This window comes from Cotesia typhae, unplaced genomic scaffold (genome assembly GCF_013202065.1).
Source record: "Cotesia typhae breed Kobodo isofemale line unplaced genomic scaffold, CoteBio_Ctyphae scaffold_152, whole genome shotgun sequence".
In the NCBI taxonomy this organism is placed as follows: Eukaryota; Metazoa; Arthropoda; class Insecta; order Hymenoptera; family Braconidae; genus Cotesia; species Cotesia typhae.
In genome coordinates, this window is record NW_027423776.1 from 7,509,288 (window position 1) to 8,078,091 (window position 568,804).

Genomic DNA, 568,804 nt, shown 5'->3' on the forward strand with positions numbered 1-568,804 from the left:
GTACAAGTTCTGAGTCCTCACACCTACTATTCTGGCTTTAACTATAACACTGAATTCTATTTTGTTATTCTTTTTTATTACACCGAATAATAATCAACGTAACTCATTTCACGGTTGACATACCGCGCTTGTGTTTACCTTCCACATAAATCTCGCGATTCTACATGAGAATATCGAGCTCAGGGTCAATTACTTGATATCCAATGTGTTAGAATATACGTGAAAATATATTTATGTCTATGTATAGGAGATGTATATGATAACGAGCAATGGTATCGTTAAACGGGGGGGGGGGAGATTGTAGGCTATGGGCTATGGCTATGAGAGTTGAGGGTGCAATGTGCCCCAGTAGAGACGTTGCGCAGCTAGACACCCTCTCCATAGACCAATTTATCTATATTATACCCTCAGTTGCTTTTACAGTGATGCGTATTTTGACAGGGACAGGATTATTAAATGCCCTGGATATCTGATCCCTGACACCCTTAATCTACATATTATTGGGTTACCTACGCGTGACCAGCTTCCCCGCTCAAAGTAGACTTTGCCGTACCACTCAAACTCTTATACTCTTCCCTCTTTTGATGCTTTGGTGTCTCACGCGCCTACATTAATCATTTATTATCATCATCATCGTGTGTCGTCATCATTTTGATCGTATAATGCTTGTTATTACTGCTTGTGCTTGGCAATGACAATATTTTAAGGCTGTTAACAAAATGACAATCATAAGCTTATGCTAAAGAAATAAAGGAGAAAAATTCAGGGGATTGCCTTCCGGTATCTTGTCCGTTTTGTTATAGCCAACTAAACGTAATACACCCTTAATGATCTATTGGCAAAAAGCAGTCGGGGGTGTAACGTAATTCTCGGCACACTTCTCGTCACGTGTAGGTACATACTACTACTTACTCATCTACCATACGAGCATTTTATATGTCGTCGAATTAGATTACACGGATTACACGGTTAATTTTTCTCACGGATTTACTCTCTTGTACAACCAGTGTTAAATCTTAGGTTGGCCATTACTCGGAAGTACTCTAAATCCTTCGTGACAGTTTTTGTGGTAGATGATATCGCCTATGAATTTATTAATGATTTTAGGTATAGCACTAGATAAATTCTTGGTGGAGATAAATTTGATTTTTTTAAATATGGTCGATATACAGTATGTAGTCCACTGTTGTAAATTTGACTACATTTACAATTGTTATATAACTAACCATTTACGAGAACCTAAATGCCTGTTCATTGTACTCGTTATTTTACTGCTTGTTGTAACTTCTACACTCCTAAAGTAAAACATCGGTTTATCGAAAACCGCACTTTAGTTTTACTAACCGCACTATCTGTGACGAAAACTACTTCGTTTTCTTACTCCAAAATTTTCAGTATTTTGGAATTATTTTATTTTTTGATAAATTGGTTCGCTAAAAAATATTTTACATCGTCAAAATTATTTGGTAATTGTGGTAATTTAAAACTTATCTACGTTAGTCCTGATATTTTTTTAAACATGTTTGTTTGATCAAAGTACACTCATGAAAAAAAAAATTTTTTTTAAATATTTTATTCCTGCAATTAATCTCATATGTTCACTAATAAGTTAACTATACAATTTTTATGATAAAAAAAAATAAAGTAAAAGTAAATTACAAGTTGAGCATAAAATCGCATGATAATGATACAAGTTAAATATTTAAATTTTATAAAACGAGCTTATATGTAAACGTATAATAAATTTGATGGTGAAGTAGATTATAGTGTGTAACAACTTAAAGTTGGATTATCGTTTTGAGGTGATGGCTGGGTAATAATTGCGGTACAAGTACGAGCTCGCGCCGTGGTAGTTTAATTCACAAGTGATATTATATAATTAAGTGCTTTCCATGAAGAGGTAATGGTCGGCGTCACGTCAAGTAAATCGGCCCATCCCCGCAATACTCACTTCACTTGTATTCTATGTTAGAACAATCAGCGACCCGATGTTACTCGTCACGCGAGCCTATTCTCTTGGTACCTCTTCAAGTACCTGGGATTCATGTTAGGGACATATACCCATTCTCTCAATTTTTATTAAATCCCGAATCACACATTTGCTATCGAATCAACCAATCTACGAACATTTCCACTTGTTTCTCGAACGATTGATTAATTATTATTAATTTATTGACCCCAATTGAGTTTTCAGACTTTTATGTTTTCTTCAGAATTAAAATACTGTGTCCAAATTTCCGACATAAATTGTGTTGACTTCATCTGAAAATTAAACCCATCGAATTGTGTTAAAAGTGACAGCATGTCAAAAACCCAAGACTCAGTGATTAAATATTGCATGCAGAGCGCTTAATTAATTATAACGTCCATCAAGTCGCAGTCATTAAAATTAGTGTAGATCGAAGCCTTTATTGCCTTAATATGAGGATGAGTCGAGTGGAACGACTAAATGCGACCGAGCGACGAACCGCAACCGGAAATTGGCTGGTTGATTATCAAAGTTTGCGGGTTGCGTGCCTGTCGATGCCGCGCTCTCTCGTGTGGGCAGGGATGATAGTGGTGTTGGTTGTGTTGCCGATGATGAAGGTGAAGGTGGTAAAGGTAGAAGAGGATGGTGGTAGTGATGTTCTGGATGGTGGAGGATATCCATTAATACGCGAGAGAGCAGGCGGACGCGATCAGCACAGAGGGTTGGTGAACTGGGTAAATATTAATTTGCTCGGGCTGTCGGCACCAACTACCTTATTCACGAGTTGAGTCGAGGGCTCGTTCAAATCCAACGATACCAACACACCCTCACCCTTACTCATACCCACGAATATCTATATCTATGGATAAAAGTACACAGGACTCTCTTACAGGTGTGCACTACTTTAAATTTATCATTCATTCCTGGAATAAATTAAACAACCGCTCACCTGCATTATTACAGTCGCTTGGCAGCTTAAACATATTTTTTATTTAATATTTATTGGTAATTTGACTAAAATTGATATATTTATCGTTGATTTTATAGAAAATTTGATTCAATACCGAGCAGCTAATATATTTGCACCTGATTATTTATGCGAACGTATCATAAAAAAGACGGAAAGCAGTTATTATGATACCAAAAATAGTTTCTTAATTAATGTATAAGGTACTAGAACAAAAAGTGCTGAAAAAACAATTACATATTTAGGCATTAATGTGTTTAACAATTTACCAGAAGAAATTAAAGACCAAACAAGTACTTCTGGTTTCAAGAAACTTTTAGCCGAACATGTTAAGAGGAAAATTAATTTTTAATTTATTGATAAGCGCAAAATGAAATTATGATTCTGTAAATTTATTTAATAAATTTTAAATTATAATTTGTAGGTTCACGTTTCGTAGTTTATAAAAATGTAAAATTTATTCACAACAATTCCTTCACGACTCTTCAAAAATTGAACTTTTTAAAGCGACAAACGACAAAAATCTTTCTTGAAGATTAAATTAGATGAATAAAACCATACAGTAAAAATGACAGTATATCATATCGTTGAAAAGAATTCCAAAACTTTCTCATCGAAATTAATTGTCTCGTGAAAACAGTTTGATTTATAAGATTAAAATTTCTAGTTAATGATTTTGAGATTTTATACACATTTTCTGAACTAAATAATTTTCGACCATCATATAGACATACTAACGAATTATTCTTGTTTGTAAACATTTTATAATACTTGCTCATAAAATTAAAGTCTTCGTCAGACAACCCAAGTGTTAAAATTTTTTGGAACAACACTTAAAACAAGGAAATCTTATAAAATAAAGTCAACAGAATATTTTTAAAAAACCTTACTTGAAACGATCATCACTAATTATTTTCAAACTACAGATTTGTCATAAAGATTTATAAAATTTTATATCAAATTGACTTGTAAAGTTTTCGAAGATATATCACATGAATTATCAAATTGAACTGTTGAATGATACTTAATTATTTTTCGTACCGCTCTGCACAGGAAAACTTTAAACTACCTTTCGCCATCTGTGCGATCTTTGTGGAACTATTTACTGTAAGTAAACTTATTTTCACCTAAAATTCATGAGTCGTGCAAAAGTTAGCAGGTGAAATATTTTCGGTTCCGCTTAGTTAACCGAATTAGATAAAATGTCCGGTATATAGTGCGTATCATATCTTAATGTAGACAATGAATAAAATACAATGAAATAAGCGAATAATTTATTCACCAATGTCTTATTTATTTTAAGGGATATATAGAAGAGATAGTTTGAGAATGGTCGGATGTTAAACTCTGCGAGGGTTGAATAATAAATTACCCCGTTAGTTGAAACAATTAATTAATAATTCATGATAGGCAAGTAGAATTTGCCAGGTGGGTGGAGCGAGAGCGGATTGAAACGGAGACGATGAGAAGGATGAAGAGCGAATCCTGTTGCGAATCCTAGGCTATATTCCTATAGCGATCCTAGCACCACCGGCACCACCACCAGAAGGCTGTAATTTGCGTTGCGACCGATGTCAGAGCCACCATCCTGAATATAATTTACTTGAACAAACTAAAATCCCCTTTTGTACACTTTTCTCTCTCTTTCTCTCTTTCTATCTCTCTTTCTCGCTCGCTCAAGCAGCTTTCGCGTCTCACTTTCCAACTTGAAAGTATCTAACTCTTGTTCACTCGTTTCCCGTCGTCCGTTATCGCCCGCCAGTGAAACGTTATCCCCAATGTTGCACTCGTATATACACAGCACAAAAGTGTCGAGTCTAACCCACCGGCAAAAACCATTACTACGTTTTCCCGCTATTCAAGCGCCTTGAATTTAACCCTATCGTTAAGATACTAAGTCATTCCTTATTTCGCTTACTGTCTTTACGAATACTTTATAACACAATCAATGACTTTACCCTCCGGCTCTTTTTAGTTATTTATAATAATTTACCTTTCATTTTCTTTGCTTATTTATAAGTCACACTTTGTTTTATTATTTAATTACTTGAGATTTTCTATCTGTGATTCTTAATAATTAACAAAATTTTTTTTCTTGATCGTTATTTTTTTATAAATTAAAAATTTTCACTGAGACAAAATGATACTTTACATCTTAATGATCAATATAATTCACGATTGTACAAAATAATTTTTTGTTGCTTAAATCCATTTGCAATACAGAAAAAAGAAAAAATTTACGGAGTAAATTACACTCATTATAAAATTTTGACAGCAAAATATGTTTAAATAAAATAAACAAAATATTTTTTTTATTCTACAAATTTATTTTAGATATATTTGTGTATTGATCAAAACTTATAACAAATAACAAAAAATTTTCTCTAAATCTAATTTAAAAATATAATCATTTGATGACAAATTAAACTTATAAATCCAACAATAAATTCAAAATGATTTACTTCCCCAAATAAACTAAACAATTATTTCTCAATAAATTTAAGCTGTCAAATAAAATAAAAAAAAATAAAATTATAACTATCTCCTCCGTTCCATTACTAAAGACAATTCTTAAATATTTATCCAGTTAAAATGACGTTTAAGTAATTAACAATTCAAATATTAATTATGATAATAATGCGAACAATAAACATCTTATTGTAGAGATTAGTCTTGACGAGCGCTTTGTCTCTCAAAACAGAAAGGAAATATACATCGAGAGGTAGTAGAGAACTCGTATAAATACATATACATTTATGTGTGTATTCAGACAAAGGGAATATAGAGAAGACAGTACAATCAAGGATTGCGTAGCACGAGATACTCTGACAGAGAACGAGAGAAGAGATCGAGTCAGCTAAGGGATGAAGCGACGTTCATAAATCTCGGCAGATTACTAAATCCCGGGGTTTGATGGAGTTTGCTGGGTCGCAGTGCATCCTTATATACATATATATATATATATATATATATATATATATATATATATATATATATATATATATAACTACCACTTTCCATAGCGATCTTTACGACTAAATGTTACCGTTTGCGCACACATATATTTATCTATCTATCTTGGTACACACCGTACACCAGCTCATCTGAATCTCCATTGCTGATAACATTATCATAAAAGAGCAATAACGCGAGTATCGTGGCAATGGCTTTCATATGGAAATAAAAATTCTTCTTATCACTAAAGATGAGAGCGGGGAGAGAGAGAGAATAAGTTAAGTCAAAGATCGATATCTGTTAAACCGTCATGAGACATTTCCATTGGCATAGTGTAACGCGGCACGGGCACCGAATAAGATTCTGGTGGAGGTGAGTTGAGCAGTCGAGCAGTCCTGGTGCTAGTGGTAGTGGAAATAAGTCGAGAGGGTTAAAGAGAGACCACTGGCAAGGGGGAAAAGGAAAGGGAAAGGTAAAGGGGCAAATAAGGATGAATATCCTCAGCCTTGCTCGGGCTACGACGAAAGGGGTAACCTGGAAATGGACTCACCCTGTCTTTCTCCATCAAGCTATGTCTATGTCTTATGGGTGTGGGGTAGGTATAATATGCCACCAAGGCTACGGGAGGTTCGGATGATGAGAAGATCCTGGCCCGCCTCCGCGAGCTTCAGCTCAAGTATTAGATTATGAATATTCATGGCGGTGTGTCTGCGCAGTGCTTCATTACACTACCCTCCAGACCCACCTTCTCGTCTCTTTGCCTCTTCTGCTCTAGTCCTCTCCTGTTCTGCCACCTACGGGCTGTACCGACTTCGTCTTATGTATCTATGAATTCTATCTTCCTCTCTATGGGTATGTATATGTCATGCTAACTCATCGAGCTTTAGTTGTTCTCTTCATCTCCTCATTCGCACAAGACAACGGCCCGTCAATCAATATGCAACGCCACGCTGTGCTTATCTTACCGATTCAACGCCAAGTCTTGGTAAACTTTGTTCTTTTAGTTTTAGGAACAAAAATTACATTTAAATAAACAGAAATAGCAGGAAAATTTTGTTTCGCTCGACTTTTTTTAGTAATGGAAGGAGAAAAAAAAGGTCAAATTGTAAAAATTGAAAAATTTTTTAGTTATTCTTAAGTAAGAATCATTAAAGTTCATTATTCTCAGCCGAAATTAAAAATTTTTCACTTGTACTTTTTTTTTAATTATTTAAAAAAATTTTAAATATACTATGCTTTTTTTTTTTTTCAATTTAAGCCCAACAGAAGGCCGAAACTTTTTCGTTAAATTTGAAAATTAAATCTTATTTTTTATTTTATAAATATATAAATATAGCCTTTTTTTTTGTGATTCAAATTTTGAGGCGGATAATTGCAAAGTGTAAATAATAAAAATTCACATTTTTCTCTAAAAATCTAAAGTTCTAAAATTCAGTTTAAATATTTCTAATTATAAAAATTAAAAAATTACTCTTAATTTTTGCTAAAAATTAAAAAAAAAAAATATTTTTTTATAATTAAATATTTTGAAATTAATTTTGCCTAAAATATGAGCGTATTTAACTTTAAAAAAAAATAAAATTTTTCTTACGTCTCCCTCCGCTTAATTATCTCTGACGATGATCCATCAAAAAGTAAATCTCAAACGTCAAAATGTTTAATAGTTTGTAACTTATTAATCCCAAAAAGTGCGACTTCATTGTGTAGAAATAAATAAAATGAAATATTTATGAAATACCCGAAGATAATTTATATTGACGTATAAAAAATAATTACCAATATTATCCAATTACGTGGACGAATGATGATGAGCGAGATTTATGAGATTCTGTTGTGTATATAAGAACGTAATATAAGAGGGTAAGTGTTATGTCATATAGCACCCCCTCGGTGATGGAATTAATAAAGCTTGCAAACATATATATAGCTGCGTGTTACGGAAGTGGCGGTGACTGGATTGGAGTACGGGGAACCCCGCGGAGTCAGTAGATCCCGTATGATTTGATTAGCCTCAGATTGACCCCATACACCCAGAAACAGTTGCCCATCATACGATAATATTGTAGAATATAGCAGTCTAGTATATAACGCTGTGTTGTTTATTATATATGTGTACATATGTGTAAGCACAGTCCCGTCTAATCATTCACGTGGCTTCTTTTTATGCACCCCCACCCCATCTACAACTTTTTCTCACCCTTATTTTTTGCCCCCGACTCTTCCCCCGTACTTCCGACCCTACAAACTCTACTCTACTGCACCATTAGTCTTCTGCCAGGCACTTTATGTCATGAAATTTGCAATCTTTCCATTTAATAAATTGACGCTCTGGGGGGTAGAGGTTTATCATTTGAATACATTGAATCATACTACTTACGAGCTACTAGTGTTATTTTACATTTTTATCATTTATTTGATTTTTTTTTTCCTTTTTTACGCCAACAAACAAATAGATAATAGAATCAAGTTTGTTAAGAGCTTTAATTAAATTTTATTTTACATTCAAATTTATTGGAAAATTATTTCTATTACCCCTATTTTTTTCAGCGATAGTGTCGGTCGTAAATTGAATTTTTTTTTTTCAATTAAGAATAAAAGGAATTTTTTTTTTCTCGTAAAAAATGAATAAAAAAAAAATTTTTTTTTAATTTGCGTGAAAAATTTCTTTTAATAATTAAAAAAAATGATTTCTAATTATAATCAGTAAATTTTTGGTTAAAATTTCATTTTTAAAAACAGAAAAAATCATTTTTAAAAGTACAAATAATTGAGCAAAATAAAATTGATAAATTAAGACAAACAATAAATTTTTAGCACATTTACGGAGTACAAATTAAAAAAAAAAAAAAAAAATATGAGTTCCTTAGAAATAAAAATGACGATGATTTATACAGAATTTATACAGAAAAAAAAATATGACAAATAATAAAATTGGAAAATGAGCCATTGACTAATATTCCCTGGTATTTGAGTGAGTATTATGATGGTAATATCGTAGGAGTTGATATTATTGAGTGAGAGTGAAGAGGGTGAAAAAGTAGAAACGATGTACATACGGTGAACACAATAGCCGAGAGTCAGGGGTTAATTTGAGACAACGCGAATAAATGTAGTTAATATTGGATATGTAAGGTGGAGGGATTCTATTTGGGGCTTCTTTTAACTCTCCCCTCACTATACTTATATGTATATACTTTTCTGTGCGTGTCACCAGCCACCCCCTTATACTGCAATCGAAACTCATTGCTTAGTACACTCACATCTGTCTCTTTACGCTTATTAAACCGACTAAAGTTAGCAATACGACGCACGTCTGTCAATTATACAAACATTACAGGTATCATCCAGGAAATTAAAAATTTTGGAAGGAGTATTTTGTCAATGATATTGCAATTTATTAAAAAATAAAAGAAAAAAAATAACTGGACGGAGAAAAAAATTTTTTTAAAAATAACAAAATATTTTGCTTTATTTATTTATTTATTTCTGGGTTCAAAAGTTTAAATTTATCGATCCAAACTAAGAAATTTTTTGACGAATTGAATAATTATAACTTTTTTCAACCCAAAATAAAATTAAAAAAAAATATTTAATTTCGAATGAAATAATTTTTTTTTTTTGAGGAAAAAGAAAATAAAGCTAAAATTACTGTTATTTACAAAGAAGAATAAACAGAATGAAGGAGTAAAAGAAAAAACATTGATTATGTACAGTATAAGACACTAATATGAGAGGTTATTTTACGGTCGCTGATATAATTAAGGGGTAAAATAGGATCTGGTACATATAATTCGCTTAGATGTTGGCTAGATAGCCGGAAAGTGCAAGAAAAAGAAAGAAAAAGACTAGTCAGATGTTATAGGGATCTCAGAATAAAATCCCTAAGGAGAAAAGTCAGAGTAGCATGAACCTTCATTATCTTGCCGTAGCCAGTGGGTCGTTTAGCATTAGCGTTGGCGGTAACTGACCCAACCGTTTTCTCTGGTAAATTGAACGAGTTTAATAGACGTAAGATGACTAGAGGGTCATGTCAGACGTGCTACGAATTGTCTAAACCACCAATCTATAATTGAAATTCTGCTCTGAGTTTAATTAATCGCGTCGCAGATTGAAAGCTTCAAATTCCAATACTATTTCTGTTTTTTTTTTTTTTTGATTCGTTTTTCAATTTTATTTGTGATTGTTTTTTTCCGCGGATGAAAAACATCAAAATCTATTGGAAAAAGTGTTTGTTTCAGAGTGATGAAAAAAGTTATTTGATATTGAGTTTTTTTACTTTTCATTTTCACCAAAGTAAACTAGATTGTTTATTAGAGTACCTTGGAAAAACAGAAAATTATTTTTTATTCTTGGAATGTAATTTTTTTTTTAAATAAGAAACTTTTCGAGCAGAAAATTTTTTGTTCAATATCTTCAGTTATTCTCATAACTCTCGACTCTTAAAAAAAAAGGTTTTTTTAAAATATCTAATTTCTAATTATTTATTCGTTTCAATTAATAAAATTTTTTTAATAAAAGTAATAAATTTTTATTAGAAAAATAAGCAAGTAAGCCAATAAAAAAAATAATATCAGATGAATCGAATCCATATATATCTTGGAGGCAAGATGGCCGTCGCGGAGACATCGAAGAAAGAGGACGGTGCGAGATTTCTAGCCATAAAGAAGATTGCCTTGCACTAATGAAGAAACATTACTGGTACGATATTGCTCCCCCGTTCATTCTATAACCCTCAATCCACCCTCTCCACACTTTCTATACACAACTACTCATCGATCGGCTCATGCCTCAAGTCTAATCGCTTCTCACCTCATTCAACCCACCCCATACTCAACTATTTTATACGACACTACCTTATATCCTCGAGCTGTTTTTCTCCTCTTAAATTTTTGTCTTTCAGTCTAATTACAATTAATTTTTTTATAAATAATTTAATTTTTCTGACTTATCAATTTTTAAATCATTACGATGTTTTCAGTAAAAATTTTGTTACGAAACAATAATTTATAATTTATTTATAAAAAAAATTAACTGATATTCTTTTCGCATTCTTTGTATTAATTTTAAATAATGTTTTATTATTATTTAATGGAATTTTGTTATTAATTAAATTTATGGGGTTATAAAAAATTTTAAAGTATAATTTTTTTATTATTTTGTTTTGAGGATCGAAACAAATAATTATTATTATAATTAATAGATATTTCTTACCTTCGAAAAAGATTTTGTTTTATTATTAATAAAAAAAACCTTCTAAAATTTATTTAGAGTTGTAAAAAAAATTTTTTTTTTAGATTTAATAAACAAATTTTAATATTTAAAAAAAATTGCATTAATATTTTTGGTTAATTTCTACTAGAATTATTGAAAAACTCTCCATAATATTTTATTTATTAAAAAAGTTTATTTGAGTAATATTAAAGTAATTAATTTTATTTAATTGAAGCTAGTGATGTTAAAAATTTTTCATTTTTTTTTTACATCATAAAAATTTGTCTCAAAAAAGTCAAATTTTTTCAAAAAATAATTATTATTCACAAACAAACTTTAAATAAGTTGTTTGAAATTTTTGCTATAATAAATTTTATTCAATAAACAATTTTTCAACTCTTAATTATAGTAAAAAATATTAATTAACTTTTACTAAATATTTATCAATAAATCTTCTGTCAAAAAAAAATTTTATAAAAAATTAATCAATTTTATTAAATATTAAATGCTTTTATCAGAAAATTTTAACCCGCTGTTAATATAAAGATGAAGCCGCTACTAAATAAAGTTAAGTGTAATTGTATAACAATATAAAGAAAAAGAGACAAGTAAATATGAGAATAGCCATAACGCGCCTGCGCAACCCCTTTATCCACCCACCCCCTAGGTATTGACGTGGTGGTCACTGGAACCTCCTCACTGACCAGCGGAAGCAGCGACGGCAGTAGCTAGCAACTCCTGCACACATTACAGACAAGGCTGTATGTCTTATGGAATGTCTATGATGCCGTCGTTGGAACCCCTACATCTACAATCCACAATAAATATAGATGCATCCTCGATCCTCCTTATCTAGCTCTCTTGCTTATCGTCTTCTCTTCTTCTACCATAAAAGCCACCTACCCTTTGTAGATGTACATATATATACATTATTACACACACATATATATTTATAGTTGTAGAGTAGAGAGTACAGAGTACAGTAGTGGTAATAAAAGAAAAGGAGAGGTTGAAAGTTTCCACAGCGGCCACACGCTCGTGACAAGTGCGAGTCGACCATCCAATAAGCCACACCGGGCACTGGCCTTTCTTCCACCCTCAGTGTCCTCAGACTTTCTTATCCTCAGCTCTCGTACTTCGTATAACTATACTTCACTCGTACTACTTTCTTTCTCCTTTCGTATATAATACTCGCTCGTGTACTTACTCTTCTTTTTATTTTATTTTTCCGAGTTCGACGCTGTACCACAACTTCGAGAGCCAAGTTATCGAAGGGACGTACAAGAATTAAGAGTTTCTAAGAACTACGATCCGTGGACTATTCTTTTATGTACTTTTAAACACAATATTATACTTTTTTATTGTATTTACAATAAAATATTTTTTGTTATCTTTAAATTAGTTTTTTTGATTGAAAAGTTTCAATTTTTATAATTATTTTTATGTAATTTATTTTATTCAACACGTAATAAAATTATTTGTAACATTAACAAATTTATAATTATTTATTTTCAAAGTAAAGGAGTGAATTAATTATTTAAATTAATGATTAAGAGTAACCTATTTATTTTTAAGACTAGTTTTTAGATGCAGCCGCTAGGTGGCTCATGATTGCTTGATTTTCTCGCTTTACAAGAGTTGAGCCAGGCGTTATAGCTCTAGATAATGAATGAAAGGTATGTGTATTCGGGCGGTTCTGTCTACAGAAATTTATTTAGTGTCAAACTATAGAATTCTCTTACTGAATAAAATTTATTGACGATGAAGAATAAATTTTTGTCTGCGTTTTTTTGTATTTTAGCATCTTTATATTCAAACAAGTTAAACACTATTTATACGCAAAAGGTAATTGAGACTCGTGTAATTCAACGATTCAACAAAATATTTTAATTTAACGAGCTTTTCAATAACCAAAAGAAAGTTTTAACAAGATCATACTACACTAATTCCGTAATTCTTCTAGATTGGTTATTATTTTGAACAAAGTATTCCCAAAGCAAGAATGCAAAGAAGTTTCTTTTAAAGTTTCGTATTTTAAAACTTCAATCTGATCAATATAATTTTCTATATAAATAGCATAGTTTTTTACTTTAGAAATTTACCTCTTTCCTCTTAAATAGCCCGAACAAAACTCACCACTACTTAAAAAAAATTCTTTGCCATTAGAAAAAAAAAATAACTTAATTCAGCCAAAAAATACAAACTACTTTTCACGCCATAAATAAAATGAAGTTGAAAGTTAATACGAAAAAAAAATGCCTGATGAAGAAACAGCAATAGATCTATAACTATATACACACATAAATTAAACAATGCAGAGTATACAATACCCTGTAAACAGTATACCCTATATAAGAAAGAAAAATAATAGCATCTGCAACTTAACTTTATCGTTTCCATCTTTCTTGTACGTTTTCCCTTAACTCTATATTTATTTCCATTTATTTATTTATTTTATCTTTTTTCAGTATCCTTTTAACTCGAAATTCTTTCTCTTAAAAAATAGCTCGCTTAGCAACAAAACAAAGAAAGGAAAAAACCGAAAATTAATGTCTACAATTTAATAGCGAAATGTGTGCAGACAATGACAACTTTACAATCTGAATACATATTCATCCTCCGAAAGATAGATAGAGATAGGAATAACGTACTATACCTTTGTATGGACGAATAACGCTCGTTACAATCAAGAATACGCTGTATAGAACATATACAGTAGCTGTATATAAATAATAGTGCTAGAGATGAATCGTATTTATATGGGAACGCACACGCGCAACCAAGACTGGTGGTCGGTCCAGTGGTCGTAGCTGTGGCCAGCTGCGGGGGTGTTCGATCAAGCCTCTCCCTTTCGAACAGCCGCTCTTGTCTCCTCACCCCGTTGATCCTCTTCCAACCCTCAATCCTCAACCCTCAACTCTCTGTCCCCCGTTCACCTCCTTGCACAGTTACCCCGTGTACGTGGTCATATATATAGATATAAATATAACCCCCTTTACCGAAAAGCCCACGTCGAGAGGAGAGTGGCGAGGCGTTGATCAATACGTGAAGATAGAATCCGATGCTAGCCGCCCCTTGGTAGTACAGAGAGAGTATGCCCCCCGCTTAGTCCCTCTTTGACCGGGCAACCCCTCTGGACAAGCCCTCCTTTTCCTTCTCCTTTTCTCTCTCTCTATCTTATTCAACTATATTTATCTTTCCTGCCTGCTCGGACACACTAAATCCCAATATGTCCATGTCTGCGTGTGTGTGTATGTCTCTTCTATCAATGCTCTACTGTCTACTCTGTACTCTCAACCATGGTCTGCTCAAAACTACACATAACAACAGCCTGGCTCCTCTCCTCTATTCTGGTTCTAACACACGCAGCTTTAGTCCACCAACAGAGTCCACCAATTCTACGGGAAAGCTATCGCTTCCACACAGCTCAATCGACTGATTTGTCACCCACGCGTCATTTTCTAAGCAAGGGTCACTGCTCAGTCCGCCTTGACATGCGGGTCAGATTCTTTTATTTCTTTCTTTTTTTTTTTTTTACCATTCTTTTATAGTCTTTTATGAGAATTCGACTCGAGCAAATATTTTATGAATTTATTTCGCTTTCGGTGGAATTTTTAATCTTGTCGATGTTTTACTTCACACGGAATACCTTCGAATGATATGTAAATTGTTTTCTTGGACGTATGTCTTGTGAAATAATATTAAAATTGAGAGCTAAAATTTATTTCAGTGATGAAATTAAAAAAAATAATTATTGAACTAAGTTGGTTATTTTTGGAGGATGTAGTTTGTTGGAAATCATTGATAGAGCGCGCTAGATCGCTCGGTATTCTCGGGGCAGGAGAGTTGAGCTAGATGTCATAAGTTCTAACGAACAAAACAGAAGTCTGTGTCATAAATCATCAATCAACTTTTTTTAATATTTCAAATAATTGCTAACATTTTTCAAAATTCAAAATAAAACTAAATTTATGTATTTTTAATTCTAAGTAAATTTAATTTCAAAAAGACCTCAAAACTTGTAATTAAAATCTTTAAATAGTATTTTTTGTTGCCTTTTAAAATTTACTTAAAACCGATGCATTATATTATTGTAACATTATCACTGTTCATTAACTTCGTACTTTATTTCCTTGACATCTCTAAGGTATATCAAAAGCTCCCCATTAATCTCTTAATAGAAAAACTTAACGTGTGAATGAAAACTTAATTCCACGACACCAACAAACTTTATTTATTTTTATTTTAAGAGATACAATAAATTATACACGTAGTATCATAGTGGATAATTTAAAGTAGAGTCCGAGGACCGTAAGTTGAACGATAAACCTTTCCTTGATGATGTGGAGGAAGGACATTTATAGCGTGAGTACCCCGCACACGTACCGTCTAAATAATTAAAAGATACGAGGCTGCTTTTGACGGTTGGGTTAATCCAGGGGGTTTAAGTGTACACAAGTATTTTAGCGGAGAATATATGTGGAATGGCCGTGGACATGACCATACGTGTGGATGCATTAAATGTATGTGTAGATCTAGATATAGCGTATACCTAAATATGTAATCTAGAGAGATATGTGTTTACAGCGGGTGTTTGGCCCCTTTGCAGTCGAAATCCGTGACATAGGTATAAAATGATTAGGTATAGCAGTGATATCACGGTTGATGGTATCGCGTAGGATATGGAGAATGGAGTGGCTGCCTGGCTGCTGTGCCACGAATGGGGTTGCCAGCGACAGGGGTGGCAATCAATATGGGCCTCAACGCAAACACGGCGCCGCTGTTGTACCAACATCAAATAGGCGGATAGCGAACGGCGAGTTTAGCTATACTATACGGTTCGTATGTGTATTGTCTGCTTGGCTGCTCTCTATAAACTCCCGGCTCCCACTTTCGACGTTTTCCACCCGGTATATCTCGCGGCAACCGACCACGACAAACGAGACCGGAACTGCCTGGTGGCTGGTGACGTTACATGCTATGTTCTAGTCCAGAAAATCAAGTGTATCGCCAAACTCATCGCAAACCTAACCGAACCCAGTTGATCTTTCCGATCAAATCCGATCACTATCTAAATATTCCTCTACCTCTGCCTACCGCTCATCCTGGAATAACATTTTTTTCCAACGATAAAATTGTCTTTCTGGATTTCTTGATAATTTATCGCTTCAGTCGGAGAACGATAAAAAATTGCTCACCTCAAAAATCCTAGACTTTTTTTTATGCAAAATCTGCAGGATTTTTAGCTTAGGGAATTGTTGGATAAAAATTAGTTAGATTGATACTTTGGTAAAAATATTAATTTGTTTAGAAAAAAATATCATGAAAAATAAATTTTGAGAATTTTATTGTCTTCTATCAAACAGAAAAATTATTAAATCAATGCAATTTTAATTTTATATAAATTTTATCGGATACTTAAAAATATATGTAAATAGTTGCTAATTTATATCAATCAAAAAATTAAAATTGATTGATTTTAATTAGACTTATAAGTAATAAATTTTACAAAAAATATTATTGTCGAATGTAATTAATCCCTTTTAAAGGGGAAGAAAAACAATATTATCAAACAATCTCAATATAATTCCATCGGAAATGAAATGAATTAATCGTATAATCAATGAGCCGATGAGACAATCGTCGAGAGGATTTTTTATACTACTCGTGAATTGAACATCGTTGTCGAGGTTTTCAGGGTCCAACAATTGAACGAGGAGGAAGAAAAGATGTAAAATGACGCTAAAGTAATAAGAAATAAAAAGAAAAAAAGATATCTTTAAAAGAAGAGAAAACGAATTTTCTTTGACGAATTAAGGTCCGCTGTCCCTTCTTCCAGAATAATGCATAATTCCAAGGAGGGTGAACAATAGCGAGAAATAAATTATGCAAGATTACAGAGGTGAGGGCGCGCTTGAACGGTCTAACAGCAATAAAAAAAACTAAAACGGATGATAAAAAAAATGAAATAACTAACACGGAAAAAAGAGAGTGGTGATTGCTATATAGCCTTACTATTTATATTATCCTGTAGGACCGTGGTGGCATAATTACCTAGACCCCAACAGGATTTTTCCTCATCTCCTCTTACATCTTGTTGGAGCGGAGACTTAATAAAAAAAAAAAAAAAAAAAAAAACTAAGAAGCATGCAGCTTTTTAACGTTTTTTCGAATCACTATCGTTATGAGATGCGAGCGAGCTTTTTCTTCAGCTGTCCTCTTCACTTTCCAAGATTTCCCCAACGTAAACATCCCCCGGCATTTCGAACAAGTGCCAGCGCACTAACCACATACAGTTGCGGCAGAATTCCACCCCCAGATTATTTCTTCTTTTATTTTTATCTATCCGAACTGTAAGAAAAAGCAGATAAGAAGAAAAAGAATAAGTCTTCACCACTTTACTTACCTTCTCAGGTCAACCTTCTCTGATCCCCAGTGACATGCACCAAAAAAAAAAAAAAATTGCGCTATTATAAAATCCGTTTTACGAATTTTTTTTTTTTTTTTTTTCTATAGCGAAAAAATAAAAATTATAAGCCCCGGAGCAGACTTTATAAATAAAGAAAAAAAAATTATGTAGATTATTCATGAATGAATTTAGATTAAAAGATATAATACGATGACATTGAGTTACATCTTGGAGGAATAAAAACCGGTATTATAAAGAAAAAACTATAAGAAGAGGGTGGAAAAAAAAGATAATGAGCTTTGAGTGAGGGTCCGTTTTCCTCGGCCCTTTTACTATACTAATCTGCGGCTTCTTTTGGTACTTTTAAAAAGGAAGGAAATGAAGCCTTGTATAAAGAACAAGATGGAGTTGCCTCGGCAGTGAGCTTTCTTGGTCGAGTTAGAGGAAGGGCAGAAAAGGGTAAGGGGTGAGCAGAAACGCAAGATGTTAATGAGACCGGAGGGTTCGCATTCCTAAGCGGTCCGTAAGACGTCCAAAGATTCCTCTTCGCGCGGTGACGTAATCTCGAGTCCTCATCCCTTGGCTGGTCTCCGGATAGGAAGGGCTTTATAGAATCTCGGCTACACCCGGCTAAGCTTCCTCTTACATGTATATGTTGGCTTTAATAATTATAATGATTCTGGAATGAGAATGCGGGAATGAGTCGAATCTGGAATGTTTCGAATATGATACCGGTGTTGGTGATTTATGATTATGGACAGACTGTCTTGATTTTTGGAGGGTAAAAAATGGCGAGCGACCCTCGCTCTCGTAGTTTGCTCTCATATTCTCTCTCTCTGAATTATTGTTGTCCGGGGTGGAGCATAGCCGCGAGTCGAGGGCGGACCATTGAGAAAGATATGATATCCATGGGGTGCGCCCAATGGATCGCGAGAGCCAATGGGATGAACGCTTACCCTCGGTATAACCATCCATAACGTAACATGATAATCGCGGATAGTCCAAGTAGTTGTCTGGTGATAGAACCAGACAAAAGAAATCAATAGTTTACACACTTGATCCGAATTTCAAGCTGGTCTGATTAAGCCTCCGTCTAGATGATGCTGCAAGGTGGTATCATGGGTTTCGGTTTTCTCTGGGTGACCTTGCAAGGTTTCACGGAACTGAGGGTCAAGTTGTGCTACAGGTCTGGTCAAAGTTTTCTTTTCAAAGAAAGTAGGGATATATGCTGGCATCCGATTTCTTTTGAAGACAATTCACTGGTTGATGTAGGGATATTCTTAAGAATATACAGAGTATAGAATTAGTTCAAGAGTCCTATCTGATTTTAACAACCTGTGATACTGTGATACTTCAGAATTGATTCGAAAATTAAATGCTTAATAAACTTGTAAAAAAAAGAATTATTAAATGGATTGTAAATTTTCTTGGCTCAAGAAAATATTAAGAAAGATTGAGAATTTTTTGAATGAAGTCAAAGTTTCTTCAGCCAAGAAAATTTCTTCTTCCTCCAAAATAAGTTTTGTTTTCCTTAAGATTTTCTTGGAACAAGAAATTTATTTTTTGTGTGTAAAAAGTATGGTAGAATAAATTTTTTTTTTTTTTAGATAACACCTCAAATTTAACTCTCTTATAAGGAGACAATTTAGCGATCATGCGCCCTCCGTCGGAGACTTTTAACACTACCTTAAATTAAAAAATTATCTATGGGCATAGCAAGCCTTGAATAGTGTTTTGTAAAATACAGTAGAATGCCAATTTGTAATTATATCATTTACCTCTTATTTCTTTTTTCTGTTTTTCTCTGAAATGGGCAATAAATGTTCTATTCTAACCCCACTTTTTCGTAAAATTTGTAAGGTAGCCGTAGCTTAGAGTAACTGGCACAGATCTAAGGAACTTGATTTCTACACGCAGTAATTTTTATTTTCAGGATTAATTACTATTAATCATCCATTAAAGTTGCATAATTCAGTAAAATTAATACGATTCTGCGAAATGAAGGGATTTTTGGGCAAAATTGCTCACCTAAAACCGAGGAAGCTCGAGAAAAAAATATAACTCGGTAAAATGAAGTATAAAATATCAAATGGCGGCGTCTTATTGGATTGTGAGTAAAAGGGAGTTCCTGAGTAAGACTCACAGTGACTTGAGATAAATTACCAAATAAAATAATAATTTTCCGTGAACCGCTTGACAAATTGGGAGACGTCAGACGCAGCCTTCTGTCGCTTAAGACAATCGCAGCTCTACTCTGTTGTGTTCAGCTCAGCTCAACTCTGGTTGACTCTGTTCACCTCACTTTTGAACAGGCGAGGGTGGAAAAAGAGAATGAAAGGAAGAAGGTAAAAGCAGCTCGTCGCTCCAGCCGGATTGCGGTGAAAACGTTGCGCGTATATACTACACTGCTCTCAGTGGCATGTGCAAAAAGGGAGAAACAAGTGCGAAGGAGACAGACTAATATACCAAAAAATACCGAAAACATACAGACAAATATATGAGCGAGAGAGAAAAATAAAGATGGGTAGCTGTCACAAGCACGCGAGCCCGTTACTTCTGCTCCGCCAACTTCTCTACTCCCTCTTGTTGGATGATCTTCCTTGTCTAGTCATCTACCTGACTACGTACCAAGTATTTTTATGTCAAATCTCAGGGAAAATTTTTTTTTAACTTAAATCTCTCAGACAATCTCTTTCTTTTTTTAAGATTTATTTACTTTTAATTTTTTTTATATGTGTATATTTTTTTTAAGACTCTTGAAGGATTTTCTATAAATTTTTTGTAGACTTATGAATTATTCACGATGTCGTTTCACAGAGGATATCTGTTTATATGGTCCAACATTGAAAATCAAATAACAGACCTGACTACAAAACTTTTTCGTCTCCCCTTTCGTTATTTTCGTTCATCGTTTTCTGTTTATGCGGGAGATTTTGTTTTATATATTTACGTATATCTTACGTACACTAAAATAAGAATAAAGTCTTAAACTTTATACTGAATAACGGGGTGAGACGGTCATTTCAGATAAAACTTTTTGAAAAATCTATCATTTTATTTCTTTTAATGCGAAATACTCTTAAGTACTGATTTTTATTGCACCACAAATTTTCAAAGGATTTAACTTTGGTCAAATCGAAAATAAGAAAGAAAAACTAACTCAAAATATGGAAAAAAAAATGATTTACAATAAATTTTATTTTTTATGATAGAAAATAACAGAAATCCAATAAAATTTTCAAAGAATACTTTTTTTAGATCAGGTAGTATTTTTTTAGTGTATATCACTGAAAAAAATTAATTTTTATCATTAATCGTTAATACAATGGGTAATTCAACAACTTCTATTATCTGTATCTAAAATCTCAATAATTTAGTAGTATTACAAAAATCCACTGAAATAAAGTCATTAAATCAATGAATCATCAATAACAATTGCTTGATCCAAGTAATCTTCAATACAATAGAATTTACGCCTTATATATCGAGTTTTAAATCATAAACAACTCTAATTACTAATTACATTAACCCAAAAAATAAAACTAAAGTGGTAATCAGAAGACTAACCAAAAAATACGATTACATATTATTTAATCCTCACAGTCAATCGCATCTTCTTTCAAGCAGCCGGATTTTAATCCTCAATAAAGTATAAAACCAACCCCTGAAAATAACGAGCTAACCCCAAAAAGTTTTCATTTGACTGTAAAAACACCCTCAATCGGTAGAGGCTCCTCTGACGCCTCATTCCATCAACAAATCCAAATATATAACCGTGAACCCACGGAATTTTATTCCATAAGATTTGAGATAATTCATCTGAGCGTTCGCCCTCTTGAGCCTGAGCCTGAAGCCCAAAGAGAAGACTCATCATCATAGACTGACGGAAAACATGAAGACTAATATAAAGATAAACGACCGCTGTATATACATCACGGTATACACAACGCACCTTAATGTCTTATAAATCTCCCACTGGAAAATTACACGAACGCGAAATATAGTCCGATAGCTGAAAGCCGGGGTAGAGAGGGAGGGAGCGACACCAGAGAGTACCAGAACCACTACACTGTTAGAGGAATTGAAAAGAGAAAGAATTAACAGAAGTAGAAGAAGCAGTTGAGGTTGTGCTGAGAACCTCGAGGGTGAGCGTGCTACTGTGGCTGGTGAAGGGCAAGGGGTCGCTCTCAGGACGGATCGACGATGAGGCAAACTCGGGGATGGAGGTGCTGCTGCGAGTTTTACCGCTACTGGAAACTGGGAGTAAGCATCACCAGGAAAGAGAAGAAGAGAAGGAAATCGTTCCCGTTCCCGTTCGGAGGATAGCATACTACCCGCGTATATATTTCCCCCCTCCATCCAGTCTTTGGTTGTTGCCACCCCTTCACCCTTCTCGCTTCCACCATTTCCCCCCAGCGCATTCGGTGGCAGCGTCAAGAGCGGTGGAAAGCACCACCGTCAGTTCCAAGCAGCAACAGCATACCGTGCTACCCGTTGATACACAGATAGAAGCACACCACTAGCAGCTTTCCCCACTTCACAAGAAAAGCACTTTCATAAATCTGCCAGCAGATATATGTGCGCACAATTTCCGAGATCCGGCCATTAAAGAGCCTGGCTATACTCCACCCCCTTCCCCTAAAACTCTCCATTCCCATTTCTTATTCTTCTTCTTCATCATCCTTTCTTGGTCTCCGGTTCGTGCACTATCTTCGCTTATTCTCTTCAGCGTTACATCCCTCCCCCTCCGTTTATATTATTGCTGTGTCCTTCTTTCCGCTACTCTTCTCTGTATCAGATACTCCTTTTTCTGCCCCTTTAACCCCCGCGCAGGGTGGACGCCAGCAAAGACCTTCCTGGCTAAGAGTAATTTTATTCGCGGTTATATCTTAATCTTACCCCTTGCTTCGGCTCCCCGTTTATGTATACTCCCCGGCAATCGCTATGAAGAATAAACGGGTGAGGCTAAGCTACGGAAAACTTCCTGTACAACCCTCCAATCCTCATAATCACGGGGTGAAACTTTATCCGTTTAAATTACAACGGTGTTTTATATATTCGGTGTTTTTTACGCTAGGGGAGGCTTTACTCCAATGATATATTGACCAATATTGTTGGGATTTTTTATAAAATTTTCCACGGCTTAAATTAGAAGACTAATGATTTTTTTATAATGAAAAATTGACCGAGTCTTCAAAATAAAATCATTTTTACAGGCCTGTTGAATTAAAAAAAAAATTCAAAAAAGTGTTAAATATTAAACATAAAATTTTACTGTATTTTTTACTGTGACTTAATAAAAATCGAAAAATGATCTGTAATTTATGGCAGGAATGAAAGACCCCTTTGGGCACAACCAAGGTAAAATAGACAGGCAAAAGCGGTGGCATCAAGAGCGAGTCACCGGAGCGTGGAAATAGAAAGATAGACAAACGATGCCGAGTCAACCGAGTATGAGGGTTGTGTATGCGAGAAAGAGAGAAGGATAAGGACCAAAAACACCATCAACCGACCGATTTGAGAAGTAACCGACGATGCGGCAGTGCGCCAGGGAGAGAAATCGCTTCGGATAAATAATATGTCCGTCTCAGCTACTCGGGGTGCTCAGCTAATTAATTTGGATAATATGCCGCAGTTAAGCCGGCCATCAGTAAAGTCCGTTCTCTCTCCTCAGCAGAACTTTCATACTAACATATTTCCCTAACGGCCTTATAAATTACTACCCCAGAGTAATAAGTCTGCGTCGTACATGTGGAAATAAATCAAATTAAAGGATGTTTTTAAGAAACAAATGTTCTATATCAAATTTTGAGTTAAAAATTTTTTTTTTATTATAAATATAGGCAATATACTTTTGATCGTAGATTCCAAATTTCCAAATTAAAAAAAAAAGATTTTCAAGACGAAATTCTCAAATCAAGATATAAAGTTCTTTCTAAAATAATTTTCTCCAATTGTAAAAATAAAAATTTTTTATTTATAATATAAACTTTATATTTAATAGAATAAATTTTTAATTACAAATTAAAATCAAAATTTATGGATTAATAGTCTGATCATTCCAAATATCTGTTAACTAGACCTCATTAACCGATAGGCTTTTATCAATAACGAGCACTGTATATGATAAAATTATTCATTATTGAATTTTCCAAATTTTAAATTAGTTCAATTAAAAAACATTAGAAAAATCCTCAAAATCATAAGGTTTTTTTCCATTATTAAATCAAAGATAAAATTTCCAAATTTAAAGACCATTATTTTTATCAAATTTAATAACTCAATTGTATTGTAATTGCTCACACTTTTATCCGCTATAAAATAGTAATTATTGACGCAAGAAAAAAAACTTTTTCTCGGTCTTTAAAATTAGCGGCAAACATAATTCACAATCTAATTTTAATTATCAGTTAAAATATTACTTATAAGTACTTTAACTTAGCGTAATATTATTAGCAGTTACTGAATTGACTTTTCACACGATAAATTTTATTTTTAACTTATATAAAGCACATACGTGTCTTCCTTCAGTAATGCGTGTTATCAAAATACCAATGATCAATGTTAATAGTTTTTTTATGATATAAAAGTGTAGATAACACCAGTGCGGCTAATTGAATTGATCACTATTTTATTACGAGTAAAGAAATATTTCTATACTGTGAGCGTTATAAAAAATTATTTTTAATAATTTTATATTTAAGAAAATACTTTGTAGTAAAATAACGAAAAATGATTGAATTTAAAAAATATTTTCTTTTTATTTCGCTATTACTGCAATTATTCACTTTCAACACAGCATCGATAATAAGAGATCGAGGTAAGATTTTTATAGAAATTACTTTTTTTTTTTTAATAGTTTACAGATTAAAAAAAATTATTTTTTGCATAAAACCCTTCTTACAGGTGATTTCACAAAGCTGCACAAAGAATCGATAAGAGCCGTTATTCAAACATTAGTGCCCATTTTTAAACTTTATGGACCTGACAATGGACTTCATCTATGTGATGGAGTATTAATTCATCCTCGAGCTGTTCTCACATCTAGAGCTTGTGTCCGAGAGTGAGTAAAATATATTTTTTTCAAAAATAAATTATTTTTGTTTTATTAATTAAAAAAATTATTATTTTATTCTAGTTTTACAGCACTCTCTTATGCAATCAGTCTCTATAAATGGGAAAACAACCTAGCTTCGATAAATCGAACTCAGCTACACAGCGTTCAGTACTTCTTGAATAGTTACGCTTTTTACGGATTCTTGAAACAGGGTAAGAATTTTATACATCAATATAGAAAGATTAACTTGATTTGAGATAAAAGATTTTTAACTAAGATCATTTTTTAAAAAAGGTTGATTAAAAACAATTAAATTTTTGAAAATGGTTTTGTTAATTTAAGATTTTTCCTTTTGAACAAAATTCCTGATAATTTTCATTATTATTTATAAATTATGGATGCTAACAGAAGTCATAACTTATGTACTAAATTGAGACATATTAAAAAAATATTTTTTTATCATTAAAACATTTTTTATCAAGAAAATATTTTATGATTTAAATTTAAAAAAAATTTTTTACTTTTTCGAAGAATGAAATTTTGAACCCGGAGTGAGATAAATTTTTTTTAATGTTTTAATTTTCAAATCAATTTTTTTTTTATATTTACATTTCAATTTTTTTTTATTTTTACATTTTTATATTTTTTACTTTCATAAAATTTTTTTTACTATGTCATAAAATTATACATAAAAAATTTTTAACATAACTTTTTAATTTTTTTCAGATAAATCTCTTTCGAACGCCCAATTAGAAAACAACGAATATGTAAATATGAAGACGCCAATACTCTTAGTGTTAAAAGAGCCAATAAATTCGATGACTCCAGCGAATTTCACACATTCAATGACATCGCAAGACATGAACGATAAACAAACGTCCAAAGAATGCTATCGTCTTGAAATTGCTCCCGGTTTTTCTCAAACAAATTCGAGTATTGATTCTGCAATCCCTTACAATATAATATCTGACGGTAAAATTTTGACTCCGTTGGAGATAAAGGATATCTATAATGCTTCTGTTCAAAAAAAATATATCGATGACCTAAAAAATAACAGCAATATTTCACTCTTGTATGTTAGCAATGACTCTATCTTCGTAACCGGCTCCAAAAGAATCGTTAACGATGTAAGAATTATCTTCATTAGTCTCTAATTTTTTCCATACCTAACAATATAAATAATCATACTTTTGAATATTTCAGAACATTTCTAGATCCGCAGGGTCTCCGCTAGTTTGTCAACGTCGTCCCCAAGATCCTTTTGAACTAACGGGAATTTTAATTGATACACTCGACGATTTCCCGGCGTATTTCACCATCAATGAAAACTGGACAAAGCAAAAGCTAGATTTTCTCAACAGTCTTAAGCAATATATTTATAACATAATTAAATATCAGAAAAAATAAAATTAATGTCATTGAATCTTAATCATTAATAATAAAAAATGTTATTTTTATTCTTAAAAATTAAAACTTCCGAGGATTTTTGGTCACTACAGTCAGTTTAAAAGTTCTTTCATCAAAATTTCACTAAAATTTTATAATATTAACATTATAAGCTCAAGTTTAGAGTCTGAATAAGCTATACTTAAAAAAAATTTCGATGAAATATTTCTATACAGAAAAAAAAATTCACTCTAACCAAAAAAATTTTCTCAAAACTATTTTATACTTTTTAGTTCGATTCACCGGTAAAGTGTGTATTTTATTTTTTTAAATCTACAATTTTTTTTAATTGTCAATCGTACGTAACTTCTTAGTTGATCCTTCCTTTTGTTATATGGCTTATCTCACAGACGGAGTTATGCATGTCACAGCACACGCCTTAGTACTTGGCGCAAGACACTTCTGTGTCTTTGAATCTAAAAAATCGCTAATCCTGAAGATCCTGGTGAGCAAAATGGGACAAACTTATTAAATTATTGTATTGTCACTTAAAAAGCATGTTAATAATCTTAAAAGCTCAAAAATTTAGTAATTGAGTCAAAATTAAAAATAAAATTGTTTTTTAATAATAAAATTCTAATTTTAATCTTAATTTAAGCTTAAAAAGTTCCGGTAAATTTAATTAAGATAATTTACTCTCTAAATTTTTCTCAATTATCGGCTTAAAAAATTTGTGAATAAGAAATCAATCTCACTACATTTATTATAATATAAATTGCAAAAAAAAAAAAATAATTGATTAAGTAAAATCATGAATTGCAAGCAAAATAAAACAAAAATTCTAAAATTTAACTCTCTTTTCTTTGGATCAAAATTATTGTAAATAAGAAAATTAAATAGGCAATAAAAATATCAGTACGCGTGCTTTATATGTATAAAATTTTCGAAAGAAAATATTTGTTTTTTAATTAAGAGAGAAAGTGTACGTAAAGAACAAAAAGTCAGTAAAAGAATCTTGAGTATAGTTATCAGCTCGCGGCAACAATCAAATTAAAAAAAAAAAGGATAAAAAAAAAGTTTGTCTCGCCTCAGACCATCAATTCCCCTACTTCTTTCAGGACTTGGACTTTTTCTTCTCCTTTCTTTATTCTTACGCCTCTAGCTTGGTCACAGAAACAAGACAGACGAGGGATAAAAATAAAATCAAGTAGACTGCAAAAAAAAAACTGTTCTTTATCGATACAGGAGAAGAAAAGTTCTATGATACAATTCTCTCTATTTTTTATAACTCAATCAGTCTGAAATAATTCAACAATAAAAAAATACAATTTTTTATTAAAAAAAAAATTAATAATAATAATAATAATAATAATAATAATAATAAGGTTAATAAATGAATGATAATGATTAGAACGGATAGCTAAAAAAGAATACAGAAGAACTGCATCCCTACTTCAGAGGACTAAAACGTGCAACATTTCTCCTCGTTCCTAGAAGGGAGACGACCCGAGGATGATGACGTCGAAATCGTTGACAACCACGGTGGCGTAGTTGGCGGTAGCGAAGGGTGGCCGTCGCTCACCCCCTACAAACGGCCCCGCCCGTCATATTCCGCGAGGACCAATCCCGCGCCGAGACATTATTAGATCCATAAATCCATCATATCCATCTCGAGCAACCCCTGAGAGACTCACTCATTGGTCCGGATTTGCACCCTCTTATATTACAATCCAAGTGTATAGTATAGTAGGTGAAGAAGAAGCTACCTCTCCGCTTTCATAAAAAATAGCGACTTGTCAGTTCAAAGTAACGGACAAAAGGGGTTGCTTCACATTAGACCCGATAGGACCACTTGTCATCTCACTCCTCACTCTATCACTTGGTTCTTGTTATTTTGGTCCTGTTCTGTATTCTGCATTGCGGAGCTCCACCTTCTGCATAAATATTTAATCAACCTGCTTATAACAATGCCCTTGATCAACCTACTGAACTCTGCCGAGAGAAAAAAGGAAAATTTTACGTTTTATCTGATCTATGATGTATCCATACGTTACTTTAAGAAGTAAAGACCAAAGTATCACTACTAGCGAAGCTAAGATACTAGCATAGCAGAAGCGATAGCGTCACGTTGGCAAGGGTGCGCGCGCAACCAATACTTGTCCGCTTGTACTTACAACTCAAAGTCTAACTTAAAACTGGCTGACTTAGTATATAGCAGAGCGCACTGGTCATCTTAATCACTTAAGCCGCGTCATAGATTTGTTGGTAAGTTATATCAATTAACCAAAATTCCGTCTTAAAAGCGTAAAGCAGTTTTGTTTTGGGTATAAGAAGAAAAAAAAAAAAAAAAACGGTCCATAGATTAAGGATGGAAATAAAAGTATCGAAAGAAAAAGAGACGATAAAAGAATCAGATGAAGAGAAGGGACCATCGGGTACTTGACGGACGCGAGGATCAATATCCTCCGATAGCATACTCCCTCACCGAAAATGCTATATACATTTCTCCCACCGGATCCCCCTCGTCACCCATTCCCACCGCCAATAAAATGCCATACCTATGTGTATTGTACTATATACGGCGATTCTTTTTCCCCCCTCTTGATTTCCTATTGGCCATAAAACACTGCCCGGTTGAAAGGTTGAATTTTATCGCGAGCGAGAAATATCGATGTAAAAGGCAACGGAGGAGAATCGGCTAGCAGAAGTGAAAAAGATAAAAAAAACTAAATAAATAAATAAATAAAATTCGTATATAGGAGTTTTCTATCTCCGATTGTAGTTGGTTTTTGGTATTGGTGTATAACAAACGTGCTATGTATCCAAAATATACAATTCAACTTGAAAAAGTACCGTCCGCTAGTCTAGTTATTCCTCCACTTACACTCCCGTATCGACTTACAATCCTGCTAAAATAATTCAACAACCAAGAGCTCTGGATGCAGCACCTTGATCTGCTTCGAAAAATCGAATACTGAATCCTTCTATTCGATATATTTTGTAAGAGCCTCGAGAATCCAAGTGACAATTGCTGACAGTTACGAAGTTTCAGTGTCTCTACGACCGAAAAGTCTCAGAAGCTATCCTACACCAAGCGAAGAGACTCTTCAAACTTGTCCAATGACACTTCTTCAAAGAATACAACATCAAAGGATCCATAAATTCCACGTTAATCTTGATAATAAACGATGATTGATGATTGACAATTGATGTCTCCTTGGGCTTAATCCAAAAAAAAAAATTTATGACTTATGATTATAGCGTAGGCGTGCCCGGATCTCATATCTATCGTTATACCCGCGGCCGGTTGCTGTCAACCTCAGAACATCACTTAGTAGATATTATATATGAATTTTACCACATCCGCGTAGTACCCTATTGGAGGATATGATCCGCCAATCATAAGGCCTCAAGATATAACCTTTCTATATTATATAATATTATCATATCTTGCTGGCGTTATTATTGGTCGGTTTTCACCCTACCCAACTTCTCCTGGTCTGCCTCCTCTCCTTATCGTAACTCTCTCTACTCGTTCCTCAGCGGCCCTCAGCGGCCGTTCTCTCAGTGCCTCTTCGACGCATACGCTTCTGCTTCTCTATATACATTCAGGTCCCGAGCGAGACAGAGGTGGGGCCGTGAGAGTATTTTCCCTCTCCTCGAAATTATGAGGATCAATACACGGGGAAAACGAGTAGAGAGCAAGAAAACCAGCGCCGACGCTAGTACCCGAGTATCATTTTTCTGGGAAACCTTCATCATCATCACCATTATCATCATCGTACGCTTCGTTATATCCATCAAGATCTGCTTTTTCTGATCAATAATTTTATTTTACGCTGGCAGCACAGCTCGCTGCAAGATCGACTTATAAACAATAAACCCCAATCGATTGCGGTACGCATGTACTCAGCAACATCATAACAGGAGAATCGATATACCTGATGATAGTGGTGATGTTTTTTGGCACAATTTTCCAGCCGCAATTCACCAGTAAACTAACCCCATTTGGCTTTCTTCTCCTGCTCTATCTTTATCTGATCATTGTTGGCTCTATCTCTATTCAGCGGTTTGTGCCTCTCACGCGTAGCGCTTTCACCACACCGTACAATCACCGCAAACTACCCACCTTGCAGCCCAAAGTCCGCGTTTCACTTTGTCTACAACGATTGGGACAAGGGCTCTTTGCGCTATTGTCACTCTCATCGGATACTCTTTTACATCTTTCGCCATATACGGGTAAATTCATATACATGCATCCATTTATTTACTTGTTGCATCCAGTCAAGCTTTAGATGACTAAGTCAAGTATGTTGTACGTGATTTTGAAATAGGGCTTCTTTGGAACAAACAATTCTTCAGTAAAGAATAAAATTATCTCGGAAACTGTCTCTGACGTTGAAGCAAAACTTTTAGATGCTAAGAAGTGAAGTTTAAGTGACTTTAAAGAACTATTTTATAAAATTTTACTTATTGTAGTAAACTGTACTTCTGTTGAATGAATTTGTTTTGTTTAATTGTAACAAATTCAACTAAACAAAAAAAGGTAATTTTGTATGGAATGACCCATATGCATATTCTTGTCAATAAATAAATAAAAATCACTGATGAAGATGCAACGAAAAAATTCTTAAAAATCGGAAGTGATTGACCTGAGAAAAAATATATCGACTCGTTTTTTCCTAGGAAAAATGACCACCAAGTTCGATTCTAAAAAGTGTCTGACCATTGGACATCTCCGATCTCATCAGTATAAAAAAATAGTGACCCGTAGATGGGAATGTATTGAACAGAGTGTATGAGATGCCAAGAGAGTAGCCTTCAGGTGATTCAGTATGGAAGAGAAATAAAAATGGTAAAACTGAAGCGTGTCCGAATGTTAACGTCAAAGAGCATTGAAGCGAATGGACGGGAATGGACGGATGAACCAGCCCGACGCCCGGGGCTAAACAAGTCGAGACAATAGGATGGAGACACACCAAGCTAGAGAAACTGCTAGCAGATAGCTGAGGGGTGAAGAGGGATAAGTGCTGCGCGGAATGAGCTCTCCAGGGTTGTAGAGATGTACTGGATAAAGAGAACTGGACAGTGCCAGTATATGTATATGTGTATGGGTGTGTAAATTCTGAAGCAGAGTCAGAATAGCCGGGAAATAACCTCAACTGGACAGTGCGAGGAGGACTAGCTCTGGACGCTATACCTACTTTTATATATCGTTAGAGAAATAATGGAATTCCCATCATGAAGTGGATTTCCCTTGGGAGAGAAGGACATCGATGCATGCGTCAAGAGATTCTATATACGTTCAGCTCTGCTCTCTGTATATCCATCGGTCTCACGTCCAACATCACTCTTGCTGATATTCGCTGGTCCCGTCGCCGCTCAAGCTATACACTCTACACTTTGCATATATGTTATACTACACTCTAAGTATATGTGTACGTACTCCCGCGATTATCTCTTGTTTTGCTCAACTCAACTCCACCCTACAAACTATACACATTCACCTGTCCAACTGTTCTTCGCTTACGATACCCTACCAGCCTAACAACCTTCGATTACCGCTTACCACCTGTCCTCCTTCATTATTCCCAATTTACATCAACTACTTTTATTCACTCCAACTATATTCATTGTCAAAATTATATGCAATTCAAATAAATTATATATTGGTTTAAGATTTTAACAGATACATTTCAAACCGTGATTTTAGAATGGTTTTTTGCCCCGCACGAATTATACTTCACCCAATCTTTATCCGGATGTGTTCTTTAGAAACTGTTTTTGGGTAAAGGCTATCTTAATTGCGAATTTTTATTATTATTTTTAGATTACTATGATTTGATTAAGACTATGCATGGATTTATTAGGATGGAGGATGTCAGTTGGTCGATTCGGTAACTTACGAGACATCTAGCGGTAGGGGTTTCAACAAAATGATATGGTCAATGTTTGAATGCAATGGTCGATAACTTACAGTCTGACAAAGAATAAACTGAAACTGCGAGTAGGGAAGGAATGTTAACTTCCCATCAACAGTTGTAAGTAAGTACAACTGTTGCCTTACTGTTAGCATAAACTTTACGTCAAATTCCGGCAGCAGGATTACGTGAACTTCGTTTCATTTGTGCTAACTGGGTGATATTAAAGTAACGTTACCCTGACATGGACATGCTATTATAACTGAAACTGACCGTCGATCTGCGTCCGGAATTGGTAACCAGATAAAAAAATACTTTTACAATTTACAAAAATTTGTTCATGTATTATTACTTTCAAACAATTGAATAATAATTATAAAGTCATCCAGATCCAATAAGGGACATTTTACAGAGTGGAACTTTCTTGCATTTTTTCCTTGATTTCTGATGATCTTTAGAAGATACCGATGCATTTGATTGTAAAAAGTGAACACTTTGAACAGGATCTATTTCCTAGATAATAGTCAATATTTCAATTCTTGCAACGAAGTAAAGATACTTAATTTTGAAGGTATATAATTCATACCGGGCGGTGACTAGTTGAAGAAACCATTAAATTACACGACTCTACAAAAAAAATTTTCGTTCTTTGTCCTAAAGTTTATACTATTATTTTCCAGTTAGTTATGCACAAAAACGAAAAGAAAATATCTTTTTTGCTCGACGGGCAGAAAGCGTCAACTTTCGGCCCGCTGCGCTAAATGAAATTGCCACTTTCTGCCTTCGTCGAGCAAAAAAATAGCATACACTCCTCGGGAAGTAAATAAGAAAGCCTCAGATCACATGTTTGTTGACCTCGGCTTCGCCTCGGCCAACAATTACATGTGATCTGAGACATTTCTTACTTTACTTCCCTCGGTGTGTAATATACTATTTTTCGGTATAAAGTTTGCTTTTGTGATAGTTATAATAATAATACTCATTTTTCAGTTTTTTCATAAATTTTTATTGATTTTAATATTTTTAAAAAGACCGCGCGGTGAGAGTGGGGTATTAACGTTTACACTGTGCCGCTAGATGGTACCCGAGTGATAAACAACCATCAGGTGTTATTTACAAGCCCAGAATAACTTAAAATGTCGTCACGAAAGTGCAAATACGATGCTGATGCATTTTGTTTTATATGTGGTCAATTTATTAAAGTTCGAGACGTGAAATATGAACTAAAGACATCTCACATGGCTAATTATCCATGTTTTCTGTTTTATCAGTAGTTTCGTTTTAAAGAACATCCTAATGATTAGAAAAAAAAAAATTTTCAAGTCTTTCAATTTCTGTCATAGATTTTAAATCCACGATTTTAATATTTCGGACAATTTAGTCAAATTACATAAAACATACATAAGCCTGATTGACCAATCCTTCAAAAAAATTTATGTTATCCGTTATGAACTCGAAATCTCTTTGTATTGACTGCAAATCTGTATTCGATAATTCCAATTTTTGCAGACATTCCTCGTATGTAAAATTTTGGAAACAGTCACGACTGAAAAAATAGTAAATTTAGTAATAAACGTCTCAGGGACCAAACTTTACCAATATGTAAGAATGAATCGCAAATTAAAAATATTCAATTTGAATAATTTTTTCGATAAAATTCCGACTTTGAAATTTCGTAAAAAATGTATTTTTCTCAAAAATCTTTGACTTTTCGAATCATTTAGACACAGAAAGAAATGTTTTTTAAAAATTACCCTTAAATTCACTGTATTCGTGAGTCATGATGCGGTCATTAATTTATTAACATTTTTTAAGTAAAAATTATTCCACTTACCAACAAATAATGAGGCCGTGCTACCTGTCTCATAATTTCTGTGCATTTGAAGGTAATTTTTAAAGAAAATTTCTTTCATTTTATTTTTTTCGTGTATTATGAAAGCTATTAAATCTCTAGATACAAACCTGCAATAATTTCGATATCGAAATGCTCCCCAAGTTCCGTTATAACACATGAGACACAGTGAAGCTAACATCCGTATTTTATCGCGATCAAACTTTCCTTTACAATGATAGTAAGAAAAAAATACTTCCGGGTAAAATTTTTTTGACGATTGTCGGCACTCACCAATGTCGAACAAAACAGGCGATAATATTGTTGTAAAAAGTAATAGATTAATTATAACACCCATATTTTTTTAGAACAACATACGCCCGTCGTTTAAAAACTGAAAAATGAAATACGGCGTTAATTTTATTTCCATTGTCTTATTAATAGATTTATTGCTAAATTTCATATAATTAACATTTGATAGTGTTACTCACTTAGATATTTATAAGTCGGATATGACATATACTATCTCTACGTCGACGTATAAATGATTTTAATAAATAAAGACTAAATATTAATTATAGTAAATGTTTAATTCATAGATAATTTTAAAATCAAACTAATAATGAATAAAAAAAATTGTTTTCTTCTTTTTAATATATTCTCATTGATTTTTTATTATATAATATATAATGTAAATATAATATACATTAAGTTTTCATAAAATTGAAATTCAATAGTACAATAAATATATATTAGATATTGTAATCGGTATAATATATCGCAGAAAGAATTACAATCATTCAGATGGACAGATATATATATCATTATCATTGTATATATTTTATGTGGAGTTCGCAAGAATTAATTTGTTTTTCTTGGAAGAACTTTCATTATAAATTATTATTATAAATTGACTTTTTTTATGCAACATACCTCAAAATTTCACGTTTAAAACTCCTAAACTGTTTTTATGTAACTTTTTTGGTAATGCTGAATAAGATATCTGTATTTCCGATAGCTCGGCGACACCATAAAAAAATTAGATTGTAAAATTCGGACGTTATTTTTAATTACACTGAGAAAAAAATTATTGAACCGAGAAAATAATTTTGAAGATTTTTAAACGGAAAAAAAAAAGAAAAATTACATTACAAACTAGAAAAATTAAAGTTTGAAATAATATTTATGAAATTCAAACTTTGATCTCAATTTTTACAGGTTTAAATGAAATATTTATATTTTACAATATAATTCTTACTAAATTTAAAAAAATTACAATCTGAATCAAGAAAAATTTATTCATTTAAGAATTTTTCCCCTCAAATCAAAATGATTTCTTCAAAATTGTTTTCTTGATGCAATTTAATTTTTTTCAGCGTGTAAAATAAAATTTCGAGTTGTATTTTTCACAAATAATTATGCATAACATGACAAAAAAATGACAAACATGATATTGAGTGCAGAATAAGTCTTTTACAAATAAATACGCACAATTGTCAGCTAAGTAAAAATTTTCACTTGCATGGAAGCGACTCAACGATTTACTCTGCAACTTACGCAATTTACAATTCGTCATTTCTCAAGTTCTTTTATATTTATTTATCTATTACTGTTCATAATGAAGATATTAAAATGTTTCAACAATATCGTAACATACTTCACTTTAAGATAATTATATCATGTGATTTAGTCTAATAATACATGTATACTTCGTATATATTCTGTTACTGTTCAATAATTATTTATATATTTTATAAAAAAATGATTGTTAAACATTTATCGTCATGGAAACTGTTGGAATAAACTCTATTGAAAAAAATGAATGTTTTAACAATAAATTATAAGTTTACTTTTTTTTTAAATTAATTTTTTAATTATAATTGTAATAATATACATATAATAATTAAATTTGTTTTCTCAAAAATATTTCTATAAATTATTTTTAATGGAATTGATAGTTACAGATAATTAATAAAAATAGTTAAGTTTATTTGGATATAATAAAATTGGTTAATACATAATTTTAAAAAAACTGGGCAAGAGTAACCATTAATCGTATTTCAAATATTTAAAGATTAGAAGAGTATTTTAAATTGTAACTGGGCTCTATATCCGCGGAAAAAATATCCCCGACAAAATGTCATTAAGACAAAAAATCCACCGGATAAAATAACCATGGACAAAAAATTTGCGAACAAAATATTTTTGAGTTCAATAATATTTTTTAATATTGAAAATGTGTTAAATTGACCTCCTTAATTATTTTTTAAAAATGTGTTGAGTTGTCCGGTATTAAAATTCTAGTAAATAATGTCCCAGAAATATATCACATTGCAAAATATCCCAAAAATAAATGTAACCGAGAATTCAGTACGTAAAAATTTAATTATATTTGATTTGTTAATTTTTGAATATTTTCTCTCCAGATTTTTTTGCCATAAAAATATTTTGTCCGCGGATTTAGGGTCATAGAACCATTTCAAATATTCTTCCCAAAAATTCCAATTTAAATTTCAAAATTTCACAAAATTTTTAAATTTTCCTATAAATCAAAATTGACTGCCTATAACTTCGTATACGCTAAAATATTAGTAACTTCCGATGCATGCGCAACGCATTGCTTGTCCGTAATATTAAATGAAAATAATTTTTATTTTCAATAATGATGAAATTAAAAAAAAATTTTTTTTAATTTTTCTAGTAGATCTTGCATTATAATTTTGTTTCATAAAGTTGCGTATTGTTTTCTTCCATAACTTCCTTAAAATCTCAAGCATGTATAAATCAAAAAAATTTTTCTTGAAAATGAATTCGATAAAATAATTAAAAAAATATATAATTATTAATTATAATTAAAAAAGTGAATTTTTTAATTTTGCACGCCTCTTAACGCGACGTGCTTGAAGTTGTGCTTTACTCCCAACTTGCCAAGGTCAAGCAATTATTTCTAAGAACATCATTTTGTAAGATTATTCAAAATTTTTTATTAGAGTCATTTTTAAAATGTGAAAAATTTAATTTTCAGAAAAAAGCCGCAGAATATTAAGACAAAGATTAATAATTTTTCATTTTAATTTTTAAAATATTTATCTAATGATTTTTTATCAGTTTTCATTTTATAAACTCAACTTGCCCTGCTTTTTTCAATAGTATCTTCTAATAAATTCACAGTCATATCATATTACACAACATATTAAAAGTTATATAGTCTTCAACGATATATATTTAGAAAAAATAGGATATGGAAAAAAATGTAAAATTATTTTAAATAGATCATTTGAAAAAATAAAAAAATCAGCAATATTCCATGCAAAAAACTTCAGAAATAAAATCATACAATTTTTAGTTAATTATAATAGACATTGTATGTGTATATATGACATCAATTATTATCAAAGTAAGGTAATAAATAATCAATAGTCAATAGTCTGCATAAACTAACTAAATAATAATAATTGATTTAAGCCACTTGCTCGTACTTAGCTTTGTTAATATTACTTGCGAGACAACATGCCAAAAATACTCCAATCAATGGGAAGAAAGCCACGCCAACGGCACTTCCAGCTACCAGACCAATATTACTATTAATAAAATCGATCACCAGGTCGTAGCAGCCCTAAAAAAGTCAAAATACAAATATTGGTAAAGTTATTCATCATTTTATATTTTTGATAAGTATTTTATTTTTTTTTTTAATTTACTTCATCGTAAATGTCACTTATTTTGTCAATGGCACACTTGTCGTGGGACTTGCAGCAAGACTGGGGAATTTTCTTCGGAGGCTTCATTTCAGACCAATCAGTATAAGCTCGATTTCCGCAACAGTGAAGCTTAAATAAATATTTATTTGTTATTGGTTTTATAAAGCTACACAGAAAAAAAAATTAACTTGAATCAAGAGACAAATTCTTGAATCAAGAAAATAATTTCGAAAAGACGAAAAATTTTTAAATCAAGTAAAATTTACTTAAACCAAGAAAAATTTCTTCGTTTAAAAATTTTTTTTACTCAAATCAAAATGATGAAGCACTTCAAAATTATTTACTTGATTCAAATTAATTTTTTTTTCTGTGTATGTAAGATAAAATAATTCATTTTATTTTTTACACAATCAACAATTTTTGCGTTAAATATTAAAATTAAAAATTAAATTCTAAAATTTTTAATCAACACAAAAGAAATTTTAAAGAGTTAATACAAATTTTTTTGACGTAAAATTTTTTACTGTACTAAAAAAAATTGATTAATAAATCATTTAAAAATTTTAAGTCTGCATGTGACGTGCGAAAATTAAGGAGAATGAAAAAGTTTCAATTTGTTGGGGTCATTAATACAAGAGAGGCTTGTAAAATGTTGAAAGCTAAAGTACTGACAAGTTTTATTAAGTGTTTATACCACTTAAAGTAATTTAATAATTTTTTTTAGCCCTAAATCGATAAAAGGGAAACAAAATTAACGGAAGACGAAGAATTTTAGTTTTTACGAGAAACATTTTATTAAAGAAAATAAAAAAAGTTATTTTTTTGTCATGTTAAAGGTGAATGTGTCTTATTAAATTTTTACTTTTTTTATATTTAAATTTAAATAACAATGCTTGGAAGATTGAGGGAATTGCAAGCCACATAATACTCGCAGACAATATGAGATTGTGAGGAGAATTTATAACAGTATAAATAAATTTAAGGAAAGTTCAACAGTCTAAAAATATACTTTGTATGGCTATATATTTGAGCTAAGGGATTTGAGTAATTATTGGGTCAGACGTGAATTTACTTTGTGTGGGTAGATGTTTATATATTAGTATTGAGTGCTTCCGGTATTGGTTTAATGAGTTTATTGATATTTATTAAATTGGAAATGAATGAAATAATTTATTTATAAACATTTAAAAGTAATTAACACTTGCAACCTTGCAGTCATTATGTGATAAATAGATAAAATTAATTCTAAACGACATTAATAAATAATTTTTGCTCGAATAAACATTTTTTGATTTTGTGAAATACTTAGAGGCAGAAAAATTATTTAAGTTTTTGGAAAAAAAATAAAAATATTTAGAGACTTTAATAATTATTTTTTAAAATAAAATTCTCGAGAAATTGATAAAAAATTTTTAATTAAAATATGATAAAGTTTCATGAGATTTTTTTTTATTCAAAAATAATGACTTGGTTTAATTTGTATATTTTTCGCTTCCAATATGTTATAATTTATAACATACATGTAAAGTAAAGTCGTCACCGGAGTAAAATGACGATCTTAACAAGCACTCAAGTATCTCTGTAAATTATTAACATGCAAGGATAAATTTATGGGAGCAAAAAAGTCCTTATTAGAAAATATATATCATCTATATAATATTATTATAAAAAAATATCCTATATTATAAAACATGAGAAATTTTAGACTGAATAAAATTGAAATAAAAAAAAAGATAAATTTTTTTTATTAATAAAATTGTACTCTAAATTAAGTTATTAAAGAAGAAAAAATATTTAATTTAATTAATAACATAAAAATATGTTTGTATGTTTTTAAGAATTAATTCTAGATAAAAAAAAATATATTTAGTTTGTCGTGGAACTGTCTAACTTAGTTACTAATAAATAACAAACTTTTTGCTGTATCATTCCTCTGCCATTTATTTCATTAAATTAAGATCAGTTTAATTCTACACATCATCTCCTTAATAAATCTCTACGTTTCGAAACATCCGAAATGTTTTTGTATTATTTCATAAGTTATGTACATTAAGATCACTGAGATTTTTGGGCTAAAGGCAACAATCAAAGTTTCAGTTTTATCCAAAAAAAAAATTTCTTTACGTCAGTATAATAAAAAATTGTCAATATGAGAAAAATTCGAATTTTGACAAGTATTTAAATAATGAAAAAAAAATTGAACGTGATTAGGTCAATTTTAATTTAAAAAACTTCTAAATTCGCATATTACAGCATTTAAACGAGTAACAACTATTTTTTTATCTTTTTATTATTCAAAAAATTAATAAAGAATTGACTTAAAAATACTGAGTATTTTTTTGTTAATAATATTGTCAATAATTGTAACGTATACCAAAAAAAAAAAAATCATTAGAAAATATTACATTGTTGAAAAAAAAAAAAAATCAAATAAAAAAAAGCCTTTTTTTGAAAAGCATTCAATTTTCTACAAAAACGTGTATGAAGATTTAATTCATAATGAAATGTGGTATTTTTTTTAAGTGACTAAAAAAAAAAGAAAAAAATATAAGAACTAACTTTTAGGTGTAGTAAAAATAAATATTTGATTTTTTTAATCACCCTAGTTTACATAAAATTTTAAAATATAAAATATAAAATATAAAATTCTAAAAATAACAGTATCAAACGTCTAGCCCAAATATTAACATCGTAATTTTAATTCCCTTGTGTCTGGATGCGTGACATGTAAACTAATAAAATAAATAATGATGTGTTCTATTAATTATTCCCTTAGCAATTACACATAGTTAAGCTTAAATTAGTCAAGCTGGGTTTATTTCAAATTTTGATTAAATTACAATAATCAAATAAAGCTTACCGTTGATTGCATGACATCAATATGAGCGCTTTTAGCTTTATCGATTCCATAAAGTGCCATGCTGTCATTTAATCCTTGATCAAAACCCTCAGTCAGTGTGGTTCGATAAGCATAAACAGATGCACCCGCACCTAGTTCCAATAATGCCACGACCGCTAGGAATCCACCATACTGTTTTGATAAGAAATTAAAAACAAACGTCGCGACTAGTATTTAACATCATTTTATTATTAATTGCTGATAAATTAATTATTTAAAAATTATTAATATAAAAAATAAATTTAAAAAAAAAAAAAAGCAAGTATTAAAAATCAAATTTCATGCAATTTTTTTTTTTTTTATAAATCTAAATATTTGTTATCAAATTTTACTTGATAAATTATTAAGCGTATCTAGTCTTCTTTATTCAACATAAATTGTCCGAAGGTTTTTTTTTTTAATTTACTTACGTTCAAAATTTAAAAAATAAAAAGAACATTAATCAATTCTGAATAAATATTGTATTTACCGCAAGTATAACAAGCGATAAACTTACCAGATACAACAAAGCCGGATGTCCGCGTGCGGTACAGCAACAGGCAAGAGTTGCAGCAAGGACTACCAGACCTCCCAAACAAGCCAGTCCAAGTAAGGCTGCACCACTTCCTTCAACACTCATGTCAACATAATCACGAAGTTGTATCCGCATTAATATTCCAACACATAGCATTGCGATTCCCGTGCACTATGTTTAATAAATTTTTATTTTATTATTTATTATTTTATAATAAAAAAAAAAAAAAAAAAAAAAAAATTCATTATTAAAATTAAAAATTATCAATCTTAGTTGAAATAAATTCGACCTCATTGAGGATAATAAAATTAATAAATTAATTTTTGTTAATAATAAAAATTAAGTTAAAAATTTTTATCATTTTTTTTTTTATTGAAAAAATTATTTGAAAAAAATTTTAGTTTGCAAAAAACTTGAAAATTCATGAGTGCAATTTTTAAAAAATATTTTTTTAGTTCTAATGTAAGAAAAAAAAACGTCGGCTAACTTTAGTATTGTGAAGTATAAACTTAATAATAAAACAAAAAATTACTCACCCAAAAAACAAAATTGAAAAGCATTAAAAGAGTTGTCATACAAGCTGTTGCAGCAATTGTTTCAAATCTCTTACCCATCGTTATTTGATTAAATAAACTTATTTAACTGACAAACAATTTAGTCTAAATTGACAAAATGAGGCCTTCAAATTTGATAAACTTGAATTTAGTTTTTTACTCCCGTACTGACTCACTAAAGTGTACCGTGTACTCTGTGCTTTTGTGAACAATCGATTTGCACGAAAGTTCAGCTGCCTGCGTGGCTTCTTCATATCACGCATGCGTTATGTTCATTTTATATATATCTATTTTTTTTTGTCTATTTATTTATAATTAGAAGTTAAATTTTATCAATATTAATGGAAAAATTTTTGCCTTAATTTTCAAAATCAAAAACTTTAATATTAATTTAATATTATGGCGAGAATATTTGTCTCATGAAAAAAATTTTGAACAAAAATTGCAGAAAATTTAATTTTCTAAAAAAATGTCTCATGATTTTTTTTATACAATCAATAATTTCAAAATACAAATTCATAATAAATGATTCAAAATTTTGCTAACTATTAAAATTTTTATTTTGAAATTGCGGCTTTCTTATTGGCTCTAAAAAAAATTTATGAGACATTTTTTTTATAAAATTTAATTTTTATTAACTTTTGTTTCAAAACTTTTTTATAAGACTAAAATTTTCGCTGTAATATTATATAAATTTAATTCCATTAATTATTAATTGTTATTTTTAATTTAAAGCAAAAATCCTGGTCCTGATTATTATGCAATAATTACTCACGATATGAACACTTATTTAATTAAAAATTACTTTATTAACAATACAATTGATAAGTTTTTATTACATAGTTAGATTTTTATTTATAAAATTATTACATAAAAAATTATTCTTCATTATTTATACCTAAAGAATAAAAATAATAGTTTAAATTCAAAAAGAGCTTTTTTGTAAATTTTTTTTTAGTAATTTTGGTGCAAATTTGTGAGTTCAATTTTAAAAAGTTCAAAAATATAATTTAGATAAAAAGTAGACTTTTCTTTTAAATATACAATGGGAATTTTTAATTACTATAAAAAAATTTTAATTTGAATTGCATTTTATTATTTAATTAATTAAATTTAGGATAATTTACTACCTTCATAAATTTTTACACTCAAAAATTTCAAGAAATTCTCTTACATTCTCTTACAGAATCCAATTTTCTGCACCCTTCAATCTACAATAAAAATTAATTATTATAAATCTAAAAAACAACGATCGTTTTTATTAAAAAAAAAAAAAAAAAGTAAAACTTACCTCTTAAAAACATTAAATTACCGAATAATTAAAAAAAATCATTTAACATTCAAAACACAATGATGCGAAGACGCTAAAACCGGATCGACGTTGTAACTAAACAGTACACCAGGCCAAACATTATTATCCCCAAGTCCTTTCGGCTGCTCGACAGCTTTCGTCCCTCGGTTGGGTTTCCTCCAATTGGGAACAACATTAGCTTCGTTATCCAGATTCTTAAGCTCCGCAGAATTAATCTGGCTTTCCATTTCCAAATTTTGGGGAGTTTGAAAGCTCGATCCATTAAAATTATTCCATCGAGCATCATTATTATTATTATTAATGCAATCATACTTTAGATCATCAAAGTTCTCGATTTGCGCAATGGAACAACTTCTAGTAAACTCTCGAGTGATCGAGAGCTCAGCTTCACTGGAGTTTTTGTCAAACCAAGTTATTTCTTCATTAATTTCTTCGTCCATTGGACTTGAACAGTCACAAACATTACCGGGCTTGTCGATTGCGTCGGAAGGATCAGAGTTTTCTTCCTGAACTTGTTCTTTTTCATGATTAATTTGAGTTTCTTTGAGAGTCTTGCTGCTTTTAATGTCGCCGATAGTCTTGAAGTAGATGCTGTGATCATACCGATACGCTTCTAGACAGGAATTGTCAACGCGGCTGTTGGACTGGTAGTTAAAAGTCCCACAACAGTTGATCTTCCTTATCTCGTCGGCAGGCCGCGTGGTTCTTCTTGATGAAGAAGACGATGTCAGAATTTTAAAGCTCGGAGAGTGGCGCCAAGACTCTTCGTCTGGCTCCTTCTGCATCGTCATGCACCCCCGGGATAATCTCTGAGGATACAACCGGTTGTACCCCCGCGCGATAGTTGTCCAACGGTCCAGGCGCTGCATCAAATATTCACTTTCTTCCGTCAGCCAGTCCATCAATCCTTTTTGGAAGGATACTACGTCTTCGGTTATCATCATCATCCTTGCAACACTCACTTACCGATTTTTAGCGACGAAAATGAGAGCGATGGTGTGGATGATAATGACGGAGGGAATGGATTACAATTGATATGATGTTGTCTTTATATTGCTCAAGGAAGCACTAGGCTGCGAGAAGCCTTTCATTGAACAGTTTTACTGTCGAAATAATCTTGGGTGACCCTGACCGGAATTGATCCGCAATGTTTTTTGTCAATGTCAGATGGATTACTCTTCAACGCATGTCAATTGTATCATGTTATTGAGTAATTTATTCCGGTAAGACTTTTTAAGTTCGTGAAAAAACTGCAAGGTTAAAAAAAGAATCGTAAATTATTTTAAATATTTAAAACTTTTGTAAAAAAATTTTTTTTCTGTTGAGCAGTTTGTCGAAATTCAAAATAAATTAATTAGGAAAATTAAAATAAGCAATGAGTCGTTTATAATAATAGTTTTAAAAAAAAAAAAACAAAAAAATAAAAAATAAATTTGATTTAAAAATTGAATAAAAAATTTTAATAAATACAAATTACACTATTATTTAATTTATATTTATTAAAAATTTTTACACCATCCATAATTCAAATTTTTTTTTTTTTAGTTTGTTTTTCTTTAAAAAGCGCATTTTTTAATTTTTTAAATTATTATTTATTTTCTATTCTTTAGTTCGGCTAACTAATGAACCGTGATTTTATTTTTTATTAATCTACTGTTTTTTACAATTTCTCAAATTTTTCCAGAGTAGTATTTTTTTTTTTTTTTTTTAACTAAACTTATTTCTGATAATAATATTATAAAAATTAATATTTTTCTGCATAAAATTGAATTACAGGTTGATGAAAATGAAAAACTAACCGAGCTTTCACTGGAAAATAACTGAATTCACTGCGAGTATTTTGTTTGAGTAAACACGGAGTAGCCAGTGTATCACCGGAACCTCGAACCGCAAACATGAGATACCCTGAGGTAAAATAATGAATGTAGATAAAAAAAAAATCATAATATTTTTTAAAGATAAGCATAATTTGTGGAACATTTTCATAGCTCACAATAAATTAATATTATAAAAAAATAGAAAAAAATTAATATCTTATGCAAAAACTTTATTCTTTATAAAAATTATTAATCACATTAAAATTAGCAGTTACTTGAGTATTTTTTAATTTTTTTTTTAATAAAGAAATTCGTAAAAAAAATTGCATTTAAAATTTTTAAATAATTGCAATTATTATAAAATATAAAAAAATAAAAACAATAATTTTTTTGTACTCATTTTATTGATGAGGATATTATAATATACATGATTCAAGTACTCTTGTATAATTGTCTGGTAGTATAACGTGTAAATTTCATAGAATATATATAGATAGATAATATAATAAAGAATTAATAAAGAATCACAATGTTCTACTGCTCCATAATTCATTATACAAACGACAACATCCGACTAGAATTGATACATTACATTATATATTAATCGATTAATTAATTATTTTATACAACTGATTGTTTTATTAATTTTTGAAAATCTAATTTCATAAATATTAAATTTAATTTTTTTTTAAGACAAAACTATAATCATTCTGTTCTATTGATTGGAAAAATATTTTTAATTTTACTGAAAAATTAATTATAAAATTAACTGACAAATAATCATTATTTTAATTATAAAAATTAATTGCTTATAACTCTATACAATTTAATTTCTTATGAAGATTTTTTACAGAAAAAACTTATATATACATATACATACATTTTAACATATTTTACAGCGTAAGATAATAATAAATCAAGTAAACAGAATAAAATAATTGAGCAAATTGATATTTAACCGTACTAAAGAAAAAAAAAAAAAAAAAAAAATAGTACGCCATAAAAATAAAAAATATACACAATAAAATAAATTTGCATTAACAATTTAAAAAATAATTACATAACAATTTAATTTACTAATTCTATTAAATATTTTTTGTCGTTATTTATAATTAAAAATTTTAATTTAAAAATATTTTCTTTCTTTACTTTTTTTTTTCTTTTTATGAAAATGATTTTACAATGATTTGAGTCCAGTAAAAAATAATTAAGTAAATAATTAAGTTTCAATAATTTTTTACACCTATAATTTTAAAATAAATAATTAATTGTAATAATACGTACTAAAAATTGATTATCAACAGCAAATTTAATTTTTTTTTTTTTTTTTTTTTTAAGTAAAAAAATAAAATTTCCAATAATTGGACTCGAATAATTATTACTCTAATATTAAATTGATAGACAAATATATAAATGGCATTTTATAATTTTTTTTATAGTATTTAATATGCGTTTATAAAACCCTAAAAAGTTAAAAAGTAATTAAACACTTTTCCCACCATTACTAATATCAAACACTTTTTTTTTCCGTGTAATAAATTTTTTTTAGCCAGATAATTATTTTTTTTGACTAAAAACTCTTTGTAGATCTATAAAAGCACGTCAAAAATAATTAATTGAGTATATTTAAGGTACATTATTGCTTACGCTTGTGTTAATTCATAAATAATTTAAGCCAGAAGAGAATAAAGGTTGGACAAAGTATTTGTGTACTATTTTCCAGACAAATAAGTTTTAAATTTAATTTTATCGAATGAATAAGCTGTAAAAGAGGTCAAGATTCATAGATTAATCGTTGATAATGAGGAAAAATTTCCCACGTTGGTAAATGCAGTCCAAATTCAAGTGCGACCAGCACAGCAAATTCCGATGCAATAAGATCCTTGCGATGTAAGCGGAATACACTCTCAGTTCTCTGTAATTATTTTATTATCATTATCGGATAAAAAGATATTGGATTATTTGATAATGGAATATGAAGTTTAGCTAATCCAAGATATTTAATTTATAAAAATACCTCAATAAGTGATTTAAGCACTTCACCCTTTACGTCATTGAGCTTCGCTGCTAATAGTAAACAAGCTCCGGCACATAATTTACGAGTTTGTTTCGTAACAACATTACGTAATATAAGCTTCTCAAAGTACACATATGCCATTGCAACTGTCAATAGGTCTATTCCATACTCTAATTTTGCTATTTTTCGCATTTCACGCTTCAAACTAGAACAAAAAAATATTTTAATTAACATGAAAAATAATAAAAACAATATTGTCGCTTGAAAATAAATTATTTTACAAAAAAAAGCAATATGCAGAACTCTAATTACTTTTTTTTATTTTTACATTAAAAATTTATAATAAAAAAATTTTTTTTCAATAATTGATATTTTATCTGACAAATTTAATTTTTTTTTTATCAACTCTAATTAACAAAAAACTTTCAAAAGAACTTTTTTAGATAAAAAAAAATTTTTTTATTATTTAAATCTCTATTACTAGTAATCTTTAATTTTTAAATAACTTTATATGAGATTTGCTTTTATATTTTAGGATAAAAAAAATTTTTATAAAAAAAAAAGGGGAACGCAATTTTATTACTCTTCAAGTTAATATTTTTTAAAAAATATTTTAAAACAAGAACAAAAAAAAACGTTTAATTTAATTGCTTATTAATTTTTTTAGACTATGATTCAAATTTTTAAACAATTAAATTAATTTTTTCACGTACATTTTATTTATTGATTCTATAGATGATTATATTTAATTGATTATTCAAGTAAGATTAATTTAACGTAAGTGTTCAGCCTAAATTTCTTCCGCAAGTTAATAACTCTGAATTAAATTGACTTAACTTTCTCAAAAGTAAATATCAATAAATGGATATTATGGAATAAATTATAAAACGATAACATTAAATAATTAATTTTAATGACAAACCTGCGTAATTTACTGAGGGTTAATTGAATATGTGGAAATTTCTCCTTAAATTTATCATTAAGTTCCTTTTTCAAATCAGACGGACGTACGTAGTCAATAACCGATGCCTAAAAATAATAATAATTTGATTATAAATAAGAAATAAATATTTTAAAAATAAAAAATATTTCTACAAATATTAAATTACCATATAGGAAGTAAAGGTAAGAAGAGTACGGTGTTTCCCAGCAATTAATTCAGGATCATCTAATAAATTTGGATTGTACTGCATGATTCCATGTTCATCCCAATCGTAATCTAAAAAATTAATGTAATTATAAATAAAACTTAAAATTTAAATAGTATTTTTATATTTAAATTAATAATAACAATATTAAAATTTTTCCATACTTTTACCGTCAGTAGTAAGCGATAACGGTGGAGAATCGGATGTCACGGGTTGCCCTCGGTGTGAAGTAGTATCGTAAGACAGACACCTGAAACAGAAAAAAAAAAATATTTAATAATAATATAATACAATAACAATAATTTACCTTATCTATAATACGTATTGTTGACTTATTTTTTTATTTAATAAAATAAATATTAAAGCATTAAGAAAATTAATTATTAAATAAATTAATAATTATGTAAGCAAATAATAAATATTAAAATTTATTATTTTAACTCGATTTCATGCAAAACAAATTTTTCGTATGATCAATCATTCTCTACCACACAGTTTTGATATAATAATAATTATAATAATAATAATTATTATTATTATTATTATTATTGCTACTGTAAAATTAAATTAAAAAATATACGTGGGTTACCATTTAGTATGGTCCTTATTCCAAGCTATTGTTTTTGTCCTGGAAAGTGTGATTGATATTTATTAGAAAAAATTGTAATGCAATTAATCAAATCCTCATTAATAAAGCTATTTTAATTTATAATTTTTTTTATTTTATAAAATTTTTATTTGAAATTTATTAGTTCAAATTTATGACTAGATATATATATATATATATATATATATATATATATATATATATATATATATATATATATATATATATATATATATATATATATATATATATATATATATATATATATATATATATATGACATGATAAATAAATTTATATATTTACATACCTTGAAACATTATTGTGTTGCTTTGGAGCAATATGATTGAGTTCAATACCCTCACTATCATTTGTGTGAATTTTTCTCTCACGTTGAAATTGTCGTGACGGCACCAATAATTGACCATAAGACATTTCCTATTTTTTCCAGAAACAAAAAAATAATTGTATTAATTTATTACTGTTAATTATAATGTAAATATATTTTATTTAATAAAATAAACGAGACATTTTTAATCTTATCAGTGAGTAATATTTTTATAACAAATAAGCACAGTAAAATCTGTAAGAGTGAAAAAATTGTGATATAGATACTGGCTAATTAAAAATAATTCTATAATTAAAAATAAATTTATTTTTGACTGATTAAAAGCTCATAATTTTATAAACTCAAAAAACTAATTTTTCATAAAATTAAAAATAAAAAAAAAATTTTTTTTTAATGTTTTCAATTTTCTGATTTTTTGGATTGAAAAATTTTTTAATTTTTATTTAATCAATTTATTTTACAAGATATTTTGTTTTTTTTTTTTTAGGCCATGCAATTCTTTATAGTCATTCACTTTTGTTACGTAACAAAATAATAAAAATAAAGAAATTTTCGCAGTTGATTTTATCAGCCTCAATAAAAATATTTATTTAAACCACGGAAATAAAATTACTCCCACGCAAACTTTATATTATTTTTCATAAGAGATTTTATCCTCTACAAAACTGTAAGAATGATAAAATTGTAAAATATTATATTTAAAAAAAAATCAATTGGTTAAATAATTTTTTCTGTAAATAAGTAGTCCCTGTTGCACAATAATTAAATTTTATCTTGTCAACAAAACATAAAAATTTTAATGAAAAACAAACTACTTAGTTTAAAGAGAACTACTCTCCATAATGAATTCTTTTATCTATTATTTAAGAGCCAAGTTGTTTGAATTACTTATTATAAAAAAATGAATGCATTCATTATTTTTCTTTAGATTAAATTTTATTACCATTGATAACTTTTAATGTAAAAAAAAATTTAATTTATTATTAAACAATTAATATTATTTTTCATCCATACTTTGTTAAAAAATAAAATAGTCTGAAACAAAAATAAAAATAATAATACTTTAAATAGTAAATATATAACAGGAAGCCAGCGATAACTTTACAAAATAGTTTTAAGAATGCAAAAAAAAATTATTGTACATTTAACTATCAAATTAATAAGCACTTTAAGCAGAAAAAAAAAACACCAAGTTTATATTTCATGATAAATTAGAAGCGGTATTAAATTACTATTAAAAAAAAAAATTAATGATTATAAAATACAAAATTCTTTAAATATTTTAATACAGCAAGCTTGAAACATAATAAATAAAAATAAAAATTTACCTGTCCATCTTTAGCGCGTTCAATTCCCAATAAACCAAATGGATCTAAATTATCATTAATAGCCGAAAGCGGCCTTGGACCCGATGTATTTCGTCTACGACCAGTATCTCTACGTAGTTCAGACCTAAAATATAAATAACAACAAATACAAATAAATAACTTTATAATCTTATATGTATTTACATTAAGATAACTGCTTAAAACATCTATCGTAATTAAATATATCAATAATCAATAATTGATAATATAAATAAAAAAAAAATAATTAAAAAAATCGTGCTAAAATTGCAATAAAAGCTTATATTAAATATATAAAAATTTAATAAGTGTGGCGGAACGAGTACACGACTCTAATAATATCCATCTAATAATATCCATCGAGATACCTGCGTAGAATTCGATTAGAAACACTGATGTTTATGAACCCAGGTATACTCGTAACACTTGAACAGCTAATTAAAAATAATAATCATCAATTTAACTTATTAAAAATAATCCTAAACTAATTAAATAAATTATCAGGTAAATAATAAATAATCGATGTAAATTCACGTGAAACTTGATGGACCTATCTAGTGAAAAAGTGAATTATTAATGAAAAAAAATAAATTAATTATTGCGATAATATGCTTAGAAAATATATTGTTGATAAATATATGTTGAAAAATGATCGTGTATCTCGTGAACTATTAACATTTTTAAAGATATACGCTGATTCCGATGTTACACTCATCAAGACCTTTTATTTGAGTACCCACATCAATTTTTCATATATTTATATATATTATATATATGTATATATGAAAAATATATCAAAATGCATGTGGGTACTCAAATGAAAGCTCTTGATGAGTGTAACATCGGGATGAGCTTATATCTTTAAAAACGTCAATCGGTAAGAAAGTACAGTGCAATTTAACAAAATTAATTATTTAATAAAACAAAAAATTTTTTTTTTTTTTAATAATTAATTTGTTGTTTTTTAATCAAAACATTTAATTTTAATTGCATCAAATATTTTAACTACTTTCATAAATAATAATTTAAATATTTAAAAAGCAATCATACGATACATTTTAATTTTTTTTGCAAGTTAAAAAAATTTTTTTCCATTGCATTTCTTAAAAATTTTCAGATTTTTGCTAATTTTAATTTTAATTAAAAAAAATTTACAATTATTTTTTTTTCTCCTTAGTTTAATATTTATAAAATAATAATCAGACGTTATATTGTAATTATTATTTTTCCAGTTATTCTATCACAAAGATATTTTATCATAAAATATTTATCCCAAGAATACTAACGCTTATATAATAAACTAAAAATTTCAAATAAATAAATCTAAAAATAATAATAAATAAAAATGTATACTAACCAACTGGTCCGTTGATTTTTATTGTAAGGCAAAGCTGAGAATACAAGAAATGGAACTTTCTTAGTAGACACCAAGACAAGTCGATCGTCTCCAAACTTGTGACCAGTTGTCGGACGTTGCATGATCCGTAATTCCCGTGTTACTTCAGGAATAATAACAGCATTGGATGTGATACAAGCTTGAACATTACCGATAGCTTTTCCTTTATTTTTCGAAGAAATCGACTTAGATCTCTGGGAGCCAATGCTTTCAGTGCTGCTGTTGTAATGGTGTTTTATGTCTTCAGACAGGGTAGATGTTTGATGAACGATACGCTTTTTGTGATACAGCGAACCCACGCGTCTTTCTGGTAATGAGTATTCACTACCTGCCGTTCCAGCTCTGTTGATTGAAACAAAAAAAATTATTTCGATTATGTAATAAAGAAATAAAATAATAATAATAAACCTTTCACGAAAAGAGCCAGGTATTGACGAGAGCAATGGTTGAATCCTCTCTTGATCAAGCAAAGCAGAGATTGTATTTTTAGCAGAAGTGAAAATTCCATCAGAATCAGAACTAATAGAATTATGGTCATTAATTGTTCTGTGTGGCAATTCACCAGAATCATTGTGTTTAATTTCTGAAATATATCCTGGCACGATGTCAACAATATCATCACCAGATGTATCTGTTGCTACCAACGTGTCATTGTATTTTAATATATCATTGACATTAGCATCTGCGTTACCATTGGAATAATTATTACTGGTATTAATAATATTATTTAGATGAATCTCACGGGGGTGTATAGCTCCGTTGTGAGGTAGTAATGAAAAATTAGTATCCCGATGACTTCCATCTAATGATATATTTGATAGAAATGTTATTGCTGCAAGACGTCTACGTGATTGATTTTTTTTTTGGGCCGCTGCCATTCCAATTAATTTACACTTTTTATTATTTTTTTCTAATATTTTTAAACCATCAATTATCAGCGCAGTTTTCAAATTCCTTATTAACATAAAATCCAATAATCAAATTTTTTAATTCCTTTTCTTTAGAAATAAAATTTTGTTTTGTAAAAAAAAAAAAAAAAAAATGAAAAAAAAAAAAAAAAACAAATAAATGCACTTGTTGATATATTATTATAAATATACAAATAAATACCAGGATCACAATTCATTGTCACTATTTATTGGATATTTAGTTCTAATAGTCATCACTGTCATAAAACTACTTGCATCTAAATAATTAGATTTTATTAATTTGGACATTTTGTTTGTGTTTTTAATTGTTGTCACTAGTGTTGAATTATTGTTATTGCAAGTAAAGTTATTATTTATCACTGTAATAAACATTAAATTTTTAAGTATTAATTATAAGTACGTATAAATTTAAATATAAATATAAATATAGACACTACATGTTATACAGCGAAGAGCAACTCTTTATTCCGTCATACTTATTCACAGATTGTTGTCATACTGGAGATGTGTGAGAGTTGTAATGATATATACCCAGAAAAAAGTACTTCTACGAGTTTTGCCATTGGTGACGTAAGTGTCGGCTTGGATTTTGACCCTAGATACGTTTACCTGATGTTGAAAAAAAATTTTATGTTTATCATATGGTTTGTATTGTTTTTGATATTCTCTGATAAATTTTCTCTTGAGAAACAATTGTTTATTAATAGTCGTATCACATGAGTAATGTCAATTAATAACTTTGTTTTATTTTTGTTTTGTATTTATAGATACTTTTCGTTTTGTTACATATGTCACTAGACCTTGGAGCGATTGAGTTTCTTCCAGTCGGTAAGTGGAGATTTCTATGGCTTTTTAAATTAAAAATCGATTTTATATTATATTAAAATTAAAAAGTTATCAATCACTTGACAATTTTTTTATTTTATTTAATAAAAAAATTATTTTAAAAAATTTAATTTTTTATTTTGTTTACTTCAATTTTTATAATTAATAAAATTTTTATAATAATGAAGTTAGCCGTCAGCTGTCAATTCTAAAAATTTTTTTAACAAATCAATTACAATAAAAAATACTTCTAAAAATTTTCACTTGTGATTTTTATTTATTTTATGACAATAAAGTTAGCAGTCACTTAACCATTTTTCAATTAAAAAAAAAAAAAAATAGATTTTTTCCAAAAAATAATTTAAAAAAAATTGCATTTTTTATTTTTTAAAATTTCTACATATCAATTTTTTTTTTCTTATTTTTTTGCCACAATTTATTTGTTCACAAAAGTTCTAAATATTATCAAATATCTATTAAATTAATTTTCATAAAAATTCCATATATGAAAATAAAAAAAATTGATAGTAAAAATTTTTTAAAACATTTTTTTATTTTAATCAATTTGAAAATTAATTTAGTAGATATTTAATAATTAATTTATCAAAAAAACATTAAATTAATTTGCATCCAACTTCAGTGTAGTGTAAATAAAAATTTAAAAAAAATGACAGCTGTTAGCTAACTTCAGTATCATAAAAAATCACTCAATGAATAAGTTGGCAACGCGTCAATAAAATAGCAATTGACAAGTTTCGTTTCTACCAAGCGAATAAAAAAAAAAACCAAAACAATCATTCGATCGTTTATTCAACAATGTATATAAATAAACACGTGACACGATAAAAATTTTGCACGGCAACTTATCAATTTAGAGCATCAATAAATAATTGCACTCCACTATTTATTTACAAGACTGATAATAGCACACCGGCACAATGCTTATGTTCATTAGACATTAACTAATTCAAAAAAGTCTTAACCAACATATTTGCTATATTAAAAAATAATTTTATATCTTGAATATTTTAAATACAGTTATTAACCGTCTTATCATTATTATCTTTTGTCAGCTGTATTTTTTTAATGTCAATAACAGATAAAAAAATAATAACTTCAATAATTCAATGATCTCACTGTTACTCGTGTCATTAATTGTTTACTTTAAAAGTATATTGTAGCACAAAATGCATTTATATTACAAAAATTCGCTCAATTTTTATATTTAATAATAATAGCGAAGTAACTCGAAGTCTTCATTATTATCATATATAATTAGATAATAAATAATTCGATTGAGTAAGAATTTTCCATGTGATTTATCGTGTTGAAAAAAAAAAAAAAAAAAAAAATTCGAATAAAATGAGGTTAGGAAAATACTGGCTAAGATTTTTGATAATCATAGTTGTTTTAATTTTATTCCGGCAGTTAGTTAAAACGTGGACTGGAATTTTAGAAGATGTTCCCGTTAATTCACAGGTAATAATTTTTATTTTACTTTTTTTAAAATTTTATTTATCAAAAAAAATTATTTTAAAAAAATTGCATTTTTTATTTTTAAAAATTTCAAAATGTAAATTTTTTTTACCATAATTTATTTGCTATAAAATTTTTAAAATGATTAAATATCTGCTAAATTAATTTTCATAATTTTTACAACATAGAAATTTTCACTAATAACTTTTTTTTTAATTTCTCCAAATGAAAAAAATTTTTTTTAATAATTTAACTGTTGTAAAATTAAAAAAAAAATTACCTCAGTGTTATAACTTTTAATTAAACTTATTATATTGCAGATAAATGAAAATGATGAGGAGAATGTTGACGTAGTTAAAGCAAAAGATGTACAAAAAGTAGTTGTCGCTGTTTATTATGAAGCATTGTGTCCAGATTCACGTGGGTTTGTGATAAGACAAGTCGAGCCAACGTATCAAAAGCTACCTGATAATGTTATCATTCAAATGATTCCATATGGAAAAGCCACGGTAATTTACAGTTTGCTGTTTTAGTAAAAATCATGTAACACTAAAGCTAAAGATTTATTACCATATCGGCAGATATGAGTTAAATAATACTTTCACATTGCTATAAATTCCATTGGCCTTTCAGTTAATTATGGTTTTTTTTGTTTTATTTATCATTTTCTCTAACTAAATTTATGGCCTGGTTAAACCATAATTCATTTTTTTTTTTTTTTTTTTTTTTTTTTTTAAATAATTACCTTTGACTCTTAATTAGAGTAGATATATATATATATATATATATATATATATATATATATATATATATATATATATATATATATATATATATATATATATGTAAAGTGATTTATTTAAAAAGTTTGAATAAATTTGCAGACTACTGAGCTACCAAATGGCTATAAATTTACATGTCAACACGGACCAAGAGAGTGTGAAGCAAATATGATTCATGCTTGCGCTATCGACATTATTAAAAATCCTGCTGTTCAATTAAATTTCTTAACATGTATGATCGAGCATAATTTATGGCCAGTAAATATAACTCGTACGTGTGCTGAAAAATATCATTTAGATGCAGAGCTTATATTAAATTGTAGTAAAACAAATCGAGGACCTGAATTATTGGCACAATATGGCAAAATGACACATGCATTGAAACCTCCCATTACTTTTATACCAACAATTACTCTCGATGGTGTAAGTTTATTCTTAAAAATTTTTATTTATAAAAATTGGTAATTATTTACATGTGGGGTCTGCCATTTTAATTTTCATTTTTTTAAACGTAATTTTTTTGATATTTCATATATTTTTTTTTTTTATTTTTCACCTAGATATGGCCAAAAATACGTTTGACTTAACTTATAAATAATTACCTAAAAATTTTACTGGATAAAAATTTCACAGCGATACGAGTATTTTTTTTTATTTTTTAACTTAAAAATATATTTTTTCTAGTATAGAAAAAATAATTACCACAATATCCAAAAAATAAAATTATCTATTGAATATAATTCAATTTTGACATCTAAAATTTTTTGAAATTTTTGATAATTTAAAAAAATTTTTTTACAACCAAATTATGATAAAAAAAAATTGACAAGTAGAAATTTAAAAAATTAAAAATGCAGATTTTTAAAAATAATTTTTTTCAATAAATTTGTTAGTTATAAAAATTAAAAAAATTATCAAATGACTGCTAACTTTAATAACATATAGTTTAACACTAACTTGCTTTTCTCTTGAAAAAATGTCACTTGACTTCTGTAAAAATTGTTGTCACTAGATATTGTGGATTAAAGCCAATAAAATCAATCAGTCACTTAATTAATAAGTAAAGTAGTTGCATGTCGATGTATCGCATTGAAATTTTTTCCACTTACATGATATTAATGAAGCTTAATATTAATAACACTTAAAAATTTCAGGATTCCGATGATCAGTCATCAATTCTAATAAATTTATTACAAGAAGTTTGTAAAAAGTTTAAAGTTCTTCCTAATGGATGTAAAACTCTTCGAGTAGACCAATCTTAAATAAATTAGCAAGGAATTTTTTACAAGCTATTAAATTTTTCTACATAATGTATGATATATAAAACTTAAGATATGCTTTATTTAAGTCTGTTATTATTAAAGAATAATATGAACTATTTACAAATTGTTACCGTAAATTGTTAAATACAATCATTCGAGTAAAAGAAACCGTCGATATATATAGTGTACAGATGTATGTAAAAAATTTTTTATTAATTAAAATAAAACTAATAAGTAGCTTACTTAACTAATCCATTAACTGTAAATTATCCAACTTTTCACTAGAATAAAACCCGGCTTTAACTTGCCTTCCACCAAAAAATCTTCCATTTAAATCAACGACCGCTTTTATAGCACTTTCAATTCTTTTGAACTCAACGAAAATTCTTACTGCTTCTTCGGAAGGTACATCCATTACCTCATGAATTAATACACGTGCTACATCTCCGTACTTGGTATTACATTCGTCTTTAACTTCTGGTTCAAGATCTGCGTCAACCTCGCCGGGTCCTACCATATTTCTCAGTAGTACAACCTTAAATTTATAAATAAATAAATAATTAATTAAATAAATAATCAGTTAAATTAATTACAAAAGAATTTAGACCTGATTAGAACAATAATAAATAAAAAAATAAATTATTACTTTGCTAGGACTCTTCATGATCTCAGTAATAGTTGGTTCTTCGACAGGTTGAGTACTGGGAGGCGGTGATAAACTAACAGCCGGCGGAGGCGGCATTAGTTGTTCTTTTTCACTCACAATTCTACCACCACGTTTACTAGTTTTCTCAACTTGCAAAGCGACAGACATACCCTGCTCCTTTTTACCGAGACCTTGTCCCTCTTTGAATCCATATTTAGCCATTATTTTAGCCGCTACCGAGGATGTAGTGTAACCGACTCCAGGTGTTGTTGGTGGTCGGACTGGTGTGCTGATTAGAGGCATTATCACTTCTGAGGACTCTTGTAAAGATGGTGGAGGCGCTATTGCTGCACCACCAGCTATTCCTCGAGATGTTATTGTACGTTCTTCATCTCTTTCAGGGGCAATCATGGTATTTACCATTAAACTCTGAAAAATAAATTGAATTAATTCTTCATTTTTTTTTTTTAATGTGATAATTTCAATGTACTAAAAAAAAAACTTATTTGTTTAATTTTAAGAAATTTTTTGGATTGATCAGAAACTGTTAAACTTAATAGTGATCTTTTTGAGATATTAAAAGATTAAAAATAATTAAGTAACTAAAGCAAAAAATATAAATTACTGATTCTTCAAATCGTGAAGTTTCTCTTCGTCGCTTTCGTTGTTCAGCTTCTTGTTCATACTCCTTATCACGTATGTCCCTGAGTTCTTTGACCACCTTCTCGTACTCATTCGGCCAAAGCGGATCATACTCATTGATAACATTCCAGTCATACTCTCCAGTTGTCGCCGAATTAACTACTTGGTTAGTAAATACATTTGTATTATTAGATGTCACCGTTGATCCATCTTCATCACGCTCAGCAACGGCTGCGGCTGCTGCAGCCGCATCTCGACTAGACGCTTTTGATTTCAAGTCAATCACCGGTGGCAATACTGTCGTAGCTTTGCGAAACTGCTCGCGTTTAGGCTAAAAAAAAAAATTTATACAATTTTTTGATTATCTTTAATTTACTAAATTAGAACTAAAAAATATTTTTAAAAAATTTCACTTATAGTTTTTCAAGTTTTTTACAAATGAAATTTTTTTATATTTTTTATTATCATTTTTTAAGTGAAAAAAAAATTCTAAAAATTTTTAGATGTCGGCTAACTTAATGTACATCACATCAATTGTAACAAAAAAAAATATTTAAAAAAATTCACACTCATAATTTTTGTTTACTTTTTATGAGATTAAACTTAGCTGTCACTTGATAATTTTTTTAAAATAAATTTGCTTCAAAAAATTATTTAAAAAAAATTGCATTTGTAGTTTTTTAAAATTTCTAAATGTCAATTTTGTTTTCCATAATTTATTTGTTACAAAAATTCTTAAAATTATCAACTAGCTGCTAAGTAAATTTTCATTAACTTTTTACATGTGGAATTTTTAAAAAATTTTTTTTAATTTAAAATTATTAGGTGTCTGTTAAATTCAGCATCATAAACAAAGTTACCTGTGTAACAGCAGCTTTTTTCAACTGCAGTTGTGATTGTAATAACTTAATTCCTGATGACCAGCCAGCGACTTTGTCAGAAGCTCGATGTTTATCAAAATCGTCGTACAAAGACATTTTTATTTTTTATTATTTACTAATTTTAAGTTGAAAAATTTTTTTTAAAGTCATTTATAACCTCTTTGTCACAAATTTATCAACACATTTTATTGAAGTTAACTTACTGGCAGCCATGTTTTTTTTCGTTCTGTCAGATAACATAGAAATTAACCTTGCCCTTAAAGTGATATATTTTCTGACCGACAGATGGCGTTTAAATGTAGTGAAAACCCCTGAAATATTTTTAGATGCAAAGCCATAAAACTACCAGTGTTTGTTTTTTAAATACACTTGTTTTGTTTAAAATTACGTACCGTTAATTTTCATCTGTACAGATAAAAATAAATTTATCCTTGTATATATAAACTAAAAAAAAAAAAAAACAATTTTTTTTCTAGTTCGCATAAAAATGATTTAGAGGATCAAAAAATTTTTTGTAAATATAACACGGCAATAAAATTTATTATCATTAACTTTTATATTGACTGCTTTTAGGTATAATTTATCAACTCTAATGAAGATGAAGAACAAAAAATTTATGAAATTTATTATGATAATAAAAATGATTGAATTTAAAAGAATGAACCTAACCAACATAACACTGGATAGGATTGGATTGAAAAAAAAAAAAGTAAGTGATAAAAAGGCGTCTATTTAATAGTCGAAATAAAACATAAATTTTTATTAACTCTTAAAAGTATTATTATAAATTTTAATTGCAGAAAAAAAATGTAAATTAGCCTGGGAGATACAATAAAAGTATAATTAAAAAGACAGTAAAAAAGGTAAATTGTAAAAAGGAATAAATTGATCTTGGGAAGCGGAACTTGACGGTTGAGTTGTAACATGGAGCGCGGTGTTATTTATTAATAGGAAAGTTGATGCAAGCCGCGAGGGAGTGGCAACACGTTAGAAGTGAACGCTCAGATCAGAATAAGAACCAGTAGTTGAATTATTGCAGTAAAGAGTAAATAAGCAACAATAACCCGGCATAAACCGACATGCAAAAAGATACTTTAAAAAAAAACTAATGCTGGATTTTCCCTTTCAGCTAATTTTTATTAACTGAAACAATAGCTTGACGTTGAAATTAATTAATTAATGTGTTTCATTAACCATTGCTTTTACACACCTTAATTTAATCAATTTTATCTTAAAATTTTATTTTAGCAATAAGTTATCATAGAACCAATACACATTAATTCACAAGGTTTTTTTTTTTACAAATTTATACTTTCATTGTGGGAAAAGCTAAAATTTAAATATTTACTTCTTCGAAGAATAAATAACAATTGTTTATCTCTTGAAATATAAATTAAACAAAATGTTTTCTTAAATTATCATCATCAGTACTGCTCATTAAAAAGTTTTAATTTGACTTCTACTCTAGCGAGCTGTATAATTTCGAAGAAATTTATTAAGTACCGGTTGGATTGAAAAGTTCCGTCTAATTAGGAAGGTAAATTATTTTAAAAGTTGTCAAGTGAGTAGCATAAAAAAATTATTTGTACTTAAATTATCCCTTAGTGAATCTCCTGCGTATTTTACCGTATCTCTAAAAGATTAGCGTAATCCAACATCTTCAAACACATACCTCTACTTATTAAATTAAAATAGATGAAACTAACTTTTCTTTGATTAATCTATCAAACAAGGTAAAAAAAATTTTTACCATTGTGCGAATTTGGATTAAAAAAAACCTTTGATTATTTGTTAAAAATTTTATTTTTAAATTTTAGCTCCTTTTTATAAAAAATTTTCTACACCAGCTTTTACTCGATAGAATATTTACAAAAACATTGCTGGACTAGTTTCGTAAAAGCTAAAGCAAATAATGATGATAAGAAGTGTCGAGTATTCTCTCTATTCGGTTGTTCTTCATCTCGACGCAGTATCCAGCATCCAGCATTCAGTACAATAACAACAATACGAATAAAGAGAGTGAAGAAGAGCAAAATGGAAAAGGAGGTATATGATACAAACAGAACCGAGTCCAACTGAGCAGAGAAGTGAAGGAGTTGAGTTTAGTTGAGAGACAAGAGAAACTGAAGCTGAAGCTGAAGAAGAAGAAGAAGAAAAATAAGAAGAAGCAGATGATGATGATGATGATGATGAAGAAGAAGAAGAAGATGAAAAATAAAAAAGCTGGATGGTCCGTCATCCCTGAGGCACTTGGTCTCTTCTCGCCATGGTACGGCAGAACAACAGCAAAGCAGCTGGTCTATTCTCATCTCTGTCAGTTACTCATATTCATGTAGTAACACCATTTGTCTTTCTTGCTCTCACTATCCATATTTATTTTTCTCATTCGCTCATTTTCACGCTGTCCTTGTCAAACTCTCACCATACACACGGCAGCTAAATAACACGAGACGGATTTTGATAACCCATTTGGGTGTGAGAGAGACAAAAAAACGAGAGACGGAACGAATGGAGCGAGGGCAAAGAGGAAGAGAGCTCAACGAAATGCTTTGTCGGCGCCCGTGGCGGAGATCAAACACGCCGACTGGCTTGCGTCCCTTCTGACCCCGCGCTGTCCAACGTTGAACCAACCGAACCGTAGCCTCACTTTGCCCCGAGGTCTCCTGGCCACCGAACCCATCGACGCCCCTTTCCGGCAAAACCGCACATTGCTGATGCTGATGCTCAGTATTATTATATTCAGAGAAAGAGAAAGAGATTGAGAGAGCATCACTGCTTTACAAAATATACTTATATATAAATATACATCTGCATATACATATATAAGCCAACGTAACCAAGCCCGGCAAATCCGACGCGCCAACATTACACATATACATTAATTTATAGTTGTGTTGCGTGGAGAGTGCGGCCTCGCGGTAAAACCGTATTATAGGCTTCCCTATATCCTGTCCTACGGAACGGCCCACAACAACACGCCGCTTCACCATACTACGGCAATAAATACCATCCGCTTGTCTCCCTCATTTTCTTTTTCATTTTATTATCGGTGCCGGCAACTACGTCCAACTCGATAATCATTTTCCAGATAATGATAACAATATATATCTATATAATAACAATATCTAATAATAACAATATTATTTATATATATATATATATATATATATATATATATATATATATATATATATATATATATATATATAAATAATTTACGCAGACGATACTTGATACACTAAATAAATTCTATTAGCATAGCTTCAGTTTGTTGTAAACTCTAAAATTTATGTCTATCGATGGCATCTATTATAAACAAACTATTTTTGCATGTGTTTAACACTTTATATTGATTATTAACTTCCTTCTGCATATCGCTACTAATTTTCGGGTGAAAATCTTGGACGCAGTCAATAGCTAATTTTAATTCTAGTATAAATTTTTGGGTGATTCTAAAATTAATCTCTGCTTCTATTTGCATTCTTGAAGCTATAAAAAATAACTAAACCTCTTTTTTCATAAACGTTAATCTTATCTTATCCTAAATATGAAAATTGATGATTTCTCTTTACCTACCACAAATTTTCTAATCTTAATCTTACCCTAAATTTAGGTTTGGGTGAGCAGAACTCTGCCTAGTTACTTATTATATTATACAAGAAAATGACCTATCTCGATATCTCTAAATGATAGTTTTTAAAAAACAACGTTTTAAGTTTTTCATGATTTATGATGTTATTCATATTTTAAAAAATTTTTTACAACGATTTTTTAGATTACTCACGAGATACAACAGTTTAAGTTAACTATGTATAAGATTTACGAGATTCGTCGTTTTGTCATAACAATTTGAAATTTTTGTGACAAGCTAAAAAATAAGTTGAACCTTTTAACAAAAATTAATGATTATCTCTATTTTACTTCTTCAGCATAAAAAAAAATTTACACCATCATTCAACAATAGTAGCGTAACTAATTGAATTGACCAAAATTTGATGACTACATATTAAAGTTTCAGAACAACATTAAATTTCTAATAAAAAATATTTTTTTTTTAAATCTGTTTTTTTTTTTTTTTTTTTTTTTTTCCCCAGATTAAATGCTCCAAAAAATAATTTTCTAACATTTTAAAATCACAATTATTTACTCCAAGGTATTTATATAATTTTATACTTATATATTTGCACCTAAAGTATTACTTTTATTAGTAAATAACAAATTAAACAATTAGTCAACTCTATTTGCAGACAAACAGCCTATAAAATAATATTTGTTCAGAAACAAATCCTCGGATGAACGGATGGTTGGATTTATTTGGCAATCATTTACAAATTTACCCTAAGGATTATTTTGTTAAGTAAAACAAGAAGAATGACAAACAATATAACATCTCGTATAACGTAACTATAAGCAAGAACAAAAGTACTACTGACTACTGACATAAATTTGGTCAGTACGTAGCAGTTTGTCTGTACTGATGGTGATGTGAGTAAAAGTCTTATTACATTTTATTTGAGTAACTCAAAAAAAGCCCTTCGGCTTAACTTTCGAGTAGATATATACTACTGAGCAATATGTTTTTAAATTTCTTTCTCGCTCTGACGTTAATCCATTACTCTACTCCTTTCTCTTTTCACTTTACATCTTCTCTTTCTCTTTAGCTGTCCTTATCATTACTTTCTTAGTTATAGTCCTCAGTCTTGATTCGCTTCTATCTTTCTTACTCTTACCTCTTGCTGTACTCAAACCCAACTAGTCTTGCTCGTGATCGTGATCGTCATCGTCATCGTCATGGTACACATACATGGTGAACCCACATGGATACATCCACATCTTGTGTCTTTGTCGCTCAAAAACGAGACTCGCCGACTTACCGACAAAGGAATAAAGAAAAGAAACAACTAGCCAGGCTATGCTACGTTCTGTTCGTTGAGGATGCCATGCCACGGTATGGTTTGCTACATGCCATGGTATATATGTATATATACCAAGTCTTCAACCTTCTATCCACTACCATACCTAACTATAACCGTAGAACATAGATATTGTAGGTATGGTTGTAGTTATATTACAGTGTGCAAGTATTAAGTTTAATCTGTCCTGGTATTATTATATATGTACTGGCCATGGTATGGTATAGGATGTAATATCAAATGATGGAGAAATGAAATTCGAATGGAAGGGGCTGCAGGCGCTTACCGTACCAGTGGCGTATCAAACCACATCAGAGTGTCCTCTCATGCTCATATCAACTTCAATGTACAATCCACATTGCAATATGTACAAGCATTAGGTAAGAGTAAGATAGCATGCGAAAGTAAATCCTGTCTAACTTCATTCTTGATGTCGCTCATACATATCAGTTTGTATCTAATACTTCTAATGGACATCCTTATCCTTATCTTTATCTTTTTTCTGGAAAAAAAAAAAATACATTATAGTTATTCATTAAAAAAAATTTCTTTATGCTCATTTTTTTTTTTTTTTTTTTTTTTTTTTAATGATATAGTTTTAGAACAGTATGGTTTAGTTTATGGATTTTACAGGAAAAATTTACAAAAAAAACCTGCACATAATATAGTTAACATTTTGTGCTCATTAGAAAATTTTGTTGGACATGTTGAAAAAATTTAAGCTCTTGATTATAATCAAGGATTTAAGGACATGTCATGAAGAATTTTTATATTGAGAATTATATTTGACGAATTGTGATTTTTTACTAAAAATTGATTTTGGAGTCTACCAGCTCGGAATTGTTCAAATAAATACTTATATTATATTATCCACGGGCACTTTTGATTCACTACAAATAATGAATCTGATCACAATAAAAAGACATTGAATGAAGCTGAACGAATTTAAAAAAAAAAATTCTTCTTCCCATGTTAAATCTATAAAATCCATGAAGAGAACTTTAAACCTACGACCTTTAAAAATAAAAATTGAGAGCTTAAATTTGAAACGAATGTTTTTCGGCATTTAAAAGATTTTCAAATGATTAAAAAAGAAAAAAAAAATTGTTTTCATATGAATCACCGAAAGATATATACACATAATTACTGTAAATTATTATGTATAAATACGTGAAACATACAATTAAATATTTTTATCAATTTTTTATCTTGACACTTTAAACAGTCGTAGGTCACGTCAAACTCATCACTTTCATCTCAGAAACTTCAAAGAGGATTGCCGAACCCGTAACATTTTCTTAACTTACAGCTGGGTAATTGTAGGACGGTTCAGTCTAGTTAAAAAAAGATAAACTCAAAAATAAAACCAGTGGTGAGCAAAATAACATTTTCGAGTGCTTTTAATTTCCAAAGAGTTTTTTAACTAAGCTTTGTAGTTAGTTAGTTATTTTTTAATTTATTTATTTTATTTTTCAGTCAGTATCCAGCAAAAAATAAAACAAAGCAAAGATAAAGATAAAAATAAAAATAACTTTAGACGGCAAGACGAGCTTTAAATAATAATAATGATTAATATAATAGTTTTGTGGTGATAATAATAATGATAAAGAGACTCAAAAGCCCCGACTAAAAGATGTATAGTTGTTTTGGTACGTGTGTGCTTGGTATGTATATGGTAAAATCGGGTATCCGTCGTCGATGTAGCTTCATTCATGCCCGCGGGAATTGCGACGCCCGTGTATCTTAAGAAACACCGCTAGGAGATAATAGCACGCGGGTACAGTCGAATCAAAGATTATTTTCATTCAAACATTTTATTATGTTTTTTAAAAACCCAACTAATTAGTTCTTCTTTATTATCTCAGACATCAAACAAAATGTATCAACTGTGCTCTATTACTCTTGTTTGGAAATATTTATGACACCCATTCATCTTAAATCATTTTTACTGGCATTATATTGCACTCATAAGCCGTAAAAGGTATACTAACACCAAAAGTAATAATAATCCAGCAGTATTTTAATCCTTTAATTAGGACTATCATTAAAAAAATTTGCCACTACTATCCGTTGGTCTACCGGTATAAACATAACCTCGTTATCTTCCAAAAAACTTACTGAATCGAGCCCATTAATTTTTTATTAGGTTCGTACTATTATAATATATATTTCTGTTAAAAATCAAAACTTAAATCCTTTTTTTCTTTTTTTTTTAATACAGATTTTAAAATTAAAACCGACGTTTCAGCAATTCGGCAGCCATTGTGATTTTCCGAGTGACGTAGAAATCTCCCGCGCATTAATGGCGTTTCAAAAAAGGCGGTAAATTCAAAATACCCGTAACTATTAATTATAAATATGATATTTTATTAATATTTTTGAAATTATTGTAATAATATACATATCCTTTTATTCTATTTTTTAGGATTTGTGTGGTTTGATGTTTATATGACCGCATATGAATACGATACGATATATGATAATAAATGATGAAATGAATCGTCAAGAATAAAAATAACCAAATAATTCTCTTTTTCTTTACATATGTATACATATACAACGGCTCTCTACTCTCATCTCATCTTTAACTTGGTTGACGTTGTATATATATGTTGGATCGCGGCTCTCGACGTTTCTTCAAAGTGAAGCTAATCCTCCAACCCGTTCTCTTACTCTGACTTAAACTTGTCTCTGAACTACCATATACCGCACATGTACATACCTATCTATGTACAATATAATACAATACAAGGTATATATGTAATACTCTTCTTTCTCTCGCCTGTCTTTGTCTCTGGTCTCAGTACCCTCCGTACTCTAAAGAGCGTTTGATCCTTCCGTCCATGCGGTTTTCCAAACGTCCCACGAGTCAAGTCATGTGGCACGTTTTAAGTTCATTGAGGGCTAAAACACGTTTTACGTAAACAACTTGCCGAGATATATGCATATCTGTATACAATGCAATACAATGACAATAACGACTAACAACTAAAAAATTTAATATTTCTTCTTATTGCAAATCCTTTAACATTTAATATGATAAACAAAATAAAACTTCTCGATTATTTTTTATTTTTTGCATATTTAAATTTATGATTTTTGCAATGAATTTTATTAGATTGCTTGAATGTATAAATACTTTTTTTTTTATTTAAATTTGATAATTGGCTTTTGTGTTTTATTATTGAATGTAAATTTTAAAAAATGAAATTTAATTGTCAACATAAGAAAAATCAATTTTAATTGGATGATATTAAAAATTTTAATTGATCATTTGCATTTACTCCGCTGAGATATATATTTTAATTATAAGCGGCAAATTTTAAATAAATTAATTACGAGGGTTTTTTTCTTTTTGTTATTCTTATTTCAAATGAAATAAATGTTGGAGATAATAATCAATTTATACGAACGAAACGAAGAAGGGTAAAAATGAATAAATGAATTTAAAGTTGAGAAAAAAAAGAGATTTATTTTTTTTTACCAGTAATTGCTTGACGTGACTGGAATTAATTGAAATATATATATATATATATATATATATATATATATATATATATATATATATATATATATATATATATATATATATATATATATATATATATATATATATATATATATATATATATATATATATATATATATTGTAAGCATATTTATATTGTTCAATTTGAGAACATTAAATTAAAAGTTTTTATGAAAATGTAATAATACTTTGTAATTTCAATTAAATCATTTATTACATTGTTTATGTAATTGTTTTTAATGAGAAGCTATTGTAGTTGGAAAACTTATTGCTTAAATTTTTTTTAAGTCTATTTTCCAAATAAAAAAAAAAAAACTTTATTTCAACAAGACAATTACTGTAAGAAAAATATATTTCTTCAGCAAAGAACTAAAAAATTCTTTAAAATTTTAAACTACTGATTTTTAAAATTTTGAAATTGCTTTTTTGAATGAAATCTTAAAATTTAGCCGACATCTAAAAATTTTTGGAATTTTTTTTACTGAAAATGCAATTTTTTTAAAAATAATTTTTTGGAACAAATTTATTTGTTAAAAAAAATTAAAAAATTGTCAAGTGACAGCTAACTTTAATATCATTTTTTTATTGATAAAATGATTCCATAAAAATATTTAAAAAAAAATTTAATTTGTAGAAAATTTGAAAAACTTTAAATGCAATTTAAAAAAAATATTTTTTTGTTCCAATTTAATAAATAAAAAAAAATTTTTTTTAAATTAAAAACGTCGACTTACTTTAGTATTATAAAAGGGTACTGATGACTATAGTGACAGTACTGGTTAAGTTCAGGGTGGGGCGTTTGGTTGAAGAAGGAGAGGCGGGAATTACGGGGAACGTGCGTTTAGGCGAGGACGATCTCTCGTCTCTCGTGGTTGTTGGAGGCTCTATGGCCGTATGCCGTATGGCTGTGCAAGCTGTAGTCTGTAGTAAAATCCAGTCACCAGTGCACAGCACAACTGAGACTCGGCATCGGCACGGGCACACCACACACCAGCACCAGTCAACCCACGGGCGTAGATGTAGAAACATGTCACTTCTCTTTCCCGTAAGAGTTTTCTCACTAAACTAAAACCTAAAACGACAAATAAATTATCCATTTAATTTTATTTAACTAAAAATTAATTAATAAATAAATAATAAAGACTCACCACCTCAACTGAAGACTGCAATTATAGTGAATTTGATATACTCAATAAAATAAAATAAAATATATTTTTTTTAAATATCGTGTTGACGTTCCAGGATAAACAATCCAGTGATTAATTATTTTTATACCAAGTGTTTGTTACAAGTGAGTGATCTGTAGAATTTATAATAAAAAATAGTGAGTGTTTATTTAAATTAACTAGTTGTGAGCTGTAAAAAAATGTCATTATTTTTTTAATCACATTGGATAAATATTTTGTGATAAATATTTATGGAATAAATTATTTATATTACAATATTATAATTAATATAAATAAGTGTCCAAAATACAGTAACAGTGACGACAGTTTGAGCATCTTATGAGGGTTCCATGGCTACTGGATTGGTCAAGTGGTGGCGAACACGATTTCTCGCTGGCTATAAGCCTTTTTCCGGTAAGTTTTATTATTTTAAAACCATCAATCATAATTAATTAAAATTATTTTTATTTTTAGAGATAAAGGCCGTTTATCTGAAAATACTTAATTGATAGAGAAAAAAATTTTTTTTTTAAAACTTACAGGCTGGCTGATGAAAAACATCTTAAATCTTCAATTTATTTATATTAAACTTGACCTGCAAATCGATCGATTGAGGTCACGATCCACAAATACGACTAATATAATGTAACTAATGCCTTTTGTCTGGCCGTTGAGTATCAGACACTAAATCTACAATCTACATATTTATATTACTACAAAAGAAGAGTAAAAAAAGAAATAATAAAAGTTGACCAGATTTTTTTTTGTATTAAATAATTTATTGCCGGCTTTGCAATATCGATTTTACTTAAATTAGTAATATAATATTGCCGCCCGACAATAAAACAGTAACTGAGAATTTAATCATCCAATTGCCATCTGGCAAAATACTAAACCAAAACACTTACAACATATAACTTTCTATCTTTTCTTCAGTACAATATTTCTTCTCTTTCTTGCTATACTCTATACTCTACTCCGGAAGTCTCAAATATCTAGCTTTATTTTTATTCTTTATTATTCTCTCTTATATTGCACATTCTTATATACATTACATTACTTTTAATTCTCGTCGCTCTCTTTGATCTTTAATACTTTATAAAGATAATAATAATAGTAATAATAATCAGAACAACTAAACGCAAATACACATTACACATGACTTTTTATCTGCATTTAAAAAGCTTAAATATCAAAAGCCATTAAAACTCTTAAAAGTTGGCTCTGTGACTCGTAATATTAAAATAAAAAGTTAAAAGTAGATAGAAAAAAAATATATTCATGCATAAAATAATCTTTTATATCTTTTTAAACAACGTATTGTCATGCAAACACTCTGGGTAACTTACCACACGAAGTAATGCCACCACACTACGCGCTCGTTTCGCGGTAATTGAGGGGAGAAAAAAAAAAGGGGTTGCTAAGTAAGATCTTTTTTACCCTCTTTTGCTCTTTGCCCAACCCTTGGTCTAAGTTCATTAGCTACTGTGTACACTAGTAGGGTTATACATTGTATAGTCAAAGGCTACCAATTTTATTTGTTTACTAAAAACAATTTTTTTTTATTTACAAACTAAAATTTATTTTTAATTACAAAGTTATTAAAGATCTTTTTTTTTTTTATTTCTTCTTTTAATTGTTTTATTTTTTATTATTATTTATTCAAATTAATATTTTTTTATTTCTTCCTTTAATTTTGATTTTTATTTACTCAAATTAATATATTTTTTATTTCTTCCTTCAATTTTGATTTTTATTTACTCAAATTAATTGATTTTTTTATTTCTTCTTTTAAATGTTATTTTATTAAATTAATATCTTTTTATTTCTTCCTTTAATTTTTATTTTTATTTATTCAAAATAATATATTTTTTATTTTTATCTACTTAAATTTATTTAAATTTCAGATTTCTTCCGCCCTAATATGTTAGTATTTATTATCAAGGGTTCCTCTGTAGTAAATATACCGTCGACATTCCGTCTAGTCAATGAACTGTGTCTTACTTCCGCAGTTAGTGTTACTCCGTTATCTCGCGAGTAGTACACCCATATAAATAATATATATATATATATATATATATATATATATATATATATATATATATATATATATATATATATATATATATATATATATATATATATACCTATACACAAAGTTAGATATGTAAATAAACTGTAAATAAGATAAATAATTAATGTAGATGGATTAAAGAGTTTGTAAATAAAATAAGGAGAGACGTGACACGACATAATGATAAAATAAAATAAAATAAAATAAAATAAAAAACAATAATGAAATAAAATGAAAAGGAAAACAAAACCTGACAAGCAGAATTGGTCGTAATTAACTTAAATTCCTGGAATAGTAAGCGGTTGGAAGGTGAGCTCCTGGGGTACGCAATTCGTGCTCGAGAATCCTCTACTCGAAATTCCGGTCTCTTTCAAAATGGTCCGGCAAACAAGCCGACTGTCGCCGCACCTTTTTTCCACATATACTTTTTGTTTTCTTCTTTCTTATTTCTCCTCATCACCTTTACATTTAGCATATATAGATTTCATTTATACTTTATATATTTATATATATATATATATATATATTACTTTAATCATAATAAATCTTTCTATACTTAACTGCTTTTTAAGCTTTTATTTTCAGTAACTTTACAAATGGAGATTTACAGAAGAGTAGAAGATTTAACGGTCTGAAAATGAGTATCAGCTAACGAGAATTGAGGAAAACTCACCCTCGAGATGAAGATGATAATAATAATAATTCTCCCTTCTATTCTATTCGTATTTTTCCCCAGCATAAATCTCCCCTAAGTTTATATATGTATACATTAGTCGTCGTCTCGTCTCGCCGACTCAAACTCCAGATACGATGCTTCTTCGATCACATCAAAACTCTAAATGGAAAGAGAATAGATATAACAAGCAATAGGATGGAAGAGCCAAGAGAATAGAACTGTTGGCATGGTATTGTCCGCCTTAGGGTCTTTCGCTCGATTGAAAATACCGTTCCGACAGCTACACAGTGTAAGCAGGAAAAGAGAAAATATAAAAGAAGAAATGAAAGATGAAAAAGGATCTGCTGCTGATGCTACTACTACTACTATATTATTATTATTATTATTATTATTATTATTATTATTATTATTATTATTATGAATTATAGTAAAGAGCATCGATCTTAAAAATTAAACATACTAATACACATACCGGAGAGAAATCAATAACATACAAAGATTACACATGGTATAATGAGTTGCCTAACGATATTAGAGAGGAAGATACACGGAAAGAACAAGATGACACTGGATATAATCTCAAATTATACTCAGTGATATCTGTGGTGAAAAAAAATTTTCAGATATTAACTAGTACAATCCAGATTATACTGGGTGATATTTGGATTATATTCATTGTAATCTGGATTATACTTGGTGATATTCTGGATTATACTTATTATAATCTGGATTATACTAGCTACTATCTGAAATTTTTTTTCACCACAGATATCACTGAGTATAATCTGGGATGATATCCAGTGTCATCTTGTTCATTCCGTGTAGATTAAAAATATTTAAAAGACGGTTGACAGAATTTATAAAAATTGTAGATAAATATTTAGAATAATCTTAATTAATATTTGTTATATATTTTATATTTAAAAGACTAGAATTTATTTGTAAAAAGTGTATATGAGTAGCGAAAGCTAAATAATGAAACATTACATTATAATAGTAATAATGATAATAAAAATAATCAATTTTCAGTTGTGATTATTATTATTATTATTATTATTATTATTATTATTATTATTATTATTATTATTATTAGTATAAAAGTTATCTGTACTATATATGGAGTAGAGTATTTGGTCCGTTCCGGTTGGTATCAATTATATTTAAAAAAAAAAATGTAAATTGCTGGATAAGGATAACTAGATATTTTAATTTCCTGTTATTTATTTATTTATTTATATTTACCATTTTTTTCAGTTATGGTTCATTGGTGTATTGAATAAAAGTTAATAATAGATGAATGAAAATTATAAATTGAAATTTATTCAAGAATTTTTCAATGAAATAGTGGATGGATTGAAAAGGAAACTTTGAGAAGAGCGACGAAGATGACGCGTGATGGAATGGATGAGTTTTAAGAGTAAAAGAGAAAGAGACAAGTAACTTTGTGAAGAGTAAGATAAAGGAAGAAGCTAAATGAAGGCTTTGAGAGGAAGAAAGATAAAAGATAGTTATTGGCATGGCGATAGTATAAGACTCGGCCATCACACTATACAGTGAACAGTGAACACTGAACACTGAACACTGAACACTGAACACTGAACACCAAGTGGAATAAGAGGGAAAAGAGAGGCGTTTGGATGGGTCTCTCTTCCTGGAAGCCAACAATAATAGCGGCTCCGAGTAGAGAGAGATGAAGAGAGTGTTGCCTTCGGCTGACGACCGTTGCTAGCTGCTCTTACTTCTTACTTGCTCGTTTTTAGATTTTTTATTATCTTGTTCTTAGAAAATACCTAGATCTAGGGTTCAATATTGAATTGGTTGTGGTCCACTGTCAAATTTTTGGTGATCAAATGAGTATTTTACTATTTTAATTTTAGAAATTCAACTATAAAAAGTGTGTATTGGATTTTATTTATGTTTATGCACTTGTGAGTTACTAACAAGTTATTTTATTCCAGCTGAGTGATCCTCTTTACTTGAGGAATTTTTTTTCTCAAAGTTATTTCCGTGAATTGCTGGGATTGTTGTGGCTTATGTAAGACATCTGATGTGAGTCAATCACTGGCAGGATCCTTCTCTGGAAAAAAAAAAATATTAAAAATAGTTTAATAAAAATAGAGTGGAAGAGAATGGAAGGATAAAAAGAATAAGAATAATGGGGAAAAAAAAAAAAAAAAAAAAAAGTTTAGAAGCATAAGAAGAATATAGAAGATTTAAAAGAATGAGAATAATAAAAAAGCATGTTAATATATGCTGAATAGAGTAAAATTTAATAAAGTTGGTTGCTTTTTATATTAGCAACTTGTTCTTCCTGGATATTTTTATTTTTATCCGTTAGATTTTATATATCTCTGGACTTACTCTCTTCTGTAAAGTATTAAAGTTATGAAGCATATATAATATCACAAGATGAAACGTGGTAGTATTTCTTCAGTACTCTTTAGTTAAACTCTTCTTACTTGCTACTCTTACTACTCTACTGTACTGTTCCGTATGATGCTTATGATGTATATATATGTAGAGAAGTAAAGACAAATAAGTAAAGAAGAGTACTTTGGTTGCGCTGAGTTGAGTTGAGTAGAGCTTCTCTTATTGGTATCCCGCTGCGTTACTCGTCTGACTCTTGAATTTCTCGACGTGTACAAGAAAATGTGTGCCGCCGTCGTGATATCACCGGCATTCTGTTCTGAATGCACATTGGGTTAATAAAAATAAATTATAAATAACAAGAAACATTTTAAATAAAATAAGTTTTACTTTTATTTTATTTTAAGTAATATACTAAGTATATTTGCATTTGTATAAATTACCAACACTGAGGATGTTATGTATTTTAGTAGTTGCGATGTACAATATTTATATTTATGTAATAGATTTTTTTTTTTAATGATTTATTTAATGATTTATCGAGGTGTTTCAAAATTCAAGACTTTGTTTTTCTATTTTAATTATTTTTACTGCAATCAATATTATTGTATATTTATACAATGAGTTATTACTGTTCTTTGAGTAGATTTACACAGTTATAAAATATATGTATTTTTTTGTTAATTTATATATGTTTGAAGAAAAACAGTTCAAAGAAGACTATATATAAATATAAAGTTTTAAATTTATAGTCCGGTAAAATAAAATTCTCAAGTTTTGAAAATAAAATTTATTTTTTTAATTAATGATCATTTTTGTTGTAAAAAAAAAAATTTTATTTTAATCAATTTGATCCTGGATTAATAATTATGAAATTTTTCTGATAATTTTTTTTTTTAACAAATAAATTATAGCAAAAAAAAATTTTATTTTTAGAAAACTTTAAAAATTGTAAATCCAATTTTTTAAAATTAATTTTCAAGATTTAGTTTATATTTAAAGAAAAATTTAAAAAAATTTTAATAATTAAGATTATTTGTAAATTATATTAATTAATTTTATTTAAAATAGTGGTAAAAAATTTGGAGTAAATTAATTTAGTCGGCATTTAAAAATTTTTAGAATTATTATTTTAATTAAAATAAAATTAATTTGTAAAAAATTGGAAAAACTGTAAGTGGAATTAAAAAAAAAAATTTTTTTTTTAGTTCTAATTTAATAAATTGAGCAAAGTTAAAAACGTCGGCTAGCTTACCTTTAGATTAAAAATTATAAACGTAAAAAATGATCGGTAGCAATGAAAAATATTTAATGGTATTTAAAAATAATGTCCTTGAACAAGTGATCTGTATGAAATTGGTTACAAAAATACAACAAAACTAGACAGTTTGAAAAGAAGTCGGTGTCTTTAAACAGTACAGAAGAATCTGAAATACCTCAAGCTGGTTGGAAAAATGTTGTATAATCTTTGATTTATCACCGGACGACGGCTGTTGTGTAGTCTGTATGTGTGTCTGAAGTCTTGGTAGACAGTATGTGTGCGTTTATCGTAATAAGTGAAAAAAATAACGTGAGGAAGCGAGAGGTGATGATCGATTGGTGGAGTAGGCGAAGTGAGGTGAAGATGAGGATGAGGGACAGAAGACGAGAACTACAACTACAACAGAACGATGCGGGAGAGATTTTAGAAGCTAAGGCGGCAAGCTTTTACCCTCTTAGAGTAGTGGTAGAGCGGCCACTTGAAAGGCTTCAAGGAAAAATTTCGAAGAATAACCTACCATCCAGAGTCCAAAGAGTCTGAAAGCATCGGCTGTATAATGCATGATTAAGCGAGACACCATAGTAAATAACCAAGACGAGCGATAAATGCCTCTGTCCACCTTGACAAATCTGCATTTTACTTCATCCCACTTTACTTCTCCTCCTTCTTCATTTTTTTTTTTTTATTATCATTTTATTATTTTGCTTCTTTCTGCATTAAATTTCTTATCTATTGTATTTTTATTTGATCCTCAATGCCATCAGCCAGCCTCTAAATTCTACATCGTTAAACTTTCAATTTAAATTAATTCATAAAAATAAATGGAAAAAAAATTATTATTTAAATATTTAATTATACCTGATTAATAAATAAATAAATATTTTTTATTACAGTTGTTGGTGGAATTGCCGAAGGAAGTGACTCTGAAGAATTATTATCTGCAAGTGTACCATCTAACTGCAACAGCACATCATCACCACCATCGGTGGCTTTAAATTCAACTACTCCAATATCAGAATCTTCTCCTTTAGTATCAGCACCATCATCATCATCATCATCATCAGTTCCAGTAGGTAGTTTTATACCGGAAACATTATTGCCAGAGCCTTTAATACCGGAAATTCTGCCACCATCATCTAGAAAAGTATCACCAACAGCTATTATTAATAATCCTGTTTCATCATCATCTTCGGTGTCTTCACCAACGATAACAGCCACTACACCAGCAGTTGTATCCTTCACGACAAATAATTATGAACAACAGGCTGTGTCAAATACAAGGCAATTTAGTTTTGAGGTATACACTTTAATTTATAAAAAATATCATTTTTTTTTAATTATACTAAAGTTAGCTGACTTTTTTAATTTTTGGATTTTTTTTTCATTAATTTAATTAGAGGAAAAAAATATTTTTTTTAAATTGCACTTATATTTTTTCAAGTTTTTTACAAATTAATTTTTTTGAAAATTTTTTTGTAATAATTTTTGCAATAGAAAAAAAATTCTAAAAATTTTTAGATGTCGGCTAACTTAATTTTCATCTTAAAATTCATTAAAATAAAAAAAAAAATAGAAAACTGATGATGGTGAAATTAGCTGACAGCTGTCAATTTTTTTAAATGTTATAACAACTCTAATTTAAATTTTAAAAAATATTTCTTAAAATTTACACTAATAATTTTTTTTTATTTCCACGTAAAAATTTTTTATTCAATTTTTTTTGATAATAATTTCACAGCTATAAAAATATAAATAATTTTATAATGCCCAACAATATCATTGTCTTCATTATTTACTACGTTAAACAAATTAATTGTTATTGAAAATTGTATTTCTTATTTTTAAAAATTTTTCAATTTTTTTTTGTTATAATTTATTTGTTAAAAAAAAAATTATTAAATATCTGTTAAATTAATTTTCATAATAAAATAAATAAATTTGAGTTTTATGAAAACTGCTTTTTTTTTTGACAAAGCTTCGCTTATGAGGCGTGCAGTATTTATAAAAAAATATAATGTTATTGTTACTGAGAAAAATAATAAAATAATTATTATGTTTAGGAATTTGAGTGTGATGTATCTGTTGCGGAGGATAACAGAAGAAGACAAGAATTTTCTTTTACACTTTATGACTTTGATGGACACGGGAAGATAACTAAAGACGATATAGCTGGACTTGTTACTTCCATTTATGATTCACTTGGTACGTCAATTGAAGTACCACCATGCGGTAGTAAAACTATAAAAGTTAAACTCACGGTGTCCCCGGATAAAAATGTAGACGAGGCCATTGGAGGAGTTAGCAGCGCTGGTGGTGGAGCTCTTGCTTCTGCTGCTGGTGCTGTTGGTGATTCTGGAGAAACACAAACTCCTGCTGTTAAAAAAACCCCAACAGTACTACTACCAACAACGAGTGTGGTTAACGCAAGTACGTCATGCTGTCACATCAAACCCGTTAAATCGTGCAGTCACGCGACACACGCCAGCCGTAGGGTTCCACGAAGACGGAGAATTCTTCGTAATCGTGCACAGGTAAGCTTTTGTATTTAATTACTATCTTTTGCTATCTATATTATTATTATTATTATTATTATTATTATTATTTTTATTATTTTTATTTCATAATAATGGAAATAATTATTTTTTTTTATTGATTAATAATTTATTAATTTTTAGACAGAATTAGTAGCCGAGTGGCACAGCGAAGAAGACGTTGATAATGTACCAGGAAATATTTCTAAGCAAGAAGAAATACACAGACGCGTGGGTGGCGGATCTATTCATGTACCAACTCCTTACTCAAACAGCTCCGAAGGTGATGTCAGTGATGACAGCGATTTTTCACCTAAGGTAACACCATTTACACCTTTAGTCACGACAAACCATCGTAAGCGCAGTGGGTCAATGCAACGGCAACAGTTACTTGAAATTATTCAAGCTAATATGGAGAAGAATAACCTCAGTTTTCATGCATCTAGGTAATTATAATAATATATATTTATAATTAAAAGAATAAGGAATTACATTAAAGCTAGCAGTTGACTATTTTTTAATTTTATTTAATAAATTATTTTAATAAATTATGACAAAAAAATAGACATGAAAAAATTAAAAAAATAAATAAAAAATGCCAATTTTTTTGTCAAATAAAATTAAAAAATTGTTAAGTGACTGCTAAATTTTCAACTTAATATATTTTTAAGATAGCCAATTTTTTATGTTAACTTTTTAAAGGAATTTTTAATAATTTTTTAGTTCAATAAATTTATTCCGTGACATTTGTCTATTAAATTATTAGTAACTAGCAACTTTGCAGTCATTATGTGAACTCTAAATTTGCCGTGACTTGTAAACTGTAAATAAATAAAATTTTGATTTATTAAATAACTTTTTCAACTATTGACATTTTTAAAGATCTAAGCTCATTCCGATGTTACACTCATCAAGATCTATCATTTGAGTACCTACATCAATTTTTCATATATTTTATATATTTATATATTTCACAAATACCATACATATAAAATATATAAAAAATGCCATTATTATATCTTTAAAAATGTCAATAGGTCACAAGATATAAGGTCATTTCTTCATTATATGTATCTAGAGATAGATCATTTTCGAATTGCCACTGGCCACAAAATTTTGCTTATTCTTTTAATAATATAGATTTATTCTGTGATAGGACTATTATTTAAAAAATTTTTTAAATTCTCTATAGTGCAATTATAAAATATAAAAATGTTCTTATTCATAATCTGTAAATAGTGACTGCAGGTTGCTATTTTTTATATTAATAAAAGTAATAAAGGACAAATCTAAAATTTAGCATAATGATAAAAAAAAAAAAAAAAAAAAAAAAAAAAAAAAAAAAATCTAGAATGAATAATTTATTACATTATGAATGGTAAAAAAAATTTCTACGAAAGATATTTAATATTTATTATACTCTCAACAGGAAACGACATCAAAGCGAACACCTCCGCGTGCCTCCTCAACGTCCTTATGCTGGTGTCTCACCAATGAGCCCAATGTACGTACAAACCAGCAGTAGACCACCGTCTGCGAGTCGTCAACCTCCTCCGGCCTATCATAAACCGGTTCGAGAGTACTCACATCATCACGCCACGTCTCTTTCTAAACTACCTGCCAAAGCTCGAGATAATCAGCGCAAAATACAAAATCATCATTCGCATACGACACACTTTACCAGTAGTATTGACACTAACATAACAGTACCAACGATAATCACAGCGACGACGCCGACACACCACCACCACTACCAGCAGCAGCAGCCAAATTCTAATTCTAATTCTAATAAACATCATTATCGCAATAATTTACAGTCAACGATAATGACAACCCCCCCGACGGCTGTTGCCAATACTCTCGTTGGGCATAATATATTTAATACTGAGTCGATACAGAAAAATCACATCAATCAGCGTAATAATGAGCATGCACGTCAGAACTATGTTCAGTCATTGAAGCAGCAAAAGACTTCTGTCAATAATAATAGCAAAGGCAGCAAGAAACATCAGTTGAAGCATGCAACGCGTGAACAAGAACAAGCACGAGCTATGCAACAAGTTGTTCGTTGGCTGGAACAAGAATTTTCATCTCAAAATCCTGATAATGATAATACTAGCAATGCAGGGCGTAGACACGTTCATGAACATATTCATCATCATTATCATCACTATCATGCTGATCCGCTCGTCTGAGAAGATTATTATTTTTTTTTTTTTATATTTCTTCTACCAAAATATAATTAATTGATTGATTGATTGATTGATTGATTGATGTCCGGGTGATAGCGATTTTTAAATGTAAATAGACTGATTAAAAAGGCCTATTTGTTGTGACAATGTTTCGAATACGTAAAAAAAAATCATGCAATTTTTTAATTTTTAATGCTTTAATTTTCGAGCTTAAAAGTCTGAACGATTTATTTTTTTACTCTAATTTTTTTGGTAATTTAAAAACGAAGATAATCATTTTTTTTAATTCTACTTGATGATGTAATGACTTATTTTTTTTTTTTTTTTTGAAAATATTTTTATATAATTTTGCGTGCTCGATTAATACATTTATACATATAATATATTATTGTAATTAAACGGGGAATTCATCCTGTTTATTTATGCGTCCGACACTGTGACAATATTTTTCTATTAGTCTCAAAACAGAGTATTAATAAATATATAAATATATATATTAAAAAAAAAAAAAATTGTGAAAAGTAATAATAATAGTTATAAAAGTAATAATTGATAGTTATTAAGAAAATAAATAAATAATTAATGAAGAAAGATATATAATTATAAGAACGTCCTGTTTTATTTTTTTTAATTATTAATATTGAAGGCAAAATGAAACAGGACATGTAATTTTGTATTGGACTTTGTAACCGATGTAGATATTTTGTGTAATGTTCGTTTTTTTTTTCTTTTTTATTAATATTTATTAAAAACATTTTTTATACTATATCGCCTTATTAATTTATTAATTCCTAATAAAACTCATCTCACACTTTGATTAATTATTATAAATTTTCGCGAAATCAAAATGTATTTTTTTTTCTATCTTAATTATTTAAAATAATTTTATCAAGTACAGGGTTTTATTCCAAGCTTACAATCATTTAATTACAAGGAGCACTTCAAGTCACACAATTTATTTTTTTATTTTTATTTTTATTTTTATTAGAGCTAAAAAAAATTGCTTGTTTTAATTTTTTTATGCGGCAAAGCTTTTGTACTTGAATTCGAAAAAAAAAAAAATTATACATGCTTATAAAAATTAATTACAAAATATTTAGATTTATAATTTTATAAATAAATCAAATGTTTATTTATTTTTATTTTAAAACAAATGGTAATTTTATTTTTACTCTTTCTAATTATTTTTTACTAATTTTACGTTTTAAATTCAAAGTTACATTTTTAGTAAACAATAAAAAATTCTAATTCTTGGATATTTATTCTTGATAATTATCACTTTTAAATATTATTTTTTAAAAAAATTATTTTTTACAATTTTAATAATTTTTTTTTAATTTTATCAACACTGTAAATGCAAAGACTAAAATTGCTTTAAATTTATCAATATATTTACAATGTATTTTTATTGAAATTTTACAAAGCTCAAATTATTTATAATTTAATTTTTTTTTTCTCAAAAATTTTCTGATTTTATTTGTTAAATTTTTTTTTGCATTTAAAAAAAAATATAATATTTAAAAGTGATACCTAACATGTAAGATTAGAAATATTAAAAAATATATTTTTTGAAAATTTTTTTATCACTATTAAAAATTTTATTAATTAATTTGATAATTTTTATTTTGAACGGTAAAATAATTTTTTTAATTAATAAAATTAAAAAAAAATTTTTTTCAATATATTTCAAATGAAAAAAAAAATTTTTAATAGTGACAATTTTATAATAATCGATAAACTAAAGGAATAATTATTAATTAATATTTATAATTATTATTTTTTTCTTTAACAGCACTCTTATACTCAGAATGTCCAATAGCTCAAACAATTTTCAATTTTATCTTAATTTTTAATTACTATATAATAATTATTACTTATTACTGTTAATATTTATTTATTAGACATTAGGATAATTGTTAATTATAATTGATAACCACAATTATTATTATTAAAATAATAAAATCCAAAAAATAAGACTCGGTGATACCTTTATAAGACTTTATACATTATTTTAAATTTTATCTATCAATTAATTATTATCTAATTCTTTTTGTTTGTCGTGAAAAAATTATTTGCCGTGCAGTGCCAATTATTATGTATATATAAGTGAGTTTATTTTCAGCTAAAAAAGAGTTATAAAGATATATATTTAATACAAACAAAAAATTAATAAAAATTATATAATAAAAAAAATAATCAAAGCACAAAAATATATATATAATATAATCCCTCTACATAAAATGTTTATCTAAGCAAATTACTACAGATAAATTGCATAAAGCATTTTTAATATGCTTTTTATAAAATAAATTGTAATTAAAAAAGTAAATAATATGCAAGAGCTTAAAATCAATTAATATAAAATATTATATTTTAATTTTTTAGTTGCTTTTTTTTTTTGTCTTAACGTCAACTTAATTTCTACATTAACAATTATTAATTATCTAGATTTGATATAATATCGAATGCAATTTACTGTTTACTGTAAACAAACAATCTTATTTCAAATCCTTGGCAAATCAATAGAATAAAATACATAGTATTGATTAAATTTATAATTATACTTTTCAATAACATAATGAAGAAATATCATAAGTTTAAGCATGATTTTGTTGTTGATGTTACAGTAGGTACAATGTATTATATTTATTCAAATTTTAAACTTTCACACTGCTTCTACTGGTTCAATAAAATTCTACATATTTTTTATAGATATTATGTATTGATTTTTTTTTCTTACATTAAAGAAAAAATTTTTTTTAATTAAAAAAATACTCATGATTTTTCCAATCAATAAAAAATATTTTTTTTTCAGTTTAAAATTTTTTCACTACACTGAAAGAACAAGATAATATTGGATATCATCCCAGATTATATATACTCAGTGATATTTGTTGTAAAAAAAATTTCAGATAGTAGCTAGTATAATCCAGATTATACTGAGTGATATCTAGATTATACTCATTGTAATCTGGATTATACTAGCTACTGTCTGAAATTTTTTTTTACTTAATATAATCTGGGATGGTATCCAGTGTTATCTTGTTTTTTCCGTGTATCAAAAAAAAAAATATATGTTCATAAATATAGTTTTAAAAAATTTTTTCAGATATAAATAACTGATTGTGCATTAAAACAAAAAGCATAGTCATTAAAAATTGATTGGATTTTTTACAATAAAATATAATTAAATAAAATACAAATTAAAAAATCGAGCATTATTATAAAATAATGAAAATTAATATTTAAAATTTATAAATTTTACCAATTCATATTATTCTATTTATTATTATTATTATTATTAATAATAATATCAACATTGCTATTAATATTATTACATTAACTAAAAATTTAATAATTTTTGACTTGCGCTTTCCTTAAAAATCGCCCTCGATAAAATTATTTCTGCCGTACAGAAACCTTTTTTACGTACCAAACCATATAATATTTGTACATACTTATATATCCAATGATCAAGTGAATGGTTATCAACGTATTTCAATAACGTAAAACAACATTCACTTACAACATCAAAAATATACTATTGCAAATGTTTTATTTATTTATTTATCATTTTTAGCGTCATCCGTGATATATAAATGATACCACAAATAAAGTAATTATTATCTATCCTAAAAGGTATTGTATTATCATTATCGTTACAATAATTATTACTAATTATTATTATTATTATACCTATGATTATTAATAATTCACTCTCACACTTTTTTTTTAAATGACTTTCTCAAATTATATCATTAATAAAAAAGATCCGATACGCGAGATTATATTTAAATATAATGTCAATGAAAAAAAGACATCGGGTAATTTACATTTTTAATTGGTCAGAAGCTTTACTTTACTTTATTTTCATTTTTTTTTTTTTTTAATATTATTCAACCCTCAAACCATCTTTGACAATACCATTGATATCAATATTGTTATCAATAATATATCATAAATTCTATAAAAACATTATTCCTCAACATGACATAAGCAAATCACAATGACTTTTTATCATATAAATTTTCACGTATCGGATCTTACATTATTTTTAATTAATATTAATATTATATTATTGTGTATTTAATATTTAATTAATATTATATAATTTATAAAGTTTAAATATTAATTAAAAATGCATTAATTATTAATTATCAATTTTTTATTACACTCTGCTACGTGATTTTTTTTCAGAAGACGAATCCACGGTCGACGTCACCCCGGTAGTAGCCGCAGCCAATCGTTTTCCACGTCTTGTTGAATTATTACTGCTCGCCTCAGCAATTTCTGTTGACCCTTAAAACCCGAATATCAACTATTCGTCCCTTTTTTTTTTTTTTTTTCTTATATTATTTAAATACATACATTTATTCAGTATCGTTTTTTTTTCTCCAATTTGATTATCAATCATTTATTTTTTAAAATATTAATATCAATATTAATGTTACTTGCAATAAATTGTAAAACGATAATCAACAGTTTACAAATCCCGAAATAATTTATTAATTTATTAATTTATCGTTAAAATGAATAATTAATAAAAAATAAAAAAAAAAATGATGTAATTTAAAAACATCACTCACCACGTAATTTCGTTCTTGTGGAACTCGGAACAGACGGAGGAGGCTTTGTAGTTTTTTTCGTTTCAATTTTTTTGACATCGGTGTTACTGGGACGTTTACTAGCACTAGCACCAGCATCAGCTTTAGTACCGCTAGCATTAGTATCTCCAGAATTCCCCGAATTGTCATTAGAGGCATCTGTTTTATTACTGCGATTCATAATTCGTTTAGCACGACTTGATACATTAGCTACAGACTTAGCTATTGCCAGTGCTTTATTGTTTGTCGCAGGGCGTTTCTTAGCACGGCTCGATTTAGGTGTTGTTGCCGTTGTCGTCGTTGCTGCTCCTGTGGTCGATTTTTTATCAGCCTCTTCATCGCTGCTATCATCTTCTGAGGAGGATGACGAAGAAGACGATGAACTTGATGATTCACGTTTTGACCTCTTACGTTGTCGTTGCTTAGGTTTACTTGATCCTTTTCTCCTCTTCAATTGTGATTCGTCTTTGTATAACGATAAATCCACTAAAAAAAATTTTTTTTAATTAAACATGACTACAAATATTGTTACTTTAATATTTATAATAAATGTGTTTAATATATGACTCGATAGACCGGTGTTTTTATTTAATAAAGAGAGATAGTTATTATCAACTGAGGTACCCAATCTAATTCTTGAAGAATGCTTAATTTTTCATTATTATTCCTTCACTATATTATTTTATTAGTATAAGATTAATCAATTAAAATTTAAATTGACCTTTACGTTTAGAATTGTAAATTTAAAAATTGTCAAATATTAAATAATAAATTGCAATAATAATAAATAATAATAATTACTTACATCCATCAGGATGTTCTTCCGTCACACTAGGTTTTTCAGAAACACCAGCTTCAACATCAATAGCACGCTTCAATATATTTTCCGTTCGTAATAATTCAAATTTAGTCAATTGATATTTATTTTTATCAACTTTGTTTAAATTTAAATTCGTCAGTATGCAATCAAAGTCTGTAAATAAAAATAAAAATAAATATATATTAATAATAATATTCATCACCAATTAATTAAATAAATTATCAAAATATTTATATTACCAGTAAAGTCATAAAAGTCAGGTGAATAAATTTCACCATTATTTTTATCCTGCGAAAGCCAACGTATGCGAATACGCCGACTAGATTTGAAAATATTCTGCATTGCTTGGCATACATAAAAGCTACCTTCAGCATTACGTACTGCTAAAAATTCATTCCTAAAAAAAAATTAAAAATTAATAATCATTAATCAACACATATAATTTAAAGCTATGAAATACATACTTGTAAAATACGATGAGTTTATCATCAGGATTTTTATTAGCAGGGGTTTTATTGAGAGTTTGTTTAACAATCAAAGCTATTTCTGGCAGCGGACTCTGATAAGGTTGGGTTTGAACACGATTTCTTTTAGGTTTGCTACCACCTTCAGCAGATGGGCTCTTTAAATCCTTCAATTCCCGAGACTTTCGTTTAGGAGCTCGAACAGGTGAGTTTAATTTTTGCTCAGCTTTAGTCATCGTTGTTGCTGGTGAGGTTGATTCACTAGCTGCTGTCTTTGTAGGTGTAGTGGGTACTTTTTTGGTACCAGCAGCATCAACTTTAGCTGGGGTGTCCTCAGTTTTTTGTGGAGACACTTTATTTTGCACTGTCACTAACGTAGGACAATTATCGGCTTCTTTAGTGCCATTGTTAACAAGAATTTTTTTCTCCTCAGCTTTCGGTACCGTACTTACTGCTGCTGTAATTAAAATAAAATTTTCCATTAATAAAACTGATCAATAATTATATTTGAAAAAAAAAAATTGAAAATTAAATTAAATTAAAAATTATTATTTAAATCATACTAATAAATCCAAGTCTCATAATACCAAATAGAATTCAAAAATTTATAAACATAAACCAAAATTTATATCCAAATATTATAATTAATAATTCAACTGAATATATTTTTGTACCTTTTTTTTTTTTATACTCTGTATCTTTATATAATTTTAAGTAATTATTTTAATAATTTAATATATACTTATATTCATACACATTTCAAATGTAATTTAAATACCTTGCTATTTGGCCTGTGCCTTGGAATCTACTATGAATAAATAAATAAATATAAAAAAAAAATAAATCCACAAAACTCTATCTGCTAATTGTATCAAAGATTTTTTTATGTATCTTATTTAACGCAATAAATTAAATAAAAAAATAAATAAATAAATAAATACACACCAGAATTTTCAATAACCGCAGATGGTTGTGGTTCAGATTTAACATCATCTTGACTTCCAGTAGATGAACTCTCGGGACTAACATTATTATTTCTATTAGCCTCTTGACTTTGTTTAGTCTGTAAATTAGATTCTTGATCAACAGGTAAACCTGTCCCGGGTATTTTATTAACAGCCACCTCCAATCCATTGTGAGTTGACTTATTATCCGTTGAATCACCAGCCTCTTTTTCTCTCTCAGCCGGCACATTAATATTACTAGTCAGTGTGACTGATGACGGCTGTGCTGATGCTGACTGATTATAAGGTGCTGCCATCGGATAAACTTGTGACCTATGATCCTGGACCAAGCTGAGGGGCTGGCTAGCCGGTTGGAGTGTAACGTAACTCAAATTACCGCCACTCAATGGTTTCATTGAACCTGGATCACCTCCAGGCATTACTTTTTGGGCCATAACATTCATTGGTAGCATCGAATGTCCTGACGAAGGTGGTGTTGTTCCTACTCCTGGCATTGTTGATGTGCTCATATCCTCTAAGTGCCTCTCTCAGGCACTAACTCTGTAAAATTAAGTACAAGTTATTACAGCAGTCAATATACCTAATAAGCTAACCAAAAAATTTTAAAGATCAAAAAGAACAATTTAACTCCAGCATGTTTTAAGAATTTACATTTTTAATATTATTTAAATTTATTAAATATTTTTTTGTAAAATAATGAAAGAGGAACGTACGATAATGACGGTTAATTTGGATAATTGTAAGTATTTAATTAATAGATAAAGATAATAATCAGAGTGTTATGAAATGACCACGACATTGGCGGCGGGAAGCGGAGGTGGCAGAACATAGTAAACATAAACATGAATCATATATTTTTCGCCATATATACAACCAATAAATATTCCTGGATGAAAATAAAATCAATATTAATGTTAATACAAATGATAAATAATAGAGATAGATGTATAGGTTAGTAATAATGATGTGTTACCTTTGATAAAATAGTTACAAAAATAAGCGTAGGTGAATGATGTTAATGTTATATGATGATGTTGCTTCGTAGTTGTTGGTTACGATCTAGCGCCACGGTTAACTCATCTTCTGCGTACAGAAAAATTTTCCCGCGTATAATTCCTGCTTACCAGCTACCATATAATGAGGTTACTGCGGTACATTGTAATAAATAACAATTATTATTATTTTAACACTACTATTGTTGTAATAAATATATATTATAATGTTATAATGCGTTTTAACAATATGATTTGTTATAGATTAACAACTACTCTTAACGCACGAAAAACACAGACAAGAATGCCAGGACGTTAGATGGCGTCGGTCATCAGACGCCGTACGTAACACGATTCGCTTTATGCACTGCGACTTAATTGCGAACTAATATTTTCATTGGTTATCGTTTGTCATTATATTTATCTTCCGATTGGAGGATTGTCATTCGTGCGCTGGCCAATCGTGATAGAGATACAAGTGAAAATAATTAAGGGATACCAAACTTGTAAATTTTAATGTCGGTTTCATTTTATTTTAGTTTAGATAATGAAGTTGTATTAGAAAATTTTTTATAATTTTATAGCAATTAAATTATTATAAAAAAAATTTAATTAAAAAGTTTCATATGTAAAAATTAATAAAAATTACAAGTGAAAATTTTTAGAAGCATTTTTTTACTGTAATTGATTTATTAAAAAAATTTTTAAAGTTAACAGCTGACTGCTAATTTCAGTATTATAATCATTTTTAATAAATTTAATTATGTAAAACGTTTGTTATTGCAAAAGTGTTTTTTTTTTAAACTAAAATAAATTTATCAAGCAAATTTATGATAGTGATAATTAAATTGTTGAAAAAAATCTAATAAAAATTATGAAACTAAAATTAGCATGAAAATTCACTTAAAAGATAATTGGTAATTTTAAGAATTTTTGTAACAAATAAATTATGGCAAAAAAAAATTGACATTCAGAAATTTAAAAAAACTACAAATGCAATTTTTTATAAATAATTTTTTTAAAAATTGCACTTATAGTTTTTCAAATTTTTCACGTTGAATTTTTTTTTTTTAATTTTTTTGTTATAATTTAATTAATAAAAAAAAATTTTTTTAAAAGTCTAGATGTTGGCTAACTCAATTTTAATTAAAAACTCTCAAAATAACAACAAAAAGCATAAAAAAAAATTTTACAATTTTTTAGATAACCTACCGACAATATGTCAGAATTATATTTGTTTTGTTGGTTCCCTGCGCAACAATAAATAAATGTTTTTTTTTTTTTTTTAATTTTTTATTTTTATGATCTCAAACAAATTTCTATCTTACTTGAAAATTTTTAATAAATTATTTTATTAAATTAATTAAATTTCTATTAATAAATAAATATATAATCAATAAAAAAAAAACAGATGTTATTTAAAACTGCGTAATTCACAAGTAGCGCCATCTTGATTAAATATATACAACAATACGTCAAATATGATGATAACAAAATTTTTTGAAAGGTGATTTTACAATTGACCTGAAATTTGTTTATTTATAACCTAGTAGTTACAAAAAATATTTTTAATTAATTGAGAAATTGCTAAGGGGGTAATAAAAGTAAGTGTCATTTTTTTTATAAAAAAATTACACGAATTTGACTTTTATAGAAATAAAACAATAATATCTGAGTTAAGTAATTGAAGTCACTTTCAATCATCAACTGGGAAGTAATTAAATCTGAGTAAGTAAAAAAAATCATGACATTAAAGTTAGCTGTCTTTTGACAATTTTTTAATTTTCTTTCACGAAAAAATTTGTTCTAAAAAATTATTTTTAATAAATTAAAATTTCTACAAGTCCATTTTTTTAATAATTTTTTTTTGCTATAATTTATTTATTAAAGAAAATTAAAACAATTGTGAAGTGACAGCTAAATTTAATGTCATAAAAAAATAAAGTTTGATTGATCTACTCTATAATAAAAAATTAAATATAAATTTTTATGTAGATAAATGATGAACATTCCGTCAATGCAACAACAAGGTGGTATGGCGATGGGCCAAATGCCGCAACCAACAAATCCCCAGATGGCCCCGAATCCTCAGCAAGCTCAACAAGTCCAGCAGCAGGTCCAGCAACAAATGCAGCAGCAGCAACAAACCCAAGAGAAACTCGATAATATTTCAAAAGTAAAGTCTCTTATTGGACCACTCCGAGAATCTCTTGTAATAGCATTGAAAACGGCGGCTCAAACGTTAACTCAAAATAGCCTAGTGGACGTTGGTTCATCAAAAAGCCCGGACTCTGATCACCGTTTTAATAAAAACATGGAAGAATTTTATTCTATTTGCGATCAAATAGAGTTACACTTAAAAACATCTATCGAATGTTTATCGCAAAATGCCAGTTCTGTTCGATATTTTCCAATGCCAGTAATACCGACTCGCACTGAGGCTATTCCAGCACAAGAAGGACCAGCTTTATCATACCCACAGTTCTTGATCACTGTAAAGTCTCAGGTTTCATTTTTACGGGAAATTCATGATGCGCTCGTCGCTGCATCGAATTCTTTAAATAGTAATGAATAATTTTAGATAATTTAATTTATAGATAATTAAGTCTTTTATGTAAATTTAATTTATTCATCATATACTTATACTACCAAGGTTCATTTTTGTACGAGAACAGGTTTTCATATAGATTTTTAAAAGTAATATTAATTTTGATAATGTAACAGCAATAATGGGTAATTTAATTTTTTCAATAACATATAAAAAAATTAAGTTAGCCGATATCTATCAAAATTTAAAAAAAAATTTTTTTTTTGAAAAAATTATAAAAAAATCAAAAAAAAATTTATTTGTAAAAAACTTAAAAAACTGAAAGTGCAATTTTTAAAAAATATTTTTTTGTCCTAATTTAATTATTAAAAAAAAATTAAAAACGTCGGCTAACTTAAGTATTATTACTATATTTAGTTTTATTAAAGTTTATTTATTGGAATGCCTACTATCAGTAAAATTTTATTAAAAAATATTGGGTCAAACATTATTGCTTATTGCTTAACGTTATAATGTATGCAGCAAAACTTTTAAACAATTTATTTACTTTTTGATAAGTACGGATATTTTAAATGTAATTAAAAATATAATTACAGTTAACGTTACTTGTAAAAAAAAAAAAAAAAAAAAAAAAATTATTTTATGAAAAAAAAAAGTATCTCTGTAAATAGCGTGAAAATTAAATAAAAATTCTTTTATTTCTCAAATAAAAAAATTTTATTAATGCATACTTGATAATTAAATAAATTTTAAAGCGCACTGAGTTATCGGGTATAATTTTTCCAAACAATGTATAAAAAAACTCGTACAATTTATTAATCCAAATAACGGTATTAAATATACTCACTTCTAATTTAATATGTCTATAAATATCATTGAAATAAAAGCAAATTTTTTAGAATCCCGACTTATGAATAATTAACAATAAACAAATGTAAATAATTTTTAATTGTAAATACAGATATTATCGTATTAATAGCGATAATAATGTGTATGACTAAATACTTCCATTTGTGGTATAAATGATTATTATCATCACTCGGTTGCTCAGTTAAGTAGCTGTAAGCTTTAACATCAAGACTGAATGAGTTAAGTATCAAGCATCAACAGCAATACCAGTAGCAGTACCAGTCTAGCTGTTAATAATATAAATAAAAAGAGAATAAGTAGTTACAGTAGCACCCTAACGCAAGTACACAAGTGCAAATGGGTGGTATCAACATTAACAAGCGCTGTCACCGTTTAAATGCTTACATGAATAAAAAAAAATCTTTATGATCTTTTATACTTATAATAATAATAATAATAATAATAATACATATGAATATATGTATATATACACCTGACATGAGTATTACAACTAGTGTTACAGTGTTGTATAGTTGCTCAAGCAAAAAATAGTGTGGGAGGCTGACCATAACGCGTTCTTCAGTTTATGAGAAAGCTAAATATCATTAGAAATATATAGTGTAGCAATCATTAGAAATATATAGTGTAGCAATATTTTATTTTATTTACTTTTTTATCAAAATTAATGTAGCAGAGATTTGATAATTTTTTTTTTAAATAAATTATGGCAAAAAAAATTTTAAATTCAATTTTTAAAAAATAATTTTTTAGAACAAATTTGTTAAATAAAATTAAAAAATGGTCAAGTAACTACTAATTTTAATGTCATTTTTTTATGAAAATTAACGTAGAAGATATTTGATGATTTTTAGAATTTTTTTTTAAAATAAAGTAGAAAAAAAAATTGACTTTTAGAAATTTTTAAAAATTAAAAATTCAATTAGAAAAAAAATTTGTTTTTTTAAATAAAATCAAAAAATGGTCAAGTGATTTCTAACTTCAATGTCATTTTTTAATGAAAATTAATGTACCAGTATTTATATTATTAATGTAAATACTGGTACATTAATGTATTAATTATTAAAATTAAGAATTAATTAAAATCAAGTATTTATTAAAATTAAGTATTTATTTATTAAAATTAATGTATTAGTATTTATAAATATTTTTTTAAGTGTGCTATTATTAATATATCTTGCACACAGTGCCATACAATATTCGTTGGTTATTATAACATCATTCTCTCAACGCAGCTTTAAGTAATAACGCTATTTTTATCAGTATATGTTGAATAAATATCTATCTATTTTAGTTTATGTCAAATGCGACTTAATTTTCTAATTTTTCAAAAACCATAATCAATTCTTCATTAAATTATTTGATATAAATCTGGATATTCCTATCATTTGTAGTGTATGTGGACTTGAAGGTCTGCAATGAATAAATAAAATGAGTGTAGATACGGAAGCTAAAAAAAATCAGTATAAAGTTTCCTACTTTGTATACAAACAGCTGTCAGAGCTCCATGAAGTAGTAAATAATAAGTGATAAAAAAAAATTATTTGCTAGAGTAAATAATAGCAAAAAAAAAAAAATATTGTTCAAGTGTAATAACAATGTTTATAGTAAAATAGTGTTAAATACTGGGGGGGCAAAGGCGTGCAGAAAGCTAACTGACAGTTGGATTGGTGTTTTGCCGTTGCGCGCCGTTCGACTATTCGAAAAGGAAGGACCACCTCTGTTCACCATATTTGGGAAACTTTTCCTAATATGGTAACGTCTACTTCTAAATATGGCAGCCGGGGACGCCCTCTCGCCGCCAACTGTGGTCCTCCGCGCAATATTTAAAACAGATCTTGTCAATTATCCAGGTTATATTGACACAATTTTTTGACACCACCATTTTTTTGGTCACCAGGTAATTTTATTTTAAAAAAATTTTTCACATGTTTAATAAACACAATTAGCTAAAATAATCAGTGGGAACTACTTTTTACAGCCGCGAGTTATCCAAGTGGGGGACAAGCGTGTGCTTGGACACGCGGAGGCACCACGTTCATACGTAGGTCAAGTTACGATACTCAATTGTCGTTCAGTTGGCGGGGAGCGCTCGTATGGTGCGCGTCGTTGTCTCGGTAATTGCCATAGATGGTACATCACGTGGCAATAACACCGGTGATATTAAAACGCGTAAATACTAAGAGTAATAATTATTATTATTATTGTTTAAAAAAATTTTTTTTTAAAAACTAAATTTTAAAAACTCAAGAAAAAAAAAGTAATTAATTTCTGACACTGTCAGTTGAAAAAAAAAAAAAGTTGATAGTGTGTTGAAATAGCCCACTCTTAAGGGGCTAGGTTTATAGATTAGATGTGCGCGAGTCCGTGATGGACAACTCCAGTGGCGCGAGGGACAGTCGTTACACGACACTTGGATATAACATGGGTATGATGGGTAGCGACACTGGCGCCGAAATGTATGGACGTCCGTCTACTTCTCAGCTGGCCGCAGCTTCACAGTTACGCAGTGGCGCCACCATGATGAATACTGGCGGTGGTGGTGCAGGGGCTGGTGGTGGTGGTGTTAATTCTGGTGGTAATTCTAACGTAAACATGCAACGAGGGATGAAACGATCTTCCTCAGACGTTTGTTATGACGATGGCAATGGACGTCAAAATTTGTCCCAAAATCAGAGTATGGGTATGGGACCTGGTGACTGTGTTCCCGATAACCTTGACGACACTTACACAAATCTGGGTGCTCCTAAAAAATCACCCCCTTCTAATGGCAAAAAGACCAAAGGACGTGTTAAAATAAAAATGGAGTACATTGACAACAAATTGAGGAGGTACACGACATTTTCTAAGCGGAAAACAGGAATCATGAAAAAGGTTGGTATTAATTAATTAATTTATTTATTATTATTTTTTTTTTTTTTATTATTTGCTATTGATTGGTTACTAAAATCATCAGCAGTAAATTGCATGTAAATCCAAAAATCTAATTTTTAATCACACATTAATTGGTTGACATTCTTTTAGGCGTATGAGCTGTCAACTTTGACTGGTACACAAGTAATGCTGCTGGTAGCCAGTGAAACCGGTCACGTGTACACATTTGCGACGCGCAAACTCCAGCCGATGATAACGAGCGAGGCGGGAAAGGCGCTGATTCAAACGTGCCTGAACAGTCCGGACCCACCGCCGTCAGGCTCGTCAGGAGACCAACGGATGTCAGCGACGGGGTTTGAGGAGACTGAACTGACGTACAACATCGCTGATGATGAGCAGAAAGTAAGGCAACTGGTGTACGGCTCACCCCACGGTGGTGCTTTACACGGAGGTTATCCGGGGGCTGGTGGTCCGGGTTCCCAACACGGGCCACCCTCCCACGGTCAGCACTCACAGCATGCACATCTGATAGCGCATGCACACGCTGGCTCGCCAAGCTCCCATCTGGTACCGTGCTCGAGTCCGGGGCCGCTCTTAGCCGGTGGACCTTATCAACAATCGTGTCCGTCGCCGTTGCCGCCCCCGCACGCAACTTATCATCCCCATATGTCGCACTCGCACCCACAGCGGTAGTTTTCATTTTTTTATTTCTCGCACACGGTTTTAAAAAAAGTTTATCTAGTTAGGAGTTAAATATGATAAATTAATTCATTCTTTTATTGATTCTATTTAATTATAGATAATTATTGAATTTATAAATTATTTACGTGAATGTGCTATTATTTAAGTGATTGGTGTTTTGCTGTAAAATTTATTATTCACGGCTGATTTACTTACGAGGCTAAAATAAAAATTGTCATTAGTGATATATGAGTTGTCGTGGAATTTATCCACGGCTTTTATTATTACTTTTTTTTTTCTTGTTAATTCGTGATGATTTTTATTGCAAGCTGAACTTTCAATTGAGATTATTATTTTTTTTTTTTTTTATTATTGTAATATTTTTTTTCATTAGTATTTACGCGTCAAGTCCAAAGACAGTATGACAATACAACGTAATGAGTATCGTTATTTTATTTTTTCGTCTAGACTCTAGAGAAAGTTTTTAAAATATGAGATCTATTTATTGATTGATATATTGGTCTTTAAATGTAAATGAGCTAATGATATTTGGATAAATTGACTAAACGCGTGTGATTTAATTGTATAGTTTAGTACACTGGAAATAATATTTATTTATATGAGGTGAACCATATGGCTAATATTTATTTATATTTAAAAAGTTAGATAATTTTTTTACGTTGAACAATTATCAAAGTGGTTTCACAAACATTTAAAAAAAATTTTTTTTTTCAGTGTACTTTGTTTTCAATTTTTTTTACTTTAATTTTATATTATCACTATTATTTTTTAAAATTATTTAAACAATATTTATTAACGTAATTACATATGTATATACGAAAGATTTTTTTTTTTTGGGAATCCAAAGCTATATCGAGGATTCGATTTTTTAGGATAGCTTTAGGATTATTCAGTAGATATATTTTTTTCTTTATTATTATATTTAAATTATTTTTTATAATTGAAAATATTATACGTACTTTTCCGAAGGCAAAGCCAATTAATGACATAAAAACACCGTTTGTATACTGGGTGCGAGTACGATTAGGGTAAAACGAGTGTGGTGCACGCTTGAACGTTCCTACACAGTATTGTGCATCATCATATTTTTTTTTATATTTATTTTTTTATAAATTTGGCATTGTATATTTTTTTTTGCTACTTTGGCATGTGTAGTTGGTTTGTTTTTTTTATTTTCTATTTTTTTTCTATAGCTTAAGCTATTTTTTAATTATTTTTATTTTAGTTTATGTAATTTAAAATTTTTCTGTTCAATGTCTTGTGCAATTAATTCCGTCCATGCACGCATAATTTTATTATTATTAAATTTAGCAACGAAAAATCGCGGTGACATTAATTAAAAAAATAATAATTCGATTGTTTATAAAATAAAAAAAAAAAAATCTCGTAAACCCTTGTATGTCCTCGTTAAATGAACAAAGTACAAAATAACGGCGGCTACTAATTTAAAATAAAATAAAAAATAAAACTAGTTTAATTTTATTTGTTTTATAAAAGAGAATTTAAATGTTAGGTAAAAATTATAAATTTTTTTTACGCCTGTTATTGTATCACATGTGTACATATGTACTGTAAAATACTGTGATAATATTTATATATATTTACAATTATACAATTTTTCTTTAACAATACAACCGTAAGATTGGTTACAAAGCTTTACAATTTATTTAAAAAAAAAAAAAGAAAACAACAACAATCAATACTTTGTTAATTTTTTTTTACTATTATTATTTTTAAGAAATTGCTTTGCATTTGTGTTTTTATTTATATTTTGGTTTTGAGTGAATGTAGCATAATGCATCCTATCCTTAATATATATATATATATATTCTTCCTGAATATTAATAAAGGTAGGTAAAGGTATTGCTTGTTTATCCTAGCTTTACTATATTTATATATATAATATATATAACATGTTGTAATAAGCAATTATGGTGACATTTTTTTGCATTACTTCAAATATAAAAGAGTGAGTCTATTAGAGTTAGTCTATAAAAATGCTGCAGTCCCGCGAGACATATTATAAATAAATTTTTTCTTCTCAGCAGATAAAAGGGCAAAAATTTAATTTCGTCACACTCTGCGTACAATTCTAAATCCTCTTACGGATAAAAGTGATGTCTGTGATTGCTAAACTCCGGCCTGGAATTACATTATACGCGGTTTTACTGCCATAATGATTTTTCTATGCGGCTAACAACAATTAGCGGCGTAAGAAGAAAAAAAAAAAAACTAAATAAAATAACTATTCGAATAGCAATCGTGCTAAAATGTTAGAGAGTTTTTTAAAAATAAAAAAGAGGCCGTGGCAAACGTGTTACAAACTTGTCTAATAATTAGAGAAGAAATAAAAATAATTAAAAAAAAAATAACTTTAACAATTAATCGTTATTTCTTATTTTATTGCTCAACATTCAGTAAATTAATTAAACTAAATATTTTTAAAATTTATAGGGACATTTTTTAATTTTATCGACTCAGCAATCTAGGATAAAATCTATAAATATATATAAGAATATAAGAAGCTCTCTATATATATTTTTAATTGGAATAGATATTAACGAGTTAACAAGCTCACAAGAGATACTTGGGATGCAACGAAGCAAACGTAATATATAAAGTTTAATGTTAAATGTAAGCGTATGGTAGGTGCAACCAGGTGTGCAGACTAGTTGTGTGCGTAAAGAGACGTGTAAGGAAGGTAGAAACCAACCTCCTTATACGGTCACCTTTGTCAAAGCCGGCTTGGCTCCATATAGAGGCAATGTTTCTCGATGCCAAACACTCTTATATAGGAGTTACTTGTAAGTCGGGAATGCTACTTTTTATCGCAACTACTACTGTTACTACTGCTACCATCATCATCATCATCATAATTATCATAATTATTGAAACTACTGAGGGATTGCTGCTACTGCTCCAGAAGCTGGACCACAGGAAGACGCTTTTCGGGTTTCCAAGAATCAAGTACTGCTGTTGTCGCTTTATGATTGATCAGATTCAAGTACCGTTGCTCTCTTTTAAGAGTCCAAGTGCTTTTTCTCCCTATTATATATGTTGAATTTAATCGAGTGCCCTCGCTCACGTATTCATGAGCTATATATATATCTGATCAGTAAAATATAGCACGCTTTTTTTGCTACTAAGAATCTTGAAGCATTCTGATGCATGTTGTGTGGTTTTTTTTTGTTTTTTACTCTGAAGGGATTCCCCTAAAAATTCAAGCTTGCTTGGAGACTGCTTGGGCTTCTTTGCCGCTTTATTATTATTATTATTTTCAATTATAGAAACTAGGAAGCGGTATCAAATTAAAATTCGCTTTTTCAAATTTTTATTATTTAAATTATTTCTTCAGAAGAAATAAAAAATTTATTTTAGATAAAAAAATTATTAATGATTGGTCAATAAATATTTTAATAGTTTTTCAATAAAATTAATATTTAAAAAAAATTATTATTAATTAATATGTAAAAAATTATTATTATTATTATTATTATTTTCAATTATAGAAACTAGGAAGCGGTATCAAATTAAAATTCGCTTTGTCAAATTTTTATTATTTAAATTATTTCTTCAGAAGAAATAAAAAATTTATTTTAGATAAAAAATAATTAATGATTGATCAATAAATATTTTTATAGTTTATCAATTAAATTAATATTTAAAAAATTATTTATTATTATTATTTCCAATCATAGAAACTAGGAAGCGGTATCAAACTAAAATTCGCTTTTTCAAATTTTGTTATTTAAATTATTTCTTCAGAAGAAATAATAAATTTATTTTAGATAAAAAATAATTAATGATTGGTTAAAAAATATTTTAATAGTTTATCAATGAAATAAATATTTAAAAAAATTTTTGGGAAGAAATAAATACTTGAATAAATAGTAACAAGAAGAAATGTAGTAGGATAATCAATATTAAATAATTGAATTTAAAATTGGAATAAAAATGAATAAATATAAATATTAGTGTAAGGTTTATTAGTTACGGAAGCTATGATACTCTTGCAAGTAGTATTTGATGGAAGAGGGTAAACGTTGGCTGGTATAATCAGCAGAGCGTAAGCTCGTGAGAATTATTTGCTCCAAGTTTATACCGATGCATTGGGTCGAGCACGGATGACCTTATAAGGAGCGAACAAGGATGCATCTTTCTCCCCGCTAGTGTAGGTTACGCGTGCAGCACGTATGTTATACGCACACGTATCCGGGGGGACTCATTTTACCGATTCGTCAATTGCAATTCGCGAAAGTCATCTTTTTTATTATTGTTACATTTTATTATATTGATATAGATATATATGAGCACTAACGTACCACCCAAGACACACAAACACGATAATGATCGGTACATCTGTCATCGCATTATTAATTATACGTTTGTAAAAACAAGTGTATTAAAATTACTAACTTTTTATTGTAAATATACATTATCTTTAGTGTTTATTATTTTTTACGTTTAAATTATTGACAAATTGTTAACTATTAAAATATTTTACGGTCATTTTAAGAAGATTAATTAAAATTACTTTTTTAATTCCAGGAAGAAACAGCATCCCCGAGATCAGATATTTGTGCCAATGACAGTGAGGGTGATTCCAGTGATGGCGAGCCTACTGACACTAAGCCACCGTTAAAAAATCATCCAGGTAATTTACATATATTCATATTTATTTATTGAATGTATGAATACTTTAATAATTATTTTTTTTTATTTCTTATTGTTGTCGTTGGTTAATAATTTATTATGAGACGCCGGTATAATGAAAAACAATTGACAATGTGTATTGAAAATGAATTTTTATTATTATTATTATTTTTATATTTATATTATTAAGAGAATAAGCGAAATTTTGTGGCCAATGGGTTTTTATGATTAAATTTGGTAGCGTTGGAAAGATTTCGACCTGAAGTTGTGCCTTTTCAATGTTTCATATGCTTTTCTAAAATAGTTTATTTATTATGATAAGTTTTCGAAGCAGTTATTAATAAATTCGAATTTGGCGGTAAATAAAATTTTTTATTTATTTATTTATAACATACAGGTCTATAAAGATGCAAGAGCGTGCAAGAAAGAAAAATTTTGAGACGAGCATATTATTATTTTTAATGAAATTTTTATAGTTTAATTTGGTCTCATCAGAAAGGTTTTGATAAAAATTAGTGCCTTTTGGTTTTATATATTTTTTAGTAGTCAATTTTTTATGTAAAATTTTTGAAGAAGGTTTTAATAATTTTTTAAATCTATAAATTTGTTCGGTCACATTTGTCCATTAAATTATTTGTAATTGATCCTGCGAAAGCACTATTATTTTTAAAATTTATTTAAAAATTACCCGAACTATCTACAGTGTGATTATAAAATATAAAAAAATCATTAAGTCATTAAGTTTTCTTATTCATAATTCTTAAATCTCGGCAGTCGCATAGTGATTACAGGTTGCTGGTTATTATTAAATAATAATAATAAAATATTACATTATAACAGTAATAATAACAACAATAATAATTATTTATTTATTTATTTATTTAAACGTCAATCGACTTTGTACATATTGGTAATACAAAAAAATTATTTTAAAAAAAATGAAATTATTATTTCATTAAAAATTATAATTATTTTTAATTTATAATTTAATTATTAAATTATTAAATAATAAAATAATAATATAATATAATTTAATTTAATTTATAATAATTTAATAAAAAATGAAGAAAGACAAAAAATTAATGTAAATAAATGAAATTTTGGAGATACTGATGTGTAATGATGATAAAGAAGAATATATAAAGTACACGTATAAATGTATATTATAAATGACAATAAGTAAAAGTAAATGTGAGTTATCGTGTTAATAGAATTAAAGTCTGGGTAACCGAACTGTTTAAAATTGTTAGAGTATAGTAGTACTATCTTGACTTGGGGGTACTTAGAATGCGAAAAACGTGCGAGCGATGACGGGGTTGCCCGTGTAGGGGAGTAAGTAATGTAAGGAGTCGTACGGTTCACGATGACCAAACTAAGACGACAACGCGATTCCAACTTGGGAAGTAGGATCCGGTCGAAAGCCGCATTTGATGCAGGTGTACACATAAATATCGATGCTAATATACAGAAGAGACGACGTGGATCTCCAGGGTACGACGATACTACTGCAGTTTGCGGGTACTATACTCACTGGATGAGTTGAGTGTTCACCAGGCAATGAACACGTTCGGTTATCTTTAACTGTCTGAAATGCCATGTTCATTTTATTGGATGCCACTTTTTATTAACGCGAAATGCCAAAGACTGCTTATTGCTTATACTCAACCTTATCCCTCTCTTTTTCTCTTACTAAGATTATTATTTCTGTACTAACCTAATCAATACCAAATATTTATTTATATGGATGTCTTTTCATCGCTTTTTAACTTAACAATACATCTTATCTTCGTTATTTATTATTATTTCTCATCTTGATACCATCAGTATATAAATTTATTCTTTATTTTTGAATATTCATTTAAGGGAACTGCCTCTCATCACTTCTTTAAGAGCACTCGATTTTTAACTATTTTTTGCGCGTCGACAAACTTTCTCAAAAAACCTTACTACTTTTTATTAATATTAATTACTAATTAATATTCTTATTTTTCAAGACTTATTCATCATTAAATTTATTATTTTAATTTCGCAACAATTATATATTTACCTGATGCTTAAAATTAATGCTAGAAATTTTTACAATTATTATTAGCAAGAGTTTAATTTTTATTTTTTATAAAATTCCCCTTAAAAATTTTCGTTTCTTTTATTTATAATTTATATCACTTGTACATAGATTAAAAAAATATTGTAATTTTTAAATTATTTTTGCACAAAATTACTTTGCAATTCAGAATAAATTTAGATTGTATTTAATAAAAAAAAAAAAAAAAAAATCAAAGCTTAAGAAATAAAATGAAAGTGTTTTTCGTTTCAATTCTTCATCCGCTGTCTAATTTTAAAACCTAGTAACAGCGAAATTTTTAAGAGCTTATATTTTTTCTTAAACTTTTGCGATTTATATTTTTAGCACGTATCATTTGACAACTAAAATATTTTCGTAAAAATTTTTTTTAATTGAAAAATAAGTATCTTTTTTTTTTTTTGCAAGATTACTTTTAAAAAATTTAACACGATTCAGCTGCTGGATTTAAAATTAGGCTATTTTTTGGTTTTTAATAATTTTTTAAGTTGCAAAAAATTTTTACAAGTCAGGAATTTGATGTGTAATTAAATCAATAAGACTGCAATGATTTTTTTTTTTAATTAAACAATACAAAAGAATAATAGACCTAGATGTGTAAAAAATTAAATACATTTTTCCGAAGTTTTTTGTTTGATTTTGAAATAAGACGTTTCAATTAAAGTATGTAAGGATTACATTGAAACTAATTAGACAAACATTTTGTAATTGTTGCGATTTTATAAACTTTTACCTACGCAAGTATTATTTATGTGTAGAAAAAAATTTCACTCAAGTGTAAATGTACTTACTCAGCCTAAATGTTTTGAATTATTACCACAAATAGGAAAATAGTATTTAAAAAAAAAAAATTACTTGGTAAGAGTATTTTTTTTTCTTCATTTAAATTTATTTCTAAAGCACATTAATTTTTTTCTCTGCATCGGTGAAATTTATTATTAAAGAGATTGAAAAATTTTAAAAAGTTATAAAATGAAGTTAAAGAAGTTCTATTGTATAAAAATAGGTCTATAAATTTCTTGAGATAAATGCCCTACTTTTACAAAATAAATAAATTAAAATAATAACGAAGTTGTTTTTGTGTTTATCGAATTTGCAGGAGGAATGCCGGCCTTTTCAACGGGGATAATGTACCAAATGCCGCAAAATGTGATGTATTCGCCAAGTTCTGGAGTACTATTAAGTATTGGACAAAACGGGCAACCTGTTCAAATTTCTTCAGACGGAAGTGAGTTATCATTATGACCGTTCTACGTGTTATCACGTACGTACAATATACTGTCACCGGAAGTTCCATATTTATATTTTAAATGTTTCATTAATTTTAATTCTTCTCTGGGTGTATACCTATTGTTTTGTATATACACTTTTAATTACAATTACTACACGTAAATATTCACATATTTATATTTATACTAGCGTTAACTGGAGTTTGCTATTTTTTTTACTGTAACTGCAACTGTTTATACTATCTTCTGATTATTTTTACGTGAGAAATCATCCCTTTTATGTTGTAATTTAGACAAAGGCGTGTCTCTATTTACCTTTTTAGTAATTACCTCTTGTGACCTTAAAAAACAATTAACATCGTCATCACCATTTATAATAAATTGTAAAAAATTTTTAGACAATACCTTCATTGTTGAAATAACCATTTTTTAAATTTTTATTATTATTATTATTATTATTATTATTATTATTATTTTTATTATTAAATATTATGCCCAATCATAGAAATAAGGAAGCTATATTAAATTGAAACTCTATTTTTCAAATTTTTATAATTTGAATTATTTCTTCTGAAGAAATAAAAAATTTATTTTACATAAAAAATAATTAATGATTGGTCAATAAATATTTAAATAGTTTATCAATTAAATTAATATTTTAAAAATTTATTATTATTAAAATTATGTCCAATTATAGAAATTAGGAAGCTATATCAAATTAAAACTCTATTTTAAAAATTTTTATAATTTGAATTATTTCTTCTGAAGAAATAAAAAATTTATTTCAGATAAAAATAATCAATGACTGGTCTGTAAATATTTTAATAATTTATCAATCAAATTAATATAAAAAAAAGATTATTGTTAATTAATATTTAAAAAAGTATTTATTATTATTAATAAAAGAATTTTAATTTATTTACAGGTACATCGAATATCAATAGCGGGCAATCTAATCAACCATTTATTACAATTCCCTTACATCCTTTAAACGTGTCGATGAGTAGTCGAGGACTGTCATTGCCAGTTACATCTAAGGCTTTATCACCACCTTGTTCGATAGCATCAACAGATGTCAATTCAGATATGCCTTCAGATCTCAGTAAAGATCGTAAATGATAGTACCTTTTTATTCTGGGTATAATAAATGAATTCATATACATAGTTTAATTAACGTTTAGTTTCTTTTTTTTTTTTTTGCTGCAATAAATTAATTTTTATCAAGATCAAAATTTGAACTAATATTTTTTTTTATCAATATTTGTATAAATTTTTGATAAAGGAAAATATATTTTTATATTTATTGATTTTATTAATTATGGTATTAAGAAATGTATTTGTTAAAAGTTACTCAAAAATATTTAACTAGTCACTGTTCAACAGTAAGCGATAATTTTCTTTAAAATTAATTAATTAGTTATTTTTAATTAAACAATTAATTGGTTCATATTTAATCGATGAATAATGAGCCTCGATAATTTGTTGATAATTTAATTAATTTTTTTTTATGATCTCTTACTAGTTAGTTAACAATTTAGTAACTTTATGTTTTGAAGAAATAAAAAGGAGCATTTTTTATTCATTTTTATTTATTATTACTATTATATTATTATTATTATAAAAATAAACCAATAAATCGACTGTTGTATTTTTTTTTTTTTTTATTTTTTAAGTGTCGTAGAAATTTGTAATTCAACTTACGGTTGTTTTTTATATTTTATAACAAATAAGCGAGTAATGTTATGCCTTAAAAATGCTAGTGAAATTGTGTATTAACCGCTATATATACTATTGTATATATAAATATATATATTTATAATATTTATATAGTTATGCGCCATTATATATACTGAAGCATTATTTTTAAAGCAATAAAAAAATCATATCAATTTATTTATTTTTTGATTTATCGAAATTATGAAGAATGTAGATTTAAAAAACTAATGCTAGAGAATTCGGGAGGTAAAAATTATTTAAAAAGTAAATATGTACATTTTTTCAGACGTATATATTTTATATACATAAAAATAAATAATTGTAATGTTTTTTTATGATTTACCATAAAGTGTTTGTATAACAATTTGATAATTCTTTAAAAATAATATGTTATGTAATTACTGATTTTTTTTATTTAAGTAGTTAGTTGCTTTAGAAGTAGATATATTTGTTTTTTAGATTATCTGGTCTTTTTGCTGATCATAAATTTTGGAAAATTAAAATTGCTTTATAGAATCATATATTTTTAACAGTTGATTTAAATTATGCAGGAGTTTTTTTATTTTAGCTTCTAAACCTAAAACTGGGATATCTATAAATCTTTTTATTACGAGCTCATAATTTAAGATTATTTTTTGGCACACAGAGAAGAAATGATTCGAGTTTTAAGTTAACGTCAAGTAAATATAAATATTTATATCAACTAGTTTACGAATTATCAAAGTATTTATTTTTATAATAGTATTTCAGTGGTCTTCTCTTTGAAAAATTTTTATAAAGTCGTATATTTATTTAAACAAACAATTACTTTGCATATAATCTTTTTAAGATTAAAGAATAAATTTTTTTATGATATTTGAAGTAAATAATTTAATATGTTTATTTATTTTATTTTTTTTATTAATTTAATAAACAATAAAAAAATATTTTTAAAAAATTGCACGCATAGTTTTTCAAATTTTTTACACGTGGAATTTTTTCTTTTAATTTTTTTGTTATAATTTTATTAATAAAAAAAATTCTAAAATAGTTTAGATGTCGGCTAACTTACTTTTTAATATAATTTTATAAAAATAAAATTATTATGTACAAAATTTAATTAAAAAATTTCACATGTGAAAATTAAAAAAAAGAGGCTAGTAAAGATGGCGCTTGCTTCATGGGGACACTTGACTTTCATAGAAACTTCAGCGCCGTCATACATGAAAACAGCCAAAGCTGGTAAATTTGAATTTAGTTGTTAAAAAACCGTTACATATTATAATCAGAAGCGTCTTTAGACTTGCATAGTGATACTGTTTATTCGTTCCCGCGTATTTATATTAAATTAATTTACCAATGTCAATTACTGTTTAAATTACCTTTTTTTATTGTTGTCAGTTACTATTTCAATGTTTGATAAAGTTCCGGCATTAGTTATTGGCAGTCAAGATGTTTTTCCAAGTAAGTTTACAAACTCTAAATAAATAAATATAACCATAGTAACTAACTTATAAAATATTAATTTTATATTAAATCTGCGTAATAATAATAAATAATTATCAACATTTATCCGTTTTTCATGATTATTTATATTGAGTAAACATAAAACATTATTTTATTTATTTAAGGTTAACATAACTCCTAAGTCAAAAGAACCGGCAGAACCAACTAAAGATGTCCAGGAGCCACCGCCAACTCTTACTTTAGCCCCATTCCAACCTCAGGTTCACATTAATTTGAAAACAACTGTCAATACATCTACATCGGCTAAATTGTTTATTAACAATCCTTCCAATAGACCGCTAATCGTAAGACGAATTTTATTTTTTAATGATGACAAAAATAACTAACAGATAAATATTGTAAAAAATTATTTATCACATGTTATGCATTTTTAAAATTTTTATTTAAAAAAAAAAAACTTAATTTAGCAGATATTTGATAATTTTTATCATTTTCATAACAAATAAATTATAGCAAAAAAAATGAGAAAAAAAATTGATGAAAATTATGAAAATTAAGTTAGCCGACATCTACAAATTTTTAGAATTTTTTTATTGAAAAAATTATTAAAAAAAAAAAAAAAAAAAAATTACATTGTTGAAAAACTTGAAAAACTTTGAGCGCAATTTTTTAAAAATATTTTTTAGTTCTAGTTTAATAAATTAAAAAAAATCAGAAAATTAGAAACGTCGGCTAACTTTAGTCATTGCATTTTTATTTATTACTGTGCATTAAATAATTAATTATTAATATTAATAAATTAATTTTAATTTGTACAGTTGAAAATAAGTAAACTACCACCAGCAGAACGTTTAATAGTTTTGGAGGCTGATGAAATCAAGATAAATGGCGGAAGTGAAGAGCAACTCGGCTTGACATGGACACCACGAGAAGCTGGAAGTTGGAGAGACACCTTACAGTTTTGCGACAACAGGCGAATCAAGTATGATGTTACATTGACAACCACTTCATTAGACACCTACAAAAAGGATTTAACAAAAGGCAAATCTAGAATTTTAACTCAAACAAATTTCAACAATGAGTCAAGGTATGGAAATCAGTCCAAGAAGCTTACCGTGAGTTCAGCATCAATAAATTCTATCCCAGTGACTAAGAAACCGGCATTCATAGCAGGAGCACAATTGAAACGCATCGAGAATAAAGAAAATGTCACAAATATCCAAACGATTAATCCTGCTCGAGTTTCAGATAATAATTTGCGTAATAAGCCTCAAAAAAATGTTAGAAATAACTTAAACCTAGACTTTAATGATTTTCAATTAACTCCCCTGAAGCCACAAGCAGCAATGCGAACAAAAATTCCCGAAATAAAAATAGACGACGACACAGTCGTTGCTATAGGCTTACATTCTTCGAACGATTTGCCTGACATCCATGTGTTGGAAGCAACGGACGTTGAATTCTCACCCCGAGACTCCCGGATAAGTTCGCCGATCAACGACGGGCAGCATCTACGTCGAGAAACTTATTTAAATCCCCAGCCAAAATTTACTGAGCGCATGATTGTTATTGATCAGGAGTCTGCAGAATGCCTAGAAGAAACCTTCGATGATTCCTTGTCTCCACCAAGTTGCCAAAAACCTAACAACGGGCCACACAATTTTTCCACAATAATTGACAGTATAAACTTTATAACTCCAGTAAAGATCAAGTCGCCTGATTATTATTCACCAAGCAGCAATGGCACAGAATACTTTTCAATTCAGTCGAACCTCTCTTTTAGCATCGGCGAAAAAGGTTCTCTTAATTCATACAAATTGAACAGCACTTATGAATTATTGCCATCTCCTGGTAATAACAATGAGAGTATTCAATTAACTCAACCTCCGCATCATCAATTAGAATCAAGAAGCGTTCAAGTAAATAATAACTCCACTGATAAAACTTTGAATATCAGAAATTCATCGTCAACAATAACTTCTGGTGAGTTGAAAAAAAATTTATCATCATCACCGGTATCTTTTGATCAATCGAGACTGAGTTTATCTCAGAGTCTTAGAAATGGAGATAATGCTAGCGCCAGGGATGTTCTCGAGGCTGATTTATGGGTCAGAGATAATCAAAATCAAGATTATATTTTTGGTAACACACCTTCGCATCAAATTTCTCGCAGCAGGTGTAATCTTGAGAAGATAAGTGAAGAATCATATTTACGCAAAACACAAACTTATCGGGTAGCGAAACCTAAAATTGTTCATTCACCACCAAGTGAGTCTTCGAGTACAGATCAAGTAGAAGCACGCTGTATTGAAATATCGCCTCCGAGACGACTGCGCCGATCTGAATTAATGAAGAAACCCTCGCCGATCAAACATAATAAAATAATGAAGGAAAAAGTAACTCAAAGTAGCATGTTGAACAAGAAAAAAGTCCAGTATAACGTGAAGAAAGGGAATTTATCTATTCCTGGTGTACGTATGTCTACTTTGTCATTGTCAGGGCTAGTCAAGTCAGTAACTAATACCACCAGCAGTACCAACAAACCCATGAAAGGCAAAGATAAAAATGGTCCTGTAAAAATATACAGTCCTGATAATATAATTGCTCAAGTGCATAATCCGTATGTAACGATGAAAAGCGATCCGTTCCTAAGTATGAGTCTTTATTATGATGAAAATTTCTTAGTCAAACAAGAGCAAGAGTACACTAAATGGCTCAATAGACTAATGACACCTCCGGAGCAGCTTGATACAGACGTCGAGGAAGCACCAATAGACGTAGGTAAAATTTGGCAGTCTTGTCGCTCTAAAGAAAATGTTTTAGCAGAAACTAAAGAAAAAGTATCTGCGAGGTACCACACAAACACTCGTCTTAATTCTCTTCGCAAAGCTGCCGTTGCTATGTTCAGAAATGGAGAAGTAACGAGTGTATTAGCAAATTTAACAGCTTGTATAAACAAGGGTCTGTTTGTTATCAGACAAGATCGGGATTTGCATCGTGATATTGGATTGCAAAAAGAAATTCTTCAATTATTTTTGAGCTACAATCCTTTGTGGTTGAGAATCGGGCTGGAAGTTATTTACAATGAGCAAATTAACTTACATTCAAACAGTGATATTATTGGCTTGACGAAATTTATCATGATGCGATTTTTTACAGACCCGTATCTTGTGAAAACTTACTCATTGCAAAATATAACAACATTACGCATTCCAGAATTTCAAGGGCACATGAACAAATTTATACTAAAGAAATTTTTCTTTTTAGTTTACTTCTTGGACTATATCAAGAGAAATAAATTAATTGGGTATGATCCGTGCTTGTTTTTGAAAAAAGCTAATTACAAGGATAGCCGAGAAATATTATTGACATTTTCACGGCATTTATTGAGCGGTGTTGGAGATATCACCAAGATTTTACGTACTCACGGTTATACTGTTACTCATAAGCAAAATTATATTGATGAATTTGATTATGCGGTTAAAGACATTGCCGTTGATTTACGTGACGGAGTACGACTGTGTCGTGTAATGGAATTAATAAAGGGTGATAAAACGTTGACTGAACGGTGTCGTGTACCAGCGATATCACGTTTGCAAAAGGTATTTAATGTTGAATTAGCACTTACAGCATTATTGCAAGCTGGGTACACTATTGCTGGTGATATTGACGCCAAAAGTATTGCTGATGGTCATCGTGAAAAAACACTATCACTTTTGTGGCAAATAATTTACAAATTTCAAGCTCCACGTTATGAAAAAGCTTCAATTACTCTACAAACTTGGTGGAAAACAAAACTTTGGTACATTCGTGTCAAACGTTATTTGTCTAACAGAAAAAATAACGCCGCAGCGATGATTCAACGTACATGGAGATGTTATTGTGCGAGAAAATTATTAAAAAAATTGCGTGAAGAGCGTGCTATTTTCCTGGTTCAATTAGAAAAATCAACGAGATTTGTACAGCAATACTGGTTGTGTAAAAAACAAATGCTCCAAGATCGTCGTGAATTTTTGGATAAAAAAGCCGCAGCTGTTTGTATTCAAAGATGGTTTAGAAGAATATGTTCTACTCGTCCTTACTTGGAGGACCTTCAGCGTAAACGTGAAGCTGTTATTACTGTACAGATTCAATGGCGTGCTGTGGTTATCATGAGAAGAGAAAGGAATAATTATCTCAGAATTAAACAAGCTGCGATAATTATACAGCAGTGGTGGCGTGCTGTCTCATTAAAATCTTCAACTTATAATTATTATAAAAAATTTAAAGCTGCTACTGTTTTCGTACAATCTAAATGGCGAGCTAAGAGATTAATGATTCAAGAGCGCACGCGTTATTTTAAAATTACCAGAGCTACTGTTAAAATACAAACCTGGTGGAGAAGTTACTTGATTGGTAAGCGTGTTAGAAATGATTATCTTTTAAAAAAAGATGCTGTCAGAGTAATTGAATCCAGGTGGGTAGCTTGTAAATTAAGAGATACTCAACTCGAGCAATTTTTGACTGTCAAAAAAAGTGCGGCTGTTATTAAAAAAGCCTGGAAGAGATATCATGACACTAAAAATTATGTTAAGAGGTTTAAATCGAATTGTAAAGCTGCGAGAATTATTCAATCTTGGTGGAGAATGGTCAGAGTAGCTCGTCAGTATCGCTTGCAACGTAATACTGTTATTATTTGTCAAAGATGGTGGAGAAGTCTTTTGATAACACGCAGTATCAGAGAAAAATTCTTAGCTATTAAAACATCTGCGATATTAGTCCAGAAAACTTGGAAGATGAAAAAGCAAAGGATAAATTATTTGCAGCTTAAATCAGCGGTGGTAAAAATTGAAGGGTGGTACAGTAATGCTAAATACTCGAAAATTGTTAGACAAGAGTATGTGAGACAGAAAGAAGCTGCGAAATTTATTCAAAGCTGGTGGCGTTGTCTGAAGATAACGAAAGAGTGTAAAGCTAAATATTCAACGGAGCGCAGAGCTGCGATCGTGATACAAAGAGGCTGGCGAGCTAAAATTATTGGCAATTCTGCAAGACAAGAGTACTTGAAGATGAGAAGCAGTGCGATTAAAGTCCAAGCTTTTTGGAGAATGGTATTAGCTAGACGTAAATATTTAAATGCTTTAAAGAGAAATAAAGCTGCTGTAGTAATTCAAAGAAGATGGAGAGCCAGAGTTGTTGGATTTAAAATCCTAGAGGCTTTTATTAAACAAAAAAAGGCAGCGATTATTGTCCAAAGAAGATATCGGGCAATTAAAATTGCTCGGGCAGTTAAAATTGAGTATGAAGCTTGTAAAAAAGCTGGAATAATTATTCAAAAAAATTGGAGAAGGGTCAGAGCATCCAGAGAGTTTAAACGACAACGTAATGCAGCGATTGTCTTACAAAGTCACTGGCGAGCACGGGTAATTGGTAAAAAGACTCGTGAGTCCTATTTGAAGCAAAGATCAGCTGCTATTACTCTTCAGCGTAGATACCGTGCTCTGAAACTGGGCCGTGTTGCTAGAACGCAGTTTATAATTTGTCAAAAGTCCTCGGTGATAATTCAAAAAAATTGGAGGATGTTCAAACTCTCGCAAGACTACCAGCAACTTCGAACCGCTGCAATAGTTCTGCAGCGTCAATGGTGTGCACGTAAATTGTCACTCGAAGCCAGTCAGAAGTATCAATTGTTGAAGAAGACGACTGTAATGATCCAACAGCGTTATCGTGCTCGTAAATTGGGGCGTAAAATTAGAAATGAGTATCTGGAGTTACGTCACTCAGTCACTAAAGTCCAGACTCTTTGGCGAGCGAATAAATTGATGAAGCAGGCTCGTCAACAATACTTGTGCTACGGTAATGCAGCTGTATGTCTCCAATCAACGTGGAGAATGATTGTTGTCCGTCGTGAGTATTTAAGAAAGAAACAAGCTGTTACTAAAATAATAATTGCATGGAGACAGTATTTATTGGCGCGTAATGTTAGAAATGAATTTTTGGCTCTACGTTCAGCTGCTCTATTTGTTCAACGACGTTATCGTTCAATACGCAATTGTCAAAAAATTCGTCGCAATTTTATAAAACTAAAATTAGCTGCTGTATTTGTTCAAAAAAGCTGGCGCTTGAAATTGCAATTGCGTAGACATGCGGCAGATATTGAACGAGAACGTAAATTAAATCGAGCAGCTGCTATTATTCAATCAGCTTATCGCGGATATGTTGTCAGAAAATATCAATCTGAGCAGGTACGAAAAATTCGAGAACGTGTTCATCAAGCTTCTAAAACAGCTGACGAGTCAAACACTCTCGCAAATCGTCTTCAAAATGCCATATATACACTGCAGAATGCTACAAATATTGGACAGTTGTCCATGTGCCTTGCTTGTATCGATACGATAACAAGGCTGTCGCCGAAAGGATGCAAAATATTCTGCGAATTGAAATTAATTGATACAATTTATAACTTACTGGATAATTCAAATAGGTCATTACCCTGGATGGATGTTTGTTTACGATGCACTAGTATTCTTATTACAATTATTAAATTGGCTCCATTGTCGGTGTACGTTCGCAATATCAATGAGACCGAGACTATTGCCAGATTGATGAATGCCATGGTTAAGGCTAATTCCGAATTATTTTTACATCTTGCTACTCTTTTCTGGCTGCTTATTTGTGATGATGATTTTGCTCAACAAGTTAAACAATCACCTCGGATTATGTGGCTGATTAGATCCACTATTGAGACTCATCTTAAAAAAAATAATGGCAGTTTAAAAGGTAATGGTAATAATAAAAATAAAACTCTTTCGTTGCAAGATGTTATTTTGCCGAATGAAAAACCCGATTGGGTTAGAAATAATTTGCGACCGAGATATTTTACTAATATATCGCATGCATTACTGAGTTTAAATGACATTTTTAATATTGTTCCTTGAAAAATGAATAATAATTAAATATTTAAAATGAATAATTAATTAATTAAATATAACAATTTATTAAAAATAATAATTAATAACAATTGGGAGAATATATTTTTTTAAAACTTAACAAAGCTGTAAATAAATTTTATATTAAATTACAAATTTATAATATTAAAATAATTAATTGGTTTTAAGAAAAAAAAAAGAAATGTTGTATTAAGATTAAATTTGTTTGTTTGTTTTTTTTTATAATACTTTTATTGCAATAAATACAATAATAAACAATTATTTTGGCGTTACATTATTTACTTTTTTTTTTTTTCATCATTTAACAGTCAATCCTATTCATATACATTGGATTACAATAATTTGTTTGTTATTTATTTATTTAATTTAATTTAATTTTTTTTTTTTAGCATAAATGAAGCTGAGATGCTCGCTAATATAATAATAATAAGTGATACTTTAATTCAGCGTCGTTTTTATTTATTTAAATTAACAATAATAATAATAATAATAATAATAAGTGTAAAAAGAAAGGGAAAATAAGAATCAAAGAAAAAAAAATAAAATATAGAATTAAAGAATAAGAAAAATAATTATACTATTATAGCAAACTACAGCTAAATTTTTTATCACTTAATGCTGTAGTATTTACGTTTATTTATTTATTTATTTTTTTTTTTTTATAGAAGCAGTTAACTGCTAAATATTTTAGATAAAAAATTAATTGCGGTCTGTAGTGATAATATTATTTATATCGACCTTGAAAATGCTTTAAAGTTAGCCACTTTTAATTCATTTTTGTATCACAAAATACAACAGTCCATGATTATAATATATAATTGCTAAAATGTTTGTTGTAATATTAATTAATTAATTAATTATTATTATTATTTTGAGAAAAAAAAATTATTAGAATAGGCACAAGATTTTAATATTATTTTTTGTTTTAAATTTTTAGCTGCCATCGGGCTGTTCAGTTTTTATTATAATTATTTATCATTATTTTAAATTTAATTGGTGAAATTAATCTGGAGTATTGACGTTATTTCAAGTCTATTATACAAATAATTATGAATGTGAATGTTTTTTTTTGTCATTTATTTACACAACTAGATGAAAAAAAATAATGATGATTAATAATAATAATAATAATAATAATAATAATAATAATAATAGTATTAATTAATAATATTTAATAAGAAAAAAAAATATAGGGTATTAATTTTCATGTACAGACTTTAATTCTTTAATCTGCTTAATCAAATATGCCTTTTCATCGTTAAACTGTTCATCCTCTGATCGATCGGTGTGGAAGCGCGTTAAAAATTCAATTAATTTTTCTTGATTACGTAGTAAAATGTCCAATATTGGCTTCGGTTTATTTGGATTAGCAACGAATACCTATAAAGCGTTAAAAAATTTTTAGCCATTAATTATTGACTACTTCCATGTGAATTAATCCAACGACTAATCTCCAAAATATCAGTGCTCATTTTTTAGGAAAAAATAAATTTTAAATTATATTTTATAAAAAATTATTTTCACGAGTAGAATTTATATTTTTAATAATTAAATGAAATATAAAAAAAAAAATAAACAATGATTAATTTTTTTAATGAAATTATTTGTCGGAGGATAAAAAAAAATGGAGTATTTTGAAAATGTAATTAAAAATACCTTGAATACGTGGAAGGCCTCAAATTGTATGTTACGTGATTTTTCTTTCAACATGTTCATCATAAGCTTTAAATTATCTGGATTTGATATATATTGTGTCATGACCTGAGAAATAATAAAAAAATTAAAAATCTGACCTCAATTCAATACATAGGTCAGTAACTTTTTTTTAAAATTATTTATAGGATGATTAATAATTACAGTAAAATTGTGTCTGTCCAATAACAATTCACCAAGAAGTTTTAAACTCTGTCGGCGAGTTACATAATTTTCGGAATTCAATAGCCTTTGATAATGTGAAAAAACTTTGTCGTAATTGGCTTCTAAAAATTCAGCACTCAATATTTTGTGCCTCGTTAATAATTCCTATAACATATAAATAAATAAATAAATAAATAAATAAATATATAAAAAATAAATAAATAAATTTATTGGATAAAAATAAAAAAATATTAAAAATTACCTTAAAAGTAGAAAAGGCATCTGATGCAATGTCGAATGTAGATACTTCGACATATCTAAAAAAATTGTAAAAATCATCGGAATAAATCATTATTTTAGCTAATGCTTCATATCGTGCACACTCTCTCAACATTGTTCCGCAATTTAATGCTATATCTTGATGTTCATATCTAAAAAAAATAATATTAATAAATATTTATACTATTGTTATTATTATTGATTATAGAAGTTGTTGATTTAATCTGTTAAATTTGTAAAACAAAATTCAATAAATAATTTTTATTTACCCAGACATAAGTGTAAACAGTATCTCAGGTTTCGTACAAATATACTCGACTGTTGGTGATCTGGTGCCGATTTGTCTTCGTAAAATGTTATTGAATACTTGAGCAACATCTTTCTTGCCCTATTAAATAAATAAATCATTAAATAATTAATTACAATATTTTTTTAACAATAAAAAAACAATTTATCCACATATATATATTAGGAAAAACAATGGGATATTGTTAGTTGGAGAGTGTAAATGGAATCGTGCCAAAATAAACATTATGAGCACGGGAATTGAATGCTGATTGTTTATATTGATTAAATTTGTACTAATTACTGAGTACGTAGTTTTAAAATTAATTTATAATAATATGGCGCCGGATTTTGCGACAGTCAATAAAAAGGATTTTTAGTTAAGTCGGGAAACCTCAGAATCTACGGTCTAGACGCCGTCCAACTTAATTATCAGTGACGTCCAAATTAATTTATACCGACGGTAGTACAATTTATTTTACATTAGATGTAAAACTATTTAATTTTTGTTAATTTAAAATGACACTGAAGTTAACTGACTTAAAAATTTTTTTATTTTTCAATTTCATAGAAATAAAATTATTGTGAAAAAAATTTAATAAAAAAATTGTACATGTGAAAATTAAAAAAAAAATTTTGCTTGAAAAATAAATTAGGCATAGAAAATTATTCATAAAAAAATCATTTATAATTTTTTAGAGCTTTTAAAGATGAAATTTTTCTATAAAATTTTCTTGCTATCATTTGTTTGTTAAAAAAATTCTAAAAATGATCAGATGTCTCAATTTTAGTATCATATTCATTAATCAGAGTTGATTTGTTTTTTTCAATTAAAATAAAATTGCAAGTAGAAATTTTTAGAAAAATTTTTTACTGTAATTTATTTATTTTATAAATAAAAAAAATTAACAGCTGATAGTTAACTTCAGTATCATAATTTAAATAAGATATTTATTTACATACTGTTAAAAAAATATATATTTACCTCAAAATCAATGCGACTTAAATTTTGTACAAGTAAGAGCAATAAATTACTGTTGTACAATTCTTGTGCAAGTTGTGCTACAACAATATCAGCTTGAGGCTCTGTTTCAGCAGTGCCGTACAGCATATTTTTAATGTGAACCAGATTTTTGCTTACATCTTCTTGCGCCTGTAATAAAAATCGTAATTAATAAATATAAATAAATTTTTCTTACATAATTATAGAATTTATTTTACCTTTTCAACTTTTTTATCGCCACGCTCAAGAGCATTGACGGCTTCCTTTAAAGCCTTGACGACTTCAGCAGGACTTTTTTGGGATTTTCCAAAGAGCGGCATGGTGTTGTTACAGGATACAAACCTTTGAAATGTAAATTATTTATTCATTATTATTTTTCTTAAATAGCTTAGTCACTAAAATCTTAAGATAATTTCTTTTTAAGTATTTAAATGTTCACCAATGTCATTAGCGTCAGAATTAAATATCATTATGCGAGTAGTTATTAATAATGTAATTAGCAGAACTGAAAAGATTAAAACTAAGAGTTGTTAAGAGTTTTAAGATAACGAAAATTAGAAGATTAATTTTTTATTACGAGATTACTCAACAATTAAATTTCACAAATTGAAAAAAATTTTTTTTTTATTTATAAAACTAAAAAAATTTTTGATCAATAATTTAAATTATATTTTATAATTTATAAATTTTTTTTTTTTAATTTAATTATTTAATTTTTTTTAAATTTATTTATTCAATTTATTTTTTAAATTAATTAAAAAGAAAATTTAAATAATTAAATTATAAAATTAAATTAGATAAAATAAAAAAAAAAATATTTATAAACATTAACTAAACTTGTTCTATAAATACTGTGTATTACAAAGTATAAATATAAACATACTGCAGCAATAAATTTAATCAATTTATAAAATTAATGACTAAGATGTATATGATATAAATTACGTACAATCATACGTAAATAGTCAGAACATCTTAATTTTATAAATTACATACTTATATGTATATTTACAATATTGAGCTATTTAAAATTACACAAGTACCGAGCGTTTAAACATAATAAGATAATTACAAATAATCGTTTAATAAAGACAATAAATAAATAAATTTATAAAATATTTAATAAAACTATTGATCACAAATTTATTGAAACAAATATTCAAAAAGTCTAAGCTATGAATCATCCTTTACTTTGTTATATTATAATATATACCTATATATATATATATATATATATATATATATATATTTTATATACCTACACACATATATGTGTTATATATATAGATATATATTATAAAAAAATATCAATAATTTGGTTGTGAAAGTAGCTCGAAGAATGCAGAGAAATTGAAATTTTAGAAATGATGCCAAGTATAAAGATAAATTATAGGAAATATTAATTTTAATAACAAAATAAGTAGTCTAGTTCTTAAATATCTCGACATTAATTTACAGATATAGATAATAATAAACATGCACAATGCTAGATAAATTATAAATTACAATTATAACCTATATTTAATGAAAAAAAAAATTACGCAATAAAAAATTATACTTAAACTAATAATTAATTTTACCATTCAATTAAAATCCAAATGATAAAATTGTACGCAGTGGTTATTTATCACTGGCACTAGATAAAAAAATTTTCTCCACAATTGTTTCAATCTCAATGTTGTTTTTTTTTCACTAATAGATCATTTATTATTGATGTGTAAGGCGTACTAGTTATGTGTGTATAAGTGTAGTGAAGGTATCTCGTGACAAATAAATAATTTTTCGTCGATAAAAAAAACACGTTAAAAATGAGCTCAACAACAAAATGCTTTTATCTATCACACATTTAAATAAAAATAATAAACGACTTGTGAGTTGATTTTTTTTAAATAATTTAAATTTACTATTGTGGAAAATTCAATAAATTATTTATGATTGAATTATTAAATATCGAAATAAATATAGGTGTATATCTATATATATTAATACATCGTATACATATAACTAAATTACTTATTTTTTTTTTTATCAAACTCAAGCTGGTCTTGAGTTCCTCACTCATGAACAGTGCTCATGAAACTGACGTAGGTGATACGGCTGTTATGCAGTGTGGCCAGATCGTGCGATTTTTTTACCCCCACTTTGTACCGCTTTCAATGTAGTCAGATGAGAGTGTCCTACAAAGTGGGGGTAAGAAAAGAGCACGATCTGGCCACACTGCTGTTATGTCCTGCGAGGTTACTAGATTCGCTGATGATGACACCTCGTGGACAAGTGGGTTGTTTATTGTCACGCGGGATTTGATTTTATAATTTAATTTGAAATATACTAAAAAATTTACTCATTGAGATTGTGTGGCAAGGTATGATTTTTAAATGATAAGAGTTCAATTGAACTTTATGTTGATGTTTATTTAGAAATCGGAGAGATGGAGTGAATAGTTACAGCTCTCGGGGAGAAGTGAAGTCACAAAGTCTTAAACTCTGACTCCTCAGCTTCACTTTCCCCCACTATGGTTACACGTATACACTTATACTATTGCTAGAACTACCCTTATACATAGTGCGTAATATACTATCTTACATGTACTTATATAACACTTATTATTTGCGGCTGCGGCCGGCTTACATATTCATGTACTTGTATTTACCTGGCTTTAAATTCAGCACAGCGACCTAGGGAAACCTAGGTCAATAAATTATATCAGATGCGGATTTTACTTAAATATTTGCTAATCATTTCTAAATTCAATTTAATACCATTTACTATTCAATTATTCTAATATGTAATTAAATTTGTCTAAAACCATTGTGACATTAAATCCATACATATATACACATGTTGTAGCGTCTAAATACTCATTATTTATGTTATTTAATTACTTAAAATAAAGTGGATAAATAAGTTATTATTTATTTATTTGTTGTTAAATTCAGTTCAAGTGCCTTGTTTTTTTTTTTTTTTTTTTTTAGAGAACAAGAGACCGTTGACTTTCCACACGTGTCTTTTATGGCTTTTCTTTTAAGGACTTGAAGTTGTCAATGTGACAAGGACATGTTCTGTGTTTACTCGAAGATTTTATGGTTTTTCAGAACCTAATACTATATTCCTTTGTATTATTTTCTTGAGACTAAAGTTTCTCTTTCGAAGACACGTGTGCACTCAACGACCAAACTCAGCAATTAAATCAAATAGAAATTCTAAATCTATATAAAATATAAATATAAATTTAAATTATAAATGTAACTAATTAACATATTCAAATTCTGTTTTATCTGACAAGTAGTGTCACCTGCCAGATGCAACCCAAAGCATTATAGTTATTGCGACATAACACGGCTGCCAATAAATTTTTTTTTTCAAATTTATATTTTTCCCGCCAGAGTGCGCAGCTGTTTCAAAACTCTAGTGGATTTTTTTAGTAACTAAAAATTGGCACTCCGACTTTCTGGTTAATTTTCGGAGCATTTTTACTCGTAGTATGTTGTGATTGTAGACAACTACTATCTATTCTTTTTGGTAGACAGTGTATATATATTTTTATATTATATATTAAACAGTGGACTTGTAAATTACATTAAATTTTTTTTTTTATTTTAGATCGTTTTTTTTGGTTCATTGTTTTAGAAAATTGAAATTCAGTGACAATTGCTGAAATTTAAAAAATTTTTGTCAATAACGGTATATGTAGAGCTACATATATATAAATTAAAAAATATAATAAATACCGAAAAAAGAACCAACAAAAACGTATTTTTGCATACCGCAGTTATGTGCTTCCATTTTCGAAATATAATTGTTTTATGGTGAGATAATATGTCAAAGTCAAATCTAAGAAAAATAACAGTCGACCCAACCAAATGTAATACTGATTCGCGTAGACCAAGTGTGTTTGAAAGGTTAGGAACTAAGCCAACAATAACTACAACTAATCCAACAACCGCGACTAATAATTCTACTCCAAGTATCACCTCTGATTATTGTCGTAATTGGGCATCGAATGGCAATTGTTCCTATGGAAAAACTTGCAAGTATGTATTTTTTTTAATTGTTTTTTTTTTTATCCAAAAAATTTATTTTTTATGAAAATTAAGTTAGCCGACATCTAAAAATTTTAAGAATTTTTTTTTATTAAAAAACATTTTAAAAAATGTCAATTGTCAAAAACTTGAAAAACTAAAATTGCAATTTTTAAAAAATATTTTTTAGTTCTAATTTAATAAATGAAAAATAATCAAAAAATTAAAATCGTCAGCTAACTTTTTAGTATTATTATTTTTTATGACATTAAAGTTAGCAGTCAATTGATCATTTTTTTAATTTTTTTAATAAATTTCTAAATGTCCATTTTTTTTTTTTTTTTTTTTTTTTTTTTTTTTTTGCCGTAATTGTTTGTTACAAAAATTTTAAAAATAATTAAATACTTGCTAAATTAATTTTTATTTTTTTTTGTTTTCAGATATGCTAATACTCATACATTAATTAGTCCTTCTAAAAGAGCTAAAAGGGATACTTCAAATGCTAACGTAGGGGTAACTATTCTGACAATTATTTTCAAGTTACAGTTATTCGGAGAAGCTTTGGACTCAGGGTACCAGAGTCTAGTCAAGAGTTACTGAAAGTTGTTGATGATTGATAACTACTTTGGATTAATTGATTAATTAGTCACATTGTCACGAGAAGTCAATTTATTTAAAAATTTTTTTATTTAGAGAAATTGAAGTATATTGGTTGTGCCCGTCAATTCAAAACTATTCATAATTTTAAAAAGTTTTTTTGCTGTAAATTCTTTGAATATTTTTTAGTTATAAAATTTTGAATTTTAATTTTATAATAAAAAAAGATTTGTATAATTTTGGAAACTAAAAATAATTTACAAAAAATCCAAAGTTACTCCGTTAACTATTAACTATAAAAAATGATCAATGAATAAAAATGAATAAAATATTAAAATTTTTAACAGGGTAAGGAAGATCCTTTTAAAAGAATCACATCAAAAGTAGTGAAGAAAACATCACACAGTCCTGATTTGAACATTGAGGAGTGGAATCAAACAGATCTGGAGTACGAGGACGAAAAGGTGCTGGAGCGTAGGCGTCAATTGCTGCAACGCGAATTGGAGTTACAAATGAAGAAAGATAAGGAGATACATGGCAAGGATAAAGTAAAGCATAAAAAACGCGTTATGAGTTCGTCATCTAGTTCACGTAGCTCCAGTTCATCGAGCAGTAGCAGCAGTTCGTCGAGCGACGACTCGTCATCCAGCTCAACGTCTGATTCTCGCAATAAAAAACTCAAGAAAATAAAAACTAAACGGCATCACAGTGCCTCGTCGGACTACGAAGATGACAAGGATCGTGGTAAAAAAAAACTAAAATTAAAACGTCTCAATAGTAGTAAGAGCGACAAAATTCCCGTCAAAAAGAAGCGCAGAGTTGACAGTCCAGTTAAAAAAGATGTTTCTAAGCCGATAAAGAAAGCAACTGCTGCTGTGAGTGTAGGCAGGAAACACAATTCAGTTTCTAGGACACGGTCACCTCTTTCTGTGGCAGTTCACACGACTAAAGCTAAGGAGAGAAATCGCAGTGAATCACCCAAGGGTAAATCCAGCAAAGACGAACGCGAACGCCACTATCGCAAAAGTCGTGAGTCTGAGGACAGTAGTAGCGCCGCTAAGGAAACTCCGAAAAATCTTAAAAATGTTGAAAAAATGGGAAAAGAGCTGGAGAAAAATAAAAGCCGAGGGGATGAAAAGAAAAACGATGATAAAGTAAGGCCTAAAGTAAGGCCCAAAGAAAAAGATCACATATCACGGACACCGCCGATAGAACGTCCTAAACAATTAAAAGAAACGCCAACTAAACTTCGCCGGAGCCGAACTCCTGACAAGCCTTCGAGGTCTAAACGTGATGTAACTCCGGCTCGTCATGTCGAAAAATCTCCAGCTGTCATGACTTGTTCGTCATCGTCATCCTCGACGAACAAGTCACGTGAATTGGAGAGGAAAGATCGTGACAGTGTTCACAAACGTGACCGAAGCAAGGACCGTGACGATGCGCGTAAAAGTGAACTTAAGTCTCGGTTGTCAAATCAAGAAGACAGTGGCCAGAAAAAAAGTTTGCTCTCTTCGCGAGATATTGATGATAAAAATCTTGGGGACAGTCGAAGTCGGGCCAAGAGCCGTGAGCGTCGAGGTGACAAAGATTTCAGCCGCGGAGATGAATCGCGTCATCGTGTTCAGATGCGCTCAGATCAACGTGACAAGGATCGCGATGATATAATTGATCGGGGCAATGTTTCACGTGAGCGTCAACGTGAACGGGACAAAGATTGCTCGCAGAAACGTGATCATGAATTGACTGTAGCGATTAACAGTAGCGGCGGTGTTGATAAAAATTCACGCTACATCAGGGATAAAGACCGAATTAAAGACAATGTTATGAAGGATGACAAAAATAATTCCCGAGATCGTCGTGATCAACGTGGTGCTTCTGACATTAAATTGTCTGATCGTGATAGCAAGAGTTCTTCGCAACGGTTTGATAGTAATAAGTATGACCGTGCAATGGACAAAGAGGCTGTGCATAAAAATGTTGACCGAGACAGGCTCGATCGTTTTCCACGGGAGCGTTCATTGGAAAAGCCAGTCGATAAAAATGTATCTGTTTCACGGGGTGAACATTTGCCTGAACGTGATCCTATTTATGAACGAGGTGGTGGTGGTAGTAGTAGACATCGCCGGGTTCAGGGCGGGACCAGGTACGAGAGAGGCGGACACTCGGGCTTGGAGCACGATAGAAAAGAAATACCCTCGGTTAAAATAGACCGACGAGACAGTCCTCGCAGAAGCATGGAGGTTGACAGGAACTTTGATCGTGGATATTCAAGAGTCTCTTCTGATCACTGGGAGCAGCAGGATGAGCCAGTACGCCTGGATTATCATCCACACGATGAGGATCGCAGAAAACCGATCGAGACTCGTAAATTCAACAGTCCATTTAATGAACGACGAGGACGTGGTCGTGGTGGTGGAACTGCTGGTGATGATGACAGACCACCGCCCTCCAGGTACCCGGTTCAGAATGAAAGGCCTTTTGATGAGCACCATCATATGTACAGTGGCGATAAGCTACGTCCTGGTCCCACCAGAGACGAAAGCAGCAACGACAACTGGGATATGCATCACGAGGCTGATCACAGCAGCAGAGATCGCGTGTATCCTCCAGCTGACTGGGAGGAGAGAGACTGGCGGCCTAGGAATCATCATTGGGACCGCGAGAGCCTTCCTCACTCGGAGGCTCACGAGGAGGAATGGCCTCAGCGCTACGACAGTCCTATGTCTGATTGGAAAATCAACGAAGCCAGAAAGCCTTGGGAGAACCAACCGATCCATCAATCTTTGAGAGGCCCCTATAGGAATGAACGTCACAAGGATCTGGAAATTGGTGAGAATATTTATGGCAAACGCCGTGGTCCGTATAACACTCCTGAAATTCGTGGTGATGACTGCGGTAGTCATGGATCCAAGCAGAGCTCTCTGCATGGCAGCATGAAGGAAGAGCCTATTAATAAAAAATTGATGGAATTGGCTGAGGGAAGACCTAGGAGGAGTCGCGAAAAATCTACGGATAGCTTACAGAAGAAATCGCTTTCTAAAGAAAAAGTATTAGAGCCGAAAAATGTATTGGAGCAGCCGGTTGTCGTTGAAATGAAACGTCCGTGCTTGGAGGAATCGTTGACTCGGCACACGGAAAGTGACTTAAGTGATATCAGTGATGATCCTGATGATATTCTTAACATGGAGGATGAAGAATCTGAAGATAAAAAGTCTGTTGAAGTTGAAAAAGATATTTCTAATAATAAATCTTCGACAATTAATGATGAGGTTGTTCAGGTGAGTAAAGCCTCGCCTGAACAAATTAATGACGAGTCTGCTAATCCTGGTGTTCCTGCTGCTGCTGCTGCTGCTGCTGCTGTTGCTGGTAATACTGCAACAAGTGTTGCTGCGGCTAATGCTGTCGCTAATGCTAATAATTTTATTGGTAAAGAAAAAGATAAGGACAAAGATGAACAACCAGAGGCTACGGCTATTGATGAGGATAATATGGAGGCCATGGACTTTGAAGAAATTTCAGACGGTGAGTTGGAGGAAGATATCAAGACTAGTGGTAAAGGTTTGGGTGATGCGTTAGGTGTTGATTGGGAGAGCTTGGTTAAAGAGACCCAACCTAGGAGACCTGCTTTTAATCAAGACTCTGCTCAGTGTCGTTGGCAATGTAAAGCTATTTTTCAGCGGATTGGAATTTCTGTCAAGTACGCCGGTGATGAATTTATTAATAAACTTAAGAGTAAATATAATGATGAGAATGATGGTTCATTGCTTCTTGATAATGTTGCGATGATTCACACCGCACTTTTTAGAGAAAAAATTAATAATGATCCAGTGTGCGGTTTGGTTATTGCTGATGATAGTCTTTATAGGATTAATAATCCACGGGATAAATACCAAGATGAAGACCCGGATGTTCTCAAACCTTTTACTAGTTTATTTGAAGAAGCTAAGTTGTTATTGCAGCACGCGTAATTATAATTGTTTTTTTCGTAGACATTTTACGATTTGATTATAAATAAATATATAAGTAAATTAATAATAATTAGATTTATAGGAACTGAATATTTTATAAAAAGTACAAAATGAAAATAATAATATTATTATAAAATTGAATTTTGAATAATTGATCCATATAATCTTCAATTGTTATTATGTAATAAAAATAAACAATTATTGATAAAGCGACTTTTCTATGTAAATCTTTCATTGTATTTGTTGTAAACTTTTAATAGAAATTGTAGTTAGTATACTTATATTCTAATTGTATAATAAATATTATTTACATGAATACAAAATTATTATGTTTTGATTCATTATTTATTATGGCTAGAAAATCGAACGCGCTTCACGCGCTTTTATCAAAATATTTTTTTTTCGACAATTTAATTAATTAGTATTTTTACAAATTTTACTCATTAATATTTAACCGTTGCTATGGTAACTGTTGCCATAGTGGTCACCATAGCAACGAAAGCAACAATAATAAAAACGTCACATCTACTTTTTAATAAAGGATAAGTAGGTAACAATTTCAAATTAAAAAAAAAATTTTTTTCTGTGATTTTTTGTTTCAGTGATTAAAATTTTATTTTTGCTTTGTATAAAATGCATGCAAAAATTAACACAGAAATTTATATGTACAAAGTTATTTACAAATTAGCACTATTTTTTTTTTTTTTTATTAATTAAATATAAGCCCCCTTTTTTTTTTTTTTTTTTTTTTTTTTTTTTTTTTAAGTCAAACTTATTTCTTATTTATTTAAAACTTCTTTCTTCTTATTATCTCCGGTTTCCAGTTAACGGGATGACTCTCTTCAGTCTACAAAAAAATGAACAAAATGATTAGTAAAATTATCAATATTAAATCATTAAATAAATTTTTTTTCAATAATTAAAATGAATATTTTCAAAGAATCTTGAAAAAATTAAATCAATAATTGAAGAAAAATTATACTTACAGCATCCTCACACTCCTTGAACAGCTTTATTGTTTTGTCCGCTCCAGTCATTATCAATCTCGAGCCAGACATGTCGAAAGTGGCACTGAAAAACCCAGCTTCACTATCCATAGATCCTGGTTGCTCTGGTGGATTCAGGCGTTGGAAATTATACCCCGTTTGGAAATCCCACATATGCATAGATCCACAATCGGCACCAGAGACCATTACACCGTCAGCATTGATCGCTAAGCAATTGATTATAGCGTTGTGTCCCGATAAATTTTGTATGAATTTTCCCTCTGGACACTTCCAAGTTTTAATGTTGTCTGGAGCTCCAGATGCAAAGGTGTATCTAAAAAAATAATTTTTAAACTTTTGTCAGACATATTACTTAATAAGACATTGAAAATTATTTTTAAAAAATTGCATTTATAATTTTTTAAAGCTTTTAAAGATGGAATTTTTTTCAAATAAATTTTTCTTATTGTAATTTAATTTAAAAAAAAAAATTTCAAAAATTATCATGTCTCTCAATTTCAGTATAATTATTTAATGAATATTTATTCATCAAGGAATTTTTTAAAATTACTTACGTCTTTGGATGTAAACAAAGAGCGCGAATACTTTTTTTGTGGTGAGTCAGAGTAGCCCTGGATTTACCAGCAGCTAAGTCCCACAATCTAATCGTAGAATCGTGGCTACCAGTGATGATCTGAGGTTCAGCAGATTGACAAACTACGCTGGCTACTGTATTAGTATGTCCAACTAAAGTATGAACATTAGCTTTGGTCCTCATATCCCAAACTCTTGCAGTGGAATCTCGACCTGCTGTTGTCAAAATATCAAGTGTCGGATGAAGTGCCATGCAGTAGACGGCTGATAGATGGCCATGGTAATGCCTAATCACTTTGTTGGTCTCCAAGTCCCAGCATTTAACTTGCTTATCTTCACCGCATGAAAACAAGTACGGGTGTCGGTGAGAAAACGCTAGACCTCGCACTGTGCTGATGTGCCCAGTCAATGAAATTGTCAGACTGCCCTTGGCCAAATCCCAAATTTTTATGATTCTGTCACCTGCACCAGTTGCGAACCAACGGTTTTCTGGTTCTACGACACAACATCTCACCCATCCAAGATGTCCACTGATTACCCGATATAATTTCCAAGGTGCATGCCACTTCGGTTTTAGTGAAACGGATGCTTGTCTCCTGGCAATTGCGACTGTATTTGATGATTTCGTCGCAGATACAACTAATGGTCCTGATGAATTAGCTGGTACCAAAGCTGAAGTATTTTGAGGGTCCACGTATGAGTCGTCTAATAATAAAAAAATTTTATTAGTATTTTAGATTTTTAAAATTTGGATTTATATTTTGAGAATTTAAATTAAATTAGCAACTTTTCAGTTGATGATTATAAATTTTTTAAAATACTCACCACCTGGTGGAAGTGGTTCTCCATTATTATTTGCAGGTTTTTGAGGCACTGTAGGTTGACTTTTCACTTTAGAAACAATATCGCCGTATTGACTTTTAGCTTTAATGCGTTTTATGCTTTCATATCTGTAAAAATAAAAAAAAATTAGTATTTCTTTTGATTTAAATCATGAATAAATATTATTAATATATAAAATGTATGATGAAATAATATCTATTTTTTTCTTATAAAATAATGAGTTTTAAAAAATTGATTTTTTTTTAAAATTCATTAAAAATAAAATTAACATAAATTTCAAATTTTCCATTAAAAAAATTTATATTTTTTAATTGTTTATTTTTCCAAGTAGAATACAAGAAAAAAAATGTAAAAATCGCTTAACTTATTTGGACAAATTTCAATAACGATTTTTAGTTACTATAGAAATTTTTGTAAGCATTCATCAACGCTTTAAAATAATTTTTTTTTTATTTATTATCGTAAATTTACCTTAAAATAGAATTTTTATAGAAAAATTAAAAAAAATTAATATTTTGAATTGAAAAAAATTCAGATGATCAACAAAATATTAAAAAAAAAATACTTACAATTTTGGATCCACTGGAGGTAACAGTCCTTTATTTTTGAGAAACGCATCGTGGGTTCTTTTCAAAGATCGAAACACTAATGTGTGTACCGAATGTTTATCAACGTCATTAACCATTTTTAAAATTTGTAATAAAATAAAATAAACCAATTTTTATAATTTTAAAATATGTTTATAACTTTTAATAATTGACTAACTTAATTTTCACAATATCCAAAAATTATTTCGTGATTATTTTTAAACGTATTACAAACGATTCTTACAGAAAGAAAGAACCGAGTTCGAACTGTTTGGATCGACGTTACTACCCTAAACCCACGCGGGTACAATTCAGTGTGGCCAGATCGTGCGATTTTTTTAACCCCATTTTGTACCGCTTTCAATGTAGTCAGATGAGAGTGTCCTACAAAGTGGGGGTAAAAAAAGAGCACGTTCTGGCCACACTGGTACAATTTCCCTCCTTAGTTTTCACCGTTTTTATGAAAAACTTCAGGCTAATGCACATGAAACTTTTTTTGAATCAACCAATTATAATTATTACAATTACATTATTATAATTTAATACAAAATTTTCCTCCGTCAACTCCGCCACCTGGTAGCCAAAATGAAAAACACTTATTTTTTAAAATTCGTACGTTTATTTTTTTTTACTCCTTAATTTAAAGTAATTAATAAAATAATTATTTTAAATCAAAATATTTTAATTTCAATAACTCTTAATGTTTTAAAAATTTATGATACTGAAATCAGTAAATATTTGACAATTTTTAAAATTTTTATAACAAATCAATTATATTAAAAAAATATCTTTGATAATTCACACTCATAATTTTTCTTAATTTATATATGAGAAAGTTTTTTTAATAATTTTTATTTTATAATAATTTAATTATTATAATAATCTAAAGAATTTTAAGATTTCAAAGTAAAATAATTTTTAAATAATTCCAATAATTTCTTCTTTAGCACTGTATATTACTATAAGAAAAATAACATCTAATAAATGCTACTCATCAACAAGAGTATAGTTATTATAATTACATATTATAATAATAAACTAACAATATCACTTAATCACTTGATACGTTCAAATTTTTAAAATCATCTGCAGCTTCAAAGTCACCCTCCAGAATTTCTTTAACTTTGTCCGCTATTTCTGTAAGCTCCTTATCGATTTTCTAAAAACAAAATAAAATATTACACTAACAATAAAAATAGTTGACATAATAATAATAATAATAATAATAATAATAATAATAATAATAATAATAATAGTGATGATTTTCACCAATTTGATTTCTTCTTTATCATTATTTAATTTTCGCGAAAGTTGTTCTTTTTTTGTGCAATAAAGTTCGTTGAGAATCAAACCTGCAATTAAATTAAACTTTGTATAAATTCATAAATATTTCTTCTTTCATTGTCTATTATTATTATTTCTCTACCTTTTTTTTGACAATCACCACATCCCAATTGGTCTAACATTAATATTAAATCATTGCAATACTGAGCCTTCAACTCGAGCTCCTTATCAGACAAATCTAAAACCACATAATTTTTTTTTTTAACAAAATATATTTTATTGATTCCAGTTAATTTTTTTTTTTTTATGTGTGTAGTATCAAGTGTAATATTTTTCATGAAAGTTAATATAAATTAACATTAAGCTTCTCAAACACTTACTTTTCCATTCGAGTTCTTCAGTCCGTCCAAAAAAAGACACTGCGTGAAACTTCATATCCAACAAAAGATGATTGACCGGAGGTACGAGAATTTTTAACTCACCTTCAATAAACTCCAAAAGATTCTGAGGAGGTTCACTTAGAACATTATTGATCATCGTATTAAGAGCCGAATAAATTGACTCAATCTATAAAAAAAAAAAATTTATAATTTAATATTCATAATTACAATTGATACTAAAGAAAAAAAATTATTTTTAATAATTTTCTTTCTATCTTAAATTATAAAGTAAAAAAAAATTCTTGAACTAAATAAAGTTTTTTTGGTACAAATATTAGAAAAAAAAAACATACCTGTTTACTAGAAACTTTGACATTACAATCACGACAAGTCCAAGAACTTTTAAAATTCAATGGGTCATCAGGAAAAATGTATGAAAAGCATTTCAAATTAGCACATCTTAGAGCGCTGATGTTAGTTCCAAATTCCTTTTAAATAAAATTTTAATAAAAATTATTTTTTATTTAAAAATCTACTAGCTGTAACTAGTAGATAAAACTAGAGAAAAATTTCCTTGGGTTGAGCGATTTTATGGTAATGTGATGAGTGAATATATTTCACTGAGAGATCAGAATATCCTTTAATTATATAGATAAACAAATAAATAACTTGCCGTAGGATCTGCACACCTTTTGCAGCAGCATTCAAAGTGTTTAGAAAAAAGCAAATACTTTCTTCGTAAAATAGTACCCCAAATCAAATCAACGTAAGTTCCAGTAAGTTCTTCGTCTTTTTTAATAGGAACTGTAGCGCGTGTGAACATAAACCCTCTGTCATTGAAATAGTGCCGGGTATTTGGCAAGCAAGAGTGATTTTTCAATGCTCCCAGTGGATAAAGACCTCGAAGACTTATTGAAGTTTTATCGTCAACACGTATAGCTGTTTCAAATGCGTTAGTATCAAATGCACGACATACTTGGAGCATAAGTTCTTCGTCCTCTGGATTGATTGCTTTTGAAATATTTTTCTTCAGCAGTTCTATCTAAAAAAATATCGAAGAAATAATTATATAATTTTTTTTCAGCGCATTAGTTTAAATTTTTAACAACCTCCCGGCCATGATGTGGACCTTCATGTTGTTGAAGCGTACGAACAAGGTCTTTCTGATACGAAGACAATGAAAGTGATCTGATTGGAACCACTGCCTGAAGAAGTTCCATGGACCACATACTTCCGCACGTAGGCTGCCAATTTTGCAGCCGTTCACATTCGAACTCGATGTGACTTCTAGAGTTTTCACAATCATCAGAACATATTGGGAGGCCGCAACCTCGGTCACAGGGAAATAATGTGCATCCAGATTTATAGCAGTTGATACACATGGGAAGATATTTCTGATAGCAACGTGGTCCAATTATCATTGGCGAGTCGATGAATATTAATTCACCCTGCTTAATATCACGCTTAGCAAACAATCCACGACCACTTAATTTTGAATTACGAATTTCCCATACTTGATCTTTTTTACTTTTCAACAGATTATGTTCTTCGAGGTGTCGTCGGATCAGATTTTCCGTAGCTGCTGGTTCTAACATTTTTGATAAGTTAATTTTTGGGTATTTGTTATTATTTTTTTAATAAGTAATTTGTAAAATAACAAAGGCTTGATGATAATAAGTATACGTTTGGTGTATGTTGATATTCAGAGTAACTAAGTGTGACTGAAACACGTATCAGAAAAGGAGTTTAAAATAGAGTGATCTTAAAACAGAACAAGTAATGCTTCTACTGTTCGTGGAGAAAAAACACTTTTATTCATTTGATTTCGGCTTTTATTCATCGAAGAATTTAAATTAAGATCAAAATTACGAGAAAGACTAAATATTTTAATTTTATATTATAAAAAATTTTTAAATTAATATATTAAAAATTTTAATTTAGCACTACACCAAGAGAAAAAATTTCTTTTGAAAAAATGTGCGATTTTTTGTGATAAGAAATTTATTTTCCTAAAAATTTTAACCAAAATGTAAAATTCTAACTAATACAGGGTGACAATGCAGAATTGCTTTAGAACTAAAGAAATACTCAATGAAATAATGATACAATATATGACGTCTTTTGAAACGTCAAGTAAGAATTTAAAATAGCGAAAAATTTATGCTCTTTAGACAGACGTCATTAAAAACTCATTAAACCCTTCGATAAATAAGAAAGTTTTGTCGAGAAGTTTCAGTAAATGTCTGGGCCTGTAAATCTATTATTTCATTCATCGTTAGTTCTGTATCTTTTCAGTGTGCTTGCATTTAACAAATAATGAATTTAAAGACCTAGATAGGGGTATAGGGTATAATTACCACTGTCGAAAAATTTGAAAATCGGACGTCAGAAAGGATTGAGCCATTATTTCCAAATCTTACTTTGGCTGTACCACATCAGTGTGCTCTCTACATTCCGCAAAATCTCATAGTTAAAATTTTAACTTGTTCAACTCAAGAGTGTCAGTGTTGAAAATTTCATTTTTATTTTAATTATAAAAAAGTAATCAAATACTCTGATCAAAATGTCGGCAAACAAGTGTAGTGAATTAGTTTCTGCAGTTAAAGTTGATTACATCAAACGGCCATCAAACAAACTTCTCCACAAAGCTGCGAAATTGGGACAGTTGAAACGTGTGAAGAAACTTCTTTCCAGAGGAGCTGATGTCAACGGTTCTATGATTAATGGTTCAACTCCCCTTCATATGGCCGCAAAATATGGACATCTTAAAATAATGGAATTTCTTCTGAAAAACGGCGCAAATGTTCGTTCAGTTTGTTTGGGAAAAAATGAATATGGATTCACACCGCTACACTTTGCATGTATAAAAAAGCATATAAAGTGTATCCAATTGCTTCTGAAATTCAACGATAATGTTGGAGCTGTCATTCCGGGTACCATTGAGCCGATCCATATTGCGGTGGCATTGCTCCACTCAAAAATGGTTTTGTTACTTTTGAAAAATGGTGCGAATGTTAATGCAAGATTCCGCGATGAATTTTATCCAATGCTGGGCTTCAACTTGCACTACCGATTTGAAGAAGAGAATTTTACGCTTCTTCTCTGCGCAATCAGTCAAAGGTCCATCAAGATTTCTCAACTGCTGCTGGAACATAGAGCTGACATTTGGATGAAATCAGAATTAATGTCAATTACTCCGTTGATAGAAGCTGTTGAAACGAACGATCCAAAAATGGTGACGTTTATTATTTATTTTGGACAACGGTGGAATTTCGCAGATCAGCGAGTATTCCGATAAGGGTTCTTTACCTCTACACCACGTGATTGGTAATGCAGATACCCTGGCATCTCCTTACGGCGACTATCAGATTCATTTCGTCACCGAAAAATTGGAAATATTCAACATCCTCGTAGCAGCAGGGGCTAACTTGAACGCGAAAGTGAAAGATTGTTATGACTGGACCATTCTTGAATTAGCGATTCATTTTAGGTACAGACAAATCGTTGACCACATCTTGAATAACACTGACTTCGATTCAAGTCACTTGGATTATAGCACAGTCGAAATCTCTCAATTCCACGATTTAATGTTGACTGAAGACATTACAAGTCTGGAGTATATCGACGAATGGAGGCATGAATTCAAAGTGATAACTTATGATCTTATTTTTGAGATTCTTCGACGTCAAGCCATCGGTTTATTCAAGAACGAAGAAACTATGAAGAGACTTGACCAACAGCCAGATAACATCAATGTTACTGAAGAAGAACATCATAGAATTATGAAAGAAATGAAAGAGCAAATTGATCAGGTGGTTTGTGAAATGAAGAGTGAGAAAATTGGTGATAGCAAAATTAGTTTTTGGAATTTACTTACTGCTAATTCTTATCAATTAGGAAATTTCGCGTTTAATGAGAGCTTTCAAGAGCTATGTATTCAAAATTACAAGGAAAAATATAGTATTTATTATAATTTGTTAGAAAAAAAAATGGAGTATGCTTTAAAAAAATGTGATTTCTTGAATCGAGCTCTTGATTATCTTGATGCGTTGTTTAAAGACTCTAGTCATTTACCTTATTATTGTAATGGAGGTATTGTTAATAGTTTCAATGATGAAAAATTAAAAGCATTTGTTAGTACTATGCAAAATTTTCTATAGCATACATATAAATTTTAAGTTGGGTGTATGTATTTGTAAATAAATAAAATTTTACAGATGTTTGTAAATAAAAATTTCATAGTCTAAAATAATTTTTTTTTTATTTTATAAGAATTTTATACCTTTAATTTATTTTATATTTAAAATTTGGGTCAGTCCATGTCAAATTGATTAATAGATGGTATGGACTCCTCAATTTGATGAAAAATTTTATTTTAATATGTCAAAAAATTGTTTAAAATTTTATTATCCCAATTCATTTTTATTGAATTTTTTTTTTTTTCAATAAATCGATGTGACCATTAATAGTATTATATCTATAAACATTTATCTGGTTAGTGTAAGAAGTAAATTAAAGTTCAGGAGTTGTATTACTACAGCTTTCTCTATTGTTGACCTTCACCTACATAAACTGTGAAAAGATTTTTTGTGGGTCTATGAGTCGAGGATATATTTTGGAGCAGGTATAGACTTTAAAGATGTAATGGAGGGATTCAAATTCTCTGTATTTTTCTAAAAGTTTTACGGGCCATCTTCTTACCCATTATTATTTCCGGATACAAAATAACCCAAAATCTTTATTTTTGACTTAATTTCAGCAATATTTATAAAGAAAACGACTTAGTAAGAGTTTAGAAGACTTTTTGCTTAATCCTTTGCCATTTTAGTCATCAAAAGTCGATCATCTTAATAGGAGAATATAATATTTGAAGAAGTAAATTTAGAATTTTAGTCAAGTGTAACAGCTAATAGCCTTAACATTAGGAGAACATAAAAATAGGGAATATCTTTTAAAAAATTTCTATTGATAAAATAACGAAATCATTTGTTGTTGAGGGTTGCTTTGTTATTATATTATTTTACTTTTTGTGGAAAATTGGAAAAGTTTCACGATTGCTTAAATTAATTAATTATAAAATTTTTTAATTATTAAAGTACAATTATGTTTTTTGAACGTATAAATTTGTTATAAAAAAATAATTTTTGATATTTTATCCTGTTTATTGATATTAATGGAAAACAAAATCAGATTTTTGCATTAAAACTTTTTCATTTTATAATTTGCTCAACATTAAAATTTAATTAAACTTCTGAAATTAAAAATTAATCTTGTCTTATTGTTTTTTTTTAACCAAAATTAATTTTGAGTCTAAAAAATTATAAATTCAAAATTTGAGTGAATAAAAAAAATAAAAACTGTTTTCATGATGTTTGTATTAAGTTCGTTAAAAGTGTATATCCACATTACAATTTCCTTATTCATATTTTTAATCCTATAAAAAGCAACCCTGGAACATATTAATGCGTGGGAAAAAATTTTTATGTGACTTTTTTAAGGGTTTTTTGTAACAGGAGCAAATGAAGAAAAGAAGGTGAAATGAAGATTTTATTTTTCAGAAAACTACAATTCAATAAATGGTCCCCTATGGATTAGTCAGGGCCTCAAACAAAATGGATAAAATTTGAACAGCTGCAGAGACAGATGGGCATTTTTGGGCGGCTTCAGTAAAAGTGAATTTTCACACTATTGGGGACACATAGAAAATAGAAAGAGTCTTTCATTTTCCGGAAAATTAATAAGAACAGAACGAATATAGATGGCAGCAACAAAAAAATACTTCAAAATTATTTAATTGATGAAAAAATTATTTCCGAAACCTATAAAAGACATATTAGTTCTAAAATTTAATAAATTAAATATTATTTAATCAAAATATCTTTTTATATTACCAATGAAATTTTTTTATAAGAATCTGGTAAAGAAAATTCGAACAAGTTTAAAAATCTATTGCAAGTGGGCTTTGGAATAGGAAAACTGTTGGAAAATCCAGGTGTTATTTTGAGTCAGCATATTTTTCATTTTTTTGGTTTTGATAATTTTTAGGGAAAAATCAATTTTGTTAAATTTTATATTAGGGTAACATAAAAGACAGGAAGGTTTGAACAGTTTCCCAAATTTTCCGCTATAGGGCGACAATATCTGTAAGTTTTGTAAACTTGTAACTATAGAGTGTGGAGGGTAGAGGGATGGGTACCTCTACTCTCCATAGTATGGAGACTGCACATTATACAGTAAAAAATTTTTCGTCAATGCGTCGAAAAATTTTGTGTTAAAAATTATTATGTCAAATATTTAACACTTTTTTGTGTTAATTTATAATTCAACACTAATTTAATTAATAAATGTTAAATTTACAATGACATAAAATTTTTTACTGAGCATGTTCTTATGACTAGTTGAAGATTTTTGATAAGATCAATCATAATTATAATTAATCTAATAGTCTAATTATCATATCGCAGGACATAATCATCAATTTTTACACTCCTGGGGCCAGTTTTCCAATCCAGGATAAAATTTTATCCAATGATAAAATATATCTATTTATAAATAAACTGGTTAAAATAATTTTATCCTAGATAAAATTTTATCTTGGATTGAAAAACTGGCCCTTAGTATCTGAACTATTCTATTTATACTGTGCAGGACAACTGCTAACCATTTCCAAATTTCCATTGATGCACTTCCCAGTTGAACATGTTTCCCTATCTCTTGATTATGTAAAACCACGTGCCAAGTCCATTCGTCATGGTGTTCTAAACATATTTTTGATTTTCAATTAAATATTTTTTTTTAAAATACATCTCAAGTTTTAAAATAAAGTGCGGAAGTTTCCCAAAAAGAAATCAATCGAATTATCCAACAAATATTTTCAATTTTTTTATTTTTTACTTTTTTATTGATTCATAAAAATTTAACGATGGCCCTACAAATACAAACATTAGTGAACTTTTATTTCCAAAAAGTTTTACTACCAATATTTTCGAAACACCTTTCTTTTTTTCATAGTCTGTTGGTACGAAAAATTGAACTTTTGAATGAGTAGGTTTACTAACACAAAATAACATTAATTTATGAAAACACGTGTTTTGAAAATTTTGAGAGTATTAACAGGAAAACATGACAATTGAAGATCCTTTATTTTTGTTTCTAGAATTTAGGTAGTTATAATTTTCATTGAAATTAAATGACAATTAAGTTATAGTAGCGTATGATAATTAATTTATGATGTATTAGGTAAAAATTATTTTTAAATGATTTAAATAAAAAAACCATGGCCCAGAAGTAAATCATATTTTTTTTCTGTAAATTTTATAAAACGGAATAAATAGCCGTTAGTAATATCAAATTACAGTTTTGAACATCAGGTAACAGATATATTAGTAGTTCTCTACAATACTAATACAGTGTAGAAACTAACGTTAACTTTTCAATGCCTTCTTAAAAGTAATACTTGCCACTCTTTAATGACAAATCTTGACACTCTTTAATGGCCACTATCTTGACCATTATTTTTCCCTGATACAAAATGATTCGATTTATTAATTCGTTCCCCAATTTCATCAATATTGTTAACCCGTTGCTTTGCGAATAAATATTAAAATTCTCTTCTAACTATAGTAACAGTGAAAGGGTTTTATTACTCAACCTTTTGGCAAATAGATCTTCAAAAGTCAATATTTTTATCAAGAAAATATAAGAACTGAAGAGGTTCATTTTTTGGATAGATTTCACAATAGATTCGTGTGAATTAATTTTATTTTATAGATTTATCGTTATTATTTGAACTTGAATACAGTTTATAGTGATCTATAAAGTAGAAAATGTAATTTAAGCTCATATTGCTGATAATGCAAGAATAAAATATGACAAAAAAAGTCTTGTTTAATTTGTGTAGTAGATTTTCCTGCAACGCATGGAAAAAGAGATAAAAAAAGGGGAAATTTTATAAACATTTTTTAATTTTTATTAATTATTACTAGCATATGCATTGAATTTGTACTTATAATTACTGAAAATAATTTTTTTAATTTTTACTAACAACTATTTTTTAACTTTACTAACAACAGTAATATCTAAAAATATATATTTCTGGAGAATTTATGTTATAACGAAGACTATTTTTAAATTTTAGGTGAATATTCTCAACTTTTTATATTAAAATGATAATTTTATATATTTATCATTTACTTTTATTTTGCTTAAGATATTTTATTAAAAATATTATGTTCCAAAGACTTTGCTTTAGTATCATTACATTACTTAACAAAAATAGATCAGTAAACCAAATTTTTAGAAACATTCGACTGTTAATCTTCTCATTCATTATTTTACCCTGATACCATTTATAGACACTTTAACAGACAGTAATATGATCATTGAACCATTGATAAGAAGGTTTGGAAGTTGTGAATTATTCACTCATAAAAATCGCGATTGGTTTTCAGCAAATATGTATGTAAAAAATATAAATTGAAAAGTTTTTAATACATGTAATAAAATCAATTTTTTTTTTTTTTATATTTAACGCGATGTATCGCTTGAATTCCAGTTACGTGAAGTATAAGTATATTTTATATATGTAATAATAATAGGGCAAGCATATAAGTAAAAAGTCAAATTACATGTGGACTTACTTCATCGGATCAGGAAAATAAAAAAGCATTAGAAGTAAATTACAAAATTTTATGTTTATTATTTTTGTTGTTGAAGATAAAGTAAGAAAAATTTTTATTCCAAAGCTGTAGTAGTAAATAAAAATAAAGAATTTTAATATTTTATTAAAGTCATATTTTTTAATAATGTATATAATCTTAAATTTTCAATTACAATATTGTATTTACAATTCTAACATTAAATAATATAACTTTTTCTTTCTTTTAAAAAAAACAAATCTGTAAATTTTTTTTTTACAAAATTTTCAATTGCGAAATTTTTGCAAAATAAAAAACTTTTGAATTTTTGATTAGTTTTCTTTTCGTGATATTATTTTATAAAAATTCTCAAATTATTTAATTAATAGTAATTTTACATATAAATATTTACTCTAACATATATTTTTTTGATGACACACGTGTGAGGAGTATAATTTATTCTAATTAAATTCCAATCATAAGAACTGGTTAAAAAAAGTGATAGTTATTTAATAAAGGAAGCATAACAATGTAAGAACTATTTCAAAGACTTATCGATCAAATTTATATACATATATATGTAAGCATGTATGTACACTTTTTAACTCTGACTCAAAATTGAAGTGTAAATGGATTGTTGAGATCTTTTGTTATTTTAGTTGAGTGAGATTACACTTGATTTTAGGATCAAGAATTTAGAATAGAACTAGAAGTATTTCAAAGTCATTTTGTTCGATCTAACAGTTCTGAATTTTATTGTATTTTACGTCTTGTTCATCCAGGTATATTTTGGGCCCTAAGACCCACAAATGGATTTTCAGTAGGGTCTCATGATAATCAGGAAGTAAATACTGGACTCAGAAGTACACAAAGGACTCTCTCTTTATTGTTAAAATACGTTTCTCCGTGAGGTTACAAAAATCTAAAGGTCCAAAAGGGACTTATTGATACTTCCACCATTCGTTTTTGTAAAGATAGTCCTTCGATATAGCTTTAACTGTCTAAAATTTTCTAAGTTTCGGGTGCTACCTTCTTTACGGTTATTTTCTCCTGTTTAGAACTTGACACATTATTTATTGGTGACCCAGATTTCAGCTGGTATTTTTTTTTTACTTTTTAAATAACTATGTCATTCTAATATCGGAGAGATAAGTCGCTTTAACCCTTTGCCACTTATCCTTAAAAATCGGGTATTTTATTAAGAAAATATGATTATTGAAGAGGAGATTTCTTCACATAAACTTTACTACATATTTTTATTTTCTGTAGCTAAGTTTTTTTTTAATTTTTTTTTTTTTTTGACAATCCATACACAGAAAAAAATTTACTTGAATTAAATTAAATAAATAATTTCATCTTCTTGATTTGAGTAAAAAAATTTTTAAACCAAGTAATTTTTATTGGTTTAAATAAATTTTACTTGATTCAAGAATTTTTCGTCTTGGTCCAAGAAAATTGAACTCTTCAAAATTATTTTCTTGGTTTAAGAATTTTTCTCCTAATTCAAATTAATTTTTTTTTCTGGGTAAGAAATATATTTTTAGAAATTTTATTTTTCATATACTTTTTAGAAAAATTTTAAATTAAACTATTGCGAAGTTTTTACAATAATTGATAGGATTTTTTTTTTTTTAATTTTTATTTTATTTAAAAATTTATTTGAAACCTAATAAAATAAATTTTGTTTTACAAAACCTTTAATATTAAGGCCCAGAATGGCACAGCGTTTTACTATTTAATAAATCTATATAATAATTTCTTCAGAGTATAGTATTAGGTTCACGTCAACGTTACTAGAGTTGTACTATATTGTACTTAGAGAAGCTCCGCTAGGTGGCTAGAGTGATACTTTTTTTCCGCTTCTACATTCTTACTTTAAAATTTTATAATCCATTGAGAATGGATTTTTCGACAAGATCATACTTCACAGGATCATTTCTGTAGTATATCTTCACATCCTCTCTACTCAATTTTGGAGTCGATACAGCCACGATGACGAGGTAAAATCCTCTTCTCTGAGCGTGAGGAAGACTGAATGCTTGTCTTTTGCCGAGGATTCAGTCATCGATGATCGTTCACTTCTTGAACTTAGTTCAAGAAGCATGAGAAGTCGATATTCCGAGTGGTTATAAATTAATTCAAAAATAAATTTTACTCAAAGAAATCTGAAGTATTAACAAACTTGTAAATCTTTTGGTTTTTTTATTAGTTATGTTAGTTTAGTCTACTAAAATTGAATTTTTTCTTTTTTTTTTTTTTTATTGTAAAATTCGATATTATATATTAACGTATTTTTGTTTTGTAACTTTAACTTGGCAATTAATCTTTACATAATAAATAAATAAACAAATAACTTAATAAATAAATTTTAAATGTACAAAGCAATATCGTAATATTACCATGTAGAGATTATTAAATTTTTTCGCAGACTCTAAATTAATTTTAAAATATATTTGTATACTAAAAAGTTCTTAAATTAAGGAAAATTCTAACAATTAGGATATGTTGCTTTACATCGGTTTATTTTTGTATGTAATATAACTCAGTAAAAAATTAATTAATTAATCAATTAAAGGCATAAAAATACTAAATTTAATTAAAAATTTTTATGAATTCCAGATAGATAATTTTATAACAAAGAAATAATTTAAAATTATAATTCAACAGAATTGCTAACAGAAATAATATTTTAAATGATATCAAAATAATAATTGCAATTATTAATTATCATGTTGAAAAAAATTATTGAAGCAAGCATTTTTAGATTCAACCAAATTATCTACAGCCACAGTCTCAGCTGGCAGTGTAATCCAAATACGTATGCCGTGAATTAAAAATTAATTGTCATATATGACACAATTAACCTGCGGCATACGGAGATAGTCTTCTAGTCGTAAAAAATCTAATTTTAGGCCGAATAAATGCCAATAATTTAGTCGAATTTATTTATAACATAAAAAAGACAACCAATGAAATAATCAAGACAAAAAAAATTTTTTTTTTAAAGGAATTATCCAGTAAATTTTTCTCTTGAATTCAAATTTAAAAAAATATTGATTGAGAGATAATTTAAAATTAATTTATCTTTTTACAAATTTAAAAATTCACAAAAGATCTATCAGCTGAACTAAAAATTCTAAAATTATTAGAGACGCTATTCTGACGGTAATATCTGAAAATCTGGCCCATACCCACTTCTTCTTCGTTCCTATTCTCCTAATCCGATTCTTAGTTGAGCCTATTTCTCAATAATTCTCAAGAATTATTTATTATTTAGGGCAAATAAATAGTTTTTAACCTTATAAGTCGAGCATCGCATCAAGAAAATATAAGATTGAGAGAAGTTTCCTAACATCGATAGTGTCAAATGATAAAAAAATCGGCAATTGAATCTCTTTGTTAATTTCAAATAAATGTCGCTAAAAGTTGATTTTTGGAATAGGAATTCATAATGAACGAAGAAGTATTTAAAAAAAAAAAAAAAAAACTTAAGTAGTTTATACCTGAAAAGAATTTTTGGTTGCTGTCATAGTGAGCGGTCAGTTACTGAGTTTATATTCAAAGATCGTAAAACATTTGACCCGAACCCCTGGGATGCCGGTGACTTGCAACGCATTCTACTTTCTTATTTTTTCTCCGAATCTCCTGATCCTCAAGAACCACAGGATCACGTAAATTTTTTAACTTCATTTCATTTTTTAGTCTATAAATTCTTTGCTGAAAAATTTTTATTTTATAAAATAATTCAACTATAATTAAAAAATAATAAACCAATTATTTATTTTTAGTTCAATAATCATAAAAAATCAATTAAGTATTAATAATAATTACTTCAATTGATTTATCTAAATTTTTTTACGCAGGCGTGTAATGTACACAAGTTTGATTGTTGTTTACAAGTTGCCATGGAAACGTAATTTACACAGTAGAGCATATATGGTCAAGTAATTTACCAAGTACTTTACTTTATAACTTAACTATTTAAACCAACTTGAAGCATGAAGATAAGGTAAATTGACGTGTTCGATATGTTATTATATGTTTTTTAGTAATTTGCTAGGTAGTTTAAAATTTATTTTTTATTTTTATTTAAAAATAAATAATAAATATTTCTTTTATCTTTGTGTTCTATTTCTTCATTTTTTTCTATTTTAATTTTAATACCTTGAACCTCAGTGAAGTCATCGAACATTAATGCGTTAATTGTATGTATTTGTCCTCAGGTGATGAAAATTAATTTAGCAGATAGTTAACAATTAAAATGATCAATTTATAATTGTATTTAATAATTAAATTAATTATCAAAAAAATTTTTTTTAAATTACATTTTTAATTTTTTAAAATTTCTACATGTCAATTTTTTTTTCACCAATTTATATGTTAACAAAAGTTCTAAAAATTATCAAATGTCTACTAAATTAATTTTCATAATTTTTATAAAAAATAAATTATAGAAAAAAAAAAAATTGAAATGTAGAAATTTTAAAAAATTAAAAATGCAATTATTTAAAAATAATTTATTTGCTAAAAAAAATTGAAAAATATTCAAGTGATTGCTAAAATAATTTTAATAATTTTTATGACAAAGAAATTATAGAAAAAAAAAATTGACAAGTAGAAATTTTAAAAAATTAAAAATGCAATTATTTAAAAGTAATTTCACAGCACTTGATTATTGCAATTGTACTTGTAATTATATAAAAAAAAAAAAATAAATAAATAAATAAAATAAAGGTGTTATTAATTATTCAATTATTTTTCTATTTTAATTACTTTTATTTCTCAGGTGCAATAACTCGTTAAGGATTTTATGGCGTCAATTAATAATTATTGCAATAATTTGTTTGATACCTACTTCATACGGATTAAATTGCACAAGTGATCCATGTATGTATGGGATCTGCTTAGATAATGATAAGTAAGTTACTTGAATTAAAAATATGATATTTGTTTTTTTGTTTTAATTAAAAATAATTTTTTTAATTAAATCATTAGTTCATACTCATGCTACTGTATTGATGGATACACTGGTGTAAATTGCGAAATAAATTGGGATGACTGTTGGTCGAATCCTTGTTACAACGATGGCACCTGCAATGACGGAGTTGCTTCTTATAATTGCACGTGTCCTGATGGTTTTATAGGTAATATTTTTTTTTTAATTATTAAATTAAATAAATTAAAAAATAATAAATTTATTATTCTTTTTTTTTTGTAGGAGTTAATTGTGAAACAAAATACAGTGAGTGTTTAAATCAACCGTGTCTTAATAATGGCACATGTATTGATTACAATGGATTCACGTGCCAATGTCAAGAAGGATATTCAGGTAAATATTTGTTATGCCTATTTAAATTTTTATACAAATTTATATACTTTACTTACATCATATTTGTAATTTGAAGTTTTTAATAATTTTTTTATGTAATACTGAATTTTGTAGATAATACTAAAGTTAGCCGATATTTTTTATTTTTTTATTTATTCAATTAGAACTAAAAAAATAGTTTGTTAAAATTACACTCAGAGTTTTTCAAATTTTTTGAAAAAGAAATTTTATTTTTTTTTTTTTTAATAATTAAAAAAAAATTTTTAAATACTTTTAGATTTCGGCTAACTTAATTTGTATATTTAACAGATATCTAACAATTTTTTATATTTTTATAATAATTAAATAAATAAAAAAAAATTTGAAACGTAGAAATTTAAAACAATTATAAGTGCAAATTTTAAAAATAATAATTGATTTGTTTCAAAAGTTGCAAGATTTTTTGTATGCTAATTTCAGTATTAGCTAAAATCTGATTTCTTTCATTTTTTTTTTTTTAACAAATAAATTATAATAAAAAAATTTTTCTATAAAATTGCACTTGCAGAAGTTTTAAAAAATGACTAATGTAATATTAAAAAAATATTTTTCTCAGTAATAATTAATTTTTGGTAAAAATCCAAAAAAATTTTAACTAGATTTATATAAAAATAATTCAAAAATTCCAGGAGATTATTGTGAGATCGACGTATCAGTTTGCAACAGTACAATTTGCAAAAATGGAGGTGAATGTATCGACGGTCCAGGATACTCATACAACTGTCACTGCCGAGACGGGTGGACTGGTGAACTGTGTGAAGAAGACATCGATGAATGCCTGAGCTCGCCTTGTCAAAACGGTGGACTTTGCTTAAACGTCCCAGCTACTTACACATGCGCGTGTTTATTCGGTATCTATAATAATAATAAAAAAATAAAAAGCAAAAAAAAAAAAAAATTAACAAGCGACTAATAAAAAAAAATTTGAATTGAAGGTTTCACTGGAAAAGATTGCGACAAGATGATAATCTCCTGTGAGGAAAATCCGTGTAAAAATGAGGCGATGTGCTTGCTGGAAGACAATCAGCCAGTCTGCTACTGCGTCCCAGACTACCATGGGCAATTATGCGAACTGCGTTACAATGATTGTGAATCTAAATTTGCCCGATGTGAAAATGGTGGGACGTGTGTCGACGGGATCAACAGTTTCATGTGCTCCTGTCCCTCGCCTTACACCGGAGAAATGTGTTCCATTTACAATCCAGATTTAATAACAGAGTCTCATCCAATGAATACAACTGAAAAAACTTCAGCTCGCACCACTCCGTTATTCACAAGTCCCCAAACGCAAGTAACTGAATACGAACTGGAGCGTCAATCTACAACTGAAAAATTTACTGAATTAACATCACCAATTTCAGACAATTCTACTAAATTTTTTACCCGTAGCACTAGCAGTAGATCAATTATAAATGAAACAAGGACTGAAAGTCCAGTTGTTTATGAAACAACCACTTCCCACAAGTATACTACCTCGCAACTGATGACTTCTTTAGATTATTTATCAAGTACAACTGAAGACAATCGAGATAAAACGACTGCCCCAGAGACTCCAACGACTGTCTTCCAAATAAATGACACAACAAAATTTGATAAAAATTTTTCTACTGAAACTTCCTTAAATTCTTTTACCAAAGTACCGATTGTTCAATTAAATGCGACTGATTTGACATCATCTTCATTACCATCAAGTACTATGTCGACAGTAAAATTGACTAGTTGGTCATCTGAAATAAATTTAACGACTGAATTATCTATTGAAGATGAAATAAGTAAAACTACTTCAATGCCAACTATTTTAACATCTACAAAAATAATTAATGAAAGTTTTATTACTTTTTCGATACCAACCTCGTCGACTATTGATTTACCACTTACCATACCTACTCTCAGTGAATTAACGACTGATAAATCGCACATTACTTCAACAATTATGTATTCTACTGAAGCCGAAGGACGCTCTAAGTCGTATAATTGTACTGATGATTGTATTCATGTTACTCCTTGCACATCGGAAAATTCTAGCCAGGTCAGTTTTAAATTAAATTTTATTATTTTAATTTTATAATTAATTTTGAAAGTTATTTTTTCAGTGTGATTGTGATTCGTCGGACTGTACTCCAGCTGTAACACAATCGTCGGCTATCACAAACGCTGCTTTTAACGGGAAATCTTACGTTCGTCAACAACTCAAAATAGATAACAGTGGACTGTTAAAAGTTTACTTGAGATTAAAAACCAAGTCAAAGAGCGGAATTATTATGCATGCTTTTTTTGATGAAGAAAGGTATGTTTTATTGTATATGGAGCTGGGACAATTGAAATTTCAATTTTCATGTGGACTACAAACTATGTTACTTGGAGAAATAGATAGTCCGATTAATAATGGAGGAGATGTTGATATAGAAATGAGGTAATTTCAATGAAACTAAAATTAACCGACGTCTAAAAATTTTTCGCATTTTTTTTCATGAAAAAATTATCACAAAAAATTAAAAAAAAAAAAAAAAACGTTTTTTGTGATAATTTAATGAAATTTAAATTAAAAAAAATTTTCAAATGTTGCTTTTTTCAATTAAATTTTACTTGATTTAAAAATTTTTCTACTTGATTTCTTTTATTTAATTAATTTTTTTAATATTACAGATTCAAGTATTTAGTAGAAAATGATATAGGTAAATGTTCAGCAAGACTATTTGTTAATAATACAATGGCAATGAGTGGTGAACAAATGTTGACTGCACACACTGATATTCCACAACTAGTCCGTGTACATTTTGGTGGGATTCCACAAGCATTTTCACATTATTTCCCACGGATTGTCCTAGGATTCATTGGTTGTATGAGTATGTTAAAGGTAAAAATTATTTCACCCAATTTAAGTAGCTTAAAAAAAAAAAAAAAAAAAAAAATTAAATTAACCGACATCTAAAAATTTCAAGAATTTTTTATCGAAAAAATTATTACAAAAAAATTTCTAAAAAATTTTTTTTATCCAGGTGAATGATATTCAAAGACACTTTGTTTTGGATTCTGTTGAAACGTTTCAAATAGAAGAGTGTACTTCATTTTTGTGTCTGCTCAATCCATGTAGGAATTTCGGCTCTTGTCACGATATCGATGGCAAAGTTTACTGCAAATGTATACCTGGGTACGAAATAATTAAATTTATTTAATAATCTTAACAAATCACTATAAATATATTTAGATTTATAATTTTATTTTTATTTATTTATTTAATAAATTTATAAATAAATTTTTTTTTTTTAGGTACACTGGAGAACTATGTGAAAGAACAGCTTGCGATGACGATCCATGTTATCTCGGTTCAACATGCATCAGTTCACCAGGAACTGGATTTATTTGTATCTGTCCTTTGAATATGCACGGTCGTCGCTGCGAAGAGGGTAGTACTTATAAAAAAAAAATTTTTTATAATTATTAATTTAATTAAACTAATAAATTTATTTTTCTAGAATCAATTATAGTTGACCCATCATTCTCAGTATTTATCCCCGGATTCTCATCATACGTTGCGTATGGCATTAACGGAATAATCCAAAATTATATGGAAATAAAAATGCGCATAATGCCCCATTCTATTGATCAGATATCACTGATAGCTTACATGGGTCAAGGTGGTGCTTCAAAAGATACTTCTGATCATTTTTCTGTTACATATGTTAAGGGGTATATTATGTTGACCTGGGATTTAGGATCAGGTACTTACAATGGTTAATTATTAATTGATAAATAAGTATTTTATTTCTACTGTAAATAATTATTAAAATTTTTTAAAGGTGTAAGAAGAATTTTTACAAAACGCCCACTATCATCACGAACCCGAGGACCTTACATGCTGCATGTTGGTCGACGCGGTCGAGATGCTTGGTTATTTGTCGATGGTATTGGTAACGTAACTGGACAAGCCGCTGGTACAATGAATAAATTAAATGTGTCACCACTACTTTATATAGGTAAAAATTTTACTAGCAGTTTTTTTTTTACTTGGAGTTACTTAAAAATTTTAAATCACTCCAATAATACTTAATTTAATTTAAAAAACTCATTTTATCATATAAATATTCCAAAGTAAAACTCTATTCCTTATTCTCTTAATTATATAGATAAAAAAAAATTATATTTAATCAATAATTAAAATTTAATGAATTATTAATCAATGTTATACAGGTGGACATAAATCAAAAAATTTTGAAACATTACCACATGATTTACCGCTCCATACTGGTTTCACTGGATGTATTTATGAAATCGAATTACGAACAGAAAACACAGTTATTCCTGTAACTAAGTCTAGTCCAGCATCTGGTCGTGGTGTTGGTGAATGTCATCGTAATGAGTGTTCTTATAATACATGTAAAAATGGTGCTGTTTGTTTGAATCACGGACCAACTTATAGGTAAAATAAATATATAATTAAAATAATGTATTTATATCCTTGGAAATTTTTTCTATAATTAATGGAAAAATATTTTATTATATTTTATAGCTGTATTTGTATGAAAGAATGGCAAGGTCCAGACTGTACCGTACCTGCAGTATCGTGCTTATCTTCAAATCCATCTTGTCAGTCTATGACGAATATGTGAGGGAGTTTTTAAAAGTTTTTACGTAAATAATAACGGATAGTGCAATTATTTTAAACAATAAGATATTTATGGTTGTAAATGAATAAATTGTGAGTTTGTTTTTTACTTACGGAAAAAAAAAAAATTATTTTTTTATTTATTATCCTTAAATATAATTGCAATTAATTTATGTACTATCGATTTTGGGTTTCGAAGTAGCTGACGATGAATTTAAATGAATAAATAATACTGCAGCTGCCAATCGTGCTTGTAAATCTTGTTTACCTAATTCATGAGACCATTCCACATTACCCCAATGTGAAATCTAAAAAAAAATTTTTTTTTCATAATTTACAATCAATAAAAAATTATAATTTTATTGAAAATTATTTTTTGTAGTAAAATTTTATTTTACCTGAAATTCTTCTTCTAATCTTGACAAACCAATAGCTTCTTCAACAGTTAAAGCTCTTTCACATAAAGCAAGCATCAGAATCACTGATTTTAATACATCAACGCCGTACATGAATCCTAAAATTATTTTAGATGATTAAAAACATTCTTATAAAAAAAAAAAAAATTTTTTTTATTTAATAAATAAAATTTCTACAAAATTATTACCATGAAGCGATGCAGCGTTATAAGAGGCAACATGTCTTACAATTTTTTCTTTTGTGTCACTAGGAATAACCGGAGAACTTATACTTGTTGTTTTTTCAACATCTACTTGATACTTGTCGCAAAACCATTGTATGATTGGGTCCCATTTTTCTTTTTGGAGTTTGAATAATTCTTCTGTTTCCTATTTAACAAAAAAAAAAAAATTACTATCTATCACATTAATATAAAACTAATTGTAAAAACTTACACTTGATTGATATAAAATAGTATCAGTTTCTAAATAATTAGCAATGTAAGTAACAATATCAATGCTATTTAAATTTTGTGGATTGTCTAAAAAAGTGCTGCACAGAGCTGTCTGAAACATAAAAAAATTATTAAGAATTAATTTACTAATTACATAAATTATAACACTAGCTGAAAATTTTTTGATTTTATTAAAAAATAGATTAAGTATAAAAAAAATTGCATTTATAATTTTTTAGAGATTTTAAAGATAAAATTTTTTTTGCGACAATTTATTTGTTAAAAAAATTTTTTTAAATTATTAGATGTCTCTCAATTTCAATAACATAGTAAATTTTCATTTTAAATTATTTATCTAATTACCATATGCATATTACTTCGATGAATAATATCCTCTTGACTATCCCATTCATGGGCAACAGCTAATGCCAATGGTTTGCTGGAAACTTCAAATACTCGCCCCTTGGGTGTCTTGAGTTTACGTTGATCCAATGTTATTTCATATTTTTCTCCACTTTGTAATATATTCGTTTTTCTATAAAACCTTTTAACAGTTGCTAAAAAAAAAAAAAAAAAAAAATATGCACAATTTATTAATAATATAATTTTATTTTTATCAAACTGAATTTGTATGAAAATTAAAGTAGCTGTCATCAGAAAATTAAAAAAAAAAAAAATTTGACATGTCGAAAATTTATAAAATTCTAAGTGCAATTTTTTAAAAATATTATTTACTCACAATTTTTATTGATTTAAAAAATAAAAAATTGTGTAATGTCAGCTGATTTTATCATGATAGTATCATGATCTATCTTATAGGTTAAGTTCAAACAAACAATAATTATAATGTTTAAAAAAAAATATCTACCCATTTTACGGATGATAATACCCTTTGGTATTAATTGTCTGTACTTTAAACAAAACATATTTATTTAATAACTTATTTTTTTATTAGTAAATACAATAATTTTTTCTAACTAGTAACGTTTGTTATTGAGTGTGACTTTCGCGCAAAAAATATTTAAAAAGTAAAATGGAGGACTGCCTAAAAGTATGCAGCGCCCTCTTTTCGGGCAGATTCAAAAAGTAAAACAGAATAATACTGAAGTAAAAGAAAAAAATTTGTAAGAAATAATTATGTGAAATTTGTAAGTTCAATTTATTAAGAGGTGTTTCAAAAACAGAAAATTTTTGTTAAACCTTTAATATTCATTTAAAAAAATTATAAAAATTGTACAATAAATAATAGTATAATTTGAACAGATTTCATAAAATAAATTTATTCCATGATAAATAAACAATACGTAAAATAATTAATATAAATTTTTTTTTTTTAGAACTTAAGTTTGTTGATGATCTTTTTCTTTTGAAATACTTTCTATGCAATTTATTTTTCCCATTTTCTGCTGAAAAAATAGATTCATTAAATTAAAAAACAAAAGAAAAAAAATAAATTGTTATTAATTAAGGCTCAAGTAAATACTAACTTCTTTTTTCAGATTAGTTTTGCAGACTGAACACGTTTGTTTACTTAAATTAGGATTTTTATATCCAAACATCAATGATTTGATACCTTTTCGCCTTTTCCAATTATCAAGCCAGCCATCACTAGCGACAAAGTCTTTTTTACCACCCAATTCATCATTCAAACGCAAAGCTTCGCTCTTTAAAATAGGTCCTGATATAGGCAAGCGTTTTCTTCTTGCTTTCAGGTACCATTTGTGCAAAGCATCATCAACATCTGGATTACCAACTATTATTTTTTTTTTCGTATTACATAATTTTCTGTCTTTACAATTTTTTTCAATTAGCTCTCGCTGTTTTTTCCACTTACGCACAGTGAATTCATTTACATGAAAGTTTTTGCAAACTGTCATCATGCTGTTATTTTCTAGTTGCTGTAATATTTTTAATTTTTCTTTAAATGAAAAACGTCTTCTCGTTAAAACTGGCTTTTTCCGTGTGTTCTGATTTATTCCGGTGCCTGGAATTTCTTCAGTAATTTCATCAGCTAATGGATCATTAAGATTTTCGGTCGAAGGTTCAGTCATTTTTAATTCTATAGAATTAAAAAAATTTATATTAATTATATGAGTTAACTTAAATACAAAATTAATAAAAAATATTAAATTAAAGTTTTCGTAATAAAAAATAATGATGAAAATTAAGTTAGCCGACATCTAAAAATTTTTATAATTTTATTTTTCATTAAAAAAACTGTTACAAATCAATAAAAAAATTTTCATTTGAAAAAAACCTTAAAAACTATAAATGCAATTTTTTAATTCTAACTTAATAAATTAAAAAAAAAAAAAAATAGAAAGTCAAAAACGTCGGCTAACTTTAGTATCATAAAATAATTAAATACAAATTTAAAATTACTGTTAAAAATGTTAAATATATATTATATTAATTTAAACTTAAAATAAAAATTTTGTTTTTCAATTAAAGTTTGAAAAAAATTATTAAAAAAAACTTGTCAAATGTCTGACACTTTCACTTTGTCTCTAATTAAATAACAATTATAATAATTTATCTTAATTAAAAGCATAAAAAAAATAACATTTATATATTATGTATACACATCAATCCATGAATATAAACAAAAATAATTGTGACGTTATTTTCTGCCAAGCAGCTGTTGTTATTTTTTTGTATACTTAAAAATCAGCTGATGAAAATCGACTCAAGCGCCACCTAGTTTCTCCACATTTAATTCTCATTCAATAACATATTATTCTCTCTCGCTCAAATGCGTGTTTTTTAGATCTAAATATCTGGGAGAGAAGGAGATAAACACATGTGTTCTATAACAAGATTAATATCTAATAATATCGAAAGTAAATTACAAATTACAACATGAGTGTGAACTTAGCGGACAACATACAATCGAAAACTTTGACAATCGATATCTATTATCAGCTGATAAGTAAAAAATTGATAACTTGGTAGGAAATTAAAAAAATTTAATTATGAATAAATGCAGGTGTAGATTTTGACAAAAGAAAGACCTGCATTTTTTTATTTTTATGCTAAGTCTTTTTTTTTAATTGTTACAATTCGATTTATATAATAATAAAAATTTTGAAATAAAAAATAAATGAAGGTCTAAATTGGTGCAAAAGAGATGCATATACTTCATTTCGAATTCCTCCGCTAGAAAATGCTGATTGGAGCACTCGTTAAAATTTTATTTTTTAAATTTCTATTAAAAAAAAAATTTTTTTCTAAAATACAAATAAATGCAGTTGTAAATATTCAAATTTTAAATAACTGCATTTTTTTATCTTTTGTAAATTCGATTCTTTCGCCGAGATATCGATTGTCAAAGTTTTCGATTGTATGTTGTCCGCTAAGTTCACACTCATATTACAACACCGATCAGAATCCAGTATCAAGTACTTTCTTACTGGGTTCATCCAGTGTGGCCAGAACGTGCTCTTTTCTTACCCCCACTTTGTATAGGATACTCTCATCTGACTACATTGAAAGCGGTACAAAGTGAGGGGTAAAAAAATCGCACGATCTGACCACACTGGGTTCATCGTGAAAAAAGGGGAAGTCCAGATTTAGAATGAATATTCTTACTGTTTTCTGTTATCAATTGTCAACGGATTCGTGGCAGTGACTGGTATTTTTTAAAGTATTTTCAAGTTTTTAATCATCAAAGTATCATCAATAAGTAATTATTATTTATCAATTATTACAAATTTGTGATTTTGAAATCAGTAGACATTTGAAAATTTTTGGATTTCCTTTCAGAAGTCATAAATTATGGTTTTAATTTGTTATAAATCAAAATTTTTGATAGTTATTTTTTCAAATAATTAATTTGTTAAAAAAGTAACCTAAAAAATTTCAAATCTGCTAATTTTAGTGTCACAAATTGCTTAAATACATAACTAAGTGATTACTCACAGTTAGGTCCAGAATTTTCGCAGTTGTTTAACTTAAATAATCATTTACATGTATGAAAATTAACTTAAATGATATTTAATAATTTTTTTAACAAATAAATTATGACAAAAAAAATTAAAAGAAAAAATTGACGTGTAGGAATTTTAAAAAATTAAAGATGCAATTTTTTAAAAATAATTTTTTTGAACAAATTTGTTTATATAAAAAATGATAAAGCGACTGCTATCTTTAACGTCATTTCATATGTTTAACTTTAAATTTTAAAATAATTTTTTTCAATTAAAAAAATTATCAAAATTTTCCTATATCAGCTAATCAAATTTTCATTTTATTTAGCAGATATTTGATAATTTAAGAATTTTTGTGACAAATAAATTATAATTAAAAAAAAAAAAATTGACACTTGGAAATTCAAAAAATTGAAAATGACATTTCTTAAAAATGATTTCTTTTAATTTGTTTGATAAATTGTTAAGTAACTGCTACCTTGAATCGTATAATAATTACACTGATTTTTTATTTTCAGATTAAAATTTAAGACCTCCTATTTAAGCTAATATTAATTTTATAAACAATCGGAGTCAAGATGATGTCCTACAGTGATAACGAATTAATGAATGTAATATGTGATATAAGTGAAATAAAATCAATGAAAATAGCTGTCAAATCATCTTTTCAATCTGGAGCAATCGTTGGTACTGCTGTGACCGTTGGCGGTCTTCTTTTTGGTCCACGTGGAATTGCTATCGGTAAATTATACTCTTCTAATTTATTTATTATCTACTAAAATTGCATATTATTTTACCATAATTTAAATTTATATTTTAGGTGGTATACTTGGTGGTCTCGGCGCTTCATTCGCGATGGAGGGAAAATTCAAATCTGTTCCTGAAATTTTAACAAACGATCTAACTGCAAAACAGAAAAAAGAAATGATGGATGCAATAAGAAAATTATTAACCGTCGAGAATATTATGACAGTAGCAATGTTGATAACTGAAAGAGGTGTCCTAGAGGCTCTTGTAAATTTAATTAGTAACTTTTTAAAAAACCTAAACTATGATTTATAATTTTTTTTTTACATACAAATTTATTTGGTGAATAGTAATTGAGTTCATATGATTATAACTTGAATTAATTTCTTTATTTACATTCAACTTGATTATCCAAGTTAATTTTGACGTAAAAATAATAATCGTATAGTGATACAATATCTTAATTTTGTTTTTTTTTTTTTTTTTTTTTTTTTTTAAACAAAAAGTGGAACAAAAATTTACTAAATTAAAATTATGAATTATAAATTAATCTAAGTTATTTGTAATACTAATTTTTTAAATTCAAATAAAAAAAAAATATATATTTAATACTGAAATAATTGTTTTTATTTCAAAGATATTAATATCCTTTATTTAGGATGCTTTAATTTATAGTTATATAATCTATTTAATTAAAGACCAATTGTAGAAAAACTGATGTGCGGATAAACGATATCAAGGACAAAATTATTAATTTAATAACAACTTTTAATGATTTTTGTTAAATTTTGGTAATTTAATAGCTGCTCGTATATTTATCAAATTAATTAAATACTTTATGTTTAAAGTCCATCAATAAATCGTAATTGAGAGTCGTAAAAAGCAATAAATGCATTCAATATAATTATTGTATTGTATTATATTTAATTACTACCGAATTTTTAAACTATTTATTTGGAACTCAGTTATTACTCAGTAATAAAAATCTAATAAAGCGTAATTCAGTTAATCGCACATGGCTTATTATTATTATTATTATTGGGTAATTAAATTTACTTGGAAATTCTATAAGACCAATCGAGTAATTAGGGGTCGTAAAAAATCAATACTGTTATTGAATTAACGACACTGTAACATTTCTAAGAGAACAATCAAGTGATTAGTCTCTTATATAAAATATATATTACACTTAAATTTATATAAACTTTAATATATATATAAACTTACAAATTTGATTAATTAAAGCTAAAAAGGCGTATGAAAATTAAGTTAGCAATCTAAAAATTTTCAGATTTTTTTCATTGAAAAAATCATTACAAAAAAATAAAAAAAAATTTTCTTTTGTAAAAAACTTGAAAATAATTTTGAAAAAATTTTTTTTTATTCTAATTGAAAAAAATTTGAATTTTAAATTTAAAAATGAAATAATATGAATTGTTGGAATTTTTTAAGTAAGCTAAGACATTATTTCAAGTTATCTTCTCAGTTAAATTAAAATCTAAATTAATAAATAATTGAAACTGAATTAATTAATATTAAAATAAATAATTTAAATTAATAATGTACATTGTTATTTGTACTGTATATTATTAAATAAATATGTAATTTTGCATTTGCTATTTTTTTTTATTTATTTATTTAATTTATAAGCCAAGACAATAGGCCTTAATATCTAAATATCTGAAAAAAAAAAAAAAAAAATTTTTTTTTAAATAAAAAATGTGGCAAAAAAATTTTTTTTGTGCACCTTTTTGGCACAAAACTCTATCTTATTGCAGAAGTATGCCCTTTTGGGATTTTCTATCACTCGACATACAAGAAAACAATATTTTTTTTAATTTAAGGATTATCTAGGAAAATGATAATAATCAAGTCAACATTATATAAGTATTACGTTTATATTTATAAAATTATTCATCATTAGAAAGCACATATGATTTATCTATATGACGTATTTTAAATTCACTTTATACACACTTAGATCACACGCACGTACGTATCCACGGTATACGGGGACACACATGTATGTACTCGTATATTAATTTCTTTTACAGGCATACAACTATTGAAACAAAAAAAATGTACACGTATGTCCGCGTATAATTAGAGTATCTCACTTATGTGTATTTCCAAAGAGTAATTGTTATTTATTTCTTCTTCCTCTTTATTCTTTCTCTCTCATTTTCTTATACATTCTTACTCTCTCTCTCATTTTCATTTTACAATTAACTTTCTACATAATCTTCATTGCTTACATTTTGTTCCAAATTTGATTCTGTAGACAATATTTTATTTTATTTATCTTATTTTATTCCAATCAATATAATATAATCGATTTGAAAATAAAAAATTTATTTAATTAAAATTTGTTTTAATAATTATTTAAAATACATTGCAATAAATTTGAATAATTTTTTAAATTTATAAAATACAGAACAATAGACATTTTATTTTTTAAAAAATTTTACTTTTATTTATTTATTTATTTATTTATTTATTTTTTTTTTTTTTTTCCCAAGACAACCACATAATTATTATCATTTAAAAAACATCATTTTGTTATAATTAAAAAAAGATAACGATAACAAGAATTAATAGGTTGTCTATAATACTAATTATTATTATATATAATATATTTAATATATAATATATAATTAAAAAAAAAAAAAAAATGAATTTTTTTATAAATTGCCACAGTAATTAATGATAAATAAAATATAATATCATTTTAATAATTTATATTAATAATTTTTAATCTCTCCTAGTAATTTTCATTTGTTAAAATAAACATAATTGTATAATTATTATTTTATTTTTAAAATCTCGCAAACTTTTTTTTTAAGCTCTGAAAATTTCGGAAAACTCTATGGAAAAATAGGACACTTGCGTGAGATTTCTTTATTAAATAATTATTATTTTTTTTTTTTTATTTTTTTGTTTAAATATGCATGCATATTTGTACGCGCATACAGACTTTATTTTTTAATTTTTATATAATAATATATATATATATATTTTTATTTAGATACATATATATTTATATTAATTACATAAATATATATATCGCATGTACGATGAAATTTATATTTTTTTCTTTATGTATTTTAATTTACTTAATTTTGTCCTTTTACTTATTTTTTTTTTAATAATTAACAAGTGACATCCCTTAATTAGCAGTAATTGAGTGTGCCTTAAGAGATTTTAAAGAGAAATTTGTTGATACTAGGCAAAATAGATAATCGTTTATTTATTATTTATTATTATATTAATTATGTTATTACGTTTTCACACACACGTACACATGCATATATATAAGTATGTATATATATGTATATTTTACATCGAACACACACATTAATACATATGTTACAACATACGTACGTACATTTTAATGCAATCAATTATTAATTTGTATTTGTTTTTTAATCTTTTATTTAAAGGTACCCTTAAAATTGGATTTTAAATACGCTTAGACACTATATTCAATACTATTAATATCGATATAATGGTAATAATATAATATACTCAATCAAAATAATAAAGATAATAATAATTATTAATATTCAATAATAAATGTAGTTATAATTAATTAATAATAAATTGATAGTAATTATTGAATAATTATATAATAATTGCAACAAGAATATTGATAGTAATGATGTCAATAGTAATAAAATAATAAAATAGTTATATTAATAATAATAATAATAATAATAATAATAATAATAATAATAATAATAATATTAATAATAATCATTATTAACAACAACAAGAATTCTTTGTCACATTTTGGTTGCAGATTCTTATAATCACAAATATATTAATAATAATAATAATTATAATATTAAAAATAAAAATAATAATAATAATAATAATTATTATTATTATTATTATTATAATAATAATGTAATAATAGAATAAGTAGTTGATAAATTAAGAAAAAAACGCGATTTTTATTTTTTGTATACAATTAATTTTTCACGTAAATTTGTTTGTATTTGTATACAATAATAAATGGTCTTACTAATATAATTAATAATTAATAAAACCTATAAATAATTTTATTTAATTATTTTTTGTAACAGCCAGTGGTATAGTAATGTATACCGGTGAGGTACCTACGTAGTTTTCTTTTTTTTTTTTTATAAATAAGCTAAACGCCTTATCAATCGGTATTTATTTATCATTGAGCTTATTTATTAAATCACTATTAACTATTAACAATTTTTTAATAACACATAAGTTAATTTAAAATTCTTAAAGAATTTAAAAATTGTCAAAAAATGTCGTTGCAATTTTTTTTCTCTTACGTCAAACAAATATAAGTCATTTTTCATGTAAAAAGACAAAATTGATTTTTAAAAAGTCTAGCAGAAGACTATTAATCAGTTGTTTGTACCAATCGAGAGTAAGCAAATTTTTTTTTTTTAAATAATAAAAAAAAAATTTATTACTGGTTTGTTATAAAACAACTCGAAACAAAATAACCCGATTGACAGTGCATTTGGTAAAAACGCGTTTTTATACTATTTTTTTTTTTTTTTTTGTTTTCAAGAATTATAGTGTTTTACATATAATACAATATAATAATCATTATAATAAAAATAATAATAACAATATTGTTAATGATAATAATTAAAATAATAATAATAAGAATAATAATAATAGTAATAATATATATATCTTTACATAAAGAATGTGTACAGACGCAGGAGTGATTGGCGTATATTATATTACTCTTACTTTAGTATATATTACATATATTTTATTACATAGCAGTCACTCAGATAATAATTTCTGCAGAAGTGACGACTTTGGATCAACTCGCACCACCTCTTCAATAGTAGTCTGTAATCATATTTAATAAAAATATATATAAATATGATAAAACTTTATTTTTTGTATCAATGATTTTATATTGTATTAATTGAATTAAATTTTGTGATGGAATATTTTAAGTAAAATATTCTGAAAAACATATCATGTATTAATTTAAAGATTTTTTATTGTAATTAATGAAATTATCAATTACATTGCATACATAGAAAAATAAAAATTTTTTCACACGTTAAAAACAATTTTTTTTTTCTTTTTAATAATAAATCAAAAAATCTAATTTGTTTAATTAATGCAGCTCTAAATTATTAATACCGAAAAAAAACCGAAATTTAAAATTTTAATAAAATTTTCTAAAGCCAATAATTAATGCAATTCATACAATTAAAAAAAAAATAAATATAAAATTTTTTTTTCTTCAATTTTCAAAAATATTTGAACAAATTTTTCAATATAAATTTTTTTTTTGTAACTAAAGCACGCTTTATTATAATTTATCATAAATTAAAAAAATATGCTTAAGTAACAAGAAAAAAAAAATATTAATTAAAATTGCACTGTGAAAAAGCATTACTAATAGATAATAATTTTTGACTAACACATCGCCAGAACTTTAATTAATTATAATAGATATATTATGATGTTAAGCTATTACCCACAACCGTGAGACTTAAATAAACTAATTATAACTAATAACAATAATTGTTATTTATTAATGGTGAAATAAAAATAAACGAATCTGGTAAATATTGAAATTAGAAAATATTCCTGTCATAAAGGTACTATTTTTCTATTCTACGATTCATTCAATTGTATATTTTTAAAATTCATGCATAAGCAATAGTCAATGTTTGAATAAATAATTTAATTATTAATATCTAATAAATAAATAAATAAATAAATAAATATAAATGTCAATTTATAGATTATATTTAAAATAAATTATTACTATAATTATTCAATTATAAAAGAAACTAGTTAAAATAATGTGCACGATAAGTTTTGTATTAGCGAAGCGTAGAGGGAAGACAGAGCATACAAAATAAAAAAAAAATTATTTTTAAATTTTTTTAAATGATGTACGTAAAATAATTGTCGGAGGGGTCTTACCCTGGAGGAGAAGGGCGTATTTCCGGTATTTCCAGTGGCCCAGTTCTTAGCAGGGCCATCGTTAACCACAGCCTCACCTATTCAGGACATCGTAACAATACATGTTACCATAATCTTAACATGATTTTTTTTTTTTTTTTTTTTTTAAATAGTCTTTCATCTTTTATAACATTTATATTACTGCTGACATGATTTAATTACATATGCTTACTTGTCCACATTACTTATTAATTTAATATAATTAAATAAATTTAAATGGTTATTTACATTTGTGTGTTTAATGTCTGTGTAAACGGGATTTATTTGATTATATTATATTATGTCGGTTGTAAAATCTTGTTAATAAAAAATAGATGATCTCTTTTTTTAGTAATAATGAATGTGTAATACTTTTTCACAGCATAATATTGAACGATGATGTGTTATTTAAACTAAAAAAATTAAAATTAAAAAAAAAGTGTTTCAACGTGTTGTTAATTTAAAAAAAAAAAAAAAAAAAAAAAAAATACAATAAAACTGCAGTGAGTGTGCATCTGTATAAAAATAATCGATAAATTAAATGTCAATTGTGCAAAATTTATCATCATATAATTTATCATAAAAGTAGCATTGTTGTGCTTACAAAAGCTAACTTATATATTACTTCTATTTTTATTGTCGTATATTTTATTCGCCAGATTAAATGAAATACAAAAAATAATTTATTTATAAAAAAATTTTTTATATTATTTGTAAAAAATTGAAAAAAATTAATAAATAAAAAACTTACCACAGGTTGATGCTTCGTAGGCGGACAATCCAAGTACGTCGAGATCATCCTGTGATACTTGTCCTATTACATTATTATGAGCATGTTCCATTACATTACTATGTTCCATAACATTATTTTGAATGTTGTTTGGTACTCTTTGTTGCGTTCGTGCACCCACTACAGCTCTTAATTCTTGTCTCACGAATTCCGACCTTGTACTACCAAGACCAGTGGTATTACCTAATTGATAAACAAAAATAAATGTTCAATTAATAACTGTAAATAATTATTTTTTCTTATTATTATAATGAAGGATTATTTTTAAATTGGTTCAAGTTAAGACTAAAAATTTACAATTTAAAAGGAAACAAAGTACATCAGGACGTAAGGTAATGGTGTATTTTTTATGATCCAACGATTTTTATTATTATGTATATACAAAAAGATTTATTTAAAAAAAAAAAAAAAAAAAAAAGTTAGTTTGCGTTCGAAGGTAACAAAGCTAAGGCTGATTTTTTTTTCTTTTAATAAATATCTTTTTTATGTATATATTTTTAAAAATGCCATTCCATTGACGTCATTAGATGAGAAAAGCAATTCCCCATGCCACAAATAACAATTTGTAGATTTTTTTTTTTTTTTTATCAGCTGATATTTGTTTGCAAATCACTTGAATGTAAAACCACCACTTGACATTATACTTTATACATACATAAAATGATTTTAATGTTATTATTAATTCTATTAATAATTTTTTATCGCGTTGGTGAAACACAGGTGATGATGACGACAAATAGCACAATTAATAAATGTATATTTTAAATAAATTATTTAAATTACATTTAATGTGATTAAGCCTAAACTAATATTTAATATCAAAATTAATTACAGTTTTTTTTTTTTTTCAATACAAGGGATAAGAGGAGAAAACTTACTTGAAGAAAGTAAATTTTTAAAAAACAAGAATTTACTAGTTTTATTTGTGCATTGTGCAGGACACTAAATGGTATGCAGTTATCTAAGGTGCAAATATTAATTTAATTAATTTATATATTACAATTTAAATTAATGCAAAAAACCAAGTGATAATCTCCTCTTATATTGAACAATTATAATTATCGAAAGACGTGAACATAAGTGATTTATAAAAATTTTAAGTAATAAACTAATTTATTTATTTTTTTTTTAAACAATTAATCCTTGAAATTTATATCAATTAATTGTAATAAATTTATAATTAAATAAAAAAAAAATAAAAACTTATGTCCATTTCTCTACAATAATTAATTAATGTATATAAATTGATTATTGAGCGTTAATAATATTGATATTTTCTTAATATTTGTACAAGTAATGAAATTATCAAATAAAATCTTTACAAATAATTTATAAAATATCACTTGATATTTAAATTAAATAATCGTAGATTAAATGTAGAACTTTAAGTGTGCAGCAGACAGATGATTGTATATCGTTATTCACATAAGGATGAATGTATTCGGTGATAATAGCAGATTAGTAGATGACAAGGATGAGCATTCATTGAGCACAAGGTGTGTGATACGAATAATATATATATGTATAATATGATGTCGAATGAAAACAACCAAAACAAATAAATAAATAAATAAATAAGTTAATAAAAATATACATTGTAAAGCACCATGCATTATTTATCGTGAAACAATAAAAATTAAATGATCTTTTGTGATTTATGAAATATCCAATGATACATTTAAATTATTTACACGATCCATTTATCAATACTCTCTCACTATTTCATTATTTTAAACAGTTCAAAGTGTTTTTTGTTAAATTATTACTTAAGTAATTCGTTCAATTTATTATCAATAATTAATGATTGATTAAAGACGTTCATTCGTAAGACTTAATAATAGATTTAAATTTATATATTATATTTTTGATAAGTTTAATCATCTAGTGGCTTTTTGTCAAAAATTTCAAATTCGTTATCGATTATTTCAAAAAGTTATTGACGATTAAAAATTGAATTTTTATCCTTAATCGAATGATTACATGAATGAAAAAAAATTATCATAAAATAAAAATGTATCCGTAATTAAATTTAAAATTAATAATCATTAAATGGTAATAAAAATACTAGTGATATTGATAGTTGGATAAATTAAGAAATAAAAAGAAAAAAAAATATATAAAATAAAATAAAAAAACAATAATTGGCTGTGTGTGCTTATACTCGATATACTGAATCCCGTGCACTGGAGCCAGTATGAAAACCCATACTCAAAATAATGGGATGTAATTAATAATTATTAATTATAATTAATAATTTTTTTTACAGATGAAATAGTTGTATGTAGTATTGTCACATGACATTAACAGGTCATATGACTTACCACCCATTTGATGACCGGCCGAATTACTAGAAGACATTGACCTGGTGTCCTCAGGTCTCGTTGGATATCCAGGTACGGTACCCTGATCGTAGCAGAATTGATTATTCTGTACATCTGGGTTATTAACGATGCTATTGCCGGTGTTTCGATATAGCATGGAATTATGCTGTTGCTGCTGTTGTTGTTGTTGTTGTTGTTGTTGTTGTTGCTGTTGCTGTTGTTGTTGCTGGTTTGTATAATGCTGCTGCTGATTGTTCGTCATACTATGTTGGTGGTTATGCGTTGGCGTTGGCGGTGGCGGACACCCAGCACGCTGATGACCGGGTGACATTAAACTTTGTTGATCTTTATTTACACTGCCATAGTGTCGGGGTGATACTACTCCACCTGCAACATTTACGTTATCTACCTCGATACTCTTTTTTAAATTATCTAGGGTTGTGGAAACACATACTTTCACAATACATTCGCACATTCAATAAATAAATAAATAAATAAATAAAATTTTCAATAAATTTTTACTCGATCAAAAAAAAATTATTTTTAATTTTCAACTTTAATAAAAATAATAAATAATTAATTCACTTAAAAAAAAAAAATGTAAAATTACACAATTAATTGAATAATTGTTAAATGTACTTACCTATAATCAATATATTTTTTATAACACATTTTTACAATTATTTGAAGGGTAATTTATAAATAATCTATCACTATTTTTTGCATTTAATTTAAAAATAAAAAAATAATATAATAAAACACTTGAAAATTGAATTTATAATTTAATAATTCGCGCACAGATGTTAATGTTAATTTAAAATATTTTTTTCTTTTTTTGACAATTTAATTAAATGAGCGTTGAGTTACTAAATTAGCGGTATTGATTGATTTTAGGAGAGTAGAATGAATAAAATTACCTGGCAATTGTGTTGTAGTGGTGGGTGTCGACGATGCACGCTGTAGTCGGTATTGGGCGGTAGGATTTGTATTACCGGGATTCGGAACTGGTGGGAATTGGCTGGCAGTTGGAGATGCGGGAGGAGGAAATGCTTCGGCAGGAAATGGAGATTGCCGTGCCGGAACTGCGGTGCCAGGCGATGGCATGGATCGTTGCTGCTGAAGCTGTTGTGTTGCAGTTGGCTGCTGCTGTTGCTGCTGTTGTTGTGGTCTTACGGGATTTACGTTGAACATTCTTTGATTATTACCGTAATTGCCCTGTAACACAATAAATCATCATTATTATTAACTAAAAAAAAATCTTATCAATTAATTAATTTACTATTTTATAAAATAATGCTTATGAAACACTTTTAATTAAAATTACAGCACTATACAATACTAATTGAGTAATTCTACTTTTTAATTGATTTGTACATTTTTTTAATTTAATTACTCTCATTAACAAACGTAGTAATATTTATCTTTGTTAGGATATCAAAGTCGTTAGATAATAGAATTAATACAAAAAAAAATCAGTTAATAATATTAATAATTAATAGCTAAATGAAATATTCATTTTTACCTGTGAAACACGCGGCGATAAAGTTTGATGATGAGCAAATGTCATCATTGCAGCTGACGAATGTGGCGATAATCTAGAAGCTGCAGAAATAGGTTGACCGCTATTAAAATTATTATTTCCCACAGCACTAAAAAATAATAAATAAATTAGATTTAATAATTTACTTAAAAAAATATTTATATAAATAAATATTTACTGTTGATTAATTGTTGACGGATGAGAATAAGAATGTGAAATCCGATGTGTAGTAGATAATTGGACGGAACCTCCATAGCCTGGCGACATTTGAGAATCGGATACACCAGTTCGCTTTAAGATAAAAATAAAAAAAAATTAATATGTAAATTTTTTAATTTTATTCAATGTTAGAATTTATTATATAAATTATCAATGAAAATTAATTTAATATATATTTAATAATTTTTTTAAAAAATAAATTATAAAAAAAAAATTGACATGTAGAAATTTAAAAAATGCAATTTTTCAAAAATAATTTTTTGGAACAAATTTGTGAAGAAAAAAATTAAAAAATGGTCAAGTGACTGCTAACTTAAATGTCATAAATTATATAAATACCTGTAACGATACATTTGGAGCAACAGCATTATTCAAGAGATTATCAATATTTTGTATGCTTGGTATTTGATCAGGTGCCGTGGCGTTTGATGGTATAACAACTTGCTGGTGCTGTTGCTGTTGTAATAAACGATTTTTCAATTGCTGTTCATGTCGTTGCTGCTCTTGACGATGCTGCTGCAATAGTTTTTGTCGCTGTTGATTGAACTGCAATTGTTGTTGTTGCTGGAATTGCGAAGCTGGCTGTCGTATTCCAGCTTGCCCAGTAAACCTCGCTCTTGTTTGCTGTTGTTGTTGATACATTGGAGGAGGTTGGTAATTGTGAGCTGTCGTAACCGAAGTTCCACTACCCAACTGTAATAAATATTTGTTAATTAATTTTTTTTTTTTTTTTTTTTTTTTTTTTTAAATAAAATAATAGTTAATTTATTAAAAATTTAACTTACAGCGGAAGAGTAAGCTGGTGGAGTTGAGGGCATCGTTATCGTGGAAGACGTGGAATTAACAGCAGATTCACAAAGCATTAATGATTTTTGTATTGCATTGATAGCCATTTTTTCATTCATTGGATTGTTTTGTGGCTGTTCAATAACATCCAATAAACTGGCTATTGCCGATGAGTCTGTTATTACTTCATCTGGTACAAATTCAATCACTTGATCTAATAATTCAGATAAAGCTGGATCAGATGACTGATTATCCCACGTATTTGATTCAGTAACTGGCGTACGAAAATCTCCACTACTCCCGCCACCGCCACCGCCACCACCACCACCACCACCACCAGCAAATTCTGAATCCATTGGACTTATTTGAGGTCTTTCCTAAAATATTAAATAAATTTTTTTAATTATCTTTTATTTATCGTATAAAAATAAACACAAAACAAATCATTGACGCTCAAATTAATTTTTAAAAATATCAAAAAAGATACTGTATTAATTTAAGATATTTATGTTGGATGGTTAAGTTGAATTATTTTTACTTTTAAAAATAATAATTCATTTATAATTGATAAAAATATTAAGCAATTTTAATTTTTTGTTTTTTAATAAAATTGATTTGAGTACGATAAAATAATTAAAAATCTATCGTTAAAAATATTTTTTTAAAAATGACACTTATAGTTTTTCAAGTTTTTTAAAAATAAAATTTTTTTCCTTTTTTTTTGTGATAATTTTTTCAATAAAAAAAAATTATAAAAATTTTTAGATGTCAGCTAACTTAATTTTCATTCTTTAAGTTTGCAATTTATTAATATTCTCAACAGTATAAGTTAATTATTTAACCTTAAAAAATTGAAAAATGTGAAAGAATAGTAAAAATAATTTTAACGGTGCGCATTACTAAATTATTATAAATCCTGTCTAATATAATAAAGTGAAATAAAAAAAAAAATAAATTTATAAACGAGTATCTGACAATATTAATTACTAACGTGACTTAGCATGTGATTGAGGTAGATATTGGTTGCTTGGCGAGGTAGTTGTCTTGATTGATTTTGGAGGGGTGTACGAGCCGAGGTAGCAACAGTAGTGGTTGCAGTACTTCCAACAGATTGCATTCCACTTCCTGTCCACGGCTGTTGTTGCTGTTGTTGCTTTAATCGGTCGGCAACGCGTGGCAATTTATCCTACAGATAAAAAAATGAATGAGTAGTCATATATATACACAGATGTGAATGAAAAGATTGACGTAACACAAAGAGTTCTCTATTAAAAGCTTATAGATTTTATAACTACCGTATATATCATATATAAATTTATTTGTAACTGAAAATCTAACCTGTGGAGTTGCCGATATCACAGATGCAGGGATTGGTGGGATAGTTGTCGGCTGAGAAGGCTCTTTAGCCAGAAGAGACGCCAACATTTTATTCTTTTCCCATAGTTTACTATTAGAAACTCGATTACTACTACCCGATGAAGATACTTGATGAGAATTATCCATTGATCTCTTAACAGACATATTCAGATCGCCATCTTCACCAGGCCTCTTCTGGCCACTAGTTTGTTGGGTACTGCCGTGACCGTGATCATTTGTTTGAGATGTCGATGGCCCAGACGATTTAAACCCAAGACTCCTCAGTAATGTATCATCATCACGGCTCTAATTATTTTAAAACAAAATTTTTATTAATAATTTATCATTTTTTAAAAATATTATTATATAAATTAATAATAAATATAGTTTAAGTACCTTTTGCTCTTGCTGCATTTTTCTTTCATCACCGGATTCCTTTAGTAGTTGCTGAAGAAGTTCATGTTGTTTCTTCGAACTTGCTCGTGTTTCATCATCTTCATCACTTTTTTCATTTAACAGCTAAAAAAAAATTTTTTTTTTTTATTATAACATTTTAACTAAGTGCTTTTATGGTTAATTTAGTAGCTTTGAATTTTTTATTACAACTGTAAGACGACAATAGATTTTTTATAATGCCGAGAAATATAGTTGCACGTGTACATAAAACTGACTAAAGCGTTTTAGTTATACCGCTTATTGAAAAATAAACGTCAGCAAATAACTTGAGTTATAAAATACGACACTATCAATTTATCTTGTTACTCATAAAAAATCAAGTATAAAAATTTTTATTGTAATATATTAAAAAAAAAAAAAAAAAAAAAATTAAATAATTACCTGCAATAACATATTGTTGCCAGAATGCTCAGTAGTAGGTTTAGGTGCAATGCCAATGTTGGATCTGACTTTAGCACTATGCTCTAAATGATAATCATCCTCATCTTGTTGATTTAATAATATTTTTAATATTTTATGTTCATTTTGGTTTTCCGAGTCATTGTTACTACTATCCTGAGTATCATCATTACTAACATGATTTCTGGTTAATAAATTTCTTAGCCGACCAGAATCAGCGGTTGAACTTAAACTACTTTGTGATTCGGGAGTTGTCATCAAGTTAGTTGACGTATTAACGGCAACGTTTGAACCAGACATTGATACAACAGGCGAAACAACATTAGAACTATTGGCTGTGGTAGTAGGTGGAGTTGATTGGGAGGCACTTATCGCGCCCGTCAGTGACGACATGATAGTCGTCGACGTTGATGAACCGGGTGAGGTACCGGTTGCTGACGTCATTGAGGTAATTGTCGTTGAACCAGTTGGTGACAATGCTGAGGAGGCGGCAGGGCCAATAGACGATGATGCAGCCGCAGTGGATCCAATAGAGTCAATACTGTGACTACTTGGCGTAGAACATCCTCTGGTGTCTTTGCCTATTGATATCCCACTTGCACTAGTACTGGCAATGGTATTTCCGTTGCCACCGCCGTTGGTGATACCTGGGACGCTGAGCAAAGACGTTGGAGAATCCTGAAGTGGACTGAATGAAAAGGAATTACTGAAGGAGTGTGCACCAATCATTGTCGTCGGGCTGTAAGCTCTCAAAGGACTGCAGTGCGACGTCACCGTGGAATTAGTGGTGAACGCTGCCTGAGGACTTGATGATGGGGCTGGCTGGGAAGGTGGTCGTGAATTTGAAGGGCCAGTATTTCTTGACTCGGGCCTAGTATTGTCAGCACAACCGCTGCTACTATCCAATTCCCATGAGGAATTTGGAAAAAACTCAAGTTCTAAATCCACATTTGAATAATTATTAAATGGATTGTTTGTTGCTGCTGGCCCGAGTGAATTACAAGAATCACTTGTTGTTGTCGTTGTTGTTGTTGTTGTTGTTGATGTACCAAAGGGAACACTTTGATTATTTGTCGTACGACTGTTCATACCACTCATTTGACCGTTCACATGAACCACGGACATTAGTGGACCACCCACATTATTGTTATTATTACTGTTATTATTACTACTATTATTCGCACAATGATTACTAGAGTGTCCTGAACACACTTTGCTATTGGAAAGCTGACCACCCTCGTTAGGCGTTAAGTCATTGTCTCTATCATAGACATAACATAAAATATTTATAAATATATAATTTCACATTTTTTTTTTTTTTTTTTTTTTTTTATTATTATTTATTATTATGTTTTAGTTAAAATAACACTAGCTATCACTACTCTGCAATTTCATTATTTATCATACTATTTTTAAATATTTATCAAAAAATTTTAAACACTTAAAGTAAGTAAATCTGGGTTAATTGTGAGGGTCTAATTATTAATCTGTGATTGCCGGTAAAACTCAAAGTTTAAGCATGATTATGAGTGGGATTAATTAAATAAAGGAACGATTAATAAATCCTATTTTTTTTCTATAACTTAAATGTGTTATTGTTGAAATGTAAAATTTTTTTAGAAAAAAAAAAAATATCTAAGTGATTTATTGTTATTTTAATTATATTATTCAAGAGTGGCCAGATCTCCAACACCGAAAAAATAATTGAAAAAAAAAATAAATAAATAAATAAATAAATAAAATAAAATAAACAAAAAAAGTGCATATAATTTCTACAAGAATTAAAAATAAGGAATTTGCGTACAATTTACAAATGAATGTAAGCAGTATTAATAACGTAATTTATAATTGTCCCATTTCGTGAGCATTACGGTATGATATGATGGTTAGTTTGTATGGTTATTTAAATAATAAAATTAGTGGATTGTTTATTAATAAAAAAAAAAAAATAAATAAAAAGGCAAGGATTATTTTGGGAAAGTATTTTAAAATAATAATAATATTAAAAAATTAACTTACCCAATAATTGAATAAGTAGACATAATGAAATCAGTTTCGTGTATATTCGAAGGGTTTGCTCCAAATATTTTCGACTTTGTTTGAACGTTGACGAACGTTTCCGGGCCGACGCGAAGCTGGTACATAGAAGTTTCACCTTCACCGTGCTGAAGTGTATCCTTTAAATGTGCAGTAAATTTACTAAGATCGTTTGGATGACACAAATCTTGTACGTTAATTCCAATAAGCTCCTCCTGTAATTAAATCATTAAAACATTAATAGTATAATCTAATTTGGATAGTAAGATAGAAGATCCAGTTATTGACACTGGCCTAATTGTTTGACACTTTTTAATTTTATTTTAATTAAAAAAATAAAATGTTCGCAAAACACCAATTATCTTAAAAATTATAATTCAAAAATTATATTTATTATTTCATCAGAGTTGATTTTTTTTTTTTTTTTTTAATTAAAATAAAATTAAACTGTATCAATAATTGGGTCTTTTGCCTTATGTAATTGATTTAATGGGGTAGTAAAAATAATAAAATACCTTTTTTATATGCTGAGTATAAGAAGATGACAGCCAACTAGTGTCAACGTTAATAATACATCCAGTAGTATCCAATTTAAGTGTAAACTGCTGTATTGAAGCAGTATTTGACGGTTTTTCGACGTATGAAATTCTACGTGCTACGCACATTACGCATGGACCGATATCAGATGATTCTGATGTAACATCATTATTATCTAAATGATCATTTGTATTTGGAAGTATTGCAGAGCATATTTGCATCGACTCATATTTAGATATGCGTTGCTGTTTTTCTTCAATAGATTCCTCTTGATCATCTGGGGGCTTAACTAAAAAACGACAGTTAAATGTTCGGTTTCTTGACTGTACTTGAGGCTCACTCGTCCATCCTAAAATTAACAATCAATTTTTTAATAAAGTTTAAATTGACAATAAAAAAAAAAAAAAAAAAATTTTTTTTAGATAGAACTAAAGAGAATAATTAAAAAAAAAGTAAGAAGAAATAGTTCTAACCTATTGACATGGGCATTAAGCTGGGCATAAAGGCTTGATGATCACCGTGATGAATAATATTATAAATATCCTTCCCGAGCACATCTTCCTTGGTATAATTTATATACTGTTGTATATTATCTGTAACGAATTCCACGCGACCCTCCGTATTCACGACGAATAGAAAACCGTCCAAAGCCTGTGAAACATTAAAATATGTTGCATTGGCTGCAACGAACGAAAGTATACTAAATGTCTACTGAGTCGTTTCACGTATTTTTGTTTTTTACTTATCTTAGATAGTTAAAACAATTACCAAAAATTTTTTTCTAACGATTAATTTTATTGGTGATAATAATAATAATAATAATAATAATAATAATAATAATAATAATAATATTAGAGTACGTAACGTCAAATAATAAAACATTTGTGCTAGAAGATACCGTTTAATCATTAGTGTCACGAATGTGGGGCTAATAGAAATCCTGATATGAACGATTATGAAATAAAATGAATAAAAAATTAAAAAAATTTTTTTCTATATTATTTATGGTAAATTTAATGATAAATTAAGAAAAACCAATATTTAAAGCGATTGAAAAGTAAGTTAAATATTTTATTAAAATTTTTATTGATCATTAAGTTGAATAGCTATTACCCGGTAAATTTTTTAGGTATTTATGGGGAAACTTATATTGAAAAATAAATTTTTGGAAATTATTGTCGTAATAAATTGAAAAATTATTAGTTAACTTTGCATCGATAGCGTCTTGATTTTAAAAAGTTTAAAACTGTCTTAATAGCTGTCCCATGTCGACTGGCAGTAGATTTTTATGATCCTGAAGTTAACATACATTTGTCAATTTTTTTTATTTTCATAAAAATTAAATGACTATAAAGAAATTTTTTTATTAAAAAATTTCACATCTAAAAAATAAAAAAAATTACAAGTGCAAATTTTTAAAAAATAATTTTTTTTTATAATATTAAAAAAAAAAATTATCAAATGTCTGGTAATTTCAGTATCATAGTTTTTTATTTATAAAAAAAAAAAAATAAAAATTGTTTACCTGGCTGCATTTGATAGCAAACTTACCTCGAGTAAAATGGGTCCAACTTGATCATTAGATAGTATGCTAGGATTCGAGGAGGAGACTTCGCCCTGTTGAACTGCATGACTATTATTTCCTTCTTGTCTTTGTAAATGCTGAATCTGAAATAAAAAAAAGACGTATATTGGGCTTAATCAAATAGTAATGAGTAATAGATAAAAATAAAAGTAAAACCTTGATTGTACATTTGAATTTTTAAGTGAAAGTACTTTTAGTATTTACTCATTTAATTATTTACTTATACAATATAACTAATGAATGACGAAATCATTTTAGTAATTATCTACTTAACGATACTCATGATAAAAAAGTATAATGTAACCAGCGAGCTATCGGGATAACTTTTAATGACAATGTACTCTATATTTACACTTATATTATCTGCATATCTTTGTTTATTGATTATTTAAAACAGTTTAAACGCAAAGTTTAACTTGTTTTACGTTTTAATTATATTTTTTTTAATTAATCAATTGACCAATTTTTTATATAATTTTTTTTGCACTAAATTTATACAAATGTTGATTTCAATCACATTGATATAAATCAGCATTTTATTTATATTTATAACCTATTTAATATCAATGATTTTATTTTTGGAAAAATCTAATTTTAAAAATTTTTTTATTCAAACAAAATATATTTTAAAATAAACTAAAATTAAAATTTTATAATAAATAAATAATTATTTACATATTTAAGTTAATTATTTAGTTAAAAATTACAAAATAAAACATTTGAAATTCAAATTTGTCGACATTTTTGATTCACTACTTATAAGATAAAAAATAAAATTGAACTTTGGAAAAATATAATTTTTTTTAGATATTTATAAAAGAAAAAAATATTAATTTTACTTAAAAGTTTTAATTGTTAGATAAAAAATCACAGTAAACACTAAAAATTATTATTTTTCGTTGACTAAAAATTTTTTCTCTGAACCTAAGGGTCAGTTTTCAATTTTTCATGAATTCAAGTGCCAACGTCACGAAAAAAAAAAAGTGAAAAAAAATTTAGTCAAATTTTAAGTAAGTTAGACTAGACATATTTTAATTAATATTTGATAAAGTAATAAATTAATTATTTAGTAATAAAGATAATTTAATAACTGACTGCTTGAAAATAAATTAATAAAATTTTTCATTTGAAAAACTAAAAGTGCAATTTTTAAAAAATATTTTTTGGTTTTAATTTAATAATTTTTGAAATATTAAAAACGTCGGCTAATTTTAGTATCATTGAAAATAAATGAAAATGAAGTTAGCCGACATTAAAAAAATTTTTAGAATTTTTTATTTTCATTTGTAAAAAATTTTAAAAATTAAAAGTGCAAATCAAAAAAATATTTTTTAGTTTTAATTGAATAATTTAAAAAAAATTAAAAACGTCTGCTTACTTTATTAATATTAAAAATAATTATGCTTTAGCAGCAAAAAAAAAAAGTTTCAACCACATCAATGCGAAATGACATACGAATAATTGCGTTACTTATTGAGTAAGTAAGTAAGTAAGTAAGTGTCTATCTACGAAGTAAAGTGTGCATATGAAATAAAATGTGTATGATATATATTAAAATGAAAGTTTTCTATTATCGGCTGAGTTCACGGTCGCAGAGAAAAACGTCCTTGAGTTTGTATTTCCCGGCGCCGATAGATCGCGTCGTAATCTCAATGTGAATTAACGCGTGGCCTCGAGAAGTCGGTGACTCCCACAGAGTCCGACAAACGGGCCTGGCGACGTTGCCGCTTTTAAAACGTAGTGCAGAGCAATGCACACACACACACACACACACACACACACACACACACACACACATGCGCACACGAGTATATTAACGCACATCATACAACTTTACCGTCAAAAACATCAGTATCAATGTAATCATGAATGACTTGGTGATCGCAGTAAAAGATTCACCAGGGATTCATCTCTTTATTTGATTATCAATTTACTATTCTATTACCTAACTTGATAACTAATAATTCATAATGACGATCATCAATTTCACTTACATTACATCACATCATATCACATTGAATTTTGCATGATACTAAAATTAGCCGGCATCTAAAAATTGAAAAAATTTTTTTTTTATCGAAAAAATTAAAAAAAAAATTCATTTTTAATAAATTTGAAAAACTGTAAGTACAAATTTTTTAAATTTAATCAATAAAGCAAAATTAAAAAATAAAAAATGTCGGCTAACTTTATTAATATAATTAGCCGACGGTCAACAATTTTTGAATTTTTTCAAATTCTTCAAATAATTAAATTGCATGTAAAAAATTGCACGTATAATTTTTCAAATTTTCTATATGTGAAATTTTTTCTTTTAATAATTTTTTCAATAAAAAAAATTACAAAAATTTTTTAGATGTGAGCCAATTTAATTTTCATCAATTTTGCGCACAAACTATTACTAATTTCATGTGTGCAGGTATGTATTTACGTTATGACAAGAAGAATCATAAATTGAAAGTAAATGTAAGGAAGATAAAAAATGGCACAAATGGACTTTGAAGAGTGCTTAATCATTTCTCTTGAACTGAGTATGTTTTTGTAGTTGAATACCTTCCGACATCATCGACCAAATTACGGGCGTATTTTTTTTTTTTTACTTCTCAGTTCTCTTTATAACGGCTTTGCGATTTATTCGTAACATTTATTAATTATTAGACTTCATTTTCACACTATTAATCAATGGTAATTTTGTTTAATTAAAGCGTTAAGTTTCAATTGATTAAAATTTACGATGATAAAAAAAAAAAAAAAAAAAAGTAACAATTTGTTTTTTTATAAATTTAATTTTTAACAATTGAAACTCAAAAGCAGAACTTATTTTTAATAAAATTTTTGTTTAAACTAATTTTAAATTTCAGCAATATAGTTTTTATATATTTGTTTCTAATAATGGCTGCCAAAAAAATTGATTTGATTCGCAGACTATCCTAAAGAGGAGTGAATAAAAAATGTACCACTCTTAGTTGGTTAGTTTATATCTTAATTACTGGTTATTGTTACCAATTAGAAGAATTTTATTTAAGGGGTAAGGTTAATAGATAAATAGACTTGAGTTTTTTTAAGAAAGGGGAACTGATAAGGCTTAAAAAAACACCTGGTCTATATATTAATTATCGGTTAAATAATAATAATTAAACTGATTGACACGTGAAAAAGTGATTGAACAATCGCGTTTTTTAAAAATAGAGATTTATCGTATATTTTAATTTATTTATTTATTTAAAAAATAATATTTAAATAGAAATAAATTTTTATTTTACCGCATTATTTTGAGTTAATTACTATTATTAGATTCTGATTCACTGTAAGCACTTTAATTGATAATGTAATAAATTTATTATTTATTAAATGCATCCTACTATAGATATAGATAACTTTTGAAGTTTTTTTCCGTACAAAGTTATGGATTAATTGATATTTCTTCCTGTCAAAGTTATTAAGATATTATTTTCATTAATCAATAAGTTTAATAATTAAATTAAATTTTATATACGTATATTTACATTCATAATCCATAATTATTCTTTAAAGAATTAAATGCAAAGCTTTTAGTTTCTGAGATTTTTAAATTCTCATTATTTAATATAATTTTTATTTAATAAAATTTATATTTTAATAATAATTCTACCAAAAATTAAATTAAATTTTAACAAACTTTCGGGTATTTTTTTTTTTTATTAATTCTTATCAGTATATTTTTTATGAATTATATTATATTTTTTGAGTTATCATTTTGGATTTTATTGAGTACAAAATTCCACCTGACACGTAGTCACTTTTTAGTAACACATTTGAAAAGTTCTACATCGTGATTTATCAAAGTAACTCTCATTTAAAAGCATTTAAATAACTTTTACAATCATTCAAGGGTATTAATTTTATATAATCTATTGCGACAAAATTAACACACTTTAAAATATATAAAAATTAAAATTATACTTCTGAAAATTTTCTATATATATGCTTTATTAAAAAAATTAATTTGACATCTTAATAAGCTTAATAAAAATCAATTAAATAATTTTGAACAATGGCAAATTGAATTTCCGATTGCAGGCGGATATCCGAGTGCTGAAAATGTTCCATTATGAACACACAAAAAATATAATAATAATGATGATGAATAAATATTAATAATTCTTTCACTGCTCTAGGAATTTTTAATAAAAATTTACGGATATAATTTCTCTCGCCCGTATAATCCAGACATTTTTAATTAAAATTATTAAATTAAATCAAGCATACAATTGAAGATTTACAAGCATTTAATTAAATTTATTATTTAAAGCTCAATTTCTTTCTCTACATTCAAATTAATTCAACTCAATAAAGAATTAGTTTTATCTAATTAATTAAGCGAAAAAGGATAAATAAAAATAAAATATACCTGATCAACTGTTCTTTGTAGAATTTGACACTTATCCGTCTTACCAGAGCTCATGTCCGTAGAGGAAATCAGTACGGCAAGCTCCTCGATGAACTCGTTCTCCTGGAAGCGTCGTCTCTTCTCATTAAGGCACTTATTACTGAAGTAAATAAAAAAGAAATTAATAAATCTATTTATTTAAATTTAAATATTAATAAATTTAATTATAACTTACATTTGTGACTGAGGCTTGGCATCTGATTTCTTTCTTTTTTTCGTGATGCCGCCAGTAGTTGCATTCATTTTAAGCCCCAATGGCTCATGTAATTCTCTAATATTCGGTGTAAACAAAAAATAATTAACACATTATTAATTAATAATAAATAAAAAATTTTTATTTAATACTTTAGATTATCAAAAACAAAATTAATGCTGCCGAAAATAATTATAGACATAATAAACTATGAATATTTATAGATATTTGAATAAATATAAATTCAAAGGACTATTGATTTATAAACATCCCACACACTATCTTACTATAAACTAAAGTGTAACTTTATATACATATCCTTCACCCTCATAGCAACGAAAACCAAATTGTCCTAGATTATTCAGTCGTAACAAACTGATGAATACTGACTTGTCACGCGTTTACTTTACATACATTACATCTCAAATATAAACTACGTAAATTAAAGACATACATTGGTTAATAATAAACAAAAAATAAATTAATATAGACAGAAAAAAAAATTATTTTGAATGAAGAAAAAAAATTCTTGAACTAAGAAAATAATTTTGAAGAGTTTTTTTTGTCTCGAATCAAGACGAAAAATTTTTTAATCAAGTAAAATTAGTTTAAAAAATTTTCTACTTGAATAAAGAAGATTGAATTCTCTAAAATTATTTACTTGATTCGAGTTAATTTTTTTTGTGCTAAAATTTTATTTATTTTTTTTGCAAGTGTTGTATAATGTAAATTATGGCGTTTTAAGAAACCTGAATCGATGTTTAATGCCGAAGCCTGTGTTGTGTTCGTGAAGAAAACTTGTATGTATTTTAATCTAGAGGAAGAGAAGAGAAGAGACCGCACAGGCTAAGAAAAATCAAGTTGAGTAAAAAGTGAAGATAATTGAAGTTAAATGAAAAAGAAGTACTTGGTGTATGGTACGAAAAGATCTGAAATTTAGTAGAGAAGAGTATATTAAAAGTTTGGTAGTGGATATAGACGTGAAGAGAAGAGTTAGGGTAAGAAGTGAAGGGAATAGACGAGCCAGAATAAAAAATAAGAGGAAGAGGAAGGGGATAGATGGAAGCGAAGCTAATACGAGTACGAATGCCATATATAATCAATGTATGTACGTCTGGCTGAGTAGTGTACTACAGAAACAAGAATGTAATAATAAATGGATGAGAAACACTGGAACCAGCTCAACTCGACGCAATGAGATTATACGTCATACGTCATTTGGATCAACCAAAGTAACCGGGCAAGCAGTTTAACCACGCATTCTCTACGCATCATCACTTTTACTGTTGCTTTCTCAACTTTCTTCTTCTATTTAAATTTTTAAATTTAAAACCAATTTTTCTTTTCTCGGTCACTAACTACATTCACTGATATTTAAAATTAAAGGACAACAATACCCAGTGATTAACGATTACATTGTCAACGAAGCTTTTCAAATTTTTTTTTTTTCCTTGTCATTTCTTCTTTCTGAATAAACAATTATTTCTTCAGAGTTTAAAATTATACAATTGAAAATTATTTTTAAGAGTTTCTATAGATAAGCCAGTTGCAACAGCAACGTAACACTAAAAACTGTAAACTAAGAAAGTCGAGCTGCCTAAAAAAAAAAAAAAAATAATAACAATAATCTACGATTGTACTGTATAGCTACAATATAACAACTACGCTAACATTTAAAATCTATTTATATTTATTTTGTTATTTAATATTTTTATTTTCACCGCCTACTTGTGATCTTTAAAAGAAGAAAAGCACCTTGCATCCTGATGTACACAGATGCGAAGAAGAAATAACTGATAAATTAACAACAACAAATCCCGTAAGTAGTACGTTGACAGTACCGAATTATTGTGATAATTAATTTATCTTATTTTATAAAATAAATCACTAACACAATATTTAAAATATAAACAGTTATAATAATTAGTCGGAGTAATAAATTTTTTTTCTTTTAATTTAACAGCATTGCCGGTAATTAAAATAATAAGATATCCATTAAAAAATCTTCGACACATATTATTAGAAAATAATAATATTTTATCGCACTTATTACTGTAAATACACACAAATAATTTTTATCTAAATTGCATAGTAAATACAAAATAAATATTTATAATATAATGTTAGATTTATAAATGAAAATAGTGCCGATAACACTTTACGACAGTGTACATACATATATATATATATATATATATATATATATATATATATATATATACACATAACAATATTACAGTAGTGTAAACGAGGAACTTGGAAACATAATGTGATTAGATGTCTTCGCGCGTAACAACACACAACACATGCTTATAACGTTGTGTATGTGTGTGTGTGTGTGTGCACATAACAACCGTTTAGCATTGCTGCAAGTCTCTATAATCGACATTCACACTCATACACACTCGAATAGCAATGTATAGTAAAGTAACTCTGATAATATGACTTAACTCGCTTATGTTACCCGCGAGTATTGGTCGAGCAGCAGAACGACTCGTATGCGGGACCTGTACCCGCCGTTGCAATATAGGTTAGTGGGCCAGGGCGATCGTGGCAACGCGGACTTGCGCGCGAGCCAACGACGTCCAACGCCCGCGTTCTTGCCTTATAATATATATATATATATATATATATATATATATATATATATATATATATATATATATATATATATATATATATATTTACATATATGTATTTGTACATGTGTGTATTCAATATAAATAAATAAATATTAACATTAAAAAAATGATCAATCTTCTCACTTTTAAATACTCCGATTTAAAAGTTTTGTCTATCTCCCGATTTCCATCTCTAAACCCCTCACTGCATATATGTACATGCACGTACTTGATTCTTGTTACAACATACACGTAATGTAATCGTAATCATTTTTTAAATTTTACTTTTCAAAGACATTATCTTCATCAAAGTATTCTTCATTGAACTCCAACAACTGGTAGCAAGTTGCATTGTTATTTTGTATTAAACAATTATTAGTACTGTAATCACACACGTCTTGGTTAACCTAGACCTCAATCGCAGTGATCTCGTGCCCGTTACCAACCGAACGTTTTGTTGTAAACAACACGTGCGTTAGTTTATAATATCTAACTATAACTATGTCTAGATTTTTTTTAATATTTATTTTTTAGCTCGTATATAATTAGCGAAAAAATGGCTAAAAATCCAGAATAAGGTGTTTTTTTTTTTTTTTTTTTTTTAGAAACTATCTGGCGTAATAGGTCGATCGATGCGGGATCTATTATTATGCAAAGATATACGAGCGTTTGAGGGAGTCACCCCCGTTTGTTGTATACTTGCAAATTAACCGCACGTATCTTCCAGCCAATTAATGTAAATTACGAAATAATCCTTTTTCTCGTAACATTATTTTGTGATCAAGTGGAAAATCATTAAATATTTTTTTTTTTTTTTTTATTTTATTTGCGCCTCGAATTTTTGAATTTTTTTGAAATAATTTATTTTTAGTTTTTCAAGTTGAAAAATTGATAATTTCTGATAAATTTAAGCGGATTGATAATTTTTTGATAAGCAATTAACAATTCACAACATGAATTTTATAAAACCCACTTTGATACTTCAAGTATCAGATTTAAAAGGGAATAATTAAAGTTAATTATACAATTTTAAATCATTTAAAAATTTTAAATATTTAAATTCTAAAATATTTTTTAATTTTTGTAATTTTTCAGACTTTTACAATAATTAAATTTTAACTTTTTAAAAAATTTTATAAAAATAAATTATTGAATAAATTTTATTAAAAAATTGAAATATAAAAAAAAATAATTGGAGTTTCCATTAAAATTGAATATTATTATTTCTTCTTGCATTAAATCGTATTCAATGTAAATCAACGACTATTAATAAGCAAATAATATTTATTTAAAAAATATTATCCAAGTGTTAATTTTCTTAACTTAGAGAGAGAGAGAGTGCAGTGATTAAACATTGAAAACAGCCGTAGTAATTTTTCGTTGTCAAGCAAGATTGTGTGGATATAATACTATTACAAGTTAAGAGAATGATGTTCGACAGCTGACCGGAAGGTGTCTCACGATTGTCGATTAGATCTTTTACTTTTATTTCACTCATTAATATATTCCCTATAATTAATTTATAAATATTATTTTATTAGCTTTAGTGTCACTACACTAAAATAATTATTAAAATTAAAAATACGATAGTATTGCATCAATTAGAATGACGACGAGTAAAGTGAAGTAATAGTAACATAAACGTGTACACAAGACGACGAATGAGATGAGGAGGATGCCAACTACAACGCGGAACGATGACGGCAAACAAGGGCCAGACGTAATACGCGTCGAACGCGAGAGTAGAGTGGAATAAAAAAAAAAAATACAAGAAGAATAAGTGGGAACAAACCAACGTTGCCATGTCGACTCTCAATCTCTTCTGTATACATTCGTTTACCTCTTCATTATATACCAGGTGAATAAATTTTTTTTTACGTAATATTAAATAAAGCTCGTATTACGATCAAACAATATAACCACAATTACAATAGTTAATTATTTTATTTAGAAATTTAAATAAAAATAATTATTGACATTAAATATTTGGGAAGAAATTTTTCTTTTCTATTTTTATTAAAAATTATCGTTGGATTTTATTTTTATTTATTTAATATAATATTATAGTGATAGTAAGTAATACTACATACTATATAGTGAATTTAATTCAGTCAGATTGTATGTAATGTCTAACGCATAACACGTTCTCTTAGTACGGCTGCACGGTGACGTAACAGACGTCTTTTTGCGTCAGCACAAGTGTGACAACGTGCCATTGAGCCAATAGCTATGCCACATGCACACGACAGATCGAATTAAATGGGATTATTTACCCTTTGTACTTAATAATAATAATAATAATAATAATAATAATAATAATAATAATCATCATCATTACTCAATATGTGATTAATAATTAAGACGCATTTATTAAACATATATCATTGTTGTTGCTGCTTGATATTTTTAAGTCAGATATAATTTATGATTCATTTTAAATAAATCTGTTTACATAATTTTATTTATTAAGATTTTATTTATCGTCAAGTTAAATATTTTAAAGTTCGTCAGTGATTTCTTCAGAATTTCATTTAACGTTTGCTATCTTTCTGAAGAGATAATAGTTTCAGAAAAAAGAGAGAGGCCTTAGTGATTGCCTCCATTTCTTTGCTCATCGAGTGTAGTAAGAGGTAAAAGGGACAGTAATGACCTTGAAAATCTAGCCACGCAAACGGTTCTCATCTAATCGTATCGCCGTTTCTTGGGTCTTCATCAATCTTTCTATTGTCTCAAGAGAATGCCAATAAAAATTATTAAATTTTAATCTGAATTAATATTATTTTCATTATCATTATCCTATCTAGTCCACATTCCTGATATACATATTATAATTTAATCTGAATGTATAAAACCATAGAAGAAACGAAAATTCATAGTTTTATAAATTAGAAGGGAAAGCTTATTATTTTTTTGTAGTAGCGAACAAAATTAAAAATTTTTGTTTTTATATTATTAACTAGAATTTAAATTTGCGCGCGCAAGCGCGCGCCTGAGTTTAGACTTTGCATATATTTTCATGCTTATGATATATTTGACCAATCACGTTACGAATAGTTTGCTTACATGATATATTTTTATATTTCTCATCTAAATTATAAGAGTGGATCGTTAGCGCATTTATTTTTTTTATTTTGGTTAAATGGCGCTACTAATGCGTCTATAGTGTGTGAGAGAAGAAATCCAAGTATGGTGGCTGTTTTTCTATCCTATCTGTTTTAATTTTAATTCATTTATTGCAAAGAGATGCGCAAAAGAATAAATGTTTTAAGAGATTATATTATTAGTTTAATTAATCTAGTTAGAAAATATGTCTTCACGTTCAAATAATTCTCCGATCGATCGATTTAATTTAAGAGTTCACATTAATCTTAAATTTGTTAATTAATAAAGATGAATTTTTAAGGCGAATATTAAAAAATTGGATTTGTAATTATATATGAAAGGTATTTAAAAATAAGCGTCTAAGCTGAAAAATAATTTTGATAAAACTGACGGAATTCAAACTTTTTTAAAAATTAATATTCGTGAACTAACCAACTGATTTTATTTATATTTTAACTTGATCAAGGTTTTTACCCAAAAAATAAGTATTTAAATTTAATTTAATTTTATTTTGTGTAAAAATAGCAGATTGCATCGTTAAATTGATTAAATTCTTGAATAAAGAATTTTTTAATCCTCGAGTTTTATTTATTTGATTCGATTGAATATCTCGATACAAGAATAAAATTAAAAAAATAATGTTTCCCTTGAATTAACTAATTTTTTTCAAGTGTTGAAAATTTTAGTTATTGAAGATGTATTTTCATTTGGTGATAATTTATAATGAAACTTACTCAACGCTCGCGTTAAAGTGTGCAATAAAGTTTATTTAATATACAAAAACACCTTTTGGTGGTGTAAGTTAATGATACATTTAAACGCATATAGAATATATTAATGGTAAAAATGTACATATAAAATTATTTAACGGCAATTTTATCAAAATAATTCAATCAAGATAACAAAAAACAAGTCGAGGAAAGTTCTGAGAGTAATTGAAGATCGTACGTAAATATATACTTATATATACTATATATATATATATATATATATATATATATATATATATATATATATATATATATATATATATATATGTTATAAAGTAACCATTCGTACAACTGTTTTACTCCAGTTGTATCAATATATACAAAGTTAATACAGTCAGACCTCGTTGTAAGAGTATTTGTTTCCTTTTCTATGAACCAAGCATTCGTGATAATATAAGCGAGACATTAATAGTTTTATAACAAAGTCTGCAAGTGTTAATATTTTAATAATCATAATACAATCCAGCAAGAGCGCAATGAAAATGAAAATTAATTAAACAGGAATATAGGGGAGGGTGGGGCAAGATGGCCCACCTCAAAAATTGACCAAAAATTTATTTTTTTATCATATTTTCGAAGTGGGCCATCTTGCCCCCCCCCCCCCAAATTTTTTTTTGTAACTTTCGAAAAATTCCGGTGAATTGAGTCAAAGTTGAACGAGAGTAAATCCACTTAATAGTAGAAAGCCACAAAAAATAAAAACTGGCTTAGATGGGCCGTCTTACCCCATCCTCCCTTAATTGTTTAAATTTATTTTTAATGAAGTGAGAATAATTGTGAAAAAGAAAACAGAATTGAATAGTGGGTTTTGTATCAAAATAAAGTTTATCTTATCTCAGCTGTAGGGTATAAATTTCAAGGTCCTGTGGCTAGCTCCTGCTTGCACCTGTACCACACAATACATAACAATGTACGGGTTACACAAGTCGTCCAAAAAGAAGAGCCGCATGCGTACCCATGCGCACCGGATGTATCCGAACAGATGTTTAGCCCGACAGCGCTTTCGAATAGCTGCAATGTGTCGCGAAGAGAAGAGTATCGATTACCCAAATACGAGAATGTTCCAGAGAGAAGAAGCAGTTCTTTGGATAATTTTTTTTATTTTCTTCCACACATTTTGATTTGACCCCTTTCGCTTTCTATAAGAAATATGTTTTCATAAAATAATAAATAAAAGTTATCGACTAAATATTATTGATCATCGATAACAATCTGCGTTTTTACTTTCAAGGACAGAAATATGATATGAGCCCGAAATAATGAGAATTGGATTAGCTAAACAAACCCAATACTACTTTGGTTTATGTTTATATTAAATAAATTACTGTGTTACGTAACATAAATTAAGGAGTAAAATAAAACAAAAAAAATGAATCGTCGGAATTTAATGCAGGCAATGGTTGACCCAAAGATCCGAGAGAGAGGGAGAGAGAAAGACTTTAAGTTGAGAACCGACCTGCCCTAAAATCGTGTATCTCCATATCGGCCTGTGCTCGCATGCCATGAAATCACTTTTGAAAGGGCAAAGTCGAGAGTCGCAGTTGGAGTAGAAAGAATAGAACGTAAACGGGAACTGACTAATGACATATACAACCAAATACACACATGGATTTTTATATATAAGTGTGAATCAAGGCGTCGTTAATATGGTATGGTGAAAGCAACATTGAAAAAAGCTTCCACATAAACATTGCCCGATATGGAATTTAATAATCCTAATCTAATGTAAGGGTCAAAAGAAATTCAATTTATTTTATTTTGTTTATGATTGATTTGAAGTTACTTTGGTCTCGAAATTATTGGAAAAAAAAAAAATACAGATCCTGATTCATTGTGGGTTTAAATTGAGGCGCGCAAGCAATTTAAATTTATCGTAAGGTAAAAGACCCAGTTATTGACACTTGCAATTTTATTTTAATTAAAAAAAAAACAAATCAACTGTGATAAATTCATAAATATAATTTTTAAGATAATTTGTTTTTTGAGGACATCTTAATTTTTTAATTAGAGTAAAATTGCAAGTGTCAAGCAACTAGACCAGTGTCTTCTAACTTACACAGAAAAAAAATTTACTTGAATCAAGTTTACTTGAATTAAATAAATTTCACTTGATTCAAGAATTTTTCGTCTTGATTCGAGACAATAAAACTTTTCAAAATTATTTTCTTGGTTCAAGAATTTTTCTTTTGATCCAAATTAATTTTTTTTTTTCTATTTAACTACGCGGAAAAAAGAATAGTCAATAAATTGCAGTTTGAGAAGATCCTTGTGGTTATTTTGTAGGTAACCATTGAAAAAATAATGAAAATATGAAAGTTTTTAATAATTTTAGCTTAAAAAAAAAAAAAAAAAAAAAGGGAAGTTATTCTTAAGATTAAATAGATAACGTTAATTAATATTTCTCAAAATTAACTCCGGAAACAGGATCTGAAAATTTCACAGAATAATAATTATTGTTTAAAGTTTCATAATTAAACAAAACTTACTAAAACCTAATTTCTGAAAAACGAAGTAATTAACGAACTTGAAATTTTGACGACCGACTTATTATTTATCAATCTTTTACGTCATTGAAAAAAAAAAATTTCTTTTGCATTATCGAACTCTTTGAACATGTATTGGGTGGAAGCCTAAAAAAAGTATGGTGAGTAACGATGATGTTAGTATGGAAGAAAGAATAAAGCATAATACGTCGAATACGACGCGTCCTTCCATTCTCCCCACCAAACGTGTTCGTTTTGTGTTCCCGCTTCGCCGGGTAGGGCATCCGTCGCGTGAAGCTTATTCGTGACGCACCAACATAGCAACGATCCACCACCGCCCATGCCAATAAATTCGTTCGGAACTTGTGCTCTTGGTTCGAGTATATAATGTATGGTAGCATGGAGTAAATGAAAAAATTTAAACAGGCACTACTAACTATACAGTATATTGTTACATTATTATTATTATTATTATTATTATTCACTATATAAAGTAAAAGAATGAAAGCATGGAGCCAATTGGATGCTAAGCTAGAACTAGCAACTGCGGTGCTTAGTTATACATAATACAAGTTATTGTTTTTTATGCCCCTTCAGCCTTTACTTCTAGACACCCTCTGACCCTCCATTACCCCAACAAACCATTAGGAACACCCAAAGTATCGACGTGTAAAAAAAGTTACGTGGGTATAGTCGTCGTTATATTTTCTCAGTCGGGATAAATATCACGCTCTTTGTTGATTCTTTTTTAGTAACACTGTACTTTTTTTTTTTTTTTTTTCCAAGATTTTTATTTTATTTATCGTCCGTATAACACCCTGACCACAGTAAATTTTATTTTTATACATTGAACTTTTAATAATTATCACCTTTTTTGATCTCGTGAATGTACTTGGTAAAAACGAGGTGATATTTGCGATCCATACTGTAAAAAATATTGTGTAAAATCAACTCAATTTTAGTCTACACAAATTAGTGTTGAAATTTAACACACTTTATATTATTTTAACACAGACTGTAACCTGTTTAAAAATACTGATTGAAAATAATTAAAAAAAAAAATGAAATTCGAATTTTTTACAATGATTTCAATTTTTTGGTTGTCTAATTCTCAATTCTTTTTAATCAGTATTCTTAACCAAGGTATTTACGAAAATACACAATATTTTTTACTGTGCATTGTCCGGGTAAATTTTTAATTTATAAATTTTATTTTATCTTTGATAACGTTTTCGGTTGAGGATAAAGAAAATTATAGTATTAAAAAGAATGATTAATTCTATGGATCTTGTTTTTGTAGTTTTGAAATTAGAATGTCTTAGAATTTTCGGTCTGGAGTTAATAATTGTAGAACTTTTGTGAAGTGTATCCAATTTAGGTAAAATTTCAAAATTTTAGAAAGACTATCTGAAATTTTTTAGAATGTACAGTAACCATTTAAATTAATCGTCAATTATTTTATAATTTTCGGTTTTCTATTATTGTAAATAATGAAACTCCGTGAAATTATTTTTTTCAATGATTTTTGAATTTTATTTTTAACAAATTGAAATAATTTTGTAATTTATGTAATTTTTTTTTTAGTAAAAATCTATTTTTTTAAATGCTACAAATTCTATTATAGTTCTAATTTATCTGGTTTACAGGTACCTTGATATTTGATCATCGATATATATTTATTATGTATAAAAAAAATGTATACCTAACAATTTTAAAGTTTCTTAATTTTAATAGTTTTAGATTTTCTAAGTATAGTTGCAATTTTAAATTAAAATTCTAAGTAATTCATCGAGCAACTCAATAATTTTTAAAACTAACCAGAAAAAATTAAATTCTTCTAGTAATTTTAAAACCCATAATAATAAAAACTAATAATTTTTGCTTAGTTTTCAAGCTATATTATAAAAAAATGAAGATAGGTTGTAAAAAAAAACGTTTTTTACATTCAAAAACAAAAAAAGGACTTGGATATTGTGTGCAATGCTAAAAAAATTCGCTATAACGAGGTCCTGAAATTGCGCTTCTAAATTTCTCACGACCTTATATAATTTTGTAGAAATATAGACATAGCTCAGAATTTTTGGAGTCTATAATTTCAAATTTCAAGGAACATCTAGACTATAACTACAATTTTAAGACCGACCGATTGTAATTGTTTAAAATACTCCAAAAAAAATTTTTTTAAACAATAATCACAGTGAATTTTTCGAAAAACTCTACTGGAGCAAAAGTACCATTACAATAGGTCAAATTTTATAAAAAATATTTAACCTTTATTAATAATGTATCTGGCGCTCTATCTATATTTATTTTTTAACAATGTAAGGTATGTTTTGATATTATTTGATAAGACATATAAAATAATAGAAAAGACAGGATGGCGGTAAAAAACATATGATTGTAGATACCACATTGAGTAATACAGAATAAACATAAAAACTACTGTTGTGATAACATTATCATTATTATTATTACATTGTAAAAAAAAATGAATAATAGATATTCTAATTATGTATAGCATGTAAACGTATGTGGAAAAATGAAATTCACCTGTTACAATATCTCGTAATACTTAATTTAGATACCCAAAGAGCAATAAAATGTTATTCAAGTATAAAAAAATATATCGCCATTAAATAAGATATCGATTCCATTCCAATTAGATTCCCCGTCGTCATTAAACTGATATTTTTTGTGTATTTTATTATTCAATATAATATAATACGGTATTCCGTATACCAATGTTAATTAATATTAATTGAAATTATATGTTTAATCAACTGCTGTTAATTCAACTTCAGCTAAAGTAAATTACATCCAAGTACAGGAAATAATAAAATAATTTTATGATTAAATACAATCAATTAGAATTTTCCTAAGTACATTTATTGTTTCGTATCAAAAATGTTTCAACCGTAATAAAAAAATAAAAAAAAATAAAAAATAAAAATAATTCAAAAAAATGAAAACGGTGAAAGATTGGATGGTAGATGGATGACGAGAGCAACTTGCTGCGAAATCGATACAACACACGCGTCCGCTAGCGGATTCTAGGGAAAGGGTAAGGGGGTCGCGACGGCGGCGCACTGATCGACGTTATTCAGGGGGTGGCTTATCAGGGGTACAAGGCATGAAGAGAGTTACCAGCATATTATCGACCAGTCTGCGAAGAACAAGCGTCAGCCGAGGACGGAGGTCAAGGTCGACAAAGGTACCACGCCTGCTTATGCTCTGCCTTTACTTTTCATCTGCCAGTACTCTATCAGTCTTTCCTTCTCCTTTTCTCATTTTTTTTTTTTTTTTTTTTTTTTACCATATATTATGTTTTATTATATTATTTTTTTTTATTCTTATTTTTAAAACTTCCACATAACATAATACAATAATTTGCGTTGTGGTCCTTTGCGCGTGTTTGCATTCTGTATTCCACAATCATGATTCACAATTGACCAAGCGTAACATCTGCTACTACTCTCGATATACTTGGTATATATGGAACTCAAACTCTTTTACTTGTACTTGTGTTGCCGGGTTCTTTCTTTTTTTCTTATGTTCTGAGCAACTACATTTTCATGGGACGTGTACACCAATTCACGTCTGTACTTAACGTTTTTTTCATTCTTGTGTATGCGGTAGTTGCCGTTACTGTTATTTACTTTTTAATTTCAATATACATGATTATCAATTACATCATCGAGGTTACTGTCTTAATATATTTCAATAGATTGTAATGTTATTGGTATACATTGTAGTAACTGATACAGTGGATTCAAGAGTATTTTGTAATCATTACGGTACATTTTTCAGTTTTATTTCTAACGCAACAACAAATCTTTGTTTACTTTTGAATCTAATTTAATTAAATTTAATATCGATTGAACAACTATTTTTTTGTCAGCTCAATAAATTTTGTTTCATAATTTTAAATTGAGGAAACTTTTTTTAAGTTGTTGAAGTTTTTTAAATTTCAAATTATGTAAGTTATTTTATAAAGATACAATAACTTTTATATTAACTTCAAGAAGCGAGTTAAAAAAAAAAAATATTGAAGGATGTAATTTTTTTTTCTTTGGAAAATAATGCAGCAATTTAATTCTATAAAGGGCTAAAATATTGGTAAATGCTGAAACTTCTTGTTGGGTTTTAAAAAATTTCAGAATTAATTTTGTTGATTATTGTTTAAAAAAAAATTAATTAATTCAAAATGAAAAAAAAAATCGGTTTTAAAATCTCAAAAAAATAATTAAAATAAATGAAAAATTTTTTTCTACAAAATAAATTATCATAAAAAAATTTTTTTTAATTCCACGTGAAAAAATTTCAAAAATTTGCGTAAAATTTTTTCTTACTATTTTTTTTTTGCAATAAATTATTTTTTAAAACTAAAAAATGGTCAATTTTAATATAAAAAAATATTATAGATTGAGAATCATTAAAAGTATTTTTTTTTTTGATAAACATGAAGCGTTTATAATTTTAAATGACAAATGATAAGAAATAAAGATACGTTACTTTTTAAACAAATTTATAAAATAAAAGTAATTTTTATTTAACCTAGTTTTTCTTATTTACTTATTCTTTGATGTATAAAGTGATAAATCTACAATAATTTCATAATATACCGTCAGTCGAAAATATTTTCATTCACATACTCAACGAATTTCATTATTAAAGGTTTAATTAAAAATTCTTGTATCCACTTAATTTGTGAAATAACTTTCATTAATTTTTATAGGACAATCAAGACAATTTTAAATTGTACGCTCAATAGTCTAAGTTAATTAATTAAATTAATGGCGTGGTGAAGTTAACTGTCGAATAATTTAGTAGTGTAAATCCGTTGAGAAAAGTGGATGCATAACAAAGTGTAAATAATAAATAATCGGTAAAACTATCTTATCTCATGGATGTAACTAATCGAATGTAACGAGTCGCCTATAACCAATGTAACATTATTACCATCGTCTGCCATCGAGTTACGCAGGTGCGTATAATGAGCACGTGTAATAGAGTTACGTATTGCTATTACACTGTAAAAATTCTTATGTATCATTTTCAGTTGACGTAAGATATTTATTATTGTAATTAACTGTCGATAATTTTATTATTTCGATTTCTTTCTTCATATTGAGATGGTCCGTCTAAATTAAGTAGATTAGATAATAAACAATAAGAAAATTTATTGTTTAGCAACAGCAAATGACTTGCCATTTTTCTACGTTAAAATTTTTATTGATCTTACAATTATAATAATTAAAATTTTATCGTTTTAGAAATATAATTCTTCACAAAAAAAAAAAAAAAAAAAAAATTAACTTTTAAATTATTTATTTGATTCAAGTAAATTTTTTTTCTAAGTTAATTATATTTATGGTGATCTCAAGTGGTTTAAAATTAAATTGTCTGATTTTCCAGGTTTTCCAGTGAAACTATCAACAAACTCCCGGCCTTAAATAAATAGCATTTAATTATAAAAGTTGTTTAAACCGACATCAATTACTTTTTTCTTCTTTTCTATTAAAATACAAATACGCATTTTAAATAAACAGAAAATAAGTCCCAAATTTCAAAAATTATTTTTTCATTTTTGTCACAGGTCAAATCGAGTAATCACAAAAATTGATATGCTAAATTTAATAAAGTTTAAAAAAATGCTTCCGAGCTGTGAACCCCCACCTTTATATTTGTATAATAATAAACTTTTGAGTTTCTTATAGTTGCAGTTTATTGCGGTACTTTTAAACTATTTACATATTCAGCGTACGAACTTCAAATCTTAAAGACATTACGGTGAAAATATCTTTAACTTGTTGCAATGAATGTAACTGTACAAATAATATTTTCCCTTTTTAATGAAAAAATTTAAAAACTCAAAAGCTAAAATAATAATAATTTTATACTGTTTTAAAAAAAAATTTCATTAATTATTTAGCAAAAATATTAATTAAAAAAAAGTTTTGTTTTTCATCAAATAATTAATAATTTAAAAAATAAAAAAATTGTATTTTTGATGAATTTCAATAAAAAAATGTAAAATTATCCCAAAAAAAAAAAATTTAAAAATCATTTTTGAGGGATGAAATATTTTAATTAGTGTAACAGAACGGTTAAAAATTTTTTTATCAAAAAATAGCATTAAAATGAAAAGTTGTTGAACATAATGTTTTACATTGAAAACAGAATAAGCATTATATCTTTATATTGTGTGGATGTATTGGGGATGGAACGCGGTCAAACACTCGCGGTAAAGCGAACAGAACCGAATGGAAAGAAAGCCAAGGCAAAGAGTGAGTTACGCTATATAATATATACTGTGGCTATGCTATTTTTCCGCCGGCAGAGATCGACGAATGGAAGTTAAGAGTTTGTTCTTGTGTTATATTGTGGATTCTCTCTTTCACACTAAACTCTTAACTCACAACCCAGAGTCGCAACTTAACTCGTTCGATCGCAACAACTCAACTTCTCGTCACATCACTCTACCCATGCTGATACGTTATACTACTCACAACACTCGCAAATTACTTGGATCGCAAACGCATAAAACGGCAACGTCGCATTCAGCTGACGAATATCTCTTATATGTACATCTATATATATGTATTTATATCTGTATATAAATATATATATATATATATATATATATATATATATATATATATATATATATATATATATATATATATATATATATATATATATATATGCATCACATATTCACCGGTTTGGTTGTCAGTCGGTCGATCATCCGTCAGTCATTGGCCATTATTTATTCAACTTTCTTCAGCATTAATCGCCACATCTTCATTATATTTTCTTATTACTCTTTTTAATTTAAATTAGTGTGTTGCAGGATATAACCGCCTCACTTTTAGTAGTAAATAAAAAAAAAACACTAAAATAAATATAAAAACAAACAAATCATCAGCCAGAAATATAATGAGCTTAAACAAAAAATGACGACTATCAAAATGATTTTTTAAAATTTATTATAGCAATATTTTCTTGTCATAGTTCAAAAATATTTTCTGACCAATGTTATTGAATGTATATAGCCTATCAAGTTAAGCTAAATTATTTAAATAATCAAACGTATAAATTTTTTAAATTTTCACTAAAAATTTAATTGTTTAAAAATGATATTTTTTACACTAAATAAACTAGTGATTAGCAATGACACTGTAACGAATAAATTGAAAAATCCAGATCCAGGCCAAGGTTCTCTTTACCTCCAGCACACCTTGTGATCTCTAGGGCATTGAGATTTACATGGGTAGAAATCAGCTGGTTTGTATTTTTTTTTTTTTTTCTTTAATAATTATAGCAGTCTTTACTTAATGATTTTAATTGTTATGCACGTCACTTTTTATTTAAAATAAATAAGATTGTCAGAAAATAAACTAATCTAATGATGACAATATTTACATTTTTTCTTTTCTGTTTAATTTATACTTAAATGATAAAAAGCTAACTTGCGTTCTACATTTAAATTTATTTTTTTTTTGCATTGTAGAGAAGTTATTAAAAAGCTATAAAATAAAAAAAAAGTTCATGCAAACTAATGAATTATAAATTCAACAGCTATTAATTTAATTTTTATTATTAAAAATATGAAATAGTATTTAATAAGTAAAACTTGAATACTGTAACAATAAAATTTTTTAACTTCCTTAAATAATGAAAAATTTTATCCATTATAAGTACTTATCAACGATTATAAACGATTTTAATGACTAATTAGGCTAAATCATTAATACGCGTTGATTTTAATTCAATATTATGTTTGTATTGTTAATTATAATGCTAATAAAATTTTTTTATGGTTTATTTTATTTGAAATTAATTAGAATTGACCATAAATATAATTATCGAATTTTGATATGAAAATCAATAAAAAGACAAGATAATTTTAAATCATATTTAACGAAATGATTTATTGTAGTAGACAATTTTTCTACTTTGTTAAAGAACCAACTAAATATTTCAAACAAAATTTATCCCTATTTTTGTACCTCATCCTAAAGCTCAGTTTGATTTAGTACCCTGCATCCTGTCTCGCATTTGCCTGACATGGTGCAATCACAAGGGTCTAAGTACACCAGCTGGTAGCGTCAATCATTTTATAGTTTACTTCATCACTGACGTTTTAAAAAAATTTTTTATCTTTTTTTATCCGCTATCATAATAATAAAATTAATGAATATCATTAGTAAGAATAATAAAATTATATTTACCCCGCATTTTTAGCTGAAAAAACAGTTTGTTGTCTCTTCCTTTCATAAGTAGGAATGAGAGCTACATGAGATCCTTTTCTCGGATGTCCCTCCGTGTTTGATTAATTTTAAAAACAATTGTTCAATAATTTAAAAACTTAATGGCAAATTTCACTTTATATTCAGACAATTTATTTATTTTTAACACTCACGAGTCACTATTTGTTTCAACACTAGCACGAATTTCCACAGTTATCCAATCAATGTTATTACGGTAATAATCCATTTAAATTCCGGGCACCATCACACAAGTAAGGAGAAAGAGATCATTAACCATCACTTGATTCACTGGAAGTTATTTCACACTTCGTGGAAGACTACTGTTTACAGATAAAATTAAAAAAAAAATAAAATAAAATAAAAAACTATTAAAACTGCTGGTGAGGCTTTTACATTTAAACAAACCAGCTCTACTATCTATTTATCTTATAAACAAAAAGAAAATATAAATATCTGTTATTATAGATTAACACTGACAAAAAAAAAAAAAAAAAAAAAACTTACTTTATTGAGTTAATTCGCAAAGTAAATCTATAAATCTTCAAATATGCGGGAACAAAGACAACAGTGGCGGTGGCATTGACGTGACGGACAGGTACAAATAATTAAAAAGACCCGTCACTTTTAACGACTGGCAACTACTGAAATTTGTATTTTCTTTTTTTACGTCACTTATTTTCCTATCCTTTTCAATTTATGTCCTTTAAAAATTTTTTTTTTAAATTTGCTTATTGTAATTACTTTTAATCCACTTAATTATAATTGTGATTTATTTAGTAGGACCAGTATCAGGATGCCAATGCCTTGGTTTATATTTCCATCCGTTTGGAATAGTATCTCGTTGATCCATTGGTATAAAATATCTTGACACTTTTTTTTTTCAATTCCAGTCAATAAATTTTATTAATTATAATCCTTCATCAGTAATCCGACACCCAAGATTATCTGAAATAAATAATTTTATTAATATTATGAGTTAATAAAAAATAACTTAAAAATTATGCAAAAATATGAATTAATTAATAAATATCATTTAATATCTAATCAAATGTAATGATTAAATTAATGAAATAAAGACGTAAGTTTATCTAATCTTTGATAATCCAAATGTGCAAAAATGGAGTAACTGTAACATGTTCATTTCACAGAGATGTATGTAAATAAATTTAACTTGTTTACAATAATAAATAAAAAAAAAAAAAAAAAAAAAAACAACAAAAAATACAATTTACAAAAATTATTACTAAAGTGCCCTTCAATTATTGTTTTATTAGTCTTAAACTATATGATAATTTACATGGCCATATAACTTTTAATAACTGTATCAAATATTTACTGCAAAAATAATCAATAGTTGAAGTATATAACACTGAAGAAAAAAACTTATACATTTGGCTATCTGGTAACATTCATACTCACATTACGGACATTTGATAGATTTAATCACTCATTAGCGAATAATTCGTAACTAATGACGAGTAAAGAATCCATAAAAATTTATTTTTTTTAATCTCAATCTGATTTGAGCGTAAAGGATTTTTTTATCAGCCAAAAAATGAGTAATTTAAAACAATTAAAAAATAATTTTTAAAAACTCTAAAGAAAATATGACAAATGAAAATTTTGAATTTTTTCTCATTAAGTTGTTCATAATTAAAATAAAGATACAAATACGAAGAAAGAAAAAATGAAAACATGAATAGCGTTCTGATTGAGCATAAAAAACATTTTTAATGCGTCCATTTACATCTCCATTAATCCTTCATATATAGATTGAACAAACATTCAAGTACTTGTATATAAACGTGTTCGTGTGGATAAAATAAATAGACACAACAAAATTATAAAATGAAAATATATACCTTGATGTTCGTACGGTAAACAACAAAAGTTAAAAGTGTAGTAGTAATTATTGTGAGCACTAAAATAATTAGTCACTCGATGGTTAAAATTCGCGATAGCATTGCACGACGGCTAACGAAACAGACGTCTCTCTTTTTTGCCGGTTCGCGTAGGTTATGGACAGTTTCTCGTCGAAAAACACCGCGGGGCGCCACGAGATGTTCACTCACTCTTTCATATCAGCATCAACTACCAGCAGCAACAGAAACGGTAGCAATCAAAGACGTAGTAAGAGTAGTTACCCTTAGCACAAGTATCAAGTTTACACTTATTATTTATTTGTTTTTATTTTTCTTCTGACTACACAATGTCTGCTAAAAAATTTAACTAAATATGGCCATGAAATTTTTACTTTTTTCGTATGAAATAAAAATTACGTCTAATCAAGTTGATAATAATCTTTTAAAAAAAAAAAAAAAAAAAAAAAAAAAAAAAAATAGCATCAGAGGATTGGGGTAAATTTAAATGGAGCAAATAATAAATTTTTATAATTTGCAATAATAATCTAAAATCAGAAAAATAAAAAAAATGTCAATTAATTTAAAATCTTCAGTGTTAAATAAAATAAAATAATGCGCAAAAATACAATATTTAAAAAATAATAATGATAATTACACATAAAAAACAGCCTCTTTCACAGCCGATAAAATATATTAAATATTTTATTTAATAAATTTTGCTTCTTTTCTTCTAATTTTGTATATAATATATGTGTATTAAATATACATGCGTATGCGCGCGCGCATTGTCTCTCACTTGGTTTAAAAATGTATTGGTGTACGTGTGTGCACTTGATTAGCTGTGTGACGTCACGACACGGTTACATTTCTTGCGATTGTCACTTGTATGTGGAAGAGATGACCATGGAATAACGATTGACTGTATTTAAAATAATCCTGCTGTCAAATATTATTGTTAAAAACACTTAATTTTATTATTATTTAATAAATATAATGTTTTTTAAGTTTCAGGTGGGGATAATGGATAATTATGATGAACTTTGTAGTGGCGATAGGCCCGGCGACATTAAACAAGTGCCAACAACTCTCGTGAGCATACACGAAACAAACTGACTATTGCAACCAACCAGTGTGGCCAGATCGTGCGATTTTTTTACCCCCACTTTGTACCGCTTTCAATGTAGTCAGATGAGAGTGTCCTATAAAGTGGGGATAAGAAAAGAGCACGTTCTGGCCACACTGCAACCAACCGCGAGAGTTTAACCATTACATGTACGGCAAATGTAATAACCCGAGAGGTGGCGCAAACGGTTTATCATGGACAAAACAGAGATGGATTCACGGGCTATTCCCATTTACGTGCTGGTCCTTGTATCCTTTTAGAATAAAACCCGATTCTTCTCGAGACAAACCGTAAGCTTACGATTTTATACGGAACTGTACAATGATTTACGATTTATATTCATGGTAGTAAAATTTACCGGGTAATTCAAATAAATTATTTCGTTTTATTTTATTTTTTTTTTTATACATAAATATAGCAAACATCTATTTTGATACAATAATGGCAGCAAGTGATGTTCAAAATGGAAAACATTTTTGTGCTTTTGTAAACAAATTATGCATTATTTAGTTTAAATATTTAAAAACATACTTAAATAGACTATAAAAATTAAGTTAGCCGACATCTGAAACTTTCTAGCTTTTTTTTTTTTTTTTCTTCTTCATTGAAGGATTATTACAAGATTTCATTTGTAAAAAATTTGAAAAATGGTAAGTGCAATTAAAAAAAAAATTTTTTTTAGTTTTAATTTAATAATTAAAGCAAAATTAAAAAATTAAAAACGTCGGCTAACTTTAGTATTATACACAGACTTCTTTAAATATTTTAAATAATTTTATACTTAAAAATAAATTGTCTAATAAAAATATTTTATAAAATAGATATTTTAAAAATTTGTGCATGCTTTAAAAACACATTACACCTGAGTGATAAGGTACTTATTTTTTATGATATTGAAATTTAGAGACATCTGATAATTTAAAAAATTTTTTTAATAAATTATAGCAAAAAAAAATTATTTTTAAAAAATTCTATCTTCAGAAGTTTTAAAAATTTATAAATGAGATTTTTTAAAAATAATTTTCTATATCTAGTTCAATTTTTAAGAAAAATCAAAAAATTTTCAAATGTCTGTTAATTTCAGTGTCATTATTTTTTGTTGTAATTATTCTCTTGTCAATGTCCAAATTACTTGGTCAGATCGCTCGCCTGGGCTGGACTGACTCACAATACGGAAATTCAAAGAACTCAAATAATTAACCCGTCAGAATTCACGTGAATTTTAATGTCTCACTTGCACTACAGCGCCGCTCTATAAGTCGGGTGCTGTTGCGTAAGCAAAATGCTCATAACGTGAGTGCTGACGGGTTAAGAACTATTACTGGGTGCTCTGAAATGATAATAAAATAATTATAATTTATATGTAATTTTGTTTAAATGTAAAAATTTTACTAATTACGAAATTACCTTTTAGGCCCAAACAATGTTTGCTCCGAAAAATTCCAGACGATTTACTGAAAGTTTGTTTCAAAAGCGAACCAACATGCTCATCATGTCCGTAAACATAACTATCATTGAACATGAGTCCTCCGTGTAAAATCAAGTATCTAGGCATTTTGATCCAGAAATTCCTTTCTTACTATTTTGTTGTAAGTTGTTTTTAAAACTCTAGCGATACTAAAATAAATAAATTTATTTTTTTTTTTAATTCTTAAAAGTTAAAAAAAAAATGTAAATATAAACTAGTTAAAAAATTCTACGATATTTCTTCGCAGTTGATAAATAAATGGAACATAAAATTATCTCATTAGTCATAGAAGAACTTAGTTTGCCAATAAAAAATTTGACGTACTGTTTCCGTTATTTTCATAGAAATGAAACATCATATATAGTCTCGTCCGTTGGCGCAACAACTAGATATAGGTATTATTTAACAATTACCAACGTGAGAATGGACTGACTATTATTCTATTGGATATTTAAAATTTTCGATGTGACGTCTACAGGTGTGTAACGAATTTTGCTACTTGCGGTCATAGAACAATTCAATAATACACATTTAATTGTTTATAAAAAAAAATTTTAGAATTGAAATTTCAAGATTTATTCCAATTTTGTTTTATCTTTTTTTTTTTTTTTCTTGTTAATTATTATGAAATGATAAAATAAATTAATTATTTAATTACTTCGTAGTTTTTTGGCTTGAAAAATTTAAACAAAATGAATTCGTTTAATTTATTTTATTTATAATATTGTGTAAAAATAAATGTATTTTAGAAATTTTTTTTTAATACATAAATCTTAAATCTTAAGCACAAAATCTAATATTAAATCATTTATTTTCGCCTTGTTTGGTTAGAGTCCACATGAAAAATTTGTTGGGATCAGGAGAGCCCGATATAAAAGCGATGCGATAACGAAATTTCGCTAAAAAGTTTATAACAGCCATTGGTGAATCTAAAAAAAATTATTTTAAAATAGTAATTAATTGTTTTAAAAAATAATTTTTTTGTTCAGAAGATTTCTTACCTTCAATTAATATATGTTCTCCCTCAAGTCCATGAGGCTGGACTTGTACTGGATCGTATATTATACGTAAATAGCTTTGAACTTGGTCATCAAATCCAAATATACTAGAAGATTTACCACTGACTCTTCCCAAAATAACGATACTATGATCTGGTTTAGTAGTGATAATTGAATCTGACATTTTGATTAATCAAAATTATTCGAAATAGTATTACAGTAGAAGAGAATTCACTGAGCCGTGCAATTTTGATATAGATAATTTATTAGTAAAACAAAAAATGGCGTTTGAAAGATAAGCCAGTCAATTATTGTGATTGGTTCTCAAAATTTTACAGTATACTTAGATTTACACTTAAGTCTCATACTTAGCTTAAAGTTACCATTTGCAAAAACCTACAAAAATTTTGATCATTTTATAAGCTTCCATCCGAACTAAACAGAAAAAATAAAATATAAAAAAAATAGAGATACCATTTCATGCATTTTGCATGATTTTACAAGGATGTATATTTTTTTATAAAAAAATTAAACATAAATTTTAATAAAGCTTCTATATTTATTATTTATTAAACTAGAAATTCAAATTGTGCGCATACGCGCGCGCGCTAATCTTAAACCAATAATATATAACGAATCAGGGTCCATGTTTTCGATACTAAGCTAATTTCATTGTACCATCAATTTTAGTATATAGGATTGTAATTCTCAAACGTGTAATCGTCATTAAATTACTTAATTAATTAATTTAATTTATAAATTTTCAAACTTCATCTATACAAATAAGAGTTTTAAAAACAATAAAATATTTTATAAATTTAAAACATAATCATTTGAGTGATTAATATTTTGTAAAATCACTAAAAATATTTTCCATAGTTACAAGTTAAAAAAATACTTTTTCTTCTCAAAAAGTTACAAAACTACTTTGATAAGTTATAGTTAATATACTCAATTTTTATAATTCTTTTTGTAACCAAATTGTTTGGGTATTATCCTTATTAGAATTTTGAGAAACTATTTTGTATCCAAGGCTTCCTAAGTGGTTCATTACTTCAATCATGCTATCTGGAAAAAAATCAAGTTTCAATTGAGAATTTAATTATTCAAAAAAATATATAAAGATTTATAAAATTATGAAATATGCAATATATTAAAAAAAATAAAAATTACGATGATAATGGTCGTTGAAGGAAGAAAAGTCTAAATGTGAAAGATCCTGGTAACGTTCCTGATCAGTAAGTCCTTTGACAGAACAGTTATTTTGATCTATTAATCCTGTAACTGTAACAAACCGGTATTTTTGATTCATTTTAATTACTTTTAATCCTTGGTCTTCTTATTGTACTTGATTTACTGTTTTTCAATTGATATTACTTTCTGAAATAGATAAACATTTATTTTATTATTATTGCTTGAAACTTTTCAATAACAATTCATACATTGTTATATTTAAAATAATAAACTTTAAAAACACACAGTCAATATTTGCATAAGAAATAAGACGCAATATAGGCTTTACTTACTAAATGTTATAAATATATAACAGATGTTAAACTTTAAAATTAGTTTAAAATTAAATTTTTATTTATAAAATTACTTGTACTGAATGTTATAATATTGATAAAAAATTAAAATTTTTACTTTATCTGCTAGTAAAATCTCAATTCAAATAAATAACATAAATAAAACAACCACTCGGCTGTGTTGACACGTTCTGAATTCTGGAAAATATTTTTCCACGTCAGCTGTTATAGGTTATGTCGGGAGAATATACAACGAACGTTACATTTGAATTAATCAGCTGAATGTATATAAGAAATTATATCGAGATAAAATGATATAATTTTATAGAGAAAAATTTTCCCGACAAAGTTATAGTGAACAGAATTGGATTGAAAAAAAAAATTATAAATTATTATTTATAACACTGAAGGTAAGAAACATTAAAATTTTTTTTATAATTTTGTTATGAAAATTAATTTAGCAGATATTTAATCATTTTTTTAACAAATAAATTATAGCAAAAAAAATTGACATGTAGAAATTTTAAAAAATTAAAAATGCAATTTTTTTTTAAATAATTTTTCAAAACAAATTTGTTTGTTAAAAAAAAATTTTTAAATTATCAAGACTGCTAACTTTAATGTCATAATTTTATAGCAATTAAATTATCATAAAAAAATATTTAATTAAAAAAATTCCACATGTGAAAATTAAAAAAAAAAAATATTCATTAATATCTTTAATGTTTTTAAAAATTCTTTAGATTTTTTTTTTATATTTTTGGCTTCCTTAAATAAAGTAAAAAAGTTATTTAATGTAACGAATTCTATTATTTAAAAAAATTTGTTCTAGTATCATTAAAAAAAAATTTTATTTTAAAAATTTCTTAAGTCTTAATTATAAATAATTTTTTTGATCTTATCGTAAATATCAGCTATTAAAAATAATAACTTGAGGTTGTAGTGACCTAAATATTTATTATAAACTCTTCGATAAAAATACGCTCGAACTCGCTTATATCAATTCAAATAACTAAAATCTGTAAATAGTTATTGGAGATAAATGAAAAAATATTTAAATAAAATGATTGCAATATTTTTATTTAAACATGAATTTTATAATAAAAAAAAATTAAACTAATTAAGTAATTCATTTGTCATTTTAATCAGTCTTACTATTTTTCAGTTGCATTGAAAACAAGAACACTAAAAAAAAAAAAAAAAAAAAACAATAAAATTTAATATAATAAAATTTAAAATTAATCGATGGCTCCAATTATGATACTAAACAATTTAAACAGTCAATTATTTAATTATACTACTAATTTACTAATGAGTTTCAATAAAATCAGTCTTCAAGGTTCAGTCATAATATTCATTGATAAAAAATTATCATCATATTAATCTTATAACTATCTATTAGACTGTAGTTAAACCGTTATGAATGAGTTACAATTTTACTAAATAAATTTCAGTTTTCAAAATTTATATAATATGATATATAATTACGCTAAGTATCAATTGAAATTCTAACTATATATAATTATAGATTTGATTCTAGAGTTCAATTGATTATTTAAGCTTCTAATGATGATGTGCTGTGTATCTAATTATTGCAAACTCACAACACATATGTCAATCTTAAAATTACAAAGCAGACAGTAGTTTCATCGGTATGAATGAGTTAAAATTTTACTAAATAAATTTGAGTTTAGAAAATTCATCAAAAGTTTTATGACACTCAAATTAACAGACATTAAAAATTTTTTAGTAAATTATAGAAAAAATTCCACGTGTTAAAAAAAAAAAAAAAAAAAAAAAAATCATTAGTAATAATTATCAGAAATATTTTTTTTAGTATAATTAATTCGCTGTAAAAATTTATAAAATTTACGTTATCAATTCCAGAGTCCATAAAATATTCAAAAAGCTTCCAATAATTGTGTGTTTAGTAATTGCAAACTCGCATGGCAAATAAATTTTTTAATTATTTATCAAATACCCAGCCAGCAATATGATGTCTTATGAACGACTTAAATTTTTTTCTAAATAAATTTAAGTTTAAAAAATTCTAATATTTTACACAATTACGCTAAGTGTAAAATTTAAACACTAATTAAGTATAATTATGTATTTGGTTCTAGAGTCCATAAAATATTTAAGGCCTCTAATGATAATGTGTTGAATATATGATAATTGCACGCTCTCAGTGAATTGATAACAGCAGTTCCAGGCGCTGAAATAAAAATAAAATACATTTTTTTAAGTATACATTTATTTTATTAATAATTTATAATATTAAAATTAGTCGATTTTTTTAATTAAATAAATTAGACCTAAAAAATTTTTTTTTTAAATTGCACTTATAATTTTTGAAATTTTTTATAAATATTTTTTTGCAATAATTTTTTTAATAAAAAAAAATTATAAAAAATTTTTAGACGTCAGCTGATTTAATTTTCATTAATAATTTTAAAAAATATTCAAACTTACCTTCTACGTGCATTCCATCAGCTGTATCATTTTTCGCTCGAAAATGCAGTCTTAAATAATCTCGAGCGGCCCCGTTTGCTCCGTACACAAAACACGCACCCCCTCGAATGCTTCCTTGGACCCATATGTAAACACCATTTTCAATACCGTTAGAGGCTGCCATTCTAATAAAATTTTTTTTAACTCCGTTTTGGATAAAAATTTTTAAATTTCTGAAAAATAAATAAAGAAGTAATAAAATATCAACCGGAATTATTTTAATAATATTTTTTTGAGTTATTTACTAAAAGTATACCCCGAAAAATACTAATTTACCAACGACAAACTTATTGCGTCTCTGAGTATTTTCTTTTTGAATGTGTTTTTAATTATATTTCTCTTAAATAAATTTTTCTATTTTCAAAAATTCTTAATAGTAAGTAAAAGTTTTACCGCGTTTATTTTAGCAGCAAAATTTTTTTATAACAATTATTGTATTGCCTTAGAAAAATAAAATTATGAAAATTCTGAAAAACTCACCTTCACTTTCTGACGTTTGAGGTATGCGACTTCTAAGCGTCGGTGGATACGGAAAAACCAAAATGCTTTCGTGGCGAAAAAGACCGGAAACTATATTAGTGGAAATGTATACTTAGATAATGAGGGAAAATTTGAAAATGGAAAGTTTAAATATAGCTAAGTTATGACATTAAAGTTACCAGTCACTTGACCATTTTTTTATTTTTTTTTTTTTTAACAAACAAATTTGTTCCATAAAATTATTTTTCAAAAATTGCATTTTTAATTTTTCATATTTTTTATGTCAATTTTTTTTTTTTTGATAATTTATTTGTTAAAAAAATTACTAAATATTTGCTAAATTAATTTAAATTTTCTCATCAAACTTAATGTTACATAATTTTTCTTAATAATTTTTTTTAAAAGGTATTAAATTTATTTTTTTTTAATTAAATTTTCAATTATAAAATATTAACCAATTTTTTTAAAAAATTACATAATAATTTTTCAATAATTTAAAATTGATTAGAATTTGATATGCAAAATTTTTTCTCAGTAGAAACATATTTTATTTATTATAAATTTTACACATATATATTTTTATTAATTACCAATATAATTTAGATCTATTTAAAAATGCACTTTGTACAATAAAAGTTTTCTTTTGTAAGAAAATAGAATAAAATTCTTCATTATTTGGTTTCGGATAAATATTTATCATTCTATATCCTTGCTGGCCAAGTATATTTGCAACTTCCATTATATTCTCTTTAAAAAAAAAAAAAAAAAAAAAAATAATTGATTAATACTGATGTAGTACCAGTCTTAGACTAGCAGTTTTGAGGCTGAAGAGTCCAAAGCAAATTGAAATAATCGATTGTAGTGGTCTCTTTAATTCTATACCCACATGTTACTAAAAAATTAATAACAACTGTAGGAGCCGCTAAAAAATTTAAATTCTGAATTAAAAAATTAATTAACAATTAAAAATATTTTTAATTTATAAATTTACCAGCAATATGGTCACCATTGGTCGCATCTTCTATTCTAAAGTTATTTTGTAAAGCCCCTTTTATTGTAGAAGTTGCTCCGTATATTAAACATCCAACTCCACGAATGTTTCCTTGAATCCATATGTAAGTGTCACTACTTTGATCATTTCCAATGTTAGACATTTTTCTGTAAATAATATAAAATAATAATTATCTAAATATAAAACAAAATTGAATTATGTTCTTTGATTTATTTTACAATTTTTTACATTTAAATTAAAATTATTTTTTATAAATGACCCCACTAAATTTTGGCCATTGCTGGTAAAGCTGAACTTTTATTATAATTTTTATCTTTTAAAAAATTTTCAATTTTGAAATAAAATATTTTTGTAGATTGACAATTATAAAACAAGAATTAGGATTATAATAATTTTATTTTAGTGCTGGTTTTTAGTCGATGACGCGCTGAATAGATCGTAGTTCCCCCATACTTTGTTATGATTCATTAAAAAATTTGAGGCCGTACGCATGTTTGTTGTTGACAAATACCTGTTGCATTCTATATTTAAATCATTATATTATTAATTTTCATTATTTTTAAAAAATATTAATTAGAAATATCAGCGTAAATTTTTAATAATTTTTTATAGCAATTTTTAAAACAAAAATATAGAAAAAGTAAACGTACCTTCTTTTAATTTTCAGATGAAAAATCTCAAGAAAATTGACCTACACTGTACGAGAAACTTTAAACGATTGAGTGCATTTGAGGATGGAAAACTGAAATACCACTGCTACCACGAGGGCTAAAATTGCCGGAAACTGTCATTTTTAAAACCTGTATTTTCTTGTGGGAAAATTTGAACGTGGAAATTTTTTTTAAATCAAGGTGAAATTCTTTTGTTTGTTTTTTATTGGAATTGAATCAATAACAAAGTTATTTTTAGAATTACATCTTCATAATATTATTTTGTTTGATAAATTATTACCCATGTAGTAATGGTAAGTAACATGAAAATTTAAGTGTGTAAAATAAAGAATTGAGACATTCACATTTATGGTAACTTGTTATGATTCAAATAGTGATACTATCAAATTCTTTTTCCTAATGTCCATATTACACCGGGTCTTGACTCCTTTTCAGAAAGATGGGAAAAATTCAATACTTTAATTACTGGAACTGAAAATAATATTAATAATTTTACTTTTTGTTAATATTAAAATATATATATATATATATGTAAGTGTCATTAATATATTTAGTATTATTTATGACGTTTAAGTTGTAAGAAATATTAAGAAAATTATGTGAGACTTACTTCGATGAAATATCAAATGATCATCGAGTATTTCATTATTTTGTAAAGGTATTTGAAATTTTTCATGAAAAGATTCTCGAAGCTCTAAATCAAGTTCATCTATATACTATATACTAACAGATATACTTTGTCTTTAGCCCTGTATAAACACCTTTAACAATCATATAAAATGCCATCCTTGAAACTGAAATTCCGTAAGTTTTTTAACTGGAAAAAAAATTGAAGTATTTAGAAAAATTATCATAAAATTAAATGATTTATTTTTTTCTTCAATACAGTGAAATAGTAATACAGTAATTATGAAAATTAAGTTAGCCGACATCTAAAAATTTTGAGAATTTCTTTTTATAAAAAAAATTATTACAAAAGCTTTTTTTTTAACTTAATTTGTAAAAAATTTGAAAAATTCTAAGTGCAATTAAAAAAATATATTTTTTAGTTTTAATTTATTAATTTAAACAAAATCAAAAAATAAAAAATGTCGGGTAACTTCAGTATCAATAATTCTATTAATTTTTCATTGTTGAGAAAACAATGAACGTTCAATTTTTTGCAAGTTTAAATTATAATCGAGTTTTTTAAAAATTATTTTATAGACAATATTAAATAATTACATTAAAATAATTACATATTTCAATAGTAATAAGTCAACTAACACACATTCAACCCACCATGAACAGCGATCGAATGACGAATGTCGAGTGGCGTGAAACAAAATCTTTCTGTTGATTAATTTCGTCGGAAGAAACAAATGAATCGCGATCGCGTAATTGTCGTATACATACATTCCTCTTCTTGCCTTTTTTTCCATTCCATTTCTTGATGGTATATATATATATATATAAAACATTGAAGTAAAAATATAAAAAAAAATTCTTGCAGGGAAATTAAAGTTAAAAAAAATGAATTATTTAATTTTATAGAAACTTTCTAATAAATAATTGCTAATACAGTGTTAAATGATAAATATAATTTTTATTAATGAATTACTGCAATCAAATATTAAAATAGATTTTTTTTAAATATTGAAGAATAATTAAAATTTACTTTTTAATATTTTAATTTTTTTTAACAAAAAAATTTGTTCTAAAAAATTGCATTTTTAATTTATTAAAATTTCTACAAGTCCACTTTTTTAATAATTTTTTTTGCTATGATTTTTATTTGTTTAAAATAAAATTAAAAAAATTGTGAAATGACAGCTAAATTTAACGTCATCTGTTTATCATAAAATGTTATTTAAGATACGCATTGTGGTGAGTAAATAAATATGATAGTTTCTTATTTCACGACTGTTTCTAAGAACGAAAATAATCTATGAAAATCAAGTTAGCCGACATCTAAAAATTTTAAGAATTTTTTTTTTATTAAAAGAATTATTATGAAAATTAATTCAGCAGATATTCAATAATTTAAACAATTTTTCTAATAAATAAATTACTGAATTAAAAAAATAGACATTTAGAAATTTTAATAAATTAAAAATCATAATTATTACAAAAAAATAAAAAAAAATGTTTATTTGTACAAAACTTGAAAAAACTATAAGTGCAATTTTTCAAAAATTTTTTTTAGTTCTAATTTAATAGATTAAAAATAATCAAAAAATTAAAAACGACGGCTAACTTTATTATTGTAAATAATCTGTATATTTAGGATACACTTAAATATACTTTAGAAAAAAAAAAAAACATTCATTATCATCATCAACCATTTCAACGATTATATTATCACTTACTATTAAAATAAAAATAATAATAATTTATTTCATTGTTAAAAATACAATAATGAAATAACATTAAAAAAAATTTTTTTTAATTATTGTAAAATTAAATCTAACACACATACTAAAATTAAAAAATAAACATTTTTCTAAGATTAATAAAATTCATTTATTAAGTTAAAGCGACAAAAAGTGCTAATAGTGTTTGATGAATAAATATGAGAATAATAAAAGTGGAAAAAATTAAATATTTCTTAGCTAATAATTAAGACAAAATATCATTAAAAAAAAAAAAAAAAAAAAACTACAATATTCATTAAATAATAAATTTATTTTGAATTTTAGCTAACTGTGCCGCAGTATGGCCATTATTATCAACGACATCCGCCGAAGTTTTATCAACCAAAAGCTTCCAAACACTCAGCGAACCCGCAAGAGCTGCTCGATGAAGTGCAGTATATCCATCAGCATCCTGAATATTTAAATCAGCTCCAAATTTACACAGCAAGCGTACTACATCTTCATTTCCTCTGCTAGCAGCTCTGTGAAGTGGTGTTGCTCGACCGCATCGCGTGATTGCATTCACCCGAGCACCGTGTTCTAACAGGAGCTTACATACATCATAATGTCCCGCGCGAGCTGCATAATGAAGAGCCGTATATCCAGCAGAATCTTCCTCAGAAACAGATGCGCCTTTATCCAAAAGCTGCTTCACCCGAGCAATATCATCTGATTGAGCTTCAAAAATTTTTTATTTTAAAAATTAGTCAACAGAAGATTAATTAGCAATAATAAATAATTTTTTTACAAACCTGCGTACCAGATTCCACGTTCAAAATCCATTTCGGAAATTGTCTGACGGACATTAGTTCCACTATCTAATTTACATACATAATTATGATCATGACCGTGGTCGTGATTAATTTTTTCCTCCATAATTATTAATTGGACTTTTTAAAATTAAATCTTCCTCGGCGTTCTTTAATCTTAATCTTATCTAGAGTATTAAAAATTATATTGAATCTTTTAGAAAAAAAATTAACAATTATTTAAATGCAATTTTATTTATTGCACGAAATTACATGGTTTTAATTTTTGTAGATATCATTAGGCTGCCATTTAATACAATAAAGTATATAATTATAAATTTATTTTATCATCGATTAGGTAACTCGTTAAAATCAATTGGTATGTTTTATAAAATAATTTGCTAATATTTATTAAAGTCAAAAAACTATAATCTCACTATCAATCATATATACTTGGTCTTTTTTTTTCATTATATTTAAATTGACACTATTTTGTTCCATTGTTATTATTTTAAGTACAGAAATAAATTTCAAAATTAATTTATAAATAATAAAGATAATTATTGAATTTTTTTTAAATAATACTATTTTGATAAAAATTTTTTTTCTTAATTATATCTATTAAACTGCCATATTTATCATTTTTATAAGTTGTACCTGTTAATAAAATTTAAATGTATAAAAATTGTTAAAATTTTTTTCTATAAATTCAATAAAAATAAATTTAATCATTTTTTATTTTGATTCATACGCTTCAAAGTTCATTATTTGGAATAAAATTTAATGGATTGATTATAGAAAAATAAATACTTTTTTTTTTTTTTTTTTTATTTATTTATATCCGTAAATTATTTTAAATGCTATTGTGATCGATAAAAAATAATTGAAAAAGAGAAAAAAGCTAATTATACTAATGGAATTCTTGGAGTAAGTGATGCATATTAAAAATAAATTTTCTATCGCTCAATAAAATGGATTATTCTCCAGATAGACAATATCAAGTGCAATAATATTAATTATTAATATGTAGTGCGTAATAACTTTGTTAGATTATTTATAAATAATTTATTTAAATTTCTCTTTGCAATGTCCAAAGTATCTCCGCTTCTCCAGTACTAGACACGATCCGATATCCCAGTTCAGCCAGTGCATTTATAACCGGAATTGGTGATCCTGAAATTAAATTTTCAATCTATAAAATTATTACCCGGTAATTTTTTTTAATCATTAAGCAATTGCAAAATAATTTAATAGTTAAAATTAAAAAAAAAATATGAACCTTTGATCAGTACGCCGTTCATAACATCAGTTCCTGAATTAGGAAAACGTTTACAAAGTGCCTGCATTTCATCAGCTATCAATCCAAATACAGAACAGTCCGTAGCAAATGGTGAACCTTTTACGGCAACGTAATAATAACATTCATTTGCAATCAAGGAACCGATATTTTCAGCTAATTTTTGGTCACTCATTTTATATTTATATTTTTTTTTATCAAATAAATATAAATAACTCTCAAACTTCGTTGTCTTTTAGTTCTAAAAAAAAAATACATTTAGATCGGTATAGAATAATTATTTTTAACTGAAATTCTGAAATTAGGGAACATTAGTTTTTAAAATTATAATTTAAAATTTTAGTCGAAAAATTAAAAGATTTATTACAATATTTTATTTTAACAATTTTTTGTATTACTTCTACAAAATATATACATTACAAATTTAAATAATGTATAGTTGTACTTAATATTACTTTCATAATTAATTAAAAAAAAGTCACAACTTTTATTGATAAACTTGTTAATGTGTAGGAATAATATTAAAAAGTAAATTATATGAAAGAAACGCTTTTTTCGTACTCACGAACATTTTTTTTTCTAATAACTCGCTGAATACTTAACTAAAACAAATGATAAGTAAAAATGAGAAATGAAAAATAAAAAATAATTAATAATAAAAATAATTAAATGAATTGTTAAAAAATTATTGTTGACTTAGTTTACGTTCGCGTTCTTCTTTATATTGCATTAAACGCTTTTCATGTGCCCATCGTACTTCACCACATATTTTTTCCTGTTCAAATTCATATTGACTGCGTTCTAATTCTAATGTTTTACGTTTCAACTCTATCTCAGCGATTTTTCTCAAAGTTCTTCGCTCTAATAATTGTTCATGAAGAATTTTATTTTTCAAAGGTGAACTTCCTCCTGCAGGTGACTTAGTACTCATTTGATCGTTAATCGGTGCTTTTTCAAAATCATTTTCGTCGTAACAAACAACTTGTGCTTCTTCTTCTTCAGTTAATTCTAAAAACATTATAAAAAAAAAAAAATAAATTATATAAAATAACTCTGAATTTTTTAAAAAATTTCAGTAATTATTTACGAGTGGGGTCAACCTCATTTTAGGCCATAGAAAATTTATTTTTTGATAATTTTTTTTTTTTTTTTTTTTTTCAAAAAAATATAAATTAAAAAAGATAAAATATAAATTTTATCCAAAAACATGAAAGCCAATATTTTTTCTTTTTTTTTTGATTTATATATTTTTTTTTTTTTGGAGAAAAAAACAATCTATCAAAAAAAAAATTTTTCTATGACCCAAAATGGGGTTGACCCATTTGTAAATAATTACCAAAATTTCTCTGTAATTATAAATAATAATAAAAAAAAAAAATCATACCATAATCATGATCAGGAATTGACTCGTACTCATTGTTTTCTTTCACAGTAACAATTGATTTTTTATCCTCAACTTCGGAAGGACGATTATTAGTCTTTGGATGTTCTTGTTCTGGTGACCAAGTAGGATCATCTTCCTCCTCAAGGCATTCGACATTCTGAGCTGGTACTACAATTTCACTGTGATTACGGAATTCCTTCAACTCTTCTTTCTGGCGATTCCACTCACTGATATCTTCCAAATCGGCTTCGGTGAGATTACTGATATCAAGTGTGACATCACCATTTTTCTTGATCCAAGTACCGCCAATCTTAGCGCCCAATAAACGTGCTCTGTTTACGCGCTTACTTGTAGACACACGTAAAAATAATGCTTTCACTTCAGGTGTTGCTTTTTCACAACGCGCTAAATGTTTTTCCATTCGCGTTGCATTTTGAATATAAGATCGATTACAAAATTTGCAAAATGCAACAACAGATGTTCCATCAACTTTTTTGTGATAATAAGTCCAAACAAGTCCACGTTTTTTCACCATGGTTGTTGAAAGTTATAACAATTACTGGCCGTCTAATTTTCTGTTATGATCGTGATGACTGATGTGATGATTCTTGGTGATTATTTCAAAGTAATGGGTTTTTTTTATTCTTGACTTAATTTGCCCCAATTACTACAATAAAATATCACGACCCGTACTTTTTAAAGTATAACTAATTATAAAAAAAAAATATATTTATGTATTTATGTTTTTTAATTATCTAATTTAATTATTATATTTATTTTATGTACGAACGTAATAAAGCGTATCTTTCAATAGTTTAATTAATTTTTAATAATAAACGCGCAATATAATTTTTAATTATTAAGTACAAGTACAACCATCAAATTAATAAAATATGGCAGAAATTAATTTTTTAAGTATAATAATATAATAATAATGATTGTATTTTAATATATCATACCTGATTTAACAATTGTATCAGGCTCAGGTTCTGCAAAATCTTTTCTCATAGTCCACATATACTCATTGTAGTCTTGTTTTACACTCGTACTAGATGAAGCAACTACTTTGTAACCCAGAACTTCTAGTGCCGTTAATATTACACAAGGATGTTGTAAATAAACAATTGTTGAATCGTCGCAGTAGCCACCAGACGCAAAACGGGTTAGTTGTTCAATGTCAGTCGCTATAACAAATTAATTTTTTTTTTTTTAATAAATAATTATTCAAATTTTTTTTATAAATAATAAATTTCTTAATTTTAATTACTAATTTGTAGATTAAAGTGTTTATAAAAATGAGTAACTATAAATTATAATAATAATTATCAAACTAAACAGCATCAGACAATTTTTTTGGATTTTATAAACTATGTATTAAAAATTATATTTTATTAAATTATTGTGTAATGTCTTGTAGTTAATTCGCTTTAGATATTTAACATCTTAATCTTAATTGAATAATGTAATTACTATTATTTTCGCTTAAAAAAAAATATTGATATTTTTTTTTTATTTTATAAGAATATTTAAAGATTATAAAAAAAAAAATTCAACATTAAATTTTTGTAAATATATGATTTTTTTTTAAATAATTTGTGGCTAAAATAAAAAATAACATTTTTTTTAATATATTTAATTTTTTCAATTTCAAAATTTAAAAATTATCTTTTCAAATTTTCAATCCTGATCATCACTTTTTTTTTTTAATTACGTCTTGGTCAGTGTCCAATTCGGAATTTTATATCGACCAAAAAAAATCCAACAAATTATTTAATATTTAAAATTTAATCCTATAAATAATCTCAAGAAATAAATTTTGCAATAATATTAATAACACTGTTAATTTTTTTTTGTTTTTAATTATTTAATATTTTCGAGGCACCGCCAAACTTTTATTAGTGCAATTTTCGAGTAAAAATTTCAGGATTTAAAAATTTATAATTTAAAGAATTTAATAATTGTTGTGTAATACCGATTAGCGTTCAAATAATATAATAAATAAATAAATAAATAATTGATAAAATTATAACTATAAAAATTATAAAAATTGTCGATGCTTTCTTCTCTGATTATTGTTCACAAAAAACTTTCCTAGGGAAAAAAATTCTATAAATGCAATTATTAATTATCAACAAGATGCACATTCATTTAAATAGAGTAGGATGCAAACGTTATAACAAAAGGATAAATTGTTAAAATAAAATAAATAAAAATAACAATAACAGATATGTGATACCTTTCAAACCAGAAACGAGCACTCTCCAAGGATATCTGTGACTGTAGGACGCAAGATTACCACGTACCAGAATGTATGGCATCTGTAGTTTTGTCTTATAGCTGTAATACACGTATTACAACATAAATTTAATAAACTTTTGTTTCAAATTACCACCACATAAAAATAATCAGTACTATAATGAGTATAGAGAATAGCAAAAGTCCACCACCCAAAAATATATAATTTAAATTAAAACAAATATATTTTAAAATTAAATAACAAATTGCACTACGCGAATAAGAATATAAATTACACTATTTCACAATAAAAATATTTAGCTCAAATAATTAATAAATTCTCAAATAAATAAATACTATTAATCTTTCGTATAAGTACATACGTCAATTCATCAAAGAGATGTATTGCAATTGTAACTGTAGCAACACGATATGTAATAATGGTAATACTTTCATGTAGGTATATTTTATGTACTATTTGCAACTACTCGTACGTATGCCTATAGTAGACATTATATATATATATATATTGATAAATATGTTTCCGAACATTAATTTGCTTTAATGAACTGCTCCGTTAACAATTTCTAAAAATATAAATGTAATCTATTTGCAGTTGAATTTTTTGATGCGTGGGTGAATTTTTTTTTTCAACTAAAAATAAAAAATAAATTAATTGCTAATCAAAAATAAGATAACATACTATTAATGTACTAAATTATTAAATATATTATACTGTAGACATATATATGGCGATTTTATAAAGTTGTATCACACTACAAGATAATAATACGTATTTAACGTTTTATTATTCTATTGATACTTTGCATTAAAAAAGTCATGCTAAAATATTACTACGCAATAAAAAACGGAAGGTTGGTAAATAATTTATTAGTGATTATAAAAATAATTATTATAATAATAATAATTAGTAAAGTATCAGGAATTAAAAAAATTAATGGAGGGAAAAAGCTAAATAATTTTAATAGTTCCACCACATGTAAAATTTACAAGTAATATAAAAAATTATGTCTTACCTAGAAGCTTGTAACTGTGTTTACAATTGTTGAATTTTTCAATAATAATTGCCGCTTCATGTCACCAATTGGTCTAATTTTTAATAATCAGCTGTTGTTTAAATAAATATTATCAGCGGTTATTTATAATGTGAATTCAATTGAACGGTAATATTTCGTTTAACAGGAATTTATTACGCGTTAGTAACAAGAAATGTCTATGAAATGAGCGTCCGTTGAGTAACCTGTAATAAGACGAGTATATCGATTGTTAAGTGCTGTTTCTATGTTAGCTTTTTCGTAATGAAAAAAAAAACAAAATTCTTATGATACTGAAGTTAGCTTGTAATAGAGAATAATTAATATTTTAACATATCAATATGGCAATTAAATAATATTATTGTTGATTCTATTTTTAAAAAAATGATAATTGTCTAATAAACTATTAAATGGATAAATAATGAATTTTTAAAATAGAAATTAATTGTCTTCAAGTATCACAATTAAATATTTTGATTGTATTAAAAAATCATTGAGTTTAGTCGATAACTTACCATGAAAATTTGCAATGACCAGTGACAAAATTTTAATGTTACTAGAAATTTGAATAGCGCGCTACGCGCGCGCCTTAATTTTGACCAATAGGAATCAGGTTCCATTTTTTTGCGAGTTTCGACTATTGACTAACTTCACACTCTCATGTGTTTTTATTGTAGGGAAACATTAAGCTTATATAAGGTAAAAGGCCCAATTATTGACACTTGAAATTTTTTTTTATTTTAATTAAAAAAAAAAACAAGTCAACTCTAATTAATTCATAATTATAATTTTTTAGTTATAAATTTTAAGAAAATTTGTTTTTTGATAACATTTAATTTTTTTAATAATTCAATTGCTATAAAAAATAAATTATGGCAAAAAAAAATTGACATCTAGAAATTAAAAAAAAATTAAAAATGCAATTTTTTAAAAACAATTTTTTGGAAAAAATTTTTTTGTTAAATAAAATAAAAAAATTGTCAAGTGATAGCTAACTTCAATGTCATCAATTTCATGAATTGTCTTATTTTAAAAATGTATTGGCGGGTCGAATCAGTTTACCGTAATTGTCTTTGAAGATAGGGACTTTTCTAGTTTAATGATCATTCGGAAGATGTCACTTATATCGGATGAAAGGCACCCTGATACTAAACTGTTAAATATATAAGTATAGAGCTTGTCTAGAGAAAATTTTATCAGGCGTCTGACAGGTATGATTGAAATTTTTTTGTTTGTTACAAATCAATTAACTTATATTAAATAAACAAAAGAATAAGTATTTTTCTACAACCAATTGATCGATTAAAAAAAACTTCATCACTTAATTAATTTATAAACTTATTTTAATTGATTCGATTAATTTTAGCATTGGCAATAAAACATCTTGTGGTCTGGGAGTTATCACGTTGAGTATTTGAGAGTCGGTTGTTAAGGGCCAATTGGCCAATCCGTAAAAACCGTTAACGCTAGAAGACTTTTTTCCTTATCTCACATACTCTAGTCTGCAATATTGCACACATATACTTAAACTCCTATATATAAGTATATAAGTATACTTAACTCCGTACACTTAGTGTCTGTGACTCTACGGATTACAAACCAAGCGATTCTGTTCCGTACCGGGTACATTTGTCATTTATGTGCGCGGTGAACCACTCCCGATATAAATAATTTTTTTCTTTGTGGCATTGGTAAGTAATAAACGAGACTAATCGTATAATTTATCCATTTCCATTTAATTAATAATCATAAATATATTTATACATTATCCAGCAATGGTTATGACCTTCGGTGGTCCTTGATCATGCGGTTTTATTTTATTTCGTTTTCTTTTTAATTTTTTATTAACAAATTCCCTGGTCCCTCTACACGGCGTTCAATCTCCCATATAACTCGGTGGCATTGTGGTGTTAAAAAATACCCTAAGTCTCCTATTTTTGCCGGACACGCGGTTCCTCTTTTTATTCACATATTTATTCATATCTTCATGTATATATTATTATCTTGAGTTGCTAAATATGGACAGGAAGTTGTGACTATTCGTAAACTAACCTAGCAACACACTCACCATTCAAAAATTTTCACAACGTCTAGACTTGCCAGTTTATACCTTAATATTTTTTTTTTTATTTTCTTTTCTAAAACAGGTTTATTTTATTTCACTTATTTATGTTACACATAAGACTTGTGAATAAAAAAATCGGATTGGTTGTATAAAAATTACAGTTAGTTAATAAGTTCTATATATCGCTGATTTTTTTAATTGCTCAAACTTGTAAATTACAAACTGTAAATTTTTTTAATTCTGTACGTTCAAGTTATAACTGCGTTTTTTTTTTCATAAAATTTCAGAATACTGGTAATTTAAAAACTCATGTTTTAAATTTTATTTTACAGATAATATAAAAGTTGAAAAACAAAAATATTAACGATGGCGGTAAATGTTTATGCGACTAATGTGACAACAGACAACCTCAGTAGACATGACATGCTTGCATGGGTTAACGATTGTCTGCAATCATCTTTCACGAAAATTGAAGAATTATGTACGGGTGCTGTTTATTGCCAATTCATGGACATGCTCTTCCCTGGTTGTGTACCTTTAAAGAGAGTCAAATTCCGTACTAACTTGGAGCATGAGTACATACAGAATTTCAAAATTCTACAGGGAGCATTTAAAAAAATGAACGTCGATAAGGTAAGCTAAATTATTATTAATAAAATAATACATAATTACTTATATCTATAAAATTGTTACAAATTAATTTTAAGTATTCAAAGTTAGAAAAAAAAAAAAATTAGAATTAACTTATAAAACAAAAAGAAAAAAAAATATTTTGTACGACGTGGTCAATCAGGTAATTCCAGTGGACAGGCTGATAAAAGGGCGATTCCAAGACAACTTTGAATTTTTGCAATGGTTCAAAAAATTCTTTGACGCAAATTACGATGGACTTGAGTACGATGCATTTGAAGCTCGTGGCAGAGTTCCACTGGGTAATGGTGTTGATGGTTGTCATAATTCATCAAATCCTCAACTGGTACCGCTGCCAGCACAGCCGCGACCATCTCAAATGCATCAAAAACCAATTCCACAACAGCGTAACATCGCACAAAGACAACCGGGTACATTATTCTGCAATGACATTATGTACTCAATAATACTATATGTCTGTTTAATCTGCATGGTATCTTGTATATAGATTATTTATTATATCACTCGATTAAATTTATTTCACCGGCTTCGAGGATGTCACTGTTGGTTGTTTTTTTGCTGCACCAATGGTCATTTTTATTTTGTCAATTAATATTATTTAGAAATGTATATATTGTATTAATTATTAGATTTTATTAATTTATATAATTATGTATATTTTAATTATAATTTAAATTAACTTTGGTAATATTTAGTTTTGCACATTAGATTTTCTTTTTTTTTTGTTTTACATTAATTTACAGATTGTACCTATCGATAGGCTGATCAAAGGTCGTTTCCAAGACAACTTTGAGTTCTTGCAGTGGTTCAAGAAATTCTTTGACGCAAACTACTCCGGAAACGAAGCTTACGATGCACTTGCAATGCGGGGAGGTGAACCCATGGGTAGTGGCGGAAGTAACGTACCACGCGGTTCAGGCATGATCAAACGGCCTTCACCACGCGATCCACCTGCTTCTAAACCCATTGCGCGTACCGGTATAATGCTCACCAAACTTTATTTTATTAATTACGATTTGAATTTTAAATTAAATTTAATGAATTAATTAATATAAAATTTTTTTTGCAAAAATTAATTTTTAAAACGTTGTGAAAAAAGTAGATTTATTAACAATTTTACTAATAGTTAAATTTGCTGCAAAAAAATAATAGACAACTAATATAGATTTTTCTAAAAATAATTAAAAATAGCGAGAAATAGTTAACTGATAATTGCAAATAACAATCGCACATTTTTAAATCGTAAGATTCAATTGTCTATAGGTGATATTCCTGTATCAACAATTTCTTCAGCTGCAGTGAAGAACGCAACAAAGCCTAGTAATTATTTACATATGATTTGTTTTCGTTATTATTTTTTTTGCTCGCGTAATGCTATGCTATTGTGAATGCGTTTGCATGAGTATTTAATAAAAATATATTACACTGTATATAATTTTACATGGTCTAATAACTATCTAATTCTTGTTAATTATTATTTCATTAATAATTATTTTCTTTTTTAATTTAGTAAACAAAATTCAACCTACCCGTCAACCAATAAAACAAACCATCGGCAGTCGTGGAGATAATGGTAAAGTGGATGAGCTCACTTCCCAGGTACAAATTGAAATTAATTAATTTTTTTTTTTTTTTACATTAATAATTATTGAGTAGTGATACATTTTTTTTTGTGTTATTAATTAAAGGTTTCTGAACTCAAAGTAACAATTGATGGTTTGGAGAAGGAACGAGATTTTTACTTTGGTAAATTGCGAGATATTGAATTGATGTGTCAAGAGAGTGAGGAAGATCAACCACCAATCGTACAAAAAATATTGGATGTTCTTTATGCTACCGAGGTAATTTTAGTTTGTAATTATGATAGTTATTACCGTTATTTGTAATTCTTTTAAAAGTCAAAAATAGATATTTTTATTTTGAAACCACTGATAAATTCCACATACAACTTGGTGATATCAAGACAGAAATATTTTTTCATCCAACAAAAAAAAAAATAATAATTAAAATGAACGAGCGAGAAATGTTTACCCTAAAATGATTTCAGGAGAATGGAAATAGTCACGATGACATCGCAGAAAATTATTAATCATCCTTGTCGGTTATCTTTCATTTCGCAAATTAAAGGTAACATAATGAGAATGGTAGATCTTCTGATCTGGTAGTCTTCTTCGTTCTTAGGTCGTCATTCTGATATTTACAGACGACCCTCTAAAAATTAAAAAAATAAATAAATATCTCAGGGATTTTATTGAGTAATTTGGGCTTAGAGTAATTTTTTTCAGTATAAGGGTTGTGTGGTAAAGGTTGTGTTTGTCTCCGCAGATAAGTTATCAAGTCATACTAATTATTTAATTGAAAATCTAATCATTCATTAGAGTTAACTTAGTAGTATAGTCATAATCATATGTATTTGTTGAATCAACTCTTATCTTCCTCTTTGTCATAGCATTAAAAAAAAAAAAAAAAAAAAAAAAATTAAATATTGACACTATTTCTATCTACTCATTCATTTTGTGTTTGTATCATTATGTAAAGTCACATTATTGCACGTTTGTTTTTTTTTTCTTAATTGAAAGCACTAAAGTTTTGAACGAAATTTATTTGGAATTCTACTGATTTAAATAAATTCTCTTTTCCGAAAAATTTTATAACATTTTTAAATTTAGGCATTGAGATTTAATTAATTTATTGGTTGTAATAAATCAGTGGTAAAGTTTTTTTTTTTTTTTTTAATTTTATTTTGAAATATTTGTAACATCATACAGCATTTTATCCTTTTAATAATTTGACTTTTATGAATTAATTTAATATAAATAACAAATATTTGACAATGTTTGGATTCTCTATACTAAGGGTTTTTTTTTTTTTTTTTTTTTCATTTATATTATTTGATATTTATAATTATTTAATCATCACAAGTGCTTCATTACTATGCAAAATAATATTAACATAAATTAAATAGTGGAATATATGGTCAAATAGGGATTGTGTTAATTAATGGCTGAAGATAGCTTGTAAAAGCGCTTCAATAAATCACGCAAATTGAAATCGTCATTTTATTTAAAAACACTGACCGTAAATGAAAAATAAAAAAAGTGACATAATAAAGTTTACACGTATATAAATGAATTTTGGAACGACAAAAAAAAAAAACGAATGGATATTTCTTCTCACATGAATTGGCTCGAATGTTTTTCTTCTCAGAGATTGCAGCTTGAGAAGCTCACGTGGCTTTAAAAAAAATTTTAAAATAATCAACTTGACCAAGTTTAACTTAATCTTAAAGCAGTTATAATTAACATGGGTTTTGTTTTTATTTGCAGGATGGTTTTGCACCACCAGAAGAATTGGAAGGTGATGGTCTTGCTCCAGATGACGAAGAATATTAACCAAACTTAGATAATCATCATCACCATCATCAATTTACTCAATCATCAAAACAGCAGTGAATTTTAATAGCGTTACTGTACGCTATCATTCGTGAGCCAGTAAAAAAAATCTACTACCTTTCGCGCATTATTAATAATATCTATTAATTTATCATTTAGCTGTTTTAGCATTATCCAGACATTTTTTTCATACAATATTTGAGTTAAAGCTAAATTGCATTTTGTGTAACTATTCGAACTATTCAGAAGATGAATTAAAAAAATAATAAATACACCAATAATAGATTACAATTGTATCAAAACCAAATTATGTGTTAGAGAGTCAACAGACTTAATTAGTATGTGAAACGTGATAGTGTAACTTTTTTTTTTTTATTTTTTTTTATTTTTTTTTAAGCATTTACATCTACGTGTGATCCTGCGTTCTATGATCTTTGTAAAAAAAAGATGATGGCGTTCACAAATATTAGAGTCGGAACAAATTAAATATAATGTTAATGCTGCAGAACAAACCTTGTTCTTCGTGCCTAAGATTTATAATATTCTTTGGTAATTTATGTTAATTTTATTATTCAATTTCTGTTTTTTTTTTTTTTTTTTTTTTTTTTTTAATTTTATTTTAATCATTAATTACATTGTAAAGTTTTCACAAAAATAGATTGGTTTCAATTTCTTTTGTAAATTGTTTCTTTCCGTTACATTTTGTTCGACTATCACTAATAAGTAATTGTTAATTTTTTATATCAACAATAATAACTATAAGAGCACGCTACGCCACACGAAATAATTTCGTATAAATGTGACGAGTGATTGTGATTCGTTTGCATTTTTTAAAAAATTATTTACATATATTATTATAAGTACTTTCACTGTTTTCAATTGTCTAAATTAATTGTAGCTTGTACAGAAAATTTAGATAACTTAGATCTGAAAATATTCAAATAATATACATATAGTACTCAGTCATTTTAAAAACTATATGGCTCTTCTGTAAAAGTATCGATAAAAGAATTATTAAATGTAAAATTGAATTATGAATAAGAATTTAATATCGATGGAATCAACGTCGAATAGAAAGCAATTCATTTTTGGTTTTAAAAAAAAAAAAGAAGAAGAATAAATAATATTTATAATGTTATTGGTGTTTAATAAGTGAAACTTGAAGGATAAGAGTAATAATATTAATTGAAAGTTTAATATTTGAGTAAATAGATATATTTACTTGATTAATAATCTTTCATGTAAATGCACATACGCACGAGTAATTAAAGTTTAAAATAAATAAATAAATAAGAGTTGATATTTAAGCGAAAGTAAATGAAATCACATATTTTTCTTGCAATTTTCTATTTATCAGTTTGGTTGTGCTGTTGTCCGTCATTTTTCGTTTTTCTATTAAAAAAAATAAATAATTGAAATTTTTTTAAATAATATGTGTATTTTTTACTTATTGTTTTTAAAATAGTACTAAGTATAATTCTTTTTTCTACTGATTATTTTAATTAAAATTAGGTTTATCATGTTCATAATTGAATTAGACAATATATGCTACTGAATGCTTTGAAAAAAAAAAAAAATTTTTTTAATGATGTACTACGTAATAAGCGTTAAATAAATTTTATTCATTAAGGCTAAGAATTAATTATCTTCTTTAACTATTTACCAGTTCGAGTAGTCAATAATGACCCTTTTAAGGAATATACAATAGATAAGAAAAAAAAAATTCTTGAGACATGAAGAGTAAACAACTTCCAGTGATAAATATGCGTGTTTTAGATTTATCAATATTTTTCCTGAGTTATAATAATTTGTTTCATCATTTACTATCTGTTTAAGAAAATTATAATGTAGAATTTTTTTTTTTTTTTTTTTTTTTTTTTTTATTACAAATCAATTGTAAGAAGAAATATTAAAAAAATAATTACACTTTTAATTTTTTTAAATTTCTAGCGTGGAATTTTTTTATAATAATTTAGAAGCTAAAAATTATATGAAACCTTGAAAAGGCACAAATTACAGTTAAGACCTTTGCAATGACACTGAAGTTAGCAGACGTCTGAAAAATTTTGATTTTTTTTATCAATTAAATTACAACAAAAAATAATTTAAAAAAAATTACACTTATAGTTTTTCAAGTTTTTTACATGTGCAATTTTTTTTTTTATTTTTTAATTGAAATTTTTTTGAAAAAAAATTTCTAAAAATTTTGAAATATCAGCTAACTTAATTTTCATTAAATTTCACTTACAAAAAACCGATTTTTTAATTTGCACGGTATTTTTATTTAAATTAATAAATTCTATAATTTTTTACAATACCAAAAGTTTTTTATAATCACAAACGCTCGGTTTAATTTGTTTAAGTCACGGGCGCTGTAGAGGACACTAGTGCAAATTCCAAATAACCATCAACGTAAACAACTTTAATTCTGCATTTCGTAGCTGAATTAACCTGATGTTTTATTGAAATAAATTAATTTAATACATTTGTTATCAATTGAACATGGTGAAAAGTGCTTGAATTAATTAAAAATAACAAAAATTATCATTAACTTTGTGTAAAGTCGGCTGTGAAAAAGTTTATAACCTAAAAAATGTCAGACCATGATCACGACATCAGTGGAGATCGCGGTGATGGAGATAGTGCTAAATCAGATAAACTATTCACTCTGAAAAAATGGAATGCTGTCGCAATGTGGAGTTGGGATGTTGAATGTGACACATGTGCTATTTGCAGAGTTCAAGTCATGGGTACGTTTGATAAAACATTGTATGCTACGATTACTCGCTTAAAGATCTTTCAAGTTTAAAATTAAGGTTTTAAATTATTTAATTGAACTTGAATAATTTTTATATCAAAAAATTTATTTAAATTTGTAATTATATCAAATCATCTTTTTAAAATTTAAACAAAATAAAATTAAAATTGATAAGTTTAATTCACCAAAGATTATATTAAAAAGGTCATAGAGCATCTGACTGATTAATTACAGTCATCCAGAATAATTTTAGGCTGTTGAAATAATATTGTGAAAATTAATACAGAGATAAAATTTTTTTTTTACGAATGTTTTAAATTATACTGAAAATTTTATTAATTGTATTAGTTTTTCATAATGTGAAATAAATCAACATGTCGAATGTTTTAAAGAACAATTACATTTTTTTATTATTTAAATTTATTTAAATAATTTCCAATAAATTATTTAATTTATCTCAAAATTACTATAATTGATCATTGAATAATATTTATGAAATGTTTTTTATTTTGAAAATCTAATCTTGATTCTGTAGGCCATTTTAAAATTTTCCCGCTTTTTTTTTCAAACTGAAAAATTTGAAAATTGTTTCAGGTCTACATTTTCTTGAGATTTTCGATAATTATTTACAATTGCGGTCCACCATTTCAATTTTCATTTTTTTAAATGAAAATTCTATTTGATTTTATTGACGTTTTATTTTTGAAAAATACATAAAAAAATGAACAATTAAAAAAAAAAGTTGATTACTACAATTTGAACAAATATTCAAAATATTATTTACTTAGATACTTACACACGACTCGATGTCCAGCCGGAAAGAGTCGGAACGGCTTGCTAGGACTTGAAAATTTTTTGAACTTGATTTCCAAAAATGATTAATTTTTAAAGCAGGAAATTAAAAAGTAAAAGAACATGTAATAAATTATATCAATGAATTTTTATTAAAATAATTTACAATAAAATTGATTACAAGTGATCTGACTTTTTTCTACTTGTTTTATCTAAGTAGTAAAATAATTATTGTTCATCTTAACTGATATAAAATAATTAACTTTTGATTCAGAAATGTAGCCTCTGTCGTAATTAATTTAATTGATAAAATAACTATTGTCAATTAATAAGTTCTAATTAAAAAAAAAAATTGAAAGAAAGAGATTCTAATAGATAAATTAATTTGGACGCTTTTATAGAACGCTGAAAGACATAAATTAAGTACATTTTTAAAAAATTATATAAATCTAATAATTGTATTTAAAAAAATATAATTTGAACATTTGACCAATAATTTCAGAGACACATTAATAATCAGTTATTAAAAACCCACTTATCGTCTTTCTACACATATTTACACACTTAAAAGAATTTGTTTTAAATTATTATTTATAGCCTCTATTTATGTTTACAATATATTTTTTTTCTACATGCGATTCAACTAATAATTCACTATACTACTAATCAAAAAGCATTTGCATAAATTATTTAAACTTTTAGTTGCGATTACTAATTATTTATAATTATTCAATAATAATTATACGCTATTAATTTGTGGACCCTGTTTATTAAATTATATTTTTTTGTTTTAGTTAAATAATCACGTCACCTATTTTTCATGAGGTAGACTTTTGAGGACTCTCAACTAACGAGATTTAAAATATTAAACACAAATAAATAATAGTTTTACACTTATAAATAATATCCTAAATAAAAATATTTTTAATTTTAATATTTATTTATTTATTTTTTTTTTTTTTTTTTTTTTTTTTTTTTTTTTTTTTTACGTAACTGTAATCGTAATAAAAAATATATCTCACAATTAAAAGTGAGTTCTTTAACTGTCTTATCTCACTTAACAATATTTATAATTGCTATTTGAGCAAGTTATTAACTCATTGATTGAATAAATTTACACGGAACATTGTTCCAATACTGCCATTCGTCCTATTCTATTACTATAATATTAATAACAATAATAATCACTATTATTATTATTATTATTATTATTATTATTATTAATACAATACAATAGTTTTTGCTGTCAATATATAGAACTGCTGCTACAATTGATAAGTCATCTCAGCAGGATAATTTACGATGGAAAATTAAGTTTTAACCGAGAGAGCGAATTTGATAATTAATAATCCTCCATCTCGTTTATATTTTTTGATGTTAATTAAAAAAAAAAAAAAAAAAAAAAAAAAAAAAAAAAAAAAACAAATTGAAATAAATGCATTATTAAAATTATTCAGTTTAAAAAAATATTAATATAATTTATAAAATTCCTAACACGCTGTTGGCATAGGCCTCATATTTGCAACGGCGCTCATTCTTCTAACTGGTCCTCTTAATTTTTTTTCGATTTCTTCCAACGAGCGCCCACTTGTTTCTGGTACAAATAATATTACAAATAATAACCCAACGACACAAATACCACCGTACATCCAAAATGCTCCGGTTATTTTAATTAATTCTATTATGTTCTGGAAAGTTTTTGTAACCAGAAACGCGCAGAACCAATTAAAACCAGTGGTGACACTAGCAGCACCACCACGGATTTTAGCGGGTAATATTTCACCCATCATCAACCAGGGTATTGGTCCAAAGCCCATTGAAAATGCGATGATGTAAATAACAATACAAGCTAATGGTAACCAACCAAAATTAGAAACATCAAAGTTGCTGTCTTTTAAGTACAAGAAAGTACCGAGTGTCATCAATGTTATAATCATTACAACGCTACTGATGTAAAGGAGGATTTTTCTGCCCAACCGATCAATAACAGCAGTTGCCATAAATGTTGCAACAAAGTTAACAACGCCAATGATAATTGAACTGATGTTTTTGTCAATAGAGCTGCCGGATTCTTCAAATATTTTGGTGCTGTAGAAGATAACGGTGTTGATACCAGAAAATTGTTGGAAAAACATGAGCCCAATGGAAATCATGAGAGGCTTGATGTGGTTTGGCTTGAACAATTCACCGACCGAGCTGGTAGAAGATTCTTTTTCACTGTCAAGATGAGTTTTTTCAACGGCAGACAATTCTTCAGTAACGTCCACTGATTTTCCACGCAACCATTCAAGGGCTTTGCGTGCTCGCTTTGTTTTACCTTTCGACACGTACCATCTTGGTGTCTCGGGGATCAGTAATCCCAATAAAAAGTATATTATTGGTATACAGGCACCGAAGAATGCAAGCATGGACCAATTTAAGTACATTCCACTTGCGAAGCAGATTAATATTCCGATATTACCGCATGCTGTTGGCAGTAATCCTAAAACACCACGTACTTCTGGCTGCAGGGTTTCTCCAAGGTAAACCGGCAAAACAAGTGATATTATGCCTACGCTGAAACCACTCAACGCACGACCCACTAGCACTAACCAGACATTCGTTGCTGTTGCTATGAATAACCACGCTGTAATCAGACAAAAAGGTAATGGTCAAAATAAATGCCGTGAATTGCATGAGATTTTATGATTGATGTACTTGAGAACAGGTTTACGTAATATATTTCAGTAGTTTATTAATAATTACATCCGTAGTGAGGATAATAGAGTGATATTTTTTTTTATTATTATTATGAGTTATTTAACGCAATTATTTATGACAAAAATGTTAAATAATTACCTGCCATAAATGGAATTGCTGTCGATAGAATAGTGTTTCTTCTGCCGATGTATTCAATCAATGGACCACCCATTATTCCACCGATTAAAGCGCTTAAAGGCATTATTGAACCAATCCATGATTCCTAAAACATAAATATTAGTTTTTATTGTTTTATTGCTTTATAAAACCAATTCCAAATATTGTAAAACTAAATATAAATTTTATCTATGGAAAGTTTTTTTATTTGTCTTAATAAAAATATTATGAGAAATAAAACTTAATTCTCTAATCACAAAAAAAAAAAAAAAACATTTTTTTTCTATGAATTACACAAAGTTTCAACCGTCAACATTTTTGTTTTCGAAGAAATAATTTTGACTATCTGTTTTTATCACACTAACGTAAATCCGTTATCAATCAAGAATATTTTAGGAAATTATGAAATTTCCTAATCTTATTTGACTTTTAATTTATTTGAATTTTATTATATATACGTAATTTAAAAAAATAACCATGTTATATAAAAAATTTTTTTTTAAGTTAAATTAGATAGATATAAATTAAAAAGAGAAAAAATTTTTTTGTTTAAATCGTTTAATTTTTTATATTCACGCGTTTTATGTTTTATATTTATTTAAAACAAAAATTGTTACTAAATGATAAAATCCTTGTGCAAATTACGCGACGTATAATAAAAATAAAAAATCATAATTTTATACAAAATTTTTCACAATTGAGTAGAAAAAAAAAATTAATAAAACTATTAAAATGTTCAAGACCTGATTTTTTAGATGTTTACATGTCAATAAATAATTCATTGCACGGCTGAAATTTAAGGAAGTAAGTGAGGAAGTAAAATAAATACCTCGCATCATGAATTTAAGATGAGTATGAGTAAAGTGTCTGATCAGGAGATTTTAAAAATTTTCAACAACCTTGATACATAAACAGTCTCGATGATTAGTTGGAAGGACATTGACATATTTCAATAATAAAATAAAAAAAAAATCTTCTGATAAATTGTTGATTAAGTACTCAGTAGCCGACATGCATTGTGTTTTATTCCACTAAACAGTATCTCGATATTGACATATTTATAATAGTACGTGACGTATGAGCTTATATACAACTCTATTGAATATTTAAGTGGAATCTTCACCCGGTGTGTGTCTGCGCTACAACCAATCACGCTAAGCTATTGTCACTAATAGAAAATAATGCGAGAGAATAAAGACGCGCCCCTGACCACGAGGATCAATTGACAACTTTTAAGGAGGTTATAAATCAAACTCTTTAATTAACCCCCACCTTGATAAATTAACATCAATATCTATCATTTTTCAATAAAATTATAATAAATAAATAAGTCAATGCTTTTATGATAAAATATTTTAATTTAAAAAAAATTATGAAAATTAACTTAGCAGATAGTTGATAATTTTAAGAATTTTTGTAACAAATAAATTATGGTAGAAAAAAATTGACATTTAGAAATTTTAAAAAACTAAAAATGCAATTTTTTAAAAATATTTTTTTGGAGCAAATTTATTTGTTAAAAAATTGTCAAGTGACAGCTAACTTTAATGTCATAAAAACTTACCATATTACTATCAAGTTCGAATGGTTTCAGTTCTTTCATAGACGGCAATGCCGGCGATGTGTAAGAACTCGAAAATCCGATCAGCAATGAAGCGATTGATACTGCAAACGCTGCAAAGACCTGTAATAAAAATTAAATTATTGTTTTTATTTAATTTTAAATTTATTTGTTTTATTTTTTAGTATTTTTTCAATATTACTCGTAAAAATTAAATACCTGAGTAATTGTACATTTTGCAACAGGTACATTGCCAGGAACTTCAATGTTAACATGGGTATCAGCACGTAATAAAATTTTCATTTTTAAAAATGATTTTAAATATTTTTACAAACAAACTTTTAAAAATGAAAGACTCACAGTAATTAATTTGGACTATTAAATTAAAGACTAAAGTTATCAGTTAATAAGTGACGAGCCCACTATTATCACGAGTGGAAGTTTTTCGGTGTCAGAGCGTCAATATGACAATACAAGACAATCAACAGTTGTCGCGTTCCCTTATATATGATACCACCAACTCAAAAGTTATTAAGTTTCAGGGGGGCAGCCCTGCCACTCGTCGCGTCAAATGGCCCCCTTCTATATCTCATTCATTATTGTCATTCTTCCTCTTATGTATCATACGTATGCTTTTAATATCTTACTATCTATTATTCTTACTCTGTCTCACAAACTTTTAGCCTCTATTTAATATCATACGGTTTAATTCCACGGATTCTTAATAGGATGCCCAATGTCATATATTTTGTACACTGATCACGTATTTTCATGTAAATGCCAATATAAATATAACAATACCACATCTGCCAGAATTTAACTACCTCACTGCAACAATTAGTTCATTTAATTACCTTTTTATTTTATTTTTTTTAATTATAGTCTTCATTCGAGTTCAATCATCATACTGATTTTTTTAAGATTCACTTTTGTGCTTTTAATAATCGAGCGCATGCTCATTCATCAAATCCATCAGATCTAAGTAGTTTTCCGTTTTTAATTCCATTACAATAATTAATTGATTAACTTTCAAGTTTTCATTGAAAAAAAATTTTAATTTTAATTTTATTATTGATTTTTTAAAAAAGCTTTTCTTTAAAATTGGTATAAATTTGGAAGTTAGTTAAAAAGTAAATTAAAAAAAAAATTATTTAAAAATTTATCCAATTTTTATCATTTTAACTTAGTATTATATTGTATAATATTGTATTTTTTTTTAAATGTTTAATTATTTTAAAATAAAATACTAAAGAATTTTCAGAGTTCGAGAGCATTGAAAATTTTTCAGGACTAGCTTGTAAACTCAACAATTTTTGTAATTTTAATTTGATTCAATTAAATCCCATCTAGAATTATAATTACATTTAAAAAATAATAATTTTGATTTAATTTTTCTGCGAAATTTAAAAATAAATATGAATCATAAATTAATATAATAATATATCGGAAAATTTTTGAGGACTAGCTTGTAAATTTAATCATTTTTATAATTTTGACTTGATTCAACTGCATTATAAAAATAATAATTCTGAGTTAATTTTCCAGCAAAATTAATAAAATAATATGAATGATAATATATCGGAAATGAGTTTAATAAACGTAATGAGAATAAGTTTATGTCAAAAGAAGTTCAAGGAAGTTAATCCAGAAGGTTTTAGAAAATCGAGGCCAGTAAGACAAGTTAAATAAAAAATGTATCTTGAGGGATTTAAAAAAATGAGAACACAATATTTAAGACATTGGAATAGTTAGTACCTCATCTTGCAGAGTTACATATGTTCTGAGTTTGAAATAATAATGATAATAGTTGCAATTAAATATTAGCCTTGATATTAACGGCACAAAGTTGCTTTTGATACCAGATAATTATCTTTTTTTAGAAAAATAATAGATACCATTTATTAAAAGATTTACTTCCTTGCATTCAATTCTCTATTTATAGTAGGGCAAGTGTTTTATTTATAATTGGTATTTTTTAGCAAATTCTATCATTTAAATAAAACTCGAACAATTATTGTTTTTTAGAGCATCATTTTTCATATTACTTAAATTATTATTAGATTATGTCATAAAATTATTATCAGATGATGCTCTTTTCAGATAATCTATTTTTGAATTAATTTTAAGTTTAAAAAATTATTTGAAATTATTTTTAAAAAAATATTTAATTGGCTTTGTTTTAATTGAAATAAAAAAAATTAATTGTTCAAAGCAATTTAATTGACCTGAAATAATTCAAGAAATTGTAATACATATCTTTAATTTTAACGGGAAAGGATTTAATATTAAAAGATTAAAAATTATTACGGAATACTTGTGTTATGAGTTATAATTTCGTAAATATTAACAATATTAACATTTAATCAAACAAAGAATTATCTGACGACCGCACGGATTTGGAGTTTTATAAAAAAAAAAAATAAATAAAATAGATAAGAAAATTCATAATTAACACGATTAAAAAAAAAAAATATATATATATATATATATATATATATATATATATATATATATATATATATATATATATATGAGATTATTATTCAAGAAATAAAGGAGTTTTAAAATATAAATAATTAAGTTATTTGATTATAAACAAAAACAACATATTATATTATTGTGAAATTATAATAATAAACTTGATTGTTCCACCCTCTTAATTAAAATAATATTATCCAGTTCGCATGTCAATAGTCTTAGACTTTGATAATTAAGAATGAGTAACAACACAATAAATAATAAATAGTTCAAAGATCATTTGATATTTATTTATTATAAATAAAAATCTTTCACGTACTGATACCACGATCGTATTGGCTGATCATATATATTTTAGACTACTTACTGTTCCATAAAACTCGGTAAAAAGTAAAAATTAAAAAAACTTATTTTTTACCTGAGAGCTGTACCGAAACATGTCCTCAGATCCTTGTTTTTTGGGACTGCGGGACAATGAATCCGTTCTTTTAAGACCAATGTCATCTTGGTCTTTCTGGTTGCTCATCAGAATATCTTGCTCTTCTATTGCAACGCTGTTCTCCATTATTAAGGGCTCCAAAAATTTATAGTCTACCAAAATAATGTCCTTGTTCTCAGGATTGTATACTTTTTGCTGCAACTCGCTTTCGCGTTTCAAATTTTTGGTGTAATAATGCAATTCTGATTGTGCAATATCGTAATTTTTGTTCTTTGTTATTGTGATTGATGGTTTTTTCTTTTGGCTTAAAAGAGCCTGCTGGCTGTTGAAGGGACTTGTATTTGTTAATAATGTTGTGTTGGATGAACAATCCTCGTTCATAGATGACTCCGATGATTGTACCAGGGATGGAACCCACGGATAGTATTTTGTATGTGCTGCTTTTCCCTGTTGAATTGACATTTTTTTAATTAGTTATTATGATTTTTAAAAAAATTATTTGAATTAAAAATTTTTATGATAAAATTATTGCGAACCACATTGGATATAAAACTACTGAAGAAATTAAATTTCAATTGATATTAGTATTATTTATTAAAGTTTTGATAAAAATCAAAATAATTTCATTTTTTTTTTTTTTTTTTTATAAAAACTTTTGAATAAATAACAAAATTGAGTTTGAAACACTTGAACCAATGAATATTATGAAAAATGCGACGATTTATAAATAAATAAAAAATATAACACTAGAACTGTTTAAAAAAATAAAATTCCACAATAGTAAATAATAAACTTACGAAAATTGATGAGAAATATCGAGATTGACCAGCATAACAGAAATAAAACTTATTATACTTAAAGAAGAAGAAATCAAAGAGAAATGACACAGTTAGGCTATATATACCTACTATCAATATCAGTATAATTATAAAAAAGTCCAATGAAGAATAATAGATTACAATAACTGACCAATAAGAATATATAAAAATTGAGAAATAAGTTATTGGCTTTGTGATTGATCGAATGAAATTCCCCAGACATAATCATTTGATAACCCCAGAGGCGATCCTAATGAACTAAACTTTGAATATGTATCTTTTGGTAATTATAACAGATCAAAGCCAGGGACATCTTTTATTTAAATTAATAATTATCGAAAGGAATGACAATTATAAAAAGAAAACAACAAATAAGTAAACAGTTATTTTACCGAATTGAACTCGTCGTGGAAGTTTTCTTGATTTTTTGAAATTACTTTGGCCATGATGTTACTATTGTAACTGACATTGCACTAATAACTATTGTTTTATATAAAACGGGCTTCAATAGTCATTTCTCTTATCATTTATATCCGCGAACTAAAAATTCCTTGTTGTAAGATGCATCTAAATTATCTATCACGTGAGATAATGCGAGCAGTCTAGTCTCTAGAGGTGAAATTTAATTATACATACATGTTTGAGTCACGACTTCGATAAAGTTCATTTCGCATAATAGTTTACTAAATTTTATTTTTCCTACTACTAATACTAATTAAATAAGTGACCCGGATGTAGAATACATGCTGAATATTTAAATCGAGAGTTTTCTTCATTCTATTTTCTTTTTATTTTTTAATGTCAAGAAAAAGTTTATTAAAAGATGTCCGATTTAAAAAAGATGATATTGTATCATTGAAAATTTGACCTAGTTAATAATCCGTTATAGTTTGTGCGATTGAAAGAGACCCTTTGATCTTTTCGCAGCGATGGGAAACGTCAGCGAGACCCGATGGGATTTTGTATTAAATGTCGTTATTTTTTCATTCTACACACGCAATATCTTCGTGATAGAGTGATTCATGTATTTCATATCGTTCTTCAATTTCTTATTAATTAATTCTTTAATCTTATTGTTTACTACAACGTGATACGAAATAATTAAGATTAACCTTGAATTATATTTAATTCGCGTCAAAAATTCATTTTTATATTTATTTATCATTATTTGTCAAATTACAATTTATTGTAATTTATTATCGATTCATAAATTATAAAATATTTTACTGAGCATTAATTATTATTGTTATAAATTATGAACTCTGATTTTTTTACTTGAGGAAAAAAAATTACTTTGAATTTTTATTATCATTATTTAACTATTAAGTATTAAAAAATTGACTTTTTCGGCTTAATTGAAAATCGCCAAAAAATTACTTAGAAAAAAAAAGTCTCAATTAGAGATTTTTATTGATTTTATTTTTAAATTAGTCATGATTGAAAATATATATAATGTGTTTTGAAATTTTTATCTTTTAAATCGAATAATTTTTATGGTTTATGTTTTGATTCGCGATTGGTTTACCGCAAGTATATATATATATATATATATATATATATATATATATATATATATATATATAGATATAAAGAATTACGTATAAAATTAAAGTTTATATTTTATACCAAATAAATGAGTTACTCAAATAAACTGTCGATAAAACGTTTAGTTCATAATTTATAAAATGCAAGATTAATGATAGATGTTGCATTAAGTAAAAACCAATGAGGTTTAAATTTAACTTTAATTTATTTAAAGTACAAACAAAAAAAAATGCGACTGTGCGCTACAAGTATTTGAGAATAACTAACTTAGAGAAAATACAAAAATTGTTAAGAGTAGAGTAAGAACTAGGCGTTACAATTACAAGCAGGAAAAATTAAGAGTAGAAATATTTGGTGACAAATAGTCGACCAGGAAATAATTTGGAGGCGGGATAATTGCAAGCTATGCAGTTTGGAAAAATAAGCAGGAAAGGGAATGTGGATACTAAGATTTTACCTGGATGGGCGATAGGTTTACAAAATATTTCTAAACTTAGTGAGCAATAAAAAGATTAAAAAATACAAAATTTCCCAAAAGTAAAATAAATCCAGAGTAATATAACCCAAGTATTATGTTTATGACTATAAGTAGCTTAAAAAACTATTTAAGAAATATCCCAAAAAATTACCATTAAAAATTCATTTTCTACTCTAGAGCTAGGAAAAAACTGAAATATAAAAAAAGGAAAAAATTGCCTAGATTGCTATTGCAGTACATAGGCTGGGAAATTTTACTCATAAATAAAATTGAACAAATAAATGAACCATTTTCTAGGTAACATAAGTAAAAGTATTTAAGAAAAACTACGGATTTAAATTCCAGATTTTAAAAACTAAAATATATTATTTTTCAAAAAGCGTAGCAATTTTCGGCTATGACAAAATATAAATTATTTAAATTAATTTAAAATGTTATATTAAAATATAAGTGTACGACGGAATAGTTTATAACAATGACTAATTTACCAAAAACAACAAAAAACTAAATAAATTTAACACAAAAGATTCAATTATTTATACATTATAACTGTCTGGGATTATTTGGATAAAAATTATTATACACCTGGTAATATACATATATAAAGAAAAATTGGCATCAATGGTAATTATTCACTTCCTTAGCAATTTTTAATAATTAATGTCTTTATATTTTTTTTTTTAATCAATGCATTGAATTAAATAAATACATAAAAATAGCTTGTTCATAATCAACAAAGCTTAATTTTATTTTAAGTTTTAACTCTTCATACTTTTTGAGACATTTAGATTTTTTGAAATTTTTTTTAACAATTTAATTTTTAGAATATCAAAATAAAAAAAAGAAAATAAATAATTAAACTGCCCAGTCGAAATATGATTTTTTTTTTTTTAATACTCCAGACGACGTTTACATTTTATAATTCAATTAATAAAAATACTAAATAAAATTTACATAAATAATATTTAAAATTTTTATAGCAGAATCATAGAAGAAAAAAATATACAAGTGTGTTAAAAAGCTAAAACTATTTTCCGAGTTTCATAAATTATCAATGCTTACAATTCATTCAATCTCTGACTTTAAATCGATCTCATAAACGTAAAAACAATACCTAAGATTAAATAGAACATTGTAATCATAATTAATCATTGTTAATTATGATTACGCATCTAGTATTAAATTACAGTAAAAAAGGTATAAATAGGAAACATGAGTACATATAAATTGTCTAGGTCAGTGTCGCAAAAGTCAATAGTCAGAATTTTTGATCCTGTCCTTTTACTTTTATTTGAACTGACTCAAGTTACATAAATATAATATGTAACCAAAAATAAAAGTATGACGAGTAGATGGTCGTAGAGTGAGATGAACGTGAGCTAATGTCGTAGAAAGTACCAGAAGAAAATAGAAAAAATCTACATATATAAAGAAGGTGCTGGCACAGTTTATTCATGGCATAAACGTCTCAATCTAAAATAGACACTATTCAAAATTTTATGAATATTTTCTGATAAAAAAGATTGATTTATAATCTTTCAGTCATTAATAAATTATTTAAATTTGAATTAATAATATTTTTCAACGTCGGTAATATCAGTGTCTGTATACCGTTAAGATAATAGTTTTAGCACATATGTATCGGTTCAGATCTGGGGTCTACGGTCTGTTGCGCCTTTCAAAAATCTTTTGCAGTACTTTTCCACTTCTGCAACAGGCATGCAGCAAAGAGTGTGTAAGTTTATACATGTATTATCGACACACCTTTCATTCTATTTCTCACATCTCACATCAGTCAGGCAAATAAAACAGTACAACATATCAACACGTATAATAAGTGAGTTGAAATTATTAGGGAAACGAATTGCCAAGACGTCCTGTTATTGATACAAGGTCATTTCTATAGAAAATAATTAAATAAAAATGACGTAAATAATTAGGGTGAAACATATCGTGTACAATGACTTCTGTGCGTATAGACATGCTGACACCGGGTGTAATCATTCAATAATAAATATTATTATTCTTGTAGTACATAGATGTGCAGTAGTATAAAAAATAAATAATAAAATTTACCGTCTTTTCGATAAATTTGGTAATTGAGTTATTTACTTTTAGTTTTCTCAATAATAACGATAATGATGTATGCTATTATTAATTAGTCATTAGTTAAATCAACCAATCATTTTTTTTTTGATAAATGCGAAGGCATTTTTTTAAAAAGAAAAATCTAGTTTTTTATTGACCTTGCTACAGAACCGTGACATTGTCTTTTATTAAATAATTGAAAGAAACAATAGGGGTTAAAATACACAGTGGTTATTTTTTGTCTCGTAATTCAATAAATAGATTTGAAGAATAAAAAAAAGTGCGATAAACATTTTTAAAAATAAAAGATTTTGTATAGGTGAGTAATATCGGCCTGTGGCGTAGACCCACGGAATTGCATGGAACTTTCCAGAAGCCCGTCAGGGACCAGATAGAATCGGAAGTATTGAGAAAGTCTTTAGAGAGAAAAGGATAATATTGTGCAGAGAACGACTTAACATCATCTGTATACATTTATAGTAAGATTCGTGTCAACACTGCCCTACCGACCAAACATTTCATTATAATTTGAATTTGAATCTACGAAGAATGTTCTACATTTAAGATTTTTAAATTTAATCATATCAATTATGTTTTATGCGCGAGTAATAATAATTATATTGATGATCGATATGTGAAAAGGATTTTGTCGATAAAAATTAATTGAACTTACCCCATTTTTCGATGATACCAGACACAAAGGCCATGGCTGCATTATTTGCATCTTGGAAACCTTCTTATTATTTTCCATCGTTGGGTAAAAAAATATACACTATTTTTGACGTAAAAAAAAATAATTTTTCACACATAAATTATTTATATTGTCTTTTTAAATTTAAGTACATAAAATTAATAAATCCGCACTGCTGTTTTGCTTGGTTGCCGATTGGTTAGTACAGTAAGAATGATGTTCTACGTTCGACCAAGTGTGCGTTGTAAATCTATCTTTGTCTTATTTCTGAAAGTCTTTCTTCTTTTGCTCTTTCTACGTACGTTGTATTTACTTATACCAAGCACTTGTATCTATATATTTATGATACTACTGTGTATGACAGTGTATCAATACAATTGTAGACTATTAAACTTAACAGTGGATAGTGACAAACGATAATATTATGATGGTTTTGTAATCGCGCATGTGCTTCTGCTTTGACATTTGAAAAATATTTTCAAAATTTGGTCTTCCTGTTAAACTAAAAATTAACACAATTGCTTTTACTACTGTCCTGCAATCGAGCAGAAATATCAATGAATCAGTTAAATATACTGTTTATAAAACGTAACAATTAGTTAAGGCTTTGAAAAAGTTAAAACACCTGATTTATACAGTGTCAACTCTTCAAGGGTTTTTGGTAACTGTTGAACATTTTGTAGAGGGATTTGAGTTTTATATACTTCTCCTACGAAGAACTCGAGACAGGCGCCAGAAACCATCGGCAAAGTTCGGACAATCTCGACCAACCGTTAAAAGGTGATATGTATTTGGTATTAGAGTGGGAGAACAGAAAAATATACAATATTATGCACTTACATATTGTATAAATTGAAAATTATTTATTGGTGGGATATTGGAACAATTTTATTATTATTGATAGCAAATACATTGTTTGGTACCATGCCCGCGAAATCTCAATTAATTTATTAGGTGTCATTGTCAATTTTATTTTTTTTTTTACTTATTATATTATTGTTGCCAAATTTATTGCGTCATTCTTTAATTTATTGTCGGTTTTTTCCAAATATATCATTAAAATATCTTAAAAATTCATTAATTTTTTATTTTATCGTTTCAATTACAAGCTTGAAGGTAATTTTTAATTTCATTGCATCATTTTTAGTTTTTCGTGATTTTTTCAAATTTTTTTTCATCAAAATTTCCACGAAAAATTATTTTAGGCAGAATTTTCTATTTTTATACCGTATTAGCCCGCAAAAATTTTCAAAAATGCGCTAAACTCGAAATTTATTGCATATCATGCAATTTAGTGATCCTAAAACGCGTGAAAATCAATAAGATGCTCTACTACAAATCATATAAAAATAATGAGTATAAATTTTTATAAAATTCACAAAAATTGATTCATATTTTGAGTAAATTTTATTATTACTCTATTCAAATCTAAATTCTTCTATAATTAAATAAAAATCAGGATTTTGTAGACCAAATTGATGTCATTTAAATTTTATACGAAAGCTAAAAGTATAAATACATTATTTTTATTTAGAATGGACATTCTTTTATTAAAACATTATTTTTTAATTATTAAAAAACATATTTAGATTTTTTTAATTAAACAAATTAATTTATCTGAATGAAGAAATAATTTTGTGGATTTAAAAATGTTACAAAAAATTAATCTTTTCCGTCTACTGGCCCAGATATATGATAAACAAACCTTGTAAATTTACGACAAGTAAACTCAACAAATGGTTCGCGAACTTATTTCTTAAACTCATCAAAGTTTAAAAACAAACTGAGATTTGCAGCGTGCCAATTACCATAAAAATATTTATTTTAATTTATCTTATAAAAACTTATGCACTGTAAATTATTCAAGGTTTGTTTTATAAATTTAAATTGTAACAACGTTAGTTATTTGTTGGGTACTTATGTATAATGCAAATTTTTCTTATGAAGGTTTATTTATCGATCATCTGAGCTTATAGGTAGTTTACTGGAATTATTTAATACTTTTTAATGTACATATTTACAACTCTATGTTAATATTTACATCAGTAATATTATCAGTTTTTTTTTTTTTTCTTTACTAAAGTTTTGATACGATATTCTTTGTGTGACAGCTTGAAAATATTTTGATAAGTCGTTTAAATACCATAAATTATTCTGATGTTTTATTTTTACTTGCAATTTTTCATTGAAATTTAAAAGTTTCTGGCACAATTATTAATTAATACTTTTACCGCTCTACTCTTTTTATCAAAAATGTACTAAACTTTTTATTTTATTAATACCACAAATATATATCTAGATTATTTCGATTTGCACCAACAAATAGCTCCCAAATTAAATTAAAAAGAAAAAAAGCTTATTATTTTATATTTATTTACCTTTTATATTGTTTCTGTAATGGTAACGACCTTTTATTTATTGTATGTACGAAAAATTTATAGCTTACTTAGAAAATAATTATTAATTCAATTATTTTAAACTGATAAAGGTGATTTACATTCAGTTAATATTTTTATAATTACTATTCAATTGTCATCATACATACAGAGTAAACACGCGAGTAAATAAACGGATCCTGATATTATTTTACAGTATTTCATACCTGAAGATTCTTCAAAGATTTTTATGCAGATAATTTTTCCAGTTAAATAGTAATGGGATTGTTTTTAATTTGAATTAAGAATCTTCAAAATTTATCGCAATAGTTGTAAGAAAAATGTTCTGTACTATTAAAAAATTAATTCGATTCACGTGGAAAAATTCTTGATTTAAGAAATAATTTTTGATTCAGGTAAATTTTACTCAATTTCAAAATTTATATTAAAATTTATACTTTTCTTGTATTTATTAGTAGATTTCATAGAAATCTAACTATTGCATTGGTTCTCATGACGGAACTTTTGAAAAATTTTGCTATATTCCGACTTAACTCGACGCGCTGAGTCAGAAAATACATATGGTTCAAAAGTTTATATATATATATATATATATATATATATATATATATATATATATATATATATATATATATATATATATACAATATAACGCAGCTTGTCACGACGATAGCGTCACCAATTTACAACGGATCTTTACCAAACTCAACATACTTATTCTACAGATAGATACCGAAGTTAAGTTCGAAGATAAGCTTAATCGGTCAAGTAATTTAGAATTACCAAGATTTCAAAATTTTCAAAATCATAAAAATTCATATTTCTTCACTTTCTAATTCGAATAATTTCTGAATGGAATAACTTATTGAATCTCTGTAAACTGCATTTGAAAGTGCTTTAAATAAGCTTTAATTTAAGTACCAAATCATATGTGTAGTCTTAAAATTAAGTCCTATTCCGCTATGCCAAATATGAAATTTGCTGTTGCACTCGTTTTAGTAGATTTCATAGAAAATTAACGATTTCCAAATATCGAAAAGTTATTGTTTTTACCTAGTTTTGTAAAAATCTAGTTTCGATGAGATTGAATTTTATATAATAACTGTGTAAACTTTGATTACAATGATTACAATATACATCATACTTTAATCTAATTGTATTTTTGATTAATAAGTGATAAAATGAAATCTACTTCCATTTCGGCTGCCGAATGGCTCTTTTTTATAATTACATTCCAAATTTAAGAAAAACGATTATTTCTTAATATCTAAAATTTTGAAACCTTATATCTTCATTATTCATACGTGTACTTTATTATAATTTTTTTTGTACACTTTTGCCATTTGGCTATACTGCCTTGGCATTGAAATTAAATAATAAATAAATTTTCTTGGCTCAAAAAAATGTTAAGGAAGATTGAAAATTTCTTGAAACAAAGTTTCTTGCTCCAAAATAACTTTAGTTTTCCTTAAAATTTTCTTGATAGAAGAAATTTTTTTTTCTGTGTATATATTTATATAATTTTAAATCTTATCGAAAAAAAATTTAAATATCTATGAAACAAAATGAAAATATCATTTGGATATCGATGTATTACCATATTTCTCATATTAGTTATTTTAGTTACAACCATACTATAGTTAATAAATGTCGCGTACGTGAGTATTTAACTAATTCTTTTAAATATCTCAGTGGAATTTATATTGTAGTAAATTTGTTTAAGTGACAATTATAGTTGTCCTTTAAATTTATTATACAGCTCTATTCTCAGAATTAATTTTACACCAATATATATACGATTTATGTTTATTTTTATTATTTAAACACCTTAGTAATAATCATGCAAAAAAAAAATTGTAGAAATTTTTATTTTAATGTTCAACTTGCGACCCGGACAGCGTTGAATAAATCTCGAATGTTCCGGTTGTAAGACAATTAAGTAATATAAATTACACATTGCGTTATATCATACTGAACACATAATACCCAATAATTGGTAAGGGTTAATATGATGGTCAAAAAGGACAAAAAAATGCATTAAAATCCTTTAATTTCTTCTTTTAATTTTTTTATTAACTCAAAATAAGCATTCACTGACAAAAACAAATTATTCATGTGGAAATATTCAAAAGGATTAAAATAATTTATACATTTTTAATTAATGGCAAACATGTTTTAGACACAGGAATATTCCTAAACTCATTTAATTTGTCCCATCGTTCGGGTCATTCGATAATTGTTTGATACAATACTCGTCTACCAATCGAAAAATTTCCATTGGACACTTTATTTATTAAACTTTATTTGTTTTTATATACACATTAAATTTAACCAATTTAATTTGTCTTTTTTTTATAGTCAAAAATAAAATGCGAAAAAATTTTTCAGATAGTAGCTCAAAAAATTTCAGATTATACTGAGTGATATCTGTATTATATTCATTATAATCTAGATTATACTAATTGTAATCTGGATTATACTAGCTACTATCCGACAATTTTTTAAATTTTATTTTTTACATGAGCAAAACACGTTTAAAAATTCAACCGCTTTAAAAATGTATACCGCTATTCAAAATTTGAATTTATAATCGGGTTGGCGGTTAATAATACATGAAGAAGAAAATTATTTTTTCAATTATCAATATCAATTTGTTCTTTTGCCACAAACTTATTTTATATATGACTGTAAACAAGATTTTACTGCTATCAACAAGTTCACTGATTTTATTCTACCGATCAATAATTAAATACTCAGCCCTCTTCGCATTAAAATGGATTAAAAATATTGTAATTTTTTTTTTTTTTTTATTATTCTAGACAATAATATTTACAGAATACTATCGTAATTATACAATATTTTTGAATAATTTAGAAATTATCTTAATTTTAACGCACAGAAATTTTGATACTAATTCAAAATATACAATTTATCTTAAGAGCAATTTAATAATACCTTATTTAAAAAATACCGAGCAATTTGTAACTTGCAGCTTACATTTTTAACCCTCAATATTTTATTAAAATAAAAAAAAAAATAGTAATGATGGAAACTGCAAAAAGATACAAATCCAAATCAAAGCGCTTCAATGCTTTCAATGATACCGAATGATCATACTTATACATCATTTATTAGAGCTTATATAACAATAAAAACGAACTAAACAGATGTTTACATATCATGCTTATAAAACTAATTTATAAGGAGGCACGTCGCAAATTATATTGATACATAGATAGCAAGGTCCCCCGTGAAAAGGTTAATCGACTGTCTTCTTTGCCTTGATTATTTTATGACGTATTTTACAATCAATTACAGAAAAGTTTATTGATTATTATCATTATTAACTCCATACTGGATGTTGTTATTATTATGGACAAAAAGTAAAAAATGAGTAAACACAATTGATTCGATACATGCTCTTTAGAAATGGTATTGCTACAAACATACTTAAGTTTTATGTCTTAGTCTCTTATAAATGTGTTTAATTCGAATCTTCTAGATCATTAACAATACTCGTACTTAACACATGAAGCTTCGTATCTGATTGATTGAAAGCAAGTGGAATTTTACCACGCACATAAACACCAGTATCCATTACTGTATTCAATACCACGGCATAAGTCATAGTATCAAGTTAATTATTACTAAAAATCAATTAAACTCTCATTTATTTATTTTATCCAATTTTTTGTGTTTTTAGGTTGAATAAATACATAACATGTAATCGCTATAATTCGGAAAAAACTATTTTTTCGATGACATGGATAATAAAATTTAAAATTAACAGTCGACTACTATATCTTAACTAAATAAGGACACGAACAAAATATTGTAATACTTACCACTAATTTCATTTCTGTGTATTAAAAACAAACGATCCATGTCATGTCATTTTAGGTCAATGTGTTTTATTTATTGTCACATATTACATACTATTATGTTTGCTCTTCATCTCAAGCTCAGCTCCATCGGTCATTGTTTCTTAGACAGTATCATATTAATTCAAAATCAAGCACTTGAAATGAGATTTAACTTGTCTAAGCTAAAGCCAGTTAGCAATGACAACGCCTGAAAATTTTTCAATCATCACATACATTATTTACAATTGAGTCGCCTGTTGAGTAGTTATTAATTTTCACAATTTGTTTATTTACAGACGCATGTTTACGCTGTCAAGCTGAAAGCAAAAAGGACTTTGACGGTCGTCAGGATTGTGTTGTTGTTTGGGGAGAGTGTAATCACTCATTTCATTACTGCTGTATGTCACTTTGGGTGAAACAAAACAACCGGTGTCCACTCTGCCAACAGGAATGGTCCATTCAGAGAATGGGAAAATAATTTTGCACTTACATCCTTTTTTTAGTTGGGAAAAATTCATTCAGTTTTCTAAAATGTCTATCTGAATTTATTGAACAAATAAAAAATTAATATTAATAAATAAATGTTTTATTAATTTATTTATTTATTAATATTTAGATTATAATCATTACTTTGTAGATTTAAAAAAATTTTTTTTTTAATTTAACATCTTATTGCTATTGTAATAATTATAATTATTATTATTATTATTGAAGATGAAAAAAATTATTTAAAATATCTGGATTTTCTAAAACTTTTTGGAATCCCTCAAAATTTATAAAATTTTTTAATATTTCAAAAGGTTCTAAAAGTTTTTAAGATGTTATGAAACATTATAAAACAATTTAAGGAATAGATTAAAAATAAATACAAAATTGTGAAATTATTTTTTAAAGGTTGCTAGAATATTTTTAAGTCTTTTGACATATTTCAGAAGTTTTACATTAGTTTTGGAATTTTCAAAGTACTTTATAAGGTTCTAACAGCATAAAAAATTTTTTAAATTAATTCAGAAAATTTTTTTTAATTTAACAAGAGAGTAGTAGCAGTCTTGAGCATATTTTTTTTATTTACCTAATGTAAAAAAATAATATAATAAAAATTGATTAAACAAAAATAAGTATTGTAAAATATATTTTTCTGTTATTATCAATTCTATTTATTTAAAACATAGTTTCATAATTTTTTTGTTTAAATAAATTTTCTACTAATTTACACAATTAATAATATTAATTAAAATAAATATTATTAATAGCTAGAATTTTGAAAAAATTTTCACTTAATCCTATCGTTCAAAAAGTAAAATAATTATTTTTTTTTTGCTGGTTATAGTTGCTTTTAAAACGATTATCTTATCATATAGAATTTCAGTAAAGTTACTAAAAAACAAGTAAATTACCTCGTGGCTTGTTAAAACTTATAAAGCATCCAGAATTGTGAAATCTTTAACATATTATCATTATCATAAAGATAATTCTCGGAAATGACTTACAAAAGATGATATTGTAAAATTAAACGGTTTAATTAAAATTTAAAACCGTAAAAATGATATAACACAACAGAAATAATAACAATAATTATTATAAACTTTTACATTCTATAAAAAAAATTTTTAACAATTTTTATCAACAGTTAGAAAAAAATATTAATGTGTCAATGACCGACGGGTCTGTTTTTTTAAAGAGAATGTGAAATTAATGTAGTAACAAGAATTCCAAGTTGATACTGTACCGAGTTCTTGAACACCGAAATCAATTAAAATCTACTGAATTCCCCGACTGTCGAATTAATTACAATTGTAAGATGAAAAAAGAAAAAAAAAATTTATATCAAGTCTAAAGTTGAAATTTAACATACAAGAAAAAAGTGATTGATAAAGTATGATGACGTAGATATATTTAAAGGTAATTATTGAATTATTTAACAGTGAAGTACATACGTGTCAAGTTGCATGCGTATTGGAGTATACGTATCTAAGTACAAGTATGGTAGTATTATACTTAATACTTAGTAAGATCACATTCTTTAAATTCTGTCTTGTTTATTATCCCCACTTTTTAAATCTGTAAAGAGAAACGTGCTCTGGAGGCACGGCTCAGCTCGACCAATCATATCTTCGAAAGTAGACTATGCCTTATAAACCAGCTGTTATTTTTTTTTTTTTTTTTTTTTTTTTTATCATTTTTTTATAACTTGTTTATTTTTTTTTTTATTAATTATTTTTCAGAGCGATAAATAAAGCAAATAAAAGTGGTGATGATGCAATCCAGTAAAGTAATTTTGCTGACGAGCCTTTAGATCTTTTGTTTTTTTTTATTTTATTATTTTTTTTTTTTTTTTATTTTGGATAATACACTCGTAAACCATCGCAAAAAGTTTAATTTAAAAAAGTTATCATATCACCTCAATTCTTTGACAGCATAAACAAGTAAATCCGCAGTTAATTTTTATATCTTTACAAATAATTTTAAGATAACGGTAGTAACAGTTATTATCATTTTTTTTTTTTTTTTAACGAATGACATTGAAGCTCTAGTTTTACGTCTATAATATAATATCTCTTATTTATATTTATTTATTTATAGATTCTATGCGGCTGTTTCAATTGTACGGGCAAAAATCGATAGTTTTGATGTTAGCCGTAAGCTGTCAATTTAAAAAATTTTAGTAACAAGTTAATTATAGTAAAAAAATGCTTCTAAAAATTTTCACTTGTAATTTTTATTCATTTTCATGAAAATAAAGTTAGCCGACATTTTAAAATTTTTAGAAATTTTTTTTTGAAAAAATTTCATTTGAAAAAGTGTAATTTTTATAAATATCTTTTTAATTGTAATTTAATTAATAAAAAAAAAATAAAAAATTTTACTTCTACTCACATAAAATTTCGAAAGTTGCTAACTTATAAGATTTTTTAAAAAAAAAATTAATACCGCTGTCAATTTTAACAATTTTTTTAACAAATCAATTACACTAAAAAAATGCTTCTAAAAATTTTTATTAATTTTCACATGTGGAATTTTTTAATTAAATTTTTTTTCTAATAATTGCATTATTATAAAATTTTAAAATAAGTTTTAATATCTGCCAACTTCACTGTATGAAAATCGCGTTCATCATACCGTCGCCAGTGATAAATTACAATGTGACGTCAATAGCTCAAAACCAACTGAGAATATTTATTAATTCACGTTTTTAAAGGTAATTATCAGAGATTGACTAGTTAAATGAAATCTTTGTACCTCCACGATATTATGAAATAAAAGTTCTTTGTTAATTTTATAACTTATAGACTAACCATTAAGACATATTATGTACATTATCTTTTGGAGGCTCGTCTCTACTGTTAACGATAACGTTTTAAGTGATAGTTTAATGGATAATTAATGAACAATACTTTTAAAATAATCTTAAGTGCTTCGTTATTTTTTTTTTAAATAGTTATATTGGATTTTTAAAAGACGTTAAAAAGTTTTCAGTCTTCCAAAGTATATATGATAAATTTAAATTCTTTGTGCATTTCTGAATAAAATAGTCTTGCTCCGACACTAATTGCTGTGTTTTACAACTTAGGTGGAAAATTTTTAAGTCTTTTAGGAGGAAATTATTTATGTTTCAGATATGGAAATTTTGTGGAATGTTTCGTCAGACAATTTATAACTTCTCTTCGAAAGAAATAATAAAAAGTATGGATAGAATTAGCGAAAAAAAACTAAAATTAGAATTACGGAATTTTTATTTATTCAATATGATTCAATTCATTCGTCATTCATGTATTTGTTTTTAAATAAAAATTTTCCTAACTTGATGGAATAATATTTTTAAATAAATATGGAATTTTTATAACACTCAAGTTGACAGACATTAAAAATTTTTTTAGAAAATTTTAGCAATTATTAAAAAAAAAAATTTATTAAAAAGTTTCACATGTGAAAATTAATAAAAATTACAAGTGAAATTTTTAAAAGCATTTTTTTATTGTAATTAATTTGTTAAAATAATTTTTTAAATTGACAGCGGTATTAATTTTTTTATAAAATAAAAAATGTTAGAAGTTAACAACTTTCGATATTTTATGTGAATGGAAGTAATTGAGCGATAGTCTGTAAAGAAAGGCAGCATTGGTGCTTGAGAAAAAAAACCAAAAGCCAAAACCTATTGGTGTATTTATTTGCCGCAATTTTCTGTTTAATTTTACTCCAAAATTTTTAAATGTCATAAAAAGAAATCTTTAAAATTTTTTCCTGATAATTTTAAGTATCGTTCATAGTTTTATAAAATATTTAAAGATAATAATTTATTTTTCTTTTTTTAATTTAGGCTGACAAAAAAATCTGATGCAACTTCGTACGATGATCGCTTAACATGTGATATCTGTCAAAAATCAATTAGGAACAATATATATATATATATATATATATATATATATATATATATATATATATATATATATATATATATTATGAGGAATGTGAAGGACGTTCCGGTCAAGCTAGAGGCTCGTCTTAACCAGCCAATAAGAACGAACCGCGCCTTCAATTCTTACTTTCGTGTAAGTGCTATCTATGTAAATAAAATTAAACGTGCATTACAGCACGTTTAATGTAAATATATATCTACATTTTTTCCTTTTGGATGATGAAATTCTCGAGGTAATTAACGTTATCAAAAAAATTTTTTTTATCATTGAAGTCAATGATTAAAACTGTCAGATTAACTTTTGTTATACACGTAATTTTATTTTCCTTATCGTTAATAACAATAAAAAATGATTAGGTATAAGATACAGTTAGAACAATTGAAATATTATTTTTTATTCAATTCGGCATAATGACTAATGAATTATTTAATAATTCAGTGGGTTATTTATTAATCTGCCGTGATATGACCAATTGTCCCATTTCCTGTTATGGTTTATAAAGATATTTTTAGCACTCGGTTATTGTATTTATGGCTATTGTTATTTTGGTCGAGATTGACAAACCGTTTGGACGTCATTAATCATTTTTACATCAATAACATGTAGTGATAAAAATAAGTACATACATATTATTTCAATTGTAATTGTTTTAATCGCGGAGATTGTTGACTCTATTTTTTTTAACAAATGTATTTCTATATAATTTATCATTAACATATTTAAATTTAGATTTAGGTTTGTAGTTATGATAAAGTAAAAAATATACTGAGTAATATTCAATTTTGTACAATTAATAAATAGTTAAATATATTTATGAGCTAGCCTTGCAATAAATAATATAATTTGGATTTTTTCTGTGATTAAGTAGAAGAAATACCTGAATAATATTTTATGAACTATTAAACATTTAATTGTCATTTTTATAACTTGTTCAACACTCAATATAAAATTTTTTTAAATCACAGTATCCACTCACTGATTTAGATATTTTAATCACAATTTTACAACTATTTTATTTTTTTCTGTTAAAAGTTTTTTTTTCATTTAATGTATTGTAAATTTTTTTTAGATTAAAAAATAATTTAAATAAATTAAAAAACTGGCCTTTAATGACAAATAATTTTTCTTAGCATCAAATAAAAAATTTAGCAAATTTCTATTTTTAAAAAAATAATAATTTTGTATTATTAAAATTTTTTTCAAACTACATAAACAATATTTTTAGAGTTTACATTATCTACGGTAAATTCACTGTAAACAGTTGTACCAGTAATCGTCGTTATTCGAAGTTGGTACGATAATTCCCACCTACAATTAAAAATTTTATTTACCTCATTTGATAATAATTTTTAATGAAAAAAAAATTAGAGTAATTTCAATAATAATTAAATTAATCAGCTTGATTATAAATTGATAATATTTATTGTAATTAAATATATTAAATACTGAATCGAATTTTTTTCACATAATAAAATATTTTCTTTCTAAAGAAGAGTCAAGGATAAGAGCATCGAAGTTTAGTGAAATATATACGGAACTAATGGAAGAAAGCGAAGAAGAAATATATTGGAAAAACAAGAAAACTAGAAGTGCAGATAAAGAATTATGGGCAAGAGTAAGGTGCGGAAACCTAGTAAAAGCTGGAAAAAAAGGGGAAAAGGATTGGAAGTGTAGAGAATGCAGAGAAAAGGAAGAGACATTGATGCATGTTTTAACATGTGAAAAAATAAGGAATAAACTCACTAAAGAAAGTAAGGAGGAAATAAAGAAATGGTGGGAGGAATCAGAGGATGAAGACAAAATAAAAAAAGAAATAGTGGGGATAATGAAAGGGAGGATAAGAACGGGAACATGCAAGGTGATAAGGGAAATAGAAAATAATCTAAAGAAAAATGAAAGAGAAAGAGAGATAGGGAAAAAGGAAAAATAGACTTTAAAGAAAGAAAGAAATGGATAGAGTGAATGAGTATATAAAGGAAAAAAAAAAAAAAAAAAACTATAGACTAAAGGTATAGGTAAAAATAGAGAATTAACAATAAAATTCCACGTAAAATATAAAAATTATATACGAAAATAACAGATACCTTTATATGTATAGTAGAGTCAGGAGAAAAATATATATGTAAAACACCTTGTAAAACGCAATATTTATGTGATACAAGTAAAAATAAATCTATCTATCTATCTATTTTCTTTCTACTGTTATTATTATGATGATAAAAATAGATTTATAATTTATCCATTATTAAATATAATAAACATGCTATCAATTTAACAAAAACGTAATTCAAAATTTTACAAAAATTTATTCATTAATTTAGGTGCAATAAATTTATTAATACATAATAAATTGTAATTTGTCATTATTTATTTACAAAATAATTATAATTACTAATCGCTAAGCACGGAAGAAATGACACATATATTGTTAAAAGTTATACATAATAAGTAGGCAAGCCTCATTTACGAAACTATCAACGTGGAACATACTTCAACAATAATTCTTCGGTAAAGCTATCAAAGTATTTATAAATTAATATCAATAAAATGTCTTCCATTTATAGTTTTGATTAAATACAGCATTTTTAACTGCAACGAGTTTAAAATTTATATAATCTAAATTTATAAATAATCAAAATTCAATTATTCAATTATTGATAAAAATTGTCATTATTTTACTTTTGATATTTTATTAAAAAAAAATTTTTTTCTTCTCCATTTTAAAAAATCCATTTGAAACATAAACATTAATGTAGCCATTGTATAAAAAAACTATATATTATATTTATAAATTACTAAAAAATTTATTATTTAATTTTGATCGATGCAAAAAATTGTTCAGTCTTAATATTACAGAAGGCCAAAAATATTTTTCTTAATTAATTCATAACTAACATAATTATCCTAAATGTAATATACTCCAGTGGCATAATGAGCGCAAAACTTTTTTTTTATTTAAAAATTCTTCTTTCATCTATATTTATATAAAAGAAATTCTAGAAATTTAGCTGCACTCGTAATAAAAATTATATGGTACATTACTCTATATTGTTTAAAGGCACTCATGTGTAAATACTACGTTACTTTTTATCTCTTTATAATAAAAAAAAAATATATATATATATATATATATATATATATATATATATATATATATATATATATATATATATATATATATAACAAAGCATAGCTACCATATTCTTTACAAAATTAAATAGCCTTTTTTCATGATTTTTAAAAATTTTAGTCAAAAAAACGATATGAAAAATTGGAATGTAAAATTTCCAGTCTCTTTACCTAAATAATTGTTTAATTACTCCTAATAATTATAAAAATCTCAATTTAACAATTTTTTATATGAAAAAATTGTATAATCAAATAATTATTTTTAGTTGAATAAAAATTTTTCAGGTCAACAATTGGTATGTCTTGCGCTACGCATCAGTGGTATCAAGACACTAGGACTTCCTGCTTGTCTTAGGAACGGATGTTGCAATAATTCTTCAGCAGTGGCTCTCTGCGCTGGATCACGAACCAACATTCTTTCCATGAAGCCCTGTAGCCGCGGGCTCACCTAATAAAAAATATAAATATTATAAGTTATGTAAAATAAATAATTCAATTATCTGTTATTACTGACGACGTAATAAGATTAAAGAAACATAAAATAAATATGAAAATTAAGTTAGCCGACATTTAAAAATTTTTAGAATGTTTTTTTTATTGAAAAAATTATAAAAAAAAAAAATTTCATTTGCAAAAAACTTGAAAAATTGTAAGTGTAATTTTTTAAAAATAATTTTTTGTTCTCATTTAATTATTGAAAAAAAATTAAAAACGTCAGCTAACTTTAGTATAATAAATAAATATGTAAAAGTGTTTAAATATTAAGTTTTGTACAATTAAATTAAATTAAAAAAAAAAAAAAAAAAAAAAAAAATTCAAAATAAGAGAATGAAATTAAAGATATAAATAATATCAACCTTATGTGAGTTTTTCAGCTTAGGCGGTAACATATCCCGGATTCTTCTCATCGCCTGAAGTGGCGGTTCATTAAAGAACGGAGGTTCACCGTCAACCATTTCAATAATCATAATTCCCAATGACCAAATATCAACTTCAGGTCCATACGGTAACCTTGAAATAACTTCAGGACTCATCCAGTAAGGTGTGCCCACAAGTGACTTTCTCTTTGGCAATTCTTGTGATACCTGAGCGCAGAATCCAAAGTCAGAAAGTTTAACTCTGCCATCAGCAGTAAGAAGAATTGAATCTGATTTAATATCTCTATGAATTACACCTTGAGAGTGAAGATAGTATAGCGGTCTCAAGCATTGAATACAAACAGTTGCGATTTGTTCTTCATTCATACGTGAATGCGTAACAATATCTGTCAACGCTCCGCCTTCAAGATACTCCATTACGACCCACAGTTCATCGTCAACCAAAAAACTGTCATACATCTCAACAATATTTACATGATGATAATCTCGCATTATGACAACTTCATTGAAGAGCAATTCACGTCGCTGTTGTTTTCTTAGGTCCATTTTTTTAACAGCGACTTGACGTTTTCTCTCTTTATCCGTAGCTATGCAAACAGTACCAGTACTGCCTTCACCAATCTTTACAAAATTGTCTAAATTATCACGTGGATCTGCACTACTGACTACCATTTGCAGTGCTTTTCTAAATTGTTCATGCGTTAATCTCTGATCAGCATTTTGTTTATTATTGTTATTGGTGTTATTGTTGTTGTTATTATTATTGTTATTATTACTAACGGATAAATTTCCAGATCCTGGATTAAGACTAGCCGATGACATTGCTCCCTTGATACTTTGACTTTGATCTGGTACTGAGCTAGTGGCACTTGAACTGGGCATAGCTGGTACTGCCGGATGTCCCGCCAGTTTTGACAAATTGTGCATCGACTGTGAGCTTTCTGGTGGCTTGTTAAAATGTCCATGCAATGAAGACGAGTTCTCAGGCATAAGATAATTATGTGGATGTTTTATGACATTATGAGTACTCAATTGACTGAGAGGTCGTTGGGATGCTATTGAACCAACTGGTGATATCTTCGGCTGTAATTTATGTATCATCATATTTGCCGGTATTGCGTGATCTCTAGCAGTTTCTGTCATTGTCTGAAAATAAATTTAATCATTAATTAAATATATTGATCAAATACTTTACTGATAATATAGTAAATTTTCATAAATTATAATATATTATAAGATATATAAATGTAATACTTTTGTATAAAAATTAAATGATTTCTCCAGTTACAATAAAATATACGGTGAAATCAGATAGAAAAGACATGCTATGCTTGAATATAATAATAAAATTATTATAAATAAAATTATCAAGTATAAATTATTTACCCGGATATTTTCAGGATACTGTCCTGACATTGTTGATGGTGCATTCATTCTTTGATAATCATGTTCATTTATTGGACTACTAATTGAATTATTAACATTAGATCCGTCTTGATGACTTGGTATGGGGCTTAAATTTTGGAAATTAATCGACAAATTCGGAGCATTGTTTATTGAATTCGTTAAATTCGGCGATGACTGCAAGTTCGGATTCATATTTTGTATATTTTGTAAACTTGAATTAACAGGTCCAGGAGGTCCAGAACCAGGACCAGAAATAGGTCCACTACCAACTATATTACCAACACTCGATGAATTTTGCTGACGCATTTTATCAGGATAACCATAAGGTTTTCCATACATCGTATACGTAGGCACCATTTGACTTGGACTTGATGATACTTCTTGTCCTTCCGGCACAGACGGCGGTAAATTAGCATTATTACGAAAATCTCGTCTCAATCTTGGTGGACTTGAAGATCTCAATGAATTAGATCTTGCAACAGTACTCATTTTTGGTAATCCACCATTCTCAAATTTACTATTATTTTCATTGTTATTACCATTACTTTGACCATTATTTTTGCTAATACGCGGATCATTGTGTCCACGAACAATTGTCTTCAAATCTAATATTTCTGTGGGTGTTATTTCACTAGGATCAACAAGCGGCAGTGGTCGATTTGTCGATTTTAATATCTGATTATTACCAACAATTGACGCCCACTGTAATGGTAAACCAACAAACTTTCCTTCACGTTTATCGAAACCAGTATGTACTCGATGCTCAAAATTTGTTGGTGTTGATATTTGTGGCTTCTTTTTCTTTCTCGTAAACATTTTTACAGCTCCTGTAATAAATAGTTACAAAATTATAGAATCAGTACTCCAATCGGTAAAATAAAAAATAAATTAATTTAATAAATTTAATTTTATACTGTACCTTAATAAATTCAGTAAAAAAAAATTTTTAAATGTTTTAATTTAATTAAAAAATTCATAAATTTATGCTTCACCAATAAAAGCCAATAAACAGCGTGTTAGTTGTTGGATAAAATAAAAAAATAAAATATCACAACTATTATACGAATATCCACGTTATAACGGCAGATTTTGTGTGACCAATCGACTTGGTATCAATGGTAGATGACATCGTGGCCGCGAATCGGTGAAAAATCTAGGTAAGACAACAGTCTTCACAGCAGAGTAGATCGTAATTGTATGATAGAGTAGAGCGGGGAGAGGAAGTCAAGTTAAGTGACAGACCTACACATACCAACGCCTATTAATATCTGCACAGTACAATAACACTCATACACTCGTAGCGAGACTTGCGACCTCGTTATCTTCTCTATCGTTTTAATAACGTAAATAAAACCGTAGAGTAAAAGTTTAAAAAGTATACTACATATTGCAGCTACATATTATATTATTATTTCTCTGAATATTTGTGCATAGACATTGACACTTTGACGATAGTCCGGGGCGTTGGCTTTTTAAATATTTCACAAGCACTTTTGTATATAACCTCAAATATAAAATTTCTTAAACAATTCAACAGCAATTAATTTTATATAAAAGTTATAAAAAAATTATTTAAAAATATAATAAATACACGGTACGAATCGGCTCATTGCTGTGGACGTGAATGTTCGTCATGTTCGACAGGTTGTTAGAACAAGAACTCCATCGGCGGACACTATCATTATTAACTCTGGAATTCGCTTTAGCACCAGCTTATTCATACAGCATACGCGCGCGCATCTGTGTATGTGCTGTTTTGTAAATATGTATGTAGTGTACAGACAGGTAAGTACCTAATACATTTAAAAGACACACCTGCAAATTTATAGGGACCTTCAGGACACATTTTTATGCGCTGAGAATCAAGTCATGCAGGTTGAGCGCATTTGTATGTATACTTATTATTTTTGTTACTAAATTTTATCTTGTAGGGACTCTAGCTTACTCTTCTTGGATTTCATTATTACCTACGAAAATAATTTCAAGAATTATTTTTGGAAGTAATACATTTTTACTCCAAATTGTTTTAATTTTTTTTTAACAAATAAATTATAGCAAAAAAAAATTATTAAAAAAATGGACTTGGAGAAATTTTAATAAATTAAAAATGCAATTTTTTAAAAATAATTTTTTTATTAAATAAAATTAAAAAATTGTCAAGTGACAGCTAACTTTAATGTCATTACAGATTATTAAAAAATACAATTTCATGACATTAAAGTTAGCAGCTACTTGATAATTTTTTAATTTTATTTAACAAATAAATTTTTTCCAAAAACTATTTTTAAAAAATTGCATTTATAATTTTTTTTTAAATTTCTAAATGTCAATTTTTTTTTCTCATTTATTTTTGCCATGATTTAATGTATAAAGCCAATTGGCATTTGAATGAATAAATATATTTATAAATAATTAAATTTTTCAAGATGCGCATACCAGATGTTGATCCTGAAGTTTTCGAGAAAGTTCTTGATAATATCCGTGGAGCATGTCAACAGCAGCACTGAATGTTTTATTGTTATAACATAGAGAGCTCTCCACACTCCAACGTCCAAAAATTGATCTTAACGCCAGTGTGGCCAGATCGTGCGATTTTTTTACCCCCACTTTGTATCGCTTTCAATATAGTCAGATGAGAGTGTCCTACAAAGTGGGGGTAAGATAAGAGCACGATCTGGCCACACTGCTTGATGCTGAAAAAAATGTGCTTCGGCGATGATGGCTGATGAAATTAGTTTCGTTCTATAATTTTCATTTAATTAATGAGTTTTATGAATTAACAGTTAAATACAATAAAAAATAATTATTATTTAAAATAATGACATTCATTTAATTTCCAATACATTTAGGACATCTAATTATCATCAAAGATATTTACATTGTAAGTTTATACAATATTATAACCTTTATTTCTTGTTTCTCGTAATAATAAATTTTTTTAAAAAACAGTTGATTGATAATTTACGATTGTTGATCACTACTTTACATTTTTAGGTATCAAGTAATTATTTTTTATTCAGTGCAAGAGAAATAAATCAAAAATGTTGAGTTGCAGTAAAGTCTTGACAAAACACGGAACTTTTTGTAATAGGTTCGTAGTTTTATTTATTTAAAATAAAATTTAATTTATTGCTTAATTAATTCAAAATAAAATTACTTTTTTCAGAGCTAAAAGTCTGGCAAAAGATGGACATTTACAGAAACATGTGTCATTTATTATTAACAAAAGATTATTTGACACTAATGCTCTGAGCGTGACACATAAAAATGTTGAGAATATTGAAAAATATAGTCTGACAAGGACAAATCAGTTTGATAATAAGTTCATTAAGATGCAAAGTATTTGTTATTTACGTAATAGAAAATTTCACACAAATTTATTTTTAAGCCGATCAATTATCGATGATAAAGTGAGATTAGAGTCTTCGAATGCAAAAAAATCTCATTCAAATATTAATATTAATGATTTATTAAAAAATCATGAAACTAAAAATTATTTTGGAGAAAAGATTGAAAGTGAAAATAATAATAATGTCCATGATATTCATCATTCCAAAAGAGACAGAATCAACATTAAAGGTAAATTTTTTTGTTTATAACAATAGTTTAAAATTTTTTATTTCAATATTGATAAATGATAATTTACGTTTATATTTATAATAAATAATAAATCCATTTGTTTTACGTTTCACAGAGGTTGAAAAAATGTATCCTCAAGCAAAAGGAAAGCTTCATGAAATATATCAGATAGTAAACAATGACATGAAGAAAAACACATTAAGTTTTGAGTTTAAAAAACCTACTGGTAAAAAACAACATAACTGGTCGTGTACTTTAAAAGTTTTGTGGCCCGAAGAAACAACATTTACAACAATTGCAAGTAATAAAAGTAAAGCAAGTGAATTAGCATCTTTGAGATGTTTACACTGGCTTGAGAATCAAAAAAGACTTAATAAAGGTATGCCAATACTGTATGACTCACAAGGAATAAAAGATTTAATAAATCAGCCGGTTTCATTGTCTGTAAAAAGTGAAACTTTAAATGACGCTCAAATTATCATCGATAAATATAATGATTACATTAAAACACTAGTCGATGAAAATACAAATAAGGATAATATTAAGCATCGCAATTTTGGTACAAGTGAAATAATAGATCCAGTTGGTAGACTTGATCCTATAAATTGTATGCCAGAAAAATTGCAAGAAAGAAATAAATTATTGCAAGCAAGATTTGAACATCGTATAAGCGAAAATAATTACTGTAATTTGCCGATTCTTGATTTTCGAAAACAAATCATTGAAGAAGTTAAAAATAATCAGGTATTATTGATAAAAGGTGACACAGGATGCGGTAAAACGACCCAAGTGCCGCAGTATATAATGGACAGTTTTGCTGAATGTGGAGAAGCTACAAATTGTAATATGATTGTTGCCCAACCTCGACGTATATCAGCTATTTCATTGGCTGAGCGTGTTACCGATGAGCGAAAAGAACAACTTGGTGATGTGGTCGGTTTTCAAGTCAGACTTTCTCAACAATTGCCAATAAGACCAGCGAGAATTGTATTTTGCACCACGGGAATTCTTTTACGTAAATTACAATTTAATCCGACACTTGAAGGTTGCTCGCATGTGATTGTCGATGAAGCTCACGAGAGGACAATCAACACTGATATGCTTCTGGTGCTTCTGAAACGAGCCATGAAGGAAAATCCAAAATTAAAAGTTATCGTTATGTCTGCAACAATAAATTCTGAATTATTCCAATCTTATTTCAATTGTAAAGTAATCGAAGTGCCTGGACGAACCTTTCCAGTAAAGATGAATTTTATGGAAGAAATTGATAAACTAGGACTCCGTGCTCCGAGCAGATGGGATTTGACGTTCGAAGATCCGGAAAAAATGAAAGAAGGGCCGTATGTTGATATTGTAAAAATGGGTGAGCTTGTAGCTTGGATAACTAGAAACAAACCACCTGGTGCTATATTATGTTTTTTACCCGGGTGGTCTGAAATAGTAGCACTGAAGAAATATCTCGAGGAATATTCATTGCTACAAAAGAATAAAATTGCGATATTACCAGCGCACTCAAAAGTTGCGCAATGGGATCAGAAAAAAATTTTTGATCACTATCCAAATAACATAAGAAAAATAGTATTAGCTACGGACATTGCTGAAACAGGAATTACTGTTACAGACGTTGTGTACGTGGTCGATTCTTGCACACACCGACAAATCAGGTGGCAGGAAAAACGTGGTATCTCATCAATTGATAGCCACTGGATATCAAAAGCTAATATTCAGCAAAGGAAGGGTCGCGCTGGTCGTGTTCAGACTGGAATCAGTTATCACATGATTACACGTGAGCAGTTTCAAAATTTAGATGAGTATCCAATACCTGAAGTAATGCGTACGTCGCTAGAAAAAACTGTATTGGATATTAAAACTTACACCAATGAAAAAGCAAAGATGTTTTTACGATCAATGCCACAGCCACCAGCTACGAGTATCATTGACGCGGCCGTAAGAGATCTTGTTAAACTCGGGGCGCTTGATCACGAGGAAAATTTAACGGCTTTGGGTAAAAGAATAGCTCTGTTTACTGTTCACCCTACATTAAGTAAATCTATGGTCTATTCGTCTGTTTTCCAGTGTATTACTCCAACTTTAACTGTCGCGTCAGTTATGTCATCAGACAGCGACATATTTACTGGTGTGCTTCATAATAAAGGATTTATTAGAGATATTAAAGCGAAATACCATCCAACGAGTGACCATATAAGTGTTGCTTGGCTTTTTGAACAATGGAATTCGTTCAATAAGCAGGGTCGATTCGCATCACGGGATTTCTGTGTTAAAAATAGGCTTTATCCTGATCGTATGTACACGCTAAGTCGAGTGAGAGACTTAAATGCTGAACATTTAGCTCAGGCACAAATGATACCCGATTCTATTGAATATGATAATATGAAAAAATCTGAAAATGAATACGCTGAACTGGATGAACTTGTAAGAGGTATTTTATTAGCTGGCTTAGATCAGGTACTTTATCATCGTGACTTTGATATTCGTAAGGGCCAAGTTAAAAAAGGCGCTTGTACTTTTATAATGGAAGATAATAATCATGCGACAATATTGCCAGACAGTGTTAATTTCAAGAGGAGGTACTTTCCAAGTCCATTTTTCACTTATGTCAGACGCACGCACAGTGAGCAAAGAAGAACATCTTTGATTCGTGAAACTAGTATGATTTCTCCGTTAACTGTGTTTCTGTTTTGTCAAGGAAAAATTATTGGAAATCTTGAAACTGATAATGATATTGAAAATGTAGTGTTTACTGTTGAAGATAAAAGAAATGTTCGATTAGTTTGCAGGAAGAAAACAGCTAAAGTTTTACTTGGTTTCCGTGATGCAATGTGGAGTGTAGTACGTTATATGGTCAGTAATTATGGTATTGTTCAACCGAGTAACTCTGAAAAATTTGAAAAAGTGCAAGCTTTTAAAGTTGAAATGCTCCAGGTACTTGCTAAAATGTTGAGCGAAGCTTCGATGCACATAGATAAACCCGAGCCGTTAAAAAAACAAATCATTTATTCAGAAAATGAAAACGAAGATGAAGACCTAGATGAATACGAAGATGATTTTAATCATAATGTAATGTAATGTAATGTAATGTAATGTAATGTAATGTAATGCTTTATTTAATTGATTGTAGGACTATGTTCCCTGACGACCATAAGGATACAAAATAATAAAAGTACAAATGCACTCAAAGGTGTTTTTTATAGCAGTAATAGTGGTAATACAATAGTAGTAGATAAAAAAAAGAATAAAGGAAAAATAATATGTGGTATAAAAGTAGTCTTAGGTCTCTTAGCTGTCATTGCACAACTTATTTAATAGTTTTTAAATTATAGTTTTACTTTATACAATTTAAACTGAAGAATAGTGTTTTATTTAAAATTGTCATATACACTTAATTTAATGAAAGAATTATAGCTTCCAAATTTGGTCATTAAGAATTAGAGGTTTTATGATAAATTTTTAAACATTGAGGATTTTAATTGCACTTTGATTTTACACTAAAAGGAAGATTTACTAATTCAGAATTCACTCATTGGGCCTGAACCCAAGTTCTTCTCTCTCCAGGTCTTGAAGGTATTTGAAGCACTGTGTCTTGAATTCAGCTAACGTTGATGATGTAGTGATCTGCGGTGGCAATGAATTCCAGAAGGCAGTCCCGTAGATAAGGAAAGAGTTCTGATACATAGCAGTTCTGGGTATTGGCGCTATTAGCGAATCAGTTCTGTCACCTCGACGGGGTCTGGCTATGTTGTGGTTAGGCCTTATGTTGTTGCTTAGGAGTTGGTTCGTATTGAGCATCAGGACTCCATAATAGATACAGCCCATAAGGTATAGTCTTCGATTTTTCGAAGAGAGCCAGCCCAGTTCTAGTCGTGGTTCATTAATGTGCGCACCCAGCCGAAGTCGCAGGACGAATCTGGCACAATTGTTGAGGGCAACAGTTAGCTTTTTTTCAAGGTTCTGGTTTAAGTTGGTCAATGCGATTGCACCATAGTCAAAAACTGGCAACACGAGACTGACAACTAGTTGACGCTTGATCGCCGCGTTCATGGCGCCAGCAGATTGACGCAATCTATAAAGTATCCTTGATGAAGTACTACAGGTCTTTGCAACTTGATTTGTCCACGAGAGCGTTGGGTTTAATAAGACACCTAGATATTTGAATTCTTCGACATATTCCAACATTTTATTATTAAACATGAGATTTGGAATAATATTGCTGCCCAGGACATTTAAATTGTAGGCACTTCCAAAGATCATGGCTTTAGTCTTCGTTGTGTTAATATATAGCTTGTTATTCCGACATCATGAAGCTATTGCAGCGAGATCATCATTAACCTTGTTGACGTCATTGATAATATCGTTCGGTTTACACCTCAAATAAATTGTTCCATCATCAGCAAAGAAAAGGTGGTGGCTGTGCAGCAAACATTTCGGGAGATCGTTAATGAACAATGAGAATAGTAGTGGCCCCAGCACACTCCCTTGCGGAACACCAGACAGGGATTCCCTCCACGTGGAAATTTTATCGCCATCGCGCACAGCGTGCTTTCGTTCAGCCAGGTATGAATGAACCCAACAGATGGCGTCGTGCATTAGGCCAAGGTCAAAGAGCTTATGCAGTATTAGCCTATGATCAACTGAATCAAATGCTTGGGTAAAGTCTAGAAATACTGCGATTGTGATCATCTGCTCATCAATTCCAGATCTAACGTCGTCGACAAATCTTATTGAAGCAGTCTGAGTGCCCATACCTGCCCGGAAGCCTGTCTGATGTACGTCCAAGATGCTGTAGTCATTAATAAAGCTGATAAGCTGATCTAGCATGATTCTCTCCTGGATTTTAGACATAGTACACAGTATTGAGATGGGCCGCATGTCCGATGGGGATTGAGGGTTGCGTACCTTCGGTATTGGAGTGATGAGCGAGGATTTCCAGAGAGTGGGGAAGCTACTATGGTTTATCGAGTTGTTAATAAGTTCCGTAAGAGCCGGTGCTAGCAAGTGTTTGAATGTCTTCAGGGCTGGAGTTGGTAAGCCATCAATACCCGCGGCGTTTTATGAGAGATTACTCAGGTGTTTCACCACTTGTGGGACAGTTGCCTGAGTAAATCTAAACGCTGGCCCATTCTGCGCCTGATTTAGTGTCCTAAGTATCACCTCAAGAGCCGGGAGCTTTGTACCATGCGCCACTGTGGCGTAGTAATCATTGAGTACGGAGAGGTCGAATTTGACTGGATCCTTCGACTTTGTTGATGATACTGTGAGTCCAAGTCTATCCATTTGGCTCCAGAATTGCTTAGGTGTAGATGTATTGTTGAAAACTCTTCCCAGATAATCCGCTTGTTCTTTTTTCCACAGTAGCTGGGCTTGTCTACGTAAGCTTATGTAACTTTGCCATGCTAGGTAGTGCCCACCTCTTTTAAATCTTCTGTAGGCTTTGTTTCTCTCTCTCCTGATGTCTCTTAATTACTGCGTAATCCACGGCGCGGGGCTGTGCTTTGCGCAGTGATGGATTTACGCCTAGGCCCGGGCCTAGGGCGGCATGATTTGAGGGGCGGCGAAATTTTTGAAATTCCAAAATTTCAGAGACGAAAAAAAATAAAGACAGTCTCCTTTGAAAATGAGTTCAGATTAATTTTTGTAAAAAATTTTCTCTGGAATATATTATAATTCAATTTTTTTATTTACTTTTCAGTCTATGAATAAGATTTTAATTTTTTAAAAGATCAATTATAGTCTTTATCGAATGATGTTCTTTACTTTTTGTTTTATTACTGAAATTAATCATATGCTTACAAAGCTTTTGAAAATTACTAAATCTTAATAATTTCGCAATTTGTTATTAACTTTAAATAAAAAGGAGATATGCACGTATTAAATATCATTGCGGTATTTATTTAAATGTCAGAAAATTTACTTTTAACATAAATAATTTTTCATGAAAAGTCATTAAGTTTATTTATGTAAGCTGATATATATTAAACCAGTTTACATATATAGTTACATTTATGTGTTTATTATAAGTATAAATAAAAATTTAAAGAATTTTGTTTTATGAGTGTTTTATTTATGTGATCGTAAACTTAAAACAAGAGCGCTACGCTTAACAGAGGTCTTGACGCGTTTGACTTTGTTTTGTTTAATGCAAAAAACAAAGCATCGCGCTGTAGAAAAAATACAGAAATTGTTCCAGTCTTACAAATGCTCTTCATGTCTACAAGTCTCGAATCATTTTATTCTGTTTCTTAATATTAAAAAAATAATTGATTGATAACTTTAAATGAGGTGTTAGTGGTATTTTTTTATAATTCGGTCATAGTTCTGATTTTATTTTTTAATTGAATATGAGTGGCTACCGAAAAAAACTTAGTGGTGCAGAATATCGTAAAAGAAAAGCAGAAGAATCTACAAAAATAGACAGTTTACTAAAAAAAATTCCAAAAATATCTAATTTTATTACAAGCTCAACTAATTCTTCTAATAATGACCAACAACTGTCATGTTCATCTGTCGTTAGTATTTTGTTATAATTGTGAATAACTTTTTTTTCGGTATAAAGTTTCAATTTCAATAAAGAGTGAATAAATATCAAGCACCTAAAATTATTTTTTTTTTCATAGCCGGAATTGGAAGAAACTTCAGCACAAGATAACGAAGAAGTACTGTCTAACACTTCTCTATCACAAGATACGAACAGGACGCCATCAAAGAGAAATTTCTCTTCATCACATACAGAAGAACTCCAGTCAACAACTGATATTTTACGATTTAATAGTGATCCCGTTTTATGGAATTTGAATGAAGAAATACGGGATTTTATAACTGAACGGTATACCACGAAATAATAATACGGATTTTAAAAATTCTAAAAATGTATATAATGATAAAACAAGGTATTGTTCCAAAAGTTTATTTCAACGTACATTGAAAAATGGAGAGATTCAACGCCGTGAGTGGTTAATTTATTCAGAAACTAAGGGTTCTGTATTTTGTGTTCCATGCTTATTATTTGGTAGAAGTGTTGAAACGAATGCTTTTACTGGCGAAGGATTTCGTGATTGGAAAAACTCAAAAGCACGCCTCGAAGGTCATGAAAATTCTGATTTTCACAAGACTAATATTAGTTATTTCAAAGCTCTAGCAGTAATTCACGGGCGTGTTGATCAACGTCTAATAAAACACCTGGATGAGGAAATTACATACTGGAAAAAAATCTTATACCGAGTCATTGCAATTATTACATCACTAGCAATAAGAGGATTGCTATTTCGAAGAAATTCAGAACGAATCGGAGATCCCCATAATGGAAATTTTTTAGGAACAGTAGAGCTTCTTGCTGAATTTGATCCATTTTTGTCTGAACATCTAAAATTGTACGCGCACCCTGGTAGCGGAAATACATCGTACTTATCTAAAATAATCTATGAAGAAATCATATTATTGATGCAGAATAAAGTACTGCAACAAATTTCTAGTGAGGTGTAATCTGCTAAGTATTTTGGTATAATTGTAGATTCTACGTCTGATATTGCACATTTCGATCAGCTTACTATAATTATTAGATATGTACATGATAACGGCGAAATTGTTGAAAGGTTTCTAGAATTTATATCAAATATCGGCCATAAAACTAAAGATATTGAGAATGATTTGTTACAATCTCTAGAAAATAATGGTTTGGACATAATGAACTGTCGTGGTCAATCTTATGATAATGCAAGCAATATGTCAGGTATTTATTCAAGCCTTCAGACACGAATCAAAACAATTAATCCTGTAGCAGATTACGTTCCTTGTGCTGCTCATTCTTTAAATTTAGTAGGATCATGTGCGGTTGAATCCGTCACAGAAGCAGTCGATTTTTTTTCTACTTTGCAAGAATTATATAATTTTTTCACTATATCCATCCATCGTTGGGAACTCTTGGTGCAGCGTACAAATTTAAGAGTTAAGAGTTTTCCCAAACTCGTTGGTCTGCTTGACATGATGCCTGCTACGCGTTAGAAAAAGAATGGTCTGCAATAATTGATGCACTGGAATTTATTGCTGAAAGCGAAGATGAGAAACCCACTACACGGTCTGAAGCTACGAGATTGCAGCGAAAGCTGCAGCATTTAGAAACAACAATTCTAGTCATCGTTTGGAATGTAATTTTAGATCGATTTAATGCTGCTAGTAAGAAGCTTCAAGAATCTCAAGCTGGTTTATCATCCGTTGTGCAGATCTATAGTTCTCTGGCTCTATTTCTTCAGGACATGAGAGAAAGACAATTTTCTGAATATGAAGAAAAAGCCAAACCATTATCTGTCGTCCAAGATTATTATCGTTATGATACACGTCGCAAAAAAACTAGAAAAATTCAGCCAGATGAGTCACGGATAAATGAGAGAATACCTTCTTCTGGACAAGAAAATTTTCGCACAAATGTTTATTACCCTATTTTAGATACTCTGAGTGTGCAATTGGCCGGACGTAAAAGTGCATATGAAAAGCTTTACGAAAAATGTAATTTCTTCGATAATTTATCTGAAATAGATACAACCGAATTAAAAAATCTTGCCAATAAATTAATCGACAAGTATCCTGACGATTTAGAAGAGACATTAGGCAACGAATGTATTCATTTACATTACCAACTTAAAGATTCTTCAGCAAATACGGAAGATGTACGCTCTGCACAAAATATATGCAATGTATTACACTCACGTAGTCTTCGAGATGTTTACCCGAATGTTAATATTGCTTTACGTATTTTTTTGAGAATTCCAGTGACAAATTGTTCCGGAGAAAGATCTTTTTCTACTTTAAAAAGAGTAAAAACCTATTTACGTGCCAGTATGGATCAAGATAGACTTAATGCTCTTGCATTATTGTCTATTGAAGCTCAACTAGTTCAAGAAATTGAGTATGATGATATAATTGATATTTTTGCGCGTACCAAAGCCAGGAAAAAGAATGTTTAAAATTGATTAATATTAAAACAAAAAAAAAACATATTTATTTATTTGTCTAACGTTTATTACTTATATATCTGAAATATTTATTAGTTATAACTAAAAATTATATTCTAACGGAATAAAGTTATTTTAAATTTAGAATAAAAACAATGTATAAAAATTTATTGAATTTATTCTAACATTAAGGGCGGCGCGATAAACAGGGCCTAGGGCGGCATCAAGCCTAAATCCGTCACTGGCTTTGCGTAGAATTCCCGAGTGGGAACACACCGTTCAACAAGATTTTCGATGAGTCTATTTAGCTTGTGTAAGTGCACATCAGGTGTATCAACCTCGTCAGGGCCACCACTGAGTTCTTCCATCCACGAATTCACAATCTCTGCTGCTAAATCATTGTCAGCCTCATTCCATGCCATGTAACGAACATATCGCCTGATCGGTTTAGGGGGTTTATACTTTAGGCTGATGTATATAAGGTCATGAGATGACAGGAACGGCTGCTGTGATTGGCCCCACGCACCAAGCTGCAGCATTTGGCTGACCGCCCATAAATCGATCCACGTATTGGCCTCTGCTGTGTGGTCGGTGGGCTGCATCGGAACAACATAAAGCCCGGTTCGTGTGAAGAAGTCTTTCAATCTGGTGACTTTGTCATTGTTAGCCTGTAAGTCAATATTAAAGTCCCCTAGAACACAGGCAAATTTGTAATTAACTAGTCTAGCTGAAAAATCATCTTCAAAAATATTCATAAAACCTGATTTAGGTGGACGATAGACTACAGCAACTAGGACTTTATATTGTGAAGGGCCCCAGACCTCAGCGATAAGGTATTCAGGAAGTATGATGTCTCCAGCACCCACAGATGAGCTGATTAATTGTGCGCAAAGTTCTTTTTTGAAGTAGAGCGCAACACCTCCACCACGTTTGTTGTGACGATCAACCCTGAGGAGAGAGTATCCAGGTAGTTCAATTTGTTGATCTTCAATTGGATTGGTTAGCCAGGTTTCGACCACGCCAATGACGTGATATGGGTTCAGTCTAAAGTATTCTCTGAATTCACATAAGTGAGCCATTAGTGATTGAGCGTTAAGAGAGCATATATTTAATGTATCTAAATGTGTTCTTGTGTTGGCAATTGGAGTAAGAGACCTAGGTAATTATAATGGGAGTTGCTGCAAATCAGTTGAGAGTAGTATCCGAATCGGTCGATCTGCTTGCGATTTCCGGATGTATACTGCTGAGTTTGCGATCCACACATGCCTACGGCCAACAGCACAATAAAATACAATTTTCCTGAACTAAATGATTTCGCCCGATTGAAATTAATTATTCAGAATGTGCAGTAGCTCTTAACACGTAATTGAGCTAACTATTGTACACTAAACGTCTATATTTCACCACTAAAACCGTACGAGAGTAAGCGATCAAAAAACGCGTGCACTTTGTACTAGAGGCATAATAATAATCATTTGATTTTTATCGTTTGATTTTTATTAATTGAACTCTGTTGCTAGAAAAATTTTAAATTTAATTTATTCAAAATTTTTTTCCAAAAGAAAACTTTTTAGTTAAAAATAAAATAGGCACAAATCATCACCACAAACAATCACCGAGAATTCTTTACCGATTCAATATCCTAATAATAATTTTCGGCCTAAAACCTTTAAAATTACATTTAAAATCAAACATCAAAGGATATTTAGAGTAGGAATTTACGAACGATCGCAAAAAATAAATATAATAATAATTATTATTATAAACGTAATAAGTAAACCTGTTGAAGGAAATTGTAAGATATTAAATACCAAATTTAGTTAATGAATTTTTATTGCCTTTCATCTGTAAAATACAAAGAAAATTTTTAAATAAAATGGAGATACGTTGATTTGAGTATTTTATTTTTATTTTTATTTTTATATTTTTTAGCATATAAATTATCCCTGGTTAAAAATATTGATTGAAAAGGATTAAAAATGATGAAATTAGAATACTTTTGAATAATTTCAATTCTTTTTCATGTATATATAGATATACAGTTCACATAGGGTGACTGATTCCCAATACTTTTCAATCAATATTTTTAATCAGGGATATCTTAGATAAATATATATTAGTAAAATATTACAGATGTTAATGGGAGTGACTAATCTGAAATACGATTGATTAAACTAACAGATAAGTTGTCAAAATATAGTATTTAAAAATATGAAACAAGTAAGTATAAAAATTAACCAAATGTTTAAAATTAATTTTTTTTTATAAACCTTTTGAAATTTTTTGTGACTAATGTCTGGTATAAATATACATTATTGTTATAAAATAAACAATTGGTGAGATAATAGCTGAACTCGCCGAGCAAACGCAAACAAGATTTTCGTAGGAAATTGTATACTTCGTCATATCCGGATACCTACATCGTTCTGGTTCTGTAAAAAAAAAAAAAATATTAAAGGGGGAAAGCCACTGTGAAATTTAAAAAAACGAAAAAATTTTTTTGAAAAAACGAAAAAAGGGAAATTTTTTTGGTGCTTCACAAAAATCCTTATAACTTTGTAACACCAAGAATAATACTGAAGTTGACAGGTATTAAAAATTTTTTTATAATTTTATAGCAATTAAATTATTTAAAAAAAAATTAATTAAAAAATTTCACATGTGAAAATTGATAAAAATTACAAGTGAAAATTTTTAGAAGCATTTTTTCATTGTAATTAATTTGTTAAAAAAATTTTTTAAATTGACAGCGGAATTAAAAAATTAAAAGAATTAAAAAATTCTGGACATAAAAAATTATTTCTCTTAGAAACTTACCAGCATTGCATGGGCTATATGAATGATCGTTAGCAGCAATTGACAAGTAAAAAGGTTTGCACTGATGAATATATGTAGGATCTGGACAATAAATTGTTTCTGAATGTGTGTCAGTAGTGACACAATTAGAAGCTGTTACATTGATATTAATCGGATCCCGAGATGTACAGATAGTCAAGCGTGTACCACTGTAACTCTGAATTTTTATAGTTGGTAAGTTTTCTTCTTCAGTTTTATAAAAATAATTTGGATGTAATCTGTAAAAAGTTATTCCAGATGGCTCTAAGTAGTTGGTATAGGATTCTGAGCTTCCACTAGAAGTATAAGATGCTCCACATTGCGTATTAATTAGTCGCCGAGGAACTAAAAATATATTTTCAATTATTCATTGATAAACTGATAATTAATCAACAGTTGAAAGTACCTTGCTTCATTCGATTGACCAAATTAATTATTTGTGCAGAGTTTTCTTTAGTATTTCCGTTGCTAAATGAAACAATGTCATTTACCGAGTCGACTGTCATCTCAGCCCACTTGTCTTTAGATCCAGGAGTCAAGAAAAGAAGCGTAGCGTCAGGAACTGTTTCTCTTAACGTCTTAAGCCTGTCTAAACAAAAATTTTTATCGCTGTCAGAAATAGAAGCTGTCGCAGAAGGTAAAATCAACACGATTTCTGATCGCTGTCCACCAATTTTACTCTCCCATTCTCTGTTTAATTTTTGTTCCTCTCTTGCTTTTAAAACTTCCAAACTCTTTGGTAAATCAAATCCATTTTTAAACATTGTAACTGTAATGAAATTATTTTAATATTAATTTCATCAAATAAGCAATTAATATTTCATCAGAATATATTTTTAAACTTACGTGAAGAATACTGAGTTTCATTGAAATTATAAAAGTCCAAGATACTGTTTGAACTATTAATAAGAACGTTACCATCAAATGCATTTATCAGGGTAAAATTACTGGCGTATTTATTTATTTCACAATTTTCCAATAGAAGCCTAAAAATAATTTAAATTTTTAATATAATTTAAAAATATTTGATAATAAAAAAAAAAATAAAATAAAATATTTACGTAAGAATTGGCTGAATTGCTGGAAACTTCCAATTGGTATCAATAAAAATAGTTAAATCAATAGCGAGACGATTAAATAACCGTAAATTTGCATCACATCCAAGATCGTTATTCAAAGATGAAGCTAAAAATTTTTATTTCATTAAATATTATTTATTACTTTTAATGTAATGTAATATAATGCGTTTACTTGAATGGTCGCAGGACTGCAAGTCCTTTAGCAGCCAAGACTCAATATTTGTTTTTACAAAGTGTGCAAAAAACTTTTAACTATTGACTTTTTTAAAGATATAAACTCATCCCGATGTTACACTCATCAAGAGCTTTTATTTGAGTACCCACATGCATTTTTTATATATTTTTCATATATTTATATATATAATATATATAAATATATAAAATATATAAAAAATTGATGTAGGTACTCAAATGAAAGGTCTTGATGAGTGTAATGTCAAGATAAGCTTATATCTTTAAAAATATAGATAATAATAACCATAAATAAAATACAACTTACGAATAAAATTAAAAAGTTCATTGGTAGCCTTTACAGAAAGACTATTAATGTGATCTGTAGGCATTGAAGCAAGAAGTATATCTTTTTCTAACGCTAAAGAAGCTGCGTAAACCTGAGCAGAAGTGGTATCATTTGGTGCAACACTAGTGAGCAAAGCTCTTCGATCGCAAGCCCTTGTGGACACATTGAACAACCCACGGTCGCTGTAGTACATGTCGAAAATCTGCGAGAGCCTAAGTGAAGGTATGCTCTGGTACCATGTCATGACAGTGTTTGCTAAAATAAGTCCGTCAAGATCACCACGCACTTCAGCGGCAGTGAATTCAACATCATTTAGAAAATTTTCATCTTCATTTAGAAAATAATATTTTTGAGACACTGTTGAATTCCAGTGACCCTCAATTCCTATTTGAAAACGTTCGTCTAGATTTTTAAAAGGACCCTGACGGATGACTACTTCAGCTAGATCACCAGCAAGAGTAGCAAGCCATTTATTGTCCACTCTAACATCTGATAAATTTTCATTTAATCGCCAGTTTCTGAAGTCACTGATTCTTATCTTTTCTGGCTGTAAAGCTGCTGCTATTCCTGCTAATAAAGTTCCACCGGCTACTGTACCCCATCTAAATTACAAATAGTCATATTGGCAACAATAATCAATTACAATTGATTGAAACTACTGTTAGCTTACTTGGTATGAATTATTCCACTCTCTAATGGACATTTGCTAGTCATTGACTGTTTATATTGCGCATTTTCTGGATGATTTGGTGGTAAGACAGGATAAAATGAGTTAGGACCAAAATCTCCTTCTTTAGATTCATTATTTTTCTTTTTAATAATCTCTCTAAATTTTATTTTTTCAGAAAAAATTAAGAAAAAAAAATTAATCTTTAAGAAAAATAAATAGATGGTGAAAAATAAAATTCTTACAGTTCTTCCGGAGATAATGTTTCAACGTCGCCAGTTCCTTTATCAATATTTCTTTTCCACCGATATTGACTATTTTGTGTTTGGCAAGTTATTGATTCGTCCCCTCGCTCTTTAAAGTCAATTGTACTTGATAAAATAAAATGTAATGTACACTAAAAAAAAAAAAAAAGTAATACTTAGTTTACAATATAATTTTTCTTCAATGTAAATAAATAAGTCAGAAAATTTTTACTCTTTCTAATAAAGAAATAGATGAGTTGGGGAAATGTAAAGCGTTTCCTTGAATTAATTTTAGAATAGCAGCATTTTTGTAGAACTGAAATGAATTTGATGCATACGGAATGACACCTAGAGCTGGTTTTGATTCGGTATTTTCGATTATGCCATCTTGTCGGAACCTGTATTTGGTGTGGTTAAAAATAATAGTGTTATAATTATCGCGCAAATAAAATCAAATTAAATTAATTTTAAATATCATTATATTTTTATTACAACTTTTACTTATTATTATAAATTTAGTAATTTCTCCCATTATTATTACCATCATAATTAATTTACGACTTCTCTCTTGTATTTATATTTACTTTAATTACTGTACAAAGCCGATTGGCATTAATTTACTAAATAAATAAATTATTTAACTGAAAAAAAAATTATCTTAAATCAAAACGAAAAATTATGATATCAAAGTTAGCAATCTTGAACATTTTAAAATTTTTTTTTAACAAACAAATTTGGTTTGTAAAATTATTCTTAAAAAATTGCGTTTTTAATTTTTTTTAATTTTTATACGTCAATTTTTTTTGCTATAATTTATTTGTTAAAAAAATTATTAAATATTTGCTAAATTAATTTTCATCGAAAAATTCTTGAATCAAGAAAAATTAACTTAAAAAAAGAACAATTTCTTAGTTTAAGAATTTTTCTTCTCAAATTAAGAAGATGAAGTTCTTAAAAATTACTTGACTCAAGTTAATTTTTCTTTTTTTTATATTTGTAATTATCAAATAAAATATTATTCTAAAAGTAAAACGAGAAGAAACTGACCGATGAAGTAAAGAAACAGTAAACTGACGTAAATCCATATTAAAACTTGGCGAATCTTCAATTTTTCTTAAGATCGCAATAAAAGTGTCCATTGTATACGGCAAGTGATTATCTTTCAAAACGACAAATGAACTATTATAACACTCTAATAATCCACTCGACAGTTTACGTAGAGCATTTTCTTGTGTTTGAACACAAGAAAAAATTCCAATCGCTATTAAAAACGCAATCACTCTCATCTTGATTGATAATACTTCACACAATTTTTTATACTTAGTCTTCTTATTTAGAATGATGTGAAAATAAGATGATATGTAACTATTTCACACCGACTAAAGAAGTAGTACCACACCTCACAACGTTGTACCAAATTCTCTAATCATTTTATCGTTGATAAGATACCTTATCCCATGAGTAAGTTTCCCCTTCTATTCTTCTCGTTGAGAGTATCAATAGGTTTTATTATTCGTCATTCTATGAATAATTTTCTGATAAGCTTTATTATAAGGTTTTATGAGTTTAAATGTTTATATTTATTGCTCTATCAAAGGGGTCATGTGAAATTACTTTAAATAGTAATGAGAGCAATAAATTATTGTTGATCAATACTCAAACTCATTAGCTGCACCTTATTTTCTTGTTATCTTATCGGGCGTATCAAAGGGAGAACTTGTATAAATACGGTCATAACTTGTGAAATATTTAATAAATCCGTGAATCACTAAAATATTATTACAAAATGTTTCTGAAAATCGAAATATCACCAAGTAAAGATAACTTTTAATGCTTATAAGCTATAGCTACATAAATTCGATGTTTCATACTACTGTTGTTGAATTTGATGCTATGATTCATAATTACGAATCACATCATTGATATTATTATTGTTAGCTAAGATAAGAAATATTTATCAATTTTTTATATAAATATTATCACATTGAAGATTTCTGATAGATAGTTCAAAGGAAATTAGCAACCTTGCAGTCACTATGTGACTGCCGTGACTTGTGAACTATAAATAAATAAAATTTTGATTTATTAAATAATTACTTTTGTTAAATTGCACTGTACTTTCTTAAATATTGATGTTTTTAAAGATATAAGCTCATTTTTATGTTACACTCATCAAAAGCTTTAATTTGAGTACCTACATGTATTTTGATATATTTTTCATATATTTTTCATTGGGATAAAATAAAAATGAACTTTAAAAAAAAAAAAAAAAAAAAAACTTTGAATTATTGAAAAAAAATTTTTATTCAAAAGAAGTCAGATAGTTAAAAGTAAGTTACAATAAAAAATAATTAATTATTGAAATTTTGTTATTCATTTAAAGAAAATTGAGAAAAAATAATTAATTTTAGATTCTGATTAGATGATAATCATTCAAAGTTGACTCTTGATACTTGTAGGAGCTATTGCCAGAAGAATGATCAAGATGAAGAGTAGTCTCCTCGTGAACAATTCACATTTACCAATTACCAGCTGTTGTAGTACCCATGGCCCAAGCCGTGGTAACCAAGACGAAGAGGGGAAGTGTACAAAGGTGAATGGTAACCACCGTAAGCATGTGCGGGAGCTACATGAGCAGAGTAAGCTGAGTGACTCAATATCGGTGATACTACTCCGTGATTTAAAGCTGAGTAGTAAGGTGCGCTCGCGTAACCATGTCCAAGTCCTGAAAAAAATTATTTTTATACCGTTGGATTAATGTACATGTCTTCTCACACGATCTTAGATAATATATCTTATTACTTAAACGTGTTATAAATAAATCTCAATGTTACGTAAATGTAAATACTTATTAATTAATTTGTTTAAAATTTATGATTTATCTTATCAAAATATCTGATTTTTTAACAGACTTTATGATAGTAGATCAGGATTTTTGATTTATGTAAGGTTGAATCGAAGCTTTTAAACTTGTAGCTTCTAAATTAAAATTTTTGGAAGTATTATATGAAAATCGATTAAATTATAAAATTATAAGACGAATATTAAATGTATAATTTTTTTTCGTTGATTCTATATCATAATTTTAATAAATTAATTATGAATAATAATAAAAAATATTATTAAATATTTTTAAAAAAATTGAATTTTTTTTAAAGATTATGTTCTAAATGACGAACAAAAATTATCAATTTAATAGAAATCTAATTTGAAGTGATTAAAAACAATTTGAAATGATTTGAATTTTTTTGAATGAAATTTCTATTTGATTTTACTGATATATTTTTTTTCCAAAAAATACATAAAAAAAACGAACATTTAAAAAAAAAAATTGATTGTCACAATTTTAACAAATTTTCAAAAAAATTTATAAATTTTTTAGAAAATTGTGATATTTAACTTTTTTTTTTAATTGTTAAAAAAAATAAATCAAAAACATAAAAAAAAATATTTTTCAACTTTTGAAGGCAAAAAAGCTATTGAAATTTTTATTTTTTTCTTTCACGACATTTTTAATCATAAATGCGCCTTAAAAACAAGCAGAATCAAAAAAAAATAATTACCGGATTTTTCTCCAAGTTGTTTAACTAATTTACTGAAAATTGTAATTTTAAATATAAATAATTACCATGGTAACCATAAGCATGGCCTCCACCATAATGACCAGCGTATCCTGGGTATCCAAGACCAATAACTCCACGTTTTTCCTGTTTCTTCGGCTCAACAGCGTCTTCACCAAAGATAGGTGCAGCCAGAGCAAAGAGCATGATGATTACCTAAATAATTTAAAAATGAATTATTAAATTAATTTTATTACAGATTCTACAGAAATTTATAGATGCAAATCTGCTTACCAGAGTGTTCATGATGGGATTGAAATAACGATTGATTTCAAACGATGCTTACACAGATGATAGTTACTTGTAACTGATGCAGATAGTGTCTAGACACACCCCTTTTATACTAAAGTTGTCTAGTCTTTTCATGCGGGGGATAGATTATGTGACGAAATCGAGTTTGTAGTAAATACAACGATCTGAATCGTGAGAGTAACAAAATGCACATACAGACGCGGGAATTGTCAATAACACCGCTAAGATTATTGCAATGTTACAAATATACAGCACAACAATGTAATATTGATATATAAACAGTTCTAGATCATGAGCCTTTCTAAAAGAGTATTATTTTAAAAACTCATTTGCTAAAAAAAAAAAAAAAAAAAAAAAAACCTTCATTTGGAATCAATCAATTGATGATCGATTGTGTCTATCAATAGATAATGGGAAAGCAATTATATTGGGTAAGGTAAACTTATTTCTTATGATCTATAATTTAAATTTTCGATATTGTTTAAAGTGCTTTAATTATAAATTTGCTGAAACAAAAAAAAAACAAATAAATCATTATGATAAATGGTATTAAATATTTAATACGCCTTATGCAAAAATGTAATCCATACTAGACCTAGACCGGTGCAATAATTTCCTTGTACGCATCTTGAATTTCACATGTTCCCAAAAGTATATATGAACTTTCACTGTTACAAATATCATTGAACATTTACGTAATTTTATAATAATAAAATAAATATAAATGTGGACGTATGCTTGATAAAATTTGTGTTTTTTTTTTTTTATTTTTCTATTGAGTGTAACGTGTATCCAGTAAATCCTTTTAGTTTTTTATAATCTTGCGCCAGAATTATTTCCTTTTAAACACGACATATCTTTCATTCTTTGTGATTAAATTCACGACCTGTTTCAGGTAAGGGGTGAGGGACCTACACGGCGAGCCAAAGTATTTGTGACCAAACAAAACTATTATTGCAGTGTCTTGTCAATTACGACGACAGAAGTGTCATTCGATGCAAGATCCCTGGAGGCATAATTTTGCATCAAGGTAAATTTAATAATAAAAATTGAGTATGAAAAAAAAATTTACAAATTAAATTTAGCCGACGTTTTTAATTTTTTGATTTTTTTTTTTTTTTTTTTTCAATTATTCAATTATAAAAAAAAACATTTTTAAAAATTGCATGAATAATTTTTAAAATTTTCTACATGTGTAATTTTTAAAAAAAATTTTTTTGTTTTAATTTTATTGATAAATTTTTTTGTTTTAATTTTATTGACAAAAAAAATTGTAAAAAAGTTTAGATGTCGGCTAAATTAATTTTAAGAATTTTTGTAACAAATAAATTATTGCAAAAAAAATTTATAAAAAAAATTTACATTTAGAATTTTTAAAAAATTACAGATGCAATTTTTTAAAAATAATTTTTTGGAAGAAATTTATTTGTTAAAAAAAATTAAAAAATTGTCAAGTGACAGCTAACTTTAATGTCATAAAAATTCGCATAAAGATTTTAAAAAAATAAAAACTTTTTCTTTATTTGAATGAGATCAAAAAACGTCATAGTTACGTTACGCTGGAGATTTCCGAGGCCTAAGGCTACGTGATAAACGTAACAATCGCTACTCAAGACTGCTATCCATCTCAAACTGAATTATGATCTTGTTTATGTCCGAGTCACCAACTAAGATCTATGATTGTATTTATATATGTAGTAACCCATAAATGCCCCGAGCAAATCGTGAATAAATTGTTGCCGGCACTCTGATGGATACTGCTAAAAAAATAAAAAATATAATAAGTATTTATATTTCTATTATTTCTTGGGAAATATAAATATATAAATAAGATAAATAGTTCACAATAGATACTTTGATTAATGGATTTAATAAATGATTGTAATTGATTGCGATAAAGTTTCTTCTGGATATAATTTAATTGACGTTATTAAGAAAGACATATCACTTACTTAATGTTTTGCGGATTAATTATTGAAAGTCATTAGTTAGCGTTTACACAGATTCTTTCAGTTTAATCAAATAATTTCATTTACTTCAAGAACCAGTTTTAAATTCATCGAGTAACTTACATTTAAATTGGACATCGTGCGAGAAAATGAGAATTTGAAAAATTTAAGAGTTTTAAAGTAGTAGCTTAAATTAAAAATAAATTTTTGAACCAAGAAAATTATTTAGAAGAGTTTTGTTGTTTTCAATCAAAATGAAAAATTTTTGAATCAAGTAAAATTTACTTAAAAGAAGAAAAATTTTTTAGTTTAAGAATTTTTCTTCTCAAATCAAGAAGATAAAATTCTTCAAAATTATTTACTTGATTTAAGAAAACTTTTTTTTATCTGAGAAAAAATTATTGTAGGAAAAATTAAAATTAAAAATTTCCAAATGTTAGCTCAGAACAATTTTTCTTCACCCGCATCTATTTCTTCATCCTAAACAGTATAAATTACTAAAAGCTAAAAATCTTTAATGAAAAAATGTATTCTTCATTAATATTAATTGCATTATATTTTTTGTTTTCTTGTCAATTAAATACAATGGTTTTTAAAAAATTCATTTTTCATTACTTACTATTTTAATTCAAACGATATTTATCTGCAAGTTAGATATTTTTGGTGTTTATACAACTATACCTCTGGTTAAAATAAAACTCCTAGAATTTAGTGTTGCTTTATACATTTAATTTCTATTAAAATTTTATTAATATAATTTTGTACAAATTTAAATAATGGTTATTTTAAAATTTAACCACAATTTTTTGTCTTATTTTTTCAATTCAATTGAATAATAATAATAACAAAAAGTCATAGGTAGTATATTAACGAAAATAATTCAAGCATGTCAACATTACATTTTTCCAATAGCCTTCATTTTTTAACAATCTTTGTTACAATATAATATTTATATTTCTTAAACAAATTACAATTTTGTTTTTATTTATTTTTATTTTTATTTTCATTAGTATATACAATTAGATTATTTAAAATTTTTTTCTAGTATAGAGTACTCATGAAATTTGGAACCCTATTTAGAAAAAAATTCAAGTCGTGACGTAATTATCAGAAGTATAAAAGTTAATTCTTTATCTTAGAAAATTACTTACGGCTAAGTATATTGGATTAATAAAAAAAAAAAAAATATAAAGTAAAATTGAAAAAAAAATATCACTGTGGCCGTAAAAAATTTATTGCGAACATTTATGCCTAAATATTTTCAAAAATCTGTTATTTATTTATTTTTTTTGGTGATGAAATAAATTAATTAAAATTCTATACTGTGACGGTTTTTTATCATTGATATTACGTAATTTTTAATAGTAAAATTACAAAGATTATCAAAATAAGACAAGCGTTAATTTCTTTTTTTAAATGTCAAGAAATAAAAAAAACGATAGTGTTTAATTAAAGACAAATATTTTTTTTTGTATGCCGTCTAAATTTTATAAAACTTAAAACATTTTCAACTACAATTTTTTCGTAAAAACCATTTATTTTTTTTTTTTCTATCCATGTGTTTATACCTAACTCTTAATTTTTCGTTTAAAAATCTCAATTTACCAACTTTATGATAAACTATTTATCATTTAAAAAAGCTTTTTTTCTACTAAACACTATCGCTTTATTTTTATTATTAATAAAAATATTGTTAATAAACCAATTCATAAAAAAAAAATAAAATATTAAAAATCTCGATCATTAGTGATTGGTCATTAAACTGAAATACTGGATTTAAAATGAATATTTATCAAATAAAAAATACAATAAAATTACATGTACCTACAATTGACTTGTATATACAAAAAATCCACTAGATAAATTCAATTATAAAACTATATAACCATCCTCTTCAACAATCTACTTGTTTTACATTTTTTACAAATCCCGCAATCATAATTAATAGTAAAACAAAATTACTTTATCAAAATAAATCAATTAAAAAAAAATTTATTAATTTGCACTTCAATAGTGCCTTTATTGACGTTGTCACACGTCAATTTGAATATCACTATCATCAGCTTCACTTTCTGTACTAACTATCGCATCTTCACCAACAAGTAAAGCTGCAGGAAGGTTTTGTGGTACATTATCAATGTCTAATCGTGGTGTTGAATAAACATTTAGTACTTGAATGGTTGTTGGTGATGTTGATAAACATTGTTGTACTGAACTAAGTGTATCAGAACTTAAACTATCACAATCAAGTGGACTCGAGAGCTGTAACTGTAAATTGTGTAGCTCTGGTATATGTGGCCTGATCTAAAATATCAAATAATATTAATTATTTAACAATTAATTCTATTAAATAAATAAAAATTAAAAAAAAATAATAAAATTACTTTCAAACCATCAGCAGTATGAGGGTTTCTACATCCTCGACATCTACATTCAATACACGGCTTACTTTCAACATAACAAGGACATCTTTGACCACAACACGTTAATTTTCCTGGTATTGCCGTAGCATTTCCACACCTACATCCTTTTCTTTTGCTTCTTGTTGAGTTAGATCTTGGTTTTTTGAAGCTTGTTGATGACTGCAATAAATTATTCCATAATTTATTAAATGAGCAATTATTATTTATTAATTTATGAAAATCTATACATATATAAGAGATTTTTAGGTATGTAGTGACTCATCACGATATCTCTGGAACTATAAGGAGTAGAGACTTCAAATTTGGTAGGAATATTACTTTTGCTACGGGGTTGGATGTTAAGAATGAAAATTTCAAATTTCCAAGCTCTAGCTCCCATAGGATCCAAATAATATAGTGATTGCAAATTGAAAGTTACAATGAATATTAGCTAGAATTATCACATGGATAAAAAGGTACAAGCCAATCCGATGGAATTTAAAATCTGAGCAAGTTAAGACAATACTCCAATTAAATTTAAGTCTAGATTTAAAAATACAATTCGGGTAACAGCTAGTTATTAATATAGAAGATGAAGATGATGATTTTAGAGAAGCAAGAGTATGATTAGATGTTATTATTAATGTTCGGGCAGTTTTTTTTGTAATCGAAATGACAATCATTAATTGAAGAAAAAAAAAAAGATATTGCATGACATGATATGACAAGTTTGTAAGAAAAATTACTTTGCTGCCCTTTGACGATTTTTTTGGAGAACAAGTTCCGTATGAAAGTTGTGAAGATGGAATGCATTTTACCCCTCCTACAGTTCCTCTCGACGGATTATCAGTATCCTGTTGGCTGAGATCAGTGTCTTCAACAGAAGTGGCAGCTTTGCGTTTTATTGTTATTTTATTACCCGAGCCTGCATACATCACAGAGTATATTGATGATCCATTTGAGACAGTTCTTATTGTTGGAGATTCTATAAAAAATAAATAATAAATAATTGGAAATGAATTGACAAATAAATAAATAAATTAATTAATTAATTAAAAAAAAAACACCAAAGCCAATAAAATTAAATAAATTACCAGGTACAGATGTTGCCAATGGGTCAACGGTTGGCTGTAATGTGTTAGCTTGTGTTTGTGTTGACGTTGTACTAGTGTAAACACAAGGCAATATACTGTAAGCAGATTTAGATAAACCAGCATTGCTTTTAAATTCATCTTTAAAACCTGTGCCTTCTTGAATGAGTTCAATAAGACTGGTGGCACCAACCACAGCAGCACTATTGCTCGAAGCATTTGAAGACACAGTAATGATAAGACTACGGTAAATATTAGTACTTGTGAGATATTCACACAACTTTTTGTAACACTGTAATAATATTCGTAGTTGTACATTTTCAATATATTTGTCGTAATCCTTGCACCAGCCACAGGATGGTTTTAATTTTTTACGGCCACCACGACAACCTCTACACACATGATGTTGACAATTTGTTTCCGTTGGTGTATGAGGTTCTATCAAAAGATTCGAGCATACAGTACAGCTCAGACTTTGCCTTAAATATGGTACTAATCTGTATAAATCTGTCCATGAATTTGAATCTTCAGCGTCGGCTTGCAATACAAGCCGACATGTTGATACATATAAACTCGTTGCATTCATTATTTTGTTTTATTTTATCCTATACATTCACTTACACACAATTTAATAATTAACTATTATCGATCAACAATCCATCTATTATAAATAAATATTATTTTTTGGACTACCTTAAATAATTAGGTATATTCATTTTATTAATTATTCTATGCATTACCGAATGGTATAACCATTTTTTTGCACAAACAAAACAGTCGCCATTGTTAAAATTATTTTAACACTAGGCACTAGATCAACATTTTTTTTTATACCGCTAGTACTTTTTGTTTGTTATAAAGTTTTTTGGAGAGCAGATAGACAATCAAAGTTATTTAAAAATTCCTATTAACTTTTTTTAAAATAAATATTACGGTGTAATTATTGTTGCATAAAAATTTAACTTTGTAAATAATTACGGGTTTTCATTGTTTTCTATTTTTAATCTAATTTATTGAGAAAAAATTATTGAATAGAAGCAGTGTTGACAACTGCATTGAAGTTGGCACTGTTATTTTATAACACTGAATTTGACAGACATTAAAAAATTTTTTTAATAATTTTATAGCAATTAAATTATTAAAAAAAAATTTAATTAAAAAGTTTTACATGTGAAAATTAATAAAAATTACAAGTGAAAATTTTTAAAAGCACTTTTTTATTGTAATTAATTTGTTAAAAAAATTTTTTAAATTGACAGCTGACCGCTAACTTCAGTACGTTATTTTTTGTTTGGTTACCTAAATTGAATCAAGATCTGAAATTTAAAAATAAATTTTTAGTTTTTATAGAAAGGGGTGTAAAATTAAAAAAAAATTAAATTAATTTGTTTTCTCAATATTTAATTGCTTAATTTATAATTAACAAAAATCAAATGCTAAATTCTAATAAAAATTTTTTATTTTTGAAAAAGTGCGCCAACTTCCGAGTGATGTTTGAATTTTTTAAGTTTGTGTGTTTTGACAGCACTGACTACCCAAAAGTGGTTAACTTCACGGATAATTGAAATACAATAAAGAGCAGTAGAAAAAAAAATCTTGAAAGTGTGTCTTCAAGTGGCTCAGTGAAAATATAAAGATTTTTTGGTAAAATTAAATTTTTTAATCATCAGATGTGTTCACCAACGGTTGCTTAAACTTAACGACGCAAAAGTTTTTTAAGTACTGATTTTTTTAGCCCTAATGTATACATATATCCGTCTTAATTTTTATAATAATTAGTTTTACAATTATTATTTTATTATGATACTCGTATTGTAGGTTAGCTTTTTAGATATATCAAGAATGGCGGAAAAAGCAATAATGAAGGTAAATATTTTACTCCATTTAATTACAAAAATTAAGAACTTATTGCCCTAGAGATTAAATTTCTTATCAAATTAAATTAACTATAAAAATTTTTGAGTTTTTTTTTTATTTTAAAATTTATATTACTACAACAATAAATTAAAAAAATTTGCATGCTTTTTTTCATTTTTTTTACATACAATTTGTTTAGTATTTTTATAATAATTTCTGTTAATTTGTAAACAGCAAATTAACGAGCAAAAGCTGAAGGCTTTCTCCATTGGCACGATGGGAAAACGACCGCAGAGTAAAAAAGAATTAGAGGAGCAGAAAAAAAAAAAAAGAACAAGAGCAAGCAGCAGCTCAAGTAAATATTTTTTTTTTTTTTTTTTTAAATATATTAATAAGCAAAAAAACTACACTGTTTTTTTATTACATCTATTGTCAACAGCTGATAGTTATTAATGTATTTATAATTCTAATTAAAATGATTTACTGTATTTAATTAATTTCCAATTTAAAGGCTTTCGAAGAGTTCGTAGCAACATTTCAAGAAACTCCAAATAAAACAACTAGTAAAGTATGGATAAAAGCCGGCACTTATGATGCTGGAAAAAGGCAAGAAGATACTAAAGACAAAGGAAAATTGTATAAACCACAATCGAAAATATCTGAATTAGTTGATAGTCGCTCGTCAGCTGAGCAAGCGCAGGAGTATGCTAAATTACTTGGTTCCAACGAGCGTAAATTAGATAGGCTTGGGAAAAAAAAGAAAGAAGGTGAAAAGAAGAAAAGTAATCTAGAGACATTTAAAGAAGAATTAAAAATGATTCAAGAAGAAAGAGAAGAGAGGCATAAGTATAAAGGCGTTGTTAAAAATGTTGTTATGTCTCAAGCTTCTGACGATCCAATGCTGGCTGCTTTAAAGTCAGTTGAGGGTATGATATTGCTTACATAAATATTAATATTATTATTTTTATTTTATTTTTCACTATCAAAAAAAGCATTTTAATTTTTTTTAAATTAGGCACTAGTCCTAATTTTTGTGATTCACGAAAAGCTCTACGCAATTATTTCGATGATCCTCACTTTTTATCTATGATTTACGAGGGTAATCCATTTAATCCTTTATCCTTTTTCATTACCCTTTTCTGAAAGCTCTAAATTAAGTAATATTCATTTTTAATTATCTTAAAATACTATTTTTAGATGGTTCTTTTGACAACGGTGATCCTAATACGACTAATTTATATTTGGGTAATTTAAACCCTAAAGTAAGTATCATTAATTAAATTTTTTGAGTATGAAATTAAATTTTTTCATTTAATCTTTATCGATGTTAATTATTTTACTAGATCACAGAACAACAATTGATGGAAATATTTGGTAAATTTGGTCCTTTAGCAAGTATAAAAATAATGTGGCCAAGAAGTGATGAGGAAAAGGCTAGACAACGGAACTGTGGATTTGTTGCATTTATGAGTCGTAAGGATGGTGAAAGAGCGTTAAAAAACTTGAATGGTAAATTATCACATATTTATTTTATTTTATTTATCTGGTAAGGAATTCTATCTAGATGGATTAATTTATTTAAAAAATAATAAATTGAATAGGTCGTGATATAATGCAGTACGAAATGAAGTTAGGTTGGGGAAAAAGTGTACCAATACCACCACATCCAATTTACATTCCGCCAGCATTGATGGAGATAACGCAGCCACCACCACCCTCTGGCTTACCGTTCAACGCACAACCTCATCGTCGTGACAGACACAAGGTATCCCAGTCAAAGCACTCCCAGCGCGTAATTAATAAAACGCTCAATCACTTCTTCAATCGAATTTCGTTTTATTACTACTTGATATTTTACCCCTTATATATTACTTAGATTTATAAAACATTTTTTTTTTTTTTTTAATTTAACATCAAATACCTTAAGTGTCTATGAAAGTTGATTATCATTATTTAATCAACATCAAGACGTTAAAATGTCTTTATTTGTTTAGCCATTGATGAATTGTTAGGATTTTGGAAAAAAAAAACGCGACAATTGTTTGTAAATTTATTAATTTAGCATAGTTACCAGCGATCTTTTTATGGAATTTTTTTTTTTAATTTGTGTTTTTTTAGTGCATCATATTGCACTAAAAATAATTTTTTACATTTAAATTACTTTATAATAAGCCATCATTAACGAATTTTTTTTTTTTTTTTTTTTTTTTATTTCGTTTTTATTTTTTTTTATTATTTTTTTTTTTTTTTTTTTTTTCATTTTTCATGTAAAATTTTTGAACCGTATAACCATGTTTTTGAAACGTAATCTCAGATACCACGTATCCGCAACCTCCAGAGCGCGGACCCCCAGGAGAAGGAAAACTTCGAAAAGGTAAAATTAATTTACTTCTGTTAGAAAAAAATATAAGCAAAAAAAAATTGATTAGTCAATCAAATAAACCAAAGAAACAGAGCAAAAGCGCATAAAAAAAGTCTTAACTTTTTTTTCATTATTAACTACACCGTGAGCTCATCAAAGGTCAATAAATAGAATTAAATTGCTTATTTTAATTATTTGGATGAAGTGAAGAGATGTTAATTAAAAAGTCAATAAAAGTAGTAATTGATACAAATTACGTATACAATTTCCATCAATTTAAGACTATTAGAGTCTGAATAATAAATCGGTAAGTGTGAGACTGATGTGCTGAAAAAAAAAAATGAATAAATAAATGAATATAAAAAAGTAACTAGTAGTAAAAGATACATTAAAGTGGCAAGGAAGATGTTAAAACCTTGACTATTGTTTAAATGTCAAATGACAAATCTAATCTACGTTTACAAATTGTGTTATTGTAATGACTTCTTGTTGGCGTACGTTCTTCGGGGCACGAAATTTGGCATACGAATTGGGCTGGCACATCACCAACCCCATACTGAATACTGTGTCTATCAACTATTCAAAATCTGTCTGTCACACTCTGTTGCATACTGTGATCTTGGACCTTGACAGACTTTGCAGAATGCCGTTGTCAAAGTGGTTATTCCAACGGAAAGGTATTTGTTGATTTTTTTAGTTATGTATTGTCACACTATTGTAAGTATTAAACGCAGTATTATACTTTCCATCAACACGTGTCCACTGGATGGAGATTGACGTGTGAAGGAATTTTATATTTTTAAAAAACGAATAATTAATACTTAGAAAAAAAAAAAAAAAAAAAAAAAAACACCGTTTTTTCTGCAAGTTTTATGAGCCCATCTTTCAATTTTCATTGTGCGTTATAGGAACTTAGTCATGTTGATACATAGAATGGTGGAATTTGTTATTCGCGAAGGTCCTATGTTCGAGGCTATGATTATGAATCGTGAATTGAATAACCCCATGTTTAGGTAAATATATTTATTTTTTTTTTTTACTGATAAAATAATTTTTAGCATTAAATTAATGAATTTTTATTAATAAAATTATCAATTATTTTTTGCAGATTTTTATTTGAAAATTACTCACCAGCACACACATATTATCGATGGAAATTATATTCAATATTACAAGGAGACGGACAAAAAGAATGGCGTACGGATGATTTTCGAATGTTTAAAAGGGGTAGTGTGTGGAGACCACCGCCTATGAATCCTTGGACTCAAGGGATGCCTGAAGAGTTAGTTGAAATTGAAGAAAGACAAGAACCAAGAAGAGGCAGTCTATCTAATAGGTAAAAAAATAACATAATAATAAAATACATGCTCATAATTAATGCACAAAATTAATAAATGAAAATAATTTTTTGAATTAGCCAACGTGATAGATTGGAAGATTTGCTCAGAAATATTTCTCCAGAACGTTTAAAAGTCGCAGAAGTAATGGTATTTTGTATCGAACATGCTGAAGCAGCTGAAGAAATATGTGACTGTATTTATGAGTCATTATCTATATTACAAACACCAGCTAATAAAAAAATTGCCAGATTATACCTCATCTCTGACATTTTGCATAATTGTGGTGTTAAAATAACAAACGCTACAATTTATAGAAAAGCGTAAGTCTTTATTTGTATTATGTTAAAAATATTATTAGTAAAATTATAATTATAATTCATGTCAATAAGTTATTATATACTTATTTTATTCATAGATTCGAAGCACGTCTATTAGACATATTTACCGAAGTTCATCAAGCGTACACACATTTTGAAAGTAGATTAAAAGCAGAAGGTTTTAAAATTCGTGTAATGCGGGTATTTAAAGCTTGGGAAGATTGGGCAGTTTATCCACGAGAATTTTTGCTTAAGCTACAAAATACTTTCCTCGGCCTTGCAATTAATACTGAGCCAGAGCCCATTAATGATGAGGATATCGACGGTGCTCCATTATCAGATGTTGACGGAGATACTGGTGAAGATTTGGATGGCATACCTCTCGACGGTGCAGCACTTTTGAAAGGAGCTATGAAACTTGGGCTTACTCCTCAACCTAGTAGTAATTATGATGACATTGACGGTGTTCCAAGTAATTATAAAGATTTTTTTTTTATTTCAAATTCATGTTATAAAAATTTATTTAATTTATCATTTATCTGTCTCATTGTAGTGGATGACGATATAGATGGTATTCCAATGGAGGATAGTCGTACACAGACTAAGAAAATGAATGATAAAAAACCTATAATGCCCGCGGGTTTTGTACCTTCACGATGGGAAACTGTCGACCCTGATCAAGTTGAAGCACAAGCTATGACTACGAGTAAATGGGAAGAATTAGAACAAAATGAGGACTCTAATTCACAAGATGCCAGTATGGATTCTAGGTAATATATAGTATTAAGAGAATAAGAAGAATTTTTAAAAACGTCAATAATTAAAAAATGACCTTGTATCTTGTTAACTATTGTTAACTATTTTATATATTTATACATGCAAAATATATGAAAAATTGATGTGGGTACTCAAATGAAAGCTCTTGATGAGTGTAACACCGGAATGAGCTTATATTTTTAAAAATGTCAATATTTAAGAAAGTATAGTGCGATTTAACTAAAGTTACTATAAAAAAATCAAATAATTAATTAATTAATATTTTACTTCTAGCAGTCGAGATTACAATGAAGAAAGACGTACTAGACTACGTGAAATAGAAGTTAAAATAATGCAATACCAAGATGAATTGGAAAACGGTAGGAGAACACTAAAGTCAGGAATGACTATTCAATCTCAAGTAGAACATTATCGTAAAAAACTTATCAGAAAGGTAATCAATCAGTTATTTATTTTTTTTTTTTTATTTATTTTAAACGATAACTTCAATGAATCTGTTGCAGAGTGAGAAAGAATCGAAAGAAATAAAAAACGATGAAAGAGACGCTGATAGACGAAGAGAAAGACGACGTAGTACATCAACCGACTCACCAGTTCATTATAGAGACAGACGAAGAACTTCACCTAGTCCTCCTCCAAAAAGTAGTAATCGCTATAGGTAATAAAATATTTTAATCTAATATTGTATTGTATAGTATTATTCAACTTTTCATCATAAAATTAATTTTTAATTTAAAAATAAAATAGATCACGTAGTAGATCACCGAGAAGTAAACGAAGATCACGATCGCCTTATAAAAAGCGTGCTCTTTTAACTCCATCACCCCCGCGAATACGTACAACCCCATCTCCAGTATTTTCAAGTTCACGATCATCACGGAGATCATCACCTGTTAGTGAAAGAAGTGAACGTAAAAAACGTGTACGTTCTCCTTCAATATCACCACCACCTCCGCCAAGAAGTTCTGTTAAGCATAGACTTAGCAGTCCACCTTCGCCATCGCCCAGAAAACACAGACATAAGCATAAATATTAAATGGTATCTTAATCGGATGTTATTGTTTTCTATATCTATCTTATTAATTCTACGACACTTTTAATTATTTTATTTCATATTGTCAAAATTATGGAAACAATTTAATTTGTATTTTTTATTGTTTTTATACAATATGTAAAAAGAAATTTAAGATTTTACTCAAAAAAAAAATTTATGATAATTATCATAATAGTAATAGAAATAATAATTATAATTATTGTATAGAATCATCAGTTAATAGTCACTAAAGTCATTCACGTTTCATTTATATTTAATAATGTATAAGCTTGCATAGAGAAGAAATTGTTGATCAATAAAACGATAGGTCCCGGCGAATTATTCTGTAAATATTGAAAATGAATTGATAACTACGGTAAAATTTTTCATCCTTATCTAAATCAAATAATTTAATTATTATATAAAAATTAATGCTATAAATAATTTTTTTTTATATGAATCATTAATCATTGTATAATAACGTAATTAAAATAAATGACCTCATTAATTACACTTTTATGTTGACAGATATTTATTTATTAAAATATATTTATTTATAATACAAATAATTTTCATCAACAACAAAAGAAAAACTTTCCTCTTATGAAAATAATCATTATACAAGATAAAAACTATTTAAATTTAATTATTTTATTTATATACTGAGCAGTATATGAGCATTTAATTCAAAATATTTTGTTATTATTTTAAAAAAATAAAATCAAGCGATTTTCGTTAGAAATATCTATTAGATATTTACTAAAAGCAATTTATCTAAAAAAAATTGTTTTATTTAAGAAAAATGTATTTTTATAAATCTAAAAGTTCTTTAAATACTTGAAAATTAATTATAAAATATTATGATAACATCAATTATCCAAATCCTGTAAAAGAAAAAAAGTAACAAATAATTATTCAATATTCAATTCAATCAGTTTTGTGGCAAAGAAATGCTCATTTTGTTAAAATACTTACCTTCGTTAACCAATGCTCAATTTCATCTTGAACATTAACATTTTCATAGTCTTCAGAATCAGCAGCTTGTCGACCGCCTCGAAGTGGTGGATTAACTAGACGTCCTCTCGCTGATTCTTTTTCTTTTGAATTTTTATCTTCATTAGCGGAACTTTGTGTCTTTGGAACATTAATACCTGCTAATAGAAATAATAAATAAAATAACTTTTTTATTTCAAATAATAAAAAATAACAAGAAAAATATAAACTATTAAAAATGATCCTCCGTGCTCTTAAATAGATAATGTATAAAAAACTTAAAACTAACATCAATTATATATCACAAAAAATTTCATATAAAAATTAATTATTTACGTTTCCAATCTGCTTCATCTTCATATTCTTCCTCTTCATCTTCAACTTCTTCATCCTCCTCTTCATCTTCTTCATCCTCCTCCTCCTCCTCCTCTTCTTCTTCTTCTTCGCTCGGACTCGGTGTTGGAAGCTTACCATACTTAGCTTCTAATTTAGCAACCAAATCTGTATCATCGACGTCTTCAACTTCTTCCTCATCCTCTAAATCTTCTTCATCCTCCAAGTCTTCTTCAGGCTCTAAGTCATCATCCATGTAATCTGACTCGAGTTCAGTACCCGAAAGTCGTTCACTTTCAGATGTATGCATTTCCTGTTCTTTTGTTGTTCTTAATAAATTCGTTTCTTCATCTATTACAATTAAGATATTTATAAAAATTAATTAAATAAATAATTTAATTCTCTACACAGAAAGGACAAGATGACACTGGATATCATCCCAGATTATACTGAGTAAAAATTTTTTTTAGATAGTATCCAGTATAACCCAGATTATAATGAGTATAATCCAGATTATAATGAGTATAATCCAGATTATAATGAGTATAATCTAGATTTTTCTAGCTACTATCTGAAATTTTTTTTCACCACAGATATCACTGAGTATAATTTGGGAAGATATCCAGTGTCATTTTGTTCTGTCTGTGTATATTAATGTATTACCTTTAGAACTTAATGGTTTGTTAACCCTTTTAATATCTTCTTGCAAATTTCTGTATTTAGATTTTACATCTTGATAAGATTTTGTTTGTCGATGTTGCTGACTGGAATCTTGTGTAAACTTTTTTGAACTAGTAGGTGGTACAGTAATATTTCTTCTCTTTATATCAGTTGTTTCTTCAGAATTGGGAGCGTCAACTATTAAAATATATTAATTAAATTTATCGCTTAATTTTAATTAAATTGTAAGAAATATTTACAAGATTTGATGGATGGAAAAAATTACATTGAATTACGGAATATTTTGTTGAGTACTTACGTTTTTTGTTAGTTGATGATCAATGATCACATAAAACATGCTAACATGTATATATTATTCACTCAAGCATTTTAAATAATTATAATAATGAAAGAACAAAATATGATAGTTCTATAAAAAAAATTACCAACTTAGATCATAAAAAATTGTGAATATATGTATTAATTAATTTGATGGTATTTGTTAATAAATTTCTCAAAAAATAAACAAAAAAAAACATGTAAAATAATTTTAAAACTGATAAAAATTAAATTACCATTTTTCCACCTTCTAATCAGTACAATATGAGCGGCAATGACAAGAGCAACACCAACTCCAAATTTCACTGGCACTGCAATCACGACATTATATTTTCCGCAATTTATTTATCTTATTAATAGCATTCATTTTAAAAATAATTTTATTTATTCAGTTTTTAAATTAATCATCAGTAATGTTTAAAATTTTTTCTACTTTATTTATAACAATGCGTTGATTCGTAACAAAATAGTTTTCAAATTAAATATCGACTGGAGCATGGAGGATTTTTTTTTTAATAATTTTCAAAGATAAATTCTATCCAAGTTAAAAAAATTGAAAATATTTATACAAATCATCATTAATTTTTTTAAATAAATAAATTCGTCAAATAAGAATAAAATAAAATTTTAATTTACTTAATTAAATTCATATCTTGGCTAAAAACTATTCTAGTCTCATTTTAGAATTATATTTTTTTTTTAAATAACAATATCTCAGTATATTATCGAATATTTCTTTGCAAGTATTGAAGTAGGTTTTATATATTCTCATCAGTAATTTTAGAGTAATTAAAAAACTATTTCTTCATATTGAAATTAAAAAATGTGGATAAAAATCAAAAAACAGAACAATTTTTTTTTATAACTTGGATAAAAAATTTTTTTATATAAATTATGTAGTTACCTACCATTCGTTTCATCTACTAGCTCATCTTTATCCGTGGGAACCTCAATACCTTCTACTTTTTCCATCTATTAACAATATGAAAGACAAAATATTAAAAATGATTAAATTTATGGCGATATTAATTAAATTAAAATACAATAAAAACTTGAATTACTTTTTCAAAATCGCCTCTATCATCAGTTCCAGGCATTCCTGTGAATTCATAACTGTCTTCATCTTCCTTAGAAGACTGTCGTGTATCTTCTTTACTATTATTTACTTCAGGTTCTGTATTATCATCATCATCATCACCTTCATTTCCCTCAGCAGATTCATTATCATCAGCTTCATCAAGATTTTCATAAACACCATTATCATCATCTTCAAAACCTTCATTTTCATCATTTTCAGCTTTTGATTCATCTTCTTCATTATTATCATCTTCTTCTTCTTCTTCTTCTTCTTCTTCTTCATCCTCGTCTTCATCATCTTCAATATCTTCAGAATTTTCTTCTTCATCATCATCTTGAATATTTATTGCTTCCAATTCATCAATTTCTTCTTCTTCTTCTTCTTCTTCATCATCATCATCATCTTCTTCTTCTTCTTCTTCTTCTTCATCATCTTCTAAATCTTCCAACCCAATCCCTTCATCTTCATCATCTTCATCAGGATCTTCTTCATGACTTTCTTTATCATGTTCTTCATCATCATCATGCTCTTCTTCATCATCTTCTTCACCATGATCATCTTCATCATGCTCATCGTCTTCTTTACTAATTTCTTCGTGATGTTTTTCATCATCATGATTGGGAAGAATATCATCTACCCAGCCTTCAAAAATCATAGCCCACTTCGAACTAGATAGTGTTGTATCCACTGCAAAAAAAAATTCCATTAATTACAATTAAATTAATAAAAATTAATTAAGATAAATAAAATAAAAGTGATGATTTACCGTCAGTTGTGCCTCGATGCTCTAAAATAATTACACCAACAAGACCAATTAGCGCTGTAAATAAGGTAAAAAATATAATTTTTGCACACCAATGACCTCCTGTTGTTCCTTCTTTATATACATGTATCGTAACGTTATCCATCACATGTTCAGCTGGATTAACTAATTGTGGTGGCGGAGTTCCAGATTCTGAGTCTAAGTTCAAAACAAAAAAAAAATATTTATATTATATTATTGAAAATAAAATTAAAAATAATATCATTTTTAAATATTGAAAAAAAAAAAAAAAAAAATCATACCAACGAGAATTTGTATCCTTTGAATATGGTACTCGTTCTCAACTAAAAAATTCACGAATTTATTGAAATTTTCGTTATCTTTTATTTATTAGTAAATCTCTTCAGTACTTTCTTACAATTTATAAAGATAAATGCTTTTGAAGAGGTTCATACAAATTATTCTATTTTTACAGCTCTAAGGTTTAAGTCTGACAAAGTATATAAATGCACTATTTTTTCTATTCTTAACTCCGCTTTCATTAACAAAAGTAAATCTTATTAACCCTGGTAATAACAAAAATTTCGAATTAAAATATTCTCATTTAAATAATGATATAATTTATATAAATTTTGTACAAGTTTCTCAAAAAAAAGAAGAAATTTAATTTTTAAAATAGCTTAAAAAAATATTATAAATGAAAAATATAGTTGACTTAATGATAACAAGTGTCGAAACATTAATTAATAAGAAAAAAATTAATTTAGTACGAAAAACTATTTTTTCTATTTTCTGTAAAAGATAAAAAAAAAAAAAAAAAACATACAGTTATTGCTAAAAATATCTTACCACAGCGAGAACGTGTTACGAAAGATTATCATTTACTTGCCTCTTTTACGTCTTTTCTCTTTACGTTTTCTTGGTTGAACATCACCAGACATTATTAAATAATTTATTTATAATATAAAAAGTAAATTATTAATTAACTAAACGTAATAATAAAATCTCTACACTTACAATAAAAATAAAAACTTAAATAATTTATTTAATTAATTATAAAAACACACAGAAAATTTAAAGAAGAAATTTGATTTTACGACTGCTCAACATGCTGAAGAACTATGTGTAAAGCAGTGCAACCTATTCCAAATTTGAAATCCCTACTGATTTCTAGTGTCACTAGTAAATTTAAATATTATTAAACTACATACATTGGTATTTATATATGTATACATCTAGACATTTATTTTACAAATTAATACAATGAAGGTAATATAAAAAAACATAAATTATTAAACAATATTTTACAAGAAATAATTAAACAATTTAAGTAGTGAAAACATTTGTTTTTTTTTTTTTATTGCGTTTATAGTATGTACAATAATATTAATTAAAAAAAGTTTAATGATATTCGAGTATTATTATTTTACAATATTTTTTAAAATAAATAATTCGAGATTATCTACGTAGAAAACAAAATCAATTATTTTTGTTTTACATATTTGTTTAATTTTTTTTTTTTTTTTTTTTTTTTTTTCCCCTAATAAATCAGTAATTTGATTGATTCCTCAATGTGGTTTTTAATTTTTTAAGGCACAATTTATGCTAAGAATTTACAAAGAGATATAACAATAGTAATTTTATGAACACAAGAAAAAATATCATGTACAAATATTGTAAATGTATAACTATTTTATTTAAAAATAAAAAAATGTTTAATAAATATTTTTATTAAAGTGAATATTTTCGGGGGTCCGAGTTTTTGAGTTAAATACAGTTGACGCTAATTATGCTGTTCTCGCAGGTACTTGTTAAATGATAAACCGACTAAAATGTATAAAATAAATTTAATCGGTGTCTAAGTTCACTCAACGCGTTAGTCATTAACAACAAATGGTTTTAACCCGTTGGAATTATACATACCAACTGTGTTTTTTATAATATTGCTGTATTGGTTAATAACAAGCCCAGTGAGGGTCTCTTTTGATATTCGCAAGGCATGGAAGAGTACCACCTCTGATACCGGATCATGAGATGAGATTTACAAAGTCATTACTTAATATTATTTTTAAATACCGTTTATAAGTAGAACAATTTTCGCATAAATATAATAGTACTATCGGTGTATTATATTTTTAGTCTTATTTAATGAAAATTAATTAAAGTAATTCTTTTTAGTTCGTTTTACATTTTTAAATACCAAATGGATCAATTAATAATTTTTTTTAAATTAATATATAAGGTAACAGACCCTCTAGCCTATTGACAGTGGCCTAGTTGTTTGACATTTGCAATTTTATTCTAATTAAAAAAATTAAATGTCCTCAAAAAAACCAATTTTTTAAAAATTTATATTTATTAATTTATCAGAGTTAATTTATTTTTTTTTTTTTTAATTAAAATAAAATTACAAAAGTCAACAACTAGGCCAGTATCAATAACTGGGTCTTTTACCTTAATTAAATTTGGTAAATTAAAATTTTAAATACAATAAACATGTAAAAAGTATAGTCAAGTATATAAATAGATACATTTGAAAAATCTATACATTGGACCTTACATTATTAATTAATAAACAATTTATTTATTTAGTATGATTAATTTTTATGCAATAACAGATATGTGCAATAAAAATTTTTGTCACAACTAAATTTTTGCTATTTTTTTTTTTTTTTTTTTTCAAATTTTTGTTATCGATCATTAATTTAATAATTACATAAATCTGTACACTAAATTATGTCTAAACACTAACGGACAATTTTTTCTTTTCAATTTAATTCTACAATAATTTATATAATTGTATAAAGTAATGATAAAGAGAGATAACGAAATAAATCGTTTAGATCTAAGTGACAAATCTATGCATTAATACATTTTATTTACGAAATGTAATTTTTTATAAAACATTATTAAATTGATAAAAAAAATTTTTAATGATTTTTGTGAATTTAAATATAAGTGGAACATGATTTTTATAGTATTTTGACATGTACGTGTTGATTAGAAAGCGGTAATTTTATACAATGAATGAACTATTAAAATATATGGATACCGCACTGGATAAATCACAATATTTATATATATATTTTTTTATTTGGTGTTTTATAATTTATAATTAGTCCTTTTAATAAGTTAATTAATTTTGAATAATGCTTATTACTACGGAGGGATTTTTCAAAATTTTTTTCTACATAAATTTTTTGTTTTAAATTAAAAATTCGAATTATAAAACTCTTTTTAATTGCCTTACGTCGATTACTAGCCCAATGCATTATCAATTTATATTATTATAATAACAGATCAAAATCAATAGGTGACAATAGTCTTATAAATCTTTAATCTTTAAGTTCAATAGAAAAAAAAAAAATAATAATTAGATAAAATGCACGACAAATTGTAAAAAAAAATTATTAAATTCTAATACCTACAATCAGTTCGAGATTAGATCTTTTTAGTTAGTTTTAATGTGATTAAAATTTATGAAAATAAAAAAAAACTAATCAATTCAAGAGATCACGCTTTACCATGCAACGACAAATCAATCCGGTGAATGGTGTTTGAGTTTCTATGAAAACAAAATTTTTATCATTAATTATTATTTAGTAAATTTTATTTTATTACCTAATAATTTTATGAATCTGTACACTAAATCGTGTTTCAACACTAACTGTCAATAAAAATTACTTTTTTTTTTTTTTTTTTTTTTTTTTCAATTTAGTTCTACATTATCGTTAACAGTAATTCAAGGTGATAATGAAAAGAACCAACGAAATGATTTGTTTAGATTTATATGATAAATCTATATAAAAATGAATTCTGTACAAAATTTATTGAATGATGGCTCTATCTAAAAATTGACTTTTTAAATAAAATTAACACTAAACAGGTTGCACTTATGAATTTTAAAGAGTCTGAAAAACACTTGTTATTAATTTACAATTTTAAATAAATATTAATTGATTTGAATGTTGATAGAGCTACCAAATACGCGTATACTTTTTAAGGAATAAAATTGAGTATACAAAGCATATTAAAGACTGGACTTAATGTATAATTTTATACAACGGGTTAGCCATTAAAACAAATGGTTACAACGCGATGAATTTATACATACCAACTATGAAATATATTATTGTTGGTTAATAACTACGACCAGCGCGAGAATTTCTTTAGATAATCGTAGAGCACAAAAGAGAGTAGTAAGTTCTACCATGCCGAATCCATGGAATAATAGTGCTCGATTTATTTTTTAACTGATAACTGATAACCAATCTAAGTCACGTAAACTTTGATAAAAAAAATTAAATACAATAAAATTAAATCGTGACAACTTTTAAAATAAATAAAAATAAATAAATAGCAAAAAATTTTCTTTATAATTAACATTCGTTATGTTTTGTTTTGTTTTTTTTTCTTATCACTTAAGTTAATTAATTAATATCAATTATACAATTAAACGAATTAATAATTATTATATTATATTAATAATAAAATAAGAAACGTTATAATAACAATAATCATAAGGGATGAAAATGAACAGATGAAATAATTAAATGATGCATTAATTATAGATGACTTATCTTATAAATTTAAACAATTTGTAGTGCTCAACTGCTACATAAATTAATAATGATAAATTAACTTTATGATTGAGAATATTGTTTTTACTGGTTTTTTTTTCTTTTTTAAATTGAACAAAAAAATTGAATTAATATTATTAATGTAAAAAAAAAAAAAAAAAAACTATTTTTTCAATTATTTCCACGACCACTCATGGAACTAGATGATATATCAGACGCATCATCTCGAATTCTCCACGATAATGAACTGTCAATATTAATTTTTTTAACATGATCATAATTACTCAATTTTCTAGACAATGAGCCTGATAAACTGACACCCTCGCTGCTTAATAAATTATTCATTTCCATTCGCCTATGATTTTCTAAATTTTCATTACCATTTCTTTCAACAACTCTATCTGATTTTAATGTATTATTCAAACTACGGTCAAATTTATTGAGATCATTCTGTATACTACGAATGCTTTCTGCATTACTCTCATAGAGTTTTAATGTATTATTTTCATTTTCGTACCTACGATTTATTGAATCAGAATCCAAACACTTTCGTAATGACTCATCGTATTTACGATCAGTCTCAATGCGACGTGTAAAACCCTCATAACATAGTCCCGCTTCTATGCATTGTTGATTTCGGCCATCTGAATCTGTATATGCAGTACGTTTCGTAAGCTGATTATCAAATCCGGCTCTTGCAGCTAAGTGGAGGTAGTTATCATCACCAATTGGTGCTTGTCTACATAATAAATAAAATAATTTTAATTATTAGTCAATAATTAAAATATTATAAAATAGTAATTTAATTTTAAAAATAAATCTACTCACTTGCTTCCATATTTGGTGTCACGAGCTAATTTCCTAAAGTAAGCACGGTGTTCTTGTTGCAAACCAAACGCCGCATCACTCAAAGCAGTAAGTGTTTTAAAACACGAAGGTACGTCTTCGATAGGTGAACCACCACCCGGTAAAACACACATTTCACTGGCACCATAAACAGCTTGACACTCACAAGCACTCATCAGTGTCTCTAATCGCGCCATATTGGTGAAGATTAATGAATGAATCCTCTGTAGATCACGATCTGGATCCAAGACCATTCTTAAACCTGCTTCTATTCCCGGAGACACTTCACTGCAACCAGGAGCTACCTCAGAAACTGCTCGACAACTAAGAAAATAATAATTCTTTATTATTAATTATTTAAGCATAGATCATTTTAATAATTTTTGGTAAGAGATAAGGCGCTTCTTACCACAGCCAGTGGCCGTTGATGTAAGCACTCGGATGATACCTCTCTAGTCTGTTACTGTTCGTATGACAAATTTTAGTAAGTATGTCAATCCATTCTTTTTCCTCAACGCAATTACCAGCTTGTACATATAATGCACGTTGTGGTTGTACTATTTGAAACATATTTTTCATTTTAAATGAGTCTTCGTGTAGTCTCTCCACAGCCAATATTTCTTCCAATAATATTCTACACAATGGCTCCTTCCCTGTTTAATTTTTTATACAATTTATATTGATAAATTATTGACATTCATTAATTATTAATAACTGAATGAATAAATAAATAAATAATTAATTAAACAAATTTTATTACCTTTTGTTTTTGAGTAGGTCAAATCTTGCGTAGTCAGTCTAAAATATCTTTGTTTAAAATTTTTACGTCCAAAACGTTTACGACCTTGTGCTCTTTTGATCATTACTCTGAAAATAAAATATATTATTTAAAACATAATTAAATTATATTTTTCTTTAATTAATCAATTTGATAAAATAGTTTATTAAGAGACAGATGACAGTAGAGTACCAACCTCTTGCCACAGTTCGTAGAATGCGTAAAGAGAAAATTTATACTATTAAGAATATAGAATTTAAAGTAAATAATTTTATATTGAATATTTAACGCTATGAATGACGTAAAGATTTAAATAGTATATAATTTAATTATAAAAATTTACCCTTCTTTTAAAACTACTGGTTGTTCTTGAAGAATTGTCGGTCGTTGCCGAGTCATTCCACTACTACTACTACTGCTACTACTACTAGTTGAAATTAATTCTAAAAATTGTTTTACAGCTTGTATATGTTTTTCTGTATAAAACTCTCTGTAACAAAAATTACATACATCTTTAGTGAGTAACATTATAGTTATTACATTAATACTTTTAAAATATAAATGATTACCTGTACACGCCTTCCATATACTCTTCTTTACATACACTACCAGCCCCACCGCGACAGCTGACCAAATTTCCTAAGCTTTGAATTGTTTTTGAAATAAGCGTTAATGTTCTATTTGTTTGAGAATCCTAAATAAAAATATTTCACAATATAATTATTTGTTTTTGATTAAAAAAAAATATTCATAATATTAATAAATAATAAATTTACTATTTGTTCAGTTGTTATATCGAATAATCTTGGGCCGAGTATCGCAGGAGCGAAAAACCTGAGAAATATAAAGCCACTAATAACCGAGTATCGCACTTCTTTATTCTTTGGGAAATAAGTAGCAGCAAGTTCTCTCAAACACCAAAACATTTCACACATTAATGGTGGGCATCGTACACCTGATGTCGTTATTGCCGTAAATACACGTTCTACGTACTCCTAAATAACCAAACACAAATTTTCCAAAATTATTTTTATAAAAAATTTTAATTTGACAAATATTGTAATTATAACAATAATCGTACCTTTAAATTAGCCAAATTTGTTTGAATTGTATTGGCATCTTTAACTCGGGTAGGATCAATCTCACATGGTTTCTTTTCTAGAAAAACCTGCTCCATAGCCGGCCTCAAGGTACTGTGAAGATAATGAAGTCCAGCTAATCGCATACCTTCATCCATCATCTTACTGACCAGTGTATTACCACGGAATATTGTTGTAGGATCCCTAAATATTCAATTTAGAAAAAAAAAAAATAAATAATGAAATACATATGTATTAAAAAATACTGTTAAAAATAATTGTATGTTAATAAAAAATCTTACGTTAATTTTGAAATTTCATGACTAGCTAATGCTCTCATTACAGATACTAGTTGACCATGATGTACGAGGACTCTAACCAAGGGCTGAGCAGCTTCCATTTTACTAGCTACAATTTCACCGAGTATATAAACCGCTGAAGACGTTATTGGTTGAACATTGACACTTTGTAACAGTAAACTACGTAATCTATCGTACATTTCCGATGGGAATACATGATCCGCTGTGTAATGTAATTTTAAGCGTAATGATCCAAGACCTGGTAGTGTACCTGGTGGTGATGAATTGTGTGTTATTTTACTTGGACGGTTTTTGGCTGCTCGTGGTTGTAAGAAATACCTAAAATATTCACCATTAGTTACAAGTAAGACTAAATAATTTATTTAATCATTAAATTATTTTTGTAACTAACCAAGCAGTTGTAGTGCTCGTGGGTTGTTTTTTTAAGCCTCTCAAATTGACACGAACTTCACCAAGAAATGCAGATTGTTCACCCATTCCCGGTGAAGCATGCCAAAGGCCTACAACAACTTCACCAACTTCTCCGCCATCAATAGAGTAGTGCGAAACATCTTTGTCTTTTGGTTCAATCAATTCAGGCTCAAAAATGAATGTTTCATTAAAAAACGGCGACACAGTCTTTTTTCTAACTTTTGTACGCTTACTTATTTGTTTACCATTACTATAAATAACCGTAACAGTGGCAAATGGATCACAACCACCATTTTTTAAAGTCAATTCACTACACTCAATAACTCGTACTGTTAATTTAGGTTGTGCGTGATTAACTTGAGGCTGTAGTGCAAGCTCTAGGTGTGCTTTACCCTGTACTTCCGAGTCAGCATCAACTGGCCTCAATTGAAACCAATGCTCTTTGTTATGGTACGTTGCTAGATCTTCACGTTTAATCGCGACTTTTCCCAGGATCTTATCTTGTTTCAAGTGTCTGTCACGGTCATAAACGTAAATACCGAGGTAGCGGAACTTTCGCGGCACCTCAAACTGAAACTCTTCACCAAAGAATGGACTGCAATTAAAAAAAAAAAAAAAGGTTAAGGTTAAAGTTCATAAATTTACTTTTACAACAATTATTAATTAATTAATTAATTAATTAGGACTCTTACTTGAGAGTTCGTTCAATCGTACTAGTGCGGAAGATTTCTTCTTGATCAAGTGATAATGCACAGTAGACATCTCGTGTTCCTGGGGATCCATGGCCTCGACTTAAAAGATTTTTTACCTCACCTAAAAATAAAATATTGAACATTAAAACTTATGCTTCGATGATTAAATAATTTTTCAAATTTTTTTTTATACTTTAAATTCATAATAGCCAACAATACATGTAATCTTTAATATTAAAAAATAATTTAATAATAAGATTAATTACAAGCGATTAAAATTAAATTATTTCAGACTAATATCAATTTACAAATTGTTTTTCTCTATCTATTATCAAAATATAAGGGGTATTAAAAGTTAGGGGTATAATTAAAAAGATATTTTTAAAAAATTGCACTTATAGTTTTTCAAGTTTTTTTTTTTAAATTGTTTAATTGAAATTTTTTCAATAAAAATTTTGAAATGTCGGCTAACTTCATTTTCAATCATTTTCTTCTGTTTATTTTTATTGCGACACAAACAATCTGTTGCATTCTTAAACGTTCCAATTTAAAATTCGAATAGCATTCATTGATTGAATTATTGACGTCTCGACACTGAATCACAGTTCACAGATGCTCCAACCATGCGTTCATGAATGAAATTATAATTATATATAATGTGCATTAATACCCAGTATCACAAAAGTAATATCAATAATATATACCTGCATTATTTCTTTCGTCTGTCAACATTAAATTCTTTCAACACTCAATCGTCAATCATTCTCATTCATCCTCTTTATTCTGCTGATAAAAAAATAATTGTTTTAATGATAAAAATAAATTAGTTATTGATAATCATAGCAATGATTATCCACAAAGAAATTCTAATTAGCAAAAGTATGACATAAAGTTCTATTAAACATTAATGTCTAATCTTGCAAAAAAACCCAGACCACAAAAATGTTTCCCAAAAGTTTACCCGTATTTCCTCATAACATTATTCATTCATATTGTATGTAGTGTGTGTACATACATATTTCTTCCATAATATATATTTTTTCACACTATCAATCATTGTATTTTAATTTATTTAATGTAATATATATATTATACAAGTTGAGAAGAAAAAAAAAGAGCACATGCTCGATTAAATATCCTGTGGGCATGCACTACTCCGAATAATATATAGATATAATTCTATATTTGAAGGTGGAGTATAGTTTGGTTGTATCGAGACGATGACGAGGGCAAGGAGAAGACGGAAGAGGGAAGTAAGTGCGATCCACGACGACGCGTGGGAGTGTAGAATCAAGAGAATGTACGTTTACGCATTTTATTCTGCATGTCTTGCAGCAAAATTTTTAGATTCATATAAATATATATATATATTTTTAAATACTACTGCCATAATAAAATACGTGAATTACACTAATAATAATTATTATTTTTAATCACAAGCTATAAACTAAAATTTCAAACAAATTAATCCCAAGACTTTTTAACTGTAAATACAAAATGTAATTTTATTATTAGTCATTTATTTATTAGTTAATATAAAATATAATTAAAAGAAAATTATTACTGCTATATGTCTATAAATATAGATAGATACTTATATTAGATGTACATAAGTACATCTATCTATATCTAAACACATATAAATTTATAATATATATATATATATATATATATATATATATATATATATATATATATATATATATATATATATATATATATATATATATATATATATATATAATACAAGTCAAAATATTTTTTAGTCTTCCGCCCAAGCAGCACAATCGAGAGAGGAAGAATGAGAGGATGAGAGCGTGTAAGTGAAAGAGAGAATGATAAAAAGAGTGAGAGAAGCTAAGAGACTCCATTGAACTCGTGTCAACACTTTTTTTTTTAATTTTTAAATATACATAGTTATATTTACACACATACGAAGATATACCTGTGTATATACTTATGTACATGTCTATCTGCAGATATAATATACGCACACGTACATGTATGTATGTAAATATTATATATATATATATATCGTATATGTATATATATTTTAGGAAACATTGAATATGTAGATAGATCATTGATAGATAACACTTAGTAACACATTGGTATAAATGCACAAATACACTGAAAATAATATCCAATATTGGATTGTATTGATAATAAAAACACAATTATTAATAAAATTCGTACCGATTTTAATTTTTAGCCTCTCCTCAACGCGAACTAGGCGCGTCTCCTCGGCCATGTTACCTCCATGACACTACTGAGTGACTACACGAACAGAACGCAAGCAAGCAGCGGTTCGTTCATTCTGTGAATGGGTTTCGTACAGGAACGTAGTATTAAATTGTCGGTACCCAACAATAAATTGAAAATTTAATATGGGGACTGGATAGTTCCCACCAACTCTTTATAAATATAGGTATATGTATATATGAACCAATACCTACACAATAATACAACTTTAATAAATATATATGTATGAAATAAAAGACCGCTTATTCTATAATACTCTTACTCTATTTCCTCTTTACCTCTCACTCTGTTTTCCTTTCAAATTATCAACTTCCGTATCAACTGGAAAAAAATGGAACAATCCCACTCACCTACTGAAAATTACATTTTTTAAATATAATAACCGTATTCAATTATTATTTAAACTAACATCCTATTTATTTTAATTGTTTGTTCTTTTTATTTTACGTAATATCATTGCTTAAATAATATTACTTCTTCGTACTTTTTAAATAATTAGTTATTAATAATTAAATCAAGAGAGAAAGCGGTGATTTTTCATCCATACAATATCACAGCAACAATACTTACTTGAAATTTTTTATTATTTATTTTTAAAAACTAAAATAAAAATATATATTTATTACCTCAAACGTTAGGCTAAAAATCCACGGGTTACACTCCTGACTACCGGGGAGTGTGTCCGGCATAAAATTGTATGATCTCGCGTGGTCTACCGATGCCAATAACTGCTGCTAAATTAACAAATATACCTTATGTATTGTCAATCTATATAAGTATGTGTACTTGTACATACATTAATTTATATACATACCGTTTGGATAGTAGTGTTTGATTTTATTTATTTTGTTGTCTTTCAAGTATAGGTAAATTTATTTGTCAACGGACACAACCTGTAAGCGTGTCGTGTAACCACTATATATATATATATATATATATATATTTGGCATGTAAGTATATAGTTGTATATACATATATACATAGCACAAGCCATTTCCTGATGGCGCAATGGTCCGCTTCCTCTCTTAACTCACTCGCACGTTCGCTATCTCTTCTCTTAAATCCCTCGTGCTCACGCTACTAGCTCATATTGTATATATATATATATATATATATATATATATATATATATATATATATATATATATATATATATATATATATATATATATATATATTTTTAACTATTTAATTTCATAATAAATTTAATTAATATATATACATATACATATACATATGTATACGTATTTATATCATAAAATATGACACAGCTGAATTAATAAAGCAAAGTAAATAACAAATAAGTTTTTTCTCTTAAATTGGAAGATTACAGCTATGTTAAATTAATAATTGTTAAATAAATATTGTTGTAGTGTTAACAATAAAAATATTAATTTGATTTTCAGGTAAAACAACTGCTTTAATATCAATCATACTGAAGTTAGCGGTCAGCTGTCAATTTTAAAAATTTTTTTAACCAATTAATTACAATAAAAATAATAACACTGAAGTTCACAGACATTAAAAATTTTTTTAGAATTTTTAGCAATTAAATTATTAAAAAAAAAAAAGTTTCACATGTGAAAATTAATAAAAATTACAAGTGAAAATTTTTAGAAACATTTTTTTATTGTAATTGATTTGTTAAAAAAATTTTTTAATTTGACAGCTGACGGCTAACTTCAGTGTTATTAAAAAAATGCTTCTAAAAATTTTCACTTGTAAGTTTCATTAATTTAAACATGTGGAATTTTTTAATAAAATTAATTTAGCTATTTAATCATTTTTAGAACTTTTATTAACAAATAAATTGAGGAAAAAAAAAACAAGAAAAAAAAAAATAAAAATGCAATTTTTTTAGAATTAATTTAATTGTTAAATAAAATAAAAAATTTGTCAAGTGACAGCTTACTTTAATGTCATTAAAATTTTTTTTATAATAATTTAATTGCTAAAAAAATTTCTAATGTCCGTCAATTTCAGTGTCATTAATATGAAGATATTATGTATGTGTTTAATAATGTAAGTTGCGTGAATGGAGCAGTCAACAGTCAACAGTATAGATCCTCCTGTAACAGAGTGATGAAAATGACGGCTACGACGGCAAGTACAGTGTAGTGTGGCCAAAAGGGGAAAAAAATATGAATGAAATTGCGGCGTGCTTGTGCGACAGTTGGGCGCCAACGAGAGAGTGTTTACGTTATATATATTGAGTATATAAAAGAGAAAAAGTTATATGTATACATACACATATGTAAAAAAAAAGATGGTACACATAGGAGTGTGTCTTTTAATATGTGCGCATGCGTCACATATATAGGAGCACGTGTGCAACTTGCGTGCCATTCAACGTAAAATATAACAGCCGATGTGTATAGATGATGAACGGAGGACAGTCAATAAAATGTGGCGTGTCTAGACCCCACGGAATAAAATTTATAGCTAACTCATACATATCTTAGTACAAACATTAGTATATATGATATTTACATGCTGACTTACTGTAAGTATAGGATTTATGATTAAAAAAAAAAATAAATATTTTTTTAAACATGTTTATCAATAATGATTTTTTTTTCTTTACATTTCAGCGGAGTATTGTCATTACTGGTAATTAAAGTACCCGAATAAATATTATTGAATTTACAAAAGGGAAACTATGTGGATTATATTTTATCGTTCAAGTAGCGGCATTTACATTTGAAACTTCCTCACATCTCTTTCTCTAATGTGTACTACTTTTCCGGTTTGATTCTAAATATAAGAGCTATAAACATTAGCAGAACATATCCGTAATGCAAACTTGTATGGTTCAAGCTGAGTTTGTTAAAATTAATTTTAGGTGGATTTTTGTAAAAAATTCGATTATTGTAATTCATTTCGTATTGTATAATGTCTAAATTTTTATTTTTTTAATTTTAATCAGTGAAATAACATCAGTTCAGAAATTTATTTTATATAATAACAATTGTAGTCATTTTTAATTTATTTAAAAATTTTTTAACTTTTAATAATTAGAAATAATTAAAAAATTAAAAATAAAAAACTTTGGGTGAGGTCAACAGACACTTTTTACTTTTTTAATTGAAATTAGTTAGTCTTTTAGCTGACCTAAACACATTAATTAAATGAATTTTTATTATAATTATTTCAGAAATTCATTGTACAAATAAGGGGTCTAAACGGAAGCCCAAAGTTGATATGGGTGTTAGTGTTACTGTAAGCTACAGCATAGCCAGTATACCTGCACGGTATGTACACATGTAATATTGACTGGTTACGTTTCATGTTATGACTTATGAATAAGAGGGGAGCAAAGAGAGTATATACTTCACTTGTCTATATACATATATATGTATAGTATTAGGTATAAAATATGCGTGGGCTAACATTACTACCTCAGGGGAGACGTGGGTGTGACTGAAACGCATAACTGTCCGATTGGTTTACGGTTTTACGTTTGCGTTTTGTTGTATTCCAAGGGATACGAGAAGGACGCGTCCTCGTAGGCGGTTCACGGCGACCAACACACCACAAGCAAGAGTTATCTTCAATGCCTAGTTTGACTTCTTTATATTATCATTTTTTATTTTACTTTACATCTTGTTTTTTTTTTTTTTTTTACTTTCTTCATATTATGCTTATGCTTACAGCTTCTGCTTGGTTCAACGCATTGACAAAGTTCTTATTTGGATGTTTAAAACAAGTAAAGGGACCGGACGTTGTGTAGGTGCTGCTTCTTATGGTTGATGATGGGCGTTGAAAAGAAATCTGGAATGTATAATAAATGAAATTAATGAGAAAAAAAATTATGTGCGAAGATGTATATACTAAAACTGAATTTATTAAATTATACATATATATATATATATATATATATATATATATATATATATATATATATATATATATATATATTTCACATTATATTATATTAAATTTGTTAGCAACAATGTAATGTTCAAAACTGAAGATTCTCTTTGAGGCTAATTGGCATGACCAATTTTGATTTAGAAAAAAGGGCATAGCAATGAGAAAAAATATTATTATCTACATCATATACGGAGAATTAATTAGTTGCCTGAATTTGAATTTTCCTACAACATGGAAAACAATGGAAGATGATTGTCCTACTTACGCAATTCTCAGATGACGTCCTTTACTAGCTGTTTTCTTTTTTTACGCTAAAATAATGTCTATGTATTTATGTATACACCATACACACGTAGGTTTTGATTATACTCCCTACGTTGTACAGAGTTATAGTGTAAAAGAGAGTCAAGAAGGAAGAGAATCAACGCACAATTACTGCTTTGTCTTTACTACTGTTTCCTCCGACCTCTCTACATTACTATTATCATTGTTATTATTATTATATGCTCTCTTTTTCGTTCTCCGCCTCAAAAACTCTCACAGTTTCTTCATGTTTTGTAATTTTTGCCTATTATAATAAAATTATTATTTATGTATAAGATCAACTGTAATTGTGGAAAAAGTTTACCTCAAGAAAGATAATTACGTCTATCGTGTATATTTCTTAACTGCGATGAATATATCTCGATTAGATTTTTATTTTTTAGTCACAATTTTTCGAAAGATTTGCTGCATTTAATATTTAAAATTAAAAAAAAATAAATAATACAATATTCATACTTTACAATAACAAATAATAATTATTAAAAATTACGTAACATTTATTAACAGCTTATGATTCACATCTTAATCTTAATTGAGTTTAATGGATTCTGTGGAAAATGTTACGTAGTTATTTTATTGGTATTAATATTTATTTTTTGTTATTTAAAAAAATTATTTTTTCTTCTTTCAAAATTATGGTGAAATTTTTAATTAAATTATTAAAATAGTAGTCTTCAGTTGCAGAAAATCGGACATTTGATAACTAATTAAAATAACAAATAAAAAAATAAAAAAATTATGTTTATATATTAGTAAAGAAAAATAATAAATCATATTTATAATAGATTATTAATTATGAGAGTTAGAATTATAGACTTTAGTGGATTTTATTTTAATAATCGATTTATTATTAAAGAAATTTGTATGTGTAAAATAATTGATTATCGTAATGGATATGTACGACCTTTTATGTATGTAACAAAACCACCTGTACAAAATCTTGAAGGTGAAAATATTGTATATTATCAAAGCTTCAAAGAAATTAATGGAATTGAATGGAACACTGGTTCTTACAGTGTCGATGCGTTGCGCCGAAGAATATTGTATATATTTAATCGCGGGATAAACATTTTTGTGAAAAACGATATTAAAGCTGAACAGTTGATGAATTTCATTGGTAGAGAAGATTATAAACCAGATACTCTAAATGATTTAGGTTTTAATGAAAATTCTGTAATGAGGAGTTCTCGCTGTCGTTATCATAATACTAATCAACGATTTAGTTACTGTGCACGCGATAATGCTATGAAAATGGTTCGATGGTTTTTGAGAATGAATAATATTATGCATATTATTATACACTTTAATGGATATTACACTGATGAAAATAAATTTGCTTTTAAAGAATTTAGTATCTACGGCTTAGACGCTAATGGATTAGTTTTGTATGATAATTTATTTGTTGCGAAACCACCGAACAATTTAAACAATTATTCATTGGATGTTATTGAAAATTACAATAGAAATATTTATGAAAAATTTGGGATTGAGTGGACTAAAGGTTCTTACGAACCATCACACATGAAAACTAAAGTGATAAATATTGTGAAGACTGCTGCAAATTTAAAATATATATTTGTAAAAAATAAAATTTATAAAAATGAACTGATACGAATAATTGGTGATTCTTATAATATTTTATGTTTAGATGAATTTAATTATATTGAATCATTACCTTTAAGCACAAGTTGTTTTTATCACACAAATGAAGATATTAGTAACAATAAATGCGTTGGTGACCAAGCTGATGATATGATGAATTGGATCGTAAGAATGGAATATTATAAAATTGATAATATACAGGAAAGAATAAGATTCAATAAAATTTTACAACGATTAAGACAATTTGATTAGAGAAAATAAAATTATAAACTATCAATTATCAATGACTAAAAATGTTTTCTTTTTGTTTTTCTCTTCTCTCAAATCTCTTAAATCTATCATCTCTTTGCAGATGCTGTAATTTTTTTTTTTTTTTTTTAGAAATCAACTTATCGACAATACGTTCGAAATGTTTACAGCTGTCAAGTACACTTGTTTCCTTACCGATGTTACTTTTTTTTTTTTTACTGAGATAAAATTTACTTGTTTATAACCTAATTTTTTAAATATTGAGACATTCCTCACGTGTTTTTAAACTAATTTTGATTTAAAAAAATTTTATTGAAATGGACTTGAAAATTTTATACTCTCCCCAATTCATTTTATCTAATGGTAAGTTATTCTGAAAATTAATTTAGCAGATATTTGATAATTTTTTAAATTTCTGTAACAAATAAATAATAGCAAAAAATTGCCATGTAGAAATTAAAAAAAATTTTTAATCTAATTTTTTTTAAATAATTATTCCGAACAAATTTTTTTATTAAATAAAATTAAAAAATGGTCAAGCGACAGCTAACTTTAATATCATGAATTTAGCAGATATCAGATAATTTTTTAATAATTTATAAACAATTTATTTGTTACAGAAAAAATAGTATAAAAAAAGTGCATTAAGTTAAAATTAATTTAAAAATTTTTTTGTTAAATAATGTTCAAGTGACTGTTTACTTTAATGTCATTAAATTATTTAACTCGGACCTATTACTTTGAATTTAAATAATTTATTTTTGCAGATGCAACAGATGAAACTACTGACATAGATTATGGAAAAATATTAATAGTTTTGTGTGATCAACTTGATTTAAAAAACAAAATAAAAGATAAAAATCTACGAACTACAATAAATGAAGAATTAAACAATAATGCAAGTAATTATACTGAATGGCTACGTTTAGGTATTGTTGCTTTGCATTTGTTTATTCAGCATAATTGGACTGGACCGCCGTTAAAATTACTAGAAAGTATTGTCTGGTTGATTGAAAATAGAAATGAGGAAGCATTACGAGAACTGACTCTTGGTGATCAGTGTAACGATAATGCCGAGTATTTAGAGCTTTTGTATTTAACAAAAATAATATTTACAAATGGAAATTTGCAAAAAGCGTTTCCAACATCACTTTGGTGGGTGATACGCTCGAATTATATCCATCAAATGATTTTAGATGAAGAGTCAGATGTTTTACTCAATGAAACAGAATTATTTATTGACAGAATGAGTAAGCTTAATGATTGGAATAATGATGAATATAAAAGTTTTGAAACTTTATTTTATATTGAAGCTCTACAATTTACATTATTGTACAAAAGAATTAATGACTCGGAAAAGTATTTGAAGCAAGCGCAAACTATTGCCAAGTTAACTTTAGAACTCGGTGGAGCACAGGGAAAACGTACAAAGTATCAGCAAGAAGAAAAACCACAACTTTTTCTTAACATTAAAGCGGCGCAAGAATTATTTCCTTTTATAGAATGTCCTGATTTGCCTCATTCAGTTCATATAATGGATGATTTGAGGCTGGATTCCATTGAATTTTCGGAAAAAATTGAAATTTGTAAATTGGGATCCATTGAAGAAGCTGTTATTTTGGCTACATAGTAAGAAAAAATTTTATAAATATTTTGACGCACCCTAATTGATAGTAATAAAATAAATTAAATACATCGATGATAGAGCGGAATAATAATAAAAATAATTCAAATTTTCATCAAAGACCATTAGCTAATTGATAAATTTTTTTTTTTAGTACCCATCTTCAAATAAGCCAACCAAAGGATGACTTTTCAATGGAAGAATTGATGCCGTATTTAAATGTAAGACTACTTAAGTAAAATGTTAAGTTTTTATTTTGCTTTTTCAATAACAACAACAATAATGACTTTTGTTAAATTGAACTGTACTTTCTTAATTATTGATGTTTTTAAAGATATAAGCTCATCCCGATGTTACACTCATCAAGAGCTTTCATTTGAGTACCCACATGAATTTTTGATATATTTTTGATATGTACATATATATAATATATATAAATATATGAAAAATTGATGTGGGCCAGTAAATTTTGCTTATTCTCTTAATAACATATATAAGTTTATATTGACGTTAATTTTAATGATAAATTTTAATTAATGAAAAAAATGATTGTAGGTAATAATCGAAGGAACTAAAAATTGGGCATTGATAATGGAAGCATTGCGACAACGCAGTATATTTGAGATGAAAGATAAGCGTGGTATAGAGCGAGCTTTATCTCAGACTGAAAGCCTCGTAGGACAATACAGCCAATCAAAACCAAGTGTCTTTCATAGAACAAATCTTCTTTTTGCAAGTGGTATGAAAACCATCTGGATATTCAAACAAAACTTGGCAGACTCTATGTTGAATTTGGGATTGGTAAAAGGCGCTCTGAATCTTTATCTGCAGCTAAAGTTGTGGGAGGAAGTTATTGTTTGTTATACAATTCTAGACTTACGTAACAAGGTAAAGTAAAAAAGTCTATGTATTTAAATAATTTTAATTTAATTAAAATGGTATTCTTATTTTTTTTTTTTATTTTTATATACAGGCTGCAGAAATCATTCGTCAAGAATTATCAAAAAAACCAACTGTAAAATTATGGTGTCTTCTTGGTGATGCTGAACTGGATGTTAATCACTATGAAACTGCTTGGGAATTGTCTGATAAAAAAAGTAGCCGTGCTCAAAAACATTGGGGCTTTTTTTATTTCGAGAAAAAACAGTACGCGGAAGCAATACCGCATTTAGAATTATCTGTTAAATTGAATAACATTCAAGAGAGAGTATGGATTCGGTTGGGTTTTGCAGCGTTACAAATTGAAAATTGGGAACTTTCTGCTCATGCATACAGGCGTTACTGCGAACTCGAACAAACAAATTTTGAAGCTTGGAATAATTTAGCTAAAGTTTACATTAAACTAAATAATAAACCACGCGCTTGGCATTCGCTTAAAAATGCCGTTAAATGTGATTTTAATGTTTGGCAAGTCTGGGATAATTTAATGGTTGTTAGTATTGATTTGGGACATTTTACAGATGTTATTGAGTGTTATCATAGAATTTTAGATTTAAAAAAATCTCCACATATTGATCATCAAGTGTTGAAAATATTAACCGATGCTATTACCAAGAATATAAATGACAGTGAAGGACAACCGGTAAAAAATATTTTCGACAAAGCTTTAGCTCTTTTTGGGCATATAAATGCATCAGTGCCAAACGATCCTGAAATACTCCAACTTTACGCTGAATTAACTGTTCTTCAAGCCACAGACACATCGATAAAAAAGGCCACTGAATATTTACAGAGAGCTTATCGGTCTTTTGTTGCTGATTCACGGTGGCATCAAAGCATCCCAACCGCCAAAAATGTTTTACAACTCTGTTTAAATCTTGCCGATACTTATTTACGTTGCTCTGAGACCACTGATGACATTAGAAAAAAACCAATACTAGCTAGCGCTAAGCTATCACTGCAGTCGGTTCTAACCACAATAGAACAAAAGCATTTAATAGATCACGAAGATATTGCAGAAACTGTCGGAAAACTTCAAAATAAATTGGATATTATAAAAAATGAATTGATTAAAATTGATAGTAATGCATAAAAAATTTTTTCATAAGCCGGATTTCATTGCCTTGGTTTTTTTTTTTTTTTTTTACATGTGATACTATCTTGATCTTTGACAATATTCACACAAGAACATTTATTCAAATAATTTTATTAAATTATTCTGGAGTACCACCACATTGAGTTGGTTTGCCCTCGTGACAACAAACTGGATCAGGAATTTTAAGCCCAGAGAATTTCCATCCATTTGCGTCGCAAATTCGTGTGAAAAGTCCAACCTGCAATTTCATTTAATATTGATTTTATACGTTACATTTAAATAAAAAAGTCATAAACAATCTATATACAAATAATAAATGTTTTTTTATCCTTTATTAAAAAGTTGATGGGACGTTTTCATTGTTGTCGCTTTTTGTTGCTATGGTAACCACTTTAGTTGCCATAGCAACGGTTACTATGGCAACGGTTAAATGTTAATGAATAAAATTAGTATAAATATTAATTAATTTACACAGTAAAAAATTTTGTGTTAAAAATTTTTATGTTAAATATTATATTATAATTTATAAAAATTAATTCTAAAATGCTCACTTAAATTTATAAAACCTATAAAAGTTTTCTTTAATTTATTTAAAAAAAAATAATTTATAAAATTGCTCACTATTAATGTAAATAAATTAAAAAAAAAAAAAAATATTTAATACAAAAATTTTTAACACTTTAAAATAAGTTTTTTGACGCAAAATTTTTTATTGTGTAAATTGCCGATAATAAAAATTTTGACAGAAGCGCGTTTGATTTTTTAGTATATATAAATATCAATAAAAAAAAAATTAAATACTTTTTTTTACTCACATGCATGTTTGAAACGTGTCCTTTTAATTTATCACAAATCAATTCTGGGCCCTTATCTTTAGCAGCACTCACCTATAAAGGTAAACAAAAATGCATTATAAGCATTAATTTGTAACAGCAAGTACATATATCTATATACCGAAGTCTACAAAGTTTAAACACTTACGAGAGCGATGCAAAGTCGTTCACACTTGTCAATGCCTTCCTCATTGCATGCAACATTAAACTGAAGTGATTGTTCTAAAATTGGTTCAAGACCCGATACTTGAATAGCTGCACAACTGCAATTACCTGTTAATTCCAATTTAGCCCTAAAATTTTTTACATTAATTTATTAATAAAAATTTTTAGATAAAATGATAAAGGAAATTCTTACCCCAGTACAGCGGATGATAAAATCATCGTAAGAGTAACAATTCGTATAAATTTATTCATTTTTAATTTTAAAAGCAGAATTTTGATTGTAAAATAACTTTTTTATTTATTACTTTTTTTTAAAGGTTCTATCTATTAAATCTTCAAGACAATTGTCATGAAAAAGTAATGAGCAGTGACGGAGCATCAAATCGTATCATCTTTATATAGAGTTATTCCCTACCACCCATAGTGTCTTATTACTTTATACATATACAGTTTCAATTTTACTGTCGCAAATACAGCTCTTGGATGTCAAATATTTAAAGAGAAAACATCCGGTAGCTTTTATTGCTTGAAGCATACTTTTGAAAATAAAAAACTGTTAATTTTTAAACGGGCTTCTATATTTGAAACTTGAAATTGAATAATATAATAAGAACATATTAAATATTCAAATACAAGGTCAATAGTTATATATAGAAATATATGTAATAAATTTGACCGAAATTTCAAACATTCTTTCATTACTGTTTTTTTTTTTTTTTTTTTTTTTTTTTTTTTTTTTTTTTTTTTTTTTTTTTTTTTGGAAGACAATAATTTAAATTGCCGTCAAGCAAAATGTAAATTAACAATTAATAACCGTATATTATTTATTTTTAATCATTATTATTTTATCTATGAATTAATTTTGTGAAAAACTTAATAATTTAAAATTTAGATAACATACAAAAAAAGATTATGAATATTTTTTTAATCAGCCGTCTTTGCATAGTAATTTTTTATAATTAAGAGAGAGATGATTTTCGGGAATTTTTTTGACAGGGAAAATAAAGAAATTTGAGGATCGGTTCTTTTTTATTTTATTAAGGGTACATTAAAGATTATTACCCTAAATTTTTATTAAAAAATATTTAATTCTTACAAAGTTATTAACAATGGTCGATTTTTGAGTTATTGAAAATTTTTTCTAGTGCACTACGAGATTGTTAATAACTTTGTAATAATTAAATATTTTTTAATAAAAATTTAGGGTAATAATCTTTAATGTACCCTTAATAAAATAAAAAAAATCCGGTCTCCAAATTCTTTTATTTTCCCTGTCAAAAAAATTCCCGAAAATAAGCTTAATTAAATGAGTTTGATGTAAAAAAAATTATTTTCTCCACATAGTTTTTAAAATAAAATAATAAATTTATAATTTTTAATCAAAGTAAGATTTGCTTGTTGATATTCGATATTAATATCGCTTGGTGTATCAGGTGTATAGGTGGTAGTACTAACGCCGCGGATCGATAAATATCTCAGTGAAATATTTGAAATAAAAACATAGAAGTAATAAATAAATAAATAAAATGATTGACAGAAAGATTGGGTATTAAAAAAATTTTAATATCCTTCTTTGAAATCTTTCTATTGAATATTTTCCCTATTTTTATTTTTATCTGGAGTCTTTATCAATATTTCATTTATTCTTATCGGTTATTGATTAATTACCGGAATAAATAGACTGTCAAATAATCGAGTGAGCTAAATATCTTAATTAAAATATAAGATTATCTGTTAGTCAAATAAAATTATAGTCAGTTTATTCATTAAATCAGTCATTGTTATCCTTTTGCATTGTTGCATGCGACACTTGTTGTTGCAATTATATCATTTGAGTAATTGACTTATAGTTTAAAATAATGACTCCAGAAGCAAGACAAGGAGACTATTATGGAGCTATATTAACAACAATGAACATAATAAACTAATTAATGATTCTATCTGTGACCGGATATCTATTCTACTTGACTGGTTTAATTGTATCGACATTGAATATTCACATTGGACTCTGTACAGTTGGGGTAAATTAAAAATTTATTTTATTTCATTTTCTACGGTTCCTTCTTTGAATTGAATAATAAAGTATGCATTAATAAAATCATTATACAGATAAAAGCTTTGGGAAAAAAAAAAAAAAAAAAAAAGTAACTTATAATGTGAATTTCACTTTTTTCACTTTTTTCTTATAGGAATTAAAATAAAGTTGATGAAAAAAATTTTTAATTTAACTGCACATAGAAAGCTTTCAATTTAAAGACTTAAATGCATAAAATATATTTTAGGTTTAAATATAGTGATTTTTAATAAAATAAAAATTTAGTAAAATATCAATATAAATATATTAATATTTTTTTTATCAGTAAGTTCTATTAATGTCCGAAGCACTGATGGTTATAACCGAGGAAAATATTTGGTCACGTCGATTTTCACGACGTGGAATTCACAATATCCATTGGAATTTACAACTACTCGGTGGGGCTTTTAGTACGGCTGGCGTAATTGTTATGTTTAAAAGCACTAAAAATCATTTTAAATCTACTGATGCAATCTTAGGAATAACGTCGATTATACTGATGTATATTCTATCTTTTTCGGGAATCACCGTAGTATATTCCGTAAAATTGAGGAGTTTTATACCGCCAGTTATCTTAAAATTTATTCACAATTTTCTTGGAATTGCTTCTTTTCTCACTGGAATGCTTGCACAATGTTATGGTTATAATAAAAATAGGTTTATTAATAATACTGGGAATGAAATAAGAACTTTGTGTATCGTCTTTACTGCGGTTATAGCTTTTATAAATATAATAATACGACCATTAAAATCGCTTTATGCGCAAATAAAATCAATTTTATATTGAAAGATTACCGAAAGTAAAAAAAAAATTAATTTTACTTTTAATAAAAAACATTATTAACATTATTTGATTAATTATTTATTATTAATATTGTTATTTTAATTATTATAGTACACATGCGCTAGACAATTATTTAAAATGATTGTTGTTTAATTATTGAATATTTACATATTTAATATGCGCTTAATAAGTTTTGGCTTAGTTATTATTCTAATGTGAGATCGCTTATATTATAATTTGTAATAATAAATATCATATAATTATAATTAAATAATAAAAAAAAATTAATTAAAGCTAACGAGCTATAAATAGAAAATAATGACCAGAGTTTTGATAAGTATTTATGGTGGTTAAAACATTCTTAGTTGGGAGTCGATAGAAGTTTGGACGGCGGAAATGATGAGCCAGGCAAGTGTTGCGAGAAAAGTTGATCGTGTTGATGCTAGACTGTGCTGCATTGCTGCAGGATTGTCTCCGTTAAATATATGAACATAAACACGTGCTGGCTGAGCGTTACTTGCCTTGCACGTGTAATTTCCGGAGTGTCTGTCTAATGCTCTAGGTACGTAGAGCCAGCTTTCACGGTTCGTCAAATCCGTGCTGACATTTACTCCTAGATCGACGTCATAGTTTATCATTCGGAAGTTGTGGAACCAAAACAAATATGACGGTACTTCCGTTGACTTTTTTACTTGACAGTGCAGTTGAAGTGTACTACCTGGACGTACAAATTTTTCTGCTGGTCCATCTATTTCAGCGCTTGCCTCTGGAACAAATCATTTATTCCCTCGTTTGAGTCACTGCAATAACTAATTGCGTAACAAAATACCCGAACATTTATATTTCGGCAATTAATTGTCGCGTTAAAAATTTAAAGATCGTTTCGAAAATTACAATAAACTATGTGCAAAAATCTGGCATGGTTTTTTGAAAAAAAAATTTTTGTTTCTTCTTTATATTATCGCTCAATAAGTAGATAATTGTTATGGTAATTAATATGAAAAAATTGCAGGTAGTTGAAATTAATAAATGACAAATTAAACAATCATCTACAGAAAAAAAATTTACTTGAATCAAGTAAATAATCTTGAAGAATTTCATCTTCTTGATTTGAGTAGAAAAATTCTTAAACTAAGAAATTTTTATTGGTTTAAATTAATCTTACTTGATTCAAGAATTTTTCGTCTTGATCCAAGACAATGAAACCCTTCAAAATTATTTTCTTGGTTTAAGAATTTTTCTCTTGATTCAAATTAATTTTTTTTTACATGAAAAATTAACATTTTCAAATTTTTTTTTGATTCTATTTGAAAAAACGTCGTGAAAAGAAAAAATAAATATTTCGATAGTTTTTTTGCCTTTAAAAGTTGGAAAAAATTTTGGCTCCCTTTTTTTTTTTTTTTGATAAATTTCTATTTTATCTTTTTTTGATATTTTTGATACATTTTTTTTTTTAAGTACATAAAAAAACGAACAATTAAAAAAAAGATTGTTTGATTTAATGAAAAAAACGAAAAAAAATTTAACTATCGTTCACTGTAAAAAATGTTTAAAGTATAAAAAGACTTTCTGAAAATTTTAGCCAATCAACTAGATGTAGATTGAGATTGACAGTGTAAAGTTCTCGTAGTATTAAATTTAAAATTTCAATAAATGTATGGTAAATCTTAAAGCTAGTGACGCTTCAATAACTTTGATAAATAGCTTACGAAATACGAGAAAAATATCACAGATGTTCCTCAATTTTTTGATACTTTTATTACATTTATAAAAGCATAATTTTTATTACATTTCTTCTATATATGTGAAAATGAAGAAGAAAATATTCGAAAATTTTATGATATATAAAGTCAGCGCTTTCACTTAAATTTAGAATTTATATTTTTAAATTAAATTCTGTCGGATAAATCGAAGATAATATCAAATTGATAAGAGTTTTTCTTTTGCGAATAATTAAATTTTATAAAAAGATCTTTACTAATTTATTGGCATTTTTAGTATTTGATTTAGAATTTAAATTTCAAATTTTTTGTGTCTTTTTATTATATTAATATCGAGAAGATGGAAAAATACGATAAAATTTATAAAAACTTTTTTTATAGAGTATAAAATATAATATTTCTTATAAAAAAAAAAATAAAAATAAATAACTAGACACTTCATTTTTGTATTTTATGAGTTAAGACGCACTTTAGGAATTTTAAAGCCTTTAAACTAGTATACGATACTTTCTTTAAAGACAAGTTAATTAAATATGACATACTACCTCAAGGACATATATAATAATAATATTATTATCAAGCCATTGCAAACAGGACACAACAAATTTTTTTTTTATATAAAATAATGCTTTAATAATAATAATAATAATAATAATAATAATAATAATAATAATGAATTTATTTTTTTTCTCGATAAAACAAGGAAATCTGGATTAACATTTATTTATTTTGATATTATTCCCATTGAAACTTGGAGCTTAGCGAATCGGAATAAGACAATTTTGCCGATACGAATCTTAGCGGGTAGAAACTGATTAGTTTCTTCTCTAGAGTATAGACTGGGTGGTTTTTGTTTGCTGTATTAGTTTCTGACTCGATTTCAATTCTGTTAAAATCATATTTATTTATTGGAAGGCTCCAAATAATTAAATCCACAAAATTGACAGTGAAAAGATTGAAATTTCTCCTTCCAAATGACTACAGGGATTAAGACTTAAAATTTTCCAATACAAGAGACACAAAAAGTTTTAATATGTTGTGTGCAGTACAACATGAATCACGATGTTTTTTAACTGTAAATGATGCTAGCCTTATCTTTGCGTAGACAGTCAACCCTCGTCAAAAACCTTCTTGTTCCATTCCTTCCCGTACAATATTCAACTATGTATTTAGTTGTATTGTAACTAGGTCTCTAGACGCAAATGAATATTACAGTTTCTGTTGTATACTCTTATTCATTATATACACTGATAAAAAAATTAATTTGATTTAAGAGAAAAATTCTTCAATCAAGAATATAATTTTTAAGAGTCTGATCATCTTGAATCAAGAAGAAAAGTCTTTAAATCAAGTAAAATTTACTTTAATCATCAATTTTTTAATGAAAAAATTTTTTTACTTGCTTTAAAGGTGTAGTCTAGTTCGTCGGTAAAAAATAAGCTATTATTCATAATTATTGATTCAATAACGATAAAGTATGTTTATGGATTTAAAAATAGGACAATTGAAAAATCAACAAAGAAAATTTTAATTATCTAGTGAGTGTATATTTGCAAGAAACTGGAGTAGAATTTTAATGACTTTATACTAGAAGAGAAGTTTGATAAGTAAGACAAGGGTAAAAGACACCCGTCAGCGGTAGATTCCATTAATAACTTACCAACAACCTCGAGAAACAGAAATATACTCGCGGGTGGATGAGTGGATACTTGGCACTCATATATTCCAGCATCCCTAGACTGAACGTATTTTATTTGAAGAGTCCAATCTTCGCTATGGTGAAAGTGGATCGCTTGGAAACGTCCATCGCTTGCATATGTCGACAGCCCAACTGTTAACAACTGCTGTACTGCTTTTCGTCTTATCCAGCTCACCTAAAAATCCATATTAAAAAAAATAATAATGCAAGTAATAAAAATAAATAGTAAAGTTCGAGAGGAATATTAAAAATTATCATATCACATTAAATGTACAATTGTTGAATTAGTTTGAATGTTTTTAAACTTTGCTACTCAGGAAGTTAAAAGTTCTTGAATTTCAGCATAATTTTTTTTCATGTTTTAATCAGTTTACAACAATTTTCGCGATATAAATTTTTTGTTATTTTGTAACTCCCTTAAATCAACTAATGTTAGAAAAATAGAAAAAAAATTCAGTTTTAATTTCTTTCCGGATATATAATACTGTTTAATTCAATTAACTACGAGAGCAAATCGCTCTGTGGTTAAATTTCAAATGAATCGTTTAATTGAAACCCTCGAAACCGAGAGCTCTATCCGTTACTATACGTCCAAGTATTTTTAAATAAATAATATTTGTTCTCTATAGAATTATTATTTTAATTCAAAATCTATAATTTTAGTTAAATAGAAATTTTAATTGAAATTCAGTAAACAATTATTCTGTTGTTGTAAAAAACAATAATTTTAAATCCTAATTATCATCCAGTAATTAATAATTCAACAAATCACTACATAATTTATTGAGCCAATATCGTGTTACTGATGCTATAAGGGCGTAAAATAAAAATCGTATTTTTTTTTCTAAGTCCAAAAATATTTTTAGTTTGAAGAAAATTTTTTTTTTGCATTTCTGCACATTTCATGAAAAAATACGTCGGTTTCCAAAAAAAAATTTTTTTATACGCCCTTTTGGCTTCCGGGACTCACCTCGAATGCTTTTACTTTTAAATTAATTCATTCGTAACATTATTAATCTTCTTTTTAATTGTAAAAGTTTATCTATAAATATAAGTAACTTTATTTAATTCCGTTCTTACGATTTATGTTAACAATAAAATTTTAAGTTCATGTCAAAATTATAACAAATTTACATAAATAATTTTAATACTATTAAGAGGTTTTTATAAAGAAAAAAAAAACACAAAAATTAAAATAATAAAACCTGCAGTAAAGCTAAATTTATTATAATTTTTTTATTTTCTGTTATAAATAATTATAAATAATTATCTCTGTAATTTTTTTTCCTTCTAAAAAATTTTGAACATTATCATTGTTATTTTTTTTTGTAAAAAAGTGACTGGCAACTCTTAATAACGTAATTTTTAGTCATAGCGGATTGGCCTGGGGGTAAAACTAGTTAAAACACAGTTAAGTTTATTACCTCGCGAAACACTCAAGCCATAAGGTACAATAGTAACTCAATTTTCATGGCTGGGCAGATGAGGTGGTATTCCCCTCTTTACTTGTTACCTTGTAATATACGTCTAAACTTTATCTAACCTCCGCTGCTCTATTTGCGAGTTGCTGATATTATAATTTTAGTAATTCATTTTTATTTCAATGTAAAAACAATATAAAATATTCAAAAAAATAAATAATTACGTTTTAACATAAATTTGAATTATAATAAAATATTCATAACTTGAGCGTGCACGCAAACTTACTAGAATTTCAAAGTACCGTACACATATCATACACATGTTTAATACTAGGATAATATGCTCGAGTATTTAATTTAACTACACTTGATATTTTGGAGATGAAATTGCTTAAATCATTGTTGCATATAATTAGTATTAATATATATCATATATAAATGGTTAAAGTTTTACATCTCTTTAAATAGAATCAAGCTATTGCTTTTAAATTTATTCTCTCGCTTATACTCAATAACACAATAAAATTTCCCCAATGTGCTGTTCATATTCAGCGAAAGAATTTATTAATTAAAACAATGAAACACTTGAAAATTTAACAGTTAAATATGCTACATTTACTATTTCACAGTTTGATAAATTATTTAAAATCATAATACTTCTCCTTTTTATGACGTATAAAAAACGATTTTAATGCTAATATTTAATCTTTAGTAGTCCATAATTACATTTTTTCCACTGCAATATTTTATAATTAAAAATATACATATTGGCTTTTATTAATATTAAAGTACGTCACTGTGCTTCTAAAGGTTTTTTTTTAAGTAATCAAAATCACTGTAAACTATGAATATTAATTTCGATTATTTGACGCGGTATTTAATGAGATAAATACATTAAATTACTGTCATTATTATTATTACAATGTAAATTTTGACCTAGATGTTCTCAGCTAGAAATATTTTTATTAAAATGATCCATACAAGCTTTCAGGTTTTTTTTTTTTATGACATGTATGGATATGGTTTCATTTTAAATAACTAATTGTAAAAAAAAAATTACTGATATCTATCAAAATAATTTAGAATAAATTTTTACAAACGTAATTGAAGTATTAACCTTTGATAAAATATTTTAAGAATAAATTAAAAATAAGTATCACGCTTAGGATAAAAAGCTCGTGGCGAAAAATATAAATTTTCATCGGACGTATGAGAAAAATATTAAAAAAAAAAAAATTAAATTAGTTATATTTTCCGAGTGGATAGATTTTAAAAATTAATAATCGATTTGATCTGCCATGTAAATTTTAAACTTCAACAAACAAAGCGCTTTTGTTTGCATTCTGAAAAAATATTTGCTGTAATAATTAAAAACAAAAAAAATTGTAGAAAATAAAAAAATATTCATTTTTGAACTGTTAATGATTAAAAACAGAATTACATACAGTTTAAAGAATTTTTTAGTGAATCTTTGAAGTTTATTTTATGTCACTATGAATATATTATGCATCCAAGTGTAGGCGGTAATAAGGATGGTTTTCTCTACTGAGAATATAAGAGTTAATTTAATAGAACCGCTTTTTCGTGAGAGCATTATATTTAGACGGATTTAGACTATTTGAAGATAATTTACGTTAAGGATGAAGTAAATATTCTACTCGTTGTGATGTTAAAAAAACAATTTCATTATATGTGTCTATTTATCATACATATTTACAAACACACCAAAATGCGCTTTTAGTAACAGGTATTATTACTTTAGGTAATTCGGGGATAAAAAAAAATATCATATCAGTTGCAAGCTTGATTACATTTGATGCTCTGTGTTATAAATATCTGATGGGCAATAAATGGGGATTGCTGTTAAATCTGGAATGGGTTTATATTCTGATTTAAAACTTTGATTTTTTTACCAATTTAATTTTTCTATATACTTTTAAATTACATTGAATATTAATGAATTATTTTATTTCATATAATTAAATGTTACATTACTGGATGAACAATTTTTAGAATTTAATAAACTTAATTAAAAACTGTCAGCGATTTTTTAATAATAAATATATAAACCCGTAATATATTCTTAAAATTTTTCTATATTTATTCAATGAAATAAATTATCAAGAATATAAATGAAGTTATCAAAAATTAAATACCATTTAAAAGTTTGAAACATTCAATCAAAACTATTCAACTATTCAAACAGAAAAAGTTAATAAAGAACTTTAGGCCATACAAATCGGTTAATTATTTTTCTGAGTTATTGCGATCGATTTATCGTGAAAAGTGACTTTTCAAGAATTGCAATATATCTTGTCATAATTATTTTTTTAAAAATAAATACATCAGTTTAATTGAAAAAATATTTTAAAAAAAAGTCCGCTTGTTAACGAAATAATTATTTGCTAAAAATAATCCATCGCAAAAAAATTGTAAAAGAAAAAAAAATTTCTTTACTCGGAATTAACCCGTTTTACTTCAGATTAAATAAAATAAAGAAACTAGTATTTTTGCTCAGGTATTGAATAAACACAAACAACTGTAACTTTTGATAAAAAATATTCGACATTAATCCCAAAGCTCCTCATATTTTTTAATTATTTTATTTACTAAATCAAGATAGAGTATTGTAGCCTGTTAGTTCAGTAATAATTGATTCGTTAAAATAAAAAAAAAAATTTAGATATATCGCGTTACAGATGACATAAGGGCGTATAAAAATTAAGCGTCATTATAGCACCCAGGAACCATAAGGGCGTATAATAAAAATTCTACTTTTTTTTCTAAGTCCAAAAAAAATTTTTAATTTGGAGAAAAATTTTTTTTTGCATTTCTTCACGTTTTATAAAAAAATACATTGATTCTCGAAAAAAAATTTTTTTTCCATATAAAAATTTTTTTTGAACTTAGAAAAAAAACAGAATTTTTATTAAACGCCCTTATGGCATCCGAGGTAAATCCCGGGAGCCATAAGGGCGTAAAAAATTTTTTTTTTAGCATTTCTGCATCTTTCGGATAAAACTACGTCGATTCCCGAAAAAAAAAATTTTTTTTATACGCCTTTATGGCTTTTCACCAGGATCTTTTGCCAGTAAATACCCTTATGGCATCTGGAACGCGATATGTTTTTATAATATATAAAGTTAGTAGTAGAATAAAACTAGTAAACGAAAAACTCACTGTTCCGTCGCCAAGGTTGTGTATAATACACGGTAACAATGCGATTGAGCCAGATTGTGCAAAAATAACAGAAGAATTTTCAGTGCCAAAGATCATTGGTAAAGTTGGTGGTAAGTCAATGTCTGATATGGGTTTCGAAGTTGAACTTTTATCGATGAAATTGACACCTAATCGTTGCTGAAGCATTTCAGCGGTAACCGTAACCGACGGAAAGTCTGAAAAGTAATAACGACAAAAATAAGTTACAAAAAAGTTTTATTAACTTGTAGTAATTTATAATAGAATAAGAAACTGATGAAAGGATAAGAGGAATTTACGATAAACTGAAATTAACTTAAAGTAAACTAAAGTTATATCTAATAATATTAATAATTATGTTTAACTTTGATATTGACATACTGGATAAACTTCGAATGACATCTACGAATGTAATTACAATATTGTAATATAAATTTTATAATTATTAAATTAAATCATTTTAATGCATATTCATATATGTTTATCAAATAGAGATTGACCCAGAGTATTCTATACATTTACTTAATGCACTAAATACAGAAATTACTTATTACTATTATCATTAAATATATTTTAACTATTATTTTTTTTTTTTAATTAAATCCGCTTAATGGCTTTGCTGTACACGGTAAAAAGTAAACTGTAATAAATAATAGTTGATTTGTAATAAGTAATGATCAACTGCTAAAAATTACCATTTCAAACAGTAAAATCGTGAGTTTAATAATTCCTATGTAATATTTATCATTTAAATATTGCAATTTATTATTTACATAGAATAAAATAATATTTTAAGCAGTAATATTCGCATGATATATAAAAAGTGTAAAATACAGTTACTAAATTTCTAATACAAGCAACGTTAATATTTACAAAGTAAAATGGTAAATTTCACTTATTTTTAATATTAAATTATAAATTGTGGCTTTTACACTTTCTACATTAAGTTCTGTAATATTTATATTTTTACCCGCCCGATGTCTGCTTTACTGTTTGAAACTATAAAAATTAAGTTAGCCGAAATTTAAAAATTTTTATAATTTTTTTTCTTATTGAAAAATTATTTTAAAAAAATAAAAGAAAAAATTTTACATATAGAAAATTAAAAAAATTACAAGTTCAATTTTTTAAAAATATTTTTTTGTTCTAATTTAATTATTAAAAAAAAAATTAAAAAAATTAAAAACGTCGGCTAACTTTATTATTATTAAAAATCAACCTAAATCTGAGTGACTTTTACAGTTTAATTTTTTTTTTGTGTAGGGATCAATGTATTGTTTAAAATAAAATAAAATATTTATAATGAACTTACTGGTTTGTATTGAGATGTTGAGTAGTAATGAAAACACTAAGATCTTCATTTTACAATAATACTAATAATAATAGTGATTGCAATAATGATTCATTTTTCCAACTGATATGTTTCGAGTGTTGATAAATTAAAAGTAAGTTTGAAACTCTTGAAAGCGTTATTAACTTCTTCCTTCATCATAATCATCAGTATCATCTTCTTTGAAATAAAATAGTACTCGGGAGATTGAGATTAATACTCTGACATAAGCATGACGGTTATCTACTTCTCTTTCACTTGACGACTAATTAAAAAACTAATTAAGTCTGCAACAGAATCATAAATAACTCCAAGTTGATACTTAATTACATACAACAACGTTAATGGTTCTGTCCGTTTATATTAATATTTATAATTATTAGTTTTAGGGGAATTATAAATTCTGATATAATAACACACATTATAAATTATAATTCATGGAATTATAATATTAAATGGAAATACCAACCAATCAATCAATTAATAATTCATCCATGTACTGCTTAATTACGATTCAATAGAAATCGATTAATTAATTATAATCAAAAAACTCAAACTACAATAATAATAAATAATAAATAATAAATCTGGGATATCTTTTTGATACTACTCAATATTCACCGAAGTTTTGTGCAATCTAATGAATATAAATTATATAACTCGATATCAATCAGTCGCAATTGGATCGGTAAATTTGCATCGTAAAACGATATCTGTATCAACAAATAATTGAAGACAGTTAAATAAAAACAGGTCAAAGATTTAAAAAAAAAATTATACAGAAGAAGAAGAAATAAAGAAGAAAAATTACACAATAATTGTTATTAAATAAAACTAATAAAATGTTCTTTTCATTCTCTCTATCATTCGTCTAAAGTGCTTTTCATCGCTTTTAACGCCCATTGCCTTTACGTTCTCTGTACTCAACACATCTATAATTCTATCTCTCGTTGACTCCACAACTCTTGATCATTCTCTCATGACTTTACATTAGATTTTACCCTTTTTCTTTTTTTTTTCTATAACATGTTATTTTTTTTTTATTTATCTCTATCCGATAATACAAATTAAAACAAGTTCTCGATTCTCGACTATCGTACAATTTGGCCGTAAATCAGCGACGGAAATTCCGATTAATGGTACACAAAAAGAAATCAACCGTAGAAATTGCTCAAATTAGTGTATTCGTTTTCCGAGTGATTGACCAACATGAGAATAAACGTCTACATATAAATACACAAGTACAAATACACATGTAGAGGTGTATACAGAGTAAAGGCGATTTTTAGGTAACACACGACCTCAATTTCGTATCAAAATAAACGATCAATTTTATTACCGGCAATTACTGCACAGATGAGGCTATACATTACCCTGATAAACATCCTGAGATTAGGCAGGTCGCTTGGTTCCAGTTTGTAAACAAATAATCTATATTGTACAAATTTACACTCGAAATTTTCTTCAACTGATGATTTATGATTTATAAACAAATTAAATCAATTTTTTATTTTAATTAATTTTATTAAATATTAAAATTTAATTTAACTTTAGATGATTGATTTTTTTTTTTTTAGCGAATGATCCTGTCGATTGTTTAAATAAGATTGCGTATGCATGTAAAGTGATGAATGATTGTCAGTTTATGTACGAGAGTGTGTTATCATAGTGAGAATTTAACGGAGCAGTTGACATCAATCTGGGTAGACGATGTACCGCGAACTAACGCCTCACAGTCTCTCTTAATATTGGATGCTGTTCGCTCCCCGCACTGATACGGGGGATGAAAACTAGACGACTCGTACAGGGAGAAAATGAGAACGTTATAGTGGGAGAGATTCTCAACATATAGATATAATATACATATGCGCAAAAGAGATAGACAGACAAAGGTGAAAGAAGAAGATACTATAAAGCGCCTGCGTTCTCTTTAAAATATTTTCTTATTTTCATTTTGTATTTATTAAACACTCACGAGCCACGAGTTAAGACTAAATCCACCTCTTAATTACTATATTTAAAACTTTAAATATTTATCATACTTATTTATGTTTATCACGTTCTTATCTATCATACTTTATTTTATTCATATTCTTCATCATCATCATCTTCTTCTTCTTTTACGTCATACTTATTTTTTATTCATTTATATATTTCTTCTTTAAAGTTATACTTATTACGAGCTGAAGATTTCGAAATATGATACTCAATAATAATTTTAACGGTAAAATGATCATAGGTTGATTTAAATTTCATGAGTAATATGGTAGTTATTTCGTGACAGAAATATATTTTAAAAAGATATACTTCTCTTGAGAAAACTAATGTTTTTTTTCTATTAACTGTATCTATATGTATATAAACATGTAACATGTACCTACGAATGACGCAAGCGCAAGAAATTCGAATAAATAAAAGGGCTCTATACAACCCCGCCCAATGAAATCCTAAGGATCAACATCTGCGTAAGATCTCACCTGCAAAAAGTCTTGTGTTATTTTTTCGCTCAAGTTGTTTCTTACTTTTTTTGCAGTAAGTATTTGTATTTGTTTATTTTTATTGTTTTGGTTTTATTTTTACTAAGGATTAATGTAACAAAAGCTTTCACCCTCCGCGAATATTTTTTCTTTATTTGATTTTATACTTTTTTCCTCTCATTCGTCATTGCGATATTTATCTTGAAGAAATTGTCGTTGGTATGAAATCCTCCTTAGAGAAATAAATCTGCGACATTTATGACCCTTAGAGACTTTATTGTTCGCAATGGTGTTTTATGTCAAAGGACACAAAAAAAAAAAAAAAAAAAAAAAAACTTTTTGGCGTATTTTTTTTTTTTTATCTATATAACTTTCTGTTAAGATTTTATTATCTTGTTTTTTAAACTTTATTATCGTTACTGATGATTGAACTTGGTTTTGTTCTCCACGTAGATCTTTTTTATGATATGATACTGGATGGTAATGTATCATTTATAAAATAAAAAAAAATAAAAATTGGAAAATCCAAAAGTGCACGCCTCATAATCTCATTTTTTACAATAAAATTGATTAAAATGAAATATAAAAATCATAAAACTCTGCTATGGTTTAGTGGCGCCATAATTTTAAGATGCCATAAGGGCGTATAATAAAAATCCTATTGTTTTTTTTTAAGACCAAAAAAAATTTTTATAATATCTATCGTTATTAATCAATTTTGGATGACTGTGATAAGAGGAATAAAATAATAATGATAATACATCAATAATTGTATACACTGATATTTATAAATTCTTCTTTATAGATACCTATAAGTGTAATAGCTATTTAAAAATTATAAACCAGACGACTATTACTTTTAATAATTCTATAATTTAATTAATAATCTATAAATCACTTCGTACAAAATCACCGGGTCCAGGTGGTGGTGTTGTCAAAGACGTAAGCCCACCAGCTGGATCTGCTGCAAATCTTTGAGATTTTTGTGGTCCGGGTGGCGGTCTTTCACCAACTTTCAATTTGTTTATTATTTCTTTTGTTGTTTCTGGAGTTAAATCTTCCTAAAAAATTAATAAATCCAATTTAAATCATCAGTTGAAAAAAAGGATTCAATTAAAAATAAAATATTTAACATACGTAGTAGTCATCATTAACTTGTAACATCGGAGCATTGGCGCAAGCTCCAAGACACTCAACTTCGGAAAGAGTAAACAAATTATCAGCAGATGTACCCCCAAGTTTACAATTAGTAGCTGCTTCAACAGCTTGAACGATGGAATCAGAATCGCGCAACCAGCATGGAGTGCATGTGCATATTTGTACGTGATATTTTCCCATAGGTCGACGATTAAACATCGTGTAGAATGTAGCTACTTCGTATACACGCATGTTTGACACACCTAAAATTTCTGCAACTTTGTGCATCGCGGAAATTGGGAGCCAACCTTGTTGACGTTGAGCTAAGTCCAGCAATGGAATCATTGCACCACGTTTATGGCCTTCAGGGTAAATACCAAGTATTGCTTCCACTCGTTTTTTGTTGGCATCATTAAATTCAAATGGAATATTTGGATTATCTTGCTCCGAATCACGGTGCTGTAAAATTTTTTAACCATCACCAAATGTCACTTGGACTGACATAAATAATTATTTATTATGTGTTCTAAATCTATTGATTTGACTGTTGTTTTTAATAATTACTCACAACAAAAAGATGATCAGATGCACGGATGGCTGAAGTTTGTATCTGTCTTATATTCCTCAATACCTGTCAAGTACCAAATAATAAACAATTAATTATTAACACTTTATTTATTACATAAGATTTTAGGTTAAGCAGATTGATATTTTTTTAAAACAGCAGTCCTATGAAATTATAATACTCACTGTTGCATTGCAAATTTTTCCTAAAGTGACAAACATCTTGTTTAACAATAGCAATTTATTAATTAAACTAGAAACAATTTTTTTATTAAAAAATACTGCGCAACTTCTGAAACGATCAACATAACAAGACTGACTTTTTTATAATTGAAATTGATAGAGGGCGACTTACCTTGTGCGCATGCGTTCTATTTTAAAACCGCGGGATTTTTAAAATTTAAAATTTTCGCTCATTCTTTTTTTTTTTTAACAAATATGGAAATATTAATTCGTAAAAAATTTCTTCATCCATCATTAATTATTTATTACCATATATTTAAAGATAAGTATACTATTTTAATGATTGAATTTATAATGAAGTCTTTAATTATAATTATCAGCTGGCAATTTATTTTTAAACAATATTAATAACATATTCTTAAAATAAATAAATTAAATACTTTAAGACTTAATACTTCAGTTGAAAATAGAACGAATAATGAAAGTAAAAAAAAAAAAAATTGTGATTTTTGTTTATAGTAGAAAATGTTTATTGAGCATTGTTACATATAATTATGTTACATACTGATTACAGTGATAAATAATTAACAATTTGATAATAACTTAACGGATAATAATTAATGTAGTTATAAAAATTTTTTTATTAAAAAAACTTTTTTCGTGTCCGATTGACTAGCATATTAAAAGCAAATTAATCAATAACATCAAGTCAATTAGTATTGTCATTATACGTAAATAAAACTATTATTTCATTTGATATAAAATAATTAACGACATTTTACAAATAAATTATTTTTTTTTTTTTTTAATTACTGGTGTGATTTTATAACAAAAAAAATCACAATTACTATAATTATTATGATTATCAAAAATTTAATAATACTGAAGTTAGCGGTCAATTTAAAAAATTTTTTTAACAAATTAATTACAAAAAAAAAAAAATGCTAAAAATTTTCACTTGCAATTTTTATTAATTTTCACATGTGAAACTTTTTAATTAAATTTTTTTTTTTTAGTAATTTAATTGCTGTAAAATTCCAAAAAAATTTTTATCTGTCAACTTCAGTGTTATAAAATTTAATGTAACAAAGGTAATAGTATAATTTCGTATTGGATAATATATAGAGAAATACATGATTTTTTTTTCATAATTTTCAATAAATATCGTTAACTTTACCCGAAAAATGGATTGCTTATACACTTTACGTCTAATTTGTTCTATTTATATAATATAATTTAAAATAGAAACCATAAAAAAATTTTAAGGAAGAATTAAAATAATTATTTTTACGTTCAATGCAAATTTATATTATCACTTGCTTTTAATGTAATTTTGACACGTTAAATAAATATTAGAATTAAAAATAAAATTAATAGACGATGATAAAATCAAAATTTTATAAAATTACCTGTTAATTTTACTAATAATGGATTTTGAGATTTGAAAACTTAAAAATACCGCAGTCGTTTGATCTAAATGGGATGAATAAACAGCCATAAAATAATTTCTTTCTTAAGGATTGATTATACTGCATGCTCTCCATTATGATAATTATTTATAATAATTATCTATTGTTTTGAATACAATTTGTAAATATTTATATATCTATATTTATATAAATCGATTACATCGTTATCAAATATATCGTGTGAAAAATTAAAAAAATTTGGTCTCCAAAGTCTTAATGAAATTATGATGAATAATTTCATGCGATAAATTGCTTATATTATTTTGGACTTTTAAAAATATGCATTTGAGCACTCGGTATCAAATACTATGTATGTTTAATTAATAAATTATTCAAGATGTAGTTTTTGGCCAAGCAATCTTGGCGTCAATTCTTTTAAAAGCAAAAAGGCAGTGTGATAGCTCTTGAGGACATTCATGATCTCCCAATAATGTTTCTAAATAAAAATAAAAATTTTATAAATAAATATTATTTAAAATTTTAATCAACTCAAAATATTTAGACTATAAATTAGTAGTATTAGTATTTACCTTCGCCTTGTACTAATTTGAATAAACCATAGTCTTGTGGATTTGTGCATCGTGTTTTATGCGCAAGTATACGGCAAATCTCTCGGGTGTTCATGTTTGGTCTGACGGGTAGTGTTCTAGTATTTAACGATCCATGAATTTCATCTGGTACAAGTACTCGAAGAACTGAAGAGCAACATTCAGGAGTTCCACAACCCTTTAAATTAATTATATTATATTATTGATAATAAACAACGTGATAACTTGAGTATTAATTAATTAATTAAAATTATACTTACATTTATAGTTGACATAGTTCCCTGACTTGTCTTGAATGTTTTCAATACATGAACAGCACTTGATAGTGTAGTTAAATAATATCCACCCTCACCAGTAAGAAGAGACGGATGAAGTAAACCCCACATAAACTCGGCTTCTATTTCAGCATCGACCACTTTACCACGTACCAGAACCCATACAAGTAGCGGTAATAAATCATCAGCACCTAGAGTTACGTGTTTATCGCAATTAGAATGTTTAACTGAATTAAAAATAGTCGATATGGCAGACAATAAGTTTTCCAATTTATCCAACGGTGAATCTGATTTTTGTAAACGCTCGATGTACTTTAATATCAAATTTAAATTACTATCTGATGGTGGTATTATAGTTGGACGTACGCCTAATTCTTGTATATGTTTATTATGAGCGTATTGAATACTGTCAGCAAGGGTATTAAGTGACCCAGTTGCACCATAATGTTCAACAAACAGTTTGTATACATGTTCACGCAGTGGACGTACTACAAGCCTCATCATTACGCCTTCAAGTATTGCATCTAAATTTAGAAATTCATTTGCTTTCAATTTAAGGCGCTCTTTTTCAACTTCTTTTTCAAATTCACGTTCTCCGTGTTTAACCAGATAATTTTTCATCCCCGACATAAATTGACGAATATTTCTCATTACAACGTGAGGGCTTGCTTCTTTTCCTTCCATAGTACACTGGATAAAATTATCAATATTTTGTGAAAATACCGTTGTTTTATCAGCTGCTAACAACAATGCATAAGCCCTTATACTTGATCCAGTTCCACAGCCATCACGATTTTTCAAGGCTTGAAGTCGAGGGGGAGCTATCAAAAAAATAAATAAGATAATTATAATTATTGAAAAAAATAATAAAATCTATATATGCTTATCAATTTTATCTTATTTCTATTTATCTGAAATAATCTATTTATATTTTATCATTATTGGTAAATTTCAATGGTTCATTATAAATTCATTGAAATTTTTAGAAATTGTTATCACGTGCAATTACTATTAAATAAAAAAAAAAAAAAATAGCACATTTTTGTATGCAAAATGAATAATCACTAATTTTTTTTTTAAATAAAATAGTATATTTTTTATATTAAAATAATAATTTTTCAAAATTAATTCAACTCTATTAATCTTACATTTAAATACAACCGTAGTACGCTGTATTTTTCGACAAAAACAACGAAACCACAAACTTAATTTTTTGAACATTTTTTTGGTGTAAAAGGAAAATTTTTTACACTCGCTGTCGACATCCACAAAATTATCAATCATTGTAAAATGAATAGTTTTAAAAATCACAATTACTCACAAAAAATACGCGGCAAATGTTGAATTTTATTGTTACGTTTAAATAATTTAATCATTGTAAATTTTCGATATAAAATATTGTACGGTGATTAATTTACTATGAGCGTATATGCACTGAATGTATTACAGTAATCTAGTACAGAGTAGTACTCGATAAGAAAGAAGTAGCAAAAGAGTGAGGGATGGAGATAAAAGATAAACGCCTCGTGTCAAGAGGACGAGTTAAGTAATGCGAGACAAACTCGGACAATACTGAATGATAATTATCGAAAATCCCACAAGTAAACCATTGTCTCGGATATTTATAATCTTCATAGATACAGCTTTAGTCATTGCGCACTTCATATTTATTGTTTTTTTTTTTTTCCATTTATCTTAATTTTTTAATTATCTTTACTAATCACCATTATCATAAGATTGAACTACATTATACAATTATAATCTATTAATCATCATAAATCTATCATATAGTTTATAACTCTTTCTTTCCGCGTCTATAATAAAGATTAATTAATTATTTATAATTTATAATGCTCTCACAGTATCCTCACCCGTTTTGGATGAAATCAACTTTTTTTTTCTTTTAAACATATTTTTAGTACATTACAATAAGAAATAATAAACCATTGAAATTATAAAAAAAAAAAAAAAAAAAAAAAAGATTTAAATCAAGACTTTTTTAATGTAATTTCACATTCAGCTATATGGACTCATTTTATTTTATAAATATAACTGGAACAAAATTTAATCGCTCTATTAATATTAAATTAAAACTTTCAAGCCGAAAAAAAATTAAAATTGGGATAATTTTATGGAATAAGAAGATAGATAAATACAACGAAATTATCAGCTTAAAAGCATACATTAAACATGCTAAATTCAATGACCTAATTTTCTTCTTTAATAATTTTTACGTAATTGCATTAAAAAAAAAAAAAAAAAAAAAAGCAATGGAACTATAAATATAATAATGATAAAGTTAAAACTTACATAGAAGGGGATCTAATCGTTCTTTAAAACTGGCTTTTCTTTTTATTCTCTCATGATCACTATCATCTGTATCAACGTTAGTTTCCCATTCTGATACTTCATACGTTTGATCACCTTCCCAATCTGACGGTGTTGTTTCTCGATTTTTCCTTTTATCAATATTACTAAGAGTCGAATTACTGTAATCATTTTGTAGTGTATCTGTTGTTTTTATTAATTCTGGGTACCTAGAAAAAAAAATTTATTTTGTTAATATTTTAATAGTGTAATTTTTTAGTTATTCTTTAATAGAAAATCTGTTGAATTCGTAATGGATTTTTTTCACTATCATATTTGTAAATTTAAGAGTTTTTTTTTTTTAAATATATAGTAAGATTTGTAAAAATATTGATTAATTAAAATGTCGATGATAAACTATTATAAAATATATAAGATGCATTTAAATTACCGTTGGTAAATGATACTCTGAACGGTGAGTGAGTTAGATCCATCATCTTTATTACAACTATCCCGTGGAAATTGTCGTAATAAAATATCGGTCATAAATTCAGGACTTTCCTCAGAGTCAGTTTCATTTTCCGTCTTAACAACATCACTTGTATTATCACTTCCGAGGCTGTTTCCATTACCATTTAGCTTTGGGCTTTTCTGTTTACTTTGACTACGGTCACTTTCACTACTAAATTTATCCTTCTTTTCGTCTTCATTATCATTCTCTTTCTCTCCCGATCCTCCTTTACGTTCAATTTCACTGCCGCCTGTATCATCTCCTTCATTTCCTGTTATTAATAAAATCAATATCATCAAAACTAATTTAATAAAAATCTATTAAAATAAATTAAATTAATAAATTATATTACTACATTGAATAATATAGAGGACGAGTAGATTTTAGTAGGTACTATAAATAAAATAAAATGAAATAAAATTACCAATAAATTCCCAGCTTGAGTCAACTGTCCAGGAAGTATCATTTGAGATTTTAGGTCTAACTTTAGGTGGTTGAACTGGTTTAGCACGAGGATAGATTTTTTTATTTTCTTTACCACCAAGACGATTTGAGGTAAGGTTATCTACGGAAGACGATATAAGAGGTATTTTATCTTCAGTTTCTTCAGATTCAGTCCAATCAATCGGGTGTATTTGATTGGTGTGATTACCACTTGGCATCTGAAACCATCCAGGTTCACTGTGACGATATTTACTTATTATACCACTATTATTACGATTTTTTCTTCTAGGTACAAGTGGTTGAATTTGTTGAATAGCATCCGCGGGTTCTGCATAAAATGGGCTACTCTGTTTAGATTCAGGAGTCATTGGGCTATTACTCTCAGACTTGGTAAACATCAAAGCTAGTTTATTTTTAACCGGAGTTATGGTAGTGACGTTTGGGCTATTTAAAGAATTAGCACTACAAACTCTTGACAAAAGATCTGGACGTCTTAGTATTCCTCCAATATCTTCGGGTGAAGCTGAACCTCTTGGACTTTTTGAACACGATTCAGCAATTGGTTTAAAACTACTAAATTCAGGACTGGCTATCTCCATGTAACTCAATTTTTCTCGTGACCGTGATGATCGATCATTGCGTAACAGCATCACACGGTCTGTACCAGCAAAAGGGTCTTTAATTAAATTTTCAGTAGGTTGACATGGACTTAAAGTATGCTCACTACGGTCATGCGGTGACCAACTAGAATTAGATCTGTCAGTTGTATTCCAAATATCTTCATAGTCAGAAATTTTATCAGCTGGTGAACTACGGCAGTAAGATTCAAGTATATCTGACTCTTGATAGTGTTGAGAATTTTTCCTCGCTTCACGATCACGACGTCTACGCGATTTAGACGTTGTGCTTGATGGAGTTGTAGGTGACAAGAGATTCGGCGTTTTTCTTCCATTAGAGACTAGTTTTGAAGACGGTGATAATAATGTTGGTGTGCTAGGTGATAAGGTAGATCTACTTGTAAAATTAGATGAAAATGATTTGTTAGATGTTATACTTTGTGGGCTTAACATTGTTAAATTTTTATCTGACGAAGTTACAAGTTGTTGAAATGAATCAGTCGTACCAATTTGATTAACATTTAATGAAATTACTGTAGTTGTAGTTGTAACAGTAACATTGCTATTTTGACATTGACTTGCTCCTGGTTTAGCCCAACGTGGTGGAGGTGTAGGCGGTGTTTTAATACTATTTACTTGTATAGTACCGTGTATAGTACCACCTTGCTGACTATCAAATCCAACATTACGTGTATCTCCTGATTGACTGTTTGGTGAATTAGCATTTATAATATTATTTGAATTATTTTTAATAAAATTTTGTGATTCGTTGTTGCTTTTAGATTCAGTAGGTATAAGTACATTACTCTCGACATTATGAACGACCGGTGAACGACAGCGAACACTTTGAACGAGATTAGGTGACACTAATTTTTGACTGGGTTTTTCACATGGCAAGATAACAATATTTTCAGTTCGATCTTTTTTGTCATCAAGAGGCTCATTGAATCTCTTCAAGTTGAGAGTATTTGGCGGAGTTGGTCGTGGCAGTCTCGGCTGTTGTGATGTAACGAATGTACCAGTAGTTGTAGTTTTTATTGAATGAGATGAATCTTGTGATGTAATTGGAATAAGATTAAGTATTATACTTTTGTCTCTAGACGATATTAAATTATTATGATCGTGTGTTATTGTCTCATTTCCGACATTAAAACTACCCAAACTCGAGGCATTACTACTACTACCACCGCTTTCCGGTGGTTTTGGATTTGCCATAGGGTATCTCCAAAACTCCTGACCCAATAGGGCCAGTGACGACAGCTGCTGTCTATTTTTAGCCTCACGCATTGCTCGGGGTAACGTTAATTGGACAGGTAACTCGTCGCTGCTTGACAAAACAAAACAAATATTTTTATTTTTAAATAATATAGACAATTAAAAATTTTATTATTTCTTTTTATTAAACTGTCAATCAAAATTAATTGTTTTTTAAATACTCACCAACATTGAGAATAGTGAGCTATGAGAGAGGGAATATTATCAAATCGATTGTCACTAGTTTCTAAGCTCAGTTTACCCTTATTTGCTTGAATTAAATAATGTTCAATATACGGCCCTTTTCCTGCGGGTAACCTCACTGACAGTGCCATTGTATCGTTTTGACTTGACTGTCGTACCACAAAATTCTAAAAATATTTTATAAAATATTATTAATATACTTTGATGGATATTTTTTCTTTGCTGATTATTAATTAACAGTTTGATGAACTAATTAAATATAAAAATGGTCGATAAAAAAAAATTTGCTATTTATAAAATCTTAAAGAGGTAATTAGTAAAGAAAAGTATATATAAAATAAAAGTTTCATTTTTTTTTTAAGATATTTATAAATTAATTAATAATAATAATAAAAGTGTCGGAAATTTTAAAAATATGAAAACTTTTTTTTTACCCAAGACAGCGAAAAGAAAATTAAATCTGTTAGATTTAAAAATAACGTTATTAAAACTTGGCAAAAATAACAAGTTAATTATTTAAATGGTAAAAACTTTCAAGTATTAGGTCAGATTTACAGTTAATAAATTTAAATAGTTAATGATTTCAAAGGAACTTCAATCACTGTTATTATTTTTGAATTTCCGCAATTAGTTTTTTACCTAAATTACAGAAGTAATGACATTCTAAAGAAGCATGCTTTACTAATGAGTTACTTTTTTTTTAATATGCAATGTCAATCTATTTTTTTTTTCTTACATTTTCTAATGCTTAAAGTAAATAAATATGAAGATAAAAAACTCTTTTAAATAAAAATACTAACCCCTTCTTCTTTGCCTTGCAATAGATGAAAGGCACCAGCTCTTTGTATCCCCGGAAGAAACCATATTGGATGCGAACGTATAAGTCGTTCTATAAGAGTAATATCACAAGCTACTTCACTCCCCGAGTCTGAAGGTGATGCAGATGATTCTGCAGCCGATGTACCATGAGCCGAGGATTCTCCTTCTGATGAAAGTGACTCTGAGCTCTAAAATAAATAAATAAATTAATATTTAAATCAATCAGATAAAAAATATGATAGATAATTTTCATCTAATAAATAGCTGACCTGGACATGATGTAAGTGAGCGAGCTGGTGTTGCATGAGTGGGTTCGGGGGAGGTGTGTCCGGTGAACCATCAACTTCACTGACCGTTCCATGTTGCTGTAGATACGGTTCCAGGAAGACATCGCTCCTTAAAAAAAAAAAAAAAAAATTTATTGTTATTAAAAATGATTTAAAGTTTAACAACTTAAAAGATGACGGTAAATACCGGTAGTCTACTGGTGTGTCTATTAGAGACATAAAAGGTGTGATAGAGAAAAACGAGATAACGATAACAAGAATGAGAGAGATAAAATGATAGTATGGATGGCTTCCTTGTCTTTGTACGGGGGTTGCTATGGCAATTGGAGGTTCTCAACACGTGCTCGGTATTTTCTCATTTCCCTTACTGCTATACTACTACTACTACTGCTGCTGTTCCTATTCAACCACCTACAACCGGCTTTTTTTATTCACATTATTTTCAATGGGTTTTTCTACGAGCTTTAAATTTTAAAGCTTTTGCCAATTTCACCCGGAAATAAATAAATTTAATATGTACTTGAATGATCATACGTTTGGATTAACTCCACTCACATAAAATTAGTATTTAGTTATTGGAGCAAGAAGAACAGGAGTAGCGAAATCGAAGCCGAATAACGTCGCTTGAATTTCACGATGGGAGTCAGAGCGAGACAAGATTAAGTTACCATCTCATACACTTCAATTTACTAGACTACACGAGACATGAGTTTTAGACTCGATTATTTCATTATACCATCTCTAGTATAATTAACCAGTCGTCATAATATTTAAAACGTAAAAATTAAATTAAAAACGTATTAAATACGTTTTTAATCATTTTATTTTACCTTCTGATAGATATTTCAGCGTATCGACCTCGTATCGCTGAACTTTGTGCATTTCTTTCGTGCGTTGGGCTTGTGTAGAATGTCAAAACACCACCATTGATATTTGTCAAAAATGGTGGCAACATTTTCTTCTTTGTTATTTATTAATTAATTAATTAATTGAATTTGCTTATTTTATTTGTTAAATATTTGTTGTTTTTTTTTTATATTTTCACATTATAATGCGTTTTGTCATTTTTAATACTGGGTGCAGCGTTTAATGCTTGTTAAACATAATAAATATATTATCAGTAATTTATATATGGTCGCTTTGGTTTAATGCACAACTCAAGAGAACAACATTACGCAACGTTATCATATTTCAATAAGTATCGATGCGTGACAGTGAACTTAATAAAAATGTTTAAGTAGTATCAATTTTTGTTTGTGTCAATTAAGCAGTATGTATTTTTTATATTTATAGTCTATTTTATCATTTGATTTACTCGACAAATATTCAATGTATCAATGTAATATTCATAAATATGTAATATTCATATAATATTTGTTATTACACATATATAATAATGTATGAACAATGACTAGTACAATGTTTTGTTATTATGCAGTAGTAACCATCGAGGACAACAAAATTAATCGCAGAATCTCGACGACTAGAATTCTTTAGTAAACCTTTGACACAATTTTATTTTTTTTATTTATTTTTTTTTTTTTCACTCAATATTATTTTTATTTATAACATTTACTGAGTTAATTAAAGTCTTCGGTAAACCCACTGACACACTTGTTCACTTTCTAATGCAAAGAAATTACTATCGTATCCGTTCGATCCATTCTGCAGCAGGACAATTAAAAATAATTTATTTCTTCTATAAATAATTATTGTCTCAAAATAATAAATTAATAATAAAAATATGTCATCAACAATTTTTATATATTATAAAATCTAATATTTGATTGCAGTATAAAAAATTAATTATTAACAAGAGCGAGGAAAAAAAAAATAAATAAAGTGAGCTAGAGCACTAGGAAGAGAACGATTCTAGACACCGGTCGACGGCGCACTGACTAGCGTCCAAGGCGTCGGTGACGACGAGGGTGACGTAGGGGGCGTCGCGACGCTCTGTGCACTTTTACTTGAACCTACACACTCCCACAATTAAAGCTCTGTGATATCAAGCTAACCGTGTCGTGCGTTGAGCAATCTACACCAGTGTGAGAGTATAAGTACATAGTGGTAAGTATAGTAAAACAAAGCGGCATTTTTAATCTATCATCTTCATACTTTGCGTTTCGCCTGAAAAGCATCTACGATTTCAAGTCTCACAATCACGCGTCAAGGTCTGGGGTCAAAGTCTCCCGCAAATTCAACAGTTTTAATAGATATTTGTCGTATAATATGAATACAGATATTCACATATACATATTTTTATTTTCTTCCGAACCTAAGAAGTATAAGTAGACTATATTATCAAGTGGGTAGACATGTGGTTGGTTTTGACGTTTTGATTCACTGTCGTATACAACTGACAGTGCGCTACTTAAATACCCATTTATATATATTTAATTACCACATGGATAAAAAATATATACAGCTTGATAAAACATTTGCCTTGACATAAAATCAATATATATCTATTAAACAATAACTTTATATTTTTTTTTATGGCTTTCTTCATCAGCTGGTCGTTTCCGTTGATCGATTTATATAATATAGTTTTCGGCTAGACATATAATTTATCAGGTTACTTTAATCACTTATCTGTTCTACTATTTTATTTGTTTGGATTTGAAAAAATTGATTTAGGAACGTAATAAGTAATAAGCTTTATGATTGAGGTCTTTTCATTAAATCTGTACCCAGAAGCAATTGATATGATTTGTAGCTGCTGGCTTGGTAAGCTCATAATTAAAGTACTGTAGTGCGATAATCATAATAATAATTCAAAATAATGATAACTAGCAACCTTGCAGTCATTATGTGACTGCCGTGACTTGTGAACTATAAATAAATAAAATTTCTCTTTATTAAGCAATGACTTTTGTTAAATTGCACTGTAATTTTTTAACTATTGACATTTTTAAAGATATAAGCTCATCCCGATGTTACACTCATCAAGAGCTTTCATTTGAATACCCACATGCATTTTTGATATATTTTTCATATATACTTATATATAATATATATAAATATATGAAAAATTAATGTGGGTATTCAAATGAAAGGTCTTGATGAATGTAACATCGGGATGAGTTTATATCTTTAAAAATGTCAATAGTTTACTAGATACAAGGTCATTTCTCAATTATCTATTTAGAGATAGAGCTTTTTCAAATACAGCCTAAATACTTATGATCATAAATTGACTATTGGTGAAAATGATATGAAATCTTGAAAAGGCACAACTCTAGGTCAAGACTTTTCCAACAATACCAAATTTAACCATAAAAACCCATTTTATCATATAAATACGCTGGCCACAAAATTTCGCTTATTCTCTTAATAATATAGATAATAATAATAAAGTCACAGCATGTCGGCAAGTGTGCCGCCTCGCGACTGGTAGAAAAAAAGTACACCCGCGAGAGACAAAATGAGAAAATTAAAAAAAAATAATGTTTTTAATATTATAATGGACGTGGCGAAAGTATAAGATATTGTATATTTATATAGATGTAAAAGAATACTATAAAGTGAAATGATGTTTCACCAACGCTTCTTAATACTTGTATCATTCTCATCAGCGATTCTGGCAAGGAAAATTCTTGTCCTTTCTATATTTAGAGCTCATATTTCGTTGGTTGGCATTCTACTTATACTTTAGCGAGGGCAAACTCGTACATCACCGTGTACTATATAACGTTGATACATGTATATGAAAAAGGGGAACAGAGAATGAAAATGCTTCGCGAGCCTATTTGACAGTATAAATTTTTTTTATTCTCCTGTTCTTGCTTGTTTTCGTTCCCATTTTTACTCATCTGCGGTCCTATTTTTGTTTTTATTTACTTTTTCTTCAACAATATTTTATTATTTACTTGGATTTTTTTTCCCCTTTACGATCATCCGTAGAAGAAGTAAAAGTCAACAGTTTCATAACTCTGATTTTTCACATGATCAGACGTCGACAGTAGTGTCGACAACAACAACCAAGAGGATATGAACCATACCAGCAACAGGGTTGAGAGTTTTAGTTTGACCCCTCCGAACCATTTTCAGAGGGAAACACCCCATGCACTAGCTGGTGGCTGGTGGCTGGTGGCTGGTTGCTGGCAGCCATTGTCTGGCACCCACTTTTACCTCATCCTCTTTACTTGGTGATATTGTATAGTCTGTCAGCGAGTAAGCTTTTATCTTTTCGCAAGCGTTGCCGTAGTACTTTTCTTCATGCACCTACAAAGTTACACATGCATAAATGTATACAGTACTTATATCTATATCTATGTAATCCCTAAATAAAAAATAAAAAAAAAAAATATATTTTAAAGTAAAAAAATAAGTGAGCAAGATGGATTGAAATGAATATGACAATCTTCTTGTGCACCTGCTCACTTAACCGAACATAAAAAAAAGCTAGCTTCGAGGCAATGTAAGTAAAGCCAAGCGAATCAATTCAATTTTTCAGAGGATCATGACCCTTGAATTTTTATATATTTCATTTTACGCTTCCCCATTCTATTTATTATTACTTGTGTGATTTTATTTATTAAATTCAATTTTTTACTCAATAATTCACCGTGATATTTACTGTTGGCACGTGTCACTGAGGAGGTTGTATTGGTTGTTCCTGTTTATTTATGCGTAATCGTTAACATGGTGTCCGCGTGACTTGAAACGACAGCTGGTCATACGGTTTGCTTAATAAAACATTTGTTCCTCGTTCTCTCTCTTTTGTTTCGAATTAGTCGGTTTTAATTTTCTAAATTATGGATCGATGGACGTTAACTCGATCGTACTGTGTACATAAATATTTAACGTACCTTTGGTAATTGTCGGTCGGACTACACAATTCATTCAACATGCAGTCCAAATCGTTGGCGAGTGAATTGAGTAACTGAAATAAAAAATCTATTTAGGCAAATATTTATACACTATTTTATTAATATTTTACTTCGAGATCAAGTAATTAAGTACTTACGAGTAAGTAGCTTGATGCATTACTGCTAGTTGATTCTCGCTTTTTCTGATTATGAGACGCACAGTCCCTACTGAATGACATCATCCAGTTCGCATGTTAGTCACCGTTTCCTAACTACTATTTGTATTACAAGTGAAGTTGAACATCCCACTCTTCTTAGCAATCCGATTCAACAACTTCATTCCTGTAATCCCATAAATAAACTTTACTATAATGCCTTATTGTCTTAAGTTTTGGCAATTTAGATTTTATTTATTTATTACTTTCGAACTTTTATTAATTACTATTATTATTAATATTGGGAGCAAAAGTTTTATTAGATCAACGCTTATGATAGATAATCTTCATAAAATATATCAAAATTAATAAAAATTACCCAGAAAAAAAAATTTTCTTGCATCCAAAAAATTTCTTTCTATTTGGCTTTATTCCTTGGCATTTAAATTCAATAAATAAATAAATTGAAAATGCATAATATACAATATAAAAAAAAATTTATAATAAATTATTTTTAATACTTATTAAACCCCGTATAAAAAATTGTTATAATTACAATTGTTTTTATTTCTACAGTTTTGATTTTTTAGGAAAGTTCTTTTTCAATAGCGTTCGGGCTTGAACCCCGGTCCTTCAAGTCACATTCTTGCAACTTTTACTTATCGCTGTTATCAACCTACATACATTCTTTTATATTATTTTTTTAATAACCGTTAAGATATATTATTTTTTTGTACAGCACTCAGGGACATAGTTATTTATAGAAGTATTTTTTTGTGTTATGTATTTTAATATTCTACTGATTTTTTTCATTGATGTTAGCTCTAAACATCAATCTAAAATCTATAAATTCTATGAAATTTTTTTTACACATATATCGTCCAATTAATCAAAAAATAATTGACAGTAATAACAGATAGATGATAAATTAGTTATTCGAAGCAAACAAAACACTACAAGGAAAAAGAAAAAGGGAAAAATTACATTATATTATGTAATGTGACGGTTCCTATAAAAAAAACTGGAAAAATTACGATTTCAGATTGTGATTTTTACAGATTTTATAAGAATTATTAGATTATAAAAAATGTTATTTCGAATCGCAATTTTTCTAGTTTTAAATTTGGAGCCACACTTATTATTATTTATAATTTAATTTTTCTCTCTCTCTCTTTTTTTTTTTCTTCCGTGTATCTGTTATACGGAGATGCTAGTGTGGGGATGTATAATAGATATACAAACACGACTTCTTGAACTAATATATAATAAATAATAATAACAATAATAATTAAGAGAAAAAATAGAGCTATACTTATATAATTAAGTTGACGTTTACTATTTTTAAAGAAGTATAAAAGATTTAAAAAAATGATAAATTGTTATAATTGACAATTTTTATTATTATACTTATGTAATAATAAAAATAATCTAATGACATTAAGTTGGATAAAAACAAATAAACAAAAATAACGATTGTAAAGAGAATAAAACAATAACGTAACATTTTATATCAAAAGTAATTATCAAGGAAACACTTCCTGTCATGTAAAAAATCATCTAAAAGACATGAAATAATTATCATCTGCTGGCGAATAAGTTGATATAAATATAAGGCGTAAGTCGATTCGATTTAATTCATCATCAGTTTACTTAGAGTCAGTTTTTTTTTTTTTTTTTTTTCGTAATAAGTTAATATTGATAAAACAAAAATGAAATACTTCGCACTAGTTTTTGTAGGATTACTTTTCACGTTTTCTAACGGTGTATCAGGAGAACAAGAGGATTGCCCGCTTAAAAAAGCTGTCCAAGCAAGTATCGAAGCTTGCAAAGATAAACTTACAGATGGTAAGTGCGTTTTAAAAAATCGACCAATAAAATATCAAATTAATTAATTGTTTTATAATTCTGCTAAATACTAGGATTTTTTTTTCGATATTAAGATTATTTTTTACTTATTTAGACAGCTTAAACCTTTTGAAGGAGGATGAGGGTGCCGATAACGAGGAAATACGGTGTTTCAAAGCTTGCATATTGAAAGACAGTGGAATAGTAAGAAAACAATGCATTAATTTTTATTATTTAATAAATTTAAATGTCTACATTTAATTATTTTTTTTTGTACTTGATATAGATGGAAGATGGTAAAATACAGATGGAGAAAGTTAAAACAGCACTCAATGAAGCTATTGAAAAAGCCGAAGAAAATAAGGATAAGTTTAAAGAAATGACTAAAGCTATAATTGAAGCTACTGAAAAATGTGCGGAAGAAGGTAAATAAAATTTTTTAATTAAAAGTATTAGCATAAAGAATCACTTAAAAAAAAAAATTTGTTTTTTGTTGTCTTCTTAATGAAGCTGGAAAAGCTGAAAATGAATGTGAAAAAGCACACCTGTTCGCCGGATGCCTTAAGGGATATGAAAATCAAGAATAAAATGGGAAAAAATTAATTACGGATATTGTGAATAGAAATAAAAAAAAATTAAATCGATTGCTACCGAATTTTACGCACATATGTACTTAATTAAATATTATTTTTATTGTCGCTTCAACAAATGCTTTATTTTTTATTTCAAATATTTATATCTTTCAATAATATATCACGTGATTTATCTTGAAGCTTCAAAGTGACAAATACTGGTATCTCTGTTATGAATTTTTCTATACCTAAATAATAGATTTCAATCATAAAAATCTCAACTTCCATTTAACTCCATCACAAAAATATATTTATACATTCTATCATATCTCTAATATCAGGTATGTATTTTTTTTTAATTTTTAAATCTTCTAACCAAGTTATATTTCCGTCAAAATAACTTTTTTATTATTTTCATTGTATGAATAAGGAATAAGGTATTTAATTTTCTAAGCTACGAATATTGGAGCTTAAATAATAATTATAATTATCAGTTATTGACTTAATAAAACTACCTGTAAGCTTATTTATAAATTTTACCGATAAGAGAGATTATTAATATACAGGGTTATCTATATATAAAAGAGCAATGCACTCCTTTAGAGCAATGACAATGTATATATCTATGTACAGAGCATCTACCGTCGTAGTCTCAGCAGTAGCATCCGAATCGATTTTAAGCGCATGGGACACCATAGGCGTGGACCATCGGATGTTGTTGCCGCAAAGCTCTACTCTATACATATATACACGTATAAATTCTCGCCTAAATCAAAACCTCAAGTTTAATTTATTCCAATTTATTCCTCATACAACACAATAGACGATACTCGTGATCCTAACAATGAGTTTACTCTTCACACTTGATACATTAGTTGACTTGTTAGCAATTTAAACAACAAACTCGTGTAAACTTTAAAACCATTGTCTCAATATATTATCCTATCCATCATAAATATACATTTTTTTTTTTATATTTGCGTCTACAAATACAGCATAATCCACACAATTATTATTGTAATACGTTTACTCTACTGTATACATTTGTAAAAACACGTACGTAGTAACAATATTGAAAGAAAGAGGAAGGGAAATCCATGGTCAATCCAAATGCTGACCAAATACGACCAATTGCGTGGGTTTTTAATACTTTTATTTTATTTTTCAATTTTTTCACTGCACCTACACGAGTTTTAAACGAAACCAAACGGGTTTTAAGAGTACATGTAAAGCCGATCCCACTTGATGAACCGAATGAGTATCGTATTGGTCCAGTATAAAAACAGCAAACTGTATGTTCGATATAACAACCGTTCACTTTCGCTAAATAATTAAATTAATTGGCGCATTTATCACAAGGACTTTTTTAAATAAGTTTTATTGTTATGCTCCAATCAATCACGATGCATCAGCCCATCATTAAGTCTTTACCTTTTATATCAAACTTTACGTTTAAATTATCATAAATCTTACCGATCACTATCATTTGATAAATATTTAGCAACATGCATTTTTCATTTTTTTTTTTTTTTTTTTTATTATTATTATTATAATTTATTCAACTTTTTTTTTGAATAAACTTGATGCCGGATATTTTTTTAGAGTATTTAATTTTTTTGTTCTTTTCATTCTTCATCTTTCCATTCTACATAAGTTTCATTGTTATTATTCCTTCGACTGTGCTTTTATTCTTTCCTTCAATAATCTTTATTATTATTGTTATTATTACTTTTTATTACTACTTTAAGTAATTTTAAATGCGTGCGCATATTTGCTCAATATGGCGTATTCAAAGTCTAAATACAAAAAGGTATCTTCTGTATATTTATAGTGCTATAATTTTATTTATAGAATTGATGTAGAAGTTAAAAAAATAAATTCTTGCTTGTATAGAATGCAGTAAGTTAAGACTATTTGGGTCTCATAATACTTCGTAAATACCAAGAGATGTGTACTTTTTGTATTAATATGAGATCTTAAGGTTAATGGAGCTAATGAAAAAGAATTGTCGCAATTGTATAAAGAATTCAGAAGATGTGTATACTTACATGGTACACATACGTATGAATCCACGATATGAGATCGTGACTCAGAGACTATATTATCTGACAAGATGCACACATGGGAACTAAGAATTTTTTTTTTAATATAACGCGTGAATCAACAGCTTCATGATCTTCAAAACTATAAATATCTTTCTTATTTATGAGTTTTAGATTATTCTTATTCTTAATTATTATTGTATCTGTTAGAAAAATAAAAATTTATTTATAATAGAAAATTATTTTATGAAAATAATTTAAAGAAAAAAAAAACGTACCCTTTTATTCTAAAAGTTGCGTTATAGTCAAATCCAATGTAAAAAAACTTTGATTGGTATTTCTTGAGACACAAAGATAAGTGCACTTTATTGACATAAGTAGTAAAGATTATGATTAAATGGTATGGAAATTATAACATTGATGTACTTGTACTTAAAAGTAAAATTCGTCACGGTTTTGGTCCGTTACAATCGACAGGAAGTGTAAATTTCCGGCTCGAAAAACAAAAATAAAGACAACTAACAAAAGACTGTTGGCACACTAAACACTTGATAGTAGTAGCTGTTCTTTATCACATAAATAAAATAAGGTAAAACGTGAAAGAGCGTAAAAAACATAAAGATTTATATGTAGAGAGACACACAGTAACTCATCACCTGTTGCTCCTTTCTCTCGTTTATGAGATTGACAAAGACAACATGAGCGAATGTATACACAAGACACAAGTAGAGATATCAAATGAAATGGAATGCGCGTGGAAGTACACGCGAAACCAGCGGCGCGGGGACTCTCAATATCGCCGCCATATTAAACGCTGCCTAGCGGAATAAAATTCAAACTTTACGCGGGTAATTTGAAACTTTATTATGACATTAAAGTTAGCAGTCGCTTGATAATTTTTTAATTTTTTTATTTAACAAATAAATCTTTTCTGAAAAAATATTTTTAAAAAATTGCATTTATAATTTTTTAAAATTTCTAAATGTCAATTTTTTTTCTGATTTATTTTTACCGTAATTTATTTGTTAAAAAATTAATAAATAGCTGCTAAAATTGATAATCGTCTACTTAAATTCAAGAAAACATTAGCAAAAAAAATATGTGCTGCTTGGGAGATTATATTATTTTAATTATATATAAAAAGAAATTTAATTTTAAAATAGAGATATTCATACAATCATAAAAAAAGTTTTTTTCTACAGAACTATAATGTTCTAGACTTGCATAATGTCTAATTGGTAGGTATATTTTTCAGGTAGCATTTTAATGATGACGTAAAGATCCTGATAAATATGCATTTATTAAGAAGTTAAGATGAAATCGCTTCAAATATTAATAGTTTAAATTTATTATTTTATATATTTTTAATGATAAGCAAACTGTAGACTATAGGGTGCTAATTAATTAAAAAAATTATTAAATAATCGTTTAATTTTTATTTACAGGGAACAATTTTTTTTAGCTCAATAAAAATGATCATTTTTAATAAAGTTAATTTGGAAACTACATTTAAACAATTGAGCATTTTTTTACCAGAAATTTCGGCAGATAGAGCGATAAATGCATATCATTTTTGTAAAATAAAATTTTCATAAAATTCACAATCTATAAAAGAATAAATTTAGTCACAGACTTATAATTTATTCGCGAAGATAAAAAGAGAGAAAAAAGAATGACAAATATTTGATCCTTCAATTACAATTTCAGTCACCATATAATACTTTCGATTTCTCCATATTTAATGAGAATATTTTTATACTCGAAGGTCAGTGAGAAACCCTTTTTTTATATCAATGACTTATAATAACGTAAGAAAATATAAATAAATAGATATCTTTAAGTTAGCTATAAGATAAAAATTATATAACAGACAATAATGCGTGCGAAGACTATTAATAACTAGTGTTTTAATAATGCCTAAACTTGACAGTAGCGGGTATATGACATAAATTTTATATCGTTTATGTTGTCACTAATGACAAGATGTTATTAAAAATACAGCTAATAGAGAAGCTGAAGTATAAAAGATGATGCAACTTTATTTCTTCAATAAGAACTATACCAATCGGATAAAGTACGACGTACAAGTGCGTGTATTTAATATTTACATTAAATATAATATTAAATAACACAGAAAAATCCAAAATGCGAACTATTTTTATTTCGTTAATTGCGATACTTGTTACTATCGAAATTCATTTTTTTCAAGTTGACGCTGTAAGTATTTTAGTTAATAAATTTTATACAATCATTTAAATTAAGTTTTGGATATCTTCTTTGAGTTAGTCAAATTTTTAAGTAGTTGATATTTTTTCTGACATGAATATAGAGAATGAGTATGACGCAAATTAGAAATGCGATGAAACCTTTGGGCAAAACATGCGTTGGAAAAACTGGTCTCAGCAAAGGTAATTAAACGAGTATTAAAATTTTTGTATTAGATTAACGCAGTTAAAATTTTTAGAAGTGCAAGCGAGACAACATGAAGGACAATTTCCAGAAGACGAAGCGCTCATGAAGTACCACGAGTGTTTATTGAAATTGGCGAAGATTGTAAATATTTAATAAGTGAATTAGTGTAATTTTTATAGTAAATTATTTCAGTATTTGAATAATATACGGATTTATCTGTTTATAGGCTGACAAAAACGGTAAAATTAATCTAGACACGATGCTCAAACAGATAGATATGATGATGCCGGAAGATGTAATAAGCCAAGCAAAAGCAGTCACTACTGAGTGTTTCAATGAAAGTAGTTACTTTTTTCTATTAATTGCATTAATTAACTCTACTTTATGTATTTTGGAGTATTTAATAATTATTTAATTTTTGTTTTAGTTAAATCAGAAGAATCGGCTAGAGCGAGTTTTGAATTTGTTAGCTGCTACTTCTTGAAAGGTCCAGAGGTAATTAAATAAAAATACAATTTAACTTCTTTAGCGCTGTTAAAAATTTCTATAGTAATTTTATAAAAAATAAAAAAAGAGAATTTTTACGCAAAACAATATAGAGTAATATTAAAATTCAGTTTTGTAAAAAATTAAGTAAAAAATTTTGTGTTAAAAATTTTTATGATAAAAATTTAACATTTTTTTGTATTAATTTAACACAATAAATGTTAAATTTACACATAAAAGTGTTAAATATTTAACACAAAATTTTTTACTGTGTAAATCCGTTTAGGAAAATTATAAAATACTTCTTGTAATTTACTAAACATCTATCGGCAATTTGTTTAGCAATATTACAATACAAATGTTGTAATTTTATCAATCAAACTCAATTAAAAATATTTTGTAATTTCAGTATTCTGAGAAAAAATATTTATATATAATTATAATTAACTATAACTATACATACTAATTTTTTTTTTTGCAGATAACTTTCTTCCCGTGAAAACAAACTGCGATTTCCAATAATTACAATAAAATATAAATAATTGTAAATTTCAAAATATTATATTTTGTAACTATAAATATATTGTGTAGATTATTTTATTGGTTGAATATATTTATAAATATTCGTATCTTGATCTATTTTTAAGTTAAATTTAAAAAAAAATCGATATTATTCCTTTGAAACTATTTACATTTATGATGACTAATTGTTATTGAGATTTATTAACTAGCTTGTTTGTACAATAACATACTCATAAATTTGTTTTCAAAAAACCGATAAAAAAAAAGGCAATTACGTACTCAATTGAGAGTTAACAAGGTAATTATTACATATGTAGGATTTAACTTGATAGTAATTATGGAAAAAACGCTTCCTTTTGTGTTCAAGTCATGTATGAGTTAAAAAGATATATAATTTATGCGTGACGTTAAACTGTTTTGATGTACTTCTAGTAAATTTTACGGATAAATTTATAGTTCGAATAAGATTAAGTTAGCAGAAAAAAAAATTTAATTTACAAGGTTCGTGAAAAAAAAAAATTACTTAAAGAATATTACGTTTTGTAAATAAAAATAATTACTTTGTGTATTGTAGTACTTCGTATTTTGGTATTTTCGACACCTATACCATTGTATAACTATTTGAATGTTTTTTACGCTGTGTCTGCTGCTTAATTTTTTAATATTACATAAATAGGTCTTTAATTTCAAGGAAGTCAGGTAAATGATTATGCCGCATAATAAATGATGATAATATGTAATGTTAAAGACATATCAGAAAGATGCTAAAATGTATAAAAGATGATGGACAAATATTTAACTGCAATTCATTGTTCTGGACAGTGAACAACTAAGTGCATGTGCTAAGTACTCCATTAAATCTTCAGACAATTTTAAGGACATACAAAATGAAAAATCTTGTTTGTTTCTCATTATTTGTCGCTGTTCTGGTGGTTTTTAAGATACAACATGCTGAGTCTGTAAGTAATGATAATTCAAACTTTAATTTATCTTCTAAGCAATTCCATACAAGATTTTTTTTTTATTTATAGAGAATGACCATGCTTCAGATTATAAATACCATGAAACCATTGGGTAAAACTTGTGCGGCAAAAACTGGACTCACCAAAGGTATTTCATGAATTTATATTTATATAAAAATGAAATTGACAGACATTAAAAATTTTTTTAGAATTTTATAGTAATTAAACTATTAAAAAAAAATTTAATTAAAAAGTTTCACACGTGAAAATTAATAAAAATTACATGTGAAAATTTTTAGAAGCATTTTTTTATTGTAATTGATTTGTTAAAAAAATTTTTTTAATTGACAGCTGACCGCTAACTTCAGTGTTATCTATTTATAATTACACTAGCAGTTCCTTCCGGTTTAAAATCAATTATAATACAATATATCCTATGTCATCGGGGGATAATATAGCTTCCCAACAGTCAAAGAATTTTTTAAATCGCTTCAGTAATTTCGGAGCCTATTCAATGCAAACAAACAATCAAATCTTTCTTCTTTATAATATTAGTCTAAATTAATATTTTTTAAATTAAATAATAATAGTAAATCAAATTCTTGGTTCTTCTCAAAGAAATGCAAGACGGTCAACACGAAGGAAATTTCCCCGATGATGAAACATTGCATTGCTACCTGTCGTGTCTTTTAAAGATGGCTAAAGTCGTAAGTATCTATTAAAAAATTAAATATTTTTTTTTAAATAAAATTTGGCTGGATATATATTGTTTATTTTAGGCTGATAAAACAGGTAAATTGAACATTGACGCGATGATTAAACAAATCGACATTCTGATGCCTGAAGAGTTAATTGATAGAGCAAAAACAGCGTGTAATGCATGCGCTGATTTAGGTAAAGATCTTTAGTAATTTAATTGTTGTCTTTAAAAATATTTAATTTTTTTTATTGTTTAAATATTTGTATATTTATAGTTACAGGCACTGAAGGTTGTCGTCCTAGTTGGGAGTTTATGAAGTGTTGGTACGAAAAAGAACCAGAGGTAATTTTGTAACTAATTAATTTTTTTTTTTTTTTATAAATTTAAATGAAAATTAATTCATTAATTAATTTTTTTTACAGTTATACTTCTTTCCATAATACACAGTAATTGGCAGTTTAGTATAGGACAACCTGCAAACATTTAATTATACATCAATACTCTGTATTATGTAATTTAAAGAGGAAAAAGTATGACATGATACTTTTAGAAAACTGTAATCATAAATCAAACTTATGATTTTAGAAATAATAATTGATTTTCAACGAAAGCTTGCAAAATTTTTTTTATTGATAAATTTTTATTGTTGATGAGTTATTATAATTTTGTGATAATAAATAATAAATAACATTTAGATTTGTATCAATAATGAGTATAGAGGAAACGAATTCTTTGTATGAAAAAGATTATTCGAGATATAGTAATTAATACGAACCATTGAATTTTTTTCTACATAAATACCGATTACTCATTTATTCCGATCATTCGCGTAGAAAACACCTATCTCTAACTCTATACTATAAGTTTAAAATATTTTTTTAATGAAAAAATATAAAAAATGAAGTCCTGCACATTTGCTATCGTGGGAATTTTATTGGCAGTCGTGGTAAGTAATTAATTTAAACAAAATAAATAGTATAAAAATAATTATGAAAAAAAAATTTTTTTCATAAAAAAAGTAATAAAAACTTCACTCAATAATAAAAAATTTGCTTGAATATGCTAAATATTTTATGATACTAAAAATTTTTGATTATTTTATTAATTAAATTAAAACTGAAAAATTGCATGCATAATTTTTAAAATTTTCTGTATGAGAAAATTTTTTTTTCATTTTTTAAATCAATTTTTCAATAAAAAAAATTCGAAAAATTTTTAGATGATGGTAAATTTAATTTTCAAGATATTTTAGCTTTTAAATAATTTTTTAATCATATCAATCATTTAGTCGAAAGCTCATAGTGATCCAAAAGTGACAAGAGAGACTCAAGATGCAGTCAAAGGAGTTATAAGATCGTGTTCAGCAAGAATGAGTGATGGTGAATACTTCAATTTAAGTTATTTAAAAAAAAATATTGTATAGACTTTTTTTTATTCAGAAAATTTCATTAAAATGATTCAGGAAAATGATGAACATGGCATGAGCATAGCAGCCAAATGTTTCGCCGCGTGTGCTTTGTCTCACGTAGGACTAGTAAGTCCTCAAAAATTAATGTATTCAATTTTTTCTAATTATTTATTTCATACATTAAAGTTTTTTTAAATTTATTGTAGATGAAAGACGGTAAAATGCACGTGAATCAAATTGAAGACAAATTAAGCTCAATGATTGATACAATTAGATTATGCGCTGACGAGGGTAAAATATATGATATAATTATAAATTCTTTTAACAAAAAAAGTAAAACAACGAATTGAATCAATAACAAATTTTTTTAATTTTTTACCACAGCTAACGAAAACACTAACGAATGTGTTGTCGTGGGCAAATTTGGGGAATGCTTGAAGGAAAACGACTTGTAAGAGGAAAATAATCAATAAATACAATTTTGGAATCTATCACAGAAGATTAATTAATTGTACGGATTTGGAAACGCAAAAATCAACTTTTACTTTTATACATTATTGTTTGAATTTCTTCAGCAATACATTAAAATTTTTGAAATGATTTTTTACTATTATTTCTGCGTTAATAATGTTGTATCAATAAAATAATAATTAGGAAAACGGTTGATCCTGAAAGCTATCCCTGAAACTTTCGACTAATTCCATACCTGGTGTAATCTGTAAATAAAGTAAAAAGTAGTGCCATCCGGCAACCGAAATAAAAACAAATTTCTTATTAAAATAACAAACACTCCAATCACTTTTACAGGTTCCCTTTCACAAAATCCAGAGTAGCAGCAAATTTCGTGATAGGACCTAATTTTGGATCTATACATACATTTCAATAGTTAGATTAAGGCTGATTTTACGACCTTTCAGATGTAATTCACAGAAATTCGACAAGTTATTCGCAAACGAAACTGAAGAACTGAATTTTTATAATTTCAAGAATTTTTAAATCTTGTAATTTCTATAATACTTGGCCGATTAAGCTCATCTTTGAACTTAACCTGGGTATTTGTCTGTAGAATAAGTATGTTGAGTTTGCTAAAGATTTTTTATGAATTGTAGGCGATATCATTGTGATAAGCAGTATTATCTCGTGTACATACGTATATATGTATATAAACTTTTGAACCACATTATTTTCTGGATCAATTCGACAAGCAGCAAAATTTTTCAAAATTTCGTCATAAGAACGAATGCAATAGTTAGATTCTTATGAATATTACTAAAAATGTACAATTTGCAATTAACTGATTATTAAATAAATAATGTAAAAATTAATTTAAAGTACTGCGGTCACTAATGACCTCGAAGTTAAAGCGACCTTAAATTTAAATTAAAAAAAAATTTGAAATTTTTTTTTCTACATTATATTTTTAGTTTTTTTTTTTTTTTTTTTTTTTTTTTTTTTTTTGAACCACTGTAGAGATATTAAGAGATATTAAGTTACTAAGCTATAAGTAGACAGAAAAAAAAATTTTCTTGAACCAAGAAAATTGTACGGAATATCAAAGTTATTTTGGAGCAAGAAGAAATTTTCTTGGCTTAAAAAAATTTAATTTAATTCAAAAAATTTTTAATCTTCCTTAAAATTTTCTTGATTTAAAAAAATTTACACTTGACTCACGACTTTCTTTCTTTCTGTGTAATAATGTTCTGTGGAAATTTGTTTCAATCTACACTGGGAAAGTTTATTAAAACTCAACAATATTTATCAATTAGTAAAATACACTATTATTATCATTTTATAACGTTTCAGATATTTATATGTTGTCTTTTATTCTATCCAACAAGTTCACTGCGTGCAAAATAGTTCATTATTATAAAATAATTCGTCATTGTTATGTATTACATAAAGATAAAAATACAAAGTTATTTTTAGAAAAGCTATAACAATGTCGCAATAATACACAATTATATCAACAACAATCAATTTTAAAAAGAAGTATATAAGATCATTTTTGTTGATAAATATTTATTATTGACCAATTACTATAATTATGTGGTAATTATTGGATTTTAACAGATAATTAATAACCAAAATAGTATTTAAGGTTTTGTATCAATAGTAATGATCTAGAAAATGCTTCCTTTCGTGAAAAAAATTATTTGAGATAAAGTAATTGGTCCGAATCAAAGATTTTGCTGGTTTGTATAAATACAGATCAATTGCTAACTCGAGTCACTCTGGTAGAAATTCTATTTCTGGCTTTTTACTTGGATTTAAAGTATTGTTTTAACAAACAAAAATTACAAAATGAAGACTGAAATTACACTTTCAGTTGTAGGAATTTTGTTGGCGGTTTTTATGACGGTAAGTAATATTTTTTTTTTTTTATTTTTTGTTACAAATAAATGCTTGATAAAATTCTAAATATTTTTTATTTTGTAGGTGAATGCTGACGCTAATACAGAAATAGCAAAGAAGATTAAGAAGGCATTTGTAGGAGTAGTAGTCGCGTGTAATGACAAAATTACTCCCGGTAGGTATTTCTTCAGTATAAAAAAATTTCATTTATTTATTTATAATAAATAAATAAATAAATAAATAAATTAATATAAAAAATTAAAAACAGAGTTGAATTAAATCGACACACTATATTAAAATGGTTAATAATTTTTTTTGACTGCAGAAAACTTCATGAAGTTGATACAGAATCCTGCTGCCATGAGTTCGAACAGCGAACTTAATTGTTTTAAAGCTTGCGCTGCAACCCATGTAGAACTTGTAAGTATAAAAAAAAAATGACCTAAAAATAGCAAGTGAATTTTCTTCTACTTATTTTAGATGAAAGATGGCAAACTTCAAATAGAGGTATTTGAAGAACGTGTAAATTCATTCTTAGGAGATGACAAGAAAAATATGGCAAAAATAATAATTAATGTTACAAAACCATGCGTTAAAGAGGGTAAGATATGAGAAATATATTAATTAGTATTAAAAAAAAAAAAAAAAAAAAAACCAAAGACAATAAATAATAAATATTATTAACTTTTTTCATAGCTAACCAGAGCGGAAATGAATGTGATGTAGCAGGTAAATTTCAGGAATGCATGAAGAAATTTCATGTGCCTTATTTATAAAAAAAGAAAATCAATTGAATAGATTCAATTTCGACTAATGAATTTTATGGACTTGAAAACTGAAGAATTAACTTTTAATTTTATGTTACATTATTCAAAATATTTGGTCAAGAATACACGCAAATTTTCAAAGCTATTTTTACTATTGTTCTATTATTAACACTGTAATTGTATGATTAATAAAGTATAAGATTTAATCTTTTTTTTTTATTTACCGCTTCATAAAATTAGATTGAGTTTATACAATAGATATTACATACTAATTACAATCTATTATCTTGATGAAAAATATAAAATATTATATACATTTTTACAGTGGTAATAAACGTAAAAAATTTCGTCAAAAGCAAATAAGATTTACAACTTCTTTCTTAGGCAGATCCACGTTTTAGGTGCTTCAGGAATATTAATGTCATGTGCTCTTGTTACCGACGAGCTTTCATCAAAATACGGTAAATGCCAACCATTCGAGTCTTGTTGAGCTATTGGAAGGTATTTGGGTGGACGAATTAGCAATAATGTTCTATGGAAATTCGTTCCTACATATATTGGAAAGATCTGCCTGCATTGTTGCCAGTGTCGGAAAGCTTGCTGAGCCTTTTCTTCCTGTATCAGAAATTTATGCTGACGCATCAAGTCTCTAGATACAAAATGAGTCTTCATGCCACTGGTAAGAGATGCATAGAGTAAGAATGGATCATCTTGTGACCTAAAATAATTAAAAATAAAAATCAAAGTCACCAATTAAATTTAGACTTTTCATTAACAGTACTTTATGTAACTCATACTTACAAATCATGGGCAAAAAATATATAACAGTTTTTTCGGACGAATTCCATATCTTTTGGTGACCATTTAGTCATATGTTTACGCCCCAACACGAATACTTTTTTATTCTCTTTGATAAATTCTGCAACAACTGCCGCTAACTGTAATATTATTTATTTATTTATTTTTTTCAATATCTATGAACTCATTCAAGTCTTACTTTATAATTTAACTAATTATTTTAATTACCTCTTTGCCTAAATTAGATGTTTTCTTAGTTCGATTAAGAGTGTAAGCAACATTAAGTCCATCAATACAAACATCATAGGGCTTTGTCGAATTTACAAATTCTTTAAATCTTCTCAATTCTCCAGGAGTACTTTTATTGTAAATGTCGTCTCCTACTAAAGTATTAGACAAGACAGCGTGTGATAAATATTTAAATTCTTTTTCGTCAAGGCTCAAAGGTTCTAATGTTTGTTTACAACCTCCGCAAAAACCACTATCAAAAAAAAAAATTTATAATTATGAGCGATATTTGTGATTTTTTTTTCTTTTTTTTTTTTTTAATATATGTTATACTCGACTATGAAACTTATTTTTAAATCTATTTATTATTCAAGGGATTTGAATATTATCCACTAGAAAAATTGTCTTTGAAAATTACAAAAATGATGTGTAATTTATTTTTTTTAACAATGTCATGTTTGTAAAGGAAAACTGTTAAATTTACAGATATAAAGATGCAGAAATTATTTTGTTAAATCACTGTTGAACTCGTAATGTATTTTTTTCACTGTCATATTTGTAAATTTAACAGTTTTTTTTTTAAATATACCACACAAAGTGCATTCGATTTTCTAGTAAATTGTAAATTACAGAAAAGTTTTGAATATTTACTTTTTTTCGATCGTTATTTTCTCAGCAGTCCATTCTCCAGTACTTGTAAGAGTATCAACATAAAGCATAACTATATTTAAAGGCGGTATTGTGTCATTATTTTTCCACAGTTTAAATATTTTATTGACAACATATTCAAGCTCAGGTGTATTTTTTGACACCCTCTTACAATAATTTAAAAACGAATTATAGGCATAGTAGTTGGGATGTAATCGGGGATGCATGTCCTCCAAATACTTCCAACCAAGTGTAAAATCATTATGGTCAAAAGCAGCTGATATAATTGACGAATAAGAAGTACTTCGCGAACTTCCTGAATTTTCAATCATATTTAATAATTTTAAACATTCTTTCCATCTTTCTGTCAATGACAATCCGGAAATTAAATTTTGGGCAGTCTGTGGATCAACAACAGGATATTCTTCCATTAATTCATCATACAATCGATAAATTTCTTCAATTTCTTGAGTATCTAATGGTCTGTGAGTATCATAGAGAGCTTTAAAATATCTTCCTATTGTTCCGATATTTAATTTTTTCTTTTCAGTTCGCAGTAAGTATTGTACGTAACTTACAGCTAACTCTTGTTTTTGAGCCACCCAACATCTATCTATAATTACACAATCAACGTTGACATCGTTGATGCTCAAATCACTCTTGCACAAATCTTCACGAATTAATGACCATTTATCATTGTTAAATTCTTCATTTTTCACAAGCACTTTATTTAATATTAAGTTTTCATTTTTTTCAAGGTAGCGAATAGAGACTCCTCTTTTAATTAATAATTTATCGGGTGTTAACAATAATCGACGCAAACTAATCCAACGTAATTTAGTTAGAGACATTCTGAAATAAAGCATAGCAAAAATTAACAATCTAATTAATGATAATTAGTATAAATAATTAAATAAAAATTTAATAAAATATTTCCATGCATTTTTAAACTTATTCATTTTATATTTGATATTAAAAGCTATCAAATGTCTAGTGTTTTAGTATCATATTGCTAATGTAATTAAAATAAAACTAAAATTAAAAGAATTGTAAATATTTTTATGACATCAAAGTTAGCTGTCACTATTACAATTTTTTTAATAAATAAATTTTCTCCGAAAAATTATTTCTGAAAAATTGCATTTTTTACGTTTTTAATTTTCTAAATGTCAATTTTTTGGTCTCATTTTTTTGCCACAATTTATTTGTTAAAAAAAATTTTTTTTAATCAATTATTATCTGCTAAATTAATTCTCATAATATTTTTAAAAAAATTCGCGCATTGTTTTTTAAGTTTTTTGCAATTGAAAATTTTTTTTAATCTTTTTTTCCGTAAAAAACTTAATTTACATGTTATTTAATTAATAATAAATAATATCATAATTAAATTTTTCTAAATTAAATAATAAAATAACTTTACATGATTGTTGCGTAGTTTAAGCCGGTAAAGAATATCCTGACATTTATTAATATAAATTTAATTGATACAAATTTTAATAATTCTATTTTGTTTCAATGTTTAACTTGGTTAAAAAGACACATGGACTCTGAGCTTATTGATAAATTTTTATGAACTATATAAATTTAGTATAGAGGCGCTAGTTTTAAATTTCTCATGATCAAACAACGTCGATAAAGAAATTCAGTGTTAGACAGTAACGCCATCTTAAACCGACATGTTGATACAAATACCTGAGAGTATTTTCTTTGTATGACGACTTTATTTCCGGTAATCTGACGTGTACAAAAGAAAACATATGGTTTTATACACAACATACATTTATTGTGAACTGTAGGTTAGACTTGCTACGACTATTAGACGTTTAAGCATACATATATACGTGTACATATACATAAACAGAAAAAAAAATAATAAATAATTTAAAAAGTGATTAAAAATATATTTAAAAATGTTGGATTTCTTTACAATATTTACTAAAAGTGGACTAGTTCTTTGGTGCTCTCGATACGGCTATCCTGATATATTTACTCCAGCTGTAAATGCACTTATAAGAAGTGTCATATTGCAGGTAAATATGTTATTAATATTTTTATTTAATCAATAATATCTAAATAATGTAATTAATTTTTTTTAAATAAAATTAATTCCATTAATTGTTTATAAAAGATGTATAATTAGAATAATTATAAATTTAAATAATTAATTTATGTCAAGTCAGAATTGATAAAGAATTGTCTTGTCATATTGTAAAATAATTACATAAACATAATAACAACAACTTAATCATAATTTATAATTACTATTTTAGGAGCGTACCGGAGTTAATTCATATGAACATGAGTCTCTACGATTGCAATACAAGTTGGATAATGAATTTGAATTGGTATTTGTTGTTGCTTATCAAAAAATATTACAGCTGTCATACGTTGATAAATTTTTGAACGATATTCATTTAGAATTTCGTGATAAATATAATAACTTGTTAATAAAATCCTTGTGGTTTTGGAACTATAAGTTTGATGATGAATATAAAAATGTATTAGCGAGTGCTGAGAAATGGGGTAAACAACAAGCGGCAATACCCAAGCAAATGCGTACATTTGAAGAGAGTTTAAAATCAAAGAAAACTGTTGCTAGTATGATTGAGAGAAAAGATGATAAAGATAATAATAAAAAACAACAGCAAGGTAAAATTTTATTTAATGTATAATTTACTATATACCTAAAAATCTCTTATATATGTATAGATTTTTGACATGTTTTAATTAGAACTATAATAAATTTATTTTTGCAGCTAAAAAGAAAAAAATTAATCCAATTGATGAAGCTCCAGGTGAGAAATTTAATTTTAATTAATTTGCAATAATAATTTTGTTTTGCTTATTAAAATTTTCATTTCAGTTCAAATTAAGGATTCTTTCAAAGAAAACGATGTAAATTCGAATGTAAATAATGAAGACGATATGAATGATGATGTACTGGCGATGAATCGTTTAAAATTAGCTCAACGATTCAATAATCAGAAGAAAAAACCAGAGAAACAAAAAAGTCCGAAAGAAGAGAAAGTGGGAAAGAAACCACGGGTATGGGAATTAGGTGGTACCAATAAAGATTTACCAAATCTAGAGCGTACTAAAGATAAAATTACTGATACACCGATTAACGTACAAGCCAATACCGCTCTTATTGGTAAAATGGAAGGTCCAATTCCTAATTTAGAAGTTCCCAGTGATTCTGAAGATGAAATAAATGATAACATTTCGGCTACAGCTAATAAAAAAAAATCACAAGCTAGTAAATCATCTGGAGGAATGTTTTCAATGTTAAAAGGTTTAGTTGGTAATAAATCATTGACGCATGAAAATTTAGATCCGGTTTTGGAAAAAATGAAGGATCATTTAATTATGAAAAATGTCGCTGCTGATATTTCAATGAGTCTTTGTAATTCTGTACGAGCTAAGCTAGAAGGAAAAGTATTAGGAACATTTGAAAGTGTCGCTAGCACTGTTAAGAATACGTTGACTGACTCACTAGTACAAATATTGTCACCTAAACGTAGAGTTGATATACTCCGTGATGCTTATGAAGCAAAAAAGAATGGACGGCCTTATGTTATGTCTTTTTGTGGAGTTAATGGTGTTGGAAAATCAACAAATTTAGCTAAAATATGTTTTTGGTTAATTGAAAATAACTTCCGTGTATTAATAGCTGCATGTGATACATTCCGGTAAATAATATTTTATTTTCTAACATTATAAAATTTTGAAAATATAATTCAATATTTTTATAATAAAATTACAGAGCTGGAGCTGTAGAACAATTACGTACGCATATGCGTCACTTGAATGCCTTACACCCATCAGAAAAACATGGCAACGTCACAATGGTAGAATTATATGAAAAAGGATATGGTAAAGACGCTGCTGGAATAGCATCTGAGGCTATTCGTTATGCCAGAGATTGTAGAATAGACATTGTGTTGATTGATACTGCTGGTAGAATGCAAGATAATGAACCACTGATGCGTGCACTTGCTAAATTAATTAAGGTCAATCAACCAGACCTGGTGTTATTTGTCGGTGAAGCGCTCGTTGGTAATGAAGCTGTTGATCAATTAGTTAAATTTAATCGTGCTCTTGAGGATTACAGTAACTCAGAAAATCCACGTACTATTGACGGAATCGTTCTCACCAAATTTGATACTATTGATGATAAGGTTTGTTTTAAACATTTCACGTGCCTAGAAGTTAAAGGGCGTATGGTAAATTATTAATATATTTATCTTTTGATAAAAAAAATTCTATAAGTTTCTTAAAATATGCTTTTTGTGGAGGTACTACATTAAACTACGAACTACGAATATGTTCTTTGATTGGCAATAAAAAAAAAAAAAATATGCGTCCTTTTACATTTAGGCACATGATTTAAATATTCAAAACTTTTCAATTACAATTTTATAACTAATATTTATTTTTATTGTCATAGGTTGGTGCAGCTATTTCTATGACTTACATCACTGGCCAGCCCATTGTTTTTGTTGGCACAGGTCAAACTTACACCGATTTAAAAACATTAAACGCCAAGGCCGTGGTTCATGCTCTCATGAAATAATTTTTTTACAAAATTTATGAAAAAAATATCGAAAAAAAAGAAAAAAAAACAATTTATATACATAAATTGATTAGGCTTGAATTAACTAATTTGTATATTTATAAAAGATAAAGTTAATAGCATTGTTAATTAAAGTTATTTAAAAATTCTTTAAACTAATTTTTAGCGAAGATATGAATATAGTGAAATTATATTTAATTATTGATTATATTATTTTATATATGGCTCATGGGAACTTGTTCTACGACTCTAGAATTATTTTCTTGTGCTTCATCTTCGAGTTCCCAAGTAAATGTATCATTAAATTTATTGACTTCGGGTACTGTACCGCAAGTATCAATACGTAAAATAACACCTGAAAAATCAATAAAGTAATATTTTTAAATGAATGTAATTCATATTGACAAAGAAATTGAATAGCTGCATTACCAGTAATTACGCCAGAAACAATAGCAGTTACAAGCGTAACAATTAATGCGAGTAACTGGTAAGCAGCTTGATGACCAGCTGTCCTATCAAATCCAGCATCAATTCCTAACTCTTTTAATTCGATGAGTCTTTCACCTCCACTTGGAGCTCTCACCGGGAATACCTATAGTTAATTAATTGAATAAAAAATGTAAAACTATTGATTGTATTTTGACATTTAATAAAAATAAATACATTTTTACCTGATAAAGTGAATCACTGTATTTATCTTCAGAAGCGATTACAGCCATCAAAGCGCCAAATATTCCCGCAACTACTCCTGGTATACCATGAAGATTATGGACACCACATGTATCGTGGATTCTTAATTTTTTTTGGATCAATGGCTGTCGTAAAAACACAAAATTTGTAAATTTTAAAGACTACTATACAATCTAAAGGTTTAATTATTAACTTAATTTGATTTCTTAAAAAATTATATTACAGTGAGATATTTGTATCCAAAAACGCTTAAACTTCCCGCAAAACCACCCACAATTAATGCTAAAATCGGTTCATACATCATTCCTTGAAAAATAAAATAATTTGTGAGTATTTTTATTTTTAACAAATATTAAAATAAATAATTTAAAGTTTTAACATCATATGATACTTTACCCGCAGCTGTTCCAATTGCGACGCCACCCGCCAGTGTCGAATTTTGAACATGAACCATGTTAAATTTATGTTCATCCGAAACTAAAGCTGAAGTAGCAAATGCTACGACGCAGCTAGCTGTTATTGCAAGCAACGTATTTATGATTGCTCGCTGTTGATCATCGCCCTGCAATAAAGCGCTATTAAAGGAAGGCCAAAAGAGCCACAGAAAAATTGTACCTGCATAAAAAAAAAAATAAATAAATAAATAAAATACATCTTCACTGTTACACTGTTAAAGTTAGACTTTAAAATTAAAATAAATTTAATTTTTTATAAAATTTACCAATCATTGCAAATATGTCAGATTGATAATTTGATCCCTCTAGATGATGTTCCTTGGGTTTTTCTTTGATGCCAAAAGCGAAGCTGACAGCTAAACCAAAGTACGCACCAAATACATGAACAAACATACTTCCTCCAGCGTCAATGGCCTTAATTAAAATGTAAATAGGTTATGAAGAGATTGTTTTTAAATTTTTCGAGAAAAATATTAAAAGAAATTAAGTAACCATAAAAATATGTTCTCCAATATATTTGTTGATAGAAAAAATGGCCAACTCGATAATTCCCATCGTAATTAGCTGCATGTAAGTAGTTTTCCCTAGAACTGCCCCCATTGAAATCAGTGGAGCAGCAACAGCAACATCGGCATTTAGAAGTCTATAATGATTTTATAAATATGCCTTTATTTATCGTTTATTTTATTTCTGAAATTAATCAAGTATTTATTCTATTTTTTTAAATATATTTTTTTACCCAGTTAAAGAAAGTGGTACTTTGCCATTCTTGCCGATGTTAGCGACTCCATCAAAAAGTATAGCGACTTGAACAAGAATCGCTCCAACGAGAAATGTTAATCCTACAGCACTGTATCCATAACGTTTGAGAAATGTCATCAAGAAGCCAAAACCAATCCATATCATCACATGAACATCTTGGTATACTTGAAATAATAAAAAAAAAATCAAATTATACTTTTTGCAATCAGACGAAAGTATCTTACGTTCTATTGTGGAGCGGAAATTATATAAATGGAAATATATATAATGAAAATTAAGTTAGCCGACATCTAAAAATTTTTAGAATTTTTTTTTATTGAAAAAATTATTACAATAATAAATTTTATAAAATAAATCTCCCGCTAAAATAATTCAGAAAATGCCCAAACACAGCCCCTGTTAAAAGCGGAACTAAAAATTCAAATTTTAAAAGGTTTTTCACGGAAGTTACATTTTGGAACATCTTATTATTTATAAAAATTTTTCTCTACTACTTACTTTGTTTATTATTACATTTTATCATACAGTATCAAAATATTTAAAACTGCATTAATTTTTTTCAGTAAATATGAGACTCAATTGAACAGAATGGAGATGAATAAAAATAGTGGAATAACTCACGTGAATAATTGCGAGGTAACAGAACGTTATTTTCACTCGAATAACCCGAGAAGCTACGGGCGGCATTTTCTTCGGGTGCATATTCAAATGTCGCTAAAAAACCGCATATTAAAAATCCTTGAAGAAAACAAAGAGCAATCCCCTGAGCACATCCTGTCGTCATTGTTTTTAGATTTATATTGTTTTTTAAGAAATTTAACAGTGAAAAGGAGTTTAGAACAAAAGAATTACAAGAGTTGGTGAAGTAATTGAATAAAATGCATCAAACTACAAAATACTTTTAATGTACTTGAAGTTTCGTAAAAGACTAGAGAACTCAACTCAAAAGTCGTTCATGACCTCAACCCAGGACGAGAAAATTAGCATTAGTTTTCATATCTCATGTAACAATCTTTATTTAAGAGCCACAACTGTCACTGTGTTTAAATATGTGCAGTTTTTAACGTTGAAACGTGGTATATCATGTTACATTAACTTTTGTGTACAATTTAACAGTTATTTATGATGATCATTATCTTATATGAAAATTAATTTAGATGACATTAAAGTTAGCAGTCATTACAGAATTTTTCAATTTTATTTAACAAAAAAATTAGTTCCAAAAAATTGGATTTTTAATTTTTTTTTAATTTCTAAATGTCAATTTTTTTTGCCATAATTTATTTGTTAAAAATAATTCTAAAAATTATTAAATATCTGCTAAATTAATTCTCATTTAATTTAGCCGATATTTAATAATTTTAACAATTTTTATAATAAATAAATTACTGCAAAAACAAATTATTAAAAAAATAGACTTGTAGAAATGTAATAAAATTAAAAATGCAATAACTTTTTAAAAATAATTTTTCGGAACAAATTTTTTTATTAAATAAAATTAAAAAATGGTCAAGTGACAGCTAACTTAAATATCATTGATCTTATTTATTTCTACAAAAAAAAAAAGAAAAAAATAAATTGTATTAAAACTTACTAGCATAAAGATGAACAGATGTGTCTTTTTTTAAAATATCGGACTTGGGCGTAAAGGTGGACACTCGGTTACCCTTGACCGATGATCTACTATTTTGCGGCACCGCCTCGGGTCCGTAGCTTGTGAATAATCCCATAACCACCATCAGGATGATTTCAATGGCGATAAGACGCAACACCTGGTGTTTTTTTGACCACTCGTACATTGTCAACACCGATTATTGAAATTGAAACTTTTAGATTGTAGATTATAACAATTACTAACAACAGTAGAACTTCAATAGGAAAACCACACAATTTTAATGTTACTTTTTATCTTTTAATTTAATTTAATTTAATAATAAAAAATAAAAATAGTAATTGGAACTTTTGTTATTAAAGTTTAAATTGAATGTTTTATAAATTTATAAATTATAAAGACTGTAACAATGCAAAAAAGCTACACGTCTGTCAAATAACTATCAGAAAATCACCCGAGCGGATATACGCGATTCAGTTAATGCCGATACTTCCGATGCATGATCAAGCTCGTTGTCCCTCGCTAATGCACTGAGCTTGTCGCATGTCGTGTGTGCATAACTATTTATCTATTCACCATGTCCTCTTCTTCTCTTATAATATATGTATACATAAAAATATATTTGCATCTCGATCACTTGGAACATCAATTTATGTCCTTGTGACATTTAAATTTTATAAATAACAATCCATCAATCGGTTGGTCGGATAAAAACATCTTCATACGTATGTATAAGCGTGAAAAGTCTAAGATTTTAAAATATATACATATATAAATAATGAACTCAACATTCTAGGTCATATCGATTATTAACTGATTTTATTTTCCTTCAAGTGAACCTAAGAATCTTATGTGACACGCGACAGCCGATACTTCTGTCCAATTTACGTGTATATGTATCGAATAAAATAGTTACAACTATCGAAGAAAACTTATATTGACATTTTGTTACTTTGACAAGACATTTATTAATTATTTACACTAAAACAATTGACATTGAGTTCTCTTAACTTCGATAATGTTTATCGATCTATTTTTAAAAAATGAATCAAGCTGCGAATTAATATTTTATGTTATTTTTTTTTATTTTTTTAAGTGTTTATATAATTTATTTTGTTACAATCGAGTTATAAAAACATTATATATTATATGTATAAGTAAATACACTAAACAGCGAATTATTACGCATAATAAATTATCAATTAGGATTGTCTTATTAATCCTAGTAGTGGACATTGTACTTTATTGCAATTAATATTAATTAATAAATAATTATTATTAATCGTCGTGAAATTATTATAAAATAATATCAATACATACATATATAAATGCGATTATGAAAAGTGAAACATAGCTTGTGAGTAGTGATTTTTTATAGTAATTATTAATATTATTATTATTATTGCTATTTAAGTTCACATAATCAATGAGCTTAACGAATAATATGGCACAAGCCAATTGAAAATTATTAATATAAATACACCGGGTATAACTAAAACATATACAATTTCAAATTTTTTTACATACCTTATAACATTTTATAAACAATAAAAAATTTTTAGTCACCGTGTAAAGTAGAAAAATTTTTATGTCGACTATTTAAGACTTTAGGTGCGTTGATCTAACAGTCGTTTTTGTTATCATTAGATACTTAAGTAACATGTAACATTTCTTAAATTGTACTTTAATCGAAAGCAGTATAACTTTATCATTACACACGGATTGTGTTAAACTAACACTAATGTTGTGTAAAAAAAAAAAAGTCATCAATCAAACCTTTGTATTAAATTTGACGAAAAATTTTTTACTGTGTAGCATGTATTAATTTTTGTAATTGAGCAAAAAAACAGTGAAAAAAGTTAAAAAATATTTGCTCGTACAATTTCATTAATGAGTTTGCTTCTAGATCTTTTTTTGTTAGACTTTGTTTTTTTTTTTTTTTTTTTTCTTTTATATATAATATTTTTGGTATTATATGTGCGCGGAAATTGATAAACGATTGATGATCCGTCAAGGATGATGAAATAGCACATTTTAGACAACTATGATGAAGAGTAACGAAAGAAAGAAAAGATATTGACCTATCGTAGCAATGTTTGGTACGTAAGTAGTAGAAGCTGAGGAGGCGACAGCTGCATTTTCCCGGCGGTTCGAGGGTTGCTCAGATGCCATTGGATCATCCCTCGATTGTTCAGGACACGGTTCCTCTACTTTTACATCAAAGAGATTCTTCATGTAGCCCACTTTTCCATTTACTAACTGGAGCTAAAATATATTTTAAACATTAACATACATATATTTCTCAACCTCCACAGATCATATGTCTAGAAGTCTATAAGCTCCCCAGGGACACTTGCATTACAGATTCTATGCATATATTTATGTTTTCATGAAAACGTAATTGTATACCTTTTCCCGGTTAAATTTAGACGTTGAATCCAAGTAGCTAGAATGCTCATTATCATTACTGGCGTTATCTATCATGTAGTTGTTAGCATCATGTATACGATGTTTTCCCTTGGACTTATTGATGTCAGAAATTTCCCCTTAAAAGTGTATGTACATGAATTATTTGCTCGTTAATCACTACTGGATGTATCATATATACAGCAGTATATAAGTCTAATATAACAACAATAACACAATGCAATTTCTCACTCACCAGTCTTAGATTTTCCCGACGTTCCGTAGACTTTATCATTTTCCGTAGTCTGGCTAGCTTGAAGGGTTCCATTTTGCTCTTCGAAACACGTCAACAAATCAAGCGAATCTTTAAGTTTTTGATTAGTCGTTTCGTTTCTCAAGCCTTTGATCCAAGCCAAATTGCAGTCACACGTTAATTGATTATCTAAAAAAAATAATTTTTATATATTAGTCTACATATCATGAAACATATAACAAAAAGTACGCATAAATGTATGTTTATAATTAAAGGGGTTGATTCAATGGAAATATACAGTTATGAAAGGTCATTGTACTTAATATCTACTGTACGCTTACATAATTTTCAGAGTAAAAATAGTGACATATTTTTAAACACTCACTAGTGATATATAAATATTATCGGTTAATTAATTATTAACATAGCATCACTGGATGCTAAGGGGGTTAATTTTAAACATTGAGAAGAAAACTAAAAAAAAAGAAAGTTTAAAATAAAAGTTATTGAATTAATGGATAGGGAATGTGATAATTCTAAATGGTAATTTGGATAATTGTAAATCGATCATTGTAATAAAATATATATAATATAATAAATATCATTTATTATATGATGAATGAATTCATGTGGTTAATAATTGATAGGGAAAGGTAAATTAATTGGTACTTTATTATCTTTGTTTTATTAATGGGATTCATCATTTCTGGCAAATGAGCGTGCTTTGATGTCCCGATAATAAGAATTAAAAGTTCCAGACTCTAAAAATTTGTATTTAATTAAAAAAAATAAAAATCGATATTTTAATTAGCAAATTGTCTAATTTTATTTTAGAAATTCTCCATTTATGCGAAAATAAAGTAAAAACAATTTTTTTTTATCCATAAATCAATTCAATAATATGTATTTTGAAGTATTACTGTCTGAAAATATCAAAGAATCACCTCCTAAAAAATTTATAGTTGAACAATTTGCTGAGTAGAACTTTGAAATATTAAAATTATATAAAATGAAAAGTAAATTTGAGTATTTGAAATAATAATTTTATTCAGATACTTATAATTTATATTAAAATATTAAACTACTGAATCAGAGTTTAAAATTTAATCAATAGTTATTAAATAAATATTTATAAAAAAATACATCAACAAAATTATATATCAAAGATAAAATTTTTTTTTTATGAATTTCAAGAGAATCAGTTCTAAGTGTAAAGTACATAAAATATGTATAAGTTAGTGAGAGAAATAAAATATAACAAAGAGAACGATAAATCGAGCGTAAGAGCTCTTTGATTTGCTCTTTTATTTCTTTTGATTCCGGTTCAATAAATTCACCAAATATTAATTGAATAATTAATTTGTTGTAATTTATTAACTAATCTCACACCTGTAACTCCGAGAAAATATATTTATTTATGGAGGGTTGAGTGATGATATAACGCAAAAAAATGTTGTTTGATATAATTGGCAATTGCTTGAACGAATCCTATTTATTATATATGTATGTAGGTAACGCTTTGCGCCCTTGCGGCTTAGGTATTTCCTGCGTAAGCCTCCCTGCCTATGTAATACTGCCCTCGGGCTCTTAGAAATTTATACGGCGAGTGGCAGAGCGTTGACGCATCGAAGCTTGCCGACCACCACGCAAAAGGAATACGTGTAGTATAGAAGTAAGGAAGAAAACGGTAAAGTAAAGTAAAAGCTAAAAAAAAAAAATAAAATATAAAATATAATCCCGAGAGAAACCTTCATCTTTTCGTTCCTTGAATCTTTTCCAGGTAAATGGCAACAGTGGACAAGTATTGTATTCTGAAAAAATGTGTCCAGGTGGTCTCTTTTGATTTTTTTTTTCTTTTCCAGGTTCTTTTCGAATACTCAGATCATCCAGGGTGAAATCTTTTATCTATTTTTCTATTTTAAGGAGAAACTTTTTTTTTTTTTTTTTTTTTTTTTTTTTTTTTATATGTTTACGACCAGTTATGCGGCATGAAGAAGAGAATAATACCCAAATACAGGCATACACAATAATAACACGGAAAAAAAAAAAATTAAAAACAATTTGAGTGTAACGGTAGAGATGAGACACACACCGAAGTCTGTTGAATTATTAAATGAGAAAGATAAAATGATATGCCTTTGGCATCAACTTGGGACTTTACTTTCGGTTGTACCCTGTACAGACTTATCCTCGAAGTAGCTGATGCTGCAGGGGTTGCAAAAAGATAGACAGGACCAGGCTATGCAGACAGGAAGGGGTGTTCCCGGTAGGGCTGTAGACTACCACGCCTACGACCCTGAAATTTCATCCCCTAAATGATTAAAACCTAATATACGGGGCACGCCTACTACGCGATGGAGCTTGCTGAAAAGTTCACCCTATCTCGCGTTATTCGCAAAACAAGTTCACTTTCTGTCAAATTATATCCTACAGAATCAACAAGCAGATTGACAGAATTATCAACTGAAAAATATGATATAAAAAAAGAAAATGATTAAAAAATTTTAATCAAGATTTAATCGCCAAAAGATGTTTGATTTAACTGTACTTGTAATGTAATTTATTTATAAGTAATGTAATGTATCATGCAACTCATAAATATTTTGATTTTATGCGCTTATTAATGTTTGTCAAAATACAAAAGGCAGAGGATCCAATTGGGTGTGGTTGGGTACAAGGTTGAGAGTGTACTTCTGTGTATGAATGGTGAATTAAATAAATGTATAGACATGACATACGCGTGTGTACATAAATGTTGTTTACATGTAGTATGTAGTATGTACTATATACCTGCAAGTGAGTAAGTAAACAAAAAAATGAAATGTGGGAGAGCAAAAGGGAAAGAGATAATAAAAAAAAATGCGGAAAGAAATGAAGGGTTAGTGAATTCGATCCCCCTTGGCGAATGCAAAATCAACGGGTTATTGTTCTTTCATACAGTATGCATCGTATGGGGTCTTACAGGGCTCTACTTTGGTCTTTAGAGACCGGTTTGTGTACCAACGATAATTCTATATGCTAGTTATGAATAAAAACATATGTGAATGAGAATAAACATAGATGGACAAAGATAGATTGATATCAATAGTAATAATAGTGCATAATATATGTAGTTAAACAAAAAAACTTACCATCGAGGGACAAGTAACTGGAAACTCCATAAAAGTTTGTTATAATCGGTTTTATATTGTCAAATGTAACTCTTACGAGTGTATTGTTCTGCATATCAAGATTATTAATCGATAGTGCACCGGTAAAAATATCTGCTGCCAAATATTTAAGCTTATTATTACTCAAATTTAATGTACGTAAATTACGCATATTTTCGAGTGCCTTAGGATGTATGTACTCGATAAGATTATTATCTATTTCTAGTTTTTGTAATTCTTGCATTTCAATAAATGTATGTTCCCCAAGCATAGCTATTTTATTTGAACGCAAACTCAGGCTCACGAGTGACTTTAATCCAATAAAATGTTCAGTTGTTATCACTTCTATGTTATTGTTACTCAGTTCGAGTTCAAGAAGTGATATTAAATGCTTGAATGCCCGATCATGAAGAGATGTAATATTGTTACGGTTTATAAAGAGCTTCTTTAACACCGGAAGATTGACAAAGACCTCCCTAAAAAACAAATTTATTCAACCATTAATCTCTATCCTTTAGTTATTATTTTTATTTTTTTTTTTTTTCAGTGTTTATTCAAGTGTATAAACTTTTTTTCTTTATAGATACTAAAAAGTATAGATGAATAAAGAAAAAAATTTTCTTACCTATTGATCTCGACAATTTGATTGTCATCGAGGTTGATAAAATCGATATTAGTCATGTTTACAAATGCGTGTGATTTCAATTGCTTGATACCACACTCAGCAATATCAACAACAATAACACTAGGCTCATTAGCAAATGCACCCTCGGTTATTTCTTCAAAGTTAGCATGTCTGAAATTAATCTGCTTTAACTGAGTCAGCGATCTAATGGCTTTGGTTGGAACATGCGACATGTTACCACCAATTCTGACTTTAAATGACAGTTTTTCAAGTAATGGTTGTGACATAAAATAATTCCATATTATGTCATCAGATTTCAAGACGTCCAGTATAACACAGTTAGCTTCTGTGGCATTACCAATTTTGTCAGCGTCACAAGTACAAAAAATAGGTACCTGTCTCTGTTCAAGATTACAAATATTTATTTGGGCAGCTTTTTCTCCTTTATTAATATTATTTAAATTTTTAATTGTTTCTGAATCACTGGTGCTTATTGTTTGCACTGATGAGTGACTAGAAGGCATAGAGTAACCGCCACAAACAAGAATCATAAATATCAATTTCGTTAGTTGCTTCATTTTTATCTTCTTTATTGTCTGTAACAAAAATAATAAAAATAACATTAATATATTATATAATACTTTTTAAACTCTTTTTTTTCTAGCATAAACGAGTCTCTATTCAAGAGAAAGATACAGGAAAAAAATTACAGTTAAAAAAAAAAAGGCAAAAATAATAAATAAAGGGTAGACACAAAGACGGTAATTGAGTCGTTGTTGATGGCGCTAGATAGAAAAAAAAGTCGTCCTAAAGGTGGTGAGCTTTGAAAGATTACCCATAAACTGGAAAGCTTGAGGATGTGTCTCTACAACTACAAAAGACTTGGATATTTCGAGCAAAGTTTAATATGCACTGAATCAATGTCTATGAATAATTAATACAGAAAGTACCATCTGCGCATTTATGTGGTCGTAATGCGCACGTATATGTACATTTATACATACATCTGTTTTTTTTTTTTAATTGTATGCGATACTAATCCCATCTCGACATTATATATTATATTTCTATTTATATATTTATTTATAATACCAATATTTTTTTGTGTGATTAAATAGAGTGAGTAATACAGCCCCTGAACATTTACCCTCTTGGTATCTGGGCTGTCGATTCGTCATCCCGCATTAACCGTATAACTGAAATGTGCATTGGATCAAAAATAATTTTCATGTGCTCACTCAGAGAGTGAATAAGTGAGATTCAGTTGGCCCGCACGAGCGAAGCGAGAAGAATCATCGTCATCCCCTAACACCGTTAATGTATATCCTACATATATATACAGACATAAAAATGTCACTGTATTCTCACGATGTCACTCACTCCGTCTCTGATCCATGTCTTTAATTTGAATGAAAAGCCGCTCATACAATTGTCCCCTTTTTATTTTTAACTCGTGCCCGCTTAACTCCCATTACATTAGAATAGTGATTTCAATGATCACTGCATCATCACCATCATCATCTGCGTAATAAATAATTAACGGCAGAGATTACGTGCCTTTATTGTTCTTTTTTTTTTTTTTTTTTTTTTTTTACAACCATTGTTTGAAAAAAAAAAAAAAAAAAAGGCATCGCACGAGATGATGGCAATGTTACATGAATTTGTAAAGAAGAAAAAATATATACATTATATGTATAAATATATTAAGTACAGAGTATAGTATTACTGATGTGTATATCGAGGAGGAGCTAAGATTCAGAAGCATAGGGTCACTCAGTGGGCTCATTCGATCAACTCAACGGGGTGCTTGACAAAAACCATTGTTGTTTCAACACAGCTGTTATGTCGAAATGAGCATGTAGGTACTACATACAATATATGTTCACCCTTATATAGAAGAGATTCGAGGCAAGCGCCAGTAACCAGTAACCAGACCAGGATGAGATTGTGTACCAGTACTGGAGTACATACTTGAGTAAATTTAATTCTGATTCTACACATGCTTAATACTCATGTTTATTACTCACTTGAATGAACATTAACTTTTTGAGGACAATTAATCAAAGGATTAAGCTGTAATGACACATTCACCTTCATCATATACAAAAGAATAATAATAATAACAACAGGAGTAATAATAATAAAAGTAAAGGACGCGGATGTACCTGCCTCATGTATTATTTGAAAGTCTCAGCACTTAATGGATTTACACAGTGGTATACTTTTTTTTTTTTTTTTTTTTCAAAGGTTTGCCTTTAACGTGACAGATTGTGACATTTTGGGATAATTTTAAGAAAATGCAGGTGCAAAAACGTCAGGTACAAGATGAGTTTGATGCTGTAAATTTTCTTACATTGGTCCTTGTTCTTGGATGGAGTCGTTTCAAGTAGTTGTAGTAGTGGTCTTTGTAGTTGTAGTAGTGAAAACGGTGTAAGGTACAAGCCTGTAAAGTATAAATGTGTTAGGAGATTTTAAAAAAGAAGAGTATATAAGTATATAGTCTGTACGCAACGTCTTTCAGTCTGTATTTTAACGAATATGAATAACTGCCTACCGGTCTTCTGCCCAAGACCAACATCCAAAATCATTCAGGTAGTTTTTGTACCTGCGGTATTTTTTACAGTCCCTCGCGCGTCCTTCTATCGTTTTTTTAGCATTCATAAATCTCGAATATTTTAAGCGCATTAAATATATTTTTTCTTTATCTTTGACTTTGACTTTGCAAAATTTATTTTTTTTTTTATTTCAAACTTTCACTTTTCCCTACAATGAGTTAATTAATTTTTCCTTATCTTTTTAAATGTAATTTTTTAATTAAAAATAAAAAAAAAAAAAAAAAGAAGAGGTAGATAATTTTTTTTAGCTTAAATAAAAAATACTTACGTATTATATTTTTTAAGATGTAAATAAGAACAACAATTAAAGATTCACTCAAACACTTTGGCACATATATAAACACAAAAATAAAGTAATTATTAATATTATTGTTATTTTTTAGCAGAACTAGTTATTAACACAATAACAATTACAGAACACCAATTTAAATAATAATAATTTAATAAATAATAAGATAATAAAAAAATGTTGGCCGCGTAAAAAGGAAGCTTCACTCCTCAGGATATATGCGCAACGCGTGGCTTCCAAGCTCCAACTTAAACAACGTCCCGCGTTTCAAAACGAGTAACCCCGCGGTCATGAGAAAAAAAAAATTCCAACAGACATTCCTTCTCGTCTTCCAGATGTCACTCATTATCAATCATTATTTCGATCACTTTTTTTATTTTCTATCGGTAATTCAGTTTTCTGAAATATTAACATGTGTCGGCAACTTATCTTAAGAATCAAAATGGAGATACATCATCAAAATCAATAAAATGAAGTTAGCCGACATTTCAAAATTTTTTTTTTTGAAAAAATTTCACTTAAATTAAAAATTTTTTTTAGAATTTTATAGCAATTTAATTATTATTAAAAAGTTTCACATATGAAAATGAATAAAAATTACAAGTGAAAATTTTTGGAAGCATTTTTTTATTGTAATTGATTGTTAAAAAAATTTTTAAAATTAACAGCTGACGGCTAACTTCAGTGTTATAAATATTCTAATTTCCCGCGCAATGTAATTGTCGCTAGTGAGAAAATAAAAGGCGATCTGCCGACGTACTCGGATGGGGATAAGGGACTAAGTAATCGTTGACATCACAGTCGTGTGTTTTCGCAAAACTTCGAGTGGTCCGATCTCGCCCGAACGGGTCAATGTCTGAGAAGGCTTCGAAAAATCTGTGACTGGTGTGATGTTTCTGTGGACTAGAATAACGACACATAAATAACAACGACGGGTTTTAATATTGCGTTTGAAAAACGCGGATAATAACGTTCAATTATTGTACAATAAAATATTACATATATGTGTATATAAATTATCTATATTATAAATATACGTACTTTGTATACTTATATACATGTACATTTGATTGGTACTGATAATAATTAAAATATACATATATATGTATATACACTATAAAAAACTGACAGTGTGAATGACAAAAACGGTCGTGACGTCGCCCACACGTCGTCGTCGTCGTCGTCGTCGTCGTAATTAATTCGGAGCTTTGCTTTCGTCGTCGTCCCCACGGTAAAATGGTGTGCACGACGATAAATTATTACGATTTAATTAGTTGTCATTTTTTATTATAAATATTAAGTCCTATACATAATATTATTATTATTTATAGAAATTATTAATTAAAATAAATTTTTATTACTTGTAAAAATCAAAATGATAAATCAGTTATTTCTGTATCAATGAATACTGTTTGACATTTATAACATAAGATTTAACGTGACGTTAAAGACTAGCGGAAGAAGAGAGTGCGAGTGGTGTTGAGGTAGGAGAATAAACCTCTGATCGTGCGAAAGCTAACGATAGACAGGTATAATTTTATACGAATGAAATAAAAGTTAAATATTAAGTATGCGAATAAATATTTAAAATAAATTGTTTTTGTTTCAGGTAAAAGCAACGATTGACTTTGAAGGAGTTTGTTGTGAAAGAATTGAATGTGGTTAATTCTAAATGGTGGGATACTCTAGGTCAAAATATTATAAGACGGAGTATCATGTTAATGATTTAGTTGCGTCGTAGTATATTACTTATATATTGAGTAAAAAGTTAAAAAAAAAAAAGTTTACTCGAAAAGCGTTGTGTTGCGAGACTTTGAGAGAAAGAAGTAGGGAAAAGGTGCGACGTGGGCGATCAGAATTGAGTACGTCTGTATAATCTCTTTAATATAGTCTATTAGAAACGACAGTTGAATTTTCGCACGATCATAGTCACGGTTAAGTGTGTTCAGTGCTCTAGAATCCTAGTGTTCGGAAGAAATTTTCCAAGTAGAAAAAAAATAAAAATAAAAGATAGAGAAATAGAAAAAAAAAGAGAGAAGCAAAAGGCGATCTTCATTGAGTGTGTGTAGCTATATAATTGTCGTCGTTATCATTGTATAGTAGGTTGCCCGTGCGCGGCGCGTTACTACTAACCATTCTAAAAACGTTGATACGTAGTACTGGTACTCTTCTTTCTCGTATCCACCGCAGTACCTTCTTGCTCTTGTCCGTTGACTGTCTATGTCTATGTGTATGTGTGTAGTTTCTTGATTATTAGCAAGTGCGCTGTGCCGCGGTTTCTTCTGCTCATCGTTGTCAAGTGCTGATGATTTTAAAAAATAACGACAACCAACAATTATCATATTTAAAATAACAAAACTTGTTTTAGGTCAGTGAGAACATAAGGTTCGATAATATTTTTGTGAATAATTTGTAGCGACGAGAAGAAACAAGCGGATTGTATTTTTCCCCTCACCAACCCTGTGGGACTAGATTATCAATAATAACCGGCAGGTACAACAGTACTGACTACGGAAATACGAAGCCATAACCGCAAAAAAATTAATTTTATTTTTTATTTTATTATTTTGTGTTTTAAAATAGTGATTGATATTAAATAACATTGCAGTTTTGTGTGTGTGTGTGTATGTGTATGTGTGTGTGTGTGTGTGTATGTGTGTTAGGAGTGAAAAATGCGTTGACGCGATATTAAAATATCATCATAAGTGTTACATATATATCTATATACGTATATATAATACGATTAAATAAATTCAACAACTACACTACCGATTGAGTTGAGAAGAGCGTGTACATCGAGAGACAAGAGAGGCTATACTATAATATCATCATAATCATAATTTTCATCACTACCAGTTATCGTTGGTAAAATAGCTGATGGGTACGCGATGTGATATTGGCTGTCATTGATGTACTCGATACCTAATACAACAAGTTGGATTAATAATAACAATAATAATTATAGTAATAAAATTAATATTACTACTAACAACAACATAAGTAGTATTATTATTACTCAAAAAGTTAAATTATTATTATCTAAAATTTACGATCTAGTGCTGTGTTTTTTAGTTGAATTTTCATTGTGAAACGGTAGCAATCACAAGTCACTCGAATTTTATTTGATAAAAGCGGAAGAGACAAAGGTGGAGGTGGTGGCTTGCAATTCAGAATGAGCGGCCGTCCAAGGACCACCTCTTTTGCCGAGGGGACTAAACCTCCCGCAAATCCGCCCCTGGGTGGCATGAAGATCAGCAGTGAGTAGTTTTACCACGCCATTCCATAACCTAACCTATCTTCACTTTTTTTTCTTTATTTTTTTTTTATTAGCCTTCCTGCTCACATAATCACATAGATAATCCCGTTTATTCTTTGTTTTTCAATTATGATTATTATTTTTTTTCTTTATTCTAACATTTATTTATTAATTTTTTTTTTTTTTTGAAGAAATTTTCAATGTGTCATGTTCACGTCATTGGTAATTTAGAAAATTGTCTTTGTTTTATTAAACAGCAAATTTTTATTTGTGACACTGCAAATAACTAAATGGTCACTATTTAGCTGCTGATACACGAGGTATAATTATAGTTTAAGGATTTTAATAGAAACTAAAAAAAGTGGCTCATGAAATAAATTTTATTTTCGGCCCTGAACGGCCTCAAACGTCAGCAGTACTCGTTTTTCTTGCGACATTTTATAAATAAATCATTTTTATTTTTGCTAACAGATTGCTGTATATATTATTGGCTTATTAGTAATTTATAACATCGAAATAGATTATACTTGAATGATCTTTCAAGTTCATATTATATGTCCCTAGCATGGTTATTGTCTATTTCAATGTTAATTCTATTTCTCTATCTCCATTTCTCTTTATCTGTATTTATTTTATTATCATTTTAGGTTGACTTTTATAAATTGTTATTACTCTCAGTGGTTTAATTATCACGAATAATTTCACTGTTTAATTAGTTAATTGACGAGAAATGGAGATAAAGTAGACTCAATTATCATGTATTAGGTATTATTTCAATTTTATTTGCTTGACGATAATGAATAATGTAGTGCGCCCGCGCTCGCGCCAGCGCATTTGATAACTTTATACCCACCTGACGACTAAGGTAAAAGTTGTTCGTTAAAATTTTTCGATTGTATTGTATTGTATTGTATTGTAACTATTGGTTTTTTGATTAGATTTCTTATTTTTTACCTGAATTGATTGATCTCAGAAAAAAAAAAGAAAAAAAATTTTTTTTCACATTTAACTATTGATTCAACAAATTTTAAAGATCAACAAATTTTTTTTTAATTATTGCATCATGTTAAAAAAAAATTTATAAATCTTTACAAATAATTTTTTTTCTTCCTTTTTTTTTTGAAATAATTAATCCCATGAAAGAATGACGTAGAATGTTCTTCTGGGAATTTTTAAAGCTCATTATTTGCTGAAAAAATACAAAGAGTAATAATCTGTATGATATTAACTCAACTATCAACTGAATAATGACTTACGCACTCGTACAATAGACGATAGGAAAATCTAATCGTTACGCATCATTGAACTTGATAACATTCGGTAGACTGTTGAAGGACGCAATGCGACATTGATGACGACAGTGTCGACGACACTCTAATCTAATGTAAGATTTTATTTGTAAGACTTTGACGTACTTAACAGTTATTATTTAAATGGTTGCTAATCCGTTCTTGAGTAAATACATTAATAAATTGTAAAGCAAAAAAATCAACATTGATTAATATGTAATTGAATAAATCTCAGGTGTTTTTAATAAATTCATTCTAGCAGAAGATTTATTTTTATTAAAAAGTTAAAATAGATTATATGTATACTTCATAAATAAGATATGATGTATTAAATTAGTAAACAATTGTCGGATATAATAAAGTCGAAAATGGAAAAAAAAAAAAAAAAAAAAAAAGTCTAAATATATCCATAAGTTTAGAAATTTATAAGTATTAAGATTTGTTAAAGTACGTAACTGATATTCAAAACAAGTTAGAGAGTTGACATAAAGTTTGAGATTGGTTGTCCATTTGATTCGCGCGCTGGCGCACTACATTAGTTAGTTTGTTAATGCGTTATCTTCTTACGTTGACTAAATATAGCGCGAAACATTCGACGAGTTAACGTACAAGTAAACGCACCGAGTTATTGTATTTAAGTATATGTAGTTAATAATTTACAATATAATACAACTAATTATTTTAAATATTGTAAACGATTTATTTAAAATATGATTTTTTTTTTCTTCTCAACTACAATTTAAATTGTTTTCTTCTTATTATCGATCACTGCTTATCAAATATTAAATAAACAATAATTATTATTATTGTTAAAAAAGAAAAAAAAAAGTATAAAAGAATAATTAAATTTGTTCACAAAGATTTCTGTGTATTTAAGTGTTATCTTTTATTATCGTGGTTAGTATGATGATTACTAATCATATGATTACAATATACAATTACAAAAAATAATTTTATTATAACGTGTTTTATACAATTAATGTTTGTGCATTTAATTTTTTTAAATGGTACGAAATTTTCGTACTTGTGATAATGTTTTAAGTTACTTCTTAATCTATTTATAGTTAGATCCGAGGATACTGTTGACGATAAATAATTGGTTTGTTTAAGCCGTAGTTTTATTTAAAAAAAAAAAAAAAAAAAAAAAAAAAATTATTTTCTTAGGCAAATACAGTAAAAAAAAAAAAAAAAAAATGACTTCTTTAACTGCTCTTAATTGGTCAGAGCCAAGTCAAAATTGGAGATATCCAAAAACAAGTTTAAAAAATATTAATAGTAACAATGATATTATATCAAAAAGTTTTATTATTGATAGTGATAACAATAATCGGCACAATGATAGCAAAAATAATAACAATGATAATAACAATAAATTGGGTGATAAAAATAGAAAAATGTCATTCAAAAGTTATAAAGGAATTCGTAACTTATTTACGAGATTAACTTCAATTAAATGTGAGTAATTTTAGGTTAACGTGATAATTATTTTTATTTTTGGTATGTTTAATTAATTGAAAAAAATGACACCATTGACGTGATCCATGTACATTTTATGTTTCTTTTTCTTTTATCCATGTTAAATTTTATTTTTTATTTCTTCCTCTTTTAACGATCACATATCACTGTAGCATTTTCGTTTTTTGTTTGTTTCTATGGGTGGTGCAATGTGCAATTCAGGCAAGGATGGAAGTAAAGTGACCACCGTGGTTGCCACTCCTGGTGCTGGTCCAGATCATCCACAGGAAGTGGCATATACTGATACCAAAGTAATTGGTAATGGGAGTTTTGGAGTTGTATATCAAGCTAAACTCTGCGACAATGGTGAAATGGTGGCGATCAAGAAAGTGCTACAAGATAAAAGGTTCAAGGTTAGTTAATTATCACAACATTTTTTTTTTTATATAGTTATTTATTCATGTTTATTAATATATTAATATTTTTTTTTTTTCTCTATTATACAGAATAGAGAACTCCAAATAATGCGACGATTGGAACATTGTAATATCGTTAAACTTAAATACTTCTTCTACTCTAGTGGTGATAAGGTAATTTATTATTTTTTCTCTTGATAATTTTTATTATTAATAAATGGAACATGTTGATAAATTAATATTACTAAGTAGTGTTGGATAAATGATAAAAAAATTTATTTATACACACATATATATTTTTTTTTATTTAATAATTATAATTCAAATATTATACACTCTCAGTATCACATAGATACAGAAAAATTTTAAATATTGATATTTTGTATTAATTTATTAACCTGTTCTTCTAAAGAGGAATGTCAAAATTGAGCATTTAAAAGATAAATTAATAAATAAAAAAAATGAAAGTTAATTATAATATGCAAAAATATCTTTAGATAAATGCATGCACTATTGTTGTTCCTCTATTATTTTGTAGAACGTCTTAAACTCAACTAATCCAGTTTTTCATGTGTCCGTAAGTTATAAGCATACCCACACGTAGACTTTTGTTGAGTGATTTCTCTTACGGTGTTTAAGGCTAAATGCTTTTTTTACCCCCACAGTATATTAATATCTATAAATACAAATAATAATTATGTAAACTATATTTATAAACATACGTCCCTTCTATATTGTTTTTTAAAAATATTATTATTACAATTGCTAATGTGTTTACATTTAAACGAATGATAAGTAAATATAAATCAATCATCAGTGTTGTATGTAAAAGAAATCATCTAATAAATTATAAGCCTGCAGAGTATAAAGATTTATAATAAAAATAATGTAGAAAAAGCAGCTTTATTAGTTTATTTATAGTCATAGTTACTTATGCGTGGTAATTGTTTCGTGTCAGTTGATAAATTTTCACGATACAACAGCCACAGTGTCATTCATTTGCAATCTTATTTTTTATAACAACAAAATAAATAACAATTAAAGTACATGTATTTATTTTCAAGTTTTAGAAATCATAATTTTAACTAATAATTCATTTTACAAATTTTTATTTTTATTTTGTAACTATCATCATTATAATTAGTATCGTTTTTTTTTTTTGTATTTCGTTCAATTCATGATAGTTATTGTATTTTTGAATTTTTCTTTATTTTTTATTTTTTTTATCATCATTTTTAGAAGGATGAAGTTTATCTCAATCTCGTGCTGGAATATATACCGGAAACAGTGTATAAAGTCGCGCGGCATTACAGCAAGAGTAAACAAACGATACCGATGAGTTATATTAAGGTAAATAATTTATTTTTATCATCTTAAATTGTATCTATTTAATCAAATTATTAGGGTTTTTTTTTTTTTTTTTTTTTTTTTTTTTTTTTTTTTTTTTTTGATTGAATTTGATTAATAATCACAGAGAATTAATTTTTCAGCTTTACATGTATCAACTGTTTCGATCGTTGGCATATATTCATTCACTAGGAATTTGTCACAGAGACATAAAGCCACAAAACTTACTCCTAGATCCAGAAAGCGGTGTATTGAAACTCTGTGATTTTGGTTCAGCTAAGCATCTCATCAGAGGAGAGCCTAACGTGTCTTACATCTGTAGTCGTTATTATCGAGCACCAGAACTTATTTTCGGTGCTATCGATTATACTACGAAAATCGGTAAGAACAAAAATAAGACAACTAATTATTTTATTTTAAATATTTTAATTGGAATTTTTAAAATTAATATTATTGTCAATATTTTTTTACAGATGTTTGGAGCGCTGGTTGTGTATTAGCAGAGTTATTACTCGGTCAACCAATTTTCCCCGGTGATAGTGGTGTTGATCAGCTTGTAGAAATAATTAAAGTTCTCGGTACACCGACACGTGACCAAATTCGTGAGATGAATCCAAACTATACAGAATTTAAATTTCCCCAGATTAAATCACACCCTTGGCAAAAGGTATGTTAATTATCAACTATACATTCATATCACTGAATACTTGTTCTTAATCAATCGCCAACACTCAAAAAATTCCACAGATAATTTTTCTATTTTATTTTTAATCAATAACGGATTACATTTTGATATTGTTTCGGAGTTTATGGATTTACTTTTTTTTTTTTTTTTTAATTTTTGTGTAAACACCGTAAATTCTTCAACAAATATCAGATTTATTCTCGTCATTACAGTTCATGCTCCAACGAATGAGCGCTCCAAAGTGTACGACAAAGCATCAAAAAATTAGAGTAAGTGGTTTCTCTTGAAGCAATGCTCTGAAAATTGTTGTCACCAATTTGCGTTGGTTTTTTTTTATCTTTCCACAAATTTGACCACTTTTCAACTAACAAAAAAAAATTAAATTAATTATGGTTACTGAAAAATTGAAGTCGATCCACTCTTTAGTTTTTATCTTTTTAAAATTCCTTACAATTTTTTTGTTTTATTTTCTAATTTTTTTTTTTAATCAAATAAATAAAAAAAAAACAATAAAAGAAATAATACATCGTTTGCCGTGTGATATCTATTTTAATTTATTTTTTTTCCTCATTCTTTTTCTCTCTCTCTCTCTTTTTTTTTGTTCTCGAGTCATCCACTTTTTTGCTCGCTGAATCATCAGACAGTTAACATTACTAACGTAAATTCCATCTTATTGCCGAAGATAATCTTAAGGTCATGCAGAGAAAAATCACTTACTCTAATAATATGCAATATAAAGTGACGGTTAATTAATAAAAATTATATTAATTAATAATTTTATATACTTATAGAGATTTAATTGCTTTTAATTATTGATTACAAATAAAATTTCATTATCAATCATAACTATCGTCATCAATTCATATATGCTTCACTATATCGCATTTAAATGCCTTTTTTACATTACTCTATATCTTATTTTTTCATCACTTCATAAATCAATAAATATTTCTACTATTTTGTATTTTCAAACTCAACCATTTATTCTACGACATCATATTTTCACTAAATTTTATCATTAAGTATAACTTGAGATATTTTCAATGTTGAGATAATTTTTACATTAATAATCGAAAAAAAAAATTAATTTTCACAAGTAGACCCTAAATTAATACTATAAAAATGTAAGAAATCATTTTTATGAATATTTTATAAATTATAAAAAATAAGGTGACAGTTTATTAAATATATTTAAATAAAAATAATGATAAATAAGTTTCTTGATCGCAAATCGTATAAATGGTTGAAATCAAGGTATCACATTGAAATTATTTAGTTGATATAATATATTAATTAATTTTTCAGGTATTCCGAGCCCGTACTCCACCAGAAGCAATGGATTTAGTATCTCGGCTTCTCGAATACACACCACCATTACGAATAACACCTTTGGCTGCATGTGCTCATCAGTTTTTTAATGAATTACGAGATCAAGGAACACTATTGCCAAATGGCCGTGAATTACCACCATTATTTAATTTTACTGAACAAGAATTGCGAATTCAGCCGAATTTAAATTCGCAATTATTACCTAAATATATGCGATCGTCGGAAACGACTACCGATGGTGGACAGCCAACAGAAACTACGACGGCCACTGCATCTGCCAGTGGTAATTCAACTGATAGCAATGTTAACACGACAACACCTTCCGTCACACAAAATGCAGATGCTAATCAATCGACCATGGCTTAAATACAAGTCAACTAAAAGATAAAACAAAAAATAAAAAAAAAAAAAATAATAATTAGAATACAAAAAAAAATAATAAAAAATTATTTTTTATCGTTACGAGTTTGGAGATTTATCATTTAGAAAAAAAAAGTACACATTCTAATTGAATGGATAAATAAATAAAATTGATTATTTATTATATCTTATACATTGTGAGATATGGACGTCCCGTTGTAAATTGAACTCAATTCAGACTCTTGATCATTTGAAACTGATGTAAAATTATCTTTATTTATACTTAAAGCTTGATTCTGTAATTGTATTTTTTTTTTTATTATTAATTTTATGGTAAAAAAAAAAAAAAAAACAATTTATTAATTCTGGTAGCGATTAGCTTAAAGTAATTATTACATCGGTTTTATCAAGTGGATTGAATTCAGTGTATATAATAGGAAAAACTGGTACGAGGCCTCTTAAGAAAGGTTTATATATGCATATATAATATTTGATTAAAGAGAATGTGTTAACGTAAATGATGTGGTAGTATGTTAGATTCGTTTGCGTCGTCTTTTTATCAAGTGTTTGGACAGTGAAAAAATAAAAAATTAAATTAATGTATAAGTACAGGTCGATATTATAATGAAGAAGCACCATTATATGCATACTTTCTTTTTTAAATAAATTGACGAAAATTAATTAAAATCGATACAAATAAATACACTAATGATTTAGTATTAATATAATGGATACTGATGCAAGTGCTTTTCTTAAATGTTCGATTGATTATTGTTATTGTCGACTGTTTTATTATTGATACTGTCATTTTTTATTATTAATTATATAATGATTGCAATTAGTCTTCTTCTTTATTGTAATTAATGCGAAACTTGATGAATTAAAATTACTCGATTATTAGTGTCATAATTGTTTTTTTGACATCAAACGAAACTAATATTTCGATGTTGTAAAATTTGACTATTGACTTCTAAAAATTATAAAGACAAGTTTAAATTTTTAGTGAAATAAAATATTGTTTAAATGGTAATTTAATGTACAGTAGGTCTTGAGTGATTGTCTAAATTTGCTGGTTTATTTTTTTCATACCTTCGACGAATACAGCAGAGTTGTATAATACATAATATACTTTATTAGCTATGTCAAATTAAACGTTTATTATATTATCATTATTATTATTATTATTATTATTATTATTATTATTATTATTATTATTATTATTATTATTATTATTATTATTATTAATATTATTATTATTAATATTATTTAATTAAATATATATATATGAAAAAAATATAAATATAAATATATTTAAATTGTAAGAATGAATTATTAAGATCAAATAATACTCTCTATATAATATAATTCATTACTAATGTATCTAAAATGAAGAAGAAATACGTTCTTTGATGTATTTTTTAACATAACTAAAGAAAAAAAGAAATAGAAACAAACAGTGCCTGCTATTATTGGTTTTCTTTTGCATTAACACATAATTCAATCCTTTACAGATATTGTAAAAATTATAATTATTCTGATTTACTAATTAATTTTATTTTTACTTGACTGTTTGATAATTTTATTAAAATTTATTAATTTTCATTAATTTCAATCGTAAATAAATTAAATAAAATTTTTTTATAAATGAACATATTGTGATATTAATTCCTGAAGGATTGAATAAATTGGATAATTTTAAATTATATTCATCGCACATCATTCATAAACATATCATTATATACTGATAATAGTGTGAAGAAAACAGAATAAAATGTTTAAAAGAGGAATGAGAGCAATAAGAAGAAAAACAATATTTTTTTCTTGCTATTGATAAAACAACAATTTGTTGCAATATTTATAGGGCCCACTACTGTTTTTTTTTTATTTAAACAATAAAATGAATAATATTAACAAATTTGAAATATTTACTACGAACTATATTTACCAATAATATTTTATTTCAATGTTTGCATTTATCTATATTGATTTTTATAGCGATTATTTATTTAAATAACATTTAAGTAGATTAATAAAATCAAGCGTTGTCCATTAAGATCCGTCATGAATTGCCACGGCAGGTGTTACTCCACTTCCATGCCCTACAATCGTCGAAAGAAATCTTCAATAAGTGTTATTAATTACTCCAATAAACACCAATACGGATTTATAGTTAACATACAGACATGGAACTAAACTTATATGATCATTTGTTTTAATAGTTGATCGGTTTTATAAAATTATGCATGAATTTAATTTAAGATATGTCTTATCAGTTTAAATTACATTTTTTATCATTATCTTTTCAATTAAAATCATTAAGAGCTACTAAAAAATTAATTAATTTTCGGTTTAAAATTTTTTTGTTCATTTAAAATCTTGTAACTTATTTTTAAATATATTTTTTGATGACTAGATTTAAAAAATCGAATTATAATTGAAAGATTAAGAACTTTAAGAAAGATTTATAATTTTTTCTTAAACAAATGAAAAAAAAAAGCTCTATTAAAAAATAGATAATTAAAAAATCTATTGAGTAGCAGAGAGTTTTTTCTTATTTTTTTTTGTTTAGGAGAAATTTATGAACATTTAATAATTAGAATCGCTTCTTAAAAAATAATAAAATTTTTTCACTAACTTTTAAGTAATAAAATGCCAACTCATGAGTGATTTTAATTAAATTTGTCTTTATTTTAAAATTAATAATTATTTATATTTATTCGATTATTGTATGTTAAAGTTTAAAATGTGAATGTAAAACGAGATAAAAGGACGATGCAATAATAAACTAAATAGTACTATTACTAAATTCTGTACAAAATAACAATGCCAGATAAAATTATTATGCTACCACTTAAACAAAAAAAACGTTAATATTTCAATGTTATAATTAAAGTAAAGATAAATAAAATATATAAGATCACTATTAATAGTAATAAAACATAATAATTATGATAAATGTGCCCATAAATACAAATGTCTAAAAATCCTGGCACGTAAATATATAGTAATATAACAATTGTTTTCTCGTTTATTTAAGTAGTGTTAATGAATAAATAAATAAATGTAAAGAATAAATAAAACTAAAAACATGACAAGTAATCGAGTGAATAAATAATTACGAAAAAAATTATGAAATTATAAAAGTAAGCTTATTTATATTAGTATTATTAATAATAATAATATTATTAGGCCAAAACTTTAAAGACACAATCGCTTAAAGAACAAAAGCGATATAAAAAATATTACTGATTTTTAAAATGTATTATCAAAGCTAATACCGGGAATGACATAATAATTCAATTCATGTGTGTGTAGACATCTGTGTACTAAAACAAAACAAAAAAAATAATAATTATCTTACTTTTTGAATTTAGTATCTTCCTTCTTTATTACGAAAAATATCATGAGCACGTGCTTTTCATATACACGATGTAACTGGAGAAACAATATTAATTAAGTTTATTAATTACTTAAATGGATGAATGTCTCAATTCTAAAAAATAACAAAATACAAAGAAGAAAAATCAATAAACTTAAAGTGCGTTTTTACACCATAGAGAAGAGCAAATATGTAATTTGCCGAAAGCACGCTTTAATAGTTTCCACTTTTTCATAAAAAATAAAATAATATTGAATACCAAAAAAATTTAAACAATTGTTTATACGATACATCCGCAATCTCTTGTATATTTGGCGCTTTCATAGCCTCTACATGCTATAATTAAAAGTATACAATAAAAATAATAAAATATTTAAGAGTGTTTGTCAACTAAAGTGTTTAAAACAACGGAGATAAAATGCGTAAATGCTCATTTCGTAATAAGTGGTTAAGAAAAATAAAAAAAAAAAAAAATAATAATTAAAATATTTGTAATAATAATATATGGATTTAAAAAATTATAACTAAAATAATTTTTAATCATTATAGGAATAATGTCGTTGAACAAAAATGATTGCTTGTCGTAGTAGAGAGCATAAAAAAATTTGTGCGCTTATTTTTTTTTTTTTTTTAATTTTAATTAATTTTTTGGAACAGCTTTTTTTTTTTTTCTTCAATAGATACTTGTATTTAATATATTACTGAGATATACTCTCAAGACGAATCCTGTGTTATTTACCAATTAATCTGATCTCAGATGAATATTAAATTCAATGTAATTAAAGTTGCCTCTTGTGATGAGAATAAATAGGTGATAAAAAAAATAAAAAATGATTAATACAAGTTGCATGACAACAAAATGGATAATATGATTCTAAGATAATGTAAATTATATCACTTGTGTATGATATTAGTTAAAATTGTTTCAATATATGCGTTGCACAGCACACACTCTCATTGATACGCAACTTAAAATTAAAAAGTAACAAATAACTGCATTATTCAACAGACTATGAAAGAATAAATATTTAAATAAATAAATAAGTAAAGTATGATCATTTTATTAGACATAAATGTTACTTATGTAACTCTAATAATGTCAAAATGTGTGTGTAATAATATTTCTGGTGCATAAAAGTAGACAGAAAGTATGATTAATTAAAATAAAACGACGAAAGCAAATTATTGATAATTATTGCGAGAAAAAGAGTAAAATAAATCATGGGCGTAGGTGAATTTTAAAAAATAAATATCTGTATGAATGTAAGAAGACAATTAAAAGATAAAAAAAAAATATAATTGAAATTATAAATGAAGAGTACATTTATTAGTGCAAGTTGAATCTAAAAATATTACAATTACAGCGCATACATGCATACATGTATGTAATATATGTAAGCAGTAAAAAAAATTCACATGTATATGATTATGTATATGTATCTATAATTATATAATTAACTTTCATGATAATTGTAGCTAATTATTGTTAACATTGTCATTTAACTCGTCATCGTTATTTTATTTTGATTACTATTATTATTATTATTGTTATTATCAATATTAATATATAATACTGAAGTTAGCAGTCAGCTGTTAATTAAAAAAATTTTTTTAATCAATTAATTACAATAAAAAATGCTTCTAAAAATTTTCACTTGTAATTTTTATTAATTTTTACATGTGAAACTTTTTAATTTAATTTTTTTTTTTATAATTATTTAATTGCTATAAATATTTTAAAAAAATTTTATACCTGTCAACTTCAGTGTCATTATTAATATGTATTGTACTGCTATTATCTTAAAACTCTGTCTACATTTTAAATATTAATATATTTCTTATATCGTTTTTTAGGTTAATTTTATTTTTACTCTAATTGTCACAGTTGATTTTTTTTTAATTTAAAATATATCATTTGATTTTGTAGATTCATTTCTTCATTTTACATTAAGACATATTTATCATCTTAAATGTATCGACACAGAATTGGTTGTCTTAAAGTTATTTAAGACATATCTATATAATATTACTGTACATTATTGTGGTTTATTTAACAATAAAATATTAACAATACGCTGACGATTTTTAATTGTTTATTTTCCTATTTAATTATTGAAGAATCAAATTACATTTTACCTTAAATACTGCGTCACCTGTCTGGGAAGTTGTTTCCTGTTTAAATTGTAGATGTCTCTTGATGCCAATTTCAAATTTGTGGTTTTATACTGTAGAAACATAGACCGAGCCGAGAAAAGTGACAACAGAGTCTCTTGAGTGAGTTATTTTTCGCTAAATCACGATATTGTTTAGGTGACTTTTCAAGTTAACTAATACAAATAACAATTAAAATATTTTGCTTTGAATAAAGTATTAAAATGAGTTCAATTGGAACTGGAGTAAGTTGATTATTATATTATTATGTACATAATATCATATATAACTTATAAAAATTACTTAGTCATTTTAAACTAACCTATAAATTTATTTTTTTGATTAGTATGATTTATCGGCCTCGCAATTTTCACCTGACGGTCGAGTTTTTCAAGTTGAATATGCTCAAAAAGCTGTGGAAAATAGCGGGTATGTTAATATTGATAATAATTTTTTTTATTATGTATCTATGTCCATATTAGAACACTTGACTCTTCTACACAACATCAAAATTAGATGAAAATTAATTTAGGAGACATTTAATAATTTTAAGAATTTTTTTTATCAAATAAATTATTGCAAAAAAAAATTAAAAGAAAAAATTGACATTTAGAAATTTTGAAGAAACTACAAATGCAATTTTTAAAAAATAATTTTTTGGAGCAAATTTATTTGTTAAAAAAAATAAAAAAATTGTCAAATAACAGCTAACTTTAATGTCATTAAAGCTAGCAGTCACTAGAGAATTTTTAAATTTTATTTAACAAAAAAATTATTTAAAAAAAATTGTATTTCAAATTTTTTTAAATTTCTAAATGTCAATTTTTTTCCTAACTTTTTTTTGCCATAATTTATTTGTTAAAAAAAATTATTAACTATCTGCGAAATTTATTTTCATGTCTTCTACAGACCCTCAAACATCCTTTGAATCATGAAAATTCACAATTATAATTATCCTTTTAATTTTTAGAACGGTAATAAGTCTTCGAGGAAAAGATGGAGTCGTATTTGCCGTAGAAAAATTAGTAACATCAAAATTGTATGAAGCCGGAGCAAATAAAAGGATATTCAACATCGATGAGCACATTGGTATGGCCGTAGCTGGTTTAATTTCTGATGCCCGACAAATTGTCGAGACAGCACGTTCAGAAGCAGCAAGTTATCGCGCTCAGTATGGAGTTGGAATCCCGGTTAAATATTTAAATGAACGTGTTGCCATGTATATGCACGCATACACCCTCTATTCAGCTGTACGACCCTACGGTTGTTCAGTAATTCTGAGCGCTCATGAAGCCGATGGACCGGCAATGTACATGATCGATCCATCTGGAGTTTCTTATGGATATTTCGGGTGTGCCGTAGGTAAATAACACACTCATCTTCTATAACTTTAATTATGAGCTTAAATAAATTAATTTAATTATTAAAACTGAGATTGGTATATTTAATTACAGGCAAAGCTAAACAATCAGCCAAGACAGAAATTGAGAAATTGAAATTAGCTGAAATGTCGTGCAAAGAGTTAGTAAAAGAAGCTGCACGAATTATTTACCTAGTTCATGACGAGTTGAAAGACAAACAGTTCGAGCTGGAGATGAGCTGGGTTGGCGCGCATACGAAAGGTAAACATGAGCGTATTCCACACGAAATAAAAGCCGAGGCTGAAGCTAAAGCCCGTCAAGCTATGGCTGAGGATTCTGATAGTGACACTGAAGACATGTGAAAGTAATAATATTAAGCAAAAAAAAAAACAAAGTTTTTCACATACGTTACATTTATTATACTTCATTTAATTTTTAAATCAATAATAAAAGTGATTACTCTACTAATTCTTTTGTTATGTGTAATTGAATCATCAAATGAAGTTCAATTTTTTTTGCTAACCGGTTTTTGTACTCAAGTGGTTGTTAACGCGCTTGTCGCTTGAACTCGATTGCTAGTCAGATATGGTAGACTAAATAAAATTCTAGCAGTTGCTAAAATATATACATATTTTTAAATTTTCTAATTTTTTAAATACGACAGAAATTGAAATAAAACGCGATACTATGAGAGTAAAAATCTGTAGTATTTAAAATTATCAATAATTCAATAAGCAATAGACCATGAAAAATTTTTTTATCATCACTATTGGCAATGACGTAATACAGTACGTACAAAATTGGTTATTTCAATCTGAAGCAAATTATTAATTAAATTCAGCTTGAAACGATTCTCTATACTTTTTGACTATAATAATCCACAAATAACGAGTATGACTACTGTCGTTAACACATTTAATACCAGTTTTTTTTTTTTTTTTTTTTTTTTTTTTTCATAATCTCTTTTCAGAAAATAATTGTTCTTACAAACAATCTTTTTATTATTTAAAAAAAATTTAACTAACAATAATCTACCTGTTTACAGTATCAACTGCTTTGTTATCATTTATTTCAGATGTGTGACAATCAACCATAAAAAAACTAGATATGTAGCACCAGCTGTTTTTAGCGAAAGAGGTCATTTTAAATTATATACATGAAATCATTTGTATATACATTTTTCTTTTAACGAGTAAATACTCATATTATCATATTAATTTTACCAAATTAATTATTAATTGTTTATTAAGCAGAAAAAATTTTTATTATGGCTTTAAATATTATTTTGACATAGTATAATTATTTTTCAACAAGCTTATAGATATTTGATAGATTATCTTAATCCTTTTGGAATATCTCTGTTTTTAATACCAACAACATGTTTTATTTTTGAGCGGTAAAATTTTCCACTGAAAATTATTTATAATTAAAATTATAATTTTTTTATATTTATTTTTAAGTTCTTAATTATTATTAATTTTCATACTCTTAAGTTCAAAGGACTAGACGAGTGGTATTAAGCAAAATTGGTCATCACAGTATTTTTAAAAAATTTTTAAAATCAATCATTTTTTAAAGATTAATTATTTGCTATTTATACATACTGTAGAATTTAATGATATTTAATTAAAATGTGAAAAAATATAATTTTCTAAAATTTGATTTTTCTTCAGTCACACGATGGTCCAATGCGCAGCTCCATACTCACCCTCCATAATCATACACATGTATATTATATATCTATTAAGATATAAATGTTAAATATTCGTGGCAGTTTCTATTCAAATGACGCGCTTGAAATACCGTATTGCAAGGATAAATTTTTAAAAAATGAGTAATAATATTTTTGACAGTAGAAATAGTCATTTAATTTATGGAATAATAGCAGTGATACTTGGATTTATTGGCTTTTTTGGAGTAATATTAAATTTATTTGTTATTGTTGTTATCATCAAAGAATCAAGAGCGATTTGGACACCCATAAACATAACACTAATTAATCTTGCAGTATGTTTTGAAACTTAATTGAAAAAAAAAAAAAAATGTATACTTGTAAATTTTTACTAATTAATAATTATTTGTTATATATTTTATAAAGTTCGGGGACTTTTTAGTCGCTCTTTTGGGAGATCCTTTTGCACTTGTATCGGCTTATAACCGTGGTTGGTACTGGAGTCATGCAACTTGTATATGGTAATGACAAATATTACACTTAAAATATTCAGTTGAAAATATTTTTATACCTTGATAATTTTATTTTTTAAACAACTTACAAACTTTGTATCATAATAATTTTAATCGGTGAAAAAGTGTTTAATAAATCTGAGGCTGATTAATTTTTTCGGCAGGAGTAAAATTTATACAAAGCAATTTAATCCGGTGTTTTGAAGTAAACTTCGAAAAAATATTAATTTTTTATTTAACGTTGAAGCATAATGTTTAGTATAAATTTTTTCTGTCATTATTTTTAAATATTTTTAATTTTTTAGACAGCTAGCTTCAATAATTAAAGTATTGCTTCTCATGTGAGCTTGTATTTTATTATTATCGTCAAATCATTTACTATCATAATTTAAATTTATTTATTTATTTAATTGACACATTACGGGGGAGCAAAAGGAAAAAATATTTTTTTCTTAGCTTAGAAGTAGAATTTGTAGCTTATAAAAAAATGAAATTTATACAAAAGCCTAAAACTTTTTTTTTAAATTGCAAAAAAAAATTTTTTTGTACATTACTTTCAATTGACTTAAAAAAAGACGCCTAAAGTTTTGACAAAGATATTCTATAATATCAAATTTTAAGCCAGTTTCAATAATTTTCCGATAAGAAAATATATACAGAGCTTTTAATTTCATAAATATATTTTTTTGCTCATTTTTTATCAAATATTATCAGTAAAATGATAAAAGATGCTTCCAAAAATGACAAATCGAAACAAAAATTAAATTTTACTAGTTATTGTAACTTAACATATATTTAAATTGATAGCATTAAAAAAATTCACTGATCAGCAATAAAAAAACTATTCAATAATTCTTAATCCTAGAATTTTCAAATATTAATATTTTAATTAAATCCGAATTAGAGAAGAAACTACTCCAATCAAATAACTTAATTACCACAGAATTAATTTTCTTCTTACAATATTAATATTCTTCTTCTCAAAATAATTAAACTCTCACTTGCTGAAAATTCAATTGAAATTTATAACATTTAACAATTTTCAGAATAATTGAATCTGAATTATCATATATGAATAAAAAAACATAAAAAAACGTATAAATTTATCATAAGTTTCAATAAACTTTTCAATAGTCTCGAATTTTAGTCAATAATAATCGTTTTATTAATTTTAACTTCAGAACATGGGATCGTAAAAAAATTCTTTAAATTGTTCGAGAAATTTAAAAGTGTTTCTTTCGAAGTCAATTAAAATTTATGAACAAAAAAAATTTTTTCTAACTATTATTGCAATTTTAAAAGAAATAAAAAAAAAATGCTTTTTTTCAAAGTAAAAATTGAAAACTATTACATTTTTCAATTCTTAAATATTTACAAAAATTATCAATCAAAAAAAATAAAAAAATAAAAAATCAGTAAGCGGCTCAAAATGTCTGATAAAAAAATTTTACCTTCAAGCTGAGAAATGAACATTTTTTATCGCTTTACCTCGTGACACATCCCTACTTACTCTATTTTGAAACTAGCATACGTATTAAATCGATAGACCCCTAACAGTTAATTTCTTAATTGATTGTGTATTTAGTTCGAATTAGTTCCAATTTGTTTTATTATGGATTTCTTCTCAGTATTTATTATCTGAAGTACCTCATGTGTGGTGTTAATTGATATAAAAATTCCCGAAACAACATAACACATGACCGCATGCAAAGAGAGCGAAATTTCAAGTGTTATTTTTAACAACCTAGATATTTATTACAGATAACTATTTATTGCTTCGAAAAAGATAGTATCTAACTACAGATCAGATTTATTTTATTTTCAACAATGTATTCCTCATGAATAAACGAACCGACTTAAAATTTACGGTATCGTGAGGTCGATCAGTCAAATCGTCTGAAGAGAAGAATCGCCAATGAAAATCTGATAACCGTCGGTGATTTTTATTTGTTTATAATAGTAAATAATTTACTTAACAGTTATTTTTAATTATAATTTATTTAGTTAATTTACCGTCAAGATGGTCAAATTTTTGGGAAAAAATTTTACAGATGATTTATGGTCAAATTTTTGGTAAAAAGTCTTACAAATGATTTAAAATTCAGTCTTAATTATATACTTGTTTTTACATAAAGTTTTGATTAAAAACAAAAATAAAATTCTGAAAATAAAACTTGTTATGGGTTTTTAACAATATAATTAATTTTTCATTGATTTAGTTCATTTTTTCTCGATCTTTATGCACTCTGCGAAAAAAAAAATTTTTATATCTTTTTCATTAGATTACTTAATGGATTTTAATAAAAACCTGCTAACATTACTTTCGACAAGTATCTCGATTTAAAATTTTGATTAAAAAAAATTAATTTGTATTTTGAAATCTCTAATGAATAACTGTCAATTTTTACACATTATTATAATATCTTTCTGTGAAATATTAATATGTTTGCTAAAATCAAGCGTTTCTCTTTCCCAACTCTCAGTGGTGTTTTTTCGTACGGAATAAATTAGTATAAAAATGAATTAGAATCGCAAATATTTTTTTTGAAAGTTATTAAAAATACAGCAGTATCTCGAATAGAAAATTACACAATTTTTCGGTTCGAAATTAAATATATAAGAAGATGTTTGTCATTAAAGCGCAAATCTCTGACATTTTGATTTTCATTTAATTGAAGACAATACACAGTACACTAACAGAGATAGATTTAGATTCAAAGTGGTTTCAAATATATCAAATATGATATTCAAGCGTACAGACGATGTAATTTCCCTCGAGAAAATATGAGACTATCATATCATTAAAATAACATATATAATGTACTGAAATCATTACTTTTTGCAGTTCACTACAACTACTATTATATTCATGATATACTTATATATTCTTTCTCAATATTATAAATAATAATGAAAATTCGATATGATCACTGATATTATATTATACTCAATAGAATAATAGTTTTGGTAAATAATTATTTTTGTAATGGTCTTTTATAGCAAACTATCGTTTTACAATAAAAAAAAAATCCTATTTGAATTAAAAATTGAAATATTAACGCTAAATTGAAGAAATATCAGATAACTTTAATTTATTTATTTTTTATAATATTATTACTCTTCATTTTTACTAAATTATTATTATTGTGTTTTATTTGCATAACTTGATAGTTTTATACAAGTTTCTTTTTTTTTATGATATATTTTATTTTTACTAAATATTATTGCTAAAATATTTGGTAATTAAATATTATTACTAAATAAAATTGAAATCTAACAATTTAAATTTTGATTATAATGCATTGCACTGAAATTTTGCGTAGTAGATGGCTTGCATTAACATAATTAATCCATGCATGGATCAATTATATTAAAAACAACTTCTACGTTGTTTGAATTTGAATACGAAAAATTTTTATGTATTTAACAAGTTTTTATAAGAATTCCGTGGAAAAATTTTAATTAATTTTTTTATCAATTAAATCCTTCAGATTAAGAAAAAACGAGCGCTGTCTTATAATTTTACAAGTATAAGAAAAACCTTTATATGTTTTGAAGTACTCGATAAAGCGTTCATCAATTATACCCGTCAAATTTGATACAATCAGCTTTGAAATATTGGTGAAAATATAATGTACAAAAGCACAGCTCCCTTTTAGAAGATTGATTTTTGCTTTAAATAATTTATTCGACACGACGGATTGAATAATAATGACATTTCTTTGTAGTGTATATTCTAAGTTACATGTATTTTTCATATTCGCGGTATTGTATCCAAAGTTTGAGTTCCAATGTCTGCGAACTAATCGTAACTACTTACAAGGAGAGATAATTTAAGATCATTCACGCACATACTGATTCAAGTGTCAAATTAGCGGGTGATTTTGAGTTTAACAATAGACAAATAAAATTTTGATTACATTTATTAAGTCAGAAACTGAAGCAACGCTTCAACCTGCGCTTTTTCAATTATTTTATGTAACTATTTTTGAAATTTTTTTTTTATAATTGGAAAAAAATTAATTCATAATTTTTATAAATTTAAAAATTAAAATTACACGCAAAATAATTTTTTTTTCTACAAATTTTCAATCTCCATGCTTTATCATTTAAAATCAATGTTGAATAAAAAAAAAATCGTTATCATACAATAGCCTCAGATTTTAAAACTAAGTATCGCAGGTCTTAGAATATCAAATTGAAAAAATGATTTAAAATTGATTTTTTCAAGGTAAAAAACCCAATTATTGACACTGGCCTATTTGTTTGACACTTGCAATTTTATTCTAATTAAAAAAATAAAATGTTCTCTGAAAACCAATCATTTGTCAAAGTCTCTTAAAATTGCTATTTGTTGAATTAAAAATTAATTGATATTGGTTGATAATTATTACTTTAGAATATTATTTCCTCCTAAAGGTATGCTTGGTTTATGTCAACCCTCGGTCTATCTAGTATTGGGCATTTGACAGTATTGGCAATTGAAAGATGGTTCATGATTGTTAAGCCGGGGCAAACATTAAGTATTAAGTAAGTGATAAAATTAAAAATTTAATTGATAATAAGTTTATATGATTTTCTACGAATTTTTTTTTTATATTTGAACACTCCAATTAGATCATCGTTATTCCTAGCCGCAGGAGTATGGATTTACGGAATAAGTTTAAGTTTACCACCTCTTGTAGGATGGGGTAAATATGGTTTTGAAGCAGCTAATATATCATGCAGTGTTTCATGGGAACTTCATGATCCATCAACGAATACGGATACTTATATTGCATTTCTTTTTTTCTTTGGTTTCATTACACCAATTGGTCTTATCTGTTTTTCATATACTGGTATCGTCAGAACATTAAAAAAAGTTAAAAAACGTACTGGTATGTACGTTTATGTAATTTTATCACAACACGCAGTTTTCATTAATTCCTGTTTATTTTCTTGCCACAGTTATTGGGATAAATATTTAATTAACACTTACAATTATAAATATATTATTCTTGAGAAAATAACACAATTCAATAAATATTTATTTTTTGAAAAGAATATTTTTAGTATCCTAATAATATTTATGCAAGAAAGTAAATTACTTGTAAAAATTTCTTAATCGGTTGTTAAATGTTATACATATTTAATTTATTATTATTAACTAATAAGCTGGAGCAGCAGGAAAGCGGGAAAGACAAGTAACATTAATGGTTGTACTTATGATTATTGCTTTTTTATTTGCTTGGACACCATATGCAATGTTTGCATTAGCTTCGCAATATTTTTCTGTAAGTATTAATATTTATACTAATTAATTATTCTAAATCCATTGGCTGTTGATAATATCGTAATTTGTTGCACAGAAAAAAATTAATTTCCATTTTTTCCGTGTTTTTAAAAAATTTTTTTTCATCATTCAATGTCAGTGCAAAAATAAAAATATTTAAATTACATATTGAAGAATAATTCTTCTTGAATTTATTGAAACTAAATTTAATCTTAATTTTAATGAAAAATGTAAAAATAATGATAATAAATTTAAGTTTAAAAAAATTAGTTTTGCTACATGGGCTAAATTTAAAAAATTTTTCAATTATTTAATTGTTTACAAAAAAATATACAAAGAACTTAAGACATTAAATAAAAATTAGCATGGTTAAAACTTCAGAAAAAATAATTTCTGAGAATTAATTATTGTTTTAAATTTATTTATTTCTTCACAGAGCGAATCATATTTTCATATTAAATCTTTATTTTTATTTTCTATTGAAATATTTTTCACTTGACAATTAAAGGTGGTAAAAAAAATAAATGAATAATAATCTAAATTCCAGTATCAGTTAACGGGCTTAATCGCAGCAATGCCGAGTGTCCTGGCAAAATCATCAATTTGTTATAACCCGATCATATACGCAGGTTTAAACCCGCAATTCCGTAAGTCGGTGAAAAAAATGTTCGGATGTAAAGATTCTCAGCAAAAAACAGGAAGAGGAGGAAAGTCAAGTACTGTTCAAATAAATTTAACAACCAAAGTTTAAATTTAAAAACAAAAAAAAACAAATAATGTACTGGTTCATCTTCGCTAGTTATTATTTAATATTTAAAAGTTAATCACAATATTTTTCTATGCGGTTTTAAAATTAAAAAAAAAATACATATATTATAAGTCATACATTTATTCATAAAACATATAACACATACATCGATTTATAATGATTAAAATTATTGATACGATATTTTTATTCAAATCATGTAGTATCTTGTGTCTTGCATCACTCCTGTCTAAAGGGAAAGTACAAAAAAAAAATTGCATCAATTAAATTAACATACTACTAAAGCTTATTAACTGACAATATAATTTGACATTATTGTCTTGTGATATCAAAACGAGTGAGTCAATTAGTTAAATAAAAACGATTAAATAATAATTATACACTCTTAACATATAAACTAAATCATTGATGAGAAGCTGATTTTCAAAAAGGTATCTTTATATTTTAAAAGAGCAGTTTTTTAAACTTTTTAATATTAATTACTTCAAAAATTATAAAAATTTCGAAATAAAAATCGAATTGTAGCTCCATAAACGACAGCACTTGGTAGCTAAATAAAAAAAAGTTCAATAAAAATATTTATAATTGAAGACAACCAGTTTTTTGTCTGGATTAATAAAAAATGAAAAGATACCCCTTTGAAACTCAACTCCTAAATTATCTTATTATTTATAATTGTTTATTTTTTCTAAAATTCTTTTTTATCATTATTGTTAGTTTTCATTTTACGCAATAACTTCTAATTAAAATGGGAACAAAGTATAAAGGTGGTTGACCTTTATTTCACGACATTCCTAGTTTCCATCTCTTGTCCGCAATTTCACTCAAGACTTGATTCTTAATAAATATAAATAAATATATCTATATATAAATTAACTGATACAACTTGTATATTTGTGTACATAACATATCCTATCGTTAGGTCCTGCAAATAAATTATTTATTGCGTGTAAACACGTAAACGGCAATGCTTTAAAATAATTCTCACATCTAAACATCTTAATGTAGATATATATCTATATAAAAGAAACTATTGCATACACATAACAGTGCTAAGTAATAGGTCCACTTGTTTGTACGCAATCTAAGTAATTAAGTAAACTCAATTCGTGATCAGCTTACATGATTAGCATATAATAACTTATAGTTCTCTATAACAAAATAAAATAACAAATTTTCGTGATATATAGATGCGATAATTATCATTATCAGAATCAGAATTTATAATAACTCTCTCATATTTACTTTGTATATCAATATCCCTTTCTCTCATAATTTCTTCTTTCACTTTGATCCCCACCTCATTTCACTGTTCTGTACTTTGATGTACCTCTCTTTTTTTTTTTTTTTTATATATTTTTTATATTTACTTTTACTCTTTCACCTGTTTGTTTTATTTTTATATTAATAATTTTTTTAACATGCTTTTTCTTTGTAATACGCTTTAGTTTTTATTTAACTAAATATCTTCAGTAAAAATATGCGGTACACTTTAATTGACTTAGCGTAATAATAAAACGGTAGCATATTTTTAAGTGACTTAAAAATTTTTTTAAAAATATAAGTCAGTAAGTGGGAGACGCTAAAATTCTTGTTCTTTCTCTTTCTAACTCTCTTAAAAGTATCCATCAATGATTTTAACTTGGCGGTATACCTGGTCAGTCAAACTTTCACACTCAGTGTGAATATTACCGAGTCGTTTTCTCGTTACTCTGTTGTATCAATAGTAATAATAAAAACAAAAAAAAAATTAAATAATAATTGTGTAAATAGTTTGTGAATAAATTAATTTCAATTGTTATTAAATATATAATAATTGTTAAATAATTAAAATAGTTTAAATTTATATTAATAAAAAATAATCATTGTATTATTATAAAAAAATATTAGTGTTATTTAATTATTAAAAATAGAGTAAATAATAAAATTAAGAAAAAAAAAAAAACTTGAACGGTTTAAAAAAAAAAATTTATTTATTAAATTATATTAATAATTAAAATATACTTATGACACAGTTTTCTTCACTTATTATTATTGTAAAAAATAAAAAAATGTCTTCATTCTTGCGGATATTGTATAAAGTGAATAATTAATAAACAATGTTAGCCATCCAGTGGCAATGGTATGATGTTTAACATAATTGTGACAATGTATATAAATTATTTTTAATAATGGTATGTTAAAGAGTAATCACAAATAAAAAATACCTTTTATGTTTATTAAAAATGTCCAGTTATTATTTAACATAATAACGAAGATTGTTTTGAATAAAAATACACCGACAAAGAAAAAAAAAAAGAAGATATAAATTTTTTTTTAAACAAGGAGGAGGAAATATTTTGAAATCGGAAATACCTTTAAGTTTAAGACTAGTCGGGATATTGCCATTGCTGGGATAAGTCTCAGAGAAACTAAAGCGCCAAAAGAAGAAATAATAAAAGAAGAAATTTAGTTTAATAAAAAAAAAAAAAAAAAAAAAAAAAAATGACGGGGAATAAATTTTTGGCATTTATATTGATTATTAATTTTAGTTTTAATTATTGTAGAGCTTACAATGTTTTATTAGCAACAATGGGTGGTACTAAATCCCACACAGTGCCTTTTGTAGCTTTGGGAACGGCCTTAAGAATTAGAGGTCACAATGTAACATTAGTCAGTGCATTTCCTGGACCAGCAGCCAACAACGGATTACGTGAATTAATACCATCGATATTTGAGGTAATTAAAATATATATATGCACATAATATATAATATATAACATAATAATTGCTTTAAATTATACAATAAATATTATAAATTGACGGTTAAAGGCATATGTGGGTAATTATACAGCTGAATGGGATCTTGTCGGCTCGAGATTTCGTAACGAGTTACCACTTTCGCCATGGGATGCCATGAGATATGGCTGGGAATCATGCGAAGCTTTACTACGTGACGAAAGTTCTGTCGCTGCACTGAGACATCCTGAAAGTAACGATAATTATGAGTCAAACACTTGGGATGTTGCTATTCTTGATGGTGCCTTTCCAGAATGTCTTTTGGGGATTCTTCATGGAGAAAATATTCCAACTATTATGCTTAATACAGTTTGTTTCCGTTTCTAAAACTCACTTCCGTTTAATTATTTTTTTTAGTTTTAATTTTTAATGTTCATTTATAATTTAAAATAAATTAATAATTAAAAAGGTTGCGCTTTACGGTGGATCAATATCTCGCCAAGGAAATCCAACACTCTGGTCATTAACATCATACTTTGGTAAAGGATACACTCAAGAAATGAATTTTTTTCAACGAATTATTAATGTTGGATGTTTAGCTACCTTAGAAGTAATGCATTGGATTATGACTACGGGATTTCTTCAGCCTACGTTGAGAAAGTATTTAGGTAAAAATTTTTCTTTCATAAATCATAAATAATTAACAAATTTGATGAATCATTATTTAAATAAACGGCTATTTAATGACAGTAAAAAGTTAATAAACTGTAAAATATTATTATCATCTTTATTCATAATTTTTTTTTTTTTTTTGATTTTGACACCTAATCATTATATAATAACTATTACTTTACTTAGTCATAATACTCAAATGCAAGGTCAGTGTCAGCAATATATAATAATTGTATAATTCACAACTATGCTCGGAATGTTTTGTTTCAAACAATTTCATTCTGTTTATAGTGATGAAATCTAAACATATAATGAAATACTACTTACTACGAGTGTAAGAGCTTTTAAAACCGTTATTTTAGGATTAATGAATATATAATTTTCTTTAAAACTCATTCATAAATTAATATCCATTTTTTTTATTACAGGCGACCAAGTACCGGATGTAAGAGAATTGATATCTGAAGTGTCTTTGACTTTTCAAAATAGTCATTATTCAGTAGCCGAATCAATACCTTATTTACCAAATGTAGTGAACGTTGCTTGTCTTCACTGTCGCCCAGCAATGGAATTAAGTCCCGACTTAGAATCATTTCTTCGCAAAGGTATATAGATATCTTTTGAATTATACATTTGATATTTAAATATGTAACATTATTAACAACGTAATTTTACTGAGAAAACATAACTTGTTTTTAAAACTTGTTTAATTTTTTATTTCAATACAGTTTTTCAATTAGCGCTTAAGATTTAGTTATGCTGTTTAACATTTAAATAATAATCCATTAAGACAAAAAGGCTATAACAAAACTATTTATAATGTAGATATACTTGTATTTTTATTTAAATAGTAATAATTTGTAATGGTAATTTAAAATTTAATAATAATAAAAATAATCATTTAAATTTATGATCTTAAGGATTCATCTTCGTTTCAATGGGTTCATCAGTACGTGCTGCTGGTATGCCAGATACACTGCGTGAAATTTTTATAGCTGCATTTTCAACATTGCCATTTAATGTTATTTGGAAGTGGGAAGGCAGTAAAATAAATAATTTGCCTAGTAATATCAGAACTGGTGCTTGGTGGCCGCAACAAGAATTACTTGGACATCCACAATTACGTGCTTTTGTGTCACACGGTGGATTATTATCACTCCATGAGGCTGCATATCATGCAGCACCGACTCTTGTGCTTCCGGTTTTTTGCGATCACGATGGAAATGCTGCTCAAGCCGGTAAAAATACAATTATTTAATATAATACTAGCAATCTTGCAGTCACTATGTGACAGCCGTGACTTGTGAATTATAAATAAATAAATTTTTGCTTTATTAAATAATTACTTTTGTTAAATTGCACTGTACTTTTTTAACTATTGACATTTTTAAAGATATAAGCTCATCCCGGTGTTACACTCATCAAGAGCTTTCATTTGAGTACCCACATGCATTTTTGATATATTTTTCATATATACATATATATAATATATATAAATATATGAAAAATTGATGTGGGTACTCAAATGAAAGGTCTTGATGAGTGTAACATCGGGATGAGCTTATATCTTTAAAAATGTCAATAGTTCTCAAGATATAATGTAATTTCTTAATTATTACTATGATATTGTTATTTTTAATTTTGTTATTAGAAAAATTGGGATACGCTCTTGTAATGAACCTCGCAAGTCTCTCTATTAATGAATTACATGAAGCGATACTTAAAGTAGCTGCTAAACGTAATAATCCTTACAAAGAAGCCGCGAGACGTAGGAGTATATTATTAAAGGATCAGCCTTTGGGATCTAATGAAGTAGCGACTTGGTGGGTTGAACACGTTGCTAAACACCGAGGAGCTGATCACCTAAAAAGCCCTACCAGGTTTGGATTTATATTAATTTATTATTATTATTTTTTTTTTATTCTTGATACACGTTTATCCTCGATAAATTATTCTCAAAATGTCATACTGTAATAAATGACAATGTTTAAATAAATTAAATACTTTATTAAAATGTCACAGGATTACAAAAAAATAATTCATCGAGGCAAACAAATTTATTTATATACATATGAATTAAATCTTTAACTAAAAATTTAATCTACATTCTCATATTTTTTTATTTACAGGTTTATGGGTGTTTTCCGATATTATTCAGTGGATGTACTGGCTTTTTATGCAGCTGTCATATTTATTATGATTCAAGTATTTCACAAATTACTGCGGAGAAGTTTTATAAAGCATTCGTTAATCATAAAGGGAAAAATTGATTGATTTAGTCATTTATGTACATATTTTCTGTACAAATTATTATTATTATTATATATTTTTTATAATTATAAATTTTTTATTTATTAATCATATTTTATGAAGAATGTACTTTTATTGTTAAATGAAGTAATAGTTTAAAAATAAATATCGCAAAGATAAAACAAAAAAATTTTTTATTTTATGCAATCCTAAATTATATGAAATTTATAAAACCTTATATTATTTATTTCGCGAGAGTTAACAGTATTTTGTAATATAATCAAGTTATTATCTCACACCAACTTATAATTATAGCATATAATTATTTTATATAAAAAGTGTGTAGCAATAAATAAAATTGCAAGTATAAAACTCGTCCACAAATTAGTTTATAAACTTGACATACATACATAGATATTTGTATGAATATAAATAAAGTTATATATACATTTACATGTATTTATGAATGCTTATATACCGTTGAGCAAATAAAAAATAATTATGAAAGTCATTGGAGAATGAAATTAAATATTTTATTATGTTCTGTTAGTTTATGGCAGTATATAGAAATGAAAAAAAAAAAAAAATTACTTTCACTATACTTAAAACTAAAATCAAATAAAGAGTTTTAATAAACATAAAAATTCCATTGAAAAAAACAAAAAAAAAACTTTTATTTCAATACTGAATTTACTTTTACTTTAAAATTTTTCTTTCTTACAATATTTATTTTAAATAATAACCATTATTAACTTAGCAATTGTTATTCAAATTGAAAGTAAATATCGTAAGTAAGTTTCCATGGATATTAGACTTATTGATTTAATATAAGTTTGCAAGAATCAAATACGGTAAAATTAATCTCAAGTGAAAAATATATTTTAAAAATAAAAAATGGATTTGAAATTAGAAAATACTCAGTACGCTTATTTGAAGACACGTTCACAATTCGGAAAGTGGTACAATTTTTCTGAACACAATAAATTAGAAGTAGATATTAAATCTGACAAGTCATTAATGCGTGATTACATACGAGTAGATCCAGTAACTCGTACAACACAATGCAGTAAAAATTTTAGCGCACATGAGGTACTTTATATTCAATTTTCATTTATTTAAGTTACTTAAAAAAAAAAAAAAATCCACTGTAAAATTAAATAAAAATCATAATAATTTAAAAGGTAAATACAACGACTGTGACTTTTAAAGAAGCCGGGCTACATCATGTTGAAGGTGGATGGCCTAAAGATATTAATATGTATGATATAGAACAAACTGTTCGCTATAGACGTAAAGTTGAAAAAGACGAACTTTATATTCATACGATGCTACAATTATTACCCGTAATAATACTGTCTTTTTAATTATTTTAGCCAAGCTCAAGTAATTATTATAGTCATATATTTAATTAAAAAAATTAAAAATACATATTTTAGGCAATGGAACACTGTATTCTTCAGAATAATGCTTGTAATATTTATGAGCAATATTTCAACGACACAGAGGCAGTACCATTAATCCAAAGAATATTTTCGCGTACTGTTAATGTTTACCGAGATGTAATACCGATAAAACGTCCAATTACTCATCTTTCGTGGTCACCGGATCAAGGCACACGAATGGTTGTCAGTTATTGTAATAGAGACTTCAAAAAATCTACTATTCACAGCAACTTTTCTTACGTTTGGGATATTGGTAAATCGTCTTCTTAAGAGTTCAAATTCATAGTTTTTTCTTTGAATTTGACCTGAATTGTTAAACATGTTTGTTTTTTCTGAAAATTTTAATGCTTTTATTAAAATAAAAATATTACAATTTATTAAAAAATTTTTTATGAAAAATTATGAAATTTTTTTTATCGAAAGATAAATATATTAATAATTCACCATAAAAATTTCAGATCAATTCACCGCACCGATTTTAAGTAATTAATTTTCGAAATTGCATAGCAAGAAAATTTTATTTAAAAATTTCATCTTTAGAAGCTCTGAAAAATTATAAATGACATCTTTATAAATAATTTTCTCTTCCTAGTTTATTTTTGAAAAAAATCAAAAAATTGTCAAGTGTCTGCTAACTTCAGCTTCATTTTTGTTAACTAAAGTATTTTGATAATCTTCCAAGAAATTTATTTTTATAAAATAGTTATAAATTTATTATAATAAAAACTTGAACAGTAAGAAATAGACTATGCAACATTTTTATTTATTTACGTAAAAAGTTTATAGATATTTGATATTATTGGAAAAAATAAAATTAGTAACCGATGCTTTCTCAAATTAATGAACGAATCGGTTTCATTTTTTACTTAATTATTCAAGAGATAATAATGAACGAGTTTTTTTTTAAATATTTTGTTTTACGAAAATTAATTACGGTAAAATGATTTTTTAATGTTAATTAATTTTGTTTAATTTGTTAATGTACAAAAGGTACAATGATTTATTTCAGAGAATCCGAATAACCCATTAATGACCCTGAAACCATCGTGTCAAATAGTCGCAATAGAGTACAACCCTAAAGACAGTAATACGCTGATAAGTGGATTAATATCAGGTCAAGTAGCGAGCTGGGACCTGCGGCGTGGCTATGAACCTGTTGATGTAAGCTTGGTCGAGAATAGTCACCGTGACGCCTGTAATAAAGTTCTGTGGATAAATTCCAAAACTGGAACCGAGTTCTTCAGTTCATCCAGAGACGGTCAAATAAAATGGTGGGACACAAGAAAACTTCAAGCACCCACAGATACATTGATTATTGATCTAGTTAAACCAGAAGAGCAGGATATCGAGCGTGCCACTGGAGTAACAACATTGCAATTTGAATCTTCACTGGGTACACGGTTTATGTGTGGCCTTGAAAATGGTACCGTCATATCAGGCAATCGAAAAGGCAAAACACCAAGTGAAAAAATAGCAACGCGCTTTCGTGCTCAATACGGGCCTGTTATTTCTGTATTGAGAAATCCAACGTTTGTTAAAAATTTTTTAACTGTTGGGGATTGGGCTGCTAGAATTTGGTCTGAAGATTGTCGGGAATCTTGTATCACATGGACTCCGTGAGTTTATGCACTTAATTGATTCTGATTTTTAAAAATTATTAAATTTTAGACATAGAATAAAAAATTTTTTGAATCAAGTAAATAATTTTGAAGAACTTTTAACAAATTGTGATATTCAATCTTTTTTTTTTTAATTTTTTGTTTTTTTATGTACTTTTCAAAAAAAAAAAAAAATATGTCAAAAACATCAAAAAAATATAAAAAAGAAATTTTATCCAAAAATATGAGAGCCAAAATTTTTTCCAACTTTTGAGTTGGAAAAAAGCAGAATAAAAAAAATGTTAATTTTTCACCTAGATATGGCCAAAAATACGTTTGACTCCATTTACCAAATAATTACCAAAATTTTTTCTTAGTTTGTCAATTCTACTTGATTCAAAAATTTTTCTCTTGATTCAAATTAATTTTTTTTTCAGTGCATTAATATTAATTTATAGAAATTTTTTTAAGCGGGCATCGGGAACTTCTTACTAGCGGTGCATGGAGTACAACACGTTTTTCTGTATTTTTTTTAACAAAAGCAGACGGTACATTAGATGTGTGGGATTTATTAGTACAGCAAGATTCCCCTGTTCTCAGTGTGAAGGTATTATTATTATTATTATTATTATTAATAGTAGAAATCAATTGCTTTATTATAATATACATAGATACTCAATTGAAGAGATTTAATTATACATAATAACGTCAAATAATACCTACAATTATTATTTCGACTTTATGAAAATTAATTAGCACCTAAATCAATCAATTACTGTTGATTAGTAATAACGTTTTTTTCTATATTTAGTAAAGTAAACAATTTTATTAGCCCTCTAATTCAATTTCCACTGAAATATTGAAGGATTATTTAATCAATATAAAACATGTATATAGTTGAAATATGAATGTATGACTGATTTAAACAAAACATGCTTCGTTTATAGCGATACTATTAATAATAAATATGTTATATTAATAATTAATGTAAGTACAAAATAATAAATTATAATTAATTTAGAAAAATCTATTTCAGGTTTGTGACGATAGTTTGACGTGCGTAAATCCACATGAGCAAGGCCAATTAGCAGCAGTGGCTGGTAAAAATGGAACAACTTATTTATTGGAATTTTCAGAAACACTTACTGTCAATCAGAAAAACGATAAACTTTTATTCACAGCCGTAATTATACCACTTTTTTTTTAATATTTAGAACACTAAAATTACGTAATTAATCTTAGTTACCGGTGATTTATGTAATGCTTGTATTTATGTATTTTAATATACTTCCAAGCTCATTGACCGAGAGACCAGGCGAGAAAAAGTTATTGAAGCAAAAAATCGTGAAATTCGCTTAAAAATGAAATCAAATCGCGTTGATGTTGATGCAGATGGGACAAGAGGATCTAGAAAAAATTCTAAAACTGCAGATGCTAATAATCCTGCTATTATTCAATGTGAACAGGAATACGAATCAGCAATTGAAGCTGTACGAAAAAACTTACTCTTATATATCAAATATTAGTAGTTGAATAATTCGATTCTTTAATTTAGTGAAATAATAAAATTATTCATTAATTTATTTCACACAGGGCAAATTAATAATTATTAAAATTTTTTCAATAAAAAAAAAAAAAAAAAAAAATAATTAATTGAATTTGTCAACTATTGGAAAATTTGTGTCATTTATTTTTGTATTTAATTAATAGTACTCTATTAATTTCATATATTAATTTCAGGAGTCAGCGCGATTCGCAATGATGGATGATAATGACAATAATAATTTCGCTAATGGAGCGACTGCCTGAATTTTATTTTTTATTTTATATGTAAATAACAGAAAATTTTGTAATTACAAATTAAGATGAATAAAAATCTATAAATCGATTTTTTATTGAATTAGTTTAAAAAAAATTGATCACCTTCATCAAAATATTCTAAAAAAATCGATACCGTCAAAAATAGAAAAAAAGTGTTTTTTTAATAAATAAAAACAATTAAAATTATGATTAATTTGACGAAATTATACGAAATACTCATGTGTGTTTTATTTGTATGTATATGAATAATATTGATTGTACGTTGCATGGTTACGAGTTTCGTAATGTAACAGTAAGCAGCTGTAGTAGCGCACCTGTCAGTATATTGTATAAAAACAACGTTCATACAATCAACTGTCAAAAAGTTTACAAATAAATTGACAATGTTGAAACGAGCGAGAAATAATAGTGAAGATATAATAGAAGAAGTTAGTACTGGAGGTGCGGGTTTGAGTGGTAAATTTGGTGGAATTGGTAGTAAAATGGAAAAAATATTCCGCGCTGCTTTTCGTAAAGATTTTAGTCAATCAACACAAGAGTTAAATGAAAACGTTGAAAATAATTCGCTGCAATTAAATGATGAAAGTAATAAAAGAGAAGTAATTAATAAAAAAAAATTAATACGCGGTAAAATGAAACGTACTAAAGCTCTCGGTAGTTCTGATTGGTCTTCAGATGTTGATTTTGGGTCGAAAAAAAATCTCGTTAATGAAAAAGGAATGGAAGATGATGAAATTCAAGAGATTATTGATAAAAATGAGAATAGTGAAAATAATGTGGATAAAAGTGCCAGAAAATCACGTAAATTAAAAAGATCTGAGCGTGTACGTTCTAATGACGTAGAATCGAAGCCCGATATCGTCGTAGTAGATATTCATCGCGAGCATTTTAGCAAGTCACCTAAAGAAATTGAAGAAACTGTTATCGACACAATGGCTTTTAAGGATGATGAAACAGAACCGGACATGACTTATCATTCTAATAGTATTCAAAAGCCATTAGACAAGGTGACACAAGAGAGTTTGGTTGATTCAGTGAAGAAGCAACGAAAGCGTTGGTCTAAAGACATAGTTATTCCTAACATAGTTATTCCTCGAAAAGAATCGGTGTCTTCGTCTAGTGTCTCAGAAAGAAATAATTCCTGGGTCGATAAATCAAGAACAAAAAAACCTGTTCCAGCCCCACGGGTTAATAAATTTATCAACGAAGAAAATATCAAACGTGATGATGAATTAGGAGAAAATAATCCAGGATTTGAATCGGATCATGATTACGTAGATCAAGTTTTGATTGTTGAAACAGAATTTGGGACAGTAGAAAATACTAAAATTGAAATCAAACCGGCGGAAAATAAATGCAAAGAATTTGAAAGTAAGCCAGTTATGAAATCTGTTGAGAGACTTACAAATGTATCAGATATTGAAGAAATTAATCAAGAGACATTTTTACCCAAACAAAAAGTATCCGATCGAGAGCGTGATTCTGACAGTCACAAAAAAAGTTCTAAGAGTTCTTCGCGAGAAAAGAAGAAACGTGTAAAACATTTCAGACGAAAGAATCTATCGACTGGTGAAGACTCGACAGGTTCAGATATTCCGAAAATTCCTGAAGTTTTATCTTCGAAGGAAGATGAAAAGTTAAAAAAAAAATTAAAAGAACATGCGAAATCTAAATTAAAGTCTTCTTCAAGTAGATCGCAATCTGGAACAATTAGTTCTCAGTCAATTGATGTTAAATCTCTGCAACGTAAAAATAGAAAAACTAGAAAGAAAAAAGAAGAAATAAAACGTGAAATTAAATATACTTCAGTTACTATTCACAGAGCAGATATGCTTATAGCTGATTATGTGACTAAACATCCGATGGTAATTGTTCATGTTGTGGAAGAAAGTACGGGGAATTATTTGAAGTCAAGCAAAGACTCCAAGAGCTATTTACAACCGCTGATAACCGGAACATTTGACTTTCGAGAAAATAAATCAATGGTACCGTCCTGGGAAGAAGAATTAATTTTTGAGCATGATTTTGATGAGATTGTTAATCAGGATAATCGTCAAACATTAATTCTCTTTGAAATTGTTGATCTTCCAAGCTTTGCCGAAGCTTCGTATACATACGATCATTTTGGTAATATTTTATAAATTATTTATTATTCAGTTAGAATAATTTTTTTTTAACGTTTAAAATTTTTCAGGCGGGGAAAATTGTTGGTATAAAATAGCTTGGGCATTTTTAAAACCAGTAGGGGCAAATGGTGTCACTCATATTGACAAATTTGTACGACTCCAGTTATATAAACCAAAAAGAAATTCGCGAAGGTCTATCAGATATCGATGTGAGCCTTACAGTTGGTGGAAATCCGGTTCTCGCGATAAGTATCCCAGTACTTTATTTGTAACTATTACTTCAGTAGAGCCACCAAAACTGGAGCCGGTTTTTTATGGTCAGTTGACGCTTGATGAGTTCTCTGATGAACAAACGGAGCCACCAAAGTCGGCTGTAAATACGGAAATCGTTAATATCTCGAGGTGGAGTCGTCTAGCAGCTCAATCATGCAAAATACCTAATGAATTACTTTTTAAAACTGAGGTCAGTGACAACGGATGTTTTTACGTTTGCTTCAGCAATAATGGCAAGTACTTGGCTTGCGTTAACTGTGAAGAGTACGATTATCCGATAACAGTCTGGAAGATAGATGATGAAAAATATTTGTCAAATTTTCTGGCCACAAAAGTTTCATTTATGCACTTGATTGGTCCCAAACGGATAACTATTTGCTGTCAGTTTCGTCAGATCAAACAGCGAGAGTTTGGGACGTTGAAAATAAATTAATCAACGAAATAAATATGCTACCTCATCCGTCTTATGTCTATTGCGGTAAATTTCAACCGTCTAAACATCAAATAATTGTAACAGGCTGTTATGATCACGTAGCCAGAGTTTGGTCTCGTAAAAATGGTAATAATAATTACGAGTTAGTGCAAGAACTTGAGACACATGATGGTTTTGTTAATGATATTTGTTTTTTAAATGACGGTGATCTTCTGACGGCTGACAGTGTTGGTATTATTATTCATTGGACCTTAAAAAAGAAAAAAGGAGGCTTCAGAGACTGGAAAATCTCGCGTAAAATAAAAATACGTGAAATAGTAAATGTTGTCATCAATACTATTGTATTACATCCATTGGGGTCTAGATTATTGGTACATACACGTGATAACGGTTTAAGAATGATTGATTTGGCTACTGGTGTTGTCCTACAGAGATATTTAGGGTTGAAAAATTCAAGGTAATATTTTACAATTAATTTTTCTGAAATTAGCAGAAATTTTATAATTTTTATTATTAAAATATTTTCAAAAATTCGCACTTATAATTTTTTTAAACTTCTATATATAGTAAAAAATTTTTTTGCTGAATTTTTCATTGTAATATAATTATTTTAGTAGTCTAAAAAATTGTTAGATGTCTGTTAAATTCATGACATAACAGTTAGCTGTCACTCGACAATTTTTTAATTTTCTTTAACAAAAAAAATTTGTTCTAAAAAATTATTTTTAAAAAATTGAATTTTTTATTTATTAAAATTTCTACAAGTCCATTTTTTTAATAATTTATTTGTTAAAAAAAATTAAAATAATTATCAAGTGACAGCTAAATTTAATGTCATTTTAAATTCTGTATTATTACTAATAATAATTTATTTATAATAATTATTAATTGCTATAATTAATATCTAAATATTATAATTATTTTTATAGAGTACAAACAACAGCGAGAATATCTCCGTGTGGCAGTCTAATTCTTTGTGGTAATGAAGGTGCTTCATTAAATATATGGAATACAGATTCCGGCAAGCATATAGCGGTTTATCAAACAAATTTATTAGACGGTGTTATCACTGGTGTCGACTATCATCCGTATGATCACGCTTTAGCGTATTCAGTGTTTGGGTTTGCTACTGAAGCATGTATATTACGTTTCAATAAACAATCAACTGGTGAATCTGTTGGATTAAAATTACTAGATATAAATTATCAACAAAACAATCACGATACGGAAATAAAATTAGTTGATTCAATTGGTAGATTTACAGCACCGAGACTTTCACACAGAAAATCTTATGATTCAATGAAATTAGAAAGCAAAGAAAATTTTGGGATTATGAATAATGACAGCCGTGAAGATTTACGTTCTAGATTAAAATTGTTCAACGACTCAGAACGACAATTTAAAACACGCAGCACCAATAGACTAAGTAGTATAATTGCTAAAATTGATAATATTCTTTCAAATAGCCAAAATCAAAGTGCTACCACACGAACATTGTACGATATTGAAGCCAACGGAATACGAGATTTGGAAGTAGAGAGCCCCCGTTATTTAGATCATCGCCAAGAGAAAGTGATGCCTTATGTACCGCCGTTATTTTCAACATTAGAAGATAATTCGACCTCCGGTTCTAGATCGGAGATATTTGAAATGACTGATTTAAATAATTCTAATTTTAATAATAATTTTAATATCTACTCTCATAGTATTGGAGAAAAAATTAAATGCAAAAGTTCAAGAAGTTACAAGCGTGCTTCGATACCCAATAATGAAGATGTTGATATTAAAACAATGTCCGATGGGGCATATTGTAATCGTGAAAGATTAAAAACTGTTTCTGAGAGAGTATTTAATGGATCTTGGGCTAATATTCGTATCAAGGATTTAAAAGAAACCAGGAATAGAGGAGATAGAGGTAAGTTTAGAGATAGTCATCATCTAGAGTTAGGTCAAGGTGATTTTAGAGATCAACGACATGAAAGTAGTCCAGAAAGTGGAGGCACTTATGTTCTTGATAAGAATGATGATTTTCACATTGAAAGTGAAAGCTCTGTGAGAAGTGATGTTACTTTTGTTATTGAAAGTGAAAAACCGGTGCCTAAACCAAGAAAAAAATCTGCTCAAAAGCTAAATGTGTAAATATGTAAAAGTTCAACTTTATTTTATAAGTTTGTTATACTTTTGTTAATTAAATTTTAATAAATATTAATTTTTATTAATCAAATATTGCTTACTTACCTCTTCAAAAAATTTTCCTAAGCCATTAATTTAATTATTATTTTTCTTGTTTTTATTCCTGATTAAGAAATCTAATTTGAAATAATTAGATTAAAAAACTATGAGTGTAATTTTTTAGAAATATCTTTTTAGTTATAACTTAATTAATAAAAAAACATATACGTTATATAAATTAACATTTTATTAATAAATAAAAAATAATAATTAACTTTACAAAATAAAAAAAATTACCTTAATAAAATAAATTTTGAATATTCGCGCCATAAATTAGAAAAGTTACCAAATTTGTAAAACTACAAAATCTATAATTGCTTTATTGAGTTGGTAGTTCTAATTTACATATAAAACATATAAATCAGAATCCACTGTATGTTTTTAATTTAATAATGTGTTACCAGTGTAATTTTCGACAATGTATTACTATTCCATGATAATACAAATCAATAATTCATACAGATGTTGATAAAATAAATTTACTAACAAATAAGGCGTAAAGTTTGGTGTGGATTATATTTAATGAACCAAATAATTAAAATACTATCCTAGTCTTCACAACAATGGTCTCTTTACTAAAATTAATTTTTTTTACATTTTTTTGTGGTAAGTAAATATTAAAAAAATTATTTTATTATCATGTAATGTGTAAAACAATTTATTAGATATTTTTTCTACTAAAAATTTTGTTTACCTTTGTAACTATACTATAACCTTATTGAAACGATCGATAAACAATCAGCTGTCATTTTCTTTTAAAAAATCATTGTTTGTTTTTACAATAATAATTATAACAAAAACAATGTCAATTATATTGTTCATTTGAATAATGAGATTTTAATTATTTTCTATTATTAAAATAATAATAATAATATTGAGTATTTATTTTTTTTAGCATTTGTTGCTAATACAGCAGCATCAAGGGTTATTGAATTAAGCGATAGATTCCTAGATATTTATAAGGATGGACATTGGATGGTGATGGTAAGACAAAATTAATTCAATCGAATTTACGGTAAAAATGAATGAAAAATTTATCGAAGGATTAATTGATAAAATTGAGTAACCATTTCATAAATTTAAATTAATTAGATGTATGCGCCTTGGTGTGCTCATTGCAAAAGACTGGATCCTGTTTGGGCACATGTGGCTCAACATCTTTATGCAACTTCCATAAAAGTTGGCCGAGTTGATTGTACAAGATTTACAAATGTGGCTCAAAATTTCAAAATACGTGGATTTCCTACTATTTTATTGTATGTTTATCATTTATTATTTATATTCTTCAATAATCAGGTATCTAGGTGTCCTCATTTTCAAGGTCCTTAAAACACAAAAAAAAACTCGAAATGAGCTCATTTTTATCACCGGATACTATATAGACTTGCATAAATATTTAATAGTGGGTTTTTTTTTTTTTTTATGAATATTAATATAATTAATTTTTTTTATCGATAGTTTGAAAGGTGATCAATATTTTACCTATAATGGCGATAGAACAAAAGAAGAAATAGTTAAATTTGCATTGAGATTAAGTGGTCCACCCGTTCAAGAAATAACAAAACGGCAAAGTTTTAACACTATAAAAAATCAGCATGACTTATACTTTTTGTACGTCGGAGAAAAATTTGGACCTTTATGGGTAAAGTATTTAATAATTTTTTTTTTTTTTTTTTATTTATTTAATTCAATCGACCCTAGAACAAGTGTTCCCTTAGGGCCGTTAACTATTTAAACTATTAATATTATTTTACTTGTAGAACTTATACCATAAAACAGCTGATGCATTTCAACCTTATGCATTTTTTTATGAATCTCATCCCCATGTTGTCGGTAATCATGCACCAGTAGAAAATACACCAGTTATTTTCGTCTATAAAGAGAACTCTCATTACAATTTTACTGGTAAAATAAATAATAACTTACAGTTCATTTTATTACAAACTTGATATTTTATGTACATTAATAATTCCTCCAGCTCACAATGAAAGTGAAATAGAAGCATTAAATGAAACTTTATATACTTGGGTGAATGCTGAACGTTTTCCAACATTCCCAAAAATAACACGGGGTAATCTTCATCAGTTGTTTAAGACTAATAAAAATCTCGTGTTAGCGGTAGTGGAAGAAAATGCCGTTGAAGATGTTTCACCCGATATGTTGGAATTTAGAGATATGGTTGAGTCAGTAATTAAGAAAAAACGTGAAAAATATCACGAGTAAGTCATAATTTATTTAATTAACATTGTATAGTACGTTAAATCTTGTTAATAGGATTTTTAAACAAAACTTTCTATCTTTTAAAGAAATTCAGCGATTGTGAAGTATCGCAATCATAATAAAGTTTAGCTTATAAACTAAAAGAAAAGAAAATGCACTTTATAAAATAAATATTATGTTTAATAAATTTTTATTTTCAGTCACTTCCAATTCGGCTGGGTTGCTAACAGCGAATTGATCAACAGTATTGCCATGACAGAAATGCCTCTGCCTAGTTTAATAGTAATTAATACAAAAACGAATCATCATCACATACCTGACGATGAACCAGGAGAATTAACAGCTCAAGCTATTGAGATGTTTTTGGAACACATACGCAATGATAGTGCACCAGTAAGATCATTAAAATTTTTTTAATCAAGGGTTGTATTAAAAAAAAAAAATAATAATAATAATATATATTTAATTTAATGTAGCGATACGGAGGAAATAATATACTAGTGCAAATATATCGATCATGGTATGAAACAAAATCAACATTGCTATCAATGTGGAAAGGCAATCCTATATTGACGATGGTGGTGTTCGGACTTCCAGCATTATTTTTTTCGTTAATTTTATATGGAATTTGTTGTCCAGATATTTTAGATGCCAGAGAAGAAGAAGAAGATGAAGAAGGTTATATTTTAACTATTTATGTATTTTTAGAAAATATATATACGGAGTAGGGTATATGTCCAAATGTAACTTCCGTGATGGACCTCTTAAAATTGGAATTTTGAGTTCCGCTTTGAACAGGAGTTGTGTTTCGACATTTCCTGACATATTTTGAGCGTAAGGAATTTATTTTATTCTCACGATATATTAAATGCAATTTTTTTTTTTTAATTACAGATGAAGCAGAAAAAAGTCATATGAAGAAAGATTAAAAACAATGAAATACATTTTTAATATATTGCGTTTAAGTAATCAATTTTTGTGAATACCTCATGAAAAAAATGATTGCCATGTACATTAGTGACAATTTTTATGAATTTGTCTTGTATATTATTTAAAATTACTTCGATAATTACTCCGAATCGCTTATGGTTCTGGTAATAGCGTAGTGTTTGTTAATAATTGAGACATTTAATAGAGTTATGCATCTTTGGTATGGAATTTTCACAGGACAATACAAGCGACATTGTATTATATAAACGATATTATTGTCATTTATATTTATAAAGATAAACTTTATTAGGCATCATTTTTAAATTTAAATTAATTGTTTGGTGTGCGAGTGTAATTTAAAAAAATTATTTATTTCAAAAGCTTTATTTATTAAAAATTATTTATTTAATGAGCATTCCAATCAATGTCATTTTGGAATTTTATAGACAAAAAAAAGCATTTAAAAGATAATTATTATTAAATAAATATGGAATATTTAAAAAGTTTTCGATTTTGATGAGTTTTATTGATACAAAATGTGTTATTAAATAAATTTAATCAAAAAAAAAAAAAAAAAAAAAATAAACCGATTTATTCATTTAAATATTGCTACAAATCATCGTCGCTATCTAAAGCTGCACGTCTTCTGTCAAACTGAAAATAAAAACAACATGATTATTTATTGTAAAAAGAGAAATTCAATTTAATTTAGTAAGTTAAGTTAATTTAAAGATAATAATACCTTAACAGTTGTTGTTTTTGTGTTTGTTGATTAACACTTTCTAATAAACTAATGAGTTCTTTTTCACCTAATTTTCCTGGTAATTGTCCTCTCTGTGCCATATTAACAAGCATTTCTTCGACCATTTTTGCCTTTTCTGGCTTACCCAATGACAAGGTGTTCACTATTGAATAATTAGAGCTTAATAATCAGGATTATTTATAATTTATCGTTCATTAAAAAAAGTCATATTTAATATCAAATTTTATTTAACTTACGCCGTGCTCTAGCTGACTGATCCAATACTTGAGATAAAATTGAATGTTTCATGTCTTGGATTTTTTGTCTCTGTTCTTCAGCAGCTTTTTGACTAGATTCATCACCACCACCCTAAAAAATTATAAACAATCAAAACATTTAATATATAAAATAAATAATTGCATTTATAATTTTTTAGAGCTTCTAAAGATGAAATTTTAAAAATAAATTTTTCTTGCTATAATTTATTTGTTAAAAAAATTTTTAAAATTATGTTTCTCTCAATTTAAATATCACAATAAATAAAAAAGCTAAATAATTTATTAAATATTTAATTATTAAACTATTATGACACAAAAAAAAATATTTGTAAATAAAAAATGTTTGATGTCGGCTATTTCTGATGTCATGAAAGTACTTAGCTAAAGTCAATTATTGTTACCTGTCAATAAATAAAAAATATTTAAATATTATTACCTGATATTGCGAACGCAGTTGGGCCATACGTTGCTGTCGAAGCATTTCAAGTTCGGGATCAGCCATTATTAATTTTTAAAATAATTATTTTATAATTATTAAGTCAATAAATAAACAATTTCTCGATAACACTGCAGTTAAACAATAAGGTTATGTTCAATGTTTAATTTATTCGACACAGTGTGTCTATTTATGGTTCTGATTCATTCCTGTTGGGTCTGAGAGTCGTTGCTGTTCGGTTCTTAACGACATCGCTCGGAATTTTACTTAGTTCGCTCAAATTAAAAAAGGGAAATCCGTCACCGAAAATGAATATGTAAACAACAAAGAAAAGAAAGGTTTCTTTAATATATAAGAAAGCCATTTTGTAATTGACTCTTTGTTCTTTGTTAAAAAACTACGCAGTGTATTTTTCTTATGTGGTGAAAATTAACAAACTAATTACTTTAAAATAAAGCAGTTACAACGGAATATAGGTATAATTATTTAAAAAAATAATGTAAGTATAATAATTTACGAATAAAAATATTTTTTACACAGTAAGATAGATAGTTGATAATTTTAAGAATTTTTGTAACAAATAAATTATGGCAAAAAAAAATTGACATTTAAAAATTTTTAAAAACTACAAATGCAATTTTTTAAAAATAATTTTTTGGAACAAATTTATTTGTTGAAAAAAAATTCAAAAGTCAAAAACGTCGGCTAACTTTAGTATCATAATCAGTGTATCGAAAGTCTGCAATACATAATGTGTATAAGGTATGTAATTAATCTTTATTTTATTAAACAATTCAATCAATATAAAGAAAATTGAATGGATTAATTTATTTAAGGCACTTTAAAATATTATTCATGTTGTATTGGTATTATCATACCATGGAGGCATCCAATTAGACGATGTCTTATTTCTACTTCTTCTTCTAGATTCACTACTTTCATAGTTGTAATTTCTATCAAAACGTTTTCTACTGCTTTCTGGTACTTTTACAGCTGACGTACTAGCATTGTCAAGAACAACGAAAGCTTGATTATTATTGTCAGAATGTTTCAATTCTTTTCCAAAGCTCGGAGAATAAGGCCTTATGTCGTCAATGCCTGAAGCTTGTATTGGACTCGAGTTGTGTTGCAGAGACGAACGTTGTTGTGGTAGAAAGCCTCGCGGTTCATCATCTACGTTGCAAACATGAAGACGGTACGAGGGGCTTGGAGAACAATTGTCCGTTGTTGGATTAGTTAAATCCAATTTATTTGGTCTTGATACTTGCATTGACCCCTTTGATCCTCTAAAAATCAGGCAATTATTATTTTACATTTAATTAATTTAACAGATATTTGATAATTTTTTAAACAAATAAATTATGACACAAAAGAAATAAAACAAAAATTGACATGTAAAAATTTGTAAAAATTAAAAATTGCAATTTTTTAGAACAAATTTATTTGTTAAAAAAAATTAAAAAATAGTAAAGTGACGGCTAACTTCAATGTCATAAATATTTACCTTCTCCTTCTAACAGGCGGTTTATTGACAACAGTATCATCTTGAGTTCGTGAGTGAAGTACTTGGAATGCATTTTGATCGTACTCAGAATATTCTACACCCCGTTGATCATCGTTGTTATTCTCATTATTAATGAGCCAATTATTTTGGTGTCTACGAAAATCAGTGAGACTACGATCACGATGTTGGTATTTGTCATCTGTGACTGAGTAGTCTCGTTTTGTACAATAAGCGTCACGATACTCTGGATGAAGATTCATGTCACCTTCAGGACGTAAATTAACTGGCCTTCTAAGTGTTTCTGTTCGTGGTACATTACCATAAGGCACATATTGAGATCTAACTTCACTAGTCGGATGATACTGTCGTAAATCAGGTACTAGACGTCTATTGAAACCTGACGAAGCTATTGATGGTCTTCGTGACAATGGTGGCTTGCGATAAATTGGTTGGCCTCTATCGAGATACATGGATTTGTACTCAGGATCCTGGTCAATTTTTGTTGAAAATTTTCCTGTATTTAATGAATTAACTTTCGAGCCATCTGCGCGACCTATTTCATCCTCGGGTTTTAATAATTTTGGTCTTTCTCGTGGAAAGTCCTAAATAAATTTTTTATATTATTTCATTTTTTTTTCTAGTCTAATTTTTCATTATTAAAAAATTTTATTTATGATAAAAACAATATATTTACTTTGTAGGCATCTTTGTATTCAGGTATTCCCAGAGGTGGTCCTTTGAGATCTTCCAGTTTGGAAACCAGCATGTTCATGTCTTCTTCTTTCTTCCATTCCTGTTCTTGACGTTCCAATTGCAGTTTTGAATCTTCAATCTGATGGATAACATCATCTTGACTCTGATCCATAGGCACTGCACCTTGTGGATCGAGGAAATTTTGATAATGCCCAGTTCTGCCAGTAAATTCTCCTCCAGATTTTAAGTGTGACTCTGGCACTTTTAGAGATCTTTTTTCTGTATAAAATAATATACAAAATTTTACATGAGCTCAAAAATAAAATTAAAACGTTAATTATATTGACATACCTCGAGTAGTATGAGGTTTAAAAACAGCAGTATACTCGGGAATAAAATTCGATTCTCCTTCTAGTTTCAGATGAGCTCTTTGACAAAGTATTTCCGGTCTTCTGGCTCCAACGAATGGCACATACTGGTCATGATTCTCCGTAGACGTCTCAAATTGTCCTTCTAGTTTTAAATTAGTTGGTATACGTGCGAGCTCTGGTCTACTGACGTTCAACCACTCGATGAATTTCTCACACTGTTCCGTGACAGTTCGCATGTCTCCCTCCATCTTCAAGGAAGTCGGCCGGCGTGCCAGTTTTGCACGGTGGATACCTTCATATATTTTATAGTTTGCTGACTCAGTGTCGGTATAGAATGCACCACCGTGTTTCAAACTTGTCCCTCTTAGAAAGTAAAATTAATTGATCATTATAAAAATTAATTATTTTTATTTTAATCAGTTTTTTTATTACCTGCGAATAGGTGACCGTTTTGCAACATCAGGATCCCGAGAAATTTCAATAGCTTCCATGGACTTGTCATTGATATTAACTTTTGGATTGTTTATTGATTGAATAGAATAATTGCTAGCAAAGTTGTGAGCAAAAATTTTTTCATCGTCGGCTCTCAATAGTGATTCTTCACTGGTAGCTTTAAAAGCTCTCCTATATTCCGTAGAAAGATTTTTGAATTCATGGTCATTGTCTCCATAGTTACGAGCTCCCAAGGTGTCCTTTGGACTATCTGGTACTCGCTTACGCCTGTAGCGTGCGAGTTCGTCGACCGTAAGTGTTTCGAGAGCTTTTGGCCATGGGAGCAAATCCCGAGCTCTAGTCTTGCGATCTCGAAATTTTAACAGAGCTACCTCAGAATCTGAAGAGGACTTATGAGCTCCTCGTAGCGATGGTCTACGTCTGTAAATATATTTTTATTTATTTTTAATTACTATATAATTTTTTACAATTACATTTTGAAACTTTTATAACTAATTTTAGTTATTGTTTTAGGTAAATCAACCTGGGTGGTTGCCCAGCACAAACTGAGATACCTTGCAGTCCAAGTTTCCCTAGAAGCAAACCAAGGTGGGGTCGAGGGATCCACGTCGAAGAACAGGAAGAGGGTGGTACGTACAGGCTCGGCATGCCTCTACATAAACGAGAAGACGAAGCAGTAGAGAGAAAGAGAAAGATATAAAATGTTGGAGTCTTCCAGACGAGATGGATCGATCTACCTTGTATACAAAAGTTTTCACACCCGTTTTCACCCCATCGTACATACTATTTTTCTTTCTTTCTCTTAATCCATGTACATGATATCTTTTTTGCAAAATTCTTTCAGACTCTAGGTTCCATGTACATAATGTTGGAAATGATATAAAATTTAACGACTACTATGCACGAACAAGCTGTATTGACGCGAGATCCTCGGCGATGTCTCTTCGAGGTTGCTTGGGTCTGGACCGATATCAATGTATCACGCTATCATGTCATTGAGTGTTGATTGAATGCAAACAATTTCTTGAAGGATCATCAATCGATTAAGTATATTTTTAAGGTATTTGATCTCAAATTTGTGATAAATTACAACAAGCAAGTAGCAAATCGCAACAAGATCTCCAATCTAAAGTCCGACCAAAAAAAGGACAATTTTTTTTTTGGTTTTATGTAAACAATTCCTTAAAGAATCACCAATCGATCTCCAACCAGAGGCCTGGCCAAAAAAAGGGCGGTAGCGTGGCCGAGCGGTCTAAGGCGCTGGTTTAAGGCACCAGTCTCTTCGGAGGCGTGGGTTCAAATCCCACCGCTGCCAAATTTTTTGTGCAATTCACTTAAATTGATCATTGGTTTATTAAATTTTATCATATTTTTCATTTTGGAGCTACTGAGATCATCAAAGACAATTCTACGTGCTGATACTTAATCAATTATGGATCAATCAGTGCAAAACGTTCTGAATAGTAAGGGTCTGAGTAAGTTTAAATCTTTGGCGAGTGCTCGCTCGATTTTCTAAAAAATTAAAATAACCGTTTCTTTCTGATTATTTTTAATTACATTAAAATTAAAAAGTAATAGAGTTGGACTAAATAAATATATACTACAACAATTAGATATCTGGACATAGTCGTGATCTATGCCATTGACCAAAAGTTTGAGAAACGGAGTCATCATTCGTCATGAGTTACGGCTCAGCACTGTTATGTTTAGTAGGCAGGGTCAGAATTCGACCTGGTGACCTCAATTTAAACATCCCCCTAATAAATTTACATATTTAGGGTAAGTGAAGATATTATTGGCCCGTAAGACCGCACTAAGGAGCGAGCCGAACATTCGTGTGTTACTATTCAGGTCTTGACACGCACAATTATCGCTACACACTCGTATAAATCCACCAGCCCAATTATAATTCTACCACTAAGTTGCGTGATTAAATCTCGCATAAACGCGTCTACTAGAACTTTTATTGTGTTGAGACTTCTTGAGACACGCGAGGTCTCTTATCTCATCCACTCGTCTATTTTTATTTTAAAATGCTTCAATTATTCTATTTTTTTTTTCTTCATAAAATGAATATTAATTCGTCCGTTCATGATATAATAATAATAATTATTATTAAAGTAGTTATTTATTAAAATTGTAAAATTTTTACTATACTGCAAATTTATATTCAGAGTACAAAATACACTCGACTGTCAACAGGTTTATTCTATTATACTAACTGATAACAAGTTAATGTCAAAAACAGTGTTATCATTATCACAATATCGCTCCACATAACAATCAGGTCATACGATAATTTTTAAGACATATTATCAAAAGTTAATTTTCATCCGTAACGAATTGATTATTCTGCGGTTCATTTCAATCGAACTTAATGCTTGCAAATCACGTAACTATAGTGGCCCGAATTAGTTTTTAAGTAATGAACCGGTGAATACAGTCAATTTTCATTAAAGCTTAGACCTTTCCCGATTTTTTTTTATTTTACTTTATAAAATTACTATTTTAATTGCCTTGTCTTATTTATAGAATAAAATAGCTTCAAGGAATTTTTAATTACATCTAGATAGATTGACGGACTATTGAATAAAAAGAAGCAACAAAAATATTCTGTTGAACCAACAATAAGTAAAGTTGCCAGCCCATTGATTTTTTTATTCATCATAAAATTTTTATTCAATAATAGTAGCTTTTTTTTACATCTTTATATATGTAATTGGTTATAGCGATTATCGATTAAAGTTGATCTCTGACAGTTTGTTATAAACAGCTTTAAGTATGTAGCATAAAAAAATAATGGCAACAACAATAAATTAGCTGAATATATAAACCATATTATCATTAAATGATTGCAAAGTATTAAAAATTACAATTATTCATAGATAGCTAGAGAATTTATAGTTACCGAAGTAAATAATAATTCAAGATTTACAGTATTGTTAATACTACAATATCTTTATAAGCTAATCAGTTAGTAATATTTATTAGGATCTTGAATAATAAATTTTAAGACAAATTTTAAAAATATCTAGTTAAATATTTTTGATTTGTATTTTTACAATTTATAAAAAAAAATTGCTCTAGGAATTTTATTTATGCAATTGCGGGAAAAAAAAAACATTTAATTGTTGACTTAGTCGTAAAAAATAGAGTTGATGTAATTATTTCCGAATTTTTAGCAATGCAAAAATTTATATATAAAATTAGAAGCAAAGATTCTTAACTTGGGGATGTAGCTCAGTGGTAGAGCGTTCGCTTTGCATGTGAAAGGCCCCGGGTTCAATCCCCGGCATCTCCAATTTTTTATCAATTTTTTTTATCATAATAATTCTTATCAATTTTGGAGTTAAGATAAAATGAATAAAAATAATATACCTTTTTGGAACACGTTCGCGTTTTCTTTCACCCATAGCATAATTGTTGGTGTAAAATATTCTTGTGCGAGATAAAATACCAATGAAGACAACGATGAATTTAAAAAACTTGAAAATATTATAATCGTTAAACTATGTAAATTGAATTGTTTTTTAATTCTCTAAAGAACCCTTGCCACACGTTTATATTAACGTAACTGGACATTGCAGATTCTAATAAGGAGTTTAGTAGTCTAACAACTCTGCGCAGCTGCAAAGAAATACTTAAGACTCCTGCATATCAATTCGGTTAAAACTGTGTCACTCTACAGCTGATGCTATGAAAAAGAGCTCCAAAAAGTCTGTAAAAAAAAATCAATAATTTATAGATTTTTTTTTTTTTAATTATTTTAAATTATGTACATTATAATATAAGTTTTAATTACAGATCTTATTGAATTAGTGCGGCTGTCAACTAGTAACTTCAAACCTGGAACTGTTGAATTTAAATTCACCCGCTTAAATAAATCGTATATCTTCGTTTGTTTTCGCATATTTGTAAACAATATTGGCGCGAATCGTAATGCTTATTAACTTTTGGTCAAAGGTCTCCCCACTTGTTTTTCCTATTCATTTTAAAAGCATTCGGTAAGATATATAAGTGTACACATACAGCCATCATATAAGTATACTAAACATTTTTGTTTTCTTGCAGATAGTCATGCCAGTGCGTCTTGTGTCTTCTTCAAGTTTGGTAGTGCGTACTGATGACTTGTGTCTAGAATTTGCAGCAGTCTAAATCTGGAATTCAAGTAAGATAGCATTTGTAAAATCATTGACGCAGTTACGCCTAACGTAAACTGGCATCATTTAAGAAGACCTTATATTGATATTGATTTTACACTGGCGAATCGATAGCAACAACTAAAAAATAACTCAAGATAAGTAAGTCGTTAATTTTAGTTCTATTTTTTATTTATTATTATTATATCTTAAATTATGATGATGAGTCAATGGTCAACAGGATTTAAAGAAAAACACGATAACGGTATTACTCAAAATATGTTGATAATTATATTAAGGAACGATATTTATAAATATTTATTTTATGAAAATAAAATTTAATAGAACAATCTTATTCACGATAAAATTTTTCAATGAGTATTCCTAAAATATTTTTTGAAATTATTAAAAATAGAAATGACATTAAATTTAGCTATGAAAATTAATTTAGCAGATATTTAATAATTTTACTAATTTTTCTAATAAATAAATTACTGCATTAAAAAAATGGACATTTAGAAATTTTAATAAATTTAATAATGAAATTTTTTTAAGATAATTTTTTTTGTTATATAAAATTAAAAAATGGTCAAGTGACAGCTAACTTTAATGTCATAAAATAGAAGATTATCGATTGATTATTGGTTGAAAAAAAAAAAATAAATTCAGCTTACGGTAGATTAATTGATTAAAATCACCGGAATGTATTTGTAAATAATCTGCGAACTTTGTACTTGCTCACTAAGTTCTTAAGAGCACGCATATTTATAAATAGATTTTTTTTATTAAATGAGACATTCTTAAATAGTTAGATAAGCCAAAACTTAGCGGATATTATTATTATTATTATTATTATTATTATTAATTTTTATTTCTTATTGGGTTGTATTTACTAAAGATAAAAATTCTAAGTAATTATGTTACAAGGATTTAACTTATATTGAGCCATTAAGAATAGGATACAAAAATAAAAGAGCAAAGTATTGATTGAAAGGTCGTCAAAGGCTATGTAGATATACATAAATTATCTACAATAATTATTATTGTTTATTTATCATTTATCCCTCGTTATTAATTACTGTCTAAAGTATTTTGTCTCGTGTTACAGAGTCCTCTTAAGATAATCAAAATGTCGTTGTGGTCTTTTACTGTGAGTATATAAAAAATTAATTTATTATCTAAATTAATGAATTAATCCGTATAAACTAGTAATTGTTAAATTTAATTTAGTATTTGAGTTTTGCGTATAATGAATAACGAGTATTAAATTAATTTTTTAGATAACAAAAATGGCTGAGAGTGTCGGTGATGCAATGGCCTGGTCTTTAGATAAAATATCTCATTTGACCATAGGACAATTGCTGATAAGATTTATCGATCGCAGTTTAAATATTGTTGAAAAAACAGCACAATGGAGTTTACCCTATAGTGAAATAATTGCTGAGGAAAATGGAAAATCATTTAAAACGATGGAATTGGTTAGACCACTACCTTGGATATTTTTTCTACCAAGTTTAGTTATTTTACGTAGCTTCAGATTAACATGGAACATCGGAGCTTGGGTTTTTGGATCCCCTCAGATTCAACCGGTTGACATTGTAAGTATTATACACTATTTTATTAATTTTTTTTTATCTTGTTATTTTAATAACAAAATAAAAGTTAAAAATATTTTTAATTTAATTTTTTTTTATCTTTTAAATAATTTATTGTCGCAGGTTAAATCTTTACAAAAAACACGAAGACGCTTGCGAGTAATCCGATTGAATGGTGGTAAAAGAATGAGAAATATAAAACCAAATTTACGGGTAAGATGACTTTTTTTTTTTTTTTTTTTTTTTTTTTTATTGTTTGTGATAAATGCTTGTTGTAGATAGTTTAATTGTCTAGACTCTAGACCTTTGTGTAGACTATATAATTATATTATATCCTTTGAGGTATCCTGAATGTAATAATATCGTAGTGATGGTGGGGGTATAGGACAGAAGTTTACGGATAAATGAAGCTAAGAGAAGCTTATTGAAGTCGATTCAAATTACTTTATCCAGTCTGTCTTGTCTTGATGCTGGTAAAATGAAATCCTCGCCATCGCCGACGAGGATTCGTCTGCACACCAATAACGAAACTGTAAGTTTATTTGTATTGTTTGGTCTTTGATTGAATTTATTATTGTATTTGTATGTTTAAATTTATTTATTTATTTATCAATCAATAAATAAGGTTCTTAAATCACTGGTTTCTTTTTTATAGGATCCAAGACCAGTAACAGAACCATTGATTGCTGGTGTGGATGGAGATTCTAAACGCAAATTTTCAGAAGTCAGCTCAGATTATTCTCAATCATCTGACGAATCTGATGCTGAATATGAACTTTTTAAATCTAGGATTAATCCGAATAGTTCCATATATCCGTCTGACGATGATGATAAAAGTTTTCATATTGTACGTAATTATTTCAGTATTCATTAATAAGAACTATGTTTTTGTGGGTTAATTTTTTTTTTTTTTTTTTTTTTTAAATGTAATTTTATTATTACAGCAAGTAGAAAAAGTGAAGAATTAGATGGATCTGACGACGAGGTACCTGATGAGGATGAACAAGAAATACAAGCAGAAGTTACGGAGTTACTGAACGACGCTGATTCGATAAAAAATATTGTAGATGATTTTGAACCAGATCCTCAACAAAATTTGATAATGCAACAGTATGAATCTTTGCTTGAAGTAAGATTTATTTTTTATGGCCGGCTATATGACAACTCGCTTTTATTTCGCTTGACATTTATTATATGTTTCACTAGCTTTATTGTAACAATAATTATAATTTATACTATCACACTATAAATAAAATAAATAAATATTATAGAAAAAAAGATTAAATGGAAATGAACATTTAGTCAAAAAATATTCTGAAGAGTCACAAGATTATTACTCCCCAAAAAGTACTGAAGATGGAGACACAGCTTTTTATTCACCGTTGAGCTCAAAAAGCTCAAGCCCAGAGCCGATTGATAACGATAATGATCGTGAGTACATAATTAAATTATTGTAATTATGCGAATTGTCATTTAGCCTTTTATTTTAGCTTTCAATTTTTGTAAATTCATGATTCATTGAAATCAATTTTTATCGTAGAGCAATTTTTCGGGCGAAACAAAAATGATGACACAACCATTAAATCCGACGAAAACCAATAAAATCATGCGATCAAAATCATGATAATAATACCCGCTCTTTTGGTATTACAATTTCCACTTCTCCAAAACCAATTCTCAGTCATGGAAAAGTGTATCGTCGTAAAAAATCAACCGGATATCAAGGTCGTTCTTCAAATGAAAGAGGAAAGAAAAAATAATTATTTTTAATAATTTTCATCTAAATAATTGAAAAAATTCCATTATTTACATTCAATGATAAGTCATAAAAAGTTTACATTAAGATTTTAATATTATTCAGTTATTTTTTCAATAGATTCAATGACAATTTTCAATTTTGCATAATTTTTTTACATCAATTATTTATCCATAAAATTTTTAAATTACAAAAATAACATAAGTGTAAATTTAGCAGATATCTGATAATTAAAAATTTTTTTTTACAACCATCAAGTTAAAATATGATATTAAAGCTAGCTGTCACTTGACCATTTTTTTATTTTATTTAACAAAAAAATTTGTTCCGAAAAATTATTTTAAAAGAATTGCACTTTTAATTTATTAAAATTTCTAAATATCCATGTTTTTTTTATTTTTTTAATGCAGTAATTTATTTATTAGAAAAATTATTAAAATTATTTAATATCCGCTAAATTAATTTTCATGTTAAAATTAATCTTAAAATTTTCAAAAATTAGCTGTCATAAAATAATCCATATTTTGATTTTATTCATTAATAAATTTTCATTATTAAATGAATTCACAGTAACTAACAATAGCTACAAACAAATCAAACTATAATTAAAATTAATAATTTTTATATACTCTACTTGTAAAAAATTTATTTCATAAAATTGAAAAAAAATTTAATTTATATCAATAATTTTTATATTTTCCAAAAATATTTTTTATTAATAAAAGATCATAGGGGAATGGTGTAATTATAATTAGTATCACATTTAATTAATAGTTTAACAAATTTTCACTATTATAAATAAACTTTTTTTTTTTATTATTAAATACTTATATTTTAATAGTAAAAGTACAAAAAAAAAAACTAAAAATTACAATTCAATTATTATTTAACGCTAGGTGGCAGCTAATATTTTTGTTTTTCCCGCGAAAGCAGCACAAGTGTGTCAGCTTGGCATGGCACTATTACATTGCAAAACTCGAACATAAGTGAGTGTATGTATAGATTTATAAACATATTTGCAAATGTAAATGTAAACTTATACAAATGAGTAGTACAAAGTAGATATTAGTCTGTCAAGTGAAATGGGAGAGATGCTAGTGTGGTTGGTCGTAGTTCGTTTCGGTGGTAGTGCCATAGTCTATAGTTAATTGTCATTCTTAGAGTTAGAGACGCTGTCGAGTTAACCCAAACGCAAGGAAGTGAGAAAGGAGTAAGGACAATAACTAAAGTAAATAAAAAAACAAACACTTGTTTTTACAGTGATAGTTTTTTTTTTTAACAAAAATATATTTTTTAGTGTTCTTTCTCTCAGTCAAAGAATCGAGAACTAGAGGTGAGTGTGCGCGACAACAAAATATTAGAGACGTCTCCTTCTCATTCTCGTTTTTTTACTCTGGTATGGCACTAGGATACCGTTGGATCGTTGGCGTACACACTAATACAATAATTACTACAACTGTTTATGTATCTTCAATCGTGTTGTGAATTTCACAGTAATAACAATAATAATAATAATAATAATAACAGCAATAAAATTATACATTAAAAATTTTAATATTTTAGATTTTATACAAAATAAAAAAATTCCATTGATGGTTAATAAAAATTACTTATGTTGTGATGTCTCAGTAATAAATAAATAATTATATTTTAAATACATGAGCACATTTGGATTGGAGGATCAACTTTTAACATAGCAAGCCACATTAGGGTAAGTGTTTTTGTTGTTAGAAACAATGGATTCTGAAGAATTTATATTTTTTTTATTGAAAGTATCTTGTCCTTGAAAGTAAAGTTCTCTGTACTTGCTTGGATTTATTTTTATTAAAATTATTACACATAATTTTAATTTATTACTCATTAATGACATTAAAGTTAGCAGTCACTTAACAATTTTTTAATTTTATTTATCAAATAAATTATTTTAAAAAAATTACATTTTTTAATTTTTTAAATTTCTACTTGTCCATTTTTTTGCCATAATTTATTTGTAATAAAATTTTTAAAATTATTAAATATATGCTAAATTAATTTTTATTATTCATTAATACAGGTCCTATTTTAATAATCTGCAGTTTAATAAAAATAAACCGGTGTCAATGCACTGTTTAATTTAAAAAACAAAATATATTAGTGTTGAAATATCCACCGGACAGTAAGTTTTTCTTTTTAATAATTTTAAAGGATAACCTCAACATTTTATTCAATTCGTTAGAGTAAATTTTACTAAATTTAAATTTAATTATAATTCGATGCACCAATCATATTGATTTATTAAGTTTTGACGCAATTTTATTATCTTGAACCTATAAATTCAATTAAACATAATAACAATTATTATCAATATAATTATTTAATTATAAATCAAAATTTGTCATTAAGTGTAAAAAATATTGTGTTGAAATTAATTCTATTTTTTAATTATCTAAGAATTGAGAGTAATTATGGCGTTAAGGTGTGTTACTTAACAATGTTAGCTTTCATTTGTCACTACATATAAGAGCATTACCGACAAATAAATGGATTACTGCTGATGTTGTTCTACATGAAGCCAGAATCTAAACAATCATGGTGAATAACTATTTGTTTGTGACGTCGATGTCTAAACTACTTTTATATTACTTAAAGAAGATGAGAATACTTTAAACTGTTTATTTTAAAAAATAAACTCTTTAAATGTTAGCTAATTCTTACACAAGTATTTCGTAATAGTTTTTAATTTTTGGATATTATTTTTACGTTATAAAAATTTACGAAATTTTTTTCTTATATTAACATCTTTAAAATTTTTTTTTTAAAGCATTTTAGTACAATATTTAATTAAATGTTAATTATTTCTTTAATTAATTTATTATTTGTTCCAGATTTAAAACTTTAATTTTGATGTAAAAGAAAAAACAATATTTTTTTACTCCAAATAAATCCCATTATAAAAAATAATAATCATCCCAGATTATACTGAGTGAAAAAAAATTTCAGATAGTAGCTAGTATAATCCAGATCATAATGAGTATAATCCAGATATCACTGAGTATAATCTGGGATGATATCCAGTGTCATCTTGTTCTTCCCGTGTATGTAATGAAATTCAATTATTAAATAGAATTAATTTAAATTTAAATTTAAATAAAAAAATATTAACTAATTGAATTTATAGCCACTTTCAATAATCAGAAGTTAAAAGTCATCAATTATAATTAAAATATATAGAGCATATGAGTAGCTTCAATAAATATAATTATTATATAATTACCTGCTTGTTAAATAGTTTGATAATTTTTCATAATATTATATTAGAAATAAAATAAAATTTTTAAAGGGTATCTAATCGCTGTTGATATTTAGACAATGAACACATTTATGTAGAAATGAAATGTTCTTTTATGAGTAAAAAATTGTCAACATCCTGTTGTTTTCGCCCACGTGTCTAGAAAAGATAGCAATAATTATCTACTTAACTGTGTTTGTTTATGCATATCATACAATTAGCTTCAACAAATAATTATTTAGTAGTTTGTTAAAATTAGTAGTCATGAAGTATGTTTATTTATAAAGTTGACCGAGTGACCGGGCAAAAGAGTATAGATGTCTGGATCGAAACTTGGCACTAAGAGGCTATGATTCATCTGTAAAGCGAGTTAAAAATATTTATTTAATTATATCTGTTAATTATTATGTGTTAACGTAGAACTCATAGACAGTAGGTTACTGACCAATTATAGTTGCGAATTATTTTTAATAAGCTTTACATTTAATTGATTGATAATTAATTTAACAATTATTCATTCAACAAAAACTCATTGTTATTATTTTAATTAATATTGTTACAAAGTATTAATTTTATTACAACTGAATATGAAATTAATATATAGAATTATGACGAGTTAAGAGTTTGATCACTTTCTAAACAATTTTACTCACTTGCAATTTTACTACGAATTGAAATTATTTAAATGAATTAATTAAAACAAGACGCACAACTTTAATTAGTAAATTATTCAAATTTATTTAAAACAAGTCTTGCTGGCTATTTTAATTATCAATTTGATTAGCAATTAATTATTGAGAGTATTAGAGCGGTCGATAAAAATAAATTTGATGTATTTAAGTTTGTTTACTAATTAGTTTAAATTAAAATTTCTGATGAATTTATTTTTAATTATTTATTGAAAATAAATACATTAATTCAACTATGAATTGATTATTTATTTTTCTTCATTACTTAAAATTTTTTTACATGAATAAAAAAGTAATATAGTTATATCTTGTTTAAATAATGAACGAAATATTTATAAATAATTAAATTCTATTTATTTAACAGCATTTTCAACATTATTTAATAAAATATATAAAATAATAATAAAAAACATTTTCTTAACACAATTTAAAAATTGAAATAAAATTTGAGGTCATCGTAAATTATAATAATTTTAACTCTTCTGATCAAACTAAATAAATCTATTATAATGTAATGCAATCGTCATTTATGTACAATAACGTACCAGCAAATGAGTTCTGTGTGCATATATCTTATTCAACAGATCACACAACAATACAATGATCTATGTGTGTGATTGATTACACACGTTTGCAGGTTTACATTTAATGAAGACAATACTCGCGATTATGTCATAAGTCAAAGTAATATAAATCTTCCACACGTGTGAGAATAAAAAGTATAAATAAATAAAATATCTCTATATTTTATCAGCTTATAATGCTCAAGTATTCCCATTCATGACTTTCGCATGACATGATATTTATGATTATATAAAATTTATTTTTATTTTATATTAGTTGATGCTTATTTTTTATCTAATATTGTTCAAGAACATTTAATATTAGAAAAATAATGTATTTTTTAATTAAAATGACGGGTTAAAACATTTTTTTTAAGTTGAAGATATGTAATTATTCGATGTATATTTACAAAAAGCAACATTTTTACAAGTATGTCAAATAATGTTGAGTTTTTATTTAATAGTTTAACGAGGCATTTTTACTTCACTTTTATGCTCTATGATAATCATTTAAAGAGCGTAGATATTGTCACTTAGCGTAGATACTAACCAATTTAACGATATAATCTTTAGTTAGTATGTTTAAGTAAAATGCATTACAGTAAAATTATTCACAAGTTAACTTGTCGTTTGATTTAATCCATAAAGTTTATTTAATCTTGGATCTGTTTTATATATTAATTTCACCATTAATAAGTCTGAATAAAATTCACTTAAAAAAACAATTTAAATTAAAACTTAAATCCGAAAATGCGGCACATACGTAGTTGAGTTATTACTTTAAGAAGAAGAAATTAATTAAATAATAATAATAATAATAATAATAATAATAATAATAATAATAATAATAATAATAATAATAATAATAATAATAATAATAATAATAATAATAATAATAATAATAATAATAATAATAATAATAATAATAATAATAATGATTATGGCATTAAAAGCGAATATATCAATAATATTATTTTAAAATTTGAACATTTTTTTAAGCTCAATACATGTCTGTAAATATTTCTCAAATTTCTATCAGCTTCAACTGAAATTTTTTATCTTTTATTACCTGAAAATTATTTACAAATAAATTCACAAAAATTGTGATTAACAATATTTAAAAATTTTTAAATTACCGCTTTTTTTAAACTCAGTGAATCAGAAATAAAAAATATAAGTAACATTTTATCGAATTTAAAATTTATAAATATCATTTAAAATAAAATTGAGAGTAACATTTATTTCGCAAGCTTATTAATATATATTAAAATTTATCTTATCAACAGCTTAAAACAATATTTATATTGTTGAGGTATATTTTCAATAATTAACGGTAAATTTAACATTTCTTAGTTAACAATAATAATAAAAATAATAATGAAAATAGCATTGGTTATTAAAAGTTGATTAATTGTCATCAGCACAATTACAGTATATTCAGCTCTGAGTGTGCTTTATTATCGCACTGTTTGCATTTGGTTTAATAATTGATTATCTTGTCAATAAAGTAAAATATTATTTATTTAAATATTTACCTAGCCAGTAAATTAAAATAGATTATTATTTTCAAACATATCCATCACCAGCAAGTTTTATAGCAGCGTCATAAGGCGGTAATCCATCGTCTTCTTTGTCGTCTTTGGCATTATCACTTTTTTCTTTTTCGGATAGATAAATCACAGATCCCTTTTTTTGACTGGGTGACGGTAAATTTTGTAAATTAAAAATTAGACTTTCATACGGTGGTGGCGGTCCAGGTGTTCCCGGACAAGCTGGCAATGATGTTAATTCTTCATTCATACGATCAATCCAATCTTCATAACGCTGCTCATCGAATTCGCGATCCTTCAAAAAATGAAATTAAAAAAATTTTAGATTTTGTAATAAAGGACAATTTAAAATTTATTACATTGTAGAAGTTAGTCGTAAAAACTTGAAGACTTTGAACATCTGGTTCTGCTACTGAATATGCAGCGCGCTCTTGTTCACGGGTTTTTTCAGAATTTCTAAGACAACAGTAACATGCAAGGACTGCAGCCATTAGAGCTCCCATAAGAACTGCTCTAGAAAAATAAATAATCAATTATTAACTTCCACATGTTTATAATTAGATTCTTAATCAGAAATGATTTGTAAAAATTTTTTACAGTACATTTCACTAAATTACTTTATTTTATTTAAAAAAAAAAAGTCTTTTATTGCTTTAATTCAACCAAATAAAAATAATCATATTATATTAACGACGAGGAATAATTAAACCATGATATTTATAAATAGAATAGAAATTTAATTTAATTTAAACACTTGGTGAATATATTGAAGCATTTATCAATTATGAAATAAATTTATAAGTGTAAATTAAAATTTGATAAAAATATTATAATAAATTTAAAAAAATATACCCTTGGATAAAAACGTTGTTGTGTAAATCAACTCCAAACATTCCAACATCCCCATTAGCCGACATATTATGTCCTAAAAGACATTGATCATTATCATTATTAACAGTAGTAGTAGTAGTACCATTAGATTGGTTGGATTTAATAGCTGCCAAAACAGCAAGTCTTCTTATCGTCATTATATTGTCTGTCAATTCAATTTTAGAAAAAAAATTTTTTTTTTTATTTTATCAAATTAACGATCCTACCGTTTTTTATTATCAGTTCGTTAAACCCTTTTATTCTTCTCGTTTATTTGACTTCACAAAAAGGTTTTGCCAGTTTTTCTTCATTTCTTCTTATTACTGCAATCAAAATTTATTTAATTTATTTTCTTTGATATTTAATAATAATAATAATAATAATAATAATAATAATAATTTATTTTTTACTTGCAGAAATCGAGGATCCTGTGAATGATTACGTTGACTAGAAACGATTGACAGGTGAATAAATACCCAGTAACTGTCAATATAAATGTAGTGTGTTAAAAAAAAGTTTATACGAACAAAAAAGAAGAAAAAAAAAGATGATAAAATATTCAAAAGAACCCCTAGTTCTCATCGATTACACTTACAATATTATATTATTATTATCATCATCATCATCATCATTATTATTATTATTATTATTATTATTAGTTACATACAGAACACAGTAACCATCATCAACACTCGACTCACCCGACACACACTTTTATTAAATTGAATGGCTCTGTACATCTAGGTTGTTTATCTCTTATCATTCATACACATGTTAATGCGGTTTAAATTATGAAAGTGTCACAAATAATATGGAGAAGATTATTTATAAGGTAAAATAAATCAACGCACTTGAAATCGCTTTAGTGAATGAGTAAAAACTACTTACATTTATTATTAACGTATTTAGTTGTGTGTAATTGCATCGTTTTTTTAGCTTCATTTTTTTTGTAATATTTTTATTTTTCCAGAGTTTCAAGATTTTTTTTTAATCTAATAATTTTTTTTAAAAAATAACACCAAGCACATTATTAAATAAACGGAATTTAAAAACACACCTCCGGTTGATTTAAGTGAGTGTTTAAAAATCCAATAAATTTTATCATCATCATCTTCGTCATTGCATATCGTTGTGATAAATTAATTTCATCTGTAAATTTATTTAAGTTTAGGTTTAATTTATAGTTGATATAAATTTGCTAGCGCAAATATAACCACTTGCTTAGTTACTATCGTTATTACTGTCTTGAGTGATGAATCTTGAGACTAAAATAATAATAATAAATAATAATAATAATAATAAATCCCACTGATGCCTTTGGAGCAAGTGTAAATGACGAACAATGTTGATAAAAAAACAAGGGCACTAAAAAGTAAGAGGTCAAGTTCGGGAAATATGGTGATAATACGAGTAAACTCTGGTCTCAAACTACTGTGGTCATTACACGTTGCCTGGCTACAAGTAACCACTTAATACAAAACATACTGTGTATAAAAGTAATACACAACCACCAACCAAACTTTCCCATTTACATGCGTCATTGTTACTTACTATTTCAAATCATCCCCTCTACTTTAATCAACCCTAATTTCATTTTACTTTTTATAATCATTAACATAAACTTTTAATTATTTCTTCACACATAACATATTTTTATAGTCATATTTATAATTTTTTTATCAGTAATTTTTTTTTTTTTAATTTAATCTGTATTTACCTTATTATTTTGTATCTATACTCTTTTACTTACAACTGAGTAATGATGATCACAAAATTTTATTATTTCAGTCTATTTTCAGACTATTGATCGGTTCTATGACTTTTAAGTTTTAAATTTTTAATTATTTTTTTACACGAGAAATATTTAAAGTTTTTTTTTTATTATTAAATACAATAATAATTATGTAAATTAATTACATGACTACTTGCAAATGATTGATAAATTTATTATTATATTTATACTGAATATTAAAGTAAAGAAAATTAATTCAGTAAATAAGGAACTAACTGATATTTATCATCAACAAGAAAATATTTGAGTTCTGAATACAAAATTATTTAAATAATTAAATAATTTAAATAAAATAATTAAAAAAATGTTAATAAAATAATTTAAATAAAAATAAATTTATTTAAATAATTAAATAATAAAAAAAAATTGTTTATAATAATTATTATGATTTTTTTTTAAAAACAGATTTGGAAGAATGATAGGGGGTCTTCCAAGTGGTTGGATGAGGAAAGTCCTTCTTTTCCTCGTCCTTATTACTGGAGTCCTTCTAATAGCGATGTACGCTCATGCACCTCCACTTGTATCACTTCAGCCGTTTGCTCCTAGAAGGTAAATTTAATTACATTAATAATAAAAAAATAATTAAGTAAAAAATTATTAATTATTTTGCAAATCTTGATAATTATCTTTAAAAAATATTGTAAAAAATTTTGCATGTCAACAATTTTATCCATTCGTCTCACAATTAGTATGAAGCAGTTATCAATGCTATCAATTGTCAAACCGTTTAAAAATATAACAAACGAACATTTGGAGTATGATTTACAAGATTATTTTCTTAAGCACAGGTAACAACTAAAAAATAATCAAACGGCAATTGTAAGAAAGCATTGGATAAGTTATTAGTAGGATTTTTTATTTTTGTTTTAACTATTGCTCGATATTGCTTTAAAATAATTTATTTTTTTTTTTTTTTTTTTTTTTTAAATGTAATTTTATGAAAAATAATTAATTCTTAAATTTTTTTTTATGTAGAACTTTTAACACACCCTGGTCGTGGATTTGTGTGGCAGGAAGATGTGAAAGACGTGCGATAAAAACATCACAACGATCTTTGGCATCTTGTACGGCAACTTGTGGTGGACATGGTCGATTACTGTGGCCAAAACCAACTGGTGATGTAATACTCGGCGAAGATAGTGTAATGTTAAATCTTCAGCAAATCGAATTTGTTACTATCAGAACGAGTGATCATGATGTCCAAAATTTACTCGAGCATGCCAAAGATATTTTTATAGGTAATTTTTTTTAACTTAAAAATTTTTTTTATAAATAATTTACTAAAATTAAAAATAAATTAAAATAGAATATTAAAAGTTACTAGCAACCTTACAGTCATTAAGTAACTGCCGTGACTTGTAAGCTGTAAAAAATTGAAATTTTATTTTATTAAATAATAAATTTGGTTAAATTGCACTGTATTTTCTTAACTATTGATGTTTTTAAAGATATAAGCTCATCCTGATGTTACACTCATCAAGAGCTTTCATTTGAATATCCACATGCATTTTTATATATTTTTCATATATACATATATATAATATATATAAATATATGAAAAATTGATGTGGGTACTCAAATGAAAGCTCTTGATGAGTGTAACATCGGGATGAGCTTATATCTTTAAAAATGTTAATAGTTTGCGAGACACGAGGTCATTTCTTAATCTAGACTGTCCACAAAATTTTGCATATTCTCTTAATAATATAGATTAAAAAATGGTATTATTTTTAGGAAACATCAGAAATCTAGAAAAGGCTTCAACAGCGAAAGGGCAATCAAATATCGACAATTTTGTGATATATTTAAATGCCGGTGATGGAAAAGGAACAAAGCTCATGTTAGACACCGATGAATCGTACAAACTTGAAGTAAAACTGAATAATAAATATCTCGAAGGAAGAATAACCGCAAATAGTTATCACGGAGTGCGACATGGTTTAGAGACGTTGAGTCAATTGTTCTGGTGGGACGAGATAGCGGGAAAGCAAGGAGGGCTTCGTGTTCTTTCAAATGTTTACGTCATTGATAAGCCAATATTTCACTATCGTGGGCTGTTGATTGATACCGGCAGACAATTTTTTCCAATCGAGCAGTTAAAACGAGTTGTTGACGGTATGGCAGCGTCAAAGCTAAACACTTTTCACTGGCATCTAACAGACTCACAGAGTTTTCCATTCGATTCAATAATCTTTCCCCATATGGCACGATGGGGAGCTTACAGTGCCGAAGAAACTTATTCATCTGCCGACATCAAAGATCTTGTAGACTACGCCAGAATACGTGGGATAAGGATTATCATAGAAATCGACAGTCCAGCTCATGCTGGCGCTGGATGGCAGTGGGGTCCAGAGCACGGACTCGGTGAACTAGCACTCTGTGTTGATCAAGAACCTTGGTCGTCTTATTGTGGTGAGCCAAATTGCGGACAGCTCAATCCAATAAATAAACATACTTACAAAATAATAGAAGAACTTTATAAAGAATTATTAGATATCACGGAAGTCCGTGATATTATACATTTGGGTGGTGATGAAGTTAATCTTGACTGTTGGGCCCAGTACAGTAATATTACTCAAGCAATGCAAGCACAAAATTTTACAGATCTTCATGCTTTATGGGCTGACTTTGAAGGTAAAATTTATCGACGAATTGTTCATGCTAATCGAGATCAAACACCTAAGGCTGCTATTTTATGGAGCTCACCGTTAACTAAGCGTCCGTGGATTACCTCGCAGCCGTTTGATCCTAAGGTTCATGTCATACAGTCGTGGGGTGGAAGCACTTGGCCAGAGACTGGTGATTTGTTGGAAGACGGCTTTCGGGTCATTTTATCGCATGTCGACGCCTGGTATTTAGACTGTGGATTCGGTAAATGGCGAGAAACTGGTGAAGCTGCCTGTGGAGAGTATCGTACTTGGCAAACTGTTTATAATCATCGACCTTGGAGAGATTATCCGTCGTCAATGCATTTAATAATGGGAGGTGAAGCTGCCTTATGGAGCGAACAAATCGGACAGGCTTCACTTGGACCTAGATTGTGGCCCAGAGCTTCGGCATTCGCTGAAAGATTATGGTTAATTTTTTTTTTATTATTGATGGTGGTCACCTTTTTAATAATTTACAAAAAAACTCTCTGAATTAATCCAATTAATTATTTGATTAAAAAAATTTTTAATTTGCAAAATCTATGACCACTGTCTTAAGTAAAATTTATTTTGTAATTTACTAAATATTAATGGTTTATTTTTTTTTTTTTAGGAGTGATCCACCTGGATCAGGATATACTACGGAAGAATCAGTTTATACAAGACTAGCAGCTCACATTGATCTCTTACAGGCACGTGGTCTTAAAACTGAAGCAATGTGGCCGCAATGGTGCACTCACAATCCTGGTAAATGTCTTTGACCGCATTCCAGATAGATTAAAAAGCGTTTATGTCGAGTTATTGGGAATCTAAAGTGTCGGAAAAACATTTAATGTAAAAAATTAATAATTTTATAAATGAAGATTTTTTTTTTTAATGATAATTGTAAATATTGAAACATAATGATAAATAATTGAGAATTTTTTATAATTGAGGCTGTTCAAGTTGTAAATTGTTAATATTTATAGTAAATTTATTTGTCATCGTGTGCTTGAATTAGAAAATTGCATCGATAATAAAAAAGCTTCAGTACACGAATTTTAGTATATTAAATCAATAAAAACGAATAATTAAGAAAATAGTTGATTAAATTATGAAAGACATTTTAAATTCATTGTTAGTTTTTATTGATGAGTTTGAGAGCTTAATAAAATTGTAGGTTTTTATACATACCGAGAAAAAATAAATAAATAAATAATTAAGTAATAATTACAAAAAATAGATTAGATTAAAAAACGTACATAATTTTTTTAATAGTATTATTTTGAGCGAGTGAAAGACAATTTTTGTTATATATTACCGTAAATAATTTAAATGGAAATGAAAATGTGAATTAAAAAAAATTAAGAAAGTAAAGTTTTTGCTTATCAATTCAATATTTATAAAAAAAAAAAAAAAAAAAAAAGATAAATAAGTATTAATTAATAATGTTGGCATTTTATATTCTTAGTGCCTTTTTAATTCTTAATTCAGTTTAATTATATTTAAAATAAAATAAAAACCGTATATACCGTAAATAATGAATATCAACGAGTGAAAAATAACTTTAAAATGCCGAAATAATAAAAAAAAAATTTTTAAGTGATAATTGTAAAAAATTAATTAAATGTAAAATGAAATTATCGCCAATAATTAATTTATGTGTGCAATTTTTCATAATAAGTATATGCTGTTTAAATGGGTATCAAATCAAAACAAAATATAATAATAATTATGAATTAATATAAGAAGTAAAATGAGTATTAAATGAAAGGTAATAAACAATTATATTAACTTACGATAAATTCAATTGATATTAATTAATAAATTGATTAAAAAATTGTATAATTTATTTGAATTCAATGTATATGATGTAATATAGTGTAAAATACGATTACTGATGAGATTTATTATAAAATATTGCTTTAAATTTTTTTTTTGTTCATTTAATGATTACTTTTGATAAATAAAAATTTTTTATACACAATAATTAAGGCCAAGATAACTTAATTTTTTAAAATTCCACTACAGAATATTATTGTATTAATTTATTAATTATTATTAAATAATAATTTGTTGTAAGTTTGTATAATTAAATTAGAATATTAAGATTAATTTTAAAGAATGAATCTTTGCTTCAAACAAGTATAAATGCTACTAATAATGAATTTAAATGTCAAACTTATAGCTACCTTTTATACCTGGATTAGAGATTAGATAAAAATTAAGATGGCCTATGGATGATTACTTTTAATATTAGCATCAATAATGTAAATATTTAAAAATTGTGTACATTTGTATTGTACATAAAATTCAAGAGTAATTATGACATGTACTTATAAATTTATATGGATATATTCATAGCATGTGAGTGGATAATAACTATTGATATTATTCATTATCATGTTAATAACACTAGCAATTGAGTAAATAGTATTAATTGCTGATTAATGCCATACGCCTGTCAATAAATTAAATTCATACAGTATAAAAGTACATCCTACAATATCTTTGCAAGAATTAGAATATAAGGTCAATCAGAAAAATATCGACAACATAAATAGTAATAAAAAAAAATTATTTGTACAAGTTTTTTACAATTCTCAAAACACAAAAAATATTTAATTATGCACGAACAAATTAATTGTAATGATTAAGTTATTATATATGTTTGTATTAATTTATAAAATTAATAATCTTATGAGAAGTATATATTTTTGGTGTTAAACATCGTGGATATTATTGTAAACGTTAAAATTATTATTATCAACTTAAAAAATTTGTTGAATAAAAAATTGTCAAGTATTATAAAAATATGCTTTTTTTTTTTTCATTAAAAAAAAAAAAAAACATTTCTTTTAATCCATGAACCTTTTTATTTTGTACACTTTATACAGATTAAAATATTTTAAATGTTATTATAATAAAAATAATAATAAATTTTTTTTTATTTTTTTTTATGGCTCTAAATAAATTTATCTTTAAATATTTATTGATTATTTAAAAAATGCATTGTAGTATTAACAATTAAAAAATAATATTAAAACAAAATTAGATAAAAAAGTAAAAGTGTATTGTTATTTGAAATGTAATCTTCTGATTTATTAATCAAATTAATATTTGCATTTAATACACTTTTTTATCAAATTGCGTTTGATGGATCATTTTTCAGAAATGAAAACTGAAACCAATAAATATTCAAGAACAAACATTATCAAAAAATTTATACAAAATTCTCTTGATAATTAATGTACAATACATACAATTTTAATTCTCATTAATAGAAATTATCTGATCATATTGTGAATTGTCAATAAGTAATCAAATGTGCAGGCGTTGATAGCTGTCAGTGCAATATTAAAATTGACATCTGATTGACGCTTGCGCGATTTAATACGCGGAAAACTATTCAAGCCTCAAGATTTATTCTCGGGTTATGTGTTCAGACGCATCTCAATCGCCGGCGAAAAAAGATGCGTTTTATTTGTTCAATAAATTTATTAAAATTTTTCAAGTGCATTTAAAAAAAAAATTAATTGAAAATTAAAAATTAATTTTACATGTGATAGAATAAAAAAATAGTTTTTTAATCTTTAGTGTCATTGCATCGATAATTGTTTATGATAATGGATAATATCGATAAATTTCTACAAAATCAACAAAATTTTTGTCATCAATTAATGACAGACCGTAAGTTTAATATATTTGTAAAATAAAATTTTAAAAGTTAAAATTAAAAATTTACCATTAAATAAAAACTTACACACGTGTTATCGTGTCATAAATATATTTGAACTTTGAATTTGTGAATTGACGCATAACAACAATTGATATTGATATTTATTTGCTCATCTCGTCTATTCATAAACTTTCCAGGAACATTGTAAAAAAAAAAAATAAATAAAAATAAAAAAACGATCAAATAAAAAAAGGAATAACCGTACATAAGAGTATTGTCCTCATATATGATTTATGACCTCTCGACACCAACAACAATATGTTTTATTCATTGTTGTTTGTATTATTTTATTTGCAAGCATTTTTTATTTTATTTATTTAATTTTTTTTTACCCATTTAAATATCTTTTCAATGCACTGGGTTTAATAAATAACGAGATAACATTAAAATTGAAGATACAATAAATAACATTCAAGTGTTTTTAAAGTTTTAATGAAAACGTTTATGAACGAATTAAGAGTTCGTTAGTTTAATAATAAAAACTTTCATAATTACTTTTAAATATTTTTAATTTAATTAAAAAAAAAAAATTATTTATTAATTTTTAAATCTTTTAAGATAATTTGTTAAATCTTTGAATGCCAGTAATTGATTTTATAATTGAATTAACAGTTATGTCAATCATCCCCATTAAATATAAATGTCATTAAAGTTAGCCGACGTTCTAAATTTTTTGAGTTTTTTTTAATAATTAAATTAAAACAAAAAAATATTTTTAAAAAATTGTACTTGCAGTTTTTGAAGTTTTTTACACGTGCAATTTTTTTTTTATTTTTTATTTTTTTTTTTGTAATAATTTTTTCAATAAAAAAAAATTCTAAAAATTTTTAGAAGCATTTTTTTAATGAAAATAAATTTAGCAGATATTTAATAGTTTTTAGAATTTTTTTTAACAAATAAATTATGGCAAAAAAAAAATTGACATTTAGAAATTAAAAAAAATTTTTAAAATCATTTTTTGGGACTAATTTTTTTATTAAATAAAATTTAAAAATTCTCTAATGACTGTTAACTTTAATGTCATATTTTTTTATTGTAATTAATTTGTTAAAAAAATTTTTTAAATTGTTAACTGACCGCTAACTTCAGTATTATTATAATATAGAGATTAAATACCCGAAAACTTGCGAAAAAAATAAAAGGACAGTTGTATCTTTTAGCCATCTAGTGGTAGAAAATGTGTCAAAAATTTAAAGCCTCAAAATTCCACGCTATTAGATAAAATTACTAAAACTAGTTATCGAGACTTTGTGATACCAATAACTAGGTCAATTGCGTTAACTTGAAAAGTCAATATCAGACGATCAGAGTAATTATTTAATTATTGAATAAAAGCGGGTATTAATAAAATTATATATAAATATAGATTTGAAAGCAAATTTAACGAACCATTGTCCGCCGTTTTTTGACGGACTTCTTTGTTGGCCACCGTCAAACTCCAATCAAACGATAAATCTTCCGTGTCCACCACACTATGTACTCGGCTATGAGAATCCTCATGGCAATGCTGTTGCCACAAAATACTGTAATATTTATGGCGAGTGGTACAGAAACAATGAGGGAGTTTTTTGGAGTAACTACACGCAATGCACTCCGCCACCAGGAGAATTTATTACAGCGATTAGGAACTTAGAATTTCCACATTCGGAATATGGAAAGTTTTGTAATGCAACTATTTTAACTGTAAGTTATTATTTTTATAATTATTAACAATTATTTTCTTATTTTTTAATTATTTCAATAATCTAAATTTAAAAAATAATTTTTTTTTTTTAAACAAAATAGAAAAGTTGAATGGAAGAAAGAAAAATAAATGTTAAAAATTAGTGCTTAAAATAGTAATGAAACACTTGAGGCTTTTTCTGAGAGATCTTGACATTAAAACAGAAGTTTTTAGAACGTAGAAAATTATTTATTATAGTTTACTACTACAATATTTCTTTTTGGAAAAAGATTTTCATAATCATATAGCAGACATTAATTTAAATTTTACTTTCAGTTATTTTTACATAAAATAAATATTTAACCAATTTTAAGGTAAAAGACTCAGTTATTGACACTTGCAATTTTATCTCAATTAAAAAAATAAAATGTTTTCAAAAAACTAATTATCTTAAAATTTATAATTCAAAAATTATATTTATTAATTTATCAGAGTTTTTTTTTTTTTTTTTTTTTTTTTTTAACTAAAATAAAATTGTAAGTGTCAATACTTGGTTTTTTACCTTATATCATTTAAATTTGATATTTTAAAAATACTTAATAAATTTTCTTCTGAAAGTTATAAATAAATTTTAGATTTTACTGGAATGATTCTTTCCTTTTACAATCATACACTATCTAAATATCTTGTATGTGCAAAATTCCATATAACAGTTAGACCGCTATGAATTCATTATCGTTGCATAAGCAATACAGTTTATAAAACTAAGTTGATACAAAGCACTACGGCTTTTGATATTCTTAAATTTAATTGTTGAGAGAAAAAGAGAGTTTCGTGATAAAAATTAGGGTAATTATTTACAATCGAAGTCCACCCTATTTTTAGCCATATCTTGGTGAAAAATTAACATTTTTTAATTATTGTTTTTTATTCTGCTTCTTTTTTTACGGCGCATTTATGATAAAAAATATCGTGAAAAAAAAAATAAAGATTTCAATAGCTTTTTTTGCCTTTAAAAGTTGGAAAAAATTTTGGCTCTCATGTTTTTTGATAAGATTTCTATTTTATTTTTTTTTTTTATATATTTTTCAAAAAAAATAAATAAATAAATCAAAATTAAAAAAAAAAAAATTTCGTTCGAAAAAATTAAAATTAAAATCGTGGACCCTAATTGTAAATAATTACCAAAATTGTAATAATTAAAAAAGAATAAAATTGGATTTTTTAAATATTAACTAAAAAAAAATTTTTTATCATAGACATGGTTACCAATTATCAAGACTATTTCAATAATTGGCTACGCATCTTCATTGCTAACGTTAATAGCTGCCATGACAATATTCTTATTCATAAGAAAGCTCCAAAACTCACGTAATCGGCTTCATATGAATTTATTTTCATCATTTATTATGAGAGCATCGATGGCACTTTTGAAAGATTGGCTCTTTGTAGACGGAGTTGGGCTTTCATGGAATGTCGTTTCAATAGATGGTAAAAGTGCATACATCAAAGAGAAAAATGTAATTTTTTCCAAGACTTATAACTGTACTATATGTTTATAAAATTCTGTTTATAAGTTTCCCTTATTTTTTTTTTTTTTTTTTTTTCTGGTCCGGCAACGTTAAGTATATTTACTTATATTGATTCACCCTTTCATCCCCAAGATGGTTTCAGTAAACAAAGGAAGGCATTATGTTTACTAAAGTATAATATACTTTTAATAAAAAATAAAAGGATTTGCATGAAAACTTTTGATATATTAATTAAAACTAACATCGATTATTTATAACTTTTTTTTTTTTTAATTTTATTACTTATAAACAGAAGCCAGATCTGTACATACAGATATATAAACTCTATTAGTTGTAAATATTAATAATATTTTTATAAATTTTTAGATTTGGGTTTGCAAAGTTATTACAAGTTTGTGGCAGTACTCAATTGTCGCCAATTACTCGTGGATATTTATCGAAGGCTTGTATCTTCACAACCTAATTTTTTTTTCATTTACTGACACTTCCGCTATAACATGTTACATAGTGTTTGGATGGAGTGTACCATTAGCTGTAGTAATTATCTGGATAATCTTACGTATTATCAAAGAAGACATACTGTGTTGGACCACGCACAATAATCAATTATTTTTTCTTATTATACGTATTCCAATTATTATTTCTATAATGGTAAATTAATTTTTATTATTGCTATAATTTTTATTTTATTATCAGCAGTTTATTTATTTACTGCATGAACGTAGAATTAAATTTTTAAAAAATATATTTTTCATGATTTCAACTGTTAAAGTTATCAAAAAATTAATCCTCGAAAGGCATACTGAATATTAAGTACCCAGGTTTCAATTTTGTTTGAACAGTATTCGATGTATTTTTTTTATTTCTCATTTTTTTCAAAATATTATGAGTAATAAAAGAGACCCCAGATTTATTTACATACTCAAGTGTGCCTAAATCGGGGATTAGTATTAGATAAATTACTTGAATTACGACGAGAATGTATACTAATAACAGATTTTATCGATTTTTATCCAAATTCAACAATTAAACACATTTACTATTATTTTTTATAATTTTAAATTTAAATAAAACGTAAGTTTGAATAGAAGTATCTTCTTACAAAAATATTCTTACATTTATTTTCTTATTTCACATTATAATTACGGCAAATTTATTAAATATACCTAAAAATGTCATGGAATTTTTATTCGCTCGTTATTACATTTCCTTATTAATTACATTAACAAACTTGTGACAGATTAAACAAAAATATACTTTTAAAGTTTTGAACAATTTTTTAGAATTAGATTCTTTTAACATATTTTTTTTTTTAATTAATTTCAATTATAATTTAAATACTCAGAAATATTTTTGTCTGAATGATCAATAATTTTCAATAACACATTAAATATTAGTTAATAATTTAATTTTAATTTTTCTGTTATATAGTTCAACTTTGTTCTTTTTATAAATATTGTACGAGTATTGCTAGTAAAAATGAAAACATCGGTGTACTTGCAGCGTAAAAAAATGCAATATGGAAAATGGGCAAAATCAACTTTAGTTCTTATACCGTTATTCGGTGCGCACTACGCTATTTTTTTAGGTCTTTCTTATCATAGAGACTATCAACTCGAACTTATTTGGCTTTTCTGGGACCAGTTTTTTGCTTCATTCCAAGTAAAGATCATTCAATTATGTTATATACAATTTCACCAATTGATTGTTTGATAAGTTTCTGATAAAATTTTTTTTTTTATCTTTTCAAGGGATCAGTTGTAGCTCTGCTTTATTGTTTTCTCAACGGAGAAGTGAGAGCGGAATTAAAGCGAACATGGAGAATACGTAGATCACGACGTGGTGTCGATTCACTAAGTTTCTCTAATCGAAATTTAATTAAGTCGCCAGAACTTCGTAACCAACATCGATTCAATCATAATAAAAATAAAAATGTATCTATATTATAGAAATACGTATATATATGTTTATAAAATATTTCTATTATCTATAGTTAATACATTTATTACTGTTATCAGACTTAATAATTTTTTATTTATTAAAAGAATTTAAAACAAAGTTAAAAATAAAATTAAATTGAATATTACTTATAAGGTACTTTACAAGTAACAGTGACCTTGATTTTGAAGACACCACTCGGGTTCCAAGCTATCTGCAAAAATTCCTCGTTTAATTAAGCGTTCGCGATGACGAAGCATACGATGTTCTGCGTGCATCCATGAAGATTGTGGCTCAGCCCATAATCTTTCAGCCATTGCTGCCGCTCGAGGCCATAATCGTGAATCTACCGAAGTACTATCTACTTGTTCAGACCACAGTGTTGCTTCACCACCTGATAATTTAAAAAAAAAAATTATATTTTTTAGTACACTAGAATATTAAATTTGGTAAAAATTAACTGCATTTAATTATTTTTAATAATTAAAAAATCAGTCACTTAAAAAAAAATACTAGATCGTTTTAAAGGATAAAATTTACCAAGAATTAAATGTTTTTTATCTTCAAACCCTTGGCTTTTGACCATTCTCAAAGGGGAGTTTTCATAAATTTTTTGCCATCCTTTGTAAGGCGCACACCAGTTTGTCCCTTCGCCAACCCAAGCTCCGAAGCTAAAAGTAAAAAACAAATATAAAATTAAATTAATAACAATTGAACGTGTAACCAATTAATCGATAACTGTTAAATGGTTAATTACTCACCCGCAGTCTAGATAAAGTGCGTCGTAGTTTGAAAAAATAACTTTGAAGTCATTTTTTATCAATCTATTGATCGTCAAGTCAAGACCAGTAGTCCATATCTGTATAATATACTTCTCAGGATCTAAATGTTTTAAATTTTCTTCACTGGTAAGTCCACTAGTCCACAAAATAACAGGTATGTCTTTGCCACCATTGGCTAATTTTAGCTTTTCGTAAGCTCGTTTTTGGAACATATCCCAGAGATTAATGAAACTTAACTCTGTCAAATCCCATCCTTTTTCAATCATCCACTTGCGAACAGGCTCAGAAGTATTCCAACAATTAATATTAACTTCATCTCCACCCATATGAAAAATATCAGGCTTGAAGTCATCGATCATGTCTTTGTAAATTCCCTCAAGTATTTCATATACTCTTTCACTGGCTGGATTCAACTGACCGCAAGGCGGCTCAACGCAGTACTTTGTCCAGGGTTCAGCCCGGAAACACACAGTGGCATTGTCGTCGACCCATTGCCAGCCCTCACCTACATGAGCTGGAGCATCAAACTCTGGAAGTACACGAACCCCATTAAGAAGACCAAATTCTACAATTTCTTTGATATCTTCAGCGTTGTAGACTTTGTTGGGTGTGTAAGCTCCGTATCTGGACATGTTGGGCCACGTACGACTGACATAAGGGAAGCTATGAGAGTCTGTAATGTGCCAGTGAAACGTATTTAATTTAGACATACCCATAGCTTCAATGGTCCTTAATATTGATGCTTTGTCCATATAATTACGACTGGTATCCAGTAATACCCCGCGGTAAGGATATACTGGACCGTCAGTTATATGAACATCACGTATTACTTGAATTTCATTAGTCAAGTCATTGAAGACTATCAATTGAGACAATGTTTCAATACCATGACGTATTCCAAAATAATTGTCTCCACTTATTGTTACGGTTATTTCATCGCTATTCGGTTGATATATCTCCAGTGTGTAATTCTCATTGGTTTTTAATGTTAAAGTAACATTATCATCATTTTTTAAACCTTGTATATTTATATTGAGACTTAACCCGCCAGATTTTGTTAGCTTTCCGCCCTGCTTTTTGACATTTGCTTTAAGTATCTCGACGTTACGAAACAAGAGACTTCCTACTTTTGATTTTGGATTTATTGAACGGACTTGGATCTTGTCTGGGTTTAAGTGGGCCACAAAATTACCAAAAGATAAATGACCTGTTGGCTTGGGCCACAATGCACCTCCTTGACCGCAAAATAGCTGGCAAACTCCCAAAGACAACGGTAATGCTACATTGGGTGTTATCTCCTGTTTCTTGCAATATCCGCCGGTACATTTGTAGTGCCATGGTGAACTGAAATTAAAATATTTATTATTATTGCTATGACTACTACTACTACTACTACTACTACTACTTTACTGTTATAAATATCAGTGACAACGGTAATACTTTCAAAGTGAAAGTTTTAAATTAGAGATTAAAATTTAACTAACTAGATCAGAATCTTGATTTAGATTTAAAATTAATAAAAGTTATTTAAATATTTAATATAAAGTTGAGTAGTTTAAGGAGTGTTAAATTTAAAATAGTTAGTCAATTATGATATAAAATATAATTAAAAAAAAAAATTACCTGAAAAGTTGAGCTTCAGTACAATAGCTTTGTATTGCTAATACAGCAATAAGTATGCCAAACATTCCAGTAAAAATGATAGTAGTTATGATCAACCAGCGACTTTTCAATTGCGATCGAGATCGCCGGTATAAGTACGATTTAATTCTATCCATGGTTGTGTATTAGGTTGAAAAAGAAGGGGAATGATATTTCAAGTGGGGATATATTTACACAGTCAGGGTATGATTGTAAACTTGAAATCTATTATCAAATGTTTTAACAACAAATATAAAATACATAAATTATCAATTTAATAGAGACCCGTCTAACTTGAATGCTATTTTATTTTTTATTTTCACCGAAAATATTTTACTGATTAATACTTAATATTTTTTTTTTATTTAAATCTTATATTACCTTAATAAAGATAAATTATTTCAATTTCTCATCATAAAAATTTGCATTTTTATGCTAATGAAAGTTATTCTATTTAACTTATTTTTAGTATTTTTAAATAATTTTTAGCATAACTTAATTATTTGACGATCCGCAAGTAACTAAATAATTAATACATATACTTATATGTTTATCACGTATCAAGTTGTCATTGAGTATTTTTATCTATATAGAGACTTTTATATTATAGATATAAATTTTTACGTATAACGTATGTATTATTTAAATTAAAGCAAGTAATTCAAACAAAAATTCTTTTCTTTTTACAATAGAAAAAAAAAAAAAAATTAAAATAAGTAATAATTTATTAAAATTTATTCTTAAATCGACGATTCAATAGATTGATTTTTTAAAAATAATTATTCAATAAAATATAAAATTGAACTTTTCAAAAAGAGCATAAGTATTATTTTATAAATATAATCAATGAAATAGCTGTTATAGAATTTTGATAATTTATAAAATGTTTATTGTGAAAATAAATTCATTTCAAAAGAATTGAAAAATTAATTACAATATTTAATTAATTGTACAATAAATATTAACCCTGAAAATTTTTAGTTCAGAAACTTAAATCAGATAGTTTTTTTAATTTTCAGAATTATAAATTATGTATTGGTTTTAAAAAATTATTTAATTCAGCGAAAAAATTATATTAAAATTATCAACACTCTCGGGATATATTATTATTATTATTATTATTATTATTATTATTATTATTATTATTATTATTATTATTAGTTTTACTCATCACCACGGATAGTACGATATTTAGCAAGTTCATTTGGAAACACTTGATTCAATTCAACAAGCAATCTAGCCTTGAATTTTCTATAAGCATCAATCTTCCCCTTGACTTGTTCATTTTTCGTTAAAGCCTTTTCGATACAATCCTTTGTGTAAAGTTGCGGATTTCTACCTTGATCAATGTAGCTGTGCAATAAAATGAAAATAAAGTCAGACATTTATTATCTTAATCTTAATAATCAATAATACTAAACCGGTTTATAGTATTTATTTTACTTTATTTTGTTATTAAGAATTTAAGATCTGAAACCAGTTCGTTAACTTACTCAAATACTTCCAAGGGCACATGAACATCTTGGACCTGAGATTTTAGTTTGTCTATTTCTTGCAGTCCGCTTACCAAAGTTTGACTAAAAAAAAATCATTCAAATAAATTTTCATTTTCCGCGCCAGTTTTAATTATTGAAACGCCATCTGTCACAACAAATTTTATTTTTTAATATAAAAATATAATTTAATAATAAGTGATATAAAATAATTCTTTTTTTAATATGAAAATTAAGTATGAAATAATCATAAATTATAAAGTTATTTTTTTAATCAATAATAATTAAATTTCTTAAATATTTAATTACTTGAAGAATGAATTTGCTATGACGAAAAAGACGTAACAATATTAGATGTGTAAATAGATGATGTCTAAAAATTATATATTATTAATTAAAAATCTATTTTATTGACTCACATTTTCTGATTAAGTACATTCTGTCCTTGGGGTTGAAAATCACTTACAATAATACGTATTTGTCGTACATTTTCAATAAATAATTCGAGTTGACCTTCTAGATTTTCTAGTGTTGACGCCATCTTTATTTATATATACATAAAGGTTATGGAGACTGTACCGTGTATATAGTCTCCATAAAGTATTAAGTCAAAGGTACTCTAACGCGATCAGAATGCGTTCAAACAGCAAACTAAATATTATAGTATAATTTATTCAAGATTGACAAAAAAAAAAAAAAAATTGTTTATGAAATTTATGGAGTAGGTAGCAATCAGTTGTTGTCATTGTATAATTATTCATTCGTCTTTTGTAATTTTGGTAATAAACCATGATGAGGCACGTGGTTATTGGTAAGTTACTTAAAAATATAGGAATTATTAATTATTGTGTGTATAATTTATTTACACATTTATTAAAATAAAACAAATTGTTATGTAATTTTTAAAAAATATTTTAGGTGGTGGTACCGGTTTCATTGGAAGAGCACTTGCATATTCGCTCAGAAATGAAGGCTATACTGTTTCCGTTTTATCCCGAAACCCATCGGGTCCTGAATATATTTCATGGGTGAATTTCATTAAAAACAAATAATAATAATTGTATGGTAGTCATATTTTTAAAAGTCTGGATACTTGGAAATTTAAATCTTAAAAATTTATTTTTTTATGAATCTGACAACCATTCCTTGATTTTTTATTTTTTTTTAATTTCTAGATGTCAATTTTTTTTTTTAATTTTTTTCTCGTCATAATTTATTTGTTACAAAAATTTAAAAAATTATCAAATATCAGCTAAATTAATTTTTATGCTAATTCGCATTTAATGATTTTTAAATAAAAACAAATAAAAAAACAAATGATTTTTTAGGAAACTTTATCGATAAAAGGATTACCTGAAGACACAACAGACGTAATTAATGTTTCGGGACAGAATATTTTAGATCCAATGAAACGATGGAATGAAGAATTTAAAAATGAAGTATGGAACAGCCGAGTCCGAACAACAAAAATCCTAGCAAATGCTGTTAATAAAAAACCTAATATTAAATCATTTCTCACAATATCTGGAGTCGCTTACTATAAACCTGATGATAATAAAGAATATAATGAGTATGATAAATGTGAGCCGTATGACTATTTATCAGGTAAATAGATAAATATTTATAGATTATAATCGTTTGTATTTTATTTTTAATTTTATAGTTAATGTACCTATTTGTAGAATTTTGTTTGCAGAATTGACACATGCTTGGGAAAAAGCTGCGGAACTTTCTCCGAACTCGTCATGTCGACAGATCACCATAAGATCTGGTGTCGTGTTGGGAAGGTATGGTGGTATGATTCAACAAGTAATTATGCCCTTTTTCCTAGGCCTCGGTGGTCCTATTGGCAGTGGAAAACAAATCATGCCTTGGATTCATATAAGTGATTTGGTTGATTTATTTCGTTTTGCAATCGAAGAAGAAAAAGTCAAGGGTATTTTGAATGGCGTTGCTCCTCAGGTATTTTTAAATGTTATTTACTTATTACAAATTCTTTTTATTAATTAATTTTAAATATTTAATACTTCAGATCATAACGAATAGAGAATTTTCTGAAGCTTTTGGCCGAGCAATGTGGAGACCGGCGTTTCTTCCATTACCAGAATTCGCAGTAAATCTTATTTTTAGTTCAGAGCGAGCCAGGGTAAATATCTCGATTATAAATAAACTATACACAGTTTTTTTATTTTATCAGATATCTAGTTATAATGATGACAAGATCTTGAGATTTATGACTATGTTTTTTTCTTTTAGATCATGACAGATGGTCAAAAAGTAATACCTAAACGAGTACTTGAGTATGGTTTCGAGTATTCGTTTCCAAAAATTGATGAGGCATGTCAACAATTTGCTGATATCGCTTATCCGCATGCATATTAGTAACTAAATAGCTTTTCTCTTGATAAAAATAAACTAAAATTCTGTATAATAAAAAGTGTTATTATTATTTATCATCAAAAAAAAAAAAAAAAAAAAAAAAACGATACTGAAATTAGCACATGTGAAAATTGATAAAAATTACAAGTGAAAATTTTAAGAAGCATTTTTTTTATTATAATTGATTTGTTATAAAAATTTTTAAAATTGACAGCTGACAGCTAATTTCAGTATCATTAAAAAACTCCTTTTTCACATAAAATAATAATAGATATTTTACTAAAAATCAAAATAAAAAAATTTTATAAATAAAAATTAAAATTAAGTTAGCCGACATTTTAAAAATTTTAATAATTTATTTTATTGAAAAATTATTTAAAAAAATTGCACATGTAGAAAATTTAAAAATTACATGCAATTAAAAAAATTTTTTTTTGTTATAATTGAATTAATAAAAATAATCAAAAAATTAAAAACGTCGACTGACTTAAAAGTATTATAAGTAAAAATATATATTTTGAGTATTTAAAACTGTTTTATCGACTGAAACCTTAGAAAAAAATAAAAAAGATAAATATAAAATTCAAAATGGCTGATGCGATGCGCGCTCAGCTGTTGTTTACCGACAAATGCGTGTCAAAGAAACTAAACGAAACATTGTAAAGCAGATTGGATTGGTGAGTAAGGTTCTAAGTTTTTTTTTGTTCACCATTTGTCGACAATTATTATTAGTTAACATTTAAAAACCAGTGTGTTCTATTGTTGTAACAATAATACTCAAGATGATGGAACTTAGCAGTAATAATTTGAGCAATCCATTAAAAATAACTGTTAATTAATCCACAAAAGTATATAACACCGTAAGCCAACGAATAATAATAACAACAACAGTTCTAGAAATAATAATAACTACACCAATAATAAAAATAATCATAATAATAACAACAACAATAACAAAAGCATCAACGTGAATGTGTGATCAGTAAAATAATAAAATAAAAGAGACAAATCGATGGGGAAAGCTATCAGAAGCAGGTCAGCGATGATATTCAATATTAAAGTAACGAGTAACTGACCTAACTTTTCTTTAAAACAATAAAAGGATCCAGAGGAACAACGCATGATACATTATTTTATGAAGCGTTAAGGTTAATGTTCTACGTGTGGCTAAAGGGACACTAAGGTCAGTTTTTTACATTCTTTAATACTTATTTATATTCGTATTAATAATTCATACTCAATTGCTGTACATAAATGCATTGACCACTAGTTGTTAATATTTTTCCAACTATTGGCTTGATATTTTTGTATTGCTTAAGACACTGAAGTTGACAGATTAAACATTTTTTTTAGATATTTATAGCAATTAAATTATTATAAAAAAAATTAAATTAAAAATTTTTACATGTAAAAATTAATAAAACTTACAAGTGAAAATTTTTATAAGCATTTTTTTATTGTAATTAATTTATTAAAAAAATTTTTAAAATTAACAGCTGACTGCTAACTTTAGTATTATGTATTGCTTTTATTGTTTATTTTTTATTCATTGACAGAGATAATTAATTTTTATAGACAGACATGCTAAAATTAGTTTACATAGAACTAAATGATAATAGTTCATTGGTTTAAATACTCTAAAATGAAATAAATAAGATTAAATGACATAATAACACACAAGACATGAGAGAATAAATTAATTATTATCTTAATCTTATTAAGTCTAATCTCAGTACTGTAAATGTATTTGACGATAAAAATGATGACGTAAACATTGTAAGAACAAGGTACTTGTTTAGAATTTATTATGAGACATATTGAGGTAAGTAGCATGTAATATATACAGGGGATGGAGCAATGAGTAAGCAAATTGAAGGCTTCTTTCTTATGTACACTACACTCGTTTTTAATTTTAATAGGTTAGGTTTATTTAATTAATTTTTACTTATTCCTGTAATTAAATATATATAATAATAATAATTAAATATAATTACGAGACAAATAAAATTAATAGACATTTTTTTTAAATATAATTGCAGGGTGCAGTATGAACGCAAGAACTCAGTTGTTTGAATTAAGCATGGAGGGTCGTCAAGTTGATGAAGCCGTTGCAAGTATATTTCACAGTGTGTTATTCCATCGTAGTCTTGGCAAATTTAAATATAAACAAGAAGGAAGTTATTCTGTGGGCACCCTTGGCTATCAAGATGTTGATTGTGATTTCATTGATTTTACTTATGTATGTTGTTCTTCTGTGCATCTTGACCAAACATTAAAAAAAGAAATATCTGGTTTCTCCGAGGCGTTGAGATCAACAGATAGTCCTGGCTCGGGACAAATATCATTGGAATTTTTTCAAAAGAAAAAAAATCGTTGGCCTTTTCAACCTGAATGTATACCTTGGGAAGTATGGACTGTTAGATTAGAGCTTATTAAATTAGCGACCGAACACGAGAGACAAATATGTCGGGAAAAAGTTGGTGATTTATTAACAGATAAAATACTTTATATTACTGAAGTTATGAATCGTCATGATTATTTACCGAAAATGCCGAATCAAGCAGAGTTAGATCTCATTTTTGATACCTCATATCCAGATGTTCAGCCTTATTTATTTAAATTGTCTTTTACAACTTCTGGTCCGCCGAGCACAACCATGGGTAATACTATGAAAAAACTCATTAAAGAAACTCTGGCTATTTAGTTATGTATGAATACCTACAATTATTTATTATCATTCTTTTAAACTTAAAAACAATTCATTTTTAATGGAAATGAAGTTAGCCGACATTTCAAAATTTTTAGAAATTTTTTATTGAAAAAATTTCAATTAAATAATTAAAAAAAAAAAATTTCACTTGTAAAAAACTTAAAAAACTACAAGTGTAATTTTTTAGAAATATCTTATTAGTTGTAATTTAATTAATAAAAAAAATCAAAAATTTTCAGTTGTCTGCTAACTTCAGTGTCATCATTTTTATATGTCCATCTCATATTGACTTATATATCTTCTAAAAAAATTTGTGTCCATCAATTAATTATTGATTTTAATAAATAATTAAATATCGTTAATATAACAATTTAACGATCTATTGATGAAACTGATTAGTACAAATAATATACAAATATATAACTTGCTTTATTGTACTTCTTTAAATTGCATAATATTCAGCAGGATTATTATATATATATATATATTTTTTTTTTTTTTTTTAATTAAACAAATCATTATTTATATTATTGCTATTATTAGTTGTAATAGTATTTTGCATGACGAATTATTGAATATTGATTGATCAACGGGTTGTGTATTATAAATAAAAATCTATGGATTTTTACTGATATTTTAAGTAAAATAATGATAGATAAAATATCAGTGTAATAACTTTATTTCGTAAAATATTTGTCATAGGAAATATTTTGTTTAAATCTATAGCAAAGATAATTCTGGAAGTTGTATTGTATCCATTCAAGGATAAATGGAAAGTTTCAAGTATAAAGTTAAACTTTGAGTTAGAGAATAGAGAGATAAAAGCCACAAGAAATATATGTGTATAATAATAATAGTATCTATATATGTACATACATACATACATACATACATGCATATATATTTGATTTTAAATACAAATACTAATGTATAATATTACGTTTAATATATCACGAAAATATTTAATGACATAATAATTAACTATGAATGAAAATAATATAAAAAATAATATCGCGTGAATTATTATTAAAAGTCATAGTTATGTATTAAATTAAATATAATTTTTGTAGTTTATAGTGGTTGTTTTTATATCTATGTTAAAGCATATATACGTGCTTAACGATAGTTGGATTATAAATAACGTATTTTTTTTTTTTTTTATATTCTCATAACGAAGTTATTTTATTAACAAATTTGAATTATTAATTAGGATTTACTATTATTTATAGTAATAAATCATGCTAACTATTTTTGGCATCATTGATCATGTAAATAGCAATACGTCTTATGGTTATAAAATTAAACCGGCTTGTATATTAAAAACGATTAATTATAATTATAATTATAATATATTAGTAGAAAATTGTTAATAAAATAAAATAATAACAATAATAATAATAATTATAAATATTATTATTATTATTATTATTATTATGAAATTGAGTGCCCTTTTAATGCTGATCAAAATTGACTTTTTTATTGTTTAACGTGTGGAAGAATATATGATTTGTGAGTGAATAATACATATTAATGATGAAGTGATTCGAACTTATGACATGGTTCAACGTCCTAGAATTTACAATCAATTAAATAATAAATATATTGATTGAAAATAAAAAATTCTAATCAAATCGAATAATTATAAATAAATGAATGATAATATTTAACAATTGTAAATTTAAAAAATTTTAATTATTAAGATTAAAATACGGAATAGCGGTTTGTTAGAAGTGTTCATCGGTTAATTGTAATGTACAGATAAATGATAAAATTTGAGAAGAAAAGTTATTATTATACGAAAATTAATTAATTGTAGTGTTTATTAATTAAAGTACCGAGTGATAATAATTTTAATGTAACATTAACCGATGTAAGTGAATTAATAATAATTAGTAAATGAAAATGATTAAAATAAATTTCTGAAGTTGATTATTTACACTAATGTTTAAATTTTTTTAAGTACTTCTTACATTTTTTTTTTTTAAATTAAAAAAACACTAAATGATTAATTTATTAACATTTTAGTTGATATTAGTTTTTTTAAATATTTATTTCTATCATTGGTTTAACCCATATTGATTTGATCGAATGAACTTTTCGCAATGAACTTTCTTCGAGCTGTCAAGCATTGATCATTTGAGATAGTTTTTGTTGAAATAAAAAAAAAAAAATTATTTTACAGATACTCAATTTATTTTTTAATTTAATATTTTTAAAAAATAAATTTATTTTTTTTTTTAAATTTATTTTTTTAAAAATAAATTTTGTTTTTTTTTTTTTAAATAAATTTATTTTTGAAAATAAATAAATAAATTTGGTGTTATTAAGTAAAATTGCTAGTTATTTGATTTGCTTTTTGAGAAAAGTAGTAAAGTAGAATTAAAAGTAAAAGAAGAAATATTCAAATTCAACATAAACATTACTTGATATTTGTTTTCTTAATATTTACTAAATTTAAAATTTTCTGATTTAGTTTAATTCGATCTTAAAGATCAAATACTTGTATTTGTATAAAATACTAAAGTCGTGTAAAACATGTAAATACTGAAGTAAAAGTCTTGTTTACTTTAGAGTATGTTCGTAGTAAGTAAAAAAATTCACTTCTACTAAGTTATTAAAAAATAATAAAATTTATTACTTAATTTATTTATTGATACTGAAAGAACTTAAATAAAATCAATTAAAATAAATTGATCTATTTTGAGTTAATTGACAGTTAATCTTAAAAATGTGAATTTTGTTTTCAATTTCGCACTCTTGCTGCGTTACTTATTTTGTTACGCTTGCGCGACAAATACCGCAAGCTCGTGAGCTTCGACGTCCAGAAATTTATAATACTTGTCTCAGTCGCGAACCGAAATCGACGCGATTCGCTCTTACATACGACCTGTATAATAATTATAACGATCTTTATTTATTATCGAGTTATAGAAAAATTAACTGATATATTTTATTTGATAAATTAAAATAATATAAATTATTTAAAAAGAAATACATTAAATTAATTAAAAAAAAAAAAAAAAAAAAAATAACCACTTTGTGGTAAATCAGTGGCTGTAAATAATTTAATTAAAATAAAAAAAAAAAACTAAGTGAAGAAAACATTAAAAACTAAGCCACAATAGGATTGTTTTCTATTCAAGTGGAAGTTTCTGTTTTCAAAGTTTATTTAGTGAAACAACTAAAACTCAAAGTAACTGAAAGCTAAAAACAACATAAAATCTCGAGAGAAGAAAACAGATTGTAGGAAGTCAGTGAAAAGAGTAAAGGCAAGAGAAAGCTCACAACTTCAACAGGTGGGCGGTAATACGCGTGACTATCACATTCATGAGCATTAAAAACTTACTCAAAGCTAGCCAAAAAATAATATTTCATCATTTAAAAATATATGTTGCCATTTTTTTGTTGTAAGTTTTTATAAATGTATTACAAATTTTTTTTTCGAACATAAAAAAATAAAATAAATAAAAAATTGTGAAACTTTATAATATAAAATATGTTGGTAGATTAAAAGTACGAAAAAGCTTTTTACAGCTAAAATTCTCGTTGCTTTTTATTGAAATCAAAGGAATCTGAGGGTGAAAAAAACAAAAAAGTAATAATAAAAATAATAATCCAATCCTTTATTCTCTGTAATTTTGACAAAATGAATTTAAATATTATAATATCTAAAGGAATAGCAGAAAAATTAATAAAAATGTATTTATTCAAATAACGGAGATTAAAAATGCGCAACTCATCAATTTATAAAAGAGTATAAAACTCTGACTGTGGTATTTGTTTTTCTTTTTATTTTTATTTATATTATACAACTTTTGCCTATGAAACGAGCTGCTTAAAAATAAATCCGACGGATTTAACAGCAAATGAATGAACTAACTCAAAATGAACATCACACCAACGTTATTATTATTAAATTTAACAAGCTTACATAACAATAATAATATTAATAAATATAACAATATTTTATTAAATAATAGTGTTACGCAATATGGTGAAGAATTTACAACGAGTTTGTATATAAAATTGATATTTTATTTTTTATATTCGTTAATTTTCATTTTGGGAGTTTTCGGTAATATTTTAGTGTGTTATGTTGTAGCGCGCAATCAAGATATGCAAACAGTTACTAATTTATTTATTACAAATTTGGCAGTGAGTGACATATTACTGTGTATGTTAGCAGTACCATTAACGCCGTTGTACACATTTTTGGGTGGTTGGGTGTTTGGTGAAAGTTTGTGCCATTTGTTACCCTACGCTCAAGGTGTAAGCATTTATATAAGTACATTGACTCTGACGAGTATTGCAATTGATAGATATTTAGTTATTATTTATCCTTTTCGGCCGCGTATGGAAGTAAAGACATGCAGAGGAATAATAGTAATAATATGGATAGTAGCAGTAGTCCTCACTCTTCCTTACGGTATTTATATGGGCCTTGAAAAATATCAGTATTGTGAAGAAAATTGGCCTACAGATGATTTTCGTCTGCTATTTAGCTCAATAACTTGTATTTTTCAATTTGTTATTCCATTTTTCTTAATAGCTTTCTGCTATATTTGTGTGTCCATTAAATTAAATGATCGTGCTAAATCAAAACCAGGATGCAAAACAAGTAAACGTGAAGAAGCGGACAGAGAAAGAAAAAAACGTACTAATCGTATGTTGATTGCTATGGTCACTATTTTTGGTGTCTGCTGGATGCCGCTCAACATTAACAATATTTTGGATGATATTTACGATTTTTCATCACATTGGTCTTACTATTATTTGTGTTTCTTCATGGTCCACTGCATTGCGATGTCTAGCACATGTTACAATCCATTTCTTTACGCTTGGCTTAACGACAATTTCCGTAAGGAGTTTAAAAAGGTAAAGAGTTCATACTCTTTAAAATATTGATTTTTTTTTAATATTCTTCTTGAAGAAATATATACACGGAAAAAATTAAACTGTTATAAATAATAGTCGATTTGTAATAAATAATGATCAACTCCTAAAAATTACTATTTCAAACAGTAATTTTCGCTACGTGAATGCCTAAAATGTTCAAGTATAATAATTAAGAATTTTGACTATTTTTTAATATTTATATTTCTGCCACTCCGATGTCCGCTTTACTATTTGAAACTATGAAAATTAACCGGAACCCTCGTGAATTTTACAGTTTACTTTTTTCTGTGTATATATAAATATATAATTAGAACTACCTAATGAACCACTCGTCTAATTAGCGGTATTGAATTTTGTCTACGTAGGTATTGCCCTGTATTTCAAGATTCTCGACAGCAAATTTTATGTCTGGGACAACGGAACCTTACAGAAGTGAAAGACTCTGTAATGGCAATGACGCTATACAAGAGAATTTATTGAACAGTTTGGCATCTAAATTCAATCCTAATGTTACTGAAGAGAGTATACAACTTGAATCAAGACCAGCGTCACCATTTCAACCCAATGAACGTATTATCAATGAATTTACGGATGTTGAAGATGTACGCTTATAGAATTTTAAATTTATCATCCTAATTCCACGTAAGTTTCCAAGTATTATTATTATTATTATTATTTGTTATTAATTGCTCAGGGGGGTTTTCCCCGGAGTCCGACTCTCCGAGGGCCCAGCCTGAGCGCCATCCATTACTGCTGCACCACTCCGCACAACAAGGCGGTTAGTGAGTGCAGCAGGCCAAATTCATTTGCCTAAGTAGACGCAGGGATCCCAAAATGACAGCCTTTTGCATCCGCACTGCTAGAGACACGGCTGCTGAACTGCAAGCCGGTATCTTCGCAAGTGAAGACACAAAAGACTGTTTCATCCCTCCAAGGACGCCGACAACCAAAACGACGAGCTTGACACGGTAACCTGGGTACAGTTTGCCAATTTCAAACAGGAGATCCTGATATATCTGGTGTTTGTGCTCTTCTTTGGCCGAGATATTGTATTCGGCTGGGGCCGAAAACTCAATGACATAAATGTCACGAGTAGCCTTGTCAAAGAGCACAATATCAGGTTTGTTGTGGTCAATCCGCCGGGTTGTTGCGAATGGTATGTTCCAATAAATTTTGGAACTGTCATTCTCAACAACCTGCGGAATATCTCCTGGCAGATAAGGCAGCACTGGTGTCTCATCGATACCGCAGCTATATCTGAGATGATAATAGAGTACTCGCAGGGCAGCATTGTGACGCTGTATGTAGGCACCTCTTGCCAGCACAGGACATGCCGACAAAGGTGCATCAGCGTCTCCGGATGTTGTTTACACGTCCGACAGGACGTGTCCGGAAGCTGCACCTGGAGCACCTTGCTACGGTATTCGAGAGTGTTGATAACACCATCTTGGCAGGCAAATATAAATCCTTCGGTCTCGGACATCAGGCCAGCTGACTTCAAGAAGGAGAATGTCAGCTGGGTGGACAAGCCATGGTCACGGACGTGTTTGAAATACACGCTGTGCATGGACTTGTCCATGTTTTCACCGAGGAGTTTTTTTTCCTCGGCTATCCTGACGACGCTCTTGAACTCCTTTTTCGGGAGTTCAATGAGAGCGTTTATTTCTCCGAGACCTAAGGTATTTGCCGCGTAGATTGCTGCCTTATACAAGAACGACCCCTTCCGCGCATTTTCATGACTATGAACAAATTGCATCAGGAAGTCGTCCTCGTCTGCTGTGAAATTGGCAACCTCGTATGTTAAACCCAGAACCAAACGATCGTGAAGCCGCTCCAAGCTCTGCAATCCTCTCCTCCGATGTTCCGGGAGAGGTACATCCTGGCGACTGATGAGTTAGGGTGCATGCTCTGATTCATATTGATGACTTTACGGGTTTTGATGTCGAGATCTTTCAACTCATTTCGAGGCCATTTCAGGATCCCAAAAGAGTAAAGTAGGACCGGGACAGCGAGCATGTTAGTAGCTGAGACTTTGTTCTTGCCGGAAAGTTCTGATGACCAGATCTTCCGGAGTCTCCTAACATACTCACTGCGAAGAGTTGTTCGGACTTCAGAGACGGCATGCATTTGCCGCTCTTCAATCCCTAGATATCTGTACAACTCTCCGGCGTCTAATTCTCTTAAGACGCTCCCATCCACTAATTCGACATCTCCACCCGTATCAGAGCACTTACCCTTCGCCAGGTGTACGACCGCACACTTGTCCAACCCAAAAGACATTCCGACATCTCGTGTGTACTCTGCTACGATGTTGATGGCCGTTTGTAGATGATCTTTGTTGGCACTGTATATCTTTAGATCATCCATAAACAGTTGGTGAGTGATCGAGTATACTCGATCACTCGGTAGCCCCGCAGAGTACCCACGAGTTTGTCGGAGGGCAACAGATATTGGCAGCAGTGAGATGCAAAACAACAGAGGGCTCAGAGAATCTCCCTGAAAGACGCCTCTCTTGTACTGAACAGTTCCGGTTACGTGCAATGCATTTCACTTCCTATGTGAAAACGCGTTCGCCAGAGCTGCATCGTACGTTGTATGCATCCCACTGTTTGGCGATTGATTCCGAGGCATTTGAGCAGATAGAGAATCAACTCATGTGAAGTTGAGTCAAATGCCTTACGGTAGTCAATCCAGGCCATAGACAGGTTGCGTTGGTAGTAGATTGCGTCTTGAATGACGCATCTATCTACCAACAAGTTGATCTTGCAACCTGACACGCCCTGTTTACTGCCACGTTGTTCGTATATCTGTTGCCACACAGGCTCTATCTCCTGCAAGATACGGTTATTTAAGATTTTTGTAAAAATCTTGTAAACCGCATTCAAGCAAGTGATAGGCCTGTAGTTCTTTGGGTCGGACAAGTCACCCTTTTTAGGGATGAGTACGGTTCGCCCTTCTACCAGCCAGTCTGGAATTGGTTCGTCGCCCTGAATGTATGATGTAAAAATCCGGGCCAGATGAGCATGTGTAGAAGAAAATTTCTTCCACCAGAAGATGTTTATGCCATCTGGGCCCGGGGCAGCCCAGTTCTTGCTGCCATTCAGGGCTTTACGAACCTCTTGCACACTGACTGCAGGGCTCTCTTCGGCGATATCCTGCCGTCGGTGTTCTCGACAGAATGCCTCGAAGTCGTGCAGAGCTGGAGTATCCGGGTTGACGTTTGGTTGATCTCCGTACAATTCACTCCAAAAGGCTTCCACTCGCTCAGATGATGGATAATTCTCGGGAACAGCGGTCTTAGGTGACAGAAAGCGTGAAGGGTTGGATCGAAACAAAGAGTTGTCGATCAACCGCTTCAGCCTTTTCTCTAGTGACTTTTTGGAAGCCACCAGAGCCCGCAACCTGTTAAGAGACTCTTCTTTGATGACAAGAAGAGTACTCTTGTTCAGTGTGTGATGTCGCCTTCGAAGTTCTGCCGCCAGGCGACGAACTTTGGCGTGTACGGTCTTTGAGTACTAACATACTCTATCACACACTGAATGCGGGAGACTTGTTTCCGAGAAATGTCAATTTTGTGTCCAAGTTGAGCGATGCGCAGCTTCAACTTCGCCTCGAAGGAGATAGAATGTCTTCTCTCTATCGGCAGAAGCGAAGCCGCGGCACCGTAGACAACTTGGTTGACAGTGAGCAGAGTGGAGTCCTCTTGAAGCTGTGTGGGGAGATCTTCGTTCACCGTGTCGAGCTGTTGTTTTGAGTGAGTCATCTTTTTGGAGATGCTCACTTGTCGACCTGTAAAGAGGTTGTCGTTGTCCTCGGAGAAACGGTGCCGTTCTTGGTGTAGCGGTGCTGGAAATGAAGGCCGATTAGACTGCCTTCTATTTGGCAGCAGCGATCGTCGATTATGCCGAAGGTATGAGGCGTAATTACGCAGGTGTTTGGGCGTAAAATGTCTGTGCTCCGGATGCATGCCACACCAAAGTGTGTGCATCCGGGCCATATACCCTGATACCTCCGGCTCGCTGTTCTGCCAGCACACCAAGAGATCGGCGCGAAGCTCCTCCGTCTACTTAAACTTAATCCTATAAGCGCCGGGGTCGTCATAAGTCATCGGGTCCGGTGTGCTCCTCCCACCTGATGACTGGTCCTCATCCGAAGAGGACCGGTTGTGGGGAGCACTTCTGAGATTATACTGTTTTGGAACTCAGATATTACGGTGCAACGGGTAGTTGGCCCGTTGCTCCGGTTACGTTGTTAGCCTACAGACCAGATGTTGCGGTCTGCGTTTCCCGCGGTGCGCCACTAGGAGGCCACGTAACAAGCACCGCTTATTATTATTATTATTATTATTATTATTATTATTATTATTATTATTATTATTATTATTATTATTATTATTATTATTATTATTATTATTATTATTATTATTATTATTATTATTATTATTATTATTATTATTATTATTATTATTATTATTATTATTATTATTATTACCATCATTGTTATTATTACAGAGGATACGGTCCTATGGCCTCTCAAAAAATTACATTGCATTACATTATTTGAACAGTATTTTTTATCATCTTTTAGGGATTTTTTTTATCTCAAAAAAAAATGTAATAATAATAATGAAATGAAAAATGCATGGACATATGTGTGATGCATAAATGCACATAAGTATTATCATATGTGTAGGTGTATGCATGTAAGTGGAAGTACGAAGGTGTATAAAAGTCAAGAGGCGTTGAAAAGTCGGAAGGTTGATATGAAGGATACAATTTTTCTTAAGTCCATTGAGCAACTCAAAAAGCTTGGAGTTTTATCACTATACATTATATATTATATACAACTCTATAAATACTACTGCTACCACCCCTAAAAGAACTATAGAAGAAGATTCTTTTCATGTCTTTCTCTCACGTACCGACAAAGTACATTGATGGACGAGCTTACTTATGTATGTAATATACATACCAATCACAAGATTAGATTTATAAGATTAGTTTTATTTTTGTCTAATGCAGTTCCCAGAGGAAAAAAAAATATACTTTATTTTTCAGGGCAAATGATAAGATATATAAATGACTTTTATTGTCATATTTTTATGCACATGTAAATGTGAATATTGATACGTGATGCATCTAGATTTACAGGATATCGTAAATGTCTAAAGTCAATTCTATTTTTTAATTGATATGTTAAATTTTAATGAGACAAGTCCTCTTCGTTACCGTTCTTAAAAATTCTTTTATGTCTATTTTTTATTTCTCTTGACTCGACCCTCTAACTTGTTTCATGTGTCATGTATTTATTAGGGGTGAAAAAATCCCAATATATTTGTTTTTTTTTTTTGACATCTAATAATCATTGTATGATTAGTGTAAAAGTTGAAAAAAGTTTGTTGTTTCATTTAATATTTTATTGGGCAACGAGGGATGAAACAAGGCGTTTTTTGCTGAGGGTGAGTGTTGATTGACCGAGCGAACCAAGGGCTGAAATGACCCACAGTTTTAAATCGTATACCAACTTGTGACACACACTAGAATTTTTTTATATCACTTTTATTGTATTGAAACTAAAGTTTTAGTGTTTGTAAACAGTTGAAACAAGATAATTTAGAGCGGAAGTAAATATTTAACTTGAAAACTTGGTTAGTTATTTTGAGGTTTACAATAAACAAACGTGACTTTGACAGAACGGAAATGAAGTCAAAAATTGTAATATCGTGGGCAGAAACTAATAAGTTTCTTCCCTAGAGACAAAACTCATTAGAATCTGACCGCTAATTCGCATTACTCCGAAATTGTCTTGATTCGAATGATTAAACAGACATTGATTAAAATTTCGGGATGCATTGCAGATGATATTAAAATATTACTAATTGTAATTATTAATGAAAACCTGTAAAGAAGTATGATATGTCATAAAATTCTTTATATTATTAAAAAGTAATTTTTTATCCGACATAAATAATAATATAACAAGTAGGAAAAAAAAATTACAAAAATTTAAAAGCATTTTTTCAATTATTTTTTTAATCTAAAAGAATATCATTCATTTTTTAACAAATAAAATGTTTATTCAAGATTGAAATTATTGAGTCACTTAAAATGAATTTGAAAAAATTATTTATGCAGAAGGAAAATAGTTTGAAATTGTCAATTGTTAATTTATTCAACACACAGACCAAATATTTGGAGTTTCCGTTATCTACATTAAACTTTTTTATTTAAATTGTCCTTTTAATAAATTATTTTCCCGATGAAACAACAAAAAATTTTTAAAAAACAAACTAAAATCGAGTTTTGTTTTATTTTTATTTTTATTCAATAAATTTACGTATGTATACCTTTAGGCATTCGAATAATTTACTAAAAAAGATCATATATCTAAAAAAAACAGTACAATCTGACAGTAATTTTTATACCTGTATATTTTTCCAACTGTAGTAGTTGATCTGGTTATAGAGCTTTAAACTGTACACCAGTGATACCGTTCATCTCTCACTTATACATAGCACTCGTATAGAGTCATTTTTTCTCATATTGAAAAGCTTACCAGATAACATGGTAATTTTTTAAAAGATATTTAATTCATAGAAAACTTTATAAATTGAAATTTAAATAATAGCACTGTTGAATATGTAACAAAAACCATAAATTTTTAAAATAAATCATTGTGAAGATAACAATAAGTGTTTAATCCTGGATTATTTTTTTTATATATTTTTTCTGTGATTTTTTTTCTCACAAGTATGAAAGTTAAATTAATAATAAAAATTTTAATCACTACTATTAGTTAAAAAAAAAAAGAAAACTATTTTTTAAGGAATTTATTATTCATAAGAAACAAAAATTCATTATCGAATACACCAAAAACTCATCCAATATTTATGATTTTTTTGTCCGTGGGTAATTCGTTACGAAACAATATGAATAATTGATAAATAAACTTTATCGATTGTACAGAGTATAATATACAATTTAAACTCTATTATTACAAAAATAAAAAAAATTTTTTCCCTCATTTAAACTCTTTACTTATGTACAGTAATAGCTAAATAAGAATCATAAAATGAAAAAGCCAATAATTGGTGTGAAAAATTATTATGTTGATAATTTAATTTTTAACCATGCACGAGTTTTAATACTTTTGCCTTTTTTATTCTTTCATTGCGTGACATGAATTTAAATTGAACGAGTTATCCAATCGTTCATTCATTCATTTGAATATAATAACAAATTTAAATGACAGATAACTTTATTATTCGATATTTTATTTAAATTTAGATCTTTTATTTACAACTTTGATTTAGTTTTTTTATAAAATCTTTTTTTTTTTAATATTTATTATTTTATTGAAGAATTTAAGCACTATTGATTGAATAAACAATAGATGAAATATTATTAGGTGTTGAAAATATATTATTTAGCTTATTTTATCTTTATGCTTGAATGGTTCGACTAATTAACGATCGATATTAAAGCGTAAATATCAATGGTTGCTATTTAACCGAGAATGATTAGTATGTATCCACTATATGAGAGTTTGAAACTAATTTTCTAGATAGAGTTTAATGTTGTGTTCAAATAAGCGATCATAGATAATAACAAATATTATATTACATAATTATTGAGAATATATACACTCTATAAACATTTAATATGGATCCCAAAATTTTACACGCACAACTTGACGCAAATTAATGGTTTAAACTTTCTGTTTTCAAGTTGTAATTAGACATCGTGTTTATAATTATCAATTATTTGGACTTTTAATTTTAAATAAAATTTTTTTTTGAAGATTCGAATACAAAAAAAAATTTATTAGAAGCTTTTTTTTCGATAAAAATGAAATTTTTTTACAAAGAATGATTTATTTTGACAATGATAATTTCAAAATTTAAAAATAATATTTTTACAAGTAAAATTTATTGTAAAAAATTTTCTCGAAAGGAAAAACATTGTAGAAGCTTACGAGTACCCAGAAAAATCCAGATAAATTCATGGGTGAATTTTAGTATCGATTTTTAAGACAGTGATGGTTAATAATGTTCAATTTTTCATAAACTAAAAAAATTGGTTTAAAAATATACATATAAATATGTATATTAAGGCATATATATATATTTCGGTAGGCAATTTATTATAAAGTAGGTTCTTGACGTCTTGATAGACTGTTATTTATTCAGTGGTAAAAAAATAAAATCCTAGCTATACGATTAACTTGATTTATCAATGATAATCAATGATATATTGTAGAGAAAAAGGGGACACAGATGCGGTTTATATAGAAATGAAATGAAAAAAAAAAATAAATAAAATAAAGATGAGGGTAAAAGTTAGCTCAAAGGCAAAATATGGCTAAAATAGGTGCTTGTGAGTGGCAGTAGTTACTAAACTTTACGACACGCCTAGAAAGTAGTAAAACCTTAATGCTCACTGACATTCGCATTATCAGCAGACTCAATAAATCCGTATTCGTTAGATAGAAAAACGAATAAGTTTATATAATCCATATCAATTGGATTTTACTACTTTTGCTGGTTTTAATCCTTCTTTTCTCTCCATGTTCTTTGACATTTGATAGAAGAAAAAAAAAAATATTTATAAACCTAAACTCGATTGAACAAAACAATTACTGCATTAGCAATTAGGCTTGACGCAATTATTGAAACTGCGTTAATCATTGAATTTGACAGAAACAGAAGTAAATGGACTCAATCAGATCATGGAACTTATGCTAAATCCCTTTGTTCCAGAGATTATATATTGTGTGTTGTGTACCAATATATGCAGTAGTTTTATTAGTTATCCCATGAAATTCACATCAGGTAATTGCTGGATTTACTGTAATGCGGAATAGTTTAATTTTTTATTATAATTAAAAATTTTTATATTTGATATGAAAAGAAATGCTCAATCAATTTCGTATTAATTACGGGTTAATTATATATACTGAGGTAAATTTTTGGAAATTTAATACTCGAGCATTGTGATCCGAAAATGTACAATTTGGGATGTAGTTATAACTGCAAATTCAATAGGATTACTGGAAATTGAGAATTATGATTGAAATAACTGGCTCAAAAGTTGATTTAAAATTTTGATCATAATACAAATAATAAGGATACTTTTCTCGTCTCTATAGCAGCGGGAAAAAAGTCATGAGGTTTCCAAAATTTAACTTTATTTGTTTCTTCATTTAAATCAGTTTTAAAAACCTTTTTTTTTCAATTTGTACTATTTTAAAATTAAATTAAACTTTATCTATCAATACTAAACTATTATTTCGACATGAACTTTTGTACTAATTTCTATTTGTTGTTTTTTTTTTTCTATAAAAATTAATTAATTTAGACTATTGTTGTAAATTTGAATTAATAGAATAGAACTTAAAAAAATAATATAATGCAGCAAAAGGATGTTCCGGTGAATAAATTCTATAGCATCATTTTATTGGAGTTTAAAACAGTGTAAAATTGTACTATTGTCCGAAATGTCTGCCAAAAGAAAAACTAACATCAAATACTAAAAAATAATACTAATGAAAAGGTCGGAATATTTGTAAAAGTTTTTTCGATGATAATATTAAATAATTAAAATTTTCAACGTAGTTTCGGGAAAAATCAAGCATACATCATCGGATTATTTAAAATTTTGCTAGTCTGTTTTAATTTGTTATTTGCATTCATGCAAATGATTCGTTTCATCGTAATCCCTGCCATTAAAACTTTGGAAAGAAAGAACAAAGCTCTTTTCACCAAGCAAGAAAACAACAAGAATAAAAAGTTTTGAATTATTTATCAAAGTTAAAAGCTAATGTAAAAAGATTTTTCGTTTAATAAAGAAAATGATTAGTAACAAAAGAATGAATAAAAAGTAGAAGCACAAATAATTAAAAAATGAACAAGAAAATAATGTTAAAAGCTAATGATTAAACTTGCAAATGTTAAAAAATTAGAATTTTCTACTTATCATTACCATGAAATTAGTAAGAGGTGAAACGTGTCTTAAACTCTTACCATTAGATAAAAGGAAGAATCAATTGAATAAAAAGGTTCGTTGCGTTTTTTAGATGTCGTTATAGGAAAAAAATTTTTTTTTTCAAAAGAAAATGAGAGAAAAAGAAAAAAAAATAACTATTTCTCATTTGCAAAATCACCGCAACTTCTATTCAGCCAGCAATCGAAAACTATTTGACCTCAAGTTCATTAGTAGTCTCGACACAATTACGTACAATTACAGCCAAATATTTTTATTGTCTGTATAATTAAAGCAAAATGAAAATGTAAATGAAAAGTTTAACAGTTAAGAAATCACAAATTTTTTATTTTAAGTATAAAAAGTTGCTAATCCAAATATACATACCACATAATTTATTTTATGATGAAAAAGTAATCAAATAAATTGAAAATTCAAATAAAAATTTATACCGTAGCATTTAAATAATTTTTACTTTCAACATTTTTACTAGAATTTTTTTCTAACGTCAAGAGTTCATTTTTTCTCTCGTGAAAAAGATAAAATTGTAAAAAAAAAAAAAAAAAAAAATTCATAGCCAAGCACAGCAGTAAAAACTGGGATGAATTGATTAAAAAGTGTATTAAACTTATCGATTGGTTTTTGGTCATTGTGAGGGAGTGTTTTTTGTATCATTTAAAGTTAGATCCGATATACATGACTTATAAGTATATTATACGATTCAATATAACCAAATCAATAGCTTTATTTTAAAACGGAGGGTGTAAGCATATAGTCGCGTTTGAATCATACAACAATATTGAAATTTCAACGAAGAAGAAAGAAAATAAAAAGTTATAACTTAAACAACAAGAAAAAATAAATAAATATGGAAGAATTCAATTAAGGATCCATTGAAAATTTATAGATGATCGTTGGGGAACTGAGCAGTACAGAAATGGAATTTAATTTGGTAAGTAATTTAAAACCCATAACTTAACGGATTATTTGAATGAGTCAAGGTCAGTCGTCAGTCCTACATCCCTTTTATATGGATTCTATCCGCTTTATGCGAGAGAATCAAGATAAAATAGTGAAAACCACATCTCGCAGGTCGATTGTAGAACATGATGCTTTTATCGCTCTCGTATCTTTCACTCGCTTGCGCTTCAATACCCATCGTCGTTACTACCACAAACGTCCTGATAACCGTATCTCGACATTCACGTCGTCATTTTCTCCTTTCAATCCACCTCTTTTTCTCTGGTACTCGATGTGCATACAAACCTGTCGGTCCTATCGATAAATTTGAATGGACAAAAGGAATATATGTAAACATAGATGTTTTTTCAAAATTAAATGAACAATAACGATCCTTGGGAGATGTCAAATACGATAAATATTTTCACGAGATAATGATGTCAAAAATAAAATTTTGAAAAAACAGATAAAAATTATTACTGACACATTTCATTGATAACAATTTGCATTGACATCAAGTCATATGCAGGTTTGATTGACCTATATATGCACATATGCTCTGGAAGGTCAAAGAGAATATTTATCTTGAATTCATTGCTGCATGTCTCAATCAGACTGAATTACATTCTCGCAAAATCAACAATATGCTAATGGAAAATGTTAATCTTAAAACATTATTATCGTCATCATTTGTTGTAATTCCTTACTGTGTTATTTAAGAAGATAATGGAAAAATTTATTTTTGACGGTAACGAAAATCTGTTTGTAGTTTGCATGGATGGATATAATCACGGTGATATACAAAAATATCATTCATTTTATGTGCCGATGAAGAAAATAGTAAATAATAAATTAAAACAAGATGCAATAATTAATTGTTAAAAATAACTCTTATTAAATTATAACACGTAAAATAAATTAATTAAATGAAAATTCTTTTTCATGTTTACTTCAAAAATTTTTCATGTTTAAGTCAAAAATTTTTTTTTAAATGATCTTGAAAATTTAGAGAATGCAAAAATAAAAACCCTGTCAAAATTTCAACACAATTAAAATAACATTTTTTCGGATAATTTACTTTTTCAAAAGTTATTAATAAAAATAATATAAATAATAATAATAAAAATAATATAAAAAATCTATAAATCTAAATAAGAAGAACTCAAATGTTTTTTTAAATAACTTTTGTAATTTGTTCAATGTAAAAAAGATTATTTTTTTTCCATTGCAGCAAGATCTATGAAAAGGACAATTAAAATTTTTTTTCCGTTAACGCATAAAAAGTGTCGATTCGAACAAAAAAATGTTGAATGTACGTGTATGATTATAAATACATAGATATACATATGTTATCATAAAAAAATTTCAGACGTTAAAATTAAAATAAAAACAAAAATATAAAATGTAAGCAGAAAAACGAGTACGGGAAACATTAATTAAAAAAAAAAGGATCGTCAAGTTTGTTCATACACAGGCAGTATTGTGTTCTCGGTATTGCTTTTACCGATGAGCAAACAAACGCGTCATTATCACTTGGCTTCTATGTATACTTACTTATGTCTCCAATTGATATTGATGTAATATCTATCGGTTTTATTATCGCTATATATAACGTATCCTGATATACTATATCATACACCGTACAATATAACACTAAAATCTCTAAATATATGACTTTTATTTATCTCTTAAATATTAATCATGAATATACATTTTAATCAATGAAGATTATCAAACTCTGCTGTTTTTTTCATCTTCTTTGTGATACAAATTTTTATACCTTTATAACTTTTTTTAATTAAAAATACTCGCTGCATATCTGTATACTTTTGGCGATTATTTAATTAAAATAAATTTTTTTGTAATAAACACCGAAGAGTTTTTTTTTACAGCTCTATTCGTTTTACTGTCAAAATTTTATTTGTTTATTTTTTTATTAAATAATTGCCAAGTATAATGACTCAGTACAATCGAATCTCGTTTTGGTGGACATAAAATAGCTGAATACTTTTTTATTTTCATTTTTATATTAAACAGAAAGTTATATCATATTTTAAAATACCTTTCAGATGTATGTTTGAAAAATAAAAACATTTTTACATTTATTAGGAATAATAAATATTTGTTTTATAATCATTTTTTCACGAAAATAAGACAGAAATTTCAGTAAATATTTAAACGAACGATAAAATAAAACTTTTAATGATCCTCCACAGTTATATTATTTTCCGTATATTTATAATTTGAAAACATCTACAGTATATTATTTTTTTAATTAGAAAATAATAAAAATAATGATAAAAATTTTGCTAAAAAATTTAATAAAGAATATAAATTAAATACTAATGTAATCATAAATGAAATATTACAAAGTAATTTAAGACTTCTCAACTTACAGAGATTAATTATTGTGATTAATCGCGCAGAATAAAATTAATGTTGCCCATAAAAAGGAAATAATATAATTATGAACATCACAACTTTTTATAGGCCGCATAATATCTTTGAATTTTCAAAGAATCATTAATCTTGGATTTTAAAATTACCGATTTATTATAAAAATGGCTGTAAATGTTTTACTAAAAAAAAAAAAAAAAAAATAAGAAGTACACTTATCTTGAGTCTTATAAATCTCAATTTAAAAAACAATACAAACTTTAACACGATAAAAATTTGTGATGATTTTATAAATCCAGCCCCTTTTAAAATATATATTTTTCATTATTATCCATCTACATAACCATTTTACAGATTGCTGATTATAAAACCGAAAGATAAGTTTTCGAGGAAAACGATTAGAAAAACCAGACAACAGTGAAGAAGCAAACTCGGCAATGTCTTCTCTATAGTATATTCGATGAATTATTCAATAAGTAAAGTCGTTTTGAATGATAAAACACGACAAAAAAATGTTAAACAAGAGTAAGTATGAGGAGTAAGCGAAATAAGATAAAAAAAAAAAAACAAAAAAAAAAACGAGTAGAATATTTTTGATCAAAAAACTGATATCGATTTCTACCTCCCTCTAATTTCATTATACGACAGATAAATTAATGTAACGAGTCTCACAATCAGTATCTTGATACTGTCGTTAGAGTTGAAGTTATCGAACTCTGATTTTTTTTATTTTTCAACGCCCGAGGCGCTGACAAACTACTCTATGAATAATTCACATAGTTCGGCTCATCTTCATCTAGACGTAGACAATGTATCTGTACGTAGAATGGTGCAGTATTGTTGATAGATATATAAATATAGTCTTATAGAAAGAAAAAAAATTTATAACAATATCCACATATTATTTTCGAAGACATTGATGCACGTCACGCCTATCAATCGTTACTCAAAGTCTAGATCAGAATTGAATTGACAGCTCAACTTTTCTACATACCTATGCATAGCAGTGAGCTGAAAATGAAATTCTTATCGATATACATATAACGACACTACCACCACTTTCGAGTCTCCGGTAAAATTAATTATTTATTAGGGTAAACTTACTTTGTTTCTAATTTTGTTTTGGAATTTTTTTTTATCACGTAATTTAATCTCATTATCTAACGGATAAAAAAACTATTTTACGCTGAGCTTACAGATAATTCAGTGATTAAATTGTAGGAAGTAATTATGGATAGTAATGAAATTTTACTGATTGAAATAATATGAAATAGTTTAAGGATTATTTTGAAATAGTATAGTGTGATAGAGGTATATTTGATAGGTGCAGACAGGTCGATATTGTTGTGTATAACTATTCTGAAACAGTTAATATTTACGTCAAATTTAGTTTGCAGAAATACGATATATATACAAGCTATGTATAAACTGTCGAAATGACATATAGATTGACGTGATGAGAGTTTATATGACCGAGTATGTGCTCTCTCGACATTTTCGTCTATAACTTATATGTGTCACGCATTAATTACTATTGAACAACTCTCGATTAGTGGACAGAAGCTACGTTATGTTAACTACTATTAATAAATTTGTATATTAATATATTTAAGCCCGAAATTAATTAGAATATATTTATACTTTACCACAATTATTTAACTACAGTTCATAAAATCAATGTTAATTATAATCATTGTTAATTCTGTTAAATTTTAATTTATTCGGTATTTCATTGATAAACAGGAATAAATATGTCTCAATGATAATAACTAAAATTGAACATTGAAAATAATGAGAGACACACATTGATAAATTGAACTCCAAAAGAGGACAGTAAGACATTCCAACCCTCGTGTAAAATTGCCTATTCGAACCGAACGCGAGAACTACATACATAAGGATCAGAATATCCTATTTTCTTCAGAGATGTGTACATTTCTTCTCATCGTCTATGCAACTGAAGGTTTACATTTACGATATTGCTTGCAGAAAAATTATTGCATCTGTCAATTCATTCTATTTGTTTTCTCATGCAAGAAACACACCATTTTCTTTGTTCTGAATAAAATGAATTATATAGTCAGTGCAGATATGCACGAAAAAAAAATTTCAACCTAGAGAATAATAATTAAGAATGAAGTCATTTTAGACAAAGTAAAAGATTTTCTAGTAGGTTAATTTTTGGAAGCACATTATTTAGGAATAATTATATGTCAAGAGCTTTTAAAATATTACAGCCGTGAAAAAAAAATTTGAAATATATTTTTAACACGTATAACAACCGTAACATTGATTCATTTTGAAAATTATATTAAATGTTAGAATGATCCTTATCAGAAACGATTGATTCGATTAGAAGATATTGCAATTAAAACTCTAAAAAAAAGTATGTTTTTGACAATCACTCGATTTAGAGCTCGAAAAACTTCGGAATAGATAATTTCTCGAGCGTTTCGAACTCGTGCATAGCGAGAACCGTTTTCCGGATTTTTTTTTTTTTAAATAGCAAATAAAAAGATTAGTGAGTATTAAAAGCATCATATATATTTGATTAAATAAATTTAAATGTAATTCTACTAACCGTTAATTTAAACATACAAATGTTTACGGTATAAAAAATATTAATTGTTGAAAAAGAAGAAATCAATTAAATATTTACTTGAAGAACTTCAAACGGATCTAGCGTTTGAAGTAGTTTACTTTACATCGTTGGCAATTAGGTTGAGATTTTATAGCTTCAGGTTTACTAGTAAATTTATTCAATTTTGCTAGCTTGGAAATTTACGAGTTCATTTATAACGATAAGAATCTAAATAGTAAACGGATACACATACGTAACAGAAGTCGTATATAATATTCCTTTAAAATTATATTACGCATATTATGATATAAATCTAAAATATTGATATTACTCTACTCACACCCGGTGCGCGTTAAGTAAAAAATATATGATTCATATACGGACGTGGAATTGCCGATAATTAAATCCATGCAGACTGAATTTAATCATTTAGACATATGCAGTGCAAATGAGTTTTAGTATATGAGTAGTATTTGTAGAAATAAATAGTCAAACTTTCGTCATAAAGTGCAGAAATGGACTTTGATCTCGTGTTACATTATTTATTAATACATTATTGAATTCATACTCACTCACATTTGTATTCAGTTAACCTGAAACTATTCTATAAACTTTTGTTTCGAGGCTACTTGACATTAAATGGTGAAGAAATATTTATATTGGAATATTTCTTTCAGCGTTCGTTTATATACGTATATAAGTCCACGGATGTAAAGTCAATCAGGACAGTAATATTTTCAATATACTTATAAAAATGTTATTGAAAAAATTTAAAATCAAGATGAAAATTAAACTCTAATACAAATATAATAATAAAAATAGATATTGATTTACATATTTAAATTACACTTTTTTCTAGAATTCAATATAGATTTATAGATACAATCGAGTTAAAAATGAAATTGATAAATCAAATTGAAATTGAATATTTTAAAACGAATTTTAATAACTCTTTTCAATTCTAAAATCAATCGGAAAAAAATTGTTTAGTTTTTAATAAATATACTAAAAGATATTAAAGAAATTTTTATTTTCGATGTCTAGAATAATATTTCTTAGAGGGGATAAAAAATAGACCCTTCAAACGAAACACCCAAATATATATACTGATTTATTAACTCTCAATAAATCGCATTTAATAAATGATTTATAAACGATTAATAAAAATTTATTAAATCATCTTACTTAAAATAATCATTTATCAACAGTTAATAAAGCTTATTAAATAGTAACAATTCCTGTTATTAGTTCAAAAGTTTTGACTCCGAGTGTACCAGTAGAAAGCACAAGAGAAATCGGAGATAGAGTACGCCAAATTAGACAAACTGACGAGTTTACTACGCGAAACTCACCAATTGACACTAGTTGGTACGTATTGTACAAAAAAAAAAAAAAAAAAAAGTTCAATAAATCGATTGGCAAAAAAATTCGATTTACCAAAAAGCAAAAATAGTTGGGCAGAATTTCAGAAAAATACTTTTATCGCAAAATTTTGTAGCTGCATAATTTTGTACAATACACGAAAAAATTTATCCATTAAACTTCGAAAAGTACCGCAATAGAATAGCCAGTTATTATCCGGAACTTGCAAGGTAGGTTACAGTTGACAAAACAGTAGCCAGTGCTATGATATAACAATTCTTAACATATGAATAAAGTTTCAGAACGTTTGTTAACGTCACATGCTACAGGGAATAGCTCAGAACTTTAGAACTGTATTACATGGTCTTTCAAGTATTATATATGCAATATATCTTCGGTAAAATTATAATAATTTAAAATCATTATTATATAAAATATATGTTACGTCGGGTCACTGCAATTTTATAAGAATAAAATTTAAGTTAACTTCATCAATTTCAAATTAACTTATTTTCTTTTTCAGAAACTAAATCATAAGTTTCGAAAACTTAATCTCAACAAGCGTTAGTATTCACGGCGTTCAACGATGATAAACTCACTGATCCATAATCCAACATATAATAGTATTTGCTAGTTTTATAAACAACCGTTGCATGATTGATAACTGTGCAATTTTATTAACTCAATTTAAACGAGTCAATATTTTTTTACAATTGTTATTATTATAAAATTTCATTTAAAAAAATATTATTATTTTCCGGTTTATTTATCGGAAATAAAACAAATATATAGCAGCTTCTATATTCCGATCTACATATACATTCATAGATGTTTTTTATAGACTGAAAAAAAAAATTAACTTGGATCGAGGGAAAAATTGTTGAACCAAGAAAATTATTTCAAAGAGTTTTATTGTCTTAAATCAAGAAAACTTTTTTAGTTGAAAAATTTTTCTATTTAAATCACGACGATAAAGCTTTTTGAAATAAATTTCTTAAGTCAAGTAAAATTTTTTTCTGTGTAAGAAAGCGGAAATTGAAAACTTATTTGCAAATTTTTTATTTCAAAATTATTATCAAATCTAGTATGATTCATGATGCTCTTAATGGAATATTCTCATTCCGCTTGGATAATTTGGTGTATGATTATGGACATTATGTATATTTGATTGTTAATGACACGTGAATTTCAATTTCCATTCTATTCTCTTTTCGTCTTTTTTGTCGTCGGTGATTCCCCCACGTACAGATAATGTACATACATAGAACTATATAACAGAATACGCACGTATGTGCGAGGAAGTTACTCGCCTGTCTAGTTCGATGGAATATGTAGAAAATGGCCGCTCAAGCGAGATCTGTCTATCGCACGGTGATCATAATCCGCTCCAAATAACATGTATTGCTATTGCCTCAAAATTGCCTTGAAATATTTCTCACAAGTGCTGTTGTTACTGAAATACGTCATTTCAGAATATATACTAGTATAAAGCCTTATAAACGTGATTATTGTCAAAAGAAATTGGAGAAAAGCTTCAAATTTCCATTTTATTTTAATATTAAACAATAATTCTAGCAGAAAGGTTACATATACTTTCTACATATGAAATAACTTACAGACTCGATAGACTTCCTTTTATTTTAAGAAATTTTGAATTCTTATATTTACACAGTCAATTTCATACGCTAATAAATTTTTATTGTATTTTAAATGACAAATTTTTCGCGAAGTAACAGTTTTATAATTATGATAATATTTAAGCTGCATAAACTCATTTATTTAAGTCTTAATTATCGTACTTTGTGCAAATGAGTAAAATGAGTAAAAAATTTATTATATAACTTTTTATATACTAATTATAATTAGTTATTGTTACAAAGTTTTACACGATATTAACTAATTCCGCATAGTATTTAAAAGAAAAAAATTAGGAAAAAGGACATCTTAAAATTTTTAAGCATACATGATTGAGATCGCAATTTTTTTATTTCTCTTTCATCGACTACGGAAATCCGATAAAATGGACCATTAAATCTAGTTCAAACATTGTGCGAAAAAGGTAGAGCAAGCTCATGTGTTTTTTTCATAATCCATTTAGGGCGTGAAAAAAAAAAAAAAAAAAAAAAGTGAAAATTTTTCAGTTGCTTACATCAGGAAAGTAACAATCGTGAAATATAGTAATAAATACTATGTAGTCATGATGAATTTATTTGGATTAATATATCTTCATTCTAAATAGTATTCAATCGTTCATAAAGTTTTATATTTTATGTTGCAAAAATTTTATGTTGATTCACGAAAGAGAAATTAATGTTAGTACAGTATAATTTTGTTTATGACCGGAAACTTAATTTCTACGAGAACAAAATTATGCAGCATGTGTGGTAAAGTAAATATTTGACATTTTTTTTTTTAATTTTTCATCTACAATGCATTTTTTGCTAGTTTTATGGAACATAAACTTGAAAAATTTTAGGTTTTATATTCAAATATATGTAAATTAAAAAAAAAAGCAAACAAACGTAGAAATTACCTGGTACTAAAAAGGATAAAACTACTGTCCAACAAATCATGCCTTGCATCTTTTGATACATTATAATGCAAAAGATTCTCAAGCACTTCCATATAGCTAGATCGCAATCATTTGGTCTAGGTAATTCTGCGTTATTACCGAATTACAAAAAGTGACTCAGATATAAATCTAAAACCAATCGATTCCCGAATCTAATCAGCTCTGGAGGTTGATGAAAAGCTTTGGATTGATGCGATATTCGACTAAATCGGTTTATTCCATCAGGGTTAAATGATGATCGAAGGTGTGATAGGAAAAATTCAACTCCTCCTTCTATCTACAACTCTTAAATTACACAGCAAACTAATCGAATTAAGTGTTTTTTTTTTTTTTACTATAATAGGCACTATTAGTCGTTGACAAAATTCTTGAAATAGTTTAATTGGATTCAGATGCCATTACCTAACTAGTTAGAAAAATCCTAGTCATTTCTTTTTTTGTAAATTTTGCACGTAAGCAATGAAATCACAAAAATCAAACTGAATTTAATGAATAGTTACTTTTTTTTTTTTCATCGATGAAACCTTTAAAAGTAATTCTCACAGTAAGATTGAAAAGAAAAACCGATTAACTTTTTCGTTTCTATTAAGTAAATTAAACTTTATTCGTACCATAGTTTACTCTTCAGTTTCAAATTTAAATTTTAAAAAATTGTCTTAAAATGGTATGTTTATTTTTAAGCTGTAAAAATTTTTTTCTTGACGCAAGACTTCAATCTTTTTTAGTAAAGGCAAAATTTTTTGACGTAAAACAAAACGAAACAAAATTTTAAATTAAGAAAGATAATTCCTTAAGCCAAAAAAAAACTTTCTCGGAACAAGTGATATTGATTTCAAATTTAGAACATTGTAATCTGGGGCTCGAATTGGGGATATTTTGATAAAGATATACTATGATACTCTTATCCTTCACTTTAAAAAAATAGATTATTCTTCACGGCTTCAATGTCTCCACTACTAATTGAAAGACTAGGCACATGTTGGAATTCCCAGCCAAGAAAACTTTCTTGGCGTAAGAACGTCATATTTTTACCATTAAAGAAGAACAATTCTTCACATTTATTTTTCAAATAACTAATCGTAGTGTTAAATGCAAAATGGAAAATGTATTACTTAACGAACTTTAATTTCTAATTCCAAATATCTCCTTGATTAGAAAAAAATTTTTTTGTAACAAGAAGAACAAATATCTTCAGTCGAATTATTTTTTTTTTTGCTGTGTATTTAAAAATACAATTGCGGCCTACCGTGTAATTGAAAATTTTATTAGTATAATAAATTTCAGAATTTGTTTGAAAATTAAGTTTTTACTTAGTCACTTTCTGTATTCATAAAATTAGTCAGCAGAAAGTATTTCCACGAAGCTTAGCAGCTGAATTGCTCGATTGCGCACCTAATCCTGTCATATCTTTAATAAACGAGCTTTATAAAAGCATATTTGAATTGTTTCACATATTGAAAGTAAAAAAATTTTTAAATGAACTTTTAAACGTTGATCCTAAATGTATAAATAAATATTTTTTTGTAGCGATAAAAAATGATAAAGAACAAAATTAAGAAAAGATAAAATGAGTCGAAACATCGCATGTTTCATTTATACACATTATCTAATTCATTCTTTATCCTCTTAATAACACTTGAGTTGTTTTACTCGCCTATTTCCTGTAGTTCTACTTCCCTTAATTAGTAGTTATGTGCTCTCTCAGAGTTGTCTAACTTTCGTCATAAGCCCTTTGAAAGTTATCTGTTAATTTTGATGACAATTAACCCCACATCAATTAAGTCAAATAATTTAAATTCCTTTATACCTAACAGAAAATAAAAAAAAAAAAATAAGAATTAAAAATAAAAAATTTTCACTACCTAAATAAAAAGTAATGTACATAAAAACGAAGATAGAAAAAAAGGTTTTTAATTAAAAGATTTTAATTACAGATAACTTTTTAGTATACTCAGCATGGATTGAAATAATGAGATACTTATACAAATAAAGATAGGAATAAATATTAAATATTTATTTGTCATATTTATATGTTATGCACTATACGGATACATTTGAACGAATAACTCTGAGAGTGACATTAAAATTATACAACGCAAGTTTTTCTAAATGGTTGAGATTCTCAACGAGACACTCAAACAGTTTGCCTACCTAAGCAACGAGTTGTACAGTGAGTGAAAGATGGAATAGTACTTTAAGTTCACGGGAAATTAAACTCAAGAGTGAGATATAGCTGCTATAAGAATGGTATAGAGCGTATAGAGGTATTGCGCCGGGTGAACGAATCTCTATACAGTAAAAGAAAAGGAGGATAAGAGTTGAGAGAGAGTTAGTGTTGGAAGATGGAGCAAAGGGAGTCCAAATAGCTCGACCAAGTTAAATGGATTCGCACAACTCGACATCAAGGACCTTTTTCTCACTTTTTTACTCTTCTATTTTACTCTTGTGTATACTCACTAAGGACTTTACTTTCATACACGTTTTCACGGCTATATAATACCAAAAACTTATGTCTATACCACTGAAATAAATTCATATCACGATTTTTTGTGGCAGGTGTTACCTCATTTTCGCACTCTACGATTATCTACAGAGAATTTCGCTCGGCTTGTTATATATCGTAGTCTATTACAGCGCATTACAAATATTTGATGATAATATTCAGCGGTAAACATATATGTTCGGAATTAATATAGTAAATAACTCCAATTTCATACTATAATTTACTAGACGAAAAATTCAATCGCGTGTTTGATTAAAATTGATGTTAAAGTAAAACAATGATTAATATTATTGGATCGTTATTCTCATTGGTTTTATTCTTACAATTTTTCATAAGTCAGCTAAAAAAACGGAAAATTTTTTATTTTTCTCGAATAAATTAATGTAAATGATAATTTTTTTTTTTTTTTTAATAAACACGAAGAAAATATTAATATTTTTATTTTTAAGACCTTGGACTTCTTCTAAATTTCAACGTAAAAATTCAAAAGAGTTTTATAATAAATCACGTAAATGTAAAAGTTTGAAAAATTTAATTTTTTTTTTTTTCTTGGCAAAAAAATATTCCGGGATGTAGAAATAATAATTTAGGTTTTGAGATGTAAAAGATAAGGAAAATAATTTTTCTCTAGTAATACAAGAGATGTTATTTGATATTTTCATAAAAATTCATTAATCACATTCATAGTCTTCCGGAAAATAATTTGAATATGAATTATACTGACGTGTCCTATATTTATAAATTGTAATCTACATCTACGATGACTTGAGAGAAAAAAATTTCATTAAATAAACTTTCACGGAATCCGCCATTCAAATTTATCGTCATTGTGATTATTCTTTGTTCTTAAATATAATAAAAGTACTAAATGGATGCATTTATTATCGGAAAAGACTTTAATTGATTTTCATGCAATTGTTGAAAAACAAGTTTTAATTATCAACATCATTAAAAATAATTAGTTGATCGATTAATTTATCAATAAAAGCGCTACAGTAAAATTAATAAATTGACCATTATTGATAGAAAATTGAATCAATAAATCGAATGCTTATATTAGCATAAATTTTATGAACAGAAAAATTAAATTTCCACGCATAATTGTGATGAAAACGCTTTTTGTTGTTTCTTCTTTATTTTTGCAAGAAAATAAAGCGTTTTATTTATTCAATAATGAGATAATATTTTCATATGTATGACACATATTAAAATTATTAAGAGAAAGATTCAAACTATAGAATTTAAAGGCTCACAGTCGATTTAAAGAATTTCAAACATAAAAAAAATTTTTTTTTTTTTTTAAAGTAGAAATGCAATATTATTATGGTTTAATTGAGTCATAGAAATACACTATTGTATATACGTATATAAAATATTACTTTGAAAATCCGAATTCCATTCAATATGTATGTCATTTTCAACAAAAGTAAAAGATCTTATCGATTTTTATAAAACCTGGTAAAAAAATAAAATAAGCTAAACTCGGCAGACATATTAAATTTTTTTTTTTTAAATAAAATCAAAAACTGAATTACGTTAAAAAAATACATCACAATAATATATATTAGTTAGTTAAAAAATTAAGTGTTAGAAATTGATCATTTTTTTATACAAATTCAATTTTTATGAATTTATTTCAAAGAAAGAATTTCCCGTTTTCTCTTTTTTCAGTTTTCAGTGTTGCTCGAAGATAATATTGCTGATAATCGACTACTTCCTATTTGGATTGTCAAAGTAAGATAATTTCCGATCAATGCTTATCCGCAGGATGACATTGGTTTCATCCTTAAAAATAAAAATCAACTTTGTTTTTTCTCGATCTTAGGCTATTGACTACATTTTAACCTTGTCAGTTTTTACGATGAAAACTTTAAATTATTCAAGTAAACCGACAAGTATTGAAATCATGCTCTGTTGATTTCAACTATTAGTTGACATTGATACCAGATTTGCATTGAAGGATTTGATTTTATAGATTCATAAAGTTAATTCATCATTTCAAAATATCAAAAAATGACCAGAGATTATTAATTATTGCTTGATTTATACAGAATAATTTTTAACAAATAATTGAAGTAAGATACTAAAAAAAGTCCTATAATTTTTATTTATAAGCTTTATAGTGTATATTTTAAAATAAGAAAATGTAATTGAGATTGTACTTTAAAAACAAGATATTAGATTTCAAAGTTGCTTTGCTTAAAGCTTCACCCTGGAATGTTCTTTGATGATGCGCGTTTCTACTGGTAGAATATTATGTAAAAACAGTTTTTGATTCTTCTCCTTTTTCTGAAAAAGTCATGAAGAAATTTTTAAACTTCTTCTTTTAGATTCTTCACGTAATTATTTAATGACCCCTTACATAAATTTTTTATTACTAAAAATACAGTATGAACAATGTCCACTGTCAATTCGGTTAATCTGACATAATGAATCCGAGTTTTACAATAATGAACAAATAAAACTTTGACAGGACTTAAATTGTGAACTAATACAGCAGCTCCCTTCCTAATACGGCATTAGTTTCCCCAAAAGAAAAAAACTAATAACTCGCTACTATCAAAGTCATTTTGATCTGGAATAAGCTGGTATCAGCTAGCTAAATAGAGATTTAGAGTTAGACTTTGCAACTCAAAGTTTCAATTTAATTTGTACAATTATTGTTTTTCATCAAATGTCCCCACTAAAACGTCAAATTTCTATCAAACTACATATTAGTATTACGAAAGGGAGGTCGCTCTTACCTATAACTAAAATACACACAATTTTCTCACGTTACTAACTGCAACAGGTACTTCTGTCAATATTTGAGAAGCAGATTGACGTGTGCGTTTAGATATGCCAAGTGCATTTCTAGATTGAAAATAAAATGTACAGTAACAGTACAGTGAAGAAGAAAATTATTTGATTTAAGAGAAAATGATCGATTTAAAAAAATTATTTTGAAGAGAATTTTATGACTTGAAGAATTTTTGTCTTGAAACTCGTTTTCTTAGCTTAAAAAATTCTACCATTTTTATCAACACTATCTTCGGGAAAAACAATCAAATTCTTCATTGAAAAATCCAATTCTCAACTAAGAATAATTATATATGTTTTTTTTTTTTTTTTCATTTTATATTTTTGGTTTAAGAAATTTTTTTCATTCAAAATATTACAAGAAAAAAAAATAGTAATATTTTTTTTTAATCCTATTTTTGAAGGTATAGATGATAACAAAAACCCTTCTAAACATTTTGAGTATATTATTTACTTAATTCGGGAGTAAATCCTTAATTTAAGTGAACTAAATAATTCGAAACAAGAATGAAAGTTTGATGAGAACATTTTTCTTGGATCAATTAGTTTTTTCAGTGTTGAACAGGATTAACAGGAAGTTGAACTTAGCTAATAGGTACCAAGGAAACTTTATTGAAATAATGATCATAATAATAAATCAATCGATAAGTTAAAAATGAACTCAAGTTCAATTTCAAGCTCCTCGAATTTCAATAAATATTATTTCCAAACCATTTACTTCAACTGAATTTGTCGTTTTTTTATTTATAGATTGTATACTCGTTAAACTTTGATATAAAAAATGAATTTGATACATGTAAAAAAACTAGATTAAAGACTGTGATAGATTGCAATAAATAGGGACAGCAAAAAAATTCGAACCCGTGTAACTTATAGTCGATGAGAGTGTCTCATTTATCATGGATTCAGCTAGGTACTTTCCCGGACAACTCGATCCAAGATTCTTCTGCTGATTAAATTGAGCCAAGCTCGATTGAATGAACACCTATTCATGTAGGAGTTACTGGTAAAAGTGAATGTGATAATCCAGTGAATAACTTAACTTCAAAAAGTAAATTAAAATTAATTACAATGACCGAATAGAGGGACATAGAAATTTACGTTCATGTATATTATACACTAAGCGGCTAACGAGTTGTAAATTAATTATAAAAATATATATTCATCATCACAGGCGGTGATTAATTGAGTATGTAGATTAAATTCAACTATAATTAAACTAATTTTGTATGTATCCCACGAGTTAAATCCATCATTAGACAATATAATTAATAGTCAGTGAGATTTTAAATGTCAAACACATGAAGATCCCTAACTGCCCTACTATGTTCTGCGGTTTTAATGTCCTACACACATATACACACACATCTATAACTATTAACTGTAATGCATTTTATCACTATGTCATAATGTTCTGCAACTTTAATTAATTGTCTTTTCGAGAGTTGCGAATCAATAGAATGGAACTAAAATCTGAAATTTTGCCAACAAAACAAGTTCTATTGAAAACGAGGCACCATGCATAAAAGATTTAATTAAGAATGTCATTTAATAAATTATCCTAAAATACATTTTAAATAAATCACTTGATTTACGCTTTTGTCAAATACAAATGTGATTTAATAATAATAGTAATTGGTTATATACTTTAGATATTTAATATTAGTGTTACAACACTATTAACAATGGAAAAAAATTGACTATAGTTTCAATAAATTCACTCTTAAATCGAAAAAAATAAAACGAGGATTAAGAGAGAAAAAATCTTTTATTTAAGAATTTTAATCTCAAATAATCCACTTCGCTATTTTTAAATGAGATAATCTATATTCTTCTCTCGAATTCTTTTGTAGTGACTTAATTGATTCAAGATATTACTGACTTGTTTCAAGGATACTAGAAATATTCGGACTTCTGTTATTTTTTATATTTTTAAAAATATATCGAATTTCAAGACAAAAATTCTTGAATGAAGCCATGAAATTCTCTTAAAAATGATTCATTACATTATATGAAACATTATCTTATAAATACTAAAATATCTTTTAATTGTCATAAATCTCATTTTAATTGAGTTATTTATATGAAAAGATCCTATACAAAAGAAAATTATTAACTAAAAATGAATATACTTAAGGGTAGTTCATTAAAAGAACGAATTTGTCAACTGAACATAAGATGTTCCTGAATTCTCAATTTTGAATAAAGCAATTTCCTTTCAAATCAACTTACTTTTCACACTTCAATCAATATTCTTATTTATGACTTTAGGATTCCTTATTATTCAATTCATGTTATACTTTTTCAACAAAGATATATTATTCATCTGTGTCGAAAGAAATTTTTTAATCTAAGCAGTGTATGCGAGTGTGTTTCTGAATAGCTTTTTACCTACTGAACATAATTATTCTAATATCTGTCGGAGGAATTTTTAAACTTTTTAATAATTAACATTCAAATTAACGTTCCAATTATTTCCGATATTTTCATTATTGCATCACATTTATCAATACAAAGCTTTAAGCAGAGTGAGGAAATGCATTTGACAGCAGCGAATAAATAATAACGAATACAAAAAATACATTTGTCGAACCAATTTCATAGATACTCTTTGTTGATTGCAGTATTAAAAAAAGAATATATAATTTAAAAATATATAGAATAAACGTACTGTAAAATAACAAAGGAGTATTAATTAAAAAATGAATTCGTTTGTATTATTCTTTTTGTTACAAATTTTTTTAACCGTAACCTTTTTTTTTTTTAATTATTTTATTCATTTAAAAGCTCATGAGAGCTTTGATTCACTTGTACAATAAATCAGGATCACCGTGAGATGACTAGATCCCGAGAGAGATTAATTACTGTGTGTAATTTTTCGGTAATCTATATAATACGATACTTTCCCCTTTTCACCTTTCAGATTTTATCCGCACCGTAGATTACTCCAAAAAAGTCATGATTGAATATTGTTGAATTTACCTTGTTTTATATTTTTCAATTTTATAAAATTACTTCTGTTAAAGAAAAATGATTAATAAATAATGATTATTCAATTTGTTTCAGAAAAATAGCTGACAAGCTCGGATAAAACTGATAACTCATTGTCAATTGTAATAGTTTGTGACAAAAATAAAGACTACGAGAATTCAATTACTGATAATTGAGGATATATAAAGTTCAATTTCAAGTAAATGAAGACAAAATTCAATATATACTGATAATTAAGTAGTGATTAAATTACGACGGCAAAAAAATTTTTTTTTCTTCATTTTCAGATAAAAACTGCCATTTTTGAAAGTAAGAATCAAATAATTGTAAAATTATAATGAACTTTTATTTGTGATAATAATAAATTTTTCAATAAGCTTAAGTTAATGCAGTACATTTTTTTAATGATTATTATACGTGTGGTAAATTAAAATTAATGCGAATCGTAGCTAAATGTTGATAAAATGATAACTTTAATAAATACATGTATAGTTGTTAAGTATACTTGTAAATGACAGAATTGTTAAAACTCTACATTGTTAGAAACAAGTGAAATTGTTTTGCGTTGAAGGTTTGTTGTTCATTTAATGAGCGAACTATGGAAATTGAATTAGTCTCTCAGGTCATAGCACGCCCCACGGGGGTCATAGTGCACATTTTCATCTTGTATATCCGATAACGACGATACTTTAAAAGAAAGTTAATGAAAAATTTTATAATCGAAAATTTTCATTTTATTTTCTTTTCCACATAAATATTTTCCCAAGTATTAACTCTATAATGTTTTCATTAAAATGTTTCCTTTTGTAGTAAAATAATAGTGCTGGTAGTTCGCTCAATAAATCGATAGTCAAAAATATAAAGTTCAAAAAATCTAAAATGTTAAGAATTAAATGTCAAAGTACTTCTTATTTTATTTTTACAAAGTCTGTACTTGACGTGTAAGCTTTGGTCATGTTTACAGTATTGAGCATAATATATAGCAAATGAGCTGAAAGGTCGCACCGAACGCTTTGTACAGAGTATGCTTTACGGAGCTACAAATAATTAATTATTTTAGTCACTTAATTACTGTATTATTAATTATTAATTAATTTATTCATTAGTAGTTATTGAATATTTTCAAATGATTCAAAATAAATTATATATTTATTAGTTCAAATTAATATTCAAAATAATTAAAATTTAATGAGTGTAAAGATTGAAATTAAATATTTAATTACTTTTACGAAAGTAATTAAATGAATGATGTAATTATTTCATTATATGTGACGTAACTGCTTTTAATAAAATTTTTTGAAATAATTAAAACACTACTTTCTTGAATAATTTTTGTAATTTTATTAATTACGACTACTTTCATCATCAACTTACTTCACGGTAAATACAAAACACTAATTTTTAATTATATTGTGTTTATCCAGGGAATTATATTAATATTATATTTGTGTAGCGTTGAATTTGTAAGAAGAAGAAAAAATACGCAAGTGCTTTATTAAAGTATTCAGAGAATTTTGTATTCGAAAATTCATTATGGAAAAAAACAATAAATATCGATAATTAAATAAATTAAATAAACTGATTTTGTAAAGTGAGTTTTCGAGACTAGAGGACCAAAGTTAGATTATTTAGCGAAATGATAACCGATAACTGAATTACGTTGGTCCTCTCCTTCGGAAACTGACTTAATATTTATATGCCATGATGCCACAATTGAGTTAATTAAATGGTCAAAGATGTGACTTTCTTTGTTTGTTTTATGAATTAAAAAAAAATTTTTTTCACACATATTCTTAGTGACTTTGTTTAGTGAAATAAATAGAAATTACACTTAAAAATATCCTAAAATTATAGAATGAATAATTTTTTTTTTTATGTTAGAATTTTTATCTTAAAAAATTTTCTGTCTAGTACTTTTCAAAATAACTTTCAATTTGTCAAGAGAAGAACAAAAACGTTCATTATTTTCACAAAAGACATCGAGTTTTCCGCTTATTACTCAATTTTTTAATTAAAAAAAAAAACTTTATAACAAGATCTAAGGGAAAAAAACTCATGGGAAAATATATTTTATATAATATTTCTTTAGTACTTATTATGTTGAAAATAACTATAAAATATTTAATATTTAAAAAATGTGCAATTTGTTGGATTATTTTTGTTGGATTTTTCAAGTCAGTCATGTTAAACAAATTATTGACTTCAAAGCAGAAGAATCTTTTTTTTGAATAATCTTTTACAATAAAACAAATCATCAAATATAATTCGATGAGTTTTTAACTACCAAATACTTTCTGTTAAATATGTTCGTATATTTTCAGTGTATTTAATAAATGAAACATTATAAAAAAAATGAATAAATACAATAGATATTTTGAGATTGAGCTATTATTAAATAAATAACATAAATAATAAGTTAGAATGCTTGTCATGTATTCATAGGATGAGAAAGTACAATAAAAACTCAAACATACTCGCATATATATACGATTATATCTTTATCCTTCTTTAACAAGTTCAGTCTATAAGTTGCATTGCGACTTAACAGAATCCCCACTTTTACTGTGTGTGTTAAATTATCTAAGAGATTAAAGGATTATAAACCGCAGTGTCGTAGGTATTATATCAATTGAGAAATTATATCCTGCAGCGCATTGCTTAAAATAATATGTACCGAGTAATGTCTTGCGATTAATGTGATTAAGAGTAATACCTCAATTTATGAATATGTAGAAAGAGGCTATAAAAAAGCTGTTTTATTTATTATAAGTTATATATTATATATATATATATACTGAAACACATAAGAAAATGTTAATCATGATATGAAAATGTATATTGAATCTAATAAACTAATAACTAATTTAAAGTATTGTATAATCATAAGTAATTATAAATAATCAATAGTATATAAATTGAGTTGAAATATATCATGGCACGTAATTATAATTGAGTAATAATTAATGGTAATTACTTTGATTAAGGAAAGTAAATATAAAACCGACACTATGAGATCATAGTTGCTGTTTGGGTTTCACAAGCCTCAATTTTATTAACCCCAGCAATTATAACCCTTAGTTAAATCACTAGCTGTAATATTATTTTACTTAATTTAAATTAAATCTATTACATCTTCAATTTGTTTATAAATATATCAATGTAAAATTTTATGTACTAAATAAATTATACTTATAGACAATATAAAATTGTAGAAATTTTTAATTATCACCGTTTAACTTATAAGAAAGGGATCGTTCATTATTCGTTTAATTATTCTATCACTTCAATTATTCGTTTAAAATTCTACTCTATAATATCGAGCAATAATTAATTTTTTTGCATCAGAAGCGTGAAATTATTCTCTATAGCTACAAACAGTAACGACTATTTCTAAAAAAATTAAACAGCCTATCCGATCAACAAAACTACCCTTACGACCTCTGTTAAGATCCAAAATTGACAAAAAAGTTACAAAAAATGATCTTAGAAGCTTCGTTTGAAGCTAATAATTTTTGCAGTAGATAACTATCCCACATAACGACAAAAATCAGCAAATAAAATACCTTCCCCGAAACTACCCTTACGACCAGTCCCTAAGGTCGAAACTTGACAAAAACAAACATCTAGTTATTGTGAAGGTTTTTATTTAATTCGATCAGAATAAATACTACTCAGGTTATTAAATAAACAATCAGTGTTTTAAGCACAAAAAGTTAGAAAAAGAAAGGAAAAGTTAGGAAAGTTTAAAACTTCTCAGGGAAGTTCAATGATTAAATTCTTTCTAACGCAAAATAGTAATTCTTGAAACGATAAAAATTTGTTAATTCAAGTCGCATCGTTGATTTACAAAATTTTCCTGCAAAGAAGTCGGATGAATTTCGATTTTAAGTCCGAAACGAGCTCTGATACGAGTTACTACTATATATACAGGAAAAGTTAATGATTTTATTGGTTTCGAAACTTCTCAATGGAATTTATTAACTTACTTGTTTCTACACGTAAAATTGTTAATTTTTAACCTTAATAGTAGTCGAAGGAGTAGTTTCGGAACTCGTAAGTGTCTGTAGATTTTTGTTAATCTACACTGATTATTAATAACATTGGTTGAAACACTGTAATTTATTTATTTTTGTAAGTTACCTACATTGAAAAAAAAAAATTTATTTATTATTTGATAACTTTTAAAATAATTCTTTCAAATCTCATTACTTTTCACAACGCCTTAGCATGTGTATTCGCATAAATTTTTTTAGTAAGATAATTAGTAATATTTCCCGCCTTCATAATAACCGTAATGGATGGATTCGAGCCTCAAAAATCAATCGACTGAGAAGCATTATTTCTCATGGTGATTAATATAGAAGTAAGTAAAAATTTTAAGTTATTTATTTTGCAAAGCCAAATCTCAAGTCTAAATCACAGAGAAAATATTATATCCGTACAAAATAGAGTTTTCTTTTATATTAAGTATATATTGGGCGAAAGTAACGCGCTAGCACAGATTATACGGTCCCCTTGTGTTAATAAATTCGCCTTAGTCGAGGATGTTGAAAATATGTCATTACATCATAAGTATAACGTGATTATTATTTATGATTTTTTTAATGTAGTAGAAAAATAAAGAACGGTGGTTGCGTGAGATAAGTAAGTTTGTGGCACGCAGTGAGGATTTTTTTTTTTTTTCTTAGTTCGTGAAGAAAATAAAGAATAAAAGATAGAGAATGTAAAAGCCAACTGACAAAGACACTGATTTTCCGTGAGTACACACGAATTTCTTCGTATCCTCATAAAGAAAGTACGAGACAAGAGGAAGCAATTATAAGGCAATGGACGCAAGAAAAAAAAAAAAAAGATAAAATAATAATAAAAATACACAGTATGAAAGGGAAGGAAAAATGTACTTCAGAGATGAGTGTAATTGAAGAAAGGCTGTCGAAACGTAAGGACCTTTCTTATTTATTTCTTCCTTTACTTAGCCTTTATTTAGGTTCTCATCGATTGATATTTAAAAAAATAATAATCTTCAAGAACGTAAATAAATATTTTGACAGATATTCTTTTCGTTCTTACTGAAAATCAAATACCTTTCACTAAACAAAAATAAAAAGGTTTTTACTACAAAAATAAACTTTATCACGATTTTAAGGTATGCTTTTAGGGAATTCGATAGAGATTATATTGACAAAGCGAAGAATGTCCTTTTTAATTATTCTGGTAACTGGCTTAAAGACCCTTTTATTTATTTTATTTTTACCGGGTGAAAAAGAAGAACGAATGCCTGTTTGGAAAAACTCCCTTTCAATTGGTGTCAAAAAGTCTTTAATTTAGTGATAAATAAATGTCTACATAAAAAATATTATTTCAAAGCCGAAAAAAATTTTCAACATGTGAATTTATAAGGATTTAAATTAATTAAAACTAAATAATCTAAATTCCATTGAAAATCATAGCAGGATTTTGTAGTTAAAAGCGAACACGATACGTTTGTTATTAACCTGTTAGTTTAAAATAAAACAAGAATGTCAGAAGTGAATTTTTTTTTAATTTGACGCAACACTTGAGAAAAATATTGCACTTATAAATTCCTCATTGAACCCGAAAGAGAAATTATTCTAGCATAAAAAATGTAATATTGCTCAGGGCGCTTGAATCATATCAGAACCATCACATGACGTAAAGATTGTATAAAGAAAGGCATCAATCTTACTCACCGAGGGATTTGATTATAGTGTCAAGAGACCTCAGGCTTTAAATTTAAAGTATATAACTCTAAATATACATATGTATATTTATATTAGTCGATCAATGATATACGAATGAATAAGTTGCTTTAAGAATCTAAAATTCTTTTACTATTTTGTTCATTAATTTTAATTATTCGCAAATACATAAATATAAATTAACAAATAAATCTCGCGAATTACTGCCAGCTCTAAAATGTAACCGACAAGCTTTGCAGAATAGTAGTTGGGTACATTTCAATAAGAAACCTGAGCTGCAGAACTAAACGTACAGGGGTTGCTCTCCCAAGTGATATTGGGTAACAGCCGGATTGACAGCAGTTTATATGTATGTACATACGGATATGTATCGACAAATACATACTAAAAAGTTATAATATACATTTGAATTAAATTTCACATACACTCATGCACCATTTATCAGTGAAAATATTCTACACAGCGATACATTACTTTTAATTTTCTTTTGTTATGTTTTCCATGGAGAATTCGATCATACAAATGAATAGGATGGTAAAAACAAAAAATCTAAAATAACAAATAAGGAGAATTTTGATCTTAATCCTCCTCCCCGAAACTAATGTATAGAAGTTACCCAGTATATCCTTATCCAGACTACTCACGTTTTCTAGATCCCCGAGGACTTGGCCAAGTGACAAATGTTCGGATAAAATAAATAACCTAAGTTACTTTAAAAACATCCACTTTCTGTTTTTTCATGCCTATGTTTATTTTCCAAGCGATTTAAACCCCGGAAAATAGAAAATAGTTAAATCGTTATTGACTATTAATGAGCTTTTTATTAATGTCCTATCAATTTATTTTTAAATTGATCGTTAAATTATTCAATCAAATTTTATATTATACCTATTAAAATTATAAATCTTCTATAAATTTTAATCGATATGGTTTCGAGATTAAAAATATTTATCTGTAACAGAGATATATATGACGTCAAAGCTATGCAAATTCTACGGTAGTACATGAAGCTTAATTGTTTTTTATAGGTGATAGCGATTATAAACATGAATATTTATACATATGGTGTCGAACAAAATCAAATAAGCTTTTTGTCCCTATGCATAAAATCATACTTATGAGGGTAGATATTTTTCTTTTTTCGATAAATATTTTTATTATTTATAGACTTCTTCGACGAAAATAAAAAAAAAAACATTGATGTGATATTGACGTTAATTCTAACATGAATTTATAAAATCAAATTTTCGACGGATATCGACGTTTCGAAGCCTTTAAAAGCTACTCTATTTTCAGAATGATGTGTGCGTTTCAAAAAAACTGGATCGCGTCAGCTTTGAGAAACAATCAGTTGATTAATTTCAAAGTTGTGCATTAAATAAAATAAAAATAGATCATTAATATCTTCTATGTTCTATCTCAAATAAATTCAAAAACTCATTAATATCTAAAGACCCGATAAAATCTTATAATAATTGTAAGGCATTTTTATTCAAATCGATTAATTTACTTGAAAAGTATTTTTCTGAAATAATTGCATTTTTAATTAAAGTTTAATCAAGGATATCTTTATATTGGATCGACTTATTTGAATAAATTTTGCATCAACTAAAATAGTTCACAAAGTTTAGGTATATCTTGTAAGATTACCAGATTTATTGGATAAAAAGCAAATGATGTAGTAAAAACTTGATAGTTTTTATCAAAAACTGATCATTTTATGTTATATTTAGAAATTATTATCGTAGAAAATTATTGATAGTAAATTTTATTAAATTTTGATTTTTTGGACCCGATTTTATTTGTTATAAAAAACATTTTTGTAATAATATATTAAATTCCTGTGAGCTCGATAATAAAAGGAAAGTACAAAAAGCTTGCATTGTCACCCGTTTTCCAATTACTTGATTCGCATATTATTGTCATTACAACAAAACGCCATTAATGGTATACCAAAATAAATTTATTTCATTTTGCATTATGAATCAAACAACGTTGGAAGATTAAATATATTAATAAAATGCATATTTGCATTTAAATAAACTTCACTATAGTGCATATAATATATTATACAAATGAAAACCATGGATCACCGTGCGGTAGGTGGTGAATATTATGATTTAATTCATAAACTCGCGTATATACTTTCAGTATTCGTTATGTTATATATTACTTATTATTTAATTTACAAATATCTATTAAATAAAATAAAAATTATCTTGATAAAGCATAAATCTTTATCCCGTGTATTTTTTCATATCCTCTCTGTTTTCAACACCGAACACCGAGTAGAAGTAATTTATATTTCAATGAAAGTTACATTGGCTGTTGAAAAATAACGATTGATACTTGAAAATTTAAATCTCAATCAAAATAAAATTTTCTAGTACTGTAAAAGTATTACATTTGATTGACAGTACATTTTTTAGTTTTAATAATTACTACATTTGCTAATACTGTAAATATTAATTTATTTATTACTTTGAGTACTCATTAAAATCTCATAATGCAAATTTTATTAAAATTATTTTCTCGTAAAAATTTTTTTTTCTAAAATATGAAAAATGATTGAATAAAGTATAATGAAATAGCAATAGGGATGATAAAAATAAATTATAACTTAAGACTAAGCTCATGAGTAAAAATCATGAGATATTAGTCCAGCTTTAAGCAATAACCGTCAATCCTTACAAAGACACTTGGCCCTCTAATATTCCATTTAATTTTACAACCCAGGATAAAGTGAAAAAAAAAAATAATAAAAAAACATTTATGGCATCATCTGGTTCCTGGCAATTTTATATAAAAACGAGTCTTGTAATACGATATATATTAAAATAATAACTTACTCTTCGTTTTCAGCAGTCATGAATTTTCCTAGTTCGATAGCTACGTAAACTGAAAATAAAAATAAAAATAATATAATATTACAATATAAATGTATAAATATAAAATACATAAAAGTAATATCATTGAAAAGCTTTTGTTCGAGGAATTTTAAACTCATCATATTTATGAGTCGTACGATTTTTCCCGTGGGCGATAGGTTTAGTACAACAGCTCGACCTTTCAATTCTGCTTCAAATAACTAATTCATGTCACGTTTCCGATATTTATTTAAATATAATTTCATTTGCATACATGTCAGCATATACTTACAATCTATCACTGTATTTGAAATATTGACTGTTAAATATATATTTACAAATATATAATAGAAAGAAGAAATCCCATTTTCTTCTTCACCGGAAACAGTACGAATGAAAATTCGGAGTTCATTTTAACCGACGATCAGTAGCTTACTGAGACCAGGAATATGAGAAACTGAAAAATCTTAATGTAGGTGGCGGTAGTGCGCAGAGATTTATTGGCAGCACTGGTTTTTTTATACCGCGAAAATTTGAATTCGTTAAAAATTTAATAAATAACTCTTGACTGGGATTTCTAAAATTTATTACTATTTCAAGAGTTATCAGTCATAATTTCTGATGAAAGATAAATTTTGTATGACGTTATTATCATCCGTATAAAAAGTAAAGAGAATTAATTGATAATTTAATTTTAAAAAAATAGTTTTATTTTTTTTATTATTATTATTATTATTATAATTCAAATGATAACCGGCAATTTGAAAATAATTTTTTTTTTATTATTAATTTATTTCTTGCTTCATGTCGAACACACTAAAACCTTTATCACTAGGACACTTGTCGCGTTGCGCGTTGAGACAAAAAAAGTTGTGTATTATATAGAAAAAAAAATAGAATCATGTGTCAAAATTGTTTTGCTGCGGGGAAAGAGGAAAAATAAGTCAGTAATGTGAGTGACAGAGCGAGTATTAATGCATGCATAATAAGAAAAAATAAAGAAGGAAAAATATAAAACTAAATGAGTAAGAGAGACCAAAACACAAGACTTGGAGAGAGCTTTATCTTTTATTATGCGCCGTTGAGTGAATTGTCAAGTGAAAATCAGAAATGGCTGCCAACGATCAAGTGACGGTGAGTAGGTTGATTATTTATCAATGTTTTTGTTTTCTCTTACGCTTAATTGTCACTGTTTTAAATATTTATTAGTGATAATAATATAATCTAGTACATCTATTAAAGTATTTAGAACATTTGTGTTTATTTACTGTTAATAATAATCTACTCCATTTCACAGATTTCAATTCAATAAAAAAATAATATTAATAATAATACGTACTATGAGATGCGGCAAATAAATATAATACGTGTGTGTATTCTGTAATAACATACAAAGAAATACATATAATACAACCTTGAGTTTTAAATGTCATGTTTAATTATTGACAAGCTATTGTAATTAATAATAAATAATACTAAATACTATTATGTTTATTAATACATTTTTATAAAATATATGGTGACGTTTTTTTTTTTTTTAATTCAACTTTGAATGTTTATTTTTATTGAATTTGACAGTAGTATTTACGTTCGTCCAGCTGTCACATTCGTCATTTATAAGCGACGGTCATACGTTTTTTTTTCTGTCTTATTTTTTTAGTATCTTATTATTAACATTAAGTAGTTTTATTTTATATTTTTCAATAATCATAAGCATAACATTCGTTCAATTCCTCAGTATTTATTATCTCAATGTTTAACATTATTAAACATTATCATTAATGTCTTAAGTCACGTTCATCAGTGATAAATCAGGAAAATTCGTGAAAAAAAAATTATACAATCTGTAGAAAATTACTCGGCCATCAAATGGAGAAGGTATTTACCAAAGTTTTACAATCAAACATGTATTTAATCACAATCATGGCTGACTTTAATTTTTTTTTATACTTATTAACTACTTGTACGATAAATTTATATTTATTGATATTTATTAATTAATGTTAATTAAATAAATTTATTTTTTAAGTATTTTATTATTGTAATTCACAATTTTTTAAATCTTAACATATGCTAGAATATGTCAGATAAATTAAACGAAACAAAAAAAAAATTTTTTTTTACGACTCACAGTTATTTTAAGTAAATAATTGGTTTTTATAAATACACCAAATTCATGTTTTTTTTTTTACGCTCAATATCAGAATTTGTTTATATTAAAAGGGTAAATTTTTTGATATTACTAGCTATTATTGTAATATTTTATCTTGTTATTCGTTATTTAGTATGAAAAATGATTTAATACGTTGACGATGTAAAAATTTATATCTATAAAATGGATAGATTGTGCAATTTTTTATTGAATGGAAAACGCAAAAAAATAAGTTATGATGCTATATAAAATGTTTGTTTTTTTATTTTTTTTTTTTTTTTTTATTATTATATTATCTTTATACTATTGACAGTATTGTCATCATTATTTTTGCTGGTTTTTATTGTTGATCGTTAATTGTTGATATTTTTAAATTGTTCAGGAACAAAGAGAACCGGAAGAACCAGCTCATCATGCTAGGCGGCCAATGAATGCTTTTCTCATATTTTGTAAACGACATCGTGGATCAGTGAGACTGCATTTTCCTCATCTTGAAAATCGAGCTGTTACTCGGGTTCTTGGTGAATGGTGGGCTACTTTACATCCAGACCAAAAACAATCGTATATTAATTTAGCTCAGGAGGTAACAATATCAATTTAATTTTTTAAAATAATTAATATGATCATCATTTTGTGTAATTAGAAATAAGAAGCCTTCCGGGCTTTAGTTATAAAATTTTTTCAATCGATAAAAAAAATATACATTGATTTTTTTTTTCTTCAAGTAATTAAAATTTTAATAATCTTATCTTAGACATTATAGAAAAAAAAATCATGTTTATATATTCTTTTACTAAGTATTACAAAACTTTGAAACTGTTGCTTTGTAAAACTTTTAAAAGTAAGATTAAATTTCTCAAGTATTAATTAGATTTTTTCTTCCTTCCTAAAATATTTAATCTTTAATTATAATTTTATTTCTTTTTCTTTCAGTATAAAGATGCATTTCTAAATGCTAATCCAGATTTTAAATGGTATAAACTACCCGCTCCACCATTGAGAACTTTAACAACAAGACCAACAAACAAAAAGCCGGATGTTGGATCGAGTTATGAAGAAAATTCAACATCTACTAGTAACTCAAATTACGAGTCTTCCACTTACACAAATAATGAAAGTAACAATGCAATTCAACCAGGTAAATTAGCCGATGAATCTCAGATTGGTGGACTGAGTTCATTATTTACACCTCAAAAAAATCAACCTCATCACAAGAAAGGGGCTGATGTTGATCGTATTCCTGACGATGATGAAGATGATGACATTGTTGAAGACGATGATGATGACGAATTACCAAATATAGAAAATAAAAATATAACAAATGGTACCGAGGAAATAGTTATACCTAAACCACCAAAAAAACGTTATACGGAATTACCAGTAAACTTGGAACAAAAAAAAGACTGTAAAGCTGACTTGTTTGGTGGATCAAGGACAGAGAATGCCGAGTCTAATAACAACAGTAGCAGCAATAATAACAACAATAAGCATCATCTTGATTTAGATGAAGAGGGAAAAAACGCGACACGAATTCTTACATAGAAGTAAATAGTCCAGAAGATGGTAACTTTCGAAGTGAGCGTAGTTGCAAGGGATTACGTTATCAAAAATTTCTTGCTGAACAGGTGAGAAATATTGGATCAACGACACAACAAAATAAACGACGACGAACTGGCCTTAACAAGTAATTTTATTTATTTATTTATTTATTCATCTATTTGAAAAATAATTTTTATGGAAAAATTTTTTTTTTTTATTATTATTTTGTGGTGTTTATTTAATGTGTATATTTTTAGAGTTACTGGCGTTGAAAAGCATACAAAGGAAAGGAGAAATTCAATATCGTCCAATGTAAGCGAAAAGACTGATTCATTGAGCAGTGAAGGAGGGAATAGTTCACGTAGTGACTTGGAGCATCTTGTTGACAGGTAAATTTGAGGTCACTACTATTAATTTATCGATTAATTAATTAATTTACTAAATACCTAGCGTAAAATATAATAACATTACTAATATCACTTATACCCTATCGATATTAAATTAGTGCTGAAGGTAAAGTCGAAGCTTCGAAGCCTGAAAATACTGAAACAGACGAAGCAGAGTACGAGCTATGGACACGTAAACGATTCAAAGCCGAGTAAGTCCATTTAATTTTATAATTTTTACAATATATAATAATTATGTATTTTAATTAATAGAGATTTTAATCTGGAAAAAAAAATAGAAGCATTACCATCATTAAGTTTAGAAGAATTCCAAGAAAAGAAAAAACAACAACGTACTAAAAAGAAAAAATTACCCCAAAAATTAAATACAACTTCGATAACTAAACGTACTCCGGTTAATCAAAATAAAATCGGACAGCTCGATTCTCAAGCTAATGATCGGAAAGAAACTAATGAAATTATTAATTTACACGATGAGACCACTAACGCTCATTTAGTTGGTAGCAAAAACGAAAAGCTCGTAAACAAAGTATAACGCGTAATACTTCAGCGACTTCTTCGAAAAATTCTACCGAGGAAAAAAATCAACGTAAGTATATAAAAATTTTATCCTTATAAATTTTTAAGAGTGTAATTATTAATAATGGGAAAAACTTGTTTAGCATGGTGTGCATCGCCCGATCTCGAAGCACTGGCGTGTCTTGCAGAATTAGCTGCAAATAGAACGAAACTTACCAAGTAAAGAATAAATATTTACTTTAGTAATACTTACTATTCCTTCAATAACACTTATTATTAATTCTTTTGAATTACTTTTACGTATGAAGGGATTAAAATAATTTTATTGTTGATGTGCCACTTAAATTTAATACGGCATGAGAATAATTATTAAATTTATTCTTTTTTTTTTTTTTGACATTTATCGTATTATTACAATTAAATAATTACTATTTTTAGTTTATTGTTAATCTCGTGTTTATTCTATCAACAAATGTTTTAGAGTTTTTAAATTATAAGATAGTTATCCATTTTTATTTAATACACCTTATTGTGCGATTAAGCGGTGTATTTTATTCAAAATATTTAATAATCATACATGTTAAAAATTTTATTGATATATGAATATATATATTTATAGTTATCATCTGATCATATTTTCAAATTATTCGTGATAGAAAAATATGAATGTGAGTGATAAAAGCCAAGTTAATATTAATGAAAAAAAAATATATATATATATAATACTATAAAAAGGAACTGAATTTATGGATTTATATTTTAAAAAAATCTTTTTATATAATCATTAACGCTTCCAGGCGACTGGATGTCGCGGTGCTTCTTACTTTTATTGTAAAAATTTTTATCATGAGATATTAATTAAATGTACAATACAGAAAATATAAAGTGCATAGTTAAAGTCTCCAAGTTTCAATTTTTATTTGAATTTGTAATTATAAAATTTAAGTGCGAATTGAAGAACTTTGAGACTTTAACACTTAAGCATATTTCAAGAGACGATTCGCATAAAGACATTTATTAATTGTCAATGGGGCATTTTTATCTACACAATATTTAAAATGTTTAGGAATATAAATATACGTGGGAACAATTAGTGTTTGATTTAATTTCAACTGCAATCAATATTTTCTATAATTGATATATTAAAAATAAAAATACATATATTAATTAACCAGACGTTATCTATAATTATTTTATTTATGTAAATAGATTAGTTACAGTATTAAATTCTTATGCGATCGTCAATGTAAAAGGGAGAAAGAATTTATAATCAAAATGTATAAATGTATCGTTTCTGTATAAATCTATGTATACGCGCATACTTTATCTACATTGAACGTTTAACATAATAAAAATTTAGCAAATTACATTTTTTCGAATATAAAAAAATGATAAAGTTTTATAAATTATATCGTGTGTATGTACGTATATAAAGATTTTTATATTTAAGCTTTATTATATTCAAATATATATTTATATTATTTATACCAAACTAACATAAAAATCTTTAAGACTAAACAATAAACGAAAAAGATTAAAAAAACACAAGTAATGAGCTGATGTACGATTGAAGAAAGTAAGCGACTTCTCTGTGATTTTGGCTATAGAAAGGAATTTTTAATATTTTATATTTTTCTATTGATTATTATAATTTTAATTTGATTAATATAAAACTTGTCTATGGTGATGTTGGTAGATGATGTTGCTGATAACAATTAAAGTAAAATACAACAAGATATATTTATGTGAAGGATGTCAATAGCAAGTTACACTATTGCTATAGCCTTTAATAAAAACACATAATTATTTTTCATAATTCGAATGTGCCTTTAAAACCGACATGATTATCAAAAATTAAAAATAACAAACAAATGACCAAAACTATTTCATTTTTCAATTTATATTTAATTTATCTTTCACGATAAATATTTAATGATAGTTTTTAATTATAAAAAATTATTATTTCCATTTTGTAGAACTAGATTTCCTCGTTTAAAATAAGTTAATATGCCTAAACAATCTAATCAAACTTATAAAACATTAACAAAAATTATTATTAATATTATTATTATTATTATTATGAAACAAACTTTCCAATGATTGTGAGATAAAATAGATGAAAGAATAATAAATTTATATAAGATTGTACTTGCACAAGTATAAATGTGTAATTAATAGCTTTAACGATGTAATTTACACAAGTTTATTAAAAAGAAACTATATAAATATATATTATCTAAAAATATATCTATCTATAAATGTATATATAAATAATCTATATATGGGTCATTCCATGCCAAATCGACAAATTTATTACCTGACCTCTTTCGATTTCGCTAAAAATTTTCTATCTTTTTCTACCCCCCGAAAGACATTTTTCAGAATTTTTAAAAATTTTTTTTCCAAACTCAAAAAAAGTTACGAATTTTCGAAAAAAACCGCTCTTTTTTTTTGAAAATGCTAGAACTTTTTCAAAAATTGACCGTTTGGGAACTTTTTTTTCAAAATTTTTGTTTTTAAATGTAGTTTTTGAAAAATTTTCAGAATCCCAGATATATGAAATATTTTAGTTTTTTTGAAAAAACCGTGATTTTCTCAAAGTTGGACCATTTTTTTTTTTTTTTTTTTTTTTCTAAAAAAACTTCAACTAATTCCGCAGTGATCCCTGCATATTTCAGGATGTGATCGCTATTGCTTCTAATTTTTTTATTATTTAAAAAAAGTTTTTTACAATTTAGTTTATTTTTTTAACTTTTCGGCCAAATTTTTTAGCTTACTCGTGAAACTTCAGAAGTTAAAAAATAATGTATCTTTCGAAAATTTTAAGTCGTTATCTTCCAAAATTTTTTTTTTTTTAAATTAAGTGATAATTATGTTTTTGTTTCATATTTGTTCAATTTTTTTGTACTAAAAATCACAACTGCACTATTGAAGTGTGCAGAAAAATATCCTCAGCCGATAATTTTTAAATTGTCGTCTATCGGTAAAAAGAGATCATCTCTACTTTATTCTGTTAAAATGAAGATTATGTTAAAAGAATAATCGTATCGTTGATGTGTTCAAAGTGTCACAAAGATATAACATTATTAAATAAATTTACACAGTTTGACGGAGAGTTCTTTTTATCGAATTTTTGTTTACAAGTGATTACAATGCCAAAGTTTCGCGATCGATGTTGTAATCCACATAATTTGGAGAACCATCGGAAAACATCATCTTTGCGTAATGTACCACAAAATTTAGCTAATCGATACAATTTGTCAACTGTTGATCGAATATGCAGTTCATGCTATAAAAAATTACTTCATCATTACGCTGAAAGTCTTTCTGATGAAAGTGATGACAATGAACCCGATGAGCGTTCTGAGAATGATGAAAATATTCTTACCGGATCTATAGAAGTTGATAATTCCGGAGGCAATAACCTGACAGGTATTTTTGAAGCTTTTATGTTTCGATGTTCAACTATCATTGTTCTTTGTATTTTCTATTGATTAATTTTTTTTAGATCCAACAACAAGTGTTGGAGAATCACTAATTCAGCAAAGTAGTTCGTCGTTATCTGAACTCAGTTTGGAAATAACTCGTCCGATCGTAAATGAAGCTTTATTATTATTAAACCAATCTCCATTGCTAGCTAGAAGAGTAAATGATGAAACGTATTTAAACAATAAAGTTTCTCGTGTTGCTGATAGTTTGAAAAGGCATTAGGAATTCCAAATCCTGTAGATTTTCAATGCAGCAACACAGATGCTGCTGAAATAATTAAAAAATTAAGAGAAAAGTTCCATGATACCAATACGACCAAATCTTTACGTATACAAATGTTGACTCTTATGCCGTCAAGTTGGAGTATTGAGAAGATTGTTGAAGTAATGGGCACAACTACGTATATGGCGCGATTAGCAATAAATCTTGAAGCTGATAAAGGAATATTATCAATACCTGAAAAGAAAATGGGTGAGATATTGACTTACTAACTAATTTTTGTTTGAACAATTTATACGTATTTATATATAATTTTAATCATCACTCAATTTTTCAGGGCATGGATTATCTGTTGAAGTGTCATCAGCTGTTATAAATTTTTATAATGACGATGAAATGAGCAGTCCTATGCCAGGGAAAAAAGATTTTGTTTCATTGCGTAATGATGATGGTACGAAAATTCAAATTGAAAAACGCTTAGTACTCTGTAATTTGAAGGAGTTACATAAGATATTTCAATCAAGATTTCCCGGAATTAAGATCGGATTTTCGTCATTTGCATCTTTACGTCCAAAACACTGTATCTTAGCTGGTGGTTCGGGGACTCATACAGTTTGCGTTTGTTCTATTCATCAGAATGTCAAATTAATGATTTTAGGAGGTAAATTAAGTCGATTAACAGAAGGTTCAAATATGCCATTGAAAACTTACAGCGACTGTGTGAATGCTATTATCTGTGACAATCCCAAGACTGAGTGCTATTTCAATACATGTCTAAATTGTCCAGGCATTGACAACATAAAACAATTAATTTTCACAGAAATGGATAATCATGCAATCGATGAAATTCGTTACAAACAATGGGTGTCTACCCCAAAAGTAACTCTTGAAACAACGCTGAAAAATGCTTCGGATTTTGTTGATGATTTTTGTGATAAGCTTGTTGGTCTATTACCACATAATTTCATTGCAAAAGAACAATCGGCATATCTAAGAGCGCTAAAAGAATCGATAACCGATAACGAATTCATAGTAATTGTTGATTTTGCTGAAAATTATGCGTTTATTGTTCAAAATGCTGCACCGGGATTCCATTGGAATAACGATCAAGCAACAGTTTACACAGTCGTTATTTATTATAAGGTTAATAATCAACTAACTCATCAGAGTATGGTTATAATTTCAGACTGCTTAAACCATGATTCTATTGCTGTCACAGTGAAAAAAAGAAGACAATCATTAAGTAAAAAGAAATAAGGAAATAGATGTTATCATAAAGAATAGATGTTATTGTAAATAAATAAACTAATTAATGAATAAATAAATCAATAAATATTAGAACCTGGTCAGAAGAAAATGTTTTATATGAAATACATTCACGGATAAAAAGGTGATGTAAAATTTGTATCACTGTAGACGCTAATTTTGTATCTAATGTATTATGTCCTATACTTTACTATACTATGATACAGCATTTTCTATAGTAGTGAACCGAATATAGCATCACCTGACGTAAAATTTGTATCACTTTTTTTTCCGTGTTGATTTCAGGACAAGTAATAATAGTATATTACACACCGAGGGAAGTAAAGTAAGAAATGTCTCAGATCACATGTAATTGTTGGCCGAGGCGAAGCCGAGGTCAACAAACATGTGATCTGAGACATTTCTTACTTTACTTCCCGAGGAGTGTATACTATTTTTTTCCCTGACGAAGGTGTAAAGCGGAAACTTTGTTTAGCGCAGCGGGGCTAAAGTTGACGCTTTACACCCGGAGGGGAAAAAAAGTGATTTTTATTTATGTAGAAATATGAGGTTGGAAGTATGAATTTAAAAAAAAAAAAAATTTTGGAAAATAACGGCTTAAAATTTTCGAAAGATACATTATTTTTTAACTTCTGAAGTTTCACGAGTAAGCTAAAAAAATTTGGCCGAAAAGTTAAAAAAAAATAAACTAAATTGTAAAAAAACTTTTTTTTTAAATAATAAAAAAAATTAGAAGCAATAGCGATCACATCCTGAAATATGCGGGGATCACTGCGGAATTAGTTGAAGTTTTTTAGAAAAAAAAAAAAAAAATGGTCCAACTTTGAGAAAATCACGGTTTTTTCAAAAAAACTAAAATATTTCATATATCTGGGATTCTGAAAATTTTTTCATATTTTTTTCAAAAACTACATTTAAAAACAAAATTTTGAAAAAAGTTCCCAAACGGTCAATTTTTGAAAAGTTCTAGCATTTTCAAAAAAAAGAGCGGTTTTTTTTTCGAAAATTCGTAACTTTTTTGAGTTTGGAAAAAAATTTTTAAAAATTCTGAAAAATGTCTTTTGGGGGTAGAAAAAGATAGAAAATTTTTAGCGAAATCGAAAGAGGTCAGGTAATAAATTTGTCGATTTGGCATGGAATGACCCATATACACACATGTAACATGTTGTATACCGTTTATATGCGTAATAAAAAATAGCATATTTTGATGTACTCAATATTTTATTTTTATTCAAATGATAATAACAAAGTGCCCCTTGGAATATTATTAAAATTTTTTATAAAAATTAAAGTAGCAGATTTTTAATAATTTTTAGAATTTTTTTCAGAAATAAATTAGTGCAAAAAAAATTGACAAGTAGAAATAAAAAAAAATTAAAAATGCAATTTTTTTTAAATAATTTTTTAGAACAAATTTGTTTGTTAAATAAAATTAAAAAGTTTAATGTCCTAAATTTTTTAAATTATCATTTGAATTTTACCGCCACATATAATGACATTCCGCCATCTTTAAAGACAACGTTAAAGTCAATCATAACAAAACATTGGGTTATTACTATACACATATAGACGACATTCATCTTCCATTATTATTGTTCTGGCCTGTGTCATTTGATTTTAATAAAAAATCGTCAAACAATCTCTAAAGTGCCGTTTATTTATTTCTAAAAATTAAGTAATTAAAAAAAAAACCATGGGTGTTATTTTTTTGGAACATATTGGAGGAGCTCGTTTATTTTCTTGTGCATCATGTGATACTAATTTAACAAACAGAGGTCAGCTGATCAGCACACGATTTACAGGAGCTACGGGACGTGCTTTTCTTTTCAACAAAGTTGTTAATTTAAATTACAGGTACATTTATTTATTTTCTTTTTAATTAAATATTTTAACCTATAAAATAATCCATCTATTTATATAATACTGAAGTTCGCGGTCAGCTATCAATTTTAAAAATTTTTTTTAAGAACTTAATTGCAATAAAAAAATGCTTCTAAAAATTTACACTTGTAATTTTTATTAATTTTCACATGTGAAACTTTTTAACAATTTAATTGCTATAAAATTCCAAAAAAAATTTTAATATCTATTAACTTCAGTATTACCTATTTATAAAGATTGTCGAAGACAAAAATACCTGTGATAAGTATTTAATAAATTATTTTCTTTGTTTCCATAAAGTGAAGTTCAAGATCGTGTAATGCTAACAGGGAGACACATGGTCAGAGATGTAAGCTGTAAAAATTGTGATGCTAAACTCGGCTGGGTTTACGAGTTCGCTACTGATGACAATCAACGTTACAAAGAAGGACGTGTCATTTTAGAAAGAGCTCTTGTTACAGAAAGCGACGGAATGGGCGAAAATATTTAATAATCATACATTTTTTTTTTTTTTGTCAAATTAATATAGTTAGTGAAAGAAATGAAATTATTTGATAAATATTTATACTCGACTATTGATATGTTTAGATATATTAACCGATTTAGATATATTAACGAATAAATATTAGTTATTGAAATATTTGCGACAGGATAATAAATTCAAATAGCAGTCGTAGAAAAGAAAAAGTGCATACTTTTTATTAAAAATACCGTAATAAAGAAATAGACATTGTAAATTTAGATTCATAAATAAGTATAGTCCTTGAGGACATTGCGGTTGTAAAGTAATTTCAAACCTCGAACTGACATCTTCATTATATCTCATGAATTTCAAAATAAATATATGTAGGTGAAGGCCGCACAATTAATGTTATTTCTTATTTATTAAAAACAAATAATTTTTTATAATTAATATCTGTGAAATACAATGAAATTTATCACTTAAAATCGTTCATTAATCTATTTTTTTAAGTTTACAGTTTTATCTTCTTTTCATTATGGTTTTTTTTTTAAATTAAATTAAAGAAAAATAATTTTTATTTTTTATTGTTAATTGATTTAAAATACAACAAGTTATTATTTAGTTTTTTTTGTTAAATAATTAATTTTTATTTTCAACAAACTCATTTTTAATTTTCAAGTGCGACAATTATTTTGTTATTATAAAAATTAATAAATAAATAGTAGAAAAAATAAAAATGCTTTTAAAAATTTCCTCTAATAATTTTTTTCAATTTTCATATGTTTAATTTTTTTAATAATTTTATTTTTATAAAATTCTAAAAAAATTTCTAATATCTGTCAACTTCAGTGTCATATTTATGACATTGAAGTTAGCTGTCACTTGACAATTTTTTAATTTTTTTTAACAAATAAATTTGCTCCAAAAAATTATTTTTAAAAAATTGCATTTGTAGTTCTTTTAAATTTCTAGATGTCAATTTTTTTTTTTTGCTTTAATTTATTTGTTTCAAAAATTCTTAAAATTATCAATTATCTGCTAAGTTAATTATCATGCCATATTTTTTTTTTATTCTAATTCAATTAATAAAAAAAAAGAAATAATTTTCAAAAGTTTGCTGATTCCAATTTTTTCCATTCGGTAAATTTCTAATTTATATTACTCTTTGATAAATTGACTAAATAAAACTTATAAATGTAAATACTGATAATGACAATAGTTACATCAAAACAAAATATGTATCACAGCAAGGATAATTAAAAAAAAAAAACGGCGGGAGCAGTTGAATAAATGTTACAAATCAAACAGAAGCTGCGCAACAATAACAAGATATATTATCTATTTCAATTGGTCAATCAGAGTCAGCATCAACCAATAAAATAACACTACTGAGGTAGAGCAGGAACGGAGCAGGAAGCAATAAACAGTGTGGTCACGTAGGCCCACCAAACCGCATGGTGTAAAACGACATACATAATACATACACAACATATAACCATATAACTATACGAAACTTCACCATACACACCATACATGTATAGTATACACTATATATAAATACACGTTTATATTTACTCGACAGGAGAAAAAAAGTTAACGCTAAAATGCTCTAACGGTGAATAAATGAGTATTGTGTTGAACGTGTTAAATTCATTGCCGACTCAATACTGACATATTAATACGGTAATTAATAATTGTAAATTATTTATTTAATTAATCTCAATAAAACATTATCAATTATGATAAGAATAATATATAACATCTGAAAACGGTGCTCAAAGTGTTTGTATCTGCGGTTAATGGCCGAAATTATTCGACTATTTATTTTTATTATTTATTTACTAAGTATACACAATTAATTAATTTATTTATTATTTTTGTTTATATTTTATTTAATTTTTACTATGTTATTTATTTTTTCATCTTCATTTTAGAGTAAAAAATAAATTTCAAGACCTTAAAAGCAAAATAACATCGTCCATGTTATAAGTATGTATATATGCTCGTATAAAGGTATGAATGTGTATATATATATAAGTCACGATAATCGAGACCCAACATTGAAGATGGTGGCGAGACGCCCATCCCCTTTGATCCTCGTTCCCCTTGTCTAGGTTTAAAACCAGCCGACGCTTACGATGCGAATGAAGACAAAGTTACACTGCGCTGTTGCATTTGTGTAAAAGCAAGACACCGATAACATACATGTATACATACAAAAAAGAAAGATTTCTTTTGGAAATTTGAGACTAGTTGTGTGCGTGTCATTTTTATATTATTGTGGTGTGTTGGTGTTGTCGCTCTAACATACAGCAGACGGATTGTTAGTCGTTGTTGAATCGTCGTCGTCATCATATCATCGTATTATTAAGATTCAACTGACGCCTACTCTGCTACTACCGCAACATAAAACGATCGGATAATATAATAATATAAAATCGTCAATTGTCATAATTATTGCAGTTATTATTAATTTTGAAATTTTTTTTTAACACATTATTCGCTCAATGACATATTGTCGGCGAGGTGAAACGAGAGTGCGTAAGTTATTATTATTATTTTTTTATTTTTTCATGATTTTATTTAATATTATTTTCATTTTATTTTATTTTCAACAGTTATTGTTATTGTATGCCATACAGTTTTTGTTTAATACAATCCAACGCCAGAATGGATTATATGGTAGCCGAGTGAGTTGCTATAAATACACTCATCGTGGGGTAAACAAACTTGACCTCTTCGGAATTCTTATCGATGATATATTTGTTGAGGTTATGTGAATCTTTGAAATACCTTTCATCAAAATGAAACAATAATATTATTATTATTATAATTATTAGTATTAAAATAATAATAATAATAATAATAATAATAATAAAAATAAATATGTAAATGAATCGTGAAGTACTGAGGTGTAATGAGAATTAAAATTTATAATATTATCGTGGCTATATCGTCGCTTCTGCTGCTACTACTATATATATATATATATATATATATATATATATATATATATATATATATATATATATATATATTGGTATAGTATGTGTTAATAGTATATATAGTATACATATAGCAGTATACGCAGTTGGTATAGAAGAAAGAGAGCCAAGTCAATATTATTTTCAACATAACAGATTGGTCGACAATGATGGTTGAGAAAGGTTCGTGCCAGCGAGGCGAATGACCTGTTGTGCGTTGGGTGGTGCTCCGTTTTTGCCTTAGTCTTTTATTATATTTTATTTTTCTCTAGTCTTTCGTTTTATCCTTCGTGTTTATACCATTTTATAAATACTCTTAATGCATATATATATATATATATATATATATATATATATATATATATATATATATATATATATATATACACATATATACATACAAATATTAAAATTATTTCATATAATAATTGTATTTTATTTTATTTTATTTACTATAATATCAAAGTTGGTGTAACAAAGTTAAATTTATTGATTAAATTAAATGAAAATATTTTTTCTGTGTGTGATTAGGAAACGACGGGCATTTATAAAACCTAATCCAAGGACGTCAGGACGTCAGAAATAATAAATATACCGTACTTAAGTACGGATAAACAGTTAAATATGAAGTGGGCACCAGGTGCATTATTTTGCGAGCAAGTTGGCGAACTTACTCGTGTATTTTCACAATGGAATGAGTGTGAGCAAACAGTAGTACTGTATGCTCTTTTACGTCGAATACCAGCAGTGCAAGCACGATTTTTGGCACAAGCATTACAGCATTCTCTTATTGCACGATCTGAACTCGATACGCAAGAGCTTAATGCCAACAATCCAGGTTAATACTTAATTTTAATTCTATTTACACTTAACTTGTACCCTCTTAATTTTATAATGAATATTTTAATTTTATTTCATTTATCAATACACAGCTTTTATCAACTCGCTGATGTCAGAGTCTACTGAAGTTGCGATAAATCAAATACTTGCTCATCTGCCGCTGTTACGACCTGGTAATCTTGAATGTAAGCAAAGTTATCTTATGGCGATACCTGAATTAGTAAGCCATTGTGTAAGCACTGGACAATTTACTGAACAAACTCAACAGCTCTTGAGTTATACATTAATACATCCAGCAATCACAAGTCCAGATCGTAGATCATTAAGCCAATGGTTAAAACATTTAGAGGAAAGAATAACAGGTACTCCGCCAATTCATGGCTTAGAAGAGTACACTAATGCAACAAACAGATGGGACATTACGTGGAACAAAAATTCAAAACAACATCAACAGCCTGCTAAAGCTTTGAATTTGTTTACTGGAAACAGCGGTGGACAGTCGGGTAATACATTTAATGTACAATTTCCACCGCAAATTACCCGACAACGACGATCTAATAGCTTAACACCACCAGTTGCACCGCCTCATCATTTAGAAGTCGTTGAACGCGCTAATAATACTAATAACAGTACCAGACACAAACCAAGAAGCTTTAGTGTTTCTGGTGATAATTCCAGCAGTCTTATTGGATTAGGGCCTCTAAGTCCTCAAAGTTCGTGCACCAGCAGTGGTAGTGAAGGACGTCTGGATGAAGCCTCAAGTCGTCCATTGAGTAGTGGCATGCGAGATGTACCGCGTTGGTTGAAAACACTCCGCTTACACAAATACAGCTACCTTTTTACGACAATGAGTTATGAGGAGATGTTACAACTGACAGAAGATCAATTGGCTGAGCAAGGTGTTACCAAAGGTGCACGTCATAAATTAGCATTGTCTATTAGCAAATTGCAACAGCGTTACTCGATTCTTGTTAATTTAGAAAAAGAATTATTGACACCAATTGATACCCTTGACCCTTTTGGTGATGGACCAACTCTTTTGCTCATTTCTACTCTTGATGAACTTAATACTATTCTTATGACACCATTGAAGCCCAGTCAGGAAGATGATCCACAGGATATTCCTGCACAATTTACTAAAGTTATCGGCAAATGTATGTTTATTACTTTGATATTAATTATTACTATGTAGTATATAATTATTATTATTTATTTATTTATTTTTATTCATTTTATTATTTCAGTATGTAGCAGATTAGTGTTGGACATGATCGATGAACACATTCTTGTCGGTTGCATTAATATTCTAGAAAAAGTTCTTCAGCATGATTGTTTCACTCCAAATCAGAAAGAGAAGGTACAGCAGTGGCGTAGCAGATTAGGAAATCCACGACCTACACCAAAGTAATTAAAATTTTTCATTGTGTATATATCATTTAAATTAAAAATATTTTATTAATAATAATTGTTTAATATCGACAGGTGGGTTTATGGAAATTTCAGCAATAGACGATTTTATATAAATCCTCACACTAAAAAACCAAGTATCTACAGAGGACCTGCCCATGATAATCATTTGCAGAATAATAAATTTATGACTTCTCATAGAAATAGCATTTCAACACCGTACTTACAAAATAACCATAATCATGGAATTAATTCTAATATTTTACGAACAACTCATGTTGCTGAAAAAAGACCGAGCTTACAAGAAAATAGTTTAGAGGTAATTATTATTTAGATTAATAATTATATATTTTTTTTTTAATTCATATTAATTTTTAAATTTTATGCATACAGCAATTACAAAAAACTCTACAGCGTACATTCAGTGCACCACGTGATCACTTTCACAGTCAAAATAACACACCATTAGAAACGACCGAGCCAGAAATAAATTCAAGACTTGAATCACTTTGTCTACGTATGACTGAGCAAGCTATCGGCGGTTTTGGTGAGGTTTAATTTATCATTATCACCTACTTTTTTTTTACAAGACCTCTCGCTATTCTACTGCGTGTAGATGAAATTATATATAATATAATGATAGTTTTAATTGACACGGGCCAAGTGCCCTCGGTGAACGTACTTTTTGGATATCGTAGATAATTATCGATAATTTTAATGAATGAAAGAAGATAAACGACGAAAAAAATATTAATACGTACTGACAAGCAGTAATTAATTAATTAATTTTTCTCTTATGAATTTGTAAATCATATTTTAACAGTCACTGCAATTGTATTATTTATATTTAAATGGAAAAAAAAAAAACTTATAGAATTTGGCAAGCCAAATGCTACTAGGAAGATTGATTCTTTCCTTCAATTTTTACTTCTATATTAATAAATTAAAAAAAAAAAATTAGATTATATACTGCGATAGAATTTGAAACAAATTCCTAGTAAAAATGAAGAAAAAAAAAATAATGTAATACGCGACTGTTTACTTAGTTAACGAAAAAAATAATAATACTAATAATTAATGTAATAAAGTAAACAAATTGCGTGTTATTTGCAATAATTTGTGTTATCCATTTCAGGAAATGGAATTCTTCTGATTTTAGAACACCAATCAAGCATTATTATGTGCATTGTAAATTTTTTTTCTTTTATTGACTGATATATAAATAGTAAATATTTCTTTTAACAGTTCTGTCAAATAGGACTAATAGCAATTATTTTTTTTTTCTTTTTTTTTTTTTTAAATATTAAATTATAATCGAATCAAATTATTTTATAATTATTCTTTAAATCGAATTGAAGTAAAAATTTTCATAATTTATTTATATTAAATAATAATTGTTCGTTGCATGATATAACTAAATAGCGTCGATATTTATTTTTTATTTGTGTTATTTTACAAGCAACACTTAACAAAAGCATTGATTGTTTCTGAGTATGATAGTAGAATAGATTATGCATACAATTATCTGATAATTAGTAACATTCAAAGAAAATAATTGATAAATTCAAATGAAACATTATTTTAACACCCCGGGGGCAGTATAGTAAGACTAAAGACCGTTTTATTTATGTAATTCTATATTTTTATTAGTACATTTTAATTATTATTCTCATTAGTCTATTAATTCAATAATTAATATTAACTTTATTCGTTGATATTCAGAAAATTAGAAAAAAAAAATTAATTTGGTTTTGCCAATATATATTGAAGTGTAATCAGCAAAGGTATATTGAAAAGTAATATGAGTGCCAGCCGCAATAAATGTACTAATTATTTTAATTAACTAACTATCATTTTTAACTATAAAAATAAAAAAAAAAAAAAAAAAAAGTTAAAACAAATTATATAGTATAAAAAATAGTTATATAGAGTATGATCACATAATATTGCTTGTAACATCGAAATCTGTGGCTTTAAATTACTATAAATTAATTAAAAGAACACTTAATGTACTAAGCGTTAGCACTTGAATTAGTTTTGCGATATACCTTAACGATATTTTTTGTGCAACAAAAATAAATCTACTGAGTAATGTTAATTAAATAAATAAAGAATCAAACTAAAAGTTGAATAAATAAAACTAAATAAAAAAAAAAAAAAATGAAAGACTGACAATTTCGCGCGCCTCATTAGCTGTGAAAAATAATATGTAATTAATAATTATAAAAAAAAAAAAAAAAAAAAAAAACTATGTAAGTCAACGCATTAACTAATCTCTGCTATTTTTATTATTATTGAATTCTTAATCATAATTTCAAGATTAATTTATAGTCACTTTTACATAAAAATAACTGCGTTTATGGGTAGTCAATAAAATTCCAATAATTTATATAGTTGAAATGATCTGTGTTTAAACTGGATGCTAAAAAAAAAAAAAAAAAAAAAAAAAAAAAAATTACAGTAACCAGGCCTGATAGAATTTGAGTCCACCTTTTGATATGTTACACGAGTCGGATTTGGATATTTCGGGTTAAGTGCCTACCGCTCGATGATATTATAGCACATTAAAATGTCGTCAGACAAAAGTGCCTCGAGAATGAGCTGTACAGTTCGCATTGTTTTACAATTGTTAAACAATTGTAAATTTAAATAAGGTGGGCACCTATTGTATTTTTAATTTGCATGCTCTTCGATTACCAATTATTAGTGTCTAATCGTGATATTTTATCTTTGTATGTAATTTTATTTAACAAAAAAATATGGGCGGCATTTTTAAATTATAGAAAAATTTTTCAACGTATCGATTGAAATATTTTATGATAATTAGAGAAATATAACTATGATCTCCTATTATTGTCTCGTGGATAATTAATTAATTTTTTAAAAAATATATAATTATAAATATTAATTGTAGTTGTCATAACTAATATTCTAATCTATAATGTAACTTCAACCATATTATGCTATTGTTGGCGCGTGAATGTAACAATTGGAAGACTGCGGAAGGGAAAAAAACCTGTCAAAATAATAATTGATTAGAGAAAGGTATTAATAATAAAAAAAAAAATGAAAATGAAAAAAAAAATAAATAAAAAAAAAGGAGAAAATAAAAAAAAAATTAAAAAAATAATAATAAGGAGTACTATTAGTAATTTTTTTAGAGTAATAAATGTAATTGATAATAATAATAATGCTGATAATATTAATACAATTAGTAGTGTAATATTAATTAACCATGATCAATAATAAGTGATGACTTATTTAATTGAGTATATCCCAATAATTGTCATGTTTATTGATAATAATGAGCTGGCTCGATAGAGTTACACCAAGCAATCACTGATACCCAAGATTATAAACGCAAACAATGAAAGGAAAAAATTTTCATAAAGTAACAAAACTAAAAATAGTTAATAGTAAAATGCAGAGGACTCAATGTAATGAAAAGAAGAAAACAAACGATAAAAAAAAAAAAGATTTCTCATAAAAATGCATTTTTTTAATTATTATAATAATGTAATAAAGTTAACTATAATTGAAAATTATATTTTAATATTTCATAGGAGCTACTATATTTTTTAGGGTTAAAAATAAAACATTGAATGCTTTTAGCTCCTTTAATTATTGACCAGAGAATTCTGATTTTTTATAAAATAAAAACTTTTGGTCAATTTAAAGATAGAAAAATTTCCAAGTGAATTAGTTTTATTTTAAATGAAAAGTGTTTTAGCGATGAAAGAAAGAATGTTTTATTTTATTTTCTATGTACATTAATTTTTTGTAATTGTATCCATTGTTTATTTTAACAGTACTTGTGAACTTGTCAATTTGATTATCAAAAGCTAGTCAACATATTTTTTTTTCATTTTAACTACTGTTTTTTTTTTTTTTTACTATCATTTAAATTAAATACTGATTATTGATTAATTATGTACGTTAAAATCAATAATTCAACAATAAATAATTATATTCTGTGCAGACGAAAAAATTATTTTGCATATGTATGTGTTGGAAATTATTTCGTCGAAAAATATGAAATTTCACGGGATAGGCTTCACATACTGAACGAACAAAACGAAGTAATTAATCAGTTAAATAAAAAATAAAGTAATAAATAAAATGGATTGTAGATGTAATGAGCCAATAAAAATAAAAAGACTGTTCTTGTGCTTAAAATGAAGGAGTCCAGGAATTTCTTTTCAGTGTAATAATATTTTATCAGTGAATAAATCACATTATCTAATCTATAAAGGCAGGACCTAAACTAACATTTAAAAAAAAAAAAAAAAAAAAAAAAAAAAAAAAAAAAAGTCAAGTTTTTATTCGTCAATTTATTAACAACGTAATTACTTCAGAAAACACACGGTGTATGAAATTTATAAGAGTATGAATGTCGAAGGTCAATGTTGAAAAATAAAAATAAATTTTATTTGATTTTATGAAATATCATAATTAAAAATCATGTACTGTAATAATATGTTATTAATTTTTTTTGTTCATCACTACCACCGTAATCTTATTGCTATTAAATCATTGTCATTAATTAATTGATTAATAATTTTATTATATTATATTTAATTGATAATGATTAATAATATATATTATATATAATAATCATAAAAATTAATATTAATCACACATCACGAAAAACCACCACAAACGTATTCGACATCCTGGTGCGACTTTGAGCTTGCTCTTAGCTCGTAATTTAATAATCCTATTACATTTAAAGAAAAAAAAAAAAAAAAAAACATTATTCTTAAATCAATATTACATTAGAGGAGTCTGTATTTATTTTATATGAATATGTATAATATTATTTAAAAAATGAAATAAAAAAATGTATCACGATTTCTCGTGTTTAAGACTGGCGAATAGGGTTGTGTGTACTTAGGTAAAAGGCTGAGAAATGAATTTAAAAACAAAAAGTTCTAAGAAGTTGATGTAAAGAAAAATTGAAAAAAAAAATTATTAAATAATTGAAAGTCAGATTTTGTGGCAATGTTGCTTTAAATAAATTTTTTTTTTGAGGCATCGGTTGATTGTTAAAGTATAAAAAAAAAATTACAGTCTTACTAGAATTTTTTTCTAATAATGTGTGTATGTTTATTTTTTAAATCATAAAATGAGACACCAAGAAATTTTAATTAATAATTAATTAGGCTAGCCAAACACTCGTGCATCATTTTTAAAATGCTTGTGTGTGTGTGTGTGTGTGTGTGTGTGTGTGTGTGTGTGTGTGTGTGTGTGTATATGAGTGTGGATAATTTGTTTGTTTACTCATCGTAAAATAAATAAATAAAAAAAAAATATTTTATTATAATTAATTATTAATACGAGAGTTTGGCTGAAAGGTGTCTTTGAAGCCCAGATAGCAAGTTTATTGTATTGATTTTTAATTTAAAAAATATATAATCCTAGATGGACAATGGATCTCTTTTTAACAAACATAGATTTAATTTTATATTGTATTGTATGCCCGAAATTGTATTCTGCAAGAATTTGTTATTCGGAAAGCGGGCTCCTCTGATAAAAAATTTGCTAACTGGGATTTATTATGTTAATAATGTAAGCCAGATAACTTGTAAAAACGCAATTTTTGTACTGTTATGAGGTTTAATAATAATAATATTAATAATTATAATTATAACAATACTATTAACAATAATAATAAAAATAATAATTAATAGACGAAAGTACACTAGTGTGTAGTGTGAAAATAAAAACCACTTTTCAATAAATAAATTTTTCATACGCAATTAAAAATAAAATTACTTGTTTATTTATTTATCGCAATAATTTTTCTTAAATCATAAATTTTTATTTTCAAAAATTAAAATTTTAATTTAACACTTTTTATTAAAATATAAGGTAAATAATTAACACAATTATATAAATATTTTCCTAAACAATTTTTATTTTATTTCAATTTTATAATAATCCATTTATATATATTTTTTTTAATTTATTATTTTTCAAAAGATTTATACTGTGCATAATTTTAACGGTGACTGACCTATATTAATTATTAATACAGAATATAATAAATATATAGAGTATACAAATTATGCCGTTTAATTTATTCAATTCAGTTTACTGTTATTAGTTCAAATAAACTATGAGTTCATTCAATTAAATTATTACTGAGACAATATAATAAATTTGAATGTTTACAATACAATTATTAAATAAATTAAATTTTTTTATTGACAACATAATAATAAACGTCGATGCTGTATTTAAATACTCAGGCGATTTCAATTTAAAATAAAATAAAATTGTTTTGCAAATACTTAATTAAAATATTAAAAATATTATCATTATTCTATAATATTACAACTACAATAATGACATTTATTTTAAAAATGACATGTGATTGCTGTTCAAACAGCTAATTATTACTAATTAATAAATAATCTAACATTTAATTGCATATTCTAGTCATTTTTCTTTTAACTTTGAATAAAAGAAAAATATTCAAAATAATCATAATTAATCGTGTTAGTAACGCTCATTTAATGAGTAAATATATGTACAGAATCGATATATTTACAGATTAATTATCACGAAACCCATACCAGTTGATTAATAAAAATTAATCGAATTTTCTTTGGTCTTTCGTATTACAAGTCATTATGTATCAGTTTGAGAACTTAACGATTTACATTTTACGTGATTACAACATTATTAATAATAATAATAAGTAATAACAATAATAAATGACAATAATAATTATCTACATTGAATAAAGAATCTAATGACTAAAATTTAATTAATACATGCTGCTGTTTTTTTTTTTTTTTATCTATATAAACTAGACATATGGCAAATAAAAAAAATTAAATATTCTCATTTTATTACATTCTTCTTCGGTATTAATATATATATATATATAAATTTTTTTTTCTAATAATACTTTTAATTTGTTTTATGCAATGACTCTATAGATTTATTTAATTTTTAAATTATTTTATGTTCATTTAACGACCAATATTAATTATATATCTTATTTTTAAATTAATTTGAAAGCCAACATCAAATTTAGTTATTCTTCCTTAATTACTTTTTTTAAAATTTTTAATCATTTTCTTTATTTTTTTTTTTTTCAAAAATATTTATTAGTCATTTTTCATTTTCTCATTTAATTCATCAAAAAATAAAGATAATTTAACAGATTTGATAAATAGATATTTTTCAATTATTGATTAAAAATTAAATGATAAAAATCATAAATTGATATGATGTATTTAAATATATCACATGGATAATAATGAAAAAAAAAATGATAAAAGTATAAAATCATTACGAATAATTAAAAAAAAAAAAAAATTTGTAAATTTACAAGCATTTAATAGATAGTGTGTAATTTTAATTATCTTCATTATCTGACCAATTATGTTGCTGTTTCTTAAAGCTTACAATGCTGGTATTATTCGTTGAGTTAGCAATACCCACTAATGAATTTAAACTAACTGAATGTTAGTCTTGAAGCATATGAACAAAACTTATAGGGAACATTCCACGGCGTTCGGGTGCCCGCTCCAGCGCACCTTCCATCCAATTGTCATCGTCAGTTTGCTCATTGGTGACTATTATCACTTCACCCTCTCGGAATGAAAGTTCGTCTTCGTTATCAGCATCACAATCATAGAGCGCTCGACATCGTCGCAATCCATTTAAACTTGATGTCATTGGCTATTTCAAAAATCAAACAATATTCAGAGATTAATTATAATTATCAGTTAACTTAATTTGAAATTTTTTTTTTTATTAAAATTTTTATCTACAGATAAAACATTTGTGAAAATTATATCCAACCCTGCTCTGTTCTTCAACAACAAACTCATGCTTATTATTTTTAAAATCTGTCAGTAAATCAATTTTTTTTTTTTTTTTAATTATAAAATTTTATAAATCCACTGATATATAATTTAAAAATATAATTGTTATTTCAATTCTTTGGAAAATCAAATAAAAATGTAACAAATAATTTTAAAATTTTAAAATTTACCAAAAAAAATTTTTTTTTTTTTAAATAAAAAAAATTCAAATTTTGAAGAACGGAAATAATTAATTTTTTTCAAGCCAAGATGTGAGATTTCATATTCAGTTTTTTAAACAAAAAATAATAAAAGATTAAAAACAATTTCTAATTTTAATTTTTTAATTTTTTTAAAACCGATTTAAAAACTCAATTATTTACTCATTAAATATTTTTTGAATGATGTGAAGTATAATCGTGATTATGATGTATTAATATTTTATTAAAATATATGAAAAAACTGAAATAAAATAAAATAAAATATGAAAAGACTACTGAATGGAAATGAATGAGTGACCACAAATAGATGCAATGCACAAATGGCCATGCGGATAGGGTGCCGTGCAAAATGTTTACCAGATTTAAATTGGGGAGCAAAGATGAGGGCTCCTCGGCGTAGCTTTCAAGTCTGGATCGGTCCCTTCGCTGTACCAACAATGGTTAATAACAAACCATAAACCCACTATATAATATACGTTTGGATATCACCAAAAAAAACATGCTGTCTTTATAAACATCACAATAATTTGGCATCGGAGGTTTTATCCCACTTCCGTGCCCTGCAATTATCTAAAGATATCTTCGGTGGGCGTTATTATTAATTAGCATAATATATAACAGATGGTGTGTATAAATCTAATGCTTTGAAACCGTTTGTCGATAATGACACACGTTTAGTAAACTGATACACGAAATCTAATCTTCAAGATGCATTATCGTGTTATTAACAAACAACTGCGAGAACAGTGTAGTTAGTTTTATTATCTGTATTTTATTGCAAATTATTTGGACTAATAAATATTTAGAATTAAAAAAAAATGTTATAGTTGCAATAAAAATTAATGTTAATTATAAAAAAAAAAAAAAATACTTTTCCGTAATTTTTTATCTAATTTTTAACCCACGTTTACTGTTCTAAATCTTTCAAATCACACAATTATTTTTTTACAGACAGATATTATTTTTGGGTTACATGATTCATGAAATGAATATATACGATGGAATTAGAATTTCTACATTTACAATAAATTTAAAAATGATGATAAAACTCGAAATTAAATATTTATGATTGATTTTTAATTGATAAAAAAAAAAAAGCTGACTAATTTTTAAATTAATGAGTGATGTATTTAATAAAAATGATTTATTTTATTAGTATGAAATGTTAAAAGTGTTCAAGCATAGTAAATTGGTGTTAATAATTATTATCATCATTATTGATAAATAATAAATAAATAAACGCAATAGAAAAAACTACGTAACATTTGTTAGTCAATAAATTTACTTAATTTCCTGCAGATAAGAAAACATAAATAAAAGTTTCCATTATTAAATTTATTCCAGACTCCTTAATCAACTTTCGTATCAAAAAAAAAAAAAAAAAAACAAAAAAAAAAAAAAGATGGAAAAAAAAAAATTAAAAAAACAAAAAGAAAACTAACTAAAGCTTACCTTCCGGGGTGGAGGTATAGGATTACCTATTCCATGCTCAGAACACATTGAACTAAGGGATTCACTGCTACGACCATTACTTAATCTTGCAGAGCTACCGGCAGAAGGTGCAGGTGGTGGTGGATTCCTTGGCCTTTGTAACGTCGACGTATTTGATTTATCCATGCCTGCGTAGAGAAAATAAAAAACTGTAAGATTGATCATAAAAAATGTGCAAGATTGTAGGAAAAAAAAAAAAAAAAATGAGCGTAATAAATAGTACATGAGATGAGAAGAAGATGTAAAACTAAAGTACATACTGTGGCTAACTGATGAGTCACTGCTGGGTGATCGTTTGTGATGCAGACTATTCAGTGTGTTCAGTGAATGTGGTAGACTGTGCAATGCGTTGCCCGCAAGAATGGGCTCACTGGTTGTTCTACTGTGTGAAGAGCTCGCTAAACTTGCTGATGATGGTAAAGTCCCATAATGAGCTGTCAGCATTGTCCCGCCGTTTCCAGGTGGTGGAGGTGGTGCTACACGTTTTTTTAGTGACCCATGAATATTTAGACTGTACTCTGGTGGTCCCATTGGACTGGGAACTGTTGACAATAATAAAAACAATATTTTAGGTAAACAGGATTAATTTTAAAATTAATTAAAAATCGGAGAATAGCAAATTTACTGACTGACGACTGGTTTTCTAGATTGTGGAGGCGGTGGTGGCGGCATTTGCTGTCTACTTGTAATAGAATTTGGCGAGGAACCACTTTGAAGACTGTCACAGGTGCTACTTCGACTTCGAAGGGTAATCGGAGAATCTCCTGGACCAGATCCACCTCCACCGGCATAAGAAGGTGGTCTGCTTCGTGATTTCTTTTCAGGCGTCAAACATCCATTCTAAATATTTAAATTCATCAATTTTATTTTACAAACAAGCAAGACTTGAATTAAAAAAAAAAAATTAGAAATAAAACATACTCGGTCTTCAATTATTGTTTCATCATCAGAAAAATCAGTCGAGCCTTCATCGTGTGATAAATTCCAATCGATATTAACATTATCAAACAATGTTTTTTGTCGTTGCAATGCATTGCTTAGCTAAAATAATGGGAAAAAAAAAAAAAAAAAAAAAAAATCAATTATACTTATATATTCATAAACTTTGGTATTCTATAGAAAATCAATATCAATTATTGAAAAAGGAGTTGAACAAAAAAAAGCCATTCTTTTCTTCTTTTTTAGTTCAAAATTTATTTTTAATGAATTACCAATTCTTTGCAAGTTGGATGACCCATTTCCTGGGCAATATCCAACGGAGTCTTTTCTTGTTTGTTACGTAGCGTTGGATCTGCGCCAGCGCGCAACAACAATTTCATAGCTTCCGCTCGATCGTGCCTTGCAGAAAGATGTAGTGCCGTTTCACCCTCACTAGTAATTTTGTCTATATTACCCACCGGCATATTTTGTATTAAAAAATCAACTATATGGAGGCAATTACCCCCTATTTCTCGCAAAATTGCCAAATGCAACGCCGTTTCCCCGACATCCTGAAACATTTTCAAATTACACATCAATACTTGAAATAACAAAAAATGTCTAAAAATAAATCATTTCAATTACTTACTGAAGTAGGTAACGGAGCTGCCAGGTCAACCTTTTCACCATAAACTTGGAGTAAATGCTGAAGATCTTTATTGTTAACAGCATGCTCGAGATCAGACAATAGATCTCGTTCATCTTCACAAGTTCTCAATACATATTTTTTATCGACATATTTAGCCCTTATAAATTCGTATCTCTCTTCCCTATACATAAAATACAATCACATATACTACATACACATATAAATGTCATAATATAGAGTATTATACCTATTTAATAAAACTATAAAAATAAGTTAATGTAAAGTACTTGTACTAAAACTACTTGTACTATTACTAACATTGTGGACGTTGGAGTTGGTTTATGATGATGATTTAAAGTTGCTTCCATAACTTCATTGAATGCTTGGTTAGTCATAAAACGTGCTAGTAACAATTGTGACGTACCAACATTGTCTAAAGTTAACGATTGTATCCTTGATATATGTACACCGAGATCTCGATGAATACCACTGCATTCGATGCATACTATTATGCCAAAGTTTGTTGACAACCACGTTGCATCTAGACATTCAAATAGTTTAATAACATTACTTATCATTACACATTCGGTTTAATTAACGTTATACAAATAATTATTTTTAATTTAAACTAAAAAAAATTTTTAATTAAAATAAATTACCATTTTGTGATGAACAGTCACAACATTTATCATTTCCATCTAATCGCAATACACATCGTATAATAGCTTGCTGAAGTTCAACAAGACTCGGATTACCCTGGCCAGCTTCAGCTTTACCACTAGCATCAAATGCTTTCAGCAATGCTCGCTCTTTACAGTTAACAAGTACCGACATCCATGCACGTTGATCAGCTTCATCTTCTGCTTGAAAGTGATATGTTCTATTGTCTAATAACAAAATAATTATTTATTTGTATATAAATTACAAAAAATGACATCTATATTAAACGTATTATTGCATAGTTGAATTTAATAAGTTAAAAAAAAATAAAAAAAAAAAAAAAAAAAAAAATGGAGTATAAAGACCAAATTAAATACAGACAAGACTAGACAAAAATATAATGATGTTGATTTAATTTTCAAGATATCTGAGAAAGTTGGAATTAGCCCAGAAAAGCATTGCAAAATTGTCTTAATAATGAACGTAATCAAAAATTTAATCTTCATACCAAAATTTATCAATAGTGTTTTTAATTTAACTAATGTTAGATAAATAAACTTACAACTAATGAGATCAAAACCACGTTTATCATCTGGTACCAATTTTATCTGACATGTTAATAAATTAACTCTTGTAGGAGGTTTGTTTTCGTCAGCATGGCAAATATCAAGATATCCTTCAGCTTGAACAGCACAACGACGTTTTTGCCAAACACGTCGCATTTTACCCTCGCTCTTTTTTAACAGATGGCCTGAACGAGTTACTCCGTGCTGTTTGTCGCCCTGCAGCTGATGAAGCGAGTATCCCACACTGGCGTTTGCATTCAACTGTTAAATTGTTTCGGTGTAGATTAAACAATGGTAATTTAAATTTAAAAAATTAAAATTACTATTAAAAAATTCAGTAAGTAACTTATTAAATATATAAATACAAAAGTTTAACTCAAGAATTTACACAGTAATAATAATGTAAACGAAATAATATAAATTAACAAGATAAACTAACTTCCTTATCACAACCAGAACTCCTCAAGAGACTTCTTAATTCAGTTAAACGTCTTCGCTCTTCATCTTGTGTTTGTCTTATCTTTTGTAATTTAACACTTAAATCTGCAATGTAAGATCCAAAATGTTCAATAGTCTTCAAGCCGTCTTGAAAGTAATTTGTTTGAGCATGATAATACTCGACAAGATGTTGCAGCAATTCAATCCCTTTTTTAGTTTTTATTTCATTAACTTTTATTAAATATTCACACATTTGTAATTGAAATAAACGTCGTTCTTTTTCCATTTCATCAGCAATCTCAGCTGGCGTTACTTCCGATCGTATAAGACCGGCTTCTTTAGCATGTTGTTTTTTTTCTTTTTCTATTTTTGCATACTTGGCCTCATAGTCCTTCCAGGCTTTTTCAAAAGGCCTCTTCAAGTCGCCCTTGACGCCTCGCAGGTCGCCTTTCAGCACTGAATCCAGTGGAAACATTACAATATTATTTATATTCTGCATCTGAAAAATCATATATAATATATTTTTATTTCATTACTATTATTATTATTATTATTATTATTATTATTATTATTATTTTAAGTATAACTATATATATGATGAAAGTTATTATATAGAATAAAAAAGAAAATGAAGGTAAGCATGAAGATGAAAGTGATTCAACATTAAAGGTGGGGTTTTCGCGGATGAGTTGTACCGAGGGGAATATCTTATAAGGAAGAAATCACATCATAGCGTCTTGATGTCTAGTTTGGTAAGTTTATGAAAAGGCTATATATACACGATATTATATCTATAGCCTGCATTAATCTATAGCCGGTTAGTACTTATTTTTGTTCTCAAATCTATAACCCTCGATCCTTTGTCTAGCCCTCTTGACAGTACGATGACTCATAATGCTATGCTGTATGCTATGTTAGCAATTTTCTTGCTCATATTAATGGATAAGAAAGAGAAAGGACCAGAAATATTAAATAGATAGATAAAGAAGCATTAAAAAAAAAAAAAAGAAAAAGTGAAGGACCACTATAGACATATATGTATAGTATATAGTTTTGTATGGTCTTCCCCTCTAAAGTTAGATGCTCTCGAGCATGATTCCCCCTTGATGCTTTACTTGTCGAAACGTGTGGTATGATCGGAGAATAAAGGTTGAATGTGCTTCTGATAAAAGCCGTCAGTAAAGTACGCATACTTCAGAAAAAAATCAATTCCGTTGACAGCTTTATTTTATTTTCAATTAAAATAAAAAAAAAAAAATTTTTTTTTCATCAATATTTAATAAAAAGTTTTAGAACATTGACAGAAAAATTTTTCACAAAATAATCCGTCGAATTGGTCCGGCTAAAAAAAAAAAATTATCGTTAATCAATAACCAATGTTAGAAATAGAAAAAATAAAACAATCATTTTGGATCAGCACAAAGCTTTCGTTGATATTTAAAATTTTTTCATCCGACTGTATTGTTTCTAAAGAACTCTTTTTAAATGGATTATTTTTTCTTGGGCATTCCTTTCTGAGGATACATTTTCTACACGTCCGTAGTCTTGGAAGTAGCCGTTAAAATAAATTATTAACAATTAAAAAAAAAAAAAAAAAAAAAAAAAAGAGTAATAAATATTTAATTAAAAATTATAATTTAAAAAGACACCGATTAAATTTCTGTAAGGTAAACAATAAGATAAAGGAGGAAGAAAATAAAAATCATGACGCGTGGCAAACGTGTCGAGGATGTTACACAACGTACAGCGACTAATAAAGCAACATACATCGAGACAGGATGAATTTGCACCGGGCGACTAATGAGTAATACCAATGAGCTTGAGGGCCGGCCTTCGAGAGTTGTATCGCATTAATTGATCCATCACACAATTGAAACAATCATTATCATAATCATCATCCAATTATCAAGCTATCAAGCTTTGCAAACGTCGTTGTAACTCATTTCTCATAATCATAGTCATTTTTATCACCATTAACTGTCAACTCGTACAATCCATAGTGTCCATTAATTTTATAAGCGTTGTACATAAATGCAGCGTAATTGTACGTTTCATAAATTAAATATTGTGTAGACTTACAAGAGTTTTCATTAATGCGCTGAGTTCTTTTGTAACAACGGCAAATTTAAAGAAAGCTGCACCAATATCATGCTCTTGTTCTTTAAGTGCAGCATCTCCCATTTTTTCCAATGCTCTTCCCAAGTAAACTTCATTGTCCACGTGCGCTAAAAATATAAATAATATTAATTAATTAATTGCATGAATTGATGAAAATAATTGTAAATTAAAATCTGGTGGAGAAGAGAGGTCATCGACTAGACATTTAATTCTTGTATTTAAAGGCATTGAGCTGGAGTAATGTAAGAAAAGTAGCAGAAGCAGTGAAACGAGAGGCGCCAGAGAAATCGATTCCGTCTACCGTTGCTGACTGCTGCCTTTCTCAATGTACTTTGTACCGAGTGTACAATATTGCTGTTGCTATATTACAACACTACAACTATTATTATAATCCATAAGCTTTATTAAAGTTGAGAACATCATGATGAGACTTGGCGCGTGACCCGTGTCAAGTTCTTTCTCAAAGAAAACACCTAGCAAGTACTAAGGTTTCCACTACACTCGACTTTCAGTATCGAGCCGTCTTCAGTTTCTATTTAGCTTCTTAGTTATTTTTTTTTTTTATCAGCTTCTTACCATTTCCGGAATTGTGGATGGCTTTGATCGCCTTCTTCAGCTTCGTCAAACCCTCACGATCAAAGTCCAGGGTCTGAAAGAAAAAAAAAAAAAAAAGAAATTTTAATTTCAATTTAAATGTTAAATGATAATAAATAAACATGAAAATTTGATTTTCATTCAGGCATTAATCAAGAACACAGTCACAGTACACACACAAGGTCATTATAACAACAATTTAATTTATACCAATTATAATTATTATTAAAACTCACTGGACGGTAAATACGTTTTACTATTTGGGTGTTCATCAAAAGCTATTATTATATAAATTAGTTAATTAATTAATTATAATAAAAATAATAAATGAATTTATTGATGAAAGACTTAATGATATACTGACAATAGATTTGCCGCAGACAAAAGTTCAAAGGCAATCATTGTTTTATTTTAATACTGCTCCGAATATAAAGCTATTTAATTGGCTTGCTTTCATACCAATGAGAAGGACAGTAGAAAAAAAAAATTTCAATAAATATCTTCACTGATTTTTTTCTTGGAGTTATTAAATTTTAAATTTAAACACATGACATAATCTATTCGCTTTTCCTCTAACACATACCTATTTACATACATACATACACAAGCATCTCATGATTTAATTGTCATCGTTTATTTGCAAGTGTTAATTGAAGGAATTACAAGCGGAAGTAATTTCAGGCACGTGGGACAGGTGGAGAGTACTTTTATAATAGAATTGCAGCACTGTCCTGTCCAACCAAACAAATCCAACCCCTCATGAATTTATTCTTTGTATATATACATATAATAACAATAATTATCATCATCATCATCATCATCATACAAAACATGTAAACACTTACATGTAAACACTTACATATTTTCATTGAACGCATATTTTCATCTTCCCTTTAATTTTTTTTAGTGTATTAAAAAAAGTAATATAATTTTATCTTTTTTAAATCAGCATTCCGGTTTTCCATACCATCGCCCGTTTGTATACTTATACTTATACTTATTATATACATTACATTAAAAAAATACATACATAAGACACTGACCTAGGACAAAGAAGAAGAGGAAAGAAAGAGGAAAAAGTTGTTTTTACCGTAAACACACGTTAAATGTGATTGCCTTACAATAGCTTCCGATTAAGTAATAATGTTAATTTTTTTTTTTTTCATATAAATATTTAGTTAGTTTTTTTTTTTTTTTTAATTCATACACATACTAACACATTATAATTAAAGATTTAATTGCCATTTACAGCTACGTAACGAGTATAATTAAAATGTCGGGAATTAAAAATACAGCGAATAATTGTGGAGAGTAAAATACCATAAGAAGATGAAGAAAAGAAGAAGAAGAAGAAGAAGAAGAAGAAGAAGAAGAAGCAGGTGATCCAGGTTTAAGCGATGAAGAACAGAGCAAACCGAGTAAATCCGAGTACAAGGTAGTGAATATAAACCCCAACACATAACAAACTAACAGCAACAGCAGTGAGTGGAAGGAATTCCTGGAGCTTCGGCCTTGGTAGGTCGTTTATATTGCAACAGTTACGTGCTGTAATTTACAAAGAACATGCTTACAAGAAATTCGCCATCAAGTTGTGTTGTTGTTATTGTTGTTGTTGGTGTATGTCCGAGTTGTGTCTGTCTGTCTGCTTCTTCTTTATCTTTTAGTTTTTTATTCTGATTTATGACTCTTTTTCATTTTATTTACTATTTTTTAAACTTGTTATACCTATGTATTTATCCTGGGTACCTTTATCAGCAGGGTAGAAGCAAACTCAGGTATAAGGCTATTAAACATTACATATTGTATGCATACAAGCAGTATGCAAGATTATGAGTGACCGTATACATAGACTTTAAAATATAAATAAAAAAAATAAGAGAAAAATAATTTTCATGTACTGATGAGTTTATTTTTTTTTTCTACTTTACCACACCTTCTGATGCTGACTAACATGGCAACTAATAAGCGTATTTTGTGCATGGATAAGTGTAAAAGGGTGTAGATTGTTAAATAATTTTATATATATATTATATCATGTAAGATTGGTTTTGTTTGACCTATTTAGAGGTGAGGGCACTCTCTTTGAAGCATCAAGTTCCACGCCCCCTGACCCCCCAGGACATTGATCCACTGTTTTTATTGTATTTTTAATCATTTTTAATCATTTCTTAAGATAACATGTAATATTCACGCACTCTTATTTTATCTTCACTGTGTACTTTATTCAAATAATTTTCTTATCTTTTATTTATCATCATTTAATGTTATTAATTTTTTTTCTTTCCAGTCTCCGTATTGTCTCTGTCTTTTCGCTTCACTTAGTGCTGTTGCTATTTCCATTTCCACTCCATTCATTCTATGTTATGATATGTGTAATGTAATGCGTGACATACGTATATATAATAATATTACATTGTCTAAGAATACGTACATACTTTTCATTACATTAGTCATCAGTTATAAATAAATGTATACAAATAATTTAATATAATATTAAATCCAGCTTTACATGTCAACTCTGTTTAATTTTATATTTAAGATTTTAAATCCCATTTATTTTTATGACTAGTCAATATAACGATTTTTTTTTTCATTCTTCAAAAGCATTATTCACTCTTTCTCTAGTAATTGATATTTTTATATAAGCTGAAAAAAAGTATTATAAAACAAATTTTTGTAAATCATCCGTTCATGCGATAAGTATCATTTTTTATTACCGGACCAACCTCTTTTGTTAATTGAAAAATATCAATAATTGTGTAACAATTGATTAAAAATAAATGTAATGTGAGGTTTTTTTTTTTTTTTTTTTTTTTTTTTTTTTTTTTTATTTGTAATAAAATTTATATAGAACTAGTTATATAAAACGTAAAATAATATGAATAGAAATAAAAGATATCCGAGAATGTATTTTAGAAATACAAGTTGATTTTAAACTAAAATTTCAGACTTTTGCGAGACATCTGAGGATATAAACGTGGACTAGTTCTACAATAGTATATATATATGTAGATTTATATCTACACTTACATTGTATGAGGAATTTAACGACAGCTGTAGGTACTAAACTATCCCAAAAGCCCCTCGGACACATGAATAATAACACATAAGAAAAAAAAAACACCCTGCCAGCTTACAATAGAATCTCCCGCCAAATTCTTTTAATGGGGTGTATTTTACATATGTGTGTATGTGTGGAACACATTTTTGAGCATGATAAATTATTTAGCTGTCACTTTAACGAAATTAAAAATTGATTATTTATAGAATTCATTAATAAGGTCACGTAAAATTTAAACGAATAAAAATTATAAAAAAATGATAGGGTCATATCCGGTGCAAGTACGGAAATATCACAAAATTGAATGGAGAATGGACAGGCACCGGACGTTAACATGATAAGGTTTCCTTGTTTAATTCCTTCTCTATATCGTCTCAATCGTCACGTCGTTGAAATTAAAATAAAATAACAATAATAATCATGATTGTGAAAGTAAAAAAATGTTGAGTGTTCTGAACCTCGTTTAGAACAATAAACAAAAAAATATAATGCCGTGAATCCTCAGAAATTCGATCACTTCTCTTTCATTTCTCTTTCTTTCTTTATATTTTTTGTTTCACTATTTCTTATAACTGCTTTTTATCATTATTGTTATCTATATCGTTGTTTTTTTTGCTTGTTTAAATAAAAATTCCGTGTGTTGATTATTTTTGCATGAATAATAAATCTAAAAAATAATTTTTATTTTAAAATATCAACAATTAACATCATTGAAGTGATAAGATCGATGAGATTTGATAGTAAATTGTACACGTCAGAATGTCAAGCCTTTTGTCTCCATCAAAATCTCTTGCCTCTCAATAAATAAATACAATACTAAATAATAATAATTATTATTAATTATAATAATTAAATACCAAAACATAAACTTACTTCTTCAAGTGCAGTTATGGTTTGTCTGCATTGTGGCATCCGTGATACAAAAGTTGAGGTGGTTGGTGAGTTATAATCCTCCCTTGTCTCCTCAACAAACTCACTCACCGCAATTAACCCCGGCATTTTGTTATTTTAATTATTACTTATGCTCCAATTATTTATGGACAAAAATAAACGGTCACATTGATAGCAATAAAACCAAAACTGTCACAATTGTATAATATTATAATATAATATGAGTTTGGGAATCACAGTCGAATAAGATGAAGAAGGAGGTGGAGGCTAGAACACACCTCTCGTTTTTTTACGCCCCCGCTTTGCCTCTCACTTTTTCTCTTGCGTCAAAAAAACAAAAAGATAAATAAATAAATAAATAATAAAAATATATAATTAAATAAAATCAACTAATCCATTAATAATTACCATTTTGATATGTACACATTTATAGATGTATAAATATATATGTGCGTATAAAATCCATAAAACATCTATCACATTAACACTTACTGTCTAGATGAAGCACATGCTTTGAGCATGAGCTTGTGATTATTTTCGTAACATCTTATTTACACTCACTTAGTTAGTCTTAAATCCAAAAATTAAATCGTAATTAAACAGACAGTTTATTTTATAGATTCAAAAAAATATTTAATATTCTTCTGAGATTTATTTGTCACAGAACTTACGAACGATGAATCGATGTTATGGAATTTTGTTTAAGGATCACAATGGATCCATCAACACAATTTATACTATACATTATTATGACAATAGTAACTAATATTATTGTTGTTAAAAATATTAGTGTATATTGAGAATATATTTGTGTTTTGATTATTTTATATTAAACACGATTGATGACTAGAGGTTTTATGTATTATAAAGCTCACTGATGACTATTGTGTATGATAAAACCGACACTTGTATGACTCGGTCGGTGCCGAGACAATTTTCAACTGTTTTTAACAGACAAAACACACTACTGTATAGTATACACACATCTGAGTTACAACGTATTATATCGTGAGTTTCTGTATACCATCTACGAAAGACTGCTACCAGCGTACCGTTTAACTTTAGCTTCTTTAGTTTTATGTCAGAGCTCAATCTATACACTCATACACACATTCACATATATTATGTGTGTATATATTTTTCGTTTCGTGAATATTCTTTGTGTTATGTGGCGTTGCTGTTTCGATTTTTATTGCAATAACGCGCATAGTCCACATCTAGATGCCGCAACTTTGGTTGGTAAGCACGAGCTCTACATCTTACTAACGCCATCTGTTTTCAGCGACTCTCAAAATACATGATACTAAAGTAAGCCGACGTTTTTTAATTATTTGATTTTTTTTTAAATTAAATTAAAATAAAAAAACGTTTTCAAAAAATTTCACTTACAGTTTTTCAAGTTTTTTACGCGTTACATTTTTTAAAAAATTATTTTGTAATAATTTTTTCAATAAAAAAAAAACATTCTAAAAATTTTTAAATGTCGGATAATTTAATTTTTATATGAAAATTAATTTAGCAGATATTTGATAATTTTAAGAATTTTTTTAACAAATTTATTTGTTAAAAAAAAAACTATAAAATGCCAAAGAAAAAAAACCGAAATTATATTTAATTAAAAAAACAATTTTTTAGATTTTGATAGTTTTATTATTGAAATACAATCCTTAAAGAACGAGAGTTTCTTGGAGCTTCAATTGCTTTTTGCATTTAGCTTTTACTTGAGCAGCAATACGATCCAAATCACGTCGTCCTTGGCTGGTGAGTTTACGACCCCCCATTGGAGTTTTTTCAATTAGTTTAAGCTGCTCCAAACTTTGGAGAGCCCGACGTGCAATCCCACCGGAAGATTTGCAAAAGTGGCTGGGGTGAGTACCATTACGTTTACGTCCACCGAATATTTTTGCTACTGCACCAACACCAATGGGACTGCGGATGTAGATGTGACGAGCGATGGCCGCACAGCGTATGTAATACCAATCCGGATCATAAGGCGCCAACTCTTTGAACTGACCCGTCTTTACGATATCCATACATTCTGGTACACGCAATTTACCGGTCCTTTAAAATAATTATTTATTAATTAATTAATTAACGGCATATATTAAAATGTGATAATTTTTGTCTTAAAATTCTGATTCAACTAAAAAAACAACAAAACTTTAATTTAATCTAAATATTTCAATTTTTATACAAAAAAAATTGTCAAATTAGTTTTTTTTATTTTTTAACTCCAAAAAAAAATTTTTTTTTTTGATTTTATAAAATTAAATCTGAATTTTTTAGCACAAGATTGGTAATGTAGGAAAATAATTTAGAAGCTAGGTTATATTTTCTAAAACTTACTTTTTTAAAAATGCAGAAAACGCTTGCACAAATTTGTGCTGGTCAACGTCTTTCAAAGTTACGGAAGGCATCTGAAATAATAAATAATTAATAATATTTCAGATTTTACAAATAAAAAAAGGTTAATTTAGGATGTCACGTCAAACAGATCACATGGAGCTCAATGAACAATATTACTTATGAGTTTACGATGTGAAAAATATAGAAAAATAATTATTAATGTATTAATCACAGCTAATTGAGTTTTTAAATTATTAAAAACTCTGTTAATAACATTTAAATATTATTTGATTGATGAACATAAATAATGTCATGACAAACCTTTAGCTATCACGAAGGAAAAGAACTTGTAAAGATGGCAGTGTTGTATTTCTGAGCTTATGAATTTGCTTCCTAGGCTTACAAAACTGAAAAGGCGCGCATTTTTTAAATTATTGATTTAAATTAATAAAATTTTGAAAAATTGAAGAATTTTTCAAATTTTCCTCGTAAAATTAAATGGGCAGTTGATAGATTAATGATTTTTACTTTTTATATTAAAGTTTTTAATTTATTGACTTGTAAAAAAAATTATTAGTACGGACATAAAGCAATGTCATTTAGGTTATGTTGTGATAACATGATAAGTGGAACAAATAATTTTAGAAAATAACATTTGATTTATTAATTATATATCTCACTAGATAATTTAATGCTTTGATTTAATCAGGATACAGACAGATCACATGTTTAATAAAATATTCTTTTCAGTCTGACGTGGCGGATGAGTATTATTAATTTTTAACATAGTTAAACACAACTCCGAATTTTTTTATTAAAAATGTCGAAATTAATCAGAAAATGTACTAAAATATTTGCAACACCTGTCCCACAGCATTGTGTCACCAAAATAACAAGAAGGTATGTGTCGAATGCACATCAGTGTCAGAATAAAACTCTAACAGAGCATATACCTCTCTCGAATGACATCTTGTTTCGCCAGGTAAATCAAACGATAATTAAATATTTATTGACTATGAGAATTAATTTTTAGAATTTTTTAATAAATTAATTATGTCAAAAAAAAAAATTGACATTTAGAAATTTTGAAAAATTGTAAATGCAATTTTTTAAAAATAGTTTTTCAGAAAAGATTTATTTGTTAAATAAAATTAAAAAATTATTAAGTAGCTGCTAACTTGAATGTCATTTATTGACTACAATATAAATAACTAGGCGCATAATATTAACTCTTATAAATCAATACAATATATACATAATGAATAACAAATTTTGTCTCGTACTAAATATTAGCTTTAACATTTAATTTACAGCTATTCGACCCATCTTCCCGTACATATACATATTTATTGGCTGATACAACTCAGAAAAAGGCAATATTGATAGATCCAGTATTAGAATGGGCTGATAGAGATGCTACATTAATTAGGGACTTAGGATTGGAACTCAAATACGCAAGTAAATATTTTATATTCCAATAAGTACATATAAATATGTTAAATCCTCATGTATATAATTGTTAGACAGTAATGTACTGAGTGTTAGTAGAAAATTTTAATCATAATGCCTAGAATAGTTTCAGCAATTATTAAACTTTCATTGCATAAAACTTTAATTTCTCATACAACTCTACTAGCGCCAAAAGCTTTCTACCTTCGGAGAATTTGACAACTTACCTAAGGATTGCAGAATTAACAAGAAACTTTGGCAATTACATTCAAGAAGCTAAAGTGTTTTGATTGCTTTAATAGTATTTCATGAATCCCCATAGAAAGATTACATAAATAACATGAGACACCATGCTTATAATGCCATGCTCTTGTCATGTTTATCAATAGTAGATGAAATAAAAATTTTTTTATTCCTTATTTTATGTTTAAGTAAACACCCACATGCACGCCGATCATATAACAGGAACAGGTAAATTAAAATCAATATTACCTGGTTGTAAATCAATTATATCTCGACGTAGTGGTGCGCAAGCGGATATTTTACTTGAACCACATGATTCAATTAATTTTGGACGACATCAATTAGAAGCTTTATCAACTCCAGGTCATACCGAAGGTCAGACAGTTTAAAAAATCAATAAATATATTGAACAGCATTTATTCATTTATTAAACTTACGTGTGTTTTTTTAATGGATGCAGGTTGCGTGACGTACGTATGTCATGAACAAGGTATCGCATTTACTGGAGATACACTTTTAATCCGTGGATGTGGTAGAACAGATTTCCAGGTTTGTATTACATATGATTAATAATAGTTAGAAGCCAGCAAAATAACAAAAGGATATTTAACTATATTTTGTTTATTTTTCCATACAAAGGGTGGCTCACCAGAAACTCTCTATGAATCAGTACACAAGTTAATATTTAATTTACCATCAAACTTCCGGCTTTATCCAGCTCATGACTATACTGGTCGAACTGTAACAACAGTTGCTGAAGAACGTATTTTAAATCCACGGCTTACTAAAACTAAGGATGAATTTATCAAGATTATGAACAATTTAAATCTTTCATATCCAAAGATGATTGGTATGTTTAATTAATTAATTTAGAGTATAAGTATAATTATTGATCAATCATATTTGCCAGTAATGTTTAATTTCAAACTTTTTTGGATGCCCAGCAGAAGCTAGTTATTCTTATCGTTTATTTTATTTTTTCTTGAGTGTGAAATAAAAAGTAAAATAAAAAGAAGAGAGAAAAAGTTTGAAATTTCTCATGACAGGCTGTTGTAGAGTATAGTAGCAAGACGTGTCTTGTTTTACTGATGACGTTGAAAAGAGCCTCACAGTCGAATATTGTTTCAGACAAAGCCGTTCCAGCAAACAAAGTTTGCGGCATTTACGAGTATCCAACAGAGAAAGAAGAATAAATGATACTCTGGTACGGCTGTTACTGTTCTACTAAAGAGGATAAAGAAAAGGGAAAAGTATCGAGGAAATCCCACATATATTTTTTTAAAAAAATGAAAAAAATAAACCAATGATAAAAGATAAATCTTTTGGCATTTTTCTCACTTTTCGTGAGAAGTGTAATCGTCTTTTATTTTACAGTGAATTCAACAGCGAAGGGTAAGTCAAAAAACAAAAAAGTAATAGAAAATGGAATAAAAAAAAAAGCCTCTCTCGAACGCGGTGTGACTGGCACGCGAATGTCAGAAGCAAAGAGGAGGAGGATAACGGTACGACCGAGACTCTATTGTTAAAAGGAAATAAAACGGATTCGCTGGACTCTGATGGCACGTGCGGTATCGTCAGCTCTTTGTGAACAAATAATCGCGTTTTACGTTGCTGCTCTATTATACTGAAGCATCATCGGCATCAAGTATAAGAGACTAAAAATTCATCTGAGATTATTAAAAAACAATAAATAAATGAATCGTAAAATTAAAGTACAAAAGGTTGTATGCATGAATTTATAACGATTGTTTTAAAAAAAATTTTTTTAATTACTTTGATATTAAAAGTATACTTAAATATTCAATTCTGAATAAACAAAAAGTTATTGAATTGGATTTTCCATAAAATCAAATCTATTTTTTTTATTTTATTATTACTTTACGGATTTACCGGCGGCATTCTGAGTCATTTAGCTTGAGGCTTAAAGCCTCAGTAGTTTCTAAGATGTTGCTGTCTCTTGTATTGGGTAAGTGTAAAAGAATTGACTATATACAACGTGAAAATGAACGAGAGAATTGAATTTTCAGGCGTACATTTCCCATGCTAGAGGCATCGAGAAGTTTCAACTTGCCCTCCTGTTCCTCTTTCATTATCTGCTTTTTCTCTCTTTGTCTTTCTTCTTTAGAGTGTAACTCTGGCTCATTCACTCGCTCGCTCAGTTTGGATTATAAAGGGAGTTTACAGAGTATAATCGCGTTGTCGAAACCGGCGTTTCAACGAAAGCACACCAAAAGCGGTGAGTAGTATGGAATAAGGGTGTGAAGAGACAGAGGAAGTTTGAAAGATGAGAGAGAAAGAATTTAAGCGCAAAAGGATAGTGAGAGTGAGCGCGAGTGTAGAAGGATTGAGGGAGTAAGAGGATGGAAAACACAACCCTATGGTGTCAAAGTGCACTGGTAGTTGGTTATACATGTGATGGTGGGCTTCGTTCCTGGGTTCTTCTACTGCATAGTCGAGGGTTGAAATCGATACCGTTGCCAGGACAACTGTGACTACGCTACGCCCGCCACACGAACGAGAAAACTCACGGGCCAAGGCTACTCTCTCTTACACTTTCTCTCTCTTTTTCTATCTTTCTTTATCATTTTTATCATTTTATTTTTCTCCTGTTCTTCCCACAGTTTTGTATCGCTCATATATACATATAGATTTTTAAAAAATAAACAAAAACTAATAATGTAAATAGAGCGAAGATGACAAAGTAGAAGTAAAAGAAGAAGAAGAAGAAGAAAACGATGAAAGAGAAGAATGGGTAAAAGAATAAGCGCAAGAGAAGAAAAAAGTTTGTTACTAAGAACTTTACAATGCCGTAGGCAAGAAAACGAGAGAAACAGTTTACAGTTTAAATTTTATTCCGAGATAAATATTATTATAAAATTATATGAGTTTGTAAATTATGTATGTATAAAATAGCAGCAGGCAATGAGGGAATTATGAGGGAGCAGCAGTGGTTGAGGTAAAAAATAAAATACAAGTTTTATTAATTTATTTATTTATTATTATTATTATTATTTTTTTTTTTTTTTTTTTTCAGTTTTTGTAAATTCATATAATCACATTATTATTATCATCAAATATTCCACTCTCTTGAGCTTTTAGCCGCAGTACACAGTAATATTAAGTGTAAACTAACGCTAACGAGACGTACTTGGCCTAATGGCAAAGTATTTTCGAAAAAGAGTAAAAAAAAAAAATGCTAAAAGGAGTTAGAGAGAAAATTATGAAGAGCAAGAGAGTTTCAAAGCTTTATACGTTAGACTCGAGAGATGAGAGAAGTTTGCTGCCAGCAAGAAAATTGATGTCAACTTGGTCAAGTAACTGGTAAAGAGAAAAAGAAAGAGTATATATAGAAGAGGATTAACGTGAGGAATTGAGGATAAAATAAAGTGATAGATGTGGACTTTTGGACTTTCTGGGGCTGGTTTGTTACACATTGGCTGAGGGTGGAAACGACGTGGACAGATAGCAGTAGGGAGTTTTCAAGCTCACAGAAGGGGAAATCCCCGAAGGATATAGCTTGACTAGGCTCTCTCTTTATATATATATTTTATATAATATATAGCGAGTGTGAAAGAGCCAATGAAATGGCTTGAGTTAAAGCCACCACGTGAATCCAGCAACGTCATCATCAGAGGATTATCGTCGTCAGCCACCAGTCATTATTTAAGACTACCATTTTCAATTTTATAAATTGACCTTCTTTGCTTTCATGCACTAAGTATATCTGTGTCTACATTAGACATACTTTGTGCTCGCATCATCGTCTATTATGTCAAAGATAATTCTATAATACAAATAAAATCTGTCTGTCTGATTATTCTTCTGCAGTACAAGGTTGATGGATTTACTTTGAATGACTAGTAACGAGGCGCCGACGCAGGAATTTCGTCCTTTAACTAAACAAGACAATTGCGGACAAGAAAATCCATATGGACGAGTATTAGACAGCTTTGGCTTTACTTTACAAGTTTTAGCAAAGCATCTACAGGTTGTTGATTCCAACACATAGGGGGTATATTTGAGCAAAACGTTTTCACGACATTGATTTGTCTGAGACAACAATCTGTCTATTAGTCGTATATATAACATATAACAATGTATCTACTTATTTTTATCTTTATCAAAAACCTAATCTATCTCACTTGATTTCCTCTACTCTCGTTCTCTTTTGTGATCGATCGAACAGAATGCTAGTGGTATACTCGAACACTCGTGGTATTCGAGTGCCGTTTCAATTTCTGCGGGATTCCCATGCTTGGAATCCAGTCCGAGACAATTCCTCGATAATCGAGTCCCTCTCCGGTTGTCGTTGTACTTCCACTCGCCTTATTCACTTGACATCTCGAGTTTCCGTTATTAAACCGCCTGTCGTTACGGTTCTCATCCAATCACACTCAACTTTTGTTTAAAAACAAAATAAGTAAAAATAGATAAGAAGAAAAATCTAAATTAACCGAAGTAAAATAGAATGACAAGTGGAAATGAAAAAAAATAATATGTACATAAAATGAAAAATCTTCAAGTGTTCCAATTGCTTTGTAGTGTATAACCAATCTTGATTCAATGAGAAAACGAATGAGTCACTCGAGTTAACCGCACGCTCATCCTCATTCTCATCGTTACCAGTACAATCAATTTGATTCTATTTCCTCAGACTTATTGACCTAACATTTAAACCAACCTCCAGTAATATTCCTGACAAATCTTCTGCAAATAAAAAAATTTTCACTCATGTTTAATTAACTAATTTCACTCAGCTAAAGTTAATATTAATAAAATCTTCTATCTTAATTTTACATTATATACTCATTTGCAAATATAAAAAATTAAAGCTTAATAATGTCAGGATTTTACTAAAAATTTACATTACTACTTAAGATTTAATGATTCAAGTATTATATTTTATATTTAATACAAGCAACCCACAACTATATGACTGCTGAGAATTAAAAATTTTCAAATAAATTGAAGAAAGAAAAAAAATATTTCTATTATAGGAATAAATATCAACAATTAGATAAACAATTATAGAACCCATCAATTATTAAAAACTGCTCCAAAAACTCATCATAAAAAATTGACTATTGAAAATCTATTTTAAAATATAAATATGCCCCTCACAAAGTTTTTCTTATTCTTTTAATTACTTATATGATAAATTGAATATCGTCAAAAAAGTATCTAACTGTGAAAAAATATTTATTCAAGTTACGATCTTTCTGATGGCATCAAATTTAGCTATCAAATTTTCTTTATTTTCTTAGTTATATGAATTAATATTTGACTTATAATACCATTTACAGGTACAAAATAAAATTAATAAATAAATAAATGATTTTTAGTGTGAAATTAAAATTTATTGAGAACTACTTCGTAAATTTAATATAATAAATTAAATATTGCCAAAAATAATATGAAAGGTTGAAAAGGCACAAATTGAAGTCAAAACCTTTCCAATTATACTAAGTTTAACTACAAAAATCCATTTTACTATATAAATACTCCAGAGACAAAATTTTCCCTTAGTCTTTTAATTACATAGGTAAAACAAAGTTTTTCTTTTATTGATTTTCTCATTTAGGTTATTCTATATTTTCAAGCATGACGTTATAATTCATTTTTTTTTTTTTTTTTTTTTTTTTTTCGGCAGTTAAAAATATTATGGGAAACATCACGATCTCGACATAAATTTATAAATTTATTATTGAATACCATACATTAGCAGTAATACTTTGGCATCCACTTTAATAAATTACTAAAATATTGCCTATAAAATATTAAATTAAAATATGCTGAGCTGTTGAATAATACATTGTTACAACAAATCCTTTTATTTGATCAATGTGATGGGATACTTGACTATTTATTTAAATTTTATTTTAAATAAAAATTGTTAACAAAGATAAATAACTCAGGAATTCAATCAATTATTAAAATAAAATTTGATTGAAAAAAAACTCAGGAAGTAGGGCTAATAATATTAAAACAGTAATTTAAAAGACCAACGTTTCCTTTTTTTTTTTTTTTTTATAAATACTTCTTTAAGGTTTCTACTGAGGAAATGGACTAAAAATTACAATCGATATACCTAATTATAATTTATAATTCATAAAAAATGGATTTATTCATTTATAAAAAATTAAAGAAAATTATATGATAAATCTCGACTGTTGATGTCATCCACGATAAATAAAACAGGGAATTTAATTTAATTCTTCTATAACTTGAACATTCAATTTGTCAAACTGTTCTCAAAAAATATATAAAATGAATACAAAAATATTCAATTACAATAAAAAATGCTTCTAAAAATTTTCACTTGTAATTTTTATTAATTTTCACATGCGAAACTTTTTAATTAATTTTTTTTTTAATAATTGCATTATTATAAAATTTTAAAACAATTTTTAATATCTGCCAACTTCAGTGTAATTTTATAAATTATAATTAAACATGCAATTAATTAATAAAAGATTGTAATTTTTTTTCAACTTTTTAGAAGCTATAAATCACGAATCAAAAATAAAAATATTGAACAGTTTTGATAAACAATACATTCAATTACTTGATAAAGTTTTCACTAAAAGGAACAGAATTATATAACAGAAATGCATACAAATTGATAAATTAAATAAATTAAATTTTTACACAATAAAGTTTTGCTTTGTGAATATTAATTAAAATTATAAAATTTGATTAAAAAAAATATAAAAGATTGAAACGTTACATTTATTCGATAGTTTATTAATAAAAGTGAGATAAAAATGAAAAAAGAATAAAATGAAATGAAATATATCAATTTATATGATTAAATATTAAATATTATTGAGAGATAAAGACTCGAAAGCGAATTTGTGGGATGAATGTGGTTTGGATTTGACAGCAGAGAGCTTTAGAGGAATATACAAAAAATATTGTCTGTAATTTTTAAAATGAGCGGGTTCCCGCCGCGTTATCGACTGGCGTTACTGCGCATTCTCATGACGCAGCCGCCCCCGATAAACGTCTCTCATTGGTTATTAATTCAGCGGCGCCATATTGGCTCTTTCACTGTCGTTGTTCGGTGGCCTGATCGAGCGACCCACCCAGCGGGTAGCGAAAACGAAGGAGCACAGTTACGCGGCGGTAACCGTGAGGCGCCTGGTTCTGGTGTCTGTCAATTCTTGATATATATACACACACATATGTATACATATATATGTATACTTGAATAATACTACCTTCATTTACGCAATAAAATAACGAAAAATATTGCTACCAGTACTGATATTCAATACATAAAAATAAAGTAATAATAAAACTGACATATCGATACACTTGTGAGTGATCATTAATATAAGTGATATTAAATACGTGACATTACGTGTGTATTTTATTATTTATTATAAGTTTTGTTCATTTATCTGTGATTAAATGAATAATTTATTAATTAATTTTAAATTTAATATTTTACAATAATAAAAATATTTAATTGTAGGCGTTTGTACGTTTAGAGAGAAAAGGACCAAGACGTGCTGCGCCGGCAGCGGCGAGTAAGGAGTTTTTTTTTTATTTTAAAAGTGTGTACGACAAAATGTCAGTAAGGATGATCAACATTTGCCTGACAGCGATTATCGGCCTCCTAGTGGCACAGACACAGGTGAGTTTTATTTTACGGCGTATTAATAACGATCGATTAGTTTTTTTTTTTTTTTTTTTATTTAGGCAAAAGTAATGCGGCATTGTAAGTTTATTATTAATCTATAAGCGGTTTATCCGCCTTATTCTTTTTTATCAGACTACGACGAATTTGTGTTAACTAAATCGTAGAGACATCAATGCTGGCTTGGTAATTTTTTTAGATTAATACACGTAATGACGACGTTTAAATGGCATGATGTTTGACTACAAGTAACGTAAAATCAATTGAAATTCACAAATAATTCGATTACTTGTAAAAGCGACGTTTTGTAAATGGATTGAGGGAGTGAGAGAAGTGAGAGAGGAAAAGAGTGAAAGGACAAAAGGGGTTCAGCATACCCAGTACAATCGTTCTTTCTCTTTTGCTTGGTCTGTCCCGTTCAATCTCTCTTTATTCGCCCTCGCAATCTCATAACGCCTCTAACCTGATTACCGGCAACATAACTCGGATTTTCGTATGATGACGTTATAAAAGAGTTCATACGAGCTCAGAAAATGTACAACCTCGTATATATACGTAATGTATGTATTTATTACATTTTTCTTTATTTTTTTTTTTATGCCAATGTCCGAGAACATGGAATAAGAATTGGACTGGTTTATCGATGTCTCTTGCTTTTTATTTTCTTAAATTTAATTTTTTAACTTTGTTTTTTAAATATTTTTATTTTTCTTTATTCTTATCCAACAAATTTACCATCTGCCGCGTCATTTAAATTTCAAATGGTCTGGTATCCTCCCGCGGTGGGGTTGACTCTGTTTGCCGAGACTGGAGAGCGTCAACTGCAGACGCAGGAAATAGCATGAGGTTTGCTTTAGAGTACGAATAGGAAGCAATACATACATTCATATATATATTTTATATGTATGTATATGTAGGGTAGTTCAGATGGTAGCGTGTGATAACGATTTCTCTCTCGATCTCTCAATTGTTACCACTATCTCAAATCGATTTTTCAAATCATTCCTATTCTAGGCTATACTTTTATCCTTGACAATTTTCTAAAACCTCTATTCTAATATTATTTTTATTATTATTTATTCCCAGCATTTTCAATTTCATGACAGTAGTCATATAGATTGAATTTATAAATCTGACAATTCGATTTCTTGGCATGACTCGACCTGGTTTGTTTGTAAGTGGACTTTTAATAAATTTAAATCGCGCCCAGAATAATCGTTGGTAAGCTAGAGAAGAATTGCTAAGGAGAAGAAAAAGAAGAAGAAGAAGAAGCTATGGCTGCAGCTGAGATTAGATAAGATGAGATGAGAGTAAAAAGAAAAAGAAAGATGGGCTTTAAAAAGTTTGTTGAGTCGACGATCTTCTGACATCGATATCCGTCTCCTTGAAACCTTCTTCTTCTTCCTCTTGTTCATCTTCTATTATACCATATAATATATTTTCTCTTCTTGACACTTTAGCATAGTGCAAACTATGTTACTCGTTAAGTCTTTGATAATTGATCAGTTAGTATATTAGCGAGAGTCTGTTAACGCTGTATTCACTGACATTAGTAGGTAAGTTGAGTAAGAACGACGTGTGTTGGAGTAGTGGAAGGAAATTATGATAAAGAAGACAAGGGAAGAGCAGATGAGAAGAAACAAGAATTAAAGAGGAGATTTATTATTCTAGAGAGCGTAATGAGGGCGCGAAAATTCAAGAGATGAAAAGTATAATAATGCACGAGGAGAAAATGCAAATAAGAGAAAGCAAAGCACTAAGTGCATTAAATGAATCCTCTCAGACTAAATATTATGTAATAAATAGGTAAAAGTCTTTATTTATTTTAATTCTTTTTTTTTTTTTAATATATTTTGTTTTTAATTTATTGCATATTTTATGCTGTGAGCTAATAAAACAAATATTTTATGTTGTATTAATTTTCTAATGGTTAAATATAATCATTGATTTCATTGAACAACAATGTACTCCCCCATGATTATGATAAAAAAAACAAGTGAGGAAAAAAGAGAGAGAGAGAGAGAGAGAGAGAGAGAATTGTAAAATCATTGAATACCATTGACGCATAAAGTTACATTGGCATATGGATCAATGATGATGTGTATATTATGATTATTATTATTTTAATAGAATATTGTTTTTTTTAGTATTTGTAGGTGTGGTGAAGAGTGTGTGAGAGTAATATGATATAACAATTACGTCAGTTTGAATATCAGCATGACACATTCATTTGTATACATTTGCAAATATTTATATTAATTTAAAACGAAGAGTTAATTCAAATTAATAACGACAAAATTTATATAATAAATACATAAAATGAAAAGAGTAACATATGTATTTTCATATTTATGTGTTATGTATTTAGTTGAACTACCATTGAATGAATGGTATAAATATATACAATTTAGATGCGTATAGTACACATTCTCCTAACTCTCTCTCTCTCTACTGGTCTCTGCTGAAGAAAACGATGGTGGCTTTTACATATTTATTCATTGCGGCTAAAACCCGAGAAAGAGGTCGCGAGTCAAAGAACCGAGAGACATGAAAAAATTATAAGTATACATGTATGTTTAAAGTACATGTAAGAGGAAGAAAGCATGATAAATATGATAGTCCGAAAGAGTAAAGTTAAAAAGTATATAGAGGTGTGATACGTGCAATGAGACTATGAGTTGAGAGAAAAAAGAGTGACGACACGAGAGGAGATGAAAAAAGCCAACGAAACCCTTGAGAGTCTCAGAGCTGTGGACATTGTCGAATGTTCTATGGCGATGAATAAAAACGAAAAACGAAAAAAAAAAAAGAAAAGAATATTTAAAAGATGATGAAAAAAAATATAAATAAATAAAAGAAATGAGAATGAGAAAAAGAGAAAATGTGTGTTGGATTTTCTTGAGTCGACTTTATTTTCTTTCGCTTTTTTTACTTCTGTTCCATTCTATTCTTTTGATGCAAGCAGCCAAGAATGGAACATTTGTATCGACCTCAAGCTTACTATACCGCTATGCACCCAAAAGACAACACACAAGTCATAAGACACTGCAAACGACATATATGTATAAACATAATACACACAAGACAAGACCGAAACGCTCGAGTGCAACTTCCGATCTTGCTTTCTGGTTACGAGAAGAGATGACTAATGCTCCGTGCCATGACTTCCACTTAAGTGATCATGCTTTCAAAATAGTCTCGTGTGATATCTCTTATACTATTTGTGCTTTCTATTTATAATGTAAAAATCAATATTTTTATATGTATATACGGTTATAAAACAATAACTAATATGTAGCGGTAGTATTTTTATTAACATTGATTTTTATTTTATTAATATTCAAGGTGAACGATTTGTTTACTCCTCAAGTGAGCTTTTGACATTTTAATTAAAATATTCTCAGCTTAATGTCCTAAGCCACTGCTTATTCGACTTAAATAATGTTATGAAGCATCTCAATTTTAAGTATCTATTATAAATTCATGTAATGTTTAGTTCGTTGCAAAACCCAGTGCTTATTTACAACTCTAACATAAATTTCATGTTGTTTAAAGATCATGAGATCATGAGTGATTTTATAACGAGTTTAATCATACTCCAACTAAAATTAAACATAAAAACGTTTTTATTCCACAAAATATGTATTAAAAAAAATAGAAAATTTTTTTTATAATTTATATTGAAAAATATGAAGCTAAAAAAAATAAATTCGCTTCAAACAATAATTATGAAATTTTTTGTCGTGAATATTTAATTTAAATGTGTATTTAAGTACTGAAAAAAAAAGGCATTAACTTGAAAAAATTTTTTTTTTATATTAATTTAAAAGTATTAATGAAAATAGGTCAGTCATAAAGAGTCATTAACAAAACTGCTATTAATATTATAATTACTATTATTATTCATTATAATTTTTCTAATATAATAAAAGTAATAAGATACCATTAAGTATAAAATAATCGTTTAATACCATGCCAGAAGTCCTGTGAATTCACGCCACGTTTTTAATAAAGTCAAGTACCTACAAGCAGCAAGTAGACGTGTCCCGAAGCCTCCTTCTCATTCTATTCAATTTTATTCTTGTGATATTCGATTTGAGTAGCATAAAAATTTTACTATTCACGCTACACCACTTCAACCCCTTCCGGTACATAATGAATAATAATAGTAAAACATTATTTTAAGTCAAGTAACTGTGTTAACTTTTTAATTATTACCATTATCGTCGCTCCTATGTTTATTATTATAATAGCTTTTTTTTTTTTTTTAAATCTACAAGGTTTCATGGGCATTGTAGCTATATTATCCTTGCTTAGCAAAAGCACAATGATTCACGACCCCGCAACGACATGAAAAAGTCAGTGACTCATTGTTGAAATGTGCAAACCCTCCAAAGACATAAAATAATCAATATCACGGTACTTTAATTAAAGAATGTATTTTTTTTTTTTTTATTCTAACTTTTAAAAAATTTTTCTTTATGACTTACACTGTTTCGCTAACAACTTTACTTAGCTTTGCTTTACTTAAACAGAATTAAATTAAATTTATTTCAAGGATGTTTATCTTGCAACTGTTTTTTCAGTGTTTCAATGAGATTGAATAATTCAAGACAATAAAATTCATGATTATATTCAGTAGCAAATGTACAATATGTATTTCAAGTGGTAATGTACACGTAAAAATATCCATACAAGTAGCATCTAGAGGATTGTGGAATAAGTTTCAGTGAAATTCGATAGATTCTGAGAGTTAGAGCGAGAGATTTCTCACGTGGGTTATCTTCAATCTGTGACCGATAAGACGGTGTTGGTATAGGTAGCAGTGTATAGGTAACATTGGTTGACCTGTGGGAAACGCTCGGCGTACCACCAATCACTCTTTTCTTCGTCTCTAAGGACTTTAATCTATATAGAATAAATGTATGTACGTTTCATTCAAAGAGCCATACATCTTTGCCAATCTTTGCTTTTCTATTTTCAATTTATGGATACAGACACTTTGTTATAAATATTATATTTTTCACGAATAAGAGCATTTAGTTATTGCCCAACTTGAATGTGTTCTACTCTTACAAATATGAAGAATAGGGTGTTCCAAAATGTATCTTCGATGATGGACTTCTTAAAATTGAAATTTTGGGTTCCGCTTTTAATAGGAGTTTTTTTTGGGCATTTTTTGACATATTTTGAGCTTAAAGAATTTATTTGATATTCAGAGAATTTTTTAATTCAGAGCTTTGTTTGGGCATTGCCGCTGAAATTTCAAAATTTAGCTGGAAGTATCAAAAAAAAAATTCTGTAAAAAATTCTCTGAATATCAAATAAATTTTTTACGCTCAAAATATGTCAGGAAATGCCCAAACACAACTCCTATTAAAAGCGGAACCCAAAATTTCAATTTTGAGAGATCCATCATCGAAGTTACATTTTGGAACACCCTAATGAAGAAACAGTATAAAAAAAAAAATATACATTACAATTTCTACGAAATTACGCTCTTGATAAAGCCCATATGATACGTCATAATTTTAAATAATTTAATTCTCACATATATAATACAATAGAAAAGTCAATCTTCTTCTCAATATCCTTGACGTCAGTTAATTGTATGCACATCCGGACGTTACATTCAGGATATCGCTTGGAAGACAGAATTTATCTATTCAATCCCGCTAGTAATCGATTTTAGTTATTGAAGCGTAGGCTGCCAACGTAAGTCACTATTATAATCTTTTTAATTTGATTATAATTAAATAAATTTATCTAAATACGTTAGCAAAGAGCGACTGCCATATTGGAAAGCCTTAAACTCAACAAAAGTTTTTTAATAGTATTGAATAAGGGCGCTACGTTGGATTGTATGTTGAAAACCCACATAAGTAGTTTTGATAAACTTCAAAAATTGCACATCCGAAGCGCTATTCCCTTGATTGCTTCTACCGCAACATGATTGTTGGAATTGTGTGCTTTTGAAATTTTTAACTTTTTAAATTAATAATATTACAGAAAAATTTATAAAGTGCAAGTTGGAAAAACTCACCAAACACATCTTAATTAACAGTTTATTAACTGAGCGCAATCTTAACTAATTTTTTTGAAAGGGAAATTAAAGGAATTTGGGGATGGAATTTTTTTTATTTTATTAAGGGTACATTAAAGATTATTACCCTAAATTTTTATTAAAAAATATTCAATTATTACAAAGTTATTAATAATCTCGTACGGAATTAAAAAAATTTTTATTTTAAAGATTTTTTTAGACGGGTTAAAATAAAAAAAAAAAAAAACAGTAAGAATAGTGAGGGGGAAATTTTTTCTAGTGCTCTACGAGATTGTTAATAACTTTGTAATAATTAAATATTTTTTAATAAAAATTTAGAGTAATAATCTTTAATGTACCCTTAATAAAATAAAAAAATCCGATCCAAAAATTTCTTTATTTTCCCTGTCAAAAAAATTCCCGAAAATCACCTCTTTTTTTCGAACGTCACAGTGGTGTTACCCCTTGACACATCTAAAGCTCATTTGTATATCTAAAGATTTACAAATTTTAATGGAAACATTACTTAAATGGCAAACGGAGGTAATGTTTCTCTAAAGTATAAAAATGATTAATCTACTATCAAACTTATTTTTTTACATCTGAGCAAATAATTGTTGAAGATTTTAGCAGTTAAAAAATGACTTAAAAGTAAATTATATTTATATACTAAATAAATGAAATAACAGAGTGTCTATGTGATAGAAAGGTTAAATTGTCTGCTACAGATATTTGTTAAACAGTCACAAAATCATTTTTATGTATATATTCTGGTATACATCCGCAACGGGCAGTTTTACCTTCATAGAATAATATTATCCAGCCCAAAAAATAATATTTGAACATGACTTGAATTTATTTTCTTCTATACTTGTTATCAACATCTGCATGATGGTTTAGAATTCCAAGGTGAAAAAAATGTAAACATGTCATGGAGATTGAGGGGCTCTGATTTATTCTAGTAATGTCTAACTTATTAAAATTATTGCGTACATGTAATTGAAATAAATTAGTATACTTTGTAATTAATAATGACAAACCTAATATTGAATTAGTTATAATTTATTATTTATTTTTTTTATCGCATTTTATCAATTTTCGGTGTATAAAGAAGAAATACGTCGTACTTAAAAAGTGTTATAAATAGATTTTAATTGCTGACGGCTTATTTCATTAATTTTTTTTTTTTTATTTAAAAGAGCATTCTACTGTCGAGTGCTCAAAATGCAACGAGCTTGCTACGACATTTTATCTCAATAAATGAATAAGGCCACACTAATTTTTTTAATTAAAGTTTTGTGAACAAAAAAAAAATTTTTTTTTCTCATAAAAAAAGATTGATTTTACGCGTCTCATGACGCGCAGTGATTGACGTAGTTCAATATAAGTCGGGTTGTAGTATGCAATTTCAAAAGAGAAAAAAGTTCTTTTGTTATTAAATGATTTAATCCCGGCTTTAGGTATTTTCCGTTATTTGAATTGACAATTAACGAATTTGACAATACAAATACTTTTTAGAAAATTTTTTTTTATAAATGCTTAATTCGGCTTTAAATTTAGCTACAAAAAATATCCCATATAATTCAGCTGTCATACATTTTTAACTGATTCAATGAACTGCTGATTGACCAATTTTGAGTTTTTAAAAAATTACCCGTAAAAAAGCCGAGTAAAATTCATGTCTCATAATTTGATTCTGCAATTTGCGTATTGACATACATGTACATGAACGTGACACTTCAAAGCGCCTGCAAAATGTTAACCCTCTGGCAAAAACGGCAGAGAGAGAGAGTTACGCTGAAATCTGATATTCCTTTTTGTCTTTCCATTTATCAGCGATTTCATTGTTTATGATAATAAATACAATATCGTTGTTAACTGTAATAAATTGATTGACGGTTTGAATTTTAATTAAATGACTTCAACTATTAGATATTTTTTAATATAATATTTTATGTTTAAATTAAAAAAAAAAAAAAAATACCAAACGGCCATTGTATCTCGAAGGATTATAGACATAAGATACGAGTTTACCGAGAAAATAAATAAATTAAAAGTTATTACAGATTATCAGTAATCCAATCTCACATTTTATGTCTTTAAAATACGGAATTTTTAATAAAGGGAGATGGATTAAAATCCTTTTTATTTTTTTTATTGAAAATTTTATTATAATTAAATTTATTCAAAAAGTATAATTGATTTTTATAAATCTTTTTTTTTTTTTAATCTTTTACAATAAAGAATAACTAATTCTAATTAAAAGAAAATAAACATTTCATTAGAATTCGTTATTCTTTATTGTAGAAGATAAAAAAAAAAATTTATAAAAATCAATAATACTTTTTAAAAAAATTCAATTATAATAAAATTTTAAATTAAAATTGTATTTTACGTACTTGAAGATAGTTCTAATTTTTTTTTAAACAACGTCACATTGTTATTACTCCGGTGTTCATTATAAATCTTAAATAATAGCATAAAAAAAAAAATCATAATTAAAATCTTGAAATAAAAAAAAAAAAAAAAACTGAAATTTTCTAACTAAATTTATAAATAAATTTGATTACAGGCCGTGTCAGAGAGACTAGAGTTGGCACCAGTCGGAGGAAGATCCGAGCCCCAGGTATTATAAAACTATTAAATATGAATATGTATATATTCATGATATACATATCATCTACAACAGTTTTTAATTTATATTTTAATGAATTTTTATTTACTATTTTTTTTATCATTAAAAAACTAGGTTGCTACGCTCTGCGAAGCCAGTGAGACGTATCTTGCACAGCATATGGGCGAACAAGGACGATGGGTATCGTCAACGGACACAAAAAGCTGCATGACAGACAAACTGGAGATTCTGGAGTACTGCAAGAAGGTGAAATCAAAAATTAAATTAAAAAATAAATTTTAAGTAAACTGAAACAATTAAAACTCACTATTGTTTATGCTGCTGTGCTTTTTGTGCCATACTCTATTGTGCAGCATTTTTTTTTCCATTAGAATTAGTACAGCTGCTCAATTTTGTTATCGTTGTTATTATAACTATTATGCTATGTTAATAATAATATTATTAACAAAATGAATAATAGAGAGTTAATGAATTGGACAAAAGATAAAAATACAGACAATATGCAGTCCCCTTGATGAGGAAGAGATGAGTCAAAGATTGTTCAACAGTTTGATCGCTGCTTTATTCAATTACTTGAAAATTAGTATATATAATAGTTGTATAATTATAAGAGCTTGCCAACCTAATTGTTCATATACATATTCATTCGACAAGTCGAGGACGTATAATGTAATAATATATTCAAAGAGTAATATATATATACTTAGTAAAATACAACTTTACTGTTGTAGTATTAGTAGTAGTAGTACTACTATTGGTGGTAATAATAGTAGTACTAGAATAAGACCTTAAAGTGAAAATTCATAGTTAAAATGTATAATACCACACTACGATCTTGAACGAGATTTTACTAATCCATTTATCCGGAGAAGCGAGCCAGAATCCGCCATAGTGGTCTGTACGTTAATCGTCCATGGAATCGCGAGAAACGCTTATATACCTTTCAAAGGATTACTTTAATCTACTTAGTCTTGAGATCGGTTTCTCTGATCCCTCTAACTTGTATATCATACATTCGTAATCTTCTGTATCGATCATTTTCGATCACTAAATTTGAATTGTTAATCCGGATACTCTTCACAGTTCAAACAAATAAGTCGTTTTATTATCCGTAAAAGAAAAAATTAAATTAAACTATTAATGTTTTTGTCAAGCCTACTGTACGCTTTTTATAACATGTCAATAAATTTATATCTTGTTTAATTAATTAATTAATATAAGTCTGGCATTATTATCATATTATGTTCTGTTATGTATCTTAATACTCATGAGTAATGTACAAATGTTTTATTTTTAGGCTTATCCGAAGAGGGATATCACGAATATCGTTGAGTCGTCTCACTATGTACGAGTTGGCGGTTGGTGCAAACCTGGACGAACTAAATGTAAACTGTCTCGATGGGTCAAGCCGTACAGATGCCTCGGTACTTAAAAATCTATGTGTATATATAAATCTATATCACCGTCTGTCTTAAAGTACTCCAGACTACGTTTTATTGATCAATTGAACACAAAATAGTATAATAAAAAAATTGACAAGGAACTTTATTTATATTTCACAGTGATTTAAATTTTTTATTTGAATTTCAAGTTGTTCCAAGAGACACGTGTTTATTGGTTTATAAATAAAATTAAAAAAAAAAAAAAGTTAATTAAATGTTTCAATATTTAAATCGATAAAATTGCATTAATTGACGGGAAAGAGTTGAATAACCTCAAGTGGCTCCTAAATAATATTTAATCATAGTGATAATGATAATGGTTATGACGATGATAATGATAATAATCAATGAAGTGAAGTTGAATATAAAAATTTTAATCAACTTATTTTTTTTACCGCAGAGGGGCCTTTCCAGAGTGACGCTCTTCTTGTACCAGAAGGATGTCTCTTTGATCACTTACATAATCACACTAAATGCTGGGAATCTCATAGGTAAGACTAATTAAAGTGATTTAGCTTAATTCAATTATCTCGACACCTTTTGATTTTAAATCGTTTCAATTAAATCACTTTCCATTTAAATTTATGAGGAAAAAAAAAAAAAAGTTGTTTACCTAGAGAATTACTAGTCAATAAAAATGACATGATACATTCCTAAATGTATATCATAACCGTATTAAAAATCATTTTACAAGATTAAGTACATACTCATATGTGTTTGTTTATGACTTTAGGTGGAACTCGACGGCAGCAGACACATGTCGCGAGAGAAACATGAATTTACGGAGTTTTGCGATGCTATTGCCTTGTGGAATATCTCTCTTTTCTGGCGTCGAGTTTGTTTGCTGTCCCAAGCATCTGAAAGGTAGTTCTACATCATTGTAAATAATTTAGCTTGCTTCAGTAGCTGGTACGTTTGAACAAAGAAATAGCTAGATAAAAACTACAATTGCGACAGCGAAAATAAAAAACAAAAAAAAAAAAAGAATTAAATACAAAAAAAAGTGTAACGGACATAATGACAATGATAAATAAACCTATGAGTGTAAACACGTCAGAAGGTGACAGGTAAAAGCCTGACGTATTTTTATTTTTTTAGTGTTGTGTATCGGCTAGAGGAAGATACAGTAATATAGAGTAAGCAAGTCGAAGAGGGCTGAAGAGGCGTAATTTATCGAAGAACACGAGGGTGTATTAAATGAGTAGGGTACGGCCTTCTGTGTCCTAGCACGTTTTACTTGGCGCTGCTCAAGCAATCAATAATGTACGTCTACGTCGACGACTGCGCGTCGCGACGACTCTATACAATATATTTCTTGTCCTTTTCTATCTGCCCAACAAAATAGATGATGTATATGTATAATACGTACATACATACTGCACAGTTATAATACATAACTACTACGGTATATCCACGACGCATAAAACGTCATGGAATTCCGGAGATAGCGTAAATACGACTAGCTATCTACTGGCACTTGCAAATGGTTACCAGCATAAATGATATATCTGTATATACATATCTATATATATATATATATATATATTCATTGTATATGCATCGAGACATGATGACTTGAAGCCTTGGTCCAATGTTCAGGTTTCGTCTATTCAGCATTCGGCTTTATCTCCGTTAGAATTGCGGATATAGGACATCCGCTCTTCTTTTACTATTTCTTGGTCTTTTTCGTATTTTTTTTTTTTTTTTTTTTTTTTTTTTTTTTTTATTAAACCGCCACCCTCGTCAGGAGTGAGCTCGATCGAACCCTGTTCTCACTCTCTTGGTTTCGCTTTGATTATCGAGTACTTCCAACTAAAGCAACGATGCTTCTCGTTACGTCTATTGCACAGTAAATTGCCCGACTCAATGTTCTAAGACACAAGACTTTTGTGACCCGTACAAATTTACAAACACATATCGAAAGACTAGGTACCTTTTACTAATAGTAGAGTACTAAAAAAAAAAAAAAAAAAAAAAAAAAAAAAAAAAATACAAAAGAACATTCGTCGATGAAATTCTTAAGGGCTTTTTATATCTGTATGCATATGTATATCACTTTTATTTTTTTCTTTTATTTTTACTGATGTTTGATATAGACTGCAATCGAAGACTTTCGACGTTTCCGTTCTGCTTTCTATCTTTTATTATTATATTTTTTTGTGCTTTATTCTCGTTTAAAATAAAAAATAGGAAGCATATGAAAGAAGAGTAGGTTTATATCCACTGTATAATACGCCAGTTGATAGATATAATATACTAGCTTGCCGCGGTGACCCAGATATAAAAGTGCAATGTTGAAGAGAAACAGCATAGGAACTTGGACACGCGGAAGAATATCGTGAAGATGGCTCATCAAGTCCATCAGGTCTATTCTTCTTCTTACAAAAAAAAAAAAAAAAAAAAAAAAAAAAAAAAAAAAAAAAGCTAAAATTAAGACAGTAGGTCTCTCGAGATTCTAGTTAGTCTTATGTAGCTGTGGGCTACATCATTTCAAACATTGTTTAAATTAGTTCTATTCTTAAAAAAAGAAAAAAGAAATCCATAAAAAGATGTGAAGAAAAAAAAAAAGAAGAGAATTAAGGGTAAAAATATAGCTTCACGATGCTCTTTGTCACACTGACATACCACTAATTTATTATATCTTCTTAAAATTAATTTAAGTAAAATAATGAATATCAGGGAAAATGGGGGAGTTTTTTAAGTTTTAGCTGGATGATTCGATATCCGTATCCAATCAATCGGTCGAAGTAGTTGGAGAAGTATTAGATATAGTAGTTGTGCTCGCGTTTGCAAGAAAAAGAATTTCGATAAGTGGATTGTCGTATCGCAGCCCAAATGCCGCGTCGACTTGCACTGCAGAACTTGTTCTCTCTTTTTACTGCTTACCTATACTGCATTCTCACCAAACTCGTGAATCGTTCCAATCGTTCTGACGCGTCGTGGTATTTCAGACGTGATGGGAATTTCTCGGTAACTTGCCAGAACTCGTTCGAGCTTAAAGATTTTATTTCTAAACGTGGATGATTAATTTCTTGACTTGCTTCATTTTGTCTTTTTTTTTTTTTTTTTTTTTTTTTTTTTTCTTGTTAATTATAATAATACTAAAGTTAGCAGTCATTAAAAATTTTTTTAATAAATCAATTACAATAAAAAAATGCTTCTAAAAATTTTCACTTGTAATTTTTATTAATTTTCACATGTGAAACTTTTTAATTTAATTTTTTTTTATAATAATTTAATTGCTATAAATATTTAAAAAAATGTTTCCGAGTTTTTTTTTTTAATTTTTTAATTTTATTGCAGAAAATGTAAAACCAAAAAAACCAATCGACTTGCCAATTGTCAAAGGTACCGAAGATGATTTAGATGAAGACGAGGATGATTTAGACGATGATGACGACATTGACAGCGATGGAGATAGCAACAGTGAGGCTGACAACGATGATGATGACTCGGATGGTGATCTCGAGGATGTGCTGAGTGATCAGGCGTATGAAGATGAAAGCGACGAGGCATATCTAGATGATTATGACACAACTACTGCGAACATTAAACCCTCAACCACAGTATCAACAACAGAGAAAAGTAAACAAGAACCTACGGCAATGCCAGTACCTGTTAGCTCAAGTTCTCAATCACCATCACAGCCCCAGGGTACGCCTGATCCATATTTAACTCATTTCGATCCACGCTCTGAGCATCAAAGTTACAAGCAAGCGCAAATGCGCCTCGAAGAGGTACACAAGGAAAAGGTTACCAAGGTAAATCCATTTGTAATTTCAAGTTATTTTTTTTTTTGAGGAAGACGGTGGTGTCATTTTCGCGATCTGTTTGCTGCAACTTTTTCAGGTGATGAAGGACTGGAGTGATCTTGAGGAAAGATATCAAGATATACGTGCACGTGATCCAGTTGCTGCTGATGCATTTAAACGATGGATGACTGCTAGATTCCAAGAGACTGTTGCGGCTTTGGAGGCGAGCGGTGCTGCTGAGAAACATCAATTGAGTGCAATGCATCAGCAACGAGTTCAAGTGAGAATCCTTTTGTCTTATTTATCTTGGTTTATCTTACCCTGTTAAATATTTAATCTTGTTTAAAATTTAAATTACACGGAGTTAAATGTAACTGAGTGATTGTTGTGAAGTAAGAATTATTGATTTCTCTGTTTTACTTTTAGGAAGCTGTTAAACAGAGAAATGAAGAAGCTATGTCATGTTATACCGCTGCTTTGAATGAAACACCACCAAATGTATGTAAATTATTTTGTATCTTCAATATCAAAAAGACTAACAAATAATACAGATCTCTTTTTGTTACTTTAATTAATAATTGAACTATCTATTTTAGATGCACCGAATTCAAAAATGTCTGCAAAAATTACTGAGAGCTCTACACAAAGATCGACACCACACAATCGCCCACTACAAACATTTATTGGACAGCAGTTTGGAACAAGCACAGCGTGAGAAACCAGCGACACTTGAGCATTTAGCTGAAATTGACAGGATTACAAATCAAAGTCTCTTGATGTTGGAACGGTAGAGACTTAAAAAATAATTATTTATTATCCATTCACCATTGATCATACTGATTATAATGAAATGGGTTTTTTTTTTTTTAATTTTTTTCTAAAAGATAATAAATATTAAATCATTATTAAAATTCATCCATAGGTATCCAGAATTGAGTGCTAAAATTGGACGGCTGATGGATGATTATGTATTGGCCCTCAGGAGCAAAGATGAGACGCCGGGACTTCTCCTTGCAATGACACGGGAAGCTGAGGCTGCTATTCTGGATAAATATCAGGCCGATGTAGCGAGCAAACAACAAGGTACATTTACATTTATAATTCAGAATTTATTTTCGAATTGAATCTACATTTTGGATTTATTTGATTTAATTAAATCAATGTTTGTGTTTGTACAGAAAAAGAACATCAAAAGCAACTGGACCGTGAACGTAAAGAGCAGCGAAAGGTAGAAAGGGGTGAATTGCGTACAGAGCAAGAACAACATGAAGACGGTGATCCTGTTATTGAGAAGAAAGATATAGTTCAACCTCCACTTGAGCCACAACAGCAACAACAACCGCAACAACAACAGCAGCAGCAGCAACAGTTACAACAGTCAGCAGCTGCCGCAATGCACAACGAGGGTATTATCAGAGCTGCACACAGTATGACTCACGATGTTTCGCACTCGGAACCTGTAAGTTTAATTACAAAAAGCTACTAGTTGTTAGTATAAATCATTTGAATTTTTTTTTTTTATTTTAAGTACAGTCTGTAGTATTCTTTCATTAACAATGTGTGTGGTATTTTTTCATTCTAGGGATACTCCGTAAGGCGAGAAATTTATCACAGAGAGAGCCGCTCAGTCTATTTCACTCTAGCGTTTGCTGGTATTGCACTCATGGCTGCGGCAATTGTTGGTATTGCGGTATTCAAAAGACGCAGTGCCAGGAGCCCACACAGTCAAGGATTCATAGAAGTTGATCAAGCGGCAACTCCTGAAGAGCGACATGTTGCCAATATGCAAATAAACGGATATGAAAATCCGACATACAAGTACTTTGAAGTAAAGGAATAAGTTTACTAAAATTAAAAAAAAAAAAAAATAAATTTTTTTTTTTCTTTTTTTTTTTCCATGTAACGATCGGTAAGAAGATAATCGATCATAAAAAAAAAATATCTACACTATTTGTCTCATTAACTAATAACTATTTCACCCACATCTCGCTTGGAGAATTCCAGAATCTCATAAAGCCGTTCGTGATTAAAAATGAAGAAAATTAAATAAATTAATGAATAATAAATTAGTTTATACATGCTTTCGCGCGGTCCTGCAGAATATACTCGTATATTATAAATAATAATAATAATAATAATAATAATAATAATAATAATAATAACGACCGGCTGGATCAGAAAAAAATTTTTTAATTTCATAAAACGTCTACTTGTTAATCATCTCAAGACGTAAGATATTCTAAATGTGCCGTCCGTCATCGTAATCACGTGCCATAGAGGCGAGACATTGTTGGACTTTGATGTTTGAAAGCGCAATCATGTCTTTTTACTACCCCGTACTTACACATCTCTTTCAGATACTTTTACTTTTGTTCTGATATTTTGCAAGACCCTTTGCAGTTAATTATATAAAAAAATTAAACTTATAAAAAAATAATTAAAGTATAAAAAAAAAATATAAAAGATGATTAAATAATTAAAAAAAAAAAAATATAAATAAAGAAGCAGTAGCTTTGATTTGGCAGCCGTGCAGGCAATCGACTGTAGCTTTAACTGCAGAGCTAATTGAAGATATTTATTACACAATAAATATATAAGTAAATAATTAAATGAATAAATGAATGAGAGCTAGCTAATATATAGCATGTACGCGAAAGTATATGAATTGTCATAATAATAATGAAAAAAAATAACAAGTAATCTTGAAATATCAGAACGTCCATTGATAAGCTTTTTATTTTAAACGTACTATTTTATTGTTATAATTATTATTTTTAGTGTCCACTGCCTGTTATTATTTTCTTTTTAAAAATAAGTAATCACGGTTAGATACTTAATGCATATTATTGTTTGACATTAAAATTTTATACTATTTAAAAATAAAATCAACTAACTTAATTTTATTATAATAATTATTAAAAACAATTTATGTTAATTACTATACTTTAACAAACAAATTGATATTATTTTATCATTCCATAAGTCATTGTTTATTTACATATTATTTGAATTATTAAAAATATTTATTAAAAAAAAAAATCAAATGGTCTTGTTTAATTTTTTTTTTTTTATTATAATTTTACTTCATTGCAGTGTGGTATTATTATTACCTCTTATTATGTA

General features: G+C 27.4%; 78 protein-coding genes, 7 long non-coding RNA genes and 3 other non-coding genes across 171 annotated transcripts in view; 48 read left to right on the forward strand and 40 right to left on the reverse strand.

Moving 5' to 3' along the window:
• Positions 1-24,226: 24,226 nt before the first annotated feature.
• LOC141536399 (uncharacterized) lies at positions 24,227-26,025 on the forward strand. Its single transcript, XM_074256880.1, has 5 exons — positions 24,227-24,331; positions 24,418-24,574; positions 24,650-24,780; positions 25,295-25,695; positions 25,772-26,025. Exons 1-5 carry the CDS (start codon positions 24,244-24,246, stop codon positions 25,973-25,975), a joined length of 981 nt encoding a protein of 326 aa, XP_074112981.1. The 5' UTR covers positions 24,227-24,243; the 3' UTR covers positions 25,976-26,025.
• An 8,326-nt stretch (positions 26,026-34,351) lies between these two features.
• Positions 34,352-41,565, reverse strand: LOC141535654 (tetraspanin-7). The gene is made up of 5 exons (XM_074255703.1): positions 41,357-41,565; positions 40,803-40,991; positions 40,268-40,438; positions 37,408-37,536; positions 34,352-37,322 (listed from the first exon to the last, which is right to left on the reverse strand). Exons 1-5 carry the CDS (start codon positions 41,432-41,434, stop codon positions 37,167-37,169), a joined length of 723 nt encoding a protein of 240 aa, XP_074111804.1. The 5' UTR covers positions 41,435-41,565; the 3' UTR covers positions 34,352-37,166.
• A 754-nt stretch (positions 41,566-42,319) lies between these two features.
• On the reverse strand, positions 42,320-44,509 carry LOC141536008 (uncharacterized). Of its 2 annotated transcripts, none has more exons than XM_074256205.1 (3): positions 44,486-44,509; positions 42,666-43,936; positions 42,320-42,585 (listed from the first exon to the last, which is right to left on the reverse strand). In XM_074256205.1, exon 2 carries the CDS (start codon positions 43,631-43,633, stop codon positions 42,704-42,706), a length of 930 nt encoding a protein of 309 aa, XP_074112306.1. In that variant the 5' UTR covers positions 43,634-43,936; positions 44,486-44,509; the 3' UTR covers positions 42,320-42,585; positions 42,666-42,703. The 2 variants fall into 2 exon arrangements, with proteins under 2 accessions (XP_074112306.1, XP_074112305.1); XM_074256204.1 differs by lacking the exon at positions 44,486-44,509 and adding an exon at positions 44,351-44,456.
• Positions 44,510-45,630: 1,121 nt separating this feature from the next.
• LOC141535807 (CDK5 and ABL1 enzyme substrate 2) lies at positions 45,631-52,904 on the reverse strand. Of its 2 annotated transcripts, XM_074255940.1 has the most exons (10): positions 52,733-52,904; positions 51,775-52,654; positions 51,328-51,708; positions 49,953-50,076; positions 48,586-48,713; positions 47,833-47,918; positions 47,630-47,739; positions 47,443-47,549; positions 46,521-46,725; positions 45,631-46,418 (listed from the first exon to the last, which is right to left on the reverse strand). In XM_074255940.1, the coding sequence occupies exons 2-10, from the start codon at positions 52,329-52,331 to the stop codon at positions 46,278-46,280; spliced, it is 1,839 nt and encodes a 612-aa protein (XP_074112041.1). In that variant the 5' UTR covers positions 52,332-52,654; positions 52,733-52,904; the 3' UTR covers positions 45,631-46,277. The 2 variants fall into 2 exon arrangements, with proteins under 2 accessions (XP_074112041.1, XP_074112043.1); XM_074255942.1 differs by lacking the exon at positions 52,733-52,904 and having other exon boundaries at positions 51,775-52,320.
• A 1,028-nt stretch (positions 52,905-53,932) lies between these two features.
• LOC141535809 (gamma-interferon-inducible lysosomal thiol reductase-like protein) lies at positions 53,933-56,808 on the forward strand. The gene is made up of 4 exons (XM_074255944.1): positions 53,933-54,599; positions 54,917-55,105; positions 55,481-55,801; positions 56,533-56,808. Exons 1-4 carry the CDS (start codon positions 54,483-54,485, stop codon positions 56,638-56,640), a joined length of 735 nt encoding a protein of 244 aa, XP_074112045.1. The 5' UTR covers positions 53,933-54,482; the 3' UTR covers positions 56,641-56,808.
• Spf45 (splicing factor 45) lies at positions 56,691-59,026 on the reverse strand. Its single transcript, XM_074255943.1, has 4 exons — positions 58,789-59,026; positions 57,912-58,259; positions 57,287-57,715; positions 56,691-57,175 (listed from the first exon to the last, which is right to left on the reverse strand). The coding sequence occupies exons 1-4, from the start codon at positions 58,903-58,905 to the stop codon at positions 56,888-56,890; spliced, it is 1,182 nt and encodes a 393-aa protein (XP_074112044.1). The 5' UTR covers positions 58,906-59,026; the 3' UTR covers positions 56,691-56,887.
• Positions 59,027-62,929: 3,903 nt separating this feature from the next.
• On the forward strand, positions 62,930-66,287 carry LOC141536107 (uncharacterized). The gene is made up of 6 exons (XR_012480691.1): positions 62,930-64,102; positions 64,948-65,094; positions 65,199-65,499; positions 65,588-65,868; positions 65,944-66,061; positions 66,148-66,287. It is a non-coding gene; the product is annotated as an uncharacterized LOC141536107 (long non-coding RNA).
• A 203-nt stretch (positions 66,288-66,490) lies between these two features.
• Positions 66,491-69,214, reverse strand: LOC141536105 (uncharacterized). Its single transcript, XR_012480690.1, has 3 exons — positions 68,958-69,214; positions 67,986-68,551; positions 66,491-66,626 (listed from the first exon to the last, which is right to left on the reverse strand). It is a non-coding gene; the product is annotated as an uncharacterized LOC141536105 (long non-coding RNA).
• Nkd (NKD inhibitor of WNT signaling pathway naked cuticle) lies at positions 68,550-80,284 on the forward strand. Its single transcript, XM_074256361.1, has 5 exons — positions 68,550-68,831; positions 75,689-76,092; positions 76,856-77,326; positions 77,471-77,772; positions 78,756-80,284. Exons 1-5 carry the CDS (start codon positions 68,768-68,770, stop codon positions 79,519-79,521), a joined length of 2,007 nt encoding a protein of 668 aa, XP_074112462.1. The 5' UTR covers positions 68,550-68,767; the 3' UTR covers positions 79,522-80,284.
• Positions 80,285-83,582: 3,298 nt separating this feature from the next.
• LOC141536214 (uncharacterized) lies at positions 83,583-87,692 on the reverse strand. Of its 5 annotated transcripts, XM_074256570.1 has the most exons (8): positions 87,345-87,679; positions 87,085-87,257; positions 86,352-86,911; positions 85,407-85,863; positions 85,182-85,339; positions 84,928-85,095; positions 84,105-84,608; positions 83,583-83,817 (listed from the first exon to the last, which is right to left on the reverse strand). In XM_074256570.1, exons 3-8 carry the CDS (start codon positions 86,878-86,880, stop codon positions 83,687-83,689), a joined length of 1,947 nt encoding a protein of 648 aa, XP_074112671.1. In that variant the 5' UTR covers positions 86,881-86,911; positions 87,085-87,257; positions 87,345-87,679; the 3' UTR covers positions 83,583-83,686. The 5 variants fall into 5 exon arrangements, with proteins under 5 accessions (XP_074112671.1, XP_074112674.1, XP_074112675.1 ...); XM_074256573.1 differs by lacking the exon at positions 87,085-87,257 and having other exon boundaries at positions 85,407-85,860; positions 87,345-87,692; XM_074256574.1 differs by lacking the exon at positions 87,085-87,257 and having other exon boundaries at positions 83,583-83,808; positions 87,345-87,688.
• A 1,178-nt stretch (positions 87,693-88,870) lies between these two features.
• On the forward strand, positions 88,871-90,090 carry LOC141535793 (mediator of RNA polymerase II transcription subunit 29-like). The gene is made up of 2 exons (XM_074255909.1): positions 88,871-89,091; positions 89,359-90,090. The coding sequence occupies exon 2, from the start codon at positions 89,363-89,365 to the stop codon at positions 89,936-89,938; it is 576 nt and encodes a 191-aa protein (XP_074112010.1). The 5' UTR covers positions 88,871-89,091; positions 89,359-89,362; the 3' UTR covers positions 89,939-90,090.
• A 2,443-nt stretch (positions 90,091-92,533) lies between these two features.
• Positions 92,534-103,717, forward strand: Bs (serum response factor blistered). Of its 2 annotated transcripts, none has more exons than XM_074257125.1 (6): positions 92,534-92,678; positions 92,760-93,652; positions 93,803-94,054; positions 98,903-99,008; positions 102,190-102,318; positions 103,245-103,717. In XM_074257125.1, the coding sequence occupies exons 2-6, from the start codon at positions 93,149-93,151 to the stop codon at positions 103,436-103,438; spliced, it is 1,185 nt and encodes a 394-aa protein (XP_074113226.1). In that variant the 5' UTR covers positions 92,534-92,678; positions 92,760-93,148; the 3' UTR covers positions 103,439-103,717. The 2 variants fall into 2 exon arrangements, with proteins under 2 accessions (XP_074113226.1, XP_074113227.1); XM_074257126.1 differs by having other exon boundaries at positions 102,190-102,354; positions 103,245-103,382.
• Positions 103,718-105,080: 1,363 nt separating this feature from the next.
• LOC141536533 (uncharacterized) lies at positions 105,081-113,000 on the forward strand. The gene is made up of 3 exons (XM_074257124.1): positions 105,081-105,478; positions 105,646-105,825; positions 106,300-113,000. Exons 1-3 carry the CDS (start codon positions 105,467-105,469, stop codon positions 112,396-112,398), a joined length of 6,291 nt encoding a protein of 2,096 aa, XP_074113225.1. The 5' UTR covers positions 105,081-105,466; the 3' UTR covers positions 112,399-113,000.
• Mo25 (calcium binding protein Mo25) lies at positions 112,983-117,904 on the reverse strand. The gene is made up of 8 exons (XM_074257127.1): positions 117,415-117,904; positions 116,053-116,176; positions 115,817-115,984; positions 114,816-114,934; positions 114,530-114,698; positions 114,268-114,432; positions 114,067-114,171; positions 112,983-113,790 (listed from the first exon to the last, which is right to left on the reverse strand). Exons 2-8 carry the CDS (start codon positions 116,152-116,154, stop codon positions 113,608-113,610), a joined length of 1,011 nt encoding a protein of 336 aa, XP_074113228.1. The 5' UTR covers positions 116,155-116,176; positions 117,415-117,904; the 3' UTR covers positions 112,983-113,607.
• A 1,470-nt stretch (positions 117,905-119,374) lies between these two features.
• Positions 119,375-124,631, forward strand: LOC141535892 (uncharacterized). 2 transcript variants are annotated; one of them, XM_074256058.1, is made up of 3 exons: positions 119,375-119,865; positions 120,294-120,360; positions 120,798-124,631. In XM_074256058.1, exons 1-3 carry the CDS (start codon positions 119,651-119,653, stop codon positions 124,416-124,418), a joined length of 3,903 nt encoding a protein of 1,300 aa, XP_074112159.1. In that variant the 5' UTR covers positions 119,375-119,650; the 3' UTR covers positions 124,419-124,631. The 2 variants fall into 2 exon arrangements, with proteins under 2 accessions (XP_074112159.1, XP_074112158.1); XM_074256057.1 differs by having other exon boundaries at positions 119,376-119,865; positions 120,294-120,366.
• Positions 124,632-125,007: 376 nt separating this feature from the next.
• LOC141535894 (pleiotropic regulator 1-like) lies at positions 125,008-127,744 on the reverse strand. The gene is made up of 5 exons (XM_074256059.1): positions 127,411-127,744; positions 126,824-126,948; positions 125,980-126,703; positions 125,405-125,738; positions 125,008-125,265 (listed from the first exon to the last, which is right to left on the reverse strand). Exons 1-5 carry the CDS (start codon positions 127,524-127,526, stop codon positions 125,206-125,208), a joined length of 1,359 nt encoding a protein of 452 aa, XP_074112160.1. The 5' UTR covers positions 127,527-127,744; the 3' UTR covers positions 125,008-125,205.
• A 624-nt stretch (positions 127,745-128,368) lies between these two features.
• On the reverse strand, positions 128,369-131,645 carry LOC141535948 (SET domain-containing protein SmydA-8). The gene is made up of 7 exons (XM_074256127.1): positions 130,202-131,645; positions 129,766-130,134; positions 129,446-129,580; positions 129,093-129,279; positions 128,855-128,950; positions 128,698-128,780; positions 128,369-128,587 (listed from the first exon to the last, which is right to left on the reverse strand). Exons 1-7 carry the CDS (start codon positions 130,685-130,687, stop codon positions 128,480-128,482), a joined length of 1,464 nt encoding a protein of 487 aa, XP_074112228.1. The 5' UTR covers positions 130,688-131,645; the 3' UTR covers positions 128,369-128,479.
• A 7,798-nt stretch (positions 131,646-139,443) lies between these two features.
• On the forward strand, positions 139,444-147,740 carry Eys (eyes shut). Its single transcript, XM_074256303.1, has 14 exons — positions 139,444-141,737; positions 142,515-142,646; positions 142,724-142,872; positions 142,947-143,057; positions 143,726-143,947; positions 144,032-145,125; positions 145,190-145,509; positions 145,743-145,953; positions 146,096-146,247; positions 146,367-146,503; positions 146,573-146,818; positions 146,897-147,073; positions 147,288-147,516; positions 147,607-147,740. Exons 1-14 carry the CDS (start codon positions 141,727-141,729, stop codon positions 147,704-147,706), a joined length of 3,291 nt encoding a protein of 1,096 aa, XP_074112404.1. The 5' UTR covers positions 139,444-141,726; the 3' UTR covers positions 147,707-147,740.
• Positions 139,642-139,855, forward strand: LOC141536716 (small nucleolar RNA U3). The gene has a single exon (XR_012480783.1). It is a non-coding gene; the product is annotated as a small nucleolar RNA U3 (small nucleolar RNA).
• Positions 147,651-149,573, reverse strand: L(2)k14505 (ATP synthase mitochondrial F1 complex assembly factor 2 homolog l(2)k14505). Of its 2 annotated transcripts, XR_012480681.1 has the most exons (7): positions 149,421-149,573; positions 148,916-149,109; positions 148,554-148,664; positions 148,307-148,487; positions 148,101-148,216; positions 147,817-148,010; positions 147,651-147,689 (listed from the first exon to the last, which is right to left on the reverse strand). XR_012480681.1 is itself a non-coding variant. In XM_074256304.1 (6 exons), the coding sequence occupies exons 1-6, from the start codon at positions 149,476-149,478 to the stop codon at positions 147,873-147,875; spliced, it is 798 nt and encodes a 265-aa protein (XP_074112405.1). In that variant the 5' UTR covers positions 149,479-149,573; the 3' UTR covers positions 147,651-147,872. The 2 variants fall into 2 exon arrangements, 1 of the variants encoding a protein (XP_074112405.1); XM_074256304.1 differs by having other exon boundaries at positions 147,651-148,010.
• A 129-nt stretch (positions 149,574-149,702) lies between these two features.
• Positions 149,703-151,238, reverse strand: LOC141535679 (major centromere autoantigen B-like). Of its 5 annotated transcripts, none has more exons than XM_074255749.1 (3): positions 150,935-151,109; positions 150,040-150,611; positions 149,703-149,955 (listed from the first exon to the last, which is right to left on the reverse strand). In XM_074255749.1, the coding sequence occupies exons 2-3, from the start codon at positions 150,601-150,603 to the stop codon at positions 149,893-149,895; spliced, it is 627 nt and encodes a 208-aa protein (XP_074111850.1). In that variant the 5' UTR covers positions 150,604-150,611; positions 150,935-151,109; the 3' UTR covers positions 149,703-149,892. The 5 variants fall into 5 exon arrangements, with proteins under 5 accessions (XP_074111850.1, XP_074111848.1, XP_074111847.1 ...); XM_074255747.1 differs by lacking the exon at positions 150,935-151,109 and adding an exon at positions 151,135-151,238 and having other exon boundaries at positions 149,704-149,958; XM_074255746.1 differs by lacking the exon at positions 150,935-151,109 and adding an exon at positions 151,116-151,222 and having other exon boundaries at positions 149,704-149,958.
• A 720-nt stretch (positions 151,239-151,958) lies between these two features.
• LOC141535680 (protein Nazo) lies at positions 151,959-153,806 on the forward strand. Of its 3 annotated transcripts, none has more exons than XM_074255752.1 (3): positions 151,959-152,195; positions 152,997-153,219; positions 153,299-153,806. In XM_074255752.1, the coding sequence occupies exons 2-3, from the start codon at positions 153,057-153,059 to the stop codon at positions 153,538-153,540; spliced, it is 405 nt and encodes a 134-aa protein (XP_074111853.1). In that variant the 5' UTR covers positions 151,959-152,195; positions 152,997-153,056; the 3' UTR covers positions 153,541-153,806. The 3 variants fall into 3 exon arrangements, with proteins under 3 accessions (XP_074111853.1, XP_074111852.1, XP_074111851.1); XM_074255751.1 differs by having other exon boundaries at positions 151,959-152,183; positions 153,299-153,805; XM_074255750.1 differs by having other exon boundaries at positions 151,960-152,234; positions 153,299-153,800.
• A 3,352-nt stretch (positions 153,807-157,158) lies between these two features.
• LOC141536585 (uncharacterized) lies at positions 157,159-196,030 on the reverse strand. Of its 7 annotated transcripts, none has more exons than XM_074257208.1 (22): positions 195,604-196,028; positions 193,591-194,031; positions 193,048-193,406; positions 175,820-175,915; positions 175,606-175,744; positions 171,182-171,298; positions 170,104-170,281; positions 169,609-169,979; positions 169,076-169,308; positions 167,039-168,317; positions 166,598-166,720; positions 166,184-166,507; positions 165,837-166,031; positions 164,845-165,222; positions 164,399-164,752; positions 164,019-164,131; positions 163,823-163,949; positions 163,218-163,515; positions 162,301-162,687; positions 159,941-160,162; positions 159,172-159,248; positions 157,159-158,073 (listed from the first exon to the last, which is right to left on the reverse strand). In XM_074257208.1, the coding sequence occupies exons 4-22, from the start codon at positions 175,885-175,887 to the stop codon at positions 158,005-158,007; spliced, it is 5,052 nt and encodes a 1,683-aa protein (XP_074113309.1). In that variant the 5' UTR covers positions 175,888-175,915; positions 193,048-193,406; positions 193,591-194,031; positions 195,604-196,028; the 3' UTR covers positions 157,159-158,004. The 7 variants fall into 7 exon arrangements, with proteins under 7 accessions (XP_074113309.1, XP_074113311.1, XP_074113316.1 ...); XM_074257210.1 differs by having other exon boundaries at positions 193,048-193,511; XM_074257215.1 differs by having other exon boundaries at positions 167,039-167,744; positions 195,604-196,026.
• Positions 196,031-196,237: 207 nt separating this feature from the next.
• LOC141536601 (uncharacterized) lies at positions 196,238-198,088 on the forward strand. 4 transcript variants are annotated; one of them, XR_012480752.1, is made up of 3 exons: positions 196,238-196,361; positions 197,486-197,660; positions 197,787-198,088. It is a non-coding gene; the product is annotated as an uncharacterized LOC141536601 (long non-coding RNA). The 4 variants fall into 4 exon arrangements; XR_012480751.1 differs by lacking the exon at positions 196,238-196,361 and adding an exon at positions 196,443-196,721; XR_012480750.1 differs by lacking the exon at positions 196,238-196,361 and adding an exon at positions 197,317-197,364.
• Positions 198,089-198,236: 148 nt separating this feature from the next.
• Positions 198,237-200,282, reverse strand: LOC141536600 (uncharacterized). 2 transcript variants are annotated; one of them, XM_074257245.1, is made up of 4 exons: positions 200,182-200,282; positions 199,711-199,917; positions 198,541-199,605; positions 198,237-198,468 (listed from the first exon to the last, which is right to left on the reverse strand). In XM_074257245.1, the coding sequence occupies exons 3-4, from the start codon at positions 198,719-198,721 to the stop codon at positions 198,344-198,346; spliced, it is 306 nt and encodes a 101-aa protein (XP_074113346.1). In that variant the 5' UTR covers positions 198,722-199,605; positions 199,711-199,917; positions 200,182-200,282; the 3' UTR covers positions 198,237-198,343. The 2 variants fall into 2 exon arrangements, with proteins under 2 accessions (XP_074113346.1, XP_074113344.1); XM_074257243.1 differs by having other exon boundaries at positions 200,064-200,206.
• A 58-nt stretch (positions 200,283-200,340) lies between these two features.
• On the forward strand, positions 200,341-207,544 carry LOC141536603 (uncharacterized). Its single transcript, XR_012480754.1, has 3 exons — positions 200,341-200,473; positions 204,734-204,917; positions 207,416-207,544. It is a non-coding gene; the product is annotated as an uncharacterized LOC141536603 (long non-coding RNA).
• LOC141536599 (uncharacterized) lies at positions 203,579-204,879 on the reverse strand. 6 transcript variants are annotated; one of them, XM_074257242.1, is made up of 4 exons: positions 204,717-204,879; positions 204,046-204,212; positions 203,941-203,992; positions 203,579-203,801 (listed from the first exon to the last, which is right to left on the reverse strand). In XM_074257242.1, exons 2-3 carry the CDS (start codon positions 204,206-204,208, stop codon positions 203,955-203,957), a joined length of 201 nt encoding a protein of 66 aa, XP_074113343.1. In that variant the 5' UTR covers positions 204,209-204,212; positions 204,717-204,879; the 3' UTR covers positions 203,579-203,801; positions 203,941-203,954. The 6 variants fall into 6 exon arrangements, with proteins under 6 accessions (XP_074113343.1, XP_074113342.1, XP_074113341.1 ...); XM_074257241.1 differs by having other exon boundaries at positions 203,941-203,976; positions 204,717-204,873; XM_074257240.1 differs by having other exon boundaries at positions 203,579-203,992; positions 204,717-204,876.
• On the reverse strand, positions 204,930-206,275 carry LOC141536605 (uncharacterized). Its single transcript, XR_012480756.1, has 3 exons — positions 205,976-206,275; positions 205,348-205,554; positions 204,930-205,208 (listed from the first exon to the last, which is right to left on the reverse strand). It is a non-coding gene; the product is annotated as an uncharacterized LOC141536605 (long non-coding RNA).
• Positions 207,201-214,078, reverse strand: LOC141536596 (uncharacterized). 2 transcript variants are annotated; one of them, XM_074257233.1, is made up of 4 exons: positions 213,833-214,078; positions 211,520-211,744; positions 207,883-208,067; positions 207,201-207,808 (listed from the first exon to the last, which is right to left on the reverse strand). In XM_074257233.1, the coding sequence occupies exons 3-4, from the start codon at positions 208,004-208,006 to the stop codon at positions 207,387-207,389; spliced, it is 546 nt and encodes a 181-aa protein (XP_074113334.1). In that variant the 5' UTR covers positions 208,007-208,067; positions 211,520-211,744; positions 213,833-214,078; the 3' UTR covers positions 207,201-207,386. The 2 variants fall into 2 exon arrangements, with proteins under 2 accessions (XP_074113334.1, XP_074113335.1); XM_074257234.1 differs by lacking the exons at positions 207,201-207,808; positions 207,883-208,067 and adding exons at positions 209,249-209,417; positions 212,797-212,897 and having other exon boundaries at positions 213,833-214,047.
• Positions 209,522-211,261, reverse strand: LOC141536594 (uncharacterized). Its single transcript, XM_074257231.1, has 2 exons — positions 210,561-211,261; positions 209,522-210,184 (listed from the first exon to the last, which is right to left on the reverse strand). The coding sequence occupies exons 1-2, from the start codon at positions 211,093-211,095 to the stop codon at positions 209,862-209,864; spliced, it is 858 nt and encodes a 285-aa protein (XP_074113332.1). The 5' UTR covers positions 211,096-211,261; the 3' UTR covers positions 209,522-209,861.
• Positions 214,079-215,002: 924 nt separating the features above from the next.
• Eb1 (microtubule-associated protein RP/EB family member 1) lies at positions 215,003-221,096 on the forward strand. 4 transcript variants are annotated; one of them, XM_074255606.1, is made up of 8 exons: positions 215,223-215,541; positions 216,248-216,548; positions 217,310-217,544; positions 217,830-217,886; positions 218,077-218,165; positions 218,255-218,407; positions 218,614-218,693; positions 219,893-221,096. In XM_074255606.1, exons 2-7 carry the CDS (start codon positions 216,282-216,284, stop codon positions 218,653-218,655), a joined length of 843 nt encoding a protein of 280 aa, XP_074111707.1. In that variant the 5' UTR covers positions 215,223-215,541; positions 216,248-216,281; the 3' UTR covers positions 218,656-218,693; positions 219,893-221,096. The 4 variants fall into 4 exon arrangements, with proteins under 4 accessions (XP_074111706.1, XP_074111707.1, XP_074111705.1 ...); XM_074255605.1 differs by lacking the exons at positions 215,223-215,541; positions 218,614-218,693 and adding an exon at positions 215,003-215,061; XM_074255604.1 differs by lacking the exon at positions 218,614-218,693 and having other exon boundaries at positions 215,226-215,541.
• Positions 221,097-222,350: 1,254 nt separating this feature from the next.
• On the forward strand, positions 222,351-243,303 carry LOC141535614 (RING-box protein 2-like). Its single transcript, XM_074255608.1, has 2 exons — positions 222,351-222,708; positions 243,018-243,303. The coding sequence occupies exons 1-2, from the start codon at positions 222,552-222,554 to the stop codon at positions 243,197-243,199; spliced, it is 339 nt and encodes a 112-aa protein (XP_074111709.1). The 5' UTR covers positions 222,351-222,551; the 3' UTR covers positions 243,200-243,303.
• On the reverse strand, positions 223,883-237,054 carry Tret1 (trehalose transporter 1). Of its 4 annotated transcripts, none has more exons than XM_074255599.1 (5): positions 236,445-237,054; positions 230,822-231,289; positions 227,929-228,048; positions 226,347-226,470; positions 223,883-226,134 (listed from the first exon to the last, which is right to left on the reverse strand). In XM_074255599.1, the coding sequence occupies exons 1-5, from the start codon at positions 236,520-236,522 to the stop codon at positions 224,999-225,001; spliced, it is 1,926 nt and encodes a 641-aa protein (XP_074111700.1). In that variant the 5' UTR covers positions 236,523-237,054; the 3' UTR covers positions 223,883-224,998. The 4 variants fall into 4 exon arrangements, with proteins under 4 accessions (XP_074111700.1, XP_074111702.1, XP_074111703.1 ...); XM_074255601.1 differs by lacking the exon at positions 236,445-237,054 and adding an exon at positions 232,053-232,121; XM_074255602.1 differs by lacking the exon at positions 236,445-237,054 and adding an exon at positions 231,640-231,682.
• Positions 243,304-247,199: 3,896 nt separating the features above from the next.
• Positions 247,200-249,327, forward strand: LOC141535900 (uncharacterized). Of its 2 annotated transcripts, none has more exons than XM_074256065.1 (2): positions 247,200-247,271; positions 248,630-249,327. In XM_074256065.1, exon 2 carries the CDS (start codon positions 248,680-248,682, stop codon positions 249,067-249,069), a length of 390 nt encoding a protein of 129 aa, XP_074112166.1. In that variant the 5' UTR covers positions 247,200-247,271; positions 248,630-248,679; the 3' UTR covers positions 249,070-249,327. The 2 variants fall into 2 exon arrangements, with proteins under 2 accessions (XP_074112166.1, XP_074112167.1); XM_074256066.1 differs by lacking the exon at positions 247,200-247,271 and adding an exon at positions 247,454-247,757.
• Positions 249,328-250,416: 1,089 nt separating this feature from the next.
• Mbt (serine/threonine-protein kinase PAK mbt) lies at positions 250,417-254,520 on the reverse strand. The gene is made up of 4 exons (XM_074257224.1): positions 253,473-254,520; positions 252,533-253,380; positions 251,126-252,292; positions 250,417-250,716 (listed from the first exon to the last, which is right to left on the reverse strand). The coding sequence occupies exons 2-4, from the start codon at positions 253,367-253,369 to the stop codon at positions 250,555-250,557; spliced, it is 2,166 nt and encodes a 721-aa protein (XP_074113325.1). The 5' UTR covers positions 253,370-253,380; positions 253,473-254,520; the 3' UTR covers positions 250,417-250,554.
• A 674-nt stretch (positions 254,521-255,194) lies between these two features.
• Positions 255,195-259,324, forward strand: LOC141536586 (ATP-dependent RNA helicase DHX30). Its single transcript, XM_074257216.1, has 4 exons — positions 255,195-255,434; positions 255,548-255,644; positions 255,720-256,132; positions 256,248-259,324. Exons 2-4 carry the CDS (start codon positions 255,595-255,597, stop codon positions 259,217-259,219), a joined length of 3,435 nt encoding a protein of 1,144 aa, XP_074113317.1. The 5' UTR covers positions 255,195-255,434; positions 255,548-255,594; the 3' UTR covers positions 259,220-259,324.
• A 342-nt stretch (positions 259,325-259,666) lies between these two features.
• On the reverse strand, positions 259,667-260,401 carry LOC141536368 (uncharacterized). Its single transcript, XM_074256845.1, has one exon. It carries the CDS (start codon positions 260,399-260,401, stop codon positions 259,667-259,669), a length of 735 nt encoding a protein of 244 aa, XP_074112946.1.
• Positions 260,402-262,488: 2,087 nt separating this feature from the next.
• Positions 262,489-265,107, forward strand: LOC141536369 (zinc finger MYM-type protein 1-like). The gene is made up of 5 exons (XM_074256847.1): positions 262,489-262,656; positions 262,765-262,973; positions 263,038-263,625; positions 263,707-264,143; positions 264,203-265,107. The coding sequence occupies exons 1-5, from the start codon at positions 262,489-262,491 to the stop codon at positions 265,105-265,107; spliced, it is 2,307 nt and encodes a 768-aa protein (XP_074112948.1).
• A 194-nt stretch (positions 265,108-265,301) lies between these two features.
• LOC141536595 (uncharacterized) lies at positions 265,302-266,771 on the reverse strand. Its single transcript, XM_074257232.1, has 2 exons — positions 265,856-266,771; positions 265,302-265,786 (listed from the first exon to the last, which is right to left on the reverse strand). Exons 1-2 carry the CDS (start codon positions 266,172-266,174, stop codon positions 265,308-265,310), a joined length of 798 nt encoding a protein of 265 aa, XP_074113333.1. The 5' UTR covers positions 266,175-266,771; the 3' UTR covers positions 265,302-265,307.
• A 139-nt stretch (positions 266,772-266,910) lies between these two features.
• LOC141536590 (uncharacterized) lies at positions 266,911-271,867 on the reverse strand. The gene is made up of 10 exons (XM_074257223.1): positions 271,489-271,867; positions 270,674-270,839; positions 270,442-270,593; positions 270,200-270,355; positions 269,509-270,131; positions 268,992-269,115; positions 268,777-268,916; positions 268,337-268,699; positions 267,913-268,275; positions 266,911-267,527 (listed from the first exon to the last, which is right to left on the reverse strand). The coding sequence occupies exons 1-10, from the start codon at positions 271,725-271,727 to the stop codon at positions 267,385-267,387; spliced, it is 2,469 nt and encodes an 822-aa protein (XP_074113324.1). The 5' UTR covers positions 271,728-271,867; the 3' UTR covers positions 266,911-267,384.
• Positions 271,868-272,720: 853 nt separating this feature from the next.
• Positions 272,721-274,353, reverse strand: LOC141536598 (uncharacterized). The gene is made up of 3 exons (XM_074257235.1): positions 274,296-274,353; positions 274,070-274,217; positions 272,721-273,166 (listed from the first exon to the last, which is right to left on the reverse strand). The coding sequence occupies exons 1-3, from the start codon at positions 274,305-274,307 to the stop codon at positions 272,967-272,969; spliced, it is 360 nt and encodes a 119-aa protein (XP_074113336.1). The 5' UTR covers positions 274,308-274,353; the 3' UTR covers positions 272,721-272,966.
• Positions 274,074-276,712, forward strand: LOC141536604 (uncharacterized). The gene is made up of 4 exons (XR_012480755.1): positions 274,074-274,186; positions 274,261-274,744; positions 275,209-275,343; positions 275,846-276,712. It is a non-coding gene; the product is annotated as an uncharacterized LOC141536604 (long non-coding RNA).
• Positions 276,713-276,792: 80 nt separating this feature from the next.
• On the reverse strand, positions 276,793-280,674 carry Msl-2 (male-specific lethal 2). 2 transcript variants are annotated; one of them, XM_074257230.1, is made up of 4 exons: positions 279,759-280,674; positions 279,483-279,649; positions 278,647-278,844; positions 276,793-278,566 (listed from the first exon to the last, which is right to left on the reverse strand). In XM_074257230.1, exons 1-4 carry the CDS (start codon positions 280,339-280,341, stop codon positions 278,294-278,296), a joined length of 1,221 nt encoding a protein of 406 aa, XP_074113331.1. In that variant the 5' UTR covers positions 280,342-280,674; the 3' UTR covers positions 276,793-278,293. The 2 variants fall into 2 exon arrangements, with proteins under 2 accessions (XP_074113331.1, XP_074113330.1); XM_074257229.1 differs by having other exon boundaries at positions 279,411-279,649; positions 279,759-280,670.
• Positions 280,675-281,343: 669 nt separating this feature from the next.
• Positions 281,344-287,954, forward strand: LOC141536588 (U2 snRNP-associated SURP motif-containing protein). The gene is given in 17 exon segments (XM_074257222.1): positions 281,344-281,621; positions 281,847-281,930; positions 281,932-281,967; positions 282,124-282,538; positions 282,810-282,874; positions 282,956-283,121; positions 283,214-283,377; positions 283,927-283,986; positions 284,608-284,651; positions 284,883-284,987; positions 285,083-285,310; positions 285,392-285,634; positions 285,730-286,103; positions 286,185-286,401; positions 286,682-286,841; positions 286,912-287,066; positions 287,156-287,954. Coding segments are annotated over 17 exon segments (2,829 nt in total). The 5' UTR covers positions 281,344-281,597; the 3' UTR covers positions 287,445-287,954.
• Positions 287,955-288,042: 88 nt separating this feature from the next.
• On the reverse strand, positions 288,043-292,763 carry LOC141536592 (uncharacterized). Of its 3 annotated transcripts, none has more exons than XM_074257227.1 (10): positions 292,497-292,763; positions 291,910-291,951; positions 291,611-291,805; positions 290,828-291,531; positions 290,675-290,738; positions 290,003-290,077; positions 289,431-289,625; positions 288,771-289,118; positions 288,417-288,592; positions 288,043-288,325 (listed from the first exon to the last, which is right to left on the reverse strand). In XM_074257227.1, the coding sequence occupies exons 1-10, from the start codon at positions 292,546-292,548 to the stop codon at positions 288,311-288,313; spliced, it is 1,866 nt and encodes a 621-aa protein (XP_074113328.1). In that variant the 5' UTR covers positions 292,549-292,763; the 3' UTR covers positions 288,043-288,310. The 3 variants fall into 3 exon arrangements, with proteins under 3 accessions (XP_074113328.1, XP_074113326.1, XP_074113329.1); XM_074257225.1 differs by having other exon boundaries at positions 288,417-288,595; XM_074257228.1 differs by lacking the exon at positions 291,910-291,951 and having other exon boundaries at positions 288,417-288,595.
• A 399-nt stretch (positions 292,764-293,162) lies between these two features.
• Positions 293,163-303,263, reverse strand: Rasgap1 (Ras GTPase activating protein 1). 5 transcript variants are annotated; one of them, XM_074257221.1, is made up of 16 exons: positions 303,202-303,260; positions 302,854-302,928; positions 302,510-302,765; positions 300,314-300,434; positions 299,602-300,216; positions 299,193-299,528; positions 298,893-299,094; positions 298,588-298,806; positions 298,381-298,505; positions 298,155-298,301; positions 298,008-298,049; positions 297,794-297,900; positions 297,443-297,686; positions 297,016-297,357; positions 296,705-296,926; positions 293,163-295,172 (listed from the first exon to the last, which is right to left on the reverse strand). In XM_074257221.1, exons 3-16 carry the CDS (start codon positions 302,562-302,564, stop codon positions 295,121-295,123), a joined length of 2,829 nt encoding a protein of 942 aa, XP_074113322.1. In that variant the 5' UTR covers positions 302,565-302,765; positions 302,854-302,928; positions 303,202-303,260; the 3' UTR covers positions 293,163-295,120. The 5 variants fall into 5 exon arrangements, with proteins under 5 accessions (XP_074113322.1, XP_074113318.1, XP_074113320.1 ...); XM_074257217.1 differs by lacking the exon at positions 293,163-295,172 and having other exon boundaries at positions 296,262-296,926; positions 303,202-303,263; XM_074257219.1 differs by lacking the exon at positions 293,163-295,172 and having other exon boundaries at positions 296,262-296,926; positions 297,482-297,686.
• A 51-nt stretch (positions 303,264-303,314) lies between these two features.
• LOC141536602 (uncharacterized) lies at positions 303,315-305,826 on the forward strand. Its single transcript, XR_012480753.1, has 4 exons — positions 303,315-303,525; positions 304,559-305,078; positions 305,167-305,627; positions 305,730-305,826. It is a non-coding gene; the product is annotated as an uncharacterized LOC141536602 (long non-coding RNA).
• A 3,052-nt stretch (positions 305,827-308,878) lies between these two features.
• Positions 308,879-312,293, forward strand: LOC141535644 (tetratricopeptide repeat protein 27-like). The gene is made up of 5 exons (XM_074255673.1): positions 308,879-308,986; positions 309,391-310,252; positions 310,402-310,468; positions 310,803-311,135; positions 311,221-312,293. Exons 1-5 carry the CDS (start codon positions 308,941-308,943, stop codon positions 312,277-312,279), a joined length of 2,367 nt encoding a protein of 788 aa, XP_074111774.1. The 5' UTR covers positions 308,879-308,940; the 3' UTR covers positions 312,280-312,293.
• Positions 312,294-312,379: 86 nt separating this feature from the next.
• LOC141536247 (uncharacterized) lies at positions 312,380-313,891 on the reverse strand. The gene is made up of 4 exons (XM_074256629.1): positions 313,474-313,891; positions 313,264-313,408; positions 313,098-313,169; positions 312,380-312,520 (listed from the first exon to the last, which is right to left on the reverse strand). The coding sequence occupies exons 1-4, from the start codon at positions 313,530-313,532 to the stop codon at positions 312,401-312,403; spliced, it is 396 nt and encodes a 131-aa protein (XP_074112730.1). The 5' UTR covers positions 313,533-313,891; the 3' UTR covers positions 312,380-312,400.
• A 1,248-nt stretch (positions 313,892-315,139) lies between these two features.
• On the forward strand, positions 315,140-316,141 carry LOC141536370 (uncharacterized). The gene is given in 2 exon segments (XM_074256848.1): positions 315,140-315,301; positions 315,641-316,141. Coding segments are annotated over 2 exon segments (663 nt in total).
• A 102-nt stretch (positions 316,142-316,243) lies between these two features.
• LOC141536146 (neurofascin) lies at positions 316,244-327,303 on the reverse strand. Of its 2 annotated transcripts, none has more exons than XM_074256457.1 (5): positions 326,881-327,303; positions 325,490-325,794; positions 324,160-324,374; positions 319,520-319,733; positions 316,244-316,904 (listed from the first exon to the last, which is right to left on the reverse strand). In XM_074256457.1, the coding sequence occupies exons 2-5, from the start codon at positions 325,536-325,538 to the stop codon at positions 316,489-316,491; spliced, it is 894 nt and encodes a 297-aa protein (XP_074112558.1). In that variant the 5' UTR covers positions 325,539-325,794; positions 326,881-327,303; the 3' UTR covers positions 316,244-316,488. The 2 variants fall into 2 exon arrangements, with proteins under 2 accessions (XP_074112558.1, XP_074112559.1); XM_074256458.1 differs by having other exon boundaries at positions 326,847-327,303.
• A 1,447-nt stretch (positions 327,304-328,750) lies between these two features.
• Nd-24 (NADH dehydrogenase ubiquinone) lies at positions 328,751-330,017 on the reverse strand. Its single transcript, XM_074256459.1, has 4 exons — positions 329,872-330,017; positions 329,690-329,752; positions 329,122-329,580; positions 328,751-329,045 (listed from the first exon to the last, which is right to left on the reverse strand). The coding sequence occupies exons 1-4, from the start codon at positions 329,905-329,907 to the stop codon at positions 328,872-328,874; spliced, it is 732 nt and encodes a 243-aa protein (XP_074112560.1). The 5' UTR covers positions 329,908-330,017; the 3' UTR covers positions 328,751-328,871.
• A 373-nt stretch (positions 330,018-330,390) lies between these two features.
• Positions 330,391-348,764, reverse strand: Spri (Src homology 2 domain-containing protein sprint). 5 transcript variants are annotated; one of them, XM_074255778.1, is made up of 13 exons: positions 348,307-348,764; positions 348,035-348,231; positions 343,573-343,756; positions 343,415-343,488; positions 338,586-338,712; positions 338,298-338,504; positions 337,480-337,664; positions 335,403-337,363; positions 334,919-335,249; positions 334,471-334,697; positions 332,146-332,981; positions 331,868-332,063; positions 330,392-331,773 (listed from the first exon to the last, which is right to left on the reverse strand). In XM_074255778.1, exons 3-13 carry the CDS (start codon positions 343,654-343,656, stop codon positions 331,670-331,672), a joined length of 4,332 nt encoding a protein of 1,443 aa, XP_074111879.1. In that variant the 5' UTR covers positions 343,657-343,756; positions 348,035-348,231; positions 348,307-348,764; the 3' UTR covers positions 330,392-331,669. The 5 variants fall into 5 exon arrangements, with proteins under 5 accessions (XP_074111880.1, XP_074111879.1, XP_074111877.1 ...); XM_074255776.1 differs by having other exon boundaries at positions 335,403-337,366; XM_074255777.1 differs by lacking the exon at positions 348,035-348,231 and having other exon boundaries at positions 335,403-337,366.
• Positions 345,214-346,123, forward strand: Obp2 (odorant binding protein 2). Its single transcript, XM_074255781.1, has 4 exons — positions 345,214-345,414; positions 345,530-345,618; positions 345,701-345,839; positions 345,925-346,123. The coding sequence occupies exons 1-4, from the start codon at positions 345,279-345,281 to the stop codon at positions 345,999-346,001; spliced, it is 441 nt and encodes a 146-aa protein (XP_074111882.1). The 5' UTR covers positions 345,214-345,278; the 3' UTR covers positions 346,002-346,123.
• A 1,305-nt stretch (positions 348,765-350,069) lies between the features above and the next one.
• Positions 350,070-353,779, forward strand: LOC141536371 (uncharacterized). Its single transcript, XM_074256849.1, has 13 exons — positions 350,070-350,245; positions 350,358-350,436; positions 350,493-350,581; positions 350,667-350,781; positions 350,868-350,935; positions 352,023-352,036; positions 352,140-352,147; positions 352,283-352,407; positions 352,480-352,558; positions 353,029-353,117; positions 353,190-353,304; positions 353,385-353,452; positions 353,533-353,779. Exons 1-13 carry the CDS (start codon positions 350,174-350,176, stop codon positions 353,548-353,550), a joined length of 939 nt encoding a protein of 312 aa, XP_074112950.1. The 5' UTR covers positions 350,070-350,173; the 3' UTR covers positions 353,551-353,779.
• Positions 353,780-356,449: 2,670 nt separating this feature from the next.
• LOC141535661 (general odorant-binding protein 56a-like) lies at positions 356,450-357,843 on the forward strand. Its single transcript, XM_074255712.1, has 5 exons — positions 356,450-356,876; positions 356,955-357,045; positions 357,196-357,290; positions 357,351-357,471; positions 357,567-357,843. Exons 1-5 carry the CDS (start codon positions 356,820-356,822, stop codon positions 357,644-357,646), a joined length of 444 nt encoding a protein of 147 aa, XP_074111813.1. The 5' UTR covers positions 356,450-356,819; the 3' UTR covers positions 357,647-357,843.
• On the reverse strand, positions 357,839-360,885 carry Mldr (mitochondrial ribonuclease P catalytic subunit). Its single transcript, XM_074255711.1, has 5 exons — positions 360,732-360,885; positions 359,315-360,163; positions 358,664-358,916; positions 358,439-358,575; positions 357,839-358,355 (listed from the first exon to the last, which is right to left on the reverse strand). The coding sequence occupies exons 2-5, from the start codon at positions 360,160-360,162 to the stop codon at positions 358,004-358,006; spliced, it is 1,590 nt and encodes a 529-aa protein (XP_074111812.1). The 5' UTR covers position 360,163; positions 360,732-360,885; the 3' UTR covers positions 357,839-358,003.
• Positions 360,886-361,088: 203 nt separating this feature from the next.
• Srpralpha (signal recognition particle receptor alpha) lies at positions 361,089-364,018 on the forward strand. The gene is made up of 6 exons (XM_074256379.1): positions 361,089-361,341; positions 361,582-361,960; positions 362,068-362,106; positions 362,175-363,000; positions 363,075-363,489; positions 363,759-364,018. Exons 1-6 carry the CDS (start codon positions 361,222-361,224, stop codon positions 363,882-363,884), a joined length of 1,905 nt encoding a protein of 634 aa, XP_074112480.1. The 5' UTR covers positions 361,089-361,221; the 3' UTR covers positions 363,885-364,018.
• Positions 364,019-364,093: 75 nt separating this feature from the next.
• Rh50 (Rhesus blood group-associated glycoprotein Rh50) lies at positions 364,094-367,869 on the reverse strand. 2 transcript variants are annotated; one of them, XM_074256381.1, is made up of 9 exons: positions 367,386-367,869; positions 365,769-365,955; positions 365,522-365,672; positions 365,296-365,443; positions 364,971-365,189; positions 364,798-364,880; positions 364,556-364,699; positions 364,314-364,476; positions 364,094-364,239 (listed from the first exon to the last, which is right to left on the reverse strand). In XM_074256381.1, exons 1-9 carry the CDS (start codon positions 367,588-367,590, stop codon positions 364,100-364,102), a joined length of 1,440 nt encoding a protein of 479 aa, XP_074112482.1. In that variant the 5' UTR covers positions 367,591-367,869; the 3' UTR covers positions 364,094-364,099. The 2 variants fall into 2 exon arrangements, with proteins under 2 accessions (XP_074112482.1, XP_074112481.1); XM_074256380.1 differs by having other exon boundaries at positions 364,094-364,476; positions 367,386-367,853.
• A 650-nt stretch (positions 367,870-368,519) lies between these two features.
• On the reverse strand, positions 368,520-376,966 carry Con (leucine rich repeat protein connectin). Of its 2 annotated transcripts, XM_074257307.1 has the most exons (7): positions 376,720-376,966; positions 376,190-376,279; positions 373,837-374,432; positions 373,194-373,687; positions 370,066-370,251; positions 369,813-369,949; positions 368,520-369,668 (listed from the first exon to the last, which is right to left on the reverse strand). In XM_074257307.1, exons 3-7 carry the CDS (start codon positions 374,412-374,414, stop codon positions 369,438-369,440), a joined length of 1,626 nt encoding a protein of 541 aa, XP_074113408.1. In that variant the 5' UTR covers positions 374,415-374,432; positions 376,190-376,279; positions 376,720-376,966; the 3' UTR covers positions 368,520-369,437. The 2 variants fall into 2 exon arrangements, with proteins under 2 accessions (XP_074113408.1, XP_074113409.1); XM_074257308.1 differs by lacking the exon at positions 376,190-376,279.
• Positions 376,967-378,121: 1,155 nt separating this feature from the next.
• On the forward strand, positions 378,122-388,202 carry LOC141536649 (glycogen synthase kinase-3 beta). 4 transcript variants are annotated; one of them, XM_074257311.1, is made up of 9 exons: positions 378,130-378,269; positions 378,350-379,108; positions 379,813-379,997; positions 382,942-383,153; positions 383,247-383,330; positions 384,396-384,506; positions 384,647-384,884; positions 384,977-385,170; positions 386,494-388,202. In XM_074257311.1, exons 3-9 carry the CDS (start codon positions 379,913-379,915, stop codon positions 386,881-386,883), a joined length of 1,314 nt encoding a protein of 437 aa, XP_074113412.1. In that variant the 5' UTR covers positions 378,130-378,269; positions 378,350-379,108; positions 379,813-379,912; the 3' UTR covers positions 386,884-388,202. The 4 variants fall into 4 exon arrangements, with proteins under 4 accessions (XP_074113413.1, XP_074113412.1, XP_074113414.1 ...); XM_074257312.1 differs by lacking the exon at positions 378,350-379,108 and having other exon boundaries at positions 378,122-378,269; XM_074257313.1 differs by having other exon boundaries at positions 378,350-379,997; positions 382,963-383,153.
• Positions 388,203-392,494: 4,292 nt separating this feature from the next.
• Positions 392,495-394,236, forward strand: Prosalpha7 (proteasome alpha7 subunit). Its single transcript, XM_074256117.1, has 4 exons — positions 392,495-392,652; positions 392,754-392,836; positions 393,378-393,769; positions 393,862-394,236. The coding sequence occupies exons 1-4, from the start codon at positions 392,632-392,634 to the stop codon at positions 394,128-394,130; spliced, it is 765 nt and encodes a 254-aa protein (XP_074112218.1). The 5' UTR covers positions 392,495-392,631; the 3' UTR covers positions 394,131-394,236.
• A 141-nt stretch (positions 394,237-394,377) lies between these two features.
• On the forward strand, positions 394,378-402,015 carry LOC141535940 (blue-sensitive opsin). The gene is made up of 6 exons (XM_074256116.1): positions 394,378-395,775; positions 395,867-395,961; positions 400,372-400,482; positions 400,570-400,829; positions 401,107-401,225; positions 401,772-402,015. The coding sequence occupies exons 1-6, from the start codon at positions 395,599-395,601 to the stop codon at positions 401,973-401,975; spliced, it is 966 nt and encodes a 321-aa protein (XP_074112217.1). The 5' UTR covers positions 394,378-395,598; the 3' UTR covers positions 401,976-402,015.
• Positions 402,016-404,328: 2,313 nt separating this feature from the next.
• On the forward strand, positions 404,329-407,820 carry Ugt50b3 (UDP-glycosyltransferase family 50 member B3). 2 transcript variants are annotated; one of them, XM_074256113.1, is made up of 7 exons: positions 404,329-404,708; positions 404,802-405,077; positions 405,178-405,376; positions 405,809-405,985; positions 406,301-406,618; positions 407,032-407,260; positions 407,510-407,820. In XM_074256113.1, the coding sequence occupies exons 1-7, from the start codon at positions 404,475-404,477 to the stop codon at positions 407,652-407,654; spliced, it is 1,578 nt and encodes a 525-aa protein (XP_074112214.1). In that variant the 5' UTR covers positions 404,329-404,474; the 3' UTR covers positions 407,655-407,820. The 2 variants fall into 2 exon arrangements, with proteins under 2 accessions (XP_074112214.1, XP_074112215.1); XM_074256114.1 differs by having other exon boundaries at positions 404,600-404,708; positions 404,824-405,077.
• Positions 407,821-408,524: 704 nt separating this feature from the next.
• LOC141536373 (dynein axonemal intermediate chain 2) lies at positions 408,525-412,558 on the forward strand. Its single transcript, XM_074256850.1, has 8 exons — positions 408,525-408,719; positions 408,812-408,973; positions 409,067-409,325; positions 410,082-410,688; positions 411,142-411,277; positions 411,707-411,853; positions 411,966-412,160; positions 412,411-412,558. The coding sequence occupies exons 1-8, from the start codon at positions 408,525-408,527 to the stop codon at positions 412,477-412,479; spliced, it is 1,770 nt and encodes a 589-aa protein (XP_074112951.1). The 3' UTR covers positions 412,480-412,558.
• A 316-nt stretch (positions 412,559-412,874) lies between these two features.
• Positions 412,875-417,462, forward strand: LOC141536374 (uncharacterized). Its single transcript, XM_074256851.1, is given in 4 exon segments — positions 412,875-414,618; positions 414,686-415,189; positions 415,192-415,780; positions 416,253-417,462. Coding segments are annotated over 4 exon segments (4,047 nt in total).
• Positions 417,463-417,926: 464 nt separating this feature from the next.
• On the forward strand, positions 417,927-421,291 carry Tmx3 (Thioredoxin-related transmembrane protein 3). The gene is made up of 9 exons (XM_074257049.1): positions 417,927-418,161; positions 418,451-418,539; positions 418,648-418,811; positions 419,014-419,197; positions 419,316-419,460; positions 419,534-419,774; positions 419,976-420,168; positions 420,252-420,453; positions 420,670-421,291. The coding sequence occupies exons 1-9, from the start codon at positions 418,119-418,121 to the stop codon at positions 420,702-420,704; spliced, it is 1,296 nt and encodes a 431-aa protein (XP_074113150.1). The 5' UTR covers positions 417,927-418,118; the 3' UTR covers positions 420,705-421,291.
• Positions 421,071-422,347, reverse strand: Pdcd-5 (programmed cell death 5). Its single transcript, XM_074257056.1, is given in 5 exon segments — positions 421,071-421,359; positions 421,448-421,470; positions 421,473-421,610; positions 421,705-421,816; positions 422,162-422,347. Coding segments are annotated over 5 exon segments (384 nt in total). The 5' UTR covers positions 422,228-422,347; the 3' UTR covers positions 421,071-421,314.
• Positions 422,348-422,868: 521 nt separating this feature from the next.
• LOC141536488 (uncharacterized) lies at positions 422,869-428,784 on the reverse strand. Its single transcript, XM_074257037.1, has 6 exons — positions 428,561-428,784; positions 425,162-425,602; positions 424,710-425,092; positions 424,360-424,637; positions 423,666-424,267; positions 422,869-423,447 (listed from the first exon to the last, which is right to left on the reverse strand). The coding sequence occupies exons 1-6, from the start codon at positions 428,593-428,595 to the stop codon at positions 423,015-423,017; spliced, it is 2,172 nt and encodes a 723-aa protein (XP_074113138.1). The 5' UTR covers positions 428,596-428,784; the 3' UTR covers positions 422,869-423,014.
• Positions 426,416-426,497, forward strand: Trnal-aag (transfer RNA leucine (anticodon AAG)). Its single transcript has one exon. It is a non-coding gene; the product is annotated as a tRNA-Leu (tRNA).
• Positions 428,412-428,483, forward strand: Trnaa-ugc (transfer RNA alanine (anticodon UGC)). The gene has a single exon. It is a non-coding gene; the product is annotated as a tRNA-Ala (tRNA).
• A 260-nt stretch (positions 428,785-429,044) lies between the features above and the next one.
• On the forward strand, positions 429,045-432,373 carry LOC141536375 (uncharacterized). Its single transcript, XM_074256852.1, has 9 exons — positions 429,045-429,186; positions 429,254-429,483; positions 430,430-430,471; positions 430,602-430,919; positions 431,040-431,129; positions 431,302-431,448; positions 431,572-431,767; positions 431,861-432,045; positions 432,188-432,373. Exons 3-9 carry the CDS (start codon positions 430,451-430,453, stop codon positions 432,371-432,373), a joined length of 1,143 nt encoding a protein of 380 aa, XP_074112953.1. The 5' UTR covers positions 429,045-429,186; positions 429,254-429,483; positions 430,430-430,450.
• Positions 432,374-433,420: 1,047 nt separating this feature from the next.
• Fdl (fused lobes) lies at positions 433,421-446,845 on the forward strand. 8 transcript variants are annotated; one of them, XM_074257048.1, is made up of 10 exons: positions 433,421-433,658; positions 433,834-433,900; positions 433,970-434,005; positions 434,081-434,165; positions 434,236-434,383; positions 440,029-440,076; positions 441,810-441,953; positions 442,380-442,642; positions 443,139-444,480; positions 444,666-446,845. In XM_074257048.1, exons 7-10 carry the CDS (start codon positions 441,820-441,822, stop codon positions 444,811-444,813), a joined length of 1,887 nt encoding a protein of 628 aa, XP_074113149.1. In that variant the 5' UTR covers positions 433,421-433,658; positions 433,834-433,900; positions 433,970-434,005; positions 434,081-434,165; positions 434,236-434,383; positions 440,029-440,076; positions 441,810-441,819; the 3' UTR covers positions 444,814-446,845. The 8 variants fall into 8 exon arrangements, with proteins under 8 accessions (XP_074113149.1, XP_074113147.1, XP_074113144.1 ...); XM_074257046.1 differs by having other exon boundaries at positions 433,421-433,900; XM_074257043.1 differs by having other exon boundaries at positions 433,421-434,005.
• S-cup (spermiogenesis-related protein stanley-cup) lies at positions 436,961-441,363 on the reverse strand. 5 transcript variants are annotated; one of them, XM_074257051.1, is made up of 5 exons: positions 440,501-441,363; positions 440,023-440,095; positions 439,595-439,935; positions 439,102-439,255; positions 436,961-439,037 (listed from the first exon to the last, which is right to left on the reverse strand). In XM_074257051.1, the coding sequence occupies exons 3-5, from the start codon at positions 439,768-439,770 to the stop codon at positions 438,759-438,761; spliced, it is 609 nt and encodes a 202-aa protein (XP_074113152.1). In that variant the 5' UTR covers positions 439,771-439,935; positions 440,023-440,095; positions 440,501-441,363; the 3' UTR covers positions 436,961-438,758. The 5 variants fall into 5 exon arrangements, with proteins under 5 accessions (XP_074113152.1, XP_074113155.1, XP_074113151.1 ...); XM_074257054.1 differs by lacking the exon at positions 440,023-440,095 and having other exon boundaries at positions 439,595-439,667; positions 439,840-439,935; positions 440,501-441,343; XM_074257050.1 differs by lacking the exon at positions 440,501-441,363 and adding an exon at positions 440,208-440,348.
• A 586-nt stretch (positions 446,846-447,431) lies between the features above and the next one.
• On the forward strand, positions 447,432-452,951 carry LOC141535691 (glucagon receptor). Its single transcript, XM_074255768.1, has 6 exons — positions 447,432-447,721; positions 449,137-449,453; positions 450,693-450,953; positions 451,332-451,616; positions 452,397-452,627; positions 452,717-452,951. The coding sequence occupies exons 1-6, from the start codon at positions 447,652-447,654 to the stop codon at positions 452,912-452,914; spliced, it is 1,362 nt and encodes a 453-aa protein (XP_074111869.1). The 5' UTR covers positions 447,432-447,651; the 3' UTR covers positions 452,915-452,951.
• Positions 452,952-452,966: 15 nt separating this feature from the next.
• On the reverse strand, positions 452,967-455,806 carry Hexo1 (beta-hexosaminidase 1). Its single transcript, XM_074255767.1, has 4 exons — positions 455,309-455,806; positions 453,665-455,029; positions 453,444-453,574; positions 452,967-453,297 (listed from the first exon to the last, which is right to left on the reverse strand). Exons 1-4 carry the CDS (start codon positions 455,461-455,463, stop codon positions 453,065-453,067), a joined length of 1,884 nt encoding a protein of 627 aa, XP_074111868.1. The 5' UTR covers positions 455,464-455,806; the 3' UTR covers positions 452,967-453,064.
• Positions 455,807-456,194: 388 nt separating this feature from the next.
• Med10 (mediator complex subunit 10) lies at positions 456,195-457,378 on the reverse strand. Its single transcript, XM_074255772.1, has 3 exons — positions 457,239-457,378; positions 456,820-456,903; positions 456,195-456,679 (listed from the first exon to the last, which is right to left on the reverse strand). The coding sequence occupies exons 1-3, from the start codon at positions 457,358-457,360 to the stop codon at positions 456,490-456,492; spliced, it is 396 nt and encodes a 131-aa protein (XP_074111873.1). The 5' UTR covers positions 457,361-457,378; the 3' UTR covers positions 456,195-456,489.
• A 112-nt stretch (positions 457,379-457,490) lies between these two features.
• On the forward strand, positions 457,491-459,256 carry LOC141535692 (epimerase family protein SDR39U1). The gene is made up of 6 exons (XM_074255769.1): positions 457,491-457,630; positions 457,738-457,847; positions 458,148-458,424; positions 458,516-458,781; positions 458,852-458,965; positions 459,076-459,256. Exons 1-6 carry the CDS (start codon positions 457,609-457,611, stop codon positions 459,199-459,201), a joined length of 915 nt encoding a protein of 304 aa, XP_074111870.1. The 5' UTR covers positions 457,491-457,608; the 3' UTR covers positions 459,202-459,256.
• Positions 459,257-459,845: 589 nt separating this feature from the next.
• On the forward strand, positions 459,846-462,359 carry Atg101 (autophagy-related protein 101). 2 transcript variants are annotated; one of them, XM_074255770.1, is made up of 2 exons: positions 459,846-460,381; positions 461,238-462,354. In XM_074255770.1, the coding sequence occupies exon 2, from the start codon at positions 461,246-461,248 to the stop codon at positions 461,900-461,902; it is 657 nt and encodes a 218-aa protein (XP_074111871.1). In that variant the 5' UTR covers positions 459,846-460,381; positions 461,238-461,245; the 3' UTR covers positions 461,903-462,354. The 2 variants fall into 2 exon arrangements, with proteins under 2 accessions (XP_074111871.1, XP_074111872.1); XM_074255771.1 differs by lacking the exon at positions 459,846-460,381 and adding an exon at positions 460,900-461,117 and having other exon boundaries at positions 461,238-462,359.
• A 2,137-nt stretch (positions 462,360-464,496) lies between these two features.
• On the forward strand, positions 464,497-467,446 carry LOC141536276 (prolactin-releasing peptide receptor). The gene is made up of 2 exons (XM_074256689.1): positions 464,497-466,783; positions 467,170-467,446. Exons 1-2 carry the CDS (start codon positions 465,794-465,796, stop codon positions 467,416-467,418), a joined length of 1,239 nt encoding a protein of 412 aa, XP_074112790.1. The 5' UTR covers positions 464,497-465,793; the 3' UTR covers positions 467,419-467,446.
• Positions 467,447-504,310: 36,864 nt separating this feature from the next.
• On the forward strand, positions 504,311-510,362 carry Bbx (bobby sox). Its single transcript, XM_074256596.1, is given in 9 exon segments — positions 504,311-504,670; positions 506,071-506,271; positions 506,622-507,200; positions 507,203-507,372; positions 507,485-507,616; positions 507,733-507,825; positions 507,887-508,134; positions 508,137-508,223; positions 508,297-510,362. Coding segments are annotated over 9 exon segments (1,614 nt in total). The 5' UTR covers positions 504,311-504,646; the 3' UTR covers positions 508,377-510,362.
• Positions 510,363-511,858: 1,496 nt separating this feature from the next.
• LOC141535826 (uncharacterized) lies at positions 511,859-513,202 on the forward strand. 2 transcript variants are annotated; one of them, XM_074255972.1, is made up of 3 exons: positions 511,914-512,113; positions 512,199-512,522; positions 513,048-513,202. In XM_074255972.1, exons 1-3 carry the CDS (start codon positions 511,978-511,980, stop codon positions 513,116-513,118), a joined length of 531 nt encoding a protein of 176 aa, XP_074112073.1. In that variant the 5' UTR covers positions 511,914-511,977; the 3' UTR covers positions 513,119-513,202. The 2 variants fall into 2 exon arrangements, with proteins under 2 accessions (XP_074112072.1, XP_074112073.1); XM_074255971.1 differs by having other exon boundaries at positions 511,859-512,113; positions 512,199-513,202.
• Positions 513,203-514,670: 1,468 nt separating this feature from the next.
• On the forward strand, positions 514,671-515,956 carry Yippee (yippee zinc finger protein). The gene is made up of 2 exons (XM_074255928.1): positions 514,671-514,981; positions 515,309-515,956. The coding sequence occupies exons 1-2, from the start codon at positions 514,821-514,823 to the stop codon at positions 515,496-515,498; spliced, it is 351 nt and encodes a 116-aa protein (XP_074112029.1). The 5' UTR covers positions 514,671-514,820; the 3' UTR covers positions 515,499-515,956.
• A 947-nt stretch (positions 515,957-516,903) lies between these two features.
• Positions 516,904-525,026, forward strand: Smg (sterile alpha motif domain containing protein 4 smaug). Of its 8 annotated transcripts, none has more exons than XM_074255675.1 (7): positions 517,518-518,012; positions 518,090-518,242; positions 518,987-519,293; positions 519,388-520,449; positions 520,540-520,699; positions 520,778-521,021; positions 521,096-525,026. In XM_074255675.1, exons 3-7 carry the CDS (start codon positions 519,080-519,082, stop codon positions 521,258-521,260), a joined length of 1,845 nt encoding a protein of 614 aa, XP_074111776.1. In that variant the 5' UTR covers positions 517,518-518,012; positions 518,090-518,242; positions 518,987-519,079; the 3' UTR covers positions 521,261-525,026. The 8 variants fall into 8 exon arrangements, with proteins under 8 accessions (XP_074111779.1, XP_074111784.1, XP_074111776.1 ...); XM_074255679.1 differs by having other exon boundaries at positions 518,090-518,161; XM_074255676.1 differs by having other exon boundaries at positions 517,518-518,008.
• A 1,575-nt stretch (positions 525,027-526,601) lies between these two features.
• On the reverse strand, positions 526,602-541,413 carry Asap (ArfGAP domain of ASAP). Of its 5 annotated transcripts, none has more exons than XM_074256222.1 (16): positions 540,538-541,413; positions 540,112-540,449; positions 536,160-536,232; positions 535,545-535,690; positions 533,467-533,964; positions 533,024-533,288; positions 532,461-532,688; positions 532,120-532,342; positions 531,802-531,982; positions 531,446-531,724; positions 531,156-531,275; positions 530,864-531,074; positions 530,495-530,776; positions 530,196-530,362; positions 529,101-529,169; positions 526,602-528,397 (listed from the first exon to the last, which is right to left on the reverse strand). In XM_074256222.1, the coding sequence occupies exons 2-16, from the start codon at positions 540,235-540,237 to the stop codon at positions 528,182-528,184; spliced, it is 3,084 nt and encodes a 1,027-aa protein (XP_074112323.1). In that variant the 5' UTR covers positions 540,238-540,449; positions 540,538-541,413; the 3' UTR covers positions 526,602-528,181. The 5 variants fall into 5 exon arrangements, with proteins under 5 accessions (XP_074112323.1, XP_074112325.1, XP_074112327.1 ...); XM_074256224.1 differs by lacking the exon at positions 540,538-541,413 and adding an exon at positions 537,749-538,823 and having other exon boundaries at positions 540,112-540,250; XM_074256226.1 differs by lacking the exon at positions 540,538-541,413 and adding an exon at positions 537,749-537,923 and having other exon boundaries at positions 540,112-540,248.
• A 343-nt stretch (positions 541,414-541,756) lies between these two features.
• On the reverse strand, positions 541,757-542,856 carry LOC141536709 (small ribosomal subunit protein eS19). Its single transcript, XM_074257430.1, has 3 exons — positions 542,797-542,856; positions 542,476-542,546; positions 541,757-542,190 (listed from the first exon to the last, which is right to left on the reverse strand). The coding sequence occupies exons 2-3, from the start codon at positions 542,544-542,546 to the stop codon at positions 541,797-541,799; spliced, it is 465 nt and encodes a 154-aa protein (XP_074113531.1). The 5' UTR covers positions 542,797-542,856; the 3' UTR covers positions 541,757-541,796.
• Positions 542,857-543,005: 149 nt separating this feature from the next.
• Positions 543,006-546,019, forward strand: LOC141536708 (persulfide dioxygenase ETHE1, mitochondrial). Of its 2 annotated transcripts, XM_074257429.1 has the most exons (7): positions 543,006-543,457; positions 543,789-543,933; positions 544,357-544,542; positions 544,628-544,716; positions 544,807-545,017; positions 545,296-545,371; positions 545,542-546,019. In XM_074257429.1, exons 1-6 carry the CDS (start codon positions 543,296-543,298, stop codon positions 545,358-545,360), a joined length of 858 nt encoding a protein of 285 aa, XP_074113530.1. In that variant the 5' UTR covers positions 543,006-543,295; the 3' UTR covers positions 545,361-545,371; positions 545,542-546,019. The 2 variants fall into 2 exon arrangements, with proteins under 2 accessions (XP_074113530.1, XP_074113528.1); XM_074257427.1 differs by having other exon boundaries at positions 545,296-546,019.
• Positions 546,020-551,234: 5,215 nt separating this feature from the next.
• Positions 551,235-568,804, forward strand: part of Appl (amyloid-beta-like protein) — a 19,473-nt gene continuing 1,903 nt past the window's right edge. Inside the window, exons 1-14 of one of the 3 annotated variants that reach the window (XM_074257426.1) lie at positions 551,235-551,530; positions 551,645-551,806; positions 560,425-560,478; positions 560,602-560,733; positions 561,785-561,911; positions 562,330-562,420; positions 562,663-562,793; positions 565,233-565,690; positions 565,788-565,961; positions 566,108-566,179; positions 566,278-566,468; positions 566,604-566,764; positions 566,860-567,140; positions 567,264-568,804. The exon at positions 567,264-568,804 is cut by the window's right edge and continues 1,903 nt beyond it. In XM_074257426.1, coding sequence (XP_074113527.1) covers positions 551,741-551,806; positions 560,425-560,478; positions 560,602-560,733; positions 561,785-561,911; positions 562,330-562,420; positions 562,663-562,793; positions 565,233-565,690; positions 565,788-565,961; positions 566,108-566,179; positions 566,278-566,468; positions 566,604-566,764; positions 566,860-567,140; positions 567,264-567,521 — 2,196 coding nt within the window. In that variant the 5' untranslated portion in view covers positions 551,235-551,530; positions 551,645-551,740 and the 3' untranslated portion in view covers positions 567,522-568,804. Of the gene's footprint in view, positions 551,531-551,644; positions 551,807-560,424; positions 560,479-560,601; positions 560,734-561,784; positions 561,912-562,329; positions 562,421-562,662; positions 562,794-565,232; positions 565,691-565,778; positions 565,962-566,107; positions 566,180-566,277; positions 566,469-566,603; positions 566,765-566,859; positions 567,141-567,263 lie in introns of all 3 variants that reach the window. The other 2 variants (XM_074257424.1, XM_074257425.1) reach the window with 2 other exon arrangements.

Bases quoted from the DNA above. Each gene is read 5' to 3' on its own strand.
- LOC141536399 (XM_074256880.1), top strand. From the start codon at position 24,244: ATGATTGAATTTAAAAAATATTTTCTTTTTATTTCGCTATTACTGCAA. The intron at 24,332-24,417 runs GTAAGATTTTTA...CCCTTCTTACAG, and splicing joins ATCGATAATAAGAGATCGAG to GTGATTTCACAAAGCTGCAC. The intron at 24,575-24,649 runs GTGAGTAAAATA...ATTTTATTCTAG, and splicing joins TCTAGAGCTTGTGTCCGAGA to TTTTACAGCACTCTCTTATG.
- LOC141536599 (XM_074257236.1), bottom strand. From the start codon at position 204,208: ATGTCTAACATTGGAAATGATCAAAGTAGTGACACTTACATATGGATT. The intron at 203,802-204,045 runs GTAAATTTATAA...TTTTTTTTAAAG, and splicing joins CAATGGTGACCATATTGCTG to AGAATATAATGGAAGTTGCA.
- LOC141535644 (XM_074255673.1), top strand. From the start codon at position 308,941: ATGGACTTGAAAATTTTATACTCTCCCCAATTCATTTTATCTAATG. The intron at 310,469-310,802 runs GTAAGACTACTT...AAATGATTGTAG, and splicing joins AATTGATGCCGTATTTAAAT to GTAATAATCGAAGGAACTAA. The intron at 311,136-311,220 runs GTAAAGTAAAAA...TTTTATATACAG, and splicing joins TTCTAGACTTACGTAACAAG to GCTGCAGAAATCATTCGTCA.
- LOC141535614 (XM_074255608.1), top strand. From the start codon at position 222,552: ATGTCAGACCATGATCACGACATCAGTGGAGATCGCGGTGATGGAGAT. The intron at 222,709-243,017 runs GTACGTTTGATA...GTTTATTTACAG, and splicing joins TTGCAGAGTTCAAGTCATGG to ACGCATGTTTACGCTGTCAA.
- LOC141535892 (XM_074256057.1), top strand. From the start codon at position 119,651: ATGTCAAAGTCAAATCTAAGAAAAATAACAGTCGACCCAACCAAATGT. The intron at 119,866-120,293 runs GTATGTATTTTT...TTTTGTTTTCAG, and splicing joins TCCTATGGAAAAACTTGCAA to ATATGCTAATACTCATACAT. The intron at 120,367-120,797 runs GTAACTATTCTG...AATTTTTAACAG, and splicing joins CTTCAAATGCTAACGTAGGG to GGTAAGGAAGATCCTTTTAA.
- LOC141536590 (XM_074257223.1), bottom strand. From the start codon at position 271,727: ATGAGAGTGATTGCGTTTTTAATAGCGATTGGAATTTTTTCTTGTGTT. The intron at 269,116-269,508 runs GTAAGTTGTATT...AAAAATTTTTAG, and splicing joins TGAACTTTTTAATTTTATTC to CTTCATCTTTGAATAACGAT. The intron at 268,276-268,336 runs GTACTTTCAACT...ATATATTTTTAG, and splicing joins GGTCAATCGAATGAAGCAAG to TTCCTCGGCGACTAATTAAT.
- Rasgap1 (XM_074257217.1), bottom strand. From the start codon at position 302,564: ATGGCCGAGGAGACGCGCCTAGTTCGCGTTGAGGAGAGGCTAAAAATT. The intron at 300,435-302,509 runs GTACGAATTTTA...TTTTATTTTTAG, and splicing joins GAGGCTAAAAATTAAAATCG to GTGAGGTAAAAAATCTTTTA. The intron at 299,095-299,192 runs GTAAGATTTTTT...TTGAATATTTAG, and splicing joins CATGAAATTTCAAAATTAAC to GGATCCTACAACAATATTCC.
- Mldr (XM_074255711.1), bottom strand. From the start codon at position 360,162: ATGTCTCTAACTAAATTACGTTGGATTAGTTTGCGTCGATTATTGTTA. The intron at 358,917-359,314 runs GTAAATATTCAA...TTTTTTTGATAG, and splicing joins AAAATAACGATCGAAAAAAA to TGGTTTTTGCGGAGGTTGTA. The intron at 358,356-358,438 runs GTAAGTATGAGT...TAATTATTTTAG, and splicing joins ATATTTTTTGCCCATGATTT to GTCACAAGATGATCCATTCT.
- LOC141535679 (XM_074255747.1), bottom strand. From the start codon at position 150,603: ATGACTGAACCTTCGACCGAAAATCTTAATGATCCATTAGCTGATGAA. The intron at 149,959-150,039 runs GTTAGTATTTAC...CTATTTTTTCAG, and splicing joins AAACTAATCTGAAAAAAGAA to CAGAAAATGGGAAAAATAAA.
- LOC141536596 (XM_074257233.1), bottom strand. From the start codon at position 208,006: ATGGAGGAAAAAATTAATCACGACCACGGTCATGATCATAATTATGTA. The intron at 207,809-207,882 runs GTTTGTAAAAAA...AAATTTTTGAAG, and splicing joins ACGTGGAATCTGGTACGCAG to CTCAATCAGATGATATTGCT.
- LOC141535940 (XM_074256116.1), top strand. From the start codon at position 395,599: ATGAGTAATAATATTTTTGACAGTAGAAATAGTCATTTAATTTATGGA. The intron at 395,962-400,371 runs GTAATGACAAAT...TTCCTCCTAAAG, and splicing joins AGTCATGCAACTTGTATATG to GTATGCTTGGTTTATGTCAA. The intron at 400,830-401,106 runs GTATGTACGTTT...TTAACTAATAAG, and splicing joins AAAAGTTAAAAAACGTACTG to CTGGAGCAGCAGGAAAGCGG.
- LOC141535948 (XM_074256127.1), bottom strand. From the start codon at position 130,687: ATGTTAGAACCAGCAGCTACGGAAAATCTGATCCGACGACACCTCGAA. The intron at 129,280-129,445 runs GTATGTTTTTTT...TTTTTTTTATAG, and splicing joins TCAAAGTTTCTAGTAAACAG to ATTGAGTCAATTTATTCGGC. The intron at 128,781-128,854 runs GTAGAGAAATAA...ATTTAATTGCAG, and splicing joins TGGTGATTGTCAAAAAAAAG to GTTTGATTCTCAACGAACTT.
- LOC141536368 (XM_074256845.1), bottom strand. From the start codon at position 260,401: ATGATCTTTGGAAGTGCCTACAATTTAAATGTCCTGGGCAGCAATATT.
- Nd-24 (XM_074256459.1), bottom strand. From the start codon at position 329,907: ATGTTTGTCACTTTAGGAAAAATTTGCAATGCAACA. The intron at 329,581-329,689 runs GTGAGTAATTAT...AAAATTTTACAG, and splicing joins CATCTGATCATCTTTTTGTT to CACCGTGATTCGGAGCAAGA. The intron at 329,046-329,121 runs GTATGTTAAATA...TTAATTTTTTAG, and splicing joins AAGTTAATGATGACTACTAC to GAAGATTTAACTCCAGAAAC.
- LOC141536709 (XM_074257430.1), bottom strand. From the start codon at position 542,546: ATGCCTTCCGTAACTTTGAAAGACGTTGACCAGCACAAATTTGTGCAA. The intron at 542,191-542,475 runs GTAAGTTTTAGA...ATTATTTTAAAG, and splicing joins TTTTCTGCATTTTTAAAAAA to GACCGGTAAATTGCGTGTAC.
- Spri (XM_074255777.1), bottom strand. From the start codon at position 343,656: ATGATGTCATTCAGTAGGGACTGTGCGTCTCATAATCAGAAAAAGCGA. The intron at 338,713-343,414 runs GTACGTTAAATA...TTTTTTTTTAAG, and splicing joins CCGACCGACAATTACCAAAG to GAGCGATGTCTTCCTGGAAC. The intron at 338,505-338,585 runs GTCAGCTATTTA...TATTTATTTTAG, and splicing joins CTCACTTACATCATGTCCAG to AGCTCAGAGTCACTTTCATC.
- Fdl (XM_074257039.1), top strand. From the start codon at position 440,404: ATGAAAGTGTCACAAATAATATGGAGAAGATTATTTATAAG. The intron at 440,445-441,809 runs GTAAAATAAATC...TTTTAAAAACAG, and splicing joins TGGAGAAGATTATTTATAAG to ATTTGGAAGAATGATAGGGG. The intron at 442,643-443,138 runs GTAATTTTTTTT...TATTATTTTTAG, and splicing joins TGCCAAAGATATTTTTATAG to GAAACATCAGAAATCTAGAA.
- LOC141536594 (XM_074257231.1), bottom strand. From the start codon at position 211,095: ATGGTGAAAAAACGTGGACTTGTTTGGACTTATTATCACAAAAAAGTT. The intron at 210,185-210,560 runs GTATGATTTTTT...TAATGTTTTTAG, and splicing joins AATTCCTGATCATGATTATG to AATTAACTGAAGAAGAAGAA.
- Obp2 (XM_074255781.1), top strand. From the start codon at position 345,279: ATGAAATACTTCGCACTAGTTTTTGTAGGATTACTTTTCACGTTTTCT. The intron at 345,415-345,529 runs GTAAGTGCGTTT...TTACTTATTTAG, and splicing joins CAAAGATAAACTTACAGATG to ACAGCTTAAACCTTTTGAAG. The intron at 345,840-345,924 runs GTAAATAAAATT...TTCTTAATGAAG, and splicing joins TGAAAAATGTGCGGAAGAAG to CTGGAAAAGCTGAAAATGAA.
- S-cup (XM_074257052.1), bottom strand. From the start codon at position 439,770: ATGACGATAAGAAGACTTGCTGTTTTGGCAGCTATTAAATCCAACCAA. The intron at 439,256-439,594 runs GTATATTTTTTT...TTATTTTTCTAG, and splicing joins AACAACGTTTTTATCCAAGG to AGCAGTTCTTATGGGAGCTC. The intron at 439,038-439,101 runs GTAATAAATTTT...CATTTTTTGAAG, and splicing joins TTACGACTAACTTCTACAAT to GATCGCGAATTCGATGAGCA.
- LOC141536585 (XM_074257211.1), bottom strand. From the start codon at position 175,887: ATGAATGCAACTACTGGCGGCATCACGAAAAAAAGAAAGAAATCAGAT. The intron at 166,721-167,038 runs GTAATTATTTAA...ATTTTTTTTTAG, and splicing joins GCAACAATATGTTATTGCAG to CTGTTAAATGAAAAAAGTGA. The intron at 158,074-159,171 runs GTAAGACCCCTC...ATATGATTACAG, and splicing joins ATACGCCCTTCTCCTCCAGG to ACTACTATTGAAGAGGTGGT.
- Prosalpha7 (XM_074256117.1), top strand. From the start codon at position 392,632: ATGAGTTCAATTGGAACTGGA. The intron at 392,653-392,753 runs GTAAGTTGATTA...TTTTTTGATTAG, and splicing joins TGAGTTCAATTGGAACTGGA to TATGATTTATCGGCCTCGCA. The intron at 392,837-393,377 runs GTATGTTAATAT...TTTAATTTTTAG, and splicing joins AAAGCTGTGGAAAATAGCGG to AACGGTAATAAGTCTTCGAG.
- Srpralpha (XM_074256379.1), top strand. From the start codon at position 361,222: ATGTTGGATTTCTTTACAATATTTACTAAAAGTGGACTAGTTCTTTGG. The intron at 361,342-361,581 runs GTAAATATGTTA...TTACTATTTTAG, and splicing joins TAAGAAGTGTCATATTGCAG to GAGCGTACCGGAGTTAATTC. The intron at 363,490-363,758 runs GTTTGTTTTAAA...TTATTGTCATAG, and splicing joins TTGATACTATTGATGATAAG to GTTGGTGCAGCTATTTCTAT.
- LOC141535807 (XM_074255940.1), bottom strand. From the start codon at position 52,331: ATGTTAATAAGGAATTTGAAAACTGCGCTGATAATTGATGGTTTAAAA. The intron at 48,714-49,952 runs GTAAATTTTTAT...TGGAAAAAATAG, and splicing joins AACGCGCTAAAGATGGACAG to GAAATGTCTTATGGTCAATT. The intron at 46,419-46,520 runs GTATTTTTATAA...AAATAATTACAG, and splicing joins TGCTTAAATCACTTATTGAG to AGAACTGAGAGTGTATTCCG.
- LOC141535826 (XM_074255971.1), top strand. From the start codon at position 511,978: ATGTTGACTCTTATGCCGTCAAGTTGGAGTATTGAGAAGATTGTTGAA. The intron at 512,114-512,198 runs GTGAGATATTGA...TCAATTTTTCAG, and splicing joins AATACCTGAAAAGAAAATGG to GGCATGGATTATCTGTTGAA.
- LOC141536373 (XM_074256850.1), top strand. From the start codon at position 408,525: ATGGATTTGAAATTAGAAAATACTCAGTACGCTTATTTGAAGACACGT. The intron at 409,326-410,081 runs GTAAATCGTCTT...GATTTATTTCAG, and splicing joins TTCTTACGTTTGGGATATTG to AGAATCCGAATAACCCATTA. The intron at 410,689-411,141 runs GTGAGTTTATGC...AATTTTTTTAAG, and splicing joins TCTTGTATCACATGGACTCC to CGGGCATCGGGAACTTCTTA.
- Eb1 (XM_074255605.1), top strand. From the start codon at position 216,282: ATGGCGGTAAATGTTTATGCGACTAATGTGACAACAGACAACCTCAGT. The intron at 218,166-218,254 runs GTACAAATTGAA...TATTAATTAAAG, and splicing joins TGGATGAGCTCACTTCCCAG to GTTTCTGAACTCAAAGTAAC. The intron at 218,408-219,892 runs GTAATTTTAGTT...TTTTATTTGCAG, and splicing joins ATGTTCTTTATGCTACCGAG to GATGGTTTTGCACCACCAGA.
- LOC141535809 (XM_074255944.1), top strand. From the start codon at position 54,483: ATGAGGTTAGGAAAATACTGGCTAAGATTTTTGATAATCATAGTTGTT. The intron at 54,600-54,916 runs GTAATAATTTTT...ATTATATTGCAG, and splicing joins ATGTTCCCGTTAATTCACAG to ATAAATGAAAATGATGAGGA. The intron at 55,802-56,532 runs GTAAGTTTATTC...TAAAAATTTCAG, and splicing joins CAACAATTACTCTCGATGGT to GATTCCGATGATCAGTCATC.
- LOC141535793 (XM_074255909.1), top strand. From the start codon at position 89,363: ATGATGAACATTCCGTCAATGCAACAACAAGGTGGTATGGCGATGGGC.
- LOC141535900 (XM_074256065.1), top strand. From the start codon at position 248,680: ATGGAAGAAAGCGAAGAAGAAATATATTGGAAAAACAAGAAAACTAGA.
- LOC141536595 (XM_074257232.1), bottom strand. From the start codon at position 266,174: ATGGCTCACTTATGTGAATTCAGAGAATACTTTAGACTGAACCCATAT. The intron at 265,787-265,855 runs GTTTTATGAATA...CCTGTGTTCTAG, and splicing joins CTATCGTCCACCTAAATCAG to GGGACTTTAATATTGACTTA.
- LOC141535692 (XM_074255769.1), top strand. From the start codon at position 457,609: ATGATGAGGCACGTGGTTATTG. The intron at 457,631-457,737 runs GTAAGTTACTTA...AAAATATTTTAG, and splicing joins GATGAGGCACGTGGTTATTG to GTGGTGGTACCGGTTTCATT. The intron at 458,782-458,851 runs GTATTTTTAAAT...TTAATACTTCAG, and splicing joins TGAATGGCGTTGCTCCTCAG to ATCATAACGAATAGAGAATT.
- Msl-2 (XM_074257229.1), bottom strand. From the start codon at position 280,341: ATGAATGCAACGAGTTTATATGTATCAACATGTCGGCTTGTATTGCAA. The intron at 279,650-279,758 runs GTAATTTATTTA...TATTTTTTATAG, and splicing joins ATTGGCAACATCTGTACCTG to AATCTCCAACAATAAGAACT. The intron at 278,845-279,410 runs GTAATTTTTCTT...AATTTATTGCAG, and splicing joins AATCGTCAAAGGGCAGCAAA to TCATCAACAAGCTTCAAAAA.
- LOC141536598 (XM_074257235.1), bottom strand. The intron at 273,167-274,069 runs GTAATTATTTAT...AATTTTTTTCAG, and splicing joins CCATGCTTATGGTTACCATG to GACTTGGACATGGTTACGCG.
- Atg101 (XM_074255770.1), top strand. From the start codon at position 461,246: ATGAACGCAAGAACTCAGTTGTTTGAATTAAGCATGGAGGGTCGTCAA.
- Med10 (XM_074255772.1), bottom strand. From the start codon at position 457,360: ATGGCGTCAACACTAGAAAATCTAGAAGGTCAACTCGAATTATTTATT. The intron at 456,904-457,238 runs GTGAGTCAATAA...ATTTTTTTTTAG, and splicing joins AATGTACTTAATCAGAAAAT to TCAAACTTTGGTAAGCGGAC. The intron at 456,680-456,819 runs GTAAGTTAACGA...TTTATTGCACAG, and splicing joins GTGCCCTTGGAAGTATTTGA to CTACATTGATCAAGGTAGAA.
- LOC141536369 (XM_074256847.1), top strand. From the start codon at position 262,489: ATGAGTGGCTACCGAAAAAAACTTAGTGGTGCAGAATATCGTAAAAGA. The intron at 262,974-263,037 runs GTATACCACGAA...TGATAAAACAAG, and splicing joins CGGGATTTTATAACTGAACG to GTATTGTTCCAAAAGTTTAT. The intron at 264,144-264,202 runs GTTAGAAAAAGA...CTGAAAGCGAAG, and splicing joins TGACATGATGCCTGCTACGC to ATGAGAAACCCACTACACGG.
- LOC141536600 (XM_074257245.1), bottom strand. From the start codon at position 198,721: ATGTCAGATTCAATTATCACTACTAAACCAGATCATAGTATCGTTATT. The intron at 198,469-198,540 runs GTAAGAAATCTT...AATTTTTTTTAG, and splicing joins AGAACATATATTAATTGAAG to ATTCACCAATGGCTGTTATA.
- Ugt50b3 (XM_074256113.1), top strand. From the start codon at position 404,475: ATGACGGGGAATAAATTTTTGGCATTTATATTGATTATTAATTTTAGT. The intron at 404,709-404,801 runs GTAATTAAAATA...TGACGGTTAAAG, and splicing joins TAATACCATCGATATTTGAG to GCATATGTGGGTAATTATAC. The intron at 405,377-405,808 runs GTAAAAATTTTT...TTTTTATTACAG, and splicing joins TACGTTGAGAAAGTATTTAG to GCGACCAAGTACCGGATGTA.
- LOC141536214 (XM_074256572.1), bottom strand. From the start codon at position 86,880: ATGAGCACATCAACAATGCCAGGAGTAGGAACAACACCACCTTCGTCA. The intron at 85,340-85,406 runs GTATGTATTTCA...ATTTTTTTTTAG, and splicing joins AAACTCATCGTATTTTACAA to GAATGAATTTTTAGCAGTAC. The intron at 85,096-85,181 runs GTAATATAAATA...TTTTATTTACAG, and splicing joins TGACTTTTATGACTTTACTG to ACTTTGATTGCATACTGACG.
- Spf45 (XM_074255943.1), bottom strand. From the start codon at position 58,905: ATGTCTTTGTACGACGATTTTGATAAACATCGAGCTTCTGACAAAGTC. The intron at 58,260-58,788 runs GTAACTTTGTTT...TTTTTTTTTTAG, and splicing joins AAAAAGCTGCTGTTACACAG to CCTAAACGCGAGCAGTTTCG. The intron at 57,716-57,911 runs GTAATTTATATT...TTTATTTTTCAG, and splicing joins CTTCACGATTTGAAGAATCA to AGTTTAATGGTAAATACCAT.
- LOC141536247 (XM_074256629.1), bottom strand. From the start codon at position 313,532: ATGAATAAATTTATACGAATTGTTACTCTTACGATGATTTTATCATCC. The intron at 313,409-313,473 runs GTAAGAATTTCC...AAAAAATTTTAG, and splicing joins TTATCATCCGCTGTACTGGG to GGCTAAATTGGAATTAACAG. The intron at 313,170-313,263 runs GTAAGTGTTTAA...TTACCTTTATAG, and splicing joins AACGACTTTGCATCGCTCTC to GTGAGTGCTGCTAAAGATAA.
- LOC141536276 (XM_074256689.1), top strand. From the start codon at position 465,794: ATGAACATCACACCAACGTTATTATTATTAAATTTAACAAGCTTACAT. The intron at 466,784-467,169 runs GTAAAGAGTTCA...TTGTCTACGTAG, and splicing joins TCCGTAAGGAGTTTAAAAAG to GTATTGCCCTGTATTTCAAG.
- LOC141535894 (XM_074256059.1), bottom strand. From the start codon at position 127,526: ATGGTTAATGACGTTGATAAACATTCGGTACACACATTAGTGTTTCGA. The intron at 125,739-125,979 runs GTAAGTAATTTT...TTATTTTTTTAG, and splicing joins CTTTGTTTACATCCAAAGAC to ATACACCTTTGCATCTGGAG. The intron at 125,266-125,404 runs GTAAGTATAATT...ATTTTTTTGTAG, and splicing joins TCAAGGAGTGTGAGGATGCT to ACTGAAGAGAGTCATCCCGT.
- Tret1 (XM_074255599.1), bottom strand. From the start codon at position 236,522: ATGGAAAATAATAAGAAGGTTTCCAAGATGCAAATAATGCAGCCATGG. The intron at 226,471-227,928 runs GTAAGTTTTTAT...TTTATGTTTTAG, and splicing joins TCGAACTTGATAGTAATATG to GAATCATGGATTGGTTCAAT. The intron at 226,135-226,346 runs GTAATTATTTAA...GTCTGATTACAG, and splicing joins AGCAATTCCATTTATGGCAG to CGTGGTTATTCATAGCAACA.
- LOC141536375 (XM_074256852.1), top strand. From the start codon at position 430,451: ATGTCGTTGTGGTCTTTTACT. The intron at 430,920-431,039 runs GTAAGTATTATA...TTATTGTCGCAG, and splicing joins AGATTCAACCGGTTGACATT to GTTAAATCTTTACAAAAAAC. The intron at 432,046-432,187 runs GTAAGATTTATT...TAAATATTATAG, and splicing joins AGTATGAATCTTTGCTTGAA to AAAAAAAGATTAAATGGAAA.
- LOC141535691 (XM_074255768.1), top strand. From the start codon at position 447,652: ATGATAATGGATAATATCGATAAATTTCTACAAAATCAACAAAATTTT. The intron at 447,722-449,136 runs GTAAGTTTAATA...ATATAAATATAG, and splicing joins TCATCAATTAATGACAGACC to ATTTGAAAGCAAATTTAACG. The intron at 450,954-451,331 runs GTAATTTTTTCC...ATAAATTTTTAG, and splicing joins CATACATCAAAGAGAAAAAT to ATTTGGGTTTGCAAAGTTAT.
- Mo25 (XM_074257127.1), bottom strand. From the start codon at position 116,154: ATGCCGCTCTTTGGAAAATCCCAAAAAAGTCCTGCTGAAGTCGTCAAG. The intron at 114,699-114,815 runs GTAAATAAAAAT...TATTTTTTTTAG, and splicing joins CTGTTTACACTTATGTCTGG to ATATGAACATCAAGATATAG. The intron at 114,172-114,267 runs GTAATTATTAAT...ATTATTTCTCAG, and splicing joins TGGACAGACACAATTTTACT to GTCATGACACAATATATATC.
- LOC141535654 (XM_074255703.1), bottom strand. From the start codon at position 41,434: ATGGGTAAGAGATTTGAAACAATTGCTGCAACAGCTTGTATGACAACT. The intron at 40,439-40,802 runs GTAAGTTTATCG...TTATCAAAACAG, and splicing joins ATCCGGCTTTGTTGTATCTG to TATGGTGGATTCCTAGCGGT. The intron at 37,323-37,407 runs GTAAATTAAAAA...TGACTTTTTTAG, and splicing joins TAAGTGACATTTACGATGAA to GGCTGCTACGACCTGGTGAT.
- LOC141536146 (XM_074256457.1), bottom strand. From the start codon at position 325,538: ATGAAGATCTTAGTGTTTTCATTACTACTCAACATCTCAATACAAACC. The intron at 324,375-325,489 runs GTAAGTTCATTA...ATTACTTTTCAG, and splicing joins CAACATCTCAATACAAACCA to ACTTTCCGTCGGTTACGGTT. The intron at 319,734-324,159 runs GTGAGTTTTTCG...ATGGATTTTTAG, and splicing joins ACAACCTTGGCGACGGAACA to GTGAGCTGGATAAGACGAAA.
- LOC141535680 (XM_074255752.1), top strand. From the start codon at position 153,057: ATGATGTCCTACAGTGATAACGAATTAATGAATGTAATATGTGATATA. The intron at 153,220-153,298 runs GTAAATTATACT...TTTATATTTTAG, and splicing joins TCCACGTGGAATTGCTATCG to GTGGTATACTTGGTGGTCTC.
- Tmx3 (XM_074257049.1), top strand. From the start codon at position 418,119: ATGGTCTCTTTACTAAAATTAATTTTTTTTACATTTTTTTGTG. The intron at 419,198-419,315 runs GTAAAGTATTTA...TTTTACTTGTAG, and splicing joins AAAAATTTGGACCTTTATGG to AACTTATACCATAAAACAGC. The intron at 419,775-419,975 runs GTAAGTCATAAT...TTTTATTTTCAG, and splicing joins AAACGTGAAAAATATCACGA to TCACTTCCAATTCGGCTGGG.
- LOC141536592 (XM_074257225.1), bottom strand. From the start codon at position 292,548: ATGTCTGGTGATGTTCAACCAAGAAAACGTAAAGAGAAAAGACGTAAA. The intron at 290,739-290,827 runs GTAATTCAAGTT...TATTGTTAATAG, and splicing joins ATAGAGGCGATTTTGAAAAA to ATGGAAAAAGTAGAAGGTAT. The intron at 290,078-290,674 runs GTAGGTAACTAC...TCGTGATTGCAG, and splicing joins GCTAGTAGATGAAACGAATG to TGCCAGTGAAATTTGGAGTT.
- LOC141536371 (XM_074256849.1), top strand. From the start codon at position 350,174: ATGCGAACTATTTTTATTTCGTTAATTGCGATACTTGTTACTATCGAA. The intron at 350,437-350,492 runs GTAATTAAACGA...TAAAATTTTTAG, and splicing joins AAAAACTGGTCTCAGCAAAG to AAGTGCAAGCGAGACAACAT. The intron at 352,559-353,028 runs GTATTTCATGAA...TTCTTCTCAAAG, and splicing joins AAAAACTGGACTCACCAAAG to AAATGCAAGACGGTCAACAC.
- LOC141536488 (XM_074257037.1), bottom strand. From the start codon at position 428,595: ATGGGTGAAAGAAAACGCGAACGTGTTCCAAAAAG. The intron at 425,093-425,161 runs GTAATAAAAAAA...TTACTTTCTAAG, and splicing joins AAACGGTCACCTATTCGCAG to AGGGACAAGTTTGAAACACG. The intron at 424,268-424,359 runs GTAAATATATTG...AAATTTATTTAG, and splicing joins AATACAAAGATGCCTACAAA to GACTTTCCACGAGAAAGACC.
- Con (XM_074257308.1), bottom strand. From the start codon at position 374,414: ATGAAGCAACTAACGAAATTGATATTTATGATTCTTGTTTGTGGCGGT. The intron at 370,252-373,193 runs GTAAGTTTTTTT...TATTTTTTTTAG, and splicing joins CAGTTACTTGTCCCTCGATG to ATAATCAATTAACGTGTGAC. The intron at 369,950-370,065 runs GTGAGTGAGAAA...TACACTTTTAAG, and splicing joins GTCGGGAAAATCTAAGACTG to GGGAAATTTCTGACATCAAT.
- Bs (XM_074257125.1), top strand. From the start codon at position 93,149: ATGGACAACTCCAGTGGCGCGAGGGACAGTCGTTACACGACACTTGGA. The intron at 99,009-102,189 runs GTAATTTACATA...TCGAATTTGCAG, and splicing joins ACCGTTAAAAAATCATCCAG to GAGGAATGCCGGCCTTTTCA. The intron at 102,319-103,244 runs GTGAGTTATCAT...ATTTATTTACAG, and splicing joins TCAAATTTCTTCAGACGGAA to GTACATCGAATATCAATAGC.
- Rh50 (XM_074256380.1), bottom strand. From the start codon at position 367,590: ATGTACGAGTGGTCAAAAAAACACCAGGTGTTGCGTCTTATCGCCATT. The intron at 365,956-367,385 runs GTAAGTTTTAAT...TATTATTTCAAG, and splicing joins ATCTGTTCATCTTTATGCTA to TATACCAAGATGTTCATGTG. The intron at 365,444-365,521 runs GTTACTTAATTT...ATTTTAATTAAG, and splicing joins TTGGAGAACATATTTTTATG to GCCATTGACGCTGGAGGAAG.
- Asap (XM_074256222.1), bottom strand. From the start codon at position 540,237: ATGCCGGGGTTAATTGCGGTGAGTGAGTTTGTTGAGGAGACAAGGGAG. The intron at 535,691-536,159 runs GTAAGAAGCTGA...TTATATTTTTAG, and splicing joins CATCCACAATTCCGGAAATG to CGCACGTGGACAATGAAGTT. The intron at 529,170-530,195 runs GTAAGCTTTAGT...TTGTTGGTACAG, and splicing joins CTATACCTCCACCCCGGAAG to CGAAGGGACCGATCCAGACT.
- LOC141536586 (XM_074257216.1), top strand. From the start codon at position 255,595: ATGTTGAGTTGCAGTAAAGTCTTGACAAAACACGGAACTTTTTGTAAT. The intron at 255,645-255,719 runs GTTCGTAGTTTT...TACTTTTTTCAG, and splicing joins CACGGAACTTTTTGTAATAG to AGCTAAAAGTCTGGCAAAAG. The intron at 256,133-256,247 runs GTAAATTTTTTT...TACGTTTCACAG, and splicing joins AGACAGAATCAACATTAAAG to AGGTTGAAAAAATGTATCCT.
- LOC141535661 (XM_074255712.1), top strand. From the start codon at position 356,820: ATGAAGACTGAAATTACACTTTCAGTTGTAGGAATTTTGTTGGCGGTT. The intron at 357,046-357,195 runs GTAGGTATTTCT...TTTTGACTGCAG, and splicing joins TAATGACAAAATTACTCCCG to AAAACTTCATGAAGTTGATA. The intron at 357,291-357,350 runs GTAAGTATAAAA...TACTTATTTTAG, and splicing joins CTGCAACCCATGTAGAACTT to ATGAAAGATGGCAAACTTCA.
- LOC141536708 (XM_074257427.1), top strand. From the start codon at position 543,296: ATGTCGAAATTAATCAGAAAATGTACTAAAATATTTGCAACACCTGTC. The intron at 543,934-544,356 runs GTAAATATTTTA...TTTATGTTTAAG, and splicing joins ATTGGAACTCAAATACGCAA to TAAACACCCACATGCACGCC. The intron at 545,018-545,295 runs GTATGTTTAATT...ATATTGTTTCAG, and splicing joins TTCATATCCAAAGATGATTG to ACAAAGCCGTTCCAGCAAAC.
- Eys (XM_074256303.1), top strand. The intron at 145,954-146,095 runs GTAAAAATTATT...TTTTTTATCCAG, and splicing joins GTTGTATGAGTATGTTAAAG to GTGAATGATATTCAAAGACA. The intron at 146,819-146,896 runs GTACTTACAATG...AATTTTTTAAAG, and splicing joins GACCTGGGATTTAGGATCAG to GTGTAAGAAGAATTTTTACA.
- Smg (XM_074255678.1), top strand. From the start codon at position 519,080: ATGAAGTGGGCACCAGGTGCATTATTTTGCGAGCAAGTTGGCGAACTT. The intron at 519,294-519,387 runs GTTAATACTTAA...ATCAATACACAG, and splicing joins GCTTAATGCCAACAATCCAG to CTTTTATCAACTCGCTGATG. The intron at 520,700-520,777 runs GTAATTAAAATT...TAATATCGACAG, and splicing joins AATCCACGACCTACACCAAA to GTGGGTTTATGGAAATTTCA.
- Hexo1 (XM_074255767.1), bottom strand. From the start codon at position 455,463: ATGGATAGAATTAAATCGTACTTATACCGGCGATCTCGATCGCAATTG. The intron at 455,030-455,308 runs GTAATTTTTTTT...TTTTAATTTCAG, and splicing joins ACTGAAGCTCAACTTTTCAG to TTCACCATGGCACTACAAAT. The intron at 453,575-453,664 runs GTGAGTAATTAA...TTTTACTTTTAG, and splicing joins GCACTTTATCTAGACTGCGG to CTTCGGAGCTTGGGTTGGCG.
- Nkd (XM_074256361.1), top strand. From the start codon at position 68,768: ATGGCTACTGGATTGGTCAAGTGGTGGCGAACACGATTTCTCGCTGGC. The intron at 68,832-75,688 runs GTAAGTTTTATT...TTTTTATTACAG, and splicing joins TGGCTATAAGCCTTTTTCCG to TTGTTGGTGGAATTGCCGAA. The intron at 76,093-76,855 runs GTATACACTTTA...TATTATGTTTAG, and splicing joins CAAGGCAATTTAGTTTTGAG to GAATTTGAGTGTGATGTATC.
- Mbt (XM_074257224.1), bottom strand. From the start codon at position 253,369: ATGTTTACGAGAAAGAAAAAGAAGCCACAAATATCAACACCAACAAAT. The intron at 252,293-252,532 runs GTAAATAATTTA...ATTTATTTTCAG, and splicing joins AGTATCCTGAAAATATCCGG to ACAATGACAGAAACTGCTAG. The intron at 250,717-251,125 runs GTTGATATTATT...ATTTTTTATTAG, and splicing joins AGCTGAAAAACTCACATAAG to GTGAGCCCGCGGCTACAGGG.
- LOC141536649 (XM_074257310.1), top strand. From the start codon at position 382,479: ATGACTTCTTTAACTGCTCTTAATTGGTCAGAGCCAAGTCAAAATTGG. The intron at 382,741-382,962 runs GTGAGTAATTTT...TGTGCAATTCAG, and splicing joins GAGATTAACTTCAATTAAAT to GCAAGGATGGAAGTAAAGTG. The intron at 383,331-384,395 runs GTAATTTATTAT...CATCATTTTTAG, and splicing joins TCTACTCTAGTGGTGATAAG to AAGGATGAAGTTTATCTCAA.
- LOC141536008 (XM_074256205.1), bottom strand. From the start codon at position 43,633: ATGATGATGATAACCGAAGACGTAGTATCCTTCCAAAAAGGATTGATG.
- Yippee (XM_074255928.1), top strand. From the start codon at position 514,821: ATGGGTGTTATTTTTTTGGAACATATTGGAGGAGCTCGTTTATTTTCT. The intron at 514,982-515,308 runs GTACATTTATTT...GTTTCCATAAAG, and splicing joins GTTGTTAATTTAAATTACAG to TGAAGTTCAAGATCGTGTAA.
- LOC141536533 (XM_074257124.1), top strand. The intron at 105,826-106,299 runs GTAAGACGAATT...TAATTTGTACAG, and splicing joins CTTCCAATAGACCGCTAATC to TTGAAAATAAGTAAACTACC.